This window comes from Pinus tabuliformis, chromosome 4_1 (genome assembly GCF_031772625.1).
Source record: "Pinus tabuliformis cultivar Carrire ecotype Pingquan chromosome 4_1, CPIR1, whole genome shotgun sequence".
In the NCBI taxonomy this organism is placed as follows: domain Eukaryota; kingdom Viridiplantae; phylum Streptophyta; class Pinopsida; order Pinales; family Pinaceae; genus Pinus; species Pinus tabuliformis.
Window position 1 is genome coordinate 658,683,595 of NC_142303.1, and position 576,716 is coordinate 659,260,310.

The 576,716-nt window shown below is 38.6% G+C and overlaps 1 protein-coding gene across 3 annotated transcripts; it reads right to left on the minus strand.

The window, feature by feature from the left end:
• Window positions 1–92,878: 92,878 nt before the first annotated feature.
• On the minus strand, window positions 92,879–414,924 carry LOC149177809 (nicotinate phosphoribosyltransferase 1-like). 3 transcript variants are annotated; one of them, XM_089420219.1, is made up of 17 exons: window positions 414,320–414,922; window positions 405,318–405,370; window positions 362,726–362,893; window positions 361,403–361,550; window positions 321,568–321,687; window positions 321,288–321,422; window positions 321,141–321,202; window positions 264,042–264,117; window positions 263,028–263,129; window positions 219,321–219,437; window positions 160,708–160,766; window positions 142,519–142,693; window positions 142,112–142,246; window positions 141,922–142,020; window positions 135,317–135,425; window positions 93,463–93,572; window positions 92,879–93,364 (listed from the first exon to the last, which is right to left on the minus strand). In XM_089420219.1, exons 3-17 carry the CDS (start codon window positions 362,866–362,868, stop codon window positions 93,275–93,277), a joined length of 1,680 nt encoding a protein of 559 aa, XP_089276345.1. In that variant the 5' UTR covers window positions 362,869–362,893; window positions 405,318–405,370; window positions 414,320–414,922; the 3' UTR covers window positions 92,879–93,274. The 3 variants fall into 3 exon arrangements, with proteins under 3 accessions (XP_089276345.1, XP_089276347.1, XP_089276346.1); XM_089420221.1 differs by having other exon boundaries at window positions 92,879–93,352; window positions 414,320–414,919; XM_089420220.1 differs by lacking the exon at window positions 405,318–405,370 and having other exon boundaries at window positions 414,320–414,924.
• Between the last annotated feature and the right edge of the window lie 161,792 nt (window positions 414,925–576,716).

Here is a 576,716-nt window from a genome sequence, read left to right on the forward strand (position 1 = left end):
ATAAGAGCTTAAAGCTTTCATGTCAATCTTTATTATCATTACTCTTTTTCTTTGCGTAAACTGTAAGACAGGAAATAACATGAAGCAATGTGCAGGAAACATCTAAGGAAAAGGGGAAAGCGTCAATGCTCGGAGAACAGAGAAGAGATGCCTTCATAAACGGATGCCGCATGCAACAGGACCACAGATTCCAGAGTATCACTCAACAGATGCTGATGTCAATAGGCCATCCAACGCTCAGAGTCAAAAGCGCACAAAAGCAGCATGTTTACAAAAGATCCTGAAGCTTATGCCCGATAAAGGAAAAAAGGCGCTAAACAAGGAAAACGCACCAGAAAAGCCCGGAACAAAGAACGGAGGCAGTTTTCGATGCGCGATTAGCGCCTAGCGCTAATCGCGCATCGCTAAGAAAATTGTTCAGAGAGAAAAGTCCCTAACTTGTTCAGTCATTCGCAAGGCCGAAAACCAAAATAGCAAAAGCAAAATCAGTTTGAGAGAAATTTGGGTTATTACCAAGTATACACGCAGTGAATACACCCAGCCAGAGGAAGATTCTCGAAAATATCTTCTAGTTTACCAGAAAGTGGTGCCAGCGCGTGTTATTTCTATTTTCGTAGCTCAAACGAAAGCAGAAGGCGACCAGCCGACTCTTCCCTGGCGAATGTTGCATGCTTGCAGCACTAAGGAGCAAATACAGAAATGGTTAGGAATTAGATTCAATTTTTAGAAATAGTTTTGCTTTAGCAGAAGGGCGGTCATTTAAAACCGTATCCTAAATTTATGTAATTAAGTTAATTAGTTAGCAGTATTTAAACCCTTCTCAGGCATTTGGAGAAGGGTCCAGAAATTTGTCAAAAACTTGTCCTCAGAACATGCACTTCTGCACCCTCAGAGGAGGTTTTGATGAATGGATGGATCGAGATTTATTAATGTTTGCATTTGATGTCTGCTACTAATGTTGCACTTTTGTACTCTTAGTAGATGTTAGAACAAGTAGAGATAAATCGTTTTTGCTTGAAGCTTATGAGTGGAACCAGTCATAAATGGTACTTTTATCTCTTGACCACTTTTGTTTATATTCTTAAAGTGATATACAGTTTTTAGTTATTTATATGTTACTGCATGAATGTGTGAGTTACCATTTGGCACTTTTGTACGGTGGAGTCATTTATTTATGTTTGATATATGAATAACTTATTATGCGATATGCTGTTCACAACTGTCTTGCCTAACTTTTTATGCAAAGTGGTTTATCTTAATTGATTTCTATTCTTATGATAGCTGAATGATCTTTATTACCAGTTATTGTTTGAAATCTCTTTAGATCGCAAAATAGAAGAAATACACCCTGGGTTAGCGTAGATTAGATGTGTTGTTTCTCATTAGATTACAATAGCATAGAGTTAGTTTAAAAGTTTGAATTAAATTAGCTTTAAGTACTCTTAGATCAGCATCATCCAACTCTGCACACACACACACCCTTAAATTGGGAAACTGGTCCCATTATCCCCAGTCGGATCCGCTATACCAAACGGATAAGGAGCTGCCAACCAAGGTCCGGACCGGGTGGGTATCCCCCTTGTTGTCGACCCGATTTTCGGGGCTTCAACATATTTGGCGCTAGAAGGAGGGCCCGAACTATGAATGGCACCTAAATCAAAATCTAAATACCATTCTGAGAGTAAATCGCCCTCATCAACTCCCCTGACTTCCCCAGTACGTTTAAATCCAGAGTCAGAAGTCGCTCGAGTATTAACCGCTGCTACATACCCTAGTATTTCAGACCAATCTACCATTGAACCCCCTGAAGTTCAAACTCTGATTCGCAAACTCCAGGGATTTTCTATTTCTACACAGAGGTCTGATAAATCTCAAAGCAGCGTGACTTCGCAGTACAATCCTGCTCATCCCCTGACCAGATTAAAGAGTGAAAAATTTGGCATCTAACCAACTGAATTCCCTCTCCCCACCAGGAAAAGAGCAAGGAAAACACCACAAGAGTCTGAAAGTGAGACTCTTTCATCTACATCGTCCATTTCAACTCCCTCACCGCGAAGTCAGCCACCCACATCTTCATTCCAAACCACCCATCCATCTTCCACAACCCCTCTTCTTCAATCATCTAAGATCATAATATCTTCATCTTCCCAGCCTCAGGGATCATCCTCTGCACTTTCATTTACTAGCATCTCAACGATGGCCCAGTCTCCATGGAACAATCCTGGGGCAGTTTTAATGCCTCCACCCCTGAGCCAAATACCGGCCCATCCTGAGAAATGGCTACCCAAATTCAATCCATAAGCAGGCATGCTAGCTGAAGAGCACATTAGCAATTTCATGCTTTCTGTCAATCTCAACGGAGTTACCAACGAGGATGCTAATGTCCAGCTTTTTCCCTATACAATGCAAGGAACAGCCAGGTCATGGTACTTTTCATTACCCTCCAGGTCTATCACAAGTTGGGACATTTTTCAAAGTCAATTCCTTACCAAGTTTGGTGATGACAGATCAACGGCAACGTTAATCAATGACCTATCCAATCTTAAAGCCGAGGCTAGAGAACCCATCAAAGATTTCAATTTACGGTTCAATAAGATCCTCAACAAAATTCCCACTGCTTCCCAACCCAGCGAAGAAGTACGATGTGAATGGTATATTACGGCCTTACCATCAAACTTAGTAATCTTCGTGGATAGGGCAAATAAAACAACCTTAGTTGAAAACCTGACAGAGGCAATAGCAGTAGAGAAACACATAGTAGCCCTGGAAAAGAGATCTGCGATAGAGGAACGCAAATCTAAAAAAGTCACCTTCAAGGAAGACTCCAAGAAGAAACAAACGAAAGACCCTTTCGATTTGGAAGGATTGCAAAAAGTATTAAAGACCATGTCCAATGAGATGATTGACATAAAAAAACAAGTAGCAGAAACTTCTTCAAAAAAGTCCTATAGAGCTTTTAAAAGAGGCCCTTCAATGGATGTGAAACCACCCAATGCTATCTCAAATGTCGAATCCGAAGAAGAGGAAGAAGAAGAGAGTACCGTTGAAGGGCAGACCGATGACGAAGAAGTTGTGGAACTACAAGGAATGTGGGATTTCATCCTCCCACAAGAAGAAGATCAAGAAGCATTTCCGGTTAGCACACGAAGCAAAAATCAACTTGATCCTCCCCAAACTACCCCTAAGCAGAAGGGCGCAAGCCCTGCAGCAAAAGATAAAGTCGCAACAAAGAAAACGACCGCTAAAGCGAGTCAATCTAGCCCAGTCCAACCAGATCAAACAACTCCATCAAGAACAATGATAGTGTCGGATGAAATGGAATACAATATTATTGATGACATGAAAAATACTAGGGCTAATATCACTCTTTATGAATTGAGCAAATTGAAACATCAACAGAAGATAATGATGAAAGAATTACATGCCGTGCCTACTACATCTTTGCCTACAGCTGTAGCTTCCCACAACATGGGAAGACCTCCAACCAACACGATCAATAAGATTGATCCAAATGACATCGCCTTGATTGGAGGAAGATCAAGGTCTCACACTCCCCCTTTTCTTCTCACTTATGAAATTTTCAATAAAAATGTGCACAATTGTTTGGTAGATTCTGGTGCTTCAACGAATATTTTACCCAGATCAATATGTGCCAAGTTGAATGTTCAACCACAAAAATCTGCAGTGCGCATAGTTCAGCTTGATCGATCTCAAGTCGAAGTGATTGGTGAACTTAATCAAGTAACCATAAGATTGTCGTCCAACCCGAAGGTATGTCAGGTTATTGACATTCTAGTAGCTGATATACCAGAATTCTATGGCTTGATTCTTAGCAGGGATTGGTCCGAAAAACTCCATGGATACTTCTCAACCGACTGGTCGCACATGTGGTTACCCTACAATGGTAAACCGAATCAAATAAAGGTTGAACGAGAGTTACACCAGAAGTACATAGTAACGGAATTGGAGGGAGAAAATGAATCAATAGCATATAATAGTAGTATCATAGGCAATTACTCGGTAGATTCTTTCCTCGACAATTTCAATGCTCATACATCACCTTACTTAGAAAATTCAGTTTTGTCCCAAGTCGAAAATTTTTCCCAAACTGATAATTCAAAGTGTGTTAATTTTGTAGATAAACCTGTAAATACATCTTTGTTTTCGAAATTATATTTTTATGGCTCTAAATCTAACAAAGGAGCAGGAGCAGGATGCGTTCTGATTAGTCCAGAAGGAAATAAGACCATGCTTACGTGCAGACTTGAATTCGATTGCACAAACAATACAACGGAATATGAGGCCTTGGTGCAAGGCCTATACAAAGCTATCGGGTTGAACGTCAAGTATCTTCAAGTCTTCGGAGACTCTGAGATTGTCGTCAAACAGGTACATAACACCATACATTGCCTATCAGGTCATTTGAAACACTATCAATGTTTAGTACAAGATCTGACTGAGCATTTCATAGCATTCAATATTTCGTCAATCCCAAGACTCCAAAACGCGAGCGCAGACCTTTTAGCTAACGTAGCCTCTAGACTTATTCCCTCCGAAGATTTTAGTCCAGATAGATTCTCAATAGAATTAATCTTTAGACCGTCCATCCCTGACAATATTACAAATTGGAGAGTATTCAATGACGATCCTGATATTGTAAATTTCCTCACTTCTGAAGGATCCTACTCCAATCAAATAATTGACGAAGACCATCACGATCGACAAATACAACAAGGTAGCACTGATAATACTATACCTAAATCGGTGGTTAAGTTGGAAGACTTATACGATTTGAAAAGTCAGTTTAAAAGGTCTACCAATTCTAAGCTCTGCATTTAAACTCTGAACTACGAATTAGTAAACCTAGGAACCGATGATAAACCACAAAACGTTAATCTAGGCCACAGCCTAGCCCCTGAAGAAAAACTAGCGTATATTCGTCTTTTGAGACAATACAAAAATGTTTTTGCCTAGAATTACGATGAGCTGAAGACATACGACACTTCTATAATTCAACATATTATCCCTATGATTGACAACGAAAAACCTGTCCAACAGAAACTCAGAAAAATCCACCCCAATTTAGAAAATCAGATAAAAACTGAGCTAAATAAGTTATTAAAAGCCAGAATAATTTTCCCCGTCAGACATTCCAAATGGGTCTCCAATATGGTACCCGTTAGAAAGAAAAATGGAGATATTAGAATCTGCATCGATTTTCGGAATCTCAACAAAGCCTGTCAAGAAGACAATTTTCCCCTCCCACCTATGGAGTAGATATTACAAGCAGTAGCAGGCTCAGAACTAATGTCTTTTTTGGATGGATTTTCAGGATACAATCAAGTGCTGGTACATCCCGATGATCAGTTAAAAACCACATTCCGAACTAAATGGGGCACATACGCATATCGGAAGATGCCATTTGGTTTGATCAATGCCGACGCTACATTTCAGAGAGCCATGGACATCGCATTCAAGGGTTTAGTCAATAAATCTGTAGTAATTTATTTGGATGATATAGCATTGTACTCCAAGAAGCGAAGCGACCATCTCAAAGACTTGAAACAAATCTTTCAACGATGTTTAAGGTATGGGATTTCACTTAACCCAAAGAAATATTTTTTCGCATTAAGTGAAGGAAAACTTCTAGGATTCATAGTGTCAAAATCTGGTATTCACATTGAGCCTGACAGAATCAAAGAAATTTCTGAAATATCCCTACCTCATAATAAAAAAGCCATGCAATCTTTCCTTGGTCAAATCAATTTTGTGAAGAGATTTGTCCCAGATTTTTCACGAATTGTTTCTCCTTTGCAAACCATGATTAAAAAGAATTCAAATTTTAAATGGGGTCAAGATGAGCATGAAGCATTCAACCTGATCAAACAAGCTATCATTAACGCTCCATCTTTAGCAACCCTGAGTTTTTCAGAATCTTTTATCTTATACACATTTGCCTCAAAGAAATCATATGCTGTGATTCTAACTCAAGCAAATCAAGAGAAAGCGGAAGCTCCAATCTCATTTTTTTAGCTCGAATTTACAAGGTGCTGAACTCAACTATTCAGACGTGGAGAAACAGGCATATGCTATTTTCAAAGCGGTCAAATATTTCAGACCTTTCTTACTTAAAACCCATACTAAGGTCATAGTACCGTTTCCAGCGGTAAGAAATCTTCTAGTACAGAAGGATGTGGGTGAAAAAAGAGAAAATTGGATCACTGCTTTACAAGAATACGACCTTGAGATCAAACCAGCAAGCATTGTAAGAGGTCAAGGCTTCTACAAAATGTTGGCTGGAGCATCGCAAATTCCTGAAAATTCATCTGAAGAGGTACAAATGTATGAGGTAAGCCTAAACGATGCAGAATCATTATATGCTGACACCATTTATTATCTTAAGAACGGGTATGCTCCATCACACCTGGATCACACTAAGAAAAGAGCTCTGAGATTGAAAGCTAAACAATATCAGCTCATAAATGATGTTCTGTTTAAAAAGAATTACGATTCTATTCTTCTTAGGTGTCTTGAGAAAACTGAAGCCGAAAAAGTTTTGCAGGAACTCCACGATGGACCAGCAGGCGGACACTATGCTGGAGATGCTACTGCACATAAAATCTTACGTGCAGGATATTATTGGCCCACGATGTTCAAAGACTCACACAGTTACGTGAGGAAATGCCAAGTCTGTCAAACTACTGCAGGGAGACAAAAGAAACCGTCCATGCCACTACAGCCGGTAAACATTGAGCAACCATTCAGTCAGTGGGGCTTGGACATAATAGGTGAGATCATTCCTCACTCTTCTAAGCAGCATAGATACATCCTCACGGCAACATATTATTTTACTAAATGGGTAGAAGCAGTTCCTCTCAAGACAGCTAGTTCTGAAAACATCATTGAATTCATAGATCAATTTATAATCACTAGGTTTGGATTGCCAACGGCTTTAATGTTTGATAATGCCTCATACTTTTCTGGGAATGCAATGACTGAGTTTGCACTTAAAAGAGGGTTCAAACTGAAATATTCGGCCAACTACTATCCGCAAGGTAATGGATTGGCTGAGTCAACAAATAAAAACCTAATCAGGATTATTAAAAGAACAGTTGACCAGAACCAAAAGAATTGGCACAAAACTTTGGTAAATGCTTTATGGGCAGATAGAATAATGAAGAAAGCTTCAATCGGCACTTCTCCCTTTAATTTAGTTTATGGGAAGGAAGTGGTTCTCCCAACTCACTTAGTGATCCCCTCCTTGTCTTTAGTACAATACATCGATGAAGTATCTACTTCCTCCTTACAATTAAGACATATGGAAATAATTAAATTAGAAGAACGACGAGAACAAGCTAAGAAAACCCATGCTCATCACCAAGTGCTAATAAAATCCTCTTTTGATTCAAGCATAATGACCAGGAAAAATTTTCAGATGGGAGATCTAGTTTTGAAATGGGATAAGGCTCATGAAGAAAAGGGCAAACATACAAAATTTCAGAAGATGTGGCTTGGTCCTTTTCAGATTGTAGAAGTCATAGGCCCATCAACGTTTGTGTTGCAGGATTTAGCAGGTAGAAGGGATTCTTTGCCTGTTAATGGACAGATCCTTAAAATATATTTTCCATAGAAGATTATTCTTCTATTTTGTAGGATAGTTTTAGTTTTTTCTTTTCTTTCTTATAAATAAAACCAGTTGTAGATGGTTACTACAGGGGTTCAGGAAAAAGACACCAATTCTCTATCAGATTTTGATTTTTTTTTCGCTTGTACAAATAGTAAAATTTTTCGAAAAATCTGATCTTTATTATTGACAGATAGAGACTTTAGCCTAAATATGATACTAGTTTCAACTTCAAAAAATTTGATGAAAGCAACCTTTGGCAAAAAATTGTTTTATATCAGCACAATGAAAGGTATCAATAATAAAATAAAGATTCTCTATAAAACTGTTGTTTTCAAACTCTATTATTGTCGTCCAGAGCTTTCTTAAGGAAAAACAATGATTTCCTCCCTGCTAAAGAAAATCACAGCATTCAGAGGAACAATCCGAGAAAAAACTATATCTCAAAGAATAAGAGGTCTCATCACGAGCCGGCTTATCATGATCACAAATATTATAACTTGCTGACTTTTCCAATACTGTCCACCAAAACAGGGCAACGACTCAAGATTGTTGCAATCAAAAGACAAGGGGTCTCATCACGAGCCAGCTTGTTCAGCAAAAGTGTAAATCAAGTGAATGACTGTGTCATAATTTGGCCACCAAACCAAGACATTGTTCTTTAGAGAATAAAAAAGGAAAAAAGTGTCAAAATGGGTTTTTCTCTGAAAAGTTGTAAATAGCCTTAAGCAGGATAAATGATCATTGCTGGGTAACAGGTAACCCTGTCGAGGCTATGGACGCCTGCTGGCAGCAAAGGATCTACCTACGACAAATGAGCATATTTTAAAAGCCAGCACACAGAGAAGACCTTATTTTATCTTTAAAAGACCAAGTAATGGCTGATGTAAATACAAGGACAAAGCCTGAGGAAGCAAACAATTGGAATAGAAAAAGGTTGAAACAAAATATCATTGATAGGATAAGGCATAATGTACTCTATCTGTCCATAACAAAATTTAGACTTATGAAAATTTTTCTGCTTTGGAAGTTAAAATTCAATAGAAAAGCAGAGATAACTGGTTCTTCCCAGTGAATCGCCATTGTTGTGGCCACCAACAACCCCCCTCTTTGCTTGGTATTAGCAATAACACCAAGCAAATGGGGACCCTTAATAAAAAATCCAAAAAAAACATTTTATGAAAATTTTTGTATTCAACTCCTTAAAACTGTATCGCATCGCGATAAGAGAATAAAACGTTTTCTTATGAGCATAATAAACTGCAAAGAAGCGACGCGAAATTCATCGCATCGCATACATTATGAAGCACTCTTAAATGAAAAATCTTAAGAAATCTCCGATGACCAATATGCGACGTCACATATCGCAACATCGCGTAAGCAGCACACAATGATTGAATGACTAAGCGCGATCTGCGATGCCGCGATGTTGCGATCTGCGATGAATGCGATTTGCGATAAATGCGATCATGAATTTCTGCGATGACACATCTTGATGACGCGATCCGCGATGCTGCGATGCGAGTCGCAGAAATCACCCATCGCAAATTTTCCTCGGCGCAGTATTCAAGGAAAGCTGTCCGTAAACCAAAACTGGGCGCGCGCCTTAAAAGAAATTAATGAATGTACGCCAAAGTATTCAAGAAGGACAGTTTTGTGTTTTTCGAAGAGTCAGTTCGCTATGGGTGTCATGATTTTATACATTCATAAGAGCTTAAAGCTTTCATGTCAATCTTTATTATCATTACTCTTTTCCTTTACGTAAACTGTAAGACAGGAAATAACATGAAGCAATGTGCAGGAAACATCTAAGGAAAAGGGGAAAGCGTCAATGCTCGGAGAACAGAGAAGAGATGCCTTCATAAATGGATGCCGCATGCAACAGGACCACAGATTCCAGAGTATCACTCAACAGATGTTGATGTCAATAGGCCATCCAACGCTCAGAGTCAAAAGCGCACAAAAGCAGCATGTTTACAAAAGATCCTGAAGCTTATGCCCGGTAAAGGAAAAAAGGCGCTAAAGAAGGAAAACGCACCAGAAAAGCCCGGAACAAAGAACGGAGGCAGTTTTCGATGCGCGATTAGCACCTAGCGCTAATCGCGCATCGCTAAGAAAATTGTTCAGAGAGAAAAGTCCCTAACTTGTTCAGTCATTCGCAAGGCCAGAAACCGAAATAGCAAAAGCAGAATCAGTTTGAGAGAAATTTGGGTTATTACCAAGTATACACGCAGTGAATACACCCAGCCAGAGGAAGATTCTTGAAAATATCTTCTAGTTTACCAGAAAGTGGTGCCAGCGCATGTTATTTCTATTTTCGTAGCTCAAACGAAAGCAGAAGGCGACCAGCCGACTCTTCCCAGGCGAATGTTGCATGCTTGCAGCACTAAGGAGCAAATACAGAAATGGTTAGGAATTAGATTCAATTTTTAGAAATAGTTTTGCTTTAGCAGAAGGGCGGTCATTTAAAACCGTATCCTAAATTTATGTAATTAAGTTAATTAGTTAGCAGTATTTAAACCCTTCTCAGGCATTTGGAGAAGGGTCCAGAAATTTGTCAAAAACTTGTCCTTGGAACATGCACTTCTGCACCCTCAGAGGAGGTTTTGATGAATGGATGGATCGAGATTTATTAATGTTTGCATTTGATGTCTGCTACTGATGTTGCACTTTTGTACTCTTAGTAGATGTTAGAACAAGTAGAGATAAATCGTTTTTGCTTGAAGCTTATGAGTGGAACCAGTCATAAATGGTACTTTTATCTCTTGACCGCTTCTATTTATATTCTTAAAGTGATATACAATTTTTAGTTATTTATATGTTACTTCATGAATGTGTGAGTTACCATTTGGCACTTTTGTACGGTGGAGTCATTTATTTATGTTTGATATATGAATAACTTATTATGCGATATGTTGTTCACAACTGTCTTGCCTAACTTTTTATGCAAAGTGGTTTATCTTAATTGATTTCTATTCTTATGATAGCTGAATGATCTTTATTACCAGTTATTGTTTGAAATCTCTTTAGATCGCATAATAGAAGAAATACACCCCTGGTTAGCGTAGATTAGATGTGTTGTTTCTCATTAGATTACAATAGCATAGAGTTAGTTTAAAAGTTTGAATTAAATTAGCTTTAAGTACTCTTAGATCAACATCATCCAACTCTGCACACACACACACCCTTAAATTGGGAAACTGGTCCCATTATCCCCAGTCGGACCCGCTATACCAAACGGATAAGGAGCTGCCAACCAAGGTCCGGACCGGGTGGGTATCCCCCTTGTTGTCGACCCGATTTTCGGGGCTTCAACACCAGGATCAATGGCAGGGAAATATTGTTTGGTTTTGGTGGGCCAGGTGGGCTTTATACATCGCGCTTATTTGGCGCGTATTTTCCCTCTCTTACGGGGTGTGGGTTTCACGCGATTAGGGTTGTCTGTGTTTGTTGGTCGGTTTCGGGGAATGTATTTGTACGGAACTTCCCTGGTGGGTTGGGGCTCTTGTAGCCTTTCCACATCAACTTCTCTCAAGATGGGTGATCACTGTAGTAGGGAGGGGGGTCTTTAACTTTGGCAAGGATTCCTTTTCCCGTGTTCTTGTAAAGGATCACGTTTCTATACAATATGTAATTTTTATTTTGAATTAATGAAATAGAAGGATTGGCGCTTGCTTCAACAAAAAAAAGAAAGTCATATCCATAAGATTTCTAATTGATATTCGTAACAGCATTAGCGACCTCTTCTTCATAGCTATTTTGCTCCCTCCTTTATTTTCATCTCATTATATCAAGCCTTCTTCCTTTCGAGGTATCATGAATCCATCTTCACTATTAAATCTTGTGACAAGATTCAATTCATTTTTCTTACTCATCACTTTCATATTTGACATCATAGATAAAGGCCTTTCAGGTTGATCATAACTTCCTCATGAAAGTGATCTCCTTTGATCATCATGTTATATTCTCATAATGCTACCTTTCAACCCCATTATGGACACATCTTGACTTCACAATTTCCAAGTACCAGACATTGATCTTTCCTCAACATTCTCCATACATTTTCATCGAAATAGTTGAACTTTCCTCAGCTGTCATAATGTATTCCTGCAACATTCTTCCAGGTAGCAAGATAATATGTTAACTAGATAACCATCATTAAAAAATCAGACTTACCTCATCATGATGACCTTCTAGTTCCATCAACATCCTCATGGTCTATCTTCACGTGAATATTCCTTCATGCATTAGAGTGCCCAAGGATCGAACTTGATTACCAAGTTAAAAAAATATTTTGAAGATTATATTGGATGTTAATCATTATTCTACACAATCTATAGAAAGTATTAATTCTTTATTCATCCTTAAGTAAGTCAATTTCTTCCTTTTAAACATAATACAATCATACTAAGCATGCTAGAAGATTCTTAGCATCAATTTTAACCAAAAGTCACTTCCAATGTGAATCTTTATGCCTCTTATTCCATCATCTAGCTATGAGCCTACATCCCTACCTATTTCATTCCTTCATCCCTTTAACAATATTGTTTCCACATTACATGGAATATATACTAACCTTTTCATAATGCTTCTCCCAAGAACCTCAAAATTATGTTTCTTATAGGATCATGATGATCCATCTTAGTAAGATGACTACCTCTAACATAATGTTATATAATTCCCAGATGAGCAATATGCAAAATGGTCTATCTATCTATCTAGGTAGACTCTACATATGCTACTATCACATGATTCTCTCTATGATATTATGAAAAATCAAGATTCCTTTCAAAGTAAACAACAATTGATACTATCCTAAAGGAAATATTAACCCTCATAAATAGCCTGACAGATAGTGTGCCTTCTTCAATAATAAAGATATTTCACATCTTCTTTCTACAACTTCTTTTCAAGTTCTCCTGTTTCATCAACTATGTGAGCCTCACTTCTTTCCTTTCTCTTTTTATTTTTTTGGCAATGAAAATCCATATTATAGTGTCCAAATTCATTTCACTTAAAGAATTTAACCCTAGACATATATTTCTTCATGGAATTCCTAAACTTTCCCTTCTCTAGTTTCTTGCCTCGAGCTAGAAAGGCTTGACACTGTTCATCTGATCCAATCTCATCTTTTACCTTGATCCTAGATTCTTCCAAAATGAATTGAGCCCACAAATCATAAAAGGGATTTGAATCTTTCTTAGAGTAGATGCTTGTTGCAAAGCTACTCCATTCTGGTGGCAATGCATTTAACACATAGATAGTCATTTATGAATATGAAATTATCTCTCCAAGCCCCTGCAAGTGATCTATTAATTGAGAGATCTTCATTTGAAAGGATGCCATGTACTCATCCTTTGATTTCTTCATCTCGTATATTTTATTTCGCGATGACATATTTTGTCTCGATGTACTTATAGAGTACAAGTTCACTATCTTGTCATACATAGACTTGGAAGTTTTCAGATTTGCAACAAATGGAACAAGAGGATCTTTAATGGATTCAACTATGATCCTTTGTGCCCTTACTTCCCCTTCCTGTACTTTGCTAGCTCCTAAGTCTTTTCTTTTCCCGGTTCAATAATTTCTCTAGTTACATATTCCATTACCCCCATGTTCTATAAGTTCCAGGTCAATCATTTTCTACCAGGATAGGTAATTTAATGCTCCAATGAGCTTATTTCTCTCCTTGTAGAAAGAACCCATATGACCTGTAATTTAGACATGGAGTAATAATCATTAGAGAAATTTTGAGGTATAAAATGGGCCTTAAGACAAAAATGTACAACCAAGATCAACTTTATAAGAACCAATAGGATTCAAGATGGTGATGTCAACCATAGGGGACGATTCACCATTTTTGGAGTAAAAAGTAAAAATATTAAAAAATAAAAATAAAAAAACTACTTTTTCAACATGTACTTTAAACTTATCTCCCTATGTTTTTACTCAAATTTTGAGAAATATCCCTTGTTGGATGAAAAATTTAATTCCTCATCCAAGGAGTACCCATGTTGTATACTTTTGGTGGACCCTTCTACACGAAAAATGAGAAATACATGAAAAACATGATTGCAATCATGTTTTTTCATGTATTTATCATTTTGTGTGTAGTAGGGTCTATCAAAAGTATGCAACATGGGTACTCTTTGGATGAGGAATTAAATTTTGCATCCAATGAGTACTCTTTCTTGAAATTTTAGTAAAATAGTAGGAAGACAAGTTGAAAATACGAGTTGAAAAAATACTTTTTTCTTTTTTCTTTTTTTCCATCTAAGATTTGATGATGTAATCTAATATTATGTTATTATTTCCACTATTATTTTATAATATTCCTTAGGAGACCCATTTTAGACCTCAAAATTTCTCTAATGATGATACTTGATAACCAATATTCTCCTCTTCCTTGATGATGTCTTCAACCTTTCTTGATGCCCTCAAGACCTTTAAAGAAACTTCAACATTGTCCTTGAAAGATGTTTCTTAGGGTTCATCCAACAACAACTTTCAAGAGTGATGAATGATACCAAGTTCATTTTGATGCTTCCTTCAAAGTCTCCTTTCAATGAGCTTTTAAATAGATCTCCTTTTCTCAAGAAATAACCTTTCTTGTAGTCTTCCTCTCAAGCCTACTTTGGTGACAACTTGATGTAATATCGACCTTCCTCAGTGTAGAAACCCTCCTTCCAGATCAATAGGTCTTCTACTTATTTTCTTCCACATATGATTCCCCTTGACAAGCAAACCCTTCTTTGTATCCACAAGATGATCCTTCCAGCTACCTTCTTGTTCACCTTAGCTCTGATACCATGTTGAAAAATTCAAAGTGATGGCTAATTATATAAATTTTATTTAACCTTAATATCTTCTTATGAAATCAATTATTCTTATTTTGTTCTTTAGTTAGATATATTCATCAAACAAATATAAATTACGAAATAGTAACTATAGAAGGCATAGAAATTAGGCTCTTAGCCAAGGATAAACCTGGAAAAACTTTTCTCTTCTTATAGAATTTGCTTCAAATAAGACATAAAGACCCAAACGCTAGACCAAGTCCTTCTACAAGTACCAAGTAAGCCCTTCAACAAGTCCTCCCTTGATTCTGCACCAACCAGCTTTAATACTGCAACTTCGACCTGCCAGCTTCAATATTGCAACTCGTATTGCAAATTCAACCCTGTAATTTTTGCATTGCAGTTGATATAAAAACCCTAATTTAGCTTCCTCCTGATACCCTCCTGGATCAATATAGCTCCTCCCAATGTCAACGAGGTCGAGATAGAGTATTCTGCCTTCTAGCTACAAGAAACTACACTTCGACCTACTACAACTCGAACATGCAATTTTGGCCTCCTCTGCTATAGCACCATTTACCACTCTTGGTAGATCTGATGCTCTGATTATGGCCTACGGCAACCCTTCCTTCTAGACTTAGTCCAAAATCTAAAAAACAATGTTTTATTCCCTATACACTACTTTTCCTTATGTTAAAAACATGTACACGCGGGGAAACATATACCCAACCCACGTACATGTGTCAAACACTTAAAAAAATATTTCCTTAATTTCAGGCGAAGTTCATGGTTTTTACCTGTTACTCACCTCCTATAGCCCGTGGCCCAACTGATTAAAAAAAAAAAAAAAAACAAAAACAAAAACTAATTTGGAGAAGTATAAATAAGCCTCCATGGGAACACCTTAAGGGAGAAGATATGAGATATTGATACTATAGTGAGATTATCCCTGATCGAGTCTAATGAAATCCCTATGCCTCTTGCACTCCCCAAAGTTTCAAGAAACCCTTGTTTCCTTGTTGGAGATATTCTTCATCTTTCTTGAGATATCCTTTTGTTGGTGATGGAGGAAGATTGATGAGGTCGAGAAAGGACGGATCCAAAGGACAATTCTGCTTGGAGCTAGAGAAGGACTCAAGTCGTATTTCTCCACCTTACTTGTAGCTTACTTCAATAAAGAAATGTTGTTCAGTTCCCGATATTAAACATGTTTATGCATTGATTTATGTTGTAACTCGTTTATGAATCTTATATTGATGCGTAATTGTTCATTCATTTATATGATCTAAAGTTGATATCATGAAAATGCTTTATGTTTCTACTGTTGTATATGTTTCATTTGAATAATTTTCATATTTCAAAGACATCAAGAGAAGCTGAGGGTTTGCACCCTGCGAGATCTACTCAAACGTAGGATCTTCGGGTAAGGACACACTTACACAGTTCAGTAGAATAAGCATTTAGGTTGATTGCTTGAGAATTTCTTGTTGTTGTTTGTCATCCACTCTGTTGGGGTTTTCAACCCAAGACCCTAGAGTGATCTCACCCATAATAGAATTGGCGACTCCATTGGGGATAACATTCTTGTTATTCCTGGTTCGGGTTGTTTATTCTCAATCAGGGTTCATTTTCTTGATTTCTTGCTTTTACATTGTTGTTTGATTCAATAGTGTCCCAAGCATCAAGTCTGATCTTTTTTATTAGACCTTGATTTTTTTTTCCTAATTGAGCTTTTTATATGTTGTTTTCTTGGATTACAGTTGCGTATACACGCAGGTTTCCTCAAGAAGACTCATGTATATGCGAGTTTCTTGTATTAGAAATGCATGTGCATGCTTCTGTGTCTTTACACAGTCGCGTATACAATTTTTGAATTGTTTTTTCAAATCTCTTTGCCCAGTTAGGTCTCCTGCTTAGTGATTTATGCTATTGTATGGTCATCTACTGTCTAGGGAACTTTGTTTTCCTACAAGATCTCTTTTTCAAAATCTCCTTCTCACTAAAAGGCCTAGTTGGCCTAGGATTGCTTCTTAAGCAAGTTTGTGGTTTGTCTCTTAGGTTCAAGGCTTCTGTTTGAAGTTCTTGGATGTTTGGGTTTTCTAGAACAAGAAATTGATTTCGATTTCATTTGCAGCCTAGATTTCAAGTTTCCTTGCTTTTTTTTTCCTTGTTTTATTGGCCTAGTTTTTTTTTATGCTTTTTTTAGAGTCCTTTTTAGAATTTTGAAAGTTTTTCTTTCTAGACATTTTGTCAGTTTGTCGAAGTCTTTTGTTGTTGTTCGGGATCAATTTGTGCAAGTTTGTAGTATCTCTTGTTTCTAATTTCATTTATTAATGAGTTTTATAACTTACAAGATTTAAAGACTCCTTGTGTTTATTTCTTGATCCTTTGAATTTTAGTAGTGATTTTGAGACCTCAAAAAGTTGCTTTTGTTTCCTTAAAAAAAAACACAAAAACATTGTATTTTTTTCTTTTTCCAAGCTTTTGGTTTACGGTTTCTTTTGTTTTATTGTTGAGAAGCAATTGGTTTATTTTGCAATTTGTTCTGCTTGCTTTGGAGAGAGATTTGTTTCTAATTTTTGCCTTCTTCATTACCAAGATTGACTTAATTGACTCTATAAAGAACTGCATTTGCTTACGAGTGTTGTTTAGGATCTTGCATCGTCATTTTAACTTGCATTAGGTTAGTTTGCATCTTAAGAATTCTTAGTCTTTTTAGATTTTGGGTGTGTGTGGATTGTTTCAGAAAAGAAAAGAAAAATATTTTGCTTACATATAGGTTTTCGTAGAACCCAAGTAGAAATCACTCTTCATCGAAGAAAATAACTACATGCATATAGTTAGTTTTCTATTGGTTTCTTTTGGGTCATAAAAAATCATCAGTTTTACTCTCGCAATTCCCCCTAACTTAAAGAACAACTATATAAAATCAAGCGATTTAATAAAATGAACTAGAACTTTTATTTTTTTCATTAACAAACACCAACAAGTTTAGGTTCATTAGGGCCTTGGAATAGGTGAGTGGAGAGTTAACTCTCCAAGGCCGCTCAAATTATAAAACTTAGAAGTTGAATAATGAGCGAAATCCAATATCGTTAGAAAGACCAAGAAAGCTCCATCACTGGGAGTTAAGCATGAGGGAGCGTGAAGATCAGGAAGAGAGATACCCCCTCTCCTACTTGTTAGATCCCGTCGCACGACTGTTCTGCCCGAATTTTGATATGAGTTGGTATCCATAGTTGCCTTTCCTAGGGATCACATAGGTGGTTACAGAGGGGAATCCCATGGCACCTGAGGCTGACGTTGCATCATGTTCAAAAGTACTTCTGGAGGGTACCCTCGCGAAGCTTGGGTCTTTGCAAATGCAAGGTTGTTGTCTAGAGGTCAGCGTAACTACTTCTGATACCTTCACTAGTAGGCCTGGGGCATAATTACCCCAAACTATTATCGGAAGGCCCTTGATTTTGGCTTTCTTGTATTTTGGTGTTCAATACTAATCACCCAGAGTGAAAATAATTGAAAGTATTTTGATTATTTGTATCTTTAGCAACTTTTAGAGAGTGCTCTTTGCTCCTAGTTGGCCTAGCTTTAAAACGTTTTTTTGTGTCTTTAAGTAGATTTCTTAAAAAATATTTCAAAGTGGCTAATTGACTAGCTCGTCGGTCTAGGAGACTCCATGGGATTTCACCTACGAGTCCCGAGCCTTCTCCTCAGAGACGTAGGAGCAATTTTGCCAGTCTTTTTCAATTAGTGGCAGTAGGCGCATCAGATATTGATCCTCCAGTTGGAGTTATTAATTCACAGGATAGGCCCGGTACAAGTAGAGAATTGGAGAGAAACACTCTAGTTCTTTCTTGAGTCCTCTTCCAGTCGAAAAATGTTATTGAAGTCAAGGAGCTCCTTGAGTCTATTTTGAATCCTAATTCTCCTCCTCCTCCCGATCATCCAGACGTTTTACTATACGTCGGGACTCTGACCAACAAGCCTTCGAGCCCAGGTTTATATCGATCTTTTCTTTTGATGACCACTGTTGGAAGCATGACATCCACAATGAGTGTTAGAGTATGAAAACTCTGATATTCGTACAAGGAGGAGGAACAGTTTCTATACCTTCCGTTACTCCTAGAACTACTATATTTGGTTCTACTTCCAATCAATCTTTGAGTGGAATTTCTCAAGCTATTGCCTCTGGCATTGGCTTTTTCCCTTTTGGAATGCTGACCAGCACGATTCCTTCAGTTCCATTAAGTATTCCATCAGTTGCCTCCACATCCATGGCAAGTGGATCAACTTCTTTTCAGGGTTTCCCATTCAGGGGTGGTCATATACCACACTCCAACCCATCTTTGGGATCAATACCTTTTTCCTCTTCAAGTCAAGGTTATAATCCGTTTCAAGGTTGGGTAAACCCTGTGGCTAGTGGGTTAGGAGTCGGGAATCAATCTTATTTTAGCCAACAAGGGAATATGATGTATTATTCTATTAGTTCATTCCAGAAATTTTGTCCATATGCTAATGCATGGAACCCTTACCAAGGGCTCCCTTCTCCTTTTAACACTTCTCTAGGGGGAAACTTTACTAGTTACGGAAGTTTTTCAGTAGGAGTTGGTCAAACTTCGGTTTTTTCTAGACCACAAGGAGCTCCTTATGGTTCAGTTGGGTCTATGAGTTACTTTAGGAAACTGGTTCCTTTACAAATCTGGGCCATTCTTTTCAGAACGTTAAGAGTTTTGCCCACACCGAGTGGAATCCTCAGGTCCTCTGCGACTACCTTTTCTGGAAATGTTAAACTTACCAGATATTTCTTAATTGACTAATGATCTGATTAGGTATAACCCAATTTGTCCTCCAGTCCCAACCAAACTTCCCTCAAATATACCTAAATTTGAAGGGAAAACTTGTGAGGATCCAGGTGACCATGTAACCAATTTCCACTTATGGTGTTCATCAAACTCCCTGATAGACGATTCAATTAGGTTGAGATTATTTCATTGTACCCTAACTGGGAATGCAGATAAGTGGTACATAGAACTTCTAGGGGGCACCTTCACTTCTTTCGGTGATTTGGCTACTATCTATCTGAACCATTTTCAATTGCCTATCTAATATGATGCTGTAAGTGAGCTTCTGGCTAATTTCCATCAAGATTAGGCAGCTCACATTTCATATCATATCTGGGAATGGAGGAGAAGGAAGAGGCTCATTAAAGTTGATATTCCACAAGAATTCCTTCTTGAATGGTTTCTTAAATCGTTACAACCTAAGATCTCTAAGGGCATGTCTCTCTCTGGTGTTTTCACTGAAAAGCAGGTTATTTTCAGAGCCTAGCAGTTGAAACTTATATATTCTCAACCTGGGGTTCTTCAAAAAATTCTACCTAATGCTCCTAGATCCAAGGTGGATATAGCCAAACCGAAGCCAGGTCCCCATGCCGACGGGCTAGTCAAATCGATTGATGCTAACACGGCTAACCTGTTGAATCAATTGCAGCAGTTGTCTTTACAAACTTCTTCTTCTATGCAGGCATTGTCGTCGGTATCTACACCTTCCCAACCTATGTCTATAAAAATCAACAATCCGATGGGAAGAAGAAAGGACGAGGTAGGAAAAAGAGCCAGGATGGGAAGGCCAATGCAAATAAGCGCGGAAATGATGTCAGAGGGGTTAGGAAAGAGTCCAAGAAAAAATTAAAATTTCCTTGCAAGTTATGTAATGGAGGTCATTTGACTCATCTCATCCCTAAGATCCAAGATGCTTAGTGCCTATTAGTGTAGCAAGGGTCCTCTAGCTCCTAGGCTCTCCTCACTAACCCTGTTCCCCAAGGGCAACAATTACTTACTAGCGCAAACTCTAATACTAGTACCCCCGCAGGGGGAAATTAGGAAGGGAATCATTCATCAAATGTCTACATGATGAGTTCACATATCGACATCGCTATGCGATCGCATGATTATGATGAATCAGAATCATCTAAGGCTAAGTCTCCTTCCGATTCTTCAGAGCCACTCCATATTGAGAGGCCCTCTGTTGAGTCTATACCTCAGATGTCGAAAGGCTCTACAAAGCACTCAACCATTAACCCTAATGCTAGGGAACCCCATAACTACTCCATTGTAGAATATCTGGCTCAGAGTCCTTGTCCTATGTCAGCATAAGAGGTACTCCAGTCGTGCCCTACTCAGAGGAGTGCATTACTCTCGGCAATCAGAGCGGTAGATCCAAAAAATTCTCTTATGCTTACTTTTGATATGTCAAACGTCAAAAAGAGACCCCTGCATCATATGGATTTCCAAATAAAGTCCACATATCAAAAGACCAACATTTTTCGAACTGTCATAGATGAGGGAACTTACACATGTGTGATGTCCATGTCATGTTGGAAGGCCATTGGATCATCTCAAGTTGTTCCTTCACCTACTCTATTGACGACATTTGATGGTCATTCTCATAGGCCTCACGGGATTATTCCAGCCTTTCCCATATGTGTTGGGGGAAAGGGGGTAAATATTGAGGTAGAAATAGTCGATGGGAATCGAGATTACAACCTCCTTTTAGGAAGGAATTGGATTTATGAGATGGATGCCATAGTATCATCATTATTTTGCATCCTTTGTTTTCCTCATGAAGGGAGGATCCTAAGAGTTTATCAGATGGATTATTCTCCAGGTGACTCCCACACATCTTTTGAGTCCACTGTTCCATTAGTGGACAATCCCAGGCAACTTATAGAGAGTTTAGGAGTTGGAATGTACTGTTCCTTAATGGGTACTTTTGATCTTCCTGCTCCTACAAATAGAATTAATGCTATTTCATCCTCCAAGGGACTGCCTCAAAGAGAGTTCTTTCGAACTCATTATTTTTTGGACCCTTGGCCTTTACCCTCATCTACCACCACATTAGATGGAGGGAAGGTAGGTGGAATAGCATGTCCTATGTTTGCAGTAGAAATTTCTTATCAGTCTATTGTTAACTCTGCATACTCCCATCCTACTTCTTTCTCACCAGAAGAGTTAGATGGAGATGTGGCTTCGGCCTGGACCCTCAATTCAACTTCGTCTTAGGATTGTTTAGATATTGTCTTACCATCTGAAGAAGTAATTCTAGAAGAAATGATGGGTGTTGATAGACCATGGGATGACCTTCATCATCGTTCATATTTCCTCCCTCATTTGCAAGAAATTGAGTTGAGTTTATCCAGTCCTTCTACTAGTGATGTTCATACAGTTTTAAATCCTTTGGCCCCAACACAATGTTCTTCCGAAGGTAACATGTCTTTCATCTCACAAACTGTACTGGTGAACATATCTAGGAATCGTAACATAACTAAAATTGTCTTCATTGGAGTTGACTATTCCCCTGAAGAAATTCGAACTTATACCAATCTCTTCAAAGAGTTTCTTGATGTGTTTGCTTGGTCTTATAAGGAAATGCCTAGAATAGATCCATCTATAGTCCAGCATGAGATCAAGACATGCGAAAATGCTAAACCTATTCATCAAAAACTTCAACTAGTTAATCCTAGAAAAGCAGCAGCTATCAATATTGAAGTTGAGAAGCTGCTAAAGGCAGGTTTCATATACCCCGTTCCTTTAACTGAGTGTGTCTCTAATCTAGTCCCCGTCAAAAAAATCCAAGGAACGATTCGAGTATGCATTGAATTTAGGGACCTAAATAAGACAACCTTTATTTGTCCCTAGGGTACATTTGTATACAAAAAGATGCCTTTTGGCATCAAAAATTCTGGAGCCACTTTTTAGCGAGCATGTCTTATGCTTTTCACGACTTGAAGCACGTTATCGAATCATATCTGGATGATTTAGCTGCTCATTCTCGAAAGATAATTGATTATCCTAAGCATCTTTGGTTGATATTTGAGCGGTGTCATTTTTATAAAATCTAGTTGAATCCGAATAAGTGTGTTTTCGTAGTCACATCTGGTCGATTGTTAGGATTCATCGCGTCAACAGAGGGGATTCATGTAGATCCCTTCAAGGTTGAGGCAATACTTCAGTTTCCTCCCCCATCTTCCATATGTCAACTTCAAGGTATCCAAGGAAAAGTAGATTTCTTGAGGAGATTTATAGCCAATTATGGTCAGATCACCAAAGGATTTATGTGTTTTCTTAAGAAAGGGATCCCGTTTGTATGGGATGGTTTCACACAAGAATATTTTGATGCTTTGAAAAAATCATTAACCTCTACCCCATTATTGAGTCCACCTAATTATAATAAATATTTCCTCTTCTATCTTGCTGCAGCAGAATCAACCATAGGTATGGTTCAGGTTCAGGAAGATGATGCCTTATGTGAGCATGTAATCTACTATCTAATCTGAGGCTTGGTAGGTCCTGAACTGTGCTATTCTCCCATCGATAAATTAGCTTTGGTAGCCGTCTATGCTATCCAATGACTTTGGCCTTACATTCTGCTTCAAAAAACATTCGTCTTACCAACTATCAATCCATTTCAGTTTTTTATCAATAGGCGAGTGATTGGGAGAAAATATAATAGATGGATTGTAATTTTGCAAGAATTCGATCTCGAATTCATGTCAGCTAAATCTAAGAAATCTTTAATATTTTTGGAGTTGATATCAAAGCTACCTAGTGAGGAAGAGATTATACACGAGGACAGTTTTCCTGATGAACATTTATTTCTTATTTCTTCACAAGATCCTTGGTATGGAGATATCATTATATATCTCTAGACTTCGAATTTTTTGCTCGCTTTTTCCAAGGACGAGCATAGAAAGTTGTGTCACCTCGCTAAGAATTATGTTATTATATGTGACACATTGTATCGTCACAGGATTGATTCAATCCTTAGGCATTGTTTAACCTTGGAATAAGCTGAGTCAGTTCTTAATGAGTGCCATAGTGGAGCTTGTGGCAATCATCTATCTCGGCTTGCAACAACCCAAAAAATTTGCAAGCAGGCTACTTTTGGCCTTTGATCTTCAAAGATTGTATTGAGGCGGTCAAAAAATGTTATCCTTGTCAGTTTTATACTTGGAAAATGCACGCATATCTAGCTTCGCTTTTCCCTATTATCACTGTCGGTCCTTTCACGAAGTGGGGCATTGATTTTACTACTTGTAATCCGCCTTCGGTAGGAAATCATAAGTATATCATTGTGGTCGTAGACTGCTTTATGAAGTGGGTTAAGGCCATGCCTACTTTTAAGAACGACAGTGAAACAGTGGCCTTGTTTCTCTTCAATCAAGTTATTTCCCAGTTTGGTATCCCTAAAGAGATTGTCACGGACCATGGCAGTCATTTCCAAAATCAACTGATGCCTGAATTGGCTCTCAAGTTGGGTTTCCAACATGAGCATTTATCTTCGTATTATCCTCAGGCCAATGGGTAAGTTGAAGTCGTGAATAAATCCCTTAAAATCATCCTGCAAAGGACGATTAAAAAATCTAGATCCAATTGGCACATCATGTTGTATCTGGCACCTTGGGCATATCGGATGTCAGTTAAGACTACCACTGGCTTTACTCCTTTTCAACTAGTTTACGAGTTAGAATCTATCTTTCCCTTTGAATGTGAAATTCCTTCTCTTAAACTAGATGTTGAACTTTTTCCAGAGACTTCTAGTCTCGAAGAGTTCCTCATTCATTTGGAGCATCTTGATGAGCAACGTCGAGATGCCGCCACAATAAATGAAGACCATAAAAAGAGGGTAAAAACTCAATACGATAAAGTTGTTTGTCCTAGAAATTTTTCTGAAGGTGACCTTGTCCTGGTCTACGATCAAGACAAAGACGCCTTAGGGGCAGGCAAGTTTAAGTCTATGTGGTACGATCCCTTTATTGTCAAGCAAGTTTTAAAAAAGGGAGCATATGAATTGATTGACTTTGAAGGAAACAAGTTGGTGAAGCCCAAAAATGGGTTCTACCTTTTAAGTACTTTTCTTAGGCTTCGACTGAGTACTTACTTGTTTGTATACACTGTATGTTTGTACATATCTATCTAATAGTTTTAGTGATGTCGATTTTTTTGATCTGCTTTGGCAGGGATTGATGAACGATTCAATATATTTAGGGTTTGCCAATGGTGTGAGTAGGCATACCTGAAACCTTACTTCTACGATGTGGGTGATTTATTATCCATTAGGCCAGTTGATGGTTTCAAGAGGAGTATGTATCGGTCCTGCTTCGAATAATATTTCTGAATATACTGTTGTTATTAATTTGTTATCCAAATCAATATCTCTTGATATTGAGTCGTTAATGTTTTATTTAAATTCGCAACTAGTGGTATCTGAGCTGAATAAAATTTATTGGGTACGAGATCCCTATTTTTATTGCCAATTTTTTAGAGTGCGATTGTTGCAATGATCATTTGGTAATATCACATTTTTTCACATTCCACGATCATAAAATTCCTCAATAGATTCTATTGCTAATCAAGCATTGGATTGGTATATAAATCATTCATCAAATTAAAAAGCATTAAAAATAATCAAAAAATATCTATATATATGATCATCATAAAATCGTCTGTATATAGATAGAGTGTTTGTGTCCAAAATAATATATAAAAATTTGGGAAAAAATGCCCTACAAAATTTGGGCTTATGCCCATCATCATGTCTAATCATAAAAATATATGATCATCTATCTATCGGGCTCAAGATGAGCAGCTAGAAAATAAACAATGGCATTGACCACACACCGAAATAGTCACACCCAGTCCCGTGGTACTCCTACCACGCGATTCTGCATCTCCTCTGGTAAGTCCTATATGGCTATCATGGGTACTTGGTGAGTCAGTCTCACCAAGTTCCTCTAAACTACATGGGGAACTCTCTCAGTCTCAGTTGCAGCCCCTTCAACATCTCTTCCATGATGCCTATGTTGAGGAAATCTACCAAGTCTCACTGGTCCCACATCTAAAACATGATCAATATATTTTATAAGTGTATTGACTCATCAAAAAGATTTTTAATTCATTCATATTGAAAATCCAAAAAAAAAATCTTTAAAATTCAAAAATTCAAAAATCATTTATACCTATGGCACCCCATGCTGCATCTGGTGGAAATACTAGATCTAGATCTCCCCGGAAAATCATTTCGGCATAGGGGTAGTCATCAACTACAATGACCTGTTGATCCCACCAAAGGAAAAACTCATCATCAAAAGTCATCTTGGGGACCTCACCACCCCCTAAGCGTTTCATCAAGTCAGCCCATCTGCCCATCCGCGGATCCCTCAGGCTACTAATAGTCGATAATACCTTGGGTAGAAGCCTAGGTACTTTCTCAAATAAGATCGAGCATAAGATAGTTCCATGTCCAAAATTCTTTGTCTGATCCTTTTGTATGGAGGTGAGTTGGTTCTTTATGTTGGTTAGCAAAGGTGTGCACTAATCAAACACAGTAGTGAGACATTCCACTACTAGGCTCATGGATTGATCCAAAATGGATTTTGGATAGACTCCTAAGTCTAAGTGTTCCTCACAGAGGAAAATGAAATTCCAATGAAGTTCCTGGAAATAGCCCCATGGCAGAGATATTTTCATTCTGAATCTACTGCAATTTGAATGGGCTAAAATGGACTTAGGATGCAGAAGTTATCATAGAAAGAAGTTGCCATTTATTCTTTGGAAAAAGAGGTAAAATCCCCTAAAATGGGCAAAAAGGGAAATCACATTGGAGATGGCCCAAGAGGTGAACTTAAGCGGAGGCGGAAGAGACCGCGATCGGTCGATCCGATGTATCGGGTCAGAGACAAGCCCGCATGCAATATCGGGACCCAGGCTATGCGATATGCCAATTGTCAATGATCAGATCGGTGGATCGGCGGATCGAAATCGGCAATGGCCAGAACCCCCCAGCCGTTAGGAATGTGACATGCGATAGCGATCGCGACATGCAATCTCAGTCGTTGGATCGAGAAAGGAATGGATGACTAGGATTAAATTGGCAATCGGTGATCAGTGATCCCCTATAGCAGGCCTATAAAAATTGTGATTGCGATAAGCGATAAAGATAGGACCCAATGGAATTATAAGCTTGATTGCATAAAATTTGAAATCTAGGATTTTCGGATTTTCTGTGTATTAGCGCGTTTCCACTATAAAACTGAAATACAAAGGAAAATGCCCTAAAGTGATAAAGCCATACCCAAAGGGGAATTATAGGTGCAATTCATAAAATTTGAGTTCGGTAAAGGTGGGATTTCGAGTGGGCCTCACGCAGAAAGCGGTATTGGGTTGGCCCAGCCTGATCCCACACACTGGTCGACACGTGGCTGGCAGAGGAGATAGGAAAACCACCTTTTCAGGCTGGTAACCTTTGTACCCTTAAGCCACCCGAAGTCGCATATTGACCGTTGGATCGGAGATCATCCAGATCGACGGTGGGGATTGCGATAGCGGCCAAAGGTGGCCCTCATGTGATTTAGGGCAGATGTGATAAATTTTGAAGTCTGATAAAAAGGATTTTGTCGGATTTTTAAATGTTTTCCCGTGTATTTGGGATCTCTCCCAATACATTAATTCGATGCGATATAACGCCTAATGGCAGACCCGATAGGGATTTTAGGGGCGATTGAATGGGATTTCAAGTCCAAAATTCACACCCAATAGTGTATTTTGCAAACATTCTCTGTGTAATGTGATTTTCTCAAATTTTGGGGTTTTTGCCTATGAGAAGGCCCCAAAACCTCTGTAACCTCTCCTGATAATCATGCCACGTTGCAAGAAGGCATTTTTACAGGAAATGATGCATTTTGAAGCCATGGAGCAGCAGAGCCAAATGGCCAGTCTAACTGACAAGGAACAGAGAAGCCGCAGAGCCACAGAGGGATAATGAATCACAGAGAAACGGTTGGGGTTGACGAAGCTGGAAAAGTACCTCAAAGGAGGCAGAGAGCTCAATTGAGAGAAGGCAAAAGCAGAGAGAGTGAAAAGCTAATGTGCAGAGTAGCTGAGGGAGTCTTTGGAGTCACTTGGAGGTCAAGTGAAAATCCAAAGAGCTTAAAGTTGCATGAAGCCAAAGCCAAAGCCAGAGCCGAAGAGCCAGAGCCAAAGCCAGAGCCAAGAGGCAGAGCCACGAGCTAGAGCCAAGAGCCAGAGCCAAAAGCCAGAGCCAGAGCCAGAGCCAAGAGCTAGAGCTAGAGCTAGAGCCAAAAAGCTTGAGAGCTTCAGAGCTAGGGATAAGATGGTGTTCTGAACCCATTGTGTTCTGTGTAAACCAATGGAGTCGAGCATGGAGCTTGTAAAAGAACTTAGACCATAATCCCAGAGAGCCTAGTCAAGTTAACTAGAGATTAGGGAGATGTAGCCCAAGAGTTTTGGGTGAACTCCATATTAAACTTGTTGTCTTATGTGTGATGCTCATTTGCTGCATTGTTTCAATGTTATATGTTTTATATCAGTTTAAGCAAATCAATTTACAACACATAAATAGTTTTAAAACAACCATAACCATACACCTTATTTTCAAGCACATATTTAATTCCGCATTGGTTAATCATAAAGACTTGAGAATATTTAAGCTTTGGAAGTGGGAAAGGTTCTTGTAAATTAGACAAGAAGCCTAAGTGCCCCATTTTCAAATCATCGATACACGTGAAGCCTGATGTAAAGTAGAAGAACCATGTACCCTGGCGATGGTAAATAGTAGGATTTTCAAGGATAAACTCTCTATGTGCTTGATTGGAAACTGACTTCCAACCTTTTAAGGATGCTCAGGATAGTATATATGGACGTAGTCTTCTACACTGAGACTACCTCTTGTCTTGCTAGTAGAATGCACTATCTCTCCCCTTTGAGAAAGACTGGTAATGAAGTAAATATCTTCTATCATGATCCTTAGGGGCATCTGATCAATCATGAATGCATCATCCTCTGCACTCTAGTAATGAATCAACAACTCAAGCAATCAAGTATTTGCCTTCATGTTTGGCATTTTAAAGAATTTTAACAAACCACAACCTCTCAAAGCATCTAAGGCATTTTGATCTTCCATCACTTGGTTATCAATGGCACTATGCTCCCTTTCACACCAGGTAATCTTCATCCTTCCCAAAAAAGACATTTCAAATCATTAAATTCATGTTTAATTTTTTTTACTTGCGCACATGTGGGTTCCCTCTTTACACAGTCATGTGGAGGGCCCTCGTATACATAGGTTACTTGTATTCAACCCACATGTATGCAGAGTTTAAATTTTAACATATTTTTCTATGGTCAAAATTATGAAAAAACATCTAAAAAGTATCAAAAATTATTAAAAGCATGATAAAATGGTTACCTGGAAGTTTTGGAGCGATTTGAACAGTTGAATTTGATGGAGGAAGTCTTTTTGAGTTTTTCTCCATAGCTCCTTGCTCAAAACACAAATGACAAAAATGTGAGTCCAAAAGTCCTTAAATAGGTTGAAAAATAAAAATTATTTTTTCAAAAGTTGATTTTTAGCTTATGGACTTTTTGACCTTTTGGCTTGGAGTGTCGGGAATGGGTTATTTTTACAGGAAATGTTGGAGACTTCTTGGAGAAATCACTTTGATCCCATGATCGTAGACCCGTCATGGCAGGTATCGTTTTCTTACTGGCATATTGATACAGGTGGATGTTGGTGGCCACCCACCTATCCCATTTGGAGCCCCACAACTGTCTCTTTCAGCTTTTTCAATTTCCTAAATTGTAGCAGTTTACTATTTTTAGCAGTTTTTCGGGTCTTGAACTTCTGGAGCCGTTTTGAGGCCCTAAACGACGTTTTTTTGGGAATCTGGGGCAACATGGGTCCATGCCTCCCAAAGTGGTAGTACTCGGATAGATCTTTCTAACGAGCTATCGTACGCGTCAAACAAAGATCGTATGCCAAAGTTATGACCCCGGGAAATTGAAGTACCAATTTACCCAAACGGGGCCCACAATTTGGTGTTTCATCTTCTAGGGTTAGGTTTCGGGATGTGAAGGGTTTTCCATTGTTTCTCAACAATAAATAGGCCTTCGAGCCTCATTGTAACACAGTTGGGAATAGTTCATAGTCATGTAGCCGCCACATCTCTTCTCAGAGATAAGCTACCATCACCCTCGCTGGTTTCTTTCCATTTCTGTTTGTAAGCATATTTCAGTATTTTACAGTAATGAAATGAAGTATTATTTCCGCTGCATCTTTGGTGTATATGGTTATCTTTGTAATTTGTTGCGTTCCTGTCTAAATCCGGATCACATATAGGTTAGGGAATACCACTCTCCGCTGCATTGTGCATACTAGTCTCCATATTGTGACATTTTTTCCATAAGGTCCAACCCATTGTATCTTGATTCATAAACTATTTTCACTCATTGACTTTAAAATCATGACACAATGGTAGAGCCAACCTTTACATGGGAATCTTAGTTAGATCCTCACTGACATTTGTTGCCCATGCTGCTACATTGAGTACGCTTGAGAGTCCTCTTTAGTCCCTCCATGACTTGTGCGTTGAAGACTCATTCTTGTTCTTTTGTACTATTTTCTGGCCTTATACTCTAGAGATTCCTTTATGTTGAGTTGTACTGTTGCATTGCATATTGACTATTTGCACCTTTTGGCCTTGAGCCGTCTTCACTTGGATTCGTGTTTAAGCCACTTTTCGACCATGTCTTCTACAAAATCAACCTTGCAATCACTTAGCCTTTGCAACTTGATGCACCCTTTTACCAGTGAAAAGAACATTCCTTTTAGTGTCATTGACCATTTTTCGCCACATTGCATTATGCATAGGAATGTTCCCCTCCCAGGAGCTAGAGCATCTGCTTTTTTGACACTCATTCTTTCCACTGTACTATAGCATTATTTTATTCTTTTTCAGGGTTCATATAAAAGAAAAAGACAAAAAAATTATATATCCTGATAAACAACAGTAACAGGACATTATTTCCATATTTGATGGCAGCTAAAGTCATTTGTGTTTCCCTTGAACAAAGGACTCAAAACTAAGTCTTTCCTCCATTGGGATGGGTTCTAGTTTTGACTTAGGAGAGCCTTAACCTTGTCATTGAGTTAGTACTCCTCCAATTGGTTATCTCTTCCAATCATATCGAGAGTTTTCTTATGCCTCATGCATGACAAACTTATACAAAGTTATCATATGCTGCCATGTAGTCACAATTGAGTTGTGCTTTTGTTCAAGGGAAGTGAACCTGAGTCAGACTCTCTGCAGTGTCTCTTAACCTATTTTTCAGTCAGCCATCCCTAATTGTTAGCGTCATGTTCGTTATCACATCAGCTATATTGGTCCTTTGCTCGTGCCTATTTGAGAAGGTCTCGATTGACTTCTTGCTGGTGGGTCTTGCTCTTATCGACTACAACAAATTGCTCTAAGGGCAAATCTAGAGCCGCACCCGGGCCCTATTTTCATTATTGATAGGTTACCTCGTGCTCATCATCGATTAGTATCATGGGTCTTTGACTCAGTGGTTTCCCTTGTGTTCAACATCATCTTTCATTATCACACATTGGGATTCATGTAGTACCTTGGTTTCCATTTGACCCTATTGGTGGATTCCTCGCCTCTGTGTCAGCTTTCATTATTGGTTGGTTTAGAGGGTTTTTATCATGCGCTAATTATATCTCGTGTACACTGGAAACGTGCTTCGATTGGGTTACTACATCTTTGTTCATCCGATTCCTTCCACATTATTGGCCTACGGGTTACACTCGTGCTAGATTGATGAAGGATGCCTTAATGCCTTCCTTCTAGCAGATATTTTCCCATCGACTTCATCTCATTGCTCTGGGAAAGAGATTTAGAGTCCATTTGGCAGTACCTTAGGGTTTGTAGTCATCAGCGGCAGATTCCTTCGCTATCAACAGTGGGAAAACATCATTGTCTCTTGATTGATAGATTCTTTCTAGTGTTCGACTACAACTCATTTATTTGCACTTGTTAGATTGTACTGGGTACCCTGACTCTCATCATCATTATCGGTGAGTAGCCTAGATTTTTTTAATGGTATATATCAATGACCAGTAATCAAATGATTTCTCACATGTTCGACTTCAAATCATTCATTCCCATTGTGTAGAAATGTACCACGGCGGACGGTGAAGACCTCGGGTTTGCATCAACATGTCTTGGTTCACTTGCCAGTTTCTCCTATTTCTACTAGTCGACACCATCTACCTTATATGTTGTAGTTCTTTACAACGACATCCTATATGTTGGAACTTGAGTTACAGTGTAGTACCATTTATTCCACCATGTTGACTTGGTACTGTTGGATCAGTTTCTTGATTTCAATGATCAACTTCATATTTCAGCATCATTGATCAACTCTTTATGTGTGATATTCAAACATGTACTTTCTTGATTATGATCAGATGATCCATTATGTACTTTCAATTCCTTTATACTTGTATGCTTATTGGATCCACTTTTGTACTTGACATGCGGACATGCTATTTCTGAGCATGGGTATGCCCGCCTCAGACAACATTTTCTTTCTAATCTCTTTCGCTAGCTTGGCAGGTTGAATTCTAGTGAACTCCTCGTTGGTCTTGAAATGATTCCTTCTATACGCTTAATACTTTTTGGCCATCATGTACCCCTTATGACCTCATATATTAGGGGGCATCTGTTATAGCACCATTTACCACTCTTGGTAGATCTGATGCTCTGATTATGGCCTAGGGCAACCCTTCCTTCCAGACTTGGTCCAAAATCTAAAAAAAAACTTTTATTCCCTATACGCTACTTTTCCCTGTGATAAAAGCGTGTACACGCGAGTCAGCATATACCCAACCCACATACATGTGTTAAAACACTTTTAAAAAAAAAATCCTTAATTTCGAGTGGAGTTCATGGGTTTTACTTATTACTTACCTCCTATAGCCCTTGGCCCAACTATTTCCCAATTGAAAAAACTAATTTGGAGAAGTATATATAAACCTCCATGGGAAGGCCTTAAGGGAGAAGATATGAGATATTGATACTATAGTGAGATTATCCGTAATCGAGTTTTATGAAATCCCTGTGCCTCTTGCACTCCCCAAAGTTTCAGGAAACCCTTGTTTCCTTGTTGTAGATATCCTTCATATTTCTTGAGGTATCCTTGTGTTGGTGACGGAGGAAGATTGTTGAGGTCGGGAAAGGACAGTTTTGATCATAGCTAGAGAAGGACTCAGGTCGTATTTCTCCACCTTACTTGTAGCTTACTTCAATAAAGAAATGTTGTTCAATTCCCGATATTAAACATGTTTATGCATTGATTTATGTTGTAACTCATTTATGAATCTTATATTGATGCGTAATTGTCCATTCATTTATATGATCTAAAGTTAATATCATGAACATGATTTATGTTTCTACTACTGTATATGTTCCATTTGAATAATTTTAAGGTTTCAAAGACATTAGGAGAAGCTAAGGGTTTGCACTATGCGGGATCTACTCAAACGTAGGACCTCTGGGTAAGGACACTCTTACACAGTTCAATAGAATAAGCATTTAGTTTGATTTCTTGAGCATTTCTTGTTGTTGTTTTCCATCCGCTCTATTGGGGTTTTCAACCCAAGACCCTAGGGTGATCTCACCTGAAACAAATGTGTGATAAAGAGATAGCCCAAAAACAACTATTATTCTTCTTCTAGACCTTCACTCTTCTTGTCTTCTTGCTTCTAGCTATATATCAAAAATTTTCCTTGAGATCAAACTTGTTGGTGAGTACCAAATGAGGTCGAAATACTTATTTATATAACCTTTCCAAGGGGTCAAATTATCTCCTTTAGGACGACTTGAAGTTGCCAGGGTCAACTTGTACTTTTGTAGCTTCCAGTTCCTTCTAGACTCACAAATAATTCTTTTTCCAATTACATTTTCCTCGGAAGGGTCTTATAAACATGATGTTGACTCCTTTGGCTTAGACAATAAATCCTATGACCTGAAAAACCCTAGAAGCATGAATAAAATTCTTTTACCTAGAAGATCATCAATGATGAGCATGAAACCCATGCTTTAATAATAATAACTTTTTATTTTCTTCTTTTTTTGTTACATATAATAAATATTGCAATGAGTAAAACAACAATTATGAAGACCAAAACTAGTTACATTTTCACACTCCATCTTAAATAGGGAGGTATTCATAATTGTACAACTTGTACAACATCATTCTCCAACTAAAGAGTTCTCATAAGAAGAGTTAGATTGATAATCCATACTATAAGCATCATCATTATGACCAGCACTATAACTGAGGCCTAACATGATAAGCTCCACTTCATTGTAGAGAATGATGTTGGGAGGCTTTATGTGCGATATTCCACTACCTATACAAGGAACATAACCCATCCAGATGTTTACAAGGCATATCCTTTTAGGACTATTCTTATCTTGGATTTCCATTCCTGAATCCTTAAAGAATAACTGTCCTCTTCGACCACTCTTCTCTTAGATTCATGTCCCATCCTCAAAGAGCGTTGGTGCCTTTCCTTTCTTGGATTCTATATCCTCAAGGAAACCATATATTTTTATCCAATCCTCCACCATTCTCTCTTCAAGGCCTTAACTTATACTTACAAATGTTAGTCTTGGTCAACTACCTAACACATGAAGACGAGAATTCACATATGATGTCCAACATCACTCCCTCTCAATCCAAATCGGATATCCCTATTACTTTTGATTGTGGAATAGATCATTTCTCCTATTAAAGGAGACTAATTAACTCCCTCTGAAATCTTAGAGAAGATTCCTAACTTCTTTCCTAATTGGGAAGTGATATCCACAATCTTTCTACCTTTTCTTAATAAGAGAATAAACTACCAATTCTTCATAGTTTCCTGGCTGCCTCTTTTATTATCATCTCATTATATCGAGCTTGCTTCCTTTCAAGGTATCATGAAGCCATCTTCACTCTTCGATCTTGTGATAGGATTCAAGTCATTTCTTGCTCATCGCATTCATATTTGACATCATGGATGAAGGCCATTTACGTTGATCATAACCTCCTCATGAAAGTCATCTCCTTTGACCTTAAGGTTATCTTCTCGTATTGCGACCTTTCAATCCCAAGATGGACACATATTTACTTCACAATTTCCAAGTACTAGACATTGAGCCTTCCTCAACATTTTTCATGCGTTTTCATCCATACAGTTTAACTTGCCTCAATTATCATCATGTATTCCAACAACATTCTTCCAAGTAGCAGGATAATATGTTAACTAGATAACCACCATTAAAAACTCAGACTTACCTCATCATGATGACCTTCTAGTTCCATAAACATCCTCATGGTCCATCTTCATATGAATATTCCTTTATTCATCATAGTGCCCAAGGATTGAACTTGATTACCAAATTACAACTTTTTCTTCCAAAGATCATACTAGATGTTAATCATTATTCTACATAATATAGAGAAAGTCTTAATTCTTTGTTCATCCTTTAGTAAGTCAAATTCTTACTTTTAAACATCATACAATAATACTAAGCGTGTTACAATATTCTACACATGAATCTTAACCAAGAGTCACTTCCAATGTGAATTCTTATGCCTCCTATTGCGTCATCTAGATATGAGCTTGCATCCTGATCCATTGCATACCTTCATCCCTTTAACAATATTGTTTCCACATTACATGAAATATATACTAATCTTGTCATAATTATTCTCCCAGGAACCTCCAAAATGATGGTTCTTATAGGATCATGACGATCCATATTATAAAGATGAATACCTCTAACACAAAGTTAGATAATTCGCGGATGAACAATATGCAAAATGGTCTATCTATTTATCCAAGTAGACTCTACATCTAATACTATCACATGCTTCTCTCAATGATTTTATGCAAAATCAATATTCCTTTTAAAGTAAACAACAATTCATACTATATTAAAGGAAAGATTAATCCTCGTAAATAACTTGATATATAGTGTGCCTTCTTCAATAGTAAAGATATTTCACATCTTCTTTCTTGGGCTTGTTCTCAGGTTCTCCTATTTCCTCAGTCATGTGAGCCTCACTTCTTCCCTTTCTGTTGTTGTTTTGTTAGCTTGGATAGTCCCTCTTACAATTTCCAAATTCATTGCACTTAAAGAATTGAACCCTGGACATATATTTCTTCTTGGACTTTCCGAACTTTCCCTTCTCTAGTTTCTTGACTCGAGCTAGAAATGCTTGAGACTATTCATTTGATCTAATGCCATTTTTTACCTTAATCCTAGATTCTTCCAAAATGCATTGAGCCCACAACTCATCAAATGGAGTTGAATATTTTTTAGAGTAGATGCTTGTTACAAAGTTTCTCCATTCTGGTGAAAATACATTTAATACACAGATGGTCATTTATGAATTCTAAATTGTCTCTCCAAGCCCCTGCAAGTGATCTATTGATTGAGAGATCTTCATTAGAAAGGATTTCATGTCCTCAACCTTGGATTTATTCATCTTTTATAGTTTGTTTTTCAAAGAAATATGTTTTCGTGATGTACTTACAGAGTACAAGTTCACTAGCTTATCATACATAGCTTTGGAAGTTTTCAAATTTTCAAAAAAAAGAACAAGAGGATATTTAATGGATTCAAGTATGATCCTTTGTGCCCTTACTTCCCTTTTTTTGTACTTTTGGAGTTCATGAGTCATGTCTTTGTGTGGTTCAATAATTTCCCTAGTTACATACTCCATTACCTCATGATCTATAAGTTCCAAGTCGATCCTTTTCTTCAATGATAGGTAATTTAATGCTCCAACGAGCTTATTGCTATCCTTTCAAAAAGAACAAATATGGCCTATAGATTTAGACATGGAATAATAATATGATACTTACTTCGTAACCAAGATTCTCCTCTTCCTTGATGATGTCTTCAACCTTTCTTGATGCCCTCAAGAACTTTGAAGAAACTTCAATAATGTACTTGAAAGATGTTTCCTAGGATTCTTCCAACAATGACTTTCAAGAGTGATGAATGATAATAAAATCATTTTCATGATTCATTCAAAGTTTCCTTTCAATGATATTTTAAATAGATCTCCATTTCTCAAGAGATAACCTTTGTTGTAGTCTTACTCTCAAGTCTCCTTTAATGAGAGCTTGATGTAATCTCAACCTTATTCAATGTAGAAACCCTCCTTCTAAATCAATAGGTCTTATAATTATTTTCTTGCACAAAGGATTCCTTTGACAAGAAAACCCTTCTTTGTGTCCACAAGATGATCCTTCCAACTGCCTTCTTGCTCACCTTAGATCTGATACCATGTTGTAAAATTCAAAGTGGTAGTTAATTATATTAATTTTCCTTAACCTTCATATTTTCTTGTGAACTTAGTTAATATTTTTATGTTCTTTAGTTAGATATTTTCATAAAACAAATATATAGAACAAAACTGTAATAATAGAGGACACAAAAATTAGGCTCTCAATTAGGACAAAACCCCTCCAATTGGAAAACCCGAAAAAAAACTCTTCTCTTCTTATAAAATCTAATTCAAATGAGACACAAAGACCAAAACCCTATACCAAGTCCTCCAAGTACCAAGTCAGCCCTTAAACAAGTCCTCCAAGTACCAAGTCAACCCTTCAACAAGTCCTCCTTTGATTCTACACCAACCAGCTTCAATACTGCAACTTCGACTTGCTAGCTTCAATACTAAAACTTGTCCTGCAACTTTGACCCTGTAATTTTGGCCTTACAACTGCTACATGAAACCTTAATTCACCTTCCTCCTCAGACCTTCCTAGAGAAAGATAGCTCCTCCTAAGATCAACGAGGTCAAGATAGAGTATTCTTCCTTCTAGCTACAATATATTGCACTTTGATCTACAACAACTTGGACTTGCAATTTCGACCTCCTTTGTGGTTGCAGAAACCCTAAATTTCACACATGTAAGAGAGAGATAGCCCAAAAAAAAGTCTTCTTCTTCTTCTAAACCTTCTCTCTTCTTTTCTTCTTGTTTTTAGCTATAAATCAAACTTTTTCCTAGAGATAAAACTTCTTAGTGAGTGAGTACCAAATGAGGTCAAGCTACTCCTTTATATAGCCTTTCCAAGGGGTCAAATTCCTTCCTTTAGGCCTACTTGATGTTGCGAGGGCCAAATTGTAATTTTGGAGTTTCCAAGACTTTCTAGACTAAAAAATAATTATTTTTCCAATTACATTTTTCCTCGAAGGGTTTTATAAATACCATGTTGGCTTGTTTAACTCATGACAATAAATCCTATGACCTAACAAACCCTAAAATCATAAAGAGCATGCTTTTACCTAGAAGACCATCAATAATGAACATGAAACCCATGTTTTAATGATAATAACATTTTATTCTCTTATTTTTTTTGTTACATAGGATACATATTGAAATGAGTACAACAACAATTATGAAGAGCAAAACTAGTTATTTTTTCAACACCGACATCATTGTAAGTGAATAGATCACCACAACACTTAATCATAAGACTATGAGTAGCATAAGCACGTTCAAGTTGATGAAATAAACAATGAAGATAAAAATAAGAGTCATTTTTTCCATGCCTTAGATGGTTGGAGAATGGTTCAAAAATTTGGAATTAACAATGGCTCCATTGGATAACCATATAGTCATCATAGATTAGGAATTTCTCAAGCTTTTTGAAGCAATTTCGGTGCCCCATGAGAATTTTTTTATGCTCTTAGATGGAGCTAAAAGTTGTGGTTTTCTTATGATGATTAAAAGGGAGTTGGGAAGGATTCCAAGATTGTCACCATAAAGTTGATTAAGGCAACCAATGAACCTATATACATACCTTGTGTCATTGCATAGTAGAAAGAAAAGGTGGTTTAGGTAAAACAAACCTTAGATGCCCAAGATGATAATACCATGTCATGAGTAGGATGGAAACATTAGAAAATTTGATGGAGTTGATCTTGAAAAAGGCTAAATTATTGTACACTTTTAAGTAATTGGAAGAAAGATGTTGGCAGCGAGACTAACCTTGCACTAATAGTGGTTGTGGAGGTCATTGGCAGAGGCACTCACCATTAGAGGAAATTTTAGCCTAAAAGTGCCCATGAAATTTTCATCTATATAATACATGAACCAATCAAAATCCTTTCTGTTTAAAAAGAGGTACATGTAAATATTTTGGAGGAAAAAAAAAAAAAACAATTTTTGTTAATTGTAGTTTTGGCTTATTTCCTTATAGGATTACTCGAATTTTAAGTGTAGACACTTGTTGGATGAAAAATTAAATTATTCATCCAAGAAATACTCGTTATGCATACTTTTGAGAAGACCCACATTGATAAAAATTGAAGATACATTAAAAAAATGTGTTGAACACACTTTTTTAATGTATCTTCAATTTTTAGAACACATTTTTTTTTACTGTATCTTCAATTTTTATCAATGTGTATCTTCTTAAAAGTATGCATAATGGGTACTTGTTGGATGCAGAATTTAATTATGAATCCAACGAGTATTTACACTTGAAATTTGAGTAAACTTATAAGAAAATAAGCCAAAAATACAATATAAAAAAATTGGTTTCGTATTTTCCCTCCAAAATTCATCTCTTATTTATTATTTTCCTATTATTTTATTATTTTTCCTTAGGAGGCCACTTTTAGGCTGAAAATTCCTCTAATGCAAGAAACAAGATGTTGCACATAGAATTGTACAGAAAATGAGGTAAGTTATACAAATGTTTAAATCTTTTGATGAAAAATAGTATAGGTGTTGGATTTGAGGAGTGCATAAAGTAAACCATCTAGTAGAACTCTTTATGGCAAAGATGATGGAATATTTGAAAACAAACAAACAAACTAGGTATGAATTAATTACACTTCAAATTAATAAAATATAACAAGTTGAGGTTGGTATACATGTGTTTTATGAGGGTTTATGAAGCTTATAAGAGGCAATTGAGGTATATCAACCACCAATTAAGGGGTTGAGTAAGAAGCAGTCCAAGGAGAGACAACAAAGGGAAAATGTGATTGAGGTACCTTTGCTGACAATTGAAGCAATTTAAGACTCTTAGTTTCATGTAGAAGTTGGAAATGAAGATTTCACTAATTGTGATGTAAATAACATTTTATATTTTTGTAGATTAGGCATGGGAACCTATAATTTCTAACTAAAAATAGACTAGTTAGATGAATAAGGTTGAAGACCATTCGAGGGAAGCAAGCAGTTTTGAAATACTTGAGCATAAAGCACAAGTCAAAAACATTGGTTGGTACCGAGCTTGGAAAAACATTCCATTTCATTTTCTCTAATGAACTATAAGGTGGCTCATTGTTTAGGAGCAAGCAATGGAGCCTAATGCACATGTGGAAAAGGTTCCTTGGAAAATGCTACCTAAAGTGACATGATAGTTTAAAGGCAAAGATGGTGATCTTTCCTTAGTTCAATGGAGTTGTACAATATGACTTAAGAGCATATGGAACTAATTGTTTGGGCATGAAGAAGTTCATTTTATTGGCTGGACATAGCAATTGGACTTATCACCCAACTAGTTTCAAAACATGGGCATTGGCAATGCACAAAGGTATGGAAGACTGAGTCAAAGTACTAATGTTGTAGTAGGTTTGGAGAGGCACAACACTTTAATTTTCAAATGATATTCTTAATGAAGTTTAATTTGCTACAACAACTTAGACATACAAAAGGCATTATTGACAAAGTTAGTCAAAGATGCTTCATCGAAAGTAAGTATTGGACAATAAGTAGTTTGCACAAGTACTTTTATAACTATAGTGCAAATTAGTTGAAGAAATAAATTACAATAAATGAATGTGATTACAACGTGTTCTCAACAATGTTGTTGGATGGAAACAATATTAATTGGAGGAGGATGTAAGGCCCTAACCTTCTATCATGATGCATATAAGAGTCATTTGTGGGTTCCCTCGCATGATGATAAGGGGCACCACAAACATGTTGAACACCCTTCCTTAGATTAGGTGCACCATAAACCTTGTTAGGTTGCATTAGTTAGATACACAAAAAGAATATTGGAAGGGAACTTGGCGAGCGAAGGAAAAAAATGACATTATGGATGATCTTATTTTGAATCATGCACTAAGCATGACAAAAAAGTGGTTGAGAAGAACTAATTGCATTATAAATGACTTGGGTACACTTGGATGGACACATTTGGTTGGGTACATGTCCATTAGGTGCACTTAGTTGGGCACATATAAATGGATGCATGTTCGCTAGGTGCAGTTGGACACACATAGAATGGATATATGTTTATTATGAACACTTTATTAGTGCACCTTCTAGGCACACTTGGGTGCAAGACCACTTGATGCACTTCCTGAGTGCAGTTGGGTACACCTTGCTAAATGTATTTTTGGGTGCACTTTGACCAAGGCACACACACTTGGAAGAATAAATTCGTGTGGCACTTGGAACACAACTCCATTAGATGTGAAATTCAATGGACAAGTCATGTGGGGAAAATTGATTTAGGAATGTGGCCACTAGGTTCCACTTTAGAGTTGAATAGGCCTACATGTGCAAGTAAATTATGGTATAAAAAGGATGTTCCCTCAAAGGTGCTAAGGAACCATATAGGCATTGATAAAAAATGAGTGCAAAGTGTTTTTAAGTTGTGTTAAGTTCAAGGTTAGCACAATGGAACAAGCTTAGCACTATGTGAGAGAATATAAGGAGAGATAGGACTTGCAAGAGGTAACTCCATTCTAGCTTCATGGGTTGGATTGAAAACCGAGGTAGGAAATTGTGCCTTGTGTAATTGTAGCCTTGTTGTAGTGGCTACAACCACCCTCCAATTTTTTTCCTTAGCCTATTTTGGAGCCTCCCTACCAACCTTACACAAAAAAATTTCTTGCTTCATCAAGTACTCAAGCTTTAGTGTTTTCCTCGCACAAAAGGCAGCCTATCAATCACAGTTGATCTATTACCCTCATAGGATGCTTACCCAGACTGTTGAAAATGCAACAAGATGATGGAGCTTAGTGGAAAGGAGTCGCCTTCACTAAGTGGGCCCGCAGGCTATTTTTGGCGCAAAGTCTATTTTTAGACTATGTCTATTTTTAGACATATGGATCATGGTCTATGAGTTGCAGGATGTTGTTTATGGATGATTGGTCATGTTGGGAAAAATAGATGGACTTTTATTTTTGGTTCACAGCGGAGTGATCGGAGTCTATTTTGAGACTGCCAGGCTAAAAATAGAAACAGTCAAATATTATTAGCTCTTAGTAATATTTGGACTCTAAACATTATCTTATTCTCTTGGAGCACTTCAGTTCGAGCTACGGATGTGGCACATGCAACTAAAAAAAGGAATCACGTGGTTTCTTATGTGTTAGTTGAGCTATTGCATGGAGGACTTCAGTTAGAACTCATGCATGTGAGTTCTGTGGAGTTGGATGTGGAGTTGTGTTCAGTTTGACTTAGTTGAACTAGTTGTATTTAGTCTAACTAAAGAATAGACTACTCATGAGTTGTGTGAATTGATTTTTAATTAATTTACTAATTATTAACTCATAAAGAAACTAAAGAATACATCAGTTAACTCATTGCATGGACAGTTCAACAGAGATAGGTGTTAGAGGTAAGTGAAAGGGTGAGTTGTGACTATCAGTTGTGCATGAGATTTGCACATGCATGGATTTGAGTAATGCCAATGAGGATTGCGCAGTGTGGGCCAATATCAAGGCAATTGTAGCTTGTGCTCACGTGATTTTCACCTTGTATTGTGCAGTGGAGGCAGGCAAAGCAGCGGAGGAGATTTGAACCTGTGACTTGTTCGGATCTGAGCTAGTTTTGTGTGTAACAGGTGGAGATAGTACTGAGTACTTGTGAGGAGTATTGTACTATGTATTGTTACATGTTCTCAAGCATTATAATATACAGATAGTGTGGGGTTTTCAATTGTATGCTTTCCCTGGGTTACATAATGTGTTAATGTGCACATGTGATTGATGTTTCATTGTTTTTAATGCTACTAAATTGATGATCAACGTAGAGGGGGTTATGTATTATGCATGTATTCCACAATAGTGTATAATCGGGATAATCTCTGTGAATAAGTGTCATATTATTCAAAATTTCTACATGGTATCAGAGCAGAGTTGATCATCAAATCTATTATTCAAAAAGTGTTTACATTTTATTTCTTTAGGCAGAGTCTATAATCGAGCCAGGTAGCCTCTGGATTCATCCTTCCTTTGGAAGGTGAGATATCTTATAAAAGCCCATACAGTCAATCTCTGTACGAGAAATACTTTGTTCTCACTAATTTTAGATCAGAGGCGGTTGAGTTTTGAGCTGGTGGAATTCAAATTTGCAGCAGTTTTTTCTTGGTGTCAAAGTTGAAATGTCTTTCAATGGATTATGATTGGAGTATGCGCTTGAGTGCAGCTCGAATTATATTGCATGGAAAGACAGGATGGAGGCGGTGTTAGATGAAAATGGGTTGAAGGATTTCATAGATGCTGAAGTCCCAAAACCTACTAATGCTACTGAAGTTGTGGCTTGGCAAAAGAAGACAACAAAGTGTCGAAGGATTCTGTTGGAGGGCGTGAAGGATCACATTGTATCCAACCTGCATGGAAAGGCTTCTCCATACTTTATGTGGAAAGCATTGACAGATTTATTCCAAAGCAAGAGCGACCAGAGGAAGTTGGCGCTCAAGGATAAACTCAGAAACATTAATTGTGAGAATGGAGACAGTATGCCCAGGTATCTCACGTAGTTCACCCAATGCCAGGATGAGCTGGGAAGTGTGGGGGTGACTGTCGATGATGAGGACTTGGCGAGCTTAGCTCTCTTTGGTCTTCCGAAGAGTTGGGATTCCTATCAGGACTCTGTCAATGGTCGGGAGAAATTGCCAGGATGGGAGAGACTTTGGTTGGATCTTGTGCAAGAGGAGATCAGGTGGAATACCAGGGACGGATCTTCATCAAAGGCATCTGATGAAGAAAATTGCGCTTTGGCTGCCAAAGAAAAGAAGGGGAAGGAGAAGGTTTCTCTTTCTGAATCCAGTTCTTCCAATGATGGGAAGAAGGTTGACAAATCGAAAGTGCGATGCTTTCATTGTCATGAGGTGGGCCATTACGCTGCAAATTGTCCACGAAGGAAATCCAAGAAGGGATCTGGGGAAGGATCTGAAGGTGAGGCACTTCCTTCACAGTTTGAGTTGGATTTCACACTCTTCGCATGCATGGTTTCATCCATGGTGGGAAGTGGTTGGTTTCTTGACAGTGGAGCTTCTTTCCACATGACCGGTGACAAGAGTTTGTTCAGTACTTTGGAGGAGAAAGATCTCTAGATACTCATAGCGATGGGTAATGATGAGAAGTATAGTGTCTCGGGTGTAGGCATGGTTATTTTTCAGAGGGAGCATGGAGCTCGCCTTACCTTGACCGATGTCAAATATGTACCAGGACTGAAGAGAAACTTGGTGTCGATCACGATGCTGGAAGACGGAGGCTATGATGTAGTCTTCAGTAAGGGAAAGGTTTTCCTTTGTTAAAATTGGCAACTAGGGAAAAACTTCATGTGGGTCATCTTATTCATGGCTAATAATATTTTTATTAGATTCCTCTCGTCGAGAGGTGTAGGATTGATATAAAGATCATCCAATTCCGATAAGTATTCATGGAGATATGAATTTATTTTGATTATGGAATTATTATCAAGCCGACCTACAACTCATGTAGGCTCAGAAGCCCAACAGTCGCATCTATTCACCCACCAACGTTGTGTATAAATATAAGAGGACTTTTCCTCATTTGGACTCACTCATCTCATCACATCTCTCTCTCTCTCTACTGCGCAGATATGAGTCTCTTCTCTACTGCGCTGAAATGGGTCTCTCTCTCTCACACATGTGAAGCCGAAAGCTGTTGAATTTGAAGCTGCAACTGCAGAAGTAAAGATTGAGTTGCGTGGCCTAGAAGATCTCTCCTCTTTGGAACTGCGCTATAGGTTCATCTGAACCTCCTTTGAAAGCCGCAACTTTTGGTGGTGGAATGAAGTCAATCCGACGAACGGTTTGCAAGATATCGACTGCCCTAGTTTGAAGCCGGAAACTGTTGAAACTGAAGCTGCAACTGCAGAAGTAAAGATTGGCTTGTGTGGCCTAGAAGATCTCCTCATCTGAACTATGCTGTAGGTTCATCTGAACCTCCTCTGGAAGCCGAAACTTTTGGTGGTGGAATGAAGTCAATCCGATTGTCAGTTTGTGAGATATGGTCTACCCTAGTTTGATAATGAAGCAGATAATGTTGATGCTACTGATCTAGGGTTTGCTACTGCTGATATGAATCAGATTTATTGTACTATTTCTCTCGCTGAATTATTGAAAATAAAAGAAGATTTGATCAAAGGGTTTCCCCACACATTGTGGGGTTTGTCCCTGGCTAGCCGCCACATCTTGTGTCTCTTATCTTGGCTTGTTTTCTGTCGATCGTTTAATGTTCTATCTGCACTTTACTTTATGTATATGTGATTGCTAATCGGTGGAATATAATAAGAAAAAGAAGTAAACTGTTATAAGCATAGAACATACCATAACTTAACATGGTATCGGAGCTGAGGTGAGGACAAAGCGCGAGCAAGAGCAAGAGCAATCATCGAAGAGAATATTGGCAAGGATATCCTAAAAGAACTATGGGGTCCTCAACACTCTTTCCTGCTGAAGACAAGCTCCGTGAGAAAGCTGACTATCACGGATGGAAGATGTCTATCGATCTAACCCTTGAAGATCAAGGAGTGTTGGACCATGTAAGAGGCAATATTGTTGAGCCTTCATCAAATGCATCTGCTGCTGCCTGGAACAAATGGAAAAATGGAGAAGTCAAAACAAAGAAGATCATCCGGGACTCTATTGACAAGCGATTGGTGGCCTACATCTCTGATCTAGACACCTCCAAGGAAATCTACGACAGACTGGTGAGTTTATTTAAAGTTAATGATGCAAATCAAGTTTTGTTTCTTAGAAATAAGCTGAGGGAAATCAAGAAGGGTAAAGATGAAAGTATGCAAGCATACTTCTTAAGAATCACCGAGATCAAGAACGATCTCCTATCTATTGGGGAAACTATTACTGACAGAGAAATGGCACTCACAACTCTTGAAGGATTACCATCTGAATGGTATGTGTTCAGGACTACTCTTCTGAACTATAATGTAATTCCTGGTTTCGAGGAATTAATGGCTAGATGCATTCAAGAAGAAACAAGGGAAGAAGTGTAAGAAATTCCCATGCCTAAAGGTCCTCCTACTGCCTTTTCTTTTCATGCAAAGAAAAGAAATAATTCCGGGACTAAATCAAAAGGAAAGGCTGGACCTAAGGCTAGAAGAAAATGACGATGTTACATTTGCGATAAAGCAAGTCACTATGCAAGGGAGTGCCCTGATAGAAAGGACTCACTCTAGGACGATGATCAAAATCCCTCTGATGGCAATCAAAGGAATGAAAAATTCAACAGCAAAGGTAAGAGGAGAGCTGGGAATCAAGGAAGAGGACAAGCATTCAAGAAGGCCAGAAATTCCAGGATGTATTAAATGCACCTGACCTCAAAAAGAACCTAGTGTCCATCTCGGGAACGAAAGACAAAGGCTACAAGGTAAACTTCAGCGATGGCAATGTATGTATATGGACAAATAATGTTAAAGATGCCTTTACTCTTGGGTTTAGTGTTGATTCATTATATCAGGTCGATGGAAGTCTGCTAGGTGTCATGTCTTATGACACATCTCTTCAGTCCAAACTTTGGCATTAGAGGTTTTCCCCCCTTCATTATAAAGCTATACTCGGTGTAAGACAAATGGTGATAGGGATGCCCGAATTCTGAATAGAGAATGAAGGCGTATGTCCAGGATGTGCTGAAGGAAAGCTCAAAAGGGGACCATTCCCCTCAAGCCAAAGCAAGACCTCTGATATATTACAATTGGTTCACTCAAGCATACCTAAGGTTGGCATTAAGAGGGAGACTACTACACCACATACTCCTGAGCAGAATGGTGTGGTGGGAAGGAAGAATTGCACGATGATGGAAGCTGTCTGGGCCATGCTACATGATCAAAGACTTATGATGTTTCTATGGGCTGAAACTACAATCACCGTCGTATATGTACAAAATCGATGCCCTCATCAAGCATTGGGTTCCAAGACTCCTAAAGAAAAGTTCACCGCAAGGTGAACAATCTTTCGACTTTGAGGAGCTCTCAAGAAGCCATCACCAGGGAACCGAAAGAAAAGGATGATGAATCAATGCCTAATGTAGAAGAACCCATGGATCTGATAGATTCTCATCCACATGAGCCTTCCTCTTATAGGAAGAGGCCTTCATGGCTTAGGGGGATAGGGGGATACTTGATGATGCTAAAGGACATGCTGCACCCTGAGGAACCTTCCGTCAAAGTAAGAAACTTAATAGGTATCAAGGATACCTGACCATCATGAGAACGATCATACAAAATGAGCCTTCGTCATTCTCAGATGTCGCCAAGCATTATGTATGGAAGGATGCTATGACCGAAGAATATGAGTCTATCATAAAGAATGATGTTTGGGAAGTAGTTCCCAGACCCCAGGACAAGACTGTTGTTACTTCCAAATGGCTTTACAAGATAAAGCATGCAGCATATGGAAGCACGGAAAAGTATAAGACTCGTTTTGTTGCTCGAGGTTTCTCCCAAAAGGAAGGTATAGACTATGATGAGATATCTGCACCTATTGCCAGATATACGACCATCCACTCGATCATAGCCCTTGCCGCTTCACAAGGATGGAACCTACATCAGATGGATGTCAAGACTACGTTCTTGCATGGCTCGATCAAAGAAGAGGTCTACGTGGAGAAACCTGAAGGATTTGAGATTTTTGATCGAAAATCTCATGTATGCAGGTTGAAGAAAGCTCTCTATGGGCTGAAGCAAGCACCCTGAGCATGGTATGAGAGGATCGATAGCTACTTGATGAAGCTAGGATTCACTAGGAGTGAAGCCGATCCTAACCTTTACTTTAAAGTTGAAGATGACAAGCCTCTCATACTGGTATTGTATGTGGATAACCTCTTTCTAACAGGTGCAAACCCTCTCATTCACAAATGTAAGAGGGAGCTGGCCTCTGAATTTGAAATGAAAGACCTAGGACTGATGCACTACTTCCTAGGACTTGAAGTATGGCAGAAGCCAAGGGAAATTTTCCTATCTCAAGGGAAATATGTGGTAAAGATATTGGAAAGATTTGGTATGATGGACTGCAAGCCTGTGACTACCTCGAGGATCTTAACTTTTAGAAGTTATATGGTAGTGATGTCAGACCAGACTTGGGAAATGCCTCTGAGTTTCAAAAACTCATTCTCATTGATGTTCTTGGTGAACCTCCGTCTGAACATATGTTTTGCAGTTAGCATTGTGAGCTCATATTTGATTGAGCCTCACTGGATTGATGCCAAGAATCTTCTGAGATGTCTTCAGGACACAATCTATCATGAATTAAGATACACTACCGGAGATGTGAGACTACTTGGATATACTGATGTTGATTGGGCAGGCAGTGTGGTGGACCATAAGAGCACTTTCGGGTGTTGTTTCACCTTTGGATCTGCTTTGATATCCTGGATGAGCAGGAAGCAAAAGTTGGTGGCTTTGAGCACCGCCGAAGCAGGATATATTGTTGCTAGCATAACCTCGTGTGAGGTAGTCTGGTTGCGAAAGCTCTTCAGTGAGCTGTTTGGATTTACATTGGATACCACTGTGATTCTCTATAACAACCAGAGGTGGGATTCGATTATTGAGGAATCCCGTATTCGTCGATTGCTCCAGCAGATAGACATCATCTTAGATATGGTAAGTTGATGAGCAAGGAGGCTCCATCGCATTAAGATGATGTACAGGTTGATACACCTTGTCAAAGCCCCGAGGAAAGATCTAATATGTGATTTTCCCAAATGACTTGGAGTCGGTAAGAAACCCTTGTACAAGGGTCCTGCATGTTGCATACATTGAGCTCTGGGATCTCTGAGGGCTTGCGGTTATTACTGGAGCAACATACGACCACAGGGTGACTCACCCTCCCCTGGTGGTGCACACTGGAACAAGATGATTCGCTCTCTTGTGGGACAAGATGATTCGCTCTCCTATGGAACAGGATGCTTCGCTCTCCTATGTAGCAGGATGATTAGTTCTCCTGTGAGGTCTGGATTGATGTGTTCTCCATGGCGATTGTAGCAGGATTGATGTGTTCTCCTGTGAGGCCTAGATTGATGTGTTCTCCATGGCAATTGTAGCAGGGTTGATGTGTTCTCCTGTGAGGACAGGATTGATTAGTTCTCCTGTCGAGGCATCCTACCCATGCAGTCTGGGACTCATGGGAAGTACCTCTCATCTGATCAATGAGCAGGGAAATGAAGTTAGGGACCATAGTAGTACCAATGGACGCATCGTTGTAACTACCATACTCCCTACGCTAGGATGACCTCCATTGATCTGGGATCAATGATACTGGTCTGGGACAAGTGGTAGGAGTTGTACCATACTATGATGCTGACTTCGGGTCGGTTGAGACTAGTCTAGGATCAGTGGTACATACTCTGAGACTGACTTTGAGTCAGTGGAGGATTATATTGGTCTGGGACCATTGGAGTTGTACTCACTATGACGCTGACTTTGGGTTGGTTGGGACTGGTCTGGGACCAGTGGTACATACTCTGAGACTGACTTTGAGTTAGTATGATACATCCTCGATCATTTCTTCTTCTTCATAATTCCGAAAAAAGCAAAGCAGAATAGAACAATGCAAGAGCAGAGCAGAATAGAGCAAAACAATACAGACCAGTGCAGGCAGAACAAGACAAAGCAGAACAGGCAGAATAGAGCAGAGCAGGGCAAGGGTCAGGCTGTACAGGGCAGTGCATTTGATGGATTAATAGTAACAACCGATAGACAGATTGCAGATGAAGTTCTCCATGGTTGAGAGGGAGTGTTAAAATTGGCAACCAGGGCAAAACTTCATGTGGGTCATATTATTCATGGCTAATAATATTTTTATTAGATTTCTCTCGTCGAGAGGTGTAGGATTGATATAAATATCATCCAATTCCGATAAGTATTCATGGAGATATGAATTTATTTTGATTATGGAATTATTATCAAGGCGACCTACAACTCATGTAGGCTCAGAAGCCCAACAGTCGCATCTATTCACCCGCCAACGTTGTGTATAAATATAAGACTTTTCCTCATTTGGACTCACTCATCTCATCACATATCTCTCTCTCTACTGCGCAGATATGAGTCTCTTCTCTACTGCGCTGAAATGGGTCTCTCTCTCTCACACATGTGAAGCCAGAAACCATTGAATTTGAAGCTGCAACTGCAGAAGTAAAGATTGACTTGCATGGCCTAGAAGATCTCCTCTTTGGAACTGCGATGTAGGTTCATATGAACCTCCTTTGAAAGCTGCAACTTTTGGTGGTGGAATGAAGTCAATCCGACGAACGGTTTGCAAGATATCGATTGCCCTAGTTTGAAGCCGGAAACTGTTGAAACTGAAGCTGCAACTGCAGAAGTAAAGATTGACTTGCGTGGCCTAGAATATCTCCTCATCTGAACTGCGTTGTAGGTTCATCTGAACCTCCTTTGGAAGCCGAAACTTTTGGTGGTGGAATGAAGTCAATCCGACTGTCGGTTTGTGAGATATGGTCTGCCCTAGTTTGATAATGAAGCCGCTAATGTTGATGCTACTGATCTAGGGTTTGCTACTGCTAATATGAATCAGATTTATTGTACTATTTCTCTCTGCTGAATTATTGAAGATAAAAGAAGATTTGATCAAAGGGTTTCCCCACACATTGTGGGGTTTGTCCCTGGCTAGCCGCCACATCTTGTGTCTCTTGTCTTGGCTTGTTTTCTGTCGATCGTTTAATGTTCTATCTGCACTTTACTTTATGTACATGTGATTGCTAATCGGTGGAATATAATAAGAAAAAGAAGTAAACTGTTATAAGCATAGAACATACCATAACTTAACATCCTTAGACACATCATCACTAGATAGGTGAAGTAGATTGGTTCACGGGTTAAGAACCTGTATGCTCTTGAGGTTCAAGATGCATGCAAAGCCTTGAGCAGCGAGGCAACTGATGGAGACTTGGTGGTTGAGAGGGAGCGTATATTACCTCTCAACATGCAGAGCCAGAATAAGTCTCAGACGATTGTGGAGGAGCCATGATTGGTGCAGCAGCTTCAGGAGGTTGTGGAGCAGCCACAACAAGGGAAGCTGAGAGGAGATCGAGTAGAGACATCTATTCATGCAGAGACCTCCAGTAGGGGGAAACTTCGATCCAGGTGGGCAGAGAGATCGCATGCAGCCATACCTCTAGGTAGGAGGTGGGGTGATGTGGATTGATCGTCCCAAGGAGGAGGAGTAGGATCCTTGAGGTACCCAACCTCTTGGATGAGACCTTGCTATGGGAGCCCCAATGTGGAGTAGTAGGAACCGAATGATTGGGTAGAGATAGATGTGGATGGAGCGGCAGAGAGAGCAACAGTGTAGGGAATCCAAGGACAACGCATTGCTAGCAGGCTGCAGCAATGCGAGAGGCACAAGTGTTTTGCACAGTGCTAGGTGGCACAAAGAAGTGTGCAATGGTGCGAGATGCATGGAGATGTTGCAGTAGCACAGATGTCAGAGAGGGAGCACTTGTCAGCAGCAGGTAGAGCTTCACCATCAGAGTATGTTCCTATCCCAACAGAGTGGTCAGTTGGGAGTGTTTTTGTTCCAAGTTTTGTTGGAGCAAATGGACCGAGCAAATGTGTTGCATGCAGAACATTCCAGAGTTGCAAGATAGGGGTTGCAGATAATCCATATCTTGTTGAGAGGGAGTGTTGAAAATGCAACAAGATGATGGAGCTTAGTGGAAAGGAGTCGCTTTCACTAAGTGGGCCCGCAGGCTATTTTTGGTGCAAAGTCTATTTTAGACATATGGATCATGGTCTATGAGTTGCAGGATGTTGTTTATGGATGATTGGTCATGTTGGGAAAAATAGATGGACTTCTATTTTTGGTTCACAGTGGAGTGATCAGAGTCTATTTTTAGACTGCCAAGCTAAAAATAGAAACAATCAAATAGTATTAGCTCTTAGTAATATTTGGACTCTAAACATTATCTTATTCTCTTGGAGCACTTCAGTTCGAGCTAGGGATGTGTTACATGCAGCTAACAAAAGGAATCACGTGGTTTCTTATGTGTTAGTTGAGCTATTGCATGGAGGACATCAGTTAGAACTCATGCATGTGAGTTCTGTGGAGTTGGATGTGGAGTTGATGGAGTTGTGTTCAGTTTGACTTAGTTGAACTAGTTGTATTTAGTCTAACTAAAGAATACACTAGTGACGAGTTGTGTGAATTGATTGTTAATTAATTCACTAATTATTAACTCATAAAGAAACTAAAGAATACATCAGTTAACTCAGTGCATAGATAGTTCAACAGAGACAGGTGTTAGAGGTAAGTGAAAGGGTGAGTTGTGACTATCAGTTGTGCATGAGATTTGCACATGCATGGATTTGAGTAATGCCAATGAGGATTGCACAGTGTGGGCCAATATCAAGGCAATTATAGCTTGTGCTCACATGATTTTCACCTTGTATTGTGCAGTGGAGGCAGGCAAAGCAGCGGAGGAGATTTGAACCTGTGACTTGTTCGGATCTGAGCTAGTTTTGTGTGTAACAGGTGGAGATAGTACTGAGTACTTGTGAGGAGTATTGTACTATGTAATGTTACATGTTTTCAATCATTATAATATACAGATAGTGTGGGGTTTTCAGCTGTATGCTTTCCCTGGGTTACATACTGTGTTAATGTGCGCATGCGATTGATGTTTCATTGTTTTTAATGCTGCTAAATTGATGATCAACGTAAAGGAGGTTATGTATTATGCATGTATTCCGCAATAGTGTATAATCGGGATAATCTCTGTGAATAAGTGTCATATTATTCAAAATTTATACACGGACTTTGTCCAGCTACAGGTTGAGCAGCTTCCCCTTGAAAATTCCGCATTTCTGGAGGGAAACTAGCCTTCCCTCCAGGAATTGCGCAATCCTCTCTGATAGCTTGTTGGACTCTAGAATTGCATAATCCTGCCAGCCAACCCTCCCAACAGGATTTATGCAAATTTTCCCAACAACAGGCTGTTCAGCCCAGGATTTGTATAGATTTGGGTAGCAGTCAGCTGCTCTACCTAGAAATTGCGCAAACCTCTAGGTAGTCAGCCCAGCTCCTAGCCAGGAATGCACATTTTTACCAAGCAGTTGAGCACTAGCATGCATGAACAATCCAGTTGACCAGTTCCAACCGGGAATGAGGAAACTTGACTTGCATGCATGCATGACTTGATCTTCCTAGAATAGAAAGAGACAACATGCAAAAGGCATCCCATGATTTAGGGAGCTATTTTTAGCAGTCGGGGTTTACATGCAAAGTTGTTTTAAAGGTTTCCCTCCAAGTGTCACATTTTCCTAGATTTGTGGCATGCGTGTCATGAGACCAAAATTATTTATTCGACGCATCAGAGCTCATTCATTCACATTGATCTTGGAGCTCTAACATCCCACAACACATCCAAGACTCTTCAACACATCCAACTCAGCTATTCACGGGTAAGTAGCCTCAACTTGTCTTTTTCAGCATTTCTGTTGCTTTTTGCATATTCGCTTGTGTGAGCATTGTTTGCTTGATTTCTTTGAACGACTGCTGTCATTTACATATATTCTAGCTTGTCCTAGCTCTGTTTCATTTTTCGTCGCTATCTCACTATTGTCGCATGCGTGAAATTGTTTTGCACTAACGTTCACCCAACTGGCGAACTACCTCACCCACATGCATGTTGATCTGTTTGATGATTCTTTCATTCATGTTTTTCATGCACTGGTAACCACTTCTTGTAGTGTCCTATCTAGGGTACTAGACTAGGCTATATTTATTATCGACCAGGATGCGTAAACTTAGAGGCATGCGTCTAAAATATATAGACATAAAGGATTATTAGCTAAGTGGTTATGATGGTAGGTCACAGGACTTCTTTACGGAAGACTGAGGTATTTTACCTATCACCCAAACACCTAGGTCACTCAGTTAATCTACCTAATTACCACACTGTCACTCAATTCATTTATCAAATTAAAACACTGTGTATCACTTCAAACCAAGATTCCAATCTCCTTACAGAGACACCATGCACAAAACCCATGTTTAACAAATACTCAGCATTCACTAATATTCATGCAAGATAAAGACATATGGAAATTATAAACATACTTTGAAATGAAAACGGAGTTCATAACACTGCTTTAGAGGACAACAGAGGATCGAATCCCTTACAGGATACGATTCACGATCCCAGTGATGAACTGTTCAAGCGATATCATAAACATAAACCATACGCATTCGATTGAAATCAACAACCAATTCTAATTACTGTGCATGTCATGTAATACCCTAAGTTGCAAATGAAAAGGAAATAACAGTATACCAGTTTAACACAGGGCTCGTCCGCGTTTCAGAGGTATACTGGACTGTACTCAACCGATTATCAAATCAACGCAACAAGATAAAGATCGTAACTGTGTTCTTGATATTAAGTTCAAACTTTGTTTCAAACGATACAACGATTACCAAACATTGATTACACAGGACTGTATTTACATATGTTTTTACAACCCTTACATTTCGAAAACGAATGTACATTCATGATATGGCTGTTGCCGCTTTTACCATGTCAATATTTTTAAAATGTTTCTATCCTAAACTGATTTCAAAAAGGAACAAAATTAAATCAATTTAGAATGCTTGCTGTTGCTGCCTTTGTCGCCAACATGCTATACTTTGACCATTGTTGACCGCGCATGTAGGAGGGTCGATTCTGCTGTAGGATAGGTATTCGTCCATGCTTGGACATTCTACTTTTCATCCCTACCCTTCGTTCTAGCCCAGCTGTCATGCCACATGTCAAACAATGAAGCAATTACAGGATGTTGGAACTTCCTGTAGCCATTTTACCAAAAATCCCTAATTCTTTAACATAAAACTCCTAAATCAATTTCAATGCATTTTAATAACTATAGGACTATTAACTAATAAATTTCCAAGGGTTCTAAGAGATATATGATGGAAAGAAGTAGGCAAATGATATGTTTTAGGAGGAAAAAGGAGGTCATAGAATGGTACCAACATCTCTCCCCGACTTAATGAATTAGCATGTCCTCATGCTAACCCCGAAGTGCTTCCCTTGAACTCTGTCCCAGCCTGGACCTTTGCTGCCTTTAACAATGTGTCCACATTCTTTTTCACCTGGGCATCTTTCTGACCATTGAGCTCCTGCTTTAATCTTTTATATTTTTCTTTGAGGGTCTTCTTCTGGTTGTACCACTTGGTGGCCCATTTACAAATATCCGTTTGCTCAGCCTCAAGTTCACTGATTCGCTCCCTTAACTTTTCATTCTTCTGCTAAGTCTCTTTACTCTGCACTCGGAGCATCTCATTTTCTTTCTTGATAACATTTTCTAACATATTAGCCTCCATGAGTTCTTCCTTCAATTTCTCAATTTGTTTCTCCAGTTTCTTTTGTTTCTTAATGGGAGGTGGTGAACCTTTTTCCTGCCTGTTATGGCTTTCAACTTCTATATCAGCTCATGGTCCTGGTGGTGAGTAGTCACTTCTCTCAATATCCATTGGTATAGGTGCATTGGATTCAAGCTGGTCTTCTTGTAACTGGGCTTTCGGTGCTCTCCTTGTTCTTCTTGAATAAGTGGTGAAAATTTTATCTTGCTCTGCCTTCTGATCATCTTCTTTTCTCATTTTCCTAGTCCTTATGCTGCTCATAGGTGGAGGTACCTTGCTGGCTTTGGATATTGGAATCTCTTCATCGATATCCTTCATGAAACCTGAGTTCTCCTGTAGTTCTTCTTTGTCTTCCTCATCTTTAATTTGATTAGCAGCTAAGAACTCCTTCCATGGTGTCCCTCTTCTTTGCAATTCATGCTCAATAAGAATTTTAATTAAGCCAAAGTGATATAGGCTCTTGTCCTCATTTCCCTTCTGCTTTTGTATGGTCTTCGACATCTTGGTTAAGCTTTGTAATAGAAAATATGGTAGGCTAATAATGCATTGTCTTTTCAAGTGTAGCAGTAACTTAATATGGTATAGATAGACAATACTATAACGGCCTTCGCAGGTTACAAATTTTTGGAGAATATAGACCATCTCATCCCAGGGATGCATCAACCAACTCCTTGGAACACCTTTCTTCCAGTTAACTGATGAGACTCTAGATCTAGACATAAACTGAGTCCACGATTTCTCTTTAAATTGCTTTGTTTTAAAGTACTTCTCCCCTTCTGGGCTAATCCCTATTGACTGGGCTATAGTGTCCTCTGAAACCCTGAATGAGAAGTTACCTATCAGGGCTTTTTCTCCATTGAATGTGAAGGCGAATTGCTTGGTAACCTCTTCATTACTTCCATGAAATTTCTCTAAAAAGGGCAACCACTGTATCTCTCTGAGAATCGAAATGCAATCTTCATGATATTGAGAACTGTCAAACATGCTCGGCTCGACCCTATTGTTCATTTTGGCAGAGGGTCGTGCTCTAGCAATTAACAAAGAAAATTCAATTTATTACCTGGTGGTGTCGCTCCCTTAATACCCAGTATGATGCTCGGTCGGTCGACTGTCTTGTGACTTTGGTGGGAGTCGAAACCGAATGGTTATATTTCCCTCTCGTGGTGCTCACTACTTTCAATCCTTGTCGAAACCGAATGGTTATATTTCCTTCTCGTGGCGCTCACTGCATTCAATCCTTACTGTGGAAGTCACGGGAGTCAAATGCTAGCGTGAAATAACTGAGAATGATGGTGAAATAACCACTATACTTACTTCATAGTGTATTCATCCTTTGGAACAGAGGAATGGCTGTACCGCTTGTATAGATGTCATCATAGGAGCGCTGGAAGCGTATATGCAATACTGGGGTATGATTTCAGGGAGTCCTCTGAATCATTTGGCTACGTCGGGTGGTGGAATCATAATTCGGTCGTGTGGAATACAATGAATAGGCCCGCTTTAACATTTGTTTCCTTCCTTTTTTTTTTAAAACACAATCCACCACGTGTCCTGTTTCTATTGGTACTCGGCCAAATGGAAGATGTTGGTATGACTGTAGGGTGCGGTTGGCATAACAAGGTTGATATGAAAAGGGGTAATGGATTTAGAAGTATGAAATAGGTTGGGGTATGACAGATGATAAGAATTAACAGTGAGATAAGGGATGATGGAAAATGTAGTGCCCTTGAAATCGATCATAACAGTCACAGTCATTAAAATTAACATTAAAAATTAATCTAAGAAATTAAATGTTAGGAATAAGGAACATATTACACTTTTGTTGGTTATTGTTGCATTGACATGCTGAGTAGGATTGGCATTGGCATTGGCATTGCTGACTATTCTTTGTTGTTCATCACAGGTCCCCTGAATAGATTCGAATGCAACAGGTCCCTCTGAAATCTTGAAGATGTTCATGCAGCTCCTTATATGTATACAGGTTCATTGAGCTTGGGTATTTTGATGGAGTCTTGGTGCCCAGCAACCTGTGAATCCTTGTAGAAACTTGATGAAACTTTGTTGAAGTAGCCCTGAAGTAACAATCTCTTAACAGGTCCCTTCTATGTGTCTTAAACAGGTCCCATTACTGCTGGTGTTGGTAGCATAGTCCTCTGGACAGAACAGGTCCCCCTGCATAATGTTTATAACCAGGTCCCTCTGAGATAAAACAATGATAAAACAACTTATTTATTGAAATCTGGAATGCTGGAACAAACTGCTTTGAAGATGTACAGTGAGGAGATGAGATAAGAAATCTTTAAGAATTTACAATGGAGAGATAAGAGAACAAAATGCTGATGCTTCTCTCCCCGACTAAAGTTTTGACTTGTCCTCAAGTCATTATTCAGTTGATAAATCAAACAGTGAACAAAAGAAAGAGAATTCTTACCCGCCAACGAATTGGTTTTCAAATAAGAATTCGGGGTTAGAGTGTGCCAGAGGCTGGTTTTCACATCTAACCCATTGTTATTATATATATATATATATATATATATATATATATATATATATATATTTTTTTTTTTTTTTTTAATTTTAATTTTCTTTTTGAATTTCTAAATTGAAAGGAAATGAACTAAGGCAGAGATACTGCAGCTGAGGGCTGCAATATCTCAACCTCTCTTTGCTGAGATACTGTTTGGAGAAAATCTTGCTTGCTGATGGGCTTGGTGTATAGTTTCAGGCGATGACCATTGACAGTAAAGGAATGACCTTTTCCATCAATAGTTTTGAGCTTGACTGAACCATTGTCGTAAGCCTGAATAATTTGGTATGGGCCCATCCAATGGGTGGTAAACTTGGCTTTATGATCTCTAAATTTAGAATCAAAAAGTAAAGCCCAGTCACCTTCCTTGAACTGCTTCTTCTTGATATGTGCATCATGCCACTGCTTCCTTTGTTTTTGCATGAGGATTGTGGTTTCCTCTGCTTGCTGCCTCATTTCATCCAGATGGTTTAACTGCTGAATTCTTTCTTGTTGTGCTTGGTCCAAGTCAATTTGCAAATCTGCAGCCAGTTTAAAAGTATGTATTTGAAACTCAATAGGAAGCATTACCTCTTTGCCGTACACCAACTGATATGGTGTAAATCCTGTAGTATCCTTCCACGTAATTCTGTAAGCCCAGAGTGCATCTTTGAGCTTCTCTTCCCAATTCTTCCTGTTCATTGCCATAGTTTTAGTAATGATCCCTTCCAAAGTTTTGTTTGTGGATTCCACCTACCCATTGGCTTGTGGATGGTAAGGGGTACTTTTCCTATGCTTGATTTGGTATTTGTCTGTGATGTCCTTCACTAACTTTGAGGTGAATTGAGTACCTTGATCAGTCACTATTTCCCTTGGTACTCCATACCTTACAAAACTCTCTTCAAAAGGGAAATTTACCACTGTGTGTTCGGTGGCTCTAACCAGTGCTTTTGCTTCAGCCCACTTTGTGACGTAATCAGTACATACTAAGATGTACTTCTTACCATTGGAGGTTGGGTTAATGGGTCCTATAAAGTCTAGAGCCCATTTGTCAAATGGCTCTAGGTGAACTTGGGGCTGAAGGGGCATCTCATCTGTAGCTGTTGGCCTGCCCATTCTTTGGCAGCTGTCACAACTCTTCACATACTTCTTGGCATCCTTGAAAATGGATGGCCAGTAGTATCCAAGAGTAAGAACTTTGAATGATGTCCGCTTAGCTGCAAAATTCCCACCACACGGTTCATCATGGCAAGATTTTAAAATATCAATTACCTCATCATTTCTTACACATCTTCTAATGATCATATCATAACCAGTGTAAAATAAATCGCCATTAAGCCATGAATATCTAGCACTTTGTTTGACTAGTCTCTTCTTTTCCTTTGCAGTAAAGTGTGGAGGTGTCCTTCCTGTAGACAAATAATTGGCCAAATCAGCATACCAAGGAATTACTATGGAAATTACAAATAAATTTTCATTTGGAAAAGAATCTTCAACCGGAACAACCTCACCTGGATTTTGCAGTCTAGAAAGAAAATCTGCCACCTCGTTCTCTTTTCCTGGTCTATCTAACACTGTGATGTTAAATTCCTGTAACAATAATAACCATCTGGTAACTCTGCCACTAGTTATTGGTTTATTCATTAAATTTCTAATGGCATAATTATCAGTATGTACAAAGACCTCATAACCAGTTATATAATGTCGGAATTTATTCACAGCATATATGATGGCAAGTGTTTCCTTTTCTGTGACTGTGTAGTTTAACTCTGCAGGTGTTAGATTTTTGCTAATGAAATAAATGGCATAATTACAAGATTCCTCTTTTTGGCCTAATGAGGCACCCACTGCAGTTTCAGATTCATCTGTAAAGATATGAAATGGTAGGCTCCAATTAGGCCCCCTCAAGACTGGTGCGGTTGATAACTTCTTTTTGAGTAGTTCGAATGCTTGTTGGCAGTTCTCATTCCAGTTGAAAAGTACATCTTTGGTTAGAAGTTTAAACAAAGGTAAAGCTATTTTACTAAAATGTTCAATAAACCTTCTGTAATAGCTTGCATACCCAAGGAAACTTCTTACCTCTCTTTGATTCTGTGGAATTGGCAAATCAACAATGATCTGGATCTTTGCTGGGTCAACTTTGATGCCTTGAAAAGAAATATAGTGGCCTAATACTATCCCTTCGTTTAACATCATAAAGCACTTTTCATTGCTGAGGGACAGATTAGCTTCAATACATCTTTTCAAAACTCTCTCAAGGTTTTCTAATGCATGTTCAAATGAATTGCCATACACTGAAAAAGCATCCATGTAAACTTCAACACAATCATGAATTAAATCAGCGAAAATAGCTAACACAACTCTCTGAAATGTAGCTGGAGCGTTGCAAAGTCCAAATGGCAAAACATTGTAAGCATAAGTGCCCCAAGGACAGGTGAATGTGGTTTTGTCCTGGTCTTCTGAGGCTATCCTGATCTGGTTGTAGCCACTGAAACCATTAAGAAAAGAAAATGATAATTTCCCAGCTAGGGTGTCTAACACTTGGTCAATAAATGGTAGTGGGAAATAATCTTTGAGCGTTGCTTTGTTCAGCTGTCTGTAATCAACACAAATGCGCCACTTACCATTTTTCTTGGGCACTATAACCAATGGGGATACCCACTGACTGTCAGAAATAGGATATATAAAATTAACTCTCAACAGTTTTTGCAATTCTTCTCTGACAATATCTTGGAGCATGGGGTTCATTCTTCTCTGTGGTTGCCTCACTGGTTTAATGGTGCTATCTGTATAAATATGGTGAGTGCATGTGTCGGGGTGAATCCCATGCATATCGGTGTAGTCCCAAGCAAAGGCTTTCTGGTATTTTCTCAATAGTCGAATCAATTTCTCTTGCTGAGATGAGTCTAGGTGATTGCCTATGTTCAGAGTTTTCCCTGGACTAATCTCTATGGTCTGACTCTGTGTGTTGGTGATGGATTGAACTGGAAAAATATCGTGAAATGTGGTTTGCAAAGATTGGATGGTGCATGTTTCCTGAAAGTTTTGGGCCAAAAGTACATCTGCAGCATGATATTGGTCATTTCTCAAATTTTCGGAAATATCAGGTTGAGAAAGGAATAATTCTACCAAATCATTATTGTCTTGTTCTTGGAAATCATAGATTTGTTCAATGCTAAAAACAGATTGTACTTCTTCTTTATCATTAAATTTATCATCAAGCCACAAATTGTGTGTTACTGCTGGTGATTGTGCCGATGGATAAAGAGTGAGTTGTTTTCTTTCGGTCCCTCTTGAAATGATCATGTTTCCCGATCCACATCCTATGAATGCATCAGCAGTCGCTAACCATGGTCTACCAAGGATGATAGGGTGCCCTCCTAAATTGGATTTGGGTTGAAGAACTAAGAAATCCACTAGATACTCCCAAGAGTCCAGTGAGACAATTATATCCTCCAAAATCCCTTCAGGAATCACTTTAGACCTATCAGCTAGTTCTAGAACAATCGTTGTATGTTGCAAATTTATGAGCTGGAGTGTTCTCATGGTTTCAAGAGTCATGACATTGATTGCGGCCCCAAGGTCTATCAAAGTGTTTGGAATTTGTATGTTGTTAATGATGGTGGTCACTTTGGGAATGCCAGGATCAACATACTTTTCCATGGAGATGGTATTGGTCATAAGGCCTGCTAAATGTCCTTTAACATGAATGGTTTGAGGATCAATCCTTTTTCTAGCAGGCTTCTTGAGGCATATGTCTTTGATGGCTTTATTATAGATGGGAATGTCTTTTATAGCTTGCAGCAATGGAATTTTTATGTAGACATTCTTGAGTTCATCTAAGACATCAAACTGTGGTATAGACAGTGGAGGTTTTATTTGGACCAATCGGTCTGGAAAAGGTGGATGCAGTGGTTGCATCTGCTTGTCTTTGGTATCATCGTTTGGTTTTCTTTGATTTGTCATTTCATTTTCATTTTTTGTGTTTTCTTCTTGCTTATCTGTTATTGGAGAATCTTTGTGGAGTACCCTACCAGACCTCAAGTTGATATTTTGCAAGGGTAGTGTGGAATATGAGGTTCCCTCTTCTACATTGTAGGTTGGCCTCTCTGCTCTATTATTTGGATTTGGGACAGTTTGAGCAGGAATTTGAGTGGGTCTGGGAGGTTGTGAGTTAGCTGGAAATTGCAGTTGTGGTGGATTTATTGGTGGAGGAGCAGGCAGTGCTTGTTGAGTAGGTTGAGGCTGACAAACAACTTGCTGACGATACTGTTGATATGGTTGAAAATGTGATGAATATGGCTATTGGTATTGTTGATATGGTTGTGAATATGGTGGGTATGATTGAGGATATGTATGATAATATTGAGAGTACTGTTGAGACGGTCTCCATTGTTGCTGTGGTTGGTTTTGGTGCTGCCATGGCATGGGTACATTCCATGAGTTCTGTGCATACATTTGATCAATTATAGGAAATTGCAAATTTTGATTTGGGAACATACCTTGAGGTGTTGGCCTTGGCTGCCATGGTCTCTTTGTGCCCATGTAATACACGTTTTCCATCTCTGCATTGGCTGCCATATTACAGTTCTGCAAAACCTTAACTTTAGGACAGTTAAACATATCATGATGTTCAGTACAGAAAGCACAAACTTGGATGTTTTCTAGTGGGCAATCTTTTAATGCATGTTTCTTCCGGCATTTTGGGCAGAAGATAGCCATTATCTGATCTTCATCTTCTTGTTTCTTCTTAACTTTTAAAGTGTCAATTTGGTTCCCTAGGGTGCTTAACAGATCTGTTTTAAACTCTTCTAAAAGATTCCCTATTTCAGCCCTTGTGACACTTGCAGAGGCAAATTTTGTGACTTTGGATGACAGGGTTCTTTTTCCCATTTTAGCTTTGCTCCTTGAATACTTTTCGCACAACTCAGCGATTTCTTCAAAGGCTAAGGCAGAAATTTCACCTTTGCCCATCAAGTTAAGATCATCCATGTATTCCTCTCGGATACCTTTCAAGAATATTGTACGGATTAGATCAAGAGGCATAGTTCGGTGTTTGGATTTTTGTAAGTTGTAGACAAACCGTTCTAAGTATTCCTCTAAGGTTTCATCCTCTTGCTGGCTCATTCTAAAGATATCATCTTTAGAATCTTTGGATCTACAATAAGGCTGATATTTCCTTAGAAATATTCTCCTCATGCCATCCCAATCAACTATAGCATGCTCACCAAGCCTCATGAACCATCTTAAGGCTGATGCCTTTAATGTCACTGGGAAAAGTCTAAGCCTATGGGCATCATCTGTATAGCCATATGTTCGACATACAATGTCAAACTCGAACAAGAATGAGTCTGGATCTTCCGAAGCCATACCATAGAAGTTTGGTAGCACGGATGGAGGTATGTTTTTCATTTTGATCTCATCATCTTCTTGAGGTTCATGTATAGGAAACTTAAAAGTTGACTCCTCTTCATCTCCCTGTCCTTGATGTGGTACTGATCCAGCTCCTTCCTCAGCCATTCTAATAGGTCTCTCTGTTTCAGTGTCACTTGTTTGATAGAGGAGATTAAAGAAAGATTGTTTGGTCATTGTGCTACTTTATCCTTGTGTGGAAGATCTAGGAAAGTGATTCTTCTGCGATTTATGTGTGAATAAAGTTTGCCTTTCGATAAGAGTAAGTCTCTGTCCTGACTTTTGTTTTTCTTCTAATGCTTGGATGACTTCCTCAACTGGTGTTGTATTCCCTAAAGAGTCTGCTCCTGATGATGATGGGTTAGTTTTTATATGGTGGGGGGTTTTTACGAATCTACCCTGACTGTCTCTAAATCTAGGCATAAATGAACATGATTTCTAACTGTGTTTTTGTTTGTTTTTGTTTATTGAATTTTTTTCTTTTTAAATCCTTTAAGTACGCCTCCCCGGCAACGGGGCCAAAATGTAGTGTCCTATCTAGGGTACTAGACTAGGCTATATTTATTATCAACCAGGATGCGTAAACTTAGAGGCATGCGTCTAAAGTATATAGACATAAAGGATTATTAGCTAAGTGGTTATGATGGTAGGTCACAGGACTTCTTTACGGAAGACTGAGGTATGTTACCTATCACCCAAACACCTAGGTCACTCAGTTAATCTACCTAATTACCACACTGTCACTCAATTCATTTATCAAATTAAAACACTGTGTATCACTTCAAACCAAGATTCCAATCTCCTTACAGAGACACCATGCACGAAACCCCTGTTGAACAAATACTCAGCATTCACTAATATTCATGCAAGATAAAGACATATGGAAATTATAAACATACTTTGAAATGAAAACAGAGTTCATAACATTGCTTTAGAGGACAATAGAGGATCGAATCCCTTACAGGATACGATTCACGATCCCAGTGATGAACTGTTCAAGCGATATCATAAACATAAACCATACGCATTCGATTGAAATCAACAACCAATTCTAATTACTGTGCATGTCATGTAATACCCTTAGTTGCAAATGAAAAGGAAATAACAGTATACCAGTTTAACGCAGGGCCCGTCCGCGTTCCAGAGGTATACTGGACTGTACTCAACCGATTATCAAATCAACGCAACAAGACAAAGATTGTAACTGTGTTCTTGATATTAAGTTCAAACTCTGTTTCAAACGATACAACGATTACCAAACATTGATTACACAGGACTGTATTTACATATGTTTTTACAACCCTTACATTTCGAAAACGAATGTACATTCATGATATGGCTGTTGCCGCTTTTACCATGTCGAGATTTTTAAAATGTTTCTATCCTAAACTGATTTCAAAAAGGAACAAAACTAAATCAATTTAGAATGCTTGTTGTTGCTGCCTTTGTCGCCAACATGCTATATTTTGACCATTGTTGACCGCGCATGTAGGAGGGTCGATTCTGCTGTAGGATAGGTATTCGTCCATGCTTGGACATTCTACTTTTCATCCCTACCCTTCGTTCTAGCCCAGCTGTCATGCCACATGTCAAACAATGAAGCAATTACAGGATGTTCGAACTTCCTGTAGCCATTTTACCAAAAACCCTAATTCTTTAACATAAAACTCCTAAATCAATTTCAATGCATTTTAATAACTATAGGACTATTAACTAATCAATTTCCAAGGGTTCTAAGAGATATATGATGGAAAGAAGTAGGCAAATGATATGTTTTAGGAGGAAAAAGGAGGTCATAGGATGGTACCAACACTTCTACTATCAGTTAGTGTCACTATGCATTTCATTGTCTTACTTGCTTCTAGTTGCCCTTTGGTAAGTCGAGCCAACCTTGGCCTGGGCTTTGCCTTCACCAAGGTTGTATTGCACAATATGGGGAAGGAAGGCTCACCTTCCTCTCCAAATTTGCTCATTCTTCACCAAAACTAGCCTCCAGGGCTATTTTCCGCATTTCTGGAGGACAGTGGCTCCTTGGCCAAAAAAGTTGCGAAAATTTGTCCTTGGGCCAGCAGTCGTTACCAGCTGCAATTATGCATTGCGCAATCACAGTAGCCAGCTTCCTGACTGGATTGCGCATTTCACAGATCTAACAGCCAGTTTAGCCTCCCAGACAGCCAAGACTGCCTTTTGCGCAGTTGTGACCTTCCCCGGATTTGCTTTGTTTTCACTAACATATTTCTTGCCATGTATTTTGCTTGTTTCCAGATCTTTTAGGTGTTCATCTGTCCCAATGGCTTCCAAGAGGACTAGATCTCAAGACATTTATGGTATTGCAGCCGGAGCAACAGTTGAGCAGGTGTCCTCTGATATGTCGATCCACGAAGATACGAAGTTGTATCTACACAAGGACATCAAACTAAAGTGGCAAGAGGTTCATGAAGCATTCGCAAGAACTTTTGGGAAAGACCTTGAAGACCGTCAGGTGTACGTGAACATTCACAAGTTTGGCTTGTACCAGATTGCATGCAGATACCTCGTGTTCCCATGCGTGGACATGATTCACTGGATCGTCTCTCAAACTTACCCCAAGATGATGACCTTGAACAGTGTCAGTGGGGCGAATATTGCAGCCTTCTCGGCATGAGATTATGGCAATATGTATCAGATGACCGAGCCTATGACTGTCATGACTCCTCCATTCAGATTGCCCAATAGCAGATCTCACTCCAAAGATATTCTAAAGGATTGGGTAAAGGAGCCATCCCGTTTTAGGATGACACTCAACCAGATATATAAGAAAATGATATTAAGGAAGGTGTACCAATACTTGGTCATATTTGCATGTCAACTAAGTGGCCAAGCAATCACTAAAACCTTTCCTCAAATCGCATTGGACCAACTAGCTAGGGAATGAATACCATGCAACTGGTTCGGCATACTAAGGAACAAGTCATGAAGGCTCAATAATGACCCAATGGTATGCATGCAAAGATTTATATGTCCGCTTACATTTTAGACGCAGTATGTGCCCAACATGAGTTCCCGGGTATGGAGTAGGCATGGTCACTAGCGGAGATTGAAGTGAACACGTATTTCAAGCTATTATCTAAATGCAGCTTTAGAGGAGTGATCATATGGATGTCTGACCATTTTTTCACCCCAGTATACAGGTTGATATTCGAATAGGATCTACCTTACATGTCAAAGGAAGCGATGAAGGCATTGCTAGGTATTACAGATTGATATGCCTCACCATCCAACACGTTTATTCAAGTGTTCAGTGTGGAGAAGTCTCTACATGTTCTGCCAATTTTTTCCTTGGACGTGCTTGTCATGCAGGAAGTAGCGTACCACATCTCTACAGGATTGACAGCTAGACTGCAGTGGAAGAAGAAGGCACCTTGGCCCACTCTTTCGTTGTAGATTGGGTTATATGAAATCTGGTGTATCAAGAAAGCGGATGTTGAATAAGAATAGATGAGGAAGTATCCTTTCGACCTCCGAAGCTTCAACCCATATGACCCACATTTCATTGTGAAGGATCACTGCGCGAGAGTTCAGTTCAAATGGATCCATGGGGCATGTCATTGGGACGAGGAGGACTCATGGAGGTACTCCTACAATTCCTCCAAACCCAATGAACAGGTCAGCTTCGCCATAGAATGGTTAATAAAGCAGCATGAAGTAGCACCACAAAGAAAACCAAAAGTAGAAGAAGCAAAGGCAATGGATCCAAGCATACTTGTGTGTGACAAAGGGAAGAGAAAGATTGTAGACTGCATGGAGGGGGAGCAAAGCTGCAAGTTTCGAGCAAATCCACTTGTAGAACAAGCAACTATGGCTATTCAAGCGAAGAGGTAGCAACACAAAAAGTGAATCACGTGAAGGCAGAGGGATAAGAAGAGAATGGAAGAAGCAAAGAAGGAGTTGCATGAGATGAGGGAGCAACTCCAGAAAGAAAAAGAGTTGTGCCAATAGGACAAGGAAGCACAACAACAACAGATTCAACAGGGAGTGCATCATGTGCAGATAGATGAAGCAGCACCCGTACAAGTAGTTAATTCATTTGAATAGCTGGCATCAGGAAAATAGGGTGAACCATCATAGGGGCAAGACTTTTCTCATGAGATAGAATAGGCGCTTGAACAATTGGATGCATATATGGAGCAGCAGGAGTTGGAACAGGATACCGACCTCATGCCTCACCACAAAGAGGTCAACTCACCCGCTTCATTGCATCCCGATGATGAGAAAGTCTTGAATGACCAAGGAGGCACTAAGATCCTTGGTGGTCAACCAGAAGAAAAGATTCACAACATCTCCTTTGATGAATCTCATCATAGATTTGTGTAGTCTAAGAGAGTACCGACTTCGGAGGACCAAACATCCCTTGCGCAATTTGAAGAGAAAGTGATCGTGACTGACGTACACAAGCATCCAGCCACTTTGGCTGATGCAACTAGAGTGTATGCCAAAGCCACTAGCTCAAGTGCTTTTTTTCTCATAGCTAAGAATGAGTGAATGGCGAAGGAACTACAAGTGGCCAAGTAGGGAGGAGACTTGGTGACAATGTCCGCCTGAGCTGAACTGAAGAAGGCAATATGAGATGAAGTATTGTCCTTGGTCACATTTATGCGAGCATTGTACTCCAAGTTTGGTACTGTGCATCAAGCAGTCATTCATCTCCACGGATGGTAGTAGCGATGCATGAGAAGAGCACACATCTTGAAGAACATACATATTGTTGTTGATAACATGCAAGCATAGATGATGAACTACAAGGGAGCCCCGCTTCACTTGCCAAAGATGATGAAGGCCAATGCGGTTGAGATGCAAACATGTATCTGGAATCAGATCTAGAACTATGAAGACCTACCACAACTCATCGCTAGCATAAAAACTTCCCATGCACGAGTATTCAAAAGCATGGAGGTTATAGTGAACACTCATGAGATCCCATCACTTGGGACTCTCACCTAGGCGAACACCAAGAAGCAAGTCCAACAAGAGCTTCACTCGTCCTTTGACGAGTTAATGTGCATTGCCACCAACCAAGACTTTCCTATCAGTGCAGACATCATGCGCAAGTACGTTGTTGGTCCAGCCACACTAAAGACAATGATGCGCATGCTCACAAACGAGTTGGATAGAGGAACCCGAGTAGTTTACCTAGTTTCTATGGAGGCAAGGTTCAGGTTTCAAACGGATGTCACAACAGAACACACGGACACTCTCAAAGACTACCAATATTGGCATCAATATGTCACTATTGATCAGCATGAGGATGTCGAGCAGTTGGACTTCTATGGTTGTCTAAGTCCGAATGATGTCTAGTTTGGCTTGTCTAAGCCATTATTCACATGGGTACATGTGCATTGTAATGTTGAGTCATGTTATGTGTAAGTCACGTGTCAAGAGTGGATGTAACAGTCATAGAGTAGGTGAAGAGGCATGAGGGTAGTTGAATGGTAACAAAGGGGAACATCAAAGGGCACCCCACCCTTTGCTATAAATAGTCCCTCATAACTCATTGTATAGCCTTTTGGTCAGCCTAGCTTCTACTAAGACTATCTTGAAGAAGGCTTGGATAGTATTGTAACACGCCTTGGCTTCTCCACTACACAGAGCTAGTACATCTCTTTGAAGGAGTAGGCAGATGTGGTTGTAACATTCCACTGTTGGGGCTAGCAGGTTTACATGGATGTATTGTATGATTGTGACTTACACTTCTTTATATAATAAGAGCTAGCACATTTTCATGCATATGTTGTTATTGTAGTTGGACTACTGTGGTTTCCTTAATGATATATGTTGTTTCACTTACGTACTTGTGTATGAATTGATTCACATACAATTATATGAATCTTGTTGTTAATGTGTCGCATATGTTGTTAATTTTGTCACCGTCTGTGACGACTGCTCTGTCAGACATCAAACAAACCTTTCACTTGAACCTTTCCATAAAAATTGTCGCACTTGTCTTGGACTGATCCATGAGTGTTGTACGTGTTATCTTACCTTGTATGATGTGACTACCGCATCCGAGTGGACTACTCTGCCTGAAGCTGTGGATGTCCTTTGCATTGTGTGTTCCTAGCCAAGTTGGGACTGATCCCTTTCAACCTAGAACTCACCTTCACCTCCTTCCCCCTTCGAAGTGTTCGAACCTCTCATACACCTTCCTTGACTTATTGCATCAATCACACCCTTCCTGCAGACAGAGTTATTCTACTATGTGACATCGCAGTCAAGGCATTACCTTACGATCCACTGCTGGGACTCCTACACCAAATGGTCTGAGGTCTAATTGGGACTTCTTACCGGGGAGATCCCCTTGACATGTTGGTGGGTCTAGCACCATCAACATTTCTGGTGCTAGAAGGAGCGCCTAATGACAAGCAGTGTCCTCTCATCTAGTTTTGAACCTCTTCATATATTTCATGGAGCCTTGCATTCTTATTTCCCCTGAGGTGTTTTTTGAATCGTGAAGATGTCTCCATCTCAGGGAAGCTTTTTGATCTCTTGTCCACTCACACGTATGATGGTGAAGGCAAAGTGGCCTGGCCTGAGCACTTACATAACTTTCTTTCCATGATTCATGAGGAAGATGAGTTTTCTGACGAACAAGCCGGTTTTCTGCTTGCATACACACTTCGTGAATCTCCATTTCGTTGGGTGCTCAGCCTACCAACTAACACCGTGCACTCATTTGAGAACTTATGTGATATTATTGAGGACACGTTCTATCATTTTGATCCAAACCATCTAGATCAAAAACTGCAACGAAGGGCTCTGCATGAATCTGTTATTGATTTTTGGCAAAGCTTCTATGACTTACAGTTTCAAGCTTCGAGGAGCCAGATGAAGTTTTCTTATCTTTGGGACCTATTCGAGTATTGCCTTAAGAAATCTGCTCATCCCAAGAGGAAGCTTGATATCAAACCTCGCTCAACATTCTTCATTGATGGAATTGCGCCATCTCATGTGGGAGAGGGCACTGTCTCAACTGACTGTTTGCCTCCCTCTCATTCAATAGCTCCACCAATGCCCAGTGATGTTGAGGATCATGCTCACACACTTGTTCATCCTTCACACTCTCCCAACATCACTCCACTCAATTTTCGTGCAGATGTGGTTGTGAGTCCTTTAAGTTCTCATATGCATTCTTTTATTCGACCTCCGTCTTTGCACTCAGGTGTTCCTTCAGATGATGATGTCTTGTGTTCGTCCATTCTGGACTCTTCACTTGTTGTGAATAAGGAGAAACCCTCTGATGGAGTTGGTGTTGCACAACCAACATGTGTTGTCATTCAAGAAGAGTATGAGTGGTAGCTTGAACATCAATACTCGACGAAGGATGACTCCCTTTCGTCTAAGCCCCCTCCGTTCTTTCCTAACCTCTTTTGTGAACATGCCATCCATGATTTTGCATGTGTATCTTCATCCACGGATGCACCCATTTTTTATCACTCGCAAGACTCATCAGATGTTATTCCATCATTCGACAACGAAGAGGATAAGCTATTCATTGAAGATCCACTTGATCCTTCATTTGTCTTTTCCGGAAACACAAAGGATAAGTTCGTTCGCTTTTCACCTACCCCTCTGTTTGATTCATCTGATCATGAGGATGCCGAGGAATTCATTTATTTTTCTAATCGTGGCGGTCATGATCCACTTGCTTCCAATTTTGATCACGATAGTGAATCTATCGCAGTTGATCGTTTGAAGCCACTGGTGTATGATGATCAACTTGATGATGAAGTTGAGACACCCAAGACTATCGAGGCACTTCAGCCCGAGTTGATGGTTATGTCAGGCCCTCGCTCTCTTAGGGGTAGTCTCACTTCTAATCATGAAATTGTTCAATTATCCAAGGCTCCTCATCACTCATTTATATGCATTGAAGATCCATCTCACTCACAGATCACACTTCTTCCACTCGAACTGCACGATCCCATTGCTCATGCATTGGAGGAGTCTTACATTGCAAGCACTTGTTCACAACACAAGTTATCTTTGTTTCTTTCATTTTCTTGCATGTCACAGTCAAGAGTGTGCTTATGCTTCAAAGTTGCACATAGTATCACACAGCACCATGAGAAGTCCATGGACTATCTGTCATGCACTTGCATTCACTTATGTCACGTGGGCAATTTGAAACACGAAGTGTGGTTGTCTTCATTATTATATCTTTCTTTCTTGCTAGTTCACAACACTAGGTTGCTCGTGGACCAAGCCTTCACCAAAATGGGTCTACCAATGTGTCTGTGGCTGCATTGGAAGTACCACTTCATGTGATCAGGCCCATGCACCGTTAGTGTAGGAGTAGGAGTAGTGTTTTCTTTCAGTTGTTTGCTTGCATGCTTGTTTTCTTATATGCTTTGTTTTCTTGTTCACTTACCTGCTTTGCTTTCACTTTCACTTATGCTTTTGCTTTGCTTTGATGTTTGTTGGTTTGCTTGTTTCATTCGTAGGTTAGCCTTGCATGAAACCATGTATGACTCTTGAAGTGAGCTGGGTAAAGTACAAGAGGACTTGTACAACTATCACTACTTGGTTATCTATCATCTTGCCTTTGTATGATGAGATTGTTACTCTTAGTCCATGATACATCGAAGGAAAATACATACTATTCGAAGTGAACCTTGGTGTAAACACAACACTTGCGCGCTAACTAGTGTCACCTTCTCTAGTCGATTGTTTTTGGGTTAACCCTTGTCAACTCAGTCAAGTAGAGTAAGGTGAAGGGGAAAACCTTAACAGGCACGTCAGAGATATAATAAACTACTTCTCTACTGGAACAACCTCCTCTGCTCTCAATAAGTCAGGATCCCTCTTCCACCTCTGAAATGAATAAGTGCTATGCACAGTGAAAATGAAAAATGAAAAGTCAAAAAATTCAAAATGAAAAATAAATAAGGCAAAAGAAGAGAAAGGTTTCCTGCGTAGGGAGGTGATGCAAGTAACTCTGTCGGGGTCCTGACTAGGCTCGCTGGTAGCGGAACCATGCTTGTGTTCCTATGTGACTCCACCGACGTACTGTCCAAGCCTGCTTGCAGTGGAGCAACACCATAGATGAAACTAAGACTCTGACGACTATACTTCTTGTGCACCTATATACCCCTCAACCCCAATCGAAACAATTGTGTTGCCTTGGCTTGTAACATGTGTAAATCGACCAAGGGCTTGGCAGATGCTACATATTACAATCAAGTTGGTGTGAAACCAAGATGAGCTAAGAACTGAACAATATTTTTGGAGGTGTTAGACTTGCCTTTCACGAATAAGGTTTATGCAGAGAACTGCAGTTCTACCAGTGTGTTTCCAAGTGTTGTAGTGGCTACAACCACCCAAAATTTTCCTTAGCCTGTTTTGGAGCCTCCCTACCAACCTTACACAACACTTTGTCTTGCTTCGTCAAGTACTCAAGCTTTAGTGTTTTCCTTGCACAAAAGGCAGTATGTCGATCACATTTGATCCATTCCCCTCACAGGCTGCTTACCTGAACTTGCTCTAACTGCAGGCTGAGCAGATTCCCCTTGAAAATTACGCATTTCAGAAGGGAAACCAGCATTCCCTCCAGGAATTGCACAATCCTATCTGATAGCCTGTTGGGCTCCAGGATTCTGCAATCCTGCCAGCTAACCCTCCCAGCAAGATTTGCACAAATTTTCCCAGCAGCAGGTTGTTTAGCCTAGGATTTGTGCAAATCTGGGCAGAAATCAGCTTCTCTACCCAGAAATTGCATAAACCTCTTGGGCAGTCAGTCCAACTCACAGCCAAGAATGCAAATTTTTCCCAAGTAGTTGAGCACTGGCATGCATGAACAGTCTGGTCGACCAATTCCACCTGGAACTGAGGAAACTTGAATTGCATGCATGCATAACTTGATCTTACCAAAATAGCAAGAGACAGGATGCAAAAGGCATCCCATGATTTAGGGAGCTATTTTTAGCAGCGGGGGGTTACATGCAAAGTTGTTTTAAAAGTTTCCCTCCAAGTGTCGCTTTTTCCTAGATTTGTGGCATGTGCGTCATGAGACCAAACTTATTTATTCGAAGCATCATAGATCATTAATTCACATCGATCTTGGATCTCTAACATCCCACATCACATCCAGGACTCTTCGATACATCCGGCTCAGCTATTCACGAGCAAGTAGCCTCAACTTGTCTATTTCAGCATTTCTGTCGCTTTTTGTGTATTCGCTTATGTGAGTGTTGTTTTCTTGATTTATTTGAATGCCTGTTGTTGTTTACATATATTCTAGCTTGTCCTAGCTTGTTTCAGTTTTCGTCGCTATCTCACTATTGTCGCATGCGTGAAACTGTTTTGCACGGACGTTCGCCCAACCGGTGAACTGCCTCACCCACATGCATGTTGATCTGTCTGTTGATTATTTCATTCATGTTTTGCACGCACTGATAATCACTTCTACTATCACTTAGTGTCGCCATGCATTTCATTGTCTTACTTGCTTTCAGTTGCCCGTCAGCGAGTCGGGCCAACGTTGGCCTAAGCTCTGCCTTCACCAAGGCTGTATTGCGTAAACTGGAGAAGGAAGGCTCACCTTCCTCTCTAGATTTGCACATTCTTGACCAACACTGGCCTCGAGGATTGTTTTGCACATTTCTGGAGGAAAGTGGCTGGCTGGGCCAAATATTTGCGCAAATCTGTCCCTGGGCCAGCAGTCCTTCCCAGCTAGAATTGCGCATTGTGCAATCCCAGCAGCCAACTGCCTGACTAGATTGCGCATTTCATAGTTTCTGCAGCCATTATAGCCTCCCAGACAGCCAAGACTTCGTTTTGCACAGTTGTGGCAGTCAGTCACCCAGCTTCCTAATGAAATTTGCGCAATCTTTCTCATCATTTCCCCAGGTATGTGTTGTGTCCTTCCCCGGATTTGCTTTGTTTTCACTGACATATTTCTAGCCATGCATGCCGCTTGTTACCAGATCTTTCAAGTGTTCATCTGTCTCAATGGATTCCAAGAGGACAGGATCTCAGGACACTGATGGTATTGCAGCTGGAGTATCAGTTGAGCAGATGTCCTCTAATCTATCGATCTACAAAGATACGACGTTGTACCTAGACAAGGACATCAAACTAAAGTGGCAAGAGGTTAATGAAGCATTCGCAAGCACTTTTGGGGAACACCTTGAAGACCGTCAGGTGTACGTGAACATTCACAAGTCCAGCTTGTATCAGATTGCATGCAGATACCCAACGTTCCCATGCGCGAACATGATTCATTAGATTGTCTCTCACACTGACCCCGATACGATGACCTTGAGCAATGTCAGTGGGACGAAGCTTGCAACCTTTTGGGCATGAGATTATGATGATATGTATCAAATGACCGAGCCCATGACTGTCATGACTCCTCCATTCATCTTGCCCAATAGTAGAGCTCACTCCAGAGACATTCTGAAGGATTGGGTAAAGGAGCCAACCCGTTTCAGTATGACACCCAACTAGATCTATAAGACAAAGATATTGAGGAAGGCATGAAAATACTTGGTCATATTCGCATGTCGACTAAGAGTCCAAGCAAGCACTGAAACCTTTCCTCAGAGTTGGGTGATCGCATTGGACCAATTGGATAGGGAAGGAAGACCACACAACTCGTCTGGCATACTGGCTCACCAGCTGAAGGAACAAGTCACGAAGGCTCAATTGTCACCCAATGGTATGCATGCAAAGATTCGTATGTCCGCTTACATTCTAGATGCAACCTATGCCCAACATGAGTTCCCAGGCTTGGAGTGGGCATGGTCACCAGCGGAGACTATTGTGAACACATATTTCAAGTTGTTGTCCGAATGAAACTTCAGAGGAGTGATCATATGGCTATTCGACCATTTTGTCACCCTAGTATACAGGCTGATATTCGAACATGATCCACCCTTCATGTCAAAGGAAGCGATGAAGGCATTGCTAGGCATTGCAGATTGGTATGCCTCACCACCAATACATTCATCCGAGTGTTTAGTGCGGAGAAGTCTCTGCATGTTCTGCCAAAGTTTTCCTTGGACATGCTTGTCATGCAGGAAGTAACGTACCACATCTCGATAGGATTGACAAGTAAACTGCAGTGGAAGAGGAAGGCACCTTGGCCCGCTCTTCCATTGCGGATTGGGTTATATGAAATCCGGAGTATCAAGCAAGCATATGTCGAAGCAGAACAAATGAGGAAGTATCCTTTCGACCTCCAAAGCTTCAACCCGTATGACCCACATTGCATTGTGAAGGATCACTACACGAGAGTTCAGTTCAATTAGATCCATGGGGCATGTCATTACACTAAGGAGGACTCGTGGAGGTACTGCTACAATTCCTCTAGACCTAATGAATAGGTCGGCTTCATCGTAGACTGGTAAGAAAAGCAGCATGAAGCAGCACCACGGAGAGCACCAACAGTAGTAGTAGCAGAGGCAGCAAAGCCAAGCATATATGTGCGCAACAAAGGGAAGAGGAATATTATCGACCACATGAAGGAGGAGAAAAGCTACAAGTTTGGAGCAGATCCACTTGTAGAACAAGCAACTATGGCTATTCAGGCGAAGAGGCAACAGCGCGACAAGAAAATCATGCGAAGGCAGAGGGATAAGAAGAGAATGGAAGAAGCAGAGAAGGAGTTGCATGAGCTGAGGGAGCAACTCCGGAAAGAAAAAGAGTTGCGCCAACAGGAGAAGGAAGTGCAACAACAATAGATTCAGCAGGGGGCGCATCACGTGCAAACAGACGAAGCAACTCCCGTACAAGTAGTTGATTCATCTGAATAGCTGGCATCAAGTGAACAGGGTGAACCATTGCAGGGGCAAGAATTTTCTCATGAGATAGAACAAGTGCTTGAACAGTTGGATGTAGACATGGAGCAGCGGGAGTTGGAACAAGATATCGACCTCATGCCTCACCAAAAAGATGTTGACTCACTCGCTTCATTACATCCCGATGATGAGCAAGTATCGAATGACCAAGGAGGCACTGAGATCCTTGGTGGTCAACCGAAAGTAGAGATGCACAACATCTCCTTTGATGAATCTCATCATAGAGTTGTGTAGTCTAAGAGAGTACCGACTCCAGAGGACCAAACATCCCCTACGCAATTTGAAGAGCAAGTGATCGTGACTAATATACACAAGCATCCGGCTGCTTTAGCCGATGCAACTAGAGTGTATGTCGAAGCCACTAGCTCAAGTGTTTGTTTTCTCATAGTTGAGAATGAGAAAATGGCGAAGGAACTACAGGTGGCCAAGTAGGGAGGAGACTTGGTGACAATGTCTGCCTGAGCTGAACTCAATAAGGCAATACTAAATGAAGTATTGTCCTTGGACACAGTTATGCGAGAATTGTACTCCAAGTTTGGTACCGTGCATCAAGTAGTCGTTCATCTCCATGGATGGCAGCAGTGATGTGCAAGAAGAGCACGCATATTGAAGAACATACATACTGTTGTTGATAACATGCAAGCATGGATGACAAAGTACAAGGGAACCCTGCTTCATTTTCCAAAGATGATGAAGGCCAATGCAGTCGAGTTGCAAGCACGTATCCAGAGTCATATACAAAACTATGAAGACCTACCGCAACTCATCACTAGCATACAGGCTTCCCATGCATGAGTATTCAAAAGCATGGAGGTTATAGTGCACACTCATGCGATCCCATCACTTGGGACTCTCACCCAGGCAAACACCAATAAGCAAGTCCGACAGGAGCTTGACTGGTACTTCAAAGAGTTGATGCACACTGCCACCAGCTGAGACTTGCTTATAAGTGCAGACATCATGCGCAAGTAAATTGCTACTCCGTCCACACTAAAGACAATGGTGTGCATGCTCACAAACGAGTTAGACAGAGGAGCCCGAGGAGTGTACCTAGATGATATGGAGGCAAGGTTCAAGTTTCAGATGGATGTCACTGCAGAACACATGGACACTCTCAAAGACTACCAATCTTAGCATCAATATGTCACTGTTGATCAACATGGGGATGTCGAGCAGTTGGACTTCTATGGTTGTCTAAGTCTGAATGATGTCTAGTTTGGCTTGTCCAAGCCATTGTTCAGATGGGTACATGTGCATTGTAATGTTGAGTCATGTCAAGTGTAAGTCAAGTGTCAAGAGTGGATGTAACAGTCATAGAGTAGGTGAAGAGTCATGAGGGTAGTTGAATGGTCGCAAGGGCGAATGTCAAGGGTCACCCCACCCTTTTCTATAAAGAGTCCCTCATAACTCATTTTATAAGCTTTTGGTCAGCCAAGCTTCTACTAAGACTATCTTGAAGAAGGCTTGGACATTATAAATAGTTCCTCCTTCGAAGTGTTGGAAACTCTCATACACCTTCCTTGACTCACTGCATCAGTCACACCCTTGCTGCTAACAGAGTTATTCTACTTGCCTCTGTGTGACATCGCGGTCAAGGCATTACCTTACGACCCACTACTGGGACTCCTACACCAAACCGTCTGAGGTCTAATTGGGGCTTCTTACCGGGGAGATCCCCTTGACATGTTGGTGGGTCCAACACCGTGAACAAGCCTATAAAAATAACTACAAGCAATTGACTTACCTCCTCAATTTTATATATGTAACATTCTTTGTCTAAATAATGTTTAGGCATCCAAGGTAATTGTGCATTGTGGTTATTTTACTTGTATTAATGTTATCTTCCTTTCTTTACATTGTGTTTGTGAAGTATTAAAATATTGACAAAGTATTCAAGTGATGTTTTAGAGGTAGTGGTTGGACATGTTCTTCTTGTTGAGTGAACTTTGTTGAGTAGGATTTAGTTTCATCCTAGAGATTTCAAGTTAAGGAAAAGTAGTGACTAGACCTTAAGCGAAGAGGCATGGTATGATTGTAGTAGGTTTAGGTGAACCAAAACCCTACAACTAAGCCAAGGTAGAGCCACATAACCTCAGAGATTGAAACTAACTTGGGTGAAGCTCAAATTTTCTAAGAAAAAGTTGGGAAGAATATAGATCCATGACAACCCCTCTCTAACATAGTGGTCAAACTCTTTTTTAAGTAAGGTAATTTCCTATTTTTTTAATTTCTTGTTTGGACAACTATAAACTCCATAAATGTTTAAAGGCTATAGGTATATTGCATGAGCAGAGGAATTGGTTGTAGCATTTATCCTTTTGATTCAATTGTATTTCTAATTCAAGCATAAAAATACATCTTCTCAAAGCATAGATTCATCCTAAAACCATCTTTGCATAATCTTGCAAATTCTCATATTTCCAACATCTTACAATAGAATCATATGATTGCGTACCCTAGTTGACATTTAATGATTGTTCTCTTTATGAATATGTGTCATTAATGAAACCACTTTGGAAGTAATCACTAGCAATTATGCAACACAATAGGTTAAAGCATGCTTCATAGCAAACCCACAACACTTCCCTTCTTGCACACTACACTTCAAAATTACATTCAATGGTTACTAGTATAAGCCAATTCCTACATTAGCTCCATATGGCACTTTTTAAAAATGATACTCCATGCAAACCTAACCTATTAAACTCATTCAAATTATAATTTAGAGATTAATGCTCATCACTGATTGAACTTGGGTCATTCATGTTGCAACACCTCATCCCAATCACTAAACCAAAACCCAAAATAATTAAAATACTTCTCCATTTCATGCAATGCTTCTCACCTACAACGTACTTTGGTAACATGCAACACTTCTCCACTACCTACCTACTTAAGATTACATGTTTTCTATCTAATCAAGGATAGATATACATGAAAAAGGTGAATGGTATTCAAGTGTAGTGAGGAATATGCAAAATATCTTAAATGATTACAAAATGAAAGTTTCTTATGAAAACTTGAAAACTTCATCTTAACATGAATAAATTATGAAAATTAAGTACAAAAGGAAAAATAAGAGCTTGCTTAGAACTATGTGAGAAACCTAGTGCAATGAGAAAAGTAATTAAAGGTTTAATGAAAGAATACATGGCTAATGAGTATCATCTACAAAGTACCATTATTAAAATTTGGTAAGTAAACATTATTTATATATACTCAATCATAGGATCAAGAACGAGATATTAAAGACTAGAGGGCTCTTTGAGAGCGTTATTTATTTTTTACATCCAAACTTCACTATAATACTTTCTGAAAATTTGATAATTTATTTTATCATTGCTCTAAACCAATTTTTCATATACACAAGCTTGTATTAGGCAAGGACATTTTATTTTATATGATGGGTACAAATATTTGTGATTACAATAAAAATTCAATGATAGTTATGTTTTAGAAATATGGAAATTATTACACAATTTGGATATACTTTTTAGTCGATTCCAAATCCCTTTAGTGTAATCAATTGCGAGACCAAGGAATATCCATGTTATATCTTATTGTATAAGACTCAAATTTCTCTACTCATAAGACCCCATGCACTTAAGTAGCTTTACCTATTTTCTTCTATTGTATTTGAAATAGGTAAGTGAAAGTGTATATTTTCTAATTTTTCACATACTATTCAAATATAATATCACTAGTGCAGGCATGACCAACTAAAAAAAGAACCATGTTACTTACCATTAATGTTGATTGATCAAATCACCCTTGTCAATAAAATATTTTAGTAAAGATGAAAATGAGGCATTTATTATTGTTGCCTTCCACTTAGGCAAGCATTATGGCTTCAAGGTTTTGCTTAATTTAGATTTTTAACTTTGATCCACAAGCATACCTACCAATGTTTTTTTAAACATGATTTCATGTTTGTCTTTCATTGCTATTTAAAATTTAACCAATAATCTATCAATATATGGTTTAGTTATTAAGACAAGATATTTCCATGTAACCAAATTCAAATCCTAGCAAGCATAAAGATTTGAAAATTAAATCGCTTGTCAGGGTTTGGCAACATTTCATGCATTCATTCAATATTTAAAATAAGAATTTCGGAAAATGTGTGTTCTAAGATAACATGCATCACACCTCCATTCAACCCAAACACAATCTAATAAAAACGTAACAAAAAATAACAAATATAGAACATAATAGAAAATGTCAATATTTTGATATTAATAAACCTCTTTGTGTAGTCCAACCACCTTCCAAATAATACACACACACTGGCACATAGAGCAAAAACAAGTGACCATAATAGTTTAGCTCAACCAATTGTTACCAATATTGTTGGATATTTGTCTAGTTTTGTGTTATCCAATTCTTGGTTTTAATCACTATAAGTTACACCCACTAGTATAAATCAATCAGTTTAATAGGAATATGAATGTGTGTAAGTATACCTTGAATTTCCCTATAAAAATTTCCTTGAAAAAATATACCATTAATATTTTGATATCAATGAAGCTTACTTACTTAACAATTTCGAAAAAGAAGAGGTCAATTATCTTTCTTTCTTTGATATGCATATTCAAATCTTGTTTACATGTTCATCAAGATCAATTTAATTTAGCTTCCCATTCTTTAGTTATGAAGATTTATTAACTTGTTTACCAAAAAAAATGTATTCCATAATCGCTATACCCATATCTTTTACATGTGTTTAATAAAGTTGATATCCATTTCCTTCTAACTGATATTTATAAACATTTCCTTAATCTAAGGTGGAGATTTTTATTATTTATAATACATTGGAAAATTTATTTTTTATGTAGATTTTTTAAGTGGGGGTAGGGGAGGGGGATAAGAGGGTGGATATAAATAATTAAATATTTGCAACACTAATTAAGAAAAAGCTTCTTCTATCTTATAGATTTTTTAAAATAGGACATTTATTACATATAAACAATATCTTTAGAGGATTTTCACAAAGTGTTAGTTTTCTAATTTAATGAGAAGATAAATGTAAATTTAGATAAGGATTTTCATAATCCATTATTTACAATATATTTGAAGTTTTCTAGTACAATAAAAAAAATTGTTGTATTGTGAAAATGTGTCATATGGATGCATATCATGTTTTTATTTTTTAATAAAATATTTTTTTAACATAATCAGAGTTTTTTTACAATAAAGAAATAAATGCTAAACTATGAAAAAATATCATTTATGTACATATCATATTTTCATTGTAATATAATTAAACATCAAAAAATGAGTATTAATATATTAAAAGGGAAAAAGTAACAAAATTGAGCATAAAGCCATTAGCAATTTATTCAAATATAGATAATATTGGATTTCAAAGGCAATTAAAGGATATGAGACTACCACAAATTTAAGTTGATTATATAGATCATAAAGATGACGTTGAAGATATTTCTTTGAAGAAAAACAAATCTAGAAAAGAAAATGAAATATTAAGAATCCTTCCAAAAATACCAATGAAACAAGAAAATTGGAAATTATTTTTGTTTTTAGATAATAGAGTACATATTCAAGGAGATTTTTGAAAGCGCTGTGGAAAAGCCATGGCCGAGAAAGAAGCCAACTGTTACCTCTTTTCTGGCTGGCGAACAGACTGCGTGGGCCAACGTCTCTCCGTTTATTGAATCCGTAGGCCACGAAACCTACATGTACGCAGCTACGGCCCTTGCCTCTGCGACCAAGCGGCCCAGCAATGAATTTTGTCTTATGATATTTGGAAGCTGTGACGGAAAGGGGATTGATAGATCGGCTGGTAGGGGATCAGCTGTTTCAACCTTCCCTATCGACCCTCGCCAAACCGACTCTGTCAGATGCATGATCCGGACGGCAGCCGTTTTTGGATATGCAGGCATTCTCATCGGATCTGTTGTCGAAGAAAAGAAAGGGGGGCTGCATGGTGCAGATCCGCTCTCCCCTGTCCACAAATATTGCAGATATGGCCTGGATCTAATCGATCTGGCCAATAAGCGAAAGAGAAGCCTCTGCAGGGACGCTGATCCTCTGCCTCCCACCGATCCAACGAGGGGCGGCATCAAATGGTCGAAAGGGCGAACAGCGCTTGGATGGACAGAGCCAGAGCACACAGACCGGACTTCAAAGGCAAATCGACAGCAGAAGGGCCATATGCGAGTCAGCAATAAGCATAGATCGAGCAGAGGGTCTGAAGACCTAGACATGCATAAGGAAAAACGACCCAATATGAGGCCAGATCTGGAAGATCTTCCACAGCCAGAGCACACGGAAATTAGCTGCGACACCGGGTTAGGTGGATCAGGAACTCAGTCAAAACCCCGGCTACAAGTAACAACAACTCGTTTTCAAATTTTTGTTAAAACCCCTGAGGGGAAAACCTGTTTAGTATGGGTACATGCAGAAAGCACCATCTTGCAGCTGAAACAGCAAATATGGGCAGTGACGGGATACCCAGTTCAGATCCAACATTTGGTCAGTGGTAGGTGGTCCCTTCAGGATTGTAGAACCTTGAAAAGCTATGAGATGAGTCCTGGAACAATCATTGTTTTAAACCTTAGGCTGAGAGGAGGGGCTCTGCCTCAGGGACAGCCAAGCTCCTCGGGAGGAGACAAGGGGAAAAAGACAGCACCTTAGCCTCAACCCAAGGGAGGTTCCTCCTACAAAAACATTTTACAGGGTAACAGAGACTCAGGATCCTCTCCAGATCAAGGCGGATATACACCTAGGCCATACATAGTAGATCAGCTAGGGCAAACTCCAGCCCTTAACCTCGATTCTACAGGGCTTGATGATTTCGTTAAGTCTTATGAAACGCAGGCCCTAATCTGTCGTTTTAATAGTTTTTGGCCAAAACCAATGGATCTATTTCACTGGATCTTCACCAGTTGGACCTTGGAATGCGATATACATTTATGCTCCAAGGGGTTTTTTATAGTTAGATTTGCATCCCAGGAAGTCAGAGATACAATCATCAGTGCAGGGCCTTGGTTTTGGGGAACATCGGGGTTGTTTATGACCCCATGGTTTCCAGATTTCGATCCAAACAAAATGACTGTTTCCAAAATGCCGGTCTGGGTCCGCCTATACAACCTCCCCCTTCACTTTTGGAGTGAACGAGCATTGGAAGGCATTGGGAACAGCATAGGGAAATACATCAAAACAGATCTGGAAAGGATTGATGAAAAGGTCTACACTTTTGCACGCATTTGTGTGGAAGTAGATCTAAGCAAAGGGCTGCCGGACAACATAAGGCTGATTTACAAACAACAAAATTGGCTGCAAGCACTAGACTATGAAAACACTGCTTTCAGATGTAGGCTCTGTAGGCTGACATGACACTTACAAAGCGCATGTCCAGAAGCCAAGAAAGTAAACAATAAAAAGAAGCATAAAGGGAAGCCGAGGAGAGGATGGCAATTTCCCCCCCTGACTCAGAGGACGAAGAATCAGAAGCAGAAGAGGAAGATACCCATGCAGCAACTGCCGAGGTTTCTCAAGAAATGGAGACTCAGAAGGAAACCTCACCAGACAACAAGGCTTCCCAGTGCCACTCAAATCAGGTAGAAAAGGCAAGCGAGGATCTGAATATGGGAGGGATCAAACAGCATCACCACTCAGATACTTCAGACTCAGACAAGGAAACAACCTCGCAGAAAGCAGAAACACAGTTAGTCATAGCCACGATTGAGCCCACTCAAGGAGAGTGGCGCAAGGTTGAAAAGAAAAAAGGGAGAAAAACTTAAAGGGTGAGTCCTTCACTCACTACCGGAATCCAGTTTTTCTGCCTCTACCATAACTCCCTGCGTGGAGACAAAATCTGAATTTTTTTGTGCTACTTGTACATGGTTGTAAACAAACTATGTTTATTTTGCTACTATCCGGGAGGCAGCCAGCCTCATTATGCATATGCATAGCATCTACAGAATGTAATTTCTTATGATCTAATAGAAATTACGACTTTTTTCTACGGGAAAAAAAATAGAGTACATATTCAATCAAAATTGATAGTATAGAAGCAATCTCCTCATTAAAATATGATATGATTTATAATTACAAAGAATACTCATAATGTTAAAATTCAATGTCTAATCAAAATAAAATAAAAAATACTAAGACATCCTGATTGGAAAAAAATTCTAAAGTTATGAAATGAGTTGATACATCGTAGTTTCATGTTTGATGAATTGACAAGTTGTAACACAACCCATTTAATCAATAAAATTTGTGGTATGTCACTAACTACCTCCCACCATGTTGTTTTTCAAGTAGGAACTTAAAGAGAGATTCTTCATATTCAAAAAAGAGCAATTGGTAAAGATTCATGCAAATTACTTATCTTCACATAACCAGTTTAAAATATTCATCCCACCCAAAAGAACCAACGTGATTGGGTAAAATGCATGGTAGTTTTCTATTTGATTAATGAAATTATATTATTTCCCAATATGTCTTGATTCAGAAAACATAAAGAAAAGTTCCAAGGTTATTATGGTTATGAAAGTAGTTGATGCATAGTTGTTGTGTTTGAAAAAAGAAAATATATTTTTTATCAATATGCATTAATTGGGAAAACAATTAAGAAAAGCCCAAGATTTTAAGCTTATGAAAGGAAATCCGCCAATAGGGGTGTGCATGCAGACATACAAGTGGCGCGTGAAAGGCCATTCGGGCTTGCGCCTCCACACGAGTATTAACTCCCCGTCAATGAACCGCTCCGACATTTACTCCTCTTGTGTGACAATCCCCCTCATGAGCTCTATGGATAAATGAGAAGCCTGGCATGCGAATTGTTTCAGTTTAGCAATTTGGGCAATGAATTTGGGTGGTAAGGAGATTGGAAGCAGTCGGGTCTTTGTTTATGGCACCTCACTGGGGCTCCAACCTTGGGTGAGGAGGGCAGACAACGTTTGCAATTGCTTGGTATGGATTGGGATATGTCTCCTGGTCTGCCCTTGGGACCCCGCTACGCAAATAGTTATGGTTTGGTGCTACTCCTTTGTCTTCGTTGGCTACAAGTCTTTTTCGCTCCTACGCCAGTTTCTGGCTCCACTCCCACTCACCAGGATGCTTGTTGGTCTTCACAAGTGCGTGGGTTTTCATCTGGTATTTGGTAATTTGTGCCCTGGGTTCGGGTCTCTCCTTTGCATTGAAGGTAAATATAGTCTCTCGGTCAGCGCTCGAGGTTATGGGTTTTGTTTGTGTGAAGATTTAGGGCGGGTTTTGGGAATTGCTCTGCTTCGTCACCCGGTTTGGGAAAACGTGTGCCCATCTCACCTTTATGTTAGGAGTTTCAATCTGGTGATTCATCCTTGCTCGAGTAAGTGGGAACGTGGGTTTGGACTGTTTCGTCTCTTGTGTAGGTTCTCTCAAGGTATCTCTACGATCTCCCCCTGTTGCGAGTCATCAACCACCATGACCAGCAAGATGCCATGACAACGGGGTCGCTCTCGTCATAGGCGAGAGCAGCAAACCCAAGCTGGGTGTCCCGAGCTAGGCCATCACTCATACTTTGCCACCTAGACCAGCAAGGAAACAAAGGACGCAGAGGCTATTTCTCCAGCTAATTTTCCAGGCCGCCTAGTGGCTCCTGCCTCCATGGAATCTATCGCCGAGCAGTTGCAATACATACAAATTGACATTGACATTCTAAGATTTCATGGGTATGAAGACTGCAATGAAATGGTAACCTATCTCACTGATATTCAATATAGTTAGAATGTCATTCTGAAGCAGTTGGACAACCTCTGGCGCAGTCAACAATGCACTAACGACCACCTCCACAGCTTGGAGGCAAATATCTAATATAACACTTAATACTCTTGTAGGTGGTGCAGAGTAACCCATTGTGACTTTGCTTGGGTCGTTTTATTGTAGGGAGTCCAAGCACACAATGTGGAGGAAAACTTCATCATTGAAAACCTTGGAAAGGACATCAAGGAAGTAACAGTGGCAGGGTCAGATGTGCCATGCATGACAGGAAAAGTTGCTAACAAAGATGAATAAGAGATTGAGAAAGAAAAATTCAAGGTCAAGGCTTCAGAGATAACTTCAGAGATTGGTGTTGAATATGTTTTGTTATAATTGGAGAATGTGAGCTCTCACTAGGTCATGTGTTCCCAAATGATGGTAAAGAGTCTTTGAAGGGTGTTGAATATGTTTTGTTATAATTAGATAATGTGAGCTCTCACTAGGTCGTGTGTTCCCAAATGACGGTAAAGAGTCTTTGAAGGGTGTTGAATATGTTTTGTTATAATTAGATAATGTGAGCTCTCACTAGGTCGTGTGTTCCCAGATGATGGTAAAGAGTCTGTGAGGGAGTGTAATATTCCTTTGGTGCTTTGTTCATAGTAAGAATGTAGTAATTGAGGCAATTTGTTCAAAGTTAATGTTGTTTTTGGATGTGCAAATATCCAGTGGACATTAAAGTCATTAGTCAGTGCCACTGACATCGATAATGCAGTGGAGCATATTACAGGAGCATTACAGGAAAATGTTGCTTTAGTGGAAAAACAAAGAGTTTTAGATTTCTCATCCTGCAAAAACATTGTGAAAAACATTGAGTTGGTGGGAGAGACAATAGTTTAGATTTGTCACTGGACGAAACCGGTCAAAATGATGTAAGAATGCATGTTACATATGCTCTGGATGAAGTTTCCGCAACAATGCATTTGCAAAGATTGCCATTGTATGTCTAATAAAAAGAGATATTAAGCAATCAAAACACCAATGCTAAAATGTCCTAACATCACTAGTATAGTTTGTATAATGATAAAAGTTATAAGCAATCAAAACACTAATGCTAAAATGTCCTCACCTTATAAAAGAGAATTAAATCACAAGACACAATCCTTACCTAATTATACTAAACACTAAAATAATTATTGATATACTATAAAAACCCTAACTTCGAGACGAGGTTTTCTGAAGGAGGTATGTAACAACCCACCTTGAATTTCATGCAACTTTGGAATATTAGCATGCATACAAGGCATCTATATGGTAGATACATATGCATGCATCGCATGCACTGCACTAGTATACCCTAACTGATTATGAAAATGTTCTAATAACGTGTAAATGGATTAATTATGGAAAGTACTAAGTAAATATCTAACATATATATATATATATATATATATATATATATATATATATATATATATATATATATATACACACGATAAAGGAAATGTATCATACAAAATAAAGAGGGAAATACAATATACAATAGAAGGAATAATAATATGAATTATTATATCAAATTAAAAAGGGAATTTTATATATACTATATATATAATACAATCAAATGGGAGCATGATAAACAAATCTAATGGAATTATAATTAATTAAATAAATCATTAAAATCTACCCGACTCAATCAAATAATGGTTTAAATTTTATAATATCCAAAGGGCAATCAAATTAATGATCACAACTATTCAATTGTCCAAAGAGCGATGGAATAATGGTAAATGACGGTTTCAATTAGCCAAGGGGCAGAGGACCACCTATAATTGTCAAACCAGTCACCATGCTCTCAGGAGGAGGCAACCGACATAATTTAATAGATTTGTTTAATGAAGAGGCGGTGGAAGGATGAAATGGGGGCCAATATAGGGAAGCAAAGGACAGCTGGAAGGGGGAGATGAGAGGATAATGAATCTAGTCTAAAGGACGAGCTTGGAGCTCAATTTTGAATTTAAAATCAGGAATGTTCTTGGAGTTTTGGGCACAGGGGCCAGTGGACTTCGATCTCGAAGTCCTCTGGATCTGGGAACCAAAAATATTGATCCCAGATATGCAAGGAGGAATCGGTTGGTTTGGAAACGAAGGCAGCGGACTCAAAGCAACAACAATTAGGGATCGACATCACACTGGTAAAACAAGTATGTATTTATTTTGGTATTGACTTCCACATTCATGATCATGTTGGCTACATTGTAGCTCCCCTTGTAATGCCCCCTCATCCCCCTCCTTGATACGCTGCTATCAGTTCAGGTATCTTTTTGTGTCTCTCATAGTATGCTAAGGCCACAGGGGCCTCTAGAAATAATGTATGCAAATTGTCATCCTGGTACTCTCTAGCCCCCAACCTCAAAAAGTCTAATCGGAATGAGGGAGCAGGCGTTGTTGAGAGCTTTTTTGTACGCTATGATATTTTGAAAATCTAATCAAAGCCATTTTGAACGACAAAAAAAAAAGTTTATGAAAGGAATTATGCCATCATTTTTCATTTGATAATGAAACTATAATGTGTGACATGTACAGCCATAACATATATGTATGTACATGCACTACGTATGATTAGTATATGAAAGTTAAATATTTTTTCTAATAAGGCTAGGTAGGTGGGACCACCCATAGGGGACTTGAACCAATGACCTAACACAAAGAATGCCTTAACATGCACCCATTTACCATTGATCCAAATCCTCGTAGGTGTATAAAATTTAAATATCGTATTCAGTCATTCTAGAAAAATATTTTTCCACCTTTGTTATTTAAAAACATATATGTACAAGAGTGAACTATGTATCCATCTATCTAGTCCTAACCCTGTGTGAGACGCTGAAAATAGATAAACCCTTTGCCATTTGTTACAATCTCCATAGAAACTATTATTCTCAAATTGAGCTTGGAAAGAAAGAACTTTTTCATATGCCAAACCATAGAGTGCATCTTTCCCCTTGTCTTGCTTTTGGGCCACCTTGACTAAACAACTAAATCATAGGCAACGCTTGGTCAAAGGCCCAAAGAAACTACGCAAATGTAATGATTAACACAATGAAATAGAGCCCTTAAGATTCCATGAGAAATTAGGATATGACTATGAGTTGTAAATGATATTTTTCCATTACCACAAGATGTAGTCGCTACTATGGATTACTTTACTTGGGTTAAGTTTGGAATCTCAATTGGATATACTATACTTGATTGTAAGAATAAGTCTATTGTGTCCTACATATAACCAATTTCACCTAATATAAAGCTAGGCATCATGCTTTTGAAGATGTAAAATAAATCGATTAAATATTTTTCATCAAATAATTCATCCATTCCACTTCCAATGATTCATGAGTACATCAATCCATTTTCATGGAGCATTTTGATTAAGTCATTTCCACTAAAGAATTATTTTTTGAGTGGGGCATTTTTATGGGACATTTTCAGAAGACATTGCCATGATGCATTTTTAGTTAGAAATTTTCATGCAACATTTCACAAAGACATTTTCATTGAGACATACTTCTACAATCCTAATGTATTATTTTAATATAATTATGTGCACAAGTTGCTTTCTCCACTCTTGTTTATGATTTATTTCCTCTATTATTTTATTTTAATTGAACCATTGACCACTTACCAAACCATCTCAAGGTGAGGCCCAATAAAGTAACTCTTCGATCATCTTTTTTAATATATTGAAGCAAATCATTTGAAGACAAAATCAACAAATAAACTAAAATATTAGGGTTGGAGAGTAAGTTGCAAAAAATGGGATTAGATTACAGAAAACTAGGAAGACAAAGCTAATAAAATAATAACCCTAAAGGGGGGCTAATAATCTAAAAAAAAACATAGTATGAAGAACGAGATTAAAGAATTAAAATAAAAACAAAATATTAAATTCAATCCTAATTGGTTTCAAAGGTTAATTGGAGATCAAATCCATCAATTGGAAAATGAATAAGCTCATTGTGTTTGACCATGAGCATAATAAAAGAGACATGAACCTCAATTTTTTGTTTAAAAAAGGAGAGAGATAAAGATGCACTTGCAATAGTCAAGGAAGAATTACAAAATAAATCACAAATCAAAACAACATACCTCATAAAATAAAAAAAAATTACACAAAGTAATTGACCATAAAAATAAGTTAATTTGTCTCAAAATGATCAAGAATATTTATAAATTAAGACAAATTCAAAAGACCCAGTTGAACTAAAGAAGGAAATTCAAAAGATAAAACAAATCAAGAGGTAATAAAATGGGTAGTAATCACGAATAGAAAGCCTATTATTAAAAATAGATCCTTTCTTGGAATAATCATGACTTTCCATGGAGAAAAAGCCTTTATTAAGTTAGAACCTTAGTGAAATTGATATTATATTTCTTTTTGAAACTTGAGAGCATGAAGAATCTAAGGTTTCTAACATAGAAGAATTTGTCTTATAGTTGGTGTGAAACAAGAGCTCCTACCACATAGGGATTTGAGGTATAGCTTGTTACATAAAAACTAACATTGTTCCTCACATTAGGCTTCACAAGGACTCTTTCAATCAATGTAAGTGGATGGAGATTTCCTATATCAATGCCAAGAAAATTTATAGCAACATTTTATTCCACCTCTATTAATTCTATACTTTTATAAGAAAAATATTATAGATAAAAATTTACCTAATGATTTAAAATGGGGTAATTTCCACTATGAAAATGAAAGAAGTTTCATCTTGCTAGGAGACTTAAATGTTAGAACAACTAATAAATTGTTATTTAAAATAGTGATTGCAACCCTAGTCATTTCTGGCTAGATGAGACCCTTGTTTTCACTAGAAAATATAAAAGAAACTATGAAGACTTGGTTGAAAATTTACTTAGCATTAAGTTAATTTACTTAAAGAGCAAAAGGCATGGTTGTTACACTAATAATCATTCCTAAGGAATGTTAGAGTAATAAAGCCAACCTCCTACATTGTTTCATTGACTTTAAGAAAGATTTTGACATAATGGCAATGCTAACTTTTGGAATATATTAGAAGACTAACATTTCCTATCAAATTTAGTTATTGCGTTAAGATAGTATGAAAATGTTATTTCTTCAAGTTTAAGAACATTGAGACTAGTTAGAAAAAATAAATTAAAATAACAATTAAATAAACTTGCCTCTATCCCCTCTATCTTTTTTGGCATGTGTACACCCACAAAATTAGAGGGTTGTTTGGAAGAAGTAGCTTGTGTCAACCCACCTCTTGTTGGTATAGTCATTGTCCTTATTCTTTATGCTAATAATGTCATTCTTTTGCTAAGGAATTCTTGTGATCTCAACAAGCAACTAAAAACTCTCAAAGATTTTTTCTCAAATACAAACATAAATATTAACAATAACCAAATGAAGTAATGATAATTAAACCTAAAAATATCAGTCACATTAATTTTTTGTATGACCACAATAATTTGGAGGAAGTGACTTCCTACAAATATATCAAAATCAATCTTTGATTATAGGCTTAATTAGAACTATATCATTAAGAAAAGGATAAACAAAGGGTGAAAAGATATTATGATCTTGAAAACAATTGTAATTTGACAAATTATGTATCACGTGATAACAAAAATCTCTTCTTTAAAACTCTTGTTACCCTTGTTATCTTATATGGTTCTAAGGTTTGGTGGAGCAACATCTCTAGAGAAGCATGGGAAAAAATATAGCAAATCAAAAGGTGTTTTACAACATATAATCGTGTTACCCTTGTTATCTTATATGGTTCTAAGGTTTGGTGGATCATCATCTCTAGAGAAGCATGGGAAAAAATATAGCAAATCAAAACGTGTTTTATAACCTATACTCTCAAAATTAGGGAAATACACTCTATCATATAATCCTTGTAGAAGCAAGTCTTCCCTCCATTGAGAACACGACCATTACTAGGAATCTAATATACAAAAACAAAAATAAACAACATAAGAGTGACTAAACACGGTTCACATGAAGAACCCAAATATTAACTAAATTATTGGAGAATCAAGAAATAGAACAATATATAGAATAACAACAATATTAAAAAACTACATCTAAATTAAAGAACCAAAATTAAAGAAAAAAACCAAACAACAAAATTGAAGTGATCTACCCTAATTTGAAATAATAATAAAACTTTTTTCCGCTAACATAAAAAATAAGATTAATATTATTAAACAAGAATAAAGTCTCATTAGTTGCACAGTGCAAATGGGTCAAAAAAAAGCCCTAGCATTTGTGAAAACGAATCAATGCACTGAAGGATTCTTAATATATCATGGTCAAGAAATTGTCATCTTTAGATTAAAAATAAAAAATAACTTCTTTTATAAAATGTCTTACAATACAAGTACACAACAATTTTCAAACATTCATAACCTTTTAAATCATCAAAAAAAATTAATTACTGTTAGTTAAATATCATGGTCAAGAAATTATCTCTAAATTGAAAATGAAAAATAATTTCTTTTATAAAATGTCTTACCGTACAAGCACACAACAATTTTCAAACATTCATATCCTTTAAAATCATCAAAAAAAAATTGTGAAAACGAATCAATGCACTGAAGGATTCTTAATATATCATGGTCAAGAAATTGTCATCTTTAGATTAAAAATAAAAAATAACTTCTTTTATAAAATGTCTTACAGTACAAGTACACAACAATTTTCAAACATTCATAACCTTTTAAATCATCAAAAAAAATTACTGTTCGTTAAATATCATGGTCAAGAAATCATCAAAAAAAATTACTGTTAGTTAAAAACACTTCACTTAAAATATTCCACAAGACAATTTCCAAACATTCATAACCTACAACATTCATAACCAACCATCTCTTTTGAGCACGATAAAATAAAATAAATGAAATGAAAAAAACCAAACAATTTTTTATTTTTAAAAATCCAATGATTTCAGTAGAAATTAACCAACACCCCCTAACAAAATATATTAAACAATTTTAAATAACTAATTTGAAAGATTTCATATTCATCAATAAACATACCAGTATAGAGTCACTGTATTCAAATGACAATCTCTTTTGAGCACGATAAAATAAAATAAAATAAATGAAATGAAAAAAACCAAACAATTTTTTATTTTTAAAAATCCAATGATTTCAGTAGAAATTAACCAACACCCCCTAACAAAATATATTAAACAATTTTAAATAACTAATTTGAAAGATTTCATATTCATCAATAAACATACCAGTATAGAGTCACTGTATCTTATCAAATGAATGGAATAAGGAATAAAAAACATGTATTATACACGAAGTCCTCACCTATAAAATGAAATGTCTGAGGCGAAAATAATTAATAAATAGTCAAAACAAAAGTTAATGAAAACAATTTTAAACTTTAATTTTAATATAAAAAAGGGTACTAAAAATACTTCCTACTTGTCAACAACAAACTGATTTTTCTCTATATTTTCTAACCAGTTGACTTACAATTCAGCTGTATATATATCTTTGCACTACAATCTGGTTAATCATTTTTTAATTATTATTCCTTTTACCCTATGCTTCACTGAATAAAGCATAGATTTCCTACCATTTACTTGGCACGAACCTCTTTTAACTTGTTTAGTGATATCACCTTACCCAATAAACTTGCAGTACACAATATATTAATGATATCGTTACAGTGACCAAGGATTTGAGACATCAGAAATTTAATTATATAAATACGAATTCCAATAAATAAATGATGCAAACTATTTCAATTTATTTCAATAGAATTTTCATAACAACAAAAGAATTGTTGAAAATATAAGTAATGGTATATGGGACCTTTCACTGTAATTCTCCAACAGGTGCCTCGTTCAACCAGAGAAAATGAATGAAGTCATAAAGCTTTGCACTCACGCTTACCTGAAAAAACAACTAAACTAAAACTTAAAGCAATCTAATTGCCTGCAAAACAAAGAAAAACAAACAGGCTATTATGAGCAATTGAAAACAGCTAAAAGAAGCTTGCCAACCTTGTAAGGTGTCGGGTTTAACTCGCGCATGTGGTCAGGCCGCATTTCAGCTAACTGTCTTAGACATCGCTCCCTAATTTCTTTCAGTGTCGGCAAGGGCTCCCGTTTACCTTCACACGATCCATCATAATTTTTTACAGTAATTACAGAAGTTGAGAAGATTAGAAAAGCCATTCTAGTTCACATATAAAAAGCTCAATCGCCCAAGTTGAAACTAAAGTTGTAAGTGCTACGTACCTATTACAATTGACAAATTACAGTCTATGTAAAGCAGTATCGCATATTGTGATAACTCTTGATTGACACAAATATGTGCGGGTATCACCTTAGCAATTTTATTTATATAACTGGAGGAGAATAAAAGGTGATTTCAGGCTTTATATCACCTTAGCAATTTTATTTATATACCTGGAGGAGAATAAAAAGTGATTTCAGGCTTTATATCACCTTAGCAATTTTATTTATATACCTGGAGGAGAATAAAAGGTGATTTCAGGCTTTAGGGTATTTTAAATTTTGTTTTCTTGGCACAAAAGTTGGACCTTTAATTACACGAACAATGCAATCGGGTCGCCACCAAGCTTATGATAGCACTGCAATGGGGGACCCAACCTACCCCGAATTTTTCCTTAATGCCAAATTTATAGGGTACTCGCTGCAAGGGATACAAAATTTAATTGAACCCATCAAGGATTTTGACTAACGTCTTGCACCAAAAATATGATACCTTTTGCGGCTTGAACAAGAGTCTTTGAATGGGAAGATCCTAAGGGTGACTCACGCTATAACATGCAATATTAATCATTGTTCCATGGGTTGAGGGCATAGTTACCTGATTCGATACGGAAAAAAATTCGACATTATACCTCTTACAAATATTTAATATTCTTTTTTTTAATATTGGATTTATATTTTCTTTTTCTATTTTTTATAAGTCTTATCCATTGTAAACTGAATTTTGCTATTTTATAATTTTTTATAATATAGAAGTTACTGTTTTTCTTTTTTTTTTTATAAAAGTTGTCAATTTGGAAGCTTACCATTTTATATCTTTTATAGTAATGAATTTTTCCATTTTATAATTTTTTGTAATATAGAAGTTACTGTTTTTCTATTTTTTTTTTATAAAAATTGTGGATTTCGAAGCTTACCATTTTATATGTTTTATAATTTTTTATAATATTGATTTATCTTCTTCTTTTTTTATAAGAGTTATTCATTTAACACGATATAGAAATTAGATTTTTTCTTTTTATAAAAGAGGTACCAATTCGCAACCAATTCATTATTTCATAATTCTTGTTAAAATAGAAGTTATATTTCTTTTAGTTGCAATTATATAGAAATTACTAACTCATCTCTCAATATGTATAAGAGCTATTTATATTATTTAATGTCAATGATAATATTGATTTGTTTTTAATTAGATTAATTATTTAATAAAAAATTTAGATTTTTGTATTAGTAATTTATTTTCCATTATACCATATTATGTGGTAAAATAATTTGTAAATAATGTATAATAAAATATCAAAATCAAACTAAAATTAAAATAATCAAATTTCTAACCGTGTATGGAAATCTAAATCTCTAATTACTAAGTTGTTGAGGAATTCCCTGTAAAATTCTTATTGCATAAAATGAGATCTTAACCATAATCTTTGCCATTTCATAGATCCGAAAAGTTTTTGAACCGTAAATGGAAAGCTAAAAATCTCGTTACGATTAAAAATCTGCACTGGTCATCCTTGGGCAGTTTCTCTTTGGGTTTGAAAAGAAAGAGCAGCACCATCAATATTCCTGTTCCTGGCAGCCCAGATGGAGTGCTGGACGCTACCTTTAGCTGCTGCAGCAGCAGCTGTGGTAGCGGACAGAGCACCCCAGGGTCATATGATTCCAATAACTCCAGCATTCTCTGCATCTCACCAGCGGTGATAAAGAAGAGAAAGCTTAATTATGAGTTTTGTAGCGATCTTCATTGTTTGGAGGATTAGTAGATTACCATAAATACAAGTGCTCCTCTATGAAGAACGCTTTGGAAGCAAGCTTTGCTATTAAAACTTCATTTCAACTATACCTATCCAGAATTAAGTGCAAGTTCAGGCCTATAATAGGCAACTATTATAGCTCTATGCCATTATGTCTCGCATGGGAGAAACATATTGTTATTAAATACCATTCAATATGCTTATGATTCATGAATGCATAAAAATCTGCACTGGGATTAATCCATTAATCCATGAACTTATAATTGTGAACCTAATATCTAATACACCGTACCGAACTCGAATTGACGTATTAATTTGCAAATCGAATCGAACCGGCGAATTTTCGAATTTTTTTCTGCAGTACGGCCGAACTTGGTAACTATGGTTGAGGGTGTGTGCCCCCATGCTTCAATGACGAGGTGGGGTAAGTTTGGGGAAACTTCGGGAAACATGGGAAATGTTTCTTCAGTGCGGTGATGTGTTTCCCCAAAAGGGGTGTCTAAGTGCCCCCCCTTCCGACCCCCTTCCCATAAGGGAGACCCCTAAATTTTGTGTCTATCAACCCATCAAGATTGAAAGAAATAAGGGATAGAGCCTTGAAACGTCTAGCACCTTGGAAATTAATTGTAATATTAAATTTTTGAAGTAAAAAGATATAAAAGGTAAGACAAAGAACAATGTCACCTAACTTTTTACCATTACCATTAATTGCTTCGTTTCAAAATGTTTGACAGTGGTTCCAACCCTATAAGAGTTCATATAGAGAAAATAAAATTTCACATCCCATTCAAAATTTAGTAGACTTTAACAGTTTTCAGGATCTTAGGATTGGAAGGATTATAACATTTCCACTGGATTTCACAATCATGACTTTTGCATGGGATGAATTGCAATGTTCCACCAAGTTGTTGGGACTGTGGAACACAAGAATGGGGAGATGAATATGGGTGACATGTGGGAGCACCCATAAATTTTAGAAAAATTCAAGAGGACAAGAGATCTAAGGGTATAATGAAATGCATTGATTCATACTTCATAAATGATTCAATGAAATCGAAATAGTACTATATTGCATACATTGATTAAATTCATCATTCATTATTCTAGAATCTGATTAGTACTGAGCAAATTAGTATGTACTAGTCTGAAGTCTAGAATAGTAAATTGAAATTACTCATACTCAAACTCAAAATTAGTAATGAGCAACGAGTCAAAAACTCAATCTAAGGTGATCAATATCTAGAGTCAATAGTCAAAACTGAAAATGAACAATGGACAATGAACTAATATTATCAAATCCAGAGAAAAAAAAAAAATTGGACCAAAAAAGTTGTCAACAAAAAAATACATAAAGATTCATGTACATCCATATGAATCTAAACCATTATACACAAATCATTAGAGAAATCTTGAGGTCTAAAATGGGCCTCTTAAGGAATATTATATAATAATAGTGGGAATAATAAAATAAGATTAGATTACATTATCAAATTTTAAAGGAAAAAAAGAAAAAAAAAAACTTTTTCAACTTATATCCCTACAGATTCGCTCAAATTTTGAGCGGATCACTCTTTGGATGCGCATCCAACGAGTGCTCCCACTCGAAACTTCAATAACACTGTAGGGAGATAAGTTGAAAATACGAGTTGAAAAAATAGTTTTTTATTTTTTTAATCTTTTTACGTTTTTACTCCAAAAATGGTGAATCGACCACCATGGTTGAGATCATCTTGAATCCTATTGGTTCTTATAAAGTGGATTTTGGTTGTACAATTTTATTTTAAGGCCCATTTTTTACCTTGAAATTTCTCTATGACGCAAAGTTTCTAATATATAGTTGTTGGTGCATATAAACAAAATAGGATTGAGTGTAAACCATTTTTGAACTAAAATAACACCAACAAAAAGAAGGCCAAATGGCATCTATAGTCCAAAAAAATCATGCTACCACAGATACCTACATATCGCCATAATCATTGCCTATATTGAGATCCTTGTTATCAATATCAACCTATGAGCATTAAAATAAGATGGGAAAAGCTTAGCATTTCAAATTGAGATTTTGTTCAAGTGATAGGTACATTTTTACTAGGGTCATGACAGAGCAGTTTAACAATTGCCACCAACATTGACATCACTATGGCATCACTATGATGAGGCCTAGATTGATGATGTTGGCTTTGTTACCGCTCAAACTAGCAGGGGTCTTAAAAGGAGATCCTTGAAGGGCCACTACTAAGTTAAGGGCAACAATGGAGCAATAGCTCACTGTCATCTCGGCTAAGGCTTTCTACTCTTTACGGACTTTCACTAATGGGAGGAGACCCATTATGATAAGGATCACAAAATGGATGGACCAATGATAGGCGAGGGGTGATCTTGGAAGCCTATTCACAGGAGAGGCTCAAATATGTGGTTTGCTTGCTTTGGAAGGGATGGTTGAAAGCTCACAAGGACGAGCTTAAGGAGAATTTCAAAATTTAGGTTTAGGGTTTGTATCTTATAATGGAGGTCCCTAAGCCTTAAAATTCTTGTGAAAGCTTGGATTCCACGCGATCCTTGAAGAAGTATCACTAATAGTGTATGGGACCAACCGGGACCAAGTGGAACTGGGGTTAGGTCAAGGGGATAGGGTTTAGCAACCAATGATATGTTTGACCTAATCTACAAGGAGAAAGGGACCAAAGAATGAATTTTTAATGCAAGGCAATTTGAGGATCACAATGAGGTTTCTAGCCTAAGGAAACCAAGGGCAAGATTGAATCTCAAGTCTAGGGGGGCACCTAAGAGACACACCAACACAGTAGGGGCCAAGAGATCGAATATTTCTAATGGGTGGTTTGCAAGGTAAATGATTCCCTAGGAGAGCTAATGGAGTAGGCTTAGGAAAAAAAGAGGGGGAAGAGGAAATAAGATTTAAGGTGATCACCTTTTGGTGGACCAATGCCTAATCCTTTGGGGAGATTAGAGTCAGGTAGAATTACGACTATGGACTTTTGGATTTTCTAGGTCAAGGAGGCCTCTAAAACAACTTCTCTTAGCATTAGGGCAGCAGCAAAAGCAACTTCAAAGACTTTATACTCATTCATTATACATGGCCCATACAAGAAGCAACACTATCTAGAAACAAAATTTCCACAACTTCGCATAAATGGATGCAGTAATTTAGCGCTAGTATAGTGAAATCCCAACAACAATGTATGTAAGAAAATGGCAAGAAAGAATAGCATTAAATTGTACTTACATGTATAAGAGTATATCTAACCATCAAAATTTTGCTAATCAAGAAGCTCCAAGACAAGAGAAAATGGAACCAAACATCAAAATTCATTCCATGCTCCAAAAATTCCTCCTCCAAGAAGGATAGAGAAAATCTCTAAAGAAATACAAGTCCAATCCAAGTGATGATGCTAAAATGAAATCACATCACTTGTATTTATACAACTCCAAATGAATTTGATTTGCCTAATGAGGCCTAATACAACTTCTAAAATAAAATAATGTGCAAAATAACTAACTTTTGGTGACAAGCCCACCAAACTAGCTCAGAATCAAAAGAATAAGCCTCTCAAGAGGTCAAATGATCAATAATACATGTTGTTGGGCCTTTGAAGAGGCCTGATGAAATCCATAGATGCCAAAATGTGAAATAGGACTCCAAAAAGTAGTGGACAAGGGGTTGGCCCCTTATTCTCCAAATAGTAAACATGTGGTGCTCTCAATGAGTGTGGGGGCACACAAGTGTCATCATGGGTCTCCACATTGATCCAAGATGCTTGTAGACCATCTGTAAGGGTTCGAATGATGGTATAAGTGATGCGACATCATCATACAGGTCCTAGGTCATTTGCCAAGTGCATGATATAATTGTGGGGTCGGTTGGGCATGGTGAACCAAGTGCATTTTCCTCGTCCAATAGGTAAATCTTGTGCAATCTTTGAACATCTTTGGGGATCCATAGAATGTTGTTCTATTGTTGTGAAGGCCCATGGCTCTCTACACACACCCTACATATGCCAATGTAGCCCTTTGGAGGGTTAAGGTCCTGTATAGGGAGACCAAACCCAAAATAGAGACCATCTGCAATCCTGCATAAGATCCAATGCGTCCCCTCGTTTATAGTACAAAAAGTCATCAAGGAAACCAGGTTAAAGAGTTTACAAACCATGGACAACAGGTGGGCACTTCATAATGGCATTCCCTTCCATTATGGGCTTCAACATGTGCTAATGTCTCCAAGCTCCAAAGGGGGTTAACAAAGTACCCTATTAGGTGGTCTCTAATTTTAAAGGGGATGGTATGTCCAAGGTACATCCTTCAAATCATGGTGTCTTGTGATAAAGTGATGGAACAGAGTAGGGGATGAAAGGGGCAATCCTGGGTCACATGCCAAGGTACAAGGGTAGCTAATAAAGGGAAGCTCACATTTGAGTAAATAATGTATAAGAGGGAGCAATTGTGGTACATGAGTTTCCTCAAGCTTGATTTTCCCACCCTTCTTCATATGCCTTTTGCCTTTTATGATTTTTCTTTGATTAAGTGCTAGGGGCTCAAGGAATAAGAGCATGATGTGTAAGGTATATAAGTGAATACCCCCTTTGAGGTGGGGTGGTTCATTGCCCACCAAGGGTTGGGAAAATCATGGGTTCCTGAATGATAGAGGAGGCTCATCTAAGGCCTATAGGAACTGGGGTGATAGCCATAGGAATGGGGTAGAGCTCATGCATTGGCTTTTTCGCACGTGCGAAATGTGTTTGTCCCAACCACTTTTGCATTTTGTGGTACATTTTCCTGTTGAATGTGGCCAATTATGCTTTTTCTTTTCTTTCAATTGCATCAACCTCTGAGGCATCATTTTAGGCCCAACCCAAGCTGTGGACAAGGGGAAGGGGAGGTTAACCCTATGTAGACCCAGTGGAGGAATGTGGACCCAGGTGAAAGAAATGATGAATGGGGTTATAATGAACGGAAGGGGAGTGGATGAGGGAGCGGGACCACGCAACCAAAATTAGGGTTTCCCATGTAGTACCATCCCTAAATCTCAAAGGTCAGTAAAAGAGATCCCACGGGAATAGGGTCCAAGGGTAACATCCAAAAGAGATCTAGGGCACAAGAGCACAAACCTAGCCCACTCTTTCCGCTGAATCCCCCCATTAATTCATGCCCAAAAAAGTGTCCATGATAAATAAACTACAATACTCAATTAACAAATGACAAAGCATACCTTTAGGTCTGGGAGGCCCACCTTCAAACATATGATCATGAAAAATGGGTGAGGGACCACATGGCTAATCCAGGTGGTGGAGAAGTGGCACAACAAGCTAGTTGTTGGTTGCATAGGGCTGCTCATTGTCAGCTGAGGACCATCTCGAAAAAAAAACAAAACAAAACAAAACAAACAAACTCTCCTAGGAATATCACCCACAAAATGGTGGGTAATAGGCTTGATGATGGAGATTTCTTCATGAGGAGGTTTTCCTTGACCATTGGACACTATCTTGATGAGGAGATGGCTTTGAGTGATGAGAACTCATGTGATTCATCTTTCGCACTTTTGATGTATATCTTTACTTTTGGATGACGACATCACACTTGTAGGCTTTTTTACTTAGACATGTAGGCTAAAAAGAGGGTAATTCTTAAGTTTTATCTATTATGAGAACTATTTTGTAGGTTGGTTTGTGACTTACCTAAATTGTAAACACTTCAAACTATTATTTTAGGGATTTTAGTGTATTTTACCCTAATTTGACTTGGCCACCCTGATATAAATAAAGGCAAGTCAAACTTAGGAGGATCATTGTCACACACATTCATCTCTCTTGTGAAAAGAGTGCACACTAGCTCTTTTGGATTAACGAACAAATGCTTTGGCAAATAGTGCTACTTTAGTGTGACTATTTCTCTTCCATTTTGTTGATGTTCTAGAATTAGGGTTTTATGAAGTCTTCACGATATGTTATATCTTTGTTGGCGCTAAAACCTCCATATACAAGATTTGTCACCAAATATCCATCAAAGAAATTCAGAATACATTATTTGACTAATCTCCTCTTTGTGAAATTTACTAGGATTAAATTGAGAGGTTCCTCTTTCTCTCTCTTTCCATTCAAGGTCTTCCACCTTTGACCTCAGTGTTTCGACTCCATATACCCAATTGATTGAAGGCATTAATCATTGTGTGTCAATCTTCTTTAAATTTAATCCTTTTTTAATTTTTATGGTGAACTAGGGTTAGGATTTAGCAAAAAATCAGCATTAAAATAGCATAAAATGTCTTAAATGTCATTAACCTAGGGTTAGGGTTTCAATCTATTAAATTGAAAAGGAAAAATATATTTTTCTAATACATTTTTCAGCCATAATTCTAAGGCTGTCGTGTAGGGTTTCCTAGCTGTTTTGTGCATTCCAGCCATTGAAAATTTTGGTTTGGCCTTCCTCTTGTTTACCTATTTAATAGTCTTTGATATTTTATTGTCCACCATTATTTATAGACTATTTTTATTGTCATTGTCATTAATTTTTCATACTATAAATTGGCTTTTTCTCAAGCCCTAATTTATATCAACAATTATTTAATTAATCATAGCATGATTTTGGAATCTATTTGAGCATCTTCTAAAATTATCTCAACCCTTTAGAGTTAGACATAGACTCTTTGAACTCGCTACTTCATCCTCACTTGAAGCCCTACCTTACTGAATAGTTTTCTTGTTGATTTTTCTAAGTTTGATTCCAGTGATTTATCAGTTTAACTTGTCACATATTGCATGTATCATTAAGCAATTATACTTAGAAAATCTTCAACAATAATACAATAACAATAGGATCAATAAGAGACAACCAAGCACAATAGAGACAACAAATTTACCTTGGAAAAACCAACTTCGGGGAAAAACCCAACAACTTTTCTTTTTAGGAGAATTAATTCTTCAAAAGTACAAATCAAAATCTTTCTAGAAATCTGTGCCCAATCCAAATTCAAATTACCAGTCAAATCTGGTAAAATGTTGATCAAAATCTTGCGAAAGGCATGTTAGTCAACTCAGGGCAAAGTGGCTGAAATTTGGCTTAAGGTCAGTTTGTCAAAGGGCCAAAATTCGGCTTGAGGTCAACTGGTCAAAGGGCTGAAATTCAGCCTGAGGTCAACTGTGGTCAAAGTGCCTAGAACTCAGTCAAAACAAGAGATTCATGTGATCAAAACAACCTCCCTTCCATGGTCAAACTTGTCCAAAGATTCAGTCAAACAACAACCAGAAGAACTCAGTCAAACAAGTCCGAACTTGTGTGGTCAACACATCCTCCTTTTTCAGTCAAACTAACCCAGAATTTAGTCAAACAACAATCAAAATAGGAGTTTGAATATCAGTCAAAATAAGCAGGTCAAAGACAGCCAATGAGCAACTTCAATGTCATTTTCAAACCTTAGAAATTTTCCTCCTACTCCTTGCACGTGTGAACAAAATTATATATGATTGTGAGTGATCCAAATTATCCAAATGATGGAGGTCGAAATGATATTTATAGTGGTCAAACAAGGTGGGTTTTGACTAGGGGTCACAACCATTCACATGGTGGGGTCGACTTGTCTTTTGGGGCCTACAGGAAGGCCAACAATAATACTTATTATTTTTCATTTTGTGCAATTTTCTTTGGCCAATTTAGGAGGCCTATTTGGCATGTAGGAATACATTACGATGCTACAAAAAATTAAAATTTCTAGGGTGTCTAATTAACATGCTCTTAGGAGGGTATTTAGCCTAGGACCCCTTTTTTTTCAGTTGAAGAAATCGTGCCTGGAGAATTTTAGCCTGGGGCCCCTTCGGTTACTTAAACTTTTAGGCGTATTAGGGAAGCCTTAGTTGGGGGAATAATAGCCAACCACAAAACATTGAGAGCACAACCACTAAGGTGACGATGGTGGCTAATCTTATTGTTTCCATAGACATAGAGTGCCTAGTGAGGCTTTGCACTAGGCTGCTAGATTTTGCGGTAACAATCATCAAGCATCAACTTGGGTTGGCCCTAGACTTTCAAAATTTGATTTGACCTATTTGATGGTGATTGATGGTGCTGATCACTTGGGACACCTTTCGATGGGTAGGTGCATCTTCTATCTTGATGACATCATGCTCTTCCTTGAGGATGTCATTCTAGTTCCTCTTTTGATGATGATTTGATCCCTTTTGAGGATAAAGTGAGCTTTAGAGGGCTACTTTAATGATATAACACCTCATTTGATGGAAATTCATGAATTAGGGGATAAAACGTGTCCTTTAAGTTGTTCCTTGCACCTTTCATGAAGAAACATGCCCTTTTGATGATGACGTCATCTTTGGAGGACATTAGACTTGCATGTGTGGGATAATTGAGGCTTTATTTTATGCTATTTCATTGATTTTACTATCTTTGGGGATTAGCTTGTGACCTATCCACCAGATTTAATTATATTTTAGGGCATATAGACTTTCCCATCCTCATATAAATAGAGAGGTGTCAATTTCACTTGGATTACACCTTTTCATTAGTGATCTCTTCTCTCTAGTTTGTAAACAAGGCCTAATGGAGTGGCTTGTCTTGGGCAGATCTTGAACATGATGTTATCTCTTTTCATGGATGCCTATGGTGGATCTTGGATGTTGCATGGTGAAGTAGGTTGGTATGTTTTATTTATCTTGGTATTATGTTCCATAGGATGTATGTTCTTGTCCCAATTTAGTTTATTTATATTTATTCCATTATCCTTTGTTGAGCTAAACCCTTCCTCCATGTATGAGGAAATGAGATATGTTTTTATTGTTAAAAAATGTAACTAGTGTCAGGCTTCATAATGTAATAAATTATAATTTTTACCATTGACATATTTATTATATTCATTATTATTATTTTATTTTGGTCATAACTTGTTCTTCATGCTTATAAGAGTCGAAGAGTCAAAAAGACAAATGTATTTGAGTCAAGTCCCATTTAGACTTTTGTAAAGAAAAGAAAAAGAATTTTATATTGAGTCAAAGTCCACCAAATAGTCAAAGTCAACCCTCCTTGGGAACAAATCGGACTGGGCCTCCAAGGGCCACCTACTTGACTTCCTAGACAAATATATATAGAGGACAGTTCGACATATTGGCACATCAATCAAGCACAATTCAAGAAGCAATTTTCTGAACTAGAAAAAGGAAAAGGGAGTTGAATTAAAGGAGAAAAGATCTAGCACATGTGGAGAAATTTTAGCGAGAAATGTTAAAAAATGGCAGCGATGCTCTAAATTTCTCCTTTACAGTTAATGGAGAAAAAAAAAATTGACCCTTGTCCAAGTCAAACACGAAAAGTCAAGTTGACCTCATAAGAGAAATTGACCCTTGAAGGAAACATGTAAATAGACCTTATGTTGGAGATCATTTAGATCATCCATCACATCAAACAAATTCATACATCTCTGAAGTTGCAGAAGATACTTCACATGTGCGAAGGAGGAGAGGGAGATTTGCTTGACTGGCATTGAAATTCTGTTTTGCGACTGTTTTGACCAATGTTGACCTTGTTTTGATTGGGCTATCTTCTGTTGCTTTGGTTGAGCTCTTGGAGGGAGTTTTTGACTACATTTATTGCAGGATTGACTGAACTGTTTTGGGCATGTTGTGTTGAGAAATCCTTAGGGAAACTTAGTTAGGGCTTATTTAAATTTGATTTCTCTTATCTTGACAACTTGTGATTTTTTATTACTTCTTTATTACTAAATATTCATCATCAAGACAATTGCCAAAGTTATGAAGATCATAAAAACAATGAGAGAACACAAGATGTAGGCACTTAGACAAGGAAAAGCCCATCTCCTAGGGGAAAACCCAACAAAATTTTCTTCTTCTTTAGGAATCAATTCAAGGGAGAAAACCAAGACCTCTAGAATAACATTAGACCATCCTCCATCCACCAAGTCAGCCCTTCAATAAATCTTCTTCGAGTAGGGCAATAATACCAAAGTGTAGACCATATAAGACTTTCCCAAACAAGACCTTGATCTCCTCAACTCGGTTTATAGTTCGGCTTCCACTAGTTTGGACCTCTAGCAACCCCAATCCACTGCAATAGGAGAGTGTGACAGAAACAAAGAAAGATTTCAACTCCATCTTCTTAACAAGTATAAATATTTTACTTCCTTCTTCTAGCATTCGCATAAGTATTCTTTCTTCCAAAGTTGCAGATTCAATTGATGATAATGATAGATGTCACAAGGTTGAATTGCTTCTCTATATATAGTGGTCGTATCTCCATTATGACGTCGACTTGGCATATGTTAGAGGCCAACTTGATGAGGAACCTGACTTGGTGGAGGAGGGGCAAGGCACACAAAAAATAATTATCTATCTTTGACACAATAAGCCCATGAAGGGTCCTTTACATCATGACTTGGACTTTGACTCAAGACAAACCCTAGAGCACTCAATGGGTGCTTTTGACCTAGAGACAAAATAAATATAGAATGAAACCCATGCTTATAAAAAAATATTTTTTTCTTTTACAATATATTTTCTTTTCTTTCTTTTGACAAATACATTACATCATGACTCAAATACAATTCTGAAGATCAATACTAGTTACATTTCTCAACACGTTGACTAGTTTTTGACTACAGCCTTGAAGCTAGGGTTTGACTACAAGTTGACCTTCAAGTTTGACAGAATTGCTAGCATAATTTGTGTATTGTTTTGACTAGGTTTGAATGAGGAAGGGAGGCCACATTCATTGTTGGGTTGCCCAAATTCTTCTAAGTTGTTTTGACTGTTACTTTGACTAGCTAGGGCAGGCCATTGATTGTTGTTGACTTTACTTTCACAGGGCCAAAAATTGCAAAATGGTACTTTGACCAGATTTGACTTTATCTCTTAATATTGATTGGTTTTTGGATTGGTGATTTGGAAAGTCAAGGAATTGACTTTGACTTGTTGATGAATGTACTATATAGACTATGTATCTCATGTTGAACATTGGTTGACTAACAAAAGAAGAATTTGATCAAAGTCTTTTCCCCCTTGTGGCATTTCTCCCTGGTCTTGGACCAAATCTTTGTGTCTCATTGTGCTTGGCTATCTTCTATTGTGCATATATTGTTTATTGTTGTATCTATAATTGCTTTATTGTTGTTGGGGCGATTGAAATTGGAAGAAATTGTTTAAAGTGATTATAACAGCATAGAACACTGTAAAATTAACATGTTATCGGAGCTAAGGTGAAGACTAGCCTAAGGAGAACAGAGAGCGCTCCTTGGAGACACTCTTTTGCGGATTGGTGATAAGTTTTGGGCAAGATGTCTACCTCCTATTTCAAGATTGAGGAGAAGTTGAATGATGCCTCTAACTTTGCAACTTGGAAGACTAGATTGGATATTACATTGGATGACAATGATGCGATGGAATATGTGAATAGCCAAATAGCCAAACCTATAGAGAATGTGAATGTTAGTATCAAGTCCAAGTACAAGAAAGGTGAGATCAAGGCCAAGAAAATTATTATTGACTCTATTAGAGATCATATCATTACTTTTGTGTCCAATATGAAAAAATTCAAAGGAAATGTATGACAAATTGATTGCAATGTATGAGGTCAACAATCTTACCCAAGTCATTTCATTGAAGAGTCAACCCTGTGATATCAAGTTGTCTAAGTCAGAATCTATTACAACCTACTTCATGAAGATCTCCAAGATAAGGGATCAACTTCTTTCCATTGGAGAAATTGTATCTGATAAGGAGCTTGTGCAGATGACACTTGGTGGGCTCCCCATGTCTTGGGAGACTTTCATTACTAGCTTTAGTTGTAGTAAGGAGATACCTTCATTTGATGAACTTTTGGGGTTGTGCACTCAAGAAGAATCCAAGCTCATTTCCAGAGGGAGAACTCAGAGACATGATGAAGAAGGAGAGCCTACATCCCTTGTAGTCGACGTCATGAAGGGAAAAGGAAAAGTAAAAGGAAGACCTTTCAAAGGGAAGCCAAAGAAGCCATCCCCGCAATTCAACAACAATGGAAGGGATTTTTCAAGAGTCCAATGCTACAGGTGTGACCAATTTTGCCACAATGCTCGAGATTATCCAGATACAATAAATGCTTAAAGGCCTAGCAGCAGTAACAATAATGGAAACAACAACTACTTCGACCATAGAAGGAAAAGCAGGGCTCTTGTTGCACATGCAAGTGTTGAAGAGCCCCAACGCCCTCAAAAGAGGACAAGAAATACAAGGTATGCTAATAATGTTGCAAATTCTAAATCTGAATATGTTATTGTTACTGCTCTTTCTAGCTCTTCCTCGGATAGCATAGATAGATGATTGCTAGATAATGGGGCATTTAGAAATTTTATCGGGTATCATGAGGTCCTCTCAAATTTTGTTGAGGGGACCAATTTGAAAATTTTACTTGGGGATAACTCTTCTCATGATATAAAAGGGTTTGGATCTACTTCCTTTAATTTGAATTTTGATCAAACTATTCATCTACATGATGTGTTTTATGTGCCAAGCCTAAAGAAGAATCTTGTTTCCATCTTTGCTACGGAAGACAAGGGGTTTAGAGTTGCATTCATTGATGGAAAAGTTCTTGCTTGGCCAAGGGATTCTAGCATGAGAGAAGCTTTTACAATGGGTGTCAGGGATGGTGGCCTATACAAAGTTTGTGAACAACCAATTCAAGCATTGGTGCATGATAATACAAATCAGTGTGAAATTTGGCACCAAAGATTTGAGCACCTTCATTATAAAGCTTTGACTATTGTGAGCAGGATGGTTACAAGGGTACCCTAGATGCATGTTGATCATGAAGGAATATGTCCAAGATGTGCCCATGTGAAGAATGTCAAGGGACCATTCCCTTCTAGTAGCAGCATATCTGGGGAGATCCTTCATTTTATTCATTCAGATCTTTGTGGGCCCATGTTGGTGAAATCTCTTGGAAGATATTTATGCTATGTGATATTTGTTGATGATTGTTCTCATAAAACTTGGATCTTCTATCTAAAGACCAACGATCAGGCTTTTGACATGTTCAATGATTTCAAAGCCCTTGTGGAGAATCAAACAGGAAAGAAGATCAAAATCTTGAGGACAAATAATGGAGGAGAATATACTTCAAATGAGTTCAAATACTTCTAGAGAGGTGCTAGAATTAAGAGGGAGGTCATTATTTCATATAACCCTCAACGAAATGGAGTTGTTGAGAAGAAGAATGAGGCCATCATGGAAGCTACCAAAGCCATGCTTCATGATCAAAATATTCCTATGATTTTGTGGGGAGAAGCTACAAAAATTGTTGTATATGTCCAAAATAGGAGTCCTCATTATGCCTTGGGAAACAAGACTCATAAAGAAGTGTTTACAGGTGTGAAACCAGAAGTTGGACATCAAAGAATCTTTAGCCTCCCTGTCTACTTTCATGTGTCGACGGAGAAGAGGTCAAAGCTTGAGGTTTCAAGAAAGAAAGCTACGTTTATTGGCTATTGTGAAAATTCTAAAGCTTACAGGATATATGCGCTAGGCCAGAGGGACATTGAATTTAGTCGGGATGTGACATTCGATAAGGATGTTGCCCTTGTGAAAGCCAGGGACTCTCCTATCCTTGCCAACTCTTAGAGATGGAATGATGCTATGGATGTAGTTGTTGAGTCGTCCATGCCCGATCCTGAGCTCACAGATGAGCCTATGGCACCCATGGATCCTTTAGATCCTCCTCCCTGTGATCCTACCATGAGGAAGAGACTCTTGTGGCTTCGTGATACATTATAGTATAAAGAGAGACATTGTTGAAAATGATAGCAAGAAAGGGTTCCTTGATTTGTGCCTTAATCATGTTGAAGAATGTAACTAGGTACAGTCTTCATTAAATATATGAGTCACAATGAAATGTATTTATCAAATAAATGAAAAAGGTATTTTTATTATTATTATTATGACTTATTAAAGCATGGGTTTCATGCTTGGGTCATCATGTTTTAGGTCAAAGTCCCCATTGAGGACTTCTAGGATTTATTCTGAGTCATTAGAGTCATTGTCCATTAGAAGATACCCTTCCTGGGCTTTTGAGTCACGTAAAAGAATTCATATTGAGTCAAATAAGCTATTTGTTCCTTCCACACCAAGTCGGCCTCAAGGAGATTGACTTAGCCTCAAACTGGGTAATTCGACCTCACCAAAAGCCTATATATTGGAGCAGTTCAAATTCATTTGGTGCAATCGCACTCTCTTACACACAAGTTCGATATCCAGAAGAAAAAGATGGAAAAGTGTGAAGTAGGAAAGGACTCTAAAAGGAGTGTGAAGTTGGAGAAGAAGGGAGAAAAAGGCTAGATCAAAATTTTTGGCTATCTATCTCTCTCTCGTGTGGATTCCTCTAGGAGATTGAAGTCTCCCTTATCAAGTTGAAGTTGTTGTTGTTGCTTGTTGTTGTTGCTGCCAATTGTTGGGTCGAAGTTGTTGCTGCTAGGTCGAAGTTGTTGAAAGGTTATCATCTACAAGAAGGAAGAAAGGGTTGACTTGGTGTGGATCAATACTCATGGATTATCTCAAGAAGTTATTAAGGAAGATTTGTTGACTGGGTTTTCTCCTAGATAGGGGTTTTTCCCTAGCTGCGCGCCTATATCTGGTGTACGTGATCTTTGTGCTATTGTTTTGGTAATTGCTTAATGAACTAAAAGATAAAAGAAGAACAAAAAGATAAGAAAGTCAATTAATTATCTATATAAAGAAAATCTTTCTACCTTTCTAATTTTCTAACAAATCAAAGGGACATTAACGAGTTCTTCCTTAGCATGCTCGAATTCCTATAAGTTAGGAATCAATTCCTATAAGTTAGGAGCTAATTCCTATAAGGTAAGACGAATTCCTAAGATTTAGGATAAGTTAAGAGCTTTCCTCTGAGTTTGAGATGAAAGATCTTGGGTTGATGCAATAATTCCAGGGATTAGAGTTGTGGCAGAGACCTGGTGAGATTTTCCTTAGCCAAGGAAAATATGTTGTCAAGCTTTTGAAGACATTTGGGATGGTGGATTACAAATCCATGGCCACACTAATGGAGGCAAACTTCAAGAAGTTATGTGGTGAGGTTGTGAGACCAGATCTAGTGGATCCTTCTTTGTACGAACAACTAATTGGGGCTCTGATGTTTCTGGTCAACACAAGACCCGACATATGTTTTGTTGTTAACAACTTGAGTCACTTTATCGTGGAGCCTTTGCATGCTCGTTGGGTGGTCGCCAAACATACGTTGAGATATCTACATGGGATAATCAACCATGGATTGAGATACACCTTCAACGATGAGTTGCGATTGCATGGATATGCAGATGTAGATTGGTTTGGGATTGTTACAGACAGGAAGAGCACATCAGGATGTTGCTTCTATTGAAGAATGTAACTAGTGTCGGTTTTCATAATTGTATTTCATGAAAAGAAAGAAAAATAAATTTTACTGTAAAAGAAATTGACTTATTAAAGCATGGGTTTCATACTTGGGTCAATGATATTTAGGTCAAAGCCTCCATTGAAGGCTTCTAGGTTTTGTCTTGAGTCAACAGTGTCATTGTCATTTTTATTAGACCCTTATTGGGCTTTTGTATCATGTAAAAATAATTATTTTTGAGTAAAAAAGGTCATTTGTCACCTCCACACCAAGTCGACCCTGTCCTCATGAAGTCAGCCTAGATTAGGGCTATTTGACCCAGCAAAAAGGCTATATATAGAGAGGTAGCTCAACCTATTTGTAGTAATCACTCAGCAAGTTCGATCTACAAGAAAAAGAAGAGTGAAGTTGAGAGAGAAGCAGGAAGTTGTAGAACTCAAGGATTGAGTTTTTGGGCATCTCTATCTCACATGTGCAAAGTTATTGACTGTAGTTGGGGACGAAATTTCTAAATCTACTGCAGGTCCAAAATTCTGAAGCTGGGGGTCAAAAATAGGTAGCTGGGGGCCCAAAATTCTAGATTGAAGCTGCAACTAAGAAGCTAACACTTGAAGGCTTTGACAGGAATCATCTACTAGAAGGAAGAGCTGACTTGGTGATTGGAGGTCTTTGTCTAGGTCTAAAGGTTCTTGGATTGTCTTGGACTAGGTTTTCCCCTAAGTAGGGGTTTTTCCCTGGCTGAGTGTCTACATCTTGTGTTCCTTGTTGTGATCATCTTTGTTTGGAATTTTTCTTGATGCATGGAACATAATAAATTAAAAGAACTAATAAGAAGAAAAAAAGCAATCACAAGAAAATGTCAAAGACTAAGAGAAATCTACCTAAAGATTCGAATCCATATAATGCCCTAGATTTCTCAACATGGTATTAGAGCTAGGGCTTTGAAAAGAGGGCAGAAAGAAGATCAATTTGGATCTATACCATCTCAAACAGTATAATTATCGTAGACTAAATCAGTAAAGGCAAGAAGAAAGATTTTTTGGGCAATTCATCAAGCCTTAATTACAAAGATAAGGCCAAGGCTAGCGAGAGCATTTGGAGGGCATATAAGCCCTGTTCAAGGAGACCTAGGGATAATCTAATAGTCCTTTATAGATCGCATTCATTGACAAAAGGATCGAAGCTCTTGGACACCCTTATCCAGCCCTAATCTTTGTTACAAAGCCACAAATCTATTCTAGGAGAGTGAAGGTATAATGAACCTTATTTTTTGTAAGGATGAAAGGCTTGTCTACCAACCCAAGGGAGGTTGCACTTCTTGGTATAGGAGCAAAGGTCAAAAGAGACCTCACAAGGTCTGCAACCTCCATCCAAATTCCTGAATTTCTATGCAAAACTCCAATCTTTGCCCTAGAAAGTTAGTCTCCAAGGTATCGAAACTCTGAGCTCTAAGATACTCGCTCTACACTTGTGCACTAAGGAGATCCGAGATCAAATTCATTGGAGGACTATTTTGAGCATAAGTTCTATTTGTAGACCATTGTCAAAAGTGCCAAAGTTCTGAAGCAATGTCTCTTTGAAAAACGAAATCCATAATCCCGTGCATTCAAAGTACAAGCTATATAAAAGGAAGTCCTGAGCATGTTTCTTGTTTGAAGGATCTCCTTGCAAATTGTATAATCTTAAAGCAGATCTGAACTGAAGGCTACAATTACCAAGAAAAAGGGAGTTGAGATTCCTATTTTGTCTCTGCATATAAAGGAGATCGAAATCATAGGCATACTAGGCCTAGCTACATTCATTCACTGACCTGTGGAAGTAGTATAAGACTTTGTGGTATAAGATCCATAAATGTATTGAGAATCTGAGCATTCATAGATACAATGAGCATATATAAATACACAGTTTGTTCCTAAACAAGGAGACAGTAAGCCGACCTATGGAGCCTCCTCTCTTAAACAATAAAAGAATCTCAGTCTTGAAGGAAGAAGTCTTCAAACAGTAAATATGTCATGCACCAGCTCATGGAAGAATCCTTGAAGATTTCATCAAGATCAAGTAAGCATTGTTTTTATTCTTTTGTCTCATACATCTAACATTATGTCTATAGTTTGCAATAATCTCAAAGGAGTATCAAATAAAGGTATGTATGTCTTAAGGTATGTATAACCTGCTCATTTAAGTTTGATATCTTAAGGTTAGTTGATTGTATGATTAAAATATTGCTAATGTCACTCATTCAATTGGTCTCCATCTAACAAATGTTTAGGATTTGTAAATAGTCCAAGATATATATCAATCATTGAGGTAATGGAAATCCTAATCACCATGCTAGTGTGCTTGTATATTTTGATTATGCTTGTCAAGAAATGTTGCAGGTATATATTAAGAATGGTAATGAAGATGCTATCATATTTCAGAGGAAGCCATTCATTAAGGAAAACTTACTAGGTTTGTAAAAGGAGTAACTCAAGGTATGTATAAAGATTTATAGTAAATCTTCTTCATATTACAAAGAGTAGTCATTTTGAAATTTGTTCTATATTACTAACTCTTTCATGTCTAGGATTTTGAATCATATACATTCTTGTTAAGGTGATTAATCATTAGATTGAATCTACCCTCGTTATACTATCTCTTGTCATTTGATCATTCTTGTGAAACCTTAACCTTTAGGGTTCACTGTAAAACCCTAGCCTCTTGATGATAAGGGTATGTCAATGTTGATTATGAAACCCTAGTCTTCTTAGGGTTTGTTGATAAAGTCTAGAACATATGATGAAGTCCTATTCTTTTGAATTTTAGGCTTTTCATAATGTTGTGGTGAAAACCCAAGTCCTTTAGGGTTTACTGCTAATGTCTATGTTATATAATGAAACTTGACATTTTTTGGGTTTGGTGAATTAGGGTTTATGAACAAAACCCTTGTAATAACTAAAGTAAGATCCTAGGAATGAAACCCTAGGTGTATATTCGTCTGTATGATCGAAACCCTAGCCTGGTCAAAATTGTTGTATATCTAACTTTGATGTATTAATGTTTGTATCTTGGGTTTACCTAATAGATATTGATATGAGATGCTAGTGCATGATAATGAAATCCTAGATATGTATATGCAAGTATGCCAACTTGATTGTTGATCAATGAAATCTACGGTTTGTAACAAAACCCTAATATAATTTGTTATGATTTCTGGGAAATAATATTGAAACCCTAGATGTATAATGCTATGATTGAATTGATATCATGATTAAGTTGTTGATATCTAAGATTTTATGTTTCGGAGATGGAGTCTAGGGTTATGAAAAAACCCTAGCAAGATGTTGAAGTCTAATATATATAACAAATGTGACCTTTGTTGATCATGAACCTAATTAGGTTTAATTATTTGATGTCTAAAGACAGAATGTTTTGATGCTTCTATTTTAATGACATGATTTTGATATAGTTGACTTCATGCTTTTGTATATTTATATTTGGTTGTACTTGCTATTAAAGCTTTGCAGAGACATAATCTTCAAGATGTTGAAGATGTTCGTAATTGAAGATGATAATAATGATGAGAATTATGAAGGAAGCTATAAGAATGATGATGATCAAGATGACCTTGATGCCATGAGGAAGAATGAAGCCTTGAAAGGTTGAAGTTTCTCTAATGTTATAAAAGAAGGTAGTTGTTGATCTCCCTAAGTTGAGAGGGAGCTTGGATAGAAGAAAAGGTATATCTCCCCAATTGAGAGGGAGGGTATAATATGACAGTCATAGTAAATACCTTGAAGAAAGAATGAATGGAAGTACTATAGATGGATTTGCGAACAAAAGAATTGAAAAGTACTAAGGTTGTATTTGGTGCTACTGAAGAAGTAAAAGAAGAAAGCTTCCGACAAGATGTATTTGGATAACTTGATGATGATATAAGTAGCATCAGAATGATTGAGAACCCCGAAGGTTTGTGTTTACTTGTATATATATTTGAAGGTTTATTACTAATTGGGGTTGCGATTGTGCAAGATCTCTCTGTAAAAAGGTTTGAATGTTTGAAACATGCTAGTGGATATATATTTGATTTAGTTGATACAGAGAGATGAAGCATCTTGTGACGACAAGATGATTGGGAGGATATCTGGTCGGCCTATGTGTTGATGTCTAGATCCCGAAGTAGGGCGGGTGGCGTTAGTCATGGAGCTCTAACCTTGGATACGCATCTAGATCGCTAGGTTGGTGTTAGAGTTTAAAAACATGATGGTACCTAGAGTGGCTAAAGCTTGAGTACACCTTAGTGCCCCTTAATTAGAGTACCTTGGTCAGACATCTAATTTGTAGCACTGCGTGTGCTAGAACTCTTCATAGTTCATATCATTTTAATATCTTCCATGTACCTATATATGTATGTAAATATGAATACCTCCCTACTTAAGAAGGAGAGTTGAAGAATGTAACTAGTGTCGGTTTTCATAATTATATTTGATGAAAAGAAAGAAAAAAAAATAATTGTAAAATAAATTGACTTATTAAAGCATGTGTTTCATGCTTGGGTCAATGATATTTAGGTCAAAGCCTCCATTGAAGGCTTTGAGGTTTTGTCTTGAATCAATAGTGTCAATGTCATTTTATTAGACCCTTCTTGGGCTTTTGTATCATGTAAAAATAATTATTTTTGAGTCAAAAAGGTCATTTGTCACCTCCACACCAAGTCAGCCTTGTCCTCATGAAGTCAGCTTGGATTAGGGCTATTCGACACAGCAGAAAGACTACATATAGAGAGGTAGCTCGACCTATTTGTAGTACTCACTCAACAAGTTCAATCTACAAGAAAAAGAAGTAGAAAAAGAAGAGTGAAGTTGAGGAGAGAGAAGGAGGAAATTGTAGAAGTCAAGGATCGAGTTTTTGGGCATCTCTATCTCACACATGCAAAGTTACTGCACTGTTGTTGGGGCCAAAATTTCTAACGCTGGGGGATGAAAATTTGTAGCTGGGGGGCCAAAATTTTGGATTGAAGTTGTAACTGAGAAGCTGACACTTGAAGACTTTGGCAGGAATCATCTACTAGAAGGAAGGGCTGACTTGTTGATTGGAGGAGGTATTTGTCTAGGCCTAAAAGGTCTTGGATTGTCTCATCTTGATTTGAATATACTAGTGGAAGAGATGGACTGGGTTTTCCCCTAGATATGGTATTTGCCCTAGCTGAGTGCCTACATCTTGTGTTCCTTGTTGTGATCTTCTTTGTTTGGCATTCGTCTTGAGGAATGGAACATAATAAATTGAAAGAAGAACTAATAATAAGAAAAGAGAAATCACAAGGAAATGTCAAAGTCCAAGAGAAACCTACCTAAATATTCTAACCCATATAATGCTATAGATTTATCAATAGCTTTAACTTGGGTTTTGCCATGACTTCCTGGATAAGCAAGAAGCAGAAGTCTGTAACTCCCAGTGTAGCAAAGGAAAATTACATTGTAGTAAGTATGGCTCGCTGCAAGGTAGTGTGGTTGCGAAAGCTCTTTGCAGAGCTATTTGAGCAAATGCTTGATACGATTGTGATATACTGTGACAATGAAAGCGGGATTAGACTTTCAGAGAATCCAGTGTTCCATGACAGGTCAAAGAACATCAAGATCAAGTACCACTTCATCAAAGACATGGTACTGAGAGGAGCAGTGAGGCTATAGATGAGCAGGTTACAAACATTCTCACCAATCCATTTGCTGAAAGCAGAGTTTTTATTCTTCAAATAGCAGCTTGGATTGTAGGAGAATGTATCCCTGTTGATTGAGAACGTTGTTGATTGAGAACACAGAGCATATGCTCTTCCCCCATCTTTATGACTAGCCATGGACTTGGTGAAGGGGAAATTGAGCAGCTCTTGGGTGTGAAGGTACTCCTTGTAGCCATGAGCTTGGATGAGTACCTTCCCCAGTGTGCATCCTACCCATAAGTCACCTTCATATCATTATTGACAAAGGGCCACGATGAGGTGGTTAAGCTTGTTGGGATTGCCTCCCATCTTTGCCACATGAGAGAGGAGACTTAGAGTTTGGATGATATTAACCAAGGGTGGGCGCACCTGCCATGGACTTGGTTGTTGTAAATTGACCTCTTCTAAGTATTAGATGCAGTTGTTCTACCACTTGATCAATGAGGATCAAGTTGGGAGAGTGTCGGTCACTGGACATAGGGTTTGGATGATTTTTACCAAGGTCATTTATCACTGCCATGGACTTGGTTGTGGTAGACTAATCTCCGCTATTGTTGTGTGGAACATTCTTCTTCTTCTATGATCACGTCATCAATTGTTCAATTGAGATGAGATGAGTTGAGCCTCTTCTATGTTGAGACATGTGCATCTGAGACGAGACTTATGATGCAGTTAGAAATTTCTCCCTAGTTGAGAGGAACTGTTGAAAAATGGCAATTATGATATGAATTTCTCATGTAAAGTTGATGGAGAAAATTTGATTTTTGACCCTTGTCCCAGTCAAACACAAAAAGTCAAGTTGATCTCATAATAGAAATTGACCCTTCAAGGACACACATAAATAGACCTTATGTTGGAGTTCATTTAGATCATCCATCACATCAAACAAGTTTGTACATCTCTAAAATTGTAGAAGATACTTCACACATGCGAAGGAAGAGAAGGAGATATGTTTGACCTATGTCGACTTTTTGTTTTGGGATTGTTTTGACCAATGTTAACCTTGTTTTGATTGGGCTATCTTCTGCAGCTTTGATCGAGCTCTTGGACGAAGGTTTTGACTGCATTGATTGCAAGGTTGACCAAACTGTTTTGGTCACTTTTATTGCGTTTGACCATACTAAAGGAGTAACTAGGTTCGGTCTTCATTTATTGTACTGGGTCATGACTTGATGATGTACTTGTCATTAGAGAACTTTTGAGGTCTAAAATGGGCCTCCTAAGAAAAATGTACAACCAAAATAAACTTTATAAGAACCAATAGGATTCAAGATGATGATGTCAACCATGGGGGGTGATTCACCATTTCTGGGGTAAAAAACTAAAAAGTTTAAAAAATAATAAAACTACTTTTTCAACTTATCTCCCTAAGGTTTTACTCAAATTTCGAGTAGGAGTACTCGTTGAATCTAAAATTCAATTCCAAATCCAAGGTGTACCCATATTGCAAACTTTCGATGGACAATGTTCTTGAAGGAAATGTAACTAGGTTCGGTCTTCATAAATGTAATTTTGATATTTGTATTTATTCAAGAAAATAAAATTTATTTTGATATTATTTGTTAATAAGTTTCTTGCTCATTGAAAATAGGACAAACACATTTTGAAGTGCTTCTAGAGAGTCAAAGTCAATGTAATTATGATAAGACCCTTTGAGGGCATGTCACATCATGTATGACATCATACAAGGTCAAGGGAAAATGTCCAAGCATGGTCAAATCCTCCCCTAGCACCAACGAAGTCTACAAGCAGCAAAACACTGAATAAAAATCAATTATGAAACAAACTGTCAAGTCGGCTTTAAGGACAGTCATGTCGGCTGGAAGAGGAGGGACCAACCTCTACTTATAGATGCAATCCACTCCCCATACAACGCATCATCAAGCTCTAAAATCAGCGAAGAAGGGTAGCAGAGTGAGGGTGAAGAAAACACAAGTTTGAGGAGCCTCTAGTGTAACAAAGGAGGAGAAGTTAAAGCCGTAGTCAAAGGGACAGTTTCTAAGATGAAAACCAGTCACACATGCGAGGAACAAAGCCATATTTGCAGTCACAACAACAATAATATAACAATCTCACATATATCATTGTTTGGGTTTCAAACTAGGCTTACTAAGCCTCCAATCCAAGCATAGAGAGAAGGACCTCAAGCAAAGTTAGAAGAAGCCATATATCTATAGCAAGCACCCTCACACGTGCAAAGATTAGGGTCGCAGTGTTGTCACACTCAGCCTACTACCATACTTCAAAAGGAACTCAAATGATCTAGGGAAAGAATGAATATCCTTAAGTGAAGAATATCATTAACTAAGGGGTATCTCTCCTAGAAGAACTACTTGCTATAGAAGGAAGAACGAAGTGTCGGAAGAAAGTCAAAGTGTCGGAAGATAGGATTCCATGTGCCAGAAGTGACAATGCAGAAAGAGGAAGGATTTGACCTATGCTTGGAGGATATCCTAGTCAAGGGTCTAGGGTTTGGCAATTGTTCAAATAAGCAACTTCTATAAGAGAAATGTTACAAAGGATTTTCCTCTCAAGAGTGGAGAGGTTTTGTCCCTGGAAAAGAGCCAAATTCTGTGTTCTTGTTATTTTCTTTTGATAGCAGTTTGATGAAACACACACATGCGCTAAGAAGAAGAAGAAGAAGAATAAGCTAACAAGAAAAGTAAAAAGACTTCACAAATTGTTATCAAGTCTTGGAGAATCATCATAACACTACTTTGCCCTAGATTCTCTAACAAATGCTACACGAAAAATGAGAAATACATGAAAAAGCGTGACTGCAATCACGTTTTTCAAGTATTTCTCATTTTTCGTGTAGCAGGGTCCATCAAAAGTATACAGCATGGGTACTCCTTGGACGAGGAATCAAATTCTACATCTAACAATTGTTCCCACTCGAAATTTGGGTAAACCCTTAGGGAGATAAGTTGAAAATACGAGTCGAAAAAGTAGTTTTTTCTTTTTTCCCTCTAAAATTTAATGATGTATTCTAATCTTATTTTATTATTTCCACTATTATTTTATAATTTCCTTAGGAGGCCCATTTTAGACCTCAAAATTCCCCTAATGCTAAGAAAATGTAATTATTGATGTACTTATCAAAAAGAAAAAGAAAAGAAATTATTTGTAAAAGAGAGATATTATTATTATAAATGGGTTTCTTGCCCATCTTGTTGTGGTCCTCGGTCAAAGCACCCTCTAGGGCTCATGTAACAAGAAGAAAAATTATTAATGTATTGTGTAAAGTCTAGAAGCCTCCTAGTGATAAATCAACCAACCAATATCAAGTTGGCCTAGAGAGGCTAATTCGCTCACCTAAGAAGCCTATGAAAGGAGGAGCCTCTTCTCATTTGTGAGACACACTCGAGCAATTATCTTCTCTAATCTAGCGAGAAAGGTAGAGAGGCAATCTGATCCAACGAAGGCATAAGAGGAGAATTTTTTTTTTATGGAGAAAAGGAAGAAGGCAAATTTGTTTCTCTAGCTCACACGTGCAAGTTCCTTAGAGGAACTAGGGCTTCCTCAGGAAATATTTTGCATAGTTTTTGGTTGGGCTTCTCGTTGGCTTACCACTTGGGTTTTGGCTTGGTCTTGGTCTCCAAAGTCTACATTGGACATATTCTATAAGGAGAGAATTTTTGGGTTCCCCCTCTTGGGTTTTTTCCCTGGCTTGGAGCTTATTTCTAGTGTCTTTGTTTGCATTGTGATCTTCTTTATTGGCATTTTCTTGACGATAATAAACATAGCATACTAATAATGATGATGAATTAATCTATATCTTAAGAATTGTCAATGTAATAAGAGAAAAAAAATAAAAGAAACTTGATTATGTTTGCCCTAGTTTTCCCAATAGACAACGGGTCTGAAGTTAGGGTTTGACTGCAGGTTGACCTTGAAGTTTGACTACATTGCAAGCATAACTTTTGGATTGTTTTGACTAGCCTTGACTGAGGAAGGAAGGCCACATTCATTCTTGGGTTGACTGAATTCTTCTTAGTTGTTTTGACCATTGATTTTGACTAGTAGGCAGGTCATTGACTATTGCTGACTATACTTTCACAAGGAGAAAAATGCAGACTGGTATTTTGACCAAATTTAACTTTATCTCTCAATGTTGATTGGTTTTTGGATTGGTGATTTGGAAAGTCAAGGCATTGACTTTGACTTGTTGATGGATGTATTATTTGGACTATGTATCTCTTGTTGAACATTGATTGACTAATAGAAGAAGAATTTGATCAAAGGGTTTCCCCCTTGTGGGGTTTTTCCCTAGTCTTTGACCAAATCTCTATGTCTCAATGTGCTTGGCTATCTTCTATTGTGCATATATTGTTCACTGTTCTATCTATAATTGTTTTATTGTTGTTAGGGTGATTGAAATTGGAAGAAATTATTTAAAGTGATTATAACAACATAGAACACTGTAAAATTAAAAAGAAAAAGGACGAATGGCATAGCTTGTTGCAGGCCCGAAAATCCAGGAGAAAAATTTTAGGAAGACCTGAAATTTCAGGAGTGAGATTTCAAGAAGATGAACAGTTTGACCTATGTTGACTTTGACTTGGAGATGACTTGGAGTTTTGATGCAGTCTTGGGTCTTGGTCTTGGTCTTGGATATCTCATTTTGATTTGATTCTATAAGAGAAGGATTGTTGTTGGGTTTTCGCCCTTGTTGGGTTTTGCCCTGACTTGGAACCTAATTTCTAGTGTCTCTTGTCTTTTGTGCACTATGATCTCTATTTTCTTGTTTTGAATGGTAATTGCTTAATGAATAATAAAGGGAAAAAAAACACTAAATAACTTCACAAGTAATTATCATGTTAAGAAATCCCCCCCTTGCATTAGAATTTCCACATTTCTTTCACTTAATCATTGGGTAATTAAAAACTCAAATTGCAAACCCTAATGTGAGTTAGTTTATTTGTCCTAATTTGTTTAGATTTAGAATTGCTCCTAAAGAAATTATCATGTTAAGAAATTCCCACTTGCAATGGAATTTCAACATTTCTTTCCACTAATATTCGGGTAATTAAGAACTTAAATTGCAAACCCTAGTATGAGTTAGTTTATTTGTCCTAATTTGTTTGGATTTAGAATTGCTCCCAAAGAAACCCTAGATTGGCTTGTATTTGAAACTCCATTTTCCCTACATTGATAAGGCACTAGTCTTTATCATTTGTGGCAATATATTTAAAACCCTAAAATTCGTTTTTATTTTGTTTCATTGTAAATTATGACTAGTTTTTAGTAAAATCTTGTGTTATTATCATTGAATGACTTGTTGGCGTATGCCTTAGGAATAGGGTTTGCTTAAAAGTGCATTAGAGAATGTGAATTAAAAATTTTCATGCATTTTCAGCTATTTTCTAACGCTGACGTTATTCTTTATCTATTGTTATATGCTACTCTACGCAACAAAACTTATTGTATATTTATTCTTAATTTGCACTTAAATTTAGCCTTCATTCCATGTAATTTTATACATTTTTAATGGCTATATTAGCAGTATTGTAAACTTTAGTTTTGTCGCAATTTGCTACCCTAAAACCCTAGTTTATAGCAGCCTTGAGTATCTCTTGGTTTTCTGTTTGGGTAACCTATTTGATACTCCTTAGGCTTAAAGCCTCGCTTTTAGATTGACCCATAGCCCCTGTGAACCCCATCTTGACTTTACTCATTCATCCACTGCAAACCCTAGTTTGTTATACCCTAATCCAATGGATATCTTTAATGCATGATCCATAGGGCACACTTAGCTTAAGATCCTTGGGTTACTTGATACCTAAGCCCTACTACAGAAGCCTCCCATGTGTTGGATTGCGTCCTTCACTAAAGAGAAGGGAGTAGTTGTTGAGGTGCTAGTGGCAACACTACCATGTATTGTTGTAATGTCCCAAACGGGATATTTTGCTAAATTTGTAGAAATCAAATTCAACCCAGCTTTCACCATTAAATTATCATTCATTTAACGAAAGATTGCCATGTAAAAAAAAAAAAAAAAAACATAGCACTGCAATCCAATGACACGATGAACATGAAAAATCTCAGCTTTTATTATAATGGATAAACTAGGGTTACATGCATATACAACCAAAATAACTGAGATGAACATTGGCCTCTAAGATAATTTGATGCACTGCACGGGCCTCCAAAACTGAACTAAACTGCCACTACTAAGCTCTCATGTGAATTCTGGATGAATTCACCATGGGGAGATGGGTGCTCACCCAATCTCACTAAATCACCCAGTGGTTTTCATCCAGGGTCTATCAAGGAAATAGAGAACCAAGTTCCCAACCTGTCATACCAAAAGAAATATTAGATCCAAGATGTCCTCCATGTAGGAATTTACAGGGTAAGTTCCTCAGAAAGAATACCAAAAGGACACCGCTCACAACCAGATCTCAAATCAATACACCAGTATTTTTGACTTGGTTAAAACCCTCAGAGTGCAAGGAGGGAAACAGTCCACGGCCTGTCCCAACGTGGGTACAAACAATTTATTAATCAAAGAATGAAAATTTACATAAGCTTCTCTCATGCACGGATTACCCGAACAATGACCCTCCATGCGCTTTAAATAGAACTCATGGACCAATCGGGTGTCAAGCCACGGATCAAGTGTCGGTAATACCGAGGTGAGAGTGAACCGTCGGATCACTACATATCGTGACCGTCGGATTGTAAGTTACAAAATGTACAACGGTAAAGAAACACACTTTACCTAACTCTAACCTAACTCTATGCTAGACCAAGTTGAACTTAACTATATCCTATGTGTCGGAATATCCTAACATCCCCCCTTAAGAACAACTTGGGATAGGATTGAAGGATTTACAAATATGACACAATAGGAGAAGGAAGGAGGCACTAGAGCCTATCCCCCCTTAGTGACAACTTCCTGAACTCCAAGCATATATCGAAGTTTAGTGAACTTCGCCTCTGTGAGAGCCTTTGTGAAGATGTCTGCAACCTGATCATCCGTTGGACAATATTGCACTTCAAGAACATGGTCATGAATGAGCTTTCTGATGAAGTGCATGTGTAGTTCAATGTGTTTGCTGCGCTGATGCTGGACTGGATCTTTGCATAGCTGAATGGCACTTTGATTATCACACCAAAGTGTGGTTGGATGCTGCTGCTCAAAGCCAAACTCTGATAGGATCTGACGAAGCCACAAGGCTTCCTTACTAGCTTCCACGGCACCACGATACTCTGCTTCTGCTGACGAAAGAGAAATGGCAGCCTGTTTCTTACAAGCCCATGTAATAGGTCCTGAACCAAGAGTGAAGACATAACCGGCAGTAGACTTCCGATCATCAAGGTCACCAGCCCAATCAGAATCAGTGAAACCAACTAACAGAGGAGCTGCTTTGGCACTGTAATGAATCCCAAACTGTACTGTACCTCGAACATAACGAAGTATTCTTTTAGCTGCTTTCCAATGACTTTCACGGGGGTTTTGCATAAAACGAGCAACAAGGCCAACAGCAAAGGAAAGATCAGGACGAGTATGGGTTAAATACAAGAGTTTTCCGACAAGTTGACGGTATAAGGTAGCATCAACTTCAGGAGAAGTACAAGAGACTGAAAGTTTGACTCCAGACTGAAAGGGAGAAGGGGCTGGCTTACAGTCTTCCATGTGAAAATGACGAAGAATATCACAAGCATACTTGGACTGGGAAAGGAAAATACCTTCTTGGGATTGCAAGACTTGAAGACCGAGAAAATAGTGTAAGTGTCCTAAGTCTGTCATTTCAAATTTCTTTTTAAGGCTGGACTTCACATGGTTTATAAGGTTGGGATCACTACCAGTAAGAATAAGATCATCAACATAAAGAACAAGGATGATAAGAGAGTTGCCCACTTTCTTGGTGTAGACAGTATTGTCAGAATGACACCTAGAAAAGCCAGATTCTAAAAGAAAGCTATCCATTTTGGCATACCAAGCCCGAGGAGCTTGCTTGAGGCCATAAAGGGATTTCTTAAGTCGACAAACGAGGCTGGAGTCTGTTTGTATGAAGCCAATGGGTTGTTCCATATAGATTTCTTCCTGCAAGTCCCCATGCAAGAAGGCAGATTTAACATCCATTTGATGGACTTCCCATTTTAAAGAGGCAGCAAGGGAAAGAACAAGGCGGATAGAGTTCATTTTGGCAACTGGAGAGAAGGTTTCAGTGTAGTCAATGCCTTCAACCTGTGAAAAGCCCTTAGCAACTAGACGAGCCTTATGTTTATCAACTTTCCCATCTGGTCCATACTTGGTTCTGTAAACCCATTTGCATCTAACAAGTTTGCGTCCCTTTGGTAGAGGAACAAGATCCCATGTATCATTTGTCATCAATGAATGATATTCTTCATTCATAGCTGCTTCCCAATGTGGATGGCCTGAAGCTTCTGCAAAAGTGTCAGGATCATGATTTACTGGAGCTTGAGCCAGTAAAGAAGAGGCTCTTTCAAACTGAGAACGTGTACGTCGCTGATCTGTAGGATCACCGGCAAGATCACCTGCTGCATCCCGAGTAGCACGGACCCATCTTGGAAGTTGAGGATCCTGAGAAGGTGGGGGAGGATTATCATCCTCGCTTTCATCATCAGAAGAAGAAATGTTTTCAAAGATAGAAGAGATAGGAAGAGGTGGCACATCCGCCGGACTAGGCTCGCAGGCCGATTTATTTTCATCAAATTTTACATCTCTTCTAATGATAACATTTTTGGACTTAAATGGAATAAGTCTATAACCTTTTACATCTTCAGAATATCCAACAAAAGTACATTTCTCACTCTTAGGTTCTAAAGCTTTATGCTTTTCATCTGGAATATGGGCCCATGCTTCACTTCCAAACACACGAAAGTGACTTACATCTGGTTTAATGGAACTCCAAGCTTCTTCTGGAGTGATATTCTCTAGAACCTTAGTAGGAGTGCGATTGATTATATAATTTGCACAATTAATTGCTTCGGCCCAAAAACTAAGACTGAGTCCTTTAGATTGCAGCATACAATTAGCCATTTCCTTTAAGGTGCGATTTTTCCTTTCAGCTACACCATTTTGTTGTGGAGTGTATGGAACAGTATGTTGCATTTGAATTCCATTTTCGGTGCAAAAGTTGATGAATGCGTTTTTAACATATTCTCCACCATTATCAGTTCTTAGCTTAAGAATTTGATGTCCAGATTGTTTTTCAACAAATGCTTTGAAGGCCAAAAAAGTGCTAAATACTTCGCTCTTGAGTTTTAAGAAGTATACCCAAGTGCGTCTAGAGAAATCATCAATGAAAGTTAAGAAGTACTTGCAGCCAGAGAATGAAGCAACAGGAAGAGGACCACATAAATCACTGTGCACAAGCTGTAAAGGGGCTGAGGCGTGCCAAGAGGCACGTTTGTCAAAACTGTCCCGATGATGTTTTCCGAGTACACATCCGGAACAAACACCATCTTTGCAAGATACCATAGGAAGACCTGTCACCATATTTTCTTTACATAGATGCTGAAGGGAGCGATAGTTTAAGTGACCAAACCGCTCATGCCAAAGTTTGCTCACTTCATCATTATGAGCAACAAATACTGAGGGAAGATGGGATGACCCAAAGTTGTGAAACTTATACAACCTTTTGGAATCATCAGCAAGACCAGTAGCTAGAATCTGTTTAGGATCTTTTAGATCCTTGATTACAACATCATGAGGTGAAAATTCAACAATTTTACCTTCACCTGAATGAGTTATCTGATAGACAGATAGAAGGTTGCAGGATAAGTTTGGAACACATAATACATCATTGAACTGACCATTGTCTAGATGAACAGTTCCAGTCCCTACAACATTAAGAGATCTATCATCACCAACATATATATTTTTGGTGTTACAATCATTTAAAGAAGAAAACATGGCTTGGTTTTTGGCCATGTGACAAGAGGCTCCAGAATCAATGAGCCACTCATGAGAATGAGAAGAAGAAGAAGATACATTTAATGCATAACCAGACTGAGATGATTGACGATGACATGCAGAAAGTGCCATTCCGGAAGTTGAAGTTGAAGTAGGCTCCAGATGGATGTTATGTTTCTTCATTGCGGCTTCCAAGGCTTCCATCTTCTTAAAGCATTTAGATTCTAAGTGGCCATCTCGATTACAAAAGTTACAATGTCTGTCAGTCCTCTTCCATTTGTTTTTATTGGTCTTGTCATTTTGCTGAAATGATCTTTCATCTTGAGGCTGAGTTGGTTTAGGACCATTCCTTTGAGGATAAGACTTCTTAGGATTCTTTGAATTTGGTTGCTGCTGGGCGGCTAACGCTTTCGAGGAAGAGTTTCCAAGATTAAGAAGACCAAGGTGTAAGAGTTTTTCTTGTTCTCTTATTAAGGAATCACAAAAGGAGTCAAAGGAAGGGGGTTTGTAGTCTTTGCCTTGACAAATGAAAGCTTCCCTTGTAGAATGGAAAGTGGAAACAAATACAGAGTAGGCTGGTCCCAACTTAGTAAGGATGGAATAAATAAGGTTACCATCTTCTTTCTTAACTTTAACACCTTCCAAGAGATATCTAAGGGTCTTGAATTTGGACAAGAAATCTTCAATGCAAGAAAAATTATTAGGATCCAAAGTAAGCAACTCATTTTCAAGTTGATGGGCTCTAATTTCATTTTTAATCCCAAAAACTTTAGCAAGTTTTTCTAATGCTTCATGAGGAGTTTCAATTTCTGCAATGTGGAATCTAAGATCAGGAGAAACAGACATTCCTATCAAACCACGTGCTTGATCTTGTCTATTTTCCCATTTTTCGGCCTTGTCTTCATCTTTGGGTTTCTTCTCTTGGTCTGTGGCTATTCTGAAGAGACCTTTACTTCTAAGTAAATCTCCCATGTAGGCTACCCATTGGAAGTAGTTAGTGCTGTCAAGAATGACTTGGCATGGACTTTCCATTTTTTGAAAAAAACTGAAGCTGAAGATGCTGAAAGTAAGTGGTCCAATGGATAGATCTCGAAAAAATAGGCGGTTTTAAAAAAAACGGCTCTGAAAAAGGCTTCCGGATGAAGAAGTTATGGCTTTTTGAAAAAAAATTGTTGACGTTGCCGGCAAAGTGCGCGAATGTGCGGGAATGAAAAAATCCGCCCCCACAAAATGGAGACTTGAACCCAAGACCTCTACTCTCTTAAAAAGTCTTTGAACCAATTGATCTATACAAAATATTTGAGAGAGAGAGAGAGAGAGAGAGAGAGAGAGGGGGGGGGGGCGGGGCTCGATTTGCGTGCTTGCCTTGGGAAGGCTCTTTTCCCCTACAAAACACAAAACACAAAACCCAACACGAATATGCAAAGAAAAACGAACCTTACGGCTCGAAGTTAGCTTTAGCCAAAAAACTAGAATTTTAAAAAAAATCTCAAAGTTAGCTTTTAGCCGAAAAACTAAATATTTTTCTCAATGTTTCTGATTTTCCGAGATCACACTAAGGTGCAGGGAAAAGAGCATACGCATGAGAAAAATCCTTTCTTTCTGTTTCTGATTTGCCCAGATCGCACAGAGTCGCAGGGCAAAGAGCATACGCAGAAATGAAAGGTATAGATCCGGGAAAAAAAAAGGCTAAATAAACCGAAACCGAAATAAGCAGAGAGAAAATGACAGTAAACTGCAAAAAAAAACACTGTATACCTCCCGATCTGAAAAATGACGCAGCTAGGGCTACCGGAAACCTTTTCGCGTGAAACGAAAGGGGTTCCTCACTGAAACAGATGCTCCGAACGCAACAGAGCAGTCCTCTCGGCCCGAAAGCAGTCAGAAACAGCAGATCTAGGAAACGACAGCCGCATGCAGTTCTACCGGCTTCAGATTTGGATCACCAACGGACGCGGCCCTCAAATAGCTCTGATACCATGTAGGAATTTACAGGGTAAGTTCCTCAGAAAGAATACCAAAAGGACACCGCTCACAACCAGATCTCAAATCAATACACCAGTATTTTTGACGTGGTTAAAACCCTCAGAGTGCAAGGAGGGAAACAGTCCACGGCCTGTCCCAACGTGGGTACAGACAATTTATTAATCAAAGAATGAAAATTTACATAAGCTTCTCTCATGCACGGATTACCCGAACAATGACCCTCCATGCGCTTTAAATAGAACTCATGGACCAATCGGGTGTCAAGCCACGGATCAAGTGTCGGTAATACCGAGGTGAGAGTGAACCGTCGGATCACTACATATCGTGACCGTCGGATTGTAAGTTACAAAATGTACAACGGTAAAGAAACACACTTTACCTAACTCTAACCTAACTCTATGCTAGACCAAGTTGAACTTAACTATATCCTATGTGTCGGAATATCCTAACACTCCAATGGTCTCCTCCTCTTTTATAGATTTGATGGACCCCTCTAGAACCTCCTATTTTATTATTATTTTAATCATGGAGCACTTTTCCCTCTTTTATTTCAATTAAAATATTATTTTTAATGCAGGAAAAGGGTAAATTGGCCACCCTGTCTCCTGAGATCACTAAAACTCATTTAACAATCCCATCCTGTAGATCTTCTCATTCTGGTTCCAACGAGCTATTACACCAAGGTGTTCTGTCAAGTATTCTTCCTGGAATGCCACTTTAAGCGTAATTAATTGAGTTAGGCCCAATAATAACTTTGTTTTTTGAAAGTTGTCGGAATGCACTAGAACGAAAAGCAAACTATGTGGATGATGGAATATACCAAGCGAATGCCATTGGACCTTATAGAAACTCCTCAAAACCCCTCCAAAAGCCCCTGGGCCCGTTGATGACACCAACCTGCACAGTGCACCTGTGACCTGTCTGCCCCCAATTCTGAAAGTCCATCCTAGCCATGTCATAAGAAACACCAAAAAAAGGAACATTATAAATCCTCCCATCCCAAGATTGCTTGTCCTCAAGCAATCCAACCTATGGACCAATCTGGTGGCCCAACACAACTGAGACCCAATGCCCAGATCCCATACGAACCACTGGGTGACGCTCTACCTCTGTGTCAACCCACCATCAACGGACCCCTCAATGCCTATATCCCAGACCAATCTCTAACTGAACCTGTCATCAACAGATTCTCCTGAATCCCAATGCCACCAAGAACAAGTATCAAGGCTCCATGGCTCATGTTGTGTTATAACTCCAACCATGAGTGTTTCTCCATCCACCGCATACCAATTCTTCACCTCTCCTATCCAACCCTTGGCATAGACCAAGGTCAACCTCACCATGTTGACGATGTGTTGAAGTACTGATGAGTAGCCAACCTACATCTTGCTGCCAACTGAAGCATGTAGTATCCCTCACCTCTAAGGGCTCCTACAGTACAATGCTCCTGACTAAAAATGATACTCCATCAATAGGGTACCAGCTCATGATCTCTCGCCAATCCAATGCATGGACACCTGTGTAAGGAACAAGTCTACTAGGCTGATATGGGTCCCTGCTCAACTGATGATGCTCTATCTAGTCAATCAACCAGATCTATCTAAGGAAACCTGCCCCTCTCTTTATAATAGGCAAAAGTGGGCAAGATGTGCTACAAGCCCTGTCTATGTACTCCTAAAGAGGGCTTCGGCCTGGAAATACTACAGCTCTATCAACTACCACTGCACCTATTTGTACTGCATCAATGGGCACACCCAAAGATGGATGCACCACCATCTCCAACAACTTCTCCCTCCTTTGATCGGGAACTTCGCGCTCCTGCCGTCTACAAGCCTCGCGTAAAATTGCCCTGTCAGCCTCCAACACCTCTCGAGGGCAAGCATGTGCAAATACTGCCACCTTGCTAGCTGTATATACATATGTCTACTCCTCGTCAATTGTTGACCCCAAAGGTGGTTGCTCATCCTCCATCACAGGCTCAATATGAACCTCCAACTGGCTCGCCCCAAAAAGCTCATCATGCATACTATGCCCATCATCCTCTTGAGCTGACTCATGCTCCACCGTATGTTGCTCATGCTGAATCATCACTGGTGACTCATCATCCTGAATGTCTCCCATAGGGTCCACTGACTACTCACCATCCACACCCAAATATGAATCTGACTTGCTGCCAAAAACTCCACATGATTCATGCTCCTGAAAGGCATCCTCGTATGAACCCATGGACTCGTCCAAAGAAAAATCCTAACCCTGAAAGTCAGAAGAAACCTCTATCATCTCCTCAGTGTCACTTAAGCAATGAATGATCAAGTCCCCAAAGTCCCTTGCAAATGAAGCAAAGACCCTTCCTCCTCAGCTCATTCTTGTTGCATGATCCACCAAACTTGAGCAGCTCCCCCCTAATCAATTGTCTCTTGAATAGCCCAATGTTTTGCTCAACCAACCTTTCGGCTAGTTCATAAGAAACAAACGAAACCAGCTATTCTCTCCTCCAAAGGGTCAACAATCTAGCCCGCAACTCCCAGCAAATGGCATCACGATCTCCCATAACTGAAGACAAAATGGACAACATGTTTGCTTTAACCGTGTCAGGGTGATGTTTCTTAATGCTAAAGAAACATTGGAACATCTGATGGATCAAGTCATCACACCCCAAATCAAGCATGATGTCATAAGATCTAACCAAGGCCATGGCTTTTAGAATCTCAAGCTTCTTCCCAAAAGTAGGACCCTCACTATTATCCAAATCCTGGAAGGTCTCTACTATCAGTCTGAAGACTCTCCTCATTATATCATCACTATAAGGAGGTATAGGTGCAGTCAACCTCATAATGTTACTAAGACAAGATGCAACTGGAAGTCTAACCCCCTCACAGAGTTCACCCAAGAACTTGTATTGTATGAGAGAAAGCATAGCTGGTTTTAGAGCCCAAATTACTTTCTTCCCTTCTAACTCATTCACTTCGGAAAGGAGTGCATCCATTTCATCTAGTTTGAAAATGACTTTCCATGTGACCCTCATGTGCTTCAAATCTGTGCCAAGTTTATAGATTTTGTGCCCTATCTTTGGGTTATTCTGCAGATCCCTTGGCTATTCTTTCTAAAGAATGGCATAGACCCCTCTTGAAAAGGGTTTGTTGTTCGGTTTTGGTTTTTGGTCTGGATTGCAGCCCATTGATGTATTGTTGTGTTGATTTAAGATGTGCTTTAAGTACTCCATCATTCAAAAGCAGCAAGACATCAGCGTACCAAACTTTGACTAATGGCACATAGAAGTAGACAATGTTAATACAGTGTTATGACCAGCTGTCTCAATATATAGACCCTAATACATGACATCCCATACATTAGACAGGACAATACATAGCAACTCTGCATACCAAACTGACTCAACAATTAGGCTGCCAAGCATGCTCTTACGACAACACGAACTCAATGACAGAGCAAGATTAGCAACTTATACAAAGAAAGGACTGGCTCACTTTAGTATATATATATTGACATCTGTACTCATCCAAGCGAAAGTTTCTGAGTCTTAACAAACAGTTGATACGTAGTGTGCTATTGGTATTAGTCTAAAAATTCACCACCACAACCCCTAGTACATAATGATGAAGGGACTTGAACCAAGAATCAAATTGATCTTTGCTCCATATATTAGACTTAGGAAGACAACTAAACATAGATACACATCAACATATGGTAGGCAGGCTAGTTATAAGCTTCGGACGTATTATACTACAGACCCAAAATTATTATATAAATCAACCCTCTGTCATTAAACTTTAAATCTGATTGGAAATGCAGAACATGAAAAAATAGAACCTGGTATGTAATTGAAAACATATGTTGCTACAGGAGTCTCACGTCCCAGCTAATCTTTGCTCAGCTACAGGAAAAGGATAGCTCTGAATTGCACCTCCACAACAGGATTGAATACGTCCTTCTTCGTCTAATTCTTAACCTTATGCGTCAACAATCCCTTATGCTTCAGCAGTCCACACAGAACATGTTTTGAGATGGAACGTAACACTGGAAGTGGTATTACAGTAGTATGGCCACACCAAATATGATCACATCCTCTTGGTAAAATTCAAGTGTTAAATTCTGGCACAAAAGGAGGAAATCCGACCCTTGAGTCTTCCACAACCCCACGTTAAAGTTGAATAGAAAATACGCAACTCCAGAAACTTTGAGTTTTCTTTGGCTATAGGCGTGATTTAGGCAGTCCTCGAACCATACCCGGAATTTTCTAAATGCCCAGCACTGAAGATTACAGCATATTTCTTTCGCAGCTCAGGAATATGGACTCCCTTTACAGCCACGTTTGAGGTACAGCAAGGCACCCACTGAAATATGCACGCTCAGCTAGCCAAAATGTCTTCATTCTGCTCAGAATTGTAGTTCCCATCAATTATATGGTTATGGATATCCCTCAAGATTGCTTTGGTGTCCAAGCTCCTTTGTCGTTCGTTTGCCTATGTTTAATCGACCCGTGATACAACACAACTGTGCACTGCGTGTGATTCCCTACAAACTATGCAATGTGAGCTCGGTCCTCAGGCAACAGATTTAAAGAACTCAACCTCGGTTCTCTACAGTAGATCGATATTCCATGCTGCCATCGCACCTGCCTCTGCCAACCCAATTGCACTCCTCTTCGACTTCGCTAACGTGATTCCACTCCTATTGACTGCAGTTTTGGGTCAACGTTACCAGTGCCCTCAGCAACCAACGCGGTCCTCTCTGCTACAGGAAACCGATTCAGCTTTGAAGATTGGAGTTCGGCCCACAATCTGCGAAGCCCTCGATTCCTCGTCGATAATCCTGGTGATAGCCCCAATTACTCATTTGAATAATGCTATCGGCCTCCAAGATTTAATTTCTACTGCATCTTCGATTCCTCACGCCTGCAGTTGTTATGTAACCATCCAACCTCCCTTAATTTTTCTTGCACTGCTGCTCTCTGCCACTACAGGAGAATTTACACTAGTCACGCACGACCACAGGTTGTCACGATTTAGCTCTTGACGGTCGTCAATCGTGCCATCACCCATAAATTCGCGACTACTATCAATGATGGAGTCTTGCTCACGTTACCGGTCACGTTCTCGACTCACGGCACGTCCTCTTCCATGGTAGTCGGACTCAAATTTTAATACAGCTCCTTTGATTATTCAATAGCCCCACCGACTTTCAAAAACGAATCAGCCCCTTATTATTTGCTCAAGAATAATAAAAGTTCAGCTTTCTGCTATTTAATAATTTGGGCTTTAGACTTTATCCTCTTGATTAAAGTTTATAATATGATACGCCATGTTTTACTTCCCATGTTAAATTTGTCGAATCATTATTATGCCTCCTAACAATTTGGTAGAAATTTTGCAGGACATTTACCAAGGAAAATTTGTCAAACCCCTTTCAGTAACTTCACATTCTGCTGCAGGGACTCGGTCTTTGGTGTCTCTAGCAAATAGAGGAAATAAAACCCTCGTTCTTCACCCAAGTGGATTATAAAACCCTCAGGCTGACAGGATGCACAACTCTGATACCACTGTAATGTCCCAGACAGGGTATTTTGCTAAATTTGCAGAAATCAAATTCAACCCAAATTTCACCATTAAATTATTATTCATTTAACAGAAGATTGCCATGTAAAATAAAACAAAAAGAGCACTGCAATCCAATGACACAATGAACAGGAAAATTCTCAACTTTTATTATAATGGATAAACTGGGGTTACATGCATATACAACCAAAATAGTTGAGATGAATGTTGGCCTCCAAGATAATCTGTTGCACTGCACTGGCCTCCAAAACTAAATTGAACTACCACTGCTAACCTGTCCTGTGAATTCTGGATGAATTCACCATGGGGAGATGGGTGCTCCCCCAATCTCACTAAACCCTATCAAACGTTGGAACACATATGGTGCCTCTACCAAATATATGAATAAAATAGTAGTGTGGGTGCTTTCACAAGTTGTAAACAGTTCTTTTGTAGAGAGGTGTTGGAGTACCCATAACGTCATCCATGATGTGAAGAGAAACAATGTTAATGCATACTCGGTCAAAATCTTGGTTTATGTGCACTACAACTTGAGGTTGTTCTCCAATGATTGCAAAGCAGCTAAGAATGACAGAACACATACAACTTGGGAAAACAATTGAAACGAGAGTAACTTGGAGGATGGAGCCATAGCTTTACAGGAATTGGAGGCTAAACTTTTGGTTGATTGAGCACATGAAGTGAATTATGTAGGAGAGATGCCACCACCATTGTCGACACTATCAAGATTCCAGATGTAGCAGCTATCATCGTGTGGAAAACTATGTAGCTCGCACTCCCACTCCTAAGTCCTAACAACCATGGTGGTTAACCACCTTTAATATCATGTATAATCAAGATATAAAGTACAGTCTGCAACCTATGTACAAGTCATAAAATTGAAATTAGAACTCCATTTTGAAGGCCTCCTTTTTTCATGACGCTATAATTGCTTTCTTTTCACACTAACACTAAATTCCAAAGATGCTTGTTTTGCAATTGTCCTAATCTGTTAAGTAGCCAAAGATTGAGAGAAACAGATTGGATAAAACCTTGGTGTTGTTTACCAGTATCCATCCCTATTAATCATTTCTAAGCAAAAATATACTAAAACAATATTTCATGAATCCCTTGCCCTAATAACAGAAACTTGGCTAAATTCTGGTAGGCATCAGTGCTTTCCATTGGGTATTAGAATAATTAGTTCACTCTGAACTTTACATTAGTTTCTCTTAAATCATTTGCCTTTAAGATTGTGATTTTCCATTAATCCACTGATAGTAAACCTGGATAATCAATGACCTTGAAGTACAAACGGATTGATAATTTAAATTTCAAACAAAAGCATAGCTTGTACCTGAGTTTCCTGACCAGTAGCACTTATAAAGTTCCTCCACTCGTTGTGGCACCACATATGCTCGCTTAGATTCATTGAATGGGTGCCTGCATAAAATTCGCTCCCATTCCTGTCCATTGAAAGAAACCAAGTTAGGAAAAGAAATAGTTTGCCAGAGAGAGTAGGTCTAAATTCTATCCAGTAGATGAAAATACACCCAGTGGAATCTAGTGTAATCACCTAACAAGACTAGGCTAAAACAGTGATTATATAACCTGAAAAGATGGAATCTCGAAAGGAACCCTACTAGAACTGACAATTGCAAATTTATGTGAGAGAAATATGATTCGCTTCTTCCCATGATTCCTATGACTCAAAGGTTGGGTTGAGGACAAGATGCGATACTGTTTTATAACCAACCACTTCCTCTTTGGATATACTAATCAAGGGAATGTGGGTTCATCATAAATTACGACAGATATAATTAAAAATATAAATAATACTGCACTATTATTTTATCAGTTCGGGCTGACCCCAAGACATTCTCTTAAAAGTTAACAAAAAATGATAAAAGTTCAGCCTGTTTTATTCCAAGGAACAATCAATAATTCAGTTCCCTACAGTCAATATTATCTGCTAAATTCTAGAAAATACCAAGTTCTAAGTTCCAACCATTGGAACCACATAAACTATGCTATTTGCCAAGGAAAGTTTCCAATCATGTTCATCTGCATTTCTCTCATTAAGTGAGAGAAATATGATTCCATCATTGCCATGATTCCTGTGAGTCAAATGTCGCAACGAACTGTTACCCACCCAATTGGGTGACCCATAGGAGAAAACATTTTCTCTCATTCTATTTAGCTTGCCAGCCAGCAGTCATAAGTAATCTACAGAAACCTAGCCTCAAAGGCCCTCCATCTATGCTCTAGTCAGTGCTTAGTGACATCCTATTTACTTATAAGATAAAGTGTGGACTATACATTATAAGGTACATCAACCATTTTTGTAATCAAGTGCTTCCATATAATGTTTAAGAGCATATTAGTATGAATCACAGGTTGAATTGGATGATTGACTGCTTTTGGTTGTATTCTTATTCTCATGCATCACCTTGGTGGTTATCCTCTGCTCCTAGTCCAATGTGATCTTCTTTGAGGCCTTTCTTTCTATTGTTCAAGGGGAGCAAAAATAAAAGGCATTGATTGGTGTTGCATGCCAATGGTAATCCATACTTATCACTCTCCAGTATTTCCCTAGTTTCATATCCCAAGCTTCGAGTTGATTGTTATCTATCACTAGTATTGGTTCCCTAGTTTCCTCCTTCCTCTGTAGGGGACCGAAAATTTTCCCTTACCCAATTCCTGGCTAATGCATGAGAAAATCAAAAGAAAATGAACTTTGATATCCCAATGCTGATGAATGATAAACTACTACATCTTAAAGGGTAAAAATACGTAAACCAAGCTTCTATCCCAAGCCATGCAATAAAAAGAAAATCATTAAAGAAAAGGTGCACAAGAGGGGTGGTCAAAATAGGCCGACGAAAGGGGCAACTTAGGTCCCACGATTTCTCCCTCTACACATTATAACGTTCAAGAAAGACGGTATTTCATAACTAGTACACAAATGTTGGCATCTTCCATGGAATAAGCCTCAACCATATCACTATTCACTTGCACCTGTTGACTGATGGGTCAGACTAGGAATTGTTCCTCCCCTTCATATTTGAAGCACCTAATAGGACCTCTAGATAACCCTCCCATACCTAAGCATGGTAACTTGTTTACAAACCCTATGTTATAAGTACATTTGATGATGATGCTTGTGTGAAGTGTTCTTGTGCCCTCCTACATTAAATATGGTCTGTCTTTATACTTGTATTGTTTCTTTACCTATGATGATGATCTAACTTGATTTTGAGGGTATGTTATAGATGTTGTCTCCTAGGTACAATTGCCATCCCTTGAGGGATTAATTGGGACTTCTCCAACACTTCAAAGAGGATATCCAACCCCCACTTGATGACACTTTAGGGCACTATAGCGAGGATGTTGACCACTCAAATAAAGGCATTAAACCTATGATTGATATAGCATTGATGATGACCCTATCCTCTCCCAGCAAACCCTGAAACATTGTCCAAAGAATTTAGGATGTTGCCAAGAAAGATGATGTTCCCCAATGACCACACGATGCCCCCAAACTATCATTGGAAAAAAAAAAATTGGACATTGCCCTATTCCTAGACCTATTTATGAACGATGATGACTTGAGATCCCTTTAGAAGGGATGGTGCACCTTTCTTGAAGATGAAATCAAGCTTTGACTTATGATGTCACCATAATAAGGCTCAAGAGATGATGTGGGCTTCATTGATGGAGATATCATCATGAGGAGGATTTTGTTTGACCTTTGGATCCCTTGTTGATGTGGTGATGGCTTTGAGTGAGGAGCACTCATGTGACTCATCTTTGCACCCTTTTGATGGAGTTCTTCACTTTTGGATGATGATGTCACCATTAGAAGCCTCTTTACTCATACATGTGCGGTTAAAATAGGCTAATTGTTATGTTTTATCATTTAGAGAGCTATCTTTTAGGTTCACTTTTGACCTACTTAACTTAGAATCCCTTAAAGAAATATTTTAGGAGATACACTGCCAGAAATATGAAACTGCATGATTATTCGAATGTTGATTAGGCAAGTAGTGTGGAGGATCACTGGAGCACTTTTTAGTGTTGTTTCTCTTTGGATTCTGCTTCGATATAATGGATGAGCAGGAAGCAGAAGTCGGTTGCCATAAGCACTGCCGAGATCGGATACATATCTACGAGTATGATCTCGTATGAAGCTGCCTAGTTGGGGAAGCTCTTTAGTGAGCTGTTTGAACACATACCACTGTGATTCTCTGTAACAACCAGAGGTGGGATTCGATTATTGAGGAATCCCGTATTCGTCGATTGCTCCAACAGATAGACATCATCTGGGATATGGTAAGTCGATGAGCAAGGAGGCTCCATCGCATTAAGATGATGTACAAGTTGATACACCTTGTCAAAGCCCCGAGGAAAGATCTAATCTGTGATTTTCCCAAACGACTTGGAGTCGTCAAGAAACCCTTGTACAAGGGTCCTGCATGTTGCATACATTGAGCTCTGGGAGCTCTGAGGGCTTGCGGTTCTTACTGGAGCAACATACGACCACAGGGTGACTCACCCTCCCCTGGTGGTGCGCACTGGAACAAGATGATTCGCTCTCTTGTGGGACAAGATGATTCGCTCTCTTGTGGAACAGGATGATTCGCTCTCCTGTGTAGCAGGATGATTAGTTCTCCTGTGAGGCCTGGATTGATGTGTTCTCCATAGTGATTGTAGCAGGATTGATGTGTTCTCCTGTGAGGCCTAGATTGATGTGTTCTCCATGGCGATTGTAGCAGGATTGATGTGTTCTCCTCTGAGGCCTGGATTGATGTGTTCTCCATGGCGATTGTAGAAGGATTGATGTGTTCTCCTGTGAGGCCTGGATTGATGTGTTCTCCATGGCGATTGTAGCAGGATTGATGTGTTCTCCTGTGAGGCCTAAATTGATGTGTTCTCCATGGCGATTGTAGCAGGATTGATATTTAATATTTTTAATGGAGTCCCCAAGTCTAAACTTAGGGAAAATAAAATATTAATGTGAATTAATATAAAATTGTGTTAGAAGGGTCCAAAAGTCATGGATCAAGCCAGAGTTAATTTTAGTTGTTGATTAGGGACTTAATCTCGGTCGTTGAATTGTCAACGAGAAAAGTATAAGAGGGGGTTTGAGGGTCACTTGGAGAATATGCCGAGTTGATCAAGAATTCGATTTTCTGGGGTAGGGCTTGTTGAGGAAATCGAAGGAGTGATTAGAGTTGTAGCTGAGAGGCAGTGAATACAGAAGGAGAGAGGCAGAGAGAGTACTGAGAGCATCAGCACAGAAGCCGGGAGAGAGGGACACAGAACCAGCTAGAGGCCACGCAGAGCCAGTCAGGGCCCACGCAGAGGCAGCCAGGTGTTGCGCAGTGCTAGAGAGAGCCAGTGTGGGTGACGCAGAGGCTCTAGAGGTTGACACGGGGCCTCCAGAGGCTGACGTAGGCAAGTTGGGGTGACGTTGGGGCTGACGCTAGGAAAGAGCGGCTGACACAGTCCCTAGAGCCAGGCGCTAGAGATTTCATGGGGCAGATTGGAGCTGAGAGCTGTGGGATTGTTCATTTGGGGTTTTAGCCAGAATATCTGTCTCCAACTGAGAGGTACTACTGTCGAGATCATTCTTTGTTGGGTGAGCTGGTTTGGCACCCAGTTTGTATTCTGAAACTGCTTAATAATAAAACCCTCAGATAGTTGCACCGGCTTTCCTGCATTGGATTTTTCTGGGGACATTAATCCAAAAACAACGATGTCACTTGTGTGCTTGTTTTTCCTTCAGTTGATGGTCTTAATGTGTTGAGCATGTACTTGTATTTATTTTCAATATTTACATGGTAAATAAATTGTTAATTAAACAAAAAAAGTAGGCATAAATAAATTAGAAAGTACATGAAGGATTTCTAACAGCGAGACTTAGAAATTCCAACAATGTGAATCATATTGTGAATATAATAATGGTTACAGAGAGAGTGTGAGCCTCACATATCAAAGCGTACCACAAATAAAATTAAATAATCGAGGCTTAGATTAGAAACGAGCTATGGATTTTCACACGATTTCATAAAGTACCCTTAGAACTTTTTCATTGTGAGATCTGAATTCCATATTGGAGACTAGGATTGATCCTCTTTTTATATACATTCAAGGTACCTTCTAAAGGTCAAGCCGACTTGTGAGTTGGAGGCAAACCAAAATTCAAATTTTGCTCAAAATAATATTTAAATATATCCCCATTTAATAACTTCTTGGCACTTGCCCACATATTAATAATAATTTCTTTGTCCAATATGAATTCTTCTTTGGGGCTTCTGTTGAGGGAGTTGGGTTCCTATGGGAAATTCATCCCATATCTGCCCAAATTTCAACAACTTGATTTATGTAGTTAAATATATCTCCCAATTTATGCAAGTTCTAATAACAGAACACTAGGTGGAGACAAAGAAGGTGCTAATGTAGGTAATGGGAGCATTGGAGTTTGGCCTTCTATATAGGAAAAGCAAAGAACTTCATTGTTTGGCTATTCAAACTCAAATTGGATGGAATTTGTTGATGATCGGGAAGTTTTCAACAGGCTATGTGTTTAGGCTTGGCACAAGGGCAATTTCTTAGATAAATAAGGAACAACATGCAGTTTCAATTTCCTTTATAGAAGTAGAATACAGAGCAGCAGTCAAAGGGGCATGTGAAGCAGTTTGGCTTATACAAATCCTTGTACAACCAGGAAGTTCCCGAGCTGGCAAAGAACCCCATCTTCCACAAGCAGACCAAACATATTGATGTACATAGTCATTTCATCTGATAAGTTGAAGAAGATGGAGAAGTTGCACTGAAATATTGCACAACCCACGACCAGCCTGCAGATGTTTACACCAAATTGAAATATATTTGTAGAAGTTGGAGACAGACATGGTGTAATCTCTAGAAGGACCATTACGGGAGAATATTAGAGCTATCTACTTAAGAATTGTCATCTACACTATAAAGCTAGGCATATTAATAAATTCACTTATTGACTTAGTGTAAATCAAGCTTTAGTCTGCTATTAATGACTTAAATAGTATTTAAATCATTTTATTCATGCATCTAGGATTTGTGCACTTAAGCCTTTTGTCATTCATTTATTATAAAAGAAAATGTGCTTACTTAATTTGATCATCTAGGTATTTCTCTCTTCCAAATTCTTTTTGCTTGGTTTCTTTTCATTCAGTCTCCTTTTGTTACAGTCATCAGAGTAAAAGACCAAATCAAACATGATAGGTTATATTACTTGCAACTTATCGAAGACCAGTAACCATAAATGAGTGACAAACAAATTACTGTTACTGCCTATAAAACTTAGATACTAATCAACAGAATTCCTTATTTTTAAACCACCTTGATTTAAACATTTCCAATATTTTCACAACCACTGACAATCATTAGTGGACATTCTTCGCACTTTGCTCATTCAATGGTTAAATGTTATTCTCAAATTGCTTCCTTCATAATTTCTCCCTCGCCTTTCTAGTGAATTATGCCAATTTTCCAACTACCCCCATGTTAACCAATTTATACCTACTTATCTTTGCATTAACTGGCTGCTTTGGAATCATATCAACAACACACAAGCACAGTACTGTACTCTATATCTGGCACATTTTATCACAATTTTCATGCAAACAAAAATGCTATCACTTTCAGTAAAAGCACTTCGACATTTAATAGATAAAGGGAACAGATGAACAGGAGTTTGACAACTCTTTGCAAGCAAGAGAAAAAGAGAGAGAAAACTGCCTAAGAATCTAAGGCCATTTTGGGACCATTTTTATAAATATTTCAAAAGGATAACTAACAAATCAACCTTACAAATATATAAGAAAGCAATATTCTAATCTGCATTGAATTTTTTTTAATTTTAATTCATTCATTCTCACCATGCACCCCTAACAAGGATACAGAGGATTAGAATATTACTTTAGGTGGCACTTCATTTTCCCCAATCATTATGTCCACCAAAGGATAGCCATCCTTCCCATACAACCTATAACACTGCTTCTTGCAAGGAATTGACACCTGCATAAAAACACACAAGTTATAATACCCAACTTAAAAACATGTATTACAAATCATCCTAAACAGGAGCATTTTCAAGAAATAATCCAACCTTTGAGACATCTTCAGATAATTTCATGCGAGGCTGACCATTTATCTCTACCAATTTAAAAACACAACCAAGGGCAGGTTGAGCAAAGCATGTAACGAGATGGGTACCTATCCCAAATGCATCCACTTCATGCCCCTGTAAATACAACATATTATGTCAGGAAACGTCTATGTAACAAAATAGTTCTCATTCTTGGAATATTAAGGTCAAACAAATTTAATACAAGAACCCCAAAAATATATTTATATTATATAAAATGGAAATGCAAAGAAAAAAGAGAGATATAAATGAAAAATATTACATGCTAAGAACTTAAAACTGGATGGTGTTAAGGCTGCGAACACTCTTTTGCAATGGGATCATTTATATTAACCCATTTGCTGTGTAAGTGATCTATTCAGGTTTACCTGTTTGTTCAATGCATCAAGAGTTTCCTCGTTGATATCATTGCTCGCAGTAATTATCATCTTTCCAAAATCAGGAACTCGGAATTCCTTTTCAATTGCACAAAAGAATTCCCGTGCCTCAGTAGATAAATATGCAAGGTCACCTGAGTCCAACCTAATTCCCTGAGACTTGTAGCTGCATCATGAATTACACAATAACATTGTCACTTCTGTACAATACATAGGTTCCAGGTATGATTAACTTAATTAAAACAATGGAATTATGCTGTTGTTTAGTCCTTGATTCAAATACAGACCGATTGGAAGGCTTTTACACAAGTCATATTGGTCATATGTGGTCATGTATGCAATAAAAACTTATTACCGCTAAACATGGCTTTTAAGAAATTCATGTAGTTTTTATGATTCCCTCTCAAGTACTCTGTGTTGCCATAATCAGCAACCTCTTTTGAAATTGCATCCAGCGAGCAGTGAGCATTTTGAAACAAAAGTCTAAAATAAGAAGAGAATCAGCAAGTTAAAATTATAAATGGACGATAAGAAATTCAATCAAACATTCAACCCACCACCACAACACATGTCCCTGAATTTTGAGGTGGCATCAAATTGGCAGCCAGATGAAATCAGACATGATTTGAAGATGCTAGAGAACCAAAATGGAGCTGCTTCAGTTTGTCTAACTTTAAAGTTTATATCCATCATAGATATGTTTAGTTGATGAGTTATAGAATTTTGAGCCAAGACAATGTATGAATTTCACCAGATGAAGAATGGTTGAATGTCAAGTGGCATTGACCATCTCTGACTTTTGCCAGAAAGCAAATTTCATGTCAACAAACTCTCCCCACACTTGAGGTACACCAAATGATGGATGTATCACTAATTTCCCCATAAAATTTAAGTAGGTTTCGTTGGATATTAACATCTCTTCATCCAACCATATATAAAGTTGTGATGCAGGATGCAGGAGACCAGTGCACAACAAAAACTGCAACAGAATAAAAGGAAGCCAATGAATATGAAACAACTTATCACCAGAAATTATGTAAACTAAACCAAGGCTTTGTGCACGCAATGATGATTAGACTAGATTTTTAATAGAGAACCCATGCCCTGAATATCCAACTACGACTTAAATATAACTGCCTATTACCTCCTATGTTCTCACTTGGAGTAAAATCCCTGTTACCACTCATATGCATGAATAACCCTAGGAGAGAATATTTCTCCTATTTTGCAGCTTTCCAGCCAGCAAACCTACCATGATCTGCAGATAGCCAGTGTCAAATGCATCTCATCCATTTTCTGGTCAGTACACTCATTGATCTAGCCTGTTAATCCAATGAAGGTGGGTCATTTATTGTGAGATACTTTAAGTTTTAACCATTTTTGCATTTAAGTGCTTTCATTTAATGTTTAAGGCATTCCAGTATGGATCACAGGTTGAAATTGGATTATAGACTACATTTGGTTGTGTACTTGTTCCCTTACTTCACCCTGGTGGTTACCACAAGTCTCGAGTCTAGTGCGACCTTCCTTAGGGTCTTTATTTCATTGTCTAGAAGGGGCACAAATAGGAGGCTCTGCAGATGGTAGTGCACCATGTTATTTGTTGATTTTTGTAACTATGGTCAGTCTTCATAATGTATGTTTGACTCATTATGAATTTGTAAAGTATATCTTTAAATGCTAAGAGTCAAAAGAAAATTATTTTGAGTCAAAGTCCCATTACGGTTTTCAAAGGAAGAAAATTGAATTTTTGAAATAAGGTTTTTGGCTCCAAAATGTAAAGTTGGCCTCCTAGTCAAGTGGACCCATCAAAGAATTCAAGTTGGCTCCATGTATAGACCAGTGTTGCACGAAGCGCCCCCCCCCCCCAAGGTTCCAAGCCCCGAAGCGCGTCCCGTACGGAAGCGCCTAGGAAGCTTGGTCGGAAGCGGCGCTTCCGAATTCGGAAGCGCCGCTTCGGCTTTTTTAGCCGCTTCCTGGAAATTTGGAAGCGCTGTACGGAAGCGCCGAAGCGCGCTTCGTACGACGCTTCGGGCGTCGGAAGCGTGGCGCTTCGGAGGAGGAAGCGTACGCTTCCGTACGCTTCCAGAAAAGCTTCCGGAAAAGCGTTTAGAAAATCGTTTTTTTTTCAATTTTTTTTTTAATTTTAGGTGAGTTTGCTTGTTGGGGGTGGGTCCACCTTGGGTTAGGGTGACGAATGAAGGCAAAAAAAAATATAAATATAGCAGATGCTCCCTCATGGTAATGTTAAATTCTTAAAGTAAAAGTGACATTCTCCTTTATTTTTCATTTTCATCCTTTTACTTAAATTTTTAACATTACCATGAAATGACTCAGGATGTTTGAGAGTGGTTCCAGCCTCATTGGACTTCATATGGAGAAAATATAATTTCATATCCTATTCAAAATTCAGCAGACTTAACAGTTTTCAGGAATTCAGGATCAATGGGATTGTGGCATTTCATTAGATTATATCAAGTATGAAGGTATGTGATTAGCATTTAATCAAGAGCACCAAGCCCTATATGTACCCTAGTGTTGGTGGTGTTGATTGTTGAACTCCTTTGTCACGTGGCACACCCTTAGAAAAAAATTACCTTTCAATCAAGTCAAAATCATTGATCAAACATGTTAAGCTTTTTCTACCATATTTTAAGTCTTGAATTAGGTAGTTTGATCAAAATTGGGCAATGTTGACTAATATCCCTAGACAATTGAGGTAGAGGCAAAGGCTAGACAAGAGGAGAAGAATCTAGATTCTAGATCATTAATGTACAATGGATGTTATATCTATCTTGATTTATGCAAAAATATGCATGTTTTCATGTCTTCTACAATTAATTTGGTATTTGGGATGTTTGTTTTGAGTATAAATGCAAAAAAATAAAAAAAATATATATATATATATAGATAGCAGACGCTTCCGCGGACGCTTCGCTTCCTAGATTTTTGGAAAATGACGCTTCGGCGTCCCCGCTTCCAAAAAACGCTTCTGCTTCGCTCCCGCTTCGTGCAACATTGGTATAGACACCCCCATTCAGCCAAGGGAAAACCTATATAAAGGCACAAATTTGCTCCTCCTCCATGCCAAGATGTAGCTCGCATCTCCTGAGGTATCTTCACAGCTCTGAGGCAGTATATGACAGATTTCTGAGGCAGTATATGACAGATTTCTGAGACAGTATATGACAGATTTCTGGCAGCACATGAAGACAGCATATGGCATAATTCCAAGGCATGCAAGGGTTAATTTGTAAGGTCTGCGAGCTACAGAAAGTCACCTTTCTAAGGCATGCGAAAGCATTTCTGAGGCAGTTAAGAGGGAAAATCAGAGGATGTTTTCCATGGGCCAAATTGACTTGACTAGGAGGGTGACCCTTAGACCAGGTTTGAACTAGTTGGACTTAGATGTGTCTGTGCTGAGTTAAAGAATTCTCTATTGAAAAAGGTTGCTGGGTTTTTCCCCAGGAGGGTTTTCCCAGGGTAAATCTGTGTTCCTTGTGTGGACTGTCTCTTTATGTTCTTATTGTCATAAAAGTTGATGTCTTCTTTATAATTATTGAATGATAAAGTAATGCTTAAGAATATGAAATTAATCATCAAAAATATTTATCAGTATAGAAGACAATGTAAAAATCAACATGGGATCAGAGCTATAGTGAGATATGCAGTCCTAGAGGAGAATGTCTTCTGTGTTCTGTCAACAGCCCTAGGACAAAACTCTATGTTTCAAGATCGAACCTCTGTGGCTTTACTTTGTGGAATGCCAGCTATCCTACTCCTATGATGAATCCCGAAGCTTTTCTCTGTGGTACTGGTATGAATGGCATGATCCTGTAGCTTGAAGATCTGAGTCCACTTCTGTTGCAGTCCAAGACTTCTGTGTGAGAAATCTTGTAAGAAGAAACCTCCATTATAGATATGTCTATCCAGGAGGGTCAAAATTCTTGTAAAAACAAAAATCTTGGACTATTCCTATTAAAGTTCTAATGCGAGTTCAAATTCAAGATCAAACATTCCAATTTCAGAAGTCAAAATACCATAGATCTTGCCTCAGTTAAGGGACCGAATTACCCCAGTTACTTATATCAGAAGGGCAAGTGATCTCTCAAAGAAATGCTTCTTGTTTTTTATTGGATCATCGAATGTATATGGTTTGAAGAATTTTGAAGTTCAAATAGAAGTTGGGCATGATCGTTGCCAAGAAAGATCTCTTTCTAAAGCCGACCAGTGAAGCTTGATTACTAATTTAATATGGTCACTATAATTCATGCTTGTGTCTACAAAGCCTTCCTTTGGATCATGTATTAAAGCATTGTGCAAATATCAGCAAAGATAATTAAAGTGTGTTTTACTTCTTGTAATCTCAATTCCTTTGACTCATTCTTGAGGGATGTCTATATATTTTAATAAGGACCAAATCTAAGTCTGTAGCAAGTTTTGCAATGGAACTATTGATTTCCAGCTCAATAAAGGTAAGGCAAAGTCCCACGTTTGAATAACCCAATGAGGATCCAATAAGGTTTGTTTTTGAATCAGATCTATTCATGTGATGCAACTCATTTTCATGATGAACTTGAAGTCTTCAGGCAAAATCTCAGTAGGGCCGAAGTTCTTGAAAGGGAGAAATCTATCTTTGATAACTTGTACCAGATAAAGGCATAAAAGGAATACCTTTGAAGATCATATGCTTGTTTTTTCTAGCTCATCGAACAGAGGGCTGATGCCTCAAGTGTCTGGACTACGTATGATCTCAGTCCAAGGGTGAATTCAGTACAACATTGAAGATAATGTTTGGCATCCTGAAGAAGAGATTGGATTACGAAGTCAAGTTGAACCTATCTCACTTCTTTAGAATTGACTTGCTCATTGATAAATGGTAATCTGAGAGATTGGATTATGAAGTCAAGTTGGACCTATCTCACTTCTTTAGAATTGACTTGATCATTGATAAATGGTAATCTGAGCCAAAGGAAGACAAGGAGTATTGATTGTGAAAATTCCATGAAATTGCAACAACTAGAAATTTATTTTTCTAACTGATTAATTATGCAGTTTATTTGTTACGGCAAATAATGAATAAATCACATTGCAATTCTTCACAATAAAATTACGTCGTGGAAAATAAACCGAAACTGAGAAAATAGATGCACACACACACAATAAAAATGACACCAATATTTGTAGACAAAAGTCCCTAGAAAAACCCAATCGGTAAAACCGGTGCAGCAGATAAGGGTTTATTTTATTATGCAGCCGCAAAATCTGAGTACATAAATTTGGATGCCTAGCTGACAATCCTCCAGCAAAATCTCTAGCTACAAATCTAAGGGAAAAAATCCCTTCTCCACAAGCAATTTGGCCTCTTCCTAGCCACTCGAACTAGCACCCGGATCACCCCTACAAAGGCTCCTACACTGCCTCTCCACAGCATGTAACTCACACTGCCTAGATCTACTTCGATGTGCCTCAATCTGACTCTCTCTGCCACTGAGATAATTTTATTGATAAATTCGCTTGGCCTGTGGAAAATTATTGCGGCCTCTACCAACTGAATCGACCTCTTGCTTAGCTTAATCGAACTGCCTCAATGGAGGCTCTATGCAGCCCCTGTGCAGCTTCTCTGTGGAAATATGTGGCCTCCCTCCTGCTAGCTTTCCGACACTCGAACTCCACCGAAAGTCTTTGTTGCTACTCCCTCTCACTGTTGCTCTAGCTCGAGCTCTTCTTCCTACTAAATCATTGCACTAGATAGCTCGATCTACCCAAGGAACTCGCTCTCCCTCTTACTCGATGTGTCTATCTCCATCCCCATCAATCTGCTCTTATAATCTCTCGTTGGATCACCAACGGCCATGATTAAATTGTTATCAATGGCTAAGATCATCTCAAACTCAATCCGTGTGAGTTTCTAGAGCTTTCTCACCTTTCCTTAATTAATTACTATTAATTAACTAGTTTTCATAAGTTAGACTTATGAAAATTTTAAATGATGGTTAATTAATTTAATTAAGGTGTTTAACAAGCTTATCCCACGAAACATTTTCTAGGTTTTGAAGATCTCGTTGTCCTTAGTCTCTTAGACACAAGACAAGACTAGAACACTTGTCTAGTGCTACAAAAAACTAACACTCCCTCTTAGCGAGGAAGGTGTTTCGTCTTTTCCCGTAACAATTTCCCTCACACTGCTGTTGTCTGACATCTGTAACAACCTGTCACTGTCCACCAAGCCACTATGCATACTCTAATTCATTTGCTAACCCTGTAGTTGAACCACCCTGCATTCGCACTACTGCTGAAACTGCATTGTGCCATCCTGCACTGTTGTCGACTCTGTCTGCGCTACATCTGATCTCATGTTGTTTCCGCTACACTAACTGAGAACTAATCTATGGAAACATTGTGTCTTTGTACTAGCTCTGCAACTATCTCTCGAGTCCCTGACTGCATCTAGCCTCTACATTGTCTACTTAGCAACTGACTATGCCCAACTGTCTCTGCACCACTCAAGCAACTGACTACAACTAATATCTGCAACTGTCTCTCAAGATCAGATTGTCTTCTGGCACTGATCCTCCTGCTACTAAAAACTGTGGGCCCTTATAGCAAGGGTAGTGATCCATGAGGAAACACTTGTCTGATAGTGTCTTCCTTGGATCCTACCCAATCCTACAACTCTGAAGCACTACGCTCCTCCTCCATCTAGAGGTATAGTTGCTATCAATGCAAACTCCTCCATCTTGGAGGTTAACTCATCTATATTCGTTGAAGTTATTGTCTGTTGCTCCCCCTTCTTGTCCTTCTTCTTCTTGGGACACTGGGTGTTGTAGTGACCAAACTCACCACACTTGAAGCATTTGATCTTCAACAAATCCTTCTTCTTCTTCTCTCCTCCCTTTGAGCCTTGTCCCTGACTGGGACCTTTCTCCGCTTTTCCTTTAATGACAAGGGCTATGTTCTCCTCCTCCTGCTCAACCTTCGGCCCTTTGCTGCCACTGCTACTAGTTGTACCCTTGATAAGACTGAGCCTGAGCTCCTCTTGTGTGAATTCATTCCATAGGCATTCCCAATCAGGCATTCTGTCTCATCTAGTGATTTCCTAAACAAACGTGGCCCATTACGGGGTAAACCCATTTAGCGCTATTCGCACAAGTTTGCTTTCCTCTAGTTTCTCACCTACACCTGCAAGCTCATCTCGGACATCTCGAATTCTAGTGAGATATGGAGTTACACCCTCACCCTTCATCATCTTTGTGGTCCTCAGCTTCTCCTTGAGAACCATTTGCCTGTTCTCAGATGAATCCTAATATAACTTCATGACAGCATCCCACATTTCCTTTGTCATATTCTTGTCTACAATGTGTGGGATGATATGATCTCGAACTCCATCCAAGACCATCCACTTGCCTTTGGCCTAATCCTTCCTATACGTGTGGAACTAGATAGGATCTATCGATACAGCTATAGTTGTTGTCACGAACTCTTTCAAGCCATGCTCATCCAACAGGAATAACATCCTAGCCTTCCAGATACCAAAGTTTGAGGCTCAATCAAGTCTATCCTGATCTTTGAGACCTATTGCGGCCATCCCTGCGAAAATCAAAAATTGGGAAAATAAATAGGAATCTCCTCCCTTTCCTGTTGGTCCTCTTTTTCTACTACTTGCACTCCCTTGTAGAATGCACAAATATGCTACTACCTACCTCCGGATATCTTTTTTTGGTATTCACACAGCGTTCTACCTCAACTGAGCAACTCACTCAACCTTCCGAAAGTCCTTCTCTGGAATCTGGCACACGATCTACTACTCCTGAAGATTCCATTGGCTGACTAGAAAAACTGCTACGACTTGCAACTGGAAATCTCAATTCTCCTCCTAAATACAAGATCTAGAAACCCTCTGAGCAATTTCTTTCCCTCTATGTGCTTTTCTCTTCCACGCAACACTAATCTGCTACTGTTGAACTAGCTGCAAACCAACTACCCCTAGATCAAATTGGCTAATCTACGCACTGAAACCCTCTAACCGGAAAATCCACACTTGCAAATTTCTGATTCTGAGGCTGATCAAATTTTTCTGCTACCTGTAATTGAAAATCGAACCCTCTGCCTCTGCAATTTGCACTTCCTAGTGGTTTGCACAGATCTCAGAAATTTTGCGAATAACTCCCTTTGGAATTGCAAAATTTCTCCCTCTCGCTACTGAGCCTCCGATCAATTATCCAATGATGCTCTGATACCATGTGAAAATTCCTTGAATTTGCAGCAACTGGAAATTTATTCTTCTAACTGATTAGTTATGCAGTTTATTTGTTACGACAAATAACGAATAAATCACACTGCAAGTCTTCACAATAAAATTATATTGTGGAAAATAAACTGGAACTGGGAAAATAGATGCACACACAAAATAAAAATGCCACCAATATTTTTGGACAATAGCCCATTGAAAAACCCAACTGGGAAAATCAGTGCAGCAGATGAGGGTTTATTGACCTCTTCTTGGTCACTCGAACTAGCACCCAAATCACCCCTACACAAACTCCTGCATTGCCTCTGCGTAGCCTATAACTCTCACTACCCGGATCTGCTTTGATAGGGCCTCAATCCAGCTCTCCCTACCACTGAGATAAATTCGCTTAGCCTCTGGAAAAGTATCCCCGCCTCTAGCAATTGAATCGACCCCTTACTTTGTTGAATCGAACTACCTCAATAGGGGCTCTGCGCAGGCCCTGCACAGTCTCTCTATGGAAATATGTGGCCTCCCTTTCGCTGTTTTTCTAGCACTGGAACTCCAACGAAAATCTCTGTTGTTGCTCCCTCTCATTGTTGCTCTGGCTCGAGCTCTTCTTCCTACTGAATCACTAGACTAGATAGCTCAATCTACCGAAGGAAATCGCTCTCCCTCGTACTCGATGTGTCTATCTTTATCCCCATCGATCTACTCTTATAATCTCTCGTTGTATCACCAACGACCATGATTAAATCGTTATCAACTTTCTCTGGGAACGGGCAAAAGTTCAAACCTCTATTGCAGACCCTTGACCGAGTTGACTAGGAGTCGTTTGGGGAGGACTTGACTTGGATTCTTGGTGGACAACTTTGTTGGTCAGTTTGTCTATTGTCTTGACTTCGATGTCTCTTGTTGAATTGATTCTCTAATGAAAGGCTTGTTGGGTTTTTACCCCATGTAGGTTTTTCCAAGGTAAAGTTTGTGTTGATTTTGTGCATTGTGACCATTATTGTTCCTTCTATTGTTATGGTTGGATTTCTTAAGTGTAATTGCTTGATATAGAAGTCATAATTGCTAAAAAGAATTTACATATATCATCTAAAGTAATTATCATTGTTCAAAAAATAGTGTTAGTCTATATTGCACTTGAATTTTCAACACCTTTAATCCACATCTTTGTGGCAAGGCTCGGAAACTTGGCCCTGAAGAATTATGATGCTAAAAGAAAGTTGAAATCATATAAAGCCACAATTAAAGAAAATGTAAAATGCAAAAGATGGCTAGGAAAATATTTAGCATGGGGGCAAAAGCCTATCATGAACTCTACCCCCCTCATTAGCAATCAGCTTATTCCTCAAGCATTTAACGCTTCATCCCAAAGAAAGCAACTCTTGAAATTCCCAACCCTAATGAGAGAGAAAATGTTGCATCTTAAAAGGTTATTGGAAAAGTATAAAAGCAAGGTTCAGCGCTTCAGTGCTGCACCAAATAAAGACAAATCATCAAAATGAAAGGTGGACTAGAGGGGCAGTAAAAGTAGGTCGAGGAAAGGGGTAACTCATAGTGCCACCATTGCTCCCTCCTTACATCAAAACACTCAGGATGTAGGACATCCATTAGTTGGTCTTATGGCTATGACATGGTACACCTACCTTGAAGTCTTTCCCGCTTCGTGGCCATTATTCTCCCATACACGTATGGATTGATGCACCAACCTACGACATGTCACTCCCCTTGGGGGTTGGAAACACGTAATAGAGTTTTTGACCTAATCATCCCCAACATAAGTGAGTAAACTTGTTTACAAGTCCTGATCTAGTTAAACATTTGAAGGTGAGTTTTATGTGAGGTATTCTTGTGCCCCTAGAATTAGAGATGGTCACTATGATGCTTTAATGGCTTTTGTCGCTAATGATTGTTAATCTTACTTGATCTTTCAAGGTTTATGGTAGGTAGTGTTATCACAGTAGCAAAGATACCTTGAGCAATGGGTTAGGCCCTCTTTAATACCACTCTAGAGGATATGTTTCCCAGGTCTGAGATCAAAGATGATTTTGATGCTTCACTGTTGGCCCTCCAAAGATGAGCATTGACCTTTGAGATGATCCCAGGTGGTACTAACTCACCTCATGTACCCCTAGATGTTGAAACGTTGAGCTATAGAGCTTGAGTGTTGGACTTCTTGATGATGTGCACAGATGGGCCCAAGACGCCCCTAAGCTGGCTTTCACCCTATTTGATGGACATTGCTTGTTTTGAAGCCCAAATGAAGATTATTTGACTTGGGAGGGCTTGCACATTCTCCTTGGACCCTAACACTTTCCTTGTATGATGCCACATCACCCGCATAAGCCCTAGAAGGGTGACATAGGCCTCTTCATTGATGTTGTCATCGTTGAGGAAGCACTTTTGAAGATGTACCCATGCAGTTTGAGGATTTCTTGGAGTGAAGAGCACCCATGGCCCTATTCATCACTTGCTTAATGGATCTTGATCGTCTTTAGAGGATGAGGTCATGGTGGAGACATTTATTTCCCATATATATGGGCTATTTTTGGCATTTTTTAGTTTTTGAACTAGTTTAAGGTTAGTATGTGACCTTTTGAGCTTGTTGCATACTCAAGTGAACTTTTTCGGGTTTTGCTTGTGAAACTATGAAAACGACACTTGTTTCACCACATATAAATAGAGGAAGGTCTCTCTTCATTTTCATCATCACTCACTCATCACACTCTCCTCTTAGTTGCAGTGTGCATTAGTCCTTGTCTCTTCTACTTGGTTGAAATGTCATCTTAATGGTGCAAATTATTCACGGAAATGGAATTTTGCTTGAAGATGGTTTCTTAGGATTGATGGAAGTGATTCTTGTGAGAATTTTTTAAGTTTATTGCATACTTTCTATATGTGGCATGTTATATTTTTGAAGTGGGGATCTATATGTGCCATAGTTGAAATTGCAAAATAAATTTATCTAGAAATCTTACTCCTTTATGATATGTAAAATTGTTTTCCTTGAATCCTTTAAGAGAACTCCAAGTATGTGTCTCCTAAATTTAAAATCTACCATTAAAAGGAAACCTATAGGGTTTGTAAGTAGATGTCATAGTCATCTCACCCTCTTCAACATGGTTGGTTGTCCTCATTGAATTTCTCTTCGAAGACTCCATTTGCCCGTTTAGAACAAGGCATTAGTCTAGGTGGTGTTTATCAAACCCCATTCTTTAATAAATTCTCCTTCTTCTCTTTTAAATTCTAGATATTTAGGGTTAAGTTAAAAAAAAAAAAAAATTATTAGATGTGTCATTGTTCTTTAAATAGGAATTGCATTGAATAATTGTCTAAATGCAAAAACTCACAATTATTGCATATAAAACCCAATATTCAAGGTTGAAACCATCATCTATTTGTTGTTTTATGCATGTTTTAACAATAAAAGCTCCATCGTAAACCCTAGATCCTTCATATCCAATTGAAATTCTTTATCCTTTGTTGAGTTACTTATAAAAAACTATTTCCTCTAGTCGTTATATGACATTGTATACCTTGTCATTGAAAATCTATAAAACTCTAACTTATAACAGCCCTATAATTTAATTTAGTGGTCTAACGATTGAGTGCTTGAATTTTGGTGAAGATTATCCAAGCCATCCAAGCTTTGTCTATACCTTATCCTCATCATTAGACCTCATCCATCACATTGATCCATTCTTATTGAATATCCTTTAGGTGATCCTTATAGGGAAACCACCCTTGTGTTGCAAACACAACTAAATAACTTGAGAAAGGTTGTTGAGGTAACAGTGGTAGCTAATTTCTTGTTCTCTCGCTGCCCTAAGGTTTGGATCTGCCCAGTGAGGCTTTGCACTAGGCTTACTAGATTTTGAGGCCACAATTCCCATGTGGAATCTTTTGGTTGCATATCTTTCCATTGGATCAGTAATCCCTTGATCATACATTGACATTGCTAATGCTCTCTAGTATCCAATAATACTTTTAGCTAGAGCCAAATGGAACCTTCTTCATCAAGTTTTGGTAGGTTGGTTTGCACTTTGCAATTTGATCCCACAACCTTCTTCAAAAAGACACATGAAAGATTGGGTGAATCTTAGAATGGGTTGGAAGAGCGAGATTCTAGGCAACCTAACAAATGTGTTGTATGATCTAATATGGACCACAAAACTTAGGACCTAGCTTCTAAGAAATGTTTTCTTTAACAATGTATGTTTATACGGATGTAAGTGAAGGAACACTTGATCCCATTCAATAAAAAAACACAATGTTTAGATATATGATGATTAACTTCTTGTTTCATTTGAATGTGCCATGACCAAGTTGTCCTTGAGGATTCAAATAATAGATTCTCTAGTGTGAAGCGCTTTATCTACCGCATGAAACTTGGATGTGCCCAATACATAAGATGCCACAGACAATGGATTTTGGCTATAAATAGCTTCATATGGTGTCATTTTAGTAGCTCCATGGTAAGTCATATTGTACCGCCATTCAGTAAGGTGAAGCCATTCAGATGACTAGTGCATCTTTTCGAAAGAAAAGCATCTCAAATAGATTTACACGAACTTGTTGACCACTTGTATTTGATCATCAGTTTGAGGATAATATGCAATGCTCATATTTAGATGTGCACCTTGAAGCTTAAAGAGTTCCTATCAAAGTTTGCTTATGAGTGTGGAGTCTTGATCCAAGACAATGGAAGTGGTCATACCATATAGCTTGAAGATCTGACCCATGAAGGTCTATGCCACTAAGGATAAAAAAATAAGAAAGGGCAATAAAATTAGCAACTTCTGAAAGGCAGCCAACCACCACTCCTTTCTTGATAATTGGCCTAATCTATTTACATTGATTTTCCAACAATATGCTTGAATATTAGGCACCTATTCTAGGCTAGTGCCCAACTAAGACAAACATTAAAAGAAAAAAAAACAAAACAAGCCCCACTTGTTGCGCTCAACGTGACTTTATCGTACCGAACTGGACAAAAACAGTTCAAGTCACTCGTTTGAACCGATGTTTGCCTCAAAACGGTCGAACCGGTCTAAACCAGTGGGTCTGGTTTGGTCCTTATAACATTGGTTGAACACGATAGAGGACAAAACCCAAAAAACTTTCAATTGTTCCTCAAGAATCTCTTCAAGTGTTCTTCAAGATGATCTCTCTACTCTTTTCCTTCACCAAAACTTTGATTCCATGTTGAAATTCTAGTGTAGCTAAGACTATAAAGTTTTTCACAATTGATAACTACTTCTATTGATGCAATTAGCTTCTTCTTTTTACTTTAATTAACAAGTATCTATATATGAAAAACTTCAACCATTCAAATCTTCAACAAGACCAGTAAATAGATATCACAGTTGACAATAAACAATAAGACACAACAAACACCAAGATTAGGCTCACATCTAGGGAAAAACCCACAAGGGTAAAACCCAAAATTCCTTCCTTATGAGAGAGAGATTTGTCCATCAAATGTACATCAAATTATTCCAACAAATCCAAACTGCCTTCAATGAAATATTAGACAAATTTTGTCAATATATCAGCTCCAAATTCACTATACAATAAGGCCAAAATTAAGGCTTGTAATCACTCACTATTATTGGAGACCGAAAATATCATCGTAGTCACCACAGAAATGTCACAGAAGCTCGGCCACACACTTGGTCAAGAAGCTTCAATCAAGGAGAATTAATTACAGTCAATGAAACTATCCAAGTCTTCTGAAGTTTTTGGCCTTCAAGGTGACACAAAATAGTAGCCCAAACAGATGTAAAATTGCCCAAGACAAATTTGGTCAACTTCAGTTCCAACTTCCAACTTCCATGAATAAGGTCAAAGCAAATCAAAAGAAACCCTTTCCTCCTCTTCACACATGTGGTGTCTTCTTTCTATAATTCCAGATCGAACTTGTGTTGATTTGATGATCCAAAGGAGTGCCAAGAAGCTCATATATATAGCCATCATATGTGGGCTAATAAGCCCTAATGGGGCTAACATGTAGGACACTTGAGGCTAACTTGAAGGTTTTGTTGGACCGACTTATAGGGACAATAAAACTAATTTCTTCTTGTTGTCAATGGAAAATGTCGACAACAGCCACATTATTTTTCAACACATCATGCTCTCATCCCCTCGAGCCAGGAGCAATAAAATAAAAGAAAAATCAATAAAAGGAAAAAGGAAAAAGGGAAATGAAGAAGGGTGGAAAAACAATGGTCAGGTAACTCATGTACTAAGATTTCTCCCTCCTACATTCATACTCCCAAATATGTGGATATCACTCATCATTACCATCCTTAAGCCCGTGGCATTTGGCCTTGAGACCCCTGTGTCCCCATCTGCCTCATCATTATCCACATGTCACCTACCATTTGAAGGATGTACCTTGGACATGTCCTTCCCTTTAGGATCTAGGAATACCTAATAGGGTTGTTCATTAACTACCCCTACCTAGGGAGGTAACACCATCACATGTTCGAAACCCGCTATGAAGTCTCATTTCCACCCTTGATTGACAAGCTTACTGCCTCAGTTACGCTAATGAATTACTGTATTCGAAGGTGACGAGACACATTGGATCTTAGGATTGGTAGGTGGTTTCATTGTGGGTTGGGCAACTTGACTAGGTCCAAGCTCACCAAAGTATCATATCGACACTTGTAAGGGATGTGTTAAGAGCCATGGGTTTCCATCATGTGACAAAGCATTATCTCATGCCATGGCAACCTCTACACCTTCAACAGCTTGTTCATTGCCCCACATTATGTGCGAGATGATGCACTTGGACCAATAGTGCCCCTAGTTGGATTAGCATTGTATAAAGGATCTGGCAATTGATCTGAGGCCCAAAGGAGGTTTGCCTCAACCTTGAGACATGGCAGGGAAAGCACCATATTTCGTGCCCTCATTTGGAGCAGTCTACAGGCTTATCTTACACTAGGAAACCCATGAGACCACTACTTGTGCCCCGGAGCCACATTGGAGCACCACATGATGGTTTACATGGAGATCAAGGGGCCACCCCATTGACCATAATTCATGGAGCCCTCTTCTTCATTGTGGCACTATGAGGACTCGATTAGGCTTCCAATGGCCCTCCTACACCATTGTTTCATCATTTCAACTTCATTTTGGATGCCTTATTCTACACTTTTGAGCTATTTGGTGGGCTTTTCACAAAAGATAGGTCATTTTGTACATTAAAGTATTGTTAAGGGACATCTCAGGCAATTTCGAACTACTTAGAGGCTCATATAAATAGAGTTAAGCCTCATTTGTTTCAAACATCATCATCACACTTGGATACCTCTCTTGAGAATTTCGCACTTTTTCCTTGGATGTCTATTGGAGCTCTTTTGATGGATTTCAATATTTTTGAGAGCTGAAAATCTTGTTCTTTCTTAGAGCCACTATCTTGATCTTGGATTGGATATATCTCTTGTTATCTTGTAAGTAATTTTTTGTTGAAGATTTTTCATGAATAATGTCTAATGTGTGGAAATTTTGCAACTAGCTCTTTCTTCTTTTGCCCTAATTATTGTAAAACACTGTTAGATTGCAAATTTGTACATGTTACATTGAATAGCAAGTAGATCAATGTTCCTATTGGATTAAAACTTGCTTCTATCACTCTTTGATAGAAGTATTAAAGAGTGATTTCTAGGGCATTCACAATTTAGCCTCCTTGTAGACAATTTTAGCCGAATTTCAAATACATACACTCCATAGCCCAAGGGTAAGGCACTTGTACAAGAAAATTTGGTGGTCACCCTCCTTTTACACCTCGTTTTCTCCTCCTAAACAAATTTGGCCTCTCTCCTAGATAGCCTAGCTAGGGCTGCATGTGAATTCCATTAGAGCGATTATTTTTCGAATCTATCTGGACAAGGCGCTGCATTGGTGTCTCCTCTAAGAAGCCTCAAAGTTTCACGCAATTCCCACAGTTCATTTGTGAGAAAACTCAAGCCCTAGCTCAAACGTTGAGCACCCATCTTGAATGTCATAGTGTGAGGTCTTCTTGAGGGTTTTTGCGCATAGTATTCGGTGGAATAAATCATCCTAAACACCTTTCTCTACACTACCTTGACCTAGTGAACTCCTTGGAGGGTCTCCTCCCATGGTTATTCATAAACCCTAGGTCTCGTGTGTTCCCATCTTAGGCTTCTCAAGAATAGCAAAAGCCTATTTAATGGTATATAATCATCTTACAAAGCTTCTTGAGAGGACCTAATCACCTTTGGAGCTTTGACGTTAGGCATCCTTGTCATTATTGAATATCCTTAACCCTAGATCTAGGTCTCCTCATAGGTCTTTCTTGGAGAGCCCTTAGCTTCTCTTGAAGCATTGAGCCTTAATTGAGCCTCTCCTCTAAATTGGCCTTGGAAGTCACTTAATAGCTTATCATTGATCCATCATTTGTAGTGATTTCCCTTATAAACCGAGACTCCTCCCATCAGTGAATGTCTATAAAGAGTAGGGCACGCTTACTGAGGTGACAGTGGGTCTTTGTCCCATTGTTGTCATTTTCTCTAGTAGTTGTCCCTTAGGTACCCCTCCTATAACCCCTACTAGATTGCGCGGTAAAAATCCCTGAAATCAAGACACATGTGCCAAATGCCTTCCTTCTTTAACACCATGACTATTGGTGATGAGTAAGGGCTTGTACTGGGATGCATGAGAGTTGAGTAGCATCATCAAATACATAGAGAGGCTCAAACAACAATCATACAAGCAAGAGATGCAACTTGAATGGCACCCAAAACACACCATGCATCATAGGCTCCCATGTGTGCCTCAAGATATTTGAATATTAAGATAAACACAACTAAAATGAAAATAAAAATAACCCATTTAAACAAGGAGAAATGTCATCCTTATAATGAACATTGGCAACATAAGAATTTTGAATCACATTAAAGGAAATATTCCCCCCATTAATTCTTATTACTCACATATTTCGTTGCATTGTGTTTAAATCAATTATTCTTCCATTGCTTTAGTTTAATCTTTCGAATTCTACTTGGCAATTGTATCGAAAATAACTACCAATTATGATACTAACATCTTGCAATTACAATTATTTACCAATCATAGATTCATAACATAATGAAATTCAACAAACCCATGATAGAATTATATTCTTGTATTCCAAAGAAGTAAATAGTTATATACTTAGGGAGGATAATATGGGGTACCAAGGGAAGTACCCAAGGTAATAATGTAATAATGGGATGGGCCATAGTAATAAATAAGGTGGTTAACCCATATCATGTGAGGGACCACAAGTAGTTAGTAATAATGTAATGGGCCCATGGTATAGTTTGATGGTATGAGGGAACCATGGTAATGACCCATGGTATTGTATGTATGAGGCCTATATAGAGGCTAGAGACTCCACGTCAAGGAATATTGTGAAGGAATATTGTATGAACGAGCATATGGCTTGTGGAGTGTTCTCCTTCCTTAAGGAGTGAATATATGGTGTTGCCCGACCTTAAGGGTTTTGATCAATAAAGAAGCATTTCTATCTATTTCTATCTTATTTTTTTTAGGTTTATTTGTTATTTATCATATATTTTTGAATTAGATCTATAACAAGTGGTATCAGAGCTATAACAAGAGGTATCATCCCTTACATGATATGGGTTAACCACCTTATTTATTACTATGGCCCATCCCATTATTACATTATTACCTTGGGTACCTCCCTTGGTACCCCATATTATCCCCCTAGGTATATAACATAAATCATCAACATTTCAATCCAAATAAAAGCATACCCAACTTCCTAAATGGAAGGGAAGCATAATAGTAAAGAGTGTAAAAAACAAGAACAAACCCATGGAGGATACATAAAGAATCAATATAAGCAGCACAATATGAAGATTACGCTATATACAAACAAGATATACAAGGATTAGAAATCGCACCCTAACTCATTAAGCGCCAAAGAAACTGCACAAAAGTTGGGAAGCCCACTTCTCATAACCTGCCATGATTCATCATCCATTAGCACCATGTAAAACAAGAATCTTCCATACATCAAGAATAAAGAATTCATAAGTAATGCATCAGGTGACTATACACCTGTTTACAATGAAGAATATAAAGGATAAGAAAGTACTTTCACTTCATACCCCTAAAATAAAGTTTCTATTTTGTTCTATTATGAAATGTTAGCATTCAGGACAAGTATAATTAGCTTTCATTCTAAACATACTACTTCAATGAAAGATAACACTCTTTTACAGACTTTTGTCACAAAGTTCTCTTCTTTACGTGACATTCTTCATCCAAGTAACTTCAATATCCAAATCAGTCAAATGCAAATCTATAAAAGTGAATTATCTCAAGACTATTGATGATGCATGAGTTATAAAAGAGACAAAGGGCTTCACAAATGATCAATTGATATTACCATCAACACCTACAGAAGAAAAATGATCATGTCAAAAGAATCACATGGGAAGGTCCTTCCTAATGACACTAAACACTTCCCTTAATAAAAAAGGTACACTTGCTTTCTTTTTGTTGGACGAGCCAGTGTGGTCAATTATGTTTTAGTAAATATCGTCTTCTTCAAATATTCAATGCCTAAGGAACCTCACAGAATCATTACACTAATGAAACTAAAATACAATTACAAAAGCTATTGGAGAATGTATTAATAAGACCAAGTGTTTTACCTTGGGCAGCTCTAGTCTTATTTGTTTAATAGGATGACAACTCCCTTCAACTATATAAATTATAGGCATCTTATTAAAGTGACTATTAAGATGAAATGTTTTCTTGTTGGTATTAACGTTTTACTTATTCAACTGAGGAGCACTTACTTTTCTTAACATTATCCTGAGGTTATGATGTCACCAATAGAAAATAAAGGAAGAATATATCAATGAAATGGATTTCAAAACAAGGTATCATCACTATGGTTTAGATTAATGGCTTTTGAGTTATCAAAAGCGCCAATAATATTTACACACCTCACAAATAATGTTTTTAAATAATATTTTCTAAATCCATACTAGTATTGCAAGAATTGCCCTCACTCCACCCCACCCTCACGCACCCTAGTGTTGAATTTTGTAGCTATGGACGGTCTTCATAATTCATCTTTTAGCCTTTGAAATAGATAATGAAAATGTAAGACATGTTCTTCATGTCATTAGCCCTTGAAATCATTAATATAAGACATGTTCTCCATGTCAGTACCAAAAGAGAAAATTTCGAATTTTGAATTTTGAATTTTTGGCTCCAAACTTGTCACGTCAATTCTCCAAGTCAAGTCACACCCAGTTAAGTGACACCGATTCAGACGGCAGATAATTATATATAAGGTACTCGACCTCCTCCACAAGATATATCCTAGGCATCCAAGCGAAGAAGAAGAAGGACGAAGAAGGACGAATTCATGTCTAGAAATTCACTCTCTCCATGACTTCACATGTGTGACTTTCTAGGTATATTTTGGGTAGTAGGGCTGAAATTCTTTGTAACATATTCTAGGCAGCAGGACCATGTTTCTGGCAGATTCTGGGAGGCCAAATTTTGGCCTAGGGAGATCAGAGAGGGACAAGTTTGATGGGTAGAAGATTGACTTGACAAGAGGGTTCTTTGACCAGGTTTGACCATAGCATTGTTGGTTAGTTTGACCATCATAGTTGACAAGGAGAATTAGGTGTATCTCTTGTTGAACTGAAGAATTTCTCTTAAGGAAAAAGTTGTTGGGATTTTTCCCCAAGTGGGTTTTCCAATGTAAATCTTTTCTTGTCCTTGTGCATTGTGATCTCTATTGTCCTTATGCATTTATGGTTGAATTTTTGAACTGTAATTGCTTAATGATAAACTGGAAGAGCTAAAAGAATATCTACATCATTAGAAGTAATTATCAGTATTTCAAAAATTACTTCTTATATCTATTGCACTTGAAAAATCAACATGGTATCAGATCTTTGGTGAAGAAAAGGAGATCACTATTGAAGAGCTTTTGTAAAGGAAAGAGCTTTAAAGAGTCCTACCTCTACAATTGAATTGTTTGTCTATATCCATGAGTTCCTCTATGAAATCAGAGAACAAGCTAGAAGGAGCTACATATTTCAGGGCTTGGAAGACAAGGATTGACCTCACCCTCACAAAAATGATGTCTTGGATATTGTGAACAACAAGGTTACTAGACCTTCAGATAATGAAGGGAAAGCAAAATATGAGAAGGATGACATCGTAGATAGAAGTATTATTGTGGATTCGATCAGAGATCATTTGATTCCATATGTCACAAATCTTGACACTTGAAAGAAGATGTATGATGCCCTAGTTGGATTATACACCATCGACAACATTAACCAAGCAATGAGTTTGAAGAATGAGCTTTGTGATGTTAAAATGTCTAGGAATGATATTATGGCCTCATATTTCATGAGGATTTCTCAATTAAGAGATCAACTTCAAGTGATCTCTATTGTCCTTATGTATTTATGGATGAATTTTTGAACTGTAATTGCTTAATGATAAACTGGAAGTGCTAAAAGAATATCTACATCATTAGAATTAATTATTAGTATTTCAACAATCACTGCTTATATCTATTGCACTTGAAAAATCAACATGCTATCAGAGCTTTGGTGAAGAAAAGGACATTGAGATCACTATTGAAGAGCTTTTGTAAAGGAAAGAGCTTTAAAGAGTCCTACCTCTACAATCGAATAGTTTGTCTATATCCACGAGTTCCTCTATCAAGTCAGAGAAAAAGCTAGAAGGAGCCACATATTTCAGGGCTTAGAAGAGAAGGATTGACCTCACCCTCACAAAAAATGATGTCTTGGATATTGTGAACAACAAGGTTACTAAACCTTCAAATGATGAAGGGAAAGTGAAATACGAGAAGGATGACATCATAGATAGAGGTATTGTTGTGGATTCTATCAAAGATCATTTGATTCCATATGTCGCAAATCTTGACACTTGAAAGAAGATGTATGATGCCCTAGCTTGATTATACACCATCGACAACATTAGCCAAGCAATGAGTTTGAAGAATGAGATTTGTGATGTTAAAATGTCTAGGAATGATACTATGGCCTCATATTTCATGAGGATTTCTCAATCAAGAGATCAACTTCAAGCGACCCCTATTGTCCTTATGCATTTATGGTTGAATTTTTGAACTGTAATTGCTTAATGATAAACTAGAAGTGCTAAAAGAATATCTACATCATTAGAATTAATTATCAATATTTCAAAAATTACTTCTTATATCTATTGCACTTGAAAAATCAACATGGTATCAAAGCTTTGGTGAAGGAAAGGACATTGAGATCACTATTGAAGAGCTTTTGTAAAGGAAAGGGCTTTAAAGCGTCCTACCTCTATAGTTGAATTGTTTGTCTATATCCACGAGTTCCTCTATCAAGTCAGAGAACAAGCTAGAAGGAGCTACATATTTTAGGGCTTGGAAGACAAGGTTTGACCTCACCCTCACAAAAAATGATGTCTTGGATATTGTGAACAACAAGGTTGCCAAACTTTCAGATGATGAAGGGAAAGTAAAATATGAGAAGGATGACATCATAGATAGAAGTATTATTGTGGATTTTACCAGAGATCATTTGATTCCATATGTCACAAATCTTGACACTTCAAAGAAGATGTATGATGCTCTAGTTGGATTATACACCATCGACAACATTAGCCAAGAAATGAGTTTGAAGAATGAGATTTGTGATGTTAAAATGTCTAGGAATGATACTATGGCTTCATATTTCATGAGGATTTCTCAATGAAGAGATCAACTTCAAGCGATCTTTATTGTCCTTATGCATTTATGGTTGAATTTTTGAACTGTAATTACTTAATGATAAACTGGAAGTGCTAAAAGAATATCTACATCATTAGAATTAATTATCAGTATTTCAAAAATTACTGCTTATATCTATTGCACTTGAAAAATCAACATGGTATCAAAGCTTTGGTGAAGGAAAGGACATTGAGATCACTATTGAAGAGCTTTTGTAAAGGAAAGAGCTTTAAAGAGTCCTACCTCTACAATCTAATTGTTTGTCTATATCCACAGGTTCCTCTATGAATTCAGAGAACAAGCTAGAAGGAGCTACATATTTTAGGGCTTCAAAGACAAGGATTGACCTCACCCTCACAAAAAATGATGTATTGGATATTTTGAACAACAGGGTTACTAAACCTTCAAATGATGAAGGGAAAGCAAACTATGAGAAGGATGACATCATAGCTACAAGTATTATTGTGGATTCTATCAGAGATCATTTGATTCCATATGTCACAAATCTTGATACTTCAAAGAAGATATATGATGCCCTAGTTGGATTATACACCATCGACAACATTAGTCAAGCAATGAGTTTTAAGAATGAGCCCTTGTCACTAGCCCTCTTCAAGTCAACCTACAACTAATGGAGTTACCTAGAAGATGTTGTCCGCTCTCCTCCTTATGATCATGTCAGCCTAAAGGACATGAGCCAACGTGTATATATAGCCACACTCGGCCTCACATAGAGAGAAGCAATTTGGTGAATAGCAGAAGCATTAGTGCGAAGAAGAGCCTACAAGAAGAAGTGACAAGAAATGGCTAGAATAAGTATAGCGAAGGAAGTATTCTTCTGGGGTTCTTGATTTGGGTTATATACTCACCACGTACGAAAGAAGAAGAACCAAAGACATAGAGATAAGATCGAAGAACTAGTTGTTGCATCAAGGTGATATTGTTTGGGTATAGGATCTCGTAGAAGGTAGCCGAGAGGAAGAGCAGAGACCAAGATTCTCTAGAAGGAAGCTGAGGAGAGCAGAAGAAGCCAAGAAAGGGAAGAAGCAGAACATAAAGGCTAGTGACAAGGGTCTTGGGAGAACACTAGAGTCAAGGGTCTTTATCATGGTCTTGGTATTCATCAATTGAAAATTTATAAGAAGAATTTTGGATTGGGTTTTCCACTCAAAGAGTCAGAGGTTTTGGCCCTCGCTGACAAGCCTACGTAATGTGTCTCTTGTCTTCCATTGTTTATTTGGTAATTTTCTTGATGAAAAGAACACATTGATAATATAACAAAGAGAAAATCATAATACAAGAAGTAAAAGCATATCACAAGCAATTATCAAGAGGGGAAATCTCCTAATCATTAATGCCCTAGATTTCTCAACATGGTATCGGAGCTAAGGTGTTGAAGTCAAGAAGGGGCATTCAAGCAAGAAGACACACAAGAATCAAAGAAGTATCAAAGCAAGTCAAAGAACACCAAGCAAGAGATCAAGATCTTCATCATTCCAAAAAACCTAGATTGAAGAAATATACTCTAGCAAAGAATCTTGAAATCATCTTCAAGAAGGAAGTAGGAAGAAAGACCAAAACCCTAGAAGCACTTCTGAGATCATCACTCTTATATCACCAAAGAAGTGGAAGCTCTTCAAAACTAAGGAAGACTAGATCAAAAGGAAATCTTGTATTTATTGAAGAAAGGATCTCATTTGGAAAAAGATAATCCTAAAGAAGGCAGTCTTTCCTCGTCAAAGTAAGAACCTTCTCAAAAGGATCATCTAAAGCATCAATTTCGTCACCATCATCAAGTTGAAGATTCTATCTTCACAAGTAAGTTCCTTTTCTTATAATCTAGTAAAAATGACTTCATGTTTCAAAGAGAAGCATAAGTTGGTTGGGTTATCAAACTTCCTTGAATGGAAAAGAAGGATAGACATAGTCCTCAAAGTAAATGAAGTCATTGATCATGTCCATGGGAAGGTCTCTAAGCCATCCGAAGAACAAGCATTATCTAAATACATTGAAAGGGATTTAAAGGTTCAAAAGATCCTTAAGGAATCTATCAAAGATCCTCTCATTCCCTATGTAGCCACGCTGAAGACATCTAAAGAGATATATGATGAGCTGGTAAAAATTTTCTCTGAAAGTACAATAGATAGGATCATATCACTTAGATCTAATCTATATAAATTGAAGGTATCAAAGGATGAAGGGATATCTTCATGCCTTTCAAAAGCATTTCAAATAAAAACTCAATTGCAAGATCTAGGAGAGATGGTATCCGATAAAGAAATGATCTTCGTTATTCTAAATGCATTGACTCATGAACAAGGTAACATCATATCTACTAAGGAAGAGGAAGCTAACCCATTCATCAAATTATGGTTTCTATGAAAGACAGAGGAAGATAGGTTAAAAGAATTAAGTGACAAAAGATCAAATGAAAGGGATCAATTAGTAACGAAAAGAAAAGGGAAGTTTGGTAAATTTGGCCCTCAAAAGAAAAAGAAGAACATGGCTAAGGAACAGTTCTATAAATGTCAAAAATATGGGCACTATAGAAGAGATTGTCCTAAAAGGAACAATAAAAAGAGAAATAAGGAAGAAGCCCATATTACAGAAGAAGAAGAGCCTAAGACAAAGAAGCCTAAGAAGAAGTGAAAGAATCTCCTTCATTAAAAATGTACTCTTCTGTTATGGATAGAAAGCATTGTAAATAAGATAGGATGCATGATAAAAGCATTAGAAGAGCGAGCTCATGACATATGATGAATGTCTAGAACAAAACCTATGAAAGTCAACTATGTAGGGTATAGCTCTTAGAGACATCATTGAAAGCTCAAGTGATAAGTATAGAAGTCATCTGGAAAAAGGATCATCATACAAAAAATAGCATCAGCAGGATAAAGGATATACAAGATCCTCAAAGATTCTCTAATGGAATCTTCAATGAAAAGATTCACCGATCTAGAGGAAAAGTAAGTATTTCTTCAAGAATTCCAATCTTGTGGAATTCATTGAATGATGGTATGCTAACATGACATTGAAGCAGATCAAGAGAATGAAATTCCTTCATTCAAAGGAAGTTGTTGCAGGAAGTATGGATAGCCCAGAGGAAAGATAATGTATGTATGCTCAAATTTAAAATTGTGGAAGTCATGTCATATGGTTACAGATAACATGAATCATTGCTCTTAAGAGGCATCATCGAAGAAGGAATCCCCTCCCTCAAAAGGATGTTAGAATGCATGAGTCACATATTTATTAAATGAAATCAACATAATATGTCCTCATATGGAAGTATGAGGTGTTATGATTACAATTGAGGAACTCTTAAGCTCTTGGGAATGAAATGTGTAAATAAAGGAAGGAAGAGATCATGCTAAAAGATATCAACTTTCGAAGGACAAAGAAGATTTGACTATGATATCTCCCAAAAAGATATGAAGACTCTAATGAAAGTCTGGAAAAAGATGGAGAGCCTTGACAATACATATCTTTAAGGAGATGTGTCAACATGTATGCAGGATGTTGATGCCTACAAGAAGATGTCATGATGAAAGGCCATCACAAGGTAATTATGATTTAAGTATTCACCATTTATAAACTAGTATCTCGATGGGCTTATGAAGGACTATCAAAGGGAAGAACTATGAATGTCTTCCATAAAGAACCTTGTGGAAGGATGCAGAACCCTCCGGAAAAGAAAGTCTGTTGAAGGTAGCAGAACATGAAGCAATGCTAGATGAAGACTGATGGATCACTTTCCAATGAAATAAATGATGACATGACCGTGGATGAAAAATAATGGATGGTCTATGCCCTATGAAGAATTCCCCAAAAGATGAAGACTCCACAACAAAGTAGAAACTCATGACATCGAAGAAAGGAGTTCTTCAAGCAGACGGTTGCCCCATCATCTCCACTTGAGAAGCTGTTGGAGGTCCCTATTTTGAGAGGGAGCCTGGAACATTTCTTACTTGGAAGAAACTTGAAAATTCCTGAGCCAAGAGGGAGCATAGTTACATTCCTTGTGTAGGGATGAGTAAATTCCTTTATGGAATAGATATGTCCTCCCTAATTGAGAGGGAGAGATAGACACATCATTTTGGTCTTCACCTGGGAAGACAGAATGAGAGGATTGGGTAATCATTTGGCATTCGATACTCTTTGAGGATGAGATAGGGCATCCAATAGAAGAGTAGTCGTGGAGGACCGATATTCTTTAAGGGCTAGGGAGTCCAAGATAAGAATAGTCCTCATGGGACATATCCTGAGTACCCGAGTAGGGTATGTTTCAAGAGAGACAATGATGAGAGTGTCTATAAATCATTGGTCTCGCCAGCATTGTGCTATGATCATGTGGATAGAGTTCTTAGTCAAGGCCTTGCAATATAACAATGTTGGTTGATATGATGCTAAACAAATGAGTTACCAATCTGATTCTTCTTATGAGAAATTCTTCAAATTGAGAATGACCAAGTACCATTAAGAATACCTCCCTTGTTAAGAGGGAGTGTTGTAAAGTGTTGACCCAAAATCTTTTGCTTATAGATGTGTTAAAGAATTACATGCATAAATTGTAGCTTAACATAGAAAACTTAATGTGCACATGGGAGAAGAGGAGAAAAACATAAAGCATGAAAGAAGACAACAAGACTTGATAACAGAGTTCGTCCGACTTGGACTACGTCTCCGGGCCCTGCTCGATCAATGGGCAGGCCTTCATTCATTAAGTGGCATGAGAAAGAACAGTACAAACATCAGTTACAAAAAGGAGCTTTATACCTCCATACTGAAAAATCGCTGAAAAATGCATAACTCTTATGGAGAAACGGACAGCACCATTGCGTTTGTGGCATCAGGAAGTGTTGAAACCATATAAAATTTGTCAAACTTCTGACAAAGTGAAAATTTGGCCCTCCTGCAAAATTTTGCCTTGAACTGCGTGCACTGCCTCCTCTGCCTAGGCACACTGACAAACTGTGTTTAAGTATAAACTGGGTGGCGGATTTTTCAACGAAACTATTGTAAGGCAGTCGATGGAAAGTCCGATTAATATGGAGGAGGTCGGGCAGTCAAACCCCGCCTCCTCCGTTTTTTATACATTACAACAAATCTTTATTTTTTAAATTAAAATTTTGGTTGGGTCGAGCCCGCCTTGCCATACCCACCTCCATCTCTGTAATTTTTTTAGTGGTCCGTTGGTTTGTTTTGGGATCGGGTTCGTGCCCCAAGGGTCGGCCCTACCCAACCCCCTTTTATGTGGATCCATTAAGTGGGAGTTTCGTGGTGTGGGGTGGCGGGGTCATGGCCGCCCACCCCGGTTTGTTTATGGTTACAACCATTTCGGGGGAGGGGTCGAGGGTCGTGGTCCGCCACTCCACCAATATTTTTAATGTTATGTGGCACGGGTTCGGGTGGCGAGGTTGGTGGCCCGCCACCCTTTTTTAATATTTTTTTGTTATATAAAACAATATGCATATTTTGAAAATTTTTGTTTTGGACCAAAGGAGTCATTTTAACGAGGCCAAGATTTTGCCCGGAATCTGGCTAAAGTTGGCCGGATTTTATCCGCCGGAAAAAGTCCAAATTGTACTTTCATTAATCCTGCCCAGTCATCAAAAGTCAACCCAACTTTGACTGCCTCTATCTCCTTCATTTGGACTCGGATTGGAGTGTCGTTCGCACCATTGGAATCAGGGCGACAAGCACTTCAATCTGATGTCAAGTTCATCGCCTTTCCACCACTTTGAATTTTGAGCTTTTTCCATGCCACTGGTGTCTGGAGATCCTCATGGATCAATCCTCCCCATTGAAGAGCTTTTGGACTGCCAAAAGCTTTATTAGTCAATTGGCAAGCAAGGGAATTGTTCCCTCACTCTTTCTTTTTCCAGCCATTTTTCCTTGCTAGGATGCATCCCCTTGAAACCAACTCGAAAGTATTCCACATCTCCCCATCGTGAAGTCTTGGTTCTTCTGTCAAGGATGATGTCTTTAGGTAACTCATCGAGATATTCTGGTGCAAAGTCATCAACTGTAGGAACTATGCCCACCTCTTTGGTGTCCATAATTAATGGTGGCTCATACAACTTTAAGTTTTCCACATTCACTACGGAGTACATTTGCATATATATTGGCAAATCGAGACGAAAGGCATTGTTTCCAATCTTCTCCAAGATGGTGAATGGACCATACCGGATTGGTCACAACTTCTTCCCTTCTCCCTTCATCGTGTCTTTGCTAATATGGAACCACACTCTGTCACCCACTTGAAATTGATGGTCGACTTGGTGTTTGTCATGTTGAGCCTTGTACCGGCTTGACTTTTCTCCAACTGCTCCTGTACTGCTTGGTGAATCAACTAGATCCGCTAAATGAACCGCTGCGCTTTGTCCCTGCCATCACGTCCACTTGAGCCATCTTCCCTTCTAAAGACCATATCAAAAGGGTCTTTTGGCAGGTAGCCAAAACATGTCTCAAATGGTGAACGATGCGTAAATGAGTGCACTGCTCGGTTGTAGGAATGATGCACATATGGAAGATGCTCATCCCACAACTTAGGATGTTTCCCACAATAGCCTCGCAACAAGTGTACCACTGTGCAATCAATCAGTCTGTGGATGGAATGTTGTGCTTCTTTTCAACTTGGTGTCCATCATCTTCCACAAGCTGGTCCAAAAATCTCCGAGAAAGCGAGAGTACAGATCTAACACAGTCGAAGTGGGCAACCCAAAATGGACCCAAACATGTTGAAAGAAAAGATGAACCGTCTGCTCTGCAGTGATCTGCTTTTCACAACATTAAAATACACATCTTACTAAAACGGTCAATGACGACATACAAATAGCAGTGACTTTTTCTATCCATCCAAGTGGGTAAGGTTTTGGATGCGGTTTGGTTTCCAAGCCTAGCTTCTTTACCAAGGACTCTGAAACTAGGTTTGCTTGGGATCCGGTATCAAATAGAGTTTCCACTTTTGTATGATTTATGATAACTCTAATATGAAATAGCTCAATTCTCTTTCGTTCATTAGGAAGAGACTCATCTATTGAACTAGTGCCTTCATGTGATTCAGAATTAACATGAGGTGTAAGAGTACCTTTTGTTCCTGCTGCTATGATCAATGCTTCATCTCCGGAATCGGATCCAAGGTCTTACTCCACAACTGCCATTGTCTTCTGCTTGCCTTTTCCTCCATACTTCTTTGGTCTCTTTTTCGAGTATTGTTTCCAACAATGATTGTCGTCATGACCTTCCTTTTTGCCATGAGTGCAATAAGGTCTTTCTCCATCTTTCTTGGTTGATGTCGTCCTCTTCTCCTTTCCTTTTCCTTTCACTTTGGGTTTGCCATAAGGAGGTTTGAAAGGTGGTTTCTTGAAATGATCATCTCTTTCATTTTTGCCTCTATTCTCAAGATGAATTGCCTTCACACTAGCGGAGTCAATAGTAGTTGGTTCAAACAATAATAATGAATGTCTAAGGTAACTATGTAATGATCCAATAAACTTAGTTACTACTTCAGGTGAGTCAAGTGCAATGTCCATATTAAGTGCCTATTTTCTAAATTCCTTTGTAAAGCTTTGAACATCCTAACCTCTGCCCTGCATTAAGTATTGCCAATCCATTAACGTTGTTTGTTTATAACCCAAGGGATAGAATTGTTCCTTTAATGCAAAAATGAAATTAGGCCATGAGGAAAGAAGATTACCCACACTCTTACTGCTTCGCAATTTGCTCTCCCACCAAACGAGAGCGATGCTACTCATCCGAAGAGAGGCCAGCAGAATCTTTGCCTCGTCCTCATTGATCTGTTGAATCCTGCAGTAGATTTCAATCTGCCTAATCCAGTTATTAAGCTTTTATGCATTACCTTCACCGTTAAACATGGGAAGATCAAATTTGACATCTAATTTAAAGAAAGGTTTCTTAGATGCATCCCTTGAATTTCTATGATGATGGTGATGAGAGGAAGAAGAACTTTCACTCATGGAAGGAGAAGGAGGGGGTTCTTCTCCACCATTTCCATGCATTGAACCTTGTTCTTCTGGATTTCTCTCTTCTGCTTTCTCCAGCCTTGAAAGCAACTGACCGACATTCTCTGCCATTGTATAGAAGGTTTTGCGGAAATTGCGCTCCTCTTCATGACGAGCCTCTTCATCTGCCATGTTTCTCCTTCGATGTGCACGCCCTGCTTCGGGATCGAAAGACTTTAGTTTCCCTTCGCCTCTTCGGAGCCTGTTTCTTGTTAGCATACAAACATGCAATTCACATCTAAAAAGACTTGCTTTGATACCACTTGATCCAAAATCTTTTGCTTATAGATGTGTTAAAGAATTACATGCATAAATTGTAGCTTAACATAGAAAACTTAATGTGCACATGGGAGAAGAGGAGAAACACATAAAGCATGAAAGAAGACAACAAGACTTGATAACGGAGTTCGTCCGACTTGGACTACGTCTCCGGGCCCTACTCGATCAATGGGGAGGCCTTCATTCATTAAGTGGCATGAGAAGGAAGAGTACAAGCATCAATTACAAAAAGGAGTTTTATACCTCCATACTGAAAAATGGCCGAAAAATGTAGAACTCTGATGGAGAAACGAACGGTGCCATTACGTTCGTGGAGTCGAGAAGTGCTGAAACCATATAAAATTTGTCAAATTCTAACCAAGTGAAAATTCGGCCCTCCTGCAAAATTCTGCCTCGAACTGCATGCGCTGCCTCCTCTGTCTGAGCACACTGACAAACTACGTTCAAGTATAAACTGGGTGGTGGATTTTTCAACGAAACTATTGTAAGGAAGTTGATGGAAATTCCGGTTAATATGGAGGAATTTGGGCGGTCAAACCCCGCCTCCTCACTTAAATTAAAATTTTAAATCCTTACATTACAACAAATCCTTTTTTTTTAATTAAAATTTTGGCTGGGTCGGGCCCTGCCTTGGGCAGCCCGCCCACCGTACCCACCTCCATCTCCGTAATTTTTTTAGTGGTCCGTTGGTTTGTTTTGGGATCGGGTCCATGCCCCAAGGGCCGGCCCTACCCAACTCCCTTTTATGTGGATCCATTAAGTGGGTGTTTCGTGGTGTGGGGTGGCGGGGTCATGGCCACCCAACCCGGTTTGTTTATGGTTACAATTGCTCCGTGGGAGGGGCCGGGGGTCGTGGCCCGCCCCTCCACCAATATTTTTAATGTTATGTGGTATGGGTTGGGGTGGCGGGGTTGGTGGCCCGCCAACCCATTTTTTAATATTTTTTTTGTTATATAAAACAATATGCCCATTTTGAAAATTTTGGTTTTGGACTGAAGGAGTCATTTTAACAAGGCCATGATTTTGCTCGGAATCTAGCCAGAGTTAGCCAAATTCCGTCCGCCGTAAAAAGTCCAAATTGTGCTTTCATTAATCCTGCCCAGTCATCAAAAGTCAACCCAACTTTGACTGCCTCTATCTCCTTCATCCGGACTCAGATTGGAGTGTCGTTCACTCCGTTGGAATCAGGGCGACGAGCACTTCAATCTGATGTCAAGTTCATCACCCTTCCACCACTTTGCATTTTGAGCTTTTTCCATGTCACTGGTCTCTGGAGATCCTCCTGGATCGAGACAATGATGAAAGTGTCTATAAATCATTGATCTTGCCAACATTGTGCTATGATCATGTGGATAGAGTTCCTAGTCAAGGCCTTGCAAATTGAGAAATTCTTATGAGAAATTCTTCAAATTGAGAATGACCAAGTACCATTATGAATACCTCCCTCGTTAAGTGGAGTGTTGAAAAGTGTAACTAGGTTCAGTCTTCATAATGACATGTAATTGTAATTTTATGTAAAGGGATGTAAAGAAGAAAAAGAAAATAATGTAATGCTTGCATCATGGATTTCATGAGCAAGAGATTTTGTTTTTGAGTCAAGGCCCCCATTGAGAGCCTTTATGAATTTTGTCATCTAGTCATAAAAGAATAAAAGAGTCATTGTCATGTATTGGATTCATGTTACACATTGTATAGAATCACACTTGTTTATGTAAAGTATTCCTCCAAGACCTTGTCACTATCCCTCTTCAAGTCGGCCTACAACGAATGGAGTTACCTAGAAGATGATGTCATCTCTCCTCTTTGTGATCATGTCTGCCTTGTTACCACTCAAACCAGTAGGGGACCTAAAAGGGGTTCCTAAGAGGGCAATTGATAGGTTAAGGGCAACAGTGAAGGCTTAGCCCACTGTCACCACAGCTAACTCTCCCTGCTCTTTACGAACTTTCACCGATGGGAGGAGTCCCAGTAGTGTAGGGATTCACTTGTAAAGTATATGTCAATGGATAGGTGAGAAGTGACCCCGAAAACCCTTCCCCAAGGATGGAGTGATGAATGGAGCTTGCTTACTCTTTAAGCAAGGGACTTGGTCCCTTCGGGGAAGGGATGAGGATTGGAGGGTTGAGGGAGAAAAGGTAGACTTATGAACAAGTTTATCAATCCCTATAATCCTTGGTAAACTTGGATTCCCAAGTGGTCCTTGACAAATAGTCTTTATTGAGAAATGGACCACATGAGCCAAGTGGACCCAACCCAAGTTCGGGGATGGAATGTAGCAACCAATGATGTTCCTATCCTGGACAAGGTGAGGGGAAAGGACCAAACAATAATACTTTCTTCAAAAGGTTGAATTGATCATATTGAGGTTTAGCCTTGGGGATACCTAGGCACAATTTGATCCTAGAGATAGGGCTTGAGATTCCCGAAGATTCCATCGTTAGAATTGCCTCAAATTTGGAGGAGGGAAGGACCCACCAGCATAGTAGCCTATAGGAGATCGAATTTTTTTCTTGGGTCAATTCCCGGGAAATTGATGCCCTAGGTGACCTAATGGGGCTAGCCTTGGGGAAAAGGGAAGAAATAGTTAAAAGAGGGTTGAAATGATCACCCTTTTTGAGCGATTAGTACCTAGTCCACTTGGGGATATCGAGTCAACGATAATGATGAGTAAGAACTTGGTTTCTTGATCAAGGAGGCCCAAAAAGTCAACTTTGTCAAATGTTGTGATAAAGAAAAGAAAAGTGACCTTCAAGCATTTATACTTCAAAGCAAATGATGCAAGCTTCTCGAGATAAATAAATCTCTGGAACATGTCATCCATATAACGTTGGCCCATACATTAAATTAGCTAAAACATGCTCAATTCCACATTTTGACCATGCAACAACTAGCCCTAATTTTAGCAGTATGCAACAACAAGAATAATAGCATCAAAATTTACTTACAATGTTATAGAGTATATCCAACCAGCATTTCATTTGCTCAATAAAGCTCCAAGACGAGAAATAGCCCAAATCCATACATCAAAATTCATCCATCTCCAAAAATATCCAGCAAGGAAAAAGTGCAAAAATTCTCTATGATTAGAGAGATCCCAAGTCAAGTGATGATCCAAATGAATGTATCTAACATCCATATATAGCCTCTTAAGGAGTTTGAATTAGCCTATGGGCCTACATTAGCCCCTAATGATAAAATAAAATGCAAATAAAACACCTATTGGTGACAAGCCCACCAAACTAGCTCACAAATGTAAAAATAAGCCTCACAAGGGGCCAGATAATAATATGTGCATATTGTAGGGCCCTCCAAAGGCTCAACAATATCCTGTAGTGCCATATTGAGGAATAAATTCCTCGAAATATGAGGAAGAATGGGGTGGCCCCTTGTTCTCCAAGTAGTAGACCTGTGGTGCTCTTAATGTGTTTGAAGGCACATCAATGACCCCATGGGTTTCCATATGAATCGGAGATGCCTGTAGATCCTTTGCAATGGTCCAAGTGGTGGAATGAATGCTGCCATGACATCGTACAAGTGTTGTGACACCTGCCAAGAGTACGGGGCTCCTGTTGGGGCCTGCTGGGCATAGTGTATCAAGCATATCACCATCATCCCAAAGTGGATTGCCAGTAGTCTCTGAACATCCATGAAGATCTGTGGAGTGTTGTCTCCTGTTGTGGAGGCCCATGGCTCTCTCTGCACACCCTACATGTGCCAATGTAAACCTCTAGGGATCAAGATCCCATATAGGGAAACCAAACCCAAATGGAAACCACCTGCAATCCTGCATAAGGTCCAATGCGTCTCCTAGGCTTCTAGTATAACCAGTCATTAAAATAATCAAGTAAAAGAGCTTACAAATCATGGATAGCAAAGTGGGCACTTCATAATGGCATGCCCTTTCATAGTGGGCTTTAGCATGCGCTAGTGTCTCCAAGCTCCAAAGGGGGTTAGCCAAGTACCTTATTAGGGGGCTTTGGCCCTTAGAAGGGATAGTATGTCCAAGGTACATCCCTCTATTGGGGGTGGCGAGTGACAAATAAGTGAGATGGAATAAGGGATGAGAGGGGCATTCCTGGGCCACATAGTGGAGCATACGGGTAGCTAGATAAGGGGAAGACCACACCTGGGTATGTAATCTATAGGAGGGAGTAATTGTGGTACATGAGGTGCCCCGGCCTTGATTTTTCCACCCTTCTTTATATGCCTTTTTCCTTTTATGAATTTTCTTTAATTAATGGCTCGTGGCTCAAAGGAGCATGATGTGTAAGATATAGCAGTGATTACCCCCTTTAAATTAGGGTGGTTCATTTAACCGAGGCTCATCTAGGGCCTATGGAACCAGGGTGATGACCATGGATTGGGGTAGAGCTCATGTATTGGCTTTTGCCCACGTGCTAATTACTTTTGTCCTAGCCATCTTTTGCATTTTATGGTACAATTTTCTGTTAAATGTGGCCAATTATGCTTTTTCTTCTTTTTTTATTTGCTTCTTCCTCCGGGGCTTCATTCTAGGCCTGACCCAAGGTGGGGGAAAGGGGATAGCAAGGCTAGCCCTATGTGGACCCAAAATGGGAATGTGGACCCAAGTGGGAGAAATGATGAATGGGGTATAATGAGTGGGAAGGGAGTAATATATGCGGGTAAAGGAGCGGGACCAAGCACCCAAAGTCGAGGTTTCCCAAGTCGTACCACCCTAGAACCAAATGGTCAATAAAGGAGATCCCACGGGACTAAGATCCAAGGGTAACCACCCAAAGAGATCAAGGGGACAAGATTACAAACTAAACCTACTTTTTTTGCCAAATCCCCCATTAATCCATACCCAAACATATCCATGATAAGTAAACCCAATATTCAATTACCAAATGACAAGACATACCTTTAGATTCGAGAGGCCCACCTTCAAACATACGATCAATATAGGTGGGTGAGGGACCACATGGCTCGCTTAGGTGGCAGAGAAACGGCACAACGAACTAGTAAGAGACATCAAGGGGTTGTTGGTTTCCCGCTGAGGCTCATCATGAAGAAAAATTTCTCCTTGGGATATCACCCACAAAGTGGTGGGTAACAAGCCTAAAGGACATAAGGCAGCGTGTATATATAGCCACACCCAGCCTCACTTAGAGAGAAGCAATTCGATGAAGAGCAGAAGCATAAGTGCGAAGAAGAGCCTACAAGCAGAAGTGAGAAGAAAAGACTAGAAGAAGTATAGCGAAGGAGGTTTTCTTTTGGGGTTTCTGATTTGGGTTATATACTCTCCCACGTACGACGTACGAAAGAAGAAGAATCAAAGGCATAGAGATAAGATCGAAGAACTAGTCGCTACATCAAGGTGACATTGTTTGGGTATGGGATCTCGCAGAAGGTAGCCGAGAGGAAGAGTAGAGACTACGATTCTCTAGAAGGAAGCCAAGGAAGTCATGGAGAGCAGAAGAAGTCGAGAAAGGGTAGAAGTGGAACATCAAGGCTAGTGACAAGGGTCGTGGGAGGACACTAGAGTCAAGGGTCTTTGTCATGGTCTTGGTATTCGTCAATTGAAGATCTATAAAAATAATTTATGATTGGGTTTTCCTCTCAAAGAGTGAGAGGTTTTGGCCCTAGCTAACAAGCCTACATACTGTGTCTCTTTTCTTCTATTGTTTATTTGCTAGTTGTCTTCATGAAAAGAACACATTGATAATATAACAAAGAGAAGATCATAGTACAAGAAGTAAAAGCATATCATAAGCAATTATCACGAAGAGAAATCTACTAATCATTAATGCCCTAGATTTCTCAACATATGGAGCACGAAGGAGAATCTTGACATGAAAGAGAATCAAGATTCTAAGATCAAATAATGGGGGACAATACACTTCCAAGGAACTCGTTGCCTTTTGTAAAGAAGCTGGGATTAAGAGGGAGTTGATAGTCCCTTACAAGCGACAACAAAATGGAGTTGTTGAAAGAAAGAATAGAACCACCAAAGAATCTATTAAGGAAATAATGCATGATCAAGACTTGTCCATGTTCTTATGGAGTGAAGCATCCATGACAACAATCTATATTCAAACTCGAAGTCCTCATCGAATCTTGGAAGATAAGAATCCTAAAGAAGCGTTCACCAAATAGAAAGTAATGGTTGGACATTTGAGAATCTTCGGTTGTCTAGTTTTTATTCATGTACCCAAAGATAAGAGAAAGAAACCAGAGCCTTCAAGAAAGAAAGGAATATTCATTGGATACAGTGAATCATCAAAGGCCTATAGAATCCATGTTCCAAGACAGTGACAAGTTGAAGTCAACAAAGGCATTACCTTCAATGATGTTAAACTCACACAAGTAATAGACAAGACATGAAGGATAATCATGAGATGCATTCTATTAACAAGATTCACATATAAATATAATTTCTTATCACCCTTGGTTTTCACATTCTAAGTGGTCTCTTGGACTCTAGTGATTGTTCAACTTCCACACCATAACCCTTAGTGGATTAGGTGTCCAACATTCCCCCCTTAATCCGAAGGGGTATATATGAGTCCAAGAAGAGAATTCTAATACAAAAGGTGCAAAAATGCATGGCAGCGGTAGGTTGAATGTGTTCTCTCAAATGAAGGTATAAGGTGGGACAACTTGACGTCTCAACCAGTAGTGGTTTAAGGATTACCACCAACACTGGACTGCTAGAGGAAGTCCTCCCATTTTTTTTGTGAAAAAGGAGACCTTTGGATCTCAACCTGGAACGCTTACTACAATTCCCAAAATTCTTCCAAATCTGCCAAGAAATTGAAGTCTTCTGCTAGAGGAAATGCTCCTTAAAGCTTTGAAGAGGGAGGCCATCAACCTGGAAAAGGGAGGTCTTTAACCTGCAAAAAAAAAGGGAGAACCTCAACCTGAAAAGGGAGGCCTCAACCTGCTGTGGTTTAAGGAAGGCTACCAACCAAAGGCATGCTTAGGTGTTTCTATATCTCTAGCTACAACTCTGAATATGGGTATGGTTGATTCTAGCTCTAGGCTCAAGCAATAGGTTCAGGTTGTGGCTCAGGCTTGCTTGATTTATCTTTGAAGCTTGTAGAAGACCATCAATTCCCCCCCCCCCAAGTATAGTGTGAGCAAATGAACAAAACTCAACTGCAAGATTTTTTAATACTCTAGAAGAAATTCTGACATATGATATAAATATCTTCTTGGTTGTTGAAGCCCATTGCCAAGAAGCGATCCATCCAAGGTGAATCCTCATTCTTGCAAGAGGCTTGTTTCTGAAGCATCTGTTTGAATGATAAGTGTACTGATTCCTGACCACAATTCTCACACGAATGAAGATCAAAACAATGATCTTTCACATGTCCAACTCAATTACAGTGTTGGCATATAACAATCTTGTTAAAATTGGAAACTAGGGCCATAATGATTGATGATGGATTGGTAGGTGGAATTCTCCCTAGTTGAGATGGAGTGTTAAAATTGGCAACTAGGGCCAAATTTCACTTCCGACAGCTCCTCTAGGGAAGATAATTACAGCATTGAATTCCTCTCTTCGAGAGGACCAAAATCGATACAAAGATTGTCTAATTTGATCAAGTGAAAGTGTGTTATTGAATTTTTTGAATTATCTCATACAAATTATTATGGTCAGCCTCTCCTACATGTCCGCTCATCAAGCCCAATGGACACTGTGAAAATTTCTGAATCTACACATCAGAAATCCAACTGCAATCACTAGATTTAATTATTTAAACATTGATGAAAAACACTACTGCAGACTACACTGACATACAGATCATAAATTGAAACAATATGAGACAAACACATAAGGGACACCGTTATTTTTGGACGAACGTCCCTGGAAAAACCCAATGGGGGAAAACCGGTGCAACATATAGAGGGTTTGTATTATTAATCACGCAGAATCTGAGTACAACAGGTTGCCTCTCACACCAGCTAACCTTTCAAAGAAATATCGACAGCAAGAAATAAATACGAGGGTTTACCATATTCTCTAAGTCACAACTGATCCATTGAATGGCTGACTCTGGCAAGCACTACAAAAATCCCAGCACAATCTGCTCTGTGTGGGCCAGCGTCTTGCCTTTGGGAGACTACATTACTTCTCTGTTGGATCGATTTGCTCTCAGGAGCTTCAACTGCAGCCCTCCCGGATTAGAACATCGAACTCCTAGCAAAATCTCGAACTTTCTTCCAATTATCTCACACTGCCACTGCAAGAACCCTCTAGGCCTGCGTCAACTCTGCATGAGCCCAATCCTGGGCTGTGTAAGCCTCTGCACTGCCTCTCTGATGTTATTTTTGCCTCTTTGTCTAGTACTCGTTAGCTCGAAACTCCCTTCCGATCCAAATCTTTGCTATTGCCCCTCTTACTGCAACTCAGATCACCTATTCAATTTTCTCAGCAGACCTTGCTCCAAAAAAAATCGAATTGGCTGATCATTTGGTGTATCTCCAACTGACCCTCAAGCCTCCTCTTATACTTTTCTTGTTGATGAATCAACGATTGAGATTAAGTCCCTAATCAATGGCTAAGAATAAAATAGACTTGATCCTCGCCACTTAGAAGTTTCTCACCCATATTCTTATTAATACCCATTAATATTTTTATTTTCCTAAGTTTAGACTTAGTAACCCATTAAAAGTATTAATTATTTTAATAACTCCTCATCCAAGTGGAATTTATCCAAACGATTTCTGAGTCTTGGAGATCTCATGTATTCTAGCCCCTCCACAAAATTTTGGAGCTAGAGCACCTCCCATGTTACCCAAAATCAACAGACTCGTCTCTTGTCCCCATTGAATACTATATATAGAAGTGCTCCATCACACTATGTCACATACTCATCACTCATTACTCTCTCTAAAATGGCCGCAGAAGTAAGGATACCTCCAACGAAGGAGGAAGGATAGTTTGACGTCTTGTTTGGGCTGCCTAATGGGCCATGTTCCTTAGGCTAGAGGCCGAGTCCATAAATGACAGGTTTGGATTTATATGAGGATTGTTTTGGGCTCTCTTATCTCCCGTTACAGATCCGGGTTGTCATGAAAACCAACGGCATGCATAAGGAGGGTTTAGGTGTGAGTCTATTATGTGAAAATCCTCTCCTTGGTGAGCCGCATCCTCAAGGATCCTACCACACGCTAGCCACTGGCATTATCCTGTTGAACAAAGGTTAACCACAGACCTATCTTGATGAAGGCAGGTTGTCATGAAGATTGTTTGTGGGTTGAATTAACTATAGTCTTGTACTAGAGGAAGGACAGAATTTACTTCAAGAGAGACTGCAGCAGAAGGATGTTTTGGATGTGGTTGTAAGGGTTGTTGCAGTATGTTACAAGCCCTAACCAGGAGCAACAAAGGCAAGTACAAAAATGATATGATTTGTAGAACAAGCCTCTTCAGCTGTATGACATCAGGAACAACTTGACTGCTTCAGGATTTCATTTATGATTGGGCCATATCTTGATCTAAGGGCTGTGCATCTGAATGTTCAAATTGACAAGTCATTCTTGACTTTTTATTGTACTCTCTCTCTCTCTCTCTCGAACATTTGATTCTAATAATAAGAAGAATTGATCAAGGGTTTTCCCCATCTTGGGGTTTTTCCTTGGCTTGTGCCATATTCACGTGTTTTCTTGTCTTGGCTTGTCTTCAGCGTTTTTCATTTATGTTCTTTCTTCAGTTACCGCCAATAATGATTTATGTGATTGCAAATCAAATGGGCTAATATGGGACTTTGAAGTATCTGTACTAAGCAAAAAACATATTAAAAATTAACATGGTATCAGAGGTATGGAGAGAACGAGCCCAAGCAAGAGTGAAGGAATAAGAAATCACTAGAAAAGGTTGATCTTGGATTATGGAAGAATCTCTGAGCCATTTATGGGCTAAGTTGTTTCAATGGGATTTTGAGTATAGTGGCTGTGGCCTATTATAGCTCTTCGTGATGGAGACTTACAAAAACACCCTCCTGTGGTAATTTCGGTGGTTCCTGGAGTCACTTCCATCTGCCTGAATCATGCATCAGATTTAGATGAAATTTCCATGCTCTCCCTTGATTGCGTGATATTGGTGACTGTGTGAATTTGTTGGGGCAATCAATGTGGAGTTTTGTTATAACATGATTTTTGTGAGCAGCCTTTAGACCCCAATTCTGAGCAATTCTGAGTTCAACTCGAGCATTGCAGTTGGAAGTCAACAAGGTATGTAAGGTGTGTTTTATCAAGAGATATTTTCGGCTTACCAGAAGGATTATTTTGCAGACTAACCAATCAAGCTTGAGTCTGTATTAATGGAGGAACTTTTGAGCTAAGTTCGAAGTAGATCCAGAGCTTCTTCATGGACTGTTGGAAGGAAATTGCTCACATTCTCTGAGAATCAATTCTAGTCTTCATTCTTAGACTATACTCCTAAGACTGTAATGGCTTATATCTTTGTAGATCCTTAGATAATTTTTGAAGCTGCAGCAACAGTGAGCATTCAATCCACAATGATGTATTCTGGCTTCCTATTTCTACAGTTGTACTCGTTTCTGTGTTTGCCAAGAGGGTGAAGCTGACTGTAAGGATCTATATATTATATGCTTGGTCCTGAATTTTGAAACATAAAAATTGTCACAATAAACAGTGTTCTATCTCTCATAAATCGGAAGGCTGGTCATCCAAGAGGTATGTTGTATAATCATTGAAGCATCGTAGCCACTTGCTTCCATCATGGACGAGAATCTCCTTCAAGCAAGAATAATGTTTTGAAGATACATTACTGAAACCTTCCTTTTAGTATTTGAAGTCCGATATTGTTCTATTATTGTTGACCTAAGCCTGGTATTGAATGCTGATCTTTAACAGTGAGAGTTTTTAAACAATAAGTATGGATTCCATTTACAGTTGTCAAGACAGTACAGGGTTTCTGATGTATCATTAACTGAAGCAGTAAGGTTCAGGTACAGTGATGAGAATTTCATAAGGGTTTCCAAAGGACAGGGGTACAATGGCTTCAGTATTAATCCCTTGTGTTGAGCATCACCCTCTGTATCAAATATGGTCATCTGTAGTTTTCTTTTATAGTGATTAAGGGTCAGAGGTTTTCAAAGTCAAGGATTCATCTTCATCAAGTATCATCTTAAGAGTAAAAGACCAAATCCTGTTGGGGCAATATTTCAACGTATGAAGGTTTCAGTTTTTGTGGCTGACTTTGAGCATGTTCTGAGCATCAGGGGTCCTCCATAAGTTTGTATACCAGCAAAAAAGGCAAGAAGGCACTTCCATCCTTGATTGTTTACCTGAGGAAATTTTCATGCACCAATCTGAGCAGTTCAAAATATATGTTTGAAGCTCTTGTAAGGGACATTACCGCAGAAAATTATTCCTGCATCAAAGAGACTTCAACTTTGCAGAAGTATTGTAGAGGCATTATGTTATCTATGAAAGAAAAAAAAGGGAATCTCTTGAGTCAGTCTCCCTGGGATCTTGTAGACCTGAAGCTATCATCTTTCAAATGTTGATCCTCTATGAAGAAGCCACAGGAATCTATCCCAGTATCTTTGTCTTTGGAATCTTGAATAAAGGATAAAGTACCTTTGAAGTCTTCAGCCTTGAAGAACAGTTATAAAAGCTTATCATCCCATTGCACGCCTTTAATGAAGTGCAGAGGTGTCCATGCATATCTTGATCGCAATGACCCATTCTATATAGCAAAAGAAACCTTACCATTTGATGGAGTCTCTGAATTCAACATAAATAAATATCTTGCTACTGATGATATCATTTCAACAGCTACTGATCTTTCTAATCTGGGTTGTCCAATCTATCACCATTATTTATCTCCATGACTAGAGATAGGCATGACTGCACTACTCTTGTTCCTGAGCAGGTTAGCAAAGGTTCTGGTAAATTGCCCAGCACCTCAGATGATTTGGCCCTGGGCATCTCTGATGTAGCAGCATTATTTGTTCCTCGTGCAGTAGTTGATGTTAAACTTCCCCTGGCCTGAGAATTTGAAGAAAGATGATGTAATTCAGGAGGCTGAGAAAAAGGTTCTTGTCAGTTTCTCTTTATATAGAAATGGTCATATGTATACAGATGTCTGGTTGAGAAGATCATCCTTATAATGGATTGAGTAGTTTAATGCACCTGACAGAAATCATTTAGCAAGCTCATCATTGAAAGCTAGATGACCAACTGACATAAGGTTTCAGAGGGAGCTATAGAATATTTCAAGAAAGATAACTAAGGCAATTCATGGCAGCTGATTATGATATAATGTCTGATGACTCTAATGTTGATACCTTTGTTACTTGAGAAGCAGCATGATTGGTTGACTTTGGTGCATGGACCAAAGGATTAATAGCAGGGTGCAAATAGCTTGATGAGCAAGTGTACTCCCCCAATGTTCAGAGGGAGATATGATGTTTATTGATGATGTCTAATTAAAAAAAATCCTCTCATTTATCAGTATTAGAGGGAATTGTTTTTTAAAGTCAAAGATGGAAGAACCAACCTTGATACACTATCCCCTGTGAAGGTCTGATGAAATGTTTAAGCACCTGGTCTGCATATGGGTTCTCTGGTAATCACCGTATCAGTCAAATGTCTTGATATAAGGTCTCTGAGTCAATCCATGGAGAAGCCTCATATATTGGATAGTTGTCTATTGAGATATTTTTCTCAAAGATACTCTGCCAGACCCATGGATGTTTGGGCATTGCGGTAGGTGGAAAGAGCACATCTATATTTTTGTTGATCTCTGAGCACTATTGAGGCTCCATGCATGGTTTGTCATAATAAATCTGATTGATTGAGGATGTTTCTTTGGCATCATATAGCACTATATTTATAATAGAGTAAGGGAACTACCAAGCTCCATCATTGGTGGATGGATGATCACATTTTTGTACTATCTTCCTTCAATAAGAGGCCGGAAGTCATGAATAGACCCTATTAAGAGGATCTTGATTAAAACATTGAGCTTTGGGAGCTCCTTTGGGCTTGGGGTATTTTTGAGCTATGAGCGACCATAGGGTGAGTGGTTCACCTTCCCCTAGTGGTGCGTTGTGTACAGGTTGAGTGGTTCGCCTTCCCCTGTGATACCCCATGGTGCATTGATGACATATGCATAGGATGAGTGGTTCACCTTCTCCTACAGATACCCTAGTGAGAGATGCATATAGGTGTCTGTTGACATGTCAGTGGGATGTGCTTCATCCTTTCCCCACATGTAGGATGCTCATTCCCTACGATTTTTGGTTGACATGTCGGTGGGATGTGGTTCATCCTTTGCCCATGTGTAGGATCCTTCCTACGATTGATTGTTGTCACTTGTGTTTGTAGGATGTGGTTCATCCTTTCCCTACTCCCGGTGATTTGCATATGTAGGATGTGGATCATCCTTTCCCTATCTGTGGTTGTGATGTGCAACTGTAGGATGTGGTTCGTCCTTTCCCTACATGTGGTTGTGAGCAGGATGTGATACATTCTTTCCCTGCTATTGATTTAGTATCATCCTATCCATGCAGTCTAAGACACATGGGAAGTACTTCTCATCTGGGGAACGAGTTGGGAAAAGTGGATAGGGACCATAGCACTACCGATGGACGCATCGTGTACTGTCGTACTCCCTACGTCTACGATGAATGATGTTTCTTAAACTTGATCACTTGGGATCAAGTCCAATTGGAGTTCACCTCTCGAGTCATATGGAATGACTTTTGTCAGTGGAGAGTGGTAAGGTCTTGTGACTCACTCTCGTTCAATTCTTCTTCATTATTTCATCGTGGTTCAGCACAGCAGAGCAGAGATGACAGAGATGATTCATGACAATAGAATGGCATAATGAGTGATGATGGATTGGTAGGTGGAATTCTCCCTAGTTAAGATGGAGTGTTAAAATTGGCAACTAGGGCCAAATTTCACTTTCAACAGCTCATATGGGGAAGATAATTGCAGCATTGAATTCCTCTCTTCGAGAGGACCAAAATCGATATAAAGATTCTCTAATTTGGTCAAGCAAAAGTGTGTTATTGAATTTTTTGAATTATCTCATACAAATTATTATGGTCGGCCTCTCCTACATGTCGGCTCATCAAGCCCAATGGACTCGTCTCTTGTCCCCATCGAATAATATATACATAAGTGCTCCATCACACTATGTCACATACTCATCACTCATTGCTCTCTCTAAAATGGCCACAGAAGTAAGGATACCTCCAACGAAGAAGGAAGGATGGTTTGGCGTCTTGTTTGGGCTCCTAAATGGGTCGAGTTCCTTACGCTGGAGGTCGAGTCTGTAAAAGAAAAGTTTAGATTTATATGAGGACTGTTTTGGGCTCTCTTATCTCCTGTTACAGATCCGGGTTGTCATGAAGACCGACGACACACACAAGGAGGGTTTAGGTGTGAGTTTGTGATGTGAAGTGAGTTTATGATGTGAAAATCCTCACCTTGGTGAGCCGCATCCTCAAGGATTGTAAATTTTAGGTATGTTCTATGCTTAGAGAATTTTATTCCAATTTTCACAGTTAGCTCAATATCTTTTCGAGATTAGCAATCACATCAGCATTAAAGTAAACTGCAGATAGAACATAAACATAAATCGCAGAAGACAAGCCAAGACAAGAGGACACAAGATGTGGCACTAGCCAGGGACAAACCCCAATGTGGGGAAACCCTTGATCAATCCTTCTTATATGTTCTTCAATAGTTCAACAGAGACAGATAGTACATATACATCAGAAGTCAACACTTTGACTTGACAAGATAAGAGATCAGACATCAGAGATCTTCACCATGAAGATAACACAATGCAGCAGATGATAGGCCTAGAGCAGCTCAACCAATTGGTCAGAATACTAAAGCTTTCCTTCTATAACGCTCTTCCTCCTTTGTTGCTTCACTGATCATGTCAAGTCTGCCCATCTAGCAACTTGTGTAAGCTGAAAGCATTGAAGCATTTCATAGTGGACCTGGACACTGAATAGAGCACAAACACTGTGAGCTACAACATTTTGAATCAACCCCACAGTCCATCTATTGACTGTAGCTTGCCTACACATATTTACTCCAACGATACCCTGCCTCATAGGGTCTGAACGCAGCACTTAAGGAGGCTTCCAACTGTTGGCTATGGCCTGCGACCTAACCCAGCAATTAATTGTAACCTTGTCTCTTCATACAATGATCCAATCAGCCTTCAAGCAGCAGCCTCATAGTTCCTCCTCATTGGACACTTTTGCCCAGCATATCATACCCAAACATGGCCCTGCTGTCACCTTCAGCAATAGCAGCTAGGTGACTGTGTAAGACTTCTTTATGGACAGCAACCAACTGTTAGTATTGCTTATGCCCATCCTCCTAAAGCTGCGAACCATCCTCTAGCTGTGAAATAGCAAGGGCTTCCTAGAACAGTCATCCTCAATTACGGATTGAGGCCTTTAATGATAGCGTATTTAAGACACCTTATTATAGCGAATAAGGGCTTCTTTGTCACCCTTCACTGCGTATTAAGGTCACCTCTTCTTAACATAGTTTAGGGCTTATGACTGTGCTTTGAAACAGCGGTTAGGGCATCTCCCTTTAGCCCTACGTTTAGATTTCTTCCTAACTGTTTGAGGGCTACATTATGACAGCGTAATTCATCTCCCTTTTGCCTGCAGCCAGATCTCCTCACTGCACTTCCAGCATATAGGACTTTTCTCCTAGAGTCTCCATTATGACATGGTATTAGAACCTTTAAGGATTGCAGATTAGGAGCTCCATAGACACAAGATCAAGGTTCTCTTCTTGCTACGTTTGAGGGTCTCTTGAGACAGCAAATTAGGGTCCCTTCATGACCTGCGGCTAGGGCATTTGGGATAGCATATGAGGGCTTTACCTTCAACTGTGTGAAGGCCTCTTCTACTGCAGCTAGGGCTCCCTCTAGGATTCCTGCTAAGAATGCCATTGAAAAGGTTATTATGGATTTCATTGAAAATAATATCATTACTATATTTGGTGTCCCTGCTAAGATCACTACTGATAATGCCAAGGCTTTCAGTTCCTCAGAGTTTTCATCTTTCTGTTTCAAATATGGCATTATCTTATCTCATTCATCAAATTATTATCCTCAGGGTAATGGTCTGGCTGAATCAAGTAACAAGAATCTCATAACCATTATCAAGAAGATAGTAGGAGATAACAAGAGATAATGGGATAGCAAAATCAAGTATGCTTTTTGGGCAGATAGGATCACTAAAAAGAAAGCTACTAGTAAATCTCCCTTTGAATTGGTTAATGGCTTGGATGTAACCTTACCTGTGCACCTGAAATTACCAGCTTATCAGCTCCTTCAACATTTTTCCACTAATAAAGATGTTGTTCAAAATAGAATAGATCAAATTGTGGAGTTAGATGAATCTCATAGGACAACTTTTGATGCTGTATGTAAAAATCAATCTAACATTAAGAAAAGCTTTGATAAATCCTCTCGATCTAGATCTTTGCAGGTTGGAGATATGGTACTTCTTTTGGATCGCAAGAATGAAAAACCAGGAAAACATAAGAAGTTCGACAGTTTGTGGCTGGGACCGTACATCATTTGAGATATGGCTGGACCAAACTCATTCCACTTGAGCAGATTGGATGGCAAACCACTTGATTTACCTGCAAATGGCCAAATGCTCAAGCTGTTCTTCAAAGATGATATCTAATGCCATGGGGCATCCTCTGTATTGTATTTCTAACCTTACTCCTTGTCATTTCAGCATTTTATTTCTGTTTTAGCATTAGATTTACTTTTCTTGTTACTAGATAGTTAATAAATGAAGAGCTTATATATTTCCTGTGCTTAATGTTATATGATGATTTTTTGGATGGACGCTACTTATATTTTGCTGTGTGTTGCATGGATGCAAATTCTAGATTCTCACATTCCTACAATGCAGCAACGTGTCCCTGAGTAGAGCCAGATGTTGACCACTACATGTCAGCTACCCATGGTAGTACACCCCCTTTTTTCACAAAAGGGATAGCGCTTGATCGATCTGTCTGTGCCATTCGACTATCATCATCAACCCAATCATGTTATGTTGTAAACCCAGTCTGCATGTGTAAATTGCAAATAATCTTAGCAAATCTGAGTCATGTATGTAAATTGCCTAGGCAAACCTAATTTTCTAATGATAATCTACGTTCCGGAAGGTTTTTTTGTCTCACCGATCCATGATCGGCAAAGTTTTCCTTCAGCCTAACCCCAAAGCCGGAATGAATTTTGTCATTAGAATCTTAGGGGAATCCTAGTGTGCTTCGAGTCTATGTAAAAGTAATTTGGAAATAATTCTAACTATTTGGTTAGGTTATTACAAATTGCTTGATCTGCTAGATTATATTTGTGTCGCAGAACTGGGTGGTCTATGAGGGTCTATGTCAAATGGGTTTTCCCCCTTGAGATGTAAAATTGTAAAAGTCATGATGTAAAGTGTCTTGAGGGTTAGAAAATGTTTTATCCCCTCATAAGTCCTAGGTCCTAGGTGATTTTTCCAAAGGCTAAGTTCGAGGATCCAATAAAAATAATAATAATAAAATTAAAAATTAAAAAAAAAATAATAATAATAATAATTAATTAAAAAATAAATAAATAAAAATTTGAAAAATAAAATAAAATAATAACAAATAATAAATCAAAGTTTTGAGGAAATAAATGTAGGGTTTTAATTTTTTAATATATTATAATGCATTTAAAATTTCGACGGATGAGATTGAAAGGGATTTTGATCCTCATCAACGGTTGAGATTAGTTTGACATGGATCACTTGAACTAGCCGATGGGAATTTTTCCTTTAGATAGGGTGTTAGGGGTCATTTGAGATCATTCGATCTGTGAGTCTTGTGCTGAAGAAAGCTCTCTTGTAATCTTTTTTGTGCAATAAAGAAAGACTTTGGGGTTGAAATCTTGATGGTGTTACTCTTCTGAAATGTTGTAAGATGTTTCATTTTTCCGCATAAATTCAATTTCAGCCATTAGTAATAGCTTGATGAAGAGTGATGTTGAACACAGGTATCTTGTTTACTCACTAGGGTTTGAATAGTAATAGAATCTCTGAAAATAATGGCAGGGATCTCCATTGGATTTGGATTTTATTATCGTTTTTCTCTCTTTATTGATTGTTGAAGTGAGTTGTGCAGGAAATCTAGATTGTGAAGATCAACGGTCGCTTGGGGAAGTTCTCAGCTGAACCAGCCAACTCCCGAAAAGCATTTTTTTGAAGAGCCCAGCCAGTGTTGATCCTGGGTTTATCATTTAAATTTATCTTTTGAATGCATGAGGGGTTTTCTAAAGTATCTCATAGTAAATCTAAAATTCTGAAGATATTTCTGTGGATTATTAACAAATCTGGCTGCTTAGAGTCGTAAATCTGTAAATATTGTAATTGATTTGTAGGGTTTTGTTGGACACCTAATCCTCAATGGGTTAGCGTGGAAGCGGAATAGACAAAAGGAAGTCCAAGAGACCTTGGGATATGGAACCCAACGGTCAAACCATGTACTATAAATGTATATCAGTTGTTAATAAAAATGTATTCTCATGTTTTATCCTTCAGATTCTCTTGCTGCCCATGTGTGTTTAACATGGTATCAGAGCGGGCAATTGCTGGTCCTGCTCCAATTTGAGCCACTTTTTTTGTGGTCTCTACATAAATGTCAGTTCTGCCTTTCTCCTAATCAGGATTGATCAGAATTGCCACCTTATAGAGCGTTTTACTGTGTGCATACATACCTATTTCATTACTAAGCAGATTTCACAGCGTATTTGTCCATTTTCTTTGCCACACGCCTATGGATCTGACCTCTCAGCATGAATCTTGCTAAGTTCTTTTCAGCACCTGTCAAATATGCCTCTAAATTGGTCAGATTTTGCCAGTCCAACAGACTTCTTGACAGCATTAATTAATGCCCTATCTGCTTGTCAGAATTGAGCATTTTATTCCTTATTATGCGCCATCCTGTCCATAGGGATCCTAATGCTCCACTAAAATTTGTTGTCTAACAAAAGCCATTATATTTGTTCTCTGCATTATTCGTTCTCTGTGTTGCACTGAGCGTTATTTGCATTTGAATAATTTGGAAGTGTGCGTTGAAGGAGATCGAATTCCAGCTCCTTCTATCATGGAGATCGCGGACTTCGAAGGTTAGTGGCCCTTGGCTTTATAAGACATTTTCGTTTCTAAAACCCAAGTCTAATAAACCGGAGGCAGTTTTTACTGCCATGGGAAGATGGATCTGTGTGGGGTATTTACGCTGGCCTTCGCTTCTTCCACTGTAAAATTGTACCGTCTGAATTAATTATACGCCTTAAAAATGGCTTTTCTGGGGATAATTTTCGAAGTATTGTCGAGCTCAAACGGGTTCATCTCTGGATCCGTTTGTTAAATGGATTTCTGAAGCCAAAATGATGTTTGGATGTTTTCTGGATACGATTCGGAGTCTGTAGTACAAGCATCAATGCGAAGTTTCTCTTTGGTTTTCTATATTTTGTGGAAATTTTGAGTATTTAAGCCGGAAGCTTTGTCTGTGTTTTGCCCCGTGGAACGAGGTGTGGTTGTTATTTTGCATAGCGAAGCCATATTCAAAGATGGCCAGAAAGTTCCGTGCAAAGCCACGTCGCAGGGGGAATCAGGAAGATGTGAGAAGATGGAGACTTGCGACTTTGGTGCATGACCGAGTATCCTGTTGATGAATGAGAATTAAAAGTTGTGGTGTAAACGATTTTTTGGTTGGTGTTGTGACCTGTATATGGTGCATTCTTTTGCGTTCAAGCCCTTGTTTATGCGTCGGTTAAAACGGTTCAATTTAGAGCCTGAGTTTTGAGTGGCTATTCTCATCATGGTGGAAGATTGAAGAAACAATAGTTCGATTTACTCTTTCTTGAAGGCAGCTTGAGTACCCATTTCTTTATCTCAATGTTGGACGAGTTTCTTTGTTACCTGGGCTACGTACTGATAGCAGAGCTAAGTGTGATGACTATGGGTCCTATTCAGTGATATTATCAGGACAAGTATTCATTGCCTGGGCTGCGTATTAATCACCCGGCTTGTGCGTGGGACTGTGGGAGATTCAATACTCCTCTATTCACAAAACTCCTCTATTCACCGCGTGGGTGACGGACTCATACTACAGTTGATTTGTTGGAGTAAATATACCTCTTCGTGGACTCTTTATTGGTTGAATCAAGGGAGTACCTGAGCTGGAAGGAGTGGTTAAGTTACACACATTATTTCAGACCAACATGGTCTCTTTATCCCTCTGTCAGCAGTGATATCGTAGCATTTATTGGAGCTAATAATTTTGGGTCAAACAGTTGATTTGAACTTCATCTTTGACTGATATTCTAAGGGTGTCTCATTGTGGCAAGTTCTCAGGTTCATCTGTTCCCTCTCTTTGTGTGTATTGTATACTAAGTGTAAAAGAAATAAAGGAAGGAAGTTGTTCCAGTTCGTTCTCATTCCTATGTATCAGTTGTAAATAAATTTATGAGTATAGAATGAATTTGTTTAAGCCTCCAGAAAGTTATAAGCTTTATGGGGATTTTACTTTTGGTTGACAACAAATCAAATCCTTTAAAATCAAGGTTTTGAATATCAGTCCATGCATTAAAATCATTGGTTTTTATATTTCAGAAGCATTAGGATTCGAAGAAATAAAATAATGCTTCTTGACAAATTTTCTTCAAGTTATTTGAACTCAAGGCAAATTAAAGATTGCACCGTGGACCTTTGAAATCATCGCTTTTTGCAATCAAGACGGATTCCAAAGAAGGACACCGGGAAAACAAATAAAATTCCTCGAGAGTTTTGCTTCAAGTGAATTGTGTAGTCTGTATACAACAATGGATCGGTATTTGATCCTGAAGTTCTTGATCTCACAGAGGATGATCTAATAGAGAAATTTACTGCTGGTATTTCTACTGTGACAGCTCTTTCTAGTATTTGAAGGATCCAAGCAAGTTTGCAGTTGTTGTTGCCCCAGTGTGGCATTGTATTTAAAACTCATTTTTGTCTACATATATATGCATTGATTCCTTGATTCGACTGTTGCATAAGAGTTTGGGGGGTTGTATAAAGGCAATGATTGTTTTGACAAATAAAAGTAATCTTTTGTGGAGAAAAGTTTAGTCGATTGTATTGTCAGAACATAGTGCTGGTCATGAGTAAACTCTTATTTTTATATGGATTGTAATTGGTTCTTGTTGGTTGCACACTGATCATTTGTTGCACATTTATAAAGGATATTGCTGTGTACTGTGAGTGGATATTACTTTTCTGCATTGAAGTAGTAGCTGTGATCAGTTTTTAAGGTGTAATTCTGACATTAAAGAAAAAATGGCTAGAATCAATGAAGTATTAAAGTTCCTCAAAACTCTCATATTGTCTACTACTCATGATACATTAAAAGTCAACAAAGTTTCTCTCACAGACATTCAGGTCTGTCTACAAAATGCACAAGAGAGAATTGATTTTTTGCAACTCGAAACTCAACTACAGCAAGAAGAATTAAAATAGAGGAGTCATCATTCTGAACCTGTTTCTGTTCATAACAATGAAACAGACTCCCATAAACAGCAAGACAATATTGTTGAAGTTCATTCAGATCTAGTGCCCAATAAAGTAGTAGTTGTACATGCAGATGCAGAAACTCAGTCTGCACTTCTCAAGCCCATCATCAGACCTTGGGAACAGCTTGTCCACAACAAGCACAGAACTGGTCTTGGATATGAGAAGGACTTGTCCTTTCATATTCCAGACTACTCAAAGCCCATTCAATTGCAGAGTGTTGGATTCATTCATGACAGTTCACATCCAGCTGTTCCAGATTCTGCTCGTCTTTCACAGCAGCAACAACAACAACAGATTGTGAAATGCCAACACTGTAACCGAGTTGGCCATCTGAAAGATCATTGTTTTGATCTTCATCCATGTAAGCACTGTCATAAAACCACCCATTCTTCACACAGATGCTTCAGAAACAAACGTCCTACAAGAAAAAAGATTCATCTTGGATGGATCGCTTCTTGGCAATGGGCATCAACAGCCAAGAAGATATTCCAATCACATGTCAGAACTTGTTCCAAAATATTGAACAGTCTTCCAGTTGAGTTTTCTCCATTATCTCACATTGTATCTGACAGGGGGGGAAATGATGGTCATCTACAAGCTTCAAAGTCACATCAAGCGAGCCTGAGCCACAACCTGTCACACCAGATTCAAAGTTGTAGCCAGAGACAAAGATGCCCCTGATCATGCCTTCAGTTGGTAATCTGAGACACTTCCTTTAGCAAAAGACTTCATCTTCTTGTCAGTTTCGGCAGAATTCCAGGAACAAAATTGAGAACACTTCCTCTAGCAGAAGACTTCATCTTCTTGCCAGTTTTGGAAGAGTTCCAAGAATTGCATTAAGCATTCAAGAGTTTTTGGTCATCCTTAAACCATCACAGGTTGAGACTTCCCTTTTCAGGTTGAAGTTCTCCCTTTTATGCGGGGTGAGACCTCCCTTTTATGGTTGAAGGTTTCCCTCTTCAAAACAATAGGAGCACTTCCTCTAGCAGAAGACTTCAGCTTCTTACCAGATTTGGAAGAGTTCCGGGAACTGCACTAAGCATTCTAGTGTTGGTGGTCATCCTTAACCCACCGCCCTTTATACCAACATTTCAGAGAGCACATTTAGCCTAGTGCTGCCATGCATTTTTGCATATTTTGTATTACAGCGCTCTTCTTGGACTCATACATAACCCTTCGGATTAAGGGGGGGAATGTTGGACACCTAATCCTCAATGGGTTAGTGTGGAAGCGGAATAGACAAAAGGAAGTCCAAGAGACCTTGGGATGTGAAACCCAACGGTCAAACCATGTACTATAAATGTATATCAGTGGTTAATAAAAATGTATTCTCATGTTTTATCCTTCAGATTCTCTTGCTGCCCATGTGTGTTTAACAGGTTTTAGTTTTAGTCCTTGCATATATTATTTCTGGGTATTTTTGCTTTTGTTGTTACAGGTTTTGGAGCTGAGGATATAATCTTGTCCTGAAAGTTAGATCTAGGCCCTGGAGGGTAAGATCTGGCCTCAGCATCATTTTCGCAGGGATAATCTTCAACGGATCTTCAAATTTTCTAGAGAAATTTGAGGGTTTATCAAAGTTGTTTTGCTGCTCGGTGTTTATTTTTTATTTGCAGGAAAAGATTTTCGAAATTTTTAGGGAGGCTGTGTGAAGCTCCTGGATTGCTGTCATCTTTCAACTCTCGCATGCTGGCGCGTTTGCTCTCAATTTTTCAACGCAAGCCTCCCCACGCAGCCATATCCATCATAGTTGCTCCGTCATACAGGTTTCTGTTGCCTTCTCCACGCCAAACAGCAGTCACCTCCACGCTGCATCCTCTCAAAATCACTCACGCTACCTGTCTGCGTGTTTCCTACCTCCATTCCTGCCCCACGTCTTCTTCTCCCACCTACGCAGCCTTCGAAATCACTTCCCCCGCGTCCAACCTGCAGCATATTCACGCAAAGTCCTATTTCCTCTCCTAAACTATCACGCAGCTGCAACTTTAACCTCTCATCGCTGCCATTCAACACTTTAAAAAACTGCAGCTTTACTCCTCCACGCAGTCTTCACGCCGTCCTCTCATTTGAAGCTTTTCCCATCTGTCATATCCCACAAATTTTACATAGCTCCCATCAATCAACCCCTTTGAGCTTTGTTGTCATTGCCAAATCCCTGCACTTGCAAACAAAAACTGAACCTCATACTCCTCACTCGAGCTCCTCACGTCTTTCTCCCGCTGCATATTTCTCCTCTGCTATAGACTTGCATACACAGCAAAAAACATTACGATTTTGTTTTCTTTTTTAATTTTTGTATGCTTAGAGTATTTCATAATGTAGGGTTAGACTTTTTTTTTACGTATTTAATTTTTAGCTTAAAATTTCATTTTGTTCTTTAGCTTTACGTATTTTTTTTATGAATTGTGTTCAGTATATACAAAAAAAAATCATTTGATTTAGATTAGTTTAATATTTAGATTTTGAATTAAAGTTTAGTTTTAGTTTTAGATTTATTTGATTTTAGTTTTGTCTTAGTTAAATTTTAAATCTAGAATTTTATATCATTTAAAAAATAATATATATATATATATATATATAAAAAAAGGTAAAAATCAAAAAATAAAAGGGTTTTGATTTGTTCTTTTTCATTTTCTTTTAGTTGAAATTTTAATTTTTTTAAGTTTTAGTTTAGTTTAGGACTTTGATTTTAGAATTAGATTTTAATAATTTTAAGTTTTATTTACTTTAATTTTTGCTTAGTTTTGTTTTGTTTTATTTAAAAATTTAAAAATATATAAAAATTAAAAATTTTGAAAAGCTTAACTAAAAATTGAAAATTCATTTTTTTGGTGTCTTTTGTGGTATCTATGTTCCACTTCTCTATAGTTAAATGCACCTAAATATTTATTTAAGTTAGCTATATGAAAGTGGTAATTGGTAAGCATTTAAATTGTATGGTTGTTCAAAGCATTCAATCTTTAGAAATTTAATTGCTGGATCATTATTAAAACGTTGTGAGTTTATTGAATAGCTTGTATCGCTGGGGATATTTGATGATAAATGATTGTTTTACAAGGTTCATATTTCTACAACATTTAATAAATAATCATTTAATCATTAACTCCATAAGGCACTGGTACATTAATTTCTAAAATCAATCAGGTGCTAAATTGCCTTGTTGTGTCTCCCAACCCAACTGGTCCACAGTTGGTCTTCCTTTATCCCATAGGGTCTACCCCCCTTAGCCTCGGGAGACGGCTTAAACGGAGAGATCGGGGATCAGGGTGACAGCCCCTGGTCTGAGCGTTGTCGCGTTGCCCAGACAGTCTGTGCGACAACAAGTCTAATGAAATCAATGCTTAGATAGGCTTAATTCCAACCAAGGAGTTCCCCAGCAACTTTGTATAGCCTTAGCAACAACTAGGTTACAAAGGAAATTTATACTTCTTTATGTTGCAAAATGATGACTTATCAAGGCAAATCATGAAAAATCATGTACCCCTAGGACAATAATTCACCATACTTCACAATAATCACATGAAAAATCCCTCACAAAGACAAATTAGCAACTTCGCATAAGCATAAGAGCAGCTACACCAGCTTCATGAACGAAAATATTTCATAGATTATTCTGTGAGACAAAATTACAAGATAAACATGAAAGAGTACTCACAAGTATAGCGAAATTATTCCAATCATCAAGATGCAAGAAAATCGAAGCTCCAAGACAAAAATTTAAGATCTTCAAAACATTGAAATGCATTAAATCTCCAATTCGTCCATCAAAAGGCCTAGAAAAATTCCCAAAAGAAACAAATGATCCAAATCCAAGTGATGTTAAAATTTAGTAGCTCTAGGATGAATTTCTCCTAGAAGAAATCATGTCTTTCAATTATGTTTGAACCACCTATAATAAAATTTCATTTCTGAGAATTTTAATATGACTTTCGAAAAAATGTAAGTCACATCTCAATCTAGAAGTTACTTTCCAAAAATAGAAATTCATGTCTAAATGATCAAGGATAATCTCAACAATGGAATCCACTTTAAAATCAAATCAATTATGATTATACAAGTAAAGAATTAATATTTTATCCTTACTAGTATTATTATTATTATTATTATTATTATAACACAATTATTTATAAAATAGTCTAAAGTCATTCACCTTTAATAGATTAATAAAAATGAATTCTCTCATGGAATAAGTAAATTAAATTGAGAATCTCTTACATGAAAAATCGAATCTCTCTTGGAATAAAATAGTAACTCCACTCTTAAGAGGATGTAACTCTCCCTCTCTAATTCAATGTATGGGCAAAAGTGTAACTCCTCATTAAATGTTGTTAAATTTGGCAACTAGGGCCAAACTCCACCTTGGACAACTCATATGATGCAGCTGAAATTTAAATTGGATTCCTCTCTTTGAGAGGTGTAGGATTTGATCTAAAGATCATCGCATTCTGACATGTGCAAATGGAATTATGAATTAATTTTGTTGATGGACAAATTTTCAAGGTCGGCCAGCAAACTAATGTAGGCTCAAAAGCCCAACAGTCATGTCTATTCATCCTCAACGTTTGCATATAAATAGAGGGTGCCTTTGCCTCATTTGGACATCACTCACCTTCTCACACATCTCTCTCTCCTCTTATGATTAGGTATGGATTTCAGGACAAACTCTCCACACGTGCAAAGAAGAAGAAGATTGTTTTCTGCATTGACCAAATTTCATGGACAATTTGACCAGCGTCGTTGACTTTGTTTGACTGTGGATTTGTGGGATTCTTTTTGTTTAGGCAGGTCGCATTTCTAGGCACAAAAATCGAGGTCGTCCATACTATTTAACTAGTGTTGACTACAGAAGCTTTAACTACAACATTGACTTGCATTGACCAAGTTTGACAGAGTATTTTTGGACTATTTTGGGCTGATTTGATTTGTTGTTGGAAGCCGAGTTGACCGAGTTTGACTGAGTTGTTTTGGAGGTCAAAATCTGCCCTGTTAACCAACATTGACTTTCTGGTTAGGGCTTTCTGTGGTTGTTGTTTGACTAAACAGAATTCACTTTGATTGCGCAAGTGAATATTGCATATTGTACTCTCTCTACTAAACTTTTGAAGAATATTAAGAAGAATTGATCAAAGGGTTTCCCCGAATTAGGGTTTATCTGTGGCTGGCGCCATATCTTGTGTCCTCTTCTCTTGGCTTGTCTTCTACTATTTTATTTATGTTCTATCTACATTTACAGTCATGTTACTGTGATTGCTTATCTGGAAAATGGTATTGGGCTAATAAGAAAATTTAAGTAAATTGCTCTTAAGCATAGACCATACCATTGTTATCCAAAATTAACAAATGCACTTGTAACTCCCTCATTCAATTTGATTTGTAACTCTCACCAAATATTCTTTCATGTCTAAGTATAACTCTCTCTCTCCCTAATTCGAATTGTAACTCCTCAAGACAAATGTACCTGTTTCTCTATTCTTGGGATGAGTTACACTTCTCCTCAAGTAACTCCTCCCTCATGGAATTCAATTCTCCTATTATTGGCTCAAGGAATGAATTCATTTTGTAACTCCTCATTTCACATCAATTTAAGCAAAGCAAATGAGACTTGAGAGTAGCATGTTCATTGTGAAGAAGGAGAGCTAGAGTTGAGTGTCTGCAAGAGAAGTGTGAGAGCAAGTAAAAAGTAAGAGCAAGGGAAGAGCTAGAGCAAGTGTAAAGGAAAAGATCTGATCAAGAGAAGGGGGAGATATTAAAGCAAAAAGCAATAGCACTTCAGTTGAAAGTTGATTAGACATTGGTGACGTTATTCTCTGTGTGTGTGTGTGTGTACTCTGTTGAACAAGTGAAGAAATCTAATAGAAGAAGAATCATTTGGGTTTTCCCCTTGTGGGTTTCGCCCTGGTCATTGGAACTAACTCTCAGTGTCTCATATTTGTATTTGGTTGTCTTCATATGATCCTTAAGTTTATGTTCTATCTACAATTGTTGATTTGAAAAGTTGTGAAGGAGAAATTTGCATTCTAAGTAATTGTAACAACATAGAACATTCAATTTTCTGCAAAGTACATTCAACGTTCTGAAAAGTACATTCAGTTTTTGCAACATATCAACTTTCAACAAAGTATATTAAGTTCCATTCAGTTTTCTGCAAAGTACATTCAATTTTCTGCATAGAACTTTCAAGTTTTTGCAAGGAATTTTTAAATTTCTACGTAGAACTTTCTAATTTTAACACGGTATCAAAGTCTTGGTGAAGACAAGTCCAAGAAGACCAAAGATCCCTGAAAAAACTGTGAAAATTCATGAATCTAACACATCGGAAACCCCTATTGCAATTATTAGTTTACAATCTCCTACTTCTTCTTTACATTAACAAGTTATTTAATTGCATAAACATCGAAGTAAACACTATTGCAGCCTTCACATATATACAAATCATGCACTGAAGTAAACAGAAACAATTACACAAGGGACACCGTTATTTTTGGACAATCGTCCACGAAAAACCCAATTCAGGAAAACCGGTGCAGCATATAGAGGGTTTGTATTATTAAGCAGATTTCGTGAATACAACTAAGGTGCTAGAAATGGCTCACCCAACAGAGAATTTCCTTAGCAGTAGTACCTCTATTCGGAGACAGATATTCCGGCAAATCAGCAACTGAATGATTAAACCCCTCAGCGACTCTGATTGTTCCCTATGCTAGACCGTGAAAGCTACGCCAAGCACTGCTCAGGAACTACGTCACTCCTCCAAGAGTTGCGTCACCCTATCCTAGCTCAGAATCTATTGATCTGCTCCTAGTCTACCCCACAGAATCTCCCAGCACTGCCACTGAAGCCATCTACGGCTTCTACTTCAGCCTCTACGGCCCTCTGCATCCCCTGCGTCAGCTCCTACAGCCTCTGCGTCAACCCTTCTATGGCTTGTGTTGTCTCTCTCGACACTTCTCTGCCTCTCTGCTACATATTCTTCAGACTTGGATGGAAACCCCTTGTTGAACTACCCCTCACAGCAACTAATCACTAACTCAATTTCCTCAGCAAACCTCGCCCTAGAAAATCGAATTCTTGATCTCTCTTGGTGTGTCTCCAACTAACCCTCAAGCCTCATCTTATACTTTTCCTGTTGATGAATCAACGACCGAGATTAAGTCCCTAACCAATGGCTAAGATTAGAACTAGCTTGATCCTCGTCACTTAGAACTTTCTCACCCATATTATATTAATACCAATGTTTTAAAACTCCGACTCCGACTCCGACTCGGCCGAGGGTTGACTCCGACTTTGACTCCGACTCGGTATCGACTCGGCCGGCTCGATTTCAATGACTTGGTCCTTGTAAAAAATACATTAAATATTTATTTTTTATAAAAACACATAATTTTAAAGATTTTCATTCATGTTTCCAAACACACAGCATTAGAATATAGATAGAAGACAACATATGATCAAAGTAGGCTCATGAATATATCCATTATATCAAAATGGCACCCAGTACATTGTCCAATACATACACGATGATGATATAGAGATCAAAAAAAAAAACACATAACCAAGGAGGCTATAAATGGCCTCTACAACAAAACTCTGTGACCAGTACTACTGGCTACTGCTAGAGTTGCCAACATCATCTCGCTCAGTGTTACTTGGGAGCAGGAGCGAAAGTGGGGAGCGAGAGCGAAAACGGGAGCGGGAGCGACATTTTGAGAAGCTCTTGGTTTGGGAGCGAATCCCAGAGGAGTTCGACAACCAATTTCACTAACATCAAGGTACATAGAGGGATTGGTGCTCTTGATTAAATATGAGTTCTAGAATCCATACCCTAATACATGACAAAATTCAATGGAAACATTGCAATCCTCCAATCCTGAAACCCTGAAAAACTGATAAGTCTGCTGGATTTTGAATGAAATCTAAAATTCTACTTTCTCCATATGAAATCCAATGAGGCCGAAACCACTCTCAAACATCCTGAGTCATTTCATGGTAATGTTAAAAATTTAAGTAAAAGGATGAAAATGAAAATTAAGGAGAATGTCACTTTTACTTTAAGAATTTAACATTACCATGAAAATTTATAACTGCTTGGAGTCCAAACCAACCAAAAAACAATTTAAAAATCCATTAAAATTTCATTAAATTGCAGTTTGACATGATGCTGGGCATTTTTTTGTGACTCGGCCGAGTCATAACGGAAACGGCCGAGTTGACCGAGTCAGCCATGACTCGGCCGAGTCATTCAATGACTCGGTCGAGTCATGGCTGACTCGGCCAGTCGAACCGTTCCAAAGGCCGGCTCATAGAAAAAGGTATTGGCTCGGATCAACCCGGCCGTTTCGGTTTCAAAACGGCCGTTTCTTAAAACAATGATTAATACAAATTAATATTTTTATTTTCCTAAGTTTAGACTTAGGGACCCATTAAAAATATTAATTGTTTTAATATCTCTTCATTCAGGTGGAATTTCTCCAAATGATTTCTTGGTCTTAGAGATCTCATGTGCCTTAGCCTCTCCACCAAATTTCATGGCTAGAGCACATCCGATGCCACCAAAAATAAACACTCCCTCTTAGCGAGGAATGTGCTCTAACAATGCTTCATCATAGAAGCATCACACTGATCCTCCGCATCGGTCCTCGGTGTTGATGCTTTCCCGGCTGCCCCACATCAACTACACTGTTGCTTCCTGTATTGCTGCCCACGACACTTCCACTGCCACTACTACCTCTGTACTGCAGCTCCCTCTCAAAATGTTGCATCATGCTACCCATAGCACTACCATTGCTAGCTGTTGCACTGCAACTCAGTTACCGAGAAGTAAGTAACTGACTTCACCCAAATACTGACATCCTGGTCAGTCTGGAAGCCTCATGATGCTAAAGCTACCTCTATTGCTATCTTGTGCTCCCTCAGTCGCCACTGCGTTGCTGCAACCTCCTTTGTGTCTCTCGCACTGCTGCAACCTCCACTGCGCTGCTACAAACTTCTACACTCGAGCACTGCCTTGTCGCTCCATCGCACCTTGCCCCACCCGACACCTATCATCATGCTACTGTCGTAAAGGGTTCCCGTAGCTGAATGTGATCCAAGAGTTTGGACACCTCAAGGATCTTGCCCCCCTTCTGTAGTCCTCTCAACTACAACTCTATGTCTCCCCACCTCTTCTCTAGAGGCGCATGAGCAGTCACGGCACAATTGTCATCAATCTCGACATCCTTCTCCCCCTTTGCTGGAGAAGCCTTTAACTCGGAAGCTTCTCCCTTGCCTTTCTTCCTTGGGCACTGAGAGGCATAATGTCCCAGCTCCCCACAATTGAAGCACTTGACCTTGGAGATGTATTTCTTCTTCTTCTTTTCTACTCCCTACTGTTCTACTGATGCGAGAGTTGCATCCTCCTCCTCTTTCTTGATTCAAACTCCCTTACTGCTACTCCCCACCTTGGAGATCGGTTGGGTACCAGGTTTTAGTTCAATAGTGAGATCCAGCGCTCTTACAGGGGGTAATCCGGGTATTTCTTTTGGAAATACATCCGGAAATTTGGCTAACACTGGATATTGTTCTAAGGATGGTCCTTTTTCTTTGCTTACTTCTTGAATTACATATGCCTAACAAACTTTCCTTAAACAACGCTTCATTTTCATTGCTGATATGTAGCGTAAAGATACCTTTCTCTTGATTCCTTGAATTTGGATTGCTTCTCCTTCATCATTTATACCTAGAATTCTTTTCCCATAACAGTCTACCCAAGCTTGATGAGCTTCTAGCCAATCCATACCTATGATAAGATCATAAGTTCCCAAGGCTGTGACATAAACTTTCAGTTTAGTCGTACAGACCCCTAGGTCAATTTTGCATTGATCCACACTTAAGCCCACGGATTGGAGTTCTCCTGAGGCCATTTCCACCTGTTTGAAATCATTTTGTCTGCGAGCTACCAACCCACATTTGTTTAATGCATATGACGGAATGACACTATCTGTGGCACCAGTATCAAATAAGATTTTGAGTTTTATACCATTGATAATACCTAAAGATTCCACTACAGTGGATTGATGTGCTGCTTGGTCACTGCTGACTACTACATGAATTCTACGATTACCTTGATTGTTTGATATTGGTTCGTTTCCAGTCCTATGCAATATATTTGACGAAGCTTCTGGACAATCACGTTGAAAATGCAGTCCCCCACATCCCCAACAATTAAGCTGCGTTGGTCCTCTTGAATCAGGACGTGAATTTCTAGAGAAAGAGCTTCGTCCTCTCATGTTGATTCCTCTCGAATTTCTTCCTCTACTGGCAGTCCCTCGATATGTCCATGGACTAGTGTTTGATGATTCCGCGGCTATAGTGTTTACTGCCATGGGAGCTCTTGTTCCTATATTTCTTGGGGTAAACCTATTACTGTAAGGTGACCTCGAGCTACCTCCTCTGAAGAAGTTTCGGGGAGTCATTCCTGGAAATCCTAATTGTAGAGGATCTGTTGGCCCTATATCTTTTTTGATTCCAAGGTGCTCTTCTACATAATGACCACATTCAACCGCCTCAGCCACTGATGATGGTTTCCACATGCTTACCAAGGCTCTGATGCGAGGATTTAACCCAAATATGAAGCGTTCGGCTTGAAGTTCATCAGAATCTAAGTAGTGAATGTATTTTACAAGCTCCATAAACCTTATCTCGTACTCTTCCACTGTTTTATTACCTTGAACTAAGGTATGGAAGGCTCTGGCTTGCTGTTGTTGAAAGTATGGAGGTAAATACTTTGCGCGGAATCTTTCCTCAAATAGCTCCCAAGGGACATTATCCAATGTAAGGTGCAGTTGCTTTTCCAGATTTCCCCACCAAATCAAGGCACTTTCCTTTAATTGAAATCATAGTTTTTAAAACAGGAACCGGTGACCAGACCGGTCCACCTAATGAACTGGTTTACCGACCGGAACCGGTCTAACCGGGACTGGTTTGGTCTAAACGAACCGGTTTTACAAAAATACATTAAATAATTAATTTTTAATGAAACAAAACTATTTTAAGATGTAAAACCATGATTCCAAGCCAATAGAGACAAAATATGCAAAGTTTGCTCATTTATATACCATGTAAAGGTGAATATATCAAAATGGCACCGAGTACAATACATATCATCGACAAAATAGCAAAATACATAAGAAATGAGGCTCTAAATGGCCTATAAAGTCCAAAAACAATGCTGCAAGCTATGAGGCCATTGGCCTACTACAAGTCTACACTGTACACATGATCAATCATCAAGTTCATCACCACTGCTAGACATAGGATCATCATCAGGAGCTACATAGACATCATCTGGTTCAGAGTCTGAGGATGCCTCAGCCTGATCTGCAACCTCAGTATCAATGCCACCAATGATAATAGAAGTGGACCTAATGGAAGCACGAGTTTGTCGACCTGCACGACTAGTGCCTTCCATTGCTTCTTTGCCTTTCCTTGATGTCGCTACTAATCCTGGTTCTGATGCCGACTCAGAGCAAAAAGTCTGATTTTCAGAGAAGTCAAAGATCATAAAAGTGCTGAGGTCAAGGAGTGCTCCAAAGGAATAAGAATATAAGAAGGTTTAAATAGTCTGTTCAAGACCTGTAAGGCATTTGCATTTTCTCTCTCTGTATTTCAGGGCAAATTCTATGTACTATAGCAAGGTGAGCCAAGACTTTGAAAGAGAACCAAAAAGCTTATGTTATATCAGATATAAAGGCCGAACTTCCTCACTAGAAATTAAGGAGAAGTTACACTGGAGTTCTGATGACTGTACATGTTAATGTGAAAGTTCCTGTGGACATCAGAAACTCTTTGAATTACATTACCCCGCGAACATCCAAAATAACACCTCTATGAAAAATCAGAACTCTGACATCCGAGTTTCTTTGGACAGTGACATCTAAAGTACAAAAACGTGGAATTCTGTAACCTAACTTATTGACAGATTTAAGGCGTTTTTTATGACAACTAGAAACAATAATACTTGTCCAAGATCTGAGCTATCTTTGGCATCTGAATTTCCTGAAGTTTAAAGTAGACATGGAAGCATCAAAGTCTAATATAATGAAGCATCTAAGGATTGGGAGGAGTTTTATATGGCAAAGACAAGGAGTATACATGAGAAATCTTAACCTATAGGCTATGACAAATCCAAACCTGTGGTGTCGATATCAAAATCAGCCTCAACCACAGTCAAAAACCCCTAAACCACAGTCAAATTTCCCTAAACCACAGTAAAAAATCCGCCTTTTTCCATGTTTTGGTGGGCATGCCTAAAACCGGCCGGTTCTGTCCTAAACCGGCCGGTTTTCACCGGTTAGGGCTGAAAAATGGCGAAAGGCCCAGTCAAACCGGGTTTTTTGGCCGGTTCAGACCGGCAGCCTTGCTAACCGGCCGGTTTGACCGGTAACCGGTTTTCAAAAACGGTTTTAAAAACTATGATTGAAATACAACAATTTTTGTTTTTGCCAAAGAAGAATATTCTCTTAATCTAAGCATTTTCTCATTCCTTCTAACCATGCTTCAACGCGTTCACCTGCTCGACCTCCTGAAAATTCTGGGAGTTTAATTTTCTGAAGCTCCCTAGAAATATCTTCTTTTGATCTTTTGGGCTCAAAATTCTTTGGTTCCGCTAAACTGGTAGCTAAAGGTTGAAATTCCTCTTTGGTTTTAGCCTTAGTTGTTTCTTTTAATGTCTCCAATAAGGCTTCCAATGAATTCATTATCACAGTCAACTTTGGTGCTGGAACGATTGATGTTGATAATGGTCTTGGTCGAGACGATGGTGATAGTGGTGGCGATGGGGATGATGATGGCGACAGTGGCGGCATTAATGACGGTGATGCTGCCCGATCACGTCGTTGTCTCCCATATGTCTTTACCATTGTAATGTTTCCTGTGTACATAATAAAATTCTATAAAAAAATTGAGGTAGACAATCGAATTTAACATATAATTTTCTTTTGCAATTTCACATTCATAAACAGGTATAGTTTTTGCTATTTTTATCTGCTAGGCAGATCTTACTGGTACCGAGGTCAAGGAGGGTGGTCTCATGACCTCCTTGTCCTAATGCAAGGAATCCTATTCTAATGCATGAGTCTTTATAATCTTTGTAACATAGCATAAATAAAAATATTTATGCCTAACTATATATAAAATAAAAACGTTTCTAAGTTTCTTTCATAACATTTATTCTCTTAGTAAACATTTTTCACTAATTCACAAATTATTTCTATCGCGCTGTATATATATATATATATATATATATATATATATATATTCAAGTTAAACTAAGAGAATACTGAGTATTCCAATCTAATTTTCTATTAAATTTTAACTAAAATCAATAAAAGTCACACATATAAAAGTATTAAACTTTATATTGAAATTCACAATATAAATATATTAAACTTTAAATAAAGTCGTAAGAACCTTTTTCCTTTAGTTCTGAGTTTTATATTTGAAAAACAAATCTAATATGTTTGTGAGCGATCTTGAAAATAAATCTAATATACTTATGAGTGATTACATTAGATTAAAAAAAAAAGTAATTGGAAATATATATATTCAATATTACGTATACCTTATTATAAGACCTATTTCAACAATAAAATCAAACCGCGATTTTTTTAGAACAATGATTCGATGGGAACTTTATAAGCTAATAAAATAAATACAGCTTTATGATTCGTTGGGCATGTTGATACGATGTGATGTGGGCCTCGGTGAATCGGATTTTAAAGTTTCAAAGTCCTCATTAAAAATTCTAATTATTTTATGATATAGAATTCCCACTAATTCTTATCGCAAAGACGGGTTGGTCGAAGGCGTATTTACAGTGGGGAGGTTGGTGGGTCGAAATCCTCGCCCAACATGACTGTCATGTTTACCATATATATCATATGATATGACATAGCAGCATATATTAATGTTTGCGAGGCATGATGTATGGTTTGTTTAATACCCCATCGATGATATAGCTCAGTGGATATTACAGTTCCGAATTTTATAACTTTAATAAAACTTAAATCCCACCCACGGATGTGACAGTTATAAAATATATGAACACACCCATCAATCAAACCTTCCCATATAGTTTGATTCACGTCATGCTCAACATAAATTTTCTCCTTCTGTTACTTATTTGAACAGTTCTGGTTACGTTTCATTTATAACCCAAAGTCTTTAATCTATGTCATAGCCCCGTTCCGTATATCATATAATTTAAATGATCTGCACCCATTATTTTAAGGACTGTAATTACTTTTAAATAATTTAATATATATGATTACTAAATGAATTACGGTTCGACTTCGGCGGTTCACATATTTAACACCTGATTCATCGCTTTGACACCTGGAAAAAAAATAAAATTATTTCTTCGGCCACGATAACCAGGTTTGGTAAGCGCGTCTCCACAATAACACGCCTGCACGATGCGGTGTGGGCATAATCAATGAGTTAATTCCTCTTCAAATTTACTTGCCATTATTTAGAGCGTCAAACTGAAGATCTAAAGGTCGCGTGTTCGTGTGTTCGATCCATGCTCGCCGCATAGCGACATGAAAAGTATTTTTTTACAGTTTCTGGTCTTTAAACTAAAGAAGCTTAGTCAATTATCAACAGTTTTTTTTATATATTTAAATTCTATTTACATATGGCAAGATCATTATGCAGGGTCTTTTACAGAGAAGATAATGGCCGGGGAGACGTCAAATCGGGTTTTATATTCTGCAGTCTCCTGGTGCAGCGGGACTCTCTCGCAGCCAAGCTTGCAGTTAATGAGTCTCAAATCTTCACAGATTCGTCTCTACCACTCCGGCAAAAGAGCATGAACCAAGGTCGCAACAAGCAGAGGGTCGTGGAGAGTGACTCACGGAGTCAACTAGATGAAATTTAATGGCTGTAACTCACTCGGTGGTTGTGGGTTTCAAGAACAAGCTCACAGCTATGTGTTCACGGCTTGCTTGATGGCTGCATATTGCTCAACAGCAGGAGAACTAACTTGGAATGAGGTAGCCCTGTGTTATATTAAGCTGCAGGTTGAGAGTACTTTTGCCATGGGATAACAAAGATTTTCATGTAGATTGTGGTGGCGTGCTATTTTGTTCATTCACAAATCAACAAAGGTCTGTAATAAGACAGTTCAATTTTTAAGAATGAGAGTTGAGTAATATTTAAAGGTTATTGCATGCGGATTGTTAGCAACGAATGGCAATTTCAATAAGACTTTCACAGGTTATTCAGATGTTATAAATAGCCAGAAAAATCCAGCACTGTAGCAGCATAATACTACTGAATTGGATATGAGTAATGTTTATATACAACTATCTATTTCAGAACTCAGTATAGAGAGCGTTATTTCCAGAATTACTATTAGTAGACAGCCACATCTTTATGGCATAAAGTGTTGTAATAGTAGTAGTTTCCGAGTGAACTGCTTTTCCTGAATGTATTACCATAGACTTTTAGTTCTTTGTTCTTTGTTTATTTTAGAGGGTTTAGATCAAGTAAACTTATCCTAACAAAGTTAACTTACTTATCCTAATAGACTTAACAGATACGAGAGTTTGAACCTACTCTGATACCAGATGTAAGAGCCGAGAACAGATGCAAAGAAAAACAGTAAGGGATTTATCACGAACCTGTAAACAATTTCCTGAAATTTGACAAAAGCAATTAACAGAACTGCTGAGGTACCTACCTGTGCCGCTTGGTTGAATAAGTTGTGTCCCTGTCATTGAAGATGCCTCCAGCTGCGCCACTACAGTTACCAAATGACTGAATCCACCCAGCCAAACTAAGTAGAACCTGGCTGCTCAATCCAATAAGCTTCTTAATAGAAGCCGACTGTTCCCCCATGCCCAGAACCTCAGAACAATTCAAGTTATTCCTGTGGGTAATTTCCTCAGATGATGTTCCTCCTCCTTCAGGTTTTCTTCCCCTGTTCTTTCCCTTCCTTCCGTCCCCCTCTGTAACCTTCTGCTCGGTGGTTTTATCAGGTTTCTTGGCGGTGGCCGCCCTTCCATCAGCAGCCCACCGCTTAATCTGCGGGTGACACCTTCCATGTCCCGCCTCCTCTATCACACTGTTATGGTCACGTATATAAGTATTTCAAATTTAATTAAAGATATCACTTTATGATTTATTAAAATATTATTAAGATTATAACTTTATATTAATTTCTTATATATATATATATATATATATGTAAGTATTTTAAATCATTTTATTAATTAATATAATTTATTTCCATTAATAATCTTTATATAAATAGGTCGTTACAAGTATGTTGACGGCACAATAGTTGATCCACCAGAGAATTCAAGTGTTGTTGTCAAATACAAATATAAAAAGGGTGAAAGCAAAGCTAGAAAAATTATCCTTGATTCTCTTAGTGACCATCTCATTACTTATGTTTCTGGTTTGAAGAAAGCTAAAGAAATGTATGACAAACTAATTCTCATGTTTGCAATTAGTAACTCGAACCATATTATTACCTTGAAGAATCAGCTAAAGGACATCAAGATGAACAGAGGAGAGACAGTTCAAGGATACTTTTTGAGAATGACCAAAATCAAGAATCAACTATCAATAGTTGGCGAAGCTGTACCCGACAAAGAAATAGTATTGATTGCGCTTGGAGGTCTTTCGCCTATTTGGGAGACTTTTATCACCACCATCAGCAATATCAAACACTATTCCCACATTTTAAGAGCTTCTAGGAATGTGTATCCAACAGGATACCAGAATAATCCCCAGAGGCAGAATTTCACATTATTAAGAACGAGAACCTACTACATTTTCAGCTTATAACAAGAGAAAGAAAGGTAATAAAAATAAATTTGCTTTCAAATCAAATAAAGGCAATCTACACATGTCAAAAGTTAGATGCTTTAATTGTCAAAAACATAGTCACTTTGCTTGTGACTATAAAGAAAAAAGAAGAGCACCTAGATTCAAACACAAATATGATTATAAAAAAGACTCTTCTGAAAATCAAAGAAAATGGCATCTTAAGAAAACAAGAAATCCAAGATATAGAAAAATGCAGCAGAAACTCAATCAGAATACTTTATTATTTCTGCTCTTTCCAGTTCTTTTTCTGCAGATTCATTTAATAGCTAGTTAGTTGGTAGTGATGCTTCCAAACATTTTACTGGTTACCAAGAAGGACTCTCTATTCTAGTTGAGAAAGAGACTAATTTAAATGTTATCCTTGGAAATAATTCTATTCACCAAGTTAAAGGTTATGGTTCAGTTTTATTTCAGTTTGATGATGGCAAAACTATTTTCTACAAGAAGTTTTGTATGTACCTGATTTGAAAAAGAATCTTGTATCCATATTTGCTCTAGAAAACAAAGGAATCAAAGTTCTTTTTATTAAAGGAAAAGTTTTAACTCGACCTTTGAACTCAAGTATGAGAGAAGCCTTCACTCTTGGATCAAGATGTGAAGGGCTTTACAAAGTCAATGGTAAACCCATTCATGCATTGGTCCATGACACCAATCTTTACTCTGAGCTATGGCACAAAAGATTCGCTCACCTACACTACAAAGCCTGACCTCATGATAGGAACATGGTTTTTGGAATGCTTGAGATCATAATGGATCATGAACGAGTTTGCCCAGGATGTACAACTAGAAAGCATATAAAGGGACCATTCCCTTCAAGCAAAACAAAAACTAGTCAAGTACTTCAGCTCATACATTCTAATTTATGTGGACTATGCTTGTTACTTATTTTGGTGGCTACTTGTATTTCATGATTTTTGTTGACGATTTTTTTCGCAAAACATGGATACTCTTTTTTGAAAAAGAAAGGGGAATCATTTGACATGTTTAGAGACTGCAAGGCTTTGATTGAAAATCAAATTGGAAAGTTGATCAAAGCTTTCTGATCTAATAATGGGGGAGATTTCCCCTCCAATGAGTTTAATGATCTTTGCAAAGACATCGAAATAAAGAAAGAAACCATTGTGACGTACAATCCACAAACAAATGGGGTGGATAAGAGAAAGAATAGAACCATTATGGAAACAGTCAGAGCCATGTTGCATGATCAAAAGCTACAAAAGTTTCTGTGGGGAGAAGCTGCAAATATTGATTCTTATGTGCAAAACAAAACTCCTCATTAGGCCTTAGACAATAAGACTCCTGAAGAAGTCTTCACTGGTAAAAGGCCTGAGGTGAGTCATTTGAGAATCTTTGGTTGTCTAGTGTACTTCCATGTGCCGAAAGAGAAAAGGAACAAACTAAAAGCTTCAGGTAAGAAAAGTACATTTGTTGGCTACTGGGATAATTCAAAAGCTTATAGAATTTATGTACTTGGTCAAAGAACTATAGAGTTTAGCAGAGACGTAACATTTGAGGAAGATGCAGTTCTTAGAAAACAAGAGACTCTCCTCCTCCTACCATTGCTGAAAGACAAGTTGTTAATGAAAAAGAGCCTGCATCTGAGTCTGAACCGGAACCTAAGAATGAGCTTGTTGATAATCCAATGGGTTCCATGGATCCTCTAGATCCTCCACCACATGATCCTCCTACCAGAAAGAGACCATTATGGTTGCGAGATACCTTGCAAGATGCTAAACAACATGCTGCCCCAAGAGGAATATTCAGAGAAAGTAAGAAGCCAAGTCGGTTTCAAGGGTATGTTGCTGCCATGAGCAACATCATTCAAGCAAAACCATACACCTTTGAAGAAGCTGCAAAAGAACAAATCTGGAAAGATGCCATGACTGAAGCATATGAAACCATCATCCAAAATGATGTCTAGGAAGTGGTTCCTAGACCTCAAGGTAAATTTGTTGTCACTTCCAAATGGTTATTTAAGATTAAACATGGTGGAGATGGTAGTATTGAAAAATATAAGGCTAGATATGTAGCTAGAGGATTCTATTAGAAAGCGAGAATAGATTATGATGAGATTTTTGCACTTGTAGCTCGATATATTACTATTTGATCTATTGTTGCCTTAGCTGCTAGCCAAGGATGGAATCTCCACCAAATCAACATGAAAACTGCTTTCTTGCATGGCTTCCTCAAGGAAGAGGTATTCGTGAAACAAACACAAGGCTTTGAAGAGCATGACAAGGAAACTCATGTATGCAAACAGAAGAAAGCCTTATATGGGCTTAAGCAAGCTCCAAGAGCTTGGTATTCTCGCATTGATAGCTACCTGATAAAGTTTCATTTCACAAGAAGCAGTGCAGACCAAACCTCTACTTCAAGACAGTCAAAGGTATACCTTTGATTTTGGTATTGTATGTTGATGATTTATTCTTGACGGGAGGAGAACCTCCTATCCTCCAGTGTAAGAGGGAGTTAGCTTATGAATTTGAAATGAAAGACTTTTGTTTGATGCATTACTTTCTAGGTCTAGAGGTCTCGCAAAGACCTAATGAAATTTATTTTTCTCAAGTAAAATATGTTGTTAAGCTTCTTGAAATATTTGCTATGGTAGAATGTAAGTCCATGCATACTGCTATGGAAATGAACTTTAAAAAATTATGTGCCAAAGTTGTAGGACCTAGTTTGGCAAATCCCATTGGTGCTTTGATGTTTTTGCTAAACATTAGGCCTGACATATTCTTTGTTGTAAACACTTTAAGTCAACATATGATTGATCCCCTTCATGCCCACTATATTTTTGTAAAATACGTGCTCAAATACTTGCATGGAACTATCAATCTAGGATTGAAATACACTGCTAAAAATGTAAGACTTCATGGATACACCGATGTTGATTGGGCTGGTAACTCTGCTGAGAGAAAGAGCACTTCTGGATGTTGCTTTAGCTTGGGATCTGCCATGATCTCTTGGATGAGGAGAAAGAAGAAGTCTATTGCACTGAGTACAGCTGAAGCTCAATACCTTGTTGCTAGCATGGCTAGCTGTGAGGCAGTTTGGCTAAGGAATTTTTTTGGGAAACCATTTGAGTAAGTTCTAAAAGCAACAGTTACATATTGTGACAATAAGAGTGGGATTCATCTTGCAGAAAATCCTATGTTTCATGAAAAGTCCAAGCATATTGAGATCAAGTATCACTATATCCGGGATATGGTGCAGAGAGGAGCAATGAGGCTCCATCACATCTCTATTGATGATTTGATAGCTGACATTCTTACCAAGCCTTTACTAAAAAGAAAGTTCTTGGTTTTTGGAGAGCAGCTTGGATTTATGGATGTGACCCTTTCGAGAAGTGGTCACAGCTGATCGAGAACACTGAGATGATTTCCCCCCCTGACAGAGCTCACAGGATTAGGGAATGATATCAGAAATCTCCTAAGGATGAGAGACCTCTTGTGTAGTGTGTGTCACAAGAGTAGGCCTCAGTATGCATCCGACCCACAGTCTGGGACATGGGAAAAGCCACCTATCTAGCCAATAGGTGTAGTGAGACTTGTCTGTGTGACTTGTCTAGGGTGCAAGTGTTCCACCACCTGACACTTTGTTGTGTTTGATTCTTGTTTGTGTGACTTGTTTGAGTCTTGTCTATGTGAATCTTGTGTTCTATCACTTAATTTTGTTTAAGATGAAAACTAGTTGAGTGTAATCTTTGTCTATGTGAGATGTGATGGTTCTTTCCTTTCCAAATTTGTGTCAAGTGGATGATTCTTCTTTAGATTGTGACTTCATTGTTACAGATGTCACAGAGCAGAGTTGAACTAAGATGAATGAAAGAGATCAAAGGAAGCAAGGATCTTTGATGCAGAAAGAAATTCCTCCCTAGCTGAGATGGAGTGTTAAAATTCAGTGGCTCAAGAATGAATTTCTCCTAGAAGAAAACATATCTTTTAGTCATGTTTGAACCACCTATAACAAAATTTCATTTCTGACAATTCTAATTTAACTTTCCAAAAATAGTAAGTCACATCTCAATTTGGAAGTGACTTTCTAAAAATAGAAAGTCATGTCTAAATGATCAAGGATAATCTCGACATATGGAATCCACTTTAAAATCAAATCAATCATGATTATACAAGTCAAGAATTAATATTTTTATCCTTACTAGTATTATTATTATTATTATTATGATACTATTATTTATAAAATAGTCTAAAGTCATTCACCTTTAATGGATTAATAAAAACGATATTTCTCATAGAATAAGTAAATTAAATTGAGAATCTCTTACTTGGAAAATCGGACCTCTCTTGGAATAAAATAGTAACTTCACTCTTAAGATAATGTAACACTCCCTCTCTAATTCAATGTATGGCAAAAGTGTAACTACTCATTACATACACTTGTAACTCCCTCATTCAATTCGATTTGTAACTCTCACTAAATATTCTCTCATGTCTAAATGTAACTCTCTCTCTCCCTAATTCGAATTGTAACTTCTCAAGACAAGTGTACCTCTTTCTCTATTCTTTGGATGAGTTACACTTCTCCTCAAGTAACTCCTCTATCATGGAATTCAATTCTCCTATTATTGGCTCAAGGAATGAATTCATTTTGTAACTCCTCTCCTTTCTCATCTATTTAAGCAAGAGAAAGTGAAAGTTGAGAGTAGAATGTTCATTGTGAAGGAGAGCTAGAGTTGAGTTTGCAAGAGAAGTGTGAGAGCAAGTCAAGAGTAAGAGCAAGGGAAGAGTTGGAGCAAGTGTGAAGGAAAAGATATAATCAAGAGAAGGTGCATACTTTCAAACAAAGTGCAAGAGCACTTCAGTCGTAAGTTGATCAGACATTGGTGACTTTATTCATTCTCATTCTCTCTTTGTACTCTGCTGAACAATTGAAAAAATCTAATAGAAGAAGAATCATTTGGGTTTTTCCCTGGTCATTGGACCTAACTCTTAGTGTCTCATATTTGTGCTTGGTTATCTTCATATGATCCTTAAGTTTATGTTTTGTCTACAATTGTTGATATGAAAAGTTGTAAAGAAATTTGCATTCTAGGTAATTGTAACAACATTGAACATTCAATTTTCTACAAAGTACATTTAGTTTTGTCCAAATACATTCAATTTTCTACAAAGTACATTAAGTTCCATTCAATTGTCTGCAAAGTACATTCAATTTTCTGCAAGTGCATTCAGTTTTTTGCATAGAACTTTCAAGATTTTGCAAGGAATTATTAAATTTTTATATAGAACTTTCAGATTTTAACAAGTGATGATGAGATTCAAATGAGCTCTCATCAATTTATATCCTCCCTAAGGGGTTAGATTTTCCTAAATAAGGCCTAATTAAGCCTCAAATGATAAAATAATGTACAATAATGACATGAGTTGGTGACAAGCCCACCAAGATAGCTCCATAATACAAAGATAAGCCTATCAAGAGGGAAAAATAGTAGATACAATGAGTTGTTGGGCCATTGAAGATGCCTAATGGAGTCCAAAATGTGCCAAGGTGATAGAATAGGCTCCAAACATAGTGACCAAGGGGGTGACCCTTTGATATCCAAGCAAATCAAATGTGGTGTCCCCAAGTAGGTGTGGGGGCACAATGACATCCTCATGAGTCTCCAAGTGGATCGATAATGCATGTATACCATCTGCAAGGGCTACAATGATGACATAAGCCCTCCTTCTGTCTCCCATGGTGAGACGCATCCCCATTTGGGCCCTGGAACATCTACCAAGTGTGTGGTGCAAGTGTGAAGTTGGCTAGGCATGGTGGTCCAGGTGCATCATCCTCATCCAAAAAGATGGAACACAAGCAATCAATGAATGGTGTTGAGGGATCCATGAAGAGGAAATCTACTCTTTGTTATTGTGGAGGCCCAAGGCTCTCAACGCTCACCCTACAAGTGCCGATATAACCTTCTGGAGGGCTTGGACCTTGTATGGGAAGACCAAACCCCAAATGGAGACCCACCTACAATCGTGTATAATATCTAATGCGTCTTCTCACCTTCCAGTACAACAAATCATTAGAGTAGTCAAGTAAAAGAGTTTACAAATCATGGAGTGAATGGCATGCCCTTCCATTGTGGGCTTTAGCATGTGCAGGTGTCTCCAAGACCAATAACGAGGTTAGCTAAGGATCATATTAGCTTATTTCAGCCTCTAAAGGGGGTGACATGTCCATGGTACATCCATCAAGTGGTAGTTGGCTTGTGATATAATGATGAAATGGAGTGGGGCATCAAGGGAAGGCTCCAAGTCACATGCCATAGTACAGGGGTAGTTATAATAGGGGAAGCCAACACTCAAGTATATGAATTTAGGAGCGAGAAATCGTGGTACACGAGTTACCCCAGCCTTTGTTTTTCCACCCTTCTTCATATGCCTTTTACCTTTGATTGATTTTTCTTTATAATTGCTCGGGGCTTCAGGGGATGAGAGCATGATGTGTAGGATATAACAGTGACTAGCCCTTAAGTTGGGGCAGTTCATCGCCCACCAGGGGTTGGGACAATGATGGGTTCCTTAATATTGTAAGAGGCCAATATGAGGGGCCCTAGGAACTAGGGTGATGGTCATAATGATAGGGGTAGAGGCCATATTTGGCTTTTCCCCACATGCTAAATTTGTATATCCTGACCATCTTTTGCATTTTATGGTACATTTCCAAGTGAGAGTGGCCAAATTATAATTTTTTCTTTTCTTCTTTTGAGCTGCATCAACCTTTGAGGCATCATTCTAGGCCCGACCCAAGGTGTGGACAAGAGGAGGGGGAAGCTAACTCCTCGTGGACCCAATGGACAAATGTGGACCCGGATGGGAAATACGTTGAATGGGGCTGTAATGAGCGGAAGGGGGTGATATATATGGTGTCGGGAGGTGTGACCATGCAACCAAAATTGAGTTTTCCCATGTAGTGCCATCCCTAAAGCTTAATAGCCAATAAAGGAGATCTCATGGGACTAAGATACAAGGTTAACCATAAAATTGGGCACAGGAGACAAGAGTACGAACCTAGCCCACTCTTTCTGCAGAATCCCCCCACTAATCCACGTCCAAAAGTGCCCATGATAACCAAAATCCCAACTACACAATGAAAATCCATACCTTCGGAGTTGGAAGGCCCACATTTCAAACATACGATCATAATAGATGGGGATGGGACCACGTGGCTTGCTCATGTGGGGAAGAAAATGGCACATCGAGCTAACTGGTCGCTGCAAGGGGCTACTGGCTACCCACTGAGAACCAGATAGGAAAAATTTTCTCTTATGGTCCATGGATATCACCCACAAAGTGGTGGGTAACAGGTACAACCAGGGAAACAAGATACAAACAATAAGAAATATGTCTATGATGCCTAATACAAATCCTTCACATATTCGTTGCAATGATTTTGACTTGTGACCTTGGGCTTACAATGGTGGTGATATTTAATGCAAAAATATGTATATCTACCCCTGCTAACATGAGGGGTAACACCATACCTTTACCACGGCATTATACATTTGTTAAGATGCTATACAGAGTTCTTTCCTATATTATTTTCGGCAATTCTAGGAATTGCACTTAGACTCCCACGTTGTATTCATATTCTTTATACTCCTCAGTCCCATTGACCTACTTTTGTGGTCATTTGTCAAACATTAATATAATTATCCTATCTCATAGATAAACAATTGTTAGATTTCATATACGAGTACACACACAAGAAGATTGGAGGAATGATAAATGTTATTTTCATTTTCTGTGATGCTGCACCATCTACATACCCACAAGCTCAAAGTTGGCTACCCATAGTTAAATTGGCACATAGTACATACCATTATCTCATTGAATCATCCCAAATAAAATCAACAGATATCACATGGTATCAGTTTATAAGAATAAAATAACTGCACGAATGAAATGATAAATGCATTGTTAAATATAACAGCAACAATGCAAGGTGAGCAAATGCATATTCAATCATCAACAAACTACATCACTTACATCATAAGTGTCCACAAGTGCCTGAAACTTTGTTGGAAAAGCCAAAGCATATGACATAAAGGCTGCCAATTCACTATGATTGGTCTCAGAGAATGTCCCTTTGAGAGAATCTGCTGCCTAAATAATCAACAAAAAATCAGAAGTGTTAATTGATTAAGTTACAGCATACTACAACTATAAAAAATGTTTTGGAGTTTAGCTAATATCATTAACCAAAATAGGGTCACTTAAATCCAAATAGGCACACCAAAATTTCAAATAAAAATCAATTGAAAGAAATATATGACAACTAAAGTGGCCCTCCAAATAATAACTGTAGCCAGTCATGATTTTGAATTTAAGTAATCACCACAGATCACCACATAAGTATGTGACAAAAGAACACAACATTATTCTTCTTGAAAATATAGCCCAAGACTCTTAAAATTAAACATGTGAAATTTTCAGTTTATAAAGAACACAAGTTATAGACTGCTATCAAAATTGATTAATATAGACTTGTAGGAGTTGCCTACATTCTGGTCGTTATATTTTATTGTACTACATGGGGGATCTCCCTTACAAAAAGTGAGTGATGGGAATAAACAAAGCAACCTGAATCATTAATACATCATGTAATTCACAAGCCAAGATAAATGAATTTCATAAAATTGCACTACATTCTTCCATCCAAAAAACAACCCATATCTGGTTCTTAGGATGGATTCATGTATCTCTTTGGAATGTGTCTTTTTTTTTCTCTCAAAGTTCATTTCCAGCTCTAGGGCACAATTTTTATTTCTGATGCCCATTTTTTCTTTAGGGGATGCCTGGTGGTTGCACGAATCAAAGGGTTTCAAGATCACGATATTTTTGGGAGGACGATTTTATCTGCCGTTAAATTTGGCGATTTTATCCAAATAAAAAAATCACGACAAAATCATAAAAATCGAAAAAAATGCCAAAAAATTGCGAAAAAATTGCCAATAATATATTAATTTTTTTAATTCATTACATAATAAAAAAATATCATTTATTATTTTTATAGTTATTAATTTATAATTTGGGACACTCATACAAGTTGTAGTCCCAACGCCTTAACAACATGGTCTACGGCTACAACAATCTTCAATTGTGGGTGAGGCAACTTTAGAAGACACCTGATGTGGAGGCCATCTCATTGGATGGGATTGACTAATGTTGCATGGAGGGTTGAGGCCGAGAGGCCTGTCATAGAATCGGCCCCTGATTGGTTAGAGGAGGCAGTTGAGGAGGTAGCAGTTGCAAAGGAGAGAGTGGTGGAGGAGGAGGAGTAGGTGACACCACCTACCATGGTCACCAATAAAGGACGTGGTCTACCTCCTCTGGTTCCTAGTTCTTCTAGAGGACATCAGAGTCCAATGCCAGTCCCAGGGCATTCTTCATCTAGAGGGAAAGCTATTACAATTTCTCGCAAAAGGGATAGATGAAATCATTAGTTACTAGTGGTTCATTTCATTGTATATGACTCATGATATGATATACATTATTATATTTTTTATTGATATTATGAGGATGAGTAAGTACTAAGGACTCAAGATTCAGGATATCATTCACTGTTATGTATGATAAAGCATTAGACATATTACACATCTTATATATTAGTTTTCTTTTCATATTTATGTGTCAATGCATTTATTTTATGTTGTGGATCCCTTAGATACTAAAAAAATGGAAAAAAAAAAAATAGTTCTTTTTTTTGGGCCGATTTTTACCGATTTTTTCCTGATTTTACGATTTTTTCTTTTCCATACCCTCATCAATTTTATCCCAATCGCAATGTTCGCAACATTGGTTTCAAGCTAATGTTGATTTGAGGTCCAAAGCAAGATTTATTTTATAGCAGAAAAAGTAATTATTGTCATTCACTTTACAACAAGGTCTTTGAATTGTGGGATTGCTATATGCTATGAATTGTTTATGTTCTTTAGTTGACGGTTGGCCTTGTGTCAATCCCAAATTCCCCTAAACAACATCCCTTATCTGAAACATTCACTGGTGGATGGAGAAGCAGCAAAAGGATTGCATTTGATTTATGGGAGAAAGATACAATACAAGTTGGAAAGAACAGATGAAATAGGATCCTTCAAGTAAAATCTCTTCGAGCACCACAATCATGAAACTTTTTTTAACCATACTAAAAATCATCTCCAGCAACAGACCCAACTAACATCAACTCAGAAGACATGGCCATTCTCTGAGAAAAAATAGCACAAGCAAAGGGCTGAAGGTTTTGGTTCTAGGATTTGAATTTGTTACAAGTACAGATTATTCCCGAATTCACATTATGAAAGGTAACAAGTACTTCAAAGAACCTGTATAAGTGGATGCAATCATTCAGGCCAGATTTGAAGATTAAAGCCCTTAATTTGCAAGTCAAGGGGGTAATATTGTGAGGAAATATAGTTAAAACAGAAACCACTTCATTCCCGAGTTCACATTACGAAAGGTAACAAGTACTTCAAACAACCGATATAAGTGGATGCAATCATTCAGGCAAGATTTGAAGAGGAAACAGAGCAGCTTAAAGCCCTTAATCTGCAAGTCAAGGGTGTATTCTTGAGGAAATATAGTTAAAACCAAAACAAATCACTAAAGTTTCACTTTCACTTACTATTAGACATATTAGAGGCTCTATGTCAATTTAAAACTTATTCAGTCACCCTGTTAATCTACACAGATGAACATGTCTAGACCTCAACATGAAAAATAAGAAAATTTCAAACATTGTACATTTCACAATAAAATAATTGTTGGGAACAAAAGTTACTCTTTATCTTTGTCATAAATTCAAAAGGATAGACATGTGATTAAAAGCAAATGAAACATGATGTCATTAAACATTTTCAAAAAAAAAATGGTTAGAATGGTTAGACTGATATTCATGGCTTCATCCATAATTAATTTCATTTGAAGGGTATTTTCCAATATCTATAGAGAAATGGATCTTCTAGCTATTACATTTGTAGAGAAGTCTTCCCAAGTGGCCCTAAAGATAGAGTGGGAAGACCCTAAAGATAGAGGCAATGTGAGACCCTAATAGGAAAATGTCGTGGCATTGTTATGGGTTTAAGAACAGTATTCAAACGTTCTATAATCTTCTAACAATGAGCTTTCCAAACAAACATGACACCATACAAATTTAACTAACATCTAACGTATATAAGTGACACTTGCGGGTACTTATATAAAGAATCCCGCTCTCAAAAGATCTTGTTCTATGAGTGATATTGCACTTTGATTGTGTCATCAGATAAATGTTCAACCACAAGTGATTTATCTCCCAGTTATTGTATCCTTAAATTTCAAAGATACCCCTCAAGTCGGGTCCTCAAACCTTGCTGAAAAATGGGATGAGCACACAATTCAAGCAACCCAATGCGAAATTCTACATGCATCCAAGGTAAAATAAAGATTGTTTGCATACAACCATCTTCCACAGCAAAGATGGCTATACTATGGTTATAGCATATCTAGGACTCACTCCCTACACTCCTTCGTCGTTTCAATAGTAACAATAATGTTGTTAACACTTGAACTCTCTCTTGAGGTGAAAGTCCTAACCCAATGAGAGAGGTAAGGAGAGACAGTAGGCAAGTCACGGGCCATCCAATGTCACCTCAGTGGCCTTGCCTCTCATGTTAAGGTTATGAGATTCCTAACCTAAGAGGGCATTCCCTAAAGGTCAAACCAAATCAGGTCATTGAACATTGAAAGGAATTTCAATGACTAAGTTTGCTAAAAATAAATTTGTTACCACGCACTCTCAAAGTAAGAGACAATGTTAAGGTTGATTGTGGATAGTAGATCAAATGAATCAGCTCAAAACGTTCAGTATCAGGCAAGTGCTTATTCATTGAAAGCTTGTAAAAGAGAAGTGTAATATTGTTCAAATAGCCATGTTATCAAAACATGAAACAAGAATTTGTATTTTACAAATTATATGATACAATGGAAATTAAGATTAATTATTTCATGAGTTTAGGTATCATGAGATACTGCAATAGCATACAGTAACTGTTGAAATTCTGAAGTTTTATGTTGTAACAATTATTTGATCCAATAACTTCTCAAATCAGCAATATCAGTTAAGCAATTGTAGATAGAACATAAACCATATACACAATAGAAGACAGCCAAGAACTCGATAAGACAGTGAGTTTAGGTTCAATGACTAAGGCAAAACCCAACCAGATTCTTCCTCTATTAGAAATCAAATGTTCAGCAAAGATACAGAATACAATTAGAGAAAGAAGAAGTTCACCCAAATTTAAAGAAGATCTCTAATAGCAGTAGCTGATGCAAAAACTAAATTACTTGAACTCACCAAGTTTTGCTCTTACTCTTCAAGACTCTCTCTCTCTCTCTCTCTCTCTGATTTCTTCTCTAGTCTCTCTAGTTCTCTCTTTCTCAAGTTCGCACACTCCTTTCACAATGCACAAGTGACTAGTAGAGAGGTTGAAAGGCACAAATATATAGGAAGAGCAAGGAGATCGAATTCATGGAGTAACTCCCATGCCAAAATAGGAGTGTAACTTGTACTATAAAGGAGGTACGCTTGCCTTAGTAACTCATACCATCAAGAGGGAGTACGCATGCCTTAGTGACTTATGCCATAAAGAAGGAAAATGCATGCCCTAGTAATTCGAGCCATTAAGGAGAAGTGTAACATATGCATTAAACAAGTGTATGAGGAATCTTTTTATGACAAGTCATTAAAGTGACTAAGAGTGTAAAAGGTGCATAAGAGCATTAAAGAGAGAGAGGAATGAATCCTTTAAGAGAGAGAGAGAGTAATGTATCATTGAATGAGAGAGTTCGATTTGCCATCAAGGAGTGAGATGTGAAGTGCATCAATGAGTGCCAAGAAGGAGAGGTGACATGTAATTCCTTTTTAGATAATATTATAGTATCATAATCCCCAAGTTACCAACAGATGAGAAGGGAAGGACTTACCCCTAGAAGAGAGAGAAGTAACCTTACCACAAATAAGGACTTACCGCCAGACAAGAGAGAAGCCCCCCCATGTTCCCACCAGAAGATATTTTGATTGAGTTTCCCATGCAATATACGAGGAGAGGGACTTCAAGTTGTTGTCATAAGTGATATTGATATGCTAAGTTGGCACCAAATGCGGGAGGGATCACCCCAACCCTGTGAATCCATCCTCCCACAACACACCCATTTCCCCATCGTGAACCAATTCACTCGTCATTACACGACCTGGAGAAAACCCAGGATGGAAAACACTACTATGCTCAACAAATAAAGAACCCGAAGAAGTTGGTTGAAGCCATGACGCTAGCTAGAAACCGAGGTTGGAAGAAATATTGATGATCAAAATAAAAAAATTAAACAATTTAGATTGATTAAGGATAAGTTAAGTGATTTTCCACCATCTATACATATTTACCAATTGAAGCAAGGTGACTTACTAATTTTGGAAAGTCATGGCTGCAATGATAGACATGATTTTCTATATTTAGAAAGTCATTCTAGAATAGTTAGAAATGAAATTTTATTCAAGGAAATCCATCCCTTAGCTGCCAATTTTCAACACTCCCTCTCAGCTAGGGAGGAATTTCTTTCTGACACAAGGATCTCTATAATCTTTGCTTTGGAACAATGATGTTACAATCTAATGAAGAAGAATCATCATAGGGAGATTCATCCATCACCCTATATTCACTTGGGGGGATTGCCACTTGCCAACATATGACAAGGATCTTGCACAACCAAGTCTCATCTCTTCTTGGGAGGATAACCCACTTGACAAGGATCTCACACAACCAAGTCTCATCTCTGCTTGGGGGGATAAACCACTTGTCAAGGATCTCGCACAACCAAGTCACATCTCTGCTTGGGGGGATAACCCACTTGTCAAGGATCTCGCAAAACCAAGTCTCATCTATGCTTGGGGGGATAACCCACTTGACAAGGACCTCACACAACCAAGTCTCATCTCTTCTTGGGGGAATCCACTTGTCAACACATGACAAGGATCTCACACAACCAAGTCTCATCTCTGCTTAGTGGAATCCACTTGCCAACACATGACAAGGATCTTGCACAACCAAGGCTCATCTCTACTTGGGGGCATCCACTTGTCAACACATGACAAGGATCTCGCACTACCAAGGCACATCATCCATGACCACCCTCTCTAGGCAGGGTCATATCCGCCAGTCCAAGCTACTCTATGAAAACCAAGAACTTCCTTTTCGACAAAGGCTTAGTAAGAATGTGGGCAATCTAGTCATCAATCACTATATGATGCAATCTTACTGCTCCTCTCTACACCATATCCCCGATATAGCGATATTTGATTTCAGTATGCTTGGACTTAAGTCGAATCCCACTCTTATTGTCATAGTAAATTGTTTTTGCGTCTCGAACATGCTCAAACAGCTCTCCAAAGAGTTTCCTAAGCCATACTACCTCATACCAAGAAGTCGAAGTGATTTGGTTACATTTCTCCCTCTTGAGAAGGTCAAAGTTAAGGTTTCTGCGTTGGGACTATCTTTTGGTTTGATCTTGGAAGAAAGAAGAAGAGAAGGAAAGGCAAGCGAAGGTCTCTTAGGGTGTCTCATTAGCCCTAAGACTCAAGGAAAGGCAAGCGAAGGGAGGAGAAGGCTATTCGAGGGAGATCGAAGTCTCCAAGAGAAGCAGCAGCAGTTGTCGTGAGCCAGAATTTCGGATCTACAATGGGAGGTCGAAGTTAATATAGCAGGAGGCCAAATTGATCTTGATCTTGGAGGGTATTTGTCTGAGTCACTAGGTCATGGTATTCGTCAATTGAAGAATCTATAAGAAGAGAAGAGATTTACGGGTTTTCCCCTCAAGAGGAGGGGTTTTGGCCCTGGCTTGCAGCCTATATACTATGTCATTGTTCTTATTGTTTTGGTAGTTGTTTGATGTATCGCACACTGTAATAATAAGGAACAAAGCTAATAAGTAAAAAGGTAACACAAACAGTTATCAAGTTAAGAAAAATAACCTACTTACTGCTCTTCTGAATTCTCAACATGGAATCAGAGCTAAGGTCATCTAAGGGCATCATGAAGATCTCCTCTACAGTGAAGAAGTTCATCAAGAAGATTGCAAGCCATCTCAAGAAAGGCATTAAGGAAGCATGGAATTTATTATTCTCTACAAAGAAGGTATCAATCAAAGAAAGGGATGAAGGTCTCTTCTCGGCTCTCTCTGGTACATTTCAAGATGAAGACGTTTGGGTAATTGATAGTGGTGCATCAAGACACATGACTAGCCACTCCAACCGATTGAAGACCTTATCAAAAGGAAAATCTGCTTATTCAGTGGAACTTGGAGATAACAAGAGCTTTCCCGTGAAAAGCATTGTATCAACCTCCATAAAGTTGGAATACGGAAGCAACATACACCTCAACAACATTTTATTTGTTCCAGGTTTGCATAAGAATTTACTTTCTATTTCAAGTCTAGAAGATAAGGGTGATAGAATAGCCTTCATTTATGGAAAGGTTGTTGTCTAGGGAAAAGACTCAAATATAAATCAAGCCAAGGTCATTGGCATTCGAGAAAGAAGACTACAAATTAATATCTCTGGTGGCCTAAGCCCTAGTTCACATTGAAATTAGCCCATGTGAACTTTGGCATCGAAGATTTGATCATCTATATTTCAAAATCATTCCAACTCTAAGCTCCATAGTAGATGGAATTCCTAATTTGAAGGAAGATCATGAAGGTGTCTGCAAGGGATGTGCATTGGGTAAGAATACCAAGTGACTATTTGGAAGCAATGTTTCACGAATAAAAGTAATCTTGGATCTCATTCATTCTGATGTATGTGGTCCTATGACTCCTAAATCTCTTGGAGGACATCTATTTTATGTCACATTTATAGATGACCATTCAAGAAAGACCTAGGTTTACTTAATGAAAACCAAGGACGAAGTATTTACAAAATTTCAAGAATTCAAAGCTGCAGTGGAGAACCTTACAAAAAGAAGAATCAAGATACTAAGATCTGATAATGGAGGAGAATATACATCCAAAGAGATTATAGCAGTCTGTAAGGAATCAAGGATTACGAGGGAGTTGATAGTTCCATATAATCCCGAACAAATGGAGTTGCAGAAAGAAAGAATAGATCCATTGAAGAAAGTGTAAAGGCAATGTTACACGATCAAGATCACCTTAAGTTTTTGTGAGGAGAAGCCAAGAAGACAGTTGTCTACATTCAAAATCGAAGTCCCCACAAATTTGTAGACAACAAAACTCCGAAAGAAGTGTTCACTGGAAAGAAGCCATCTATAAAGAAGTGTTCACTGGAAAGAATCCATCTGTAGATCATCTTCGGATCTTCGGGTGTCCTGTATATATCCAAATTCCAAAGGACAAAAGAAAGACGCTGGACCCTTCCGGTATGAAGGGTATATTTGTGGGATATAGCAACACATCAAAAACTTATAGATCTACATGAAAGATGGACATCACATAGAAGTCAATCGTGATGTCATATTTGCTAACACCATAGCATTCAAGAACTCAAAGGAACTTTCCATAGACTCTAATGACGAAGAACTTCCGATATTTGAGGAAGAAGATGACCAAGGGAAAGAGGAATCACACCATGAAGAAGAAGGCCACAGTGAACCTGTTCAACCTGTGGTCATTCCTGAAACATGGAAAAGACCTAATTGGTTGAGATCTCCACTACTTGATGCAGAAGGTCATGGAGCAACGATAGGCTCAGTCAGAGAAAGCAAGAAACCAAAGAGATATTCTAGGTATGTTGCACACATGACAAAGCTAATAGAAGCAGAACCATCCTCCTTTGAAGAGGCTATAAATCATCGAGAATGGAAGGATGTCATGAATGAAGAATATCAATCTATAATGACAAATGAAGTCTAGGAGATCGTACCTAGGCCCGAAGACAAATCTGTGGTTACTTCCAAATGGATCTATAAGATCAAACATGCAGTTGATGGAAGTATAGATAAGTATCTCTCATCTTGCAGGCATTGACTATGAAAAGACATTTGCTCCAACAGCAAGATATACAACAATTCGATCATTAGTCTCTCTGGCAGCATCAATGGCATGGAACATCCACCAAATGGATGTCAAGACTACATTTTTGAACGACACAATAGATAAAGAACTCTGCATAGAGCAACCCTTCGGATTCAAAGTTAAAGACAGAAAGGCATATGTTTGCAGATTGAAGAAAGCATTATATGGCCTCAAGCATGCACCAAGGGCATGGTATGCTAGAATGGATGCATACCTATAAAGAATAGGCTTCACAAAAAGTTTTGCTAAGAACCTTTATATCAAGGTTGTAGATGGAGAACCCATAATTATTCTTCTATATGTAGATGATCTTCTCTTCACAGGTGTAAAAGGTCGAATTGAAGAATGTAAGAAGCTACTGGCAACAGAATTTGACATGAAAGATCTCAGGTTGATGCATTATTACTTGGGACTAGAAGTCTGGCAAGGACCTAATGAAGTTTTCTTGGGTCAAGGAAAGTACGTGATTGAGATACTAAAAAGATTTGACATGATGGATTGCAAACCTATGACTACTCCAATGATCACTAACTTGAAGAGACTAAGAAGTTTTGAATCTAGCCCTATGGATCCTTCCAAGTATAGGAAACTCATTGGCTCACTGATGTACTTGGTGAACACTCGACCAGACATATGCTTTGCAGTAAATGTTCTCAGTCAATTCCAAGTGGAGCCGAAGCATGATCATTGGGTGGCAGCAAAACATATTCTGAGATATCTGCAAGGAACCATCCACTACTGTCTGAAGTATGACCGAAGAAATGATGTCCAACTGATTGGATATACAGATTCCGACTGGGGAGGCAGTGAGCAAGATGGAAGGAGCACTACAAGAGGATGTTTCAGTTTGGGATCCTCCATGGTCTCATGGATGAGCAAAAAGCAAGACACAGTTGCTTTCAATAGTGTTGAAGCTTAATATGTTGCAGCCTGTGAAGTAAGCAAAGAAGCAGTATGGTTGAGGAAGCTGCTATTCGACTTGTTTGAAGGACCGATGAACCCTACAGTGATACTTTGTGATAACACCAATTGTATAGGTTTGTCTGAAGATCTAGTGTTTCATGGAAAGGCAAAGCATATAAACAACAAGTATCACTATATTCAAAAGCTAGTACAAAATGGAGTGTTGCAGCTACAATATATCTCCACCGATGTCCAAGTAGCTGACATATTGACGAAATAACTTTCGAACAAGAAGCCTGTATACTTAAGAGACAAACTTGACTTGGTTGATATATCCTCCCTAATTGAGAGGATGAGATAGACACTACATTCTTGTCTTCACTTGGGAAGAAAGAATGGAGGATTGGGTAACCATCTTGTATTTGATACTCTTTGAGAATGCGGTAGGGCATTCAAGACAAGAGTATTCATGGATAGATATTCTTTGAGGATTAGCTACCCAAGATAAGAATAGTCCAATGGAAGGTCATACTTTGTGAACACCCGGGTGGAACATGTACCTTAAGAGACAATGATTTTGGTGTCTATGGATCATTGATCAAGGCCTTGTTATGTAACAATGTTGATGAATATCATGTTAAACAGATGGGTTACCAATCCGACTCTTCTTATGAGATCTCTTCAAATTGAGAATGACTAGTTACCTCTTATGAATACCTCCCTAGTTAGGAGGAAGTGTTGAAGAATGTGTAACTATGTTTAGTCTTCATAAGTATGAAATGTATTCTTGTAATTAATAAAATGGAAAGAAATTATTATTGAAGCATCGGTTTCATGCTCAAGTTCTTTTATTTTATAGGTCAAGCACCCATTGAGTGTTGCTAGGGTTTGTCCTAAGTTAAAGTCATTGTCACATATTGAAGACCCTATGGGCATATTGTATCTTGTAAAGAAGAATTTATTTTGTCTTTAAAGTGTCGAAATACCTCCAAGATCAAGTTGGCCTAAGTTGTTGTCAAGTCGACCTACATGAAGAGCCACGTCTACCCCTTAGAAGAGCCTATATATAGAGAGGAACTTGTCCTCCATTAGACACATTCACTCATCTCATTCTATGCGAAGAAGAGGAAGAGAAGAAGTCAAAGAAGAGGGTACAAAGAAGAGGAAGTCAAAGAAGTCGAAGTGCTTGGGCTAGATCTCTCTCTCTTGAGAAGGTCGAAGTTAGGGTTTCTGCGTTGGGACTATCTTTTGGTTCGATCTTGGAAGAAGAAGAGAAGGAAAGGCAAGCGAAGGTCTCTTAGGGTGTCTCATTAGCCCTAAGACTCAAGGAAGGGCAAGTGAAGGGAGGAGAAGGCTATTCGAGGGAGATCAAAGTCTCCAAGAGAAGCAACAGCAGTTGCAGCAGTTGTTGTGAGCCAAAATTTCAGATCTATAGTGGGAGGTCGAAGTCACTACAGCAGGAGGCCAAATTGATCTTGATCTTGGAGGGTATTTGTAGGCCAAATTGATCTTGATCTTGGAGGATCTCTGTCTGAGTCACTAGGTCAAGGTATTCGCCAATTGAAGAATCTATAAGAAGATAAGAGATTTACGGGTTTTCCCCTCAAGAGGAGGGGTTTTGGCCCTAGCTTGTAGCCTATATACAGTGTCACTATTCTTATTGTTTTGATAGTTGTTTGATGTATCGCACACTGTAATAATAAGGAACAAAGCTAATAAGTAAAAAGGTAACACAAATAGTTGTCAAGTTAAGATAATTAACCTACTTACTACCCTATAGAATTGTCAACATGCGGGCAGACCAAGCTCTTGGAGCTTGCTTCAAACCACAGAGAGATTTCTTCAGTCTACACAAATGATTTTTTCAATCATGCACTTCATAGCCTTGTGGTTGCTCCACAAATACTTCTTCCTTGAGGAAGCCATGTAGAAAAGTAATCTTCACATCCATTTGGTGAAGGGACCATCCTTGACTAGCAACAAGACCCACAATAGATCGGATGGTTGTATAACGGGCAACAAGTGCAAACATTTCATCATGTCTATTCCCTCTTTCTGAGAGAACCCTCTAGCCACAACTCTATCTTTATATTTTTCAATATTTCCATCAACACCCTGTTTAATTTTATATAGTCGTTTATAAGACACAACATATTTACCTTGGTGTCTTGGAACTACTTACCATACATCAATATGAATGATGGACTCATATTCTTCAGCCATTGCATCTTTACACAGTTGAGACTTCACAGCTTCTTCAAAAGTGCACGGTTCAGCGTGAATAATGTTGCTCATGGCTACAACATATCCATGGAATCGACATGGTTTCTTGCTTTCTCTGAAGGTTCCTCTAGGAGAAGCATGTTTATCAACATCGTAAAGGGTGTCACAAAGCCATAAAGGTCTCCTTTTAGCAGGATGCTCATATGGAGGAGGATCCAAAGGATCCATGGTTTCCATGGGTTCATCAACAGGATCAATTTCAAGCTCAAGATTTTCTTGTATCTCAAATGCATCATCTTGAATATCAACATTGGAAGGAGGAAGAGCAGTGTATCTTGCCTTTCCAAGAACTACATCTTCATCAAATGTTACATCCCTGCTAAACTCTAAATTTCTTTGTCCAAGAACATATATTCTGTCACTTTAATATTTTCACAATAACCAACAAACGTACCTTTCTTACCTCAATCTTTCAGCTTGTTCCTCTTTTCTTTTGGCACATTGAAGTAGACGCGGCAGCCAAAGATCCTCAAGTGCCCAACATTGGGTTTTTCACCAAAGAAGACTTCTTCCAGAGTCTTGTTGTTTTGGGCACGGTGAGATCTATTTTGAACATAGACAGTTTTGTAGAAAATTGGTTGCAAATAGAGTGGACACAAAAGATATTTTAGCAGAAAATGGGATGCAAATAGAGTGGACAGTAAGAGATATTTCAACTGAAAATGGGTTGTAACAGAACTTGTCTTCACCAAAGCTCTGATACCATGTCGAAATTTTGAAGTTTTTTGTTGAAGCAATTACTTGATCCAATAACTTCTTTAATCTGCAATATTAGTTAAGCAATTGTAGATAGAAAATAAACCATATACACAATAGAAGATAGTCAATAACTCAATAAGGCAATGAGTATAGGAACAATGACAGGGAAAAACCCACAAGGGGAAAACCCAACTAGATTCTCCTTTTATTAGAAATCAAATGTTCAACAGACACACAGAATACAATGAGGGAAAGAAGAAGTTCTTTAAAGTGTAAAGAAGAATTTATTTTGTCTTTAAAGTTTTGAAATACCTACAAGATCAAATCTGAATAAGTTGTTGTCAAGTCGACCTACATGAAAAGCCACATCTACCCCTTGGAAGAGCCTATATATAGAGAGGAACTCGTCCTCCATTAGACACATTCACTCATCTCATTCTATGCGAAGAAGAGGAAGAGAAGAAGTCGAAGTTAGAGAAGTCGAAGTGCTTGGGTTAGATCTCTCTCTCTTGAGAAGGTCGAAGTTAGGCTACAATACAAGTTGGAAAGAACAAACGAAATAGGATCCTTCAAGTAGAATCTCTTCGAGCACCACAATCATGAAACTTTTTTTAACCATACTAAAAATCATCGCCAACAACAGACCCAACTAACCTCAACTCAGCAGACATGGCCATTCTCTGAGAAAAAATAGCACAAGCAAAGGGCTGAAGGTTTTGGTTCTAGGATTTGAATTTGTTACAAGTACAGCTTATTCCCGAATTCACATTATGAAAGGTAACAAGTACTTCAAAGAACCTGTATAAGTGGATGCAATCATTCAGGCCAGATTTGAAGATTAAAGCCCTTAATTTGCAAGTCAAGGGGGTAATATTGTGAGGAAATATAGTTAAAACAGAAACCACTTCATTCCCAAGTTCACATTACGAAAGGTAACAAGTACTTCAAACAACCGATATAAGTGGATGCAATCATTCAGGCAAGATTTGAAGAAGAAACAGAGCAACTTAAAGCCCTTAATCTGCAAAGTCAAGGGTGTACTCATGAGGAAATATAGTTAAAACCAAAACAAATCACTAAAGTTTCACTTCAACTTACTATTAGACATATTAGAGGCTCTATGTCAATGAAAAACTTATTCAATCACCCTGTTAGTCTACACAGATGAACGTGTCTAGACCTCAACATGAAGAATAATAAAATTTCAAACATTGTACATTTCACAATAAAATAATTGGGCTTGGGTTAGATCTCTCTCTCTTGAGAAGGTCGAAGTTAGGCTACAATACAAGTTGGAAAGAACAAACGAAATAGGATCCTTCAAGTAGAATCTCTTCGAGCACCACAATCATGAAACTTTTTTTAACCTTACTAAAAATCATCTCCAACAACAGACCCAACTAACTCAAAAGACATGACCATTCTCTGAGAAAAAATAGCACAAGCAAAGGGCTGAAGGTTTTGGTTCTAGGATTTGAATTTGTTACAAGTACAGCTATCATTAGCCTTAAGACTCAAGGAAAGGCAAGCGAAGAGAGGAGAAGGCTATTCGAGGGAGATTGAAGTCTCCAAGAGAAGCAGCAACAGTTTTAGCAGTTGTTGTGAGCCAGAATTTTGGATCTATAGTTGGAGGTCAAAGTCACTACAGCAAGAGGCCAAACTGATCTTGATCTTGGAGGGTATTTGTTTGAGTCACTAGGTCATGGTATTTGTCAATTGAAGAATCTATAGAAGAGAAGAGATTTACGGGTTTTCCCCTCAAGAGGAGGGGTTTCGGGCCTGACTTGCAACCTATATACCGTGTCATTGTTCTTATTGTTTTGATAGTTGTTTGATGTATTGCACACTGTAATAATAAGGAACAAAGCTAATAAGTAAAAAGGTAACACAAATAGTTATCAAGTAAGAGAATTAACCTACTTACTGCCCTATTGAATTGTCAACATGCGGGCATACCAAGCTCTTGGAGCTTGCTTCAAACCATAGAGAGATTTCTTCAGTCTATAGAAATGTGTTTTCCAGTGATGCGCTTCAAAGCCTTGTGGTTGCTCCACAAATACTTCTTCCTTGAGGAAGCCATGCAAAAAAGCAGTCTTCACATCCATTTGGTGAAGGGACCATCCTTGACTAGCAACAAAACCCACAATAGATTGGATGGTTGTATAACGGGCAACAAGTGCAAAGATTTCATCATGTCTATTCCCTCTTTCTGAGAGAACCCTCTAGCCACAGATCTACCTTTATATTTTTCAATACTGCCATCAGCACCATGTTTAATTTTATACAATCGTTTAGAAGACACAACATATTTACCTTGGTGTCTTGGAACCGCTTACCGTACATCAATATGAATGATGGACTCATATTCTTCAGCCATTGCAACTTTACACACTTGAGACTTCACAGCTTCTTCAAAAGTGCATGGTTCATCTTGAGTAATGTTGCTCATGGCTACAACATATCCATGGAACCAACATGATTTCTTGCTTTCTTTGAAGGTTCCTCTGGGAGCAGCATGTTTATCAGCATCGTGAAGGGTGTCACAAAGCCATAAAGGTCTCCTTTTAGCAGGAGGATCATATGGGGGAGGATCCAAAGGATCAATGGTCTCCATGGGTTCATCAATAGGATCAATTTTAGGCTCAAGATTTTCTTGTATCTCAAATGCATCATCTTGACTATCAACATTAGAAGGAGGAAGAGGAGTGTCTCTTTCCTTTCCAAGAGCTACATCTTCATCAAATGTTACATCCCTGCTAAACTCTATATTTCTTTGTCTAGGTACATATATTCCGTCACTTTAATATTTTCACAATAACCAACAAATGTACCTTTCTTACCTCAAGCTTTCAACGTGTTCCTCTTTTCTTTTGGCACGTGGAAGTAGACAAGGCAGCTAAATATCCTCAAGTGCCCAACCTTGGCTTTTTCACCAGAGAAAACTTCTTCCAGAGTCTTGTTGTTTTGGGCACGGTGAGGGGATCTATTTTCAACATAGGCAGTTGTGTTAGCAACTTCTCCCCATAGAAACTTTGGTAGTTTTTTATCATGCAACATAACTTTGATTGCTTCCATGATAATTCTATTCTTTCTCTCAGCCACACCATTTTGTTTTGGGTTATACAGTACTATAGTCTCTTTCCTGATTCCATCTTCTTTGCAGAAGTTATTGAAATCATTTAAAGTGAACTCTCCTACATTATCATATCTGAAGATTTCAACTTGTTTTCCATATTGTTTTTCTACCAAAGCTTTGTAATCTTTAAAAATGTTAAATGCTTGACTTCTATTTTCTAAAAAAAATAGATCCATATCTTGCGAGAAAAATCATCCACAAAAATTATATAATACAAGTAGCCACCAAGAGAAGTTATAGGCATTGGTCCACATAAATCAGAATGTGCAAGATGAAGCACATGACTGGTTCTACTTTTGCTTGAAGGGAATGCTCCCTTTACTTGCTTCCCATTAGCACACTCTTGGCAAACTCCATCATGATCAGATCTAATCTTCGGCATTCTGAAAACCATCTTTCTCACATGAGGTCATGCTCTATAGCGCAAATGAGAGAAACTTCGGTGCCAAAGTTCACTTTGATGATTGTTGTCATGGATCAATGCATGAATAGGTCTTCCATTGAATTTCTATAGACCTTCACATCTTAATCCTAGAGTGAAGGCATTTGTCACGCTATATCTCATCAACCAAGACAAAACTTTACCATTTATGACAGAAACTTTCATTCCTTTATCTTCCAAAGAACAAATAGAAACAAGATTCTTTTTCAAACCAGGTACATATAAAACTTCTTGAAGAGTTATGGTTTTACCATGATCCAGATGGAAGGAAACAGAACCAGATCCCTTTAGAGGATATGAAGAGTTGTCTCCAAGAATGCTTTTCAAATTGGTCTCCCTCTCAACCAGATTAGAGAGCACTTCTTTATAGCCAGTAAAGTGCCTTAAGGCACCACTATCAACCAACTCGATGTCACAAGAATCTACAGGAGAGGAACTACGAAGGGCAGAAACAAGAAAGTATTCTGATCGAGTTTCAGTTGCATTGCTATCATGACTTGGGTTCCTTGAAGAACGAAAACTCTCTTTACGAGTAAAAGGAGCTTATCTTCTTCTTCTATAATCAAATTTGTTGGAATGATTGTTGAAGTTGGATTTTGGTGTTCTTCTATTTTCTGGACAATCATGAGCATAGTGGCCATTCTTATGGCAGTTGTAGCATAGGAATTTTGATAAGTCTTTGTTCCATTTAGAGGAATTGTGATGGCCTCTTCTTCCTTTCTTCTTCTTTCCTTAGACAGCAAAGGCAGTAGTAGGTTCTCCCTCCTCGTTCTTGGGAACTTTTCCCTCTAGAAATCATTTTGGCCTCTTCTTGGCTGCACTTTCCCAGGAGCTCATTAAATGTATGCAACTTGTCATTGTTACTAATAGTAGTAATAAAAGTTTATGAACAAGAAAGAAGACCTCCAAGCATAATCAGTACCAACTCATTATCAGAAACAACTTCACCAGAAGTTGACAATTAATCTTCGATTTTTGATATCCTCATCAAGTATGCTTGAATGCTCTCTCCTCTAATCATCTCAATATCCTTGAGTTGATTCTTCAGAGCAAGAATTTGACTCAATTTGTTCAATTGATACATTCCAATCAACTTGTCATAGATTTCTTTGGCCTTCTTCTTCAAGTTGGAGACATAAGTGATGAGGTGGTCTCCAAGAGAATCAAGGATAATCCTTTTAGCCTAGACTTCTCCTTTCTTGTATTTGGCCTTGATAAGAGCATTAAATAAGAGAGGAATGAATCCTTTAAGAGAGAGAGGGAGAGAGAGAGTAATGTATCAATGAATGAGAGAATTTGATAATTTGATTTGCCATCAAGAAGAGAAATGTGAAGTGGCATGATTGAGTGCCAAGTAGGAGAGGTGACATGCAATTCCTCTTTAGATAATATTATAGTATCATAAGTGTTATAATAATAATATTAACAATATTGATGATTAAATTAAAAAATCAAACAATTTAGATTGATTAAGGATAAGTTAAGTGATTTTCTATCATCTATACATGATTACCAATTGAAGCAAGGTGACTTACTAATTTTGGAAAGTCACGGTTGCAATGATAGACACGACTCTATATTTCGAAAGTCAATCTAGAAAGTTTGGCCTATGAGTTCTCATTATCCATTCACTATAACACTAAAAGTTCATCCAAAATACAGACGATTTAAAGTTGATTCCATTTAGAACAGCAAAGAAACTAGTGTGTTTACAGTGACAAACTATTATAAACATAAAAACTGCTAGTTAAATAGTTAGTGACAAACATGTCTTACTGAAAAGAGGCATCCATTAGTGAAAAGGCAACCTGCTTCAGTATTTATAAAGGGGGCCCTCATTGTAATATTGATCATTCTATCAATACATTTATACAATTACAAATATTTTTTGTCATCAAATAAAAATAGGAACAGTTTGGTATATTGGTATGAGAGCCTATTTTAAGCGTTACCATTATGTTTTTATATCCCAAAATTATGAAAACCAAAACATCTTTGAATGAATTAAGGGAAATCAATGAATCAAACAAGGAACTGCTATGTGGCAAGCCCTTGTCTATCCAAGTGATCAGAAGTTCAACCCCCCGGACATGTCTCACCAGTCGAACTTAGAAATAAAATAAAAATAAAAACAAGGAATTGCTATGGGAAATCAAAGAATTAATTGTTGAAATTTTGATGTTCTATGTTGTAACAATCACTTATTACAAAACTTATTTATGCTACAATATTAGATAAGCAATTGTAGATAGAACATAAATCAAATGCACAATAGAAGACAACCAAGAACACAATGAGACATAGAGAATTTAGGTCCAATGACCAAGGCAAAACCCACAAGGGGAAAACCCAACCAGATTCTTCTTCTATTAGAAATCAATTGTTCAACAGAGATACAAAGTACAATGAGAGATCAAGAGAATGAGTAAGTTCACCCAAATCTGAACAAGTTGTAGCATGAAGATCACTGGTAGCAACAACAGATGCACACACTAAATCAACCTTCCCTTCAACTGAATCAACACTGAATCGACCTTGGCTCACCAATTTCTTCTCTTACTCTCCAAGTCTCTCTCTCACAATCTTCTTCAAATCTCCAACTCTTTGTCATGTTTGAATTCTTATTTCATAATGCACAAGTAGTAAGGGGAGAATGAATGAGGCACATATATATAGGAGGAGCAACAAATTCAAGCCATCAAGGAGGAGTAACTCATGCCAAGAGGAGTGTAACTCATGTCATTAAGTAGGTATGCATACCTTTGTAACTTATGCTTTTAAGAGAGAGTGTAACATATGCATTAAAGAGTGCGTAAGAGGAATCTTTTATGACATTTTTTTATTGAGCAAAAGAGAGTGTAAGAGAATCTTTTATGACATGCTTTAATGAGTGTAAGAGCATTAATGAGAGTGTAAGAAGAATATGCCATGCCAATAATGAGAGTGTAAGAGAACATTATTGAGAGCTATGATTGAGTGACTTGAACATTTTTTTAATAATGATGTAATAGTATCATAAAAATAATAATAATAATAATAAGAATAAGAATGATAATATTGATGATTATTGATTACATTAATGAAGAAGAATCATCATAGGGGAGCTCCAGCTACCACCCTATGTCCACAGACAATAGGGGAGATTAATCCATCACCCTATATTCACTTGGGGGGATAGCCTCTTGTCAACATATGACAAATATCTCACACAACCAAGTCTAAACTCTACTTGGTGGGATAACCCACTTGACAAGGATCTCACACAACCAAGTCGCATCTCGGCTTGGGGGTATAACCCACTTGTCAAGGATCTCGCACAACCAAGTCACATCTCTGCTTGGGGCGAATAACCCACTTGTCAAGGATCTCCCACTTGTCAAGGATCTCACACAACCAAGTCACATCTCTACTTGGGGGGATAACCCACTTGTCAAGGATCTCGCACAACCAAGTCACATCTCTACTTGGGGGGATAACCCACTTGACAAGGATCTCGCACAACCAAGTCTCATCTTTGCTTGGGGGGATCCACTTGTCAACACATCACAAGGATCTCGCACATCCAAGACTCATCACTGCTTGGGGGTATCCACTTGTCAACACATGACAATGATCTCACAAAACCAAGTCTCATCTCTACTTGGGGGAGGTCTACTTCTCAACACATGACAAGTATCTCGCACATCCAAGGCTCATCACTGCTTGGGGGGATCCACTTGTCAACACATGACAAGGATCTCACACATCCAAGGCTCATTATCCATGACCACCCTCTCCAGGAAGGGTCACGTCCATCAGTCCAAGTTGTTGTCTAAAAACCAAGAACTTTCCTTTTGGCAAAGGCTTGGTAAAAATGTTGACGATCTGGTCATCAATCACTATATGATGTACTCTGGAGTCTTACCTTTCCTCTCTATACCATATGCTGGATATAGTGATATTTATGCTTGGACTTCTCATGGAACACAGGATCTTCAACAAGTCGAATACCACTCTTATTGTCGCAATGATTTTTTGTTGTGTCAGAACATGCTCAAATGGCTCTCCAAAGGGCTTCCTCAGCCATAGTGCCTCACAGCTAACCATGCTAGGACCAATGTATTCAATTTCAGCCGTGCTGAGGGCTACAATTTTTTTTTGGTTGCTCTCTGCTCATCCAAGATATCATGGCAGATCCTAAGTTGAAACAACACCTAGATGTGCTCTTTCTATCAATAGAGTTACCAACCCAATCAACATCTGAGTATCTATGTAGTCTTATATCACCAACAATATATTTCAATCTCAGATTGATGGTCTCGTGTAGGTATCTCAGCACCTGCTTTGCAACAATCCAGTGTGTGTGGTATGATTTAATCATATATTGACTCAGAGTATTGACCGAAAAACATGTCTAGTCTGGTGTTCACTAAGAACATCAATGCCCCAATCAATTGTCGATACTCACAAGGATTTGCTAAATCAGGACTTGCAGCTTCACCACATAGCTTCTTGAAGTTCATCTCCATTAGAGTATTCATGGATTTACATTTTGTCATACCAAATCTTTCAAGCAGTTTGACAACATATTTTCCTTGAGAAAGTAAAATCTTACCAGGTTTCTGCCATACTTCAAGACCTAGAAATTAGTGCATCTAATGAAAATCTTTCATTTCAAACTCAAAAGCTAACTCCCTCCTACACTAGAGGATAAGAGGTTCACCACTGGTCAAAAATAAATCAACAACATATAATAACAGAATCAAAGGCATACCTTGGACTATCTTCAAGTAAAGATTTGGATCAGCATTACTTCCACTAAAACCAAGCTTCATCAAAAAACTACCAATGCGGGCATACCAAGCACTTGGAGCTTGCTTCAAACCATAGAGGGCTTTCTTCTGTCTACATACGTGTTTTCCAATCATTCAATTCAAAGCCTTGTGGTTGCTTCACAAATACTTCTTCCTTAAGGAAGCCATGTAGAAAAACAGTCTTCTCATCCATTTGGTGAGGGGACCATCCTTGGTTAACAGCTAGACCCACAATAGATCGGATGGTTGTATAACAAGCAACAAGTGCAAAGATTTCATCATAGTATATTCCCTCTTTCTGATAGAACCCTTTGGCCACAAATGTAACTTTATATTTTTCAATACTTCCATCAACACCATGCTTAATTATATTTAGAAGACACAACAGATTTACCTTGTGATCTTGGAACCACTTCCCATACATCATTATGAATCATGGACTCATATTCTTCAACCATTGTATCATTCCACACTTGAGCCTTCACAACTTCTTCAAAAGTGCATGGTTCAACTTAAATAATGTTGCTCATATGTTAAAATTGGCAACTAGGGCCAAAATCCATATGGGTCACCTTATTTATGGTAGCTGATATTTTTCTTGCATTCCTCTCTCCGAGAGGTGTAGGATTGATCTAAAGATCATCCGATTCCAACATGTACATATGGAGATATGAATTTATTTGTATTATTGGCAAATTGTCAAGGTCAGCCAACAAGAAAACAGACATTTTCACCCCCAGCTCAACCTCAACGTTGCATATAAAAGGAGGAGACCTAAACTCATTATTCCATCATCTCATCCTCACATCTCTCTCTCTCCTCACTTGTTTGGGTACACAGATCTGGGGCAGCATCTCTCACACGTGCAAAGGAAGGAGGACATTCTATTTAGAGCAGCATTGACCAGAAGTGTTGTTTGGATAGCGTTGACCAGTGTTGACCTCTCCTTGATAGATTGGGTGAGGCTGCTTCTCCTTGGTAGGCCGCAAATTTTGGCACATAAATCGAGAGGATATGACCTCTGGTTTAACCAACGTTGACTGCCCTAATTTCTGGTTGCATGTTGACTTTTGTTGACCTTCATTTGACTGGATTTTCAGACTGTTTTGGGTTGTTTCATCTTGTTGTTGGAGGCCGAGTTGACTGAGCTTTGACCGAGCTGATTTGGAGGTCAAATCTGACCTGCTTGACCAATGTTGACTTTGTTGGTTAGGGTTTCTGTTGTTGTCATAAAATATCAAATTTGTATATTTGTACTATCTCTCTCTGCTGAACTATTAAAGAATATAAGAAGAATTGATCAAGGGTTTCCCCACATTAGGGTTTGTCCCTGGCTGGTGCCACATCTTGTGTCCTCTTGTCTTGGCTTGTCTTTTGCTGTTTATATTTATGTTCTATCTGCATTTTACTATCATGTTAATGTGATTGCTTAACTGGATATTGATATTTTGGCTAATTAAAGAATTAAAGTAAATTGCTCTTAGGCATAGAACATAGCAAAAATTAAAATCATGGCTACATATATTCTTGGAACCAGCATGGTTTCTTGTTTTTTCTAAAGGTTCCTCTAGGAGCAGCATGTTTATCGGCATCTTAAAGGGTGTCACAAAGCCATAAAGGTATCCTTTTAGCAGGAGGATCACATGGAGAAGGATACAAAGGATCCATGGGTTCATCAAATGCATCAGAATTTTAGGCTCAGAATTTTCTTGTATCTCAAATGCATCATCTTGATTCTTAACTATCAACATTAGCAAAAGGAAGAGGAGTGTCTCTTGCCTTTCCAAGAGCTGCATCTTCATCAAATGTTAAATCCTTGCTAAACTCTATATTTCTTTGTCTAGGTACATATATTCTATAAGCTTTAGGATTTTCACAATAACCAACAAACGTACCTTTCTTACCAAAAGCTTCCAACTTGTTCCTCTTTACTTTTGGCACATGGAAGTAGACAAGGTAGCCAAAGATCCTCAAGTGCCCATCCTCGAGTTTTTCACCAAGGAAGACTTCTTCCAGAGTCTTGTTGTTTAGGGCACGGTGAGGAGATTTATTTTGAACATAGACGGTTGCGTTAGCAATTTCTCCCAATAGAAACATAGCTTTGACTGCTTCCATGGTAGTTTTATTCTTCCTCTCAGCCACTCCATTTTGATTTGGGTTATACGGTATTGTGGTCCCTTTTCTGATTCCAACTTCTTTGGAAAAGTCTTGAGATCTTGTCCACTTCATGTCTACTCAAGTCATGGGATGGTTCAACATCTTCCTCAATCTCGATACAAAGGACTTGGTTCTCACATCCATCAAATGTACCTATTGTTCCCAGAACAAGAACAAGAGCAATAGTAGCAAAGTAAATAAACATAATGAAAATATACTGGGTGATGAGGCAAGGCTATCTTTCTTTTCTAGATGTGAGAGTGGCTCCTTCATTATCCTTGCAACATCTTCCTCTCGAAGCTTACTCTGCCTGCACTATTATGCACCTTGATGATCTCCAGGATCTGTTTTCTTGATCGCATCTTCATCAAGAAGTTAGTGAAAAAATCATTCAAATACTCATGTAGTAAGAATAACCAATAACCTATAAAGATAAATCTAAACAAGAGCACCGCCACAGAAACAACATAAGACTTTAAAATACGTGTTTTTTAATGGGGATTGAAGGAAGTTTTTAGCTCCTTCTCGATTCAACCTCTATAAGTTACCATTGTCCATCAATCGTATGTCATTAGCAGAAGAAATTTATCTTCTTGAACACCCCTTGGCAAACTCCATCATGATTCACTCTAATCTCAGGCATTTCAAAAACCAACTTTTTCACATGAGCTAACATTTTATAGTGAAGATGAGTGAGCTTTCAGTGCCAAAGTTTATGTTGATGATTACTTATCATGAATCGATGTATGGATAGGTCTTCCATTGGTTTTATAAAGATCTTCAAATCTTGATCCCAAAATGAAGGGATGTAATAATAACTATACATATTGACTTCATTGTCTGCAATGATATTAGTTATAATCCATCTTTGATCACTGCAAAAGAGGTTAGCTTAGAAAACTATCATTTCATCTTTTGCAAAAGTCATGATTCTTACCTACAGGCTACAACCACTATCGTTAGTAAAATCTAATACAAAAATTACCAAAACCCATAAGATTATGACTATTCTCATATAATGTGAGAGAGCCAAAATCCCCTTATCTTCAACGTTCAATTTCAATCAATTATTCTTTCGTAACCTTCTATGCATTATACTTCTTTTTGAGACAACACTTTCTTGCACATGCATAAACAGAAGTAAAACTACTCTTTGCTTTTACATGCATCAACAAGTACCAAAACCACACTTATTAAACACATGAAACACCTTAATTACTATTTGCAAAAATTACTATCCTATCTTGGGTTCCTTGGAATCTTGGAAGAACACTAGTAGTAAAATTTCAGTAGTAAAATTACACTGTAAAATTTCAGCAGTAAAATTCTTGCTCTTGTCTTAACCTGGCTCTAATACCATGTTGAGATTTCGATGTTTTATGTTGTAACAATCACTTATTACAAAACTTCTTTATGCTGCAATATTAGATAACCAATCGTAGATAGAACATATAAATCAAATGCACAATAGAAGATAGCCAATAATACAATGAGATAGAGAATTTAGGTCCAATGAACAGGGAAAAACCCACAAGGGGAAAACCCAACCAGATTCTTCTTCTATTAGAAATCAATTGTTCAACAAAGATACACAGTGCAATGAGAGATCAAATGAATGAGTAAGTTCACCCAAATCTAAACAAGTTGTAGCATGAAGATCATTGGTAGCAGCAGCAGAGATGCACACACAGAATCAACCTTCCCTTCAACTGAATCAACACTGAAACACTGAATCAACCTTGGCTCACCAAGTTCTGCACTTACTCTTCAATTCTCTCTCTCACAATCTTATTCAATTCTCTCCAACTATTTCTCAAGTTTGAATTCTTCTTTCACAATGCACAAGTAGTAAGGAGAGAAAGAATGAGGCACATATATATAGCAGGAGCAACGAAGTCATGCCATAAATGAGGAGCAACTTGCATGTCAAGAGGAGTGTAACTCATGCCCATTTATGGAATGTAACTCATTCCATTAAGGTGGTACGCATGCCTTTGTAACTTATGCTTTTAGGAGAGAGTGTAACATATGCATTAAAGACTGTGTAAGAGGAATCTTTTATGACATGCTTTTATTGAGTGAGAGAGTGTAAGAGAATATTTTGTGACGTGCTTTAATGAGTGTAAGAGAGTGTAAGAGAATTAATTAGAGTGTAACAGGAATATGCCATGCCAATAATGAGAGTGTAAGAAAACATTATTGAGAGCCATGATTGAGTGACTTGAATTTCTTTTTAATAATAATATAATAGTATCATAAAAATAATAATAATAAATTATAATATTGATGATTAAGTTGAAACTGAACTATTAGGATTGATTGATGATCAGAAGGGATTTTCCATCAACAATACTTGATTACCAATGGTATTCGGATGACCTATGGTATTCACAATGGCCATCTCTATAAAAGAAAGGAGGAGCTCATTCAAGGGGATATGATTGGATATTTAATGAATTGATATTAGAGTTCTAGTAGCTTACTCCATGAAAGGAAACCCTGTGAAAATTCCTTGAAATGCAGCAACTGGAAATTATTCTTCTGACTAGTTAATTATTAAACTGTTTATTTTCTACAGCAAACAACAAATAATTCACACCGCAATTTCCTCACAATAAAAAATAAACATTGCGGAAATAAAAATGCTGGAAACTGAGAAATGCTAGCATACAAACAAAAATAATGACATTGTTATTTTTAGACAAATGTCCCTGAAAAACCCAATGTGGGAAAACCGGTTGCAACAGTTGAGGATTTGTATTATTATATGCAGCAGAAATTCTGAGTATAATAAAATGTCACCAAACTGACGATTCTACCCAAGAGAAATACTAGCAAAAATATTCTGAGGGATTTTACCCTCTCTCCAAACAATCATGGCACCTGACTGCCTCTGAAAAACAAGTTGTCCTCTTGCTTTGCACAAGCCCTACATCACCCTAGTGCAGACCCTCTCAAGCTCAACCCAGAACACTTGCAAATCAAGTCATCCTCCCTATTGCTGACTGGGAAAATGCTTCTCCGACCCTCTAGAAAATCTTCCCAGCCTCTAGAACTGAAAACGTCCTCCCCTTTAGCCAAATCGAACTGCATTGCTGAAGTGACTACACAGTCCCTGCGCGACATCCTGGAGAAAAAATTTGGCCTCCTCTTTCTAACTCTCTAGAACAGGAAAGCTTCCTTCGGATCATTGTTGACCTGTCCTGCCACCTGCTACTCACCTTCTGGTTCAATTTCCACTGTTGAATCACTCCTGCAACTAGGAATTCGAACTGCCTGGGCAATTAAGTATTTGCACTAGTGTATCCTTCATCTACCCATCGACCTCTTCTTATAATCTTTAGTTGGGACTCCAATGGCCACGATTAAAACTTAATTGGTGATTGAGATCATCTCCAAGTCGATCTGTGTGAGCTTCTAGAGAATTCTCACCTTTCTCAATTAATGCTATTAATTAACCATTTTTCCTAACTTAGACTTGGGAAATTTTTAATTATGGTCAATTAATTTAATTGAGCCATCTTTAGATGGAATTTCCATAAACGATTTATGGATTTTGTAGAGCTCATGTGTTTTAACCTCTTCACAAAATCTCAAGACTAAAACACCATATGATGCTACAAAAACTAACACTCCCTCTTAGCGAGGAAGGTGTTCTCTCCAACTTGTGTTGCACAAATGTCACAACACCCTGTCTCTACAACATACTCTATTGATGTTGCTATCATTTGACACTTCTAGTTGCCTACCACTGTCCACCAACCACTGCGCTAACTCTGATTCATCTACTACTAACTATAGTTGAACCATGTTGCATCTATGTTGCTATTGACACTGCATTGTACAACTTGTACTGTTGCCAACTCTGCATCTCATCACCCTTTAACATTGCCCCACCCTTTAAAAATTGCTTTGTCCTCAAAACAAAGGTAACGAAAGGTACTATTGTTGGAACTTCTCTGTTTCCCATGAGGAGCCTTCTTCTGGAGGTTTTTTCCACTTGATCAAGTATTCTCTAATAGTTTTGGAACGTAGTACCTTTTCTCTGGTTGCAAGGATACCTTTAGGTTCTAAGATAATCCTTCTTTCTTCATCGACTTCACGTATCTCGGTTTGAGTTGATTGGTTCTAACCTAGTACCTTTTTCAGACACGAAACATGGAATATGTTGTGGATTCGACAATTATTTGGCAGTTTCAATACATAAGCTACATCATTAATTTTCCTGATTATCTGGAAAGGCCCATAGAACTTCAAAGCTAACTTGTTTTTTCCTTGTTGTTTCAAGGATAACTACTTGTAAGGTTGTAGTCTTACGAAGACCCAGTCTCCTTCTTCGAATTCTCTTTCTAAACGGTGTTGGTCAACTTGTTGCTTCATTCGATTTCTGGCAGTTGCTAGGTTTTCCTTTAATATCTGGATAATCTTTTGACTTTCTTCCAAATGGTTCTTCATTGCTTGAACTTTAGTGTCATTTAATGCAAAATCTTTCCATCTCGAGGATTCATAACCATACAAGGCCTAGAATGGGGTCATTTTGGCTAAGGTATGATAGGTGGTATTGTACCACCATTCTGCTAAATGCAACCACTATGACCATTTGCTTTGCTTGTCAGATATGAAGTATCATAGGTATGTTTCTAAACACTTATTTACTATTTCTGTTTGACCGTCTATTTGCGGATGGTATGAGTAACTCATGTTAATGGTTACTCTAGATTGGTTGCAAAATTCCTTCCATAAATTTCCCTTAAATCTTACATCTCTATCACTAACGATGACTTTAGGTAGACCATGTAGCTTGTAGATGTTTTTGCAAAAGACTTCTGCAATTTGCTTGGTTGAGTCCGTTTTCTTGACTGCCATAAAGTGTGCATATTTAGTGAGTCTATCTACTACAACAAATATTTTGTCCTTACCATCAGACATAGGTAAACTGTCAATGAAATCCATGGAGATTTCTTCCCATTTCTGATTTGGAACATGTAAGGGATGTAACAATCCAGGAGTTGAGACGTTTTCACTTTTACTTCTTTGACAGATGTCGCATTCGGTGACGTACTTCTGAATTTCCTTACTCATTCCCTTCTAGTAGAATGAATGACATGCGTTGTAGTATGTTTTAAAGAACCCAACATACCCAACTATAGGGGAATTGTGTGATTCCTTTATAGATTTTATTTTAAATTTGGATGAAGGACTTAGATAAATCCTACCCTTATACCTTGGTATGCCATTTTTCCATTCAAAATTAGGATGTTGATCGATGTTTTCGATTATCGAACAAGAGTATGGATCCTTGGCATATTCAGTTCAGATCTCATCCAACCAATCAGGGACTACTACCAATGCAGAGCATGTTGTGGTGTCTTCATCTTTACGTGAGAGAGTTTTAGCATCCACATTATCCTTTTTGTACAAAATTTCCATGTCAAATGTGTCTAGTTTCTCTATCCACTTATGTTGATTTGTTGATAATGTTTTTTGTTGTAACAGGAACTGTAGATTGTTATGATCTGTGCGGATTGAAAACTTGCTCCCTAATAAGTATTGATGCCACTTGCTTAGTGCATGAATAATGGCCAACATCTCCTTGTGGTAGGTAGACTTCAAGCTTTCCCTTTTATTAAGCTTTCGAATTTTGTAAGCTATGGGGCGACTGTCTTGCATCAATACTACTCCAATCCCAAATCCTGAGGCATCACATTCTACCACAAAAGATTTGGAGAAATCTGGGGTTGCCAGAACTGAGGTAGATGACATTATCTCTTTTAAGGATTCAAAGCATTCATCTGCCTTATTGTCCCATTGAAATGAATTTTTCTTTAGTAGATTCGTTAGGGGAGCAGTCACATATGCATAATTTTTTATGAACCTTCTGTAATATCCCGTTAATCCAAGGAATCCCCTAGGTTTTGATATATTCTTTGGCTTGGGCCAATCTTTCATCGCTTTAATCTTGTTGGGATCTACTTTTACTCCTCCTTTAGATATGATGTGTCCCAGATATTCAACTTCCTTCTATCCAAAGGTACATTTTGATAACTTTGCATAAAATTGATTTTTATCCAATACGAAAGGCACTTCTTCTAGATACTTGAGGTGCTCCTTATATTTGTTAGACCAAATGGCATTACCTTAAACTCATAATGCCCTTCATGAGTTCTAAACACAATCTTCTCGATGTCTTCTAATCTTACTCGAATTTGATAGTAGCCTAACCTCAAATCTAATTTTGAAAAATATTTTGTGCCATGGAGTTCGTCCAGCATTTCATCAATAAATGGAATGGGAAATTTGTGTTTAATAGTAATCTTGTTTAATCCTCGATAATCTATACACAACAGGAAGAATCCATCTTTCTTTCAGACTAACACTATTGAAGTCGTATATGGACTTCTTCTGCTTTCCGTAATGACTCCACATTTGATCAAATCTTGTATTAACCTTTCTATCTTTGTTTTATGATGATGGGGATAGCGATATGGCGTGGCATTCACAGGTGTCGCATCCGGTTTAACTTCAATGATGTGTTCGATCTTCCTTTCAGGAGGTAATTTCATGGGCAAATCCTGAACTACTTTGTCATACTTCCGGATTGGGGATGTAACTTCACACTGCTGGTGAGTCCTTTCCATAGATAATAACTCTAATTGTTGGCACTTTGCAATGAATATCGGAGCTCCTTTGCGAATAAGTTTCTTCATTTGTTGTGCAGATATGATTTAAGTAGGAGTAGCATGGAACCGATCAATTATACTTTCTTCCGTTCCACTTGAACTTAATGAATTGTTTGTGGTGGTTTGTGGAATACGTACCCAACGTTTGTAACCATTGTATTCCCAGGACGTCATCTACACCTCCCAAGGGAACTATGTAAAAGTTAGACTCCATTTCGTAATCGTTTAGTTGCATTTTAACTTTATGGCACTTCACTACTTCATCTATTCTTTTTCCATCTACCACCATAACCTTTATATCTGTCACAGGATATGCAAATAGATTTAGCCTCTTTGCAACATTGAAATCTATAAAATTGTGGGTGCTTCCTGAATCTATTAACACAATAACGTTTTGCTTCTTAATATGTCCCTTCAACTTTAATGTTTGTCATTGGGCTATCCTTGTGATAGTTGCCAGATAAATTCTCGGCATATTTTCTTCTTCTAGATCTGGATTAGGAGTCTCATTTTCTTCATTAGTTTCTTCGTCGAAGTCACTATCTGAAGATTCCTCTTCTTGTTCTGCTTCGCAATTGTAGAGTTTTTTTGTGTTACACTTGTGTCCTGGAGAGTATTTGTCTTCGCATGTCCAACATTTGCCATCCTTTTTCTTTTCAAAACTTGATTGTTGTTTTCCTCCTTCTCGCAACGGGGGTGGAATGTACTTGCTAGATTTGTCTAGAGAATTCTTGCTTGTCTTTTCTTTTGAGTAATTGTTAGATTTTTCATTACTGGCATGTGGTGTTTTATGGAATTTATATTTCCACTCAATAATTATTGTTGCATGTCTGGTTTCTTCAATAGTTTTGGGCTTGTACAGCTTCAATTCTACTCGAATATACTCCTTAAGTCCAAATCTATACATTTTTAGCATTTCTTCATCAGAGAATCCTCTTTGTCTTATAGCTAATACTTGGGTGTATTCGCTTATAGACCCTTTTTGTTTGAGATGAACGAATTTTTCGTAGACATCATCATCTTCTTGGTCATAAAATCTCTTTAGTAAGGCATCCACAAAATTCTTCCAAATAAATGAATGAGCCTCACATTTGTTCGACCACTATAGAAACCAATCATATGCTTCAGCTTCCAAGTTGTTGAATGCAGTCATGATCTTCTCTCGCTCACCTATTGGCGAGATTGACTAAAAAATGACCTCCATTTTATTAACCCACACAATAGCACCTCTATGATACTTACCATCGTACATAGGTAATTCTCTTTTAATTCTTTGGTAGTCCTTTACTGGAAATTTAGTATAATACTGACTTCCTTCGAAGTGTATTTGCAGTATTTGTGAAATTTCATGATTTAAAAAATCTTTGCCTTCTAGAGTCTAAGGACTTTATGTTCATTCTTAAGCGATTAAGGGATTAAAAACTAGGACATTATCTATTTTTCTAATATGATTTGCCATTTTCTCTTGAGTTACAATTATCTTGTCTTGACCCTCTCCTAACTTTATCTGCCTCCTTTCAACATTATCAAGGTGTCGTTGCATTTTATCAAGTTCTTTAAATTTCTTTGAGTTGGCATCATCATTATTACTCCCCATTTTGTTCCTTTTTTTCTTGGTGGAACCATTTTTTTAAAATAATATTACTTTTTTTTAATTTATATATATAATTTAATAGTAGTAGGATTATTAACCTTATAAATATAAAATTATATAGTGAAATATATAATAAAATTATATAGTGATCATATAAATATTAATTAATTATATAATTACGAAATTATATAAGAAATTAATAAAAATATATAATGACTATATAACAATATAACGTTGTAACTATATATGTTATATCTATGATTAATTTATCAGTTTTTAATTTTCCAAACGGCAGCATCCCCCGATGGCGGCTCCACTTCAAAAGTGGTGATAGTTCAAGGCGTTTAACGTTGACAGGGTGTTAGTTTGTCTAAGTGGGTAATAGGAAACAACAGAATGCAGCAGAGACAAGAATTGTTGCCAGGGGATGCGGCAGAGATAGGATCGGACGGTGCAGTTGGTCTGTTGTTGAGCAAAAACGACAGAGGAGTTCGATCGGTATGATGAGTCAGGGAACCAGCAACAAATAGGCAGTTTGGAGTTGAATAAAATGCATGCAGTCAACAAGCTCAGAAGTGACGCAGGTGGTCAGGAATAAAGGCAGCAAGGAAGGGAGACAGCGATGTTCACAGTGGAAGGAAACAACAGGAATAGTTATGAATATTGAGACATAATAACGAACACAGGCGGAAGGATCAATGTTCTGATACCACTGGTGACGAACAAAGTTTGTATATGCAGCGGAGTAATCTTCAAAACACTTCAAAGACAAAGACATCCATTGTAAGACAAATAATTGTATATTAAATATTATATAAAAGAATTGATATGATATGATGTTACAAATGAGAGTGACAGCCTACTTATATACCCTAGGTAGGTGTCCCTTTAATGAATGTCATGTCCCTAAAACATGTCTCTTCATTACTAACTAACTACTATTAGTTAACCAATTATTATTTATTATTATATTTATATTTACATTTACTATTTTATATATGAATTATATTCATAACAGAACACCATCTGATGCTACAAAAACTAACACTCCATCTTAGTGAGGAAGGCGTTCTCTCCAACTAGTGTTGCATAACTGTCACAACACCCTGTCTCTGCAACATACTCTATACATGATGTTATTGTCTGACAATTGTAGTTGTCTGCCACTATCCACCAACTACTGCACTAACTCTGATTCATCTGCTACTGACTGTATTTGAACCATGCTGCATCTACGTTGCTGCTGACACTGCACTGTACAACCTGTACTGCTGCCAACTGTGCATCTGCAGTGAAACTCAACTCTCTCTCAATTGTTGTTGCTGCTACTACAACTATTGCAATTGAGAAGCATCCAAAATACTTAATCCATTGTGTCTTTGCGCTGCAACTGTCACCTGAGTCTCTGACTACTACTAGCCTCCGCATTTTCCACTAAGAAATGTATGTTGTTGCTGACTCTGCCACTAGTCTCCTACTTGGGTATCAACACTGCTCTGCACTCCTCGGCACCTGACTGCCACTAGTCTACAACTGTCACTCGGGAATCTGACTGCATCAACTGACATTGATGCTCCTGTTACTAAAGATTATGGGCCCCTATAGCAAGGGTAATGATCCACGAGGAAACACTATCCGATGCAAACACGATCTGATGCCTGCCCCACTGGACCCTACCCAAAACTCTGCGCAACTCTGGGACTAAAGCTCCACATCACCCCACCTCACTCTTGGAGGTATAGTTGCAAACATGGTGAAATCTTCCTCCAGCCTGGAGGACAATTTGTTTATCTCTGCAAATGTTTTCACCTAATCCTGCTTCTCTCGCTTGTCCTTCTTCCTTTGCGAACACTAAGTACGGTAGTGGCCAAACTCGCCACACCTGAAGCACTTGATCTTAGATAGGTCTTTCTTCTTTTTCTTCTCTCCCTGCAAGCCTTATCCCTGACTGGGACCTTTTGCCTTCCCTGTCGATGCAAGGGCTACATGGGCTTCCTCCTTCACACCCTTTGATCCCTTGCTGCTACTGCCACTGATGGAGCTTTTACTAGAGCTCGTCTCATCTCCTCCTGTGATGGATTAGCCCACACCCAGTCCCACCCAGGCAACATATCTCATGCCAAAATACCTTAGACGAAATTCTCCTAATCCTCGGTGACACTGTTTAGGGTCAACCTCACTATTTTTGTAGGTGGAGATATCTCTCCTACAGCTACAAGCTCATCCCGGATATCCTAAAGTCTGGTGAGAAAGGGATCAATGCCTTCACCCTTCTTCATCCTAGCGTTCCTCATCTTCTCTTTCAAGAACATCTTCTGTTGCTCGGAAGAAATATGGTATAGCCTAGCAAGAGCATCCCACATCTCCTTGGTCGTATTCTTGGCCAATATGCGTGAGACTATATGGTCCTAGACTCCATCCAAGATCATCCGCTTCATCTTGGCCATCTCCTTGATTTCTTTCAGTTGATCTGCATCAGTAGGTTCTGCCACAACATTCTTTGCATAGGTTTACAGGGCATGTTCATCTAACAAGAAGTATATTTTGGCCTTCTAGATGATATAGTTGGAAGCTCCCCCCAACCTGTCCTGATCTCTAAAAGCCCGACTGTGGTCATTTCTACAAAAACTCAAAACTGGGAAATAAACTAGGATCTCCTCCTGTTTTCCTGCTCGGCTACCTGTTCTAAAACTCACACTTCCTCCTGGAATCACCAAATTGCTCTCTTTGCCTCGCTTTACCTTCAACTGCTTTCTGGGACTACTCGCTCAGCCTTTCTGAATGTCCTTCGGAAAACTGGCACATGAACTGTACCCCCAACAACTCGAATTGGCTACTTCTAGCAAATTCGCACTGCCTTCTGCAACTGGAAAAATTATGGATCTCCTCCTCTATGTGTGCACTTCCTCTTCCACCCGGCACTTATTCTATTCTAGCAAATTGTTGCAAAACTCTTCTGCGCCCAGACAAGAAATCCACCCAATGAAAATATTGAGCTCCTAATTACTACTGCCTCTGCCTGCTAGAATTGCTTTTCTGGACAAGTCGAATTTTCTTCCACCCTGCAATTAAAAATCGAACCCTCTGCCCAACAATTCGCACTGCCTGGCTAGGCATTGCGCAACCCCTAAAAATTTTGACATGTGGCTCACTCTGAAGAATGAAATTTTCCTCTTCCGCTTCTCAGCTTCCCGCCTGTCAAACTTGCTCTGATACCATGTGAAAATTCTTTGAAATGCAGCAACTGGAAATTATTCTTCTAACTAGCTAATTATTAGGCAATTTATTTGCTACGGCAAACAACGAATAATTCACACTGCAATTTCTTCACAATAAAAACTAAACTTTGTGGAAATAAAGATGTTGGAAACAGAGAAATGTTAATGCACACAAATTATGACACCATTATTTTTGGACAAATGTCCCCGAAAAAAACGAATGTGGGAAAACTGGTTGCCGCAGCTGAGGGTTTATATTATTATTTGCAGCAGAAATTTTGAGTACAATAAAATGTCGCCAAACTAGCGATTCTACCCAAGAAAAATACTAGCAAAAATATATAGAGGGATTTTACCCTCTCTCCGAACAATCGTGGCAGCTGACTGCCTCTGAAAACAAGTCATCCTCTTGCTCTGCACATTGCTCTATGTAGGCCCTGCGTCACCCTAGCGCACACTGTCTCAGACTCAAATCGAAACACTGGAAAATCAAGCCATCCTTCTTGCCGCTGATTGGGAAAATGCTTTTCTGACCCTTTGGAAAATCTTCCTGACCTCTGAAACTGAAAAATCCTCCCCTTCAGCCAAATCAAACTGCTATGTTGAAGCAACTACGCAGTCCCTATGTTGCTTCCTAGAGAAAAATTTCAACCTCCTCTTTTTTACTCTCTGAAACTGGAAAACTTCCTCCAGATCACTATTGACCTCTCTTGCCACTTGCTACTTGCCTCCTGGCTCGATCTCCATTGTTGAATCAGTCTTGCAACTAGGAATTTGAACTGCTTGAGCAACTGAGTATCTGAACTGGTGTATCCTCCATTGACCTCTTCTTATAATCTCCAGTTGGGACTCCAATGGCCATGATTAAAACTTAATCAATGGTTGAGATCATCTCCAAGTCGATCCATGTGAGTTTCTAGAGAATTCTTACCTTTCTCAATTGATTACTATTAATTAACCATTTTTCCTATGTTAGATTTAGTAAATTTTAATTATGGTCAATTAATTTAATCGAGTCATCTCTAGGTGCAATTTCCATAAATGATTTTTGGGTTTTGGAGAGCTCTTGTGTTTTAGCCTCTCTAAAAAGTCTCGAGACTACAACACCATCCAATGCTACAAAAACTAACAAGCCCTTTTGGAGATCCCAGTTTTCCTGTTGGAATTGTTACCCACCAAAATAGGTAACACCATAGGAGAAAATTTGTCTCCTAAGTTTGACAACCAAAAACCCCTACCAACCACCATTAGTTGGTGATATGCCATTGGCCTCTGCCATTTGCATCAGCCATGTGCTTCTCACCCATCTGACATTAGCACTTGGATGAAGGTGGGCTGCCACTCAAAAGGTACTTTGATCATTTTGCAATTGGGTGCTTATACTTGTAGGTTTTTGGGCATTTTGTATGGGTTATGGGTTGATCTAGAAGATTGATAAACCATTACAGTATTCTTGTTATCTCACCTTACCAATGGGTTTAATCTTTGACCCTAGTCTACTGGGACCTCACCTAAGGAAATTCGGGTTATAGCAGGGGCACTACCTAGAAAGCCATGATTCTTGGGATTTCGCACTCATATGTTTACATGCCTTGAGTAGCACCCAGAAACTTGCCCAGGGAGGTTGATGCAACTAAAACAAAAAGAAAGAGCATCTTATGGTCACAACAAAACAAAGAAAAAAAATCCAAATGCAAAAGATGGCCAAAACATAAGAATTACCATGTGAGCAAAAGCTTAGCATGAGCTCCACCTACCTCATTTGGCAATCACCCAGTTCCTAAGCACATGATGCTCCATCACATCAAAAAGGAACCCTTATATGTCCCAACCCTGAGGAGCGAACTGACTCATATTAAAGAAGTAATAAAACTACTACATCATACAAAGCAAGCTCTAACCCTTGAGCTATGAGCGATAAGATGGGTGAAAAAGCCAAGGCCAAATTCGTAACCCATGCATCCATGAATGCTCCCTCCTCACATTTATACACTCAAGATGTGGACATCATCATCAGTTCATCCCTTTGACTATTCCACTTGTCCATGAAGTCTTCTCCCCTCAATTACCACAATATTATTCACTAACACCTATCAATTGAAGGGTGGATCAAGGAATTGTTTCTTCCCCTTAGGGGCTGGAAGCACCTAATATGGTTCAACTTTAGCCACCCCTACCTAGGGAGAAAACACCTTTGCAAGATCATGGTCCTGATTTTGGAAAGGGTTCCTTGTTTGAAGTATTAAAGTGCCCTTGACATTCAAGTTTAGATGCATTATTGATCTTGGTCCCTAATTACTAGATGCTTTCACTAAAATCCATGTTGTTCTTGTCAGGTGGTTCAACAACCCAAGCCTTGGGCACCCATTCCACAACTAACCAGGTCCTTCAGAGGAGTATATTAGCCCAAACAAGTGAAGCACTCAGAGTTTGGAGCCTCCTAACAACATTATCAGATGACACGTGTCCCAAAGCAACTCCAGTACCTAGTACGTTGGTTGACATTGACCCAGACTTGAGGATTCTTTAGGATGACACCACTAGACCCAGCATGCCCCCAGGCTAGCCTTGACACAACTTTATGGGCAGCCCTAATGCAATTTTGCGAGACTCAAGATAATGGCTAGCATGGTAATATGCATTGACCCTATACTTAGAAAACACACTCAAGGCCCAGTTATTAAGACGCACTCCAGTTTTGGAGGTTGTGAGTGAAAAAAACTCAATTAATTATTTATCGTCGAAAAGAAAAAATATTAAGTGAAAAAAGAAAAACACTCTAGAGCAACTTCCTTAATAGCCAAGTCCTAACGGTTTAAGTCTTTTACACAAGTTCATCATGCTAGTGACATTTTTTTACAACTCCCTCATCGGGCTATAGAATTTGCATAGAGAGGAAGATAGAAGAGAGAAGAAGAAGAAACATGAAGGGGCAAAATTGCCCTGGAAGACTTCTAGATTTGAAAAATTCTACTGGTGTCTTGTCCATTGGGCAATGGATACCTTTGTTTATTTGCTAGGTAAAACTAAGTAGGCAACAGTAAGAAGTTCTCATACCCAATTTGTGGCATTTCAAGCTTATTTCCTAGGCATATTGAGTTTATTTCTTTGTTGGTCTACAATGTGATTCTATTGTTGTATCATTAATCATATCATAATTTTGATATTATATTAACTCCTACCTCTTCCATATACTTCCTTTAGGCACTCGTCTATTTATTTCTTGGTTGAGTTGTTGTGTGTAGGAATACCACCCATGGCATTTTGTAGTTGGATAAAGCAAGGTAACATTGGGTACTTTCCTAATAGTGCTTACCACATAACAATCTTGGTTTAACCTTGCTAACAATACTAGTTTGAGCACTAACATGGTGAATCTCTCGATTGAAATTCTACCTTACACGAATTTTGGGACATGATGTAGGAGTTTACTCAAAAGCAAGTCCATAAATCATTCATATTTTCTCAAAATCAAGTCCATAAATCATTCTTGTCACTACCAAAGCACTGCAAGGCAATGTTATCAGAATTGAACCATTAACCGAACTAGAAAATCATCTGAATCGAGAGCCGGTCAAACTGGACTGGAACCAGTAAAAAAACCGAACCAAAAAACCGTTCGACCAAAAACACATAAATATTAAAATTTTAAAGAAAAACATATATATTCATGTGCATCCATATGAATCCAAAGCATTTATGCACATATAAGCAAAAATTATCATTTATATAACATGTAAGGGTGCACAACCAAAATAACATCGATTGCAATCCATCTCTAAATCAAAAATACATCGACAAATAGGCTCTAGAAGGCCTCTAGCATCCAAAAAAAATCATGCTACAAAAATACCTACCTATCATCAAAATCATGCTACAAAAAATACCTACCCTCTAAGTATTAAAATAAGATAGAAAAATTGTAGCACGTCAAGACAAGATTTTGTCCGACTGATGGGTACATTTTTAGTAGGGCCGTGATACAAGAGTTCGACAACCAATGTACATAGAGGGTTTGGTGCTCTTGACTAAAAACTAGTTCCATACCTTCATACATGACAAAATCCGATGGAAATGGTGCAAACCCCTAATCCTAAAATCCTGAAAACTGTTAACTCTATTGGATTTTGAGTGAGATCTAAAATTATACTTTCTCCATATGAAATCCAATGAGGCTGGAACCACTCTCAAACATCCTGAGTCATTTCATGGTAATGTTAAAAATTTAACTAAATGGATGAAAATGAAAGATAAAGGAGAATGAATTGCATAGCAATACCAAGGCCATAGGCTTGAAGATTAGGTTGCCCCACTCAAAAATTATTGTTTTTTCTCAAATAAATTATGTTTGGAACATCTTTGGTGGAATTGTATGGAATTGGCCGGTTTGGCACCGAACCAACCAGTTCCATCATAGAACCAACCAGTTCAGCACCAAACTCGACCGTTTTGGCCCCCAAACCAGTCAGTCTGGTCGGTTCCACCAGTTCTGGTCCGGTTTTGATAACACTACTTCAGAGTAAAATTTGGTGGATCCTAGGGTGTAAAGGTAATTAATTGGTTCCTTGATGTATTTGGTTAACACCAAGCCAAATACATGTTTTATAGTGAACACTTTGACTCAGTTCATGGTGGAGCCTTTTACCACCAAATTGTACGTGTATCATAAAAGCCCCAATCTACAATGTTGATCCTACAAAAACCTTCAAGAAGGTCACCCACTATCACCACAACAACTTGACCTCTTAGATTGGGCTGGATCTCCTCCTACTCAAGGGGGATTACCTACTAAAATCACTAAGGCATAGTCAACTAGGCACAAGGTGATGTCAATGGTAGCCTCAATGAAACATATTTTTTGGAGGGTTTTAGTGATTTCTGTAAAAAAGGGAAAAAAGAGTGATAGAAAGATATGTTCATGTTTGTAGCTCACACAAGTACTACTTCTACATAATCCTAAGTGTCCAGGTGTGCAAAAGTCGCCTAATACACCCTTAGACCTTGGTAATTACTTTAATAATTGAGGTAATTATTTATAGGGAAAAAGTGAGTGTAATATAATCTAATGCAAAGATTATTTGAATTAGTGAATTAGATGAATCTCAACGCTCTTAATCAATGTTATTTTTTTTCCCTTTATCAGTAAAAAGAATAAGAAATTATTTTCTATTTTCTAATGCATTTTAGGTTAACTTCTAATATAATTTATTCGGTGATTGACACAAATGGTCACATCAAATGAGGCAGCTCCAACTACAAATCCAAAATACCACAGTGATAACTGTAGAATGTTGTGACTATGTTGGAGCTCTCAAACAAAAACAGCAGCTTCCAATATTTTCTTCATTTAAATGTTGTGCATCCCATCAAGTCACAATCCAAAACTCAAAACAAGATACTATTGATGATTTTCTGATTGCATATCAAAGAAGTCTGTTTTTCCCTTCTACAATCCCTATGGTGTTAGCAGCCTCAGGGTAGAGGCATTCCTTCTAATCGATTTGGACAAGGTCATCACAGAGTATAGGCAGAGGAAGGTCATGCTCCTCTATACATTGGTTTTATCCTATCTTACCACTCCTCGACACTGTCTTCCATACACAACCACATTTTGATATCATGCAATTCCTTGCGACAAATTCAGACTAAAGATACATATTTTTCTGCTATAGTTTTACAGTTCCACAAAATATTTTATGTGGGTTACAAGACACAGAAACTGGATTTCCATATTTTCCTTCTGTATTTCAATATACACTCAAATCCCTGATTGCAAACCACAATTTTCAGATACACAAGGTGCTCAATCTTCGGTCTCCTTTCTAACTATGAATTTATTCAAACCTCTCTTTGGAAAGTGGATAAGGAATGGGTCGCCAATATTTAAATGTCATCACCATCAGCAAAGACTAGGCCACAGGTTGACAGACAACCAGAAACTGGCAATAATACCAATTGCTATGGACCCTCCAGGACTCTACTTGCACAGAGTTTCATGACACACACACAGCAGAAAAAAATGTAGTCTATAATTCATATTTAATAATTAGTGATTGAGAGATGGATGATTACAGTGCATGAATATCTTGCCATATATAGCCTTAAAGTGGAGAAGTCTCAATGAAGAGTCATGGCCGTAGCTTCCTAATAATATTAATTAATATTTTAATACAATTAAAATTATAATATACCAAATTAGGTTTATCACAAATAGGTTTTCCAAATTAATGTAACAATCATAAATCCTAGTGGCATTCTTGTGAGCAATGTCTCAAGCAGAAAGAAACAAAAACACGTACACTCGTTATCAAACTACAAGAACCAAATTGCAACATCATCGTAACCAAGCCAAGAGTCTCTTAAAACTCAATTTGTATTTATGACCACCGAGAACTCCTTCAATAGGCCATTATAGAAGCAAAAATGATAAATGCTAGAATCAAAACACCTTCTCAACATCAGAAACAAATGGAGCCTCCCTCACAATAATCTTCTGCTTCTTCATCTTCTAACTCAACTGCCTCCAAGGTAAACAATAAGGATGGAAAAAGCTCTCAAAAATTTTGTAACTATCGCAAATCCTGTGACCATTCTAAGAAGAGTATCTCATGAAGAAAGAACAAAAATATGCACACTTGACATCAAAACACAAGCCCTTGAGGGATATGAAGATCACAACATTATCTTCAATTGTCATTAATCCTCAATCAGTACATATGAAAATTAATATCTCCTCCATCGATAGGGCATGCAGATAGGGTTTATGCACTTTCTCTTAGGATGTACACACTGAATGTAAGGAATGTATACCAACAATGGATGCAGGACAATGCAACCCAAATACTCAGAGGGGCACAGCTTGCATCCCCCAATAGGGTGCAAGTTCTGTCACCTATTGCAGGGACATTCCTCACTCCTGTGTTATGGGAGGTATTTACCCTCGTAACGAGAACTTACTGTCCGTGTATACAATCTTGGATCACGTAAGACTTCTCCTAAGTCTATCTTGATTCATTTGGCATCAGCGACTTATCAGCACCTTGGCCAGTTACCGTTGTTCAAGAGTTCTTGTATAACAATACCAGACATTTCAATTTAGAGATCAGCTCACACTCGGTGACCATTTCCAACGTTATAGTTTAGTCTCATCAGAGTTCCAGCAAGTTATACTGAGGGATTCTGCTCATAAGTTCATTTAACAGTTCCACATGAAGATGCAAAGTACTTGCATTCATGATTCTCCTCTAATTTACTATTTTTAGCCAGATGCATGTACCATGAACATCCAAAATATGATGATTCCCACCCAATAAACTTTTTTCTTCGTTCTTCACTCCATGCCCACAATTCTTTTAATTAAGTTTTACCACTAATCTTGGCTGATTTTATAAACGTCAAAAGTAGATTTGCATTGATCTGCAGTTAGTTTGAATTTATTTAATATCTATAAGTGTGGATCAGATATTTCAATATTTGCTGCCCCAAATGACTTACAGTCAAAATCAGGTCTGACTTATCTATAATAGAAAACATTTATAACAGATTTGAACTGTGATAGCAGGGTTACATTAGATTCCCTACACTTTGAATTCATAGGGATGCCCCTCGAATCTAGAAAAGCACTAGCCTGAAGTGAGAAGGATGCGCAGAGTGCTAGTTTGCACACTCATTAGATGTATCTTTCAACTTCCATTTTTGACTGATAAATCATTACACCTCCGCAACAAACTCCCTCATTGCACCAAGATTTCATAACTGGTGCACTTGCTCCACCTCTCACACCACCCACACACTTTAGCTATATTTTATTTTGAGAACTTAGTCAATTACTGCTTATATTATACAAAAATATAAATATGTTACAAATAGAGAAGTGATTACCTTATTGCTTCAAACACTGCAATAAGGTCAGAATATGCAGATAAACACACTCTGGCTACTTAGTCAATAGTGAATCTCTTCTTGCACAAAATTTCCAAGTTAAGGACCGTTCAGCCCAATGTACAAATGATAGTGGGTGCAAAATTAACTTGGTCACAAAGTGCCTAGACACATGCATGCAACTGCATACACAGTCTCAAACCTAACTATATAATCTTGGCTCGGTAAAAACCAATGGGCTATCTACCCATGTGGACTGTATTTGTAGCATGACATTTGCTACTCAAAATTCAAGGACGGTAAGTGAAGGATTATCCCTTACAGCTATCTTAAATAGCAACATTTGGACCCTTCATTCATCCCCCTTGAGTCACTACTAAATATCTATCGCTCGTGCACTTTTCATAACATATAAGAGTTTTCTGATTTATAAATGTTTAATTGTCTCTTGTCAAATTGTTCAGGGTCTTCTGGTAGTTACCAGTAACTTTAATTTCCTCTAATACATACTAAAGCTTTTAGATTCTTCCTTTCTGACCATCAATGTAACTCTTTTCTTTCTGGCCATCATTATAACATTTGTCTGCCATGTAACATAAATTATTTTACATTTGTTTGGCATTTTTGAAGAGAGGAAGGTTCCAGACATTATTTTTGTTATGATACCAAACTAAAATGTTTTAGCATGATGCAGGTGATCTGCACAATGTCTTAAGATGAACAGAATACATCCACTCAAAGAAAAGAAAATCATAAGAGATAGAAATATTCTTTGTGCAGTTTCGGCATCAAACAACATAAAGAGATAGAAATAAAAATGGCAATGATAATTTCTAGTAAGCTTACTTGTAATTTGCTTAGCCAGTGCTGTGTCAAAATCACAAAATCTTCACAGACACCCGTACCATCAGATCTAGGAAGTGCCCGGTCTGTGATCTCATCAGGTCCCTGCACAGATCTCAATAGTTCACTCCATTAAATTATGTAGAAACAAGAAAATACATGTATCTTAGATAAATATCAAAAGATAACAATCAATATATAATCCATGAATACTGGGCAAAAACAACATAAGGAAAAGAAGGATATTTGAGAATATTGACAGATTAAATGAGAGATGTGGTGAGGTCAACGTATACATAATACCACAGTACCACAAAGATTCAAGGGTAACTGGTAAAGGTTCAAGAGCTCATAAAAATCTTATCCAGATACATCGAAGAGCCTTAACCAACACATTGTTTAGACATATTGAACCATACTATTGGCATAGTAACTAATTTAGCAATTGAAAAGCTACAAACAGAAGGTTCTAATGTAATAACCTATAAAAGTGACAAAATTCTGCAGTGATTGTCTGTGCAAATAGTCAATAACAAGCTTAATACCAGTGTAACCACACCATCAATAATGCAAAGTAAAGGTGGAGCACATAAAAAAATTGTCCAGACAAATTGAAGAACCTTGCGAAAAATATTTGGAAGGCACGCTGAAGTATACTATTGGCATAGCAACTCTAAGAACAATTGTCAATCTGCACAAAAAAGGTTGTAAAAACCTGTCTGTGCATAGCACAGTTTGCCATGATCATCTCTTTAAGTCATTAATACCAAGCTCAATAACAAAAAACTCACTGAAAGATATAATGATTCAAAAACACTAGTCATATAGGAAAGTTACTACAAGAAATCATTCGAGTCTCTAAAGGTGCAACAATTTCATCCTTACAGAAGATACTTTAAAAAATAGGCCACAACTGAGGAAGTAACCTACTTTTATTCAAGAGCAAATCTGCACAAATTTCCACTAAGTACAAAAGCAATTGTCTCAACAAAATGTTTAGAATAAAGAATCACCAACCATGAATGAGCTGACAAAGGCATGAGAGTGTGTCCCTCGAAGTGGTATTCCAAATCGCCGCCCAGCATCAACATTGCTGCATACATATATAATCATATGCAAAAGTCACCTAGAACCTCAATCTTTGGCCCATGAATTACAAGGAAAACATATGCATTGCAAACCAAGCATCCTGTACCAAGATGAAGTAACTATAATAAATAAAGCAAACATTAAAGCAGGAGGCAAGACAATGTGCACAGTTATGAGCATCCTAGGTTAATAGTTCATAGGGTTAATGTTATACTTAGTCTAATTAGAGAACCAGTTTGATTTTATTAGTGTGCTCATATCTTGAAATGGTAATTACAGATTATTATAATTATTGTTGAGTGATTTTAGGGGCTAGTTGTTTCACAAGGCAACGTTCGTTGGCGTATAAATGTGTTCTCACAAAAAATAAGATTGAGCTGCTTGTGGCCAAGACCATCTCAATTTTTTTCTATTACAAAACTCTCTGGTTTGGCCACAACATTTTCTAATATAAATTTAACCAATATTGTGAAAAATAAAACGATTGAGTTGCTTGTGCATGATTATAAAATCCAATGCTCCATTGATGATGCATTTTTCGTCTCGTATCAGAGAAAAGTTCAGTGAATGCAGCAAAAATTCAGTCATCATGCTCAGTTCAACACACAAGTAACATTACCTCTATTTATTGCTTTCTATATGAGTTGTGCCCTTTCATTTACAAGACTTTTTAGATTTCATTTCGTGCTCCATGTAGGATAAATAGCTTAAAAATAAAAAGAAAAAGTATAGAAAAACGTGACATGAATGAAGGATTTTCCTCATCCCTTACATGTTCCCAAACATTAGTATTAGAGCCAAGTTTAGTGAATGTACAGAAAATCCAGTCATCATGCTGTCATTTCAACTCAGAAGTAAAATTACCTCCATTTGTTGCTTTCTATTTGAGTTGTGCTCTTCCATATATAAATATTTTTAGATTCCAATTTGTGCCGCGAAAGGGATATGTCACCAATTGATCTTGCACTTGACCTCCAAAGTCCAAAGAGCAATTGCAAGCCAAGAGTAACTCAAGAGACTTGTCACTGTCACCTCAAGAGGGCCTATTCTCACTTGAGACCGGATCTCCTCTAGTGCAGTGGGATATCCTTAGCATAGGATCATTAAGATATAGACAATAAAGGCTCATGGTGATATGAACAGTCATCTTTTTGGGATAAATAAATAGGTTTATTTTAAGTGGTGGTTAATGAGGAATGACAAGTGCCAAATATCCAAGAGGGCATATGGAGTCAAGGGTTTCTAAGACAACTGGAAATGATGACTGGATGGGGGTAAATCTGCTGTCGTAACATGCATAAATTCACCAATAAATGCAGAATTATACTACTGAAATATAACAGATTGTAGGCCCTCCATAGCTGCTCTTTTTATGCAGACGCATATACAATTAAGAGTGATCTTATTCCAAAATCAAAGACACCATTGAAACATTTCAATGAACTGATAGGACACAATACTTTAAATCTGAAAAAAAATAGCAAGGAAATAAAATAGGCATTGCCTCAGTTAACCTGCTTTGCCAACAGCTGGCAACCTACTTAAGATCCCTATTGCAGCAGAATTTTAATAGATGATTTCAACACATACAGATTGGCAAGATGTAAAAGATGGACACCCACACATATGATAGAACAACCTCAACAATCACATAGCCTTTCTGAAGATCTTCAATACAAACCAAGCCAATAGAGTATTGACTCCTCAAACCATCAACAACCATTACAATAGGAGGGGTTTCTCTTACATAGAGTTCAAGCACAATCCCTCATCCAATAAAATAATAATATCCATGCATGAGATCCTAGATCTCCTAGGAATACATAAACAAATACTATCTCCTAATGAACTCCTAATGACAAATCAAATTAAATACATAAAATAAGAGACGAGAGTGGGCATGCCACTTGTCCTCTTCAATATAAGTTATAATCATAGTTGCCAAGTTCGAATTCGAATTTGATTCGGATTCGAATTTTTATTGTATTTGGATTCGAATTCGATAAGATAAAAATTCGAATGAAAAATTTTCAATTCGAAAAAATTTTGATAATACACTTCTTAAACATTTTTTAAATAATATATTTTAAAAATATTTTTTGCTATCTTCTTTCTAATTTATTTTGAATTTTATATAACTTATAACTGTATATAATAAAAAATCTTCAGAACCAAATCCACTCAAAAAGAATTTACACTCACCTCTTCCCTCCAAACTATATACTCTTTTCAAAAACCTATGTTCTTATCTTGATTTCAAAAATTTATTTATGTAAAATAATTCTTTATTTAGAAAATTAATATTCAAATTTATTTTATAGAGAAATCAATCTCTTGTTTAAAAAAAAAAAAAAAAATTCTAATTTAGGTACTTCCATTTCTTTCTGTGCATTTCCCTCCAAACTATATACTCTTTTCAAAAACATATATTTTTTTCTTTGATTTCAAAATTTTATTAATATAAAATCCTTGTCTATTTAGAAAATTACTATTCAAATTTATGTTATAGAAAAATCAACATCTTGTCTTTGAAAAAAGAAATTTTCTAATTTAAATACTTCCATTTCTTTCGCTGAGTGGGAAAATCTAACCAAAAAATATGTGCATTTCCCTCCAAACCATATACTCTTTTCAAAAACCTATATTCTTTCTTTGATTTCAAAGATTCATTAATGTAAAATCCTTCTCTATTTAGAAAATTAATATTCAAATTTATTTTATAAAAAAATCAATCGCTTATTTTTGGAAAAAAATAAATTCTAATTTAGATACTTCTATTTCCTTCTCTTTGATTGGAAAAAATCTAAGCAGAAAATAAGATTTAATAACATCAATGCTCATAACTCTACAGCTTACCTTTGAGATTGGGAATTTTGATCATAACTGTTATTACTCATTTAACCTATAAAATCTAAGTAACCCATAAGTCTCCTAATTTTTATGTTTTTAGCTCCGTGCATGCTATAAAGCAGCATTTTTTTATGTTTTTAGCTGGGTGCATGCTATACTGCAGCGATTTCTATTTCCCTATGTGTGCATGCCATACAGCGGCAATCTATTTGTGTTTAGCGAATGAACAATCTATTGGGTGAATCTTTTGTCTTTCTCTGCTGCTTGACATACCACAACATTTTTTGTTTTTCTCTGTTGCATGCCATACTGCAACAATTTTTATTTTACTCTACAACATACCACACTGCAACAATTTTTGTTTTTCTCTGCAGCATGCCATACCGCAGCAATCTATTTGTTCTTTAGTTAATAAACCATCTGCGGCCATTAACTATGCCATGTAATAAACCATACATGCGCCCAAATCGTTAAGCACCTACACTACAAACCGGATCGAATTTTATCGAACTATTCAGTATTCGAATCATACGGGCGAATTTTCGTATTTTTAACCGTGATTCGGCCGTATTTGGTAACTATGGTTATAATCCTTTAACAACCTCCTCCAATTAAGAAGTACTAATATTTACCAAGTCGAAAGAAGGATGGTGCTCTCCAAAGAACTCTTTAATGAAAATAATATAATAAACCCTCATAAGATGTATGCCCTTGATGTGTGAGCAAAACAGAAACTATGCGCTACTCTGACTTGGAAATATAATATAAAATAATAAATGATGATAGATGGGCCCTTGGGAAGTGCACACTAAGGTAGCTATTGGACCACATTAGCCATAATAAGATATTCAACAATAGAGAATACTTACAAGAAATGCATGAACCAATCCTTTATTATACCAAAATGATGTCTCCAAAAGAAAAATCTCCACAAAACATCACATCTCCACAAAGATACAAGGAGATTTTAGCCAAGTCAGAATCCTCTAAAGAGGTTGAATTGATCCACAAGTGATCATCCAAAATTAAAGTGAGGTGACCTCTATTTATATGAGGCCTACCTCAATAATTTCTAACTAATGAAGCCCCTAAAACAAGTTTGGCATAAGATAACATTGGGTTACAAGCCAACCCACTAGTGAAGTGACCAAATAAGCAATAATGTCCCACATGTGTGAGTCGTAGCCTCAAGAAATGGTGATTTCATGCCCTTTTAGGGCTCCAAATGCCATGCAATAGTGAAGTTAGGTCTGAAAAAAGTGTCATAATGCCAGGATCATCCAAAATTTGAGGAAAATCACTCAAATCCTCCTCTGGGGTCCCAAGTCCAGTTGGGGTGCCATTATGTCATCACCATGGATCTCCAAAAGTCAAAACAAGGCCTCCTCTCTCCAATGTTAAGACTTCTCCAAGTGCAATAAGCCCTCCCTAGTGTCTCAATGGAAGACCAACCTTATCTGGGCTATGAATCATGTCTTGCCCATCAGGTTGTGTGAAGGCTAGCCTAAGGGCATGCTAGCTCCAATGGTGCAATCATAAAAAATCCCCTGTGTTGGGTCAAAGTAGACCAACATCCTAGGTCTTGAGGGTGCTATGGGACATGTAACATCTACTCAAGTCATCAGGAGGCCTAACTCTCTCAACATTGCATCTATTAAGCCATATATCTCTCTAGAAAGGCCTGTGTATCTATGAAGTGGGTGTCCTCGAGGCATGGGTTGTTGTGGACCACCTAACAAAAACAACATGAACTCAAGTGAAAGCAACCATCCATCAAAGACTAAGATCATATATGCATCTAAGTGGAAAAAACTTGAATGTTAAGGGCACATTAATACTTCAAACAAGGATCACATTCCCATATCGAACTAGACCAAGTCCCGTAAAGGTGTTCCCAACCTTGATAGAGTTGGCTAATGGTCAACCTTATTAGGTGCTTCCAGCCCTCAAGGGGAAGTGACATTTCCATGTTCAACCCCTCAATCAATAGGTTTTAGTGCAAATATGTGACAATGAAGGGGAAAAGGCTTCATAGCCAAGCGCCATGGTCAAGGGGACCAACTAATGGGGAGTCCACATCTTAAGTGTATGAATGTAAAAGAGGGACCAATCATGGAGGCATGAGTTACCCTGCTTGGCCTACCTATTCAACCCCTCTAGTGTGTCTTTTACTTCTTCTTGATAATATTTTGTATTATGGTGCATAGCTCAAGGGTTAGAGCTTGCTCTTTATCGTGCAGCATTTTATATTACCCCTTAAGATGGGACAATTCATCGCTCATCAAGGTTGGGACATGCTAGGGTTCCTTCTGATGTAAAGGAGCATCATGTGCTTAGGAACCGAGTGATGACCAATGAGGAGGGAAGAGCTCATGCCAGGCTTTTGCCCACGGGCTTATGTCTTGGCCATCTTTTGCATTTTGATTTTCTTCTTTTTCTTTTGTTGTGGCCATGATATGTTTGCCCATTCTTTTAACTGCATCAACCTCCAAGGCAATGTTTTCCGACCCTACTCAAGGAGTGTGGACATGAAGGAGACAAATCCCAATTAGCCAATGACAAGTTAGACCGAAAGAATGGAGGTGGCATATGGGGCTTCTAATGTGTTATGGAAAGTATCAAATATGGTGTAGGGAATAATGAACACGCTATCTCAATCATGGTTATCCAAGTAGTTCCCCTCCTATAACCCTAAGGCCTCAAGAGAGGTCCCACCACACTAGGGAAAAATATTAACCCTCGTGGTAAGGTGAGAGAACAAATTTACAAGCAAGATCAGTCAACCTTATAGATCACCCCTTTATCCATACTAAATCATTTTTCGACTATAAAATGATCTAACCATGCTAATTCGATCCTTTGTGGAAATTTATGGTTATGCTTATATGTTAAAATTGGCAACTAGGGCCAAACTCCATGTGGGTCATCTTATTAATGACAGCTAATACTTTTCCTGGACTCCTCTCATCGAGAGGTGTAGGATTGATCTAAAGATCATCCATTTCTAATAAGTATTCATGGAGATATGATTTTATTGTGTTATGGGACAATTCGTCAAGGTCGGCCAGCAACTAATTTTCCCCCTCTTGTGCTCCACGTTTTACTATAAAAGGAGTAGGTCTTCAAGTCATTTAAACACTCACTTCTCCTAAGATCTCTCTCCACTCATTTGGGTTTAGTGGCTAGAGAGTTCAAGTGGGAGAAGCCATAGACACAGTGAAGAAAGGGTTCTATGTGCCCTAGACATAGTTGAAGAATGCAGCCCTAGCCGCAGTCAAAGGGAGCTCAAATATGCAGCTAAAAGGAGCCCTAACAGTTGTCTAAAGGAGGCCCTAATACACAGCCAAAAGGAGCCCTAACAGCTGTCTAAAGGAGGCCCTAATACGCAACCAAAAGGAGCCTTAGTAGTTGTCTAAAGGAGGCCCTATACACAGTCAAGTGGAGGCCCTAATCCGCAGATCTAAGGAGCCCTATACGCAGCCAAGTGGAGGCCCTAATCCGCAGCAAAGAAGGGAGATCTACCCACTGTTTAGGGGAACTTCTACACACAGCAAGGCAGCCCTAATCCGCAGACATGAGGAAGCCTTAAAGGAGCCTTAGCTGCATATTTAAGGAAGGATTAAACGTGCCCTAGATGCATTGTATACATGGCTGAACGCAGGCCAAAACGCAGTCACCTTAACACTACCCTAGGCCGCATTTGTGGAGGGTTTCATGTGCCCTTAAACTGTTGTGGGAAGGGATCTGAACGGTTCCTTATATGCAGTCTCATGACTGCCCTAGCCACAGGAAAAGAGAAGGTTACAGCAGTTCATTGGTGGGACGATTTGGGAGGTCTACTATATCAAGGAGGATTGTTATGATGCAGCGTGGAGGGCAGCAACTCATTGGATGATAACACAATCATTAAGAGCAATTTTGGGTCAGCTTAGATGGGCTGTTAGGCATTGTGGCCAGTAACCTAATCAGTCCCTGAATTCCAGCATTATAGCATGTTCAAGAGTTGACATTTCTATAAACTAACTGTTGTTGGGTTAATAATGATTGGACACTATCTGTGATACGTTTGTTGCTATGCGCTAGGCCGTAGACCATAGCACCATAGCAAGAGTTGTTATGGGCAGTGTATCAGGGTGTGCAACACAAGTGTATCAAGGTGCAGCACTAAGTTGCAGGAAACGTGGCCCTAGGGGTCGTTTCCTCCCAGGAAACGAAACGAAACGCGTTTCCACGTACCGTACGGCCTGGAAACGCGTTTCCGGCCGTACGGCCACGTTTCCCGAAACAGAAACGTGGCCGTACGGCCGGAAACGCGTTTCCAGGCCATACAGCCCACGTTTCCCAATTGAATTGTGTTTTTTTTTAATTTTTTGTTTTTTTCAAATTTGTTTTTTAATTTTCTAGATGTGTGTCTAAAGTTATAAAAGTGAATTTTTGCCCTAGTTTTGACATGCAGTTCATGGTAATGTTAAATTCTTAAAGTAAAAGTGATATTCTCCTTTATTTTTCATTTTCATCCTTTTACTTAAATTTTTAACATTACCATGAAATGACTCAGGATGTTTGAGAGTGGTTTCGCCCTCATTGGATTTCATATGGAGAAAGTAGAATTTTAGATCTCACTCAAAATCCAGCAGACTTATTTGTTTTTCAGGATTTCAGGATTGAGGGGGTTGCAATGTTTCCATTGGATTTTATCATGTACTAGGGTATGGAACTTCTATTTAATCAAGAGAACCAAGCCCTCTATGCAGGGGAAACTCCCAATAATCAAAATCATGTAGGGTACTAGGGTATGAAACGTGTATTTAATCAAGAGCACTAAGGTGTTCGACTATGTAGGAGGAGACTCCCATACAACAGTGGTCCTTCTAAAGAATGGGATGTGGATGCAGAAAATCCTGATTTGGATCTCTCTCTTGCAGCCTTATAGTCTTTATTGTACTTGCAGCCTCATATATTAATATAAATAAAGGCTGATTTTGAGATTTGGATATCTAATAAAGGTTGCTTTTGGATATTCCGATTTTTTTATTTTCATTATGTGATCATTCATGAGTAAATATGATGTAAATTAAATCTTAATGTTTAAGTGTAATAAATTATAATGTATCATTTATGCTTTATGATTGCACACACACACACACACACATATATATATATATATATATAATATATTTAAATATTTTATATATATATATATATATATATATATATATATATATATTCGTGTTTCCCCGTTTCCAAAATTTGGGGAGGTCGCGTTTCGTATCGCTTCCCGTTTCAGAAACTCATACCCGTTTCCCCGTTTCGTGCAACTTAGGTGCAGCACAATTGTATCAAGATGCAGCACAAGTGTATCAAGATGCAGCACAAGGGGATGTAGCATGATAGGCACAGTAAGGTACAGTTTGAAGATGCAGCACAAGGAGGTGCAGCATGATGATATGGTGCAGCAGCATGATGTGTGCAGCATGAAGATGAAGAGCAACAAGATGGGTACAGCATGATGAGGTACAGCTCAGTAGTGATGCAACATGGTGCAGCTCTGTGATGAGACATGCTATGATGGTGCAGCATGGTGCAACACTGTGATAGGGTGATGGAATCACATGAGCCTATATCAGTTACCTCATGAGACATCTTCTTAGAGAAGATCTATGTTCTTATCTTGTCAAATCAAAGTGTTGACTTCTGATGTATATGTACTATCTCACTCTCTCTCTGTTGGATTATTAAAGAACATATAAGAAGAATTGATCAAGGGTTTCCCCACAATGGGGTTTGTCCCTGGCTAGCACCACATCTTGTGTCCTCTTGTCTTGGCTTGTCTTCTGCGATTTATGTTTATGTTCTATCTACAGTTTACTTTAATGCTGATGTGATTGCTAATTTGAAAGAGATATTGAGCTCACTATGAAAATTGAAATAAATTGCTCTAAGCATAGAACATACCTAAAATTAACATGGAATCAGAGCTGAGGTGAAGACAAAGCCCAAGCAAGAGTGAAAGAGCAATCACCGAAGACAGTCAGGAAAGGACAAAAGGATCAATGGATTCCTCATCTCTCTTCTAATTCACCAAGGGTGAAGTCAAAGCAGAGAATATTATCAGAATGGCATAGCGGAAGTTTCTAATAGCCTACCTGAAGATCACTTCTATGGGAATACCAGATTTAAGGGTGGAAGGAAAGGCAGATGCCTTGGTTGAAATAAGTTCGGCCATTATGCGAAGGAGTGTCCGACTAGCAGGGACACATCACTTGATGATGATAACAATCATTCCAGAGACATCTTCAATGATCTGAGGAATGATAGGTAATGCAGGTAATCAAGGATACGGCCGAATCTTCAGAGAAAGAAAGGAACCCCAGGTACGAAGAATCAAATGTCGTTTCTGATAAGATAAAGAAGTGTTATCTTGTATTGGCCTTCTCCTTCAGATTCTTTGGGAATCTGGCTTATTGATTGTAGTGCTTCAAGGCACTCCATCGGATAGAAGGGTGCTCTCTCTCTAATTTGGTAGAGATGGAAACATTTGTGGGATTATACTTGGAGCCGATGCCACCTATCCCGGAAAGGGTGTTACCCCTCAATTGAATGAGGGTAACTCGATTCATTTACAGAATCTCTTTTATGTACCTGATCGCAAGAAGAACCTGGTGTCCATTTCGGCAATGGAAGTCAAAGGTTTCAGGGTGGCATTCATCGATGGAAAGGTACGTGTTTGAAAATGAAATTTTCAAAGATGCTTTTACTCATGGGTTCAGGGTTGGCAATTTGTGTCAAGTTGCAGGATGGTCCATTGGGGATCATGACATATCTCATCTATAACACCTGAAATCTACTTTATGAGGCCCTAACCGATGTGAGTCAGATGGTGACTCGGATACCTGAATTCAAGAAGAGCATGAAGGTACATGTCTAAGATGTACTGAAGGAAAATCTTACAAGGGGACCATTCCCCTCATGTAGCAAGTCCACAGGTTTGGAACAACCCGAGGGGATTGAGATTCATGATTGGGAATTTCATGTATACAGGTGGAAAAAAGTCCTCTATGGCTTGAAGTAAAACACCCCAAGCCTAATATGAGAGGATTGATAGCTGTCTAATGAAGCTAAGATTCACTAAAAGTGAAGCCGATCCAAACCATTGTTTGAAGGTTGTGGATGATAGACCTCTCATACCAGCGCCTTCTGAGAAACGACCTATTTCTGACAAGTGCAGACCCTCTCACTTGCAGAAGTAAGAGGAAGTTGGATTCCAGATATGGAATCGTAAAATGCAAGACCGTGAATACCTCGAGGATCTTAACTTTCAAAAGTTATATGGTGGTAATGTCGGACCAAATTTGGGAAATGCCTCTGAGTTTCATAAACCCATCTGCATTGATGTTCTTGGTGAACTTCCATCCATATATATGCTTTGCAGTTAGCATGGTGAGCTCATATTTGGTTGAGCCTCACTAGATTGGTGCCAAGAATCTTCTGAGATATCTTCAGGACACAATCTCTCATGGATTGAGATACACTGCTGGAAATATGAAGCTGCATGATTATTCGAATAATGACTAGGCAAGCAGCATGGAAAATTTTCGGGGCAAATTTTCGCCCTTAAGCGAAATTAAGGGGTTTTAAATTTTTAGTGGGCGAATATTTTGTATCATAGTACATTTTTACAAATCGCCTCAAATTTATTTTATAAAAAAATTAGGTATGTAGGTTAGCACACCTTATTTTAAGGGAGAGGGTAAAAAAGGTAAATTTAGCCCTTGAAATTAGGAGTTACAACCTTCCATTCGCCCTAATTTTCAAGAATAGGTTTTATTTAAGTGAATCCTATGGACCAAATACCATATTTATAAAAGAGGTATGGTAAATTTATAAAAATATAAATAAATGAGAGGTATGGTAAATAAATAAAACATTTTTTATATTTACTCCATAAGTCACCTTATATACATGCAAGGGTGTAAACAAATAAAAATATAAATAAAGTGGAGGTATGATAAATAAATAAAACCTCTTTTTATACTTACTCAAAAGCTATGGTAAATAAATAAAAATATAAATAAACTAGAGGTATGGTAAATAAATAGAACCTCTTTTTATATTTAGTCCATAACCCTCTTTCTATTTATGAAGGCTCAAAAGAGAGGTTTTATTTAAGTGAATCCTATGGGCCAAATACCATATTTGTAAAAGAGGTACGGTAAATTAATAAAAATATAAATAAACGAAAGGTATGGTAAATAAATAAAACATTTTTTTATATTTACTCCATAAGTCACCTTATATTTACGAACACTCAAAAAATGCGTTATATTTAGGTGAAACCTATGGGCAAAATACTATGGGCCAAATACCATGGGCTAAATTATTATTAATACCATGCAAAAAAACATTATTAACCCCAATATTAGTATTAATAAAAATAAAAATGGCACATGGTATTGACCCATGGTATTCACGTGGAATGTAGCCTATTTAAAGGGGGGAATTAAACCAACATAGATCCATCTTTACACTGGATCTACTAAGCCCCGAGAGGGATCAAATATCGTGATATGCAAACTAGCATAGAGTGAAAAAATATTTGATCCCTTTCGAGGCTTGGTGGATAAAAAGTAAAAATGGATGTTATAATTTAATGTATGTTAAACATTTTAACTTGGTTAAAATAAAAAATAAAATAAAAATCAATTATTAATTTTATTAATTTTTATAAATTACTAATAGTAATTTTTAAGCTCAAGGTTTATGATAACCCATGGTATTGACCCATGGTAATACCATGGTATTCATGTGAGCATAGACCATTTTGAGGGAAAATTCTATCATCTTAATTCTGGGTCTACAAAGTGCTCAGAAGGATAAATAGATTGCATCCCTCTAAGAGTGGTAGATGTGGAGTTAAGATAGATATAGGTTGGTTTTTATGATAATAAAGATATTAAATAGACTTACGAAATTATATTGTAAAAACATCTTAAGGTGAATGGTTAAAACTTAAAGCTACATTTAGTCACTTCACAAAATTTGGTAAAAAATACCAATATCTCCATTAATATTGGTTTTTCTGATTTAACAAAAAAAATTCAAAACAGTGAAACCTTATCACTCTTTCTGCATCACCCTCACAGAAGATTTCCCACCATTTTTCAAACATTCTCAATATGATATCTTCATGAAAAAGTTTAGGTACTAATGTTGGATTAGTTGTTTGAAAAATAAGTTGGTTTGTACAACCTTTCATCTTTTGTGCTATTCTTAGTTTGTCCTAATGATTTGTAGGGGTTGGAGCCGCTGCACCATATTTTCCTAAAAGGTGGAGATTGTTCACCAAAAAGGAAATTAATCTACATGTTACAATGCTGTTAAAAAATGTGAGACGTATGAGAGTAGTGAGGGTAGTGAATTATGCTAATAAGCAATTTAGATTGGGAGAGACGTAATTAAATTTTATTATTTAATTGAAGATTTCCAATTAAAATAATAATAAATCTACATTTATGTATTCATATATTGATTGGAAGGCTTCTCACAATGGTCACTTCTTTCAATTAGATCCTCTTCAAGCCTTTGGGATACCTACTACTTTCTTATATAATATAGTTGGGGCTTGCTACTTGTTGGCCTGTTGGGGTAAACAAACTTGATGTGTTTTTTTTTATCTCGCAGTTGGAGTCTATGGAATAAGAAAAAAATTTGATAACTTGAAAAAAGTGGGAGCTTGACAAAAGTTGTAGAGAAAAGCAAACTTGATGTGTTTTTTTTATCTCGCAGTTGGAGTCTATGGAATAAGAAAGAAATTTGATAACTTGAAAAAAGTGGTAGCTTGACAAAAGTTGTAGAGAAAAGATTAATCTCTCCTACCTTGATAGAACTCATGGTCAATATCAACACCTACAAGAACTTTGTTGTGGAATATTATCAAAACTAATAGAAGGATATGAAAGAGTGTATTGTAAAAACCTTGACAAACACGGCCACTGAAACTTGGAACATTGTTTGTAGGAAGAGAAAATTATGTTTCTTTTTTCCAAACATGTATGTTAGTATACTACAGTTTAATGAATATGTTGTCTTATTATCATATATGGTTTCATACTTTAACAAAACATTCGCCAAGACTTCATAATGTTTTATTATTCAGTAAAATATTTGCCAAGATCTTACAAGATTTTATAATTCAGTGAAAGATTCTCCATCACTGTACAACATAATATAAGCTGGTGAGAGATTCGCCCAAAAAAATTATATATACATATTATATTATTGATCAAATCGCCTCCCATTTTTCCTATGTATCATGGGGATTAGCCCATTTATTATACATATAAATATAGGGTGGTTCTTAAAATTTTCCCTGGCAGGCAGTGTGGAGGATCGCTAGAACACTTCTCAGTGTTGGTTCTCTCTGGATTTTGCTTCGATATCATGGATGAGCAGGAAGCAGAAATCGGTTGCTATAAGCACTGCTGAGACCGAATACATAGCTACATGAAATCTCCAAGACCCAGAAATGGTTTGGACAGATTCTACCCAGTTAAGGAAATATTAAAATAATTAATATTTTTAATGGGTTCCTAAGTCTAAACTTAGGAAAATAAAAATATTAATGGGTATTAATATAAAATTGGGTTAGAAGGTTCTAAAGGACATGGATCAAGCCAAATCTAATCCTATACATTGATTAGAGATGTAATCTTGGTCGTTGAAGACTCAACAGAAAAAGTATAAAAGGAGGCTTGAGGGTCAGTTGGAGAACACACTAGAGTGATCAATCATTTGATTTTCTAAAGCGGGGTTTGCTAAGAGAAATCGAATTAGTGATTAGAGTTGCAACGAGGGGCAGTGAGTACGAGGCAGAGAGGCAGAGATAGTGTCGGAAGACCAGCGCAGAAACAGAGAGGCAGACGCAGAGCCAAAGGGAGCCACGTAGAGGCCAGCAGTGACTGCGTAGAGGACAGAAGGGCCTACGTCATCCACGCAAAGGCTACAAAAGTGACACAAAGGGCCAGAGAGGCTGCGCAGAGCCTCAGAGGGTTGACGCAGAGGGTTTTAGGCTGACGCAAAGGCCAGGAGGGTTGACGCAGTGCTTCAGATTGTGCTAGAGAGCATTTCGTGGGGCAGAGTTTCTGAATATCTTCTTCCGAAGAGAGGTATTTTTGCCAGAGTTTTTTATCTCTGTCGGGTGAGCCAGTTTGGCACCCAGTGTACTCAAGAAAAGCTGCTTAATAATAAAACCCTCATAACTGTGGCATGGGTTTTCCCAAGTTGGGTTTTTCCAGGGACGATTGTCCAAAAATAATGTTGTCCCTTGTGTGTTTGTTCATTTCTTTCAATTGTTGATCTGTAGATGGTTGGGACTGTATTGTGTTTATTTCAATGTTTATATGGTTAAATAACTCGTTAGTAATTAAACAAGTAGGCAAAATAAGCCAGAGATTACAGATAAAATTTATAACGAGTAATACTTAGAAATTTCAACATGGTATCAGAGGGCTACAGGTCACAGGAGAGCTGAAGCGCCAACTGAATCAGAGAATTTGCAGCAGAAACCACTGTCCCGAGTGACATAAGTAGTTCTTAGGCAGAAAGCAGCAAAGAAGGGTTGACGCAGAGGGACTGCGTCATCAGTTCGAGCTAGAGAGAGGCTTAGTCACCTGACATAGCGATTCGGGATTCGTAGTATCGGATTCGGACACGTTGACCCCCAGAAACAAGACACATAAGATTCGTTATATATTATTTTATTAAAAGATATCTATATATATATATATATATATATATATATATATTAAAAATTAGATACTTCTTACACAAATTTTAATTAATGATACAAATTTATTGATTTCAAACATAGATCTTCATCTATAGCATGCATAGTACATACAAAATTCAAATACATGTCAGTGGTCACATAAATCATGACTCATAATTCATATCTGAAAGATAACTTACAACTACAAGATACTAAGATAAACACACTGACAACTGTAGTTTTCTCATGAAGTCATCAAATCAAAATGTGTTACATAGGTAGTGCTGGTGCAATGCCAATGGAAAATAGAAATAGAAAATATAAAACAACTACAGGTATACAAGCCTCAAGGCATTAATCTTCATCATCAGCATCAGAATCAGCATCATGGCCCCCACTGCTCTCCTCTGCATCCTCCTCCTCCCCTGTATCCATAGTCGCCTCTACATCTACTGCTGTGGACGATGACCCCTCTAAGTCATCAATCTAACAGGCTCTAACATTGGATCATTGAGATCCATGTTGGCCAATGTCAACTCAACACTGGTGTCCAGACCCATATCATCAGGAAAGACATCCCACATCTTTGTCTTTCCCCTCAACCACTCTTCCCTCTGCCTGTAAATAAGACGAAGGTTGGTGTGCACATACACCATTGTCTCTGCCCTGGACTGCTCAAGCCTGCTCTTCTTCACACTTTACAAATTCCCATATGTGCTCCAATTCCTCTCCCAACAAGAGGATGAAGTCACCTAAGAGAGGAGCCTCATGGCTAACTGCTGAAGAGGAAGGCTTGTTGCCCCATGATTCTCCCACCAAGAATAGGACTTCTTAGCCCCCCTGTCTCTAATCACATCATAACCTCCAAATCGACCACTGCCAGTGGAAAACTCTACAAAGGCATCCTCCACCTCATCAAGCAATGCAGTATCATGAAAAATCCGCCTGAATACCTCTTTCCTCCCCTGTGGGATTTCACCATCCATGTGAGGAGGGAATCTGCGGGAAGGTCCACCATTCAACCACTCATGGCTGTAGTATTTGGGATTCAATGAGTGAACCAAACAATGTAAAGGTGTACAATTCTTGTCCCATCTACTGACAAGAATATTTTGTATAGTATCACAAAAGGCCTCTGGTGATGTCTCATACTCGGGGCACTCACTCTGTAGAATAATGCTCCTCACAGACTCAATCATGGAATCCCATCCCTCATAAACCTCTCCTAGGATGGGTTTGTCTGTATCTGCAAATCGAAGCAAAGAAATGATACGGTCCATGATCCAAATAATTAGATCTACCCTCTCCCACCAAGCATCATCTAGCACTGTGTCCTTCACTCTTTTAGAGGCTACCTGATCTGTCTTTCTCCAAAAAGACCAAAACTCAGAAATAACCATGGACCCAAGAGCGATCTTGACCTCCCTCAACCTCTTCAACATCATGAATGAAGAGGCAAACCGTGTATCAGCAATCTTCAATAATGATAGATTGGTGTACTCCTTGTAGATAGTGAGGGAATTTGTATGATTTTGCACAAAGTTACGGATATGTCTTGCACCCTCAATAATGCTTCCAATCCAAAGCACATCAGAAGCAATGGATTTTTTGCACCTCTTTTTTTGCCTTCGTCAACAATGTGGTTCTCGGCTTCTATGACCCAGGAGGCACATACCCTGCTAGAGCCCCTTGAGTTAGAGCTCGGCACATCTCAATAAATAGAAGTGAGCGTGCAACATTAAATGATATGAAGTTTTGATAGAAGAAGAAGGCAATGGTGAGATCAAAATCTTCCCGTCTCTCTTTTTGGAAAATCTTGTCCATTGGACCAAGTGCTCTTCTTTTTGCTGCTTGTCCCCCAGTAGAAGTAGAACTCTCAAATGGAAATTTGGAGGTGGCTTTCCTCAAAAATGGAAGGGGGTCTTCATTCTTGGGTTTTCTTGATTTTGAAGCCATATTTTCCATACCAACAGTGGACTCCTTTTCCAATTATTTTCTCTTTTGTAAAGAAACAGCGTTACAAGCTCCAATCCCACAACCCGGTAAAGCCAACAAATGTGCTTTCACACGGAAATATGTGCTTTTGAAAGCAATGTGACAAAACTTGCATCTCCATTGCACATTGCCTCCTCTTGTCCCCTTGGTGCTTGTCCCATTCTCTCTTGTGACATATTTCCACAATGGATATTTATCACTGTTGTCTTTAGGTCCTCCTCTTCCATCAACATTACTTGCAGCAAACTCTGATGATATTGGCGGAGAAGGGGCATCTCCAATGGAGACATTCTTGCCCTTCGTTTGCCCCCTAACTGCTGCCTTTGATTGAGCCATGAATATTGTAAAAGAAATGAACAAAACATGCACAAATTTGTAAACAAAAAATCATATACAAACTGTTGTAATAGAATAAGAAATGCAAAAAAATGAAGCTGAAATGCACTTACTTGGTGCTTGAATCTCTTTGTCGAACGCTCTACTCCCTTAGCTCCTTGCTCCAAACCCTTCTCTCCTTGCAAACAGCTCAAACAATGCAAGCCAAATGATAAACAGCGTGACTGTAATGAGGAAATGTGGCCTTTTTTAACCCGCGGGAGTCCCTTTTTGGCGAAACGAATCTTGGAAATCGGGACACGTTGGCAAAATTCAGGATTCGTTTGGGATTCGAAGAATTCTGATAGGATTCAACGAATCCTATTTTAGGATTCGTTTTTTGGCCGAATCGTACCCGACACGTCGGATTCCGGTTCGTCGGGCCATTTGGACAAATCTGGTTACTTAGTAGAGAGGCCAGCATAGAGGCAGAAGGGGGGAGAAGAGGCTCACGAAGAGCCACGCAGAGACCAGGAGGGTTGAGGCAGTTGGCCAAGGGAGCAAATCAGCCTTCCCGGGATTGCGCAGAGCCTAGAGGCATAGGAAGTTGTGGTAGATTGCGAGGAGTAAATCTGGTGGGGTGTTGTTGCTACCGTGACAGAACAATACCTAACGTGGCAAAACCAAGGCAAAGGGAATCGCTACCTAGGCAGATTTCTAGCCAAGAAATCCAGATCAGTGTCGCAGGTGCATAAGAGATCAAAGAGGTGCAATTCGACGGTTGGCAGGAGGATTTCCAAAAGGGAAATCAAGACTCAAAGGGGGTCTAGCAGAGAACTTCCAGGAGGGAAGTAGAGACTCAAAGGAGTTGACAAAAAGAGCAGAGAGATGACCATGAATGGACTGAGGGATCAGGACAGGCTGGACGGGGCATCCAACTTTGTCATCTGGAAGGCCAAGATCATGTCCATTCTAGATAGACATTGCATCAAGGCCTTCGCCTTGAGAACCATGACTATCCCAGTCGACCCAACTGACAATAAAAGGTATGAGGATGTGATGGCCAAGGCGAAATGCATAATCCTTGATGGGGTCAAGGATCATGTGGTCTAGCATATTTCCGAGAAGGAGACGGCAAAGGAAATGTGGGATAACTTGAAGACATTGTATCAAGGCACTTCCGTGCAAAGGAAGATGCTATTGGAGAATCAACTGCAGTCGTACCAGATGCAGAAGGGGGAGCAGAGAGATCACTTCCTCGACAGGTTGCAGGAGATCCGGGACCAACTGACTTCGATAGGGGCCACACTGGATCAAGAGGTAATGGTGAGGACTGCCCTAAACGCAGTCTCCGAGGAGTGGGAGATGTTCATCCAGAGTATTTTAGGCAGAGCGAATCTTCCAAGATGGGAAGAATTGTGGACAGTTCTTCGTCAAGAAGAGATCAAATGGCTAGCCAAGACGAGAAGTAGCAGCAAAGGAGCCCGGGTCAAGAAAGAGGAGGAAAAGAATGCAACTCTAGTATCTGCGGGGAAGCAAGAGAAGAGGAAGAAAAAAGACCTCTCCAAGATAAAGTGCTTCAACTGTGGGGAACTGGGGCATTATGTGAACCATTGTCCGAGGAAGAAGAATAAGGAAGAGGCATCTGACTCCAAGGCAGCACGAGCGAAGGCGGAAAAGGAGGTAAAGGATGATGACGATTGTGCCATGAGTGCTCATGTACCTCTAGAGAAGAGGTGGGAGACATCGAGTTGTAGTCAGGAGGACTACAGGCGATGAGGGGCGGGATCCTTGAGGTACCCAAACTCTTGGATCAGATCTAGCTACGGGAGCCTCGAAGAGAGTAGCAGGATGGCAGATGTCGGTAGAAACGGATGCGAATGAAGCGACAAAGAGTGCTATCGTGCAGTAGTCCTGGGCAGCGTAGAGAGGTTGCAATAGTGCGAGAGGCACAGAGGAGGTTGCAGCAGTGCAGGATGGCACAGAGAGGTTTGCAGTGGTGTGAGAGGCACAGAGTTGTTGCAACAGCACAGAGGTAGTAGAGGGAGCACATGATAGCGACAGAGAGAGCTTCAGCATCGGTAGGATTTCTAGCCTGATAAGGATGTCAGTAGTTGGGTGGATCAATTACTTACTTTTCAGTAACTGAGTTGCAGTGCAGTAGCAGTAACAGTAGCACGATGCAGCGTGATGAGAGAGAACTGCAGTGCAAATGCAGTGTTGGGAGAAAGGACCAACAGCAGCACGGATGCAGAGGGAGTTGTCGTAAAGATGTAGCAGTGGCAGTGGCAGAGCCATGGGCAATAGTACAGGATGCAGCAGTGTAAAGGATGTTGGGCGAGGAGGCCTAGCATCAGCACAGGTACCGGTGCCGTATAATCAGGGTGATGCTCAGTGGTGGAGTATTACTAGAGCACAGCCCTCGCTAAGAGAGAGTGTTGATTTGGGGTAGCATCGAATGTGCTCTAGCCACGAAAATTGGTGGAGAGGCTAAAGCACAGGAGATCTCCAAGACCCAGAAGTGGTTTGGGCAAATTCTACCTGGTAAAGGAGATATTAAAATAATTAATATTTTTACTGGGTTCCTACGTCTAAACTTAGGAAAATAAAAATATTAATGGGTATTAATATAAAATTGGCTTAGAAGGTTCTAAGGGACATGGATCAAGCCAAATCTAATCTTAGTCGTTGATTAGAGATGTAATCTCGGCCATTGAAGACTCAACAAAAAAAGTATAAGAGGAGGCTTGAGGGTCAATTGGGGAACACACCAGAGTGATCAGTCATTCGATTTTCTAGAGCAGGGTTTGCTAAGAGAAATCGAATTAGTGATTAGAGTTGCAGTGAGGGGCAGTGAGTACGCGACAGCGAGGTAGAGATAGTGCCGAAAGACCAACGCAAAAGCAGAGAGACAGATGCAGAGCCAGAGGGAGCCACGCAGAGGCCAGCAGTGACTGCGCAGAGGCAAGAAGGGCTTGCATCATCCACGCAAAGGCTATAGAAGTGACGCAGAGGGCCAGAGAGGCTGCACAGAGCCTCAGAGGGTTGACGCAGAGGGCTTCAGGCTAAGGCAGAGGCCAAGAGGGATGACACAGACGGTTTTAGGCTGACGTAGAGGCCAAGAGGGCTGACGCAGTGATTTAGATTGTGATGGAGAGGGTTTCGTGGGGCAGACTTTCGGAATATCTGCTTCCGAAGATAGGTATTACTGTCGAGTTTTTTTATCTCTGTCGGGTGAGCTAGTTTGGTACCCAGTGTACTCAAGAAAAGCTGCTTGATAATAAAACCCTCAAAACTGTTGCACCGGTTTTCCCAAGTTGGGTTTTTGTGGGGACGATTGTCCAAAAATAACGGTGTCCCTTGTGTGTTTGTAGATTTCTTTCAGTTGTTGGTCTGTAGATGGTTAAGACTATATTTGTTTATTTCAGTGTTTATATGGTTAACTAACTTGTTAGTAATTAAACAAGTAGGCGAAATAAACCAGAGAATACAGATAAAATTTCTAACAGGTAATACTTAGAAATTTCAACATAAACTTCCTTCAAATTTCTGTCCTTCTTGAGAGATCATAAATTTCATCCTTGTAGCTGCAGAAACCCTAGGTTATTCTTCGCATGTTTGAGAGAATAGAGACAAGTTTTGGATTTTAGACTTCTTCTTTAGATATCCCTTCCTTTTTGCTTGCCTTTTGGTCTTCTAGATGTGCTTCCACGAACTTGCTTGATGATCCTTCCAAATGAGGTTGAATGCTTTATATTTATACCTTTCCTCGGAGCATGAATATCCCTAGATAGGGTCGACGTATCTTGTGCAAGCCGACTTGGTCTTGGAGGGAGATTGTGACATTATAAATTATTTTGACTTGTTACAAAATGCCCAATAGGGTCTAATACATGTGACAATTAATCTTTTGATTTCTTGACTCTATGATAAAACCTAGAAGCACACAATGGGTGCTTAACCTAGAACATTTTGACTCTGAGCATGAAATCCCATCCTTTTCCAAAATAATAATAATAATAATTTTCTTTCTCTTTTATATGGCAGCATAGGACTTTTGCCAAAATTGGAAAAAGCGTTCTCTCACAGGTTGTAAATACTTCTTCTACAGAGAGGTGTTGGAGCACGTACATCTTCATACATAATGTGAGAAGAAATAGACTCAATGAAAGCCGGGCAGACAACTTGGTTTATGTGCACTACAACTTGAGGTTGTTGAGTCATTATTGTGATTGGGCTTATGAGGATCCAACATAGAAAATTTTGGACAACCACCAAAAGGACGATAATTTGGAGGATGGGACTATACATCTTGAAGAATTGGAAGCAAAACTTTTCAGAGATGAAGATGAAGCAAAAACAACCTTGCTACCCCCACCATCCAGAAGTATTGCCAGTGCTAGAGTTCCAACTATTGTTCCTTTGTTGTTGCCGCCTCCATCTACATCCTCACGTTGAGGGCATGTGCCTTCTAGTTTTGGTCGTGAAACTATGCTGGAGGAGACTCCTAGAAGAGCTAATGATATTCTGTGTGGGTTATGGTGCTCCCAAAGATAGAAATTACCAACATATTTGACATCTTACAGTGATTTGGGATTTGTTGCCCACACTTTGTCAACAGTGGAAGGAAGTAGGACACAAAGAAGTGGAGAAAATTTTTCAAAGATCAAAGTCATCAACCAACATGATTATATTATTGTAAATCCAATTTCTGCAAGCTTTATTGTAAATGATGCTAGTATGACCATTTAATTATTTAACACCACCTAGGTAAGCCTCTGATTTTCGTGAAGGATTTAATCCTAGGAAGTTTTTTAACCTCCCCGAATTATGTGTGTTTGTAAACACGCCTAATCGATAGTTTTTCTTCCAGCTATAACCCCAAAGCTAGTGTGGAATTCGTTGACAAAGTTTTAGGTGAGTCCCAGTGTTATCAAGTCTATTGTAAAAGTGTGTTTGGGAATAATTTTAAAGCATGGTCCCCTGCAGTCAGACACCATGGCTAAATTATTTTATTACAAGCACACTTGGCTTCATACTAGATCATATGGTGTTGCAGAATTGGGTAATGTCTTGAGGGTTTAGTCTAAATGTGTATTTCCCCTTCTAAGGGATGAATTTGTAATTATCTTGATGTAAAAATATTTTAGTGCATGGTCCCTCGCCGTCAAACACCATGGCTAAAATATTTGAGGGTGGAAAATTTATTAATCCCCTCTAGAGTCAATTAATTAGTTTTCCTAGTTAACTTAAGTTAAAATCCTAAGCCAGAAAATTAATTAATTTTGAGTAAAAAAATAATTATAGAGAAATTAATTTCTCGCCAAGTGGAAAATAATAAAAAATTCGTGGGTCAAACGAAAGTCAATTTTTGAAAGTCCTCCACCAAGGGAAAAATGGATGTTTTAGGAAAATTTGAGCCCTTGGACCTTGGTGATTAAGTCAAAGTTAAATTTTTTAAGAAATTAATCCAAAATATTAATTTTTGGATTAATAAAAAATGGGTTTTACGAGAAATTCGAAATTTTCCTCAAAAATAAAAATTCGACAATGGAGATTAAAAGATGATCAAGTTATTCTCAACGATCAAGATTATTTTGACGAAGATCAATTCAAGAAGACCATAGGGGTTTCTCTATATAAAGAAGCTATTGGACTTCTATTTTCATGATAAGATCTATGGATGAGAAAAAAATTGTAACGTTGATATTGAGCTACTGCTTTGCTAGGAACATTTTTTATCATAATAGAAAGGCTTTGGGGTTCAATTCATGGTGCTCTTCTGTAAAGTTTTGTAGATGTTCTATGCTAAGAGCAATTTCACTTTTCTCACAGCAATCATACAAGTAGATAAGCAAAATGCAGATAGAACATATAAGCAGATCTTACAGAAGACAAATCAGAAACAAGAAAAATGTATGTGTTCGTTTCGGCGGTCAACAGGATGCTTCAACCAGCAAAGTCTCCTTTGGTCAGCCAGCCCAGCATGTGTCACAACAACCCTCCAACCAGTAGATGAGTCAACCCAAGTCAGTTCTACAAAAGTCAACGCTGTCCTGAAAAGTCAACGCAGGGGCAGCAAGCTAAAAGTCAACGCAGCAGCAAAACGGTCAACCCTTTGACCTCGATTTTTGTGCCAGGTAGTACGGCCTTCAAAAATCGAACCTCCCACAAGTTTTCAGCTTGTTTGGACCAAGCATTGACCAAAGTCAACGCTGGTCAAACTTCTGCGAAACCCTAGCAGCAGAAACCCTAGCAGCAGATATCCTCTTCGTTCTTCCCACGTGTGGCTGAAATTCGTCCTCCAGGTAGCTCGTACTTTTTAGGATGAGAGAGGAAGATGTGAGTTGTGTTGTCATCAAATTCTCTCCAACTTTTCCTGTATATATATCCATCAATGAGGGTGTGTGACACATCTGTTGGGCATGTGAGCCTACATTACAAAACTGGCTGACCTTGCACATATAATTTATTAGGAATAATAAATTCAAAATATAAGTTCTGCTCATCGGATTAAGACTATTTTTATATGGATTTTACACCTCTCAGAAAGAGGAATCCAACAAAAATATTAGCCTATTAATCTGAGCATCAGAACATGGAGTTTGGACCTAGTTGTCCAAATTTAACACTCCCTCTCAACTAGGGAGAACTCCATCTATTAGTGCAATTAACATCGTGAGTCATCCCGCCGAAACTTGCTTTGCTGGCTTCTTTATTTCAGAACAGAAGTGGGTCAGTCACAAAGACATCATTCCCCGACTGACATAATCAGTCCAGAGGTCCCAGACCTCACAAATCTTGATCCCAGATCAAGTGGTTGGACCATGCCATCCTAGATAGAGAGTACGGCAATCTCTGATGCGTCCATCAGTCTTTGCTAATAGTCTCTAGCTTTTCCACACCTCATTGGCCAAATGAGAGGTACTTCCCATGAGCCCTGAACTCAATGGGTAGGATGCATACGGGGCACAGATTAAATGAGTGGCGAACCAGCTCAATAATCACAAGGGTGGGGCAGAAGCATTATGAGTGCTTATAGCTCCGAGAAGCTATCCCCAAAGCCCCCCAGAGCTCCCAGAGCTCATCGTCCAACAAGACCCACATCATAGGGTCTTTCCACGACACCAAGACTCTCACGGAAGGTTAGGAACTTGACCTTCCCCAAGGGCTTAGTGAGAATATCCGCGACCTGCTCATCAGTTCCTATATGATCGAGCCTTACGGCGCCTCGCTGTACCATATCCCGGATAAAGTGGTACCTGATATCAATATGCTTGGATCGGTCGTGGAACACAGGATTCTCAGTCATACGAATCCCACTCTGATTATCACAGAGTATTACAGTGGTATCTAGCACATGTTGGAACAGCTCACTGAAGAGCTTCCTCAACCAAACTGCTTCACAACAGGCCATACTAGCAGCAATGTATTCGGCCTCCGCGGTGCTCAAAGCCACCGACTTCTGCTTCCTGCTCATCCATGAGATCGAAGCAGAACCAAGATTGAAACAGCATCCAGATGTGCTCTTACGATCCACCACACTGCCAGCCCAATCGGCATCAGTATATCCCCGGAGTATCACACTCCCGGCAGTGTATCTCAGCCCATGGTTTATCGTGCCCCGAAGATATCTCAAAAGATTCTTGGCACCAACCCAGTGAAAATGATGAGGCTCAACCATCTGTTGACTCAAAGTATTCACTGCAAAACATATGTCCGAACGGGTGTTCACTAAGAACATCAAAGCTCCTATGAGTTGACGATACTCAGTAGGATTGGCCAAGATAGGCCCTGCAGCGCTGCCACTCAACTTCTTAAAGTTGAGTTCCATTGGTGTCGACACGGACTTACAGTCCACCATCCCAAATCTTTCCAGAAGCTTCACAATATACTTTCCTTGAGAAAGGAAAATCTCTCCAGGTCTCTGCCAGACCTCCAGGCCTAGGAAATAGTGCATCAGTCCTAGGTCTTTCATCTCGAACTCAGCAGCAAGCTCCCTCTTACATTGATGAATGAGAGGGTCATCACCTGTCAGGAAGAGGTCGTCCACATACAGCACTAGAATGAGAGGCTTTCCTTCCACAACCTTAAAGTAAAGGTTTGGATCAGCATTGCTTCGAGTGAAGCCCAGCTTCATCAAGTAACTATCCATCCTCTCATACCAAGCTCTGGGTGCTTGCTTTAACCCATAGAGGGCTTTCTTCAACCTGCAGACATAAGTGTCTCGATCTTGAACTTCAAATCCCAGAGGTTGTTCTACATACACCTCTTCCTTTATTGCACCATGCAGAAAAGCGGTCTTGACATCCATTTGATGAAGACTCCATCCTTGCGTAGCAGCAAGGGCTATGATGGATCGGATGGTGGTATATCGAGCCACAGGTGCAAATATATCGTCATAGTCAATTCCTTCCTTTTGAGAGAAGCCACGGGCAACAAAGCTTGCCTTAAACTTTTCAGCACTCCCATCAGATCCATGTTTAATCTTGTAGAGCCATTTAGCGGTGACAACAGATTTGTCCTTCGGTCTCAGGACCACATCCCAGACATCATTCTTCATAATAGCCTCATATTCTTCATGCATAGCATCCTTCCAGACTTGATGCTTGATGGCTTCCTCAAAAGATCCAGGTTCAAATTGTATAATAGTACTCATGGCAGCTAGATACCCTTGGTATCTACACGGCTTCTTGCTTTCTCGGAATGTTCCCCTTGGGGCAGCATGACCCTCAGCATCTTCGAGGGTGTCCCTGAGCCATGATGGCCTCTTTCCTAGAGAAGGGGAAGGATCAATAGGGTCCATTGGCCCTTCAACATCAGGCATAGTCTCATCCTGGGGTTCTTCCAGATTTCCAGGTCTTTCTTCATGGTTTTCTTCAGATCTAGGAAGATCTACTACTTTCTTCAGGGAAGCATCTTCGTCAAAAGTGACATCATGGCTTATCTCTACTTCCCTTTGACCAGGTACATAGACTCTATATGCCTTAGAAGTCTCACTGTAGCCCACAAACATTCCTTTCTTCCCAGTAGCATCTAGCTTACTTCTCTTTTCTTTCGGCACATGAAAATAGACAGGACATCCAAAAATTCTAAAATGTGAGACATCAGGTTTCTTACCAGAGAAAACCTCTTCGGGAGTTTTGGAGTCCAAAGCGGAATGAGGGCATCGGTTTTGAATGTACACAGCAGTATTTGCAGCTTCTCCCCACAGAAACTTTGGAAGACCCTGGTCACATAGCATGGCACGGGCAGCTTCCACAATAGTCCTATTCTTGCGTTCAGCAACACCATTCTGCTCAGGAGTATATGCAGTGGTAGTCTCCCTCTTAATGCCAGCTTCTCTGCAAAAGTCTTTGAACTCATTTGACTCATATTCAGTGCCATTGTCAGTCCTCAAAATCTTGATCTTCTTTCCTGTCATATTTTCCACCAAGGCTTTGAAGGTACGGAACCACATGAAAGCCTCATCCTTCTTCTTCAAGAAGTATATCCAGGTTTTGCGAGAGAAGTCATCAGTAAATGTCATATAGTAAGAACATCCCCCCAGGGATGTTATAGGCAACATACCGGAAAGATCAGAATGGACCAGTTGCAATATCTCAGATGTCTTTGTGACACTTGAGGGGAAAGGTCCCCTTGTATGTTTTCCTTCAGCACAGCCCTTACATACACCTTTATGATTATTTCCAAAATCAGGCATCCCTGTCACCACCTTCCTTGCTTCGGGAAGAGCCTTGTAATGAAGGTGTCCAAATCTTCGGTGCCATAGTTCGGTTTGACGGATAGTATCACAAGTCATAGCTCCCAACGGACTACCTCCAACCTGGTAGAGTGTACCAACCCTAAAACCAATTGAGATAGCTTCCTTGAAGCTCTTCTTCCACATGAGTACCTTTCCATCAGAGAAAGTTACATTGAATCCTTTGTCTTCCATGGTAGATACAGACACAAGGTTCTTCTTCAATTTGGGTACATAGAGTACATCTTGTAGATGGAGGACTTGTCCTTGAGACAAGTGGAGGGTCACAGTCCCGGTCCCTTTCACAGGATAAGTGGCATTATCCCCAAGGATAATATCTAGATTAGTATCCCTTTCAACCATGTCAGAAAGTGCTTCCTTGAATCCGGTGATGTGTCTTGAGGCACCACTATCGATTAGCCAGACATCCATAGTGTCGGGCGGAGATGCAGCTGAGAGAGCAGATATTAGAATATACTCATTTCTTTTATCAACAACATTAGACTCCTCATACCTGGTATTTCTGGTCCTTTTAGAAGGTGGATTGTTTCCTTCAAAGTGAGCCTTCCTCTTTCCTTTGGATTTGTCATTTCTTCGATTCCCATTCCTTCGATTGTTGTTGTTGTCGTCACTATCGGGAGAATTCTTCTGGAAGGGGCATTCTCTAGCATAGTGTCCAGTCCTATGGCAGGTGAAACATTTACCCTTCTTCTTTTGAGTCTTAGTCCTTCCTTTGTCCTTGGAACCACCAGAGTTCTTCTTTCGGGAATGAGCAACATAGGCAGCATTTCTTTCATTATCAAATTCCTTCATCCTTGTTTCTTCTTGCATACATTTAGACAGAAGCTCATCAAAGTTAGGGATGGTATTATTGTTGAGAATGGTAGTTGTGAATACTTGCCATTCATATGGAAGTCCTCCAAGTGCGGTGAGAACCATCTCACGATCAGCTATTGTCTCCCCAATAGCTAGCAGATTGTTCCTGGTTTCGTCAACTTCATAAAGAAAGTTTGAATAGACTCGTCTCGGCCCTTCTTCATATTCTTCAACTTGTTCTTGAGGAATAGCACTTGGTTCACATTGTTTACTCGGAACATAAGTATCAGTTTGTCATACATCTCTTTGGATGTGCCTAGTTCAGATATGTAGGCAACCAGACTCTTATTTATGGATTCCCTGATCAGTAGCTTTGCTCTGATTTCTCCCTTCTTATACTTGTGTTTAACAGCAGCAGAGGCATTTGATGGAGGTTCTTGAATCTTCCCTGTCACATGATCTAGGAGATCATGATCTTCTAATTTGAGATCTAATAACATCTTCCAGGCATGGAAGTCATCACTTCCAGTCAGCTTGTCATTCTCCCTGAATTCAAGCTTAGAGGAATCCATTTCCTTCGATGATGATTGCTATAGATAGAGTTTGTCTTCAACTCAGCTCTGATACCATGTAAAGTTTTGTAGATGTTCTATGCTAAGAGCAATTTCACTTTTCTCACAGCAATCATACAAGTAGATAAGCAAAATGCAGATAGAACATATAAGCAGATCTTACAGAAGACAAATCAGAAACAAGAAAAATGTATGTGTTCGTTTCGGCGGTCAACAGGATGCTTCAACCAGCAAAGTCTCCTTTGGTCAGCCAGCCCAGCGTGTGTCACAACAACCCTCCAACCAGTAGATGAGTCAACCCAAGTCAGTTCTACAAAAGTCAACGCTGTCCTGAAAAGTCAACGCAGGGGCAGCAAGCTAAAAGTCAACGCAGCAGCAAAACGGTCAACCCTTTGACCTCGATTTTTGTGCCAGGTAGTACGGCCTTCAAAAATCGAACCTCCCACAAGTTTTCAGCTTGTTTGGACCAAGCGTTGACCAAAGTCAACGCTGGTCAAACTTCTGCGAAACCCTAGCAGTAGAAACCCTAGCAGCAGATATCCTCTTCGTTCTTCCCACGTGTGGCTGAAATTCGTCCTCCAGGTAGCTCGTACTTTTTAGGATGAGAGAGGAAGATGTGAGTTGTGTTGTCATCAAATTCTCTCCAACTTTTCCTGTATATATATCCATCAATGAGGGTGTGTGACACATCTGTTGGGCATGTGAGCCTACATTACAAAACTGGCTGACCTTGCACATATAATTTATTAAGAATAATAAATTCAAAATATAAGTTCTGCTCATCGGATTAAGACTATTTTTATATGGATTTTACACCTCTCAGAAAGAGGAATCCAACAAAAATATTAGCCTATTAATCTGAGCATCAGAACATGGAGTTTGGACCTAGTTGTCCAAATTTAACATCTTCTATCTGCTGATTTGTGGTCTGTGTTAGATATGTGTTATCCTATATTGTGCTGAATAATTTTTTAAATTGTTATTTTATTTGTCGATGACAAGAGCATTCTATTGGTATGAGCTATCTTAAATGATTTCATTCACCATATGATCTAACAATTTATCTTGAGAAAATTATAAAGATTTATAGGTACGCTAACCTTGTGCGGAAGAGCAGACCTTGTTTGGACTCTAAGATTTTGTTGTAGTAAATTATTTTGCAGAAGGGTTTTGGCCAATTTATCTTTCGAAATTATTCATCCATTGCCATTTATTTAAAAAACATTTTCAAAATTATTGTTTGATATTGGATTAAAAAGAATAAATATGGTAATGAGAGCTTATAAATTTATTCTATAAATATTGTTATTTGTAAATATTTTGTAAATTATTTTTCTAACCTTTGTTATTTTGCAGCACTTGGGTATTTGGGGTATATATATATATATATATATATATATATATATATATATATATATATATATGGGTTTTGGAATACTTTCATTTCATTTGTGCAGGTGATAGCTCAAGGGTTTGAAGCAACAATTTTTTCTTGGCTACTCATCCAAGCAAGGAAGGTTGATCTAGGCCCTTGAGGGTAAGATCTAGCCTCCCTAGCTTCCAAAAAACTCAACGTCCAGCTGAAGAAGGGAAGTCATCCAGCATTTTGAAGTGATCATTGGCATTTTTGTGGAATTGCAGGGATTTCAAAAATTTTGTAGGCCTTCTCGGCCTAGCCATCTGCATTTTTTCCCTAGTAGTGACACCTAGAGGGCTTTTAGGGCCCTCGACACTCCTCTCCTTGGCCACAAGCCCTGAAGGGCTGGTCGTGGCCTTTTCAGGGCTTTTTCCTTAGGTCACAGCCCCACAAGGGGCTTTCCCTTGGGCCGCTAGCCTTTTGGGCTTAGTGGCAGCCCTTTCTAGGGCCCTTGGCCCCCTCTTTCCCCTTGTCGCGACCTTTAGATGGTTGCTCCCTCTAGCCGTGGGCCTCTTAGGCCTTGTCGTGGCCCTAGGAGGGCCTCTAACCCTCTTGGACCCCCCTCCATTTGCTCATTTTCCTTGGTCACAAACCTTTTAGGCCTTTCTCCCCCCCATCGTCCCCCTTTTCCTAGCCTCTAGCCTCATCTTTAGCCCTCTTGCAGCCCTAGCCTATCCTTCTAGCCCTCATTTGGCCATTCTTTAGTCATTGATTGAGTTTGCATTAGTGTTTCATCTCTAACAATTTGTTTTGCAGCGATTTTAGAGCTAACATTGTGGTTGCAGGTGCTCAAGTGCATTAGAAGAAGCTCTAGGCACCTACAAGGCCATTAGGCATCTTGGTTTGCTCTCTAATCCCTCTTTGTCATCACTGTCTTCATTTATAATTCTGAAGCATTTTATGACAGCAATGTATTCAGGGCCTAAACACATCTAAGATAAAGCTTAAATTCACTAATAAATCACCTAAAGCATTAAGAATTAATTTTGAAGTCAAATTGAATGCATATAAGTGAATTTTTGTGAACTATGGGTTAATTTCCAGATCTGATATGTTTGCTACAGCCATATAAAATCATCTACAGCAGTGGTAAAATAACATAACATTGGTATAATAATAAATTTGCAAGCATATTTCTTCATTGGCATATCACTTGCATTAGTTGGGCTTGCATTTCTTGAAGGTTGTCATAATAATTTGAGGTCTGATACATACCACATTAGGTTTGCATATAAACATTACAGTAGTGTTAAAAGTGATTGACAGTTTTCTAATTTCACTTGGCTCTTGTTCCTTGCATCTTGTGCATCTTGAATAATTCTTTTCTCATGGAATTGGGTGTCTTTCTTACTACTGCAATCATTGGTTTCTTGGTTGCTCCTTCATGCATTTCATTGCATTTTGCATCCCTTGCATCTGTTTGCATATTGCTTTCTTGCATTAGCATTCACTGTTTACATCCTCATCTAACTAAGAACATAAGTGCTCTAATGGGATAATTGAATTAGCAATTGCTTCATGAGATTGGCTTAAAGAGTAACATCGTGGATTAATGCTTTCTTCCCTCATTGATAGCTAGTATTATTGTGACATTATTTCTAAAAGTTTAACTCTACTTTGTCGTTACTATCATTGGTTATTGGATAAGTGGATACATTCCTCTTCATCATTATTGTGGAACAATCAGTTCTTGTGGATTTACAATCATATGAATCTAAGTCACTCTTAACGCACTTAATCAAATCTAATCATAATTGTGATAACAGGAACCTTGAAGCAAAGCAAATTGTGTTCATAAGGAATTCAATTTTTCTCGTGTATCTAATTTGCGTATTGGCATTCCATTGTTATAACTTTGATTTGCTAATTGTGCTTGACATTGTTGAAAGAAGCCTTGGATTTGTCTATTTCATGAGCAACTGTATATTGGTAATCTTGGCAACATTTTATGGCGCCATTTATTTGTTCAGTGAGCACTTTCTCTTGTGGTGAAGATTGTCATTATTCATTGTTTTAGTACTTCATTGTTTCAAGTTGAATATCATCATAATTTGTCTCTAAGCACTTAAAACATTAATAATTTCACCTTAAGATTAATCACTCATATTTTGCACTTGCATTTTAGGACTGTTGAAAAGTGTAACTAGGTTCGGTCTTCATAATGACATATAATTGTAATTTTTGTAAATGATGTAAAGAAGAAAATAAAATTATTATTGACTTGCTTCATGGGTTTCCTAAGCAAGGGATTTTATTTTTAGATGGCTCCCATTGTGAGGTTTTAGGATTTGTCATAAAAGTCAAAGAGTCAATGTCATGTATGAAGAGCCCTTCTTGGGCCTGTTACAAATGTATATGAGTTGATAGAATGGTCTAGTAGCCCTCCAAGACAAACACAAAGTTCTCCTCTTCAAGTCGGCCTCAAGACAAAGGTAAATAACTCATGTCAACTCAACTAATGAAGACACACCTATTCAGATAGCATAGGTCGGATTATTTGTATGGGACAACAACTATATATAGGGAACTCGGACTATTCCACATAGACATAAGTTCAAATCACCTCTGAGATTCGGATGACAATTTCAGGAGGAAGTTTCGTTGCCACACAATTTGGTGAAGGCGGCTACAGTTCGGATGTAAATCGAATAGATAAGGAAGGGACAGTGAGGGTTTCTTTTGGGATAAGAAGTTTGGAGATCTCTCTAGAATTTCGGATGACAATCACAGAGATAAGTCTCGGATAAGAGTGCAGAGACTGTTTCGGTGAAGGAGCTCAGTCAAGGGTACAAGATGGCAAAGACAAGCTCGGTGCTATCTCACAATGAAGGGTCTCTTTGTCTCGGTGTCATAACAAGTTCAGAAATACAACCTTGGTGCCATAACAGTTCGTTGCAACCACAGTTTGTTGATGATGCTATTGTGTTTAGGTACCATCTCAGTGATAAAGACTCGGTGAAGGAATCAATGTTATCAAGGACTCAGTGCCATCACAAGGTCTTAGTAATATGACAGTGAGTAGGTCTCGCAATAAAGGAGATCTTGGTGTCAAGGCAGTGATAAGATCTCGGTGGTGACAATGTCTCGATATTAAGAAGGTCAAAGAGGAAGAGGAGTCAAGAAGAAGGTTGACTGTCAAGAGAACTTGTGTCTTGATATTTGAGTGGAAAATAGGTCAAGGGTCTTGGTCTTGGTATTCATCAATTGGAATCTCTATAAGAAAAAATTGTGCAGATTTTTCTCTCAAAGAGTGAGAGGTTTTGGCCCTGGATGATAGCCTATAGTCTGCGTCTCTTGTCTATTTGTGTTCATGCATTGGTAGTTGTTTGATGAAGAACACTAATAATCTAAGTAGAAGAAGATCCTAATCTAAAGTTGTCAAAAGCACTCACAAGCAGTTACTAATCAAGAGAAATCACCTAATACTTGATGCCCTAGATTTCTCAACAAGGACCACCTTTCTCACCTAACTTGCGAAGTCCATACCCTTTTTAGTGGTTAACATGTAACATTGCAGTCGTGAGATCTCTACCAGATATCCTCATGCTCTTCTAGATGTTGGTTTGGATAAGATTCTTATGTTTCTAGGGAACATTGCAATCACTGCAGACGCTCATCTCAAAAAAGTTCACATCCTTCCTGCTAAGACATGCTCACGCAACTGCGTATAATCATGAATATGTTAAGATGAAGCTCTTTATCCTTTCGTTAGAAGAAATTGCATTGCAATGGTTCTTAGACAAGCCTGATAACGCTTTCGATTCTCTGGATGCTATCATCAATGCATTTAAGGGTAAATATGGGGACAAGAAAGAAGGAAGATATTTATTCAAAGCCATCAACAGTATTAAGAAGAATGAAAATGAAACAGTTGAAGAATTCAATCAAAGGTTCAATGGCATTGTCAAAGAAATGACTCGGGACTATAAGCCTCCTAACAAATCCTTATTAGAGCAGTATCTTGAAGCATTTGTTGTTGATACATCTTATGAAATAAGACATGCTAAACCAACTGATTTAGCTTCTGCTCAAGCTATAGTCGAAGAGTTAGAAAAAGATAAGAAAGCATCTGGTAAATCTGAAATTCCTGGTTTTGAACAAGGTCCGGTCAAAGCTAAAGGGAAGGAAATAAATGAGGTAAAGCATGAACCAATTAAAGAATTAACTCAAATGATTAAAGAAATGAGAATTGAGGAGGCTAGAGAAATGAGTGCCATGCAATCTAAGCTAATTCAAATGGAAACAAATCAAGTTCAGGATACACAGCCTAGAAATAATAATAATCCATGGCCGAAAAGGAATCCTCCCACTAAGCAAAGACCTCCTGATCCGTTTGAATCTACAAATATGGTTGCTCAACCTTTATGCTTTTGTAGACCTTGCCAAAGTTTCCATGATGAAGAATATTGTGCTATTGCAAACAACATCTTGAATAATGGGTTTATGACAACAGGAGACCAAGTCAACATGTTTGGAAGATTGGATGGAAGTTAGAAGTTATTGCAAATAGCCATAGTGTTAAGACTCTCATCCCAACTAGCATAAACAATGTCGAAGATGAAAGTGATATTTTGCTTGGGGATCAATTTATGCAAGGGAAAAACACAAAAGAAGTTGCCTCTAATACTTCAAATTTTCATTTGAATTTTGACTTAGGAGAATGGATCAACAATGCAAAAATATCTCTGCCTATCAATGAAATGATCAAGAATCTGTCTCAAAAGACTATAGTCATGGAAACTATCAAAGCTCCTCAAATAGAAGATCCTAGAAATGAACACCAAGCTCCTTCACCTTGTTTGCCATGTAGTGGTTTTATTGAAATTGAGAAAGTTCTAGAAAAAGTCTCTCCTCCCAAGGACCCTCAAGATGAGCTAATTATGAAACAATCTAGCATGGGAAATTATGTTGTCCTTTCTGATCCTATAATCTTACCAGAGCATAGGGATGAATCTAAGGATCAAATTTGGCACATGAACTTTGATGGTGCTCGCTCTAAGCAAGGTAAAGGGGTTGGGATTGTTTTGGTATCCCCTTTGGGGCATATGTTTAAGTTTGCTTTCCGTTAGAGTTTGAAGCTACTAACAATGTAGCTGAGTGTGAGGCTTTGCTGATTGGCCTTGAAATACCTAGGGAACTCAAGATAAAATTGCTAAATGTAAAAGGGGACTCTGATCTTATCATTAAGCAAGTCAAAGGTATATTCTCATGCAAAAGTGATAGGCTTAAAAAGTACTAGAACGTTGTATGGGATACTATTGAATTATTTGATGCCTTTGGTCTCCAAATCATTTCTAGAGAGGAAAATAGTCAAGCAGATGAACTTGTTGTGGCCGCTTCTACTTTCCAGATATCTGATAATTTGATAAAGGATAAGGCCAAAATGGAAGTAATTTTCAGACCATCAGTCCCAAACAATGTAGAACATTGGCAAGTGTTTGATGATGAGAAACAAATTGTTCGCTTTCTTAATCACTTAGATGAGTTTGAAAATTTTCAGGCATGCTCTAAGGAGGAAGGGTTTGATTCTAATAGTAAAGATGTGACAAACCCTACTCCTAGAAATATTGTGGCTATCGAACAACTCTTTGATAGAAATGATGCTACCAAGAAAAGTGATGAAAAGAAGATAGACCCTGGTGAATTTATTGAGGTAAATATCGGTTTCCCCGAAGATCCGAAGTTTGTCAAAATTGGTAAAGGGACTTCTAAAGAGGAAAAGGAGAATCTGATTGACTTTCTCATTGAATATCGTGATGTCTTGGCCTTTTCTTATGATGAACTCAAGGGCTATAGAAAAGATGTTATTGAGCATACTATTCCCTTGAAAGATGAAAATATTAAACCATTCAAGCAAAAACTTAGGCAAATCAATCCTAAGTTGGTCCCTCTCGCTCAAAATGAGCTGCAAAAAATGATTGTTGCTCGTATCATCAGACAGACTCGGCACTCGTCCTAGTGTTCAAACTTGGTGATTGTTAGAAAAAAGAATGGTAATATTAGACTATGTGTTGATTTCAGAAATCTTAAGTTGACTTGTAAAAAGGGCAATTATCCTTGACCTAATATGGAAAATTTGCTTCAAAGGATAACCGGATCCAGTATGATGTCATTATTGGATGGATTCTCTAGCTATAATCAAGTATGGGTTAAGGAGGAGGACCGACATAAGACAACCATCACCACACCTTGGAGTGCGTTTGAATATCTCATAATGCCTTTTGGTTTAGCCAGTGTTGCACGAAGCGCCCCCCCCCCCCCGGTTCCAAGCCCCGAAGTGCATCCCGTACGGAAGCGCCTAGGAAGCTTGGCCGGAAGCGGCGCTTCCGAATTCGGAAGCGCCGCTTCGGCTTTTTTAGCCGCTTCCTGGAAATTTGGAAGCGCTGTACAGAAGCGCCGCTTCCGAAGCGCCGAAGCGCGCTTCGTACGGCGCTTCGGGCGTCAGAAGCGTGGCGCTTCGGAGGAGGAAGCGTACGCTTCCCAGAGGCTTCCGTACGCTTCTAGAAAAGCTTCCGGAAAAGCGTTTAGAAAATCGTTTTTTTTTTCAATTTTTTTTTTTAATTTTAGGTGAGTTTGCTTGTTGGGGGTGGGTCCACCTTGGGTTAGGGTGACGAATGAAGGCAAAAAAAATATAAATATAGCAGATGCTCCCTCATGGTAATGTTAAATTCTCCTTTATTTTTCATTTTCATCCTTTTACTTAAATTTTTAACATTACCATGAAATGACTCAGGATGTTTGAGAGTGGTTCCATCCTCATTGGACTTCATATGGAGAAAATAGAATTTCATATCCTATTCAAAATTCAGCAGACTTAACAGTTTTCAGGTATTCAGGATCAATGGGATTGTGGCATTTCATTAGATTATATCAGGTATGAAGGTATGCGATTAGCATTTAATCAAGAGCACCAAGCCCTATATGTACCCTGGTGTTGGTGGTGTTAATTGTTGAACTCCTTTGTCACGCGGCACACCCTTAGCAAAAAATTACCTTTCAATCAAGTCAAAATCATCGATCAAACATGTTAAGCTTTTTCTACCATATTTTAAGTCTTGAATTAGGTAGTTTGATCAAAATTGGGCAATGTTGACTAATATCCCTAGACAATCGAGGTAGAGGCAAAGGCTAGACAAGAGGAGAAGAATCTAGATTCTAGATCATTAATGTACAATGGATGTTATATCTATCTTGATTTATGCAAAAATATGCATGTTTTCATGTCTTCTACAATTAATTTGGTATTTGGGATGTTTGTTTTGAGTATAAATGCAAAAAAATATAAAAATATATATATATATAGCAGACGCTTCCGCGGACGCTTCGCTTCCTAGATTTTTGGAAAATGACGCTTCGGCGTCCCCGCTTCCAAAAAACGCTTCCGCTTCGTGCAACATTGGGTTTAGCAAATGCGGGAGCTACTTTTCAGAGGGCTATGGACTATGCTTTCAAGGAATTAATTGGTAAAATTATTGAGATATATCAAGATGATCTCATTATTTTCTCGAAGGATGGCAACACTTATATAAACCATCTTAGACAAGTTTTTAACAGATGTAAAGAGTTTGGCATATTGTTAAATCCTGCCAAATTTGTATTTGGGGTGATCGAAGGAAAATTACTGGGTCATATTATCTCCAAAGATGGTATCAAAATTGACCCTGAAAGGGTTGAGGCTATTCAACAGATTCCCTTGCCGCACAATGTTAAGTCCCTTCAGTCCTTCCTAGGGAAAATCAATTTCCTTAGGAGATTCATTCCAAACTATGAAGAACTTGTTAAGCTCGTACAATCTTTGTTGAAGAAGGGAACTACATTTGTTTGGAAAGCCGAAGGTAAAAAGGGATTTCAGGATATTAAAGATGTTATAGCTAAGGCTCTTGTCCTAGTTAGCCCAGACTATTCAAAGGATTTTATGGTCTTTAATTTTGCACCCGAAGATACTATAGCGAATGTCTTGTTGCTGAAAAAAACAAGGAAGATCATGAACAGCCAATTGCCTTCATGAGCAAATCCCTGCAAAATTAGAATCGAATTATAGCATTGTGGAAAAACAAGCCATTGCATTGGTCAAATCCCTTAAGCATTTCAAAAAATATGTGGGTCATTATAAAGTCATTTCCTTTGTTCCACACTCTGCTATCAAAGATATATTAACTCAAACTAATTGCTTACGGACTCGTGCCAGATGGGTGACCAAGAGTCAAGAATATGATCTTGAGATTAGACCAACCAAGCTTGTTAAAGGTCAGGGATTGGCTCAAATTTTGACAGAAAGTAATGAAAAAGATTTGGAGTTAGTTTTCCAAAATGATGTGGTTGAAGCTTATGTTTCCCCTAAACTTCATAAGTTGGAAGGGATCAAATAGTATAAAGATATTGTTTATTATTTGACAAATCTCACGTGCCCTGATCACCTGGTCGCTCATAAAAGGAGAGCTCTTAGGCTAAAGGCATCCAAGTATTGTATCTTAAAGGATGGCCTTGGATGGAGGAATCCAGATGGAATAATACTCAGGTGCATAGATGAAAATGAAGCTAAGAGACTTACCATTGAGTTCCATGCAGTATTTTGTGGGGGTCATATTGTGGCGAAACCACTACCCACAAGATTTTGTGTGTCAGATATTATTGGCCTACCATTTTTGCAAATGTGCATAAATTTGTCAGAAGTTTCCACGAATGCTAGATTTTCACTGGAAAGCAAAAATTACCAACTCTACCTCTTCATTTAGTCATAGAAAAGACCCCTTCTCAGCAATGGGGGTTGGACTTCATCGGTAAATTTAACCAGAATTCTAGTAATGGTTATTCATGGATTTTGACTACGACAGATTACTTCAAGAAGTGGGTTGAGATTGTTCCAACAAAGCATGCCACAGAGAAGGTTGTCATGGATTTTATTGAAAATTAGATGATCACTCGATTCGATGTTCCTACCAAAATTACAACGAACAATGCCAAGGCTTTCAATTTTTTCGAGTTCTCTTCTTTTTGTTTCAAATATGATATTATTCTATCTCATTCTTCGAACTATTATCCCTGGGGTAATGGACTTGCAGAATCAAGTAAAAAAAACCTTATAGCCATCAACACAAAGATTGTCGGGGATAATAAGCGATCTTGGGATAGTAAGATCAAATATGCACTATGGGTTGATAGAATCACAAAAAAATGGGCTATTGGGAAAAGTCTTTTTGAGCTTGTCTATGGTCTAGAGGTGACTTTACCTATTCATCTCAAGCTTCCAGGTTATCAACTTCTTCAACATTTCACTAATAACAAAGATGCAGTACAAAAAAGAATTGATCAGATCATGGAACTTGACGAGGCTCACAAAAATACTTTTCACAACCTTTGTCAAGGTCAGGCTAAAATAAAGGAAAATTTTGACAAATCATCTAGGAATAGCTCTTCATAGGTTGGCGATATGGTATTACTATGGGATCGTAGAAATGAGAAGCCCGACAATCATAAAAAGTTCGACAATTTATCGCTTGGTCCTTATATTATCAGAGGAATTGTTGGAACAAATTCTTTCCATCAAAGTACTTTGGAAAGCCATCCCTTGGTGTTGATTTGGGGTAGCATCGGATGTGCTCTAGCCACGAAATTTGGTGGACAAGTTGGGGCACATGAGATCTCCAATACCTAGAAAGGGTTTGGGCAGATTCTAAACAGATCAGGAGATATTAAAATAATTAATATTTTTAATGGAGTTCCTAAGTCTAAACTTAGGAAAAATAAAATATTAATGTTTATTAATATGAATCTGTGTTAGAATGGTCCAAAAGACATGGATCAAGCCAAATCTAATCTTAGCCATTGATTAGGGACTTAATCTCGGCCGTTGAGATGTCAACAGGAAAAGTATAAGAGGAGGCTTGAGGGTCACTTGGAGAATACACCAGATGATCAGTCATTCTATTCTCTAGAGCGGGGTTTGCTAAGAGAGATAGAATCAGTGATCGGGAGAGCAACTGAGGGGCATTGAGTACAGAGAAACAGAGAAGGCAGAGATTATGTCGGGAGAGCAGCACAGCAGCCAAGGAGGGTGACGTAGAGCCAGCAAGGGCTCACGCAGGGCCACGCAGAGGCAACCAAGTGTTGCGCAGAGCGCCAGAGAGGCCAGCATGTCTGACGCAGAGGCCCAGAAAGTTGACGCAAGACCAGCATGAGATAGAGAGGGGCTGACGTAGTCCAAATTGAGCAGACGCTGGGGTTCAAAGCAGTTTTGTGCTGAGGAGTTGCTGAAAGGATTTTTCGGGGTTTCAGCCAAGAGATTTCTCTCAAACTGTGAGGTATAGGTGCTAAGGAAATTCTCTATTGGGTAGGCCAGATTCGGCACCCAGATTGTACTCTAACATTGCTTAAGAAGAAAACCCTCAAATAGTTGCACCGGTTTTCCCGCATTGGGTTTTTCTAGGGACATTGGTCCAAAAATAATGGTGTCACGTGGTGTGTTTGTTCTTGTTTCTTCTAGTTGTTGATCTATAATATGTTGAGCATGCACTGGTGTTTATTTTCAGTATTTACTTTGTAAATAACTTGTTAAAGAAAAATAACAAGTAGGTAGGAATAAATCAGAAAAAGTGCATGAAGGTTTCTAAACTAAGTAAACTTAGAAACTTCAACATGGTATCAGAGGATGATTACAAATCACAGGAGCACTAAAAGACATCAGCCGAGTGGAGCAATAGCAGCAGAAAACAGATGTCCCGAGGTGACAAAGTTGTTTCTAACAGGCAGAAGCCAAGGAAGTGTGACACAGAGCCAGCCAAAGCCACGCAGAAGAAGTCAGGAACTGCACAGAGCCTCAAAGAGGCCAGCGTTGCGCGTTGCTGACACAGAAGGCCAAAGGGTTGACGCAGGGCATCCCAGGGCTGACGCAGACCCATCTAGGGTGACGCAGAACCAGTGCAGAGAGGAGCTGACGCAGTTCACAGAGAGGCAGTTGCTGGAGTCTAGAAGGCTGCAGAAATATTGCAGAGTGGAGCTGGTGAGGTACTGTAGTCAGAACCGTACCTAACAGAGCAGGGCCAAAGGAGTTGTAACAGAGGGTTTCTAGCCGAGGAACCTGGATCAGCAATGAAGCTGCACAAGACGATCAGAGTAGGGGACATCTCGACAAGCGGCAGAAAGATTTCCAGGAGGGAAATCCAGACTCAAAGGGAGTCCAGAAGAGAACTTCCAGACGGGAAGTAGAGACTCAGAGGAATCGAACAGAGAACTTCCAAGAGGGAAGTAGAGGAGCATCATGGCACTACACAGGGTAAGAGACCAGGATAGATTGGACAAAGCATCAAACTTCGTAGTCTGGAAGGCCAGAATCTTATTAGTGCTTGACAGGACAAGAACTTCGCCTTGAAGGTTATAGCTATCCCAGTGGACCCCAATGATAACGACAAATACGAAGAGGCGATAGCAAGGGCCAAGTGCATTATCCTTGACGAGGTCAAGGATCATGTGGTACCACATACAGCCGAAAAGGAAACAGCAGTTGAGATGTGGGAGGCTCTCAAGAACCTGTAACAGCGTACTTCTATGCAGAGAAGAATGTTGCTCGAGAACCAGATGAGGTTGTATCAGATGAAGAAGGGTCAATCGATTGACACCTTCCTCGGAGGACTGAATGAGATCCAAGACCAATTGACTGCTATAGGAGCGACACGAGATTGAGAGCTCATGGTGAGGGCAGCCCTGAATGTTGTCTCAGAAGATTGGGAAGTGTTTGTCCAGAGTATCCTGGGCAGAGGGACTCTCCTACCTTGGGACGAGATGTGGGAAGCTCTTCGCCAGGAAGAGATCAGACGGCAGTCAAAGACAGGTAGCAGCAGCAAAAGGATCAAAGTTCAGCAGGAGGAGGAGGATGTGGCCCTAGCATCTAAGGGAAAGCAGGAGAAGCGAAAGAAGAAAGATCTCTCCAAGATCAAGTGCTTCCACTGTGGGGAGATGGGTCATTATGCGACCCAGTGCCCAAGGAAGAAGAGTAAGGGAGAGTCTTCCGAGACTAAGGCAGCATCGGCACGAGCAGAGAAGAAAGTTTTGACAGACGATGACTGCGCCATGAGTGCACACACGCCACTTGAGCGGAAGTGGGGAGACATCGAGCTGTAGTCAGGCGGACTACAGGCGATGAGGGGCAGGATTCTTGAGGTACCTAGCCTCTTGGATTAGACCTTGCTACGAGAGCCTCGACGAGGAGTAGCAGGACTGGCTGAGTGGGTAGAGACGGATGCGGATGGAGCGGCAGAGAAAGCTACAATGCAGGAGTCCCAAGACAGCGCAGAGCTAGCAGGCTGTAGCAGTGCAAGAGGCACGGGAGTGTTGCACCAGTGTAGGAAGGCACAGAGAGGTGTGCAACGGTGCGAGATGCAGGGAGTTGTTGCTGTAGCGCAGAGGTCAGAGAGGGAGCACTTGTCAGCAGCAAAGGGAGCTTCAACATCAGAGGGTGTTTCTAGCCCAACAGGGAAGTTAGTTGGGAGATCAATTACTTACTTCTCAGTAACTGAGTTGCAGTGCAGCAGTGGGCAGCACGATGCAACATGATGAGAGGAGGTGCAATGCAGATGCAGTGTTGGGAGGAAGGACCAGCAGCAGCACAGATGCAGAGGGAGTTGCGGTGCAGATGCAATGCTGGGAGGAAGGACCAGCAGCAGCACGGATGTAGAGGGAGCTGTCATACAAATGTAACAGTGGCAGTGGCAGAACCATGGGCAGCAGTGCAGAGGATGGTGGGCAGGAAGGCCTAGCATCAGCACAGGTACTGATGTCAGATGATCAGAGTAATACTCAGTGAGGGGTATTGCAAGAGTATAGTCCTCGCTAAGAGGGAGTGTTGATTCGGGTTAGCATCAGATGTGCTCCAGCCACGAAATTTGGTGGAGAGGTTGGGGCACATGAGATCTCTAATACCCAAAAAGGGTTTGGGCAGATTCTGAACAGATCAAGAGATATTAAAATAATTAATATTTTTAATGGAGTCCCTAAGTCTAAACTTAGGGCAAATAAAATATTGATGTGTATTGATATGAATCTGTGTTAGAATGGCCCAAAAGACATGGATCAAGCCAGATCTAATCTTAGCCGTTGATTAGGGACTTACTCTCGGCCGTTGAGATGTCAACAGGAAAAGTATAAGAGGAGGTTTGAGGGTCACTTGGAGAATACACCAGATGATCAGTGATTCTATTCTCTAGAGCGGGGTTTGCTAAGAGAGATAGAATCAATGATCGGGAGAACAGCTAAGGGGCATTGAGTACAGAGAAACAGAGAAGGCAGAGATTGTGCCGGGAGAACAGCGTAGCAGCCAAGGAGGGTGATGCAGAGCCAGCAAGGGCTCACGCAGGGCCACGTAAAGGCAGCCAAGTGTTGCGTAGAGCACCAGAGAGGCCAGCGTGTCGAACGTAGGGCCTCCTGAGGCTGATGCAGGGCCAGCGTGAGACAGAGAGGGGCTGACGCAATCCAAATTGGGCAAACGCTGGGGTTGCAGAGCAGTTTTGTGCTGAGGAGCTGCCGGAAGGATTTTCCGGGGTTTCATCTAGGAGATTTCTCTCAAACTATGAGGTATAGCTGCTAAGGAAATTCTCTGTTGGGTAGGCCAGTTTTAGCACCCAGATTGTAATCTGATATTTCTTAATAAGAAAACCCTCAGATAGCTGCACCAGTTTTCCCGCATTGCGTTTTTCCGGGGACATTGGTCCAAAAATAATGGTGTCATGTGGGGTGTTTGTTCTTGTTTCTTTTAGTTGCTGATCTGTAATATGTTGAGCATGCACTGGTGTTTATTTTTAGTATTTACTTTGTAAATAACTTGTTAAAGAAACATAACAAGTAGGTAGGAATAAATCAGAAAAAGTGCATGAAGGGTTTCTAAACTAAGTAAACTTAGAAACTTCAACACTTGGAACTGACAACAAACAGGCAAATGCTTAAGTTGTACTACAGGGATGACATCTAATGCCATAGGGTATCCTCTATATTGTATTTCTAACCCCACACTCTTAGATATGATTTTATTTGTCATTAGTTTTCTTTTCATCCATTTACATTTTATGCTTTTACATTTTGATATGTTAAAATGGTTTTTTCTATTCCAACAGATGTTTCATGTATACATGATGATTTTGATTTTGAGCGGATATCTATTTGTTGGACTTTTGTTTTCTTGGATACAAGTTTTTGGATTCTCACATTCCTTCAAAGAAGCAACATATCCCCATGTGGAGCCAAATGTTGCCCACACCTTGTCAACAATCCATGGAAGCAAAGGTACAAAGAAGTGGAGAAAAATTTAAGTAAAAGGATGAAAATTAAAATTAAAAGAAATGTCACTTTTACTTTAAGAATTTAACATTACCATTAATTGCCAACATTGTTATGGTAGAGATGTGTCAAGAAAATCAGAGGGTAGGCATGTTTTTCTTAGCAAGACTATTTTTGAAGGAAAACAAACCCAAAGTTCTCTCAAAACAGTTTCAAAACTCACAAAAATGCATTATGTGGGGTTTATAATTGCCCTGGCAATAAAGCGGTTGATTTAGGATGGAACTAGCCATTTGACCACAAACCGGCCAGTTAGGACTAGTTTGTCCACTTTTTTGGCGAAATGGAGGGTCAAACCAGGTTTTTCTGTCGGTTTGATCCATTGGGCTAGTTAACCAGTTACTGGTTCAGACCGGTCGGTTTTTAAAACACTGCTTTTTGCCCAGCAACTGCCTACAGAAAACTGCATCACACTAGAAATCCCTCTTCGTTGAAGCTATTGCTGCGCTGCTCCCTTTGTCGCTGACAGATTTCGATCTAAAAATCCTACCTCTCTGTCGACTCACTCAGAGAGATATTTACCACGAAAAACTTGCCCTCCTGGCCTGAACTGCACAATCCCTCTTGGTATTCAATTTGTTGCCTATGCAGCACTTCGACTTCCCTTCTTCCTTCAACAATGGGCTCTTTCGCCACTGTTCTCTTGTTTCACCTCCAGCTCCGATACCATGTGAAAATTTGAATGCCCAAATTTCCACTGCAGCAACTGATGACATTTCTTCTATTTGTTAATTACTAAACTAATACACTGCAACCTTCGCCATTTAAATAAAATGTGGAAATAAGAAACTGAACAAGAAAGAAATACAACACATCTACACAGTTATTTTTGGACAAATGTCCTCGAAAAAACCCAATGCGGGAAAACCGGTGCATCAGCTGAGCGTTTTATTATTAAGCAGTAGTAATTTCTAAATACAATCTCTAAATGCCCTCCTGGCTATCCAGTATAGAGAATACCACTCACAGAAAGATGAGTGAGATTACCTCACACTATCACTGAAAATCATGTTTGATTCAACCACTGAATGACTAGCCCCTAGCTGCCTCTACGCAGTCACTGCGTCATCCCAGCGTCACACTATCTAGGGTCTACGTCACTCCTTGTTGATCGATTTGCCTCTAAGACTCTGACTTCTGCTCTCTTGACCTCACACCCCGGCTTCCAGCTACAAAAATCGATCCCTCCAACAAATTTTAGATCTCCACAAGGCTCTGCACTGCCTCTGCGTCAACTTACGATGCCTCTACATGGCCCTGCGTCAGCCTCTTCTGGCTCTACGCTGCCTCCCTCGGATCTCTCTCTGGCTCCTCTGTCGAGTATTTCCGGATAAGGAGAAATCTCCAACCAAACTATCCCTGCCCTTCACTGCAAAAGTTCACTTCGAATTTCTCACTGGCAGCTGCTCTACTTCAGAAATTCGATCTTCTGAACTCTACTCAATGTGTTCTCCAAGTGCCCCTCAAGCCTATTCTTATATCTTTCTGTTGGACAACCAACAGCCCGAATTAACTTCTAATCAATGGCTTAGATCATTTTAGCTTGATCCTCGTCTTCTTCTAGAAGTTTCACCCATAGTTAGATTAATTAATTATTTTAATTTCCAAAGTTTAGACTTATGGTCCCATTAAAAATATTTAATTATTTTAATAAAACTGTCTCCAGGTGGAATTTCCCAAAACAATTTCTGGGTATTGGAGAATGCATGTGTCTAAGACTCCCTGCAAACTTTGAGACTTAGAGCACATCCGATGCTACCAGAAATAAACACTCCCTCTTAGAGAGGAAGGTCCTTTAACAATGCACCCTGTTGAAGCATCACTCTGTTCTGAGACATATCCTCCTGCGATGTTGATGTCTGACATCATTGCCCACCAACTACTGCGCAAATGTTGCATCTGTACTGCTACTGACCTTGCCACTGTCAACACTGCATCTATACTGCTACTAACCCTGCCACTGTCAACACTACATCTGTACTGCAACTCCCTCTGAAATTTTGCATTTGTGTTGTTGTTGGCCCTGCCACTGTCAACACTGCATCTGCACTACAACCTCTTCCAACTATTGTTGCTACTGCATCAGCAATGGAAAAGCATCCCAAATTACTTAACAAGTGTTCAGTATGAGGCATCTTGTTGCTAGAGTTTTGACTGCTACTAGTCTCTACGTTGACCCACTGAAGCCTCTGCATTGTTGACCTCTGCTCTATGCCAACTGCACTGTTGCCAAATCTGCTCTACGTTGCTCAGTCTCTGGCGCTCCTAGCCACTGCAACTGTCACTCCGACACTCCTCTGCATCAACTGATACTGGTCCATCTGGCTACTTCTAATTTGGGCTCCCGTAGCAAGGAATTGATCTAAGAGGTGGACTCCTCAAGAATCCTGCCCAACTGCAATCCTTTCGAACTACAACTCTAAATATTCCCACCTCCCTCCTGGAGATGCCTAGGCTATCATGGTGAACTCCTCCTCCTCGATCCTCGCGACTGCAGCCTTCAGACCATGCTTCTCATCCTTGTCCTTCTTCCTGAGAGGACATTGTGTTGCGTAGTGACCGAATTCACCACACCTCAAGCATTTTATATTTGGAACTCTTTCTTCTTCTTCCGCTGCTCCTGCTGTCCCTTGGATATGAGGGCTACATTCTCTTCATCCTCCTTCGACTTCGACCCACTCTTGCTGCTTCTGTCAAGTTTACACTTGACCTAGTCTCCCTCAACTCCTCTTGCTTAAGAGTTGCCCACATTCCATCCCAATCTGACAAAGTCGCCCTGCCCAGGATGCTCTGGACAAAAACTTGCCACTCCTCAAAAACTGAATTCAGGGCCAGTCTTACCATCTCAGACCCTTGAGGCATTGACCCCACAGCTACCAGCTCATCTCCGGTCTCCTGAAGCTTATTAAGGAACGGATCAATGTGTTCCCCCTTCTACATCTACATAGATCTCATCTTCTGCTCCAAGTACATCTTCCGCTGCTCGGGTCTCATCCCACATCTCTTTGGCAGTGTCTCTGCCAGCGATGTGACAGACTATATGATCATTCACTCCGTCAAGGATCATTCTCTTGGTCTTCTCCATTTCTCCCTTGTACTTCTTGGTCTTCGCCATTTCTCCCTTGTACTTCTTCGTTGTTTCTCCCTTGTACTTCTTCGCCATTTCTCCCTTGGTCTTCGTCGTTTGCCTTTTTCCCTAGCTGTGACCCCTAGAGGGCTTTTAGGGCCTTCGGCTCTCCTCCTCTCCTTGGCCACAAGCCCTCAAGGGCTGGTCGTGGCCTTTTCAGTGCTTTTGCCTTAGCTCACAGCCCCACATGGGGCTTTCCCTTGGGCCGCTAGCCTTTTGGGCTTAGCGGCAACTCCTTTTAGGGCCCTTGGCCCCCTCTTTCCCCTTTCCTCAACCCTTAGAGGGCTACTCCATCTAGCTGCGGGCCTCTTAGGCTTTGTTGTGGCTCTAGGAGGGCCTCTAACCCTCTCAGCCCCCCTCCATTAGCTCATTTTCCTTGGCCACAGGTCTTTAGGCCTTTCTCCCTCCATCATCCCCCTTTTCCTAGCCTTTAGCCTTCTTCCAGCCCTAGCCTATTATCCTAGCCCTCATTTGGACAATTTTCAGTCATTGATTAGGTTTGCATCAGTGTTTCATCTCTAATAATTTGTTTTCCAGCAATTTTAGAGCTAACATTGTGGTTGTAGGAGCTCAAGTGCATTAGAATAAGCTCTAAGCACCTACAAGGCCATTAGGCCTCTTGGTTTGCTCTCTAATCCCTCTTTGTCATCACTGTCTTCATTTATAATTCTGAAGCATTTTATGACAGCGGTGTATTCAGGGCCTAAAAACATCTAAGATAAGCCTAAATTCACTAATAAATCACGTAAGGCATTAAGAATTAATTTTGACCTCAAATTGAATGCATATAAGTGAATTTTTGTGGACTGTGGGTTAATTTCCAGATCTGATATGTTTGCTACAGGCATACAAAATCATCTACAGCAGTGGTAAAATAACATAACATTGGTATAATAATCAATTGGCAATAATATTTCTTCATTGGTATATCACTTGCATTAGTCAGGCTTGCATTTCTTGAAGGGTGTCATAATAATTTAAGGTCTGATATATACTGCATAAGGTCTGCATATAAACATTACAGTGGTGTTAAAAGTGATTGACAGTCCTCTAATTTCACTTGGCTCTTGTTCCTTGCATCTTGTGCATCTTGAATAATTGTTTTCTAGTGGAATTGGGTGTCTTTCTTACCTGCAATCATTCGTTTCTTGGTTGTTCCATCTTGCATTTAGCATCCCTTGCATCCATTTCCATATTGCATTCTTGCATTAGCATTCATTGATTGCATCCTCCTCTATCTAAGAACATAAATGCTCTAACGGAATAATTGAATTGGTAATTGTTTGATGAGATTGGCTTAAAGAGTAACATTGTGGATTAATGCTCTCTTCCCTCATTGATAGCTATTATTATTATGACATTGTTTCTAAAAGAATAACTCTAGTTTGTCATTGCTATCATTGGTTATTGGATAAGTGGATACGTTCCTCTTCATCATTATTGTGGAATAATCAATTCTTGTGGATTTACAATCATATGAATCTAAGTCACTCTTAAAGCACTTAATCAAGTCTAATCATAATTGTGATAACAGGAATCTTCAAGCAATTCAAATTGTGTTCATAAGGAATTCAACTTCTCGTGTATATAATTGGCGTATTGGTGTTCCATTGTTATAACTTTGATTTGCTAATTGTGCTTGACATTGTTGAAAGAAGCATTGGATTTGTCTATTTCATGAGCAATTGTATATTGGTGATCTTGGCAACATTTTATGGTGCCATTTATTTGTTCATTGAGCACTTTCTCTTTTGGTGAAGATTGTCATTATTCATTGTTTAAGTACTTCATTGTTTCAAGTTCAATATCATCATAATTTGCCTCTAAGTACTTAAAACATTTAATAATTTCACCTTAATCTCAAATGGTGTTCATAAGGAATTCAGTTTTTCTCGTGTATCTAATTGGCGTATTGGTGTTCCATTGTTATAACTTTGATTTGCTAATTGTGCTTGACATTGTTGAAAGAAGCATTGGATTTGTCCATTTCATGAGCAATTGTCTATTGGTAATCTTGGCAACATTTTATGGCGCCATTTATTTGTTCATTGAGCACTTTCTCTTGTGGTGAAGATTGTCATTATTCATTGTTTAAGTACTTCATTGTTTCAAGTTGAATATCATCATAATTTGCCTCTAAGTACTTAAAACATTTAATAATTTCACCTTAAGATTAATCACACATATTTTGCACTTGCATTTTAGGACTAGTTTTGCATTAACTAGCTTACCTCTAAGCATAAGCTTGGTTGATAGATAGATAGGACCACCATTCTCACCCATCTTGCGAAGTCTAGACCTTCTTTAGTGGTTAACATGGTAACGTTGTAGTTGTCAAAGCCACAGTCTCTGTAGCATCGAAGGCATCGGGTGGTTAGAACCCGAGAGAGGCATTGTTAATATAGCCTTTGTTATTTTCCCCTGAGTTTCTCTCTCACAACCTACTCTAGAGACTAGCTTCAAAATAGTTGGGAGGAAGGATTCACCTAAGTAGGCATATAATTTAAAATAAACCAAGATTTTACATTTCAATTATATTTTAGGTGTTGCATTTCATATAGGATAGTGAAACATCCTAAAGCAACGATTGTTCATCTGGTTACTTGGTAAATAATTTATATAAAGCAAGTATTTGAGTCCATTAAAGCAATGGTCTTTCAGAATAATCTAATCAAATCTCTAAACTTGCTCAATTGACCAAGTTGTTAGGCCATTCAGTTGTGTCTTCTAGACTTGTCGGTTACCGATGGGTCTTGCATTTTCATATTTCATAGGGACTACCCCCCATAGCCTATTGTAGGGAGACAGCTAGAACGGAGAGGGTAGGGATTAGAGTGATAGCCCTCGCCCAGAGCATTGTCGCATCTTGCCTGTACAACTTGGCTGACAACAAGGTCTTTATTCTTATTCAAGTTGGGTAACACATTGCACCCCCACCCTTGATGCCTTCCATGTAGTTAAATTACTCAAGTTAGCAGCTCGACGATGTTCTCATAAACAATCTTGTCGAGTTTTAGTCTAAGCAACTTATTCTTTTAATGGGGCTCTCTTTTTAATGTGATGTTTTGTACTCCATGACTTCAAAGTACTGCAATTTGATGGAATTTATAAACTAGTAATTGCAATGAAGGTAGCTCTAAATTTATTTTCACCCATGAGTGATTTCCTTTTCTTTTAAAAAGAACTTCCCCAAAATATATGGAAGTTCTAATTTTTGGGTGACCAAGGGCCAAGCTATGGTCAAATGCCAGACCTTCAAAAAATCACTAAGAAAATAGAGGTAGCCAGATCAAATAAGGTCTAATAAAAAATTGTGGCCAAGGAATAGAATCCAAAAATGAAGCTCTAATACCAAATGTGACAGCTAATCTTGGCTCACAAATTAAATATCCAAAATCCTTGGAATATAAAGATATTGATAAAGACAATAAATATATAAATTGTATGAGAAAATGATACGATATTACAAATGAGGGCCTCATATATATAGTTACGTGGGAGTGTCCTTCCATTAAGAGTCACATATTTTAGCTAGGACGTGTCCTTTCGCATGTTCCTTCATTAATTATAAGTTATTATTTATATTATTTTATATTTATGTTCATAACAGAACTTCTAAGAACAAGTAATGAGGCACAAAGTGAAGTTTAGAGTAGCCTTGGTAAAACAGAGTTTTTGGGCATTTTAGGTTTTTAGAATAGGTGATGGAAGGAAATAGAGATCAATGCCAAATCTAACTAGGGCAATGGAGTCAAGGTGAGTCAAATGACCTACGACGTCATGAAGAAACCCTCCAAAAATTGGCATATTTCCTTTGGGGATTTGAGATTAGAACCAAGAGGAAGAATAATCCCTCACCCAATCAAGATGAATAATCAATATCTAGCTCTACATGAAGGGAACCTTCAATGGAAAACCTTCACCAACAAGATCAACTATGCTCTAATGAATTCAATCGTTCTTGCAAGGGAACCAAATGGAAGATCAAAGCACGGCACCAATTAATCAACAAACCAACAAAGGAATAACGAATAAAAAGCCCTAGAAGAACTTTCTTCCAAGTGGTAGACTTACCCCTACAATGAATCAATCTTGAAGGCCTATAGCAAACTTGAGCATCTAATCATTAATCCTTATGCACGAAATAATAATCAAGAAAAAGAAGCTTCAATAATTGAAAACAACATTCACAAGGAAATAACCCTTTACACAACCATATGCTCCAAGAGATATATGTCAATCAAGGTCCAAGAAGTGAGAGCTCCAAAAATCCAACCATGAATGATAATGAGGAAGTGCATCTCTTTATACAAAGTGATGCTCAACTTCCATTGCACTAAAAGAGTGTTATCTCATGTGGCATCCTTAGATCTAGCCTAAGAAAAGTAAAATCTAATTCTCTCACAACTAATTAATCGAAAACAACAGTAAAATAAGGTTGTTAAGCCACATGTACAATGATCAAAATGATGCCCTATCACCCCAAGAGAGGGACATCCCAACTAAATGAGGAATGAATTGGCTCCTCGATGCAACGTTGGCCTCCAAAATCCCCCACAAAACATGCAGATGGTTCACCAACTCCTCAAAAAATGTATGTCAACAACTTTAAGCTTCCTCCAAGGTTGATGTATGGACTTCCAAGGAAAAAACATCCTCAAATTCATGGCATCAAACCTAAGTTACCGAAAACAGCTAGCAAAAACTCTAGAAATATCGTTCGTCGTTTCAAAAACAAAACATGTTTGAAACGGCCTTGAAACGTTTGCAAACAGTTTTAGGTTTTCCGGAAATGTCGAATCCAGTTTTAGTGTCATGTCAAGGAATTTAGACGGATTTGGATCTATTTCTGGAAATCTAGGTACGGATCCGAGAAAATCATGACTCATATCTGGATTTTCGAAAACATATCCATTCAAAAACACCCATGTTGGGAAGGGATTTCAGTTTTAAACTTTTAATTTGTTTTCCCTTGGTTAAAAATCACCGCGTAGTTTTGAAATTTAGGTTTTTACTCATATTGCTGCCCTTTCAAGTTTCTATTCATTCATTTCATTTCGCTATTGGAGCTTGGAGGAGTCGCTATTGGAGTCGTTGGAGTTGCTTCTTCAGACTTGAGCCTTGGACAGGTCGCTGCTTAGAGACTGCAATCGTTGTTGGCATCACTGCTAGCCTGCTTGGAGTCGCTGGAAGTTGGAGACCACAGTTCACCAATTCACCTGAAACACTACAGTTCACAATTTGAAGACTGAAGTTAAGCCTTGGACCATTGGACGTTGGACTTGGATAGCCTTGGATGTTGGAGACTCAAGAGCCTAGAGGTCAACCGTCATTCTTCTATACATTATTGAGCCTTTAAAGTTTGACCCAATACGCTCATTTATATGATATATCCTTGAATGTATGTCTGGTGAAAATAATTTAATAAACGTAACTAAATCAAATAGAGAATAAGGGAATATACTTCCAAGGTATGAACATAAATAGGGCCATACAATGTTCTCCTTATTTGATAGGTGATTGCAACTTCAACTAAAAGATTGAAGTGTTCAATGCTTTTTTGGCCCACAGGTGTAAGCCCAAGCAACATTTGTAGAATCAGCTATTACAACTGATTTTGACAAATAGTGGAAAAGTTTAAACCCTTGTAACTATCCACTATGATGAAAAAGGAATCATAGTTTGGCAACAGTAAACTAAAATAGTTTAACTTGTTTTGGGTAGTGTCAGAAAATACACATTCACAAATGAACTATTTAAAATGTATATGTCACAAAATATATCTTCTAGACAAAAAATTATGAGAACCAAAAAACTTAAACATGGAACAATTACAAATTGAAACACACAATGGTAGGGAAGAAACGCATTAAATTTTCAATGCAAATCAACAACCCCAAAAGATTGTGAAGAAAAATAATAGAACTTCTAGAAAATATGACAACGACACAACTGAATGAAAAAACAATATTTGAATAGTAGGTCCAACAGACTAGCTTGTTTGAGTGGATATTAAACCTTCTAAGAAAAGGAATAAAAAAATGGTACAACCTACCAAACATGGGAGTCAAAATTGTTGTTGCGATTATCACTATTTTAATTTTATTGTGATTTGTTTGTTTGTTTGAAATTTGAATTTGTCAATTTTATAAAATTCTTTGAGTTTGAATTTGTCAATTTTATTTTGTAGTTTCCATTTACATCATCATCATGGCAACTTCAAGTTCATCCATTCGTAATGAGGAACCAAAAATTGAATCTACCCCTAAAGTTGATCCAAAGTCACAACTTTGGAAATATGTAATTATTGTAGGGAAGATCCAAGGAGGGGGATCATTGGCATGGGATTGCAGTGAGTGTCAAAAGGAGTTTAAGGGATCATTCACCCAGATTAAAGCACATTTACTTGGGTTAAGAGGCAATGGGATTTGAATATGCATTGGCCCACCTAAAGAGAATAGGATAGAAGGAAAAGGTTTGAGCAAGAAAAAACTTGCAAAATATCAGAAAGAACAAGATGAGGCAGATGCTAAAGCAAATGAGGCAAATCTTGCCTCTCAATTCAAACAACCAACAAGGTTGAGAGCATCTTCATCAACGCCTCCACTTCCCTCTTATGGAATTGGCAACCCTAGTTCAATGCAATCTAACTTGGGACCACTTAAGAAGAGTTTTAATAATGATGCTTGAGAGAACGCAGATGCAGCTATAGATCAATGCATTTATGCAAATGGCCTTCCCTTTAAACTCGTGTGATATCCTTATTGGGCAAAGATTATCAAAGAAGCCAATGAAGCCCCAAAAGAGTACAAGAGCACTAGATACGAGAAGGTCCACACTACATTGTTGAGTGATGAGAAGTTAGATTTAGAGGCTAAATTAAGCCCCATTTGTAATTCATGGTGCATTTCAGGGGTGTCCATCATTTTTGATGTGGATGGAAAGATCAAAGGAATAGGCCTTTGAACAATGTGATTGCTCGGAGCACAAAGGGGGCAATGTTTTTGAAGGAAATGGATTGTGAGGGACAACTGAAAGATTCTCAATTCATTGCTGACATCTTGACTGAAGCAATTGAATTGGTGGGGCCAAAAAAGTGTTGTCCAGGTAATAACTAACAATGCAACAATGTGTAGAGCAACAGGCCTAATTATTGAAGGAAAAAATCAACACATCTTTTGGACCCCTTGTGTTGTACATTTATTGAAACTCGTGTTGAGCAAGATGGGGAAGCAAATTGAGTCGATTCAAGTTATTTTTGAAGAGGCAAAATAAATTCAAGCCCCCATCACAAACCACCACATGTTCCAAGGTATCTATAGGGAATTTGAGAAGTTAGAACTCTTAAAGTACCTAAACTTTAAAGTTTATTTCATAAATTTTAATTTCTAAGACTCTAAATTCAAATATGTAAACTGGATTCTCAAATGTCATAATGTGTGAATCATAATAGGTATTCAATCAATTATGATTTTTTATTTATTGAAACATTGGCACTTGCAGGTTGTCGAGACTATATTTGCTTCTCACATCATAGTTCCCTTTGGAATCAATGGAGGAAATCTCAATCTGAAGGAGCACAAGCAGTGAAAAGGTTGGTTGTTGATGATGAATGGTGGCATAGGTTGGAGTACTTCTTGGCATTTACTAAGCCAATTGTGGATTTATCCTGCATGTTTGACACAGATATGCCTAATTTGGGAGAGGTGTATGAAGGAATTAACTTCATAATAGAGAAGATAAAGGTGGTTATAAATGCCAAGGAGAAGGACCCAGATGAAATCCTTTACAGAGAAGTAAAAGATGTATTGACCAAAAGGCGGAACAAGATGACCACCCATTGCACCTTTTGGCCTATGCAATGAATCCAAAATATTATTCTACAGAGTTGTTAAGTGATCCAAAAACAACCACACCAAACAAAGACCCAAAAGTCTCACAAGGATTTAAGAAAAGCTTTTAGAAAGCTATTTGTAGATCCTGAAATTGGGATTCGAATTCGTTCAAAGTTTGCTCATTTTGTGGGATCAGAGGGTTTGGGTGCAGATATTGATTCTATGTGGGACCAGAGCAGATTAAGTCCAATTGATTGGTGGAACTACTCTGGTGGGGAACTTCCACATATCCAAAATTGGCCATCAGAATCTTGTCATAGGTTGCTAGTTCCTTTTCAGTAGAAAGGAACTGAAGTACATATGGCTTCATCCATTTGGTGAAACGAAACAGATTGGGCTCCAAGAAGGCTAAGGAACTAGTGTATGTTCATTCAAACCTTCACCTTCTATCACACAAAAGTGACGAATATAAATTTGAGCCCACCAAAGTTCAAACTATGGGATGTGGAACCAGAGTTGCCTGACTTGGATATGACATTGAATTTCATGTCACATATGACTTTGTTTGATGAAAAGGGCACCAATAGTTGGATATTCAAATGGACATGGCAGCGATGCTCCCACTCCTAGAAAGGATGTGGATCTTAATTACATGGATGAAGACATACTTGATGATATGTAAATATAATTTATGATGATGTTTAAAAATTAAAAGTGTTGAACAATGAAAATTGAATACCAAAATATGCCATATGATAGTAGACTGTCAGTCATAATCCATTTTGTACTTTGTACTATGTAGTGTGCATTATTAATTTTCGTGATGATGTTGTCATGTTGATGATTGAAATTTGAAACATAAACTTGATGATCTGTTGAATGTTATAATAATCACTAATGATGATGACAATTTTTACATTGAATTGATGATAGTGATTTGTTTATGTTGACAGTTGAATTCATGATGAATGTTGAATTCATGATGATGATTATGTCTTTTTAGATATAGAATCTAGATTCTAAAAGATTAATGGTAATATGAAATTCTTATTTTTTTTATTTATATATGTGTGTGTGTGTTGTTTCCTTGTCGTTTCCGTATTTTTTGAAAATTTGCCGTGTCCATTTCAAACCCTATATCCATATTCGTTCCCATATCCATTTCAGTGCAACTTAGCATCAAACCCTCCAAAGGGGGTGGCTCCTCCAAAACTTCACAAACCCTTAAAAGATGTCCATATCTCAACCAAAGGCATCACCATGAAGCATTGAAGCGAGCGACCCTCCAAGTCAAAAAATGGGTCATAAAACCCCCAATGCCTAGAATCATGTCCAAATGAGTGGGTTGACCCTCAAACCGAGTGTAAAATATCTCAGCAGATAACAAAATGAGAGAGAACTTTATCGTCCCAATTTAGCATGTGAAGAGGATATCCATGCATGCACAACTTGCCTAAAAGAGTTTTACCAACACCTTGGAAAATGTGAATTGCCTGAGGAAGTGTGATCTGCATTGGGAACTAAGCACATGCACAAAATTCTAAACGAAGCCAATGCCATGTCCAAACCCTAGGGGGCTTCGACAAAGGGACTATGCATGATCACAAATCTGTAATCAAATATTCCATTGATGTCAATGAAAACAAGTACCCCAGTTGTCACAGCTGAAAAATACAAGGGCCAGTGAAACAGTTCACAAGGGTTACCTCCTGCCAAAATGAGGGGAACAGGTAGTAAAGTGATTCTTCTGCTGTGTGACAGAATGGTTTTAGAGGGAGAGGATTCTGTGTGATACCAAGCTTTGTGATTTCTCATTTCAATAGACAATAGCAAGGGATGTGGTCACTGCAACAGATTTCTAGTATGCTTTCCTGAATTTCCAGACTGCTGTTTAGATAGATCTGAATTCTAGTTTTCTGCCAGTTTGATCTGACCTTGACCTTGCGATAAGAGTGTCTACACTCTTGAATTTTCCTCAAAATGCTTTATTTAAGCAGATCCACCATTTTGATAGGTGTTTCCTATTATTCAACTATCATCTGTAAGAATTGATTCTAAGAGTGCTCATCTGCCTATCATGTTTTAATCATTTCAACACTTCCATGGCATGTTATTTTGTTACACTGAAAAATCATAAATTTTCACATAAAAAGGATAACATTTCCCTTACTTTTAACATAAATGATATACTATAATCCTTATGATTAACCATACATGAAACTTAAGCAAGAGTTCTTCCTGCTTTGAAGGTTCAATCGAGAAGAACCTGGTTGCATCAAATCCGCCTAGGTAGCAATATTTTGATGCACTGATCCCTCCATCAGGACCCTACATAGAAAATGACAAACTGGGCTTAGAGACAGAAATGTCAACAAAGACCATCAATTTTCTGAGAATCAAGAGGACAGCTTACTTGAGCTCGGCGGAGTCCAAATTCAAGCAAAATCTTAGAACTCCCAGCAACACGCCTATGCCTTGCAGCATTTGTAGTAACCAATGATGCATAATTAACCAAATTCACAAGCGGAGTTTCCAAAAGCTGGACAACCTGAAAAATGCAGTAATGAAAAATTTAGCTAAAAGTGTGGAATTTCAGATAGCTAAAACATTTTCTGAAACACAAATTTTATATAAGGAACACCATGCATGAATAAATTCTCATGTATAATAAAATGCTGGGACATTTAACTTACTGCAATGGGCCCTTCAACCCTCATGAGGGGTATCTTAGGAAAAACAACAGAACCTTCTGGTATTGCATATATCTCAATGTCTGAACAATTGATTCCTCTCAGATAATCAAAGAATCCCTCCTGAAATATCAGCACGCATTGATTGACAAGCATCCCTCAACAATAATTATCCATTTCTCTAAAAAGTTTCAAACTGTCATAATTTCTTAAGAATCTTACAGAAAGCTATCAGCAATTGCAACCAAGACTAAGTAAAATTAAAAACAATCTAGTTTACATCTTGAAACTGTTCTTCAGATGACACCAACCTGCATCAAAAGACACTTTGTCCAAATGACATGTTACTGGACAGGCTAAAGAGGTTAGAAAGATGTTTGCAAACACTACAAAAATTAGTTAGGCTGAGGAATTAACTTTCGAGTTGCTTTTAGTGACCCCTAGACCCCTTCTATAATGACAAAAGTAACAATTAAGCATTAAAATCAGAAAGCTAATATACTCAGTCAGGGGGTGTAAAAAAGGGTTCAGCAACACCACAGCTCCCAAACGTAGGAATCAAAGATGCAGCAGAACACATATTTTGTACTGTAGTATTTTTTCCTTCTCTTGTGCATCTTGGCAGGGTAATCACCATAATTTGAGTGACTTTCATTGGCATGAATCCTGTACTTTATCTTGTCTCAGTAGGATCTCATCTCTTTTCCTTTGCTATTGATCTGAAGTTTAAACATTCTTATGATATCTTGGGGATACATATAAACATCTTGAAGTATGTTAAAATTAGCAACTAGGGCCAAACTCCATGTGGGTCATCTCATTTATGGCCGCTGATATTTTTCCTAGATTCCTCTTGTCGAGAGGTGTAGAATTGATCTAAAGCTCATCCGATTCCGACAAGTATTTATGGAGATATGAATTTATTTGTATTTACTTGACAAATTGTCAAGGTCGGCCAGCAGTTAAATGTGTGGCACACATGCCTAGTGAATCATATAAATACAAGTGAGGTTGATTCATTTTATTATCATCTCATTTCACTCATTTCTTCTCTCTCTCCTTAGCTTTGAGTTACACAAGGAAAAGCTCACACGTGGGAAGGAGGATGCAGTAGGGCAAGGAGGATGCAGAAAGGAGGACGCAGAAGCTGCTAAAGGTCTCTTTGACCAACGTTGACCAAACGTTGACCTTAGAAGAGTGTGGTTTTGGTGTGGCTACCTCTCCTAGGCAGGCCGCATTTTTTGGAACGAAAATCAAGGCAATTTGACCTCAAGTTTGACCAGCATCGAATGCCCTAGTTTTGGGCAGCAAGTTGACTTCAGTCAACTGCAGTTTGACTGTGTATTTGGGGATGTTTAAGGGCTCATTCTTCAGGCTGTTCGAAGACTAGTTGACCGGGAAATTGACCAAGCATATTGGAGGTCAATTTCATCTCATTTGACTAAGTTTGACTTTGTTGATTTAGGGTTTGCCGCTGCTGATATAAAATTATAGAATTCTAATTTTGTACTATTTCTCTCTGCGGAACTATTGAAGATAAAAGAAGATTTAATCAAAGGGTTTCCCCGCATCGAGGTTTGTCCCTGGCTAGCCGCCACATCTTGTGTCTCTTGTCTTGGCTTGTTTTCTGTCAATCGTTTAATGTTCGATCTGCACTTTACTTAATGTATATGTGATTGCTAATCAGTGGTTAACAAGAAGAAAAGAAGTAAACTGCTCTAAGCATAGAACATACCATAAATTAACATAGTATCAGCGCTGAGGTGAAGACAAAGCCCAAGAGCAATCACCGAAGGTTGGCAAGGCTATCCTAAAAACTACATGGGGTCCTCAACACTCTTCCCTACCGAAGACAAGCTTCGTGAGAAGTTTGACTATCACGGATGGAAGATGTCTCTCGATCTGACTTTAGAAGATCAGGAAGTGTTGGACCATGTGAGAGGCAATATTGTTGCGCCTCCATCAAATGCATCTGATGTTGCCAAAAGCAAGTGGACCAAGGGAGAAGTCAAAGCAAAGATTATCATTCGTAACTCTATCGACAAGCGCCTGGTGGCCTATGTTTCCAAGCTAACCCCTTCCAAAGAAATTTACGATAGACTGGTGAGTTTATTTAAAGTTAATGATGCAAACAAGTTTTGTTCCTTAGAAATAAGCTGAAGGAAATTAAGAAGGGCAAAGATGAGAGTATGCAAGCATATTTCTTAAGGATCACCGAGATCAAGAATGATCTCCTATCTATCGGGGAAGTAGTTCTTGACAGGGAAATGACTATCACAACTCTTGGTGGACTACCACCTGAATGGTATATATTCAGGACTACTCTTCTCAACAATAATGTCATCCCAGGGTTCGAGGAATTGATGGATAGATGTATTCAAGAAGAAACAAGGATGGAAAAACAAGAAATGCCAGCACTTAAAGGTAATCCCTCTGCCTTTTCTTCTCATGCTAAAAGAAGAAACAATACTGGGACTAAATCCAAAAGAAAGGCTGGACCAAAGGGTGGAAGAAAAGGACGATGTTACAATTGCAACAAAATGGGCCACTATGTGAGGGAGTGCCCTGATAAGAGGGACTCACACCATGACGATGATCAAAATCACTCTCAAGGCAATCAAAGGAATGGCAGGTCCAATGGCAGAGGTAAAAGAAATGTCAGAAATCAAGGAAGAGGACAACCCTTCAAGAAGGCAAGAAACTCCAAGTATGAATCTAACGTTGTTAACAATAAGCAAGATGAATATTGTCTACCAACGGCCCTCTCTACTACTGCTCCCACGGAATCACTGGGAAATTGGCTTATTGATAGTGGTACCTCAAGGCACTTCACTGGTTACAAAGAAGCTCTCTCTAATCTGATAGAGAAGAAGACCAACCTGGAAATTGTTCTTGGGGATAACGCAAGATATCTCGTGAAAGGCGTCGAGAATGTCACTCTTAGATTGAATCAGGGTAATACAATTCATTTGCAAGAAGTCCTATATGTACCTGACCTCAAAAGGAACCTGGTATCCGTTTGACCTTCATCGATGGCAAGGTATGTGTACGGAAAAAGAATTTTAGGGAAGCTTTCACTCTTGGGTTTCTAGTCGATTCATTATATCAAGTCAGAGGAAGTCCGCCAGATGTCATGTCTTATGACACATCACTTCAGTCCGAACTATGGCATCGAAGGTTTGTTCACCTTCATTATAAATCTCTACCCAATGCAAGACAAATGGTCACAAGGGCGCCCGATTTCCGAGTAGAGCAAGAAGGTGTATGTCCTGGATGTGCAGAAGGAAAGATCAAAAGGGAACCACTCCCCTCAAGCCAAAGCAAGACCTCCGATATATTGCAGTTGGTTCACTCAGACATATCTGGTATGATGCCTGTGAACTCCTTGGGAGGATATTTATATTACCTCACTTTTACAAATGACTATTCTCGCAAGACTTGGATATACTTCTTGAAAAAGAAGGATGAAGTGTTCACTTGGTTTCGTCACTTCAAAGCCTTGATTGAGAATCAAACCGAAAAGAAAATCAAGATGTTAAGGACTAACAATGGGACTAAGTATGAAGCAAATGAGTTCCATGACTTTTGCAAAGAGGTTGGCATTAAGAGGGAGACTATAACACCATATACTCCTAAGCAGAATGGTGTGGCGGAATGGAAGAATCATACGATTGTGGAAGTTGTCTATGCTATGCTCCATGATCAAAGACTTCCTAAGTTTCTATGGGCCGAAGCTGTGAATACCGCCATATATGTGCAAAACTGATGCCCTCACCAAGCATTGGGTTCCAAGACTCCCGAAGAGATGTTCACTGGTAAGAAACCTGGAGTATCTCATTTTAGAATTTTTGGAAGTCCTGTATATTTTCATGTGTCGAAGGAGAAAAGGAATAAATTGGGTGCATCTGGAAAGAAAAGAATCTTCATGGCCTATAGCGAAAATACTAAGGGCTATAGAATCTATGTGGCTGGTCAAAGGGAAATCGAGATTAGCCATGATGTCACCTTTGACAAAGATATGGCTCTTAGCAAAGTTGATAATCTTCCTACCCAAAGGGGATCTAAAGAAGCTAACACCATGGAACCGAAGGAAAAGCAAGATGAGACGAAACCCGATGTGGAAGAACCTATGGATCCTATTGATCCCCCTCCGCAAGAGCCTTCCTCTTCTAGGAAGAGGCCTTCATGACTTATGGGGACACTTGATGATGCTAAAGGACACATTGCACCCAGAGGGACTTTCCGGGAAAGTAAGAAGCCGGCCAGGTATCAGGGATACTTGACCATCATGAGCACGATCATCCAAAATGAGCCTTCATCATTTGCAGAAGCTATCAAGCATCAAATATGGAAGGCTGCTATGACTGAGGAATATGAGTCCATCATGAAAAACGATGCCTGGGATGTGGTCCCCAGACCCCAGGACAAAGTAGTGGTCACTTGGAAATGGCTTTACAAGATAAAGCATGCAGTTCATGGAAGTGCAGAAAAGTATAAGGCTCGTTTTGTCGCTTGTGGCTTCTCTCAGATGGAAGGTATAGACCAATGTTGTTAAAAGCGCGAGCGGGATTAAATCGGCGCTGGGAATAAAGCGGAAAAAATCGGAAAAAGCGGGAAAAAGCGGAAAAAAGCGGGAAAAAAGCGTTTGGTACAAAAATATTCATTTTTTTCATTTTTTTCAATTTTTTTAATATCTAAACCATCTATAACATAAAATAAATACATTGACACATAAATATGATAAGAAAAGTAAAACTAATATATAAGATGTTTAATATCATTTCTAGCGCTAAAATCACACATAACATTGAATCATGTCCTGAATAGTAAGTCCTGACTCCTGAGTCCCAGCTCAGCCTCAAAATAATAAAATATCAACAAAAAATACGACCAAAAAAAAATCCAAATTTTCATTATAAAACTCGCTGCCCCGCGCCCCCGAGCTTTTTTGTGAAAAAAGCGCGCTTTTTTCAAAAAAGCGCGCTTTTTCAAAAAAAAAGCGGCAAAAAAATTTTTAGGAGCTTTTTTCCCATAAAAAGCGCGATTAAATCGGCTTAGGGAAAAAAGCGCACTTTTTTGAAAAAAGCGCGATTTTAACAACACTGGTATAGACTACGACGAGATATTTGCACCTGTTGCCCGATATACCACCATCCGCTCGATCATAGCCCTTGCTGCTTCGCAAGGATGGAACCTACATCAGATGGATGTCAAGACTGCATTCTTGCATGGTTCGATCAAAGAGTAAGTCTATGTGGAACAACCCGAAGGATTTGAGATTCATGATCAGGAACCTCACGTGTGCAAGTTGAAGAAAGCCCTCTATGGGCTGAAGCAGACACCCCGAGTGTGGTATGAGAGGATCGAAAGCTACCTGATAAAGCTATAATTCACTAGGACTGAAGCCGACCCTAACCTTTACTTTAAGGTTGAAGATGACAAACCTCTCATACTGGTGTTGTACGTTGACGACCTCTTTCTAACAGGTGCAGACCCTTTCATTCTCAAATGTAAGAGGGAGTTGGCTTCCGAATTCGAGATGAAAGACTTAGGACTAATGCACTATTTCCTAGGACTGGAAGTCTGCAAGAAACCAGGGGAGATTTTCCTATCTCAAGGAAAATATGTGGTGAAAATATTGGAGAGATTCGGTATGGTGGACTACAAGCCCGTGACTACCCAGATGGAGCTTGACTTCAAGAAGTTAAGCGGTAGTGCTGCCGGACCTATTTTACGAAATGCTACCGAGTATCGTCAACTCGTCAGAGCATTGATGTTCTTGGTGAACTCTCATCTAGATATATGCTTTGCAGTCAACACGTTGAGTCAACATATGGTTGAGCCTCACCACACACATTGGATTGGTGCCAAGAATCTGCTGAGATATCTTCGTGGCACAATCACTCATGAGTTGAGATACATTGTCGGAGATGTGAGACTACTTGGATATACCGATGCTGACCGAAAGAGCACTTTCGTGTGTTGTTTCTCTTTGGGATTTGCCTCGATATCCTGGATGAGTAGGAAGAAGAAGTCGGTGGCTTTGAGCACCATCGAGGCAAAGTACACTACTGCTAGTATGGCCTCTTGTGAGGCGGTCTGGTTGTGGAAGCTCTTCAATGAGCTGTTTGGATTCACATTGGATACTAACGTGATCCTATGTGACAACCAGAGCGGGATTCGTTTATCAGAGAATCCTGTATTTCATGATTGCTCGAAGAACATCGATATCAGGTACCACTATATCCGAGATATGGTACAGTGGGGAGCAATAAGGCTCCAACAGATTGGTACAGATGAACAGGTCGCCGACATTTTGACGAAGCCCCTAGGAAAGGTCAAATTCCTGACTTTCTGAGAATGACTTGGTGTCGTTGAGAAACCCTCTTATGAGGGTCGTGTATGATGCATATATTGAGCTCTGGGAGCTCTAGGGGGGCACGGGGTACTTCTTGGAGCGACATGTGACGACAGGGCGACTCACCATCCCCTGGTGGTGCACTATGTACAGGGTGAAAAGTTCAACCTTCCCCTGTGACACCCCATGGCGACTGTGGAACAAGATGATTAGTTCTCCTATGGGCCAAGATGATTAGTTCTCCCGTGGAGACTATGGGACAGGATGATTAGTTCTCCTATGGGTCAGGATGATTAGTTCTCCCGTGGAGACTGTGGGACAGGATGATTAGTTCTCCTGTGGGCCAGGATGATTAGTTCTCCTGCAACGACTATTGGACAGGATGATTCGTTCTCCTATTACAAGATGATTAGTTCTCCTGTGGACAGGATGATTAGTTCTCCTGACAAGGCATCCTACCCATGCAGTCTAGGACTCATGGGAAGTAACTCTCATATGATCAATGAGTAGGGAAATGGGTTAGGGACCATTAGTAGTACTATCGATGGATGCATCGTTGTATCTACCGTACTCCCTATGCTAGGATGACCTCCATTGATCTAGGATCAATGATACTAATCTGGGAGTGGTATGACACACTCTGAGACTGACTTTGGGTCAGTAGAGGATGGTATGATATATCCTCGATCATTTCTTCTTCCTCATAGTTCAGCATAGCAGAGCCAGCAGTGCAAGGCAATGCATTTGATCGCTGGGACAGTATTAACGGTCAGACGGATTAGCAGATGGAGTTCTCCCTAGTTGAGAGGGAGTGTTAAAATTGGCAACTAGGGCCAAACTTCATGTGGGTCATCTCATTTATTTGATTATTTATTCCCTTATCTTTCTTTTAAAGGTCAAATTAGTTAGATATTAGTATATAATGTATTTTTTATTGATTCAATTATAAAAATAATTTAACATAAATATATAAATAAATACTGATAATAACAATAAATAAATAATAATTTTTATTTTTAGGGTCAGGCTAGTTAGATAGTATTATTATTTATTTAGTTATAAATAGATAAATAATAATTATTTCTATTTTAAGTGTTAGGTTAGTTAGATATTATCATATAATGTATTTATTATTGATCCAATTATAAAAATAAATTAAAATAAATAAATAAATATATATATATATATATATATATATATATATATATATTATTATTAATAATAACTAAATAAATAATATTAAATAAATTAGTATTTCGGCCTTTTTCCCATCCAGTAAAAAATAGTCGTTATCTAGCTATTTTTTCCCTTAGCTATTAGAAGGTCTTGACTCCCTATTTAATTTTCTGCTACGATCAAATTTTTCATCTTGTCCTGATGATGAACCACACTGGTTGGTTCGAAACACGTCGACCTAAATCTACCAATGTGATTTCTTCTGAAATTGTTTTCAAATCAATGTCAGCTTATATAACCAGTTGGCATTCTCCTTTATATTATCTTTTTTATTCTTTTACTTAAAGTTCTATAATTACCATTAATTATTTCGAGATGTTTAAGAGTGGTTCCAACCTCATCAAACCTCATATGGAGAAAGTAGAATTTCATATCCCATTCTAAATTCAGTGGGCTTAACAATTTTTCAGGATTTCGACAATGGCAAGATTGTAACATTTCAACTAGATTCTATTATTTATGTGGGTATGGAATTTGCATTAGTAAAAACCACCAGGCTATGGGATTTTTCATCATGTAATCATCTATGACAGTAAACATAGGCATGGGTTTGCTTCTAAAATGTCATTTACGTGTATCAATGTTATCGGAACCAGACCAAAACTAGTGGAACTAGCCGGTCCAACCAGTTTGAGGGTCAAACCAGTCTGATTCAAGGTTTGGAACAGGAAATGGTCAGTTCAGTACCGTATTGGCCATTTCCTAAAAGTGGCATTCTCCTTTATCTTTCATTTTCATCCTTATACATAAAATTTAACATTCCCATGAAATGACTCGGGATGTTTGTGAGTGGTTCATGTAATGTTCCCTATGGATTAATTGCCCAACGCAGGACGAAGTAGACTATCTAACCCCAAAGGCTATAGTCGTTGACAAAGGGGGAAACCCATTATCCAATGTTTTGGGGCGACATTGGGTAAATTTTGGGTAGCTGGAGAAAAGAGCCCAAATTGGGGGCTTCACTTGTAATTGGGGGCTTCAAAGTGGGCCTCCTATTTCCTTGCGCACTTACTCCTATTTTCTTGTGCACTTACTCCTATTTTCTTGCGCAATTCTCCTGAATCCTTGCACACAATTGCTCCTCAATTATGCACACTCCACACACAAAGAATGATCTATGAATTATGAGCCTTTGTCTTTCTTTTTATAGATAAAACTCAATGCATGCAAGTGGCCTAGTTGAATTTCAGTTCACACTAGTGTCACAAGTTTCTTTTACTAGTTAACTGGAGCAAGTCCCAGTTAACTAGCTTGAGTTCCTCCTTGATTTACTCTAGTTGTGATTGCGAGTTAACTAAGAACTCAACTCATTCTCTCTCCAATCAACACTGAAGTCTTAACTTGTTCTAACTCAACTTGTCATTGCCGCCATAGTATTCAAAACCAGTCGGCTCGAACCGTAAATCGGTTAAGCCGGCCGTTTCATTTGCCCAGGCCATCAAACTGGTTGAAAAACTCAGTTATCTAAGCAGTCTCACCGATTTTTTGGTCTAACCGGCCATAAACTGGTGGGTTCCATCATAAACTGGTCAGATTATTGCCAAGCTAACTACGAACCCCACAAGAATGTCGTTTTGACAGTTTTGAAGTTGTTTTGAGGGAAATTTGGGGTTGTTTTCCTCCAAAAACAGCCCCTCCAAGAAAATCATGCCTCCCCTCTCATTTTCCTCACACATCTCAACCCTAGCAATGTTGGCAATTAATGGTAATGTTAAATCCTTTATTTTTCATTTTCATCATTTTACTTAAATTTTTAACATTACCATGAAATGACTCGGGATGTTTGAGAGTGGTTTTGACCTCATTGGACTTCATATGGAAAAACTAGAATTTTAGATTTCACTCAAAATTCAGCAAACTTAATGGTTTTCAGGATTTCATGGTTTGGGGTTTTGCAATATTTCCATTTGATTCTATCATGCATGAGGATATGAGATTGGCATTTGATCAAGAGCATGAAGCCCTTTAAGAACCTTAATGTTGGTGGCATTGATTGTTGAAATTTGTTGATGTTGGTGGTATTGATTGTTGAACTCCTCTACCATGGCCTTAACAAGAATGTACCCTTCACTCAAAGGAAAACAACTAGTTAGGCATGCTAATCTTTTTCTACCACATTATAAGGTTGAAGAGATGAACCCTTCACTCAAACTAAAATCATTGGTTAGGCATGTTAAACTTTTTCAATTTCTATCATATTATAAGGTTGAGCAATCCAAGTCTGAATACTTTGAGCTAGATGATGTTTATGTATCTCTTGTTGATGATCCCATTTCTAGTAGCGTTGAACCAATGATAAGTTTCATGAGTGATCATGTTGATCAATGATTTGTGGTTTTGATGTCTATTTCTGTTGCTACTGCTACCACTACTACTAAAGTTGCAAAGGAGTTTTAGTAGTCCTCAAACTCTGAGCCAGATTATTTATGTAGCTCATGTTGATGATCCCTTGTCTAGTAGTGGTGATGAGGAGCGATCATGTTGTTGATCACTGATATGTAGACTTGTAGAAGGTCAGTGGCCTCATAGCTTGTAGCATTGTTTTTGAACTCTAGAGGCCATGTAGAGTCTCATTCGTTATGTCTTTTGTTGTTGATATGTATTGCACTTGGTGCCAATTTGATGTATTCACCATTACATGGTATATATATGAGAAAACCTTGAATATTTCGTCTCTATTGGTTTGGAATATGGTTTTAGATCTTAAAATTTGTTTCTTTTCATTAAAAACTAATTATTTCATGTATTTTTTTAGAGATCGGTTCATTGAGATCTGACCAGTCCTGGTTTGACTAGTTCCGATTTGAAAGCCAGTTTGATAGGTGGACCAGGCCGGTCTCTGGTTCTAGTTTTGAATACTATGACTGCCACCTCATACTGTAGTCCAACTGAAGAAGACTCCAACTAACTAAAGCTCCAACTCTACACATGCAAACTTGATGCCCATTCCAGTAAACTGGAAATCAACTCACCGTAACTGAAGTTTATCCCATGAACTTGCATCCATGCTAGAGAAAGACTAAGTCGAGGTATTCACTGGCTAATGTACAAGTTAGAAGACCTTCCATTGCTACATTTTCAACAACAATAAGAAATTATATACTTGTGAAGTACAAAAGGACTCAGACGCATCTAGCATTAAATAAGAGAGAGACAGAAAAAGAAGAAAAACAATTATTGTGTGTGGAAAAAAATGGGGCAATAGGACATAGATGTGAATACATATCAATGTGCTACTGTAGAATTGTGGATGAAGGCAAGTAAAAGTACAAAAGTCAAATGATGGAACCAACGTAGCATACAACGAGATTCATGCCATGGCCATACACCGCAAAATGCATCATTAGATTCAATCTCATGTGCCTGTTGATGATTGTAGCTTGGGCATGTAATTTTGCACAAGCCTAAGTGTCTAGGCGTGCAGAAGTCACCCAAGATCTCCTTAGAACACTTGCTCAAGTGTGAACAAGATGCTAACGTAACTTAGCCTGAGTCTAACTAAGAAAAAACACATAACTATTATATTGATAATTGAGCTAAGGAAACATTAAGTAGAGTAAATTAAATTACTTTAGTCACTATGTTTTAATCTTAGCCCTTGATCTCAAGTGAGGCAAGATCTAATCTCAACCATCAATCACTTTGGAGATTAGGGTTAGGGATTTAGATCAATGTAAAGTTATAAAAGCAAGGCTAAAGAGAAGGGGAAGACACACCATACATTAGCATGGTGTGTTAGGTTTGAGGAAGGGGCAACAAGGAGACCCAAATTAGCCAAAGAGGGCTTGATCAACTGGATCAAATCTACTATGGTATGAAATTCATCAACTGGGCCATTTTCCTAGGAAGGGAGCCCAAGTAAGTTTAGAACTTACTAAAGAACTCGGATTGGGAAGAATCTGTGTCATTTATGTGATTGAGATTCGTAAATTTGCTTTCTTGAATTTAATTTTGTCAATACCCTAGCTAGTGCTTTTATTCAGTAGATGTAAATCTGGTGGGAACTAATTGTTGGTTTGATAAAGTATGAAAAACTAACATGGTAGCTTCGGATGTACTTTAGCTCCAAAATTTTGTGGAGGGGCTAGACAACATGAGATCTCCAAGACCCTTAAATCGTTTGGAGAAATTCCACCCAAAGTGCATGTTATTCAAATCAGTGTTGAAAATATCAGTATCGGCAAAATATCGGCGAGGGTCCAGAAAACATCTTATCAGCAATATCGGCAAAAATGTCAGCAAAATATCGGCAAGCATAAAAAATATTTTTTTCAAAATTTTAAACATAGCCGATATTTTGCCGATATTTTCAAAATCTCGCAATATTTTGCCGACATTTTGGAAATATCGCGATATTTTCTTGGCGATATATCATTTTGTCAAAAATATCGCGATATTTTTGAATATCGCCGATATTATCAACAGTGACAAATAACTAAATATTTTTAATGGTGCCTAAGTTAAAACTTAGGAAATTAAAATAATTAAAGTGAATTAATGTAAATATGGGTGAGAAGCTTCTAAGTGACGAGGATCAAGTCTAACTAATATTAGTCGTTGATTAGACATCAGAGTGCGGTCGTTGATTTCTCAACAGGAAAAGTACAAAGGAAGGCTTGGGGTTAGTTGGAGAAGACACACAGAGATAAGCACTTGAGCTAGTTCAAAATTTTGGCGCATGGTTTGTTGGGAATTTTGGAGTCAGTTTCTAGTGCAGAGAGGGGCAGTTCGGCAAAGGGACTTCAATCCAAGGCCCAAAATACATAGCAAAGAAGCAACATAGCACCAAGGAGAGACAATGCAACTCAAGAAGGGTGACGCAAAGGCTAGAGGAGCTGACGCAGTCACTTAGAGGCAGTGCTGGGGTTTCTGTGAGGCAGATCGGGCCGCAGTTCAACATATCGATTTCTGAGTCGAGAAGGCTCACTAGGATGGTGACACAGCTCCTAGAGGAGGTGAGGCAATTCCAGCACAAAGCTGGGAGTAGCCATTGATGCACAATGCTAGGGACAGTGCAATCACCTACGAGGTTTATTCATCCAGTTGCTGGATTCGCCAAAATATCTGTCTCCGGATAGAGGTATTTATGTCGGGTTTATTCTCTGTTGGGTGAACCGGATTTGGCACCCTAGTTGTATTCAGAAATCTGCTTAATAATAAAACCCTCATATCTGTTGCACCGGTTTTCCCGCATTGGGTTTTTCCAGGGACGTTTAGTCCAAAAATAAGTGTGTCCTTTCTATGGTTGTCTCATTTATTTTTCAGTACTTGATCTCTATAGTGGTGTAGGCTACAGTGTATTTGCATTAATATTTTCTGAATATTTCTGAAAATAACTTGTTAAAAAGAAGAACACAAGTAGGTAATGCAAATCAGTTTGTTGCAGTAGAATTTATGGTTTGTTAGATTCAGAAATTTTCACATTAATCACATGTGCCAAGTTCGCACTGGATAACCTGGGCCAGGTTCAGCTACAATCATATGATGAAGAAATTTTTTTATGTTGTTGAAGCAGTGTTGCAGGAACTGTCCCCTCCCCCAAGGATCCGAAGGCAAATCCGCGTCGCGTACAAATCCGCCACCAATCCTTCGGCAAAACCGTTGGTCAAACAATCGGATCCGCGGTTCCTCCTTTTTTTGGCGATTTCCAGAAAATTAGATCCATGGGGGCTCGATCCACAGATCCAAAAAGGATTAGGTGCGGATCTGTGGAGGTTCGGGCGTGTATCCACCGCAGATCCAAGAGAAGGTCGACGGTTCACATGGTTCTGCTGGGATTTCTATTTTTTTTTTGAAATTTTGAACTATTATGTGAGGAATTACACTTTCCGAACACTCCCAAGGTACCCCTTGATGCTCCCTAGACGCTTCTTAAATGCTCCCTAATGGTAATGTTAAATTCTTAAAGTAAAAAGATGGAAATGAAAGATAAAGGAGAATGTCACTTTTACTTAAATTTTTAACATTACCATGAAATGACTCAGGATGTTTGAGAGTGGTTCCAACCTCATCAAACTTCAAATGGAGAAAGTAGAATTTCATATCCCATTCAAAATTCAGCAGACTTAACAGCGTTCAGGATCAATGGGATTCTGGCATTTCATTGGATTATATCATGTATGAGGGCATGTGATTGGCATTTAATCAAGAGCACCTAGCCCTATATGCACCCCAGTGTTGGTGTTATTGATTGTTCAACTCCTTTGTCATGGTCTTAGCAATTATGTACCCTTCAATCAAGTCAAAATCATTGATCAGGCATGTTAAACTTTCTCTACCATTATAAGGCATTGATTAAGTTGTTTGATCAAAATTAGGCAATGTTGACTAAAATCCCTATAGAATTGAAGTAGAGGCAAAGGCTAGACAAGAGAAGAGGAATCTAGATTGTAGATGGTTGACGTTGGAATAATTAATCATTGATGTACAATGGATACCATATCTATCTTGATTTATGTAAAAATATGCATGTTTTCATGTCTTCTACAACTAATTTGGTATTTTGGATTTTTTTAATATAAATGAAAAAAAATATATATATATAGTAGATGCTTTGCTTCCTAGATTTTTGGGAAATGACACTTCAGTGTCCTCGCTTCCAAAAACATCCCTGCTTCGTCCCCACTTCGTGCAACGTTGTGCTGAAGTGAATCAATTGTACAATGCCTTGAAGCAAAATTTTTATTTTGGGAGGGCCGAAAAAAAATCGTTGAGTAAATAAAAAAAATGGTTGAGTAAATAAAAAAAATCATGGTGCAAGGAGCCCTAGGCTAACAATGGCCAATGCAATTTAGACCAAAAACAAAAGTTATTTGGCAGTGGCCAACAAGGTTGTCATGCATATTACCAACCAAAATGGTAACCTCATAGGAGAAAACTTGTCTCCTACATTTGACAGCCAGTCGGATAGCCAGCCAACCAGTGGCCCCTGATATTCACTATTTGATGATGATATGACATATGCCTCCACCATCTGCATCAGCCACATACCTCTCATCATCCGGTGTTTCCACTTGGAAGAAGATGCGCTGCAATTCAAAATCTAATTAGATGATTTTGCAATTGGGTGCTTATGCTTGTTTATTTTGGGCATTTAGTATGGATAAAGGGGTGATTTGGCAGATTAACCAATCTTAACTATAAATATGTCCTCTCACCTTACTAGGGGGTTAATTTTTAGCCCTAGTCCAGTGGGACCTCCCTTAAGGATTTTGGGGTGAAGGAGGGGAACTACTTGGAAAACCAGGATTGAGATAGCATGTTCAATATCCACAACACCATGCTTGAAACTTTCCATGCCACAATACAAGCTTGAAATACCACCTCCATTCTTCGGGTATAACTTGTCATTGGAATTTGGCACCCTCATGTCCACACTCCTTGAGTAAGGCCAAAAAACATTGCCCTGGAGGTTGATGCAACTAAAAGAATAGAAAAGCATATCATGGCCACAACAAAAGAAAAACAAGAAAAACAAAATGCAAAAGATGGTTGGGACATAAGTTAGCACATGGGCAAAAGCCTAATATGAGCTCTACCCTTCTCAATAGCCATCACTCAGTTCCTAAGCACATGACGCTAATTTCCATCGAAAAGAACCCTTGCATGTCCCAACCTTGATGAGCAGTGAACCGTTTCATCTTAAGAGGTAATATAAAATGCCACATCATAGAGAGCAAGCTCTAACCTAGTGTTGAAGCCCCGAAAATCGGGTCGACAACAAGGGGGATACCCGCCCGGTCCGGACCTTGGTTGGCAGCTCCTTATCCGTTTGGTATAGCGGGTCCGACTGGGGATAATGGCACCAGTTTCCCAATCTATGGGTGTGTGTGTGTGTAGAATTGGATGTTGCTGATCTAACAGTAACTATCTAAGCTATTCTAATTCAAACTTTAATCTAATTCTATGTTATGGTAATCTAATAAAAACAGCACATCTAATCTATGCTAACCCGGGATGTAATTTTTTTATTATGCGATCTAAAGAGATTTCAAATAACAACTGGTAATAAAGATCATTCAGCGATTATAAGAAAGGAAATCAATTAAGATGAACTATTTCACATAAAAAGTTAGGCAAAACAGTTGTGAACAGCATATCGCATAATAAGCTATTCATACATTAAACATAAATAAATAGCTACCACCGTACAAAAGTGCCAAATGGTAACTCAAGCATTCATGCAATAACATATAAACAACTAAAATCTGTATATCACTTTAACATATAAGCAGAAATGGTCAAGAGATAAAAGTACAATTTAACAATGATTTATCTCTCCTTGCTCTAACATCTACTAAGAGTACAGAAGTGCAACATCAGTAGCAAATATCAAATGCAAACATCAACAAATCTTGATCCATTCATTCACCAAAACCTCCTCTGAGGGTGCAAAAGTGCATATTCTGAGGACAAGTTTTTGATAAATTTCTGGACCCTTCTCTAAATGCATGAGAAGGGTTTAAATACTACTAACTAAATAACTTAATTACACATATTCAGGATACGGTTTAAATGACCGCCCTTTTTCTAAGAAAAATTATTTCTAAAAATTAAATCTAATATCTAACTATTTCTGCATTTGCTCCTTAATGTTGCGAGTATTCAATATTTGCCTGGGTAGAGTCGGTTGACTGTCTTCCGCTTTTGGTTGAGCTAAGCAAACAGAAATGGCAAGCGTTGGCACCATTTTTTCCAGCAAAATAGCAAATATACTTGAGAATCATCTCTGGCTATGTGGATTTACTGTGTATGCTCAGTAATAACCCAAATTCCACTTGGTTAACCCTCAAATTGCCTCTGCCTTTGCTTTCTTGCATTTTCTGGGCTTACGAGTGACTAAGCAGTTAGGGACTTTGCTTTTTGAGCAATTTTCTCAGAGATGCGCGATTAACGCTAGGCACTAATCGAGCATCGAAAACTGCCTCCGTTCTTTGATCCGGGCATTTCTGGTGCGTTTTTTGCCTTTAGCGCCTTTTCCTTTACCAGGTATAAGCTTTAAAATTTTGCAAACATACTGCTTTCGTGAGCTTCTAACCTTGAGCGTTACATCGCCTGGGGATATCAGCATTGTTCAACTACTCATTGAACCATGGCTCTCACTGATAGATCTGTAATGGATAGTTCAGTGGTGCTCTGGAATTTGTGGCTCTGTTGCATGCGGTATCCGTTCATGAGGGCATTTTTTCTCTGCTTCCGAGCATTGGAGCTTTACCCTTTTTCCTTAATCGTTCCCTCACATTGCTTCCTATTGTTTCTGTTTTTTTATTCCTGCAGTTCACACATAAGGAGAGAGTAATGATAATAAAAATTGACAAGAAATCTCTGAGCTCTACGAATGTACAAAAACATGCCACCTGACGTGAACTAACTCTTCGAAAAACACAAAAGTGTCTTTCATTAACACTTGGCGTACATTCATTAATTTTCATTAACGCGCGTATCCAATTTTTCTTGAATGTTGAGCCGGGGAAAATCTGCGATGGACGATTTCTGCGATTCGCATCGCAGCATCGCGTTATTGTGTTATTGCATTTTCATCAAGATGTGTTATCGCAGGGTTGTCCGATCACGTTTATCGCAAAATCGCAGATTGATGTTTCATGCGATCGCAAGATCGCCGATCGCAGTATCACGTTATCGCAAGATCGCAAATTGTTACAATTCGTTAAATGGTTATGCATTGTTTATGCGATATGCGATGTCGCATATCGGCCATCGGCGATTTCTTAAGGTTTTCGTTTATGAGTGTTTCCTAATGCATGCGATGCGATGGATTTTGCATCGCACTCTCGCGGTTTGTCATTCTACTCACAAGGAAATGTCCTATCTTCTTCGCGTGATGCGATATTTTCTTAAGGAGTATAATACATGAGTTTTAATTGAATTTTTTGAATTTTTTACTAAGGGTCCCCACTTATCTAGTGTTATTGCTAAAACTAAATAGGAAGGGGGGGTTGTTGGTGGCCACAACAATTGGCGATTCACTTGGAAGAACCAGTTATCTCTGTTTTCCTATTGAATTTTTCAAACTTCCAAAACAGAAAATTTTTCAGAAAATTAAACTTTGTTATGGACAGATAGAGTACATTACGCTTTAAACTGTCAATGATATTTTGTTTCAACCTCTTTCTATTCTAATTATTTACTTCCTCAGGCTAGTCCTTGTATTTACATCAGCCATTATTTGGTCTTGTACAGATAAAATAAAGTCTCCTCTGTAAACCAGTTTTAAATATGCTCACTTGTCGTAGGTAGAGCCTATGCTGTCAGCAGGCGTTTATAGCCTCGACAGGGTTACCTGTTACCCAGCAATGATCATGTATCCTACTTCAGGTGACCTACAACTTTCAAAGAAAAATCCATATTCACACTTATTGCTTTGATTTTCTTTTTATTCTTAATGAACAATGTCTTGGTTTGGTAGCCAAATTATGACACAGTCACTCACTTGATTCATAACTTTGCTGAACAAGCTGGCTCGTGATGAGACCCCTTGTCTTTTGATTGCAACAATCTTGAGTCATTGCCCTGTTGTGGTAGACAGTATTGGAAAAGTCAGCAAGTTATAATATCTGTGATCATGATAAGTCGGCTCGTGATGAGACCTCTTATTCTTCAAGATATAATGTATCCTTGGATTATCCCTCTGAAAGCTGCGATTTTCCTTAGCAGGGAAGAAGTCATTGTTTCCTTAAGATAGCTCTGGACGACAATAATAGAGTTTTTGGAAACAGCTGTTCTACAAAGAATCTTCATTTTGTTATTGATACCTTTCATTATGCTGATATAAAACAATTTCTTCACTAAAGGTTGCTTTCATCAAATTCTTAGAAGTTGAAACTCGTATCATATCTAGGCTAAAGTTTTTAACTGTATCTGTCAATAATAAAGATCAATTTTCCAAAAGATTCGCTATTTATACAAGCGAAAAGCTCAAAATTTGAAAGCGAATTGGTGTCTTTTTCGTAAATACCTAATGTAACCACTCACAACTAGTTTTATTATGAAAAGAAAAATTATTCTACAAAAATAAAAGAATAATCTTCTATGGAAAATATTTCTTGAGAATTTGTCCATTAACAGGCAAAGGATCCCTCTTACCTGTTAAATCCTGTAACACAAATGTTGATGGACCTATGACTTCAACAATCTGAAAAGGACCAAGCCACATCCTTTGAAATTTTGTGTGTTTGCCCTTTTCTTCATGAGCCTTATCCCACTTTAAAACTAAATCTCCCATCTAAAAATCTTTTCTGGTCATTATGTTTGAATCAAAAGAGGATTTTACTAGCGCTTGATAATGAGCATGCGTTTTCTTAGCTTGTTCTCGTTGTTCTTCTAATTTAATTATTTCCATTTGTCTCAGCTGTAAGGAGGAAGTGGGTACTTCATCAATGTATTGAACTAAAGACAAAGAGGGAATGGCTAAGTGAGTTGGAAGAACCAGTGTTGATAATATCGGTATCGGGAAAATATCGGCGAGGGTCCAGAAAATATCTTATCAGCAATATCGGCGAAAATATCGGCAAGCATAAAAAATGCATAATATATTCATTTTTTTCAGATTTTTAAACATATAAAGCAATAACAACATGAAATAAACACATTGGCACATAAATATGAAGAAAACACTGATATATATGATGTCAAATAGAAATGATATATCAAAGGCGATACCAAATCGTGCTAATCCCTGATAATTGTCTATTCAAGGACTCAAATGTGGAGAACCAATACAAAATAACATCACATATAATAATAAAAGTATCTCATCATCATGAGTTACATGTAGCATAACAAATAAAACTAGCAGCTATCTATCTACTGCCCTCTCCCCCTTTTACGGGAAAACATGAGGGGTTGTTTGCCAGGCCTGCCCCTAGTAGTAGAAGGCCCTGACACTGCCTCTGCACCTAATGTCAAATAATGAGTGCTAGGCATGGAGCTATGCTCTCCTATATCTATAGCAGATGGTGTTGATGTTGATGCTCCCGCAGTGTCCTCCTCCTCCTGCTCCTCCTGCTCCTCCTCTAAGTGCTGCTGCTCCTCTGACTCCGAGTCCTCCTCTTGCTGCCCCTGCTCTAATGGATCATCTGCCACTGGCTCTAACCATGAAGGTGACTCCTCCAATATGGGCTCCTGAGACTCCACCCTCCACGGAGACAATACATCAATATTGTCTAAGGAAATGGCATCTGGATCCACTGGTGATTCTATTTGCCTCACTCGAAGTCGGATGTTGTAATGCACATACACCAAATCGTTGAGGTGTGCGAACTCCAACCTGTAAGAGTGTCAAAAAAAGTAATGAGTCTTGACTCTTGACTCTTGACACTTGAAGGTCATAAATTAAAAATTAAAAATTACAATAAGTGTAATTGCTCAACTGAAGGCTTGAGTTCAAAGTTATACCTGTTGCGCTTTTTGGCGTGTATTTTCTCAAATACACTCCAATTGCGCTCACACCCTGAAGAGCTACATGTTTGACTCAAGATTCGTATAGCCAATTTTTGCAAATTTGATGCCCTTGCACCATAGCTTCGCCACCAAAGATCTACAACAAAATAATGAAATAAAAAATTCAAAAACTTAAAAGTTAAAAGTTAAAAGTTAAAACATAATTAAATTCAAATTTCTAATTTCTAATGAGTGATGACTTGTCACTTACGTGGCATGAAGAGGGCCCTTTCCTTAATGGCATCATCAAAGCCAAATAGGCCAACACAATCCTGATAACACTGTACCTCGCGCTTGATTTTGCTACGAAGCTCAGAATCAGGTACCATCCTCTGAATACAGGAATGGAGCCCTTCCATCACCTCGCCATCAAAATCAAAGTTGCATTTGTATGCAAATGCAGGGTTGAGGAAGAGTGCTGCTGCATGAATGGGTCGATGAAGCATCCCTGTCCACCGACTATCGATCACATCCCATAACATCATTTGCCTATTAAGGCCAGCAGAACCCTTGTCTACATAATAGGAACGAATGGCCTCCTTGGCCCTATCCATGCCCTCATACAAATAAGGCATTGCAGGCTTCTCTCCATCCACCAATCTAAGAACCTTTACTATCGGTTCGCTAACTGCACATGCTTCTTGTACTCCACGCCAAAATGTCTCAGAGTACACCATTTTTGCAATGGCTCTCCCATCAGGTCTCCTGCTGTATCTACAATTACGCCAATCATCAGACACAAACATTTGCTTCAACTCGAACTGACATCGAAGCAAAGACTGAAGAGTAATAAAGGTTGTGGCAAAACGTGTGATGGCAGGACGCCGCAACTCCTTGTTTCTAGTGAACCTCCTCATAAGGCTAAGAACAAAAGCATGGTTATAAATAAACTTGGGGATGCTCCTAGCCATATCAACTGCCTCCTTGATGAAGGAGAGTTTCCCCATATCCTCAAGCAACAAATCAAGACAATGCGCTGCACATGGAGTCCAGAACAATGTGGGATGCCTCTCCATAAGCATTCTGCCGGCAGACACATAATTAGCTGCATTGTCTGTTATGATTTGCACCACATTCTGCACACCAATCTCCCGAATGAACCCATCTAACAACTCACATATCGTTGCTGCATCTTTGATATGTTCTGATGCATCCAACGATTTAATAAACATGGTACCTTTAGGACAATGTACCAAGAAATTTAGAAGGGTCCTACCCTTCCTATCTGTCCAACCATCAGACATCACTGTGCATCCAGTGACTTCCCATGTCTTTTTCAACTCCGCCAATCTAGAGTTGATGTCCTGTTTTTCTGCTTGAATTGGCCCCCGCAACTCCTCATATGTGGCACTTTTGTACCCTGGGCCCACAACAGCAATAGCATCACACATTGGTTGCCAAAATGGATTGGTTTTTGTGATGCTGAGAGGTAAGTCGCTCCAAAAAATACACCTCCCCATGACTCTATCTGCTTCTTGCTTCTCCTTTTTTTTAACAAGCGATTTTATGCCAGGTTGTGCTCCAGCTCCTGTTCGTGGAACAAAAAATGATGACCTCGCATTCACACTAGCAGTAGCGCTAGCATGTGATGGTGTGCCAGTTGTGGAGCCCCTCCCACTAGGGCCAGTAGGGCCACTACCCTCAACATCAAAATCAGGAGAAGATATCCCGAAAGATCTACCTGCACGTTCAGCTTTGTTTCTTTCCGCCTCTTCCTTCTTTCTGTCCTTTTCTTCAATTGCCTCAAGAGCTTTTCGTATAAGCTCCGGACTAGAAACTTCACAAATGCCAACATCATGTCCAGTGAGTCTAGCAAGATGGTATTTCAGTCGTGTAACCCCACCTGTCATCTTGGTCCCACACAATTTGCATGCAAGATATGCACGATTTGTCCCACCATCAGGGATCCCATACTCCCAAAATGGGTCCAAGTTTTTTGGCATATTTGTATTTTGTAGTGGGCTAACTCAAAAGGAAACCTACAGCACCAAAAAAATTTTGGAATTAGTAACTTAATAAGTAATACGAAATTACAAATAAGTTAATAACCACATCATTTTACAAAACAACATCCTTATCTCTTAGATCAGTGGAGGAAAGAAATTTTATTTCTGAGATTTTGCAATTTGTGATTGACCTCTCTGATTTAAACTCTGCTGCGTAATTTTATTTCTGATACAGCCAATGGTTTTTAACTTTTTATTATCTATAATTCAAATTTCAGAGACAGCTCCCAGCCTAGATTAAATAAATTTTAAAAAATGTAATATATAACCCTTGTTTTTTTAATATATAAAATTCTTAAGAAAATGACAGTTAATTTGTTTTGTTTGCAAGATAGTATTCAACATATATTTTAGATTTTTCGCGGCAAATGACCAAGTCAATACCAAAGCTCTTGTCACTTAGGTTGAATCGCTTATGATTCATGATACCACTCACGGATTAAACTTGCGAATGAGAAATTGAACCCACTGTCCAATTGACATTTCTGCAGACTACAAATATCAGAAAAGCCATTCAATAGCTTCGCCAAGGGCAGGTAACTGGAGTCTTTTATTTATCAGATACGGCTAAATAAATAAATTGCTGGGAAGACTTTTGGGGAAGCGGTTGATAATTTGAGACAGTGGAAGACTTTTGGGGAAGCGTTCGTGGATTCCTGAAGACGATGAAACAAATTTTTGGAGATAGAATTATAGTTCTCCACCCTGTAATCAAAACATAAGACTTTAAATTACTGGTTTGGGCTTGAAGATGAATGACGAATTTGCTTGAGCAGATCTGCAAATGTGCCTTGAGCTTCTCTTCACAAAAGTTATGCTTCAGGTGCACTGACACAGAAGTACGACCTCTTTAATTATTCAAACTTGACTGTAAACTTAGGCAAGAGAATAGACACAGATCTGCAACAAAGATGTATTGATTAATAGCCCTGGTGTGTTCAAGCCTAATGACAATGGGCAGAATGAACTTGACCTGTAGTGCTAGTGCTTTAGCCAGAATCTTATATGAGACATTTAGGAAGGTGATATGCCTCCACCTGGTGATCATGTCTGGACCTTATGCGACTGAGATAAATTTGATATTGCCTCTACAAATAAACTCATTGAGAGACTGAGACCTGAAGGCTTCTCGATGGATTTTTGGACATTTCACATGAGCTTATGTTATTCATTCCCTTTTTATTCTAATTATAATTTGTATAAAATTAACACTAACAATGCTTGTTGCAATTGCATTTGTCGATAAAAATATCGAACAGTCATCTTATATTATTGCTCTTTCTGATATTTTTCTGTTGCTGACATATCTGTTGTCATTGTATTCCATGGCGTCTTCAGATTTTTCAGTCGAATAACTGTCAAGAAGTGGGCAGAATATAGACTACTGAGGTCCAAGGTTTGTACAGGGTATAGTGCTTCTGAAAAACGAGGTCCGACAAATCTAGAGGTGAAGTCTTTTTGTATTCGTCGTTCGATGCCACATATTTGTGAGTTCATAAGTTTCAACCATCTACCTTGTGAAGTGTGTAGATGATCAAAGTTTTGCACTGTCTATATATGGCGTGCATTTTTCACAACTCATATGTCAATTACGATGTGAATATGTGGCATCGAAAAAGATGACTAGAACCCTTACAACTCACAAATATAACCAGAAAGGAAAAGATGACTGGAAAGGGCATATTCACAACATAATTGACATGAGATGGTAAAAAAGCAGACAATACAAAGCCTGTGCGGAACTATGTATTTTTGGTTGAAAGGATTGAAGAGGTGAAGTCTTTTTGTATTCACAACTCATATGTCAATTACGATGTGAATATGATGCCACTTCATGATTCATACCTGTTCGTGGCAGCCAAACCCTCCTTCACAGCCAAACCCTCCTTCGCAGCGACCGCGTTCGTCTCCAGCTCTCACAAAAACAAAATGACGTGAATCGCAAAACCCAAAAATCAATTTATACAGGCCGCCCGACGATATTTTCAATCGTCTCGCGGTATTTTCTAAAATATCGCCGAAATATCGGAAATCGCGCGCGAATTTCAAAACAGGAAAATATCGCGATTTTTTGGGGGCGATATTTCGGCTCGCCGAAAATATCGCGATATTTGCGAATATCGCCGATATTTCAGCGATATTATCAACACTGGAAAGAACCACTTCTTTCCCATAAACTAAATTAAATGGAGAAGTGTCGATTGAAGCTTTTTGTGTTATCTTATCTGCCCATAAAGCATATACCAAAGCTTTGTGCCAATTCTTTTGATTCTGGTCAACTGTTCTTTTAATAATTCTGATTAGGTTTTTATTTGTTGACTCAGCTAACCCATTTCCTTGCGATAGTAATTGGCCGAATATTTAAGTTTGAATCCTCTTTCAAGTGCAAATTCAATCATTGCATTTCCAGAAAAGTATGATGCATTCTCAAACATTAAAGTAGATGGCAATCCAAACCTAGTGATTATAAATTGATCAATGAACTCAATAACATTTTCAGAATTAGTTGTCTTGAGCGGAACTGCTTCTACCCATTTTGTGAAATAATCTGTTGCCGTGAGGATGTATCTATGATGCTTAGAAGAGTGAGGAACGATCTCACCTATTATGTCCAAGCCCCACTGACTGAAAGGTTGCTCGATGTTTACCGGCTGTAGTGGCAGGGACGGCTTCTTCTGTCTTCCAGCAGTAGTTTGGCAGACTTGACATCTTCTCACGTAACTGTGCGAGTCTTTGAACAGCGTGGGCCAGTAATATCCTGCGCGTAAGATTTTATGTGCAGTAGCATCTCCAGCATAGTGTCCGCCTGCTGGCCCATCGTGGAGTTCCTGCAAAACCTTTTCAGCTTCAGTTTTTTCAAGACACCTAAGAAAAACAGAATCATAATTTTTTCTAAAAAGAATATCATTTATGAGCTGATATTGTTTAGCTTTTAATCTTAGAGCTCTTTTCTTAGTATGATCAAGGTGTGAAGGAGCATACCCGTTCTTAAGATAATAAATGATATCAGCATATAATGATTCTACATCGTTTAGGCTTACCTCACACATTTGTACCTCTTCAGATGGAGTTTCAGAAATTTGCGATGCTCCGGCCAGCATTTTGCAGAAGCCTTGACCTCTTACAATGTTTGTTGGTTTGATCTCAAGGTCGTATTCCTGTAAGGCAGTAACCCAATTGGCCCTTTTCTCACCCACATCCTTCTGTACTAGAAGATTCCTTACCGCTGGAAACGGTACTATGATCTTAGTATGGGTTTTAAGTAAGAAAGGTCTGAAGTATTTGACCGCTTTGAAAACAGCATAAGCCTGTTTCTCCACGTCTGAATAATTGAGTTCAGCACCTTGTAAATTTGAGCTAAAAAACGCAATTGGAGCTTCCGCTTTTTCTTGATTCGCTTGAGTTAGTATCGCGGCATATGACTTATCTGAGGCAAATGTGTATAAAATAAAAGATTCTGAAAAATTCGGGGTTGCTAAAGATGGAGCATTAATAATGGCTTGCTTGATCAGGTTGAATGCTTCATGTTCATCTTGACCCCATTTAAAATTTGAATTCTTTTTAATCATGGTTTGCAAAGGAGACACGATTCGCGAAAAATCTGGAACGAATCTCTTTACAAAATTGATTTGACCAAGGAAAGATTGCATGGCTTTTTTGTTATGAGGTAGGGATATTTCAAAAATTTCTTTGATTCTGTCGGGATCAATGTGAATACCGGACTTTGACACTATGAATCCTAAAAGTTTCCCTTCACTTAATGCGAAAAAAGATTTCTTTGGGTTAAGTGAAATTCCATACCTTAAACACCGTTGAAAGATTTGTTTCAGGTCTTTGAGATGGTCGCTTCACTTCTTGGAGTACACTGTTATATCATCCAAATAAATTACTACAGATTTATTGACTAAACCTTTGAATGCGATGTCCATGGCTCTCTGAAATGTAGCACCAGCATTAATCAAACCAAATGGCATCTTCCGATATGCATATGTGCCCCATTTAGTTCTGAATGTGGTTTTCAACTGATCATCAGGATGTACCAACACTTGATTGTATCATGAAAATCCATCCAAGAAAGACATTAGTTCTGAGCCTGCCACCGCCTGCAGTATTTGCTCCATAGGTGGAAGAGGAAAATTGTCCTTTTGACAGGCTTTGTTAAGGTTCCGAAAGTTAATGCAAATCCTAATGTCTCTGTTTTTCTTTCTAACGGGTACCATATTGGAGACCCATTTGGAATGTCTGACGGGAAATATTATCCTGGCTTTCAGTAACTTGTTGAGCTCAGTTTTTATCTGATTTTCTAAATTGGGGTGGATCTTTCTCAGCTTTTGTTGGACAAGTTTTTCGTTATCAATCATAGGAATAGTATGCTGGATGATAGAAGTGTCGTATGTTTTCAGCTCATCATAATTCCAGGCAAAAACATTTTTATATTGTCTTAAAAGACGAATATACACTAGTTTCTCTTCAGGGGCTAGGCCGAGGCCTAGATTAATGTTTTGTGGTTTAGTATCGGTCCCTAGGTTTACTAATTCGTAGTTCAAGGTTGAATTGTAGAGTTTTGAATTGGTAGACCTTTTAAACCGATCTTTCAAATCGTATAAGTCTTCTAACTTAACCACCGACTTTGGTATAGCATTATTAGTGCTATTTTGTTGCAATTGTCGATCGTGATAGTCTTCGTCAATTATTTGATGGGAGTAGGATCATTCAGATGTGAGGAAATTTACGATATCTGGATCATCATTGAATACTCTCCAATTTGTGATGTTGTCAGGAATGGACGGTCTAAAGATTAATTCTATTGAGAATCTATCTGGACTAAAATCTTCGGAGGGAATAAGCTTAGAAGCTACGTTAGCCAAAAGGTCTGCACTTGCGTTTTGGAGTCTGGGGATTGAAGAAATATTAAACACTATGAAATGCTCAGTCAGATCTTGTACTAAAGATTGATAGTGTTTTAAGTGACCTGATAAGCAATGTATAGTGTTACGTACCTGCTTAACCACAATCTCAGAGTCTCCAAAGACTTGAAGATACTTGACATCTAACCCGATTGCCTTGTACAAGCCTTGAACCAAAGCCTCGTATTCTGCTGTATTGTTTGTGCAATCAAATTCGAGTCTGCATGTGAGCATGATCTTTTCTCCTTCTGGACTAATCAGAACGCATCCTGCTCCTGCTCCTTCGTTAGATCTAGAGCCATCAAAAAATAATTTCCAAAACAAAGATGTGTTTACAGGTTTATCTAAAAAATTAATACATTTCGAACTATCAGTTCGAGAGAAATTTTCAACTTGGGACAAAACAGAATTTTCTAAATAAGGTGACGCATGAGCATTGAAATTGTCGAGGAAATAATCTACCGAGTAATTGCCAATGATACTGTTGTTATATGCTACCGGTTCATTTTCTCCCTCTAACTCCGTTACTATGTACTTTTGGTGTAGCTCTCGTTCAACTTTTATTTGATTCGGTTTACCGTTGCAGGGCAGCCACATGTACGACCAATCAGTTGCGAAGTATCCATGGAGTTTCTCTGACCAATCCCTGCTAAGGATTAAGCCATAGAATTCTGGGATGTCAGCAACTAGAATGTCAATAACCTGACATACCTTTGGGTTGGATGACAATCTTATGGTTACTTGATTTAGTGCGCTGATCACTTCGACTTGAGATCGATCGAGTTGAACTATGCGCACTACGGATTTCTGTGGTTGAACATTTAATTTGGCACATATAGATTTGAGTAAAATATCTGATGAAGCACCGGAATCTACCAAACAATTATGCACATTTTTATTGAAGATTTCATAAGGAGAAATGGGGGAGTGTGAGATCTTGCTCTTCCTCCAATCAAGGCGATGTCATTTGGATCAATCTTACTGATCGCGTTAGTTGGAGGTCTTCCCATGTTGTGGGAAGCTTGAGAAAGTACAGCGGCAGGCAAAGGTGCAACTGGCATGCCATGTAATTCTTTCATCATTATCTTTTGTTGATGTTTCAACTTGCTCAGTTCGTAAAGGGTGATATTAGCCCTGGTCTTTTTCATGTCATCAATAATATTGTACTCCATTTCATCCAACACTATCAATGTTTTCGATGGAGTCATTTCATCTGCTTGGACTGGGCTAGTTTGAGTCGCTTTGGATGTCGTTTTCTTTGTCGCGACTTTATCTTTTGTTGCAGAGCTTGCGCTCTTCTGTTTAGGGGTAGTTTGGGGAGGATCAAGCTGATTTTTACTTCGTGTGCTAACTGGAAATACTTCTTGATCTTCCTCTTGTGGGAGGATGAAATCCCACATTCCTTGTAATTCCACAACTTCTTCGTCATCGGTCTGCCCTTCAGTGGCAATTTCCTCTTCCTCTTCCTCGGATTCAGCATTTGAAATGGCATTGGGTGGCTTTGCATCCGTTGAAGGACCTCTTTTAAAAGCTCTGTAGGGCTTTTTCGAAGAAGTTTCTGCTACTTGCTTTTTTATGTCGACCATCTCATTGGACATGGTCTTTAGAACTTTCTGCAATCCTTCCAAATCAAAAGGATCTTTTGCTTGTTTCTTCTTGGAGTCTTCCTTGAAAGTGACTATTTTGGACTTACGTTCCTCTATCGCGGATCTCTTTTCTAGGGCTATTATTCGTTTTTCTACTACTATTGCCTCTTTCATGTTTTCAGCTAAGGTTGTTTTATTTGCCCTGTCCATGAAGATGGCTATGTTCGATGGCAGAGCGGTAATATACCATTCACATCGTACTTCTTCGTTGGGCTGAGAAGCAGTAGGGATTTTGTTGAAAATTTTGTTGAACCGTAAATTGAAATCCTTAATAGGCTCTCTAGCTTCGGCTTTAAGATTGGATAGGTCATTGATTAACGTTGTCGTTGATCTGTCATCACCAAACTTGGTAAGGAATTGGTCCTGGAAGATTTCCCAACTTGTGATGGATCCGGAGGGTAATGAAAAGTACCATGACCCGGCTGTCCCTTGCAGTGTATAGGGAAAAAGCTGAACAACAGCATCTTCATTAGTAACTCCATTGAGATTAATGGAAAGCATGAAGTTGTTTATGTGCTCTTCTGCAAGCATGCCTGCCTCGGGATTGAATTTAGGCAGCCATTTCTTAGGATGGGCCGGTATTTGACTCAAGGGTGCAGGCATTAAGACTGCCCCAGGGTTGTTCCATGGAGACTGGGCCATTGTTGAACTGCTAACAGAGGAAAGTGCAGAAGATGATCCCTGTGGCTGGGAGGATGAGGATACTATGATCGTAGATGATTGAAGAGGGGTTGTGGGGGTTCCAGTGGACGAATGGACGATGATCTGGAGTGGAGGTGTGGATGGTTGACTTCGCGGTGAAGTAGTTGAGATGGATGATGCAGACGAAAGAGTCTCACTGTCAGACTCTTGCGGTGATTTCCTTGCTCTTTTCCTGGTGGGAAGAGGTAATTCGGTTGGCTGAACACCAAACTTTTCACTCTTTAGCCTGGTCAGGGGATGAGCAGGGTTGTACTGCGAAGTCACGCTACCTTGAGATTTATCAGACCTCTGAGGGGAGATGGAAAATCGCTGAAGTTTGTGAATCAGGGATTCAACTTCAGGAGGTTCAATGGTAGATTGGTCTGAAATATCAGGGTGTGTAGTAGCGGTTGATACTCGAGCGACTTCTGACTCTGGATTTAAATGTAATGGGGAAGTCAGGGGAGATGATGAGGGCGATTTACTCTCAGAATGGTATTCAGATTTGGATTTACTTGCCATTCATAGTTCAGGCCCTCCTTCTAGCGCCAAATATGTTGAAGCCCCGAAAATCGGGTCGACAACAAGGGGGATACCCGCCCGGTCCAGACCTTGGTTGGCAGCTCCTTATCCGTTTGGCATAGCAGGTCTGACTAGGGATAATAGGACCAGTTTCCCAATCTATGGGTGTGTGTGTGTAGAATTGGATGTTGTTGATCTAACAGTAACTATCTAAGCTATTCTAATTCAAACTTTAACTAATTCTATGCTATGGTAATCTAATAAAAACAGAACATCTAATCTATGCTAACCCGGGATGTAATTCTTTTATTATGCGATTTAAAGTGATTTCAAATAACAACTGGTAATAAAGATCATTCAGCGATTATAAGAAAGGAAATCAATTAAGATGAACTATTTCACATAAAAAGTTAGGCAAAACAGTTGTGAACAGCATATCGCATAATAAGCTATTCATACATTAAACATAAATAAATAGCTACCACCGTACAAAAGTGCCAAATGGTAACTCAAGCATTCATGCAATAACATATAAACAACTAAAATCTGTATATCACTTTAACATATAAGCAGAAACGGTCAAGAGATAAAAGTACCATTTATGACTGGTCCTACTCATAAGCTTCAAGCAACAATGATTTATCTCTCCTTGCTCTAACATCTACTAAGAGTACAGAAGTGCAACATCAGTAGCAGATATCAAATGCAAACATCAACAAATCTTGATCCATTCATTCACCAAAACCTCCTCTGAGGGTGCAAAAGTGCATGTTCTGAGGACAAGTTTTTGATAAATTTCTGGACCCTTCTCTAAATGCATGAGAAGGGTTTAAATACTACTAACTAGATAACTTAATTACACATATTCAGGATACAGTTTAAATGACCACCCTTTTTCTAAGCAACATTATTTCTAAAAATTAAATCTAATATCTAACTATTTCTGCATTTGCTCCTTAATGTTGCGAGCATTCAATATTTGCCTGGGTAGAGTCGGCTGACTGTCTTCCGCTTTTGGTTGAGCTAAGCAAACAGAAATGGCAAGCGCTGGCACCATTTTTCCAGCAAAATAGCAGATATACTTGAGAATCATCTTTGTCTATGTGGATTTACTGTGTATGCTCAGTAATAACCCAAATTCCACTTGGTTAACCCTCAAATTGCCTCTGCCTTTGCTTTCTTGCGTTTTCTGGGCTTATGAGTGACTAAGCAGTTAGGGACTTTGCTTTTTGAGCAAACTGCCTCCGTTCTTTGATCCGGGCATTTCTGGTGCGTTTTTTGCCTTTAGCGCCTTTTCCTTTACCGGGTATAAGCTTTAAAATTTTGCAAACATACTGCTTTCGTGAGCTTCTAACCTTGAGCGTTACATCGCCTGTTGATATCAGCATTGTTCAACTACTCACTGAACCATGGCTCTCACTGATAGATCTGTAATGGATAGTTCAGTGGCGCTCTGGAATTTTTGGCTCTGTTGCATGCGGTATCCGTTCATGAGGGAATTTTTTCTCTGCTTCCAAGCATTGGAGCTTTACCCTTTTTCCTTAATCGTTCCCTGCACATTGCTTCCTATTGTTTCTGTTTTTTTATTCCTACAGTTCACACATAAGGAGAGAGTAATGATAATAAAAATTGACAAGAAAGCTCTGAGCTCTATGGACGTACAAAAACATGCCACCTGAAGTGAACTAACTCTTCTAAAAACACAAAACTGTCTTTCATTAACACTTGACGTACATTCATTAATTTTCATTAACGCGCATATCCATTTTTTCTTGAATGTTGAGCCGGGGAAAATCTGCGATGGACGATTTCTGCGATTTGCATCGCATCATCGCGTTATCGTGTTATCGCATTTTCATCAAGATGTGTTATCGCAGGGTTGTCCAACCACGTTTATCGCAAAATCGCAGATTGTTGTTTCATGCGATTGCAAGATCGCCGATCGCAGTATCGCGTTATCGCAAGATCGCAGATTGTTACAATTCGTTAAATGGTTATGCGTTGTTTATGTGATGTTGCGATATGCGATGTCGCATATCGGCCATCGACGATTTCTTAAGGTTTTCGTTTATGAGTGTTTCCTAATGCATGCGATGCGATGGATTTCGCGTCGCACTCTCGCGGTTTGTCATTCTACTCACAAGTAAATGTCCTATCTTCTTCGCTCGATGCGATATTTTCTTAAGGAGTATAATACATGAGTTTTAATTGAATTTTTTACTAAGGGTCCCCACTTATCTAGTGTTATTGCTAAGACTAAATAGGAAGGGGGGTTGTTGGTGGCCACAACACCTAGCTATGCACCATAATACAAACCATTATCAAGAAAAATTAAAAGTCGCACTAGAGGGGTGGAAAAAGCAAGACAAGCAAGGTAACGCATGCTTCCACGATTGCGCCCTCCTTACATGCATAAACTCAGGATGTGGACTCCCCTTCAGTTGGTCCCCTTGACCATGGCACTTGGCCATGAAGCCTTTCCCCCCCCATCGCCATATATTTATAGAAACACCTATTGATTAAGGGGTTGACTGCAAAAATGCTACTTCCCCTTAAGGGTTGGAAGCACCTAATAGGGTTGGCCACCTCTATCAAAGTAGGGAACACCTTTACAGCACTCGGCCTAACTAGATATCCAAAGGCGATCCAAGTTTGATATACATATCTATATATATATATATATATAAGCCCTCGACATCCAAGTTTGGTCCACTTAGATGTTCATGTGATCTTGGTCTCTAATGAATGGTTTCTTTCACTTGAGTTCATGTTGGTCTTGTCAGGTGGTCCACAGCAATCTAGGCCTTGAGGGCACCCACTCCACAAGTACCCAAGCCTTTCAGAGAGATAGAAGACTTAGCAGATGCAACATTGAGAGCATTGGGCTTCATGATGACTTGAGCAAATGTTATATATCCCAAAGCACACTCAAGACCCAGGATGTTTGTCTACTTTGACCCAACATAGAGGATTCTTAATGATGGCACTATTGGACCTAGCATGCCCCCAAGCTTGCCTTGACACTACCTGATGGGAAGGCCATTATTCAGAGCCTAGATGAGGATGGTCTTCCAAGAGAGACTAGGAAGGGCTTGTTGCACTTGATGGAGCCCTAACACCAAATAAAGGAGGCCATGTTTTGACCGTTGGAGACACATGGAGATGACATGGAGACACCCCAACTAGATTTGGGACCCCAAAGGAAGACTTGAGGTAGATTCAAGGAATACCCCTCAAATTTTGGACGATCCTAGCACTCAGACACTTTTTCAGCCTTCATCACACCTTGGCATGGCATTTGGAACCCAAAAAGGGTATGACGACAGCATTTATAAGCATACAACTCACACATGTAGGCATTTATAGCCAATGTTCCACCAAGAATCCGATGCGGGGAGACGCATAGGGGGGACATGTGGGAGGACCCTCAAATTTTAGGGAAATTTTGGGGGTGTGGGGGGGGGAGTTAGGGTTATATGTATATGTATATGTATATATATATATATATATAATTCAATTTTATATATATATATATATATATATAATTCAAGTTCATATTCAATAATGAAAGCATAAATAGACTAATAGTAATACATTGAAATTTGATCGACATAAAATTTAAATTCACAATTGAATTAAATAATGACATACATTGATCCATCCTCATCATTCATTTTGTTACATACATCATTCATAGGACATACTCATCATTCATCCATACAATGAGATTAAATAATAAAATTCAATAATGAACTATTCAAATACATTGATCCATATCATTCATCATTTTACATTCTACATTGATTTAACAATTAAATTCATCATTCATCATTCTAGAATCTAAATTGAAAGCAAAACAGACTAGTATATTAGTATTACTATATCCTAGATATTGATGTTTTAACACTAAAATAGTAAATTACTAAATTCAAAATTTATGTAACTCAAAGTCTCAAACTCAAAAATCGTTAAGAGTAAGGAGTCAAGAATCAGTCTGAGGTCATCAATATCTAGTGTCACAACTCAAAACTTAAAACTGAAAAGTAATCAACATCAAGGATTCAATCTCAATTATTGGTCCTCTACATCCATCCCTTGCATGAAGTCATCGGATCCATCAATGGGAATGTCGCTATCTGAGTCAAAGTCACTCTCTTGAGTAACAAAGGAAACTCCAATCAAACCATGTCGCAGCTCATCTGGCCCATCCTCATCATCTATTTGTACACTATCCTTTGGATCCACATCCCATCATTTTGTTGGTCCCCTCCATCCTCATCATCTATCTGTGCAAGGCGTAGAGAACTGCGTACCAATGTTTTTAAAACCGGAACCGGTGACCGGACCGGTCCACCTAATGAACCGGTTTACCGACCGGAACCGGTCTAACCGGCACTGGTTTGGTCTAAACGAACCGGTTTTAAAAAAATACATTAAATAATTAATTTTTAATGAAACAAAACTATTTTTAATATGTAAAACCATGATTCCAAGCCAATAGAGACAAAATATGCAAAGTTTGCTCATTTATATACCATGTAAAGGTGAATACATCAAAATGGCACCGAGTGCAATACATATCATCAACAAAATAGCAAAATACATAACAAATGAGGCTCTAAATGGCCTATAAAGTCCAAAAACATTGCTGCAAGCTATGAGGCCATTGGCCTACTACAAGTCTACAGTATACATGATCAATCATCAAGTTCATTACCACTACTAGTAGTAGACACAAGATCATCATCAGGAGCTACATAGACATCATTTGGTTCAGAGTCTGAGGATGCCTCAGCCTGATCTGCAACCTCAGTATCAATGCCACCAATGACAATAGAAGTGGACCTAATGGAAGCACGAGTTTGTCGACCTGCATGACTAGTGCCTTCCATTGGTTCCTTGCCTTTCCTTGATGCCGCTATTGATCCTGGTTCTGATGCCACCACATAATCTGCTTCATCCCCCGCCAAAGCCATGTCGATATCAAAATCAGCCTCAAACACAGGTTCTTCAGTCTCCTCCACCCATTCTGATGTTGGATCAATATCGTCCAACACAATGGGATCTAGATCAGGAGTTTTTCTTATCATTTGGAGCTCTAATTGCATTTATTGTTTACCCCCAAACCATGAAATCCTGAAAACCATTAAGTCTGCTGAATTTTGAGTGAAATCTAAAATTCTAGTTTCTCCATATGAAATCCAATGAGGTCGAAACCACTCTCAAACATCCTGAGTCATTTCATGGTAATGTTAAAAATTAAAGTAAAAGGATGAAAATGAAAATTAAAGGAAATGTCACTTTTACTTTAAGAATTTAACATTACCATTAATTTCCAACATTGTTAGGGTTGAAACACCCGTAGTCCCCCCCCAAAACCCCTCAAACACAGTCAAAAACATGTTTTTTTAACTTTATGGTGGTTGTGCCTAAAACCGGCCGGTTTAGGACAAAACCGGCCGGTTTGTTACAAACCGGCCGGTTCCGTCCTAAACCGGCCGGTTTTCACCGGTTAGGGCCAAAAATTGGGCAAATGAAGGGTCTGACCGGGTTTTTAGGCCGGTTCGGACCGGCCGGTTTGACCGGTTACCGGTTTTTCTGAGTGGTTTTTAAAACTATGCTGCGTACTACAACTAGCTTCTTTGCTCTCCTAGAGGAAAGTTTATTCCTTTTGAGAGGGGACACACAGAAGCAACCCTTTTGGGGAGTTGTGGCCCCCGCACTAGGGAAATGCACCCCCTGCATCTCCCCATGATTCCCCAAAAAGGGTGCGTGAGGAAATGCACCCCCAGACGTCCCCTGCCTAGAGTGCATGGGCTGCGAGAGGTGCGTGCACCCAACCCTGGGGGACGCGTCCTCGTGGAACACTGTTTATAGCTCATTTTAGCATTGAGCTAGTGGGTTGGCTTGTAACCCAAGGTTTATTTCATGTTAAACTTGCTTTAGGGGCTTCATTAATTAAAATTCATTGAGGTAGACCTCATATAAATAGAGGTCACCTCATTTTTATTTCTCATCATCACTTGTGGAACTATTTGGCCTCCTTAGAGGATTTCGACCTAGCTGAAAGTGTCTTGTATACTTGTGGAGATGTGATATTATGGAGATTTTGCTTTTGGAAACTAGCTCTTGTTGTGGAGTCATCACTTTGGGATAATAAAGGACTTTTTCATGCATTCCTTGTAAGTACTCTTATTGTTGATTATCTTTTAAATGGTTATTGCATGAAATGGTTGTTGTTAGGATTTCTATGTGCTAGTTTTATTGAATATTTTTCTATAAAATCTTGGCAACGTATTGCATGTATTAACTAAAAGAATGTATAGCAATCCCTTGAATGAATCTTCATGTTAAGCTCTCTTCGTGACTTTCTCCCCTCATAAAGTGATAGCTAGGGTTTTTGTTCTTACTACATACTAGTGTTTGATATTTCCATTAGTAGGTCTCCCTTAGACTCCGTCACCCAATGATCACGTATTGGCCACCCACAATGGTGATCACACCAAAGAAAAACATCTCTTAACTTTTTTCTCTCTTTTCCTCACATTTTCAGCCCATCCAGGTAAGTCATTACTCTAAGTCACAAAACGCAGCCCTTAAGGGTCTCATGTCTCATATCCTACATGTCGACACGACGCGAACCATAAAACATGTCTGACATGTTTTCAATGTGTCCCAAAATCAAGAAACCTGTTTGAGTTGTGTCGAACACGTTCCCTAATGTGTTCCTATTCCCACTAAAATCCCAATGTAAAAAGTCACGCGTCTTGAATTTTTTTCATTTTTTCTATCAATTTTGTGTCTGTTTGTGAGAGGAATATTGTTGAGCGGAGACTATCTCAATTCATAGGCAAACAGAGGGATTTTTGGGCAAATTTTCACATAGTAAAATAGATCTAGACGCTACATACTTAATCGTGGCCTGAGGGTTTGCATTGGCGTCTGGCAATGGCCGCCTGTAGCACTACACCCTGCAAGGAGATCACTCAAATAGGTAAAATAATAATTTAATAAATTATAACAACAGCCTTCAAGTGATTGGTGGCTCCAAACTTTGGCTACTCGACACACCCATTTTACACAACTTGTAGCATCTATAGTGATGGATCGACTCCACCTGAGCGTATGTTGTCTAGAATATGGACATGAATCATAAATTTGCCCCCTTTAAAATTTTGATAGCTCCAAGTATGAGTTTAAGTTACAGTTATGATATTCCTACCTATTTTGTATCTACTCTATTTTGTATTTTCCAATGGCATTCCCTTGGTATCTATGTAATACATTTTGATTTTCATGACTTAATGAAAAATCTGCAATTTATGGTTTTAAATTTTTAATATCTAAATTCTACTTCTAAATTTCTAGTTTTATTTTATCAATGATGATATTTCTAAATTTTTAGTTTTTTATGTGCTTAAACAATTGTTAATAACATGAACAATGAACATTGAACTGTGAACATCATTGATGGAGTAACTTAATAAACTAACTAGTTCTAAAATTGTGAAATTGTAAATACTAAATTACTAAATAGATATCATCATGATTCATATATGTAGATGTTCTAATTTCTAAAAAATATGGATTAGGCACAAGATTTCAGCATTTTTTTACTATATATGTGTGTGTGTGTGTGTGTGTGTATGTCACAGTGTCTTGTGTCAAATACTCTTATTTACGTGTCCTCTGTGTCATGTGTCCTCGTGTCATGTGACTTACGTCATTAGGTTAGGGCTAAGGCTGAATTCAAATAGGAGTGTGTTAGCTTGTGGGAGGGTTCTACACATGGTTTAAGCTTCATTGCATCAAAACCTATACTTTTCCATGATAGATTCTTCCATTTTAGGGCGGAGGTCACAAGCCCTAGGTAATTTTTCTCTAGGGTAAACCCTAACCTAACCCTAAGCTTCAACATATGGCTTCTTGAAGACTTGTTGCTCCAATTTTTGGTCATATCTATCTTTAACAAGCCTTTTCTTGGCCTTGTGCACCTTGGTAAGCCTAAGTCCTTCCCTATTCATTAAACCCTAGGTCATCAGTGCCCTAGATAACCCTCTTGGGGTGCAAGAGTTGCCTTGTCTTTGTTATATTTTCAAAAAGTAATTTTTGAAAGATAATTCTAATTTGTAATTCACTTTAGTAAAAAAAAAGTGAGTCTTATATTTAGTTGTTAAGCCTAAAAAGTTGTATCTCATGCATGCATGACTAAAACTAGGAGTAAAGTCAAAAATAGATCAAGGTTTTAGTCGCAATAAAATCATAAGGAGAGGTCAAGATAGAGGTTTTCAACATCCAGCTAAGCAAGTTGAGCAACTAATAGAGATAGAGAGAAGGGATTGTTGAAAATTGGCAACTTAATGAACTTCTAAAAATATAAAGTCTAAAATTAGAAAGTCTCAAAATAGTAAATCACCTTGCATCAATTGGTAATCAAGTATTGTTGATGAAAAATCACTTCTTATTATTAATCAATCCTAATAGTTCAATCTCGACTTAATATTTTATCATCATTGTTATTGTTATCCTCTTTATGATATTATTGTTATTAGTAAAAGGAATTTCAAGACACTCAATCATGGCTCTCAATAATGTTCTCTTACACTCTCATTATTGACATGGCATATTCCTCTTACACTCTCATTAATACTCTTACACTCATTAAAGCACATCATAAAATATTCTCTTACACTCAATAAAAGCATGTCATAAACGATTCCTCTTACGCACTCTTTAATGCATATGTTATACTCTCTCTTGAAAGCATAAGTTACAAAGGCATGTGTATCTCCTTAACAGCATGAGTTACATTTCCTTAATGAGCATGAGTTACACTCCTCTTGGCCTGCGAGTTGTTCCTCCTTTATGGCATGGATTCGTTGCTCCTCTTATATTTATGTGCCTCATTCTTTCTCCCCTCACTACTTGTGCATTGTGAAAGAAGAACTTGAACTTGAGAAAGAGTTAGGAGAGAGTTGAAGAAGATTGTAAGAGAGAGACTTGGAGACTAAGAGCAAAACATGGTGACCCAACGTTGATTCAGTGTTTTAGTGTTTCAGTGTTGATTCAGTTGAAGGCAAGGTTGATTCAGTGTGTGCATCTGTTGCTGCTACCAGTGATCTTCATGCTACAACATGTTCAGATTTGGGTGAACTTACTCATTCTCTTGATCATATCTCTACTAAACAATTGATTTCTAATAGAAGAAGAATTTGATTGGGTTTTCCCCTTGTGGGTTTTGCCCTAGTCATTGGAACTAAATTCTTAGTGTCTCATTGTATTCTTGATTGTCTTCTATTGTGCTTTTGATTTATGTTCTATCTACAATTGCTATCTAATATTGCAGCATAAATAAGTTTTGTAATAAACAATTGTTACAGAATAGAACATCAGAATTTCAACAGGGATTTAGGTAGACGGGAATCCAAGCATCAAATAGAGATTGTACAAGAATCCATGAAGTTTTGTACAATAATGCAGAAGTTTTCATAGTGATAAAACAATATTGTACAGAGAAGTTGTACAATCAATATCATAGGTCATTTCGCTCAATTTAGGGTGCTTTCGGTAACCATGCAGTACTATTTTTGTGGGATAGCCTGCGGAGGCTTCTTTGTAAGATTTTCAAATTAATAAAACTGATTTTGAAGGAGTAATTACTTGTGTATGTGTAAAATTGATTTTAAGCTTCTGTTGTTTAATCTCCCACTATTCTGTGATTGATTCTATGGCCTGAATTTAATTTCAGCCTTAATTAATTTCAGTGATTTACTTATTTAATTGAGATCATAAGGACTTTAGTCACCTAGGCTTGAAATTTGTACACATAAGTCCTAAATAGTACATACAATTTCTAGATATAACCATTATCTCCAACAATGGAAAATAGTTACAACCAATCAAATAATAGTGCAGACAAGATAAAACACATCTCACCCTTCAATGGAAACGAAGTTAGAAATGATAAACAATTTTAAACAGCCTTCAACCTAAAGTCTAGATGTATCCAAATTATGGTTGTACCTCACATGTTGGCGGTAATGTTGTGCGTAAAAATTCAATCTCCTCCTCCTTGAATTTGAAAGTTGCCGCAAACCGTATACACTCTTCTAACCCAGCAAAGACAGTGTACTCTCCACCAAAGGGGTTCTTTCGAAAAAATAAGTCAAATCTGAAAAAGTATGACAGAACAGTAATAAGCCACATTCAACATGTCAATTTTACTTGCAATATATTATGAACACTGTATGAAGTATAATTGTAACAAACTACTTTATATGTTGTCTATACTCTAGAACAACACAAAAGATATATACATCCAAAATAATTGCAGATGTTTTTTAAGTGATTTGCTAGAATCTTGTGGCCTGCAAAATATAACAATTACCATTGCTTATAGTTCCAAGTTGCATATGAACAGCAGGACTGAGCATCTCTTTAGTAAATTCGATCCAATGATATAACATTATTTTAAGCAACCAAGCAGATCATAAAACAAAAGCACCTTAGAAGACCATCGAAAATCAACCAAAATAGTAAAGTAATGAATGTTATAGTAGAATGGCCACAATCGTATCTAAAATTAATATAATTTTTATTATCAGTTCAATGCAATAATCTGAAAAGGAATACCATCAGTTAATCCCTTGGAATGTTTCCAACAGAACAAAATAGTCTTAGCTATAGCTGCCAGGTATGCGACATTTAGCACTGATAGTGCTTGACAGCTAAAGGTGATGTTTCAAATAGCAATTCCCACTATAGTCAGAAACGTTTAACATGCCCAGAGATTAGTCATTACACAAACTCCGTGAAGTACTTGACATGGAAGTTGTTCTCGCGTCGACGGGAATCATACATCAAGGTTCCATTCTAGAAAAATATTTTGCTTGCTTTTGAAATACATCAATGCTTGCCACAATAACCATCTGGCAGAAAGCAATTCTTCAGAAAAATATCCCTACATGTTTTCAAAGCGACCATATCCAAAAGCTTCGCGACACATAAAAAACTATGCCTAGTTTTTTGTTACATCAACATATTTTCATGGAAGAAAAAACGTCAAGAGTTACATGAATAAAACTCTTAAATCCTTGAGTCCAAATATGGAGCTATATCTAGCATTCCCTGTGTATGAATCAGTTATGTATACTCCCAGTGAAAAATTCAGTTTAGATCAAACTGTACAAAACAAAGGAACAATCCTGAGCTCATCTTTAAAAAATCCAAGAGGAAAAAAATTACTTGTATGCTTGATAACAAGAATTATCAAATTCACTGTGCAGAAGAAAAAAGGTAGTTCAACAAGTATCAGAAAACAAGTGGATTGAAATTGTTGTTGCATACACTGCCTTATCCAGATGCTTGCGAGCTTTCCAATATGCATAAGCCATTGTGAACTGATACAAATCAGTAAGTAGAGGTGACACCATGGGGTTCGTTGGCCCTTCCAAACCAAGATTCTGTTCCAAATTATTATTTGAATCCATTTCAAATTAAAATAAGTCCCTAAACCTGCAAGATAAATCATTTTCAAGCACGTCAAATTTCAACTGTGCCTAAAACCATAAACTCAACTCTAAAAAAATTTAGCATGTCATTCCTTAAATCTAACAATTCAGCCATGCCATTTTATGTATTTTAAGATTTTAGAAAATATACATAGAAATATTGAACATTAAAATTAGTATAGACAGCATTGGCACTGAAGGCATAAAATTCACCAGGAAAGAAAGAGAGGAGTACTTGGACAAGTGTAATCACAAGATCACAGATACTAAAAAGTGTGTCAAGAATCCTTACTGAGAAAGGACAGCCTCCAAATCCCCTGTATTAAGGGCACCATTGGAAAAAATGACAGTGGAGATCACAGTCAAATTGCCCCAGAATGTGTTTAATTATTTGGACTATACATTACTGCAACATAGTGTGAGTCGTGATCCACCGAGTTGATGAAGTTTCAATGATGCAAGAGTCAGGGAGTTTGTTAGTTTGTCACTCGAGAAAGAGATTAAATCTTCATTGACAGGGAGGGTCAGTCCAAATGACATCTACCACCAGGGATAGCTTCCATGTTTTGCCTCCTTGTTTGACAACACACTTCTTGCAGAGGCTTGTACAAGCTCTTAAAGTTTAAGCATCCCAGCACACCTTAGTTTCTTAACAGTTCTACCCTCAACTGTCTTTTCAGCACTACTGGAGCTCTTGGGCTTCAAAATCAAGATATCAACCATTCGGTGCTTGTCTATCAAGACATGGCTTTATGGATAAGATCCTTTGGGCTTCAGGTTTATCAAACTGGTGTCTTTTCAACTCAGTTTATCTTTCTAGTATATGGTGAACAGGGGTTCAGATTCCACCTTCAATGAGGCTTGTACAGGCTCTTTAAAGTTTAATCATCCCAGCAGGCCTCGGTTTGCTTCTAGTTCAACCCACAATGGTCTTTTCAGCACTACTGAAGGTCTTGGGCTTCAAAATCATGATATCTATAATGTCCCCGGCCACTTAGGAAGCTTATGACGGAGTCCACTATCCTAATATGGTTCTCATAGGCTAAAAGTGAGGTAAATTCAATAAGGGGACTTAATTTGCCTAAGGAAACATTATAAAAGTCCAAGGGGTGAAATGGGGACATTTCCTAAGCAAGTGAAAAGTCACTTTAACTTTATAAAGTGAAAATATTATAAAGTGATTTTATAAAAGTTAAAAGGGTAAAATGGCGGCAAAAGTGGCCATAAGTTTATAAAAGAGAAAAAGTGAGGAGACTCTCCTCGTTCATGCATTGGTGTTCATTGAGAAAATAGCTCTTAGAGAATTTTCTTGAGGGGATGCTTAGGGTTTGGAAACTCTAGCTGCCATAGTCGGTTTCAGTGTTGAAATTATACACTCTAACTGGTTCAAGCAGTGAAATCACTAAGATTTCACCATTGGGATTCAAAGGAGAAAAATATTTGCGGAAGACATTGAGATACATAAGTGTTGTCAATTGATTTTATTCACTTATATGGTATTTTCTATCTCATTTTGGCAGGCTGAAAAAGACCCAAAAAGGCAGAGTATTCTCAAGCTATTTTGAGGTCGATTTGCAAGTCCAAGGAGTGTCAAAGGGCCTGAGCCTAGCTCCATTCTGCTAGCAAGAGTTTCATAGAGAAGAAGAGGGTCGAATCTCTCCATCTCTGTGACTGGATGAGTTCTCCCTTACAGAAATCAAACTGTTGTATAAAAGGAGGTTGATATCCCTGTTTAACTAGTTGTTGGCCGCTAACACTGGTGGTAACCTTATTCTGGGCGTGAATAGACAAGCATTTCTGCCATATCACAGTCATGCTAATCTTCTTTTGGAGCTGGAAGAGCTTGAGCATTGGAATAGCAGAGGTGTCTCTATTTAATAAGCCACTACAGGAACACACATTCGGTTTTTGTCATTAGCCTGAGAGCAGCGTACAGAAGCATATTCCTTTCCTTCACTGCAATTCGTAATCCTTCCACAAACCTGAACATTATGTTAGGAACGAGCTGCCGAAATGAAGGACTGATTCTCCTAGAAAGGCATGAATTGGCTGAACTGGTACCCTTGTGACAGCGTGTGCTCCTATATTCATATTTCAGGTTTTATCTCTCCTGTGCGTGTATTTCCAAACATATCTGAAGACTGCAATTATATGTTGATGTGTACATGTGATTTCTGAGTTTGCTAAGTTCTGATTTTTCCTTCTATGTATGAGTCAGCCTTTCTTATGATAATGTTAGTTATTGTTGCGCCGAGAGGCACTCTACAACACAGTATGGAGTAGATGTGTAGGCGTTAAATGGTAAATGTTAAATGTTAGATGTGTACGAGTTAAATATGTGAATATTTTTTAAAGGTCAGGCTCATAAGTATACATATGTTATATTATGTTATGTAACATTTTAACTTTGAAAAATTAGATATAAAAAAAAAAAAATATATATATATATATATAATAATTAATAATTAAAATAAAATTGAGATAAAATAGTAAATTTACCAGAGGTTTTTGGGCTCTAGGTTTTTGCAACCCATGGTATTATTCACTAATGGTCAAATTACATTAAAAAAAAAAGTAAAAAAATAATTAATAATTTTAATAAAATTGAAATAAAATACAAGATTTATGGATAGAAGTTTTTGGGCTCGAGGTTTTCACAACCCATGATATTCTTCTCTAATGGTCAAATTACATTCAAAAAATTAAAATTTAAATAGAATTAAAAATAAAATAAAATAAAAAATCAATAGTTAATCATTAAAATAAAATTGAGATAAAATAGTAAATCTACGAATGGAGGTTTTTGGGCTCCAGCTTTTATCAACCCATAGATTTGCCGGTGGTATTCTTCTCTAATGCAGCCTATTAAAGGTATTTTTCGCTAATGTGAGACATTCATTGCAATAAAAGCTTTTAGCTAGATCAAAATAAATCTTAATTTCCACAACAAATATCATAACCCGAACAATTTTCATATCCAATTTGGCAATGGAAACCACTCAATAAAGGCACATTACACGAAGACTTTATAGCTCTATGGGGTGCATGCCTTTCAGGTAAAACTTGGGAAAAAGTTAAAACAAAGTTTCTCACTTTGTTACGTAGTTTTAAAAGATTAGATTTTCTAGGTTGTTTTGTATGTGATTCATTTTATTTTGTATGTTGACGTTTTACTCGAGTGTGACGAGAAAAGCAAGCACTAAAAAATAAAATATAGTACATGCAGTTTTACATTTTGACATTTGTTTATATTTTTTTATTCGCATTAAAATTTATTGGAGTTGCTCAGTTTAGATTGTGTCAACCATTAGTTTTAATCTCCGCATGAAAATTCACTAGAATATGTCTCTCAGATATTCATAACAACTTAGTTTGGATACAATTGTTATTGAGCTTTATTTAGGAGATTGAATGATAGCATCAAAAAATAAAATTAAACAAAGATAGTTAATATCCTCGACTCCTGCAAAGACAGAGGTATATATACTTATTGGGCTTTATGGTATAGCAGAGAAGCTTATTAAGTTTTACGGTCCAACAATAGAGCTTCAAGTAGATTGTCTTAACTCCTAGCCTAGATCCATCTTAACTCCGGATCTATTAAGCACGGAGAGGGATCAAATCTCTCGAGGTGCAAACATTTCCTCAAGTTTTGCACTCAAAAAATAGATTTGCACCACGAGATATTTGAAATTTTGATCCCTCTCCAGAGTCCACGCTTAATAGATCTAGAGTTAAGATGGATCTAGGCTGGTTAATGCTTATTTCTGAGTTATTACACAATGCAGTGACTAGTATAATGTTTATTTGTATCTATTTTCACCACTATGCTTAGAATGTGAAACAATAAAAACAAACTTACACCTACAACAGTTAGTAGTCAAATTGTTCGATGAATTTACTCAATGAAGAGAATCACTAAAACTCAAAAATTTATAGGTGTGTTTGCATGAATTTCCAAGTTGGAATTTTACAGTGGTATCAGAGCATGTTCTTGGACAGCTGTGTGGTCTGAGAGGGCAGGTTGTCAGTGGTTTCCTGACAGAGGAAAGTGTCATTTTACAGGGATAACTTATAAAAGGAAATGCACCTACAGAGAGTCCACTCCTCTTATAGAAGAAGATATCCCAGATAGTTAGAGTGAAGAAACACCAGATAAAGGAAAAGAATCAGAAGAAATGCCTAAGATAGAAGGGCCAAATATGGGTGATAAGGTGGAACAAGCCTTTAACAATTTGCTCGGGGAAATAAATGATTTGGCTAAAGGCCAAAAGGAGATGGTAGACTTGATGAAAGGGATGACTAACAGAGGGGCTTCCATCGAAAAGGAGCCTATGAATGGGGAAGGGTCCATTAGTGCAGAGGGTAGCCAAGCCCATACTGTTGCACAGAGCCATTCACAGCCATTTCGCAAAACACCCAGGCCCAATATGCCTCAATTCTTACATGAGACAACAAACGATCAAACAAAATAAACTAGTCAAAGGATTCCTTATGCAGATTATATGGAGGAGTATAGAGCATTGGGACAAGAGTTCCAATCTACCATGAGCTTCACTTATTTCTGCCACCTTCAGCTGAAAAGCAGACATAAACCATTCCAGAGGGTTTCGAGGCAAAATCAAGAGTTGCAAAAGACAATGAGGAAGGTGACCATCCCCTGCTTGATGGGTCATCCAAATACTCAGCTCGATGATGGGTTTAAAAGTTGGATACCTATTTCCAGTTGCATCAAATGACAGAGGAGGAGTCTATCAAACTAACCACATTACACTTGGATGGTGAGGCCCATGAGTGGTGGTACTAGGGGTTGGTGACTATGGATCCCAACAGCATCACCTCATTAACTGAGTTCACTCGGAGACTCATTGAGCGCTTTGACAAGAAGGATCCGGAGCTTCATTTTAGAGAGTCTGCACAGCTCAAGCACACAAGCAATCTGAAGGCTTAGATTTCAGAGTTTCAAAGGTTGCCAGTCATGGTTACAGATATCTCAGAGGCCAGATTGGAGATGTTATTTGTAGAGGGGTTGGCAAAACCTCTACGTGGATGGGTCAAAGGCTTTGAACCACACTTTGCGTGCGGCAATTAACAAGACCAGGGACTTGCAGGATGCAGCCTCTAAAAATAAATTCACTCCTAAACCTTCTTTCCCACAGAAAGGTAAGGAAATCAAGCCTTTTCAAAAGGAGTGGCTCGGGAAACCGAAGAAGGATGAGGAGACCCGGAAGGAGCTAAGAAAGAAGAAGCTTCATTTCAACTACCAACAGCCATGGGCACCAGGGCACAAGTGTGCAGGTAAGGATAAGGTGGGCAAGGCGCATTATATTGATGTGTACTCAAAGAGTGACAGTGATGATGAGGATGAGGAACCAGTGCAGGGACAGGTACAAGGATAGGTACTGAGATAGATGCACCAGACAGTTGGAGGTGATTCCTCACTCGCAGAGGGAACATACCCTACCATTGCCTCTATGTCAGGATTCCCCAGATATCACACTTTTGGAGTGAAAGGGGTTCTAGCAAGACACAAGGTGACAGTATTGATTGATGGTGGGGCTCCCCATAATTTCATAGATGCAAACATGGTGGATCGAAGAGGGATTCCCACTAAGCAGTTCGATGGTTTTAAGGTTATCATACTTGGAAAACATTAGATGGACTGCAATAAATACATACCCAAACTACAGCTAACTATCGGGAACTATACAGTGATCGAGGGCTTCTTTGTGGTAGATGTGTCAAACACCAATGTGGTGTTAGGATGTCAGTGGCTTTATTACATCAAGAAGTATACTAGAAACCAGTGAAATATGGAGATGGAATTCAAAGACCCAGTAGATTGCAAAAGGGTAGTTTTGAGGGCCATGCATCAATACCCACCAAGGCTAGTATCATCTAACCACATGGAAGCAGTATTGATGCGAAGCGATGTTGACTAGGTAGTAGAGTGCCTTATTACAGACAACAGGTAGCCAGAGCAGCCATGACAACATTCAGGTATTGCTTTGTAAACACCAATGTTGCACGACTCGTATTCGTATACGACTCGTCTGGCTATTGACTCGGCGACCCATATAAGACATGGGAACGACCCATATAAGACTCGGCAAAATTTTCCCTCCATTTTCCCTTTCCCTCCACATGATCTCCAAAAAAATGAAAAAAAAAATCAAATTTTGAGGGTCTCCACGAGTCTTATGCGGGTCATATACGGTTCTTCACGGGTTCAATGCGGGTAGCCAAGTTTTATGTGGGTTTTGGCGGCTACATGTAGAATCTGCAGTTCTATACGAGTGACCCGTCTCGCTATAAAATCCGTCAAGACCCGCATGTGCTCGTGGGTCTTATAGGAGTCGTGCTACACTGGAAAACAACAAAACGTTTTTTATGACATTCCTCCAAGTAGACCACCAGATAGGGATTTTGAACATATTGTAGAATTAGCAAGGGGTGTGCAGACAGTGATAACTAATCCTTACTAACATCCCAAGGTATACAAAGATGAGATAGAGAAGGCCATAAAGGAGTTGTTGAGGTTGGGCAATATTTGACCTAGCTCCAATTTGTTCACATCTTCGGTAGTGATGGCTAAGAAGAAGGACGACACCTTACGGATGTGAATAGACTATCGGGCTCCCAATAAGAGGAAAATCAAGAACTAGTATCCTATCCCCAAGATCGATGAGTTGATGGATGATTTAAAGGAGGCCAAATACTTTTTGAAGACAGATCTTCGTTTTGTCTATCATCAAATTCGGGTTCAAGAGCAGGGCATCCCGGAGACAGCTTCAAGGGGACACTATGGGTACTACAAGTTCTTGGTTATGCCATTTGAGTTAACCAACGCACTTTCCACATTTACATCGGCATGACCCCCTTCAAAGCGTTATATGGGTATGACACCCCAACATTTGCAAACAGGATATTTAGGGATAGTCGAGCACCTCTAGCCAGGGACTGGATTTCAAGAAAGCCAAGATATTTTAAAGGTCCTCAAGGACAATTTACGCATGGCTCAAAATCAGCGAAAATTATATGCAAACATGCACAAAGCGGAGCATAGCTTTGAAGTGGGAGATATGGTGTAGCTCCATCTTCAACCCCACAGATAGTCATCACTCAAAACAAAAGGGGCAAAAAAGTTGAAACCCAGGTTCTATGGGCCATTCACAATTTTGAGGCCGTTGAACTCGAGTTTCCTGAAGGATGTAAGATTCATAACGTCTTTCATGTCTCGTGCCTTAAAAAAACCCTTGGTCAACATGTTGTCACTTCCACAAAACTCCCACCATTGGACAAGGAAGAAGAGTTGATCTTGGTCCTGGAAAAGATCCTAGAAATAAGAGAGAGAAAGTTGCGGAGTAGAACAGTGAAGGAGTACCTGGTAAAGTGTAAGGATTTACTTGTGGAAGACATCACCTGGGAAGGTGAGTAGGTGCTCAAACATCTTGAGTTGAAATTGTTGGAAGACAAGCAATCTTGGGCGGGGAGGATTGTAATGTCTCCAACCACTTAGGAAGATTATGATGAAGTCCGCTTGCCTAATATGGTTCCGTAGGCTAAAGCAGGGAAAAATTTAATAAGCGAACTTAATTTGCCTAAGGAAACATTATAAAAGTCTAACGAGTGAAAAGGGGACATTTTCTAAGCAAGTGAAAAGTCACTTTAATTTAATAAAATGAATATATTATAAAGCGATTTTATAAAAGTTAAAAGGGTAAAATGGCAGCAAAAGTGGCCATAAATTATAAAAGAGAATAAAGTGACGAGACTCCTCATTTGTGCATTGGTGTTTTTTGACAAAAAAACTCTTAGAGAATTTTCTTGAGTAGAAGCTTAGGGTTTGGAAACCCTAGCCACCATAGCTAGTTTCAGTGTTGAAACTATACACTCTAACTGGTTCAATGAGTGAAATCACTCACATTTCGTCGTTGGGATGCGAATGAGAAAAAGATTTGCAAGAAACATTGATATACAAAAGTGTTATCAGTGGATTTTATTCACTTATATGATATTTTCCATCTCATTTTGGCAAGCTGAAGAATACCCAAAAAGGCAGTGTACTCTCAACCTATTTTGAGGTCGATTTGCAAGTCCAATAGTGTCAAAGGAACTCAGCCTAGCTCCATTCTGCTAGCACAAGTTCCATAGAGAAGAATGGGGTCAAATCTCTCCATCTCTGTGACTGGACAAGTTCTCCCTTACAGAAATCAAACTGTTGTATAAAAGGAGGTCGAAATCCCTGTTTAGCTAGTTGTTGACCGCTTACAGTGGTGGTAATCTTATTCTGGGCATGAATAGACACGCATTTTTGCCATATCAGAGCTGTGCTAATCTTCTTTTGGAGCTGGACGAGTTTGAGCATTGCAATAGCAGAGGTATATCCATTTAATAAGCCACTAGAGGAACATGCATTGGGTTTTTGTCATTAGTCTGAGAACAGCATACAGTGGCATATTCCTTTCCTTCACTGGAGGTCGTAATCCATCCAAAAACCTGAACATTATCAAAGGAACGAGCTGCTGAAATGGACTGATTCTCCCTGTAGAAAGGCACAAATTGGCTGAACTGGTACCCTTGTGACAGTGTGTGCTCCTATATTCATATTCCAGGTTTTATCTCTCCTGTGTGTGTGTATTTCCAAACAGATTTGAAGACTGTAATTATATGCTGATGTGTACATGTGATTTCTGGGTTTGCTAAGTGATGATTTTTCCTTCTATGCATAAGCCAGCCTTTCTTATGATAATGTTAGCTATTGTTAATGCTTATTTCTGAGTTATTACACAATGCAGTGACTGGTATAGTGTTTATTTGTATCTCTTTTAACCATTGTGCATATAATGTGCAACAATAAAAACAAACTTACACCTACAGCAATTGGTAGTCAAACTGTTTGACGAATTTACTCACTGAAAAGAATCACCAGAACTCAGAAATTTATAGGTGTGTTTGCATGAATTTCCAAGTTGGAATTTTACAATATCAAACCATTATGTGCTTGTCTATCAAGGCATGGCTTTATGGATAAGATCCTTGGGGCTTCACATTTATCATATTGGTGTCTTTTCAACACAGTTTTTCTTTATCTTTCTAGTATATGGTGATCAGGGGTTCAGATTCCACCTTCCATCTTTGGGTTCATTCCCAGGGGATAAGTGTTTGTGAATTAAAATGGATGAGAAGTTTAAAGGTTTCCCTGAAGAGGTTTCCATTGCAGAGGGTACAAGGGCAAACCCAAAGGTGGAACATCTCATTCCCAGCCCCCAGTAAGATCTCATTAAGGGGGAAATGAGCCAATGAAGAGTCCCTTAAGAAGCAGTGGTTGACATGTCAAGTTTCCATTCGCCTTCCTAGAGGAAACTCTTAGCCAAATGGGAAACAGCGGAACTAAACTTAGGAGAACTGAAAATTCCAGGTAACTGTCACCGCAAAATCTAGTACACTAGTGCTAGGTCGTCCTAGATCCTTGGCAACAATGGGATCCACCACCACTATCACCTCAGTAGTGAATTCCCCTGTTGTTTAGTGAGCAAGATGTTATCCCCGCAAGGGAGGCTTCTCCGGCAAGACTTAGAGGTTAGATGACTAAGGGATCTTGGCCAAATGGCTCTCTAAGGAGCGCACAAATAATACACTCTTGAAATGTCTTCAATAAAGTACAGATTGTTGAATTTTGTAGCTATGGTTGGTCTTCATAAATTAAATTCAAGCCCTTGATGTATGTTGTCACCCTCTGAAAAGAGAGTTCCAGTTGTGCAAAATTTGTTTTTTAAACTCTAGCCGCGGTGACCCATTTTTAACTCTAGCTGAAATCCCGTGTTCCCCATTCCCCTTTGAAATATCTTAAAAAACATTCATAAAACATTACCGAAGGCCCTTTAAGAGGTTGGGACCCGCAAAACTCTATCGCTATCGGCCCATTTCCCTTTGTCATACATCTCCGCTCATCTCCCTTATCCTTTTGTGGTTGCAATATCACATATTGCAAAGTTTCCCACTCACCACAATAAAGCTCTGTCTCCACCGATATTGCATATCACAATTTCCCCGCCAATTGTCACCTCTGAATCCCTTCTCTGCCCGCCAATTGCGATATCGCAAACTCCACCGATATCGCATATTGTTTCATGTATTTCCCCATCGATTGTCACAACTAAGTACCTTCTCCGCCGGCTGATTGCGATAAGGTCCTCTCTGCCGATCGCAATGAATCCTCCCCCCGCCAATTGTGATATCGTAATCAGAGATCACACAAAAACATAACTCCCTCCTCTGTTGAACTCCCTTCCGACTTGCAATTGTAATGGACCCGAAAGGTTATGTACTATGGTTTTGAGAAATTTCAGATCTGGCATATTGGGAAATCACCATAAAAACGGTGTTAAAACCCCTTTTCATCTTCCAATGGCAATATACGAGTCTTGGCTCCGGATGCGATATTTTATGTGGGTCATTCTTAGGTTCGCTGCGGATAATTGGCAAGCACTATGAAATGTGGTAAAAAAGGACCTCTCCTGTGTTGCGATTGCGATTGCGATACCAACGGGCCCGGATCAATGGCCCAGATTGAGTCAGCCCAGATCAATGAGCATTAAAATGTTTGTTTTGCTTCCACTCAGTGGGATGGCAAGGGTACTTTTCAGTGTATGGGTCGGCAACTAAGGTATTACATGAAGGCATGGAGCAATTAGAGAGCGATATGGGCTAATCCTGTGGAAACCTCCACAACAAGAAACCCGTGACAACAATGGCCTCAGAAATGAATTTGACTGTTTCGCTGCACACCTTCGGAGAGTAAATGAAGGTATAGGGACTCAGGAAGATTAATGGCTCAACATGGGGCTCCACTCGAGCAGTTAAGGCGAAAGTGACAAGAACCGGCCTAACAGTAGGAAAGGCACATCATGGCAAAGACGTGGCTTGATCGAGGGCCTTCAGAGGAACACTTCCTCCATCATCTTTTAGTTTTTCCTTTTTTCTTTTATTCCTATAATTTCTATGTATTTTAAAGAAGGGAATCAAATACCGATGAAATCATTTTGGGGCGACAGAGCCTTGCATGCGAGACAGCTGGAGCTCAGGCGAAGATATTTTTGTAAACTATTGATTCAAAGCCCCCCTTCTCTGTATAAATAGGGGGGGAAACACTTAATATAGGTTTTGGAATTCTGCACCCACAGTGGTCAAATTCTGTGATTCCATTTTTGGTTCTAAGTTGCTTGTTCATGAGGGACTTGAGCGATATACTGATGAATGTAATGGACTAGTAATTGGACCCATTTTGAATATTAATGGAACTATTTGGTGATTCCAATCATGGTAATGCGTAGTATGTTCCCCCCCTTTGTTTATCACTTCATGTATGTTTTTCTCCCTTTGAAATAGTGAAATGAAGTTGCAGGTTCCACCCTTGTTCATGATTGTATATTTGTTACAAAGTAGTAACAGTACATGTGTTAGCTACAGATTTACTTACGTACTTGTAATGTGCACAGATTTACTTATGTTGTTCGATGAGAAATGTGCCCATGAGGATTATGGCCTGAAACTTTAATTTGCACTCCACTATTTCCGCTCTTTCATCTCCTCCCTCTTCCATATTTCTATCAGAAAATCGTTGCTTAGGATTCTGTGTTGTTTACAGCCCTATGCATCGAATTCCATCCTTCTATCGGAACATTGTTGCTTAGGATTCTATCTTGTTTACAGCCCTATGCATCGAATTCCCTCCTTCCTTTCCTCCTCTTCACTTTACTACAACTTCAATATAAAGTTGCTTGTTGTTGTGTGTCGGCCACCAGAACCAAACATTTCTCTTTGAGGTTGGCCCAATTTACCCCCTCAATATTTGGATCCATGTATCGGCTTGATTTTAAATGGATGACAGACTATTGAACCAAGCCCCCTTTATTCTTTTTTAATTACGTGACAATTGGAGTGATGCAGCAACCCCCTCACAGATAATCTTCCATGCACTCCTCTCTTTAAAACATCCTAGGCACCGGTCTACAATCAACCCAAGGTTGTCTCTAGGAAGCTTTCTATATATCTTGAAGCACTACTGCTACAAGTGCCATTAAAAGCAACAACATCTTTCTGGTGTTGTTGTCGGGGAATGGATTAGAATATTTTTCACTGGGTACGACAAATTTTTTACATTCCCTCTGTCAGGTGAGCAAGGGAAGTGTGGGTTGAAAATCTCTCACCTTGGCGACTCCACCATTTCAATTTTATGGTAAACATCCTGGCAACTCCACTGTCCATATCTCTATTTGATTGTCTTGGCTTTCAAGCAGCCTCATACTCACTCTGATGCTAAAGCAATTGAAAACTTTCCTATCTTTGAAACTGAGATCACTCACCTAGGGGGTTTTCAAAATGGCCATTCCTGCATTCCTAGCTAACCAATTTTCCCCACTAAATTTTTCTTCTATTGCTGGTTATCCCAATCATGTCCCTTCATTTCATGAATGGAATGCCTATTTGCCTAGATTAAATGGAGACACAGATAGAAGGTCGAACCAACACCTCAAGGATTTTCATGAATGCATGGAACAGGAGGGTATTATTTTCATGTACTCGTTAGAAGAAGATTTTAGAGTTTGGTACAGAATAATACCTCGTGGCAGTATCCTCCCTAAAATGTTTTCATATAGCATTCCATCATTATTGCAAAAGATTATATCCCATGAATGCTCTGTTTGAAGATTGTCGTGCACACTTTAATGGTGAAGATATTCCCGAGGTTGATGACCCTACTGAAGATGTTTGTGGAGGTCCGCTCCAAGAAAATATCTACTCGCATCAAGAAACATCACCCAATGAGCAAGAAAGAAAAGAAGGAAATATCATCGAGCTGCAAATAAACCCCTAGAGGTCTTATTCGGCCGAATTTGAAGTTTCTCCTTCATATGATGTATATGACTCTGATGGAGAGTCAAGTGATGCAGAGCCACAACAATCCCAGTCATCGTAACCTGCACAAGAAGAGGAGGCCCACTAGGAGGTCAGCAAAAAGGCTCCAGTTTACAATGCACATCCTTCCCATGGAGAGCAAGTTCAAGAACCTCCTCCGATTTATGATCCATGTTATTCAAGGGAGGATGAGATGGCCGGAGATGTTCAAAGGGAGTCGTTTACCAACAAGTGGGGAGCAGGCTTCCAGCAACAAATTTTACAGGAAGAGCTCGAAGTTGAAGGACCAAGCAGGGTCTGCGACTGCCTGTTGCAAAAAGATTCCTGCCAGGGATTCTCTATAGACCCTCCAATCTATGACTCTTACAACTCATAAACTAAAGATTCTATTGCAAATTCCCAAGAGGGTTGGCCCATTGACAAATGGGTAGCAAAAGATCAACAACAAGCTTTTCTTGAAAAATCTAAGGCTGAGGAGCTGAACAATGTTTGTGGCTGCTCTGACCAAGAAGATTTTGGTCAGCAGACTGTTCATGAAAATAAGGTAGCTACAAACTTTCCTTGTCAGTTCTATGACCCTGTAGCTGATTACGTGGCCACATTCTTTGGTCAGCGGCAAAAGTTATTTCTGGAGTATGCATCAAGTCCTTTGCCTAAAGATTTTTCATGGTGCATGCTTATTTTAATTTTTAAATTTCAACAACATGGAGGCATAAGGTCCAGTACTCTAATGTTGGCCTGGCTTTATTGGAGGGTTGAACTCACTTAGGTGAATTGACCCCAGTATATAAATAAGCTCACTCGATGAGCATTTATTTTCTAGTTGTTAGAATTTATATTTCAGCATTTCAGTTTGGTGAGGAAAGGACTCCCTGCAAACAAGGTTCCATGGAGATTTTCTGGTTATATAGCTTCATTATGTTTTTGACTCCATGCCAAATGGTGAAGGCTATTGGTCTTGAGGTTCTTAGCACCTCGCCAGCAAGGCACTGTCCTTAGATGGAGCAAACGTCGTCACCCTCTAAAAAGAGAGTTCCAATTGTGCAAAATTTGTCTTTAAACTCTAGCTGTGGTGACCCGTTTTTAACTCTAACCGAAATCCCTTTCTATTTCCAACTCTAGCCGTGTTCCCCATTCCCCTTTGAAATATCTTAAAAACCATTTGTAAAACATTACCGAAGGGCTTTTAAGAGGCTGGGACCCTTTCCCTTTCTCTATCGGCCCATTTCCCTTTGTCATACATCTCCGCTCATCTCCCTTATCCTTTTGCGATTGCGATATCGCATATTGCAAAGTTTCCCACTTGCCACAATAAATCTGTCTCCCCTCGCCGATTGCGATATAGCAAACTCCGCCGATATCGCATATCACAATTTCCCCGCCGATTGTCACATCTGAGTACCTTCTCCGCCCGTCGATTGCGATATCGCAAACTCCGCCAATATCGCATATCACTCCATGTATTTCCCCGTCGATTGTCACATCTAAGTCCCTTCTCCGCCCACTGATTAAGATAAGGTCCTCTCCGTCGATCGCGATAAATCCTCCTCCCGCCGATTGCAATATCACAATCTAGGATCACACAAAAACATAACTCCCTCCTTCGTTGAACTCCCTTCCGACTTGCAATTGTGATGGACCCGAAAGGTTATGTATTATGCTTTTGAGAAATTTCAGATCAGCATATTGGGAAATCACCATAAATCAGTGTTAAAACCCATTTTCGATTTCCAATGACGATATACGAGTCTTGGCTTCGGATGCGATATTTTATGTGGGTCATGCTTTATTGAAGGTTCGCGTTCAGACAATCGACAAGCGCTAGGAAATATGGTAAAAAAGGCCCTCTCTTGTGTTGCGATTGCGATACCAACAAGCCCAAACCAACAACCCAAATTGAGTTGGCTTGGATCAACGGCCCAGATCAATGAGCATTAAAATGTTTGTTTCTCTTCTGCTGAATGGGATGGTGAGGGTACTTTTCAGTGTATGGGTCGGCAGCGGAGGTATTACATGAAGGCATGGAGCAATTGGAGAGCAATATGGGCTAATCCTGTGGAAACCTCCGCAACAAGAAACCTAGGACAACAATGGCCTCAGAAATGAATTCACCAGTTTCGTTGCACGACTTCGGAGAGTAAATGAAGGTATGGGGACTCAGAAAGATTAATGGCTCAGCATGGGGCTCCACTCGGGCAGTTAAGGCAAAAGTGACAGGAACCGGCCTAACAGTAGGAAAGGCACATCATGGCAGAGACACGCCCTGATCGAGGGCCTTCACAGGAACAGTAGAGGGACACTTCCTCCATCATCTTTTAGTTTTTCCTTTTTCCTTTTATTCCTGTAATTTCTATGTATTTTAAAGAAGGGAATCAAATCCCAATGAAATCATTTTGGGGCAGGAGAGCCTTGCACGCTGAGACAGCTGGAGCTCAAGGGAAGATATTTTTGTAAACTATTGATTCAAAGCCACCCTTCTTTGTATACATTGGGGGGAGAAACACTTAATACAGGTTCCGGAATTCTGCACCAGCAATGGTCAAATTCTGTGATTCCATTTTTGGTTCTAAATTGCATGTTCATGAGGGACTTGGGTGATATACTGATGAATGTAATGGACTGGTAATTAGGCCCATTTTGAAGATTAATGAAACTATTTGGTGATTCCAATCATGGTAATGCGTAGTATGTTCCCCCCCTTTGTTTATCACTTCATGTATGTTTTTCTCCCTTTGAAATAGTGAAATGAAGTTGCAGGTTCCACCCTTGTTCATGATTGTATATTTGTTACAAAGTAGTAACAGTACCTATGTTAGCTACAGATTTACTTACGTACCTGTAATGTGCACAGATTTACTTATGTTGTTTGATGAGAAATGTGCCCATGAGGATTATGGCCTGAAACCTTAATTTGCGCTCCACTATTTCCGCTCTTTCATCTCCTCCCTCTTCCATATTTCTATCAGAAAATCATTGCTTAGGATTTTGTGTTGTTTACAGCCCTATGCATCGAATTCCATCCTTCTGTCGAAACATTGCTGCTTAGGATTTTGTCCTGTTTACAGCCCTATGCATCAAATTCCCTCCTTCCTTTCCTCCTCTTCACTTTACTACAACTTCAATATAAAGCTGCCTGTTGTTGTGTGTCGGCCACCAAAACCAGACATTTCTCTTTGAGGTTGGCCCGATTTACCCCTGAGCATTTGGATCCATGTATCGGCTTGAGTTTACCTAGATGACAGACTATTGAACCAAGCCCCCTTTATTCTTTTTTAATTACGTGACAATTGGAGTGCTGCAAAAACCCCCTCATAGATAATCTTCCATGCACTCCTCTCTTTAAGATGTCCTAGGCACTGGTCTACAATCAACCCAAAGGTTGTCTCTAGGAAGCTTTCTATATCTCCTGAAGCACTACTGCTACAGGTGCCATTAAAAGCGACAACATTGTATTTGTAAAGCATGTTCTTCATGCTAGTGTCAAAAGAAAAATATTAAAGGCAAGTTCTTCATGCGCTTTGCAAAAGGCAAAATTTTGAATATTTTGGCTCCACAAAGTCAAGTCGGCCCCAGTGCAAAGGTACCAATTAAGCTTGCATGATTACTATATATATGTAGCATTCAACCTTCTCATGAGGCAAGGAATTCTGATTCCCTGAGGCAGCAAGATAAGACAAGTCTAAGGCAGAAAAACAAAAAACAAAAAACAAAAAACAAAAAAAATCTAATCTGAGACTAAGGATACAAATTTGAGGTTAGAAGGAAGCTTATCTGAGGCATAATTTTTGTTGAAAAGGATATATCTCTGGTAAATATGGACAAGTTGCAGTACCAAATTTTTGAAGTATGACAGAGCGACAGGACCAAAATTTTGGGTGCAGAAAGAAGGTCGAACTTCTGAAGTATTGACTTGACTAGGAGGCAGTTTGGTTCGGGTTTTACCTAGCTATATTGTTGGTATGTTTGACCTTGTATTTGACTTATGTATCTCAATGGAAATTGATAATTTCTCTAAGGAAAAGGTTGTTGGGTATTTCCCCCATGTGGGTTTTCCTAGGTAAATTCTTGTGTTCTTTGTGTGGTTGTCTCTTCATGATCCTATTGTCATAAATATTATATTGTTGATGTCTTCTGTGTAATTGCTTAATGATGGAATAATGGATAAGAATGTGAAAAAGATCTAAATCATTAGAAGTGATTAGCAGTATAGAAGACCCTATAAAAATTAGCCCTAAAATAGAAGCATGTTTTATCTCTGAGCTAAAGTTGCAAAGGGTCGAAGCCCTAGTCAAATCTCAGAAGGTTCAAGCCTAGTTAAATATCTGATATGCTAAATAAGAAAAAGTCTCGGATCTGAAACCCTAGATCCGCTAAAGGAAACAACAATGTTTTCACCAAGTTAAAAGGGAGACCGAAGTTTTGTTGAGGCCTGAGGCCTAATTACAGGGAAGACCGAAAATACTTGTGCAAATTGCAACAGGTCGAAGTCTGACTAAGAAAGACCTCAGTCCGAGCCTCAAGACCAGTTATAAAGGGCGAAATAAACCCCTGTTATTGCAAAAGGCCGAAAGGCCTCAGGGCTAATGGAAGAAGGTCGAGAACTAGAAGCCTTAGACATGGTCTCAAAAATGAAATAGTCAAAAGGAAGGTTACAACCCTGATCATTGAAGCATACTTTGTCTATCTGGTGGCATCTACTCATCAACAAGGAGAAGCCTTGGTAACAGAAGCATAAAACTTGTGATGGAAGACATCTTATGGTTGCGAATGTTTTGGAGATCTAAGCCTCTAAATCTAAGGACGAGAAGTCTCAGGAAGAAGCCAAAAGAAGTTCGAAAAATATCTCTATCTGAGATCAAGCCAGCCGAGTTGTCCAAGAAAGCTTTAGTTTAAAATATGTTTTGGACAAAGTCTAACAGAAGACACTCAAACAAGTCAGGTTGTCTCATATTTGATAAGCCACTTTCTATCTTGAGTATGCAACCTATGGAGCAGCAATTACAATGATTAAGGAGGCAGTATTGTTTCCCTTTTAACCCATGATGTACTGGAGTATGTCCATGGACCAACCCAATTTGATATAAATTGAGGTTGATCTGTGAAGCGATCAATGGTAAAGTTTCAAGGATCGAAGAATCTCATAAGGTAGTCTGAGAATACTTCAACCAGCAACAGAAATTTACCAAAGTATGCTTGTATTGCAAGCCCCATATGTGGAAAGTAAATAAGTTTGCTCCATATGCCATTACATGCAAAGTCTAGATTGTGAAAATGGCAGTCCAGGACCTGGTTTGATTAGGAACTGTAGTATTATTTTGAAAATGGCTCGTGAACTATGATGACTCGTAATAGAAAGCAGAATGCTATCCTAAAGATCTAATGGACTTTGCTTTCATGCAAAGAATATTACATATCGGCTCCAAGGAAAGCACATTGTTTCCATGCAAATCACGTTATAGTGATTAGTTGCTTAAGGGCAAGTATGATGCTACCAAAGTCTGAAGTTTGATGATTCAAATGTAAGGTATGTTCTATCAATCTCATGTGGAACCTTTGGCAACATTCTTATAGACCTCGGCTAAAGGAAACGATCATTTAAATGTTTGGTTGAAAAGTCTTGTATCTAAGTCGTGATCATAGGAATGTATCAAAGGTTTGATTTGTGATCCTTGAAGAAACCATCAAGGGTATGCTTAAAGAGGTCAAGAACCTCTGCTTCAAAAGAAAGTCTAAGCCTTAAGTTTTGAAGGTCGCAATTCATTTATTAAAAGAGGAATACAACGCGACAATTATCTTCCCCAAAGGAGCTGTCCAAAGCGGAATTTGGCCCTAGCTGCCAATTTTAACACTCCCTCTCAACTAGGGAGAATTCCACCCGTCAAACCATCAGCCACTGTCACCAATCATCATACCATCCTATCGCCATGAAGCATCTCTGTATCTCATCTCAACTCTGTTGAACACTAATATAGATAATGAAGATGAATCGATCGAGAGTGAGGCACAAGACCTTACCACTCTCCACTGTCAAAGGTCAACCCATATAACCATGTGAAGAACCGAAACCAGACTTGATCCCATCAACATCCTAGACATAGGGAGTATGGCATTACACGATGCGTCCATCGCTAGTGCTATGGTCCCTATCCACTTTTCCCAACTCATTGGCCAGATGAGAGGTATGTCCCATGTGTCCCGGACTACATGGGTAGGATGATGCCGGAATACAAGCACAGAATGAAAATATCACATCATGCTCACAACCATACGTGGGGAAAGGAAAAACCACATCCTACAAACACAACCACGCGTAGGAAAAGGGAAAACCACATCCTACAAACACATTTCACAACCATAAGTAGGGAAAGGATTAACCACGTCCTACATGCATGCGGACCAAAAGTAGGGAAAGGATGAACCACATCCTACATGCATGCCAATCAATACTCGTAGGAAGGATCCTACACGTGGGGAAAGGGTGAACCACATCCCACCAACATGTCAACCATCAATCAAGGGAATGAGTATCCTACATGTGGGGAATGGATGAACCACGTCCCACCGACATGTCCACAAGCAAGATGCCAAAATGCATCTCTCACTAGGGTATCCGCAAGAGAAGGTGAACCATGTTGAAGAATCTAGGGCAATTAGGTTAATAAGATTCTTCTCACGATGATAACTATTTGTGAGGTACTTTTTACTTTTTCTTATTAGCACAATCTTCTTTTATTATTAGAGTGTGTTTTCTTACTTCATCAAATAGTTACCAAAACAAAAGAGACAAGAACACAAGATGTTGGCTTTCTGCCAGGGCCAAAACCTCTCACTCTTTGAGAGGAAAACCCGCACAAATTCTTCTTATAGAGATTCCAATTGACGAATACCAAGACCATGACCCTTGACCTATTTGGCCACTCCAAGACCAAGACACCAATCCTCTTCTTCATCATTGCTGAGATCATCATCACTGCTACTGAAGTCATCACTGCTACAACACCGAGGCCATCACTATTGCACCATCGAGGTCATTACTACTACACCTCTACCGAGATCATTATTGTTGCCCCTTTGTTGCTCCTTCACCATAACAACGAGATCTCTATACTGAGATATGTATATATATATATATATATATAGATAGGAGAGTTGCACCTAGATTCACCGAGATCATGACCTTGTAACTATGTCTTCATCAAGATCATGATTGTATCTATACTAAGACCATGATTACATCTATGCCAAGATTATGACTGCATCTAGAATATATGCCAAGACTAGAAGGAGACAGGTCCGAGCCCTTTTCTTTGGCATCTGAGGCTGCTTCTGTGATCACTGTATTGGTAGGCCGAGACTGTGATCAGAGAGACTATGAGGAGGCTGAGACTTCATCTCTGTGGTACCCATCCAAAAAACACAGAGATGCTTGTCTGAATTCTCTGCCTTCTGTGGTGACCCTAGCCGCATATAAATAGTGGTTTGCCTCTACACTTGAGCCGACATGTCATGTTGAATGGGTGTGTCTCCATATGTGAGCCAACTTGACTTCCTTTGTTATTGTTTGGAGGTCGACTTCTTCAAGAGGGATTGTGCTTGTCTTTGGAGGGCTTCTAGACATTTCTATAGACTTGTATACATTAAACATAGGCTCAAGAAGAGCTCTTCATACATGACATTAATTCTAGACTCTAAATGACAAATCCTATTATTCTAAAATCACTTGCTCATGAAACCCATGAAGCAAGTTTACAATAATAATTTTGTTCTCTTTATTACATCATTTACATCAGTCATAATTACATGTCATTATGAAGACCGAACCTAGTTACACTTTCTTCAACACTCCCTCTTAACTAGGGAGGTATTCATAATGGTACTTGGTCATTCTCAATCTGAAGAATTTCTCATAAGAAGAATCGGATTGGTAATCCATTTGTATAGCATCATAGTAACCCACATTGTTTCCACAGCAAGGCCTTGATTGATAACTCTATCTCTCATCAGATCAAAGCACAATGTTGGCGAGACCAATGATTATAGATACCTTCATCATTGTCTCTCAAGGTACATACCACCCGAGTGTTCACTAAGTATGACCTTCTAGGACTATTCTTGTATTGCATTCCCAGCCCTCAAAGAATATCGATCCTCTTGCCTACTCTTATCTTGGATGCCCTACACATCCTCAAAGAGCATCGGATGCCAGATGATTACCCAATTCTCCATTCTTTCTTCTCAAGTGACGACAAGAATGTTGTGTCTATCTCCCCCTCTCAACTAGGGAAGATATGCCCATCCCTGTAAAGGAATGTACCCAAGCTTCCTCTGACCAGGGACTTAGCCAAGATCCCTCTTAATTCGGGACATGTAAGAGCTCCCTCTTAACTAGGGACTCTCCTTTTCATCAGCAGCTTCTTCTTCATGGGTCCTTCAGCTGCTTGATCAATTTCTTTCCTTGATGTCATGAAATTCAGTCGAGCTTCTTCCTTGTAGGGCATTAGCCATCGATCACTTTCCTCCTTGGTTCGTCATGTCATTCCTTTCTTCATGGAAAGTGGCCTTCTTGGTACATATCTGGAACCTTCTTCATATGGCTACTTCTTTCTCATCATGCTTCTTTCAGGAATTTCCATTCACCACATGAATGCTAGTTGTACTTGTGCTTACAACTCTTGTTCCAGTAGCCCTGCATGAACTCATCCAAATATTATTCAAGAAATCAAAACATAACATTAAATCAAATAGTACCTTACGAGATGGCTCTTCATCATGACATCTTCCTATAGGTATCAGCATCTTACATACATGTTGACACATCTCCCAAAGATATCCATTGTCAAGGGTCTCCATCTTTTTCAGACTCTCATCAGAGTCTTCATATCTTTCTAGAAGATTTCCTAGTCAAATCTTCTTGGTCTTTTGGATGTTGATCGCCTTCATCATGGTTGCATATCTCACGATCTCTTCCTTCCTTACACATTCCATTCCCAGGAGCTTCCAATTAGAGTTCCTTAATTGTAGTCAACCACCTCATACTTCATATGAGGACATATTATGTTGATTTCATCTAGTGTGACTTATGCCTTCCTGCATCCTTTCAGAGGAGGAGATCCTTTTCCCTTTATCATGCTTCTCAAGATAGAAGTAGTGATCCATGTTACCTGCAACCATACGACATGACATTATAATATTAAACACAAGCATACATACCTCATTTATCTTTAGGTCATCTAGGCCTCTTTCAATAGCTTCCTTGATTGAAGTGTCTTCAACCCCTTGATTTGCTTCATCTCTTATGTCATCATACCATCATCCATGAATTCCACAAGTTGGAGTTCCTGATGAAACACTTGCTTCCTCTCTAGATTAGTGAACCCTCTGATGAGGATTCCATCAAAGAATCTTGAGGATCTTGCATATCCCCATCTGGCAAATGTTTCCTTTTTGACTTGATGTATGATGAGCCTTGTCCTGGATGACTTCTTCAATGTCCAATGAGGTTCCCAAGAGTTATATCCTTCATGTTTGACTGCCATGGATTTTGTTCCTTCTGTCCTTCATGATTCCCATGGTGATGTTACGAGCTCTTGTTTCTAATGCTTCCATGATGCCACAATGCATCTTATTATTTATCATGGTCATATCTATAACAAAAGATTTAGGAGCTTATGATAAGACCCTTTTGTGAGGGATACTATCTCAATCATAGTAGAGATCTGTTATTCCCTCTTTCCTTGGCCCTTTTCTTTAGCTTCCTCCATCTTTTCGATGATATGAGATTTCTTTCTATAACATTGAATCTTAACTACACTGTTCTATCTTGTTTGAGGACCAAACTTCCCTTTCCTTTCTACAAATGTTTGAGTTCTTTAACCTTCAACACTTTTGCCCTCAACTTGTCTTTTTCTATCTAGCATAGAGACCGCAAGTTGTCGAATGAGGTAACTTTTTTGTTCATGGACATTTGTTACCTTGCTTGTCGGTTAGTGCATTTAAGAACAATGATGATTATCTTCTTACGATCTCTCCCAAAACTCCCAATTGAGATGTTATGAAGATATCCCTTCCTTCTTTGATACCTTCAATTTTGTGTAGATCAGGTCCAAGTGATATGACTTCTTTACTGCATTTTCAGAGAATATATCTTCTATGCATTCAAACAATGCTTGACCTTCAGAGACTTTTCCATAGATATCAACGACTTCTTTTTCGAGGACTATATCTGTCCTCCTTTCTTATGCAAGGAATTTCGATGACCCAGTCAACTTATAGATCTCCTTATAAGCACAAAGTCATTTTACCAAATAAATTAATGAATGAAAGATACTTACTTGACAAGTGAAGATGAACTCTTCTACTTGATCACTGGTTGAAGAAGATGTATTAGAGCTTTGTCTTGGATGATCTTCTTTCAAATGAAAAAGCCTTTTTCCAATAGAAAAGGTTACTCCTTTTGATGAGGATGTTTTGTTGCTTCCTTGGAAGATCTTCTTCTAGGGCAAGGAGATGATCCTTGCTTGTTTTATAACCTTGAAGATGATGACAATGCCTTCAATATGCTTTGCCTTCTTTTGTAGTGTAGATCAGAACTGCTACTAGGGTTTCGACTTTCTCCAAGATGATGTGATCTTCGTTTTTAAGGTCCTTCGAGCTACCCTGCTTTGTAGACAACTTGATGAGGGTCTTGGTGGCCTTTTGATGATGACTACGGAAACAAAAGCTCTTGTTGTTGTAGACTGCTTCTTCGATCTAGGGTTTGATTCTTCAATGTAGATCTTGATCCTTTTCTTTGATAACCTTCAACTTGCTTTGATGCCCTTCTTGAAACTTGATCCTTGAATGTCTCTTTGTTGCCCTTCCTTTGACTTCAGCACCTTAGCTTTGATACCATGTTGAAGAATCTAGGGCAATTAGGTTAATAAGATTCTTCTCGCGATGATAACTATTTGTGAGGTACTTTTTACTTTTTCTTCTTAGCACAATCTTCTTTTATTATTAGAGTGTATTTTCTTACTTCATCAAATAGCTACCAAAAAAAAGAGACAAGAACACAAGATGTTGGCTTTCTGCCAGGGCCAAAACCTCTCACTCTTTGAGAGGAAAATCCGGACAAATTCTTATAGAGATTCCAATTGACAAATACCAAGACCATGACCCCAAGTTATACCGACTATATCCATATGGATCATGTTCTCTAAAAAATAATGATTTCATCATCGAGATGATAAGGGAACTATTAACCATAGTGCAAAGTTGAAGTTGAAACGAATGGTCCACCTCTGCATTATGAATGTTACTGGCGTTCGAACTGATATGAGAGATCAATAAATCCATTTGTTGGCCACTCCAAGACCAAGACACCAATCCTATTCTTCGTCATTGTTGAGATCATCATCACTGCTATTGAAGTTGTCACTGCTGCAACACCAAGGCCATCACTATTGCACCACCGAGATCATTACTACTGCACCATTGTTGCACCTTCACCGAGATCATTACTGTTGCACCTTTGTTGCTTCTTCACCGAGACCTTCACCATAACAACGAGATCTCTATACTGAGATATGTATATATATATATATATAGGAGAGTTGCACGTAGATTCACCGAGATCATGACCTTGTATCTATGTCTTCATCAAGATCATGATTGTATCTACACTGGGACCATGATTACATATGTGCTGAGATTATGACTGCGTCTAGAATATATGCCGAGACAGAGTGCATCACTATGGGATCACTGAGATCCTCCTTATCACAAATATGTCGAGACTGTAAGGAAACAAGTCTAAGCCTCACTGTGGGATCACCGAGATCCTCTTCATCACAGATATGTAGAGATTGCAAGGAGACAGGTCTGAGCCCTTTTCTATGGCATCTGAGGCTGCTTCTGTGATCAATGTATTAGTAGGCCGAGACTGTGAGGAGGCCGAGACTTCATCTTTGTGGTATCCATCCGAAAAACACAAAGATGCTTGTCTAATTTCTCTGCCTTCTGTGGTGACCCTAGCCACATATAAATAGTGGTTTGCCTCTATACTTGCGCTGATATGTCATGCTGAATAGGTTGTGTCTCCATATGTGAGCCAACTTGACTTCCTTTGCTATTGTTTGGAGGCCGACTTCTTCAAGAGGGATTGTGCTTGTCTTTGGAGGGCTTCTAGACATTTCTGTAGACTTGTATACATTAAACATAGACTCAAGAAGAGCTCTTCATACATGACATTAATTCTAGACTCTAAATGACAAATCCTATTACTCTAAAATCACTTGCTCATGAAACCCATGAAAGTTTACAATAATAATTTTGTTCTCTTTATTACATCATTTACATCAGTCATAATTACATGTCATTATGAAGACCGAACCTAGTTACACTTTCTTCAACAAACCATTCATCTTGCTTATATGCCATAGGAGAAGGTGAACCACTCACCCTATGCATATGTCATCAACAGTGGGGGAAGGTGAACCACTCACCCTACACATGTCTCCTCAATCGTAGGGGAAGGTGAACTACTCACCCTACACACATGTCATATGTCACAGGGGAAAGTGAACCACTCACCTTGTACACCACGCACCTATAGGGGAAGGTGAATCACTCACCCTATGGTCACTCGTAGCTCACTAAGTACCCCAAGCCTTCAAGAGACTCACCCTATGGTCACTCGTAGCTCACTAAGTACCCCAAGCCTTCAAGAGCTCCATGTTTCATTTGAACCAAAGATCCTTTCATAAAGGGAATAGTGCCAGGCTGCTCTCTGAAAACCGGGGCTATTTCTGACCAGTTCGTCAATGGGAGCCTCATTAGTGGGTAATGATGATAAAGCAGGTGTTGACACACATTCAATTTTGCAAGATAAATATTCTTATTGCCATGCAGACCTTGATGTAACTATAGTTGTTACAGTCATTACTACTGGAGCCTCAAATCAAGACTGAATCTTAAGAGTTGAATACTTCACAACGAGTCATAAACACTAGCTAACTGATGAGATGATGCCTAGATCCACTGTAGCTGCTTCAAAGCTAAGGAATACACGATTTACATATGTCTTGTTCACAGCTTCAATTGTGAACAAGACTGTAACATTGTTATCGATATACAGGGTATGCATAATGTTAAACAGACGGAGACCATAGGAGATGATGAGATGCCATTCATAGAGTATAGCGAACCTGGAGTCATAAACAATAGTGAGATTTATAACTTCAGATCTTTGAACATTTAGGAAGATTTATTTCCTATTGACATAATCACAGCCCTGCCACTTCAAGCTTCTTCTAAGGACAGATTCCATTACAAGAATTAAATGTTGCAGAGAACAAGCTACTTCTAGGTCAGCTCCACAAATTCTCAAAAGGATGTTTCAGGAAAACTTCATAGCTCATCCACTCTACTGGCATAACCCTTGGCTCACAATGTCAAGGATTTTTAGCAACTTGAGTACAGCCCACACATGCGGCTTAAATTGACAAGAAGAATACTTCATGACTTCAACTATACGCCATAAGTATCGAATGTTTTTGTCATGTCTATTGTCATGTGAATCAATCTTATGTACGATTATATACGGTATGTTCCCTTCAATGCAAATTTCATTGTTTCTATGCACATGTATCTGCCCTGAAATGTTGTCACAGAGGTCTGTTGTAGTCTCCGCTTGATGAAGCTCCAGAAGGAGACGTTTCTTTAACTAGGGTCACTAACAGGATTGCAGTTCTGCGAATACATATCAATATTGTAAGGGCCAACCGAATAAGACAGCTGGACAATAAATCAAGGATTGAATGTTTTGAGAACATGCTTCAGATACTTCCTTCAGAATGAAGACGATAATGGAACTGTGAAGACATCAGATTCAAATGGCAACAAAATGGATCATTTTATCTGGACTTACAACACAGACTGAGGCTTTTAATGTTGTCACTATTTTAAATGAGGTTCAAAGTTTCAGATCTTGACACCAACAGTCATATCTCCTCATCATTATTCCTTTGAACCGAAATTGCCAATGAGTCGAAACTTTTCCAGAATTAAAACTTAAACAATGCCACGCTATATCCAAGAGTTGTGCACTTGACAGAAGCCTGTCACAGGATTGCCAAATATTAGTAATACAACCAGATTGCATAGGGTATGAATTTTCTCGCTCAAAAACATAGATAATCATTGCTTTAGGGAAATGAAACCTCTGGAAATGCCATCCAGTCAACTTCTGCCTCAGAGACAAAATTAATGTGAGTTCCTTTTGACAGTTTCGATCAGGGTTGCGGGGGAGCGCCCCCCCCCCCCCCCCTCGCTCCCGCTCCCAATTCGCGCTCCGAGCAGGAGCGGCTTCGGAGCGCGCTTGTTAAAATTGGACAACTAGGTCCAAACTCCATGTTCTGATGCTCAGATTAAGAGGCTAATATTTTTGTTGGATTCCTCTTTCTGAGAGGTGTAAAATCCATATAAAAATAGTCTTAATCCGATGAGCAGAACTTATATTTTGAATTTATTATTCTTAATAAATTATATGTGCAAGGTCAGCCAGTTTTGTAATGTAGGCTCACATGCCCAACAGATGTGTCACACACCCTCATTGATGGATATATATACAGGAAAAGTTGGAGAGAATTTGTACACAACTCCTCTCCACGTCTTGGGTTATCTACTGGTTGGAGGGTTGTTGTGACACATGCTGGGCTGGCTGACCAAAGGAGACTTTGCTGGTTGAAGCATCCTGTTGACTGCCGAAACGAACACATTCATTTTTCTTGTTTCTGATTTGTCTTCTGTAAGATCTGCTTATATGTTCTATCTGCATTTTGCTTATCTACTTGTATGATTGCTGTGAGAAAAGTGAAATTGCTCGTAGCATAGAACATCTACAAAACTTTACATGGTATCAGAGCTGAGGTGAAGACAAACTCACTTCAAGTGATCTCCTCTCCACATCTTGGGTTTTTTGGAGAAGGAGATACACTATGGATTACGCTGGCCTATGGTGCCCTAACTGCTTTGATGCCCTAATTGCTGTAATGCCCTAGCCAGCCGCAGGCTTATGAGGATGAAAACAAACCTTATACGTTGTCCATGGAAACTTTTATACACAGTTTATGAAGCCGTAGTAAGACCCTATGTGAAATGACGGAAACATTCATACGATGTCATGTATACGCAGAATAACGCAGCCATGGTCAACGTTGTTATGTATACGCAGTATAACGAAACTCAACGATGTCCATCGCTCTGATTTCCAGCAAAAGATGGCGCAGTTCTAATGCGCACGGTTTGGGTGTGTTGCAGGATTGAATGCGCTATAACTAAGGCGGAAGTCTGTTATCTAGCGGAGGTATTCGGTGGACGTAACTGGGTGCTGGTTTATGAAGCAGGATTCGCTGAGATAAACAGCGCACAGGTTTATGTATATAGTGGACGGTCGGATCGACAGGACCGTTCACATGTATAAAGGCAGTAGGTTCCAAGATCGGGTTCGGTGATAGAAACAGATTCTGGACTGTATGTTACATCGAAGGGTCAGCGAACGACGAAGTCTCTTGATATTCTGAGTGGTCGATTATGTGCAGATCTCATGCGCGTTGCATGACAAAAGCGCAGAGATTGATACTCGGAGTACAGTCAGATTAGGCGGGGTTAAGAGACGGTTTTTATCAGAACTGAGGCAGTGGTTCGAACATATGATTGCGCGGTGTTTGGGTGTCCTCTCTTGGACCGATGCGCAGAAGCTTATGTGAGAACAAATTGTCGGGTTCTGGCTTGTGCGGGTTCGTTGGTAGTCTGTCACGAGGACAGAGACCTGCAGCAGAACGCAGGAAGACTGTCACGGGATAGAGTATACAGAACAGCGCAGAGATCTACATGACTGTCACGTGGCAGAAAGTAGACAACAGAGCTCAGGTTAGAGTTGCGTAGATCTACCTGAGGACAATACGTGGACCGAGGTATACAATACGACTGCGCAGGTTTTGGACGCTCAGGCAACAGCGCAGAAGTGTATACGTGTCGGGTTTGAGTTAACAAAGTCAGACAACAGGGTTTGAGTTAACAAAGGCAAGGCCGCAGTTAAGTGCAAGGGTGCCACGTAACTAAGGTGAGCCGCAGTTTTGATAAAGACTTATTAACGCGCTGTTAATAAAGGGTTTATACAGTTATGAAACGACATCCACACAGTTCATACGCTGTCCAGATACCCTAGACGCAGTAATGCCCTAGCCGCAGTAAGCACCAGGCTTATGAAGAAATATAAACACAGTCAATGGGTCAATAAGACACAGTGAGTCAACAAGACCTGTTCACGCATTCCTCTCTGCCATTCTATACATATATACGCTATATATATACGGTATACAGGTATGGCTATTCTACGTGAAGCCTGGAACATGTGTGGCCTTTCTACGTGATACATATATACGCTGTATATGGAAATTATAACCGCGATAGCTGCAGTCAAGGAAAGGGGTAGCCGCAGTTGAGGAATAACGAAGCCGCTGTAAATGAAGTAGCTGTAGTCAAGTGAAAATGACGAAGCCGTTGGAAATGAATACACTGCAGTCATGAATATACGCTGGGCAGTCATCATATACAGTAAATAGATATGATGTACGCAAGCTATGATACAACGCTGCAATATATTTATATATGCAGGCAAACAATGCAGAGATATGTATATACACAATGGCAACATATATATATATATATATACATGTAGTCAATTTATATACATGCAGAACTACAGTCAAGATTTGGTGAGTACAGGTTCAATATGTCTCGGTTTAAGACCACTTCGGACCTACCTTATAAACAACCTGATCACTTGGATATAAATGTATATGGGTAAACATGCTCTAACACTGTCTCAACTAAATGATTATCTCAGTGTTACATATCTATATATATATATGACTGTCATGGCATAATAGTCATAATGATGAACAGCAACAATGATAGAACTATGATGGTCAAGAGATCCTTCGTATGCCTGTAAAAGGACTCAACATAATGGAAATAATAAGGATGAACAATCTCAGATCATAATGATAGAAGCAGCATCATGGGCATGTCAGTAAAGGGCAGCACGATGATGAATGAGACAGCTTGATGTATGGGCAGCACAGTGATCATGAGCAGCATGAAGATGCATGATGCAGCATGATGGTGCTACATGGTAAGGTGTAACAGATGAACGAAATGGATAGGTGAAGTCGTCACCTTAGAGAAGAAGAATGTCTTCAACTGATCTCATCATTATAAGAAATGATCTATGCACAGATCCAGACAAGTCAAAGTGTTGACTTCTGTTGTAATTACTGATGACATTTACTAATGACTTCTCTCGCAAAACCTGGATATACTTCTTGAAGAAGAAGGATGAGGCTTTCATGTGGTTCCGTACCTTCAAAGCCTTGGTGGAAAATATGACCGGAAAGAAGATCAAGATTTTGAGGACTGACAATGGCACTGAATATGAGTCAAATGAGTTCAAAGACTTTTGCAGAGAAGTTGGCATTAAGAGGGAGACTACCACTGCATATACTCCTGAGCAGAATGGTGTTGCTGAACGCAAGAATAGGACTATTGTGGAAGTTGCCCGTGCCATGCTATGTGACCAGGGTCTTCCAGAGTTTCTGTGGGGAGAAGCTGCAAATACTGCTGTGTACATTCAAAACCGATACCCTCATTCCGCTTTGGACTCCAAAACTCCCGAAGAGGTTTTCTCTGGTAAGAAACCTGATGTCTCACATTTTAGAATTTTTGGATGTCTTGTCTATTTTCATGTGCCGAAAGAAAAGAGAAGTAAGCTGGATGCTGCTGGGAAGAAAGGAATGTTTGTGGGCTACAGTGAGACTTCTAAGGCATATAGAGTCTATGTACCTGGTCAAAGGGAAGTAGAGATAAGCCATGATGTCACTTTTGACGAAGATGCTTCCCTGAAGAAAGTAGTAGATCTTCCTAGATCTGAAGAAAACCATGAAGAAAGACCTGGAAATCTGGAAGAACCCCAGGATGAGACTATGCCTGATGTTGAAGGGCCAATGGACCCTATTGATCCTTCCCCTTCTCTAGGAAAGAGGCCATCATGGCTCAGGGACACCCTCGAAGATGCTAAGGGTCATGCTGCCCCAAGGGGAACATTCCGAGAAAGCAAGAAGCCGTGTAGATACCAAGGGTATCTAGCTGCCATGAGTACTATTATACAATCTTAACCTGGATCTTTTGAGGAAGCCATCAAGCATCAAGTCTGGAAGGATGCTATGCATGAAGAATATGAGGCTATTATGAAGAATGATGTCTGGGATGTGGTCCCGAGACCGAAGGACAAATCTGTTGTCACCGCTAAATGGCTCTACAAGATTAAACATGGATCTGATGGGAGTGCTGAAAAGTTTAAGGCAAGATTTGTTGCCCGTGGCTTCTCTCAAAAGGAAGGAATTGACTATGACGATATATTTGCACCTGTGGCTCGATATACCACCATCCGATCCATCATAGCCCTTGCTGCTACGCAAGGATGGAGTCTTCATCAGATGGATGTCAAGACCGTTTTTCTGCATGGTGCAATAAAGGAAGAGGTGTATGTAGAACAACCTCTGGGATTTGAAGTTCAAGATCGAGACACTTATGTCTGCAGGTTGAAGAAAGCCCTCTATGGGTTAAAGCAAGCACCCAGAGCTTGGTATGAGAGGATGGATAGTTACTTGATGAAGCTGGGCTTCACTCGAAGCAATGCTGATCCAAACCTTTACTTTAAGGTTGAGGAAGGAAAGCCTCTCATTCCAGTGCTGTATGTGGACGACCTCTTCCTGACAGGTGATGACCCTCTCATTCATCAATGTAAGAGGGAGCTTGCTGCTGAGTTCGAGATGAAAGACCTAGGACTGATGCACTATTTCCTAGGCCTGGAGGTCTGGCAGAGACCTAGAGAGATTTTCCTTTCTCAAGGAAAGTATATTGTGAAGCTTCTGGAAAGATTTGGGATGGTGGACTGTAAGTCCGTGCCGACACCAATGGAACTCAACTTCAAGAAGTTGAGTGGCAGCGCTGCAGGGCCTATCTTGGCCAATCCTACTGAGTATCGTCAACTCATAGGAGCTTTGATGTTCTTAGTGAACACCCGTCCGGACATATGTTTTGCAGTGAATACTTTGAGTCAACAGATGGTTGAGCCTCATCATTTTCACTAGGTTGGTGCCAAGAATCTTTTGAGATATCTTCGGGGCACGATAAACCATGGGCTGAGATACACTGCCGAGAGTGTGATACTCCGGGGATATACTGATGCCGATTGGGCTGGCAGTGTGGTGGATCGTAAGAGCACATCTGGATGCTGTTTCAATCTTGGTTCTGCTTTGATCTCATGGATGAGCAGGAAGCAGAAGTCGGTGGCTTTGAGCACCGCGGAGGCCGAATACATTGCTGCTAGTATGGCCTGTTGTGAAGCAGTTTGGTTGAGGAAGCTCTTTAGTGAGCTGTTCCAACATGTGCTAGATACCACTGTAATACTCTGTGATAATCAGAGTGGGATTCGTATGACTGAGAATCCTGTGTTCCACGACCGATCCAAGCATATTGATATCAGGTACCACTTTATCCGGGATATGGTACAGCGAGGCGCCGTAAGGCTCGATCATATAGGAACTGATGAGCAGGTCGCGGATATTCTCACTAAGCCCCTGGGGAAGGTCAAGTTCCTAACCTTCCGTGAGAGTCTTGGTGTCGTGGAAGGACCCTATGATGTGGGTCCTGTTGGACGATGAGCTCTGGGAGCTCTGGGGGGCTTTGGGGATAGCTTCTCGGAGCTATAAGCACTCATAATGCTTCTGCCCCACCCTTGTGATTATTGAGCTGGTTCGCCACTCATTTAATCTGTGCCCCGTATGCATCCTACCCATTGAGTTCAGGGCTCATGGGAAGTACCTCTCATTTGGCCAATGAGGTGTGGAAAAGCTAGAGACTATTAGCAAAGACTGATGGACGCATCAGAGATTGCCGTACTCTCTATCTAGGATGGCATGGTCCAACCACTTGATCTGGGATCAAGATTTGTGAGGTCTGGGACCTCTGGACTGATTATGTCAATCGGGGAATGATGTCTTTGTGACTGACCCACTTCTGTTATAAAATAAAGAAGCCAGCAAAGCAAGTTTCGGCGGGATGACTCACGATGTTAATTGCACTAATAGATGGAGTTCTCCCTAGTTGAGAGGGAGTGTTAAAATTGGACAACTAGGTCCAAACTCCATGTTCTGATGCTCAGATTAAGAGGCTAATATTTTTGTTGGATTCCTCTTTCTGAGAGGTGTAAAATCCATATAAAAATAGTCTTAATCCGATGAGCAGAACTTATATTTTGAATTTATTATTCTTAATAAATTATATGTGCAAGGTCAGCCAGTTTTGTAATGTAGGCTCACATGCCCAACAGATGTGTCACACACCCTCATTGATGGATATATATACAGGAAAAGTTGGAGAGAATTTGTACACAACTCCTCTCCACGTCTTGGGTTATCTACTGGTTGGAGGGTTGTTGTGACACATGCTGGGCTGGCTGACCAAAGGAGACTTTGCTGGTTGAAGCATCCTGTTGACTGCCGAAACGAACACATTCATTTTTCTTGTTTCTGATTTGTCTTCTGTAAGATCTGCTTATATGTTCTATCTGCATTTTGCTTATCTACTTGTATGATTGCTGTGAGAAAAGTGAAATTGCTCTTAGCATAGAACATCTACAAAACTTTACAGCGCTCCCTAAAAAAAAAATGCTCCCTGCCTTTTCGGGAGTGTTTAGCCTTTTTTGCAATTTTTTTTTTTGCAGTAATGTTCCAAATGCAATTTTTTTTCAAAGAAACAAATAAGGTTTGAGTGGGGCAGCTTAATGATCAAGCCTATGGCACTAGTATTGATATGCGATTCATGGTAATGTTAAATTCAATGAAGATCAAGGAGAATGTCACGGTTACTTAAATTTTTACCATTACCATGAAATGACTCAGAATGTTTGAGAGTGGTTCCGACTTCATTGAATTTCATATGGAAAAAGTAGAATTTTAGATTTCATTCAAAATCCAGCAGACTTATCAGTTTTTCAGTATTGGGGGATTGCAATGTTCCCATTGAATTTTGTCATGTATTAGGGTATGTAACTCGTATTTAATCAAGAGCACCAATCCCTCTATGTACCTTGATGTTAGTGACATTGGTTGTCGAACTCGTCTATCATGACCCTCCTAAAAATGTACACATCACTCAAACAAAATCTTGGCTTGACATGCTATGTTTTTTCAATCTTATGTTAATGCTTAGAGGATGATATTAATGACAAAGATCCCTATATAGATACAGAGGTAATGACAAAGATACCTCTAGATATTAATGCTTAGATGGTGATATTAATGACAAAGATCCTAATTTTCCAACAAGACTAAAAAATTAGACATTTCTCGTGGTGGCAAGAGGCCTAAGCATAAGCAATAGATAATAGATTTACTTGTCTTTTCTAGTTTCTAGTAGTTTTTATAACTATTGACTCTTTCGTATTTATTATGATATTTTTTTAAACAATATATGACAATTTAAGTTTGAAGTTGGCAATTATAACTCTTTAGTAATGAATTATGAATATGACGCTTCATGAAAGTTGAAAGTTGTTTCATTTCATTTCATTTTATAACATTTAATTTCATGTTAGATATTATTTGTGGTAATGTTTACACTTAGCTTACAAGTACAACTTTGGCAATCAATGATGATAAATGTTATATATTGAATTTTGAAAGCTTGAAACTTTAAGATTGATGAATCATGAGACTCAATATGTTGTATGTTACTATGTTACTAACTTGTGGACATGGTTGATGAAGATTATAACTTCTAGATGATTGTTGTTATATGGTTCAATCTATGTTTTTTTTTTATGTTTTTTATATCTAATTCATCATTCTACATGTTTTTGTTGACATATATGTATCAAAATATATATATATATATATATAAAATGCTCCGGGATTCACTCTCAAACCGGGAGCTTCTGAAAATGTCGCTCTCGCACCCGTTTTCGCTCCCGCTCCCAAGTAACACTGGTTTCGATCATCAAGTGAAGGCGAAAAAGACAGGCTCAGAACAATTCAGACTCATTACAATGGTTACTCATGCGTTGGCGTTCTAGTGGCTACAGAGACTTATGACATGCCAAAGAAACACCTGCAAGATACATCACAAGCCAAACCCTAATCCCAAAAATAAAAGGAAAACCACAACCCTCTCAGACCTTCGATCTTCTTCAAGCAAAACCATCGAAAACCTCAGAGAGAAATTACCTATGAGTAGTCGTAGATATAATAGATAGAGTGAGCTCCTTTCCTTAGAGCTGCAAACAAATTTCAGAGAGACGAAATACTTGCTTGCGAAGATTGCGATTACACCTCAGTGGTCCATATGATACGAAACCAAATCAATTCTCTTCTCCAGCCTTCAATGCATGGAGTTGAATAATTTATTTATTTAAAGCAGCAGACTTGAGATAGCGTAACCATGCACATACATCATTTGGACATTCACACTCACCCTCGTTACATGAATGTGAGGTATTAGGAGCAAGATAAGCAAATCCTGTAACCTTCAATGCAAGAATAACAAAACCAATACGTGACTGTAACTGAGTGAATCCAGCAACCATCGATGTGTGACGTTAATGAGCGTACGACTGTAGTCATAGATAAGCGAGTCCAGTTCTGTAATTAAAAACAAACTATTGACGCTACTCCAAAGGAATTGAACTCGGGCCACTCAATTAACCCAACATGCAATATTAACCCCATTTGACTAAATATAATAGTTTCGTCGTCCTTCTAGCTTTCTCTCGAGGAGAGTTTTAATCTTACAGAATTATATATCGGAAAACCATCAATTTTACAAGACAAATGAATTTATCAATGGCACCTCACAACCTTGAGAGCCGAGAATGAGCCCCAGATTTGAAACCCTTTTAAATTCTGACGAACCGATAATAAAAAAACCTAGGTAGCTCAGAGTTCGCAAAAGTCGCCCTGAACGAGATAAATTGGCCGGTATGGAGAATTCGTGGTGAATCGAGGGTTCAATCTGCCTCGGACTTGGTTCATCAGTGTATGATGCCACAGAGAATTGTCAATACTCCCTTGAGATTGCTCATTACTCTTGGGCTTGTCCTCTCCTGGCTCTGATTCCATTTTAATTTTGAGATAGCCAATTCTTTGTTTAGATCAGATACTTCATTAGCCCATAATTAAATCCATTAATTCATTAGCATTAACCATTAACTTATGACAGTAATTGATGAAATAACATTCAACATAAATGCAAAAGACAAGCCAAGATAAGAGAACACAGTAATTGGCACAAGCCAAGGAAAAACCCCAAGTTGGGGAAGACCCTTGAGCAATTCATCTTATTATTATCATCGAATGTTCAACAGAGAGAGAGTACAATGATTTAGAGTCAGAAAGACTTGCCAATCTGTAGATCCAAACAGAAGTCAACTAGGGTCTGGATGGGGCTGCCCAAAAACCCTCCTTACTACTGCGGCTTTCTTTGACAAACATGAAACTACCCTTCGCTACCACTGAGGACGGACTTGAACCCATCTTAGGCTTTTTGGTCCTTCTGTCTATGCTGGTGCAGACTTGAAATCATATTTTTGAAGTGCGGCTACATGAAGGGAGAATTTTCTGAATACAATACCCAAACTCGACTTCATTTCCTGTTCATGAAGTCAGACTTGTAATGACAAATTTGCCATACAAAAATGCTCAGAGATTTCTTCAAGACCTGCGGCTATCCTTCAGAAGAATCTTGACCCTTATTGCAGAAGAAAGAACTAGAACAAACAGCCCTTCAACCTCCTCAAGTGCATGGCTACCTTAGACACAAATTGGAGCTCCTTTGACGTGTGAAATGAAGATAGAGGTTGCCCTTATATACAATTTGACATGACGATTTGCCCTTATGGAGGTGAAGTCGACCTTGACATTTGGAGGCAAATTCAAAATTTTCAATTTTCAATTTTTCCTGCCTTGATAGGGTTATGACTTATAGAATTTCTTTTGAATAAATAAATATTTTTCCTCAGCCAAATTTGATGATCTTTAGGTCGAATTTGGTCCTCTCGAAAAAAGGAATTCAATGCCATAGTTATCTTCCCCAAAGGAGCTGTCCAAAGTGGAATTTGGCCCTAGTTGCCAATTTTAAGTCATCCTAACTTATAGGAACCTGTGCATTATAAAGAAAGACTACTTGTGGTCTCTTTGAATAAGGCATGAGTCAAAGAAGACCTTATTCGCTACTATTTTCAACATTCCCTCTTAGCGAGGAAGGTGCTTTTGGAAGAGACTCGTCCACCTGGATTTGTCTCCAACACTACCACATTCTCCACTACTACAGTTGCTCCCTTTGAACTAGAATACTTCCCTTCTTCCTTCTACGGAATCTGACCTGAAGAATTGTTTCTTGCAACCATGCTCTGCGGGTCTAACACTTATGTCATAAGTGCCATGCACCTTGTGTACCTTTGTGGTTGCTTCCTCTAGCTAAAAGTGATTCAACTCTCTTCTGATCTCCCTTAAACAAATCTTATGCCAGCTTGGCGCGAACTCTCCCTATATTGGGATTCTTTGACTTTGTGGTTGCCTCCACCCGCCGGGGGCTTTAATCCTCATCATCCTGTTGGTCAACCCAACTACCAACTAGCTTAGACTCAAACTGAGATACTAGCTGAGGCTCCATGTTGAGAGCTATATCCTTCTCTCGCTCAACCATCACTTCTTTATTCTGTGCACTTCCTACCTTGTTGCTCAAGACTGTTCCTGTCTCCACCTGAAGCTTGTAGAGATTCTTCATCCTCACACTATCTGCTTCTTACATCCAAAGGCTAACTGTTGGAGGTAAGCCTTACATTTGTTGAAGATGATGTTGAAGTTTCTAAGTCTACTTAGTTAGAAACCCTCAATGCACTTTATCTGATTTATTCCTACCTACTTGTTTCGTTACTTAACAAGTTATTTACAATGTAAATACTGAAAATAAACACTAGTGCATGCTCAACATATTATAGATCAACAACTGAAAGAAACAGAAACAATCACACCATATGACACCATTATTTTTGGACCAATGTCCTCGAAAAAAACCAATGTGGGAAAACGGTGTAGCTATCTGAGGGTTTTCTTATTAAACAATATTAGAGTAGAATCTGGGTGCCAAAACTAGCCTACCCAACAGAGAATTTCCTTGGCAATAATACCTCTCAGTTTGAGACAAATCTCCTGGCTAAAACCCCGGATAATCCTTCTGGCAGCTCCTCAGCTCCAATATGCCCCAGAAACCCCAGCGTCTGCCCTTTCTGGACTGCATCAACCCCTCTCTGCCTAACGCTGACCCTGCGTCACCCTGAATGGGTCTACGTCAGCCTTAGGAGGCCCTGCGTTAGCCTTCTGGCCCTCTACATCAGCAATGCTGGCCTCTCTGAGGCTCTGCGCAGCTCCCAGCTGCCTCTACGTGGCCCTACGTGAGCCCTGGCAGCTACTGCGTCACTCTCTCTGGCTACTTGCTGCTCTTCCGGCACTATCTCTGCCTCTATCTCTCTGTACTCAATGCCCCTCAGCTGCAACTCCCAATCACTAATTCTGTCTCTCTTAGTAAACCCCGCTCTAGAGAATAGAATGACTGATCACTCTAGTGTCTTCTTCAAGTGACCCTCAAGCCTCCTCTTATACTTTTCCTATTGACATAACAACAGTCGAGATTAAGTCCCTAATCAATGGCTAAGATTAGATTTGGCTTGATCCATGTCTTTTGGACCATTCTAACACAGTTTCATATTAATCCTCATTAATATTTTATTTTCCCTAGGTTTAGACTTAGGGACTCCATTAAAATTATTAATTATTTTAATATCTCCTGAACTATTTAGAAGCTGCCCAAACCCTTTCTGGGTATTGGAGATCTCATGTGCCCCAACCTTTCCACCAAATTTCATGGCCAGGGCACATCCAATGCTACCCCAAATCAACAGATGACATCATAACCCTTGTCCTCAAGGGTAGTTACCGAAACAAGAATCTGCTTTAATCCTGGAACATAGAGGACATCTCTGAGATGAAGAGGATTACCTGACTCCCTTTGAAAACTAACAATGCCAACTCCATTAGCTACATACATGCCATCATCTCCTAACTCAATCTGAAACTGCATGTCCTTCTCCTTTAGGTGGCTGAAATTCAACTTGTTCCTGGTCATGTGGAACGACGACCTTGAATCAATATACCATACATTGCTATCTGTTGAGCTTGCCATGCAAGCTATCAATGAGAAATATTTCTCAAACTGGGCAAAAAATGCATCTACCTCCATTAATGCAGCTACATGATCCTTACTGGACTCCTTCTTCTGCTTAGGACACTTAGTAGCATAGTGTTCAAACTCATGGCAATGGAAGAACTTGATCTTACTTAGATCCTTCTTCTTTCCCTTCTAATTGGACTCGACCACTCCTTGGCCCTCCTTGCCCTTGGCCTTGTTGCTCTTGCCTAACAGAGTAAAATTCTCCTCGTCCACTGTTGAAGTTGATCTACCATCTCTAGTCCCACTTCGGATCTCTTCTTGAACACAATCAATCCATAGCCTTTCTGAACTAGGAAAATTTTCTTTGCCACTTATTGCATCTTAGAAACCATGCCATGACTTGTGAAATTCTAGAAGATCAAAACTCACAAGCTCATGCTCTGATACAGTCACACCCACACCACCCAGCTCATCTCGTACATGAGTGAACCTTGACAAATATGTGATGATGGGCTCTCCAGCGCTCGTTCAGATACTCCTCAGCTTCTCCTTAAGAGCAAGCCTCCTGGTATCACTAGTACTCTTTTATAGATCTAAAATAGCTTTGTACATCTCAAAAGTTGTCTTCTTCTCATGGATATGAGGAACTATATGATCTTTGACCCTTTCTAGAATAATCTTCCTTGCCTTGATATCATTCTTATTATGTTGGGCCAATTGTTGGGCATCTTGTGGTGGTGGGATAGCCTGCTTCACAAATTCTCCCACGCCATTATCTTCCAACACTATCACGATCCTTCCTTCCCAGTAGACAAAATTATAGGCTCCCTCTAAACAATGGTATGATCTCAATCCTTGAGATGCCATCCTGCTTACTCAAAGAGCTCTCTCCAATCTAGAGTTGTCCTTCTTAATTGATCTGTGCTAGTCACAAACTAATCTCAGTATTGGCCTTTATTTTGATCTCTACTCCGATACCATATAGAAAATCCTTGAAATTTTGCAACTACTATTATGAACAATGTGAACACTAGTGTCTTTTCATTAAGACACGAAATTTTCGTACCATAGATAAGAAATGGAAATAAAAGAATATGCGGAGATAAAAAAACACAACACAAGAACACAATAAATTTTTCCTGGGAATCCAACTGGGAAAACCCACTTCTTTTCTTGAGGATTTTAGAGTTTGAACAATAGATCTCTTACAAAACAATCATGTTTCAATAGACAACACACTTGTTCTCCCTACTTTACTTAAGCTTGAAACGCCCTACTTGTAGCCTTGATCTGCTCCCTGAATCCTTGCGCAGCTTGAGCCCTATTTCCTAGCGCAGGAATCCTTATTTCCTAACACAATAGTGGCTCCTATCTTATAGGGAATTCTCCCCATTTCCTAGCCAAAATGGCAAGAATTCCTCCCTTCAATCCTGTGTATGGGCTTCTCCTCACACACTCTCCTTGCTAGAAGTCTCTGCTCACACAACCTTGTGCAAACAATAATGATCAAAGATGTGCCTTCGTCCTCCTTATAAGGAATTCGACCCATCTATATCTGGCAAGTTTATTTTTGGAACTCCGACTTGCGATTGACTAGGTAACTGAGTATAGCTTACTCATGTAACTCGTCCTAGCCACAAAGAACCATAGAGACTTGTCACTTGTCCTTTTCCAAATCTAACTTGCACTAGGAGACAAACAACTAAGCCTCCAAGTATACACATGAGTTAAACTACTTCATGAACGCATCCTAACTTATAGGAACTTGCGAATGCTAAAGAAAGACTACTTGTGGTCTCTTTGAATAAGGCACAAGTCAAAGAAGACCTTACTCACTGCTCTTTTCAACATTTAATTCCTTTGTTGATCAATGAAAATGATCAGGTTGGTTTGTTAACGCTTGTGCATTCACTCTTTTTAATTTTGTGTTTACTTCACCGTTTTCTGAGATGCACCATGTGAACATGGTTTACATGGTACAGGGAGCCTTGATTTAAACTTGTGTTTGTCTCATTGTTTTCTAAAGAGGAATGTGTGAACGTGTTTGTTAGATGGACTTTACATTGATTATGTGTTTGCACCTTAGTTTGGTCAACTTTTGTATTCCCTTCCCAATGAACAATTAGTTAAAAGGGAAGGGTTGCAATGTTTATTTGGCCAAATTCTTCTATACACCATCTTTCCCAAGTGAGTATTAAAGGGATGCGTTGAGATGTAATATTTACTTGGTCAAAAGTTCTTTATGCCAACTTTCCTTATTTCAGTCCCTGAGTCAATTAAAAGGGGAATGTTGGGAATAAGTTCATTAATATTGACTTAGTGGACATTACTTGTCCTACAGTTCGATGATCAATGTAGTGGTGGTTGGTGGCCTTAGTGGTCCTCTATTAATATGGTGGTTAGAGGGTGGGCTAGCGATCCCTCATTAATGCAACAATTAGCCTAAATAAAATCACTTTATATATGGGCTCTTTTACCTCTATCAAATGCATTGTGCAATCATGTAATCAAATCAATCTTCTTTAGAGTGGAGTTTTCTACCCGGTGATAATTTCTCCACCATACCTCTAGTGTCTATATTCCGTGCAATATGTGTAGAGACTTCACTCTCCACAGGTGGCATTTTAATTTACACTCTAATGTTTAACACTAAGAAAGCAATAAGCTCTAGTTCCAACTCTTCACTTTCTTGCTCACCAAATGATTGGGTTAATCGATCTAATCATTAACACTTGTTGCTTATAATCATTGCATTGAGCAGAGGGCCTGTTATGTTGCATTTGTTGTTGTCATAATCTTTTGTTTTCATAATTGAGATATTCCATAGGTTAATAGGCTAATGTGAAATGGAAAGAGGCAAATATTCTCACTCTCATAATATACCCAATCAAACTTACACATAAACAAACATTGACTCATTGTATGTCATTAAACAGCATTCCTAAAATCCCAAATAGCTTAGTGGCCCAGTCTTTCCTTCCTCCTTTCTACTTAAACGTTGCCCTAGATTTCACAGTTCCTCTCATAAACCAAGTGGCATTTCCAATCCCTTCAAGAACTCAAGCTGGCCTTCTCTTTGTGGTGGTGTGGCACTTCACTCTAAATATCACAGTTCCTCTCACAAACTAATTTGATTTTGAAATCACATTCGCAATTGAAAGCATGGGTAATAATCATACCTTGGAAATGCGTACTCCTTTTTGGCCCTTTCCTTTTCTTTATGTTTTTAGACCTGAGAATATATAAATGTAATATGGATTAACATGTATACAATTGTGAGTCTATTGGAAAACATTGTAACAATTTTATTGCGCAAAAATTAATTTTACTGATGAAACAATAAAAGGAAAAACAATAAGCATGCAACTCGTGAAGCTGATGTGCAGAATTTGTTAGGATACTCACGAGGGAGAATTCTTAATTGGATCTTGAATTGGAATTGGAATGTTGTATGTATTTTTTTACTTGTAATGTTGGTGCTAGTGCTAGTTGTCATTATAACTGCTAAATCTGGTATTAGTGGAGTGTAGGGTTAATATTTCTTCATTCATCAAAATTTAAACAAAGGCTTGATTTTATAGATGTCCTTGGAGTTTGTACTGTTTGACTCAGCTACTTTTTGTTGTAACTCTCTTATTATAAATTGCAAACCATATGTTTTTTCTGTATGTCCAATTTGCAAAAGTAAAAACATGATGATCAAGTTAAGAATTGTATTCAAGGTTGATAAAGAGTTACAGTAGATCCCTAAATCTCAAAACCTTAGATAAGGTTGAGACGAAGATACACACAATAACACAATATTATATTAAAAAATACGTCACATAATTAAAATGAAATTCACCTTTTTGAGATGTCAAAATTATCCAAAATTTTAAACACTAATAATAATTTAAAACCCTAAAGTCACTAAGGTGATTTTATTACACATGTAAGCCCTTATATTCTAACAATCTCTCTTAAGTCTTAGAACACACTTGCTAAGAAAACACACTCTGACTACCAACACATTTACTGAAAACTCAAACAACAAAACCAAACATTCATTAGATACTTCTTTTTTCAAAATAGTGCTTGAACTAGAAAGAATCCTTCAATTTGCTTCCCTAGGGTTTGGAATCTCATAATTGTCCAAAAGCCTAAACTCTAATAATAACGAAAAACCCTCAAGTCACCTTAACACATGTAAACCCTTATATTCTGAAACTCTCTTAAGGCTTAGAATACTAAAAACAAAACTTACTAAAAGAAAACATATTCTAACTATAAACACATTTACTAAAAATTAAAACAAGAAAACCAAACATTCTTTAGACACTTCTTTGAAAACAGTGCTTGAACCAGTAAGAATCCTTCAAGTTGCTCCCTATTCCTCCAAAAGGTGTAGCCTCCTAGTAGTAATCCACGTTCCCAACATTCTTGGACATTATTTGCATATGAAATGTCTTGTAACCCTCTTAAAGGTACGATACAAACTTCCAAATCATGGATCTCCCCTTGACTATAGTACAACAATTCCCTCATGCATGTCTCATAACCCCAATGAGACATAGTTTCTCTAATCCACAATCATGAATTATTAAAAATTTATCTCTCCATACCCAAATCATTATCACTATCAATGTTCTGTGAGTCTCTAGAAATAGCTACATTTGTTAATTATTTTAAGTTTTCCTTTGAGAATGTCATTGGCAAAGGTTTTTCACTTAATTGCCATATGACATGTTCTCCCCCAGTCGTAACACCCAATCCCATCTTACCTATCATTCTCTTCCCCATCATTTTCTTTGAGCATAGTGTTGTCTCTTGCTGAGAATCTCCATTCATATCCGTTAATTTTTTAAGTTTAACATGTTCTTTGCTTAGGTTAGTTACTCTATACCAGTGTTCCACGGGGACTCGCCCCCCCCCCTAGGGGTCTAGTTTCCTCGTTCCCCTGCGCTCCGGGGACTTGGGGACGAGTAGGGGACGGTTCCCCACGCTCCCAAAATGGAGGAAACTTGGGGGGACATGCCAGGGAAACGTTTCCCTTCCCTGAGGGGACGTTTCCCCACGCTCCCAAAAAAATGGCCTTGCATATAGTTTATGATTTAATAGACCTAAAGTGGTACAAAGCTACTCATGTTCTGTATGGGGATAACATCTTGTGCTGTCTTTTGGTTTCAACAAGCGTTATTTTAGAGGGTCAGTATCATGGAAATTTGCTGGACCATATAGCACGTACATGAATTTTCCCTTTTAAAACTTCTTTTTTTCTCAAGTGATGGCTGGATTACAGTGGGGAGATAATTGGAGTGACAGGCAAAGAATATGAGACATTCAGTTTGTGTTTTTAATTTGCATGACATTTGACATACAAACTATGGAAGCAGCACCTATGTCATGTGGGAAATAATTGGGTGGACTATAGACTAACATGCGTTTACTGCAAGCATGACAAAATACTATGGGCAACAAGAAATCTTAGGAACTGTCGTTATATATGAATTTATACAGTTACAAAATTTACACAGAGCACAGTGGCTCAGCTTGAATTCTCAGGTCTGAAAATTATTTTCACCCCTGAAATACACTGCTAGTTTGAAGTTTGAACTGCATGGCATTGCTCTAATAAGGTAGACAAATTATCCATGCCATCGTTGGTCACCCAAGTTGGTTCGCAGAAGGTCATCCTGCAGTCAATGTCATTTGATAGTAAACTGTCAGAAACTTTTTCATGTGATCTTCTCATCTCTCCTGGAACTAAAACTCTTCTTTCAGCATATGGTGTACTGTCTATATTATATATAATATGACAAACTTTCTAGCTGTTGGATCCAATACAGCTGGACAACCCATTGTAGTTGCCCCTTCTACTGCCAATGCAGTGTTCCTGATCTGTTCATTTACCTTTTCACAGAATTCAGTGGCTACCTTATCAAGCTGAAGCTCTCCCTCTGTCTGACTAAAATCTAAATTAGAATTTGACCAAGCTGAATTAGAATTTTAAATTTATTATTTTATATGATATTATAAATTTGGATAATGTCAAATGATATTCATATCAATGATCATGCTTTGCAGCTTTTCAATTCAAACCAGATTGTCATAGTGGACTCAATTAATAAATTATATTTTATATTTATAAATTTTTAAGACCCTGACGCTCCCCCACGTTTCCTAAAAAATGGTAGGGAGCTTTTGCATAGGCCGCTCCCTCGCCCCCTCGTCCCGGAACCTTGGTGGAACATTGCTCTATACATCCATTTGTCCATTAATCCATTAGCAATCACATAGTAACTAATGAAAGAACATAAGTGATAAATGCTGAAGACAAGCCAAGACAGAAGAACACAAGAATATGGCTCACGCCAGGGAAAAAACCCTTGATCTAATCTTCCTATTATTAATCATCAAATGTTCAGCAGAGAGAGAGAGAGTACAGTGATTTAAAGTCAATACTGACTTGCCAAAGAGAAGATCTGACATCAAAGCCCTTAAACATGAAGATGACTCAATGAAACTGTAATACTGGCACCAAGGGCTGGAGATTTCTATACTGCAATTCTGAATACAGGTTAGGGCACAAGCACAGTTAGCTACAGCACCCTATCCATACTCGTCAGACCTTCTATGAACAGCGGCCTTCCTTCAAACAGATCTTCCAACAATTTGATGCCCTTTATCCTTCTTCTAAGGTTCCAAAATGGACCATATAGCTGGCTGATCTAGCATAGCAGACTGCGGCCTCCCTTCTGTAGATGCTTGGCCTCCAGAACAGAGATCTCAAGGCCTGCGGCCTGGCTGGAGGTAACCTAGATAAGTGTGGCCTGCATCAAGGAGATATAAGCCCCAAGGACTATGCCCAAAACACTGTAAGATCAACCCTTATGCAAAACGGCAATCTCTGCTTCAGACTTGGACCTGAAATGAGTCCAGAATTATTCCCAGGCTTTCTCCATACAACTTTGGCTTCCCTTTCTGCTACTGAACTCGAACTAGCAAGTAAAGATTGCCCAAACAAATCTGTCCAGACCTGCGGCTGTCCATCATGGAGAATTTTGGCCCTAACCCAAAAACAAATTGTTCGTAGACCTCCATCAAGACCTCGGCTGCCTCAGACACATATTCAAGCAAGTTGATGTGTGTGAAATGAGGGAGAAAGCACCTCTATATATATCATTCGGTGGGGGTCAAGAGACATGACCATTGGACTAGGTGAGCCGACATATAGGTGAGGCCGACCTTGATAATTCACATGTGAGAAAACATAAATTCAAAAACCCACTTTTCCTTATCCAAATATGATGATCTTTAGGTCGATTTTGGTCCTCTCGAAAAGAGGAATTCAATGCCATAATTATCTTCCCCAAAGGAGCTGTCCAGACTCCAAAGTGGAATTTGGCCCTAGTTGCCAAATTTAACAATATCTCCTGCAGTTGTTCTCTTTTCTTCAACTAAAAGAGAGGAAATCATGTCTTATAGAGTGTGTGAAGATATGAGTAAAAATAACAGGGCCGTATTGAGAAGGCAAATTGTTTAACAAAATGTTTGGCATCCTCTTCCTCTATCATAGCTTTTACTTCAACTAGTTGTCTAATGAGAGATCTAAAATTGTTTATGTGGCTACACATAGTGACTTCCACAAACAACTTGAAATTGAATAACTACAGCTTTAGAGAAAACTTTACATTCACTAGTTGTGCTCCAAATAGCTTATTTAGATTATCCCAAATTTTCTTCAATGATTTTCCCAGATCTACAAGATGCAACTGAGAGTTTGAGAGAGAAAGGCCAATATCAGCTTTGGCTTTTTGGATATATCTGCAATTGCTCAATCCCTTTTACTATTCTCCACAGAATTTTTTCATTAATTGTATCTGGATCTTCACTTTCGAAGTGTGGAAATTCTAGCCATTGAATTTTTCTAGTGTTTCCATTCTAAAAATTATGTGTAAACTCTTTTCAAAACAAACAGGATAAATAAAATACCTCAAAAATTATGCATGACAAGCTGGCAGCAGTTGAACAAGTGCAGCATACAGGCATATGGGCTTATGCATAGCGGCTGGTGGATGATCCAAGATGACTGCACAATCCATGGTGGCTTAACTGAAGGCTAAATGAAAACTTAAATTCGTGACAACTCAATTGGAACCTGGATGTTAGCTAAGGAAAGGGTGACATTGAATTGGCAGCTCATGCAAGCAAAAGTTGGTGGCTTTGATCCTTTGATATGCCTGATGTATCCTTTCCCATGGTGGCTGACCTCTATTTTGGCAGCTGACTTCTAACAAAACTATCACCGATCCATGGACATAAGGCAGGTATGGCAGCTCCTCTTCAAAGTCAGCCATGAGGATCTCCTTACTTTTATACCATGTTACAAAGAAGCTAAATTCCTGAATCACAAAAACTTAGATAGGGTTGAGATGAAGATACACGTCATAACATAGTATTATATCAAATACTTCACATGATATGATGATTACAATGATATTCACCTCCCTTATAGAATTTGAGAGGTCACAATGGTCGAAAACTCTAAACATTAATAATGACCAAAAACCCTAAAGTCACTAAAGTGACTTTATTACAAATGTAAGATTTATATTCTAACATAAAGTAGCAGATATGTGATCTGATCCTGTAGTCTAGACTCTAGACTCCAAACACAAGCATTAGGTAGATATAGTTTGATTTGCAATTGCAACTAACTACTGGTAGGTTATGCTCCTGCCATACAAGAACCAGACACAATGGACTCTCAAGAGCCCGTCTAAGAAAATACTAAGAATGGCAAGTGAACTGCCAATTAAATCTGCAACCTAACCTAACAATTTATCTTTAACCTATATTACTCATTCCAATTTTTCATGCCATATGGTAGCAGGCTAATAAAAGTTACAATCAAACAAAAATAGTCTTATCGTGCCATATTTTGTATTCATTTTGTAAATAAAATGAAACTTCTAGATCTGATAAATTTCTTAAGTTATTTCAAAGAGGAAATATTTCTTTTTTTTCAGAGAGAAAAAGCACTATATTTCACCTAAGTCTTGAAAACATTTAAAAAATCATGGAAAAGATAGAAGCTCATCAGAGGCCTTCTTAAATATTTTCAAAAATTCTAGCAGAATAATTGAAATGCTGAAGAATATTGGTTTAGTTCTGCTTCTTCTTGCATTCAATATACTAAGAATCAATGTGATATTTGCTCATAATATTGAAGCAAATAAGAGCAACATAAACATAAAAGCACGCAGATTTTTCTGCTAATTGTGCAATGGCAAGTGCTTAAGAGAGACCTTTGTAGAACTCCCCTTCTCCCAGCTCAACCTAACCTAACTATATATTGTTAACCTATATCTAGTTCCAATTTACTGATGTCGTATGACAACAGGGTAGCCACGGCTACAGTAAGACAAAAAAGAGTCCTATCATATCCTATTATCCGCTTGTTTTGTAAACAAGATAAAACTTTTAGATCCTAAAAAGAACTTAAAAAGACCTAACTGCAGCCATGTTCTTTTTTCGAAATGGGGTGGTAGTACCAATCTGTTAAAAGAGTAGGTCAATTTTTTCAATGGTTATGGGCACGGTCAGTCCTGGGTTACAATATATATTATGTTGGAAAAATACCAAATGGTATAATGTTATCCGTGCCCAAAATGGGACCATAGTTAACGGGCCATATGCCATTGTGTCATTGGTGTCATGGGGTGTCTATTGTGTCTTGTCATTGAAGTCATAAGGATGTCATGTTGCCACATTGAATTCATGAAAGTGTTGTTTGTATTTTCAATGGTCAATGAAACTGTGCCAGAAGGTATGGTCATGAAAGTCTGGACTCTGGTCTTCAAAAATTAATTGAAGAAATTAGTGGTCGTGACATTTGGTGTGGCAAACCTAATATCATATGTACGAGTCTATGTTGGAACTCACCATTCCAACATCAGACAAGTTTGCATTGTAATTTTTGCAGGAAATGTTGAGTACGAGACTGAAAACGGTTATTTTGCTCTTGAAGACAGTTGTAGAAGATAATTTCCAAAAGAAAGCACTATCGTTTTAGTTGTAAGGGAATAGTGAGTCCAGAAAAATGATTCATAATTGGTTTGATCGAAAGAAACCCAATCCTAGATGAGCATAGTACCCATGTAAGATTTGAAGAATGCGTTGTGTTGGTATGATTATTGCTAGTTTGAAGACATGAAGTTGTTTGTGAAGACAGATTTGCAACTGACAGATGTGTATTTCTTCACATAGCCCTCTGGTGTTATCAAGCAGATGACGAACCATCCATTATGGGTATGTCCAAAGCACTTCAGTATTATTCAAGCTGTCAGATGCATTTGTCCATGAAAGCCTAATGTTAATTCCTGTGAAATGGTAAATCTAACTATTACAACTCAGTTATACTACTAATAAGATTATAGTAGAAGAGTTGGATTTGTAGTTTCCTCTATAGTGTTTAGGAGGTGTTCCAGAGTGCTAAAAGTAAGCTCTAACTCTCAATTGTGGATAAGGGGTCAAAATGCGTAGCTCTCATCAAAAGCAGAGCATTATTTCTAGGTAATGAAGCTCTCATGCAAAATATGACTATAATATTGCAATTTGATGGAAAATATCAGAAGAATTTTTTAAATATTTTTGCTCATTTTGAAGAGTAAAAGCAGGGGTTTGACAGCTCAGGGATCACTCACCATTATCTTTGAATGTAAAAGGGGTAGAGGGAGGAATTTACTTTAGATTTTTTAATAGTTGTTTAAATATGTCTAATAAGTTGTCATTAAAGGAGGGGTGGCAAGGGCAGAGGGTCTTATTTCTTGCCTGGAGGAATCATAGAGCATAGTTTTGCATGGAGCCTCAGTCATATGACAAACTACCAAGCAGAAACATATACCCTACTCCAAGGTCTGTCATTGGCACACCAATGAAACATATGAAAGTTATTGGTATTTGGGGATTCCACAATTATCATCAGGTATATGATTCATGGTACAACTCCAAAAGGAAACAAGTTGACTCAAGTTCTCTTTTGAATTAGAACCTTCAAAGGAAGGTTTGAATCTGTGCAATGGTTCAATGTCCTGTGTGCCAACAACAAACAGGTGGACACACAAACCAAACTCAGCACATATAAAAAATTAGGGCAGTTAATGGACACACAAGCCAAACTTGGCACATACAAAAAATTAGGGCAGTTAATAGTTAATAGTTGATGAACATGAGCATTATCAAGACATTGACAGCCATGTGTTTGGGCCAAAAATGGGAAATTTCTGGTTTAGTTAGAAGAAGAATATTTTGTTTAATCTCCCGACATTGGTTGTCTCTTTTGATGTACTTCTCCCAATTGACTTCAGTTACAGTTTTTATATTATAATAGAATTTTCCAGTTTTTTTAAATTAAACAAAAAAAAAAAAAAAAAAGAGAAGGAAAGAAGGAAGGAAGTTGACATTAAAGGGAATCTTGGACAGTACTTATTTCAAACGATTATGTTACCGCTAACTAAACATGAGGGGGATGTTTTGTGAATGGATGTTGGTAGCCAAGAACATTAGCAGGCAGCATCAAATGTCATAATCTATTGTATTTTAGCTGCAAGTGAGTTCTGGACAAAAGATAAATGCTTTAAGGCACTTCCCTTCATTATGAAGAGGATGGGTAGCGGATGGTATCCAGCATAAACCCTAAATTGGCACAATGCCCTGTACACAACTCGTGAATAGATCATATATAAAGCTCATCAACAATATGCTAACTAAGAGTAAACCAGACGCAAAGTAGGATTTGAACCAAGTAAGAAGTGTGAAAATTTTCCCAACGACCCCTCGAACTACGCTGGACCCACACCAATTGACTTCTGGATATTTTTCCAATCCTTCACAGGGTAATTTTATGTCTACTACGAATAGACATGGAAAATGTCGCTGGCAGACTCCAGTGGTGGGTGAGTGTGTTGTACAGTGTTTTCCATGAAAACATTTAAAAATTAATGGAAAATCTGGCGCCAAATATAGGCAAGATGGCTAAATGTCTTCAAACAGAAGCAACATTCATCCAAATTTCCAGTATACCATCAAATTCTGGCCTATAGATATGCATGCAAACAGCTAAAAATCAAGACAAGCCGAAATTACTCACAAACATAGGGAAAACGAAATTAACCCATTAAAATAGCAACGAAGCACGAACCTGAAACACTCGAAAATTGCTGAGGTGAACTGCCCTCTACCGGCTTAAATCGAAGCTGAAACAAGGTCAATTCATTTTGCAGACGTATGTCCTTATCTTCCACCCATGGCGATTGTTGATCTTAATGTAATACACTTCCAAAAAAGAGTCAGCCTATATACAAATTGGACTTTGTAATTCTGAAAGCCAGACCGTCTGATTTTTTTGATATCATAGCAGCACAGACTTTATCACCGTGAAACCGGAAATGGCTTAATATACGTTGTCTTTTTTCGCATCACGTCCTCCGTTCGATTGCAGAGATTATTTCATTCATTTTACACAGCCAATTTGTTTTCGTGCCTATCCTTGTAGGCGTGTTTTTCTATATAATGTTTCGGGAATTTAAAGAACAAACGTGTCAAATCAAAGAAATCTAACTGGAAGAGTGATCCGGTCAAACCAAACGAAAATTAAGGGGCACACCCGGTTCAGAGATCCAACAATTTTAGATTCGAACGTATGTCTATCTGCAATCATTTTTATGCAATGACCTGTCAGGAACGTTTAGGGCAGTACCATCATTAATATTTACTATTTTTGGATGGCTGAACGGCAACGAGGTCGTCATTGCCAAAACAGTAACTTTGGAAGGAGATAAACTCAATTTCTCGGTAACAGCTGGATTATCAAATGGAGCGGAATTACTAAGTTGGAAAGTTTTGAAAAAACAAGTTTTTAAACGTAAAGTTGACCACACCCCATTATCAAATTGAGTAAATTAATAAATCGAAAATTAAATAGAATGAAATTTTTCATTTATTAATATAGGTTTCCCATAATTTTCTTAAAAATCGGATTTATTTGGTAAATAAATTATTTAATAAAAAATTGATTTAAATATATTATTCTTTCAAATCACGAAAAACAATTAATAAAAAAATTGATTCGATAAGTTCAAATTTCAAAAACGATTGTTTTTAAATAAATTTTTGTGAGGTTTTATTTATATTTTCAAATAATTTTTATTAAAAAATAGATAACACCCCACAATTTTGTCTAGAAAATAGTGGAAATCTTGGTAAGATTTTAATGAAAGTCTGGGTAAGATTTTAACGAAAATCTGGGTAAGATTTTAACGAAAATCTGGCAGAAATTTTTGGAAATGTGGGATATACTTGTCAAGCTTCGGAATTTTAGGTGTTTTGGGGTTTTGATGGTGCTGAATCTATTTTCATCCTTAAAAAAATGCCTTGTCTTTAACGCGACTTTTTGAAAGCTGAAATCGGCAGTGATTTATTGAAATCGAAGTTTGATAACTAGTTTTTTGGGTTTTTCAGGGTGCTGAATGATGCAGTGCATGATTTCATCTCAATTTCTTATTCCGTTCTCAAAAAGTCGCATTATAGACAACTACTAAAAAAATAAGGGAAATGTGGGATACAAGTGTCAAGCTTCGGGGTTTTGGTGTTTTGGGGTTTTGATGGTGCTAAATCTATTTTCACCCTATAAAAAACCATTTAAATACGGTAATGGTTGAATTTTTTGAAATAAAAAATGATAGATTCCAACTAAAAATGGCTTTTTAGACAACGCCTTAAAAAATTGATTTAATAAATTCAAATTTCATAATTATATTTTTTAATAAATTTTGTGTTAAATATATAATAAAAAATTGTATTAAAAGCATATATTTACTTATTAAATTTTTTTTAAGTATAAAAATATTTATTAAAGATTTCATTTTAATTTTAATTATACACAAATTTAATTTTAATTTGGGTCATAAGGGTGTTGTACTATCTAAGAGATGTTGAATTAATTTTTTCTTGGAACTTAGCGATAGTTACAAATAATCAAATTGAAGTCTATGCCCTATATTTTAAATTTAAGATGGTCTTCCCTCTTAATATCCTCAAAGTCATCATAGTAGGGATTCTAAGAATACTTTAAGAGATTGTGGGATGACATGGGATGATATTTGTCTGCTTGTGGGATGATGGGGTGGTTGTCTTACTGGGATGTTATCACCTCCACCCAGTTTCAAATGCCATGGGGGGACACCATGACCCGTCATAGTAAGGTTGGAAGGATAGGCATTGTGTTGGAATCTGGAATCTCGGCTTCAGTTTCTGGTGGTCTTCGGACATCTCGGTCCTAGGTTGAACTATGAATTTATGGTATATGTGACTTGCGAGTTGTTACATATATCCAGGGAGGTTGCTAGTTCTACATCAACCATTTCCATTTAAAAAGAAAAAATATTATAACACATCTCCCGTTGGGCTCTCTGCTCCTTCTAATGCCAGATTATCCACAATCTTTCAGCATGTTTGTTATTTAGGTCACTTATCCCCCTCTATTTCTTTGTACCATGTCTCTTGCAATAACAATTCTCAAGCCTACTTTGCAACTTACGACAAAAAAAGGGACCTTGTTAGGTCCTTATAATACTAGTGATTCCCCATTACTATTGTCATTGTAGCCCTTATTATTATTGTTGCGCCCCTATTGTCCCCGTATTGTTATTATAGTGCCCCATAGAAGCCCACTATTGTTATTGTTGTGCCCTTATATTATGTCGGCTTTGATTATATTGTGACCTCTTAGACTCTTATATATAGAAAGGAGGTTTTATCATTTGTCTCATCCAAGAATTGTTCATTTGTGTAATGTAAAGGAGGTTTCCCTCTTGAAGAGGCTGATTTTGAAGTCGTTGATATATCTTTTTTATCTTTTTATGAGCAAGTTTCTTAACATTTGGTATCAAAGCTTTAGATTCTAGGGTTTCGCTGCTCCAAACAGGTCATCGTGGAATGTTCGCTATAACTTTTTCTCTACAGAGTTTTAGAAGCTAAAAAATAAGAAAAACCATTTAAGCTGAAATCGGTTTTAACCTCGGGCCCGAATTTCAAATCTTGTCTTGCTATATTTTCGGAGATATGATCTGAGGAAGTTAGGATTTTTGTAGACTCCCGAATTACATTCCAAACATGTGACCTTGGGAAAATAGTCATAACTTTCTTTCTGAGCATCAAATTGAAATTTCGTAAGAATTTACAAAAATAGGACAGACTATAGTTTTCTATGTATCTTTTTCAAATCCAAAGGTCGAAACAGTGACACATGGCACGTTGTACAAGTTCACTCTACTGAAAAGTTATATAATCAGGCCATCTTGGGAGATTGGGCATAACTCTTTCTTGGAGAATCCAATTTTGGTCAGACTGGTGGAATTGGAAAGAGGCCTCAGAGGGCTACCTCAAGAAGCAATTTCAAGCCTTGGGGATCCGCAATTACAGAGATACAACAGATTTAATATCAAGCTTCTACAAAGCGAAAAAAATGTGTGTAGTTCTTTTAAAATTTTATATAAGTTTGGGTTGAAAAATTAGTTTGAAGTTCAAAGGGCATAGTGAAGCATAATGATCATTAATTAATGCCCGAAGAAAGAAAATGGAAACACCTAGTAAGCAACCAGAAAGCTCAATTCAATTTTAACATATGCCACAAAAACTGGTGGAGATGAGAGCTCAAAAGGAAGTCGACCATGGCGGTTCTATGGCTCAGTAACCCGATGCCTGATGGTCTGGGCTAAACCATTATGGCTCGCCTGACCCCATCCGTCCTACCACCTATCTTCCTGTGGTTCCCGTAGTGCCCTCCATCCTCGCGGTCTTCCCGTTCTTCTCGCCACCTATTATTTTCATCGACTGTTTACTGTCGATAACAATGTATCTGGACGATGTGGATTATGAGGAGGACCCTCATCCCCATGAGGTCATTTGGTCACACCAACGCTCCATGTCAAGTTCTGGTCCTTTTGCTACAACATTGCGACCTCTGTTAGCTACTCACACTGCCCCAGTTCGACCAGGACCATCTGTGCCCCATCCCCCGCCCTCGGTTAACATTGATGATGCCCCTGGCTTGGGTTTTCCACCTCTTTCCCCAACGACCCTAAACCTGCTCGGTACTTGTCTTTAACCTTCGCCCACCTTTGACGCGCCACTCCCCCAACTCTCCCACATCTCTGCTCCGCACTGCACCCCGTCCTCCTCAGGCATCCCCCCCACCCGGGCCTACCTCCTTCACGACCCTATACACTCCAGCGCTACCTTAAACCCTGGTGGCCCTAATCCCAACACACTTATCCACTCTGGTTGTTTTAGCTCCACGATCCCTAACCCTAAATCCACCCCATCCACCCCTCAGACTGTAAACCAGGGCATCGGTGGCCTTCTCCAGGACTATCCAACGACCCACCGTTCTGATAAACTCAAAAAGGAAGGTGCCTCGAAGTTGTGGATAAGGACATCAATCTCGCTTTGGGCGGAACTATTCTGTCGAGAGGCTTCGTCTTTGAACCACAGAGATTTGGGGCTCCTTACTCAAAGAATTGCCCATCATTCGGGTGTTGGCACGAGAATGGTTTGCCCTTCGCTTTCACAAGGAGGAGTACACGGACTGGATATTATCCTGATTCTGGCATATTGAATTAGCACATGTTCTATTGAAGAGATGGGATCCTATGTTCGACCCTGAGAGGGAACAATTGGCAACAGGGTCGATTTGGGTCCATTTGTCGGGCCTTCCAATGCAATTCTGGACTCCTGTTGTTTTCAAGCGCATTGGAGACGTGCTAGGTACTTACCTAGAACACGATCAATCCTTTGAGAAGGCAGGAATCATAACTATGGCTCGCATCTTGGTACATTTTGACACGAGGGAAGGGCTGGAGGAAAAGATAACCCTCCATTGGCGGCATTTCTCTCATCGTCAAAATCTTGACTATGAAGGAGTTCCATTTAGGTGCAGATGATGCCATAAGGTCGGACATCTCTTCCAGGATTTCCCACTGCTCTTGTCTGCTACTCCGGCTACTACAAAGGAACAAAACATCGATAGACAGAAGACCCAATTGTGGACGAGCCGCCCTCAGGTCCGGATCGTCCAAACGATGCGGCTGGGGTCACTGCACAACCATCCAGTGCCCCCCAGATACCGCCTATATCCCCCCCATTGACTAGATCCTGGTCTGCTGCGGAGGTTGCTCCTACATCGGGTACTGTTTCTTCTTCCTTATCCTCTGCTCTGCTTTTTAATCATTTTATTGTCTCACTGGCACCATCTGCATCTACTTCATGTTTGGTAACTTCCCCCATCACTTGTGCACTTGATCTTCCCTCCCCTATCTTCTCCACCACCCCGTTGACTATCCTTGGACAGGGACATCTACACCCTCCTCATTCCCCTACTGCTTCAGGCTCACACTCCTACAACCTCTGTTCCCGTCATCAGACAAACCCTAATATGCTGGGCCTGGGCATCCCATCCTCTACCATTGAGCATAAACCCTCCCGGGGCAGGCCTTCCAAGATGTCCAAAGCCATCAAAATTGTTGGGGTTGATGTTGCCCAGGGCCACCAGAACACCATTGAAAGGGTACTTAGAGCACCAGACACCCTTGATTTTGTTCCCTTGATGAAGTGGCTATCTTACAACTGCAGGGGTTTAGCTAGCCCCACTAAAAAATGCCCTTAAGAGACTTTTATGTTGTGAACCCTGTGACATTATTTTCCTTTAGGAAACCCTAGGTCATTCCGAGCAGATTGTTAAGACCTTACAAGCCATCATGCCCAGCTGGCACTTCTAAGCTCTGGATGTTGCTGGGTGATCTAGGGTTCTTTCTATTGGGATCAACCCTCGACCCATTAAGGTGACTTCATCATGGGGAGGTCAAGGTTTCCTTGGAATGGATATATTCTCGACTGAACTGGACAAACATCTCCGTATTATAAACATTTATGCCCCCAATCAAAACAGACTGGCATTCTGGCAACAGTTCTTCGATAATCCCCTGATCAACCAAACATCTATCCTAGGGCGTGATCTAAATTTCTCCATTGGACATGAGGAATCTTGGGGACACCACTCGCAGTTGGACCCACTCTCAGATCAGTTGAGCACCCTCTTGGAGAAATATGGGCTCGTTGATGTTCCTATGAACAAGAAGATGTCGACATGGCATAATAGACGGACAGGAGATATAGCTCTAGGGAGGAGACTAGACAGGTATCTCATTCAAGAAGACCTTCTAATTTCCCTCTCAAACTACAGAAAATGGGTGGGTACTGGGGGAATTTCAGATCACTCCCATATATATCTGGAAGTGGTTGGCTCTTTCAGAAAACCAAGGGTGCCTTTCAAGTTCAACTCAACCTGGCTAAAGGATCTCGACTATCTCCAAATGGTCTCGAATTTTTGGATAGCACAACCCCCACCAATTGATCAGAGGAAGGTTGAAGGATTCTATAGTAACCTAAATAATCTTAAGCGATTATCCATTGATTGGGCAAAAAGGAAAAAAATCTAGGGATGAGCACATCCTAGCTGACATTGAAAATCAGCTAGCCTCTTTAACGGATGAACGAGGAAGAGGTTTCATCTCCATAGAAGCAAAACTACATCTTGTGGAATTGGAAGCCCAGAGATCAAGGATTCTATTGGAACAGGAAGAAACATGGGGACTTCGAAGCAGGGCTATCTGGTTACAAGCGGGGGATGGTAACACAAAATTCTTTCATAAATTTTCAAATGGAAGGAAAGCCAACAACACCATCTGGCAAATGCCCTCGGAACAGGATCAAATTGCAAATACACACCCACAACTAGCTTCGCTGGTTAACACTCACTTCAAGCAGTTGTTCAAAGCCCCCCCCTAGGCACACCACTTGCAGATATCATCCACATTGCTGGACATTTCCCCAGATTTGTGGAACCTGACTTGATGGAGGATCTCATAAAACTTGTTACTATGGGGGAACTGGAGAGCACCCTGAAGTGGTTCAAGAAGGACAAAAGTCTGGGGCCGGATGGCTGGTTAGTGGAATTCTACCTTACCTTTTTTGACATCATTGGACCAGACCTACTTGGTGTGGTCGAAGAAAGTTGGTTATTGGGTTGAATGTTTGAACCTATCAATTCCACCTATATAGCCCTCATCCCCAAGTCGAACTCCCTGCTATCTTTCAATGACTTCAGGATTATATCCTTTTGTAATTGCCTTTATAAAATTATTGTGAATATTATTACAAATCGCATTAAACCGATCTTGTCAGATCACATCTCTCTGGAACAGTTTGCCTTCCTACAAAACTGACAAATCCATGAGGCCATAGGCTCGGCACAAGAGGCCCTTCACTCCATCAAACTGAAGAAACTCAAAGGGGTGTTGCTAAAAATTGACCTCTCAAAGGCTTTTGATAGGGTCAGCTGGTTATACCTAAGGATGATACTTACCCATCTAGGGTTCCCACTGGTTTTTATCAAATGGATTATGGGTTGCATCACCTCAGTTTCATTCGCAATCTTAATCAATGGATCAATTTCCCACTCTTTCCAGGCAGAGCGTGAAATCAGGCAGGAGTGCCCACTATCCCCTCTGCTATTTCTCATGGTCATGGAAGGCCTAAGAAGATTGATTGCAATGGAGAAGCGAGCAGGACGGTTCATGGGCCTCAAGATAACGAATCAATGCACACTATCTCATCTGTTCTTTGTTGATGACATACTAATTTTCCTAGATGGGGGAATACAGGACATCATCACACTCTCTGAAGTGCTGAAACTATTTAGCGCTACAACAGGGATGGAAATAAATGGGGACAAATCTACTATATCATTCTCTTACTGCTCTCAACAGGAAACCCACCTAGCACTACAAAATTTCCCCTATCAAAGCCTGTCACTGAAGGATGGATTGAAGTACTTAGGCTTCAAGATAAAAGCAGATGGATACAAAATTGTAGACTGGACATGGTTGATTGCCAAGGTGGAAAGAAGATTAAACATTTGGAGCCATCATCTACTCTCCAGAGCCGGTAGACTGGTGCTCATTAAAGTGGTTCTGGAAGCCACACTGGTCTTTTGGATGTCTCTAACCTAGATCCCCCAAGGTATACTACAAAGGATATAGTGAGTTTGTTGTCATTTCTTATGGAAGGGCTACAAGGAAAGAAAACCCTATGCATGGGTCAAATGGAGTAGAATTGCAAATACTAAAAGATGGGGAGGTTGGGGCTTAAAAAATCTCTCTGCTTTTGCACAAGCACTTGCGGCCAAACTAGGTTGGCTACTTCTGAAACATAAGAGCCTTTGGTTGGAGGTGGTCACCTACAAATACATTTGGTCGAGCTTAGCCCTGGATTGGTTAAGATTACCCACATGGAACAGGAAGGGTATATCAATGATCTGGAGGGCTGTATTAAATACCCTTCCCACCATAAGAAGGGGTCTCACATGGAGGATTGGTAATGGTGGGTATGTCTGCATTGGGATCAATCCATGGATTGGTAGTGGAAACTCCTACCATCTCCCACTTGGCCTGATTACCTTCCTTAATCACAATGGAGTGCACAACATAGCTTAAATCAAGGACCCTCGCAATATAACTATTTATCAACAAGTGTGGCTATCTAGGGCAGCCTTGGATATTCTAGTTCAATGGAAAATGGAGTGGAGGACTTACTTGCAGGCATTAATAGAATCCCATGTGAGATTAAGGGATGAGGATGATGACCTGATCTGGGGATTTGCACAGAAAGAAAACTATACCCCAAAGGATGGATATTCTATCATACATGTTGGCCACAAGCCAGATTTTCTGGAGAGTTGGTGGACTAATATATGGAAGTTAAAAGGCCCACCGTGCACTCGATTACTGATGTGGAACATCATCATGGATAAAACCCCGACTGGATCTAACCTCAGGAAACGAGCGTATCTGGGGCTGACATGGTGTGTTTTATGCTGCACAGAGGAGGAATCGAATCAACATCTCTTCCTCACTTGCCCCACTACACAACAAGTCTGGGCGCAAGTCTTACACACACTGAACTTACCATATACATGGAATGGTGATGATATACCAAATGCCTGGAATAGGTGGTGGGAAACAACAATTATCTTGAGAGCTCTAAACCTGCCCTTAATGGTATGTTGGTACATTTGGATGTGTCAGAACAGCGATATCTTTTAGGGGAAAAACATTGTCTGGACACAGATTATATCTAAGATTTGTAATAGCTATATGGAAATCCCAGTCGATGAACAGGTTATCCGGACACGGAACATCATTCTGGAAGTCATTAACAAAGAGCGTCCTTGGGCCTATTTCGACGAAGCATCACAAGAATAGGGCTGTAGTGGTGGCATTATCCTACATTTGACTTAAACGCATATTTTTCACATTTGTTTGGGGTTGGGAGATGGCACAAATAATTTTGCGAAGCTCCTTACATTCCATCATCTCTTATATTTTTCTTTATACAAAAATTGCAGACAATTACAAATTTATGGAGATTCCAAGATAGTTATAAATTAGTTCAACTGCATATCAACATGCCATGCATATACACTTAGAACCATATTGGATGATATTTTATTTCTAAAAACACATTTTGATCTTGTTTCATGTACTCATATCTACAGGGAGTGTAATGAATCCGCAGACTAGCTATCAAAAGAGGCAACACATCATCCTAGAGGGGAATGGCTGATCATGGAGCATACACCTGAGCAGATCTATCAGTTCTTCCACAGACCTTACATAGAACAAGATCCACAGAGGGCTGACAGGCCCTAACTTATCAATTTTGTGTTGATATTTTTGCCTATAGAACAGTGATCACCAATGGTGAAATTTTGAATATGTAATTAAAATGTATATGATCTGATACTATCAGTATACCCTTCACAGGGTCTTTTTGTAGTTTCTTTTACAGTTACAAACAGTTCACATTTGACCACAGTCACTTTCATGCATATGCCTATGGAATTTACAACATGTAATTTTCTCTGATTAATTAAAATTATGATATTTTCTGCCCGGGAAAAAAAACCAGAAAGCTCTAGCATGACACATGAAGAAGAGGAAGAAATGCAACATGATATATCAAAATTATGAGACGAAGTGCAACAAATTTCACTCTCACAAAAGGTAACAGAAACTAAGATTGATGGTTTAAAGAAAGGTGTGGAAGCTAAGATGAATGGTGTGGAAGTTAAGATGGATGGTGTAGAAGCTAATATGGATGGCATGGATGCTAAGATGGATGATATAGAAGAAAAATTGAAGGGCGACATGGAAGATTTGAAGATAGATTTGACTAAGTTGCTACAAGAAATGCTTACTAATGGTGAAAGGGTAGTAAAAGAAACTCATGATGAGAACAAAAGAAATGTTAATCATGATTTCATAGACTCTAACGTTGGATTGAAGACCCACCATGTTCCAAAGATCGATATTAGGAAGTTTGATGGGAAGGATCCCGTAACATGGATACTACAAATGGAGCAATATTTCGATCCCCGCAATGTGAAAAACACACAAAAGGTACACATTGCAACTTTATATTTGGAACCAAATTAGTTTGTATGGTACTGATAACTTTTCTCTCGTAAACAAATTGTCACTTGGGAAATTTGTAAGGAAGAAATGATAGCACATTATGAGGATACAAAAAGCAACACCTTTTTTAGCCAATTGATAAACCTCAAACGAAAAGGTTCAATGATGGAGCACATTGAGGACTTCCAAAAATTGAATATAAGGGTAAAAGATATTCCAGAGGAGCATAGTATTGATGTGTTCATAGGGAATTTAAAGGATAACATCCAACATGAGGTTCGTCTTTGGGAATATAACTCATTGGAGAAGGCATCTAGGTTGGCAAGAAAAATGGAAAGCAAAATTATGGCAACAAGGAACCCTACCACTCACAACTATAAGGATGGAAGTGTTGTTTCCCCTAGCCTTCCACAACCTACAAGGTTGACACCCCAACAATTGGAAGAAAAAAGAGCAAAAGGGCTTTGTTACAATTGTGATAACAAATACATTAAAGGTCATAAGTGTGCTGAGAAGAAATTATTTTACATAGATTGTGAAGAGGAGAAAGAAAAGGAATAAGAAACGTCAAAAGAAGAGGATATACACCGGGAGCAAACCCTAGAGAAAGAAGAAATGAATTTGACCATATCTTGTAATGCATTAGCCGCGCGGTTACCACTGCTCAAACTATTAAGATAGAAGGACATATCAAGAAGAAAAAGGTAATAGTGTTGATTGATTCGGGTAGTGCCCATAATTTTATTCATTATAAGATAGCCAAGGAATTGAATTGCTTCTTATATCCAGCACCAAAGTGTCAAGTGATGGTTGCAAGTGGAGAAACCATAAATTGCTCTGGAAAGTGCCATAATGTCATGCTATCCATACGAGAATATGTATTGAATAGCCCAATGCTTTCCATTCCAATAGGTGGTGTTGATGTTGTACTAGGATCCCAATGGCTACAATCCTTGGGTACAATAGCTTTTGATTTTCAAGAACTTTTCATGAATTTTTGTTCGGAAGGAAAAGAAGTTGAATTAAGAGGTATCACAAGGAAACCAGGAAAGATAATCAACTCTAATGGAATGACAAAGCTTCTAAAGAAAGAACAACGAGGCGTAATTGCACAATTATGTTTTCTAGAGGTTCCCACATTGAAATCATCTATTTCTCTAGATCTCCAAAAAGTATTGGACAATCATTCCAAGGTATTTAAGACTCCCAAAGGTCTCCCACCTATTCGTGATTATGATCGTGCTATTCATTTGATTGCAGGGGGTGTTCATCCAAACATCAGGCCTTACAAATATCCCTATACCCAAAAGAGTGAAATTGAACGTATGGTTTCAGAAATGCTAGAGGTTGGTATAATTCTACCTAGTCAAAGTTCTTTCTCTGCTCCAATAGTGTTGGTGCACAAGAAGGATGGATCATGGCGCATGTGTCTGGATTATAGGGAGCTCAACAAGCTCACTATTAAAGATCAATTTTCCATTTCTATCATTGATGAACTATTGTATGAATTGCATGAATAAATTTACTTCACCAAGTTGGATCTTCGTTCAAGATATCAACAAATCAGAATGAATACTGAAGACATTCTAAAAACAACATTTAGAACTCATGAGGGTCATTATGAATTTTTGGTCATGCCTTTTGGGCTTACCCATGCACCTTCTACATTTCAAGGTTTGATGAATTCCATTTCCAAACCCTTCCTTAGAAAATTTGTGTTATTATTTTTTGATGATACACTAATCTATAGCAAGTCTTGGAAGGATCATGTTCAACATGTTGACACGGTGCTCAAACTATCGGAGGAGAAACAATTATATGCAAAAAGCTCCAAATGTTTCTTTGGAGTACAAGAGGTGGAATATTTGGGTCGTATTGTATCTCATGAAGGTGTTAAGGTAGACCCTAGGAAAATTAAATCCATTAAGGAACGGAAAATCCCCACCTCCATAAAGCATTTGCGAGGATTTCTCGGGTTGACAGGGTATTATCACAAGTTTTTTAAGAATTATGGGAGAATAGCAGCACCTCTAACAACATTATTAAAGAAAGATGCATTTTTATGGACTCTAGAAGCAACGAAGGCCTTTGAACATCTTAAAGAGACAATGTGTCAAGCACTAGTCTTAGTTACGTCGAACTTCACAAAAATCTTTATTGTGGAATGTGATGCCTCAGGAAATGGAATTGGTGTTGTTTTAATGCAAGAAGAAAGGCCCATTGCTTTTGAAAGTCGTCTAATCAATGGAAAGTATTTACACATATGAGATGGAAATGTTGGCAATATTACATGCACTTAAGAAATGGCGACCCTACCTAATGGGAAGACATTTCAAGGTAAAAACGGGTCATGATAGTCTTAAATACTTTTTAGAACAAAGATTATCTTCAAAAGAGTAGCAAAAATGGGTCAAAAAGATGTTGGGTTATGACTTTGAAATCATCTACAAAAAAGGGAAGCAAAATGTTGTGGCAGATGCACTCTCAATAAAGGATGAGGATATGGAAGCATTGCTTTGTGCCATTTATATTATCCAACCAGATTGGATAAACGAAGCAAGGGATGAATGGAAGAATGACGAATAAGTATGAGCACTCATTCAAAAGTTACAACAAGATCCAAGTACATCTGATACATTTAGCTGGAAAAATGATTCGTTATGATACAAAGATTGCTTACACCTATGTCAGAATTCCCAACTCAAACAAAATATTCTTATGGAATTGTACGACTCTCCCTTACAAGGGCACTCGGGATTTTAAAAAACTTACCACAGGGTTAAGAAGCAATTTTTTTCTCCCCATAGGACCATCACCCCTGAGCTCATAGATAAATCCTTTCCCTGGGCCTATTTTGATGGCTCAGCCCAAGAGGCAGGCTGTGGGGGGGGAGCCCTTCTCTACCTGAGAGAAAACCATTTTTTCATGCTGCAAATACACCTGGGAAGAGGCACAAACAACTATGCTGAGCTCACCACTGCTAAACACCTCATTACATTTGCACATGAAAAAGGATGCACAAAACTACAATTGTTTGGAGATTCACAGATTGTCTGCAATTGGCTCACCAGGAAATCATCATGCACTGTTTTCTCTTTGAGACACATTCTGGATGAGGCACTCAGACTAACAGATGCTTTTGAAACATTTGAATGTCGGCATATCTACAGGGAGCGCAACACTCGGGCGGACTACCTATCCAAGCAAGCAGCGCAGAGGCAAGAAGCGGACTGGCTAATTCAAGAAGACCTGGATGGAACCTATTTTCAGCACTACCATAGACCCTTTGATGACCATCAGGCTCAAAGGGACACTCAGAACTGAAAGGGGTCCCAATATGCACAAAGTGCTGTTTTTTGTTTTTTCATTTACATGCTATTTAGATAGAACTGTTATTATGGACAGCATCGATACGGTGGACTGTTATAGTCACCCTTCTCTATTTTTTTGTGTCTCCTTATATGGGGGGCAGTACTCTCAGCTGCACAGCACAGCAAACACAGTATATATGTATATTTCTATCACACAGACAGACTCTTGGACAGATACCTCTCCGAAACTCCCTGCGTGGACCAACAGTTCGGAGAGAGGATGGTTTTTTGTTATGATCGTATACCTGTTTCTTTTTCAGTTTATTTTTGAAACTCTGGACAGACTCCTTCAGAGTTTATTGAGAGACACACTGTCTCAGTATGCATATGCACAACATCTACAGAATGTAATTTCTCTTGACTAATAGAAATTACGACTTTTTCCACGGGAAAAAAAGAAGCAATTTTTTTGGGATGGCCTTAAATTTGATATTCAAAAGTTTGTGGTGGAATGTTTGGTTTGCCAACAAAATAAAGTTGAAACAATTAAGACCCTAGGTCTATTACAACCTTTATCCATTCCAAGTCAACGTTGGGAGGAGGTTTCAATGGATTTTATCACAAGTTTACCCAAGTTCGAAGGAAAGAGTGTCATCATGGTGGTAGTTGACAGACTTACCTAGTATGCACACTTTTGTGCATTATCTCATCCATTTAAAGTCAGTGCAATTTCTACTACATTTATGGAAACAATTCAAAAGCTACATGGAAACCAAAGATTATTGTAAGCGACAAAGATCCCATTTTCACTAGGAATTTTTGGACAAAATTATTTTCTTGTCTTCATACTCAGTTAGCTCATAGCTCATCTTATCATCCTCAATCTAATGGGCATACTGATATAGTAAACAAATGTTTGGAAGGATATCTTCGTTGCTTTGTATCTGATAAATAGACACAATGTTTCAAATGGTTGCCTCTAGCTGAATGGTGGCATAACACTTCCTTCCATACTGCAACAAAAATGACCCCATTTATGGCACTTTATGGATATCACCCACCGTCTATCACATCATATTTAAGAGAAAATTCTAAGGTTCAAGCAGTGGAAGATCACATCGAGCATCAACAACAAGTTCTCTAACTCTGAAAGGATAACCTAACTTTGGCACAGAATAAAATGAAGCAACAGGCAGATCAACATCACAGGGAAATAAGTTTTGATGTAGGTGACTGGGTATTTCTATGACTATAACCATATAAACAAATGTCCCTCAAGCAAGCTAAGAAGGATAATAAATTATCACCAAAGTATTATGATCCACACAAGGCGCTAAAAATATTGGTACTATGGCATACAAATTGGAGCTTCTGCAGCCTCCCGAGTGCACCCAGTTTTCCATGTTTCATGCTTAAAGAAGGTCATTAGTGACAAGCTCCCAGTTCAAAGAATATTTCCAGAACTTGACAAGGAAGGAAAAATCATATTGGAACCTGAAGTAGTCAAAGAAACAAGAACTTGATAGCTACGAAATCGATCAATTTTGGAGTATCTCGTCAAGTGGAAGAACTTACCCACTGAAGATTCCACATGGGAGGATGAAAATTTTATATAGAAGCATCCAAAACTACTCAAGCGTTGAGGACAACACTTTTTTGAAGGATAGGGGACATGTTAGGTCCCTATAATACTGGTGATTCCCCCATTACTATTGTCATTGTAGCCCTTATTGTTATTGTTGTGCCCCTATTGTTCCCATATTGTTATTATTTTGCCCCATAGAAGCCCACTACTGTTATTGTTGTGCCCTTATATTATTATTGTTATGTCGACTTTGATTATATTGTGACCCCTTAGACTCCTATATATAGAGAGGAGGTTTTGTCATTTGTATCATCCAAGAATAGTTCATTTGTGTAATGTAAACGAGGTTGCCCCCTCGAAGAGGCTGATTCTGAAGTCGTTGATTTATCTTTTCTATCTTTTTGTGAGTTGGTTTCTTAATAGACCTCAAGGTTAATGGTTAGGGTTTCACCTTCCATATTCCTTGAGGCCCCCATCTAATTCATGTCATGTCCCATCAATTTAATGTGGTATCATTCAACTTCATGCATTATAACCCCATGACACATCGTGCCCTTCTCAATGCCATTCTCACATCCCCTAGCTCTACAATGATCACTTCCCTTGCTCGATCTAGTGTTATGCTCTTGACCTGTGAGAAGATACCAGAATACCAAATATGCGAAGAAATATACCCAGAACACAAAACAATAAGAAATAACAGCATGTATTTTATTATTTAGAAAGGAAAGAAATGTTCACTTGCCTCTTCAAGGGGTCAACCTCCAATAGAGTTGGACTCAATTACAAAATAAAACACCACGCTCCTCAAGGGGAGTCTCTATCCTTTATATAAGATTCATACATGCAATACCATGGGTCAGTACTATGGTTCTTATTAATACCATCTATCTAATACCATGGCCCATTTGCAACTAACTATGGTCCCTTCTTTAAATGTGGGTCAACCACTTACAATTATTAATATGGGCCTTATTGACTCTTTAACTAACTATAACTATGACTCGGCCCTATTACATAAATAAGGGGGTTAGGATTGGACCCTAACATGCCCTCCCCCATAAAAATAGCCTTGTCCTCAAGGCTGAAGCTGCAGAAACTGCTGAAGAACAGTGGTTGGTTCCTAGGTCGCATCTTCTGGAGAGGTGTCTTTCCACTTGACAAGGACTTCCTTGATTGTGTGGCCGCGTAGGTGCCATTCTCGCGTGTCAAGAACCTGTTCAAGTTGGAGCCAGATTGAACCTTCTTCATCCAATTCCGGTAGACTGGTTTGAATTCTGCAATGGTTCCCAACCACTTTCTTGAGGCATGAGACATGGAAGACAGGATGGATTTTTGCAGTGGGTGGCAAGGCTAGCTTGTAGGCTACTTCTCTGATGCACTGAATTATTTGATATGGTCCATAGAATTTTGGAGATAATTTCTGACAACCCTTGTTTTTGAGTGATGTTTGCTTATATGGTTGCAACCTCAAGAATACCTAATCCCCTACTTGAAATTTGTGCTCTGAATGATGTTGGTATGTCTATTGCTTCATGCGATTTTGAGCTTGCTGGAGATTCTCTTTGAGGTGGGCCAACATGGTTGCACGGTTCTGTAGGAGTTGATCCACTGCTTGTACCTTCGAGCATCCTTGGATATAAGAAGTAGGTGAAGGAGGGAGTTGACCATAAACCGCTTCATATGGAGTCATTTTGGTGGTGCATGATAGTTAGTATTATACCACCATTCGACTAGAGGTAACCACTGTACCCATAGATGTTGCTTTTATGAAGTGAAACACTTGAGGTAGGTCTCCAGACATTTGTTGATTGCTTCAGTTTGACCATCAGTTTGACCATCAGTTTGGGGATGATAGGAAGTACTGAGTTGTAGTTGGGTACCTTGTAGCCTAAAGAGTTCCTGCCAAAAGTTACTAGTGAAGATCGGGTCACGATCAAACACAATGGAAGTGGGCATGCCAAGCAATTTGAAGATCTGGTCCACGAAATATTGAGCCACCAAAGCTGGTGTATAAGGGTGGGGTAGGGCGCAAAAATGAGCATATTTAGAAAGTCTGTCCACAACCACCATGATGAATGACTTGTTGCCTGACTTCGGAAGACCCGTAATGAAATCCATAGAAACCTCCATCTAGAGTGAGGCAGGGATGGGCAATGGCTGTAATGTGCCTGGGGATTTGACTGTTTCTCCTTTGTGGCGCTGACACACATCACACTCAACTACAAAAGTAAGAATGCCCTTTTTCATGCCTGTCTAAAAGAATGAACGTCGAGTGCGAGCATAAGACTTCTGAAAGCCTGAATGGCTTGCAGTGGGAGATGAGTGAAACCATGCCAAAATGTGACTTTTGAGGGTGGATGTTGGTGATATCACTACTTTATCCTTGTAGTGAAGAATCTCATGCTGCCAAGAGTAGCCCACTGTGGAATTTGGATCTGCCTGCAATTTATTAATGAGTTGGGAGAGAAAAGGATGTGAAAACCATTCCTCGCGAGCCTCTTCAATCCACTCTGGAATGGGAAGAGAGATTGCTAGCAGGGTTCTTTCCTCCTCAAATTGGCATGATAAAGCATTAATTACGACATTTTTGTGCCCTTTCTATCCCACCATTTTGGCTAGCCATTTATTTTGTTGTGGCAAGGATAGGCGTTGCTCAAAAAAATATTTAAGGCTTTGATGGTCTGTGCGGATTTGGAAACGCCACCCTAATAAGTATGGTCGCTAGGTATCCACTGCATGTAATATGGCCATCATCTCCTTCACCTATAGATTGTCCCAGATTTGTCCCACTTATTTGTTGGCTAGTGAAGGCCAAGGGTCGACCTTCCTGCATTAAGATAGCCCCAATACCCGTACCTGAAGCATCACATTCAATCACAAAAGATTTGGTGAAGTCGGGTAGTGCCAATACGGGAGTGGAACACATGGCATGGTTGAGAGCTATAAATGCCCATTGCGCTGCATCATTCCAGAGGAATGAATTTTTCTTGAGAAGGTGAGTGAGGGTCTAGCAAGGCGACCATAATTGCAGACAAATTTGTGATAGTAGCCGGTGAGAACCAAAAATCGAGCTTAGTAAAGCATTGAGCCCCATTTAGTTCATCCAACAAATCATCAACAACCGGGATGGGAAATTTATCCTTGATCATCAGTTTGTTGGGGGCCCTGAAATCTAGACACACACACCATTCACCATCTTTCTTGAGCACCACGACCATAGGCGATGAATAAGGACCAATGCTAGGACAAATGACACCAGATTCCAAGAGTTCCATGATGATTTTTTCAATTTCATTCTTTTGGGTGAAAGAATATCTATATGGGTGCACATTTGGTGGTTGTGCCCCTGAGACCAAAGTAATGCTATGATCATGTTCCCCTCTCGAGGGTGGAAGCTCATGAGGCTTGTCAAAGACCTGCAGATGGTTTTTTAAGACCTGTTGCATCTTAGGATGAGTATGAAGGGAAGTGGGTTCAAAGGCCTGGATGGCATTAAATTGGGATATAACTCCATGGTCGCCCTTTTTTAACAATTTTTCCATCCGATGCGAGCTGATGACAGAAGGAGCACTTGCTTGGAGTCCGCGGAGGGTATGTGTGTGATTATTCTGCTTAAAGCTCATATATAACTCATGGAAATCCTGGAAATCCATTGTGATTGGGCCGAGTGTGCAGAGCCATTCAGCACCCAAGACAATGTCACACCCACCCATGTTGATGGCAAACATGCGGGTATTTAGGTCATAATCCCCCATTTGAAGTTTGACATTTTCACAGCGGCCTTCACATTTCATTGTCCCCCCATCAGCAATCTGGACCTGGAAATTAGAGATTGCTCTGACAAAACAATGCACTGCTTCAACGACTCTTTAATGGATAAAGTTATGCGTACTGCCACTATCAATCAAGACTACTACAGGGTGATGCTTAATAAAACCTCTGATTTTGAGAGTTTGGGGAGAAGAAATTCCTGCCAAAGCATGAAGCGAGATAACTAGTTCTTCTGGTGTAGCTGGGAGCTCATTGTCCGGCTGGTTGTCTTCATCTTCCTCCTCTAGTCCCTCAATTGGTGGGCCTTCCTCAGATGAACTGTGATCAGTAGCATCAATTTGAAAGAATTTGGGTTCCTTGCATTTATGCCATGGGGAGTATTTCTCATCATAGTAGTAACACAATCCTTGCTTTCTTCTTTCCGCCATTTCCGCTGGTGACACCTTTTGAACCTTAAGTGTTTGGGTAGTGCTTGGAGCCTGGGTGGGGCGTCCCTTGGCTATGAAATTTGGACGAGTCGACTGGGCCGCTAACACGTGTTCTACTTCACGAGCTATCTTGCAAGCTGCCAGCCATGAGACTGGGTGTTGCAGTTGGACGTGGGCTTGTATGGCGTCTTTGAGACCACTGACAAAACATTCCAAGTAGAATTCATCTGCTAGACCTCTTGTGTGGAAGGCTAATGCTTCAAAGGCTTTAATATATTCTTGCACTGTGCCTGTCTGTCGGAGCTTAGTAAGACGACCCAAAAAGTTAGATTCATGGTCAAAGCGATCAGAAAGGGATTTTGAGAATATCTGCCAAGTCATTGGCCTTGCATAGCAGCGTTGATGCCACTGCCACCATTGCCATCTTTCTTGGTCCAAGTACAGGCTTCCCACACTTAGCTTAGTCGCATCATCTCTGATGTGATTCAATGTGAAATATTGCTCCATTTGTGCTAGCCATATGGCCGGATGAGAGCCATCAAATTTATACATGTCTAGCTTGGGTGGTCGACGCTGGGATTGTTGGTGGTTTCCATAGAAGTGAAGAGAATGACTAGACTCACCCTCAAGATTTTCATTAAAATCATATGCCTCCGATTGTTCCCCTGACTTGCCCTTTATGATTGTGTCATTTAAGGTTTGGATCTGCTTCGTTAATGCCTCCAACTTTTGTTCAAGGGTGTCTATCTTCTCATTGGCCATAGCTTGAGCTCTGGTTTGTACCATGCACAGATCCAGTGCACTTGTCGTTACTATGAAAAAAGTTTGGGACCACCTGAAATTTTGACGCTGACAAGTGAATGGTACCACCTTGCTCAGCACGTCAACCTAATTCTTATGGGCTAAGTCTCCTATAAGCGTCCCGAGAGGGTCTCAAAACTTTATTTTTTTTTGTTACTTCGAAAGGAGTCTTACTTCTCGCTTAGGAATACTGCAGTAGCCGATTCCCAGAAAACTTAATTCTGCCCAATGTCCTGCGAGAATCACGCCCAGGTATAGGAGCCACATAAATAGTTAGATTTGTCAGTGAAACCCTCAACTACATAGTATGAGTAAGAATGTGGTAGTGATCAAACCCTTACTGCTAGATGTGAATGGCGAATCTGATTGTTGCGACTGCGACAGAACCCAAACCGCTGGATCTGAATGGCGGATTTGATAGATTTGATTGGCCGATCCGATAGATCTGAATGGCGGATTTGATAGATTTGATTGGCCGATCCGATAGATCTGAATGGCGGATTTGATAGATCTGAATGGTGGAATTGATTATTGCGGCTGTATCAGGTGCTACAGGTCGTAATATACATAAGGGTCCGATAGTAGTACTCGGCCCAATCTTTCAGGGCACTAACCAAGGATGATCAACTGTACCCTTAGCCGTACAACCCAACTACCCTATCGTACGCGTGAGTAATATCCCCAAGTGTTGTTCTTGATGTACTGTAGCAGCAAGACAACCGACGGTTTATCTATGGTGAAGTTTCAAGAGAGCTTAGGGGGCTTCCGATATACCCAGAGGGTACTTGGAAGACAGTCCGTGCCAGTTTTGTCTAATGCACTACTACTCGAAGGGGTACCCACAGGGGTTACAAGGGAGTCTAACAAGAATGACCACCTTTTGTATTTCTTGCGTGCATGCCTCCCCAAATCCGCAGGTTTATGCGTTCAACGATGGATCCCATGGTTTAAAGACGCCAGAACATGTCTCTAGCCAAAAAAAAAAACTGCTAAAAATAGAGATCCCACCAGCCCTGGAAAGTGCTCTGATACCACTTGTTATGCTCTTGACTTGTGAGAAGATACCAGAATACCAAGAAGAAATATACACAGAACATAGAACACAGAACAATAAGAAATAACAACATGTATTTTATTATTTAGAAAGGAAAGCAATGTTCACTTGCCTCTTTGAGGGGGCAACCTCCAATAGAGCTGGGCTCAATTACAAAATAAGACACCATGCTCCTCAAGGGGAGTCTCTATCCTTTATATAGGATTCATACATGTAATACCATGGGTCAGTACCATGGTTGTTATTAATACCATCTATCTAATACCATGGTCCATTTGCAACTAATTGTGGTCCCTTCTTTAAATGCGAGTCAACCACTTGCAATTATTAATATGGGCTTTATTGACTCTTTAACTAACTATAACTATGACTCAACCCTATTACATAAATAAGGTGGTTAGGGTTGGACCCTAACATCTAGCCCAACAATGAGATAATTCTCATGTTAAAGGGATTGAAGCTTTGTACTTCAATGCTAACGAGACTGACAATATTGGCCAAACATTTCCACCTTTCATTTAATTGTGTGTCCAATTTGTATTTGCATTACAATTCATCACAATGTTTAATGGATACAATGTTTTGGGTGTGATGATTACTTTGGTAATTCAACATCCAAGTCCATAAGATAACGTGGGAAAAAGGAAAACCAATGCAATCAAAGGCACTCTATAACAATTGACGATAGATTTTGATGAGATTCACTCCCCACTTTGAATTTCAAATTGGTTTCTCCAATCTCAATATACAGGTTGAGACTTCTTTGGAAATCTTAGTCCAATATAGACAAACTCTTTAATAACTCCAAGAAGAATGTGGAGCTCTATGCTCCCAACAAGAGGAACTATGATCTCACCCAATAGTAACTATGCGAACTCAATCTCTGCGAGGCTACTTAGAAACAGGGTCTCCAAACTCATAATGGGTCCACTTTTAAACTTGAATGATCTTGCTCTCGGAAATTCACAAACTTGCAATCATGCTTTGCAATTTCACCCTTTCAATTTTTTTTGTTAGGTTATGTGAGCCTTGAGATGACTAACATGCCTAACCTATGGCTTTAGTAGTCGCGGCCTAAGGTCATCTAAGCCATCAAGATCAACTAAGAATTGCACCCTGCCTAGGCCACAACAACGCTTAGTATGACTAGATTTTTGCCCACAAATTTTTGAACCGGTGATGTTTACACCACGAAGTGCCTTAGCAGAGCATCTTGTCACCGTCTGCTCTATACCCCATGGGCTACCCTCCTAGACTTCTTAATGTAAACAATTTTGCTAATTTAATATTAAAAATATTTTACAAGGTTTAAAAAGTCATCTTCTAAAAATTTTGTAGTTCTTTATTTGTATTATGCTTAAACTACTTTTTGAACCTAGATACATCCTCTGAATCCCAATAACGCTCCCATGTTATATTTTTTTAGATGCATCTCCTTATTCAATTTTGTTAATACAAAATATATAGATTATTATAAAAAAAGCTGTTTATATAATCTATAATTATATTATAAAATAATGAAATATTTTTATAATATATATATATCTATATATATATATATATATATGCATGCTAATTTATAGATAAAACATAACAATTTGAAGAAAAAATATGAATTTTTGTTATTTGAATGCAACAATTTGAAAAATATAGAGTATTAAAATTCTACAAAAAATTAAACAATTTAAACTCATTAAATTTTTTTTATTGTATTTTGATTAAAATTAAAAAAAAAAAAACCATATCATAAAAAAATCATTTTATCTATAAATTAAACTATACTTATATATAAATAATACCATATCATATAATTTCCACCCATCTTTATATAACGCTTTATATAAAAAATTCATTAATATATTTAAAGTGACACATCCATAATATAATATTACAATAATCACGCATACCATGACCTGTGTATAAATTTTTCCCTTTTAAATGGGAGTATATGCATCTATCCAAATATCAAATATCACCGGATTTTGACCCTCTTTAATAATAATGATATCGATATTATGGATAGGGGTACTTTATTATTTACGTCATCTTAATATTAATGCTTATAATTTATCTTTCTCTAGCATGTAAGAAAGAAGGACCATATTTAGTTATTTTAGTATGAAAATAAAATAATAATATTTAATTATTAATTCAGAGCATATTGATGGAAAATCAAGATAGTCATAATCAAGTATATCAGAGTGTTAATATATTAATGATTAAAATGTTATTATTTTTTACATAGGAGTGAAAAAGGTTTTTATTATTAATTTGAGAGAATGTTGATGAAGAGTCAATATAATCATAATCAAGTGTATCAAGTGCTAAAGGTTATTAGTTAAAATGTTGTTATTTTTATATTGGAAATATACTTCTTAACCATAATGTATGATGAAAGGGAGAAGAAATAAAGATTAAAATAGAATGTTTACAAGGTGGTCATGGGACTAGTTTTTATTGGAAATGGCCTCACTACTAAGGGGTGAATTAATAGTGATTGTGATTATATAATTTTTGTTTCTTTTTACCAAAACACATGATTCGATAACCCATCAATGAAATTTATGAAACCAGCATGACATCAATAGATAAGAGCATGTAAAATCAACATAAAACACCATAAACAATATCAATGCATGCATATTATAGAACACAAATTTTTTTGGTGGAAAACCCTCTCTAGGTCAAAAAAACCACCTGTTGTTGTTACTGCTCAAATCTTCTATTAAGTGCAGAACACTTTTTTACATGGAAGAGCTAGCACCCACTAGCTGGAAGACTTGACCACTATGACAATTTGCTAGCAACACTAGATAGAAAGACTCTTATCTCACGACTCTACGAACACTGGTTCATTGGAAGACACCATGACCAACGAGCCTCACCCAACACTATTGGACTCTAGTAAAAATTGCTTCCCGTTCTAATTTGTCAGCAAGAAGGCCCCCACCTTCTCTACACATTGTTCTCTGTGAAGCATCAACGCCTTCAACACCTCCATGCAAACCACATTTCATGCATTTTCAAACTAGGCTCTTAAATCTGCTCAACATGAGTAACCCAACAACCTCTCCGATCAAAATAAGAAATTTGATAAAAGCCCCCAACTCAATACAACTACATATATACAATATGTCAGATGGAACATTGTAGCACACTCACACACCATCAATCCGACAACTCAATACCACAATAATGTCAATACCTAGGACATTTGTACCATGGTAATACTAATACCAAGACCACTTGTACCAAGGTAATACCCATACCAATTGCCAACCTGCTCCACACACATACCAATACCATGGTAATGCGAATACCAAGGACACATGTACCATGGTAATGCCAACACCAAGGGAAAGACCAAGGTAATGTTTGACTCATACTTAAACCTACAACCGCACGTACAAAACATGAAAAACTTGGCTGCAATTGCACCCATAAGATTGTATCAATGCGGTTAAGCGCCTACAACCGCATGCATAAGACTCGCTCCATGCGGTTGTGGTAGAGTATAAGGAAAAAACAAAAACCTTCTCAGCCCAGACCTCTGCGAACCTGCTCCATAACTCTTATAGCACCTGCACAACTGTTAAACATGCACCAGCGACATACCCTGTAGCTAACAAGGCAAGCAACATAATCATAACATTTACACATAAGCCAAGCACTCACTCATCTCTCATAACCACACACAAGCCAAGCTACTAGAAAATTTGTCACACTCAAGCTACCTGCAACACAATCATCTACAATAAATGCCCAGGATGACATAAATACCAACCATCAATTGTTGCAACACAACATCAATGCCAACAATCTCCCCCTTTGGCATTGATGGCAATCCCGGATGAACCACCTAAATATTGTTGACTCTAAAACAAATCTCCTCATGCACTCCCTCTTTGACATCAATGGCAAAGGGAAAAAGTCATCAAACACTCTACTACAAACACAATAACTCCCCCTGAAGATTAGTTGGATCCAATCATAATGCAACAAAAAACATCATACTTTGTTGCTTCTCATTGTAGTATGACAACAACAATAAATAACAGTAATAACACAAGTTGGTCTCTCCTAATGGAACAACAGTGTTATCTTTGATAATTTTTAGATAGTTTGGAGTTAATTTGTCAAATTAGCAATGTTGTTAAAATTTCTTAAAAGGAAAATAAATGTACACAGTGTCAATTTGGTGATCTAGTCAATATCTTGAGTCAACATAAGCTATAAGAAGTGATAAGAAGGCAGAAGAAATCATAAAAAATAAAAAAACTCTTAAAATTCAAATTTCGTAGCAACTCCCCGTAGTTAAGCTAAAAATTTGCTACAAAACTACTGTAGCTTATCATTGATGAAAATGCAAGTGAAAATTTCAGATGAAGGAGTTCTAATACTATGTATATAGCTAAAATGCATAAGAGTAGACTTCAGAACTTAAAGAAAAATAAAAAAAAGTACTAGAGGGATGTTTTTGTAACTTGCTACCAAAATTTGCTACGGAAATTCTGGAAATGACTGTTTTAGTAGTCAACTTCAAGATCACTTTCTGACCAAATGGAAAGGAATTTTGGAAATATGAAGGAGTTTTTTGTTCAGCACGAGCTCATCTACAAATACCTCTCTCAGTTTTTACACAGATATCAGGGTTTGGAAGATATTCACTTATCTTTGAGGACTATTTTACAAAAAATTTCCTAACCAGATTTGTTGCAGAAATTTTGAAATTCGACTTAGTGAAGGTCCAGGTCAGCATCCACGTGGCAAAAGCTCAACACTCCAACATATCAACACTCCAACACATCATCAGTTGTTTGCATTCGATGAGGGTCACTAACAAATTTGTTGAGCTCATAAATGATAGCAGACTCCTATTCGTATTCAAATTCCGTTAAAACAAAAATATCCCTATAAAGGCTCCATGTTTTGTAATTCAATTAAAATTAGGTCTCTTAGCCATGCATCGAGTCTTGCTCGAGTAGCAAATTATTGTAATGGATACCTCACTCTATATATGTGTAACCTTTTCACTTTGAAGGGGTGGATGGATGATGTGAGAGGACCATCTTTGTAAACCTTTTTCTTCAGTTAATATACATTTGCAACGAACTGCCCTTTTCACCTAAGATTATGTTTTGGCTCATATATTTTTCTCCATATTTTGTATGTTGTTATCAGTTTCATAGCAATTTGATTACTTGGAATTCATGTTACATGCTCCAACTTCCTTCATTTGCTATGTTTTACTGTAAAAGTTTTATTTCACACCATTTTAAAGCCAAAATTGCCTCAACTTCCATGAAAACAATGTTGTTTGTAATTGATTTTCTTTAATTGACTCCATGCCCAATGGTGGTTGTCATCACACTCTTTCACCTGCAAAATCACATGAAAAGTACAGAGTTAGCCTTATGAAATTTTGAGTTTTATACTAAAAATATTATAGGTATTTTGAGAGAGATCTCTCAGACTGAAAGGGCTAACTTCCAGTTAAAAGTTGGTTTGAAATAGTTATGCTTGGTTGGAGGTTGTCACAACCCAGCCTGTCTAGCCTAGTGATAACATTTTGGTGCGTTTGTCGGGAGCCAAAAAGCTCCATTTCCCATATTTTCTTTGAGTCTCTTCATTCTGATTCCTGAGGGTAACAGGAAACCAGAGTTTTCTGAAGGTTGTGATATTACCTTGGCGGCTCCAATCTCAAAATATCCAGAAGATCAAAGCTTCATGGTGACTCCACTGCTTGAAGATCAGTAGCTTGAAGAAGTTCCAAGATGATTTCTACTGCAAGAAGAAATGTCAGGTATGCTCCTATGGATCAATCTCATATCTATGGTTTTCCAAATCCTATGCCTCATGTTGATTGGTTAACCCATCTTCCCATGTTCAAAGATGAAAAGAAAGATGATGTTGTTCTGCATTTGGTTAGATTTCATATGCATGTATGTAGATTAAGGGTTGAGTTTCTTGAGGATTGTCTCATGAAGATGTTTATGGCTACCCTAGAAGACAAAGCTAGAGTATGGTATGAAGGGTTGCAATCAGGAAGCTTGTGTTCTCTTAAATATTTCCATAGAATATTCTTTGGACATTATGGGAAGTCTCATCCTTCCTTACCATTGTTTCAAGACTGTTGTAATTTTTGTAAGGGTTTCATTCAATATCTTGAAAGTATTGATGATGATGTAGAATGTATGGATGATGAGGAGATGTTAGAGGCACTTTATGAATTTTCTTCTCAAGCTAGTTGTCATGATGATCAAGAAATTTTCCAACAAGCAGATGTCTCTTATTTAGTTGAAGATGAAATGGATCAACAATTTGACAGTCAAGTCATATTACATGAAATTTATGAGAATTTGCAGCCTTGTCAATCTATATGCGGTCAAAGGTATGAGCCAAATCATTCAAATTGTTTTTCAACCCATTCCTTTTCTGAGATTTTATGTCAAGAAGAAACTCCTCAAGATCAGGTTGTTGAAAATACATGCATGAAAATTCTGAACAGTGAGGTAACATGTGATGAAATTTGTCTACCTAGACAAGAATTGTTTTCCGTTGAAAATAACAATGATGTTGTCCCAATTAAAGTGCATGAAAATTTACTTTTAGGTAAACCCAAGTTACATGAAGAGCTAAATATACAGGTTTTACCTATTCTATTTGAGGATCATCAAAATGACATGGATGATATGCATAAAGTTGTTTGTATAGGAGTTGTTAGTGTTCAGAATCAACATGACAGTCCTCAAGCAAAATTACCAAAGGTCAAACCAGAATTGTTTGACAAGCAAAAGATTAGTTTTATTGCACACGATATGGATGTCATGTTTGAAGATGTTCAAGAAAGTATGGATGTTTTTGTTGATTTACATGGAAGGGAAGACAAATCTATTTTTGCCTTTTTATTTGATGATGTTCTTGGAATTGAAGACACAGGACAAAAGAAGCCATCAGTTATGAATGAATTTAGCCCTCATGGTTTTACTCATCAAGAAGAGGTGATTTTTCATGATTATAAAGATCGTTTGGTAAGTCTAATCCAGTCATTAGTGAAAGTGGAGTTTTTGTCGCTTATAAGTTCAGGTTATGGATTCAGTTTTTATTCTGAGTTTCCAATAGACTTAAGAACAGTCAAGGAGCCCAGGTGTTGGATCAACTCTTTGAGTGGTTATACTGGAGATTTCATATTGCTTGAATTAAGCAGGTGGATTTTCAGATGTTAGAGTAGGGTTATTGGTACATAAATAAGCTTGTTGGGCAAGCATTTCCTTCAGATTTAGGCTACATTTTATAGTTGTTAGTTTCAATTTGATATCACATTGCAGCAACAGTAATTGGTTTCTAGTTGGTTTGCAATTTTCTTTTCAGTTTGGTGAGTGGGTTTGAATGTAGTCTTCAAATTGGGATCAGCCCAATGGTCAGGCACTGGAGTTGCTTGTTCTTTGTTGCCCCATAGGGGGGACAACATCCCCATTGGAGCCAATGTTATCTTTGATAAGTTTTAGATAGTTTGGAGTTAATTTGTCAAATTAGCAATGTTGTTAAAATTTCTAAAAATGAAAATAAATGTACAAAGTGTCAATTTGGTTATCTAGCCATTATCTTGAGTCAACATAAGCTATAAGGAGTGATAAGAAGGTAGAAGAAATCATAAAAAATAAAAAGAACTCATAAAATTCAAATTTCGTAGCAACTCCCCGTAGTTAAGCTGACAATTTGCTACGAAACTATTGTAGCTTATCATTGATGAAATGCAAGTGAAAATTTCAGATGAAGGAGTTATGATACTATGTATTTAACTAAAATGCATAAGAGTAGACTTAAAAACTTACAGAAAAATCAGAAAAGTACTAGAGGGATGTTTTTGTAACTTGCTACCAAAATTTGCTATGGAAATTCTGGAAATGACTATTTTAGTAGTCAACTTCAAGATCACTTTCTGACCAAATGGAAAGAAATTTTGGAAATATGAAGGAGGTTTTTGTTCAGTGTGAGCTCATCTACAAAATCCTCTCTCAATTTTTACACATATATCAGGGTTCGGAAGATATGTACTTATCTTTAAGGCATATTTTATAGATTTTTTCCTAACTAGATTTGTTGCAGAAATTTTGAAATTCGACTTGGTGAAGGTCCAGGTCAATAATGTCAACCAGGTTAGCATCCACGTGGAAAAATATCAACACTCCAACATATCAACACTCCAGCACATCATCAATTGTTTGCATTCGATGAGGGTGACTAACATAATTTTTTGAGCTCGTAAATGATAGTAGACTCCTATTTGTATTCAAATTTTGTTAAAACATATATATCCCTATAAAGGCTCCATGTTTTGTAATTCAATTAAAATTAGGTCTCTTAGCTATGCATCGAGTCTAGCCTAGGTGGAATATTATTGTAAGGGAGACCTCACTCCATATATGTGTAACTTTTTCACCTTGAAGGGGTGGATGGATGATGTGAGAGGACATCATCAGTTGTTTGCATTCGATGAGGGTCACTAACAGAATTTTTTGAGCTCATAAATGATAGTAGACTCCTATTTGTATTCAAATTTTGTTAAAACATAAATATCCCTATAAAGGCTCCATGTTTTGTAATTCAATTAAAATTAGGTCTCTTAGCTATGCATCAAGTCTAGCCTAGGTGGAAGATTATTGTAATGGAGACCTCACTCTATATATGTGTAACTTTTTCACTTTGAAGGGGTGGATGGATGATGTGAGAGGACCATCTTTGTAAACCTTTTTCTTCAGTTAATATACATTTGCAACAGACTGTCTTTTTCACCTGAGATTCTGTTTTGGCTCATATATTTTTCTCCATGTTTTGTATGTTGTTATTAGTTTCATAGCAATTTGATTACTTGGAATTCATGTTACATGCTCCAACTTCCTTCATTTGTTGTGTTTTACTGTAAAAGTTTTAATTGACTCCATGCCCAATGGTGGTTGTCATCACACTCTTTCACTTGCAAAATCACATGAAAAGTACAGAGTTAGCCTTCTAAAATTTTGAGTTTTATACTGAAAATATTATAGGTATTTTGAGAGAGCCCTCTTAGACTGGAAGGGCTAACTTCCAGTTAAAAGTTGGTTTGAAATAGTTATGCTTGGTTGGAGGTTGTCACAGCCCATCCTGACTAGCCTAGTGATAACAAACAACACGATTAATCAATAACTCCAACAACAGTTCTCTAACCAATACATCATAAGCACTAGTAACAACAACAAAACTCAACGTAACATCATCAGATAGATATATCATAACAACAACAAACTTAATCAATAGCACTAACTATATCAACATCACTATCCAATCAAAAACTACGTAAGCATATGATAAGCATCAACATCAATATATCATGAACAGAAACAACAAAATAACAGGAGCAACAACACTCTCTCTTAACTTAATTAGCAGTAACACCATCCTCCCAAGCAACAACATAACCCATGAACATCAACTTTTTCCTCACCAAAAACATAGCAGCGTATACATAGTGACAAAGTTAATCATGATCAATCCGTATCCCCTCAAGCAACAAAATAACACATTAACTGATCAACCAACATGTAAGATACATTCTCCCCTTGAGAATCATCTTCATCGTCAACTTGCAAGGAAAGCTTTCTCTCTAAAGGCTACACCTCATAGACTAGAAGACAAACTCTTGACCAAAGGACTTGACCATAAATTACAGGACTTTATAAGTATTTTACATAGTTGTAGCAATCAAATGACATTGATGACTCCATGTACCTGGCTTTTACATCAATGACACTTCTTTATCATGACCATGGACTGATGGACTCTCAAACTATACTTTGATTGGTATTCAACCTTACATTGTTTTCTTGACATAAACAAGCATACAAATCATAACGTGTCTAAAGGCTAATATCAATGAAAGTATAGGGGATGCTTTCCTTACAAAAGCAAAAAATTAGAGCATGTATTGCTACAATGCAATACCAGGTTTTTACACTCATTAAGACATCAGAGTTTGATTCTTAAACTCTCTTAGTAGCATACATCTCCCCCAAACATTATATAGCATAGCATATTGCAAATACAAGAAGCTACAACCTAGTAGGCCAACCCACCCCCCCTCCCCACCCCAAAAAAAACATCCTTGCAAAAACAAACATGTCAACTAAAAGTTCCCTGTCTATGCTACTCCAAACACCAACACAATATAGAATATTTTTTTCTCAATTGATCCCTATTATTAATGAGACCTGCTATTGAGGTTACATATACATCCTAGGTTCTAACTCAGTGTGTTATTCACCCATAGTTCTTGTGCCAAAGTATCGTAATAAAATCAAGTCTAGTGTCACTTTAGGCAATGTTCTTATTTATGGGGTCCTTCAAGATGTTGATCACACACCAAAACAGATAGTAGAATGACCCTTAATTACTTTATCTCAAAAGGATAAATTGCTTTAAAAAAAATAATTAAAATATGTACTTGCATCTTTGGATGTCCTGAAGAGTGGATTATGTACGTAGTCAAGTTGCAGATATTTGATAAGGGCTATGCCTCATCGCTCATTGTGATTGTGGTTATGGAGCTTTATTTGCAACATGCCTCCATCGACACATATGTCTCATGTAATTGTCAATGTACACACACACCCTTGATATCCATGTCTAGGACTGTGACCTACGTCCTCACAACTCTAAATATCACTCCCAACAATGCTCTACTCATTCTTGGTTTTAGTGCTTGCCTATGTCATCTCCATTAATTCTACAACCCAAATGAACTTTGGAATTTTGTCCCTGGCACAATTGATGGCCTCTTCGCCCTTTGGAACCTCACAATCACAATTGCTTGTGGAACCTCTATTCAATTGAAACTCATGGCTTCCTCCTCACCAACGTTTCTTTATATTCGTCCATGTCTCAAGCATCACAATTCCACCATGCAATGTTGAGAAATCTAGGGCATAAGATTCAACGATTTCTCTTATGATGATAACTGCTTGTGAATGCTTTTTACTTCTTTATATTAGGGTATTTTCTTTACTTAGATTATTATTGTGTTCTTATTCATCAAACAACTACCAATGCATAAACAATAAAGAGACAAGAGACACAGAATGTTGGCAATCATCTTGGGCCAAAACCTCTCCCACTTGAGAGGAAAACTCACAACAAATTATTCTTCTTATAGAGACTTCAATTGACGAATACCAAGACCCTCGACCAAGATTCCTCCAAGCCAAGTCAACTTTATACTTTAGCTTGTTTCTAGACTTCAACTTCGATATTAGCAACACTCTTACTGAAACCTCATCCTTCTTTACTGTAATTCAGCTCACCTGCACTTTCTGCAACTTTTCGGCCTTCCCTTTAGAAACCCTAAGTTACATGAAGGAGGAGATCATGGTGCGATTTGTCCTTCTATGCCTTACTTGCCTTCTTAGTGAACTCAACCCTCCAGTAGACCTTGTTGATACTAATCTTAAATACTTTGGTATGACTGCAAGTTGTCCTATCTGTAGCAGATCGAAACCCTAGATCATTTCGCATGTGTGAGAGAAAAATAGCCCTAAAACATATCCAAAATAGCTCAGCTTTTAGTCCCCTCTTCTTCTCTTGGATGGAGGTTCTTCATGTGTTTCTCACACTTCTTCTTGCATCATACCTTGAACGAATTTCTTATCCACAAATGAAAGCCAAGCTACCTATTTATAGTGGTTTTCCCATTTACATAAGCTGATTTGACTGAGATCTAGGCCGATATGTCCTTTGGTGTAGGTTCATCACTTCATCTTGAGGTCGACATGTTGCAAGTTCTTGAGCTTGGTCTTGGAGGATCTTTTTACTCTTTTCAATGACTCACATACATATGTAACATGCCCAAGAAGGGTCCTTCATACATGACATTGACTCAATTTGACTTTATGACCAATCCTAAGAGCTCACAATGGGAGCCTTAACTAAAAATAAAATTCCTTGACCATGAAACCCATGATTCAAGCATTAAAAAATAATTTTATTTTCTTCTTTACATCAATTACATAAAATAACAATTACACATGTCATTATAAAGACTAAACTTAGTTGCCCTTTTCAACAGCAATAGACAATTATTAAAACTTCCACATAGTCATCTCACATGTTAACGTGCACATCCAATGGAAGTAATCTGCCCAACAACATCCACCACTTGCACACACTTCTCAGTGTTCCAATGGAATAGTGATGGTACACCTCGTTCATGTCCTCAGCGTGGTCTGCTCCTCCATATTGAGTGTGGCTTATTTATATTCCTTTGCACCTGATTTCAAAAAATAAAATAAAAAATCAATTGTTGCTTGAGAGATGCAGGCATCCTAAAAATCTCCTTCCAACAACACATAGGATTCGACATGTTTCCTTTAATAAATTCCCAAATAATTTCCAACCCATCTGTCTAGATCTTGGTCGAAACCATTTGAGGACGCAACCCACAATTGATGAGATGGAACATTTGTTTGCCGCTCTCTAATAAAAACTTCAGCATTGGTTCTATCCATCTTGGATTTTGAAAATCAGTATTTTGTGTCCTACGACTACGACTTGTTGTGTCCACGGCCAGTCCACGGATCTCAATAATTACCTTCATGGATTTGTATTAACCAGGCCATAAACTGCAGTCTAACTTGTCATGGTTTCCCTCGTCGAGGGTTGAAATTTCAAGGCTTGTGGTTATTCTAGCTGCATTTTGTCCATATCCCTCGGCAGCATAGTTGATGTCGCGTTCATAGTGCGCACCTCCTTCTCATACATTCATCCACAGGCTCAATGCAAACCAACTTCCATTGGACCTCTCAAGGCAGACCTGGCACAAGTTTCTACACATTTTTATCAGGCCATTTATGCTTCATGCTTTCCCACTCTCGACGGACTTTGCACTGTCTGCTAAGCTCATACTGCTTGCAGGCTCATCACTCGATAATTGAGATCGACAGGCACATCACTCATCACACCATAAGCAACACCTTACACATAGTATAACACGTATTGGCTCCCTTGCGTAGCAAGCCTCTTACCATGCAAAAAATCAACAACGCAACATAAATTCAAGGCACACACAACCGCATTTTCTCCTTTGAGTTTGCACTTCAGAGGCGGCTTATCACACTTGCCTCGGATATTCACTAATATTTGCATATGGATATCCATTCATGAAACTTTTCCATGGCATATTTACCTCATGCGTTGGCTTCTATGAAATCAATCTTCAGAGATAAACTTATCGATCCTCGCGTGCAATTTATGTTATTCATCCTATCCCATGGTTTCACCAATAACGTATGTCACTACTTTTAAAAATGGTTGTGTGGTTCTTCATCCCTTTTGATAATAAACATGTCAGAAATATTTGGATTGATTACATGGACTTGCTTTCGCAAATGAGAAGAGGTGATAACCTCGAAGAGGTTGTAGGTCTAAGGGATGGAACGACAAGCTTCCAAAAATGAAAGACCCATTTCCTTGTCTCTTCCAGCGACTACAAATTCACTCCTATGAGCTCTGGTTGTTCTTTCCAAGAGTGTTATAAGCTTCTACAATTTGCAATGGCATTATAGCCAAGAGCTTGGGAAGCAACTACACGATTTCAAAAACAAACACCATTGCACGTCACGGATCAAATTCGTACTCACCGGATCAAGGGACTCCAAACTTTTGACAACAATAATTGAACCACTACCTTGAATGCTCTCATTCCTTTACTTACCAGGGTCGCACCGAATTTAACTGGTGATCAAATCAACGCGTCCTCATTATTTAATTTTGTTCCACTCATAAGGGTTAAGACTATACGTTTTAGATTTGTTCTAGCTATATGTTGCATTTTGAACCAAATCAAGCATTTATTTGTGCACTAGTGACCCAAAGATTAATTTCATTCTCATTTAACTCGCTTTATTTGTGGACTAGTTCGAGTGACCCAAAGATTAATTTCATTCTCATTTAACTCGCTTGAGTTTGTTTTGTTTTGTTTTTTATTTTTATTTTTTATACCGAAATATCATCAATGTGAATATCAACTCATGTCTTCAACAAGATTCAAAAACCAGATCAATGGGACGACATTTTGACTAATTTGATGGAGGAGTTATTGAATACTCATTCGACTAGGCGATTACTGAAATTATGGACCAACATTTTCATTAATCGTCTATTGAAACCAAAATTCCAATGCTCAAACAAATCTTCAATGCCACAATCTTCACATCAAAGCATTGCCAAAAATTGACCATGCACATACCCTTGGACCGAATCAATTTACCACAAATATTAGACGAGATCAAAAGCAACTTTGAACATTTTTTTTTTTAAATAACCATCACAACATTCATAAAAATTGAATTCGTTGATACCTCTCCCCCTTTTTAATTTCACTTGCATTGCAAATCCTAGGTGCGAAGAACATCTCCAATCACACTACAAGATGCTTAGACCAAAAACATTAGAGCACATAGGATCTTAGCATATTCAATTTGTTTATACCCATAATGTATGTCAACAATTATGCAAAACAATCTTCAAATAATTTAGAGATCAACTGCTTTTCTCATCATTTTTTTATTGTAAAAAACTAATCATCGATTTTGTTTTTTTGCAGGTAATTCCTCATCATTGCATGCACAAAAAATTAGCAGATTATTTCAGACACGCTCCCAAAAAAATTGATCTTAAAACAAACCTTAAACATATGCTTCATTCCTTGGGGAATCTCCCCCTGAATTTCTACAATTTATGCTTCAAGCTCCCCCTAAGGCCGAGCTGGCCTCAAATTTATTTTTGCTCCTTTCTTTTCCAGTTTCTCTTGGTTTTCACTTGATGATTGCTTTTATGCATGTTGGAAGTATTTGCACTAGAAATCATTTTCTTCCATTTAGACTCCAAGACGGCTAACGACAACTTACAATATTTGGCCATATGGCCAATATTATCGCAGATAAAACATCTAATATGTCCAAGATATGGTGGAAAGGGTTCAAATCTTTGGCTGGTATGTTTTCTACTTAATGTGCCATGGATTCTATAGTGAGGAGATTTATGTCAGAAACCATTACAAAAGTAGCAATGCCCATAAAAGAATTTTTTGTACTTGGAAACCGATGGGACTTCCGTTCCTTGACTGATTGCTTGAGATTTTTCCTTGTTCAACTGTTGGTTTTTCTTGGAATGATTTGTCTTCTTGCTTCTGCAATTTGTTGAAGTGTGCCCAAATTTCTGACAGTTAAAACACCTAACATTTTCATACCTCTTCTTGCTTTATTCTTTAGCTCTTGATTTTGATGGTGGTTTCCTTCATTGTTGCTGGAAGTTTCTGCATTGGGTTTTTTTGAACGTTGCCTCATTTGCTTCATTTAGGCTAGATCTACTCTCTGCGTTTTATGCTTCTAATTTCTTACAAGGGTTGATATGATCCTTAAGCTGCCTGTTTATCTCCACTTCAGTCTTCTCTAACTGATTTTTCAAATTAGAAATTTATTCCTTGGATGCATGCTCTCTTTCCTCTAGAATGTGGAGCAATTTCTTCAGATCTTTATTCTCCAATGTGAGCTTCTCTATCTGTCTTTCTTGAGCTTTGTTTTATGCTTCAAGGGTGACTAGTCTCTTAAGCTCTTCATCTTCAGATTCTTGCACTGGAAATACACCTTCCTCATCTCTTGAAGAATCAACTTCAAAACATTGATCATCAACTTCTTCAATGACCCCAAAATCATCATCACTAGACTGGCAAGGAAAATGTCCATGACTAAAAATACTGTTAGCCATAGCTTTTACTAATAGAAGATGTTCTTTGGGTTTTGTAGCATTCTTGGCTTGTTTGCAGCTCTTCCTCTTCTGAGATTGTTTCCTCTTGTTCTTGGTCATAATCCCATGATCTACACTAAAGCGATCAAGCTCTACTGAGAGAACTGCCTCTGATACCAATTGTTGGAAATGGCCTCACTACTGGTGGGGGTGAATTAGTAGTGATTGTAATTATATCATTTTTGTCTTTTTTTACCAAAACACAAGATGTAGTAACCCATCAACAAAAATTATGAAACCAACATGACGTCAATAGATAAGAGCATGTAAAATCAACATGAAACACCATAAATAATATCAATGAATGCACATAAGAGAACACAAATTTTTTTGGTGGAAAACCCTCTCAACTAAAAAAAACCACCCGTTGTTGCTGCTGCTCAAATCTTCTATTAAGTGTTGATTTTTTTTACATGGAAGAGCTAGCACCCACTAGCTGGAAGGCTCAACCACTATTATAGTCTTCTAGCAGCACCAGATAGAAAGACTCTTCTCTCATGACTCTACGAACACCTGTTCACTAGAAGCCACCACAAGCAACGAGCCTCGCCCAACACTATTGGACTCTAGAGAAATCCACTTCCCATTCTGATTTACCAACAAGAAGCCCCCCTCCTTCTCTTCACACTATCTACTATGAAGCCTCAACGCATTCAATGCCTCCATGCAAACCATGTTTCATGCATTTTCAAACTAGGCTCTCAACTCTGCACAACATGAGCAACCCAATAACCTCTTCGATCAAAATAAGAAATATGATAAAATCCCCCAAATCAATACAAGTACAGATATACAATATGTCAGATAAAACATTGTAGCACACTCTCACACTCACACACCATCAAACTGACAACTCAATACCCTCACACAAGTATATGCAAAATATTCTCAACAATCTAAAAACTAATACCATGAGAAAATACCATGGTTATGTCAATACCCAAGACACTTGTACCATGGTAACACCAATACCAAGACCACCTGTACCAAGGTAATACTAATACCAATTTCCAACCTACTCCACACACATACCAATACCATGGTAATGCCAATACCAAGGACACTTGTACCATGGTAATGCCAATACTAACGGAAAGACCAAGGTAATGTTTGACTCATACTTAAACTTGCAACCGAACACACAAAACATGGAAAAATCAGCTGCAACCGTACCCATAAGACTACATCAGTGTGATTAAGGGCTACAATCGCATGCATAAGACTAGCTCTATTGCAGTTATGGCAAAGTATAGGGAAAACCAAAAAAATTCTCAGCTCAGACCTCTGCCAACCTTCTCCACAACTCTTCTAGCACTTGCACAACTGTCAAACATGCACTAGTGACATACCCTGCAACTAAAAAGACAAGCAACATAATCATAACATCTGCACATAAGTCAGGCACTCACTCATCTGTCATAACCACAAACAAGCCAAGCTGATAGAAAATCTGTCACACTCATACACACTCAAGCCACTTGCAACATGTTGTGCTATACAACAACCCCCCCATTTCAAAATTTTTATCCAAAACTTTAATAAGAAATGGGTCCCATTTTTTTAAGACTTAGTTTAAATCAATAATTCAATAATCATCGCAGGCTTTGATTTAAACACATTACACATGAAAGTCCTTATAAAAAGGTCTGATCCGATATAAATATCAACAAAGACCTTTTTGTAAAACAAGTGTAAAATAATATGTCGCATCCTTTATTTAAAGGATGAGCTTAAAAGGTCCTCATTAGAAAATCTCCGATGCGATAATGCTATTGGAGAGTGCAAATCGCAAGTTCGCAATGAAACATTCCAAAGGACTATGCCAAACTCCCGATGCGACAATGCAATCACAATCGGCCATCGCAGATACCATGAAACACATAACAATAGCCTCTTTGGAACTCGCCGATGCGATTTCATAAAGGAAAAGTGTGCTTTTCGATAAAAAGTTGTTAAATGTATATTTGCGGGTTTAACCCTTAAATCAATAATAAACAAAAACCAAATGATTTGTTGATTATCCCACCATCTCATGATAACTCTCACCTTTATCGCAATTGGAGCTACCTATGGTAACATCTTAGCTTGACCTTTGAACCTCCCGATCTGCGATATGTGATTTTCGCTAATCGCTGATCAGGAAATCCAAGAGATTCGTTTTAAAGGACTATTACTCATATATGTGATATGACATATCATTATTACATTTAATTATCACGATTGGCAGTTACGGAAGTCATTAATAGAACAATTAAGGTTGAATCCTTCGAGGATTTCATCCGTGGTAATATTTGATTTCGTATTTCTTATCACGCTTGAATTACCATTAATCTTTTTATTTTGCATTGGCTTTGAACAGGTTTTTTTTTTCTCTGTTACGTTCTATTGTTTCTTCTACAGAGCAAGTTTGAGTTGATGAATCCAGAGAAAATGACGAAGAAGTCAAAGAAACCAAAGGCCCCCGTCGTAGCCAAGGAAGAACCAGTGAAGAAGGTCTTGATATCTGATACTACCTGCCTCGGTCTAGGCAAGGCATCCTGGGAAAGTATTTACAATTTACTGGAGGCCGAGGAGCCGGAAGAGATTGAAGAAGAGGCAACAACAGATTCCACGAGTAAGTCAGATAATACTCTTAAGGATTTGGCCTGCTCATATCTTCATAGAATAGCGGCCCGTGCCAAAGTTTTACCCTATAATGACTTGGTCAGATGGGTTATTGAAAGCATCAATATCACAGACAAAACTTTCTTCACGTCTGATGGAAGAATGTTCGGGTTGTTCAAAGCAGAAGATATTAAACGAATGTACCATTTGCCTGAACTGGAGAAGCGTTATAACAAAGCATTTTTGGAGGCTTTCGCCAAGGAAAACACCATTGAATCCGACCCTATCAGACAATGGAGGCATTTTCCGACCAAGCACAAGCATGAAACATTGGGTATGTACTCCGTAGATTCGTTGGCATCTCCTTATTGTTATGCTGGTGCAATGATGTGCAGACTCTTCGGAGTTCATGATTCTGCTAAATTTTCTATAGAGATGGTACCATTAATGGAGGCTACAATTAATTCCTATATCATGGATTGGGCGACCATTTTGTTTGACAAAATGGCCAACCAAATACTAGATTATAGGAAAAACAGGTTCGTGACTACCCGGGTAATACCCCCGTTTTATATGAGTGCTTATATCATGGACACTATCTGTTTCAATTATGAATATCCCATTCTACGATGGAAATGGACTCCGCAAGACCCCAACCCCGTTCATATTTATCATAAAGAACTGTGGAAAGCCCACTACAAAAATCATCTTTATAGAATTTGTCATGGTTTCATCCTCCCTGTGTATTATTTCATATTCAATAATCCCGCTCTTAGGTTGTCTGAGGAAGCCTCTGTCAACCTAACTGCAATTGGTAGTTGGTTTGGTGAAGAAAAGTTCACCTGCATCAGACTTTATGGTAGCACTACTGACCCTCATGTCCTTCCTTTATACATCCCTGATAAGTTACTTGCCAGGGAATTAGCATATCAGATAACAATAGAAGGGATGTCAAGGAACCTAAAGTAGTCTAAAAAGCATATGTGGCCTTCATTTCCCCTCCGATGCGGTGCTTTCACTCTGCATGACTTCAAACATGCAAAGAAGGAAGCCGAGAAAATAAAAATGTTAAGTTAAGAGTCATCCCAAAAAGGCAGTATGATCCCAAATTTGTTGCCTACAATGTCACTTCTCAGGCCAAAATCGCCATGTTTGAACATGAGAAGGATAGCTATGATGATTTGTTTGCTTTAGCCGAGTTATTTTCTCAAGTTAAACAACTGGCGAAAATCAAATTGGGAGCGGAGGGACTAGAGGAATTTTACAAGTTCAGGACACAGATATTGGAAACACTACCTCTTGACTTGTTAAATACTACCTCTATGGTGCAACCACAAGGTCATGGTGAAGAGAAAATTATTGAAAAGACTTTCGAAAAGGAAAAAACTCCTGAGAAGGAAAAGACCCTAGAAAGGGAGCCAACACAAGAAAGAACTAGTGAGCCCCTTGATACGAATATCAATATTGATCCTAAGTTAATTAAGGAATGGGAGCAGTTTAACTCAATCATCAATAATCCGGATAAATCCCATGAGGTCACTACACCAAAGATGCCTACAGTGCAAAAGACAGAAGTTATTACAGTTCCGATGGAAGGAACAAGCGGTCTACCGAGAATTCAGCAAAACATAGAGATTATTCCCGAGAATCCGACTGATGAGATAGTACTACAAATTGAAGAAATACCACCTCTCGATGTCTTATACAGTCAAAAGCACAGGGATGTAGTTAAAACACAGAGAAAGAAGAGGAAAATTGATCAAAGTCCTCTTTTAACTCCTCAGGTAGAAATGATGAACGTGGTATGGAAAGCAGAAGTTAATCCCTCCGAGGATTTAACAAATCTATCTCAGTATGCAGAAGCTTACACAACGACAACAATGGATAAAGCCTCAGAGGTTAGCCATTTGATGAGAGAAAAGGATCAGACAATTACCCAACTTGAGGTACAATCGGCAGAGCAACAACAAAAAATAAATCAGCTTGAACAACAGTTAATAGAACACAGGCAACAAATGAGCGATTAAAAGAGCAAATGAAATTGGAAAAACAGAGAATTGATGAGCATACTCTCCATAAACAACATGATTTATCTTAGGAGTTGAGCAGGCTGCAGATGTTAAGTGAGCAGGAGAAGAAAGTAAAAGAAGACCAAATCGCGCAAATGAAAGAGCAGATAGATAGATATAAGAGCTGTCCATAGGTAAGCGAATTTAGAACAGAACCCTTGGAAATAACCAAAGCTTTGTCCCGACAGTTGGATATTCTTTGTCATAATATATCATTGGCCAACCCCTTATGTGATATCTCTACATCAATGATTGAGAGGGCAGTAGATGCCTAACATGAATTAGATAAAGCAGATGAAAGGTTAACCAATTTTCTATCTTGGCAAGATTCCAAAGAAGGAATGACTGCCAACTTGCCCAGAATATAAGAATCACATAAGGAAATCCTGTTTTCCGAATGGGAGTCCCAGTTAATGAAAGCTGAGAGAGCAACCTCTAGATGCAGAACTGCAATGAATGGGCTGATCGAATTGATAAATAACAGTTTGCATATGTCTAATTTGATCACCGATTGCTCTCCTGGTAAACTCCCAAAAGCAAAAGCATTGGAAATAGGAGCTGGCGCACAGGGAAAAACTGATCGGAGGAATCCAAAGCTTGACATGGGAAACATTCTGGTTTTTCCTTGTCAAGCCACATAGCCAGTAGATGGCCATGAAATGTCTTTCGGATGCAATCAACTGCATGATCTCCGAACTCTCCAATGCCACCTATATAGCTCAGCTACACTCTAGGATGAGTCAGCCTCCAGAAATCCAGCCTATGCTCGCAATCTGTCAACTACAATCACAGGAAAATAAGTTGATACAATGAATTCATTCAACCGCCACAGCACTGCTATTTTCATGATGAATCCCAGATTTATATGTTTATAGTTAAACCAGCGCATAGCGATTTTTATTGATAGTTTGTTGTTATTTCTAGTATTTAAGGCCCTTTCATGTATTTAGAAAGGGTCCGCAATTTGTATTAAAACTTGACTTGGGAGTTGCACTACTGTACTTCTAATATTTTTTTTATCAAAAACTGGACCAAAGTTCTGCATTTTTGTCAAAGAGGCTTTTATAAGATTTGCACTATTGCATCTTTTGAAGGTGTTCTCAAATAGGAAAGCAGAATCTGAATGTTGTTTGCATTGGGGGAATTCAAAAGCATACGATACTATTATCTCTGTTTTTGTCTTATTTCCCTATGGAATGAACATTTCTCAACATTGCTATTATTGATATATATATAGGTTTTTCAAAGCAATTCTTTAACCTGTCATTTTTGAATGTTTTAGAATTGTTATCTTTTGGATATATATTTCAGTGATATATATTATGATCAATGCGATAATGTTTTTATTATTACTTTGTTTAACTACTTAAACAAAGTAATCATCATATAAATGCATATTTCTATTTTATGAATAAGTCATCTTTATGGTTATTTGTTTGATAAAAACAATAAAAAAATCGTGTTATTAAAAGGATACCCGGATTAGATCAGTTATATTTGTATATTTTTGCATTCTAGAATAAAACACTTATCACTTTCATTATACATTACAAACCAATCACCCATCAACTCATATATCACTGGGACATTGGTCCCATTACATCCAGTCGTAGCCACCACACCAAACGGAAAAGGAGCTGTGCTAAGGTCCGGACCGGGTGGTTTTCCCCGATGTTGATACAGTGATTTTAGAGGCATCAACATTTTTGGCACTAGAAGGAGGGCATGAACTGTGAATGGCGAGAAAATCCAAATCCATAGCCTATTCTGAGAGTAAATCTCCCTCACCATCTCCCCCAACTTCTCCCTCGCATTCTAAATCCCCAATTCTCAAGCGAGAAGTTGAAAACACAACAACCACTGCTGAAAACTTGAACATATCAGACAAATCCACTCTTGAACCCCCTGAAGTTCAGTCTTTAATTCATAAACTTCAAGGGTTTTCAATATCGCAAGAAAAGTCTAAGTTATCTCAAGGTAGTGTGACTTCGCAATACATTCCTTCTCATCCTCTTACAAGATTACAGAGTGAAAAGCTTGGTATTGAACCAACAGAATTTCCTCTGCCTAAAAGGAAAAGAGCTAGGAAGACACCTGAAGAGTCTGACAGTGAGACTCTTTCATCATCATCATCCATTTCATCCAATCCATTGCAAAGTCAACCATCCACTCCCCAACTTCATATCATTGTCCAACAGGGTACAAGTACTCCGACATCCTCTTCCCAACCACTTGTAACTACATCCTCACTTTCTTCTGCTATTAGCGCAACAATGGCACACAATCAACCACAACCTAGGCCATGGAAAAATCCAGGGGCAGTCGCAATGCCTGCACCCTTGAGTCAGTTACCAGCCCACCCTGAAAAGTGGTTACCAAATTTTAATCCAGATATCGACATACTAGCAGAAGAACACATAAACAACTTTATGTTGTCAATAAATCTAAATGGAGTGATTGAAGAAGATGTTGTTGTGAGGCTTTTCCCATATACCTTACAAGGAGCAGCTAGATCATGGTATTTTTCATTACCAGCAGGATCCATTACTAGTTGGAATGCTTTCCAAGAGCAGTTTTTAACTAAGTTCAGAGATGATAGGTCCATAGCGACATTAATCAATGATCTCTCCAATCTTAAAACTGAATCGAAAGAACCTATTAAAGATTTCAACTCGCGATTTAATAAACTCTTAAATAAAATTCCTGCTATGTCTAAGCCTAGTGAAGAGGTTCGAAGTGAATGGTACATTTCTGCCTTACCTTCGAATATAGCAATCTTTGTTGACAGAGCTGCAAAGCCCACCCTAGCAGAGAATATGAAAGAAGCGATCGCCGTTGAGAAATGTATTATCGCTTTAGAAAAGAAAACCGCTCTTGAGGAGAGAAAGTCCAAAAAAGTTACTTTTAAAGATGATTCAAAGAAGAAAGTGGCTAAAGATCCATATGATATGGAGGATTTGCAAAAGGTTTTAAAGACTATGTCTAATGAAATGGTAGAGATAAAGAAACAGGTAGCTGAAACCTCCACTAAAAAGCCATTTAGGAACTTCAAAAGCGCTGAATCAAAACCCCCTAATGCCATATCTAATGCAGAATCAGATCCAGATAATGATGAGGATGAAGACACAGTATTGTCATCCGAGGAAGTAGAAGAAGATGAGGTAGTTGAATGTCACGATATGTGGGACTTCATTTTTCCCAATTCTAATACTGAAAGTGAACAAGAAGCTCTCCCAGTAAGTACCAGAAGTAAAGCCGCTGCAGAGCCTATTCAACCAACTCAAAAGAAGAAAAATGCAAGCCCTACTGCCAAAGATAAGGCTCCCATGAAGAAATCTACAATGTTGCCTACTCAAAATCAGCCATCATCTTCCAATCCACCCTCATCATCCAAGACATTGGTAGTCTCTGACTCTATGGATTACAACATTATATAAGACATGAAGAAGACTAGAGCGAATATCTCTTTATTTGAGCTTAGCAAGCTCAAACATCAACAGAAATTGCTGCTCAAAGAGTTAAATGCAGTACCTTCTTCTCCTCTTCCAAATGCTGTACTGTCTAAGGCGGCAAAAGGAACAGGTAAGCCACCATCAGATAGAGTAGATGCTACTGATGCTGTTTTGATCGGAGATAGATCTAATTCTCATACTCCTCCTTTTCTCTTGACCTATGAAATCTACAATAGAAATCTGCATAACTGCTTAATAGATTCAGGGGCTTCATCAAACATAATGCCAGCCTCAGTTTGCTCAAAATTGAACATTGAGCCCCAAAAATCTGCAGTGCATATTGTTCAGTTGGATTGAACTAAGGTTCAAGTTTTAGGAGAGATCAATTCAGTCACCATTAGGTTATCAACAGATCCTAGAGTAGTCTAGAGAATTGATATATTGATTGCTGACATTCCTGAGTTTTATGGGTTAATTTTAAGCAGGGATTGGTCTGTGAAACTCCATGGTTACATCTCTACTGATTGGTCTCATATGTGGCTCCCCTATAAAGGAAAACCAAATAAAATTAAGATCGACCGAGAGAAGCACATGACTCATACGGTAATAGATTTTGAACAAGAAAATCAATCCATAGCTTTCAATAATTATAATCTCGGAAATTACTTAGTCGAATCATTTTTTGGAATTTTAATGCGCAATCATTACCTTTTTCGGTTAATAGCTTCACATCACAGATATAAAACTTTTCTCATACAGATACATTTAAGTGTGTTACTATTGCTGAAGAAATTGTAAATAAAACTGTAGATAAGCTTGTATTTTGGTCTTTATATTTTGATGGGTCAAAATCCCATGACGGTGTAGGAGCAGGATGTATTTTAGTTAGTCTTAAGGGGGAAAAAACTATGCTCTCATGCAGACTGGAATTTGAATGTACAAATAATACTGTTGAATATGAGGCAATGATTCAAGGGCTATATAAAGCGATAGGCCTAAAGATTCAATATCTAAAAGTGTTTGATGATTATGAGATTGTCATCAAACAGGTAAGGAATACTATTCATTTCCTTTTTGGACATCTCAAGCATTATCAATCCTTCGTTCAAGACCTGATATCTCATTTTCTAGCATTTAATATTTCTCCCATTCCTAGATCTCAGAATGCAGCAGCTAATTTATTAGCCAATGTTGCTTCTAAGCTCCTTACATCGGAGGATTACAGCCCTGATAGGTTTTGTCGAATTGATTTTTAGGCCATCTATTCCAAAGAATGTCACCAATTGGCGGGTATTTAATCATGACGAAGAAATTTTGAATTTCTTAACTTCTGAGAAATCTTAAGATGACCAGATTATTGATGAGAATGATCATGATTTTCAAATAAAGCAAAGACCAGAGGAGAATTCCATACCTAAATCCATGGTCAAACTTGAAGATCTTTATGATATCAATGATAGGTTTAAACAAGTCACTAATTCAAAACTTCAAAGTTCTACTTTGAGATTTGAATTAATAAATCTTGGCACTAAGGCCAAACCACAAAATATTAATCTGGGACTAGGGCTCACTTTAGAAGAAAGATTCGCCTTTATCAGATTGTTGAGTAAATATAAAAATGTTTTCGCTTGGAATTATGACGATTTAAAAACGTATGATACTTTTATCATATAACACACAATTCCAATGATATCTGAGGAGAAGCCTGTGCAGCAAAAATTGAGGGAAGTACATCCTAATCTAGAAAGTCAGATCAAAGCAGAGTTGAATAAACTCTTGAAAGCTAAGATAATTTTCCTAGCCAGACATTCAAAATGGGTTTCTAACTTAGTACCTGTTAGAAAGAAAAACGGTGATATTAGGATTTGCATTGATTTCTGAAATCTTAATAAGGCAAGCCAAAAGGATAATTTCTTTCTGCCAACAATGGAACAGACTCTTCATTCAGTCGCTGGTTCCGAATTAATGTTTTTTCTAGATGGTTTTTCTGGATATAACCAAATATTGGTGCATCTAGATGACAGGCTAAAGACTACCTTCAAAACCAAATGGGGAACATATGCCTACTAGAAAATGCCTTTCAGTTTGATTAATGTTGGAGCTTCCTTCCAAAGAGCAATGAATATAGCATTCAAGGGTTTGATTAATAAGTCAGTTGTTGTCTATTTAGATGACATAACTGTCTTCTCAAAGAAAAGAGCGAATCACTTATATGATTTGAAACAAATCTTTGAACGCTGTAAAAGGTATGGGATTTCATTAAATCCCAAGGAATCATTCTTTGCTCTTGATCAAAAGAAGCTTTTAGGGTTTATTGTATCTAAAGATGGCATTTATATCGATCCAGAAAGAATCAAAGAAATTTTTGATATTCCTCTGCCACACAATAAAAAATTAATGCAATCATTTTTAGCCAAATAAATTTTGTAAAAAGATTTGTTCGTGATTTTTCGCAAATTGTTTTACCATTACAAACCATGATTAAGAAAAATTCAGTGTTCAAATGGGGGCATAATGAAAAGGAAGCCTATGATTCAATCAAATAGGCGATCGTTAATGCTCTTACATTGAATACCCTAAATTCTTCTAATCATTTGATTTTGTATACTTTAGCATCCGCAACTTCCTATACAATTGTGTTGACACAAATCAATGATTAGAAAGTTGAAGCACCCATATCATTTTTCAGTTCTAATCTACAAGGTGCTGAATTTAATTATTTCGAAGTAGAAAATCAAGCTTTCGCTGTGTTCAAATCTATTAAACACTTTAGGCCTTTCCTCCTAAAAACTCATACAAAAGTAATAGTCCCATTCTCTGTAGTGAGACAATTACTAGTCCAAAGGGAAGTAGGAGAGAAGAGAGCCAACTGGGTTACAACATTACAAGAATATGATTTAGATATCAAACAAGTGAAAATTTTAAGGGGTCAAGGTTTTTGTAGATTATTAGCAGGAGCTTCTAACATTTCGGAACATGAAGATTCAGACAATGCTCAACAAATAAATGAGATAAGTATCATGAACTCTGAATCTCAATATGCAGATCTGGTTTTTTATTTAAAAAATAGATATGCTCCTCCTAATCTCTCTTACAAAAACAAACGTGCCTTGAGATTGAAAGCAAAACACTTCCAAATCATTGATGATGTGTTATTTAGAAGTAATTATGATTCAGTTTTGTTAAGATGCCTTGAAGAAACTGAATCACATAAGGTGTTGCAGGAATTACATGATGGTCCAGCAGGTGGACATTTTGGAGGTGATACAACAGCTCACAAGATAATACATGCTGGTTATTATTGGCCCACTTTATTCAAAGACGCCTATGAATATGTAAGGAAATGTAGAACATGTCAAACTGTCAGGGGAAGACAAAGGAATCCAACCTTTCCTTTGCAACCAGTCAACATTGAACAATCATTCAGACAATGGGGACTGGATATCATAGGAGAGATTGTTACACATTCTTCCAAGCAACACAGGTATATCCTTACAACCATGGATTACTTCACAAAGTGGGTTGAAGCAATTCCTTTGAAGGTAGCCAACTCTGATGCAATCATTGAATTAATCGATCAATTTATCATTACCAGGTTTGGCATACCTAATGCTCTTATTTTTCTGGAAATACCATACTTGAATTTGCTATTAAGAGAGGATTTAAATTGAAATATTCTGCCAACTACTATTCCCAGGGTAATGGTTTAGCAAAATCAACTAACAAGAATCTTATCAAGATTATTAAAAGAATTGTTGACCAAAATCAAAAGAACTGGCACAAGTCTTTGATATTTTCATTATGGGCAGACCGCGTAACACAAAAGGCCTCAATAGTTACTTCTCCATTCAACTTAGTGTATGGGAAAGAAGCTGTGATACCAACAAACTTAGCACTCCCATCTCTAGCCCTAGTGCAATTTATTGAAGAAAATCCCTCCTCTTCCATTCAATTAAGATATGATCAAATCCTTAAATTAGAAGAAGAAAGGGAAAAAGCCAGAATTACACATGCAAAACATCAACAGATTATTAAATCTTCTTTTGATACAAATTCTACCGGCCCAAAATTTTTACAAATTGGTGATCTTGTTTTGAAATGGGACAAAGCACACGAAGATAAAGGCAAACATACTAAATTTCAGAAGATGTGGCTTGGACCGTTTCAAATCATTGAGAAGATAGGCTCATCAACGTTCATATTGCAAGACTTATTAGGAAAGAGAGATTATCTTCCTGTTAACGGGCTTATCTTGAAAAAATTCTTTACTTAAGGAGGTAACCCCTTCTTTCTTGTAAATATTCAATATGCAGTTTTGTTTGTTTGAATTTTTATGTTTAGGAAATAAGGTTGTAAATAGTCTTCCATTGACTTTTTACTATTTGAAAGTTATTTAAGGAAATAGTGTAAATACTTACTTTCGATAGATGGAAGCCTTTAAGGAAAAGGCTACAGTTCTAGAAAGTTAGATAAAAATAAAACTCTGAAAACCTCTTTTAAATTTGTAAAACCTTCACAAGCCTTGAAAATACTGTAAATCATTTCAAGTTTTAAAGAGCCAAGAGAGGTTATTTGTAAAAAGCAAAGACTTTTCCAAACTTAGCATCTACAACTCTTAAATTGTCATCCATACACTCTTAAGGAGAAATTCATTCACCCCATCCATGAAGTTTGTGATATTTTTCAGAGTGTAATTCTAAAATATGTTTGATATAAAAGATAAGAGGTCTCATCATGAGCCTGCTTACCATGATCATAGGGAACTAATTAAACTGACATTACCAATACTGCATATCAAAACAGGGTAATGGCTTATAATCATAATACAAGGGGTCTCCTCATGAGCCAGCTTGTTCAGTTCAATTACAACTAATGAATGGCATTGTAAATAGCTGGCCACCAAACGAGGACAATGGCTTTTTATCTTTTAAAAGAAATAAAGAGGATAGAAAATACAAAAAGGAAAAAAAATGTGTAAACACATATTTTTGAATTATTTCTAAAAATTTATACTCTTAGATGGATGGGACAATGAATGATTAAATGGTTAAAAGGTAACCCTGTTGAGACTATAAACGTTTGTTGGCAGCAGAGGCACTACCTATGACAACAGAGTAATCCTAAAAGCTAAGTTGGAGAAGCCCCCTTGCTTTATTTATACCAACCAATCAAAGCTCGAATAAACTCAGAATGTTTTTAGTTTTAGGATTGGAAAAGGAATTACAAAAGAACTTTTCATTACATTCAGAGTTAATCTCTATCTAATTATTCTTAGATTGTTTTCTTTATTCTCAATGGTTTCCAAATTAAGAAAGTTATAAATATTGCATTACTTTCTCAGAGATAACTGTTTCTCCTAGTGAATTGCAAATTGTTGTGCTATACAACAACCCCCCCATTTCAAAATTTTTATCCAAAACTTTAATAAGAAATGGGTCCTCTTTTTTTAAGACTTAGTTTAAATCAATAATTCAATAATCATCGCAGGCTTTGATTTAAACACATTACACATGAAAGTCCTTATAAAAAGGTCCAATCCGATATAAATATCAACCAAGACCTTTTTGTAAAATAAGTGTAAAATAATATGTCGCATCCTTTATTTAAAGGATGAACCTAAAAGGTCATCATTAGCAAATCTCCGATGCGATAATGTTATCGGAGAGCGCAAATCGCAAATTTGCAATGAAACATTCCAAAGGTCTATGCCAAACTCTTGATGCGATAATGCAATCGCAATCGGCCATCGCAGATACCATGAAACACATAACAAGAGCCCCTTTGGAACTCGCCGATGCGATTTCATAAAGGAAAAGTGCGCTTTTCGATAAAAAGTTGTTAAACGTATATTTGCGGGTTTAACCCTTAAATCAATAATAAACAAAAAACAAATGATTTGTTGATTATCCCGCCCTTTCACGATAACTCTCACCTTTATCGCAATCAGAGCTACCTATGGTAACATCTTAGCTTGACCTTTGAACCTCCCGATCTGCGATATGTGATTTTCGCTAATCGTTGATCGGGAAAGCCAAGAGATATGTTTTAAAGGACTATTAGTCAGATATGTGATGCGACATATCAATATTACATTTAATTATCACGATTGACAGTTACGAAAGTCATTACCAGAACAGTTAAGGTTAAATCCTTCGAGGATTTCATTCGTGGTAATATATGATTTCGTATTTCTTATCATGCTTGAATTACCATTAATATTTTTATTTTGCATTGGCTGTGAACGAGTTTTTTTTTTCTTTGTTACGTTCTATTGTTTCTTCTACAGAGCAACTCTGAGTTGATGAATCCAGAGAAAATGACGAAGAAGTCAAAGAAATCAAAGGCCTTTGTCGTAGCCAAGGAAGAACCAGTGAAGAAGGTCTTGATATCTGATATTACCTGCCTCGGTTTAGGCAAGGCATCCTGGGAAAGTATTTACAATTTACTGGAGGCTGAGGAGCTGGAAGAGATTGAAGAAGAAGCAACAACAGATTCCACGAGTAAGTCAGAGAATACTCTTAAGGATTTGGCCTGCTCATATCTTCATAGAATAGAGGCCTGTGCCAAACTTTTACCCTATAATGAATTGGTCATATGGGTTATTGAAAGCATCAATATCACAGACAAAATTTTCTTCACGTTTGATGGAAGAATGTTCGTGTCGTTCAGGGCAAAAGATATTAAACAAATGTACCATTTGCCTGAACCGGAGAAGCGTTATAACAAAGCATTTTTGGAGGCTTTCGCCAAGGAAAACGCCATTGAATCTGACCCTATCAGACAATGGAGGCATTTTCCGACCAAGTACAAGCATGAAACATCGGGTATGTACTCCGTAGATTCGTTGGCATCTCCTTATTGTTATGCTGGTGCAATGATGTGAAGACTCTTCAGAGTTCATGATTCTGCTAAATTTTCTATAGAGATGGTACCATTAATGGAGGCTGCAATTAATTCCTATATCATGGATTGGACAACCATTTTGTCTGACAAAATGGCCAACCAAATACTAGATTATAGGAAAAACAAGTTCATGACTATCCGGGTAATACCCCCATTTTATATGAGTGCTTACATCATGGACACTATTTGTTTCAATTCTAAACATCCCATTCTAGGATGGAAATGGACTCCGCAGGACCCCAACCCCATTCATATTTATCATAAAGAACTGTGGAAAGCCCACTACAAAAATCATCTTTATAGAATTTGTCATGGTTTCATCCTCCCTGTGTATTATTCCATATTCAATAAACCCGCTCCTAGGTTATCCGAGGAAGCCTCTGTCGACTTAATTGCAATTGGTAGTTGGTTTTGTGAAGAAAAGTTCACCTACATCAGACTTTATGGCATCACTACTGACCCTCATGTCCTTCCTTTATACATCCCTGATAAGTTACTTGCTGGACAATTAGCATATCAGATAACAGTAGAAGGGATGTCAAGGAACCTAAAGGAGTCTAAAAAGCATATGTGGCCTTCATTTCCCCTCCGATGCGGTGTTTTCACTTTGCATGACTTCAAACATGCAAAGAAGGAAGCCGAGAAAATAAAAATGTTAAAGTTAGCAGTCATCCCAAAAAGACAGTATGATCCCAAATCTGTTACCTACAATGTCACTTCTCAGGCCAAAGTCACCAAGTTTGAACATGAGAAGGATAGCTATGATGATTTGTTTGCTTCAGCCGAGTTATTTTCTGAAGTTAAACAATTGGCGAAAATCAAATTGGGAGTGGAGGGACTAGAGGAATTTTACAAATTCAGGACACAGAGATTGGAAACGCTACCTTTGGACTTGTTAAATAATAACTCTATGGTGCAACCACAAGGTCATGGTGAAGAGAAAATTATTGAAAAGACTCCCGAAAAGGAAAAAACTCCTGAGAAGGAAAATTCCCCAGAAAGGGAGCCAACACAAGAAGGAACTAGTGAGCCCCTTGATACGAATATCAATATTGATCTTAAGTTAATCAAGGAATGGGAACAATTCAACTCAATCATCAATAATCTGGATAAATCCCATGAGCTCACTACACCAAAGATGCCTACAATGCAAAAGCCAAAAGTTATTACAGTTCCGATGGAAGGAACAAGCGACCTACCCAGAATTCAGCAAAACATAGAGATTATTCCCGAGAATCCGACTGATGAGATAGTACTACAAATTGAATAAATACCACCTCTCGATGTCTTCTACAGTCCGAAGCACAGGGATGTAGTTAAAATACAGAGAAAGAAGAAGAAAATTGATAAAAGTCCTCTTTTAACTCCTCAGGTAGAAATGACGAACGTGGTATGGAAAGCAAAAGTTAATCCCTCCGAGGATTTAACAAAACTATCTCTGTATGCAGGAGCTTACACAGTGGTGACAATGGATAAAGCCTCAGAGGTTAGCCATTTAATAAGAGGAAAGGATCAGATAATTACCCAACTTGAGGTATAATCGACAGAGTAACAACAAAAGATAAATCAGCTTGAACAACAGTTAATAGAACACATGCAACAAAATGAGCGATTAAAAGAGAAACTGAAATTGGAAAAATAGAGAATTGATGAGCATACTCTCCATAAACAACAGGAGTTGTCCCAGGAGTTGAGCAGGCTGCAGATGTTAAGTGAGCAGGAGAAGAAAGTAAAAGAATACCAAATCGCGCAAATGAAAGAGCAGATAGATAGATATAAGAGCTATCCACAGGTAAGCGAATTCAGAACAGAAGCCTTGGAAATAACCAAAGCTTTGTCCCGATAGTTGGATATTCTTTGTCACAATATATCATTGGCCAACCCCTTATGCGATATCTCTACATCAATGATTGAGAGGGCAGTAGATGCCAGACTTGAATTAGATAAAGTAGATGAAAGGTTAACCAATTTTCTATCCTGAGAAGATTCCAAAGAAGGAATGGTTGCCAACCTACCCAGAATATAAGAATCACATAAGGAAATCTTTTTTTCCAAATGGGAATCCCAGTTAATGAAAGCTGAGAGAGAAACTTCTAGATGCAGAACTGCAATGAATGCGCTGATCGAATTGATAAATAACAATTTGCATATGTCTAATTTGATCACTGATTGCTCTCCTGGTAAACTCCCAAAAGCAAAAGCATTGGAACAACATTGGAAACAGGAGCTGGCGCACAGGGAAAAACTGATCGGAGGAATCCAAAGCTTAACATGGGAAACATTCTTGTTTTTCCTTTTCAAGCCACAACAGATGGCCATGAAATGTCTTTTGGATGCAATCAATTATATGATCACCGAACTTTCCGATGCCACCTATACAACTCAGCTACACTCTAGGATGAGTCAGTCTTCAGAAATCCAGCCTATTCTCACAATCTGTCAACTGCAATCACAGGAAAAGAAGCCGATACAATGAATTCATTCAACTTCCACAACACTGCAATTTTCACGATGAATCCTAGATTTATATGTTTATAGCTAAATCAGCGCATAACGATTTTTATTGATAGTTTGTTATTTCTAGTATTTAAGGCCCTTCATGTATTTAGAAAGGGTTCGAAATTTGTATTAAAACTTGACTTGGGAGTTGCACTACTGTACTTCCAATATTTTTTTTGTATCAAAAACTGGACCAAAGTTCTGCATTTTTGTCAAAGAGGATTTTATAAGATTTGCACTATTGCATCTTTTGAAGGTGTTCTCAAATAGGAAAGCAGAATCTAAATGTTTTTTACATCGGGAGAATTCAAATGCATACGATACTATTATCTCTATTTTTGTCTTATTTCCTTATGGAATGAACATTTCTCAACATTGCTATTATTGATATATATATGTTTTTCAAAGCAATTATTTAACTTGTCATTTTTGAATGTTTTAGAATTGTTATCTTTTGGATATATATGTCAGTGATATATATTATGATCAATGCGATAATGTTTTTTATTATTACTTTGTTTAACTACTTAAACAAAGTAATCATCATATGAATGCATATTTCTATTTTATGAATAAGTCATCTTTATGGTTATTTGTTTGATAGAAACAATAAAAAATTGTGTTGTTAAAAGGATACCCGGGTTAGATTAGTTATATTTGTATATTTTTGCATTCTAGAATAAAACACTTATCACTTTCATTATACATTACAAATCAATCACCCATTAACTCATATATCACTGGGAAACTGGTCTCATTACATCTAGTCGGAGCCACCACACCAAATGGAAAAGGAGTTGCACTAAGGTCCAGACTGGGTGGTTTTCCCCAATGTTGATGCAGTGATTTTAGAGGCATCAACACAACACAATCATATGCAATACATGTCCAGGGTTACATCAATGCTAACCATCAATCACTGCAACACAACATCAATGCCAACAATATTTTATGTTTATTGGCAAGGTAAAAGGGAGTTTCAAAATGGTTTAACAAAGAGTATTTAGTGCCTAAATTTTTCCCCAGGAAAAAAAATATTTATATTTCTACAAAACTGAAAATATACATTGTGAAAATACCTATATTTGTTCCATTTCCAGATCCAAAAAAAAAAAACAAGAAATGATTCAGCAGGTAAGTCCTCTGTGAAGACAATATGATGGGCCTATAAATTAGACATAAATTAAGGCCCATGCCTCTAAATTAAACATAAATTAAGGCCCATTTGACCATCCTTCAACACATTAAACCTCTCTTTTTGCATTAGATAATATATTTTTAACTTTAATACGTTCATTAAGAAGGTTTATGCATAATTGCATATTTGTGCCTAATACTATTTATTTTTGTGGAATATTATGAGAATATTGGGAAGACTATGAAGATTTGGAGGATGAGATGATCTAGGGACCTGCTCCCTACTACAGGAGGATCAATATTAAATAAAAAATCAACAAGATATACTCCAATTATGGCACAGATTGTGGATCTCCAATGATTGAGAAAATCTAGGAACGTGTTCCCTGCTATTTAATGTCGATTCCTAGTATTGGGAACAAAATCCACTAATCAAGGGATTTTGGTGGGGGAAGCATCCTCCTTTCATGGGGAATGATTCCTAATCATTTTATATAATTAACAAGTCGAATTTGCCTCTAGGGGTAGATTTTTATTATTCTTTTTGTGGAGAAAACTTGTATTTTTGTAGCTCCACTGTCATTTCTTGCAAGGATGTAATTGTATTGATGGAAATAATGAAGATTGGTGTCATGTTCAACTTCTAAATCTTGGTCTCCTCCATAGGACTTTGGGTTTCCTTGGGCTTGGCCATCTCAGGAGCCTCATAGCCCTTTTGTATCATTTACTTTTCTTCTTTTCACTTCTTATTCACATGCATCTCTTGTTGTTGTTTCTTTCTATTTCTGCATTCAGTATTAATGATTTCTTGTTGTAGGATTGGGTTAAATGGTTGATGTCAGTTATTTTGTAGGATCACAAGCATCATTTCATCCTTGGAAAAACTTTGGAAGGTCATAGTAATCATTGATCTACTTGGATTAGTTTGCTTATTCCCAAATCTAGATTTCTGGAACTCCTTTGTGGCAAATAACGATAAATTTATGCTATTTTTTAGAACATGCTAAAGAGATCCAATCGAATTGGTTTCATTTGCATTAGATCACAAAAACATTATAGTTAATAATAAAAATTACCCCATTGCATTTGCACTTGATTAGGTTAGGCATTTGATAGATTTACTAGCTCACTAGTTCTCGAATTTCTAGATTTTGGACTAGTAATTTTCTTCCATTTTTTAGCCTGGGTTAACAGATATCTTTTTGAGTGATTCCACTTCAAATGGATACCTAAGACATCCTAGTCAATAAATTTTTTTATCCCATCCAATTTGGATTTGGTTTGGTTGGTCATTTGGTGAATTATAACTCCCTATAGCAAATATGATGTTTCCTGTAGTAGTACTATAGGAAACCCTGTAGTAGCCTTCCAACATGCATATACTTGCCCATATTCGCTCAAGAATCTTGGTTATTGTCCCTTAGGGTTGAATCAAGACCCCTAGGCTCTAAATAAATGATTAGGGAAGACTAAAGACCACTTAGGACTTGCCTCTTTACCCATGCAAAACATTTCAACGATTTGGGTTAATGGACAAATTTATGAATTGGATAATACAATGATGATTTTCTTGATTGCCACATCCAATGAACTATGTTAATGGATCTAAACTCTTTGAAATGTAATTATTGACATTTAGTTCATGATCTTTACTTTATGCAATTAGAATAGGTTTATTTCCTTGTACTTTCTTTCTTGCAGTAGGTTAAGGTTTCCATTATGAGCATTTCATTTTCTGTAATTAGTTTATGATAGTTTGTACGAAACCCGGGTTGATAATTAAAGTCGGTAGCCTTAGGAGTTGCAACATTCTTGTTGCAATATCGAGGCTCATCACAATACCAATTATATTTACAAATAATCAACAAATATACAATATATTTGTTGTATTAATCGAGTTTAGAGGCGAAGGTTAATTGTCCCCATAAGTTGACCATAAATAAATTCTTGATATTCCAAAACCCTTGGAATAACTTGAATGACCTCCTTTGAAAGTTTGTTTGCCAATGAACTAAGCTCTCTCTATATGTGTTTGCATAAGAACTAGTCCAGTTTTCTCATGATAGATTTGATGCCTTATAGGATGTGTGCAAGATGGGGAACCATAATGCCCACACATCCATTTACCCAATCAACAACCAACTTCGAATCCCCCATCTGTAGATTTTTAACCTCTTTTTGTGTGGACACATATACAAGAGCCCATAGGGTTGAACATTCAACTCTTATATTTGTACCACGTCTAAGCACATATTTGATATGAAAAAAGTATTTATCATTTAAATATAATACAATGTGTGCACCACACATAGGGGTGTCTCCCTGTCTCACCCCATCGAAAATACCCTAAGGGATATATTTGTCCAAAGGGGGCATGATTGGAGTGTGTTGTTTCCTAGACTTGTTATCATCTTTAAAATGTTTGGATGTGGATTCAATAGCCCCAAACGTATCCTCCATATGAATAAGTTTATCCTAAAAAATAGCCATATTTCTGGCCCACCATATTGAGTGAATAACGACAATTGGGAAAATCGGGTAAGCATCCATTGAACGGTTGTTAACCTACTCCAAAACAAATTTATTTAGAGTATCAAAAATCTATTGAGCCATTGTTGGATTAGAAAAGGACTTAGACAAAAACCAGACCTATCGAAGGAAGAGACAAGAAACAAATAATGTTGGACATTCTCCTCCTCTGATTTCCACAAGGGGCAATGACTTGGACCAATCCATTCTCTCTTGATGCAATTGTCATAGGTGATAATTTTAATGGAAAGAGTCAGAGCATATATATTTTTGACCAAATGAGTTGGTCTTCATCATCACTAGATATATTGGCCATAACCAAGACCAGATGTCCCACAAAAACATACCATTCCTCTACTTCTCTCCCACTCAGTCCCAAATCCTAAGCACTTTTCTAGGCTTTGGTGCCCCATTCATCATTGTTCTAGGCGTTGGAATTGGCCAAAGAGTATACACCTACTCCATGTAAAGATGCAATTGTGTTTTTAGATAGTTTGTAACAATCTCCCCCCTGCCCAAGGATCCAAGCCCACCCAACCATCACCCACCTTCCAAGCCATCGAAACGCCAACAATAGGAAAAACATTTATTAAATATTTCCATACAATTGGTGAATTTTGAACCAATTTCCTAGGGTTTTTGATCCATTCAACTTTGGTTTTTCACCCTAAGTACTTGTCCTTGAATGACTTGCCAAAAAGAGACTAGTTGTTGAGGAGTCTCCACAGACTCTTGGTTGCCAGGGATTAGCTAAAACAAGATAAAATTGAGTCCCCAACCCCCAAGTAACTTAGGCTTGGTAATTATATTCCAACCTACTAATGGAAAACCTTCTAAGTTCTTTCCTCCTGACATTAAGAATTTAAAATTAATACTTTTGATCTTATTTAAAATTCCCTTTTGGAATAGTTGCGATCAAAGTCCAATATAGAGGGATATATTCCAAAACTGATTTAATGATAAAAAGTCATCCTCCACATGATAAGAAGAAGTTGGTCCATACATGGATTCTTCCTTAAACCTTTTTGATCAACCAAGTCCAATCTCCTTTAATATAATCGTTTGTCTTAATGAAAAATCCCAAGTATTTTAACCCATCCTGCAAATCAATTATATGGAAAGGGAAAGTCTGTACCAACAAATACCTAATTGAATTCAAAATATTACAAAAGGATAAAGGGGATTTCTCCATATTAATTCTCATTCATGTGACAGTCTCAAATGAGTCAAAATTTTTCTTTAAATAAGAAATGTAGGCACGTGATCCTTCAATGAAAATCAAGATATTGTGAATTAACAATAAATGGGAACTATAAGACTATACAGATACCACGACTCATTTTTTATCACCTGCTTCAATGGCCTTCTTAATATTGATTCCTTAGTGCTATGCTACTAGAAGAAACAGTAATGGAGGCCTTGAAAAACTGGGAGGGACGACCATTGATTAAAACTGTGAAGTTCACTGATGAGACACAAACAAAAATCTAGTTGACCATCCATACTTTCATTCCTAGCTGAATTACACATAGCCTTGTAAAGGTCCAACTAACATGGTCATAGGCCTTGGAAAGGTCAATCTTTAATTCTATTGTGGAGGAATACTTTGATTTGATCGAATGAAGTGTTTCTTAGGCCAACGCCACAACATCATGGATATGTTGGTTTTGTAGGAACCCAAATTACTCCTTTGAATGTAATCACTTAGGAGGGGCTTCAGTCTCATAGCAATAATTTTGGAGATTAATTTATTAATAAATTTGAAGCATAAAATATGTTGAAAATCATTAAAAGAGGAGGCATATTGTTTTTTAGGAATTAAACAGATGAAAGTGGAGTTAAGGGATCCATGCATGCATGTCTTTTCCTGAGATTCTCTGACAACTTTTAGGATATTTTCCTCTAATAATTCATAAAGTCCTATGTAGAATTGTATCGTAAATCCATTTGGTCCCAGGCACTTGCATTTCAACATAGAAGAAAGGACACCCAATACTTTAGCTTTGATTATCTCCATAGTCAGTTCATCATTGGGCTCTTTGTTAAAAGTGTGGAGAAAATAATTTATTACCTCTAGAGTTTCAAGGATAGGAAAGCTTAGTGGCACAATGAATAAATTCTTGAAATGGGAGACTCAAGTAACAACTTTTTCTTTAATGGAATGAGCAATATTCTACTTCATCCTTGATCACCCAAATAATATTAATGGCTTTACAAGCATTGGAAAATTGACAAAAGTACTTGGTATTGTTGTCATCTGCTTCCAGCTAGGTGGCAATGAATCTTTTGTTGCAATATTTATTCTCCATGTGCCAAAATGTCTCTTTTGGTGGACTTCAAGGAGCGAAGAGCATCCTTAGATTCTTGAGAAAAAATCCCTGAAACATTTAATTATATATGTTAGCTATATTGCTTTAATTTCAATGATATTGGCCTTATGCTTTTCCTTGAAAGAAGCACTAGAAAAATTCATTTTTGATTTGATAAATTTTAAACTATTTGAAAACTAAACCATATAATTAGAAGAGCTATCATCCCCAAGATGTATCCAATTTTCCTCTACCAATTTATTAAAATATGCCTCCTTGATCCATGAAGCGTACAACTTGAAAGGAGTTGGGGATTTTTCTTCTTTCTGTTCAATACAGAGAAGTATGGGGCAATGATTGGAGATACCACCGATATCAACCCAAGATTTTGAGATCATATCATCAACAAGAATAATGTCAAATACATAAAAATGGTCAATCCATTTTGTGACCGCATTAGTGCTGAGCCTCATGTTCCCCCACAACAGGGAAATTTTGATTGGACACATATCAACAAGACAAACTGATTCAAAAAGGTGAAGAAAGTATTCCTCTAATGGATCAACTCTTGGATTTGAACCCCACACTTCTCTAATGGACGTGGTAAAATTGAGGTCACCATCAAATATCGTAAGAGACTAGGAGAGAGCATGTTGTCCCAAAAAAGATTTTGGTATGAATACAGGTAATATACATTGATAATTCTCTAGATCAAATTAAAACCTTTTAAATACATGTTGACTGGTATTACATTATTTGAGGCAAAAGAAGCTACATATATGAAAGAGGGGTAACATGTAGTCAACAAACCACCAGATAACCCTACAACATCCAAAGTGAAAAACAAAAAACCCTTAAGCCTGGGCTCTATAACTTCTTGAGCCTTATCACTAGATATCATCATCTCCTACAAATTAATTATATCTATATTTGTATCCATTAGGAGAAGTTTGAGGGTAAGATTTTTAGCGGAGACCCCAAAACCCCTAACATTCAAGGAGAGCATGATCATTTGGACGTCTTCACAAGGACTTTCTTTGCTCCAAGGGTCCCTAAAATGGTATTCTGAAGTCTAAGTTTAATGTCCTCCTTAGCCTTGGTTTGGGTTTTAGAAAGTAGGGAATTCCTTCCAGCATGAATTGTGTTGAGTGGATGTTCACCTAAACCCCCATGAGTGGAGGCTTCTAAAGAATATTTGAGTTAGGATTAAAGGTCGTAGCTCTTTCTGATAGTCATCTTTGGTGAAACATGAGACATAACCTTTTCCAATGAGGATTGAAAAGGTTGAGGGTTTGAAGAATATGAAATAGTAACAAAATAAGGAATAAGAGATGACTTTGGGGTCAGAACAACAATGGGAGAGGAAGGGGAAAAATAGAGTTGCAATCGAGGCCACATAAGTAGCTAAATTTGAAGGAAGAGAGGAGGCCAGAAGAATCAACATAGAAACTAAAATAGAAGAATGTGTAACAAGAAGATCTAAAACCATGCATGACAAAGTCTGAAATGTAGAGGGACCACCCTATCGATGGATAAGTAGAAGTGTTGTGGAGTCAACACTTGGATAAATTAGAGCTTCATTTGTTGGAGACTTTTTCATTTTGATCGGTCTAATCCTGCGGGGATTCTTTGCACACTGGTCTGCTATATGCCCCATCTCCTAAGACACATAACACCTAAAAGGTACCTCCAATAATCAACCTTTTGCATCCATTTTTCTCAATTGAGGATGGGTTCCACTTCTTCATCCAAACCTTCATGTACATCCACCTTGACTTGTAGACATGTGCAGTGTTAGTCAAGCTTCAACAGACAACCATCCTCTAAACAGATGAAACAACCAAGATGGTTCATGATGTCCCTCAATACAACTTTGTGACCAAAACACGAGTGGAAGTCCACGCAAGATGGCCCATAATTTTTGGCAAGCCATCGGCTTTCTAGTAGGGTCAAAAGAGATATTCCATATTTGCAAAAGTAGACCAGATTTTCCCTAATGTTAGTCATTCTTCATAATATCCAAACTGTTAGATTCATCCCACATAATGGAAAAACCAACCTTTAGTTAACATATGAATAATCAGTGAATACACTTTTTTTTTCTCCCAATTAATTTTTACCCAGGACGAAACTGATTGCAAATTGATCATTTTTCTTGTAAAACGTCCAACAATGGTCTTTCCATCAACACAGGAATTTCCTTAAGAGAAATACCATTTCCTACTGTAATGGTCGCCGCCTTTTTAGAGCACAATGATTTTTGACATGAAGGTTTCCTCTATTGTGACTAAGATGTTGAATTTGTAACTATGGTTTGTCTTCATAATGTACCTTTGGTCACTTGATGTAATGATATTTATCATTGTAAATCATATTTATAAATTCTTGAGTCAAAGGAAAATGTATTTTGAGTCAAAGTCCCATTGCGACTTTTGAAATATGTAAATTTGAATTTTTAAAATGAAATTTTAGGCTCCAAAAGTGACAAGTTAGCTTCCCTCCAAGTCAATTCGGCCCCAACCAAGAGACATGTCCATTCACCCTATATAAATCATTATGTAAAGGCATCTAGAGCTCCTCATATGGGAAATGTACATTCCTCCCTTAAGAAAATCTATGGGAAAGTGAGTGAAGGACAAGAAGAACAAAGAAGGATGAAGAAGAAGGTCGAATTTCCTCTCTCCTCTCTCTCTCTATCAACTCACAGATGTGAAAGAATCTGTCTCTCTGTAATTGGCAGTTTCCAAGCCAACTGTTGTAGGGGGGCGAAATTTTCTAGGTTGCTGGGGCAACTACTACAAGGCCGAAATTTTGGGCAACTGGTTATTTCAGTAGGGTCGAAATTCTAGAAGTGCAAGATCAAGAGCAAAGTTTAGGATCAGTTTGGGTGACTTGAATTGGAGGAGGGGACCAGGTTTGACCAGTGTTCTAGGTGTGTATCTCATTAAACAATAATAATTTATCTATTGAAAAGGTTGCTAGGTTTTTCCCCGTAGTGGGTTTTCCCAGGGCAAATCTTGTCTCTCTTTTATGCATCATGATCTTTATCGTTCTAATGTTCTTTATTATTAAATTTATGAAGTATAATTGTTGAACAATATATGGAATAAATTAAAAGAAGATCTACATCAAAAGTAATTATCAAAATTTCAAAAATAATGTGCTAGCCCTAATTGTACTAGAAAATCAACATGGTATCAGAGCATTGGTGAAGGAAGGAAGGATCATTGGGTTCACTTTGACAAAGCCCTAGAAAGCGTTCTATTCAAGTTATTCTTGTAGATTGGTTTCAATGGCTAGAACTATGAAATCTGAAAACAAGCTAGAGGGAGCATCAAACTTCAGAGCATGGAAAGTTAGAATAGACTTTATTCTTGCCAAGAATAAGGCTTTGGATATTGTTACATGGAAGGTTATTGAACCAGAAGATGATGTTGGAAAAGTGAAGTTCAAGGAAGATGACAACAATGCTATGAGTGTCATAGTAGACCCCTATTGTAGCTGTTACAACCACCCTCCAAAATTTTGTCCATGCTTTGATTTTGGAGCCTCCCTTTTGTTCGCAGGAGCTTATATTTTACTATTTTCAAGTATTCATGTTATGTTAAAGAGTTATTTTTTTTATGTTACACTTGTGACTCTTTGTTTTGACCATGTTCTAAAATTTTGCAGCCATAAGAAAGCTTTTGACTTGACCTTGCAACATTGTTGGACTTTCCTCTAGAAACTCTACAATCTTGGAAGGAAGCCCAACCTTGATGATTGGAATTGCACAATCCAACATGGCAGGCTAGCCTTGAGCTTGAAAACTATGCAGTTATGGATGGTAGCCCAGTACTAAGCATAGAAACTGCGCAAACCCCTCCTTTAGCTCAGTTTCCCTTCCTTCAGCTCAGAAACTACGGAATGCACTAAGTCAAGGAGTTGCCTAGTCATCGGGAATTGTGCAATCCTTCTTGGAAACGCACATGGCAAGTTTCCCGAAAAAAGAAAAAAGAAATAAAAAAAAAAACAAAAAGAAACCCTAGAAAATAGGGAGTCATCATTTGTTTCCTGAATGTGCACAATTATTATTTTTGGAACTTTCCACCAAGTGTCTCTTTTTCCTTGATTTTAGGCATGCGCATCATAAACCCTAATTTTCATAAATCTATTCAATAGATTCCCCTAGAGATCATTTGTATATTCGATCTTGGAGCTCTAACATTCCCAAGGAGATCAAGGAGCCTTTGGTAGAGTTTACAACACTTTTCCAGGTGAGTTTTGCTTTTGTCGTATTTTGCATCTTTTTCTCTCACTTTTGTCATTTCGCTTCTGTGAGTGTTTTTTTGCTTGTTTCTCTTCATGGTTGCAGGTGTTTTAATGTATATTATCTTGTAAAAGTGTAATTTCAATCCGTCATTCACATTTTATAAGTGTCGCATTAGTTTTCTTGTTTTTCGCCATTAGTGGTCGTCTTTGCGATGACTCTCCTTACATTTTGTTTTTCCTTCTCCATGTTGATTTTATGCACTTAATTTGCACTGATCCATCCATACTTAGTCATATATTCAGTTTAACATGCATTATCACTCAGATCCACTTGTTTCCCACACTCTCACCTGGAAGATTTGCTCTTCCCTTTGCCAATTTTCACCTTGTCTAGCTGGGCATTGCGCAAGTCTGGAGCTCAAGTTGTAAGATTGGCCTATGAGACTACGAAATGCATAGTATGGGCTCACCCAAATACACATTAGATAGTTCCAGGGCTCAACCCCTCACCCTTGGCCACTGAAACTGCAAAATGCAAAGTCTCTCCCACAGTTTGCCCAGGCTGGACTGTGCATTACAGAGTCTCTAGCCTCAAGCTGCTGAGACTGCGCAATGCGCAGTTCCCATAACCAGTCTCCCTCCTTTCACTTCCATAACTGCGAAATCCTCTTCATTAGTTCACTGGTTTTTTTCTTGACCTTTCCTTGAAAGTTGATTTGTTGAAGCTAACTTATGTCATCCATGAGTGATTTTTCTCCCCCAGGTATTACAGGTGTTGAGCACTTATCTTCATCAGTCACTATTATCATGGCACCCAAGAGAACTACTTCAAAGGATACCACAAAGAGCAGTATCGGGGATGCAGTTGAGAGGATGTCAATTTACTTGCTAGTTTACTCAGACACTCAAATGTTTGTAGAAAAGGAATCATATATTACATGGTAGAAGGTGAATGAAATTTTCTTAGCAAGAATCTTCAAAGCAGATTTGGAAGACCGACAGGTGTATGTCAATATCCAGAAGTCGGGGTTACACAGGATTGCATGCAGGTACCTATCATTTCTATGTGCAGATGTTGTTAGCTGGACACTGTCTCACACAGATCCAAATACTATGACTCTTGGTAGTACCAACGGACAGAGGCTTACTTCTTTTCTAGTAGCAGACCATCATCTAATGTACCATGTACTTGAACTAGAATCGCTCATGGATTCATACTTCTATGTGAAGTCCACCCACTTGAGCACCAAGGAGATTGTTAAAGGATAGGTGAAATAACCATCAAAGTTTCGTTAGTGTTATAGGTCTATTTGGGCACATCACTCCCATCATTCAGATCAGTACTTTAGGGCTTGTTAAATCTTAATTTTGTTGCTACATGCCCTAGACAATTCATCACATTGAATGCCATCATTCCTGAGAGTTTCTTGGCCTGAAGGCATCCTGAAATGACTCCTTGAGGGACCAGCGCAACCTTGGTCAGGGGTAAGTGCGTTGCAGAGCACTTAGGCCCATTCAAGCCTACTCTGTAGAGCACCTAGGCTGACTTTGACCTGCTTTGGGCGAGATTGAGCGAAATCTTCATAAGGTTCTGGGAATATTCTTTCATTCTAGATCATTCTAGAAGATTCCCACCTCTTATACTCTCCTATGAGCTTGAAATTGGATAGGAAATGAATCAAATAACCTCCTACCCTCTCATCCCTTCCTCCATGTAAACTAACTCCCAAAATGGAAAGCCATTCAATACCCTCATTTTTGAGAAAACCACCTTCATTTCCCTATAAATTGAGCACTCATAATAGTGATTAGGGGTTGGACTTTGAGAATTTGTAAGGAGATACTATTGGTGTGAGGTTTGATATTGTAAGAAAGTATTGTTATGCTGCCAGAGTGTTGTGTTTTTTGTGTGATGAAGGATGAAACTCAAGCTGGATGAGTGACATGGGATCTGACTTCTTGGTTGTAACTCTTCCTTATACTTAAAAAAGCTGTTTACACCTTTTCCCATATTCTTGTCTTTATGTATGATGATTATATGTGTAAATGATTTCGATTCCATTTGCTTATAGTAGATAGATCTCTTGCTTTGATTGGTTTTTATCCTCTGTTTATTATTGCAGGTACTTATCGAGCGGATTCAGTTCGAGAAGGAGCGATGGAAGCTATTCAAAGGAGACAAAGGGAAGCAAAAGATAACAAGTAGGTCCCTTGTCTTATTTATCTTCTATAGAAAAAGGTTAAACACTTTAAAATTGTTGTTCTAGGTGTAGCTACCCACCTAGGGAAATTGTATTTATCCGTAGATGAAAAATTCCACAGAACAAATTGGTGACTCCATTGGGGATTGATCATCATTCCGGGTAGTTTACCTTCATCCTAGTGCACCCTAGTAGACTTTACTTGCTTCCATTGATCTTGTTTCATCCTTTTTGAAGTGTTTTTTTGGTAAAAATTTTGCTTGAAAGCCCCTAGAATGGCCTCTTTGGCACCAGGGCAGGCTTGGTCAGGACACAGAGCATTGCAGAGCACCCTTGGTTTGAGGACAGTGCTCTGAAGAGCACTGTCTCCCATTCAAGGCTGCGCTGATCCTCCTTAGGTCAAAAATCCTACCTTTGACTTGGTTTTCCCCAAATTTCCTTGTGTTTTTGCTTGTTGAAAGATCAATAATTGTTGTACTTCTGAAATCAATTTGTGTTTCCTTTCCTAGGCCTAATTTGGCCTTGATTGTTTAGTTTTTCTTAAATGATTTCTTTATCATTATCAATTCATTTTCAAAGTTAGTTTATAGTCGATTAATCTTTGCTCAAAAGAAAGTGTCGTAAAAGTCTTCATTTCTTTGGAAAAGGAACTGTCGTAAAGCCTTCGTTCTTGCAAAAAGGTTGATTGATTGTATGTGCATTAGTTTCCTTTTGATTTCAACATTAAGGGAATTGAAAAGAAAAACTTACAACGTGCATTGAAAAGTTTGTTTGTGCTCATAGGAATAGTTTAGGGAAATTGCATTAGATGTGCTCTTTGTTCTTTTATTAAAAGAATCTGATTGCTCTATCCCTACAAGTTAAGGTTTTCATTGTTCAAATTGAATGAAAATAATGCTTATCATATTAGTTGCATTCTAGGAATTTCAAATACATCACGTGGTGAACCTTGAAAGAAAAATTCTTAATCAAGATCAACTTAAAATTAACCTCAATTAACCTAATGGAGCATTGTCACCTAGCACAAAACATTTAGAGGTTTTAGGCTAGAGACATGTTCTGGCATTGTAAAACATAATAGTTGTCACTAACTTGTCTGCGATACATTCCGAGTGTGATACCTCATTCCACGTACGTGAGTATATCATAGCTCATCCATGTACCTTCGGGTATATAGGGCGGTGTTACAGTATGTAAAGTATAAAGGAATGCTCTCACTGTGCGGTTTCGCATTAGACAACGCTAATACGGATTGGGCCTCCACGTACTTTTGGGTATATATGGGAGGAAAACACTAGGTTACTATCCATCCTTAGGTAACCGGGTCGACCGCCTTGTACACTTTGATACACCAAACACAACATTCGAGGAGATTGCCTGCCCGTACTTCTCGGTTCACCGGGAGGTATTTTGCAGTTCACAGTTGCTTGGTAAACCTTTTGTCTAGCTTACCCATTTTTGTTTATTTCTTTTTTGTAATAAAATCAATCAGCAGTCATGGAGGAACATCAAAGCTTACCCCATCGTTCGCGGAGGATAGCGAGTAAACCGCCTTTACCGCCCGAAGCTACACCTATCTGGTCAAAGCAGTCTCGTTTGACTGAATCCAGTACATCTGTTGCCTTGTTGGGGCTTGACCCAGGTTCAGAGGTGATTTAGCCAAACAAATCCCGGTACTACTGGCCCTTTCGGTAACAGTATGCAGAGCGCGGACTGAGGTCTCACCCAAAGTAGTATGGGAGGGTGCTAGAACCAGGTTTCCGCACCCTGGAGATGTCTGATGAGTTTGAGTGGTCCGCGATTCGACCCGGCACGTGCGTTGCTACGCACACTTTCTTGTACTTCGCAGCCTGTGATGTTGCCTTCGCGCAACCCTGCTCGGGGGCCGAACATTGTTATTACCCAAGTTCTTACTGGTAATCCAATATTAGTTGATTAACTTAGCTTAATTGTATGCTTTCAATTATACTTAACAATATTCACAATTCATACAAGTGCACGTAGTAAATAAACAGTATAATTGAAATTTATATCCAACAGATAATAACCCAAGAACAGATACACAAAATTAAGATAAAACTTTTCTTTATTATTTTCTTCCTTCGGTTACAGACTCGACTCTGCCTTGCGCACTCAGCTGCAGGGGTCCGCACACTTAGCTGCGGACTCTACTAGGTCTCTGCACACTCAGCTGTAGAGCCTCTTCCCACTCTACGACACACTTAGACGCCTGCTCTTTTCTTCTACTTCACTATCTATCTCATTCCATTCCATGTCTCTTTACAACTTAGAGCCTCGCTCTATTTATACAATCCCATGGTCCGCAGACCATGGGTAGGCTGACATTACATTCAAAACTAGGGCGGACAACCCTATGACTCTAACATACATTTCGCACCCGCAATTCGCGGAGCTTTACAACAATATCAACTCAAAAGTTGGGCTTTGAGCCCCAAAACCTGCCTTGGGGGGATTCCATGCCCAACAGGCCCCCAACACAAACATCATGACTCACCCTCAAGTCACTCTGTCGGCGCAGCGATCTTGGCGCAGAGTCCCTCCAACTGTTCTTGAACGGTATTGATGTTTGTAGTGCACTAGGCTGCTGCTTGTTGAACCTGCTGCATCCGTTCTTCTGAGACCTCTGTGTCTGGCATGCTTCTCTGCATCTGTGCATGCATCCCTTGTATGTGCGTGAGCTTTCCTTTGATATTTGCGTGATCGTGAAGGCCTCGTCAATCCATGGTTGAATGCGTGCATTGAGAACTACCTCCTTGTGTCGTGCGACATCCACATGCTCCTTTAGTGCCTTAGCTTGCTGCATCCTTGCAAGCCACTGAGTGAGGACGACTGTCTGCGCAGTTCCTCGGACACTGTCATATTGCTGCTGGAGTTCTTGCGCCTCTGTCTCTAGGCACTGGATGTTGGGGTCCTCCTGCAAAGTCGTGAGGACCTCAAGTGCTTGTTCCAACATGCCGGTACAGTCTCGCACTACACCCCCAATTTCTTCCAACCTTACTGCGATAGCGCTAGCGCGCTGTTCTGGGACTTCCGAGGGAGTGGAAGGCTACGCCTTCAACCGTAGCTCAGTGATCTAAAGATTCAACTCCAGCTGAACCTTTGTCATTTCTTCCCTGCCCTCGCGGACTCTGGTTGCCAATATGTGGATCTACACCTCTACCGGTAGATCTGTTGGGATGGCCAGCTTTGGGACACGACGACAAGCGTCATCTACCATCTGATCCAAGTGTTGATTTTGCGACACCAATTCGTCGTGTTGCAAGGTGAGCTGTTCCATGTTTATCTTCTATTCACTAAGAACTTGGATTGCACGACTCTCCCTGGCACGCATCTCTGCTGTTATCCCATCCTGTAGCTTATACAATGTCTCTCATGGAAGGGCAGCCAAATTAAGGCCAAGGCCTTTCAACATGTTAACCGAAAATCTATCGGTCACATTCACTACGACTAGGGCCCCTTCCGACAAAACTATCGTGTTTTCCATCCGTGCGCGCAACATCTGCTCTGCTGCCGAGGATGTTGCGGTGAGGTGGGTAGAAAGGGTATGTTATAGACATTTTTGTGCCTTACAGCTATAAGCATGAAATGTCCATAATCCAAGGGATCCAAAGTCCCTAAAGATGTTGTTACAGCTCCTAAAGGAACAAGGTCAACCAATGACAGTTTCTCCCAGAAGTTCTCCACCAAAAACCACTCAGAAACAGTCAATTCAGGATCAATTCAAGAGCTCCACTAGCTGCCTGCGTTGCAAAGCACCCAAATGCACTGGCTAGGTGCGTTGCAACGCACTTGGATACACTACCTAGGTGTGATGAGCGGGAAATGACAAGTGGCAGAGTCATTCAACGAGGTGGAGAGACAATGGAAGCTTCCAGAATCTTCTCCAATGACACTTGCCTCACTGAATTCGACCAAGTGATGAGTAAGAGGCTCTCAGTCTCCAAGTGGAAGCAAGAACTGACAGAGAGAAGCCACAAGTCAAAAAATAAGCTGACTCATCCTCTCTGCTTACATCTATATATGGATCCCTCATCCCAGAGATCCAGGGGCTGGAATTTTGTACTTTGCAGAGAATTGCTGTTGGTTTGAGATTGAGATTAGTACATTGGGTGATTTATGCTTTGTTGGAGGAGAGGAAGGGATTCCTTTGCTGGGAGGTAGATGCTGGATCGGAACTCACTTGGTTGTATCTCCTCTTGGACTTTCTTATTCTATCAATAAACTATTTGAGTTTCTCCTACATGCTGTGTATCAATGATGTTTTGTTATATTTGCATGTTTAGCTTAATCTGATCTTGAGCTTTTTATGAATGTATATCTATATCTTCGTGTAGTTTTTCTCTCTTGTGATCTTGCAGGAATTCGGTGAAGCTGGGCCAGTGAAGGAGCAAGGAGCTGGGAGTCACTGAAGAGAGGAGCGATTGGATCAACAAACTAGCGGAAGACATAGGTTAGTTACATCCTTCCTCCTCATTTACATTTCATAAAGAAGAATACTCAATTAGTTTTCCTTGTTTGTTGCTAAGGCACTATCACACCTTAGAGTGGGATAGGGGCGTTCTGAATAGACACTTTTCCCAACAACAAATTGGCGACTCCACTGGGGATCGTATCTAGTTAGTTTATTTGTGTTTCTATTGTTGTTCTTCTCATAAACTCAGGAGTGCCGAATCGAACTGCATTTGCCATTTACAAATGCAAAGTAGAGATCTGCCACTCTAGTCCACTCACTGGGCCTGTTTTTAGGATCTGAACAGCTGATCCACAAGTGCTCTAACAGCCCTTTGTGATAGATCTTAGTCCTCCTTTAAATCATCCTCCTAATTGTACCTAATTGATAGCTTTTATCCGGCCAAAAACTGTAGATTAAACTGCAAACCGTGACCCAGAACCCAGAGACAATTCTCGTTTCTGCTTCAGCGCAGACTCTGTGAAGAGGTTCTGCATTTCAACACAGGTCCCGAGAGGGCTACCTGCGCTGAAGTTCAGTTTCTCTGTGCTGGGGGTGCGCTGATCAGCCTTTGCCCTGTGCAGCTGTGGTTCTTTGCATCCTTGTGTTCAGTTTTATCTCGGTTTTTTGCAGCCTGTTATCAGTGTGTGTACCTATCTGAAAACCCCTTTTCTCTGCCTTAATTCTGCCTCAGTTGTATAAAAGAAGCTGTATTTGTTCTTTGTGTATTTGTTACATCATTTGCAGTTTCCCATTACAAAAGTAAACTAGTCATACTGTCGCCCTTAGATCTAGACCTGTCGTAAGTGTCGTTTTGATCTTAGGAGTGAGTTTGTTTGCTGTTCACAGTTGATTACGCTTTTACTTTTGTCTTTTGCTTTGAATTTGTGAATTTCTAGTGTCGAAACAAGTGTTTACTTCAAAGTCATAATCGTCTTTTTGATTTTCGAAAGAGGCTTGTTTGTGTTTTTCACTTGAAATCGAATTCAAATTTGTACAACAGCTTTCTTTTTAGGCATCAATATTAAGAAAGTGAAAACAAATACATGCATATGTGCATTTTCATTTTGATAGTTTGTATGTTGATTTAGGAAAAGTGCATTTACAGTGTGCTCTATGCTCTTTGAGAAAAGATTGTGTCTTTCTTTTCCCCTTGTAGCTAGGATTTTCATTGTTGAAAAGAGATAAATGCTTGCTTATCATCTTTAGACTGCATTTAGGAATTGTATATACATCTTGTGGTGATCCAAAAAGGCAAACTTCTAAAAAAGATCAACCTAAAATAAATTGAATGAACTTAACAACGCATTGGAACTTAACGCACAACATAGTGGTCTAGGCTAGAGACGTGTTCCGGCGTCGTAAAACCTGGTGACTGTCGATCTCGCTGATGGTTGGGTGATTCCTCCTAAGAGACGGTAAGAGCCAGTACGGATTGTGCTCCCACGTACCGTCGAGTATATATTGGGAGACCCCTATAGGCATAAAACCTTTATCCATAGGAAGCCGTGTCGGCCGCCCTACTGATCGCAATGCACTGAACACAGCATTCGGGAAGATTGACCGCCCGTACCTTAAAAAGTATTCTGCGGTTTTGCGATTGGTTTGGCACACCCTCTACCTAGAACTCCAGAGCAGTTCCTTTTGGCCTTTTTCAGACTCTATAACGAAAAAGTCCATCCGAGCATTTGTCACTTCGGGCTCGTTAAAACATCGAAGGAGACTAGAGTCATCTTTTGCTTTTTCTCGACTCTTTAAAATTGAAAGAGAAAGTTGTGTCCAAGCGTCGTTAAAATTTATTTTAAACGGAATATTCATACCCTTCTTCCTACGTTGATCTTTAGGTTGAGAAAATGGAGCCCACCAACCAAGGAATTCCCCTTGGTGGAAATCCTAGTCCCTTCTCCTCTTGGGGAGAGGTTGGTGCGCCCCATATGGCCACATTGTCGCTTCCAGGACTGACAATTGGCTTGCCAGTCTGGCTCTTCTCAACCAATGTCGTTCAGAACACCACTATTCCTGAACAGTCGAATCAGCAGTTAGACCAGTCCAGAGTTACCCACCAGCCTTCTACTTCCTCTAATTCTTCCTCTCCTCCTTCCTCTTCGCTTGATGGGGCTGGTAAAACTAAAAACCAAGTTCCTAAGGAGAAGAAGGAAAATAAGAAGAAAGAGAAGAAGAAGAAGGAGCCAAAAGCGACTGGGGGCAAACGAGTGTCGTCTAACGAAAATCCACACACAGCACTGACTAGGCCTAAATCGCCATGTGTCATATGCAAGGGAGACCACTTTCACAGAGATTGTCCCTGCATCCCTCGGATACTAAGGGACTGGTCTCCCCGTTTGCACAATCCGGTGGCGTCAACCTCTGATAGCCATGTTGAAAGCACACCGTCAACTAGCGAAAGTGAAGTCCCAGGACAAAAAGGGAGAGCTAGATCTCCCTGTAAACTGTGCGAAGGCAACCACGCCATCCACCGTTGTCCCTTCTTAGACGAGGCTAAAAGAGTCTTGGATGATCGTCCGGTTTCACCGTTATGACTCCCTCCTGGATATAAAAAACTCTTGCTGAGTCCTTCGTTAGTTGAGAATCCAGCTGGCCCGCTCAAGTGGTCAGCTGAAGCGCCGGTCATTGAAGATGAACCAGCTGAATCCATACCCGACGAAAGTCAAAAGGTTGAGGCGGCAGTTGACCCGGTCTTGCCTTCAGAGGATTTATCTTCGAATGACACAGTCACTGAGGAGAATAAAGATGACACCATCCAAATTCTCTTCATCAACACAGACTCCGACGAACACGGGAGCAACCTACCCATTCCTTTATCGCAGGAAGGAAGTTCGTCAGAGCGATACCCGACCGTTTACTCGGTCCCACCACCAAGCAACCTAGTTGTATCCTTCGACTGGAACCAACTAGGCAGACCCCGTTTGCTAGCAAGCATACCATTCAGAATTATCGTCCAAATATACATAATGGTCATGGCTAGCACCATCATTGATGAGGGGGCATCTGTGAGTATCCTTTCCTCTACTGCTTGGAAAGCGCTTGGTTCGCCATCGCTTTTGCCTGAAATGAGAAATCTGACGGGCTTTGATAAAGGAACCAGTCGACCTTTAGGGATCCTCCCCAATGTGCCTATCACATTGAAAGGGAAGACCGTTCAAATGAACGTGATGGTCGTTCAAGGACCCTTGGATTACAACCTACTCCTTGGACGAGACTATATATATTGCATGGGAGCCATCGTCTCCTCACTCTTTAGAGTAATGTGTTTTCCGCACGAAGGAAGAGTGGTCAAGCTCGTGGACCAACTTTCATTTCCCGGATCATGCATCGCAAATAGTCATATACCATCCCTAAATGGTCTCTTCACGCAAGAAATGTCTCAACCTACGGTTCGTCCTCCCGATGAGCGCGAGTAATTCGGAGGGATATGACTGGAACCCAGGGGGCATGCGTCCTGGTCTGCTCCGGCAGGAAAACTTTGGGTATAAGGTAGGTTTCCGCGGGAGAATATGACTAGTCCGTACCCCGTCCGTGATTGGAAGAGGGGTTGTTCTAGAATAAGATTCTTTTGTCAAAGTTATGTGTTTGGCGCTCGTTGTCACTCACCTTTGTCTATCTCGGTAGACATCGCCGAATAAATGTTTTGTTTGCTGCGCAAATGAGACAATCTTTGGTAACTTGAAAGAGGTAGGCCTCTCCCGATTAAACAAATGTTTTTCCTGCAAATTGAGGGGTAACCTTGAAACTCTATTTTATACCTGCGGGCATGCAAACCTTTTGGAATGCAAGCAAGGGGCGGCTATTTATTTTTTTAAATTTTTAGGTCCTCCCTTTAAACCCGTAGGTCTAACCCTTTAAACTCGTAGGATTAGCCGTTTCCGAACTTGCATAACGAAAGGATGCGGGGCATAGCTTTGTAAGGCGCAAGCTCCATAAAAAATGGCATCTTACATGAGACATTCTTATCATATGACTGGATTATCGAGCAGTTTTAGCGCATAGTTCATGCTCGTTAAAAAATAAACATAAGATCGAGTAGTTTTAGCACATAGTTCATGCTCGTTAAAAAATAAACATAAGATCGAGCAAGTGTTTCAATCCACGTTTAAGCTCGTTAAAAAATGAACTACCCTCCGGTAAATAACCACCGTGAATGTAAATTTATTAGCCATTAAAGCCTTGGTCGTGTTTGCACCGTCACCTCCACTTTTCCATTGGCCGATCATTCGCCTCCATTTGATTGTTTACCCATTTTGAGGAACAGCTGCGAAGAGTGATTTCACTAGCCATCCTTGTGACACTGCCGTGATTGGAAAATTCCAACCCTTACCTGGAATCAGCTGCTACCCATTTTATCACTCGTTCCTCAAAAGACAAGTCTTCTTTAAGCTTTTTTCATCTGACTCGTAAAATAAGAAAAGATTGTTGAGTTTTGGCCTTCCAGCTTGTTAAAATGACCGGAAGTGCTATCCCTCCTCTAGATTTTAATCTTTTTGGACCTGAGGGATTATTGCACAAAAAGATCGAGTGCTTGTTTTGTTCGGCTCGTTAAAACTATCGAAAATTCATCCCTTCTGTATTGTTTTATAATTTTTCGGACTTAAGGGATTAGATGACGAAAAAGGAACTTTCAGAGTTAACTTTACGTACCTTTTCAGACTCTCTAAAAATGAAAAGGACCGAGTTATCTTTGTCGTTAGACTCGTTAAAAAGATTAATAGTGACAAACTTGTCTTTAGACGAGAACGAGTTTCACTATCGCTAGGCTCGTTAAAACATAGCGATGGGTTTGCCCAAAGGGCAAATTATAGAACAAGCATATGTTATCCTCCTCAAGCTTGACAAAAATAAAGAGGTACTGGTCAGCAATGACTGGGGAAAAATTGGGAAGAAACTCAAAGAACCTTTATTGGTAGCAAGTCGCTCTTGAACATGACACTTCCACTCCATGCCTGAGTCGGGTTGGGTTGTTTCATTCACCGGTCACATCACCATGGTCTCGCCATACCATCCACCTTTGGGGTAAATGCTACCAATCCATCACATAAGTGTCGCCGATATGTTCAAGAGAAGTCATCCAGAGAAGTCAACCGTGTCCCATCCACTACCATACATTATACTTCATTCTTTCATGACCGCCACCCTGAACCATATATCATCAGATCGTTTTCACCTCCATCAAAATCATTTGCTCCGTTCCGTGTCACTGATGTGGGATACATCAAGGCCCTCCTTTGACAGATCGCTTCTTGTCGACATCAGCTCATTATCCAAGAAGTTGATCTAGGAACACCCCCTTCAGTACTTTGAAGCTTGCATACCTCAATGGCAAGTTTCTCACTTCCGGCGACAGGTATACATCAATGACCTTCGACCGAAAGATTTTGCGTGGTGTTCGATGCCAAGTCCTTTATTCACACCACGTGAATTGTACTGCAGTACCTTGAGGGTCATCATCATTATCGGTGATTCCTCTCGCGCTTGTTAACATTTTACATCATTGACTGGTAATCAAGCGATGTCTTTCCATGTTCGACTTCAAAACATTTCTCACATGGATCGACTTGTACTTAGAGTGAAGATCGGATGAGATTGAAGACCCCGGATCTAGTTTCATCCATCCAGGCTGCGATATATATTCAGGAAAAATAAAGACATTGACATGTACAGCATTGCAGCACAGACAATCATCCTACCAAAGGGATGATGATTTCAGTAGGATCATCAGTCTACCATCAGACAATTGTCTGTCCTATGTACATAAAAATGAATTTATAAAGCTGAGCATGGGAATGCCCGCCTCAGCTAGATCATGAAAACAATATGAAAAATAATGTATTGTATTGTATCTTATTACAGGTCTCCTCCCAGCATTGAATGAACTTCGGATCCTCCTAATAAAGCATTTCACCCGATAAACGGCCTCATACTTTAGGGGGCAACTGTTATAGACATTTTTGTGCCTTACAGCTATAAGCATGAAATGTCCATAATCCAAGGGATCCAAAGTCCCTAAAGATGTTGTTACAGCTCCTAAAGGAACAAGGTCAACCAATGACAGCTTCTCCCAGAAGTTCTCCACCAAAAACCACTCAGAAACAGTCAATTCAGGATCAATTCAAGAGCTCCACTAGCTGCCTGCGTTGCAAAGCACCCAAATGTACTGGCTAGGTGCATTGCAACGCACTTGGATACACTACCCAGGTGCGCTGAGCGGGAAATGACAAGTGGCAGAGTCATTCAACGAGGTGGAGAGACCATGGAAGCTTCCAGAATCTTCTCCAATGACACTTGCCTCACTGAATTCGACCAAGTGATGAGTAAGAGGCTCTCAGTCTCCAAGTGGAAGCAAGAACTGACAGAGAGAAGCCACAAGTCAAAACATAAGCTGACTCATCCTCTCTGCTTACATCTATATATGGATCCCTCATCCCAGAGATCCAGGGGCTGGAATTTTGTACTTTGCAGAGAATTGCTGTTGGTTTGAGATTGAGATTAGTACATTGGGTGATTTATGCTTTGTTGGAGGAGAGGAAGGGATTCCTTTGCTGGGAGGTAGATGCTGGATCGGAACTCACTTGGTTGTATCTCCTCTTGGACTTTCTTATTCTATCAATAAACTATTTGAGTTTCTCCTACATGCTGTGTATCAATGATGTTTTGTTATATTTGCATGTTTAGCTTAATCTGATCTTGAGCTTTTTATGAATGTATATCTATATCTTCGTGTAGTTTCTCTCTCTTGTGATCTTGCAGGAATTCGGTGAAGCTGGGCCGGTGAAGGAGCAAGGAGCTGGGAGTCACTGAAGAGAGGAGCAATTGGATCAACAAACTAGCGGAAGACACAGGTTAGTTACATCCTTCCTCCTCATTTACATTTCATAAAGAAGAATACTCAATTAGTTTTCCTTGTTTGTTGCTAAGGCACTATCACACCTTAGAGTGGGATAGGGGCGTTCTGAATAGACACTTTTCCCAACAACAGGGTACCCACCTGAGGGGGCCGCACTTGTAACTCCTGCAGCTGTGCCCTGAGAGCCCCCAACACAGTCTGGTGCTCCTACATAAAATCATGAAGTGCTTCATTGGTGACATCGCGGACCATCTCGCCGATGTCATGGAGATCACCTTCGGTTAAGGTGATCGGGTCAATGGCCAACTTCGAGGCCTTGACCTTCTTCCTTGGTCCCGCTCTCTCTGCAATGCGTGGGCGCTTTAACTATGTGGACGCAGTCCCTAGGTCCGTACTCCCTTCTGCTGTTTCTGTTTCCTCTACCTCCTGCCCTCGCGAGGACGTTGCTTGGCCCTTGTCCGCATTTGCGGTTGCTGCCTTTGCTGCCTGTGCTGCTACTGCTTCTTCTGCGACCTTCTTCTGCTCTGCGGCTTTCTGTGCCGCTTCTCGCGCTGCCCTTACCTCAGCTACTGCTGTTTCCTTGCACTTTTTTTCTGCCAATTGTGTGACGCGCAGCTTGGCATTGTCCTTTTTCTTCTGTGTTGCCACCTTCTCTAGTTTTTCCATATCTGGGGTGCGCCATTCCGGGGGCCATGTCTCCAAGGCCGTGAATATGGCGTCGTCAATGGCTATAAACGGGAGCTTCTTCCATTGCTTCGTTGTATCCTTGCGCGCCCTGATGTAAACATTATGCATGTCAACTTTGAACTCACGAAACTCTGTAGACTGTTGTACACTATAGGTGACAGGCGCAACCTCTGATTAATCCACATCCGGATGCTCATCTTCATGAGCAATGAGAAAATTTTGGTGTAGCGAATCCATTTTGCGTCCTTTGTGGCCCAAAGCGAAGCATACTTCGCAGCCTCTGGTAAGTCTCTGTCAATGTTGGGGAATTGATTGTCTTCTGGTAGTTCCCCCGATACGAGCACGATGGATAACAACAACCACACGTAGTGGAAGGTTTTTCCCTGCTCTTGGGCTTCGCGACAGTTTGTAAAAAATTCCTTGCAGAGGAATTCAGACTTTGCTGGCCAGGATTTGAGTTGCTATGTGTACCACTTTGTCCTTGATGCTGGAGATGGCTTAGCCCCTTTTCTTATTCTCTAGTTTGTATTTTATTTTCTTGGCTTTTGAAAGGGCCAAATCATTGCCCTTTCCTTCAACGATGGTTGCAGGGTCATTTCCTTTGCAGGGGAGCCAAGAAATGCAGTGAATGAGATCTGCCGTGATGGGGATATGATCCTCCAACCATAGATACCTATCATGCACCAGGCAGAGTAGCTACCTGATGACGAAAATTGTGATTGGCGCGCAGTGGAAATGTGGTATCCATAATAAATTTAGCAGCCCTTCTCCACATCGCGCAACCACTTCCACGGCTCTAACGTTATCACCACCCCCTTAGTGTTCTGCTTCATCAGGTTCCCGATCTCTAGGTGCAGGAACTTCTCGCGGTCAGCGAGGTCCCAATCTTCAAACTTCATGGTTGGCACGTGGCCTAGGTGCATGCCCTCAAACACAATGCCATCTGGGAGGAGCGGGGTCTGGAGCGGACTCTTGGTTTCGTCTAGGTCCTTTGGTACTTTGGTCTTTCCTTTCCGCAGAGGGACATATGCAGGAAATTTTGTTGCAGAGCATATAGGTTGAATATCATCCTCCATGTCTTCTTCTTCTTCCTCTGCGGTGATCAGGGCTTGCAAGTCTTCTTTTTACTCATCCGTTTCTATTATGACAACTTTTCCTTTATCGGCCATTGATAGCTTACTGCGTAGTGGGTTCCTCGGGGACATGCGCACGGGGGCCATTGCTTGTTTATATTTCTTGGGCCTCGGTGTTCGCGGTGATTTGGAGATTTCTGCCACAACCCCGGCGCCTTCGGGAACATCCTCCACCATTGGGGTCTGCGCGGTCTCGCCAACGGGTACCTCTTCAATTCCCAAACCATCCTTAGTGGCTGTCATCATATCTAGGCTGTAGTTTGCCACTTGCGAATTCAGGGGCTCAACTATTGCTGGGATCTGCTTCTCAATACTCTGCTCAAGTGATGAATTCTCAAATGACCAAGTGTTGTTCGCTGGCCAACCCTCTACGTTTTATAGCGTCTTTTGAATTTGAATTCAACCGTTCCCCCCAATTTCAGGCCAATAATGCTTTATTGGCGGCATATTTTCCCAAATCTTGCCCATAACTCGCATCTTAAATGCCCGTCGCCTGCTCCATTTGGCCTCAAGTTGCACATCCAATCGTGAATAGTGACTCCAATGGTCACTTTTTGGCCAACCCGCATGGTAGCGCAGTCCTCTGGGCGCGGTTGCGGACCTTGTGACACTCTGCTTATGTGCACAACCCCAGTATCACGTAGCTCCCGGGCAGAATAGTTTATAGTCCCGCGGTCCCTTCCAACTGCCTGGAGTGCTAAGACTGTCCTTCCTACGGCTAGTCAGGTGGTCGCACCACCCATGCAGGGCTCCATCCTGTCCCTTTTCATGGTTCGTGGAAGCATCCTACCTTCTATTATCGTGATCGGCACTGCGCACTTCACCATTTGCAATGCGCGGCCCTGGTCACTATGCTTGATGATATGCAGTCTGAGCCAAGGCATCAAACTAACTAGTTCACGACAATAGTCCTCCAATTTTTTAGTATGATCGTATGCACCTTGCCTTACCATCCTTGGTTTTTCGACGAGAAATGCTTCCTTTATTCCGTCTTCCAGCTTCTTGACCTCCGTGTCCATCAAAGCACTTTTTTCCCTTAGCCGTATTTGATCTTTTTGAAGTTTTCAGAGTCTAAAGTTTCCCTGTTGGATTTCTTCCTCAAGTCCCATATGTTCTGTTTCTTGTAGTTGTGTGATTTCTCCATTTCGGGCTTCATGGACCATCATATCTATGGGTGTTGTTACACACAGACTCAACTTCGCATTCTCCACAGGGATTACAGCCCCTACTTTATACTTATGCTTCGGAAGTGCTTGCGTGGTTAGGGTTTTGCAGATGGTCCTATAAGCCCATAGAACTGTTGGTACGCGTAGGTCCCAGTCAGTGCATCTCACATGGTGGACCCTGTTCAGCACTTCGTACACCTTGTCAGAGGCATCCCCGCGGATAATTTTTGGGGTGCTTCATCTTATCATAATTCATCATTAGCGCACTTGTCTTGCTTGCTCTTACTTATCGGTCTTGTTTCCTACCACGAGGATGGTGTGCGTTCGTGCAAGATGCATACGATACGTGTGTACCCATCTGGAAAGGTGGGCGCACAGGCTGCTTCATCCATCATGCCTGACTCCCATCCGCATTTGAGGCTTCCCAAATCATAGGCCCATCATCTTTCTACATTGCCGCCAATCCTCGAAACTCCATTGATGTGTACCCCACCATCTTGCAGGTGTAGCGCGTAGTGCCCATTTCAGAGCATCGAACCGCTGATGTTCTGGCACTTCGCTTTCAAATTTGTTCAGGAATTCATCCACCGATATCAACCCGTCATACATAGGCAGATACCTGGCCTCTGTTGCTACACAACGTAGTGACCTTATCATCATGTTGCAATTTAGTGTGGTTACCTCGTGTAACCGGTTCTGCCACCTTTCTATTTCTTCGTCTGAATCTAAAGTGCAAGAGCTTTCGCGCGCCCACGAAATCCTTCCATCCACTATAGGATTCACCCAGTCTTTCTCCCACGTGGTTATCTTGTAGATACAATCTATATCATCCTCACTATCATCATCGCACACTGGTTTCGTGTAGTGCGAGCCTTCCGTAGGGTCTAGAGGTACCACTACGCGTAGTGAATTTTTCTCAAAAATCATTTTGCGCTTCTTTAGATTTATCACTTCATTCATATCAGTGGCCCAATCTATTCCTAGTAGCGCAAGATAGGGATTGCTGTCATCAAAAATCTCTATCACTTCGAAATCTGCAAGTGCACTCGCACCTTCAATATCCACCGTTACTCCCTGCAGTGTTCCCATGGGTAGGATCTTTTGTTGGTTCGCCATTCGCAATTGAATAGGGGACCACTACAATGTAGGCTTGCCCATTCGCTCCCATGTCTGCTTTGGCAAAATGTTCACATCCGATCCTAAATCCAAAATCACTTGATCCATTTCATATTCTTCGATTTGCGCAGTCAATCTCATCTCCCTTCCTGTTCGTGTTGTGTGCATCCCGAGCTTCCGGACTACGCACGGTTCCCTTGATCCCACACATCTAGTGATGAGTTCTTGTAGTCCCTTCACGGACTTGCTGTCGTGCAACAACTTCATAAATGTCTCCAAAAAGGTAGTAAGCATTGAAGGATCTATCTCCGGTTCTAGCTGATCTTTACTACTTGAAGTGGAGGCCTCCATGAAGCTCTTCTTAGCTTCCATGAATGTCTCCTTCACGTGCTCCAAATCGAACTCTGGTTCCTTTTTGGAGCCTTGTGAACCCACACACTTTCTTCTGGCTCCTTACCTTGGTCATCTCCTATTGTGATACCACTTTGAATCACAATGTTTACATTCGGGTCCTCTTCACGCGGTGCAGACCTCATCATTTGTAGGTTCTGAGTCGGTGGAGGCTGGAGTATTCCTTTATCGCATAACCTCACTGTTAGTGTAGGGCAGTCCTCTGTCTCATGATCAAATTGGGTACAGTATAAACATGATGCTCTTGTCGGATTTGTACAATCGCGGGCATAATTCCATGGCCCTCCACAATTGTAACAAATCAATTGTCTGCAACCCCTTCCTGGTCCCATTCCACCTCCACCTCGTCCGCGCCCCTGAAATCCAGTGCGTGCCATTCTTGCATTTTGATCGAGGGCTCGTGTTTTGTTCTGAACTCTATAGGTAGGAGTCCAATCCATCATTAATTCATAACTTCTGCAGGTGCGCTCATGATGGCCTACCGATCTACAGAAATTACAGAACAATTGTTGGGATGTTTGCGTATACTTCTGTAATAGATGACAGTTATCTGTAGCGTGTTTTCCTCCTACCTGACAAATCGCACACCATAATGCAGGTGCCACAATTGGTCTTGCTTGTGCCTTTCGTCTTAATGGCATCGGCCCTCCTCCCGCTAGGTAGTTCACGAAGACTGGACAATGGTCCTTGTCATGCCCCTGTCCCTTGCACTTTATGCACCATACCTCCTCGCACGCCTCTGGGCGAGTTATCCAGTCCTATTTCAAACTCTGCATTTCCAGACATAATTTTTTCAGTTACGCATGGATTTGTTGGACTCCCAGGCCAAGATCTTGTATTGGGGTCTAGTGCAGTCTCATTGCAATCTCCAAAGCCTCGGCCTGGGTGGATAACTTCTGCTGTGATAGCGCGGTCCTTAGATGCGGTGTTAGTCACGCTACAAACCGTGCGCGGTGCTGTCCATCTGTCAAGGTCATGTTGGCTTCGCGAATCATACTCTTCAATCTCTGATCTAGCTCCTAGGGGGTCTTGCCTGGAAGCGTCGCGATTTCCTTAAACCCGATAATCGACTGTGTCTCCAATTTTCGCCTGCTATATTCCCTGTTCAACGTGGCCTAGATATCTACGATCCCCACATTCAGATGGTCATTAGAATGCTTAATGTACCATGTTAGTGCGTGATCCTGAAACATGCTTACTAGCGTTGCCTTCTTTATATTGTCATCCGTGACTCATTGCGCTTCCCATACGGCCTTTACCATGAACCAGAATTGGTTCGGATCTTCATTCCCTACTCCTTTGAACACCGAAAACTTTATTATGCTTGCCATATTAAATTGTGGTGGTGGCGGAGGTGGTGTGGGTGAATATGGTGAAACTGGTGGCCGTGTAGCTGGAGGTGGTATGCGCGGAATTCGCTGCCTTATCAGATTGATTGCACTTCTTGGTGAAACTTTCGCGAGCTCTTCCTCGCTTTCTCACCGAGGCGAAATCAAGGGGCTAGTTTCTAATTCTTCACTACTTCCATTTCTGTAGATCTTCCCACTTCGCATGGCCCCAAACATCAATTTATTTGCATAACTTGCTTTTCACATAGTAGAATTTTAATCCAAGTGTTCAAAGATTTAATGTACCTACCTCGTGGTCCTTTGAGGAAGCATCGTTCTGCCTCACTGTAGCTGACTATTATGTCTACCGCGAATTCGGTGATAAAACCTCCTATAACTCGGTCGAGCCAATGGTCCACAACACACACAATCTTATCTTCCGATGCTTCTAGTCTGTGCACCAACTATGGAGTCCACACAATTGGTTTGTCGAGCCTACACCTTCCCTGACTCTTTTCTTGCTTCGCGATCCACTCGTACAATTCAGAGGGGAAGGATGCAAAGAAAATTTCATGGATTTCCATATACACGTAGCGGTCTAACCACTGTTCCTTCGATACTTGTGGATTCCTATTTTCCTGCGCTGCGAACTCGTGAATCTTTCTGTCTAGCCACTTTTTAATTTCTTTCTTTGTCAAATTCCAGTGACACGACATCAGACATCTCTTATGTAGATCTCGGCCCCAGCAACGGAACCATTTGTTGGCTTGTTGGGGCCTGACCCAGGTTCAAAGGTGATTTAGCCAAACAAATCCCGATACTACTGGCGCTTTTGGCAACAGTCCGCGGAGCGAAGACTGAGGTCTCACGTCAAGTAGTATGGGAGGGTGCTAGAACCAGGTTTCTGCACCCTAAAGATGTTTGATGAGTTCGAGTGGTCTGTGGTTCGACCCGGAGCACGCGTTGCTACATGCACTTTCCTGTACTTCGCAGCCTGTGATGTTGCCTTCGCGCAGCCCTACTTGGGGGCTGAACACTGTTATTACCCAAGTTCTTACTAGTAATCCAATATTAGTTGATTAACTTAGCTTAATTGCATGCTTTCAGTTATACTTAACAATATTCACAATTCATACAAGTGTGTGCAGTAAATAAATAGTATAATTGCAATTTATATCTAATAGATAATAACCCAAGAACAGATACATGGAATTAAGATAAAACTTCTCTTTATTATTTTCTTCCTTCGGTTACACACTCGACTCCGCCCTGTGCACTCAGCTGCAGGGGTCCGTGCACTCAGCTGTGGATTCTACTAGGTCTCTGCACACTTAGCTGTAGAGCCTTTTCCTACTCTACGACACACTTAGACTCCTGCTCTTTTCTTCTACTTCGCTATCTATCTCATTCCATTCCATGTCTCTTTACAACTTAGAGCCTCACTCTATTTATACAATCCCATGGTCCTCGAACCATGGGTAGGTCGACATTACATTCAAAACTAGGGCGGACAACACTATGACTCTAACATACATTTCGTGCCCGCAATTTGCGGAGCTTTACAACAATATCAGCTCAAAACTTGGGCTTTGAGCCCCAAAACGTGCCTTGGGGGGGTTCCATGCCTAACAACATCCCAAACTTCTGGTTCTTCATTTGAATTACCAGAAACACCTATACCGGTAAGTACTGTGACTCTAGTTACTCCTACAATTACTGGTACATCTGTTACTAAAGTGGAATCTCCACAATTACCTGAGGACACTAGAACTGAATCTAGTGAAACGATAACCCAAGTTTTTCAACAAGAAGTTGATTCTCAACCCAAAGTTGTTCAACAAGAAATTACTTTTGAACCTGAATCAGTTCAACCAGAAGTTGATCCTGAACCTATCACCGTTCAATCAGAAGTTACTTCTGAACCATAAGTTGTTGAAGAAGCCCAACCTGAAACTGCTATTCTTTTACCAGAACACTTGGATCTTGAAGTTGAATAATCAGAAGTTGTTACCATACCAGAAGAATATCGACCGGCACATCCTCAGAGATCCCCAACTATCGAGACTTCCTCTTTACCTCAGGAAAAAATACCGGAAATCTATTATGGATCTGACGGTGAAATCCTTCCACCTGGTTTGATTTCAATATAAGAGGAACTTGAGGTAGAAACACCCAGAACTCCATTCCATTTTGGAATTGGACTTTATCTTTATCCTCATACTCCTCATTTTATTGCTCCTTTTGATCTTAATTACTTTCAGACACCCGTTGATTCGTTAAGAAATTTATTTAGACATTTGACTATGGCAGAGTCAAAATCCCAGACTATACCATCTGTTACAGCTATGGTAGAATCTTCTGTCGCAACCTCTTCAATGTTTACTACAACACCTGAGTCACATTTGTATGGTGTTCCGTTCATCCCATCGGGTTACCAATATTTATCTGGAACCCACTCAGGTGTTTCTTCTAGCCCTTGGTCTTCACCAATGGCCTCTACGGGAATTTTATCTGGTTCCTCATTAACGGATATTGAATAGTTGGACACATCAAGTCAATATCAAGTTGGTTCATCTAGTTACTGTCCTATGTATTCGCTTTACACTGGAATACCCCCATACGGAGAATAGTACACACAATCTCCTTATCCTCCATTTTTTGGGGGGAAACCATATGTTGGTATGCCGTCGTCTTTAGGTCAGCCTGGAATGATTGTCTGTCAATGACAGCCAACAATTCTCATTCAACCTAGGCTTGTGTATCCATCACAACCTATGCAATCTGTCTCATCCATTCCAACTATGCCTGTTGTTACAACTTTACCACAGTCACAAGCTCAGATTGTTGTATCTCAACCTGTGCAAGCTGGTCCTTCAACCTCAGACCCCCAAGTTTCAGGTTTACAAATTCAACCTTCTCAGGCAGTTTTACAACAACCACTTGTGCCTGGAGTCCAACAACCTCATGCCAATTTTCCCTTCACTGGAATGACTCAGACTTACACTGGTTTAGTGTATTCACAACCTGGTCAAGCTTACATTGGTGGGAAACAACCGTTAAATCAACAACTATTGTATCAACAACAATAGTTGCTTCAACAACCTTGGAAGCCCTAATATCAACAGCAAAAATTCCAACAATACCAACCTCATCCTAGACTTGGTCAACAAGCTTATGCTGGGTTTGGTCAACAACAAGTTTATCCAGATCCTGGTCAACAAACCTATGCTGGGTTTGGACAACAACAAATGTATCGTGGTGCTCAATAACAACCTTATACTGGATTTTCTCAACAGACTTACCCCTATCAAGGTTACTAGTAGCAGATGCCTTATGCTGGTATGCAAAGGCCTATTGCCAAGCAATCCCATCTTACTTGGGTTATGCTCAACTTGACCTCAATAAACATTTGCTTTTTGTTGCAACACTTGAATTACCATATCTAAATCGGCTCACCAATGACCCAAAACTTTATGCACCTTGGTGGCCGGTGATTCCTCATAAATTACCTTCCGATATTCCGCAATTCAATGGAAACCCTGGAGAAGATCTGCCCAACCATGTCATGACTTTTCATTTATGATGTTCATTAAACTCCTTGAATGATGATTCAGTTAGACTACACATTTTCCAGAGAACGCTTACTGGTCTGGCTGCGGAGTGGTACATTGAGTTACCACGAGCTTCTTTTGATAACTTTACACCTTTAGCTACCACATTTTTAACCCACTTCCAGTTACCCATACGATATGAAATTGGAACGGAACTATTGACCAAGTTTAAACAGACTACTGCTACTCATATCTCTGATCATATTCATGAGTGGTGTCATCATCGTCGAATGGTCAAAACTTATGTTCCTGATCAACTTTTAGCTAAGTGGTTTATAAAATCCTTGTTGCCATCTATCACCGAGGATGTGGCGAAAGGTGGAGTTGTCACTGAAGAGAAAGTAATTGCTTGTGCCCAATATTTGGACTTGATTTATACACAGTTTGGCACGCTCTATGACAAGATCCCGAATGCACCCCGACCAACTTTCACTGTTCCTCCACCACCATCGAGTAAGGACTCTCATGCCGGTGACGGTGTGATTGGTTCTTCGAGCACACAAATGACAGGTAGACCATCTGGTCAAATAATTACCATTTCCAATCAAACTTCAAATGCATATGATAACACTCTTGCTTCCAAAATTAATGTTGTGTCATCTGACAAAGGCAAGAATGAAAAGCAACCAGGAAGCAAGAAGAAGGGGAAAAACAAGAAGAAACAAAATAATCCCCTTAAAAAGAGATCATCTGATTCCTCTCCTTCGGCTAGGAAACCTCGTTACCCATGTTTAATCTGTAACGATGAGCACTTTACACAATATTTTCCTCACCTCTCTGAAGTCTGAAAGCTTCTTAAGACTTATAGTACATCTGCAGTGTTGACTAATCCTTTTCTGAACTCGGAGACACATATGGTTGCTACAGACCATGCTTCCACTTCCTAAGTGCTTATGCTATTCACCTCTAAGCCCAAAATTGATGTTTTTGTCACAACATGAAGTAAATATTATGGAAATCAACTGTCATCGTCGAATAACCAGGCTAATCAACCTAATCCTTCGACTTCGACTTCGTCAGATCCTATTCCACCACCTATTGCACCAGAGTTAACAATAGAACCTCCTAAGGGAGTTATAAATAAATCAACATTTAACCCTCGAGCTCGAGCTACACAAAACTATAACATAGTAGAAGATTTGGCTTAGTCACATTCTACTATGTCGATGCTTGAGGTGCTTCAAAATTGTCCCTCCCAAAAGTAGGCTTTGTTGTCAGCAATTGGTGGAATCGATCCAACTGATTCCAATCTTGTGGTTTTCAACCATGCGGGTTATACGCCACAATTACCAGCGCAATTAGCATTCTTGATTCAAGTAAATTCCTTGAATAAACTTATTCACCGAATAGTTATTGATGAGGGGGAATCTACTTGTATTATGTTAATGAATTGCTGGAAAACACTTGGCTCACCTCCTTTGTCACGTTCACCAACAACATTAAAAGCTTTTGACGGTCGCACATATATGCCTTGTGGAATATTGAGTAATTTGAAAATTGAACTAGGGGGAAAAAGAATAACTGTTGAAGTTGAGGTCATTGACGGACCCCTTGACTACAATATTTTGCTAGGAATATCGTGGGTATATGCTATGGCTACTGTGGTTTTGACATACTCTCGTATGGTTTCATTTCGTCATAAAGGTAGAATCACAGTTATTGTTAAACTCACCTTCTTCGCCTCTAGTTCACAGGCTACTGGAAGCATTTCGTTAGTTCGCGGACCCCCGCTATCTATTCAAAACATTGGTGTAGGTATCTTCAAGGATTCTTCCCTAATGGGTACTTTTTCACTACCGTCACCATCAAACATGGCGGAAGTGGCAAAAGTTGAGACTTGCAACATGATATCTTCCACTTCATCTGATTTAAGGAAGATTACCAATAGTTCTGAAGTTGATAGTAGTAATGAAATCATGCTGCTAAGCCCCATTGAGCTTGCATAGTAATCAATATTTTTGGCTTGCGCGGAGAACCCAAATCCATCTTCGCCATTTGTATGGGTAGATCATTCATTAGAATATGGTACTTCCTTCAATCCTTTTTTCACGTATATTTTCTACTGATGAAGGAATCATTCAATCAATGGTGACGAAAGAAGAACCATGGGAATATTATCATCATCGTTCCCATCTTCTAGATCACATAGAAGATTTTTCAAATGAACTTAATCACCATTCAGTTGTTGATTTCCTTTCGAATTCCGTTTTTATAGATACAATATATTCCGAGCGAAACTTGTCAAATATCGAAGAAACTATTTCTATCAATATTTCGACCAAACCTAAAGTTGTAGAAAACATTCATGTTGGAAAATCTTGTTCTCCATCAGAACTTGATATTTATTGTGCTCTCTTTCGTGAATTCCGAGATATATTTGCATGGTCATATGAGGAGATGCTAGGTATTGACTCTAGTATAGTTGAACATGAAATTAAAATGTATCCTGATGTCAAACTAGTGTGACAGCGCCTCCATCCTATTCATCCAAAGAAGGCTGCTGCCATTAAAACAAAAGTTGAAAAACTTTTGCATGCTGGTTTCATATACCTTGTTCCTCTTACTGATTGGGTTTCTAATATTGTTCCCATCATGAAGAAACAAGGGACAATACGAGTGTGCGTTGATTATAGGGATGTTAATTAGGCTTGTCCAAGAGAAAATTATCCCACTCCCTTTATCAACTAGATTATTGATGAATGCGCCATATGTGAAATATTTTCATTTCTAGATGGCTTTTCCGGCAACAATTAGATCAATATCCACCCAGAGGATCAATCTAAAACTACTTTTATTTGTCCATGGGGCACATTCGCTTACATGAAACTCCCTTTTGGTTTGAAGAACACAGGGGAAACTTTTCAGAGGGCAATGAACTATGCCTTCCATGACATCAAACATATTGTTCAACCATACCTTGATGATTTACTTGCTCATTCACGAAAGCAGACTGATCACCCGCAACATTTGAGAGTTATATTTTTACGGTGCCGACACTACAAAATATGACTCAATCCACACAAATGTGTGTTTTGTGTTGGTTCTGGTCATTTGCTTGGTTTCGTAGTGTCTAAGGAAGGAATTTGACTCAACCGTCTTAAGGTTCAGGCAATTCTTGACTTGCCTCCACCTTTCAATCTACTACAGTTACAGATACTCCAAGGGAAGGCTAACTTTCTGAGGAGGTTAATTCCAAATTATGCTGAAATGGCTAAAGGATTTAGTTGTCTTTTGAAAAAGGGGACACCCTTCCATTGGGATCAGGTTGCACAAGCTTCCTTTGATGCTCTTAAAGATACCTTGATTAGAGCCTCATTAATGTATTTCCCGAATTATCAAAACGACTACTTCCTGTATCTCGCCGCCGCGGATACAACCACTGCGATGGTTTTATTCCAAGAAGAAGATGGGATTGAACATCTGATATATTATTTGAGTCACAATCTCAATGATGCAGAAGTTAAGTACTCTTACGTCGAAAAACTAGCTCTGGCTGTCGTTCAAGATGTGCAGAGATTTCGCCACTATATCTTGCTCCGAAAGACCACTGTCATTTTGAATTGCAACCCTATGACATATATTTTGTCACGAAAATTGCTGGGGGGAAAATAATCAAAATGGATTGTCATTTTGCAGGAATTTGATTTGGAATTCATCAAATCCAAATCAAAGAAATCTCTAGTTTTCGCTGAGCTTCTTTGCGACCTTCCCTCGAATACCATTGATTCAACATCAGAACCATCAATTCTGGATGAGTCTCTGTTCCTAATTTCGTCATCTGAACCGTGGTATGGATATATATTGATTTATCTCTAGACCTAAACTTTCTGGCCCGATACCTCTCGTTCACAACACTGACATATTCGATACCAAGCCAAAGATTATCTGATCATTGGCGACACTATTTACCATCATGGTATCGATACGATTTTATGGAGGTGCCTCACACATAGGAAGCCGGGAAAGTTTTGAATGATTGCCATTCAAGTGCTTGTGGTGGACACTTATATGGTTATGCTATCGCATAGAGGATTATCCGTGTTGGTTACTTCTGGCCTACCATATTCAAAGAGTGCATTATTATCGTAAGAAGTTGTCATGCATGCCAGATCTATGACTGTAAAGCTAGATTACCACCCGCACCACTACATCCTGTCATCGCTGTTGGACCATTTGCCAAATGGGGCGTTGACTTCATGACATGTAACCCTCACTCGGCCAGGGGGCATGGGTACATTATAGTCATTGTTGACTATTTCACAAAATGGGCCGAGGCGATGCCTACATTAAACAACAGTGGCGAGATGACTGCACTTTTATTTTTCAACCACGTGGTTGCCTGGTTTGGTGTACTGATGAGCCCCAAAAATGGATAATTATTTGGGCTCATTCAACCTCCTAATTCGACTTAATCCACCATTCTCATTAGTTTATTGCATGTTTTTGATTATATTTATGCTAATAGAGTGAATTGGGTTAGTCATTATGCCAACAAGTCTAATGTGTGCTTTGTGTAGCCTTTTTGGGCAATTTGGAGACAAAATTGAAGGTTTTAATGAGCACTTGGCAGCCAAATTCGTGGGAGAACAAGGGAGAGGATTTGTAGGAAGGTGTCCCCTTCATTTATGGGCCCTTACCTTGAATTCTCCACCATCAGCTCGGAGTTCAAGGGCCACCAAATCGATTATCACAAGGGCAGCCAAGCAAGTCAAGTAGGACTGCTGTTAACTACAAGTTTTGGGCAACCGAGTCCCTAAAGTTTAGGAGGATTGTTGGGGTCCTCAATTTGTATAAATAAGAAGGCTTAAGGCCTCATTTTGGTTAAGCCAGTAGTTAGTCACTTTGTAGGTAGAAGTTAGCTAGCTTGTAGTTCGATTTTAGTCAGTGGATTAGCTTTGCATTTCAGCACATTTTCAAGCTTCCCCTTGTGGACAGTTTTGATGTAACTCTTCTTTTCTTGCTCAATAAAGATGAATCCAGCTTTGCACCAGCTCTAAATCTCTCTTAGGAGGTTGTAGCTCTTGGGGTTGGGCCCATCTCAAGTGCCCAGTACCTCCTTTGTTTATCTTTATGTGTCTTTGCTGCATTCTTAGAATAAAATCTGCTATTTAGATTTAGATCTTGCTTTGTTATTTAGATTGCTTTTGATGGTTAAAGTAGCTTTTCATGTTTAGAATAGATTGGTAGGATAATAACAGGAAAAAGACTCCAAAAAAGGGTCAGCAAACACTTTTGGTTTCACCTCTTCCTTATTGGATCAGGGGCTGGAGTTGAAGTAACCATGTTGTCCCAAACAAAAACACGAGTTTGCTTTACCATGCAATCCTTAGTGTGTTGTTTTCATTTGCAGAGGTTGGTTACATGTTCAGATCTTTGAATGCTTCATTTCATAGTTAATATACATGGTTTCCTTGCAAATAAAGCTGCTGTCCATTCTCATTACTGTTAGCCAGATCATATTAGGGTAGCATAACTAGATCTTTGTTTTCTTGCATGTCTTTGTTGGTTCAGTTGGAAACACAAATTGCAGAGCACCTATACCACTTCTCTATCTGCCCAGACTCCCTCAAACCCATCTTATCCATCTCCTAACTTGGTTTCTTGCCTCACGTTGCCACATTGCCCTCATAACCCTACCTTTTGTGCAACATTATTCCAGTCTTCTTGGAACAAGTCCAGCCATCTACACCTTCTCCTCAACTCCATCCTCCAAGTCTTGAACTCCCCTACACCCCTATTTCACCTCCATACTCATTCCTCCACCTTTTTCCCTCCATCCATGCTCCAAAATTCCATTTCTAAACATCCTGTAGAAAAATTACAGAACATCCTGTAGAAATCCCAGAACATCCTGTAGAACCCCTGCAGACTTCCTGTAGAAGCTCACGAATGAGGTTTCTTGATAGCCAAACTCTGTGGAACTCTCTGGAAGGGTGCTAGGGACCCCTTAGGCCCTCTCTAAACCTTTCCGACCTCCTCCAAGCATTTCCTCTCGCCAATCCACCTCTGCACAGTAAAAAAAAATAGTTAAAAGCACATGCATGATAATTCTAACAACTTATTCAAAAATAAAAAAAGATGTTTTCTTCAGATAGAGGTAGTCTAGACACATGTATTTTACCTTCATAGAAGTAATGGCATCTCTGCCAGTGGTTTGCATGCTCTCCTTTGCGTCAGTAGGACTAGCTGGTAGAATTAGGGTTTGCTAGGATTTGCGTTTCTTTTTGGCTTTCAGTTTCTTTCCGCAAGTAGATTAGCTTCCTTTGAGTTAGCTTTCATCCATAAGTTAAAAAGCTTCTTCTAAGAGCTCATAGAAGTTGGCTTAAGCCCCTAGCGGACTTGTGCCAGCTGACCAAGTGACAGCTGCGACAAGATCTAGTACTTGTGCATACAACACTGTAGCTTCCAATTTTGTTACGAACTACCGGGTTGATAAAATTAAAGAAGGGAGTTCCAAGAGTTGAAACATTATTGCTGCAATACTGGGGCCCACCATGTACCACAGGCTATAGTTACAGATCATGGGTTTCATTTTCGCAATCACATGATGACTGAGTTAATTGCCAAGTTAGGACTTTCACATGATAGTTCTACTCCTTATTATCCGCAAGCTAATGGACAAGTTGAGGCCATCGATAAAGTCCTGAAGCGAATGCTTCAAAGAATGATAAGGGTTCATAAATGAAACTGGCATTTAATCCTATACTCTACTTTGTGGGCATATCGAACCTCAGTAAGGAATGCAACTGGATTCACACCCTTTCAATTGGTGTATGGTCTGGAGGCAATCTTGCCGATACAATGTGAAATTTCATCTCTTAAACTCGCAATTGACCTATTACTCGACACTTCTGATGAAGAAGCGCGTTTCTTAGAACTCATCCATCTGGATGAAACCTGTCGTGAAGTTGCATCGACTAACAGAGCACATAAGAAATGAATCAAGGCAAAATACGACTGAAATGCCAAGCCTCATGTTTTCGCAAAAGGAGACTTGGTCTTGCTTTATGATTAGGAAGCTGATAAACTTAAAGCAAGAAAATTTGAACCATTATGGATGGGCCCTTACATTGTCAAGTGTGTTTTGGCAAAAGGTGCCTACGAGTTGGTGGATTATGATGGAATTCCATTGTCACAGCCCTGAAACGGGCTGTATCTCAAACGTTACTATGCTTAATTGAGTGTAGTAAAATCAATGTATATATGCTTTAATTGCATGTGTGTATGTTAGTGAGTTTTTTTTTTATTTATTTTAAATGTGGTTAAGTAATCCTCTTTGCATTTTTTGCAGATGTTGGAATCTTTGGAACCGTTTGTTGGTTACGCCGATGGTGCTAGTCATAGTACGCAGAACCTATCTTCTGCAGCATGGGCCATTTTCGCTCCAAGTGGCAAGTTAGTGAGTTTTCAAGGGATTTGTGTTGGTTGCTCTACAAAAAATATCACTAAGTATAGCACATTGATTGAACTTCTCTCTGATGCAATTTCACTTGGCATTCACCGAATCATCACTAGGTTGGACCCACAACTCGTTGTATTGCAACTAATAAACATTTATACCGTCCAAAACCCAACTATTCTTCGTATGTTCCTTAGAGTTCATCTTTTGGAAAGACATTTTGAGTATCTTCAATATCAAAATCTTTCTAGAAACTTTAACACATTAACTAATTCATTAGCGAACTATGTGTTAAACAGACATTTGCGACACATGTAAAAGTAAATTTTCAATTCACACCATTAGTTGAATCGGATTGCACATAACCATATATGTAAAAAATCTAAAAGTAAAAATAGATAGATGTTTTAAAGTTTTTACAAAATTTGTGTCCAAGACATGTTTGGTCATCTTACCTAAAAACTCAAAATGCATACAAAAATCATGCTAAGTAGACCCAGTGATGCTCATGATAAGAGGTCACATCCTGAGCTATCATGCGCAATAGCCTCATATAACGGCTAGGAACACCAATAGTATGGTGCTGCAGCCTCATAGGTAACTCCTTGATCCGGATATCCAGAATACTGAGGGTTAACCCATCTACATGATCTTGCAACTTTTCCAGTGTCTTGGTCAAATCCAAATCCTGGAGAACTGCTCTCCCGACATTTCTCTACGCTAGTCCACCTGCCTCCTGTTGATGTCCCATAGGTTGAACAGTACCAACATCTCTATGCATGAGAATGATTTTAGTTTAGTCTTGGAAACATCAAAAACACAAAAACATGTAGAAAATTAAAAATAAAAAACATTTGGTCAAAAACAATTTACCTATAGTACCCAATTAAGCGCCCACTGGTAAACTCAACTCTGGATCTCCACGAAAATCCATCCTTGCGTATGGATGCTCCTCGATGACAATGTGTTGTTGATCGAGCCAACTGAATAATGCAGTAGAAAATGTGATTGATGACTGACTAGCATGTCTAGCCATCAATTCGACCCACCTCGGCATTCGTGGATCTCTAGGACCAACTACACCCAGTGTTACATGCTGAGGTTACATCAATGGAATTCTCTCTAAGGTAAAAGCGATTAAGAGCGATCCATAGCTAAAATTCTTCGTCTTACCGCTCTTTACCTTTGTCAGCTTCTCTTTCAATGAAGAAAGTACGACCTCACACCAGTTGAATACAGTTGGCTCAAGACACTCAAGCGCATACTACATGTATGATCTGTTCGCCAGATGAAGTGTCACACTGCTTGCCAACTTTGTGATAGTGAAAAGGATTGTTCTCAAAGGAAAATCACGTACATCCCTGATGTTTATTTTCCCATCCTTGCTAGGCTGTGTACCTGGCTGACAAAACTATCGAATATAGTCCCTCACCGATTCACCCCCATGGGAAAGTTCTGAAAGAGAAATGGGGGCACCATGTCTCGACAACCCGGTAAGAAAGTAAACATCATTGACCATAATAAGAATCACTTTTTCCATTATGTGAAAATCTTGATCCGTTGGATCCCATGCATGAACTAAGAACTGCAATAGTTCTAATTGTTGCCTCATCCCGGACAACCTGAAATATTTGAGCAACCCACAATTTCTGAGGGCCTCAACAGTCTCCGGATTATTAAGGGAAACCATGTCTCATTCTTCATGCTCTCTTTCTCACCAAGTAATGGACATTCTGATCTGATGAAAGCTTGAAATCAAACCATAAGCTTAGTTAGGATCCATTTCATGCAAAAAATTGGAGAATTTTTTGGCCAAACAGGTGAAACAAATTCGTAAAACTTGCCCAGCACAGCCGAGGCAAGGAGACAATGCACTGCAGAGAATCTACCCTTTTGTTTGGGTGCTCTATAGTGTAGTTTTTGATGTGGAAGGCTGCACTGATCCCAGGGCGAAATATTCTAACCCCAGGGGCCCTAAAAACCCAAAAAATTTGCCTGAAACTGTAAAAGAATGACATGAAAAGAAAGAGAAGGTGTAGATATTCTACCTAGTCCGTACGACACGAGAAATGATCCACAGAATCTCTCGCAATCAGCTACTGAAGATCGAGGTAAAAAACTAGTTCAGAGCACAAACTGAATGGTAAATATCAAATGGTGAAAATGACATGGTAAATTCTTGTTTTATGTTTATTTCATGATCATTAAATGAGTAAACTTTAGTCTTTACCTATTTTTACCAATGAAACAGGTATGTTTGATCCATTTGGTGTTGCTTTGAACATATTTACAACTGACTTACTGAATTTGACGTGCATGATCGTGAATTGTACTTTGACCACAGAGCAAACTTTTGTCTTTTTTTCGAGCTCTGTTAAACATAAAAAAAGGAACCCCCTTGAAGTCCTCTTTAATATCTTTTCAGACTCTTGAAATATGAAAATATTGCCGAGCGCTTGTCCTTTTCAACTCATTAACGAATTGGAAACGACATCTATTCAGTATAAGTTTAACCCTTTTCCGGACTGAGATAGATTATTTACGAAAAAGGAATACATTGATCGAACATGGTCAATAGGTTCTCTCTCATCTTATTTTATGCTTTTTCGGACTTGAGAGACGAATCTACAAAAAAAAACTTGTGGAGTTTTCTCTTTGTCCCTTTTCAAACTCTCTAAACATGAAAAGGACTGAGTTATCATTGTCGTTAAATTCGTTAAAACATCAAATAGTGACAAACTTATCCATCATGACAAGACCGAGTTTCACCTTCACTAGACTCGTTAAAACATCACATAGCGATGGATTCACCCGAAGGGTGGAATTATACAACAATCATATGTTATCCTCCTCAAGCTTGATAAAAAATAAAGAGGTACTGGTTAACAATGACTAGGGGAAATTGGAAAAGGGGTAAACCACTTTATGGCAGCAGGTCGCTCTTGAACATGACACCTTCACTTCATCTCTGTGACTACTTGGGTTGGATTATCTTCTTGATGGTTATCATACCTATGGTCTATTATACCATCCATTACTTTGATTTTGGGTCAATGCTGCCAATTCATTCAGTGTCGCCGACATGTTCAATAGAAGTCACTCAGTTAAAATTCATCCTTTGCAATACTCATAAACTTTCATTTTCATGACCGCCATTCCTGAACCTTGTGTCGTCAGTCACATTCCATCTCCAAAAATCATTAAACTCGTTTCGTGTCATTGATGTGGGATACATCAAGGCCCTCCTGTGACGAGTCGCTACTTGTCGACATCAACACATTATCCAAGAAGTTGACTTAGAAACACCCTTTCATTACCTTGGAGCTTGCATACATCAATGGCAAGTTTCTTGCTTCCGGCGATAGGTTGACATCAATGGCCTTCAACATCAAAACATTCATTCACACTATGCAGAATGTACTGCAGTACCTTGAGGATCATTATCATTATCGGTGATTTCTCTTGCGTCTGTTAACAACTTACATCATTGGCTGGTAATTAGACGGTGTCTTCCCATATTCGACTCCAGATCACATATTCACATGGTTAGACTTGTACTCGAGTGAACGATTGAACGAGATAGAAGACCTCAGATCTAGTTTCATCCATCCAGGCTGTGATTACAAGAGAGTACTAAATCATCTGTACGATGGCTTTACACTAATGGTCATCCCATCATGGGTCTATATCTGTAGACGACTATCTATGTACATGTAATGAAAGTTTATATGTTGAGCATGGGTATGCCTTCCCTCAGCGATTCATGAAAAATCCAAAATATCATGATATTATGTATTGTAATTGATGCAGGTCACCATCCGCTTTAGAACCTCCTCATCACATCGTAAAGCATATCACTCAACATTATCATTTTCGACTTCATGCTTTAGGGGGAAACTGTTACAGGTCTATTTGGGCACATCACTCCCATCATTCAGATTAGTACTTTTAGGACTCATCAAACCCTAATTCTGTTGCTACATGCCCTAGACAAGTCATCACATTGAATGCCATCATTCCTGAGAGTTTCCTGGCCTAAAGACATCCTGAAATGACTCCTTGAGGGACCAGCGCAGCCTTGGTCAGGGGTAAGTTCACTGCAGAGCACTTAGGCCCATTAAAGCTTGCTCTACAGAGCACCTAGGCCCACTTTGACCTGTGCTGGGCAAGATTGAGCGAAATCTTCATAAGGTTCTAGGAATATTCTTTCATTCTAGATCATTCTAGAAGATTCCCACCTCTTATCCTCTCCTATGAGATTGAAATTAGATAGGAAATGAATCAAATAACCTCCTATCCTCTCATCCCTTCCTCCATGGAAACTAACTCCCAAATTGGAAAGCCATTCAATACCCTCATTTATGAGAAAAACACCTCCATTTCCCGATAAATTGAGCACTCATCATAGTCATCAGGCGCTGCACTTTGTGAATTTGTAAGGAGATACTGTTGATGTGAGGTTTGAAATTGTAAGCAAGTATTTTTATGCTGCCAAAGTGTTGTGTTTTTGGTCTGATGAAGGATGGAACTCACGCTGGATGAGTGCCATGGGATCAGACTTCTTGGTTGTAACTCTTCCTTCTACTTAATAAAGTTGTTTACACCTTTTCCCATATTCTTGTCTTTATGTATGATGATTGGATGTGTAAATTATTTCGATTCCATTTGCTTATAGTAGATAGATCTCTTGCTTTGATTGGTTTTTGTCCTTTGTTTATGATTGCAGGTACTTATCGAGTGGGTTCAGTTCGAGAACGGGCAACGAGAGCTATTCAAAGGAGACAAAGGGAAGCGAAAGATAACAAGTAGGTCCCTTGTCTTATTTATCTTTCATAGAAAAAGGTTAAACGCTTTAAATCTGTTGTTCTAGATGTAGCTACCCACCTAGGGAAATTGTATTTATTCGTAGATGCAAAATTCCACATAACAGTCAGCCACCCACCAACACATATAAGACAAAATCTCTCAGGAGGGTCTATTAGTTGTTAATCATCTTGTGTTACAGAATATACGGTCAGCAGAGCACTGAGACCTTTCTTGAAGGGTGGGATTTCTTATTGGACCAAGTTGTGAACGAAGGTAAACCATTCAATTGGTCATATTTGTTGTCTCAACAGTTGCAGATCCTTGTTTCTAATGCCCTTAGTCCTCCCAAGGGCGAGCAAGTTAGATTTTATATGTCTACATATCTATTGGATTCAATTTGCACACACAATGAATTCCCTGCCATGAATTGGACTTGGACACCACAGGAGCCTTTTGTGTATGTTTATTGCAAGCTTATTTTGGAGTGTATCCACCGAGGATTATTGGAGAAGCTAACTGATCACTTCATCATTCCATTGTATAAGATGATCTTTGAGGAAGAGCCACCTTGCATGTCACATGGGGCAATGTAAGCAATAGCCAAGATAAAATATTAGTATGCTTCACCTGATGGTACCTTCCTTTGAGTGTTCAACGGTCAAAAGTTGGTTTCATCTTTTACCAAGGTATGTCACTGATAAATGAGTCATGCAAGAAGTTGTGTATCATCTCTCCACAGGGTTGTCAGCAACTTTGCACAAGAAGAAAAAAGTGCCTTGGTCTGCTCTTCCTATGCAGATCAGATTGTACAAAATTAAGAACTTGAAAGTTACGGATATCGAAGGGAAAGCGATAGAGAAATTTGCATTTGCTACTCGATATTTTAATCTGTACGATTCGAGGAATATTTTCAAAGACTAATGTGCGAGAATCCATTTTTAGTGGCTAAGCGAGACCTTTCATTGGTCAGAGGACGATGGATGGAGGTATTGCTATAATGTCTCCCAGTCCCGTGAGACGATCAGTTTTACAGGAACTTCACAGGTTTCTTCGCAACATGAAGCTACTCTAGAGGCAACACCAACAGAAGAGCGCAACCCAATACATGAGAAGGGAAAGAGGAAGGTTGTGCACAATCGAGGAGGAGAACAAATCACAAGATGAAAGCAAATCTAGTCATTATGAAAGAGACTTTAGCAATAGAGGCAGGAGGAAACAAAGGATGCAGGAAGCAGAGTGGAAGAAGAAGGAAGAACATAAGTAGAAGCAAGAAGAAGAGGAGAGGTGAAGAGAGAAGGCTATAACAAAATAAATAATGCAGAAGAACGCTGAAGAGAAACAACAGAACTGACAACCAGAGGAGGAGAGCGAAAAGATATAGGACAAGGAGTAAAGAATATTAAATGAAAATAAATAAAATATCAGAGAGATAAAAATGGCAGAAAAGGCTTTTGAGCCTCAATGTATTTTATTTCTCACACTCACACAATAATGATAATAATGATACAATATATACATACATCAAGAGTATGTCTCAAGATAGTGCATCTATCTTGAACACAATCACTTTTGTTGAGTAAATATCTCAACCGCACACTAATCTAGGAGCCTAACTAGTTGGAGAGAATCTCTCAACCAAATAGACCTAAACAAACTCCCAAGTTTGAGGAACGGACTCATTCCAGAATAAATAAGTAGGATAAATCAAAGTTTTATAATTTTAACTATTTTTAATATGTTGGACTTATTGATTGTTTTATGTGAGAGTGAGGCTAACATCCCCCGACCCCACCCCCCCCAATCATAAGTCCAAAGTAAGAACCTGGTACAATCTCCAAGTCTTTAACCTCAAACTGTTGATATGATCCTCAATGAAGAACTGCCTAAAAAATCGCCAAAACTAGATGCTGAAAACTCCAATATGAAGAGAACAAACCAATAAACATGAATCAGCTGCAAGTCTGATACATCCCTAAAAGTTGCTTGACAACTCCATCAAATGTCAAGCTGTAATGCAAAAGGATCCATCTGTCCTTTGCTTGGTCCAATGACCATCAAAGTGAACAAAAGAATGTCCACAAATGCTCTCAATCAACATCTCAATCGCTTGTCCACTGACAAAATTTTGATGACGCCCACTAGCATATTTGTTGAAGTTGATATTCCCAATCACTTTCTCACTAGAAAATTTGACGATGCCCACTGGCCGATTTGATGATGCCCACTTGGAAATTTATTGATTTTGTCGAACTTTTAATCTGACAATCATTTCATATTCCATTATCATTTCCCCCCTTTGTCAGTTGAAAGGAGAGACAATCATTTGCATTTGATTTTTGAAATCCCCCCCTTAAGGTGTAGAAGAGTTTCTCTTTTTAATTCTCGAGGAAACTTTATCTTTACCTCTGTCTTAAGTAGATTGTAGGAATTATGTAGTTTCTTCATTTCTAGATTCCATCTCCAAGGGTTTATCCAACCATAATTAACTGTCACTTTAGTCTTCTTTTGCATTCAACATTTCTCTGATAGATGATTTGTCTTCCCACAATGAAGACAAGGATGGAGGTCGAAACATTTACTCTCCATATGACCATTTCTCTTACAATGGTTACACTTAACAAGATTCTGAGTATTTTCTAGAAAACCTGCACTTACAAACTGAACTGGTTTTGAGAAATCTAGAACATAAAAAGTGTTTTCTTTGTTGTATCCCAAGCCATGTTGATCTTTGTTGAAAGAAATTTCTTCCCAAGGTCTGATCACCTTCTTGGAAAGACCATTTTGTTGTTGTTCTTCACACATGTTGTTGCTGACATTCATTAAGTCATCTGTATCACACTGAGCATCAATCATCTCTATTAATAATTCATCTGTATCACATGTTGCATCAAAATTTTCAATTAGATCTTCAGTACTACTAGTTGCATCATTTAGTAGCACAACTTGTTGGTTGAGATCATCCGTGTTGCAACTTTCATCAATCTAGTGGATTAGATCATTTGTGTCATCGTGACTTTATTAACATGCTGAACGAGATCATCTGTTTCACAAATTGTATTTGTTGTTTGGATGAGGTGTTCTGTGTCACACACTGCATCTATCTTTTCTGTACATCGTGCATCAAGTAGATCTTGTTTTTGCATAAATTTTATCTGGAGTGCATTAATGAGTTGTTCTTTCATATTTAGTTCATTTTGAAGTACTAGCCATCTGATTGATTAAGTTTTGATTTTTCTTTAACTTCCACTCAAACACTTCAATTTCGTTGTGTAATTCATGATTACACTCTTGCAATTATTTGATTTATAGTTCTTCACTTTGAAGACATTTTCCTCCTTTACCCATTTTGGTCTTTAACATGCTAGCTTGATTATCTCACTCGCTTGATCTTAGATTTGAATTCGTTTCCTTGAATTTTACTTCAATAGGAGGAGGGTGTCAGATACCACTGAAAATGCACCCTAAAGAGTTTTACAATGATTTAATGACTTGACTTACTCACTTGACATGGTTAAAATGACAATGATTGATTCACTTGACTCAATTGACCCTCTATGAAATTGACTTTAACGATTAGTTTAGGGTGTCGAGCTCCATCGATCATGCACCCAATTACAATCAATGAATTTAGATTGACTTTGACTTTGACTTGATTGACTTTGACTTTAACTCTTTACTCAAGTGACTTTGACCTTAATATTTTACCATGTCTTATACCTTCAACAAAAACATGTTATGCTAATGTTCTCACCTCTCTCTCACGACTCTCAGCTCCCTAAACTTGACTTTGGCACCTTACCTTCATCGACTTTAGACTTTAAAACAATCCACTATAATATCACCTTTTACAAAAACTTTCTTTGACTTATAAATTTTCCTTTCTAACATTCCTATGCCTCCAAACAAGGCGGCCTTAGCAAAATCCCTTCGCTTACCATATACATAGATAATGGAAATCAAACCCAAAAATTCACGTTACAAATCAACATTATGAGCTCTTTCCCTAAGCTCACAAGATCTATATCAACAACAAAACCACAAGCCCCGCCATAGTTCCCCAAAATCACAAGGAAAATATAGAACCACCTTCTTTGACTTATATTTTAATGAACATTAATGCAACCCATTGATGCGAGGTTCTGCAATTTCTGCATAGCTTACGCCATTTTCACCAGTTTTGACTTGTGATCACTGTAATTAATAAGGAAATCAACAATTCTATGAAACTGGCACAACTCCTTCAACACAGGTTAAATGGGTACTTTCAAATTAACTGGAACAAAATTTATTTCTCAAAGGAATTTATTTCTCTACCCACAAGCCAAAACGACAATGACCACTTCTTACAGGTTCAACGCAAATCTAACTATTTAGAATATAACCAGTGAAATCTTATACTTACTTATCACTTGTCTTGATCATATGTAACTAGGCGACTTCCCCACGTTTACTGGAACAAAACGCAGTAGAATTGAGGGTTTCCGAGGGAAAAGACTCATTGGCAAAAAAGTTATGAAAATATCGGTCCTCCACAGATTTCGATCCTCGGACTTCTGCTACTTCAGAAAAGAAGGGGATACATGTGGAATATTTTGGTACTCAGTGAGGGGCACAATAAATCTGCTTCGAGCTTGCGAACGGTCGGGCACTGTGAAACTAGTGATACATACTTCATCCGTTTCAGTAGTGTGATTCACTGAGAAGCCTGAACCCCTCGATACTGTGCTCGATGAATCTCATTGCTTTTCTATATGTTTACCAGAAGAAAGCCAATTTCTAATTGAGTGGGGAATGAGTCCAGCGTTCCTCATCAGATTACAAATATGCTACAAAAAATGAGCTTTGGACACAGTAATTGTCATGAGTAAAACAAATGATCGCTTTCCAAAGGTTATTTTAGATTTTTGGATTCTCATTCAAAATCTGCAGAAAAAACTAAACTCTGCAACTGGGCGCACTTTCCTCTGTTCAAAATTCGCAATTCACAATTAGTCCAGTGCGCAGTCAAGAGAAGTGTGAGTGCACTCTTTTTTCTTTTCTTTATGCAATTTTTTTTCCTTTGAGCACAAATATAGATGTACCCTTTGTAAAGCAGGGAACTATCAACTTCTATATTGATTCTTAGCAAAATGATGATTTTTGAAATGGTTCTTTGAGTACCCACAACTACATGACATGTAAGAATCCTAGCTTTTGCACCCAACAGCCAACTTACAACAAAAATAAAAATCATTCCAACACTCTCAACCACGTGTGGATCACTGCAAATTTTTGAGCCAGCGGACGGATAGGTTTGCGCTGCGTTGTCCACATGTAGCAACTCTTCCACACGAAATTACGCATAGAAGACCACAATCTCAAACATATTCATAATATCCAACTTCTAGCTCCAGGTCGCTCGATTTTAAATCCAGGCCCTGTAGCCTCGTATTGTTTTATAATTCATGAATTGAAACATATTTAATTTCCAACAAACTTGAAGACAACGTCACCTACCACGTAGAAACCCTTTGAACTGTTAACAGATGAGAAAATTATGGAGGGAATCGTGGATGAAATCATGAGAAATTCGTTGAGAAGACCGTTGAGAGCTCATGTTGGATGACCAAGAAAGTTGATACAAAGCAGCGTGAGTAAACAATGAACAATAGGCATAGAGCATGCATGGATTCGAGCGACATCACTTTTATGGGGGAGCCACAACCACTTTTGCGTTAGGTTTATAATTTTTACACGAAGAATATCAAACCAGCCATCAGATTCTTTCATAGTAGGCTAAGGAATTGTTTAATACCCAAGAGAAGGGATTGAAAGAGAGAGAATCACAGTTCAGTGGTTTCCAGTATTGGATATCTCAGAGGGGAGAATTCAAGGACCGATTATTGATGGAAGAACGCGCATCTACAGACTCATACGGACTTCCAGGAAAACCTTGGAATAAGCATTTGATATATGGGGAAATGAACTAAAATGAGTATGGATCCTCTTCTTTCCCCGCGATCTTTGAATTTCTTCAAAAGAAATCCCAAACAAATTCCATCAAGCAACGGTTAGCTCTGATACTAAATAAAGAATATTAAATGAAAATAAATAAAATATCATAAAGATAAAACATGGCAGAAAAGGCTTTTGAGCCTCAATGTATTGTATTTTCCACACTCACACAATGATGATAATACAATATATAAATAAGTCAAGAGTATGTCTCAAGATAGTGCGTATATTTTGAACACAATCATTTTGGTTGAGTAAATATATCAACCACACACTAATTTAGGAGCCTAGCTGGTTGGAGAGAATCACTCAACCAATTAGACCTAAACAAATAAAAGTAGGAATGAATCCAAGTTTTATAATTTTATTTATTTTGAATATGTTTTCCTTATTGATTGTTTTATGTGAGAGTAAGGCTAACAAAGATCTTTCTCAACAAATTGAAGAATTGATTGAGATTGAAGACATGAAGGCATAACCAAAGCCGCAAAATCAAGATGTCGACCTGATGCCAAACACATAGCAGGTCACCATTCAGTCTCCACCCCTTGCAACAACAAAGTTAGCTCCAAGCGAGGAAGAGAAAATTTTTCCTCTCGATGATACTCTGGTTATGGACATGATGAGCTTCAGAAAAATATTATAAAAGCGAGGAAGAAACATTTTCCGGATGACCTCACATATCCTAAATTTGTTAGAGAAAGGGTGATTATGGCAGACACCAAGAAGAATCTCAATGCCATTGCCTTAGTCAACTTGGTGATCCGGATTTAAGCAGGAACGCAATAGATTACAGAGATAACCATAAATACAGAGATGCGATAACCATAAAAACAGAGATGCAGCGGAAATAATACTTCATTTCATTAATGGAGAATACTGAAATATGTTTACAAATAGAAATAACCCAGCTAGGGCGATGGTAGCTTATCTCTGAGAAGAGATGTGTTGGCTACATGCCTCTGAACTGTTTCCAACTGTCTTTACAATGAGGCTCGAAGGCCTATTTATTATTGAGAAACAATGGAAAACCCTTCACATTCCAAAACCTAACCCTAGAAGATGAAACGCCAAATTGTGGGCCCCGTTTTGGGGTGAGTTGGACAGCCAACTTCCTGGGGTCGCGAATTGGTCGTCTTATCTCCGTTTGACGCGCATGATAGCCCGTTGGAAAGATCTCTCCGAGGACTACGACGAAAAAAATGATTTTTATTAGAAAAATCGCTGGCGGTGGATTTCCCAAAAAACGTCGTTTAGGGCCTCAAAACAGCTCCGGAAGTTTAGGACCCGAAAAACTGCTAAAAATAGTAAACTGCACTATAATTAAGGAAAGTGAAAAACTGAAAGAGACAGTTGTGGGGGTCCAAATGGGATAGGTGGGTGGCCACCAACGTCCACCTGGATCACTTGGCCTTCGCATGTGCAACAAAGTCAAACACTAAGTATCTGATGGTCAGGAACAAGCAGTTGGCAAATAACTTGCAACCTACTAGGCAAGAGGTTGAACAACTCTGAGTAGCAACTCAGAACGCAGCTTCCGCACGTGTCCATCTGGAGGAACCGAAGGAAGCGATACGTGGTGAAGTATCAACGTTGGGAGAGAACATGCATAATATTTATGAGGAGCTTATTACCATGCATAAGGCAGTTGTCCACTTGCATGGATTGCAGCAAAAGTGTAAAGATTTTGTCAAAAATCTTAGGAATGTACAAGTTATCATTGATGTTGTGCATGAATGGTCAATGCGATACAAAGGGGCACCACTTGATTTGGGAAAAAAGACAAAGCAAGAGGCATAGCTGGAGAAATAAAAATTTTAGATCCTCATCGAGAATAACAAACAACTCACCTTGTTCATTTCAAACATTCAGGCCTCGTATGCATGATAGTATAACAACATGGATTTCTTGGTGAAGACCCATAGGATCCCATTAGTTGGATCTCTCACTGAAGCCAAACACAGGAACCAGGTCAGGAATGAGATAGATGAATACTTGGAGCAATACAGGAAGTTCACCACTAAAGAATATCTTGAAGTAAATAGGCAAAATATGCAGAAGTACATTGGTGGTCCTGTCCAAATCAACATGATGTTGCTCATACTGAAGACAAAAGTACAGACTGATTCCAAGTTAATATACCCAAATGTCATGGAGGCTAGAGTCCGCTTCCGGCCTAACACAATCACACATTTTGAGGGACTTATTGTGCAATACAAAGCCTGTTACTGTTACGTGACCGAGAAACATCATGTGGAAGTTGTTGAGCTGGAGTTTCCCTAAACTCAAGCATGATATGTTTTGTATTATTAGGGTATCTAGTTGGCTCTACCCAATTTTGTACTATATGGGTATGAGTAAATTGTAATATTCTTTTGTAAATAATTTGTAAGTGAAATTCCAATTGTTAATTGTGGAATGTGAAGAGTCATGATGTAATGTAATGAATCATTTTGTAAAGAAGTTGAAGAGTCACGAAGGAAGTCCAAGAGTCACAAAGGGGAAGGTGAAGAGTCACCCCTTTTGTTATAAATACATCTTCACAACTCATGTAAAGGGATTTTGGGAGCCAACTTTTGGGTAGGCTTAGGCTTAGGATTAGGAGGTGGGAAGTTTGTGAGAGCCTTAGCTTCTTCGTAATGTAGAGGGAGTATCTGTCTTTGGAGTAGCAGGTGTTGAATTCATGTTCCACTATTGGGGCTAGTGGCCTGTCAATGGTATATGTATGATTGAAACTTTCACTTTAATAAAAGCTCAGAGCCGATGCATTTTCATGCATATTTTGTGAATGTAGTAGGACTATTCTAGGTATATTTGCAATGTATGTTATTTCACTTACTCTTATGCTTATGAACTATTTTTTTTGCATTAGTATGAATATTGTTGAATGCGTGTTGTTGTATAATTCCATCACTGTTAACTTGGGAACTATTTCGCATATTAGCTTGTGATTTCTTTATGCTCATGTGTCCCTTTCAAGCTACATACTATTACAGGTTTCTAAGGGGATCACTCACTTCCCCCTTGTGTGTTAGAACCTCCATGCATTGTACTTGATTTTCCGCAGGGTCATACACTTGTTCACCAAAGTAATGATTACAACATTCTATGCGTTATTACAACCAGGGCACATCATTAAAACCCACTACATCGACAACTGGGCTATATTTCGAATGGGAATCCTACACCAAATGGTGTGAGGTCTAATTGGAACTTCATATAGGGGAGATCCCCAGAATGTTGGTGGGTCTAATATCATCAACAACTCCATTAGGGATCATTTGGTTCCTTGCATTGCAAAGCATGATATCTCCAAGAATATGTATGATGCCCTAATAAATATCTACACTATCAAGAATGTTTATTACTCCATGAGTTTAAAGAATGAGTTTTGAAAGACAAGGATGACTAATGATGATACTATGGCTTCATACTTTGTGAGGACTTTGCAAATAAGAGATCAAATTCAAGCTATTGGAGAATCAGTTCCCGATTAAGAACTTGTGACTACAACACTCACTGGTCTCCCTAGATCATGGGATGCATTTGCAATAGACATAAGAAGTTGGAAATAAACTCCTTCATTTGAACAATTATGGACATCTTGTGTTCAAGAAGAAGCAAGATTGATGACTAGAGATTGTCAAGATGAAGAAGTTCAAGCCCTTGCAGTTCTCTTCAAGAACAAGGGAAAGAAGAAGTTTGGACCTCAACATAAGAAGTTAGGGAAGGGATATTCTTCCTCTAAGAAGAAGAAAGACTTATCAAAGATACAATGCTATGGTTGTAAAAATATGGACATTTCAATAGAGATTGTCCTAATATGGCTAACAAGAAAAGAAAAGGGAAACAAAATGCTTCTGTAGTAGAAGTTGAAGAAGATGAAAAACTAAAGAAGTCTAAAGGTGAAAAAGATTTCTTCTACTATTCTGCTTTGACAGGTTCCTTTGCAAATGATGATGACATGTGGCTGGTAGATAGTGGAGAATCAAGACACATGACTAGAGATCATGTGAATCTTTCAAGCATGACATAAAAGAAGTTGTCTCAAAGGGTTGAATTGGGAGAGAATAACAATTATGTAGTCAAAGGAGTTGGAAAGACATCCATTGAGCTGGAATATGGTAAGAATGTTCATCTCAACAATGTCCTTTAAGTACCAGGTTTGAAAAATAATATTGTCTTTGTTTCTTGTTTAGAAGGGAAAGGAGATAAGGTTTCTTTTGTGGATGGAAAAGGACTTGTGTGGTCAAAGGGCTCTAGTATAGATGATGCTAGGGTTATTAGGATTCATGATGGAAGGCGATATAGACTTGTGAGTCAACTAGATCAAGCATTAGTACATGATGAAAGAGACCCAAGTGAGTTATGGCACTATGGATATCTTCATTTTAGAGCATTGTTTGAAATAAGTATAGTGTCAAGGGTTCCTGAACTAAAAATAAAGAATGATGGTGTATGCAAAGGTTGTTCTCTTGGGAGGAACATCAAGAAACCATTCCCAAATAGTTACAACATATCTAAGGAAGCTTTGGACCTGATTTAATCTTATGTATGTGGTCTGATGCCAGTAAAATCACTTGTTGGTTCATTGTACTACGTGACATTACTTGATTACTTCTCCCATAAGACATGGATATATATCTTGAAGACAAAAGATGAGGTATTTGACAAGTTCCAAATAATTCAAAGTTGAAGTGGAAAAATTGACTGGTAAAAAAAATCAAGATACTAAGATATGACAATGGAGGAGAATACACCTCAAAGGAGATTGTTGTTTTTTGCAAGGAGGCTGGGATTAAGAGGGGCTAATTGTCCCCTATAATCCACAACATAATGGTGTAGCATAGTGAAAGAAAAGATCCATTGAAGAATTTATCAAGGTTATGATGCATGATTTGGATTCATCATTGTTCTTATGGGGTGAAGCATCACATAAAACTGTGTACATTAAAAATAGAAGTCCTCATAGAGTTTTGGAAAGTATGACTCTTGAAGAAGCCTTCTCTAGAAGGAATCCAGACGTTGGGCACATGAGAATATTTGGTTGTCTTGTATATACTCATGTTCCTAAGGATAAGGGGAACAAGCTTGAGCCTCTAGAAAGGCATATTTTTTGGATATAGTGAATCTTCAAAAGGCTACATAATATACATTCCAAAGCAACGACGGATTGAGGTCAGCCAAGATGTCACCAAAAGAAAAGCATACAATTGTAAGGTCAATTTCCTTATACTCTTGGGTTGGAGGAGATCTTCTCTGTACTGGACCTGATTTAATAATTTGATGATGTGTACAAGAAAATGAAATATATGATATTATGAAAGCTTGTCACAATGAACCATGTAATGGAAATTTCACAGACAAAATAACATCACATAAAGTATTAAATTCTATATACTATTGACCTTCTCTTTTTAGGGATGCTAAATATTATGTGAGAAGATATGATAGTTATCAATGCATGGGTCATCTAGCACCTACCGAGGAAATGCCTTTAGTTTCCTAGGTACTTATTGAGCCTTAAGAAAAATGGACCTTAGACTTTGTGGGACCAATTTCACCACCCTCCAAGCAACAAGGTATATTCTAGTATGTAAATATTATTTTACAAAATGGGTTGAAGCTATACCTCTTGTTAAAACTATTGAACAATCTATTGTAGATTTTATGTTTAGAGATATATTTACACATTTGGGTGTTCCAATAGAAATTGTAATAGATCAAAGCGCTCAATTCACATCAAATCTTGTGCAAAAGATTATGCAATGATACCAGATTTGATACAGGAAATCAAATCCATATCATCCACAATCTAGTGGGAAAGTGGAATCCACAAATAAAGTCATGGAAGCCATTCTCATTAAGACAATGAAGTCTCATCATCAAGAATGGGTGGATCGACTTCATTAGGAACTATGGAGATATATGATCACTTGAAAGGATACAACTAGATTCACACCATATGGTTTGGTCTATGGGAAACGTGTTTTGCTTCTTATTGAGTTCCAAATCAAGACCTATTGAATTGCAAGAAAGCTTGGTCTAGGTCTTTTAGAAGCTCAAAAAAAAAGGATACATCAACTTAATGAATTAAAAGAGAAGCACCACAAAGCCATTCAACATACAATTCTCATTCAACAACAGAGAACCAAATGGCATGACATATTTTTGAAAAGAAAGCAATTTCAAGTAGGTGATTGGGCCCTCCTCTTTGTTCCAATTTGAATATTTTAAAGGCAAATTTACTACTCATTGACTAGGACCTTATGAATTCATATAGGTTTTTGACAATAGATCAATAAAACTAAAAACAATAGATGATAAGGGAATCATCTTTTCGGTAAATGGTCATAGAGTAAAGGTTTATTAGAAACCTATCTCCAAGGAGGAGTTCATAAGTAATATATTGCATTAGCAAAAATTATAGCTATTGAGTAAGGAGGATATTCCTCATATTGTTTCAAACTAACTTTCCTCCAATATTATTTGCATTTAACACACACACACACACATACAAACAAGAATTTCTTTTGAAAACCAGGGTACTGGCCGATGAAATTTAAAAGAAATAAAAAAAATTATAGTTACAAAATCATTTCCAGCTTGTTCGATTAGTACTTAGTTTTTAACAACTTAATAAATATTGTACAAATCAACATAATTTGGTTGGTTCATTCGATTTCATGAAGAATTTTATCTACATATTTAACTCTAGTATTTAGATTTCAAAGAACAAAGGTTTTGAATTTTTTTATAAAGGCACCAACTATGTAAATCTTAAGCTACAAAAACCTAGAAATCAGTAGCAAAATAAAATTCTCTTTTTGAAAGAATTTATGCAATTGTCATGAAATCCTTTCAAGGTTTACAACACAGGGAGCCAAAAAACATTTTCAATGGAGACAAATCATCTACATCATCAAAAATGGTTATCATCATCAACAACAACTATTTTGAGATAACTAAGGAACAAATTTGAGGTAAGATATTTAAATTACATTGCTATCTATACAAGACAAGTTTGTATATATAAAAATAAAAACTTATATTCATATGTTAATATGTCCTAGTTTATATTTCATTTCATTATATCATATCTCATACCTATTATTATTGCCTATAATCATGTTTTTTTTAATTACGATCTTACCATGAAACTCCCTACCCCACTTCACTATCATACTCCTATCATATCATGTCAATAGTGCCCACAATTTTAGTAATAAATGTGAAAAATTCAAATCGATGTCAAAATCTGCTGATGATAATACCCATGTCTTATAAATACTAACCATTTCATGATTGGCCACGAGGATCAACTACATGCATTAAATCATGTGTGGGCATTTTAAAAAGTACGACTTCCACTTAGTCTTTTGCTATCAATTTCTTGCTATCAGTATCTTGTTATCAATCTTTCTCTATTAGCTGCCATGGGGATTGTGGTTTGAAGTGAACCAAACAAAGCCAAAATCGTTAAGGCATATCCCAAATTTCAAAGAAGATTCCATGACACTAGATGGTTTGCATTTTTCTAGAAAATATTCACTGGTGGAAATGGAGTTGTCATGAAAGAGTTTGCTGATACTTTTAATGGGATTTAAGCTCAAATTGAGGATTTGCAGCTCAGGGGTACATAGGAGTTAATTACAAAAGCTACAGAGTTCTAGTTGAAGGTGAGAGGTGGTTAGAGAAATGAAAAGTAAATGATGAGGTAGTTAATTGTATAAAAGAGATTCCTCAGAGCATGCTATAGAAGAAATGGTGAGATACCCGTTTTTCGTTCAGAAATATGTGACCTGCGAAGGATGATATGAGTCAGTTTTCTTTACCACCTTAGATTGTTAATGCGGGTCGAAGGTAACACTCTGAACCTTCCATTTTATCTACTTCATAGTTTAAACAAGATGGAAAAACCAATTTAGAAGAGTCCTAAGAATTCTAAATGCAATCTCTACCATTTTGGTTTAGTAAAAAATTTAGTTTAGCATGAGCTACAAAAAAGAGGATAGACATGGGAATAGTTCTAGGTTACAAATCAATTAATTAAATGACAAGAAATAGAGGAAAAAGAACAACATCAAGAGAGTTCCTAAGGAGAAAGTTCTTGAAGTAGAAGTACAACTAAAACATAGGGAAAGAAAAGGAAAATAGAAATAACTAGAATTCCACAGAAGGAAAAATCAATACCTCAGGCTCCATGAACAATTTTTTTCCAAAAGGATACTGAAGAAAAGACATCAGTAGTAAAACCAAGAGGCAAATGAAATAGATTGTTGAAAAAAATGGGAGTCTGTTGAAGCATATACTCATGTGGGAAGAAGAACTATAAGGAGTATGACCAAAAGTCAAAAACAACAAAAAGGTGAAGAAAAGCTTAGTAAACAAAAAATTATTCAGTTTGATGAGTTAGAGGAAGAGTACAATGATGATGATATTGTTATGAGAACTCTAGTTAAGCAGTTCAAGAAAATTCCGGAAATACTACCAGAAGAAGAGCTAGAAAAATAAATTAATGTTAAAAGAAAACAAATTGTAGAACCCTCAATTTCTATATGTTTAGGATCTAACAGTGATTTTGCACCAGAATAAACTACGATGGATTGGCCAAAGGTAGAATAACTACAAGAGAAAACTACGAAAGAACTGTCACCAAAAGATTTTCCACCAAAGGAACTTCCAGAAGAATTAGAACTTGCACCTTTGACACACCCAAAATTGAAGGCAAGCAAAGTTAAGAAAATGAGGAATAAAATTAAAGAATTGGAAACCCTTAATAGATATATCAAAGGAAAATGAGATATTAAAATCCATGTTGCTAAAACTACAAAAAAAGAAATATGAACTCATAAAAGAAAATAGAATTCTAGTAAAACAAGTAAGGAAATGGTACAAAAGAAGTATACACTATTAATAGAATCTTAAGGTTATAAATCAAGCTTATCGAGACAAGAGAGCAACAAGCCAATACATTAGGGTGGAATATTTTATTGAATGTTACAAACAAGATTGAAAAGGATGAATAATAGGGGAAACTTGAAGTAGGAATAGAGGATTTTGTAATAAATTCGTTGCATAAGGGACATGCAACATATTTTGTGTGGGGGAGATGTTGGGCTAAAAAATTAGCAACTTTTTGTTCCCAAAATTATCATTTTAAAGCCCAATTTTTCCATAAAAACCCAAAATTTTCCTTACCATCAACCATTCAACCACTTACATTTTGATGATTTTTACATTTGCACAGTGCTATATGGCAAGATGAATTGAAGGTAAAATTAATGAATAATTATACCTATTTTGTCTTTGGATTTCACGATTTTTGATAAATTTGTCCAAGCATTTATTCCAACATAGTCAATGTAAAGTCAATGTGCAAGGTTCCACACTCAAAGACGCAAGTGGAAATGTGACCAAGTATATGGGTGATGAGTCACTGATACATGATTGATAAAAATCAGTTCAGATCGACATTTTTGGTAAAGTAGATCTAGATCCGAGATATTCTAACTCGAATCCCCCTTTTTGTGATGTAAAATATTGTTTTTTACGCTGTAGCATATTCCTCTATTCTAGCTGTAGGGTTGATAAAGATTTTAGATCACATAACACTCTGAGTTTGTTTTATGTAATGTTTGCTATATAAATGAGTGGTTGAAGCTTGAGAGGGAGGCGTAAAACAACTTTTCATTTTGATTTTTATAAATATTTTGTATACCTTTGTTCCATTCCATCTTTAATACAATTTGTAGCAACTTGCATTTCAAATCTTGTTTGGTATTCATCCTAGCGTGTGTTCTGAGTTTGCTTGGGAACGAAGGACCTTGTAGGTAGGGCCCACTATGTAGGAACTTCAATTACCATCTTATTTCCATTTCAATTACCATTTTATTTCCTTTCAAGTTCCAGTTATTTTATTTTTTGATTAGCAGTTTAGTTTTGATTTCAATTTTGAAGTTGTGGGTGTGTTTTAATTCCGAGTCGTGTGATGAGTGATTTATTTTCGAAAGCATTTATTTATTTATGAAGTATGCTATTATTTGACTCCAGTGGATAAAATATGCAACATGATTGTTGTTGCTTTTACATAGTTATAGAGGCTACAACACTTCACTTGTCGGGATTAAAATTGTAATTGAGTATACACATTTATAAAGGCCACAACATTTCACTTGCTAACCTTAAAACTATCAACTGATTTGTGAAGTGAACTTGCGTCATAGGAACATGTTAGCTAATGTAGTAAGTTGTCATTTAATTTTATTTAGTAAGACAATTCTTGTGCATATGGTGATAATGCTTCATAAGGTTACAAACAAAATATTGGGTCGATGTGTTTCGAACCATCCAGTGTGGTTCATCATCAGTCCTGACGATGAACTACACTAGGTGGTTTGAAATGCGCTGGCCCAATATTTTGAATGTGATTTTTTACCAAAATATTTTCAAATATACAATATGAATCACAAAATTCTGAATTCAGGAAAAAAGATGTAAACAACCCACTTACTTTAGTGTAATTGTAACAACCCTGGTGAAAATTAAAGGAAATAAAAGTTAAAAACGATAACCACGATCGATGGGACACTTATTCCAAGCTGAATGTTGGGAAAGACATCCTAGGGGGTGTTCAGTTGGATGTTTATGGCTAAGGAAATTGGCAAAGGCAATGACTAAGGCTTTGGAAAGGCAAACTGGAATTTTTGGCATATTTATTTATGAAAATAATGGAAATTAGGAGAAAAGGAGGTGAAAGGTCATAGGTTGCATGCGAGGAGGAAAATGAAGGAAAATAATGGAAAATGAAGAAAATAGAGGCCTCATCCATTAAAAGGCTTATGAGGATCAGTTGGTAACCTTTTGTAAGTTCAGTGTTGGAGCTCTCTCTCATTATTCTCTCTCTAATACTCTTGGACACTTAGATTTTTCTTGGATCACTCTTGGAGGGTGTGGCATATTTGTATTCTTGGAGCAAGAAGGCAAAAGAAAAGTAGGAAAAAACAAGGAGGCGTCGGGATCAACAACTACATCAAATTTTCTTGCAGGTATCGAGTTGCATGTATGTTAAATTCACTAGTTTTGGCATGCATGGCACAGGCATGTGGTTTCTTGATTGTGATCTGTCATTGGCATGGAGGATTGCCTAGATTGATAGTGGATTTCCTAGCCTTTCCATTTCATGGATAGCCATGGTGATTGTGGGTTTATTTTCATTGTTTGTTTTTCGTTGGTTCTCATGTTTCCTTAACTTGGGTTGAGTTATTAGTTCCTAGAAGCCCTGGTTGGACAAACGCTTTGGAAGCCCTGCAACAACTTGGATTGAGTTACTAGTCCTGGAAGCCTTGGTTGGACAAACGCTCTGGAAACCCTTGGTGGGTTGAGTTACTAGTCCTGGAAGCCTTGGTTGGACAAACACTTTGGAAGCCCAACAAAATCTGGGTTGAGTTACTAGTCCTGGAAGCCTTGGTTGTAACAAATGCTTTGGAAGCCATGCAAGGCTTGGATGGAGACCAATCTAATGATGGTTTTGTGATGTTTGGCCGTGAGGTGGAATTGTTGTTTGATGGGTTGAGGTAGATGGCCTCTGGAAGCCCTTGATGAGTTTTGATTGATGTGTTCTATGAGATCTCACATTCATGCTTAGAATATGGCACGAGGGCGAATGACTGAAGAGAGATTTGGCTCAGCCATTCTATGGTCGGGTGGAACGTGGAAGTCCCATCCTGAGTTTGGATTTTGCATCATTAATGAAAGGTTATTTCTCCTTGTATTTCTATGAGAATTTTGATGGATTATATGTGGTCTATATGGCTGTACTTTCATGAGTATTTTTTGTTGCTATTATGCTGGTTATGTATGTGTTGTATTACAACAGCCCTGAGTGGCTCTCATCATGTTTTTACTTATAACTGAATGATCAATGTATCTATGACCTAATGGATGAAATGGCAGTTGATGCATTGAGGCATCAATGGTTCTTAGTGATTCTTAGCTAAGCATGAGACCCCTATGCTCAGAACTGTGAATTACACTTGTAGATTACACATTTGCAATATGTTTGATGAAATGCTTGTCATGGCTAGTAGGGGTCTAGTGAAGGTCTTGAACAAATATTTTTTTTAGTACTGTCATTTCCATGTTATCTTACTGATTTTAAGAGATAGATCAATTCTGGGCAGTTACCTGGGCTCTGAACCTAAAAAAGTGGCTTAAATCTTGGGGTCGTTAGCACAACAATGGAAATTTTGCTCCACAGTCGTTGGAAGGTAGGCCTGTGAGAGAGTCTTTAGGTTGTTGGCCGCTCCCTTGCCCATAGTATGAGAGAGACTATGGCCTAAGAGACCTAAAACAACACTGGGACCCAGGGATAAGCTTTCTGAGTGGCTGACTTGTCTTCTTAGGGTTCTGTTGATGATGTTGGATGTTTGTAAGGTGTGTTTCCATCGATTCCACTTCCTTAATGTGACTTAGGAGATCAAATCATATCGTAGTGGCATCTCGTCACATGTTTACCCTGGCTGACCGGTTTCTTAGGTAGATGTGGGAGGAGGGTGTTACAAAGTGGTATCAGAGCATGGTTCACCCCTTAGACTAGATGGGCTATGTGTTGGTCATGCATGCATGTCAGTTGCATGTGTGTCTCTCACACTTGCATTCCATATGTTGTTACAATTGCATGATGTTGATCATTGTTGTGGTGATGTCATCATGTGGAACTTAGCGTGCTTTTGTGGGATGCATCACTGTGAGTATATGACTGGTTATGTGTTGTTATATATCGCTTACATGTATCATGTGGTTTCTTGGTTACATTCTTGTATGTTTGGTCATATGTATCATTCTTGTGTATTGGGTTACATGATGCTACATACGAGTGTTGTTCATTTATGCTTGATTATATGCGTTATGTGTGGGAATGGCCCGTACTCGTGCTTGAGTGCTATCCGCATGTAGGCTGGTGTATTGTCTACATTGTGGTTGTGCATGGTCCACATACAATGGTATGGTTTATGTCATCATGCATAAGGTCATGGTATGTATGGTTATGTAATTCTTATGCATTTTCATGTTTGCATGTGGTCAAGTGTACCGTGATGTAGTGGATGTTTTCATGCATGAGGTTGTAGTGTGTGTTGTGTTAAGGTCATGCATTGATGACTGAAACCTAGCTAGAATGATAGTTGCATGGTTATACATGTATCATGCTAATCTGTTGATCTTGCAGACGATCTATACTAAGGTATGCTGGTTTATTGTGATTTGGTTTAGCTGACATGATATACCTTGCAGGAAGAAACATAAAATGGATAGAAAAATGGTTGACTACAGAGACTCTCCCTATGAATATGAAGAGAAGTATGGTGTTGGGAACTCTTCCGATTTAGCAGTGACACTGAGAAGCTTAAAGGAAGAGACAAGTAGATGTAAGACAGATAATGAAAAAATCATATAGTCACAAGAAAAGTTAGCAGAGGTAAATGCATTCATACTTCAAATCTTGTCAGATTTGCAGCAACAGGGGCCGCTTTGGATCAATCATGAGTAGGAGAACAAAACTAATGGGGCATATGGAAGTAGATCGCATGGTGGCTAGTGATCAAATAGATAGGTCGACACAATCCGAGATGGCATATTGTTGGACACTCCGGAGAGAAGAAGGGATAGGAAAAGGTATGATTCTAGTTCTGATTCAGATAGGCACTATGATCGTCATCGGTATCATCCTTACAGGAGGAGTGATAGGGGATACTTGTGGATGAATTTAAGAAAGCGAAGCCACCTACTTTTGATGGGGAAATGAAGAAACCATAGGATGCAGAGGCATGGTTGCTTGGCATGAGGAAGTTCTTCAGGTTGCATGATTATTCAGAGAACATGAAAGCTAGAGTAGCTACCTTCAGTCTCAAAGGTAAAGTGGACATTTGGTGGGAAGATGTGAAGAATGTCAGGTGTATTCATGAAGAAGATTTGTCTTGGAGTGAGTTTGAGTGACTATTTAAGAAGAAGTACTTGTCAGAAAGGTACTTTGATGATAGGGCAAAAGAATTTTATGAACTAAAGATGGGTTCCATGACAGATGACGAGTACACTAGTAAGTTCTTGGAGTTACTGAGATATGTGCCTTACCTCATAGAGGAGAAGGCCAAGATTCAGAGATTCATTAGTGGACTATCGGTTGCATTCAAAGACAAGATTGAATTCAATGAGCCTAGATCATTGGAGGAAGTCATTCGGAAGCTGAAGCACTGCTATGAAAAATCGAAGCGCAACACTAAAACTGAGCTAAGATGGAGAGGTAATGTAAAGAACAAGGGAAAATGGGATAAAAAGTGAGCAAGGCCACCGAGTACAGATAACAAGGAGAATGTTACAACACCTAAGAGTGTCAATGCATCATATAGAGGAAATGGACATCGATATGAAGACAAGAATGAGGATAGAGGCTGGAATCCTATAGAGAGTTGGACTTGTGGAAAATATCGTCATAGGAGATATTGTCCTTAGAATCAGGGTGGTAGACCTTAGATATACAGTGCACAAGAGGCGCAAATTTTTGGGGATGTTGGTTAGAGTATTCCACATATCTATGCGGCAGTGGATAACAGGCAGGCAGAACACCAGACATCTATTATTGAGATGGATGATAAGCTTTGTGATCAAGTTATTTCTATTTTGATTGACCCTGGATCTAATTATAGCTATGTTAGTCCTGACTTGGTGGATAAGTGTGGTTTGAATAAGGAGTTGCATGCAGAGTCTTGGTTAGTGTAATTGGATATAGGTACAAATAAGCAAGTGCATCATTGGGTAAGAGCTTGTGCATTTGACTTAAATGGTATGCCTATCACAACACATTTGAATGTATTACCATTGGGTTCATACAATATGTTATTGGGCATGGATTGGTTGTATCTACATAGAACCAAGGTAGACTGCTATGATAAAGCTATTGAGTGTGTTGATGACAATGGAGAACCAAGAGTATTATAGGGTAAGAAGAAAGCTACATCAATTAGGATTGTGACAACTATGCAAGCAAAGTGTAGCCGTAGGGAAGGGTGCAAGCTATTCACAGTGCTAATTTCTAGTGATAAGGGTAAGGAGGTTGAGAATGCAGATGTGTTGAACAAGTATTCAGTGTTGCAGCAGTTTCAGGATGCATTTCCTGAGGACATTACAGAGTTTCCACCTCACAGGGAGGTAGACTTTTCTATTGAGTTAGTGCTAGGGGTAGCTCCAACATCAAAAGAACCTTACAGGATGAGCACACCTGAGTTGGTAGAACTGAAGCTACAACTGAAGTAAATGTTGTAAAATGATACATTAGGCCAAGTGTATCACCATGGGGCACACTAGTCTTGCTTGTGAAGAAGAAAGTTGGTACTCTCAGATTATGCATTGACTACAGGCAGTTGAACAAAGTGACTATTAAGAACAGGTACCCTTTGCCGAGGATTAATGACTTATTCGATCAACTGAAGGGGGCAACAATGTTCTCAAAGATTGATCTAAGACTCAGATACCATTAGGTACACATCAAGGAAGAGGACATTTACAAGACTGCTTTCAAGACCAGGTATGGGCATTATGAGTTTGTTGTAGTCCCATTTGGCTTAACTAATGCTCCAACTACATTCATGTGTTTGATGAATAATATATTGCATCCATATTTGGATAAGTTTGTTATTGTGTTCATTGATGATATACTGGTATATTCTAAAAATGAAAAAGAGCATGTCGAAATAGTTGAGAGAGCATCAGTTGTATGTTAAGCTTAGAAAATGTAGTTTCTTTCAGATGGAGGTACATTACTTGGGGCATGTCGTCTCCAAGGAAGGAATTGCAAGTAGATCTAGAAAAGATAAGAGCCATCATGGAGTGGGTAGCTCCTAAGAATTTGAGATCCTTCATGGGTTTAGCAGGTTAATACAAGAGGTTCATCAGGAACTTCTAGCAGATTTCTTATCATTTCACATCTTTGCAAAGAAAAGGTAAGAAGTTTGAATGGACAGAGGAATGTGAGGCTAGTTTTGAGTAGATCAAGCAGTTGTTAACACATTCACCAGTGTTGAAGATTGCAGACCCGGACAGAGAGTTTTTTGTGTGTACAGATGCATGCAAGAGAGCACTTGGTGGAGTCCTTATGTAGGATGGACAAGTAGTGTTATATGAGTCGCAAAAACTAAATGAGCACGAGCAGAAATATCCCATGCATGATCTTGAGTTGTCAACAATTATGCATGCACTGAAGATGTGGAGACACTATCTTCTGTGCAGGAGGTTCACATTGATGAGTGATCACAGTGGGTTAAGGTATCTATTTGACCAACCAAATCTGAATGGTAGGCAGGCTTGGTGGTTGGCCATGATCAGCGAGTTCGACTTTGAGATCAGATACATCAAAGGCAAGGAGAAAAGAGTGGTAGATGCTCTTAGTAGGCAGGTATAGGTGAATCAATTAGCAGCTATGAGCTCTTATGAGATAGATTTACAGGACAAGATCTTGTGGGCAAGACAATAGGATGTCAGATATATGGAAATTATGCACAAGTTGCAGTAGAGTACAAGTACAGGTGATGGTATAGGTACACATATAGGTACATGTACATGTATAGGTAGTGGTACAGGTATAGGTGCGAGTGCACAGGGCTTGGACTATTGTCTTACAATAGATGGATTGGTTAGGTTATGAGACAAGATATATGTGCTGAACGACATGCTGAATGACAGTGATCTCAAGAAGGTGATCTTGAGGGAATTTCATGTGAAACCATATTAAGGTCACCCAGGTTACTAGAAGACACTGACAACAGTGAAGAGATCTTACTATTGGACGAACTTGAAGAGGGATGTAGCAGAGTTTGTGGCTAGATGTTTTAAATGTCAGTGAGTGAAAGCAGAGTGCAAGCATCTAGGTGGACTACTACATCCGATCACGATTCCAGAATGGAAATGGGAGGTCATTGTCATGGACTTCATCATAGGGTTTACAAAGACGGTGAAGCAACATGATTCCATCATGGTTAATGTAGACTAGTTGACAAAGGTTGCACACTTCATTCTAGTGAAGTCTACGTTCTCGACTAGTGATGTGGCACAAGTCTTCGTTAGAGTTGTGGTTAGATTACAAGGTGTTCCAAAGAAGCTTGTATCAGAAAGGGATGCAAAGTTCACTTCCAACTTTTGGAAGGAGTTATTTGCAGGTTTGGGCATAGAGTTGGCCTTTAGCACAACGTATCATCTGCAGACAGATGGAAAGGCAGATAGGGTCAATAGGATATTGGAGGACATGTTGAGGATGTACGTGATGCATCAACAATGGAAGTGGAAAGAGTATCTCCCCTTGGTAGAGTTCGCATACAACAACGGTTATCAGGAGTCATTGTATGGGTGAAGTTGTAACACTCCTATCAGTTGGAGTGATCCGGTCAGCAGGGTATTGATTGGATCATATATGTTGGCAGACATGGAACAGGAAATGCACACGATGAATAAAAATCTAAGGGAAACACAGGATATGCAAAAGAGTTATGTAGATAGGAACATGTTTTTCAAGGAGTTTCAAGTTGGGGAACATGTGTACTTGCACATCAAACTAAAGAAGAGCTCCTTGCAGATTGGCTCATGTTCTAAGCTGGCACCATGGTTTTATGGACCCTTCAGTATCATTGAGAGGATTAGGCCAGTAGCATATCGACTTTCACTGCCTCTGACAATGAAAGTTTATGATGTTTTTCATGTCTCGTTGCTTAAGAAGTATGTTAAAGATGTTGATCACGTAATTGACTGGTATGTATTGTAGGTGGAACCAGATGGAGAATTCTAGCCAAAGCCTCAGTGTATATTGAAGAAAAAGGTGCTCATTCTCTGCAACCGAGCAATAGAGCAAGTTAAAGTGAAATGGAAGCACTTTGGGCCCGATGAAGCTACGCGGGAGATGGTGGATTAGATGCGGGCTATGTATCCTTCCTTATTTTCCGGTTGAGGCAAAGCAGCTTAACATGGTGGGTTGGTATTTTCTTATGGTGGTTTGGTATTTTCTTTTTCTTTATGGTAGTTTGGTATATGCTTTATGATGGTTTGGTATTTACTTTATGGTGTTTGATATATGCTATATGATGTTTTGATATATGCTATATGATGTTTTGATATATGCTTAGACATGGTGTTTAGTATATGTTTTGATATATGCTTTGGTATATGATTTGGCATATGTTTTGGTATCTATATTTTTATGATGTTTCTATATGTACACCCATATATGGATGTAAATACTGTAATGAGCTATGTTATAAAGCTCCACTATGTAGTGTGTGTGTCATGTAATTATGCTATCGTGTGGTTATGTTATCATGATGTTATGATGTTTCATGAGTTGGCACTCAGTAGGATGATCATTGTAAATGCTGTAATGAGATGTGTTATAAAGCTCCACTACATGGTATGTTGTCATGTTGTTATGATGTTTTTCTCTTGAGAAGATCTTTCATTGTAAATACTGCATCGAGCTATGTTATAAAGCTCCATGCGCAGTATGTCTTATTTCAACAAGTTGTTGAGGTATATGTGTGATTGAACACCGAGGATGGTGTCCCCCATGGGGAAGGGTTTTGTAACAATCCTGGTGAAAATTCCATGTAATAAAAGTTAAAAATGATAACCATGGTCGATGGGACACTTATTCCAAGCTGAATGTTAGGCAAGACATTCTAGGGGATGTTAATTTGGTTGTTTATGGCTAAGGAAATTGGAAAAGGCAATGGCTAAGGATTTGGAAAGGCAAAATGGCATTTTTGGCACATTTATTTACGAAAATAATGGAAATTAGGAGAAAAGGAGGTGAAAGGTCATAGGTTGCATGTAAGGAGGAAAATGAAGGAAAATAATGGAAAATGAAGAAAATAGATGCCTCATCCATAAAAAGGCTTATGAGGATCAGTTGGTAACCTTTTGTAAGTTCAGTGTTGGAGCTCTCTATCATACTCTTGGACACTTAGAGTTTTTTTGGAGCACTATTGGAGGGTGTGGCATATTTGGATTCTTAGAGCAAGAAGGCAAATGAAAAGTAGGAAAGTGTAAGGAGGCATTAGGATCAACAGCTACATCAGATTTTCTTGTAGGTACCGAGTTGCATGTATGTTTCCTTCACTAGTTTTGGCATGCATGGAACATGCATGTGGTTTATTGGCTGTGATCTATCATTGACATGGAGGATTGTTTGGATTGACAGTGGATTGCCTAGCCTTTCCATTTCCTAGATACCCATGGTGATTGTGGGTTTATTTTCATTGTTTGTTTTTGGTTGGTTCTCATGTTTCCCTATATTTGATTGAGTTATTAGTTCCTAGAAGCCCTGGTTGGACAAACACTTTGGAATCCCTGTAACAACTTGGGTTGAGTTACTAGTCCTAGAAGCTTTGTTTGGACAAACTCTCTGGAAGCCCTTGGTGGGTTGAGTTACTAGTACTCGAAGCCTTGTTTGGAAAAATGCTTTGGAAGCTCGATGACAACTATGGGTTGAGTTACTAGTCCTGGAAGCCTTGGTTGGAACAAATGCTTTAGAAGCCTTGGAAGGCTTGGATGGAGACCAATCTAATGATGGTTTTACGATGTCTAACCGTGAGGTGGAGTCACTGTTTTATGGGTTGAGGTGGATGGCCTCTGGAAGCCCTGGATGAGTTTTGATTGATGTGTTCTATGAGATCCCACATTCATGCTTGGAATATGGCACGAGGGTGAATGGTTGAAGAGATATTTGGCTCAAACATTCTACGGTCGGGTGGAATGTGGAAGTACCATCCCGGGTTTGGATTTTGCATCATTAATGAAAGGCTATTTCTCCTTGTATTTTTATGAGCATTTTGATGGATTATATGTGGTCTATATGGCTATACTTTCATGCATATTTTTTGTTGCTATTATGCTTCTTATGTATGTGTTTTATGACAACAACCATGAGTGGCTTTCATCATGTTTTTACTTATAACTGAATGATCAATGTATCTATGACCTAATGGATGAAATGGAAGTTGATGCATATAGGTGTCAATGGTTCTTAGCGATTCTTAGCTAAGTATGAGACCCCTATGCTCAAAACTATGAATTACACTTGTAGATTGCAAATTTTCAAATATGTTTGACAAAATGCTAGTCATGACTAATAGGGCTCCAGTCAAGGTCTTGAAAAAATATTTGCTTTAGTTCTATCATTTCCATGTTATCTTACTGATTTGAAGAGATGGATCAATTCTGGGTAGTGACCTGGGCTTTAAGCCTTGGCTTAAATCTCGGAGTCGTTGGCACGGTATTGGAAAATTTGGTCCACAAACGCTAGCAGGCTGGCCTGTGAGAGCGACTTTAGGTTGTTCGCTGCTCCCTTGCCCATAGCATGAGAGAGACTATGGACTAAGAGGCCTAAAACAACAGTGGGACCCAGGGACAAATTATTTGAGTGGATGACTTGTCTTTCGAGGGTTCTATTGATGATGTTGGGTGTCTGTATGGTGTGTTTCCATTGATTCCACTTCCTCAATGTGACTTAGGAGGTCGAATCATATCATAGTGGCCTCTCGTTGCAAGTTTACCTTGATTGGCTGATTGCTTGGGTAGATGTGGGAGGAGGGTGTTACATGAATGTCCACTTACTAATCCAATTTCTCTTGTATTGTTAGAAAAATGGGATAATTTTTTTTTTGCTCTTATGTCCATTTTCCCTTATCAATTATCCTTTCAAGGGTTTGGGTTATTTAACTAAGTTTATTAGTCTTATTCTACCCCAGATTATTGTAACTTGGATATGTATTTATATATAACCGGGGTATTCATAGCCTAGTTACACACACACACATTATCTTTATACAGAGTCGAACTTCCAATGTATAAATATAAATATATTTATTTAATTGTCTATTCCAACACTGCACGTTACAAGTGGATATAATCACTACATGTTGGCAGTGCGCATGTCGTCAATTCTGCCAGTGACTCCCCAACATCCGATCGATGCGGTGGCTCCCACCGGTGACTCCATCAATATATATATATATATATATATATATATATATATATATATATATATATATATATATATATATATATATATATATATATATATATATATATATCTATCTATCTATATATATATGTATATATATATAATAACTATATAATTGACATCAACGACCCATGATGCTCGTGCTCCATATCAACAAATTCTGATGGGTCAATGTTAACAAGGGTAGGGGTGGTGGAAAAAGAGGTTTAACAAAACCACCCATCTCCAGATATACAATTGGGATCAATTCTAACACCCCTCCATCACCTTTTCCGAGACCACTGAAACGGTGTCAAGAAAGGTGGTATCGGGTTTCCAAAACCACTTATGGTTTCGCTGACATGGGTATAATGGCAAGTTGGGGCTCACACCGTACGTATGTCCCTAGTGCCTATAATATTTTACCTCATCACACTCGGTCCCATGTCATTATCCTCTACATGTCACCGGGTCCTCCACATAGTCCCGACCCTGTTGTCTTGATGCTCCCTTTACATGACCCCCCCTTGAACTTCTAGGGTTGAGACCTCTGGGACATGTCATCCCGGTCTGTGCGACCCTGGTGATTCTCCGATTCTTATCCACCAGTATCAACCTCCCTAGCTGAACCATCTATGGGCCCACACTTATGCACCAATGTTTGGGTTACGAGGATCATGTGTATGCCACAACAACTCGAGCTTATGTCACCCCTTTCATTCATCCGAGTGCTCCATTTTATCCATTCGAGAAAATGCCTCCGGGTTGACCTTTCTCGTGGCTTGCCCCACACCAACGAAATATTAGCTAGGATGATGGGGAGTCCGAGATATCTCAACCCCATGTCATCCCACTCCCTTGGAAGCACTTTTCACCACTATTAACCCATTAGGGTCTCACTTACAGGCTTACATATATAGTGGGTCCACTTGGAACCATTTTAATTGGTCCTTTGACTTGACTTAATCGTTACTTTGGCCCACTATGTTGTCATCCCACTTTCCCCATTTATATGTGCTCTTATATTACTCCAGGGTCAATGCACCAGGTTGACATGTCAGATGGGACCACCCTTCAGCCAACAGCAAGAATATGGGGCCTGTGTGCTACCAATAGGACCCAGACCTAAGTCATATCACTCGTCACTTTGTGTGCTTTTCTTTACACCTTATGGGACTAAAATTCCAACTAATAAGAGCACTCTCTGCCTCTATGCTGTAAGCCTAGCTGGTATGGTGCCTTGTCAAGCCAACCACTCCTTTGTGATGCTAATCATAAGCTTCCGAGATGTAGCCTCCGGGCCACGTAACCCCTCCATTCTCCCAACCACGATAAGGAAAAATCTTGACATTAAATCCCTGGCTCCGACGATGAATCTCTCGTCAGACCATTTAGATAAGGTTTCTTCAATTAAGGCTATAAATTTGAGCTTAAGCCTAGATCCATAGCAACACTGCTCATTACAAAACTCTGCCATGGCTTAATTAGAGGGATCTTACTAGATTAGGAGCAATACGCCCGATCTTGAATCCAATAGTTTTCATAAGGTCTCGCTCCCCTCCTGCATGATGCACCATTCTCAAAAGAAATCTCACACGGATTGACTACAGTGGTTCTTTAAATGCCTAGAAATTCACTAGAAACCTGCCATGGTCATTAAAGTTTAGTAAGGCACCACTCGTACTATCCCTCTTGAGCACAAAATAAAGCTTCCTTCTCTCAATCCATAGAGTTTGTATTAAAAAAATTGATTAGGGACTTGTCCATTCAGACCAGAGACTTATCAACTGTGTCTCTTAAGGTTTTATAGTCCCTTGGGTCCTTTACATCCTCTTGAGATCAGATAGATCTTGGCCTATAAATCTGCAAGTCTCCATCAAGGAAAAATTAGGCACCGCAAGCTTATAATATCCACCATGAAGCACATGGTGCCAAAAGGACCACACGAAGATTGGCATTCCTCAAGGAAATGAGGATTAATCCCTTTGAGTTTGACTTTAAGCAACAAGATTATATACAAGCATATGATGGATAAGATGACATACTTATGAACACTCCCTTTTTAGGGACATGGAATTCCAGGAATAACTGCACCAATTGTTGTCAACCACCCTCTGCTGCAAGCTTGGTGACTCTTGAAGAGCCTCCAATATTCACACTGCACGCTGTAGTGCTACTCGACATGTGTTGCAGCCACTCAGTGACCATATGCACACATGCATGTGCATAAATGTTCTCTTACATCATGAGCATAATCATAGTGATAGATATGGCTCTTAAATTTGTGAGGTTCATAACAAGGAACGCATAACAAAGATGCAATCCTGTGTGAAGTGCAGGAAGATAAATTCGAGTCACTCTAGCTAATGAGGTCGTGCCTTACATAGCACAAAATATAGATCTGTTGTATGAGATCCGAATAAAAACAAAGAGTCAACTCGACACTAGCATCTACATTACTAAGGCTTGGAGAAGACCCACATATGGGTCAATAAGAGAAAAAGAGGAAATCCTCCATATTACTACATTGTAACACAACAATGAAATGCAAACATGCAATCCACATAGCCAACATTCTACAATAAGAAAGAAAGTGCTCATGCTAATATTTATGTGCTTAACTATCATTCTCATGCACTATCTCAGCTCCTTCAAGCATTAACACAACACATTAGTCCACTCTACATAATGGTAGCCGCAAGCATGTCTAATGCACTCATAACATCATCTCAACTAGGATGTACATAAATTTTTTTGTGATAAATAAGAATAAGAGCACCTAGCTTAACAATACAAAAGCTTTCAAATTGAGAGTGGGACTCTAACTATCCACCTAACCATAGAGAAGCTACAACCACTATTACTTGTAGCTATCACCCTCGAGCCAGATTCCAAAGCTTGAGGTGGAGTGCTTTCAGAGGGATACTTCAACAAGTATATCGTTGAACATAATACACCAGGACACCCTGCCTTCATTCCTAAGGAAAGTCACAACCCTCTTTGTAATACTTATGCTCTAAAAGTCTCAATAGGGCCTTATCTAACTTATTGTTCTCCTTTGAGCTCAACAATGTAGCTCCATATCCCGCTTTCTCTGCCTCTTCTCTAGCCTCTGCATGCCAATAGGTTTTTCTTTTCCTCTCTTATTCGGTGTATTGAATGCATGTAAGCTCCCTATTCTTCGTCACCGTGGTTCTTTTCTCTCTACCCTTTTCCAACCACTCCACTGCTCTCATGTCTCCTCCTATTCTTGCGTGTCATGGAAGCTAAATGACACATGCCTCTATCCTTTCTCTTTTAGTTCATTTATGGAACAATCAACCCCATTTAAACCACTCATCCAACCAAGGATTGATATTTAAAACAACAATTCCCTCAAGCAACAATCTACCTCAAGCAATGGATCCATGTTCCCCTCTCCGCCTTTTAATTTATAAAGTTATTTGCATTGCATACACGAGGATAAGAAATTGGGGTGTTACAAAAGATTACAAACTCTAGTTGAATTTTTTTTGTTTTTGTATCCCAGAGGAACTTAACAACCCACTTGACACGTAGTTACCAGTAAACCTTTGGGGGTTTATGGCCCGCCCTCCTCTCTATAAATAGGGTCACTGTAACCACCCTCCTCCCACATTTACCCAAGTTAACCTGTCCGCTAGCGTAAACATGTGATGAGAGGCTAATATGATGTGATTCAACTCCCCATCTACAATTAAGGAAGTGGAATCAACAAAACACAACCAATTTGACCTTCTACATATGCTACATAACCTTCAGGAGCCAACCAACCCTTCCAGGGATCAACCCTTGAGGTAACTTGACATTTTACTGATTTGGACCCTCAACTGCTCCCATGACAAGCCATGCATGCGACGAAGGCCTTCTAGTCACTCCCATAGCAAGGCATGCCAACGACTATGGACTTTTTCTAGCAGTTCTGAGACAGCGACCCCAGATTCTGAGCCACCTTTTTAGCGCTAGGTCTCAAGCCACTGCCCAGAACTTTAGGAAACTTCTAGAAATGGTTGTTATAGTCACAACTAGGGGGATTTGGACCTTCGATCTCTTATTTTTCTCAGGTCTCACATTACATTGATCACCAATTGAGCTACCCCCTTGGGACAAACTCCGATTGACAATTTAATTCAATAATTTAAGTTCGTTAAATTACTTGACAAACATGTTTTTCAAGAAATACCATATTATTGTGTTAGGAATTCTATGAAAAGTACATTTTGAAAGTCACTTAAATGGTAAACAAAATTTATTGGTGCCTAATAAAGAACAATATTAGTCATTAATGCATGGATTTGAAGCCTATAATAACCATTCAACATTCAATTCATTAGATTTATCAAATCCAATTTAAGTGAGTAAGACCCCGTCAACATATCAACTAGCTTCAAACCATTAGCTACTAAATTGAAACCTTATTGGTTAGATTGCTTATTTATTCTTGATTTTGAACATAGCTTTGTTAATTTTAGGTATTTCCGATTGTCTTTGTGAAACTTGGATAAAATTGATGGTGGAGGTGATTATGCGTAGTAGTGTTGGTGTGAGAGGAACATGGAGATAAGACAAAAGGGATTTTTGCTCATCAATTTTCAATTCTCGTCTACCCAGAACATGTAAGTAATTTAAATGAATAAATGAATTGGTTTGAGAGATCTTAGGTAGTGAATCAATATCAATAATAATATGCATTAATTTCTTTGTTGGCATATATGAATGTTCTTTTAAGATAATTTGAATTTCCATGAGACAACTTTTATTAAAATTAAGTTTTCATTTAGTTAATTCAATTAGAAGGAAAGAATGATTGATATCTATATTGTGCTTATTTGTAGGAAATATGTGTCCAAGGAAGATCCCTCTAGGGAGAGTTTTCAAGGAAAAAACAAAGTAAAGGGGTGAAACTTCACAAGAGAAAACTACTGTGGTTGAAGACCCATTATAATATTTTGTGCCAGTGATTTAGATATCAGGGTCAAAAGAGCCTTTGCTAGGGCCAATATATGAGGACTCTAAGGCAAGAAGTGGAGTCCAAGTCTTGTTTCAAGGATTGAGTGAGTTATTTTTTAAGATTAAGAGGGGATACTATCCTTGAAAAAAACCACAATGATCTCACTATAAGGGAGACTAATGATTTTTTTTTAGAAATATCATGAAATCACATCTCCATTCTACTACATCTAGGGCATCAATATTCGCTTACATTGAAGCCATTGAATAGATTATCAATCATGCCAACATTAAGAAACACTAAATTGAGGATGATAATGGTGATTATGTGAGCGTTTTCTTTGTCGAGGAGGTTGAAAAATATTATAAATTCCCATCATCAAGAGTGCTTCTTTCTATTCCCTTCGTGAAACACTTTTATAATAAATAGGATGTGGGGAAGATTTGGTTCACTGGTTGAAGGAGGATAAGAATTTCTTCTGTAGGACTAATGATTGGTATGCTATTTTAGGTTTAAGGGAACATTATATGTATCTCATGATGCTGATATGTAGAGTGTATGGGGAAAATAGATTTACATATTACAAATTCTTGGGTCCCATTTGCTTACACCATGACAACATCATGAGAATTGTTCAATTGGGATGGAATCATATCAATTAGCCTAGCATCATAATTTAGAGAGTTCATAAAATGAGTGCGAATCTTGGAGTTGTACCCTCTTTTTACATGATTCATGTTTCTTGGATGTTGCGTGTGCAAGAAATATATTTGCATGTCTTTATCTTAGTTGGCATATTTTAGAAGCTCCTACACATGTTTAGTTCCAAATATTATGAAAAATAAGTATAGTAAGTATTATATATCCATCTATGATTTGTTTTTAGCTCTTTTGTTTTTCATTATTTTTTGCAAAGAATGTCCAAGACTAACAAAGCATGCTAAGACATTGATAAGCCATATTGTTAATTAGTGTTTGCGGAAATTGCTTATTAAACCCCGCTTCAAGGATTCAACACATCTATGCTAAATGAAGCAAATAAGAGGATTTTCATCCCTTATGGTTTCAATGTGGGATACCATTTTATTAAGGATCTAAAGCATTCAAGGCAAGACACATTTAACCATTTGGAGTACTTGTTTCAAATTTGGTGGTTTCAAAGACATGATACAAAAGGCCTAGTTATAAAGCATGTTGATCAGGTGTCTTAAATAGCCATATAACCATGAGATATGGGATGATGTGGTATTTACCCAAGATGATGGCGACTGATAAGACATTTTGGAGAGGAAAAACAATCTTCATTTGTTAATGTTCAACACTTTATGAAAATATGAATATATGTCAGAGACTAATAGAGGATTGGATGATGAAAGAGAAGTTTAAGAGGCTAAAAGGTATGATGAGACTACTTTAAAGAAAGAGGTTGAGTTTAAATTCATCCAAGAAGAGCATGCCAAGTTTTCGCAAGAACAAGAACTTTAGAATAAGATAGAGGAAGAGTTGTGGAAGAAACAAGAAGACAATGCTATTTAGGAAGAATTGGAGAAGCAAAGAAGAGCTATAGAGGTTGAGAAAAGGAAAAGAGAATTATAATAGCATTGTGAAAATAAAATGAGGAAAATAAAGGGTAGGAAATGAGTAAATTAAAGTTGCTAAGGAAATAAAGAGAAAACAAGGGGAAATGTGGTAGCAAGAAGTAGCAGTAAACATTGGATCAACAATAGGGATCTTATTCCACTATTCCTCTTGTTGACATCATTTATTTAACTAAAGATGAGGAATATGTGTCAAAAGTAGTTACCCAAGTAGTGGAGGAAGCTTCTCCTAAGGTAGCTAACTAGACTTAGGAACCTAGTGGAACTCAAGCAATTGACAAGGGTAAGGAACCAGTTTTGGAATAGTTTCACACTCTTGGTAGCTTGAAAACATTTTATCATGGCACGACCACACTATCCTAATCCTTTGGATGATTTTGTTTATCTTGATTCAATTACCTATAACCATTGGAAGCAATCTATTGCGAAAAAAACATAGACGAAGCAAATAATAAATGTAGATAGTGCTATAATATGCACTACAAAGGAGATTTTGTTGGACACCAAAAGGGAAAATCCAAGTTAATTGTTATATATTAGAGTTGAAATTTCTAATGCTACTATTTAAAAAGCTAAATATGATGATAATGAGGTAGAAGGAATGAAAAGGGAGCTTGCATTTTTTAGAATTCAAGTCAATTAATATAAAGAATCTTGGGATACCATGAAAAAATTTATAGATGTTTTTTTAGAAGAGAATAAGAAACATGAAAAAATCAAGATGGATTTTCTAGAAATATAGTAAAACTTTGGAGGACATATTTTAGTTATCTATTATGCATAAATAAGTCTTAAAATATAATGAGAAGCCATAAAAAAGTGGAGGGCTAAATTGAGTATATGAAAGAAATTCAGAAGTCTTGTGGAGAAGAAGTCCACAGTATTAGAACACAAAAAACAGAAGGCATAGCTAGGTTATAGAGAGCAACACAATATTCAAGACTACTGGATATGGAGTCAATGAGCCAAGCCATTGTGGAGTGGTCAACATGTTTGAAATTTTGGAGCTTTGTCAACTAGGTGATGTTCGACAATCACTTACCCATTTTTGGCTAGCTCGAGGAATTTTGCCCAATAAATGAAGTGATATTAGAATTTAAGAAGATTGCAAGCAATTATGAAGTTTATGTCTAACTTTAGTGGAACGCAGATACATGCAAAAATATCTAGTTGTCGAAGTCAAGACAACTAGCATAATGGAATCGTTAATTCCAAAGATAAAAATATATACTCAATGTTTTAGAAATACAAAGGAAATCTTGAGTTTGCCTATAGATGAACATGCATTCTCGCATACTCATTTGTGTGAAGATCTATTTTAGAAGTGGGTCAACTATGATGCTGAGCATGTATTTGCTGAGTTTTCAAGTTTGTCAAAATCATAGTCACATTCAAAGCTTTTTTAGCTTTTGAAAATTTTGTGTTATTTTTTTAATACTATATTTAGTCATAGTTTTTAGTAGAAATAAATGAATTTAACTCTTGGAAAGGGTATTTTGGCTTCAGAGTGGTGAAAGAGGATTGTAGCAAAAAATTAATTCCAAGATTGATTTAGAACTCCTTTTGGAGTCAAGATAATTTTGATTTTCTGAAATTCTATCAATCTGTTCTATATCATGGATTAATATACAATTGATTAAACATTACATGCATCTATTAAGAATTTCTTTGACTATTACGATATCTGACATAATTAAATACATTACTAGACTACTTTTAGTAAATTGTTATTTGCTTTCTTAATTATTTAATGTTTTTCATTTTTTATAATTGAGATGCCTTTAGATTATATTTTAGAATTCTATAATTATCATCTTTGTCAACACTATCTCAGCTATAACTTGTAAATATAACCATGTAATAATAAATTCTTGTATGAATCATTTTAAAGAGAATTGAGAGTTGATGACCATTTTCAGTGACTTTTTTTTAAGGTTACATTATCAAAACATATTTTTTTTAAACTCATTACATTAATTTACTATTTCTAATTATCATTTTTTTTTTTTTTTAGAAAGACTTTAAATCCATTGAAAAGTTGTTGGACTAGTAACCTAGATGATTATTTCACACCAAACATTGAAGAGTCTAATTAGGCCTCATCCCTAAATTTAATTCTTGCTATTGAGAATTGGGAATCGAACACCCTCAATAAATCCCCAAGTCTAACTAATGGAGAGCTTGAAAGGAGCCTTTCAAAGGTTATTTTGGGATGATTTCAACTCAAGTCCAACCAAAAAAGTTTAAGGAACACTTATTGTGATCTCATAGGGTCATCATCTATGGTGTAATATCCTTCAAAAGAAGGAAATCTCCAATAATATTTCAATGAAGGTTAGGTATTTTTCTGAGGCACTGCAATCAATTCTTATAAGGAGTCACCTTTATGGAACTTATGAAAATTTATTATGGTTTCAATCTTGTGGTAGATAACTAGGCATAATAGTCAAGGGTTTTATTGGTGTTCATGTTCAGCAAAGGCGAATTCATATACTTTTCATGTAGTTAAAACTTTAGAAAGAAGGTTTCACTGCAAGTAATTTTCCAACTAATCCAAAGTCCCCTGTTACACATTCACCTACTACTTAAGTGTGAAGGGATATTTCAAAACATAACCAACTTCACCTTGTGCTTAACACTCATGTTAGAAGTGATTTCCTGACAATTAATTCTCAACACTATAAGAATTTCCTCTCAATTAATCAATTTCTAGTTTCCAATGTAAATGGCTTTGGATATTTTACTCTTCAATCCTACAACTAAGGCCTTGAAACCTATACCATGATGAGTTTTCTAGAGAAAAAATTAATCTACTTCCTTTTAATTAAATATTACTTGTAAAGTTTGTTATCAACTCAAAAGGGTGTGGGGGATATGAATATGGATTTTGTTTTGTTTTGCTTTTTTTAACCATGGCGGATCAGTAACTCGTTGCAGCGACCTAGGCTAGGACTAGAATCAAACCTTATGGTTGCCACCATACCACCAAGAATATGGGGGTTTTAAAAGAAAATATTAACGTAAACAAAATGACATTCAAAATAAATAGCTTTTGGAATCAAAACTTGAAATTATGCCAATTTTTAATGCACATGTTTCTTTATTGAAATGGAAATATTTTTATGATTTTATATTTCAATTCAAAATTAACCTATAAAAATATACATCGATTCCCACACTACTTTTAAATGACAATCTTTGTTATGATGCAATGCCCTTTCCAAATTGCATGTGTGACATAATACAAGACACATCTTTTTCTTCTTTCCATTTTCTTTATAATAATCATGAAATTAATGATTATTAAAAAAAAAAAACTTTACATATTCTTTATTATAAAGAAAATTTTATATCTTCTTTTATTAACAATCATTGTAGAAGGTTTTTTTTTTAATCAATAATTAAGAATAACAAAAATTAAAGAGGTAGCTCTTTAATGTTTGAACTTGGTGGCAAGAATTAGTAAAATTTAAATTTCTATATCTAGGTTTATTAACACACAGATTATTCTCACCATAGAGGAGTGCAAATAGGGTTATATGACTAACTTAGATATTATTATTCTCTACACAACAACAATGTGCCCATGCTTTGGGTACTTAAAACTTATGAGCACTTGCCATTGAATTTAAACTATTCCAAAATTATAAAGCAAGGGGAAAAACTAAAAATGAGAATTAACCAAATTTTATATATTTTATTTTCTTCTAAATTTCATTAAGAGATTCTGTTAGGTCACTATAATATTAGTGTATTCCCTTATTAGTATTTTCATTGTATCCCTTATTGTTATTGTTGTGCCCATGTTGTCCCTATATTGTTATTATTGTGCCCCATAAAAGCCCACTATTGTTATTGTTGTAGCCTTACATTATTATTGTTATGTCGGCTCTGATTATATTGTGACCCCTTAGACTCCTATATACAGAAAGGAGGTCTTATCATTTGTATCATTCAAGAATTTTTCATTTGTGTAATGTAAAGGAGGTTTCCCCCCCAAAGAGGCTGAAATTGAAGTCTTTGATCTATGTTTTCTTCTATTTTGTGAGCTGGTTGCATAGCATTTGGTATCAGAGGTTTGGATTCTAGGGTTTCGCTGCTCCAAACAGGTCATCGTGGAATTTTCGCTATAAGTTTTTTTCTACAATGTTTCAGAAGCTGAAATTAAAATCCATTTGAGCCGAAATATTGATGAAACTCTAGTAAGAATTTCATACATTTTATCGCTATATTTGCGGATATATGATCCAAGGAAGTTAGCGTTTTTGCAGGCTCCCGAATTACATCCCAAACATGTGACCTTGGGAAAATTGTCATAAATTTCTCTCTGACCATTAGACTGAAATTTCGTAAGAATATATAGAAATAAGACAGACTGTAGTTTTCTGTGTATTGTTTTCAGGCCCTAAGGTTGAAACAATGACACGTGGAAGGTCGTAAAAGTTTGCTCTACTGAACCAATCTATAATCAGGACATCATGGGAGATTTGACATAAATCTTTCTTGAAGAATCAAATATTGATCAGACTGGTGGGGTTAGAAAGAGGACTTAGAGGGATACCACAGGATGTAATTTCATACCTTGGAAATATGAAATTGCAGAGATACAATAGATTCAATATCGGGTTCCTACAAAGCGAAAATATGTATGTAGTTTTTTTTTAAATTTGCATAAGTTTGGTTTGGAAAAATATTTTGAAGTGATTCAAAGGGCATAGTGAGGCATAATTATCATTAATTGATGCCCCGGAGAAAGAAAATGGAAACACCTAGTAAGAAACCTGAAATCTCTACCATGAATCATGAAGAAGAGGAAGAAATGCAACATGATATATCAAAATTACGAGACCAAGTGCAACAATTTTCACTCTCACAAAAAGTAACAGAAGCTAAGATGGATGGTTTAAAGAAAGCCATGGAAGCTAATATGGATGGCGTGGAAGCTAAGATGAATGGCATGGAAGCTAAGATGGATGGTATAGAAGCAAAACTTAAAGGCAACATGGAAGATTTGAAGATAGATTTGACAAAGTTGCTACAAGAAATGCTTACTAATGGTGAAAGGGTAGTAAAGGAAACTCATGATGAGAACAAAAGAAATGTTAATCATGATTTCATAGACTCTAACATTGGATTGAAGACCCACCATATTCCAAAGATCGATATGAGGAAGTTTGATGGCAAGGATCCCGTAACATGGATACTATAGATGGAGCAATATTTCAATCTCCATAATGCACAAAACACACAAAAGGTACACATTGCAACTTTATATTTGGAACCCAATCAATTTGTATGGTATCTATGGCTTTTCTCTCGTAAACAAATTATCACTTGGGAAATTTTACAGAAGAAATGGTAATACATTATGAGGATAAAAAAAGAAACACCTTTTTTAGCCAATTGATCAATCTCAAACAAAAAGATTCAATGGTGGAGCACATTGAGGACTTCCAAGAATTGAATATAAGGGTAAACTATATTCCAAAAGAGCATAGGATTAATGTGTTCATAGGGACTTTAAAGGGTAACATCCAACATGAGGTTCGCCTTTGGGAACCTGATTCATTGGAGAAGGCATTCAAGTTGGCAAGGAAAATTGAAAGAAAAATTATGGAAACAAGGAAGCCTACCACTCACAATTATAAATATGGAAGTGTTGTTGCCCCTAACCTTCCACAACCTACAAGGTTGACACCATAAAAATTGGAAGAAAAAAGAGAAAAATGGCTTTGTTACAGTTGTGATAATTGATGAGCCTCATCATTGGGTAATTATATGGGCCTTAATTCACCTCCTAGCTTAGTCAAACCAACTATTCTCACAACTTATTGCATGATTTTAATTATATTTTGTTTATGAGATGAGTTAGAGTTGGATATTTTGCTTTGTGTTCTAATGTGCATGTGATGCAGGAATAAAGGATAAAAGTAAGGAAAAATGTAGGAATAAAGGATAAAAGCAAGGAACTGTGGCAAAGACCTTGGTCAAAACTCGAATGGGACAAGGGAGAGGAATTATAGGAGGTAAATCCTCCTCATTTACTACCCCTCCATTCGAATATTCCTCCATCAGCTCAGAGTGCAAATAGCCAAATCATGAGGACTAAAAGACAGCCGAGCAAGTGAAAGTGACAAAAACCAGTTTATCTTGAGTGGGGAGCCAAGCCTCCCTAATGGGAAGGAAGTCGTTGGAGACTTCAGATGTATAAGTAGAGAGGCTTAGGACCTCAGTAGGATTCAGATTCTTATTGTAAAACTCTACTTTATTTTTGAGCTGCAAGACTTGTGACAGTTTGTTATGTAATCCATGGTTTTTATAATAAAGATGAGTTCTGTTTTGAGCCAGCACTGAGTTAACTCAGAGGGCTGAAGCTCTTGGGTTAGGGCCCAACCCGAGCAGCCAAAGCTCCTCTTTATTGTACATGTATGCTAACATAAATTCTTGGTTTTCTGTTCATTTGCTTAAGTAGCTGCATTTCCATTACAACAGTATAGCATAGCTTCCTGGTTTTCTGTTCATTTGCTTAAGTAGCTACATTTCCATTACAACAATATAACATAACTTCCTGTTTTTCTGTTCATTTGCTTAAGTAGCTGCATTCCCATTATAGTAGTGTAGAGTAGATTGGTTGTGCTTTAGTTTACTTCCATTTGTGTTTTTTTTCAATTAGCAGGTTAGCTAGGAGAAAAAGATCACCATAAGGTTGTCCGCAGGTGTCTCGGCCTCACCTCCTCCCTCTGGGACCATGACTTGAGGAAGAGACCCTTCAACAACCCCAAAAACACAAGTTTCTAGTTCTCGCATGAGCTTTGGAGTTTGTTGTTTGATGCAGTTACTTGTTTCATTTCATTATCATCGTTTTCCCTCACTCTCGGTCCACCCTCACCCTCACTGGTTTTTCTGTCGTTTTCATTTGAAACCTCCTTTAGCACATTCTTCATGCATCGTTTCCTCACTGTCCGATCCACAACAAACCTGACCAATCACCGTCCGATTCATTAGTTTACCCAATGGCCATCGCGCGCAAAGTCTTCCACCTACTTTATGCGCTCTAATCTCCACCGTCGATTTGTCTCTTGATCCAACGACTATCGCATCACCTCAATACTTTATGTGCCCCAATCTCCATCATCGATCTATCTAGCCTAATCCGATGGCTATCGTGTCACCTGCTCGCCAACTAGCTTGGCCAATCTCCACCGTCGATCTGTCTAGCTTGATCCGACGGCTATCGCGCAATCTCGCGCGGATTCTTGCATGATCGTTATCCGCCCGAGAGCACGTGAGAAAAGTGGTTTTCCTGTGCTACGTGTCACCCAGTTAGGCTAATCATGTGAAATTTCAAAATACAACTTACAGCTTTGAGGGCACGCGAGAAACTGCTTACTGCCTCCGAAAACCCGCTCCATCATTTCCGCACGTTTCTTTCGCGATAAGATCTCTGCCGTTCATCTGCTTCATTACCCTGTTCATCCATCCATTCACTTAATTCCTCGTGATAAGATCTCTGTTGTTCATCTGCTTCGTTACCCTGTTTGTCCATCCATTCACTTAATTCCTCGCGATAAGATCTCCGTCGTTCATCTGCTTCGTTACCCTATTCGTTCACCTATTCACTAAATCGCCCACGATAAGATCTCTGCCATTCATCCTGTTCGTTAACCCTGTTCATCCATCTATTCACTTAAGCCCCCGCGATAAGATCTCCACTGTCCATCTTCTGTTCATTGATCGATCCAACGGTCCCTATGCACTACTGCATCCTTACGTCCTCCTTTCACCAATTTCGATCTCCGACTGCTCTTCCACTTGAAAACAGATTTAGTTTAGTTCCTTTGCTTACACCTTAGTATAGTTTAATGCTCTTTACCTCTACAACTTAGATAGCAGCATTAGGTTAGTGTTGATTTAGCAATTTTGTTTAGCATAGTTGTTTAGATGGTTAGTTAGGTTATGGTGTGGTTTAGCATTACATGTTATTTTCTTCATTACTGCAGTAGAGTAGCTCTCTCTTATAATAGATTTGCTCTTCTTCCATCAAAGAATTAAGCTTCTTCTGACCCTATATAATTCTGGCTTGGAACCCCTGGGGTCTCTTTCCAGATGAGCAGTGACAATAGGCATGACCTTCACTTTTACTTGTGCATATAGCATTGTCACCTCCAAGTTTGTACACACCTCGGGTTGATAAGTAAAGCTGGTAGCCCTGGGAGTTGCAGCATTCTTGTTGCAATATCTAGGCTCATCAATAACAAATACACTAAAATTCAAAAGTGTGTTGAGAAGAAATTATTTTACATAAATTGTGAAGAGGAGGAAGAAAACAAACAAGAAACGTCAAAAGAAGAGGATAAACACTAGAACAAACCCTAGATAAAGAAGAAATGAATCTGACCATATCTTGTAATGCATTGGTTGGAATTACCACTCGTCAAACTCTCAAGATAGAATGACATATCAAGAAGAAAAAGGTAATAGTGTTGATTGATTCAAGCAGTACCCATAATTTTATTTATTGTAAGATAGCCAAGGAATTGAATTGCTTCCTATATCCAGCACGAGAGTGTCAAGTAATGGTTGCAAATGGAGGAACCATAAATTGATCTGTAAAGTGCCATAATATCAAGCTATCCATGGGAGAATATGTATTGAATAGTCCAATTCTTTCCATTCCAAGGGGTAGTTCTGATGTTGTACTAGGAGTCCAATGGCTACAATCTTTGGGTACGATAGATTCTAATTTTTAAGAACTTTTCTTGAATTTTTTTCGGAAGGAAAGGAAGTTGAATTAAGGGGTATCGTAGGGAAATCGAGAAAGATAATAAACTCTAACGTCATGACAAAGATTCTAAAGAAAGAACAATGAGGTGTAATTGTACAATTATGTTCACTAGAGGTTCCCACACCGAAATCATCGATTTCTCTAGATCTGCAAAAAGTCTTGGATAATCATTCCAAGGTATTTGAGACTCCCAAAGGCCTCCAACCTATTTGTGATCATGATCATGCTATTCATTTAATTCCAGGAAGTGTTCCTCCAAACATCAAGCCTTACAGATATCCATATGCCCAAAAGAGTGAAATTGAACGTATGGTTGCAGAAATGCTAGAGGCTAGTATAATTCAACCTAGTCAAAGTTCTTTCCCAACGCCAGTAGTATTGGTGCATAAGAAGGATGGATCATGGCGCATGTGTCCAGATTATAGGGAGCTCAACAAGCTCACTATTAAAGATAAATTTCTCATTCCTGTCATTGATGAATTTCTGGAAGAATTGCATGGATCAATTTACTTCACCAAGTTGGATCTTCGTTCAGGATATCATCAAATCAGAATGAAGACTAAAGACATTCTGAAAACAACATTTAGAACTCATGAGGGTCATTATGAATTTTTGGTCATGCCTTTTGGCCTTACTAATGCACCTTCTACATTTCATGGTTTGATGAATTCCATTTTCAAACCCTTCCTTAGATAATTTGTGTTAATATTTTTTATGATATACTAATCTACAACAAGTCTTAGAAGGATCATGTTCAACATGTTGACAGGGTACTCAAACTATTGGAGGAGAAACAATTATATGCAAAAACTTCCAAATGTTTCTATGGAGTAAAAGAAGTGGAATACCTGGGTCATTTGTATATCATGAAGGTGTTAAGGTAGACCCTAGCAAAATTAAAGCTATTAAGGAATGGAAAATCCCCACATCCACAAATCATCTGGAGGATTTCTTGGGTTGACAGGGTATTATCGCAAGTTTGTTAAGAATTATGGGAGAATAACAATACCTCTAGCAATATTATTGAAGAAAGATGCATTTTCATGGACTCCAGAAGCAATGAAGGGCTTTGAACATCTTAAAGATGCAATGTGCCAAGCACCAGTCTTAGATACACCAGACTTCACAAAAACCTTTATTGTAGAATGTGATGCCTCAGGAAATGGAATTGGTGTTGTTTTAATGCAAGAAGAAAGATCCATTGCTTTCGAAAGTCGTCGAATCAAAGGAAAGTATTTACAAAAATCTATTTATGAGAAAGAAATGTTGGCAATACTACATGCACTTAAGAAATTGTGACCTTACCTAATGAGAAGACACTTCAAGGTAAAAACGGATCATGATAGTCTTAAATACTTTTTAGAACAAAGATTATCTTCAGAAGAGCAACAAAAATGGGTCACAAAGATGTTGGGTTATGACTTTGAAATCATCTACAAAAAAGGGAAGTAAAATGTTGTTGCAGATGCACTCTCAAGAAAGGATGAGGATGTGGAAGCATTTCTTTGCGCCATTTCTATTATCCAATCACATTGGATAAACTAAGCAAGGGATGAATGAAAGAAGGATGAAGAAGTGTGGGCACTGATTCAAAAGATACAACAAGATCCCAGTACATCTAATATGTTTAGCTCGAAAAATGATTCGTTATGGTACTAATATGTTTTATACCTTTGTAAGAATTCCCAACTCAAACAAAATATTCTTATGGAATTTCACACTCTCCCTTGGGAGGGCACTCAGGATTTTTAAAAACTTACCATATGGTTAAGAAGATTTTTTTTTGGGATGGCCTTAAATTTGATATTCAAAAGTTTGTGGCGGAATTTTTGGTTTTCCAACAAAATAAATTTGAAACAATTAAGACCCCAAGTCTATTACAACCTTTATCCATTCCAAGTCAACATTGGAAGCGGGTTTCAATGGATTTTATCACAAGTTTACCCAAGTCCGAAGGAAAGAGTGTCATCATGGTGCTAGTTGATAGACTTACCAAGTATGCACACTTTTGTGCATTATCTCATCCATTTAAAGCCAATATAGTTGCTACTACATTTATGGAAACACTTCAAAAACTACATGGAAACCCAAAGATTATAGTAAGCGACAGATCTCCCATTTTCACTGGAAATTTTTGGACATAATTATTCTTGTCTGGGTACTCAATTAGCTCATAGATCATCTTATCATCCTCAATCTGATGGGTAAACTGAGATAGTAAACAAATGTTTGGAAGGATATCTTCATTGCTTTGTATTTGACAAACATACACAATGGGTCAAATGGTTGCCTCTGGCTGAATAGTGGTATAACACTTCCTTCCATACTGCAGCAAAAATGACCCCATTTATAACACTTTATGGATATCATCCACCGTCCATCACATCATATTTAAGAGAAAATTCTAAGGTTCAAGCAGTGGAAGATCACATCGAGCATCAACAACAAGTTATCCAACTCTTAAAGGATAACCTCACTTTGGCGTAGAATAGAATGAAACAACACACAGATCAACATTGCACCAAAAGAAGTTTTGATGTAGGTGACTGGGTATTTCTACGGCAAGCATACAAACAAATGTCCCTCAAAAAAGCTAAGAAGGATAATAAATTATCACCACAGTATTATGGTCTGTACAAGGTATTGTAAAAGGTTGGTACTATGGCCTATGAATTGGAGCTTCCTGTAGCTTCCAGAGTGCACCCAGTTTTCCATGTTTCATGCTTAAATAAGGTTACAGGTGGCAAGCTCCCAGTTCAAACAATATTGCCAAAACTTGACGAGGAAGGAAAATCGTATTGGAACTTGAAGCAGTCACAAAAACAAGAACTCGAAAGCTACGAAATCGATCAATTTCAGAGTATCTCATCAAGTGAAAGAACTTACCCGCTGAAGATTCCACATGGGAGGATGAGAATTTTATACAGAAGCATCCAAAAATACTCAAGCGTTGAGGACAACACTTTTCTGAAGGAGAGGGGCATGTTAGGTCCCTATAATACTAGTGTATTCCCTTATTAGTATTGTCATTGTAGCCCTTATTGTTATTGTTGTGCCCATGTTGTCCCCATATTGTTATTATTGTGCCCCATAGAAGCCCACTATTGTTATTGTTGTGCCCTTAAATTATTATTGTTATGTCGACTCTGATTATATTGTGATCCCTTAGACTCTTATATATAGAAAGGAGGCCTTGTCATTTGTATCATCTAAGAATTGTTCATTTCTGTAATGTAAAAGAGCTTGCCCCCTCAAAGAGGCTGATTTTGAAGTCGTTGATCTATCTTTTCTTCTATTTTGTGTGCTGGTTGCATAACAAATTCTTAAGATTCCTATTAATAGATTTATTTTATTTGATTTCAAAGTTCATTAAAAAATTCTAAAAATTCCTATCAGTAAATTAAACACCCAAATAATTTTTTTTATGAAAAACAACTAACCAAAAGAGGAATAATTTTAAGAATTCTTTAGCGGGGACATTTCTAATATAGAAAAAAAATGGTTAGGGCAATTAGATTTCCCCAATAAGGTGTTGGATTATTGGTTGACCAATTATAATAGATTACAACCTTCTGTCTTTATTATATTAATTAGTGCACTTTGTAGGCGGCCAATTGTTTCTCTCTAAAATAGGGTGGGCACTCATGGTTTGTTTCAAGGCAAAATGCATGTGCCCATAATTTAGTATGTACTGATGTATGGATAAATGGGAAGTGTTAAAAAATAACCACGAGGACCCAAAATTATGTTAATCAACGTATATATTGCATTTTCTATTTAATGAAGTCATTAACAACCAAATTATGCCAAAAGATTGGCGGAGCTCCTGCGGCTGCTAGGGTTTTCTCGACTCGGAGCTGCTGCTACGCGCCTGCGGCAGCTGGGCCTGTCTCTGGTGAGGCTTTCGGACCGCCCATCCACCTTTCCTTGGTGCTCCATCCCGTCGTGCGGCTAAGCCGGGGGTTGCTTCGTCGGGTGGGGCTTGCTGTTCATCGGTTCCGGTTGCAGGTGGTGCGGTTTCGTATTCGGCCTCTGTTTCTCACCGGCGGCCCTCTTCCCTTGCGGCTTGTTTTCCTCTGCGAGGCTCTGATATTTTATCTTTCGTTTGCCGTCCCAGTTTTGGCGTGCCTGCTTAGCTTTTTTCATTGACAGAGTTCCGCCGCCTTGTGCTCTGTTTGGGGAGGCAGCGGTGTGCGACCTACCTCTTCTGGTTTCCGGCGTTTTTTGGCTCGACTCCGGCTCTGTTTTGGTGGTCCGTCCCAGTTCGTGCTGAGCCGTGGTGAGGAGGCGGGGGCTTAGTTTGGCCTCGTGGGGGCGAGGTGGCTGCCCTAGCCGCCTCTGCCCCCAGACCTGAAACGCCTCTGCTCTGGTTGAGCCCTGATGGGTTCCCTTGCTGAGGTGTGGTTTTCTTTTTTTGGTTTCTTGCTGGCCTACCTCGGCAGTCATTGGTTGCATTGAGGGATCTGTGGAGTGAGCTATCTTTGCACCGATTCGTGCCGTCTCCTTAATGGCTGTTTATGGAGGGGGTTTTTCATATGGTTTCTTTGGATCCTTGGGCGGTACCTTCCTCAGTCACAGACGGAGAGTTGAGGGGGTGGGGGGTGTGGCTACCTTGGCTGCTCCTTTCCATTTCGTGCCTCTTCTTGGCGGCTTTTCGAACTACTGCGCTCTCCACCGGAGCCATTGTATCTGTTTATTTTAGCTTACGTTGGGCAGGGATTCACTCCTGTATTGCCATTCGATGGAGCTATCGTATTTTCTGTTTTTTATTTCTGTTTTTATTAGCTTGTAAGGGTAGGGTTTCACTCCTGTTGGGGTTTACATACCCTCTTTCTGACCCTGTTTCTGGAGGCCCTGTCTGAGGGCTGTATCTGCATACTTCCCAGAAGTATTGGTTATTGTAAGTGGTTTTTTACCACACTACTGCATATGCTTTGGCATCTACAACATGTAATCTCTATTATCTTCTTTTTAATAGAAATTACGAACTCTATTTTCCCCGGAAAAAAAAAAAAACAACCAAATTATGTTATAAAAAGAATACTATGATTAGCTAACAATGATGGTCATTATTGGCAACATCCTTTTACCTCATTTCATTCCATATATAACCTCTGATATGAATATTTAAATAAAAAGCTTTAGACTATAATACAAGAACACATTTGAGTAAGACAGTGCAAAATATTATATAACATTGAATTTAATTAAAATGTAGATGACACATATTCCATTGGATCCATTGGGGCTATTATCATAATTTATTTAGAATCACTAAATGGTCATACAATAAATATAAATTAAAATCTTTTGCTAACACCATTGTTGAGAAACCAATTGTTTTCCTAGCATACTTGATTGAAAAGTCACTTCGTTGCTCAGAAGCTATAATTATAATTATATGTTTGATTCTCCCACAAAGTTTTTCTTAACATAAATTGTTAACAATGCAAACTTTGAAACGGGAACTGATATGATTACTCGTTTCGTTGAGGTAGCAAAAAAGTCAACCGATTTTGAAAAGTGGTAATGTAAAATACATATTTTTTTTTTCGGTATTTTTGACACTTTAAATTTTCTTATGTATCAAATTTAAATATTTGTTTTTAAATGTTAGTGATTTTCATGTTGATTTTGAAACGTGTTGATGCAGTATCAACCTCTTTTTTCAGAGGGCTTATTTTTGACACTTTATATTTTGTAATGTATTAACTATGGATACATTTTTTGACACTTCAAATTTTTTTATGTCCAATTGTTTTTTAAATATTGATTACTTAACAAATTTTATAGTTTTCTTATTTCTCTTTTTTTTTAAAATATTGATTACTTATATATATATATATATATATATATATATAAAAGACAAAAAAAACATAAATTTTTTTTTTTTTTATACAAGAAATTGATTTTTTTTTAAATATAAAAATAAATAAATAAAAATACAACAATTTTAAAAAACTATTAAAAAAAAACTTCAAAACAAACCCAATTTAAAAAAAAAAAAACTAGAAAATTAAACAAAAAAAACCAAAAAAATTAAAACAATTTTGAATAGTTTTTTTTTGTAAACATTGTAGAGCTCTCTGTATTTACTATTTCAGAAAAAAGTTTTTACATCCATATCCTCCGGTTAGTCACCTGCCCGAAGGAAACTAGGTGACCACCGGTCAGCATTATAACCATTCCAAAATTTGAATAAGTTCATGAGCAACCATCTACTTCTAGAATGCTTGTCTCTACTATTGTCTCTACAGATCAGAACATAATTACTTATTTCCTACATCTAAAATGGATTTCAAAGACAAAATTCAGACTCTAAACTAATCCTCATCAGAGGATGCTATCTGAACTGACTCCTTTGCACCTGGGCCTGAAGCCTTTACCCTAGGACCTGGAAGCTTGTGTCCCTATGTCAGTTTCCATTTAATCTCTGTCAGAGTCTGTTCGATCCTGCCCAGTGCGAGATTATTCCTGTAGGTCTGGATCTGTATAGTCGCAATATCTTTGAGAATTTCCGCCCGAACTGGGTCTTTCTCCTTGATACTTTCCTGTTTGTCGAGAACTTCACCTTCCATGTGTTCATGGTGGAGAGTCATAGCCTGGGATATGACATGTTTCATTATCCAGTATTGCTGCAGGGTCTTTTTGTACAGCGATTGCCTACCATTTGATGTCCTTGGGTCCTGCAACATTCCTTCCCATTCTTCCATGGGTAAGTCTCTGCACCTGAGGTTGTTTCTTAAATCTCTCTCCCAACTCCAAATTTGGTCTCTCACCTCCTTCGGGTTTCCTTCCATGTAGGCGTCTATGATCTTCTTCATTTGCTCTCCGTCAGGTTTCCTGCCCCTTTTCTTTCCTTTGTTGCTAGTGCCTTCTTCTTTTTTTATCGTCCTCTTACTCCTCTTGGGAGCCATTCTTCTTTCCTCTTGGCCTTTAGCTCTCTTTTCCTGTTGCTGTTCGTTCTGATTCACAGTCTTGCCCTGTGCTGAGGCATGACCTATCACAGAGTAAACACAATTGTCAGTCGTATCCTTTAAGTTTGCATTACCCAGGGGTTTTCTGCCCCCCCTCCTCTTATTTCCACTCCTTCGGTTACCCACCCTCTGAGTTTCTAACCTCTGGCTTCCTTCCTTGTTTGGAATAGTGATGGCCGTTATAGTTCTTTTGGTTTTGGGGTACCCATGTTTACTTTGTTTAGCCCAATTCATGCAAAAAGCCCATTCCTGGTTCGAATGCCTTTTCGCTCTCGAGGGTTCGCTCCTTGTGCGAATTGGGTCGCGGGCACCTCTCCTTGGTATGGGTCTTTCAGCATGGCCATCCAGATTATGGTTAGCTAAGGTTTCTCCCCTCACCTTAAGGTGCAACTCCATCCCCCAGGGGTTTTGGATTTTCCTATCCCCTCTGCTGTCATTCAATGCAACAAGTGTTCTTCCTTGCCTTGGACTGTGATTTACTCGGGCCTCTATTCTAAGGAGGTGGTTAGGTAAAATTAGTTCCATCAAACCATTGCTCTCATACTCCTCACCCTTTCTCCTAACTTTCTCTCCGTCCCTAGCACCCAGAAACTTTTCACGATAATTTCCTTTCATGTCTTTAAGATTTCTATGACAATTGGTATTATCAACCCAGATTTGCATACCATTCTTCATTCCTAACCTATGTTTCAGACTGATTACTCTGTCATAGATTGGGGTGAGAGATATCACATATCCTTTTACCATTCTGCACTTTGCTACCTCCTTCTACTCCCGCTTGCTGTCTGCTCTTTCGTTCTCACCACCTTTCTCCTTTCTCGTCTGCATGCAAAATGCTTGTTTTCCCTTTTCCTTAGGCTTTATCCCTTTTTCTTTACCCCCGCGTAATTTTACTGCCAGCTGTCCTCCCTTCCCTCCTGCCTTTGGATGCTGCCCTCCTGTCTTGTCCATCGTCCTTCATTTACATCTTTCCTCTCCTAGCTACTCTTGCGGTCGGGTCGCTGACTCCGCCCTGCCACTTGGCATTAATTCACTGCCCGTCCTCGAATTTGCTGTCTTGCTCTCTCCTCTTCCATTCCTTACCATCTCTGCCCCGTGCTCTCGGGGGTTGTCCTTCCTCTGCCCCCCTCCGTCATCCTACCAGGCTCCAGTCTTGCGTCTGTCCTGTGCTGTTCCGCTTCTGTCCTGTTCTGTCCCTCTTGCGTCTGCCCTTGTCCTTCACCGCTCCGTCAAGTCCAGGTGAATTCTCTAGATGCTCACTTTGGCGCTTGTCTTGTTCTATCATCTGGATCAATTGTCCCATTTCCTCTTTCTGGTGGAGCTCTTTCGCGCTCACGTCCAATTGCTGCTCTCCTTTCCGACATCCCCAATTCACAAGGTAATCTGCAGGAGCATTTCCTTTGCGTCTCACATGGGAGGGTATGGTGTAGGCTATCTTCTTCAATTGGTTGCTTATTTCTGTTACTATCCATGCCGTCCGCCAACTTTTGCTCAACTTCTTTGCTGGTACTTGCTGCTGTAGTTACAATTTTAAATAGTTTAAAAACAAACTAATAAAAGTTAAAAAGTTATTAAAATTAAATTTAAAAATTTAAAAAACAATAAAAAAATATAATAAACATAAAAAATAAAAGAAATCAAATTAGAAAAAAATAAAAATAATTAATTAAAATTTTTAGAACATTAATGTTAAAATCTTAAAAAAGAATTATGAAAAAACCTAAAAAAATAAAAATAAATGGAGGTGGTGCTGAAATATGATTCTGAGAATCAAATTTTAGTCCCGCCCAATTAAAAAAAATGTTTGTTAATAATTTTTTTGAAGGGGCAAGGTTGAAATCAGAATCGGATTTCAGTCCCGCTAAGGGGCCCGGGGGGGGGGAGGGGGCACAATGGTGGCCGGGCGGAGCTGCACGTAGCTCTGCCCTCCTAGGGCCGCGCCCCTAAGGTCCTTCGGCGGGGCTGGAGTCTGATATGGGACTTCAGCCCCGCCCAAGGGCCCAGTGGGCACAGCCCTGGATCCTTTGGTGGGGTTGAAATTCAATTCTGAGAATCAGATTTCAGCCCCACCCCTTAAAAAAAAATTACTTAATATTTTGTAATATCTTTTTTTTGTTGGTGGGGCTGAAATCCGATTCTCAACCCCACCCATTTTAAAAAAAATATATTAATTTTTTTTTTTTTTTTTTAAATAATTTTGTTTTGTTTTTTTTTTTAAGTGGCTCGGGCTGAAATCTGATTCTCAGAATCAGATTTCAGTCTCACCCTCCAATTTTTATTTATTTATGTTTTTGCAATATATATATATATATATTTTTTTCTAAGATTTAATATTAATGTTCTAAAATTCTTAATTAATTATGGTTTTTGTTTTTTATATGTTTTTTTAAAATTTAAAATTTAATTTTAATAGTTTTTAAATTTTGGTCAGTTTGTTTTTATTTTTATTTTTAAATTATTTTGAATTTTTTTTTTTTTTTGTTTAATTTGTTATATTTTTTTAGTTTTTTAATAGTTTTTTAAAATTGTTGTATTTTTATTTATTTATTTTTATAGTTTTTATAAAAAAACTCAAATTTTTATCAATATATATATATATATATATATATATTGTATTTTTTTATGGTTTTTTTAGAAAACATGTTTTTGTTATTATTTATTTCTTTGTATTTGTTTCAATTTTTTTTTTTTTATAGGTTAATTTGTTTTTTCTATTCTTTTAACATTTTCATAATTGATTTTTTGTTGTTTTTTTAAGTTATATATATATATATATATATTTTGACTTTTTTATGGTTTTTTAGAAAACATGTTTTTGTTATTATTTATTTTTTGTATTTGTTTTAATTTTTTAATTCTTATTTTTATAGGTTAATTTTTTTTTTGTTTTTTAACATTTTCATGATTGATTTTTTGTTGTTGCCTTTTTTAGGTTAATTTTGTTTTTGTTTTTGTTTTTGTTTTTTTTTGTTTTTTATGTTTGATTTTTTTGTTTTGTCTTTTTTATATATTTGATTTTTTTTGTCATTTTTTTTTAAGGAGTTGGCTACGGAGGTGGAGGAATTGCCCAGACGACCAAAAGTGGCTGCAATCTGGGCAAAAAAAATTGAAAAAATCTTGTAGAAGCAGTGTTTGAATAATGTTTTTGATGGTGGAAATGGATTTAGCACCATCAAACACTTCTAGAACACCTAAAATTATGACTTTTAACAGCATTTACTTAGATTTACAAAAATCTCTGTCAGATTTTTTCAAAATATGATCAGAATTTCCATAACTTTCAGGGCAAAAAAGCATAATTGTTAGACTATGGCTTTTTTTAATTTTATGTTTTTTTGTTTTTCAAATATATATTTTTATTTACTTTTTGTTATTTTTTTTTTTAATTTTTTGTTTTTGTTTTTGTTTTTTTATTGTTTTAATTTTTGCTTTTATTTTTAAATTTTTGTTTTCATTATTCTTTTGAAATTTTAATGTTTTTTCGGAGCCATGATACGTCATTTTTTCAAAATGTTGAAAATTTATCCTAAGAAAAAGCACATGTTATTTCAATATCAACGCATGAACACTTTTCGTTTTCAGGGTGTTTTTTGCACAAAAAATTGGTTTTCATTGCCATTTTAAAAACATGTTGAAAATTTATCCTAGAAAAAAATGTGTTATTCTAGCATCAACACTTTTCATTTTCGAGTTGATTTTTCATATTTTTGGGGATCTTTTGGCTAGAGTTCTCATTTTGAGTTTATAGTTCTCGTTTCAAAGTTTACATTATTTGTTTTATAGGTAAACTGAAAACATGCTTAAGGAAAAATATCTAATTTTTTTTGTTTTTGGTTGATGACTATTTTTATGTGGTTTTAAATTGAATTGTTAGATATAAAAAATTATATATATATATATATATATATATATATATATATCTCTATATATATATATATATTTAATTTAAATTTAAATTTTTATTCCCTAGTGTTATAATAATTTAGGCTTTGTTACAATACCATAGGTTAATATTATGGTTTAATACCACATGCCAAAAAACCATAACTCATTTCAAAACAAAATATTTTATTTTATAACATTTTAAAAATTAAAACTTAACTTACAATGTAACTATTAATATTGTTAATTTATGAATAAACTTTGTTACAATACCATAAAGGAATATCATAACTTATCAATATCAATTTCCCAAAAACCATAACTCATTTCAAAATTTAAATTTAATTTAATTTTATAACATTTTTATATTAATTTAAATTATATATATATATATATATAAATATAGATAAATATTATTTAAAATTATCTATTAATTTTTGTACACGTATTAAATATTAAACTTATTTATTAAATATTATGGTTAGACTATTTTATGGCGTGTTTCAAATATCTTAGTTTTTAGAAATGCATATATGTTTTTGTATTATCTTGAGAATAAAATCGCAACAAAACCACCATTAATAACATTCTTTGTTTTCAACGTTATCTCTTATGAACTTATGATTTGGGATTTATTATTATTAAATATGTAAATTTAGTAATACACCACTATTATTATAAATTTATGTTTCGCGTTTAGCATATGAAAACAAAGTTATATATATACATATATATATTTTTTAAAATGAAGATAATAGATAATTTGTTGTCGTTTAGGGTTTCAAGGTACATTAACATAAAAAATATTTTTTTAGTGTTTCAAAGTATATTAATATAAAAAAGAGAGAAAGAAATAAATTATTATAATGTTTATGAGGCTAAGGATAGTTTATTTAACAGATTGCTTTTTCATTTGCTTGATGTATCTAATTCTTTTTTGTGAAGTTTCAAAATAAATTCTCTCAGTTGCTCGACAAATCCCTCACTAAATAAATTATGCCAAAAACTAACTGCCAGCATATTCGTATAATTTTCCTTGTTGTCTTTAAAAACCTCACATTCTAAAATAAAAGACTTTTATGTTTCCACTTTTCTAGAAAAACAAATTATAATTTGTTATTTAAAAATTTAAGTTACATATTTTAACTCTATGCTTCCTACCAAGATAATAAACTGCACCCAAATTTTTGTTGATTTTATGAGTTGGGTGTGCATATATGGAATTCTTTATTTTCTTGGTGTAACGTCAAAATCTTAGTGTTCCAAATATAGAACCCTTTCTAAAATGATACGCTTGTTTAATTATATTTTGAATCACAATCTAATTCAATATAATCTCATATCTAAAGTCATTGTTTTTCCTAGATTGCATATTACATGTTTCATTATTATTTCTTAACTTCTATATCATGTAAACAAAATGATTTTGGTCTATGATTAAGATGTGAAATTGGTCTATGATTAAGATAGATAACATCTTTCCTTTAACATTATTTGTATATAGTGTGGAAAGAATATTTATAATATTATCCCCTTTCTTCTTCAAGAATATTTTATAATATTATCCTCTTATTCTTCTTTTTGTTGTTGTTGAGGAGAGTGTCTACGTCATGCCCCATGGTTAAGCTTACTTTGCTTTATAATGACATGGCATGGTTTCATTCCCCTTCTAATAATATTTCGGAGAGTATGTTCAACACTTAACGTGGAATGAAGTAGTCCATTGTTAATTTTTGTTATTTTTGTTATTAGAGAATTTAGTATCACAATATTCTATAAGTGTAATTATTTTTTAAAATAATAATTAATTTGTATATTTATATTTATAATAATTCTAAATTATTAAAAACATATTTTTTTAAATTATATTGTAGTGATTCAAAATGGTTAAAAGCATATGATCGAATTACATGGCAATGTTTGATAAATTTTTACTTGATATCATATTTTGGCCAATATTTATTTTATAATAAGTGATTTTTTCTTTTTTCTTTTTTCTTTCCACATATTATGGACCGTAAAACAAATGTAAATACAGTAAAGGGGTTTTTATCATGAACTTGTAATTAATTTCCTGAAATCTTACAAAATTAACTAACAGAACTGCTGAGGGTACCTACCTGTGCACCTGCGGTTGATGATGCCTCCAGCTACCTTGCTTCGGTTACCAAAAGACCAAATCCACCCAGCCAAACTGAGCAGAACCTCGCTACTCAGTCCAGTAAGCTTCTTAGTTGAAGCAGACTGTTCCCCCGTGCCCAGAAACCTCAGAACAATCCGCGCTCTTCCTGTGGGTAATTTCAGTTTATGATGTCCTTCCTCCTTCAGTTTCCCTTTCCTCCGTTCTTTTCCTTCCTCCCGGCTCCCTCTAAAATTCTGCTCGGTGGTTTTTATCTGGTTTCTTGGCGGTGGCCGCTCTTCCACCAACAGCCCACCGCTTAGCCTTCTGGTGACACCTTCCATGTCACGTATCATATATATCTCTGTTATGGTCATGTATATATATATTTCATTTATAATTTAATTAATTATATTTCTTTATGATTTATTAAAGTACTTCTTTTAATATTAAGATTATAACATTATACTAAGTACCCTTTTAATTAATTTCTTATATATATTTTTAATCATTTTATTAATTTATTAATATAATTTTTATTAATAATTTGAAATATATAATTTATATAGCCCTCTTTTAGTATTTACCCATTAATCATGATACATTAAGCAATATGGGTGTTGATGGATGAGTAGAACCTCTATTCGAAGAAGTGTCATGATATTTAATACTTATAGTTAATTTAGTATATAAATACTAGTGCGGTGTATGCGACACATGCATATGTAGCTATCATATGCATGCATCGTATGCCTGCTATTATTCTTGCGTTCTCTATATTTATAGATAGGTCGTTACATACACTCCCCCTTCAGAAAACTTCGTCCCGAAGTTAGAGTTTTTATTTTATATGATTACTTATGATAGCAATTAGTACATTCTTCTTAGGATTGTAAATCGAGGTTAAATTCTTATTTAATGTAAGGATACTATAAAATTGGTGTTTTGAATACTTCTAGGTTTATAATTTTAATGGTCATGCCTTGCCCTAACCAGGTTCCCAAGCTATTCTAAAATCATCCTATCCTTCCTAATCTCTTCCGCTCCCATCCTATCCGTCCTCTACTGGAGTATGCCATGGCGTCAGTTTTACTGACCTAACCATTCATAAACTCTAATTGGAGTATGCCCTAAAACTATAGTTAAGAATTTCTTTCCGAGACGTAAGGAAATAGGTTAACGACCCAAGTCCTATAGACATCTTGCAAGAGTGAAAGTCAATGATGATTGTCCCTAGTTTCACAAGTGAATTATGATAAAATTTCCCTATATATATATATAAAATCAACCAACTATTTATACTTTGAAAGATTTTCACTAGCAATTTGTCACCATTATATTCCTAATACTACATTATGTAATTTTGGTATTTTTTTTTTCCAGGGAAAAAAACATAATTTTATTAGTGAAAACAAAATTACATGTTACATTTGCTAAGAAACATGGCATCATCAAGTCCATGATTGCTGATAAGCAAAAACATATAAAATTCAAACTAATATACAATGAGGAGAAAAGTTAGGCTTTTCTCCCTTTCTTTTTTTTGACCTTGCGCCATTCTCCTTGAGATGGTGAAGAAGTGACAAGTGCAAGTTGATTGTTAGCTTCAGGTCTTGCATTGTCCTTGTCAGAATCTGAATTGTTTGATGAATGGATACATTTGTACCCACTTGTTTCCATAGCTTTTGGTATGTTTGCTGGTTGTACCTGATTGTTTTGTGGTTCATTAAGATCCTGAGAGTGTTCCCCTTGATTTTCTGGTACCTGTGATGTCTGGTTGATCCCGATTTGTGTGGTTTCCTCCTTTGCTTCGTCCTCCTCCACATCCGGCTGGGGTGGAGGGAAATTCTAGCCTTTGGGATGTTTCCCATTCTTCTTCTTTTTGCCAGTCTCTTTCTTGGTGTCAGGATACATATTTTGAAGATGCCATGTTTGCCTGCAAATTCTACATCTGAAGGCTATGTTCTCATAATCTAGAAGCTGAGTCCAATTCCTTTGTTTATGGATCAGTTGTATGCGATTCGATAATCCTTTCTTGAGGTCTACTTCCACACATATCCGAGCGTATGTGTAGATCCTTTCTTCCAATCTTTGGGTACCCGTCTTGATATATTTCCTAATGATGTTCCCGATACCTGTAAGTATTCGCTCATCCTAGAAGTGAAGAGGGAGATTGTGCAGTCAGACCCACACCGACATTCTAGTGACAACCATGGTCTTTGCATAAAAATCAGGGAACCAAGATGTGATGAAAAGGCCCGTCGATCCCTATAACCATGGTCCTACCTGTAAAATGTTGTCTCTTGCCCCTTTGGAACATAGGTGTATTTCACAATCTAGTGACCAATTAGTAAAAATCCAATGAAATAACTCCATAGGTTTTGGCCAGAAGCAGTTAAAACAACAAATAATTGCTTGTGATTCAAATGAAGCACAATGCTCATCTGTTTCTTTATTGTCTATATTAAGTTTTGGAATGGAGTTTAGTTGCTCCACAATGTACGAGCTAAGGGAGGTACCAACTTGTTTTGTTAGTTCTGTAGCTGTTTTTTTTCCTTGTAGGATGTTCTTGAAGGAGATTCCTCCATTCATTTGCTTCTATTTGGCTTCTGTGCTTTTCAAAGTACTACTCCCATAATCATTTCCCGCATTATTTGTTTTATTGACTATTTCAGCACCACCTCGAAGTCTCAGGTTGAGGGTTATGGAGGACGCTGATAGGATATGGTAATCCTGCACATACTGGTTATCCTGTAATGCTTTGCCCCCATATATCAGATTTTGCATTTGCGTGGGGTATCCAGCCTTTAGTGAGATGATGAGCTTTAGAGGTTTCACTCTGTCTATTTTATTTACCAATATTAATAAGGAAATCCCAGCAAGGGTTTTAATAAAAATTTGAAAATGGTGAGGATTTACTAGGTACTGAGAGCCATAATCCCACTTTTTTCCCATAGTTTGCTCTGTAATGGGAAGCCCATATGGCACAATGGGTCGAATGGAGCGTTTGATGGCGTAGATTGGAACTAGGACCATCACAACAGTGCCAAGTTACAGCTCATGGGCCGACTGTGTCTTGGGAGCGCTTAAATTGATGAGACGCTACAAGAACAGAGGGAAAATAAACAGTCATCCAACAACTTTGAAATTTTTCTGGTGCCGGTGTACCCAGGAAAGTTATTTGCCCATCGCCTGTAGTGGCAAGGGGCTGGAGATACTGAACCAGAAGTCCTGCCCCCACCTCCGCGCCTAGATACCAACGATGCTTCCTCATAGAGCCACTTGAAGGTATGCCTCGCGTGTTTTTCGGAGCCATAACCTAAACAGAGGCCGTCGTTGGGATCCATGTTGCATATTCTATAGAGTTCGTGCGGTCTATTCTCTGGAAAAAATGCACTCATTGCCTGCCGCAAGGACGCCAACCGCTCCAATGTACCCTCTGCGACCCTCCCATCAGGTGTGAGCCGACACCAATGGGCCCATGAAGAAAGTGGAGCCAAGGGTGGCAGAGTGCTATCACTTTTGTTGCCCTGAGATCAGGTTCCGCCATGGTACCTTGTTCTTCCTTTTCTATAAAGTCCAGGTCCCCAACGATCCAATATCTAGGATGTTCCCACCCATCTGAAGCTTTAGGAAAAACCCACCCAAGATACATAGCCCTCCAGCGACTCGTTGCTCCTTGGTAGCCATGCGAGCCACCCTGAGTATAGATCATGACAACCTCTCCCAAATCCTCATTTTCACACAGTGTAACCCTAACTCCGCTTAGCTCCATTTTTCTCCCATAAGATTTTCTTTTATCATCATATAATTTTGGTATTATACTATGTGTTAAATTATTAAAAATAAGAAATATATATATATATATATATATATATATATATATATATATATATATATTTATATTTATTTATTTATTTATTTTTTTTTTCCACTAGAAAAATCGGTAACCTTTTATTTAAAAAATGAAAAGTTACACAAGCAGATGCATTGAAGCATTTCCATAAGTTGCCCATTGGGCTCGAGTGCTTTCGCACCCCACGCAACGTTACAAAACTAACGTGCATTTAGAAGAAGAAAAAAGAAAAGAGAGAAGAAAGGAGAAGGAGGCAAAAAAACTGGATTCCGGTAGTGAGTAAAATACTCACACTTCAAGTTTTTCTCCCCTTTTTCTTTTCGACCTTGCGCCACTCTCCTTGAGTGGGCTCGATCGAAGCTATGACTAACTGTGTTTCTGCTTTCTGTGAGGCTGTTTCCTTGTCTGAGTCTGAAGTATCTGAGTGGTGATGCCGTTTGATCCCTCCCATACTCTGATCCTCGCTTGCCTTCTCTGCCTGATTTGGGTGGAGCTGTGAAGCCTTGTTATCTGATGTGGTTTCCTTCTGAGTCTCCATTTCTTGGGATACCTCAGCATTCTCTGCGGGGGTATCTTCCTCTTCTGCTTCTGATTCTTCGTCCTCTGAGTCAGGGGGGGGAAATTGCCATCCTTTCCTCTGCTTCCCTTTCTGCTTCTTTTTACTGTTTGCTTTCTTGGCTTCTGGACATGTGCTTTGCAGGTGTCCTGTCAGCCTGCAGAGCCTGCATCTGAAAGAAATATTTTCATAGTCTAGTGCTTGCAGCCAATTTTGTTGTTTGTAGATCAGCCTTATGTTGTCTGGCAGCCCTTTACTTAGATCTACTTCCACACAAATGCGTGCAAAAGTATAGACCCTTTCATCAATCCTTTCCAAATCTGTTTTGATGTATTTCCCTATGCTGTTCCCAATTCCTTCCAAAACTCGTTCACTCCAAAAGTGAAGGGGAAGGTTATATAGACGGACCCAGACCGACACTTTGGATACAGTCATTTTGTTTGGATCGAAATCTGGAAACCATGGGGCCATAAACAGCCCCGATGTTCCCCAGAACCAAGGCCCAGCACTGATGATTGTATCTCTGACTTCCGTGGATGCAAATCTAACTATAAAAAACCCCTTGGAGCATAAATGTATATCACATTCCATGGTCCAACTGGTGAAAATCCAGTGAAATAGATCCATTGGTTTTGGCCAAAAACTGTTAAAATGACAGATTAGGGCCTGCGTTTCATAGGACTTAACGAAATCATCAAGCCCTGTAGAATCAAAGTTAAGGGCTGGAGTTTGCCCTAGCTGATCTACTATGTATGGCCTAGGTGTATATCCGCCTTGATCTGGAGAGGACCCTGAATCTCTGTTACCCTGTAAAATGTTTTTGTAGGAGGAGCCTCCCTTGGGTTGATGCTGAGGTGCTGTCTTTTTCCCCTTGTCTCCTCCTGAGGAGCTTGGCTGTCCCTGAGGCAGAGCCCCTCCTCTCAGCCTAAGGTTTAAAACAATGGTTGTTTCTGGACTAATCTCATAGCTTTCCAGGGTTCTACTATCCTGGAGGGACCACCTACCACTGACCAAATGTTGGATCTGAACAGGATATCCCGTCAATGCCCGAATTTGCTGTTTCAGCTGCATGATGGTGCTTTCTGCATGTACCCACACTAAACAGGATTTCCCCTCAGGGGTTTTAATAAAAATCTGAAAACGAGTTGTTGTTACCTGTAGCCTGGGTTTTGACTGAGTTCCTGATCCGCCTAAACCGGTGTCGCTGCTAATTTCCGTGTGCTCTGGTTGTAAACAATCTTCCAGATCTGACCTCTTAATGGGTCGTTCTTCCATTTGCATGTCGAGGTCTGCAAACCCTCTGCTCGATCTATGCTCATTGCCACCGATCTGCTGCCTGGGTTCTGGCTGTTCTCGAATATTGGTCAGATCGGATAGATCCGGGCTGGATCTGCAATGTTTGGGCCAATCCATTGAGAGAGGGAGCAGATCTGCATCATGCAGTCCCCCTTCTTTGATTGCAACGACCGAACCAGTGTGAAAACCTGCAGATCCCAACCCTGCCGCGTCCCAGGTTTCTTCTCTTCTTCCCCTCGTGCCATTGCTCCGCGCGTTCTGGGCCTTTTCATTGTCTTTTACCTGCCAGAGATCGTAAATTTCGACAGAGGCTCCGTCAGGGAGGCCTTGAGGGAGAGCGAAGGCATGGCGTTTGCCGGTTTCCGACCTGAGAATGTTTTGCTGGTCGTCAACGAGAAAATAACTGTAATTGCAAGAGAAATCGTGCGGAACGGTGAGGGTTGCATGCCAAACAAGAACCTCCGCAGCCTGAAGACAAGGCGTCATTCGCAGTCCCTGCTTCATTTTCCACGCTCCCAGCGCGGGATCCGACCCACGGACCATCAAATTCTGGCCCCATTGTGTGAAGTATCGAAGCCTGAAGCTCAAAGTTACCTTGCGGATGCGAGTGAACGGCGAGGGTTCGAATCCTTTGCTTGCCATCGGTAGAGGTCGAAATGGCTCCGAAGTCTTCAAACCCCGAATCAGCAACTCGATTCAATATATCCAAAATAAGAAATATTTTATAATACAATATTTTATTATTTAAATTTAATAACTTTAAACCATTAAAATTTTTCATCACAAAATTAATTATTAAATTTTGTATTCCAATTAAATTTATATTTATATTAATTTAAAATTATTTATAAACATATTTAAAAAAAATCCAATCACAAAATTGAATAACAAAATTAAATATAAACTTATATTTATAGTGGCACAAAATTGTTAAAAAGTATATTTTGGAATCACATGTTGCATTGATAAAGAACCCATGTTAGCCTTTATAATATCAAGGTGAACCAATATTTTGACACTGAATGGACAAAATTGACGTTACTCTTGTCCGCTGGATTCTCAAATATTTTCGGAATCCACCGTTAAAATAAAGATACCTATATTTATAAATAATTATTTAATTTAAATAGAATATTTTAACCCTATATATAAATAATTATTTAAGTTAAATAGAATCTAAGTTTTTATTTGGTGACCAATTCAAATTATG

Coding starts and splice junctions, on each gene's coding strand:
- LOC149177809 (XM_089420220.1), bottom strand. CDS start 362,868: ATGGATTCAAATAATAATTTGGAACAGAATCTTGGTTTGGAAGGGCCA. Junction 160,767..219,320: donor CACTTGTGGACACTTATGAT/GTAAGTGATGTA, acceptor GAATCATGGCAG/GTTATGAGAAGTGGGCTTCC. Junction 142,247..142,518: donor TTGATGCATTGAACAAACAG/GTAAACCTGAAT, acceptor TTGTATTTACAG/GGGCATGAAGTGGATGCATT.